The 445,000-nt window shown below is 44.8% G+C and overlaps 1 protein-coding gene across 1 annotated transcript; it reads right to left on the minus strand.

Annotated features, from left to right (window-relative positions):
- Positions 1–25,368: 25,368 nt before the first annotated feature.
- TRABD2B (TraB domain containing 2B) lies at positions 25,369–372,817 on the minus strand. The gene is made up of 7 exons (XM_068242431.1): positions 371,843–372,817; positions 357,045–357,605; positions 207,535–207,681; positions 174,684–174,858; positions 101,454–101,544; positions 61,397–61,648; positions 25,369–25,988 (listed from the first exon to the last, which is right to left on the minus strand). The coding sequence occupies exons 1-7, from the start codon at positions 371,954–371,956 to the stop codon at positions 25,778–25,780; spliced, it is 1,551 nt and encodes a 516-aa protein (XP_068098532.1). The 5' UTR covers positions 371,957–372,817; the 3' UTR covers positions 25,369–25,777.
- Positions 372,818–445,000: the final 72,183 nt, after the last annotated feature.

Below are 445,000 nucleotides of genomic sequence, written 5' to 3' on the forward strand. Positions count from 1 at the left end.
AATAACTCCTTTAAGGTGGCCACTAACAATACAATTTTTCAAACGATCATTTATGAACAATTCTTCGCATGACTACCCCTAAGCAATCCAGTCAGATTGACAGGGCCGAACTGAAAACCGGATTGATTTAATTAATCTGATCAGATTGGTTAGGAGATTTTTTTTTTGTCCATTAGTGGTCCCGAATGATAATTTCCGATTGTTCATGTGAAGAATCGTTCGTAAAAGATCGTTCAGGAAATTTTACCGTTATTGGCCACCTTTAGACTTATGAGTATTATTCCATCCTTCGCACTTTCAAATAACCTTTTGAACATTTACATATTATACTATAGTGGGCTCTTGGTTTGTCTGTTATGTTTCCTTCAAGTAATTAACTGGCCAGTATATTTTTTGGGATGTGGGAGGAAACCCATGTAAACATAGGCAGAACATACAAACTCCATGCAGTTAACGTCATGGCTCAGACATGAACTGGAAGAAAAACAAGATGGCAGCACTCACAATTAATGTAAGGTAACAGGAAGTGCCCTAGTTGGACAGGTCTCATCTGGCATCTCAGGCTGTTGGGTGAAAACAGCTGTGTAGAGCGTTCCCCTGACTTAGAGCTAGGGACCAGGAGTATTCACCGGTGGAGGAACACCGATGGAGAGGCGTGGAAGCTCCGGGTTGGAGGTGGATGCAGTCTGTCCATGTGGAATGCGAAGATGCAACACAGCAAAGGCACAAGCCCTCAGGATGGGGAGGCTGTGACACTGTGCCCATCGGCTTTTGCTCGAGAACCCCGCATTTGCGTACAATAGTAGCAGCATGCTGGAATGCCTACTTAGGAGAGGAATAGTGCTCTTGTTACACTTATTACACCATGTTTATTGTATAGACAACGTGCTTTCCGAGGGTCCTCCCTTTTGCTTATAAATTCTTTGTGGTGTGCATGACTAGGGGGTAAGGCAAAGGCGTGTCTGGGGCTGTGACATGGGTGTGTCTTAAAGAGAAACCTTGACCAAGAACTGAGCTTCATCCCAATCAGTAGCTGATACCCCCTTTTACATGTGAAATCTATTCCTTTTCTCAAACAGATCATCAGGGGGCTCTGTATTGCTGATATTGTGGTAAAACCCCTCCCACAAGAAACTCTGGGGGCCGAGGTACTCCTGGCAGTTTCCTGTCTGTGAACCTTGTTGCATTGTGGGAAATAGCTGTTTACAGCTGTTTCCAACTGCCAAGAAAGCAAGCAGCAGCTACATCACCTGCCAGCAGTAAAAATGTCACCATGTGATAAATGTCAGAATGTAAATCAGGGATTTAAAAGATTTTACAATGGGAAAACACTGACTAAATCATTTATACATAATTATTGTAAAAGCACTTTTTTATTACATTATTTTCACTGGAGTTCCTCTTTAAAGCAGGGCCGGACCGAGGCAGAGGCGAGAGAGGCTCCAGCCTCAGAGCGCAGTGTAGGAGGGGGCGCACAACTCACTCAGCTATCGTTCCCCTATTGTGTTTGAAGCAGAGAGAAATAAGAAAAGGGGATACATGGCAGTGCCTGCGAGCCCGATATCAAGAGATTAAGGTGGTTGGGAACCCTGGGGGCCTCTTAGTCTAATAGCAATCAGTGTGTGACGGCTGGGGTGGGAGGGATGGAGGGGCGCACTTTGGTGTCTCAGCCTTGAGTGCTGGAGGACCTTGTCCCGCCTCTGTCTTAAAGTGTCCCTCTTTCTTATCTCAGAAAGTTGGGAGGTATATTGCTACATCTCTGGATCTGACTTTTGGCAAACTCTGATTTCTGCTGATTGCTGATCTTGAGAAGCCATTGCTGCCGTTTTACCCCATCTTATTGAATAATTAAGCCTTTAGTTGTCTAAAATTCCAAGCCATGCCTAATGGATTTTCCGGAACTCATTAAAATTCTGTTTTTCTGAAAGCCCATTCTGCAGTTGGCCACAAGAGGGAGCTCCGGGGCTTCTCTGCTAATCTCTGGGTTATTATTGCTTCCATATGGCTAGTCCAGCTTTCACCATAGGAGTGTTTCTTCTCTTGGTCAATAAACTCCTTAATAGGCTATAAAGCAAGGCACTGCCTTACAGGATTTGCTGTTATTTAGATGCACTTAGCACGCTGCACATGATAACAATGAGACAGAGTGAGCTTGTCACAGATAGTTACTGGGGATGGCAGACACACCTGGATGCTATTGTCAAGGTGAAGCCCGGTTTGATGGGACTCCTAGTCGGAAGATTTGCACTTCATTTTGGAAATTCTGCAATAAGCCAGCGGGGGTCTGAAAGTCCTCTCCCATGATCCCCGCCTGTCTGATTCCATTGCCTGTGGGCCAGGATGCGATCAACGTTGTTCTCATGGTTTACTACCTATGTTTTCTCGCCTTAATTATGTATTATCTTGTCTTTAACCAGGAAAAAATTAAGTTTAGCAGATGTTTTATTAGCCTACTTCCGAGGTTTACCCAACCACAGAAATTTCAGGCAGCTAAGGACTAATGTAATTGTTTTATTGCACCCATTAGCAGGGAGTAAACAATAACTTTCATCAACTAAGTGCTTCAAAGAGCTTATGCCGGGAATACACGATGCGTTTTTGCGTTCGTTTTTGCCGTCGTTTTCGCTTTCGATAGATTCTACTCTCGATTCACTGCTCGATTCCCCTCTTGATTCCTTATCTTTTCTTATCAATTACATTCACTTGAATGAGGAGAATCGAAACGAAAGTAGAATCGACCAGATCCGACAGGTTGGAATTTATCTATCGAACCCATCTATCTAAAGTAAAAACTTAACGTGTATTCCCAGCATTAGAGAAGTCACAGATGCTATCTTCACACCTTCTCCTGGATAAATAATGTGTAGCTAGAAGGGGAGGGGGGACTATGCCAGCTCCTATAGCTATTAGAAACCAGGAGAAATTCCAGGGAAAAAAGGGTGCTTAGTTAGTTCCCTTCAACAGGTCCCCCTCCCAGATTGCTGTATTGGTGGTGGTGTGTGTGTGTGTGTGTGTGTGTGTGTGTGGGGGGGGGGGGGGGGGGGGTTGGTTACTCCCCCCCCCCCCATAGCAGCATTAGGTGGCTTTCTACCCCACTCCCACTCTCCCCCTCCCCTTCCCCCGTAGCAGCACTGGGTGACATTTGCTCCCACCCAGATTGTGGCATTAGGTGACTCTTTGCTTTTGTGCATAAGTAATATTGTCTGTTTACAAATTACAAGTTTCCAAAGTGTAGTTTATCATGCCCTAAAAGCTGTCATTGCATTTTATTCAAACTGCTTTTTATTTTATATTAACATCTTCCAATGAGCTATTTCTGAACTGTGTGTGTGCCTGAAGCACAGAGAGCTCCTTTTCACCTGTTACACTGTGTTTACACACCTGTATGAACATTGACATGCAAACAAAGATACTGTTATCTCCAGTTTGGATGCGGATTTGAAGCTGAATAGCAGAACAAAGTGCTTTGTTTAACCATCTCAGTCATGTTCTAATAAATAAAAAAATTCTGGGATAGTAGCTTTCAAGCTGTGAGGAATCTTTTAGAGAAAAGTAAATATGCTGGCTTTCAGACCACTTCAACATAGGACTAGGATTTTACAGGCCAGTAGTATTCTATGCAGCATAGATAAAATGTAACTTTTCTTATAAAAGTATTGAACAGGCAGATATGTTGGCATGAATAAAAAATATGGCTGTTCCCTCGAACTGCATGGGATACCTGCCCAGAAACTCCTGGTTACAGTACAGTACTACAAGGCCTCTTTGTATATAACCAGAGACTGGTTGTTGGATATTATCATTACCTACAGATCCATTAAAGCTATTCTCATCGACCCAACTGGGTATTCCTGAAAAGTAGATACTTTGAGCATCCCAGAGGATGTGTTGTTTGTCTTTTATGATATTATGGTTTTATTTCCATCATCATGAATGTTAAAGGGGAACTTCAGCCTAAACAAACATACTGCCATCAAGTTACATTAGTTATGTTAATTAAAATAGATGGGTAATATAATTTCTTACCCACCCTGTTTTAAAAGAACAGGCAAATGTTTGTGATTCATGGGGGTTGCCATCTTTGTCATGGGGGCAGCCATCTTTTTGGTTGAAAGGAGGTGACAGGGAGCAGGAGACACAGTTCCAACTGCCCTGTGTCCTGATTACCACTCCCAGCTGCACACACTAGGCTTCAAATGTCAAATTCAAAATGTAAAAAAAAAAAAAATGCACCAAAACAGCAGAACGAGAACAACAAAATCAGAAATCCCATCATGCTTTGCACAGCATCAGGAGAAAAAAGCCCGGGCAGTTTTCTTCTGTGCAGCTAAAAATGAGGCTTGTATAAGAGAAACAAAGTTCTGATGCTGTGAAACTGTTAAAGAAACACCAAGCCTTTTCAGTGCTGCGGAGTCGATTTTTAGTCCGGAGGTTCACTTTAAACTGCAATTCTATGCCTCTGAAGAAGCGGCCTCTTCAAACTGCGAAACATGTTAGGCGGCTCATTGTATATGTATACTGATGTGACATATGGATCTTTTTATTCATGTTAACACACCTATCTACTTACTTTTATAATAAATGTTACATTTTATCTATGCTGCATAGAGATGGCCCCTGATTCGTGAACCGGGTTCGCGAACTTCCGCGAAAGTTTGGTTTGCGCGAACTTTCGCGAACCGCAATAGACTTCAATGGGGAGGCGAACTTTGAACACTAGAAACACTTATGCTGGTCACAAAAGTGATGGAAAGCATGTTACAAGGGATCTAACACCTGGAGGGGGGCATGGCGGAGTGGGATATAGATGCCAAAAGTCCCGGTGAAAAATCTGGATTTGACGCAAAGCAGCGTTTCAGGTCAGAAATCACATTGAATGCTAAATTGCAGGCCTAAAGTGCTTTAACCACTTAAGGACTGCAGTCATAAAACCCCTTAAGGACCAGAGCCTTTTTTTCCATTCGGACCACTGCAGCTTTCACGGTTTATTGCTCAGTCATACAACCTACCACCTAAATGAATTCTACCTCCTTTTCTTGTCACTAATACAGCTTTCTTTCGGTGCTATTTGATTGCTGCTGCGAGTTTTAGTTTTTATTATATTCATCAAAAAAGACATGAATTTTGTCAAAAAAATGACTTTTTTAACTTTCTGTGCTGACAGTTTTCAAATAAAGTAAAATTTCCTATACATTTGAGCGCGAAAGTTATTCTGCTACATGTCTTTGATAAAAAAAAACCCATTCAGTGTATATTTATTGGATTGGGTAAAAGTTATAGCGTTTACAAACTATGGTGCAAAAAGTGAATTTTCCCATTTTCAAGCATCTCTGACTTTTCTGCGCACCTGTCAGGTTTCATGAGGGGCTAAAATTCCAGGATAGTACAAATACCCCCCAAATGACCCCATTTTGGAAAGAAGACATCCCAAAGTATTCAGTGAGAGGCATGGTGAGTTCATAGAAGATTTTATTTTTTGTCACAAGTTAGCGGAAAATGACACTTTGTAACAAAAAAAAAAAAAAAAAAAAGTTTCCATTTCTTCTAACTTGCGACAAAAAAAAATGAAATCTGCCACGGACTCACTATGCTCCTCTCTGAATACCTTGAAGTGTCTACTTTCCAAAATGGGGTCATTTGTGGGGTGTGTTCACTGTCCTGGCATTTTGGGGGGTGCCTAATTGTAAGCACCCCTGTAAAGCCTAAAGATGCTCATTGGACTTTGGGCCCCTTAGCGCAGTTAGGCTGCAAAAAAGTGCCACACATGTGGTATTGCCGTACTCAGGAGAAGTAGTATAATGTGTTTTGGGGTGTATTTTTACACATACCCATGCTGGGTGGGAGAAATATCTCCGTAAATGACAATTGTTTTCTTTTTTTAACACACAATTGTCAATTTATAGAGATATTTCTCCCACTCAGCATGGGTATGTGGAAAAATACACCCCAAAACACATTATACTACTTCTCCTGAGTACGGCGATACCACATGTGTGGCACTTTTTTGCACCCTAACTGCGCTAAGGGGCCCAAAGTCCAATGAGTACCTTTAGGATTTCACAGGTCATTTTGAGAAATTTCGTTTCAAGACTGCTCCTCACGGTTTAGGGCCCCTAAAATGCCAGGACAGTATAGGAATCCCACAAATTACCCCATTTTAGAAGGAAGACACCCCAAGGTATTCCATTAGGAGGATGGTGAGTTCATAGAAGATTTTTTTTTTTTGTCACAAGTTAGCGGAAATTGATTTTAATTGTTTATTTTCACAAAGTGTCATTTTCTGCTAACTTGTGACAAAAATAAAATCTTCTATGAACTCACCATACTCCTAACGGAATACCTTGGGGTGTCTTCTTTCTAAAATGGGGTCATTTGTGGGGTTCCTATACTGCCCTGGCATTTTAGGGGCCCTAAACCGTGAGGAGTAGTCTTGAAACCAAATGTCGCAAAATGACCTGTGAAATCCTAAAGGTACTCATTGGACTTTGGGCCCCTTAGCGCACTTAGGGTGCAAGAAAGTGCCACACATGTGGTACCGCCGTACTCAGGAGAAGTAGTATAATGTGTTTTGGGGTGTATTTTTACACATACAGATGCTAGGTGGGAGAAATATCTCTGTAAATGACAATTATTTGATTTTTTTTACACACAATTGTCCATTTACAGAGAGATTTCTCCCGCCCAGCATGGGTATGTATAAAAATACACCTCAAAACACATTATACTACTTCTTCTGAGTACGGCGATACCACATGTGTGACACTTTTTTGCAACCTAGGTGCGCTAAGGGGCCTAACGTCCTATTCACATGTCATTTTGAGGCATTTGGATTCTAGACTACTCCTCACGGTTTAGGGCCCCTAAAATGCCAGGGCAGTATAGGAACCCCACAAGTGACCCCATTTTAGAATGAAGACACCCCAAGGTATTCCGTTAGGGGTATGGTGAGTTCATAGAAGATTTTTTTTTTGTCACAAGTTAGCGGAAAATGACACTTTGTGAAAAAAAAAACAATACATATCAATTTCCGCTAACTTGTGACAAAAAATAAAATCTTCTATGAACTCACCATACTCCTAACGGAATACCTTGGGGTGTCTTCTTTCTAGAATGGGGTCATTTGTGGGGTTCCAATACTGCCCTGGCATTTTAGGGGCCCTAAACCGTGAGTAGTCGTCTTGAACCCAAATGTCTCAAAATGACCTGTGAAATCCTAAAGGTACTCATTGGACTTTGGGCCCCTTAGCACAGTTAGGCTGCAAAAAAGTGTCACACATGTGGTATCGCCGTACTCAGAAGAAGTAGTATAATGTGTTTTGTGGTGTATTTTTACATATAACCATGCTGGGTGGGAGAAATATCTCTGTAAATGACACATTTTTGATTTTTTTTACACACAATTGTCCATTTACAGAGAGATTTCTCCCACCCAGCATGGGTATGTGTAAAAATACACCACAAAACACATTATACTACTTCTCCTGAGTATGGCGATACTACATGTGTGACACTTTTTTGCAGCCTAGGTGCGCTAAGGGGCCCAACGTCCTATTCACAGGTCATTTTGAGGCATTTGTTTTCTAGACTACTCCCCACGGTTTAGGGCCCCTAAAATGCCAGGGCAGTATAGGAACCCCACAAGTGACCCCATTTTAGAAAGACGACACCCCAAGGTATTCCGTTAGGGGTATGGTGAGTTCATAGAAGATTTTATTTTTTGTCACAAGTTAGTGAAAAATGACACTTTGTGAAAAAAACAATAAAAATCCAATTTCCGCTAACTTGTGACAAAAAATAAAATCTTCTATGAACTCATCATACACCTAACAGAATACCTTGGGGTGTCTTCTTTCTAAAATGGGGTCACTTGTGGGGTTCCTATACTGCCCTGGCATTTTACGGGCCCAAAACTGTGAGTAGTCTGGAAACCAAATTTCTCAAAATGACTGTTCAGGGGTATAAGCATCTGCAAATTTTGATGACAGGTGGTCTATGAGAGGGCAAATTTTGTGGAAACGGTCATAAGCAGGGTGGCCTCTTAGATGACAGGATGTATTGGGCCTGATCTGATGGATAGGAGTGCTAGGGGGGTGACAGGAGGTGATTGATGGGTGTCTCAGGGGGCGGTTAGAGGGGAAAATAGATGCAATCAATGCACTGGGGAGGTGATCGGAAGGGGGTCTGAGGGGGATCTGAGGGTTTGGCCGAGTGATCAGGAGCCCACACGGGGCAAATTAGGGCCTGATCTGATGGGTAGGTGTGCTAGGGGGTGACAGGAGGTGATTTATGGGTGTCTCAAGGTGTGATTAGAGGGGGGAAATAGATGCAAGCAATGCACTAGCGAGGTGATCAGGGCTGGGGTCTGAGGGCGTTCTGAGGTGTGGGCGGGTGATTGGGTGCCCGCAAGGGGCAGATTAGGGTCTAATCTGATGGGTAACAGTGACAGGTGGTGATAGGGGGTGATTGATGGGTAATTAGTGGGTGTTTAGAGGAGAGAAGAGATGTAAACGATGGATTTGGGAGGTGATCTGATGTCGGATCTGCGGGCGATCTATTGGTGTGGGTGGGTGATCAGATTGCCCGCAAGGGGCAGGTTAGGGGCTGATTGATGGGTGGCAGTGACAGGGGGTGATTGATGGGTGGCAGTGACAGGGGGTGATTGACAGGTGATCAGTGGGTTATTACAGGGAAGAACGGATGTAAATAATGCACTGGCGAATCGATAAGGGGGGGGGGGTTGAGGGCAATCTGAGTGTGTGGGCGGGCGATTGGGTGCCCGCAAGGGTCTAATCTGATGGGTAACAGTGACAGGTGGTGATAGGGGGTGATTGATGGGTAATTAGTGGGTGTTTAGAGGAGAGAATAGATGTAAACGATGGATTTGGGAGGTGATCTGATGTCGGATCTGCGGGCGATCTATTGGTGTGGGTGGGTGATCAGATTGCCCGCAAGGGGCAGGTTAGGGGCTGATTGATGGGTGGCAGTGACAGGGGGTGATTGATGGGTGGCAGTGACAGGGGGTGATTGACAGGTGATCAGTGGGTTATTACAGGGAAGAACGGATGTAAATAATGCACTGGCGAATCGATAAGGGGGGGGGTTGAGGGCAATCTGAGTGTGTGGGCGGGCGATTGGGTGCCCGCAAGGGTCTAATCTGATGGGTAACAGTGACAGGTGGTGATAGGGGGTGATTGATGGGTAATTAGTGGGTGTTTAGAGGAGAGAATAGATGTAAACGATGGATTTGGGAGGTGATCTGATGTCGGATCTGCGGGCGATCTATTGGTGTGGGTGGGTGATCAGATTGCCCGCAAGGGGCAGGTTAGGGGCTGATTGATGGGTGGCAGTGACAGGGGGTGATTGATGGGTGGCAGTGACAGGGGGTGATTGACAGGTGATCAGTGGGTTATTACAGGGAAGAACGGATGTAAATAATGCACTGGCGAATCGATAAGGGGGGGGGGGTTGAGGGCAATCTGAGTGTGTGGGCGGGCGATTGGGTGCCCGCAAGGGTCTAATCTGATGGGTAACAGTGACAGGTGGTGATAGGGGGTGATTGATGGGTGATTGATGGGTAATTAGTGGGTGTTTAGAGGAGAGAATAGATGTAAACGATGGATTTGGGAGGTGATCTGATGTCGGATCTGCGGGCGATCTATTGGTGTGGGTGGGTGATCAGATTGCCCGCAAGGGGCAGGTTAGGGGCTGATTGATGGGTGGCAGTGACAGGGGGTGATTGACGGGTGATTGACAGGTGATTGACAGGTGATTGACAGGTGATTGACAGTTGATCAGGGGGGATAGATGCATACAGTACGCAGGGGGGGGGAGGGTCTGGGGGGGTCTGGGGAGAATCTGAGGGGTGGGGGGGTGATCAGGAGGGAGCAGGGGGCAGTTTAGGGACTAAAAAAAAAAATAGCGTTGACAGATAGTGACAGGGAGTGATTGATGGGTGATTAGGGGGGTGATTGTGTGCAAATGGTGGTCTGGGGGGTGGGCAGGGGGGGGGCTGAGGGGTACTGTGGGCGATCAGGGGGCAGGGGGGGGCAGATCAGTGTGTTTGGGTGCAGACTAGGGTGGCTGCAGCCTGCCCTGGTGGTCCCTCGGACACTGGGACCACCAGGGCAGGAGGCAGCCTGTATAATACACTTTGTATACATTACAAAGTGTATTATACACTTTGTAGCGGCGATCGCGGGGTTAACAACCCGCCGGCGCTTCCGATTGGCCGGCGGGTTGACGTCGCGGGTGGGCGGAGCCTATTGCCGGTGGATGCGCGCGCATCCCAGCGCGCGATCCCCGGCCAGAGAGTGCCCCAGGACCTGACGCCAATCTGCGTTACGTGGTCCTGGGGCTGCCACTTTGCCGCCGCCAATATGAAGTAGGCGGTCGGCAAGTGGTTAAAACATCTTGCATGTGTATACATCAATCAGGGAGTGTAATTAGAGTTCTGCTTCACACTGACACACCAAACTCACTGTGTAACGCACCGCACACAGCTGTTTGTGTTGTGACGGCCGTGCTGGACTGGTGCGCACCATGGCGAGAGTGCTGGCGGCTTTCCAGCCCATATGGTCGATTGGTCGTCAGGCTGAGGTAGCTGAATGACAGAACAGTGACTGTCCAGCTGATCAAATTTGGTCTGTCCACAATGAAGCAATGACCTTATTATCGTGGGTGTGCACGGAGTGGTATATCACACTGCGTGCACTCACGTAGGTAGGTGGGTGCACTGAACACAACAGGTAGGTATATGCAGTGATGGGTATTATAAATGTGCACCTGTCACACACACACAGGTACCGGACAGGCACAGTGACACTGCGTGCGCTCACGTAGGTAGGTGGGTGCACTGAACACAACAGGTAGGTATATGCAGTGATGGGTATTACAAATGTGCACCTGTCACACACACGTACCGCGAACAGGTACAGTGACTGGTGGCATTAAATCTCACACTGCGTGCACTCACCTAGGTGGGTGGGTGCACTGAAGTGAACAACAGGTAGTAGGTATATGCAGTGATGGGTATTACAATGTGCACCTGTCACACACAGACAGGTACCAGACAGGCACAGTGACACTGCGTACGATAAGATAGGGGACAAACAGTAGCTCGTCAGTAGCACGAATAGCGCCTCTGTAATGCTACTGACGAGCTACTGCTTGTCCCCTATCTTATTGCCTGATGAAGCGGGCTGTGCCTGCGAAACACATTGCATCTTTTGGGGTACCAATAATACATTTATTTGTTTAATTCAGACAGTATTTTAAGTCTGCTTTCCGGAGGTAAGTCCACCACTGCCTCCCAGCAAATTTTTATTACCTTTTATCCTGCTGGCGCCTCTGTTCTCTTACGATTTTACATCTTTACAGTTCACACTTTGGACGTATGTCTATAATCTAGTTGGAGACAGGGCATTTTATTTGGCCCATTGTGGGAACATATTATTTCCCCACATGAGCCTCCTTTAAGGGCAGCTATAAAAGATGAGGTTGCTGTCAGAACAGCAGTAATAGAGTGTAGCAGCATAGACAAGATTAATTGTTTTTGTCCTTTTTTTGTCCCCCACCCTCTCTGTCCCCTACCATACTGTGCCCATGGGGCCCATAGGTGTGGTGTCGACGTCGATAAGCAGGAGAAACCATGTGCCTGAGGGGTGGCCGTTCTTTAATCAAGCTTCAGTGCAGGATCTGGAAAAATATACTCCTCCCCTCGCCGCAGTGTGAAAGTATCAGGAGTAAGTGAGAGGAGCAAGAGACAACCACTCTTTTCCTCTCCCCTGCAGACTCTCTGTGTCTATGCATGTGCATGCTGTAGATGCTTCAATCGTCTGTCTACCATGGCTAATGCAACGCACTGGACGCAGAGTGTCTGCAGTAGTGAGGAAGTGAGAGTGGTTTTCCCCCGCTCCTCTCACACACTCCTGATGCCACACCCGCAGCTTTCACACAGCGGTAAGGGGGGAGGCATTTTTTTTTCTGGAACCCGCGCTGCAACGTTATTTAAGGGGCACTATGGCGAAAAATTGTAAAATTTGTAATTGTAAAAATTGTAAAATTTAAAATATGTGAAAACATAAACAAATAAGAAGGACGTTTTTTCCAGAGTAATATATTACTTTTCTCCTATGTTGCTGTCACTTTCAGTAGTAGTAGAAATCTGACAGAAGCGACAGGTTTTGGACTAGTCCATCTCTTCCCAGGGGGATTCTCAGGGATTTATTTATTTTCAAAAGCACTTAGTGAATGACAGTTGCTCTGTTCAACTGCCAAAAAAACTGTGTAGGGAGCAGAGAAGCTGGACAGCATCATAGTTTAAATCCTTTTTAGGGAATATATTTATAAAGAATAAAAGCCTTGTTGAGAATCCCCTATGAAGAGATAGACTAGTCCAAAACCTGTTGGTTCTGTCAGATTTCTACTACCTACTGTAAGTGACAGAAACATAGGAGAAAAGTAATTTATGGCTCATTTTACTCTGAAAAAAACGTACTTCTTATTTGTCTATGTTTGCACATATTTTAAATTTTACAATTTTTCGCCATATTGCCCCTTTAAATAACAGTGTCCCCTCAGGCACATGGTTTTTCCTTGACGCTGACACCACATATATGGGCCCCATTTGCATAGTATATGAGAAATGGGAGGGGGGATAAAATTATTTAATCTTGTCTATGCTGCTACAGTCTATTACGCTGTTCTGAAACAAACCTCAGCTTTAATAATTGTCCTTTAAAGTCTTAATGCTATTTTCATAAAAATAGAGTTCTATAGCCAAGCGACTTTGGGGCTCTGCCACGGATTGGGGAAGTAGGGATGCCCAATTTATTTACTGCAACCAATAGCCAGCACTCCACTATACAGCCAAGCGCCAATGACTAAATCAAGTAACTGGCACCACCAAGCCGTAAGCTTACATTAGGAACTATGGCGGGGAGCTAATAAAGCCGAAACACTGGCGCCCGAAATAACGACTTTGACCTTGAGATGAAGCCAATCCCTTCATGTTTACAGAAACAATTTTATCCTAGCCAGGACTGTGGAGTTGGTACAAAAATCATCCGACTCCTCAGTTTATGAAACCTCCGACGCCGGGGACCCAAAATTGCCCCGACTCCTCGACTCCTTAATCTAATACTTACCAGGGCTGTGGAGTTGGTACAAAAAAAAATGCGACTCCAACTCCGGCTCTTCAGTTTATGAAACCACCAACTACGACTTCAGGTACCCAAAACTGCCCCGACATCTTGACTCCAACTCTGTAGTCTTAAGGTGCGTACACACATGCGACTATAGTAGTTTGAAATGATCGTTCCCCGATCATTTCAAACGACGATCGTTTAAAAAAAAGCAGCCAACGACCATTAAGTCTAATGACGGACGAGCTAGATCGTTAAAAACGAACGATCTAGCTTGGCGGATTTTTTCCAATGACGATCGTTTGCAAAAGTAGTACATCGTTGGCATTTCGCTATTTCTCCATGAAACTTTTCATTTTTATGCGCAAACGCAATAGTTGCTTTACGTGATGTAATGTTCGTTCTAACGATCAGATCGTTACACACCTTTAAAAGGTCGTTCTTTCATCAATTAAAAGTTTGTTCGTCGCTCACAACGAACGATCGTTGTCGTATGAGTGTACGTAGCTTTATACTTACCAGGGCTGTGGAGTTGGGCACAAAAATCATCCGACCCCGACTCCTCGATTTATTGAAACCACCGACTCCGACTCCAGGTACCCAAAATGCACCTGACTCCGACTTCACAGCCCTAATCGTAGCACAATATATAGCGTCGTATAAACCAAACCAGACACTTTGATCAGACAATATTTTTTATTTTATTTTATACACATAGATATCTTAAGCCTTTGTATAAAACAACCTTAATTTTGGATGTATTTACGTTCAATAAACGTGTGCAATAAAGTCTTATAAAATATTAATTTAGGTATTTTAAGGCACTACTATAGAATGTTATTGTACACAAAATAAACAAAAAAAACGAATAAATACATTTTTTTTCTGTATGAACACAAAGTAATATACATAGCCCCATAGCACTATGGGAAATAAAGATCCTTCTATAAAAAGAAGATGTTAAGATAATATATATACGTGGTTTGCATTGTGTGAACTTACCCTTTCAGTACTGATGAAGTTTGTTAAAATAGTAACATAAAATAATACATTGTCGTCCCTTTTCTGCCGTTCAGGTAGTTAGATTCCTAGAAACCTCAATCTAACACTACGCAAGTCATACACACTTTATTTTCAACAAAATTGAATAGAATATTTTTTATTTAATTCAGAAACAAGAAGCAATTTGGAAAATGTACTTTGCAGCTTTTTTTGAAGAACAGTATGGTGTAGATCAGCTCCCCAGAGACAGGCAATAGTTAAAATTAAAACAATGTAGTTTCGTTAGTAAGAAATGCTGTAAAAGTAAGTCTGCGTTTTGCCAACACAACTGAGAATTTCCTGGCAACATCCACACACTGAAGGCTGCTCAACAAGACAAGAGACGTGTGTGAGACCAGAGCCAGGACCAGTCCCTCCAGCACCCAAGTCCGAGGCACCAAAGTGCGCCCGTCCCCCATCCCTCCCACCCCAGCCATCACACACTAATTGCTACTGAACTAAGAGGCACCCGCCCCAACACCTTAATCTCTAGTTATCTGTCTTGCAGTCACGTCTATGTATCTTCTTTTCTTATTTCTCTCTGCTTCAAACACAATAGGGGAATGATATCTGAGTGAGTTGTGTCCCCTCCAACACTGCGCCCTGAGGCTGGAGCCTCTCTTGCCTCTGCCTTGGCCTGGCTTTGTGTGAGACCAGACTTGAGATGCCTTTTTCCATGAAGGACAACATTAAAGAGACACTGAAGCGAAAAAAAAAATTATGATATAATAAGTTGGTTGTGTAGTACAGCTAAGAAATAAAGCATTGGGAGCAGAGACATAAGTCTAATATTGTTTCCAGTACAGGAAGAGTCAAGAAACTCCAGTTGTTATCTATGTAAATTGCCATTGAGCTCCAGGACTTTCAAAGTGGCAGAGAGCTCTGTTTTCTGAAGGTTGTTATCTGAACTGTATTGTTTTTTCCTTTACAGAGAACAGTTCAGGACAGGTCAAAAGTTCACTTGCCTGTTCTGTAAAAAACATTTGGAATGCTGAGCTGAGTAGTGTGTAAACTGCAAATATTAGAAATTGATGCAATGTTATAAAAAAAAAAGCTGTATAACTGAAAATAAAAATATGAGGATATTTCTTTTTGCTACTAATGTTCTAGTAATTATCTGTACTACACAACCAATTCATTATATCATAAAAAAAAATTCAGCTTCAGTGTCTCTTTAAGCAAAGATAGCTGGGACCAAACAGGATTTTTTAAAGATATAGGATGGTGCTGTGGAGTTGGCTGACAAGAGGAAAAGTGACGTGTCAGAAAGTTTATCGGTGTGGTTGTCCCACTGCCACACATAAGATCAACTGCCAAACAAGTACCCTACGTGTGCCAACATCACTTCTATTCACATAAGGTCTTTGCTATCTTAAAAATCCATTGGCACTCACTCAGCAATGTGTATCCTCATATTAAGGAATTTCTCACTTCTCCCCTTTGTAGGCATTTCGCCACAATCCAACTATTGGCAATAAGATTAGTAAGGGCTGAAAGTCCAGTACAGTATGATACAGTCCACAACTATAATCACAACCCCGATTCCTAGACACAGAGATTGTTTCCAATGCTTGTCGTGCTCTGAATGCACACATAGCATATCATTAAAGGCTCCATGTTTTAGAACTGCAAAGGGACAAAAGGATATAACTAGTTCAATTTTTGACGTATCAATCTACTTATGCTATCTACATCATCCGCTGTTCCTGTCGATGACTTTCCATCAATGAGATCACCCAGAGGGTTGGGAATAGGATTGCTCCGCACAGGTATTCAGTGAGATCAGGGCAGTGGGAGTTTCCTATCCTCTGACACTATAAGGAGGTGCCGCTGATGAGTCGCGAAGCAGTGACGAAACATGTTGGGCGGAGACTAACAGAGCCAGGAAGTCCTGGCTAACAGAGCCAGGAAGTGACGGATGGTGAAAGCATTGTGGAGCGCACGGAGCCAAGTGGGGCAGATGCCAACAGCCGCAAGGAGGTGCCTGACTGAGCTGGCAGCGGGGGAGAACCCGTACTGGCAAAACTCTAGGCGTGTTTTTAATCACAAGCATGTGAGTGCATTTTTATAATAAAATTTTAAGTTTTTATACAGAATCACGCTATGAGAGGCATTGTTTCATTCTGAGGTCATCTTGCACATATTGGCGCCATTACTCTAAGGCAGGTATGTCAAACCGGTCCTACGAGGGCCGAGATCCTCACACATTTTTGATACAGCTCAAATGAATTGATGGGTCTGAGTCCATCAGGTAGAACACATTCTTTTCTTCCTCAGGCCATCCTAAACACTGGCATGGATCTGGCCCTCCAGGCCTGGAGTTCGACACATGTGCTCTAAGGCCATCCTGCACACACTGAAGCAGTACAATCAACTGGGGCCTGATGTGCAGAGGTATCCCTGCATGAGTTGCACTTTGACCAGTCTAATAGTGGTCACAACGACTGTGTGGGTTTGTTCCCCGACGGGTGACCTGGTGGTGGTTGTATTAACCTGGATTAGAGTGCATAAGAAGAGCACTGAATTGTGCAAGAACTGTTATATGAAAAGCGATTTTTTTTGAATGTGCGCTATAACTATTTCATGCATTATAAGGAGGTGGGCAATGGTTGCAATGACCTCAGATTCATGGTGGTTGATGATGTGCCAAAATCGCAGAGAGGGGGTGATTGCGTACTCACTGTGAAACAAAAGGAAGTCTACTGAAACTGGATAGACAATCTAAATACTTTAAGCCCAAAGAGAATAAATCATGATTTTGATTTACTTTTGCTCTTATCATTTCAGACTGAACATGGATTTTTCACTCAAATTTATGAAAAGGAAAGCTGCAGGATGACAGGACTATTATTATTATTTTATGGGGGGGTTTGGCACTTTAAGAACATGTGATGAGTTAATTATGTCAATTATGCAGATTATGCTATCTTGATGTGATGTTATTTTATGCTAGCTAAGCTTATATACTTTGCCATTTGATTGTAAGCTTGGCAAAGGGCAGGGATTTTTTTTTTTTTTTGCAAAATTAAAAATAATTAAATGTCAAATGAAAATGTGATATTTGTACACAGCTCCACCTACTGGTTGGACAAGCAACCTTTAAATAACATTATCGGCAACAATACACTGATTCTTTCAACTGTCCATAAACCTTATTAGGTGCACACCAGAGCGATTCTGGAGCATTTTTAAAAACGCTAGCTGTTTGAAAACCGCTTGGCTAATGTATTTGAATGGGCTGGTGCACACCAGAGCGGTTCGTTTTTTCCTCAAACGCAAACTCGGGGGCTGCAGCATTTTTTAGATTTCTGAGGCGTTTCTGCCTCAATGTTAAAGTATAGGGAAGTGGAAAAACACTCTGAAAAACGCTAGATCAGGCAGTTTTCCAGGTGTTTTTGTTACAGAAGCTGTTCAACAACAGCTTCACTGTAACAATATATGAAATCTGCTGCACAAAAACGCTCCAAAAAATACCAGGTATGTTTAGAAAACCTCTCTAAACATGCCTAAAATCATTTTGAAAATCTGCTTCAAAAACCTCTAGCGTTTTGCGGATCTGCTAGAGGTTTTTGGTGTGCACCGGCACACCAAAGCAATTATTTATACTATTTCAGCTATTTCCTTTTTTTAATGGTAAATAAAACAACCTGAATAAAATACGCTAAACAGAATTATAAACTTTTCCTTCAAGGCTCAGCAAGTAACAAGATTTATTTTACTTCTGGTATTTTATATTTTTCCCATAAAATAATTGTATTTTGTAGTGCTAAATGTAATCAATAAATGAAAACAAAATTGAAGAAAATGTATAGGTATCCTTTAAAGGGAAGGTCCAAGCAAAATAAAAAAATGAGTTTCACTTACCTGGGGCTTCTCCCAGCCCCCTGCAGCCATCCTGTGCCCTCGTAGTCACTCACTGCTGCTCCAGTCCCCCGCTGGCAGCTTGCCGACCTCGGAAGTCGGCGAGCCGCATTGCGTACATTTTTACGCATTCCCGCTAGTGCAGGAACATTAACACATACATTTTTACGCGTTAGTGGTCCAATGCGTAAATTTTTACGCATGAAACCTCTATGCGTAAAAATGTATACGTTATTGTTCCTGCACTAGCGGGAATGCGTAAAAATGTACGCATTGCGTCCCGCCGACCTCCGAGGTCGGCAAGCTGCCAGCGGGGGACTGGAGCAGCAGTGAGTGACTACGAGGGCACAGGATGGCTGCATGGGGCTGGTAGAAGCCCCAGGTAAGTGAAACTCATTTTTTTATTTTGTTTGGACCTTCCCTTTAATAGTCTAGCACGTAGGGGAGGTGAGATGCAAATGTCACAATATGTATTGTGTATACAGTATCTCTTTGCAGACTTGGTCAGTGGCTGCACTATTTATTTAAAGTGGAATCCAAAGACATAACAACAAAAGTTGTTTAGGTGATACTTTTAATGACTAACTGTACAAGATTCCTTTGCAAGAGTTCAAAACTTTAAGTTTCTTTTTCAGGCATGATTCAGAACTGCCTGAAGAAGTTCTGAAAGATGCCTGAAGAAGAAACTTAAAGTTTTGAAAGCTTGCAAAAAAAATCTTGTACCATTAGTCATTAAAAGTATCACCTAAACAACTTTTGTTGTTATGTCTTCGGATTCTCTCCATGACTAACTACTGGACCACACGTGACTGGCTTTACAGTGGAACCCCAGGCAAAAACTGAAATCCTTAATGGGACTACGACCAGTACTGCAAAATATTTAAAGATGCATACTGTTCTGTAGGTTGTGCTCTCCTGAATCGCCGTTCTACACCAAATAGTTTTCATTCGACTCTATTTAAAAATCGCATCTGCCATCTTGGCTATGTTATAACTTCCGGGTCACCCCTGTCCACAGGAGTTATACTCTCCGTTAGAGAAGTGCATCACTGAATGAAGCAGGAAGAGGAAGTGACACGCTTGGCCATTGAACAAGTGAAGGAAGCAGGAAGAGGAAGTGACACGCATGGCCATTGCAAGAGGCTCCTCCAGAGGGGTCATAGCACGACTTTGTATGAAGTTGTCTGGCCCCATGCATTTTATAGCGGCAATACCAGGGGGAGTTTGGATAAAACAAGTGGCTAGTAAGAGTGCTGACACACTCAATTGTTCATAGGTATGCTTAAAGTCATACCCAAGAAAGGTGCTTGGAGTCCCTTTAAGCAGACAGCATTCTTGAATATAATGTAAAAAATACATGTGCTATAGTTTGAAAACCAGCAGCAAAACAGTTACAGATACCGTACCTCTGTGTCTCCAGCATTTGTTATCTGAGACTCTCTAAAGCAAGTGACTCATGCTGGCAGCTCACTTTACAGTGAACCATGGGAGTTTGAAAATGCAAATGAAGCATGAGTGAGGCCTCACCCAACAGCTAACAAAAAAAATCTCAAAATTTTAACACCACTCACTCTTCCCACAGCTCTTTAAAGGATACCAGAGCCTAAAGGTTCACACACTCCCGTCCTTCTCGGCGGACTTCAAACCCAGACATGCTGTGCCACGCAGCATGTCTGTTGTGCTCCCCTGTAGCTGCGCAGAGTGATGTCACAAGACAGGAGTGCGCTCGCTCCCCCGCATCTCCACTCAGCATGTGGCGCTTACTGCAATGGAGTGCACACGCCAGGACTCAGGAGCGGGGGGAGCGAGCGCGCACCTGTCCTGTGACATCACTCTGCGTGGCCACAAGGGAGCAGAACAGACATACTGTGCATATGTGGCGCAGTATGTCCGTGTTTGGCGTCGCCAAGAAAAACGGGACTGAGTGAAGGAGACCGCCATGTGACGGAGGGAAACTGGAGGCGCAGTATTTGCTTATACCCCTCCCCTCTTCCCATTGCACCTTCAGTTTTTACCAGAGCCTTGGTAACTTGAGTCAATTCTTGCAGAAACAGACAGACAAGAAATATTGCAAAAATATGTATCTCTTTTTCTGCTGGATTACAAATTCTCACACATGTATGTTTTATTGTATATACAGGAGTATTGTCTGCTGGAAGATGTTAGTTTTTGCCTGGAGATAGGCTTTTAAAAAAAAAAAGAGCATACTTATTTGCCATTCTATGGCAACGAATACTTGAATTTACAGACTCTTGTTTGCAGTTTTTTTTTTAACAAAATGTAGCAAATTTAACATTCTTTGGGTAGAATAAAAGAATACAGCAAAACCCAAGGTTTTCATGTAACAATAATGCAATATTTCTGTAACAGTGGTGAAAGAAGATGCAGGCTATGAAAAAATAAATGTTTACAGTGTTCCAGTTTTTATAAATGTTCACCAAGAGATAATGGCCTCAATTCTGGTAGGGTTATCAAACAAATTACCTCATTTGAGGTAATTTACCTCATGAGGTATTTGACATTTAGCAATTCTGGTAGATTTTAGTCATGTTTTACCTCATGAGGTATTTTACCTACAAAAAATAGTTACCTCACATAGCTACCAGAATTAAGGTCAATGTACCCTCAGAACCAGGGAAAAGGACTCCCCCCTCTGTGATCTGAAATATTGCACCCAAACCCCTCTGTCAGAATATTTGACACTCCTACTAAAACTGCCGAAAACTTGAAAAGACAAATGAAGCTGATATTTTTTTCAATACTATTCACTTGGTTCTGCATGGGCGGGGCATGAACCTAAGGGGTGGAGTTGATGTTATCACTGTATTGAAGTGGGTGGGTTTGATCTAGAGGCAAGGAACCTGGACGGACGGAGATCTTGAGAGCTTATGAACACGAATTGTCCTAAAACAGAATAAATACATAATGTCCAACTCCCTAGAAAATAGTAATACTGAAGCTTATCGATGTAGATCACATTTTAGGGTCATAAATCAGCAAGCCTATTTTTCTTTCTTTAAAAGCAGCATTTTTTCTTCTCCTTCCAAACAGCAAATGTAATAACTTGTTATCCACAAAAAGTAATGTTCTGTTATCTTGACTGTCTTATAGTTAGAGGCACATAGGAAATTATTGTTCATGAAATATGATTGTACAAAGATACAGTCTGCCACATTGTGTGATGTTGTGACCAAACGGTGGCGGTCATTGTGCTTTGAAATGATACAAGTGGAAATGCAGCTAGCTTGGGCAGCAGAAAAGTGATCTAATCAACCAAGTAAAACCGGACCTGGTGGTAGAACTGATTCTTGCTAGAAGCAGGGCACACACACCACCTACACTTCCAACACAACACTGCTACTCCTCTCCTTCTCCATTTAATAATATTAATTCCAGTATTTTTATAGCCCTCTTCTCCTGTCAGACTCAAAGCTCTTGCAAGGCAGCCACTAGAGCGTACTCAGTAGGCAGTAGCAGTGTTAGGGAGTCTCGCACAAGAACTCCTTACTGAATAGGTGCTGGCTTACTGAATTGGAGAGGCAGCGCACTTAACCATTACACTACCCAGCCACTGCAATGTACCCATTTGTGAGAAGGCAGTGTTGTGCCATAAAAAAGTCTGGTTTTAAATGACACCTGTAACCACCCAGGTAAGAAAAAGTTACATACTCACCTAAGAGGGAAGGCTCTGGACCAGGGGCGCAACTAGAAGTCCCTGGGCCCCCCTGCAAGAATTTGAGCGCCTCCCACCCCAAGGCCCGCTCATGGCCGTTTTGGGGGGGGGGCAGGAAGGGTCGCAGCATAAAGGGAGAGCTTTGCACATCAGCGGGGAGGGGGGACAGTCCCCCCCTCCCTCACCTCAGGCTCTCCCCTCTACACTCCCCCTCCTGCATCTATCTAAGTGGCAGCAGTGGCGGTGGCAGCTATAATTACCTCCATTCACCACGGAGGTCTCCGATCTGCAAGGGCTTCACATTACTTCCTGTTCTAACAGGAAGTAATGTGAAGCCCTTGCAAATCGGAGACCTCTGTAGTGAATGGAGGTAATTATAGCTGCCGCCGCAGCTGCCACTTAGATGCAGGAGGGGCAGCGCAGAGGGGAGAGCCCGAGGTGAGGGAGGGGGGGACTGTCCCCCCTCCCCGCTGATGTGCAAAGCTCTCCCCTTATGCTGCGACCCCTCCTGCCCCCCCAAAACGGCCATGAGCGGGCCCCGGGCCCCCCTGCGGGGGCAAGGGCTGCTTCCCCTATTGTTACGCCAGTGCGCTGGACCCCTCGTATCCTTCTCAGTCCTCTCTGCTTCCCCTCGTTGCACCGCCGGACCCTGTTCCAGTATCCAACTTTAATGTAAAAAAGTACTCGGGTCTCCTTTTACTTCGAAAGACGAGCAGCTCCGCACTGTGCCAGCATGAGTGTGGACTCCAGCATGTGCAAAACTGAGCGTCTTTGGAAGTACTTGGAGACTCTAGTGCATCTGAGGAAACCAGAGCGAGATTTGAACGGGGGCCCTGCAGGGGAACGAGGATCCCGAGAAGGCTCTAAGGGATCCTAAGCTTTTTAGGCGAGTATTTCACTTTTCTTCCCTATGTGGTTACAGGTATCCTTTAATGAACTAGATGCATAGCACCATTCAAATATAGTGAGTAGGCCATGCTGCACTGTTCACTATCACATTCAGCAGTGGTGAATTCTTCTGCACACCTTCTACTGTGAACAAGCTAATAAGGAGGAGCTTATGCTGCAACTTCCTGTTCTTACAAGACACGCCTTCTTTAACCTACACTTCCACCAGCCTTTTCATTGCAGACGAGTGACGAACCTGTTAGAAAAATATGTATAGTGTCCCCCCTTCCCCCATATACGGTATTTTATTTATTTAGGGGGAAAACATCAAAAAATATTTTTATTTATAAAAAGAAATATATGAAATAATACTAATTAATATTTCAATATTTTGAGCTTCCACCGGATGGTATGACTGGCTAGTTTATCAAGCAGTAAAGTAACTTGCTTAACTGGTCAAGTCTCGAAAGAAAATGAATTTCTTAAATTATTTAGGAATTATTTGTCATCCACAAATACATTTCTAGAAACATTCTGTGAATGACTGCTGTATAGACCTGCTGCTTGGCAACCTATTCTGCTCTATGGAGGACGGAGGACAACCATGAGGAGGAGGTCTAAAACGGAAGAATAATAGAGGTCGGTCATTAGTGATCCAACATGACAGATCACAAACAACGTCGTCAATAGCAGTGGGTGATCCCTGTCTTTCCGTCTTTACTTGTGATTCATGTAAGTCCAGTAGCACTGTCATGCATGGGGCAATTTTACTGGTACCAACGCCAGGGTAGTAGCTGGTATTACCCTATTACTGCAACCTGTGTTACCTGGGTAAGGCCTGTGCTGCTACATAATATGGGCAGCATAACGCATGTTAACATGGTAACCCACACATTACTCCAGGAACGAGGGTTGCGGTAATAGCGCAATACTTGCTACTCTCCTGCCGTTGGTACCAGTAATTATTTTTTTACTGGTCTTACGAGAATCATGCCCAAAGAGAAATCATGGGTTAAAGTTGACATGAACTCTTGTACTCCTAGGAGATAATAATTTTTCATCTTGTATTTAAAATAGTTTTTCAACACTTTGCAATTGTAAAAGTATCAAAAATGAAAAGGTACTTTCCAAATTATTTTGAGCATTTTTTTTTGCTTGCTGATGTTTTAAAAGGCATTTTATTGACAAATTGTGAAAATATCACCTAGGAGAAAGGTCAGGAGAAAAAGTGAATTGCATATAGGCCCGTGTCCTTTAAAGCGGAACTGTAAATACAATTTAAGCACAGTTTTCCACATACCTGGGGCTTCTGCAAGCCCCCAGCAGCCGCCCTGTCCCGCGCCGGTCCTGCCCGAGCCTCCGTTCTCCCGCCACCAGCTCCATTCCTAGACTTCAAAGTCGACGCCAGCGCAGCCCTGCCAAGCGTATCCTTTCTTCGCGTTCCCCTGTCCAGGGGACGCGAAGAAAGGATACATGTGGCCAGGGCCACGCAGTCGCAGTGGCCCAGCGGCGAGACCGAAACTAGCTGGCGGCGGGAGAACGGCGGCTCGGGCAGGACCGGCGCAGGACAGGACGGCTGCTGGGGGCTTGGGGAAGCCCCAGGTAAGTGAAACAGTGTGCTTAAATTGTATATACAGTTCCGCTTTAAGTCATTGGATCGCTACGAGGCAGGTCATCTCATCCCCGGCCATGTAGCTCCAGACATGGGAGCTGCTATAGCAACAATGCTATAGTCCATGGCCCGCGCACAGGTAATTCAGGGTGCCAGCATACCTCGAATTACATCCCCAAATAGTATTTGACGATAACGGGAATTTCAGTGGCAGAATGGCGAGCCGTCATTTGGGTCACCCTGCATCAAATCACCAGCAGCATTACAATGTGTATGCTACTCACAGACCCTCCAACTTGACCTACAAATCAACAGAAGCATTACAATACGTAGGCTACTCACAGACCGTCCAACTTGACCTACTCGGTACTGTTCTTCTGACCTCCCCACTGGCTTTCTTACTAAAATTATCTAGCCTGTCAAACTCTTGTGAAAGGTTTGATTTAAAGGATACCCGAACTGACATGTGACATGATGAGATAGACATGAGTATGTACAGTACCTAGCACACAAATAACTATGCTGTGTTAATTTTTTTTTTCTGCCTGAAAGAGTTAAATATCAGGTATGTAAGTGGCTGACTCAGTCCTGACTCAGGCAGGAAGTGACTACAGTGTGACCCTCACTGGTAAGAAATTATAACTATAAAACACTTTCCTAGCAGGAATGGCTTTTGAGAGCAAGAAAGAGATAAAAAGGGGAATTTCTTATCAGTGAGGGTCACACTGAAGTCACTTCCTTCCAGCATAGTTATTTCTGTGCTAGGCACTGTACATACACATGTCTATCTCATTATGTCACATGTCAGTTCGGGTATCTTTCTAAAAAAAAAAAAATCACATGATTTTAGAAACCGCATGGGAAGTCCTGGAGTGGAGTATATTGTACTCCAGATCTGGAGGATCTGCCCACGGGCCCTCTGTCTGGCCATGGCATGGAGCGAATAATAAAATACACCAAATTTAAATAAGCTTCAGCAGCATGTTGAAGGTTGTTGTATTAGATTTCAGAAAGCCCTTTAAATACATTGTTATGTCTGTAGTACTAGTCACATCTTTGTTTTTGGAATACTGAAAGGCTCTAGTCTGAGGGACAAGAGGAGGAGTCCCTTTTCTGGCTTTCCATAAGTCTGTACCAAAAGAAATTGAAGATTTAGTTAATAATGTGAAAAGTGGGAGCGTTTATTATAGGAAATAAGGCTTGCTCGGCATCTGTCTTCAACTCCACCCATGAGGAACTCATCTCTATAAAAAGAAAGTTGAGCACTGTAACATTGTCCGTTTCTAACTCAGTGCCTCACCTCCAACCAATGGATAAGCTGCAGTCTCAGGAATACACATTCAAAATACAAAATGGCTGCCGTTTTCAGCATGTGGCTTCGGCCTTGCGATACTAGTAGCAAACAGTTTTTCTCTTCTTTTATGGATATGACTATGGCAGATTCTGTTCCTTTGAATAACTGAGATTTTTTGACTTCCTATTGCCGAATAATCCAAGCAATGTCTATGGCAGGATTATCTTCTGAAGAAGGAGGCGTGAATGGATCTGCAGCAGGCGGGGTCAGGATATAGTTCTTATTGCTGTGGTGATACATAAAGTTAATGTGACAGACAAGATGGCTGAAAGGACAAAGGTATATCTGGGGGCAGCACTGCTTTGTACGCTTGATATCTCCACATATATGTCATTCTGTCCATCTTGAACCCACAACAAGGTCTCTGCTGTCTCTTCTCCGTTGACGTCTCTGGTATTTGACGGCATTGTGGTAGTACTGAAACAAAGCAAAATAGGACATTTGTTACCTAATGACCAACAATGCAACTAAGAGCTGTAATGTAGTATAAGTGCTAGGTTTCATTGTTAGAGTGAAAATCTAGTGTCAGTACAGATGTCCCACAATGCCATTGAGAGACCAATCTTGGCATATCACTAATCAACAAATGATGAATGAGCAATATTATTTTTTTTGTTCTACCTGCAGCTCCTACCTCTTCCTTTTACTGAGCAGAAAAAAACATATATATCCAGGCACATCGCCTCTAGTTAGGACATTAAATAAGTTATTAAGGAAAGGGAGGTGCTGAGGGGGGGGGGGGGGGCGGGAAAACAGCAAAAATCTATTAACCCTTCGAGAGTGCGAAGGGTTAATAGATTTTTACTGAGCAGAGCCCGCTGCTTGGCTACTGGCAAGCAATGTGTTTGCATGGCAAATCGTAAAGGACATCCGAGGCGAAAATAAACTAATGAAATAAATGATTGTATCTATCTTCTTTCTCCTAAAAATGACTTTTTAAGATATGCCACAGTTTTATTTTATGTTTGAATCTTCTTTTTAAGTTTTAACTGTTTTATTGTTTTTGCTCAATGACACATTTATTGAAGTATGCCAGAGCTAAAATCTATGAACGAATTACCCTTTTTATCTCTTTCCTGCCCTCAGAAGCTATTTTCTGCTAGAAAAGTGTTTTATAGTTGGAATTTCTTATCAGTGAGGGTCAAACTGTAGTTACTTCCTGTCTGAGTCAGGACTGAGTCAGCCACTTACATACCTGATGTTTAACTCAGGCAGAGAAAGAAAAACGGAACACAGCATAGTTATTTGGTTGCTTAGCACTGTACATACACGTGTCTATCTCATCATGCCACATATCACCTCAGATATCCTTTAAAGGACCACTGTCGCAAACAAAATGTAAAATTTAAAATACATGTTAAAGTGGATCCGATATGAACTTTTACTCATTGCATAATTGTGTTCGTTTCCTATTGTTTATAGGGCGTTCCTCAAGTCAAATACTTTTTTTTAAATACTCTAATTACCTATAAACTAATCAAGCCACGCCCACGGGTTTTCAGAGAGCCAAGGCATTTTCAGACAGTAGCAAGGGCTCACGGGAGCTCAGTCTGGGCAGGAGGGCGGGGGAGGTGTTACTAGCCAGATATTTCAGTGGCAGAGGGGAGGAGGGAGGAGGAGGGGGGTTAGGTTTTTTTGCTCAAGATACAGATAAGCCTGCCTCTGTGTAATGTTTACAAACAACATGGCTGCTGTCATCGTACTACAGGAAGAAATAATCATATTCTATTAAAGCTGTTTGCAGCTAGATTTGCTGTGTAAACTATCTAATCTAAACTTTAGATAATATATAAAGTTACTTGTTATAGTTAGTTTTTCATCTCGGATCCGCTTTAACACAAATAAGAAGTACGTGTCTTCCAGAGTAAGATGAGCCATACATTATTTTCTCCTATGCTGCTGTCACTTATAGTAGGTAGTAGAAATCTGACAGAACCAACAGGTTTTGGGCTAGTCCATCTCTCCATAGGGGATTCTCAGCATGGCCTTTATTCTTTATAAAGACACTCCCTGAAAAGGATTTATACAAACATCCCACACTGCACACTTTTTTGGCAGTTGGACAGAGCACCTGCCATTCACTAAGTAAATGCTTTTGAAAATAACGAAAACCTTGAGAATCCCACATGAAGAGATGGACTAGTCCAAAGCCTGTTGGTTCTGTCAGATTTCTATTACCTACTGTAAGTGCTGTGACAGCGACACAGGAGAAAAGAAAATTGCATCTCATTTTACTGGGCAAGAAATGTACTTTGTATTTGTATGTGTTCACATGTATTATAAAATGTAATAATTTCCGCGATAGCGGTCCTTTCATAAACCCATCGTTTCAATAGATCCACAATACCACATTCACAAAACATCTCCCATAATTAATATTAAAATAGTTTCAGCTGTTGTTTCCCTCAGATAACCCTACAAAGCATCTTTCGCATAGACTTTCTAGTACAGAGGTCCCCAAACTTTTTCGATCAAGGGCCGGGTCAACATACTTCAGAACTCCCAGCAGCATCCATTCAGTCATGCAGCACCTGAAGAACGTCTTTGTGCACCAGACAGTGAAGTATACCCAGCTGACAACCTGCCATCCAATTGGACAGCAGTGTCACCTGATGAAGAATTTGATTGGAGGCCAGTGAATAACTGCTCACTGGCTTCTACAGTATGTGGATGGGTGGTGCCAGCACTGCTATTCTATATGCGGGGTGCTGACGTGCTGTGGACCACTACTATAAATTATACATTTTGTGTTTGGGGGCCAGTGAAAAAGCCTTGGGGGGCCACATTCGGCCCGCGGGCCGTAGTTTGAGGACCACTGTTCTAATATGTTCTGCGCCATAAACATAGATAAAGCCATTAATAACTCTACAAAGAGCTGACAGTAGCTATTAGATGTAGTCACTTACATGTTAATAATTTCAAGAGCCTAGTAATCAAAAAACAAAAAAATCCCCACCCACGACAAAGGGGATGGTCACACAGCTAATCAATCACAATTCTTTATTCAATGTCATAGTAAAATTCATACAAACAATATCAATATCAAAATGAAAAGTGCATACTAGTAGATGCTGGTGCAAAAAATAATCAAAATAATCATAACTGCTGCACAAAATCCAAGAGATATGCTACATACAAACCTTAGAGTGTTGACTACCATGGTGAGAAGGGGGCCTAATGCGTGTCGCTGTCTGCTGACAGCTTCATTAGAGGCCAATCATTTCAAATTGATACTATTTTTTTGCTTGGAAATAGTCCATTCCCAGTAGTACAGGAGATGCACACTGATATCTTCATTCTCCACGTGGTTTTGTCAGATAACTGCTCAGACAGGACCTGCTGGTTTTCCCTGACTTACAACCTACAGACAAGTAACACTCTCCTTGCTTCCAATTGAGATTATTTTGACATCTGGAAGCTTGCAATATAAATGAGAGACATACAAAAGAGATCCACCTTTGCATCCACGGGATACCAGCCTACAGTGTATTTGTGCCTTGAAGCCGAGAATAATGTGCTACTCCTGAAGAAGTGAATTATACAACCGTCTTATTCACGAAACGCATCAAGACATCGAGTATATCTCGGCCATTGTATATCTATTACTATTAGAGGATATACAGACACTCTGATCCCAGTGTGACCCCTCTGTAGTTTATATTGTGGGGGTCAATTCCGTTCAAAAGCCCCCCACCCCCATACAGGGGATCGAAAAAGGAATTGTTATTTTATGTAGCACTGATTACTGGGATGGCTATATCAGCTTGTGTCTGTTCTAGCTATATGCACATTTACTTAAATATGTTTTATGTGTTTATATTAAAACATATGTTTTAATTATTAGATGATCTGACTGAAAACTTATTTTTGAATTCATTGAGAAGTTGGTTGTCCCCAAAAGCCCTATTTGCCCATATCAATATTAGCATCTTATGAGGGCTAAATGGGACATACCTATATGTGACTTTGTAAGGAGAACAGAGGTGCCAACAGAATAAAATATATCTAAAAACTTTAAAATTCCTTGGGAGGCGGTGGTGGACTCATCTCCCCGAAGCAGACATGATACTGACGGTTTTAGTACAAACATATTTATTTATATACTCCAACATACAGCACAACGCGTTTCACGGGTATATTCCCGCTTCTTCAGGCAATAATTAACAGGAGTACACACAGTGCAGTCTTTAGGTCACGATAAGCGCCTCTGTCTATATGTATTTCTATATGGCTGTATGTTGGAGTATATAAATAAATGTGGTTGTACTAAAACCATCAGTATCCTGTCTGCTTTGGGGAAATGAGTCCACCACCGCCTCCCAAGGAATTTTAAAGTTTTTAGATATATTTTATTCTGTTGGCGCCACTGTTCTCCTTACAATATCAGCATCCACCCCTGGCAGAGGGTTGAATTCCCTTTCTTCTCCTATTCTACAGAGAGCGACATCTTAATCCTGAAGGCCTAATCTCCTCACCTGCCTACACAGTGGTTGCCTAATTGGTAACCCTGACTTGTGAGTATATCTGTTTACCCATCACCCAATTTACTACACTATATTGGGCTCTCTGTGTCCCTTCTTTTTCTTCTATATGTGACTTTACTGGATAATATTATTTACCAGGACCTACTGGTCCATTTATATTTAGGGCATTTGAATCAGATCCAGTAGTGCAGGTAATTCGAAGGGCTTGAATTCAAAACACAGCCAGCAGGAGTTATAAACCAATAAGCCAAATGCACAGTAATATCTACCAATACTAACACCAGCATAGTACCACGGTAACACAAGTATTGCTATGGTAATGTTTGCTAGGGTTCTTGCTTAAAGAGACTCTGAAGCCTTCAAAAAATCAGGTTTTTACTTTAAAAACATCTTTAACATTATTGCCCCACCTAAACCGCCGCATCCCCGTGGCTGAAAACCTGACTAGTCACCCCAAACTCCCTAGGCAAAAATCCACTACCTTTCTCGGTCGTGGATTTTGCTGCTCGGGGGGAGGCAGAGCTTTGGGCTGTAGCTCTGACTCCATGCGCGTCAATCAGCCCTGATCTCTGCCTCTCCACCACCCCTCTCAGTGAAGGAAGACTGAGAGGGGCGGAGGCGGCGATCCGCGCAGATGGACGCGCGTAGAGGCAGAGCTACAGCCCAAAGCTCTGCCTCTATGCGGAAGGAGCCCCGCGATGTGCCCCAGGGCGGTTTAGGTGGGCATAGCAATGCTTGGGTTGCGCTTATTGTACCTTGTACAGCAGTCGGCTGCGGTGTGGCAATATTACCGGCGTTACTCGCGTTAGGCCCAATGTTTCTCAACATTATTATTTCATGCTGTCTCTCTTTATGAAAGACAATGTTTGCTAAGTGCCCCCACCCTGTTGTGGAGAACATTCTCGAGTACCCATTGACAGCTACACATTTGTTAGGAACACTTTTTAAACATTCATTTATGCTTTTAACTTTCAAAACAATACTTATCCTGGTGTGCTTCCATACTATGTATCATTTGTATCTCAACTTACTGTAATGCATTGACTGCGACAGGTTCAAGTACCCCCCGATCCCAACCGGAGCGCCACCCGTGTGTCTAGGCAAACCACATATTGGGAACCTTCCTTTGTGTTCCGAGCCTACCTACACAAGCACCTGTTTAACAACCCATTCTGAATCCCAAGTCTGACCCTGAAAATTAGTAGCTGTGAATAATAATAATTCGTACTTGTAGAAAGAAAGAAAAAGAACCAAACAATGGAGCACAATACTTATGTAAATTGTATTCTCATCCCCAAGGTTTATTCGAGTTTAGCGATATTGCCGGGCTTTCTATAGCACCGGATGATGAGTCGTTATCCTTGAGCTAACGGCCTCGTCCCTCGCAGGTAGACGGTAGCAAAACATGTGCATGGTTCACACAGAAAAGATTTGAACAACAAAAATATTATGATTGCGTCTGATTTCCAAGGATAAACTCCTAGCACAAGCGTTCAATAACGAAAAAACAATAAGTGATGAACAAAACACACACGCCAAAGTTGTTTTGCTAAAATGTCATAAAACATAATTAGTGAGTTGGGTTTATGAAAAAGAGAACAGGAGGCGTAAAACAGCTAGTAAAACATGGATTTAGCTACTGAAAAGTTAAGTTATCTTTCAAACCTGTGACATTTGTTGTGGGCAGTTAACAACTACCATGCTTGCTACAGCTCTGGTGACCGGTACTCTTATAAACCTAGATTAATTAGAGTAAGAGGGACCCTGGGGGAGATATCCATGCTGGAAAATCACTTGTACTGTAATTGGGAAGCACTGGCAGGGCCAGATTTCTGAATAGGCCACAAGGGCCTAGGTCTTGGGCGGCTGCTGCCCAAGGGGCCGGCTGGTCATGCAGAAGGGGTTTCTGAATATGCAAATGAAGCCTGGAAATGGAAATGGGAGGCTGCAAATGTGTTGCAATCTTTAGAAGAGGAGAAATGGTGTTCAAGGGAGCTGTACATAGAGAGGGACTGCTGTACATGGATGCAACGTACAGAAGAGGGGGCTGCACATGGAATGGGAGGGGGCTGTTGCACATGAAGAGGGAGCAAACAGAAAGTTGGGACTAGCGGTGGAAAATGTATAAATCCAGCCTTGAGCACTGGGAATGGAATAGAAAACCTGTCCCATAAACTATTTCACCTTGCTTATTTGTCAACTCTATACAGAGTGATGAACTTCATCCCAATCAGTAGCTGATACCCCCTTTCCCATGAAAAATATATTCCTTTTCACAGACGGATCATCGGGGTGTCTGTATGGCTGATATTGTGGTGAAACCCCTCCCACAGTGTGATGTCAGGACCATGGTTCTGATGTCACACTGTGAGAGCCTTCATGCATTGTGGGAAATAACAGCTGTTTACAGGCTGTTTACAGCTGTTTCCAACTGCCAAAAAAGCAAACAGCATCTCCTTCCACTGACATCACCTGCCAGCAGTAAAAATGTCCCCATGTGATAAATGTCAGAATGTAAATCAGGGAGAGGAAATATTTTACAATGGGCAAACACTGACTAAATCATTTATACATAATTATTGTAAAAATGAAGCACTTTGTTTATTACATTATTTTCACTGGAGTTCCTCTTTAAAGTTTGGAAAGCTTGCAATAAATCATGTAAAGTTAGACATGAAAGGTATCATCGGAATCAAGGCTTGTTGGTTTGATGTCTGCATTTCAGCAATGCCACGTAAATCAGAATCAGAATACGTCTTCTGGCTTCACATGCGGCGCATAATGACGCAATCAGCAAGAGCTCCCTAGTGGCGGCGCTTCCTAATTGCGTCATTATGCGCCGCATGTGAAGCCAGGAGCCGCCGCGGAACAGTGGACGGAGCGAGAGGACGGGCTGTGCAGCTTCCGGGCACCACGAGGGGACCTTCTACTGCCGAGGATCAGGTGGGATGTCCTCTATTTACCTTCTGCTGCAATAACTCTGCATTTTAAATGGGGCAGAACAGGTAGTCCCCGGCGGGCGTGACCTCATGCGACAGGGCGGAGCTATGGTCGCGGCGTTCGTAACGGTGGGTCGTATGTAAGTCGGGCATTCGTAACCCAGGGACTACCTGTAATTTATTTTGCCAAGCATGACAGGATCATGCCCAGAATTGGGTTTGGCACGATACACAGCTCAAGTGGAGAAAGAGATAGATAAATAGGCACACAAGCATGCAGTTTACAAGGAGAAAGCATCGAGAGCAACGACATACAACAATATTCACAATATCATACACCATACATGGACAGTTCATATTGAGACATGACGGAAAGTCCTATTGATTAGTCTTGTGGGCAGGTTGTCTGGGACACAGCTTGGGCCGCAGCTTATTGTGTGTCTGTGTGTGTGTGTATGTGGGGGGGGGGGGGGGTGTTTGATGGGCTGATGGAAGTATATGCAGGGAGTTTAGGAGGCTTACGGCTGAGGGGAAAAAGAGTTCATGTGCCTAGCAGTCCTGGTGGGGATCTCCCAAAGCCTCCGGCCTAATGGGAGCAGGCTGAAGTAGCAGTGGCCAGAGTGGGAGGGGTCGTTGCCGATCCTCAGTGCTCTAGAGCGCAGTCTGGTGTTGTATAGGCAAGAGGGGGGTGGGGTCTTCCTATGATCCTCTCAGCTGACCTGATGACCCTCTGTAGTTTGTTCCTGTCACTGACGGTGGCGCCAGCATACCAGATCAAGATGGAAGAGCAGAAGATCGACTCAATGGTGGCAGAGTAAAAGCTTGTCAGTATCTCCTGGGTCATGCCGAACTTCCTCAGTTGGCAGAGGAAGAACATTCTCTGTTGGGCTTTCCGCTGAGTGGCAGTGATGTTGTGTTTCCAGCTGAGGTCGCTGGATCCCATGCATGGAGCAGTTTCCTCTATCTTGTTCTTCCAGCATTATGATGTTCTTTCCTGTGTCTTCTTCTGCACACCTCTCTGACAGCGGCCCAGTGCACGGCGATATTGTGCCATTTCTGGGACAACTGGTGACAGGCTGGGAGGCGCCGAGCGCAGAGCTGCAGGCCCAGCTGTCAGGGCTATTTGCTCACAGACAGATAATGCTGCTATCTGGTGAGGAGCCTCTAGAGTTCCTCAGTACAGCCCTTCAGTCTATCTTATCCGACTCTGTCGGCAATGTGTGAGAAAGAATGTCATTCCTTAGATACATCAAACCGCTCTTCACTACACTGCAAGAGGCAGAACTGAAAGGCGCACTTAACTTCCCCTCCCTCAGGGTCAGACAGAAGTAGGACTGCGATTACTTTTATTGTAGCAAAATACTTGGCTCATTTCTTTCCTCTCCTGTTCAACGATGACTTACTATGTTGTGAAAAAAGAATTCCAAATGTGCTATTCACAGATCAGGCAGTCTGTACGCCAGGTGTGTATTTAGGTGGAACTCACTAAAAATCACAAATCGCTAGTGTTTTATGCAAGCGTTTTGTAAGCGATTTCATGAGCTATTTCTGGCTATTTTTGTAGCGATTTTAGAAAAGTGTTTGCTTTGTTTTCCAGCAATTGTGACTGGGATTTCAAATCTGATTGGTCGTTTCAAATGATTGGGTACTTCCTGCGCTTTAAAATCACACACAAAAGCGAGTCATTCATGGTTTGACAGCGCTTACATACTTTACATTGGAGCGCATATGTTCACAAAATGCTGCATGTCCTGCGACTGCAATTACCCTAATCGCAATTGATCCAGTGGGTTCCTCTCAATCCACTGAAATTGGTTAAATTGGCAAAGCGTTTTTTAGAAATCTCCAAAAAATGCTGCCAAAAGCACTCTAGTGGGCCCCAGCCTTCAGGTTGATAGCACAATTAGAGGTAAAGAGGTGCCCTGGTTGAAATAAAAGCTTTTAAAAACAGCTTAAAATCGAGGAAATAATATGAGGTGGCTTACCTCAATAACGAAATCCTTGTATGTGACAAAAGATTTGTATTTAGCACAGGCAACGCGTTTCGCGGGTCTAAACCTGCTTCATCAGGCCAATTAAAAGTGCCAAATGAACAAGTCGATATGGCAAAGGGAGCCTCTGAGGTTGATAGATCTCTTCAAACAGACTCAGTCATAAGAATACAAACTCCCAGTTATAATGTGAGAGGAAAGAAAAAACATCACTTTGCTTGCTGCCTGCACTGCTGCACACTGCAGGGAGGCACAGTATAAATTCTGCGTTCGTGCAAAAGGGGTGGCAGGGAAATTTGGGCGCTGTAAAAAGCAAAAGATGCCTAAACCTAACCGTCCAAACCCTCAATGGATGCCTAACCCTTAATCCCTCCCCCTACCAAAGCCTAAACCTAACCACACCCTCCACCAATGCATAACACCGACTGACCCCCCCACTGATACCCAAGCCTAACCGCCCGACCCCCCCCCCCCCCACAGAAGCCTGACCCTAATCAACCAACCCCCTCCCACTGATGTCCAACCCTAACTTACCCCCCCCCCCCCCCCACAATGCCTAACCATCCCAATGGAATGTGTCACTAGACTGGAGGTTAGCGATGCATATGTACAGTCTGTGCCCTAGCTGTCACCAGCAGGGACACCATCAGAATTTTCTGGGCCCTGTACGTATCAAACCTACAGGACCCCCCCTCACGCTAAATAACAATCTGATAGGTAGATTGTGTGGGGGCAGAGCCATGGTATGTGGGGTAGAGTCAAAGCAACTTGCCTGGGACCCATAACACCCTCCCCCATGCATTGATGTGTGTTCAATCACGCAGCAGGGAAGAGGGAGACGACCACACAACTCCTGTTATGCCAAAGTAGAATTGCCAGCAGAGGCTCGAGTGACACTGCCACTGTTTAGGCCCCAGACCCTTCCTGGGCCCCATACTACTATCACTCTTGTACCCCCTTGATGGCTGCCCTGTTCACCAGAGGGATTGAGTCCCGACCATTGCCAGGTGACATGCGTCATACATATGTACAATGCTTTGCCCTAGCAATCCCCCATTATTAAACCCATCTTCACATCAGACCCCCATCCACACCATGGATTCTGAGCAGTTGCCCTGGGCAAGAATAAGATTTTCTTCTCAGGCTATCTTTGTACTCAAGGCCCCAGGGGGTGATGTGTAGATTGACCGGGGGGAAAATACATGTCGAGGGCTGTGTGGCACTCACGTAATGCGCCGGCGGTGGGCTGCCAAAGAACAAACAGGTTCCAAGTAGCAGACACAAGTGTATACACATTGCGCATGGTCAGCTACAAAGGGCTCCGGTAAACACTCCATAGCACGGCAAGCAGCAGATGTGCACCCATCAAAGGCCTTGCACAAACTACACAAATGTCAGCCTATATATTACTCATACAGTGAAAATCTACAGCGAAAAACAGAAACAAAGACACGCCGCCGCCAGTAATGAAAAACATCTTACGGGTGATATCATTGACAAGCAACGATAGACTCTAAAACGTGTGCTATGGATCTACCCAGGCTGGACCGTGAGGCACCATCGTAGCTAAATGGGTAGCATTAACGTCCTTCAGGTCTGGTGCTTACGACAAAGTCTGCAGGGTGCGTGCTTGTACCCATACCGGGGATTTTTCATTTCCCAAGTTAAAAACATTCTGGTAACAGTTATGTTGGGGTCGAGAACTTGGCTCTGATGTCAACATAGATGTGTTTATAGGCGTGGAGTTAGAACTAGTATTGTGTCATTAGTGATGTTCCTAATCAGCTAAATTCGACTCCAGTTTATGAAACCACTGACTCAGACTCCTCGACTCCAAATTCAACTCCGACTCCACAGCCCTGTTAAGGACATAAGATTGCGAGCTCCCTTGGAGACAAAAACAGATGCAAATGGATCCATCTGTAAATAGCGCCTGCAAATAATGGCGCACGGTGTTGCCGCTAATCCGCTTGACGCTTATCGCTATTTTAAAGCCTTATCGTTATTTAGCGTTGAAGCCTTATCGTTATTTAGCGTTAACACACAGAACCCTCTCTGTACCTATCTCTACCTCCCTCCCCTGGTGGTGCCTAACCCTAACCACCCCCCTGGTGGTGACTAACCCTAACCACCCTCTGGTGGTGCCTAACCCTAAGACCCCACTGGTGGTGCCTAACCCTAAGACCCCCCTGGTAGTGCCTAACCCTAAGACCCCTCTGCTGGTGCCTAACCCTAACCACCCCCCTGGTGGTGCCTAACCCTAACCACCCTGCTGGAGGTGCCTAACCCTAAGCACTACCCTGGTGGTGCCTAACTCTAAGACCCCCCTGGTGGTGCCTAACCCTAACCACTCCCCTGGAGGTGCCTAACCCTAAGCACCCTCCCGGTGGTGCCTAACACTAAGACCTCCCTGGTGGTGCCTAACCCTAAATCTCCCCTGGTGGTGCCTAACCCTAACCTTGACAGTGTTACATTAAATCCATTCACCGTTTTGCAGTTAAATAACTTCTGCAGTTGGGCTTATGTAGGGTACTATTGATAAATAACATTACTGTGCGCAATAACATCTGCTGTTTGGCATATGAACAGCGCTACTGATAAATAACGTTACTGTGTGCCGTTTTTCTTCTTTTTTCCCTGTGCGCCATTATTATGCAGTACTAACGATAAATAGTAATAAACGTATCTTTTTAATGCGGTGACATTTTTATGCATAGGCGCTGTGCGGCGTTTGCGCCATTATTCACTGTTCCGATGCAAATGACTCTATGTACTCTATAGAGTGCTGAACAGGGTTGGCAGATCACCAGAGAAATTGTGAACCAGCAATTGAGTGTTCAGAGACACGTAAATTCACAGAGGAGCCTGGCTGATGGAGACAGAGATTTAGGCGGCCAATCAGAGCAGGGGTGTACCGAGAAATCATGGGGCTCCATAGCAAAATTTTGGTACCACTCCTCCCACAAAAAAATATTTATAAGTTACCTTTGTATCCCCTCTACACACACACACCACCACCACACTACTTTGTGTTTGGTATCTAGAAGAGCTCCCCCCAGTATTAGATAGCCCCAGTATAGACAGCTAGAGGAACCCCCAATATAAGGCAGCTACCTAGTATAGGTAAATGGAGGTGCTCCCAGTGTTAGGTAGCACTAGATAGCCACCCAGCATGGGTAGCGAGAGGGTCTCGGTATCATGTAGTCCCAAGTTTCGGTATGACAGCCGATTTCTTTGGCTCCTGACTCATGTGATCTACTGTGATTGGCTCACAATGATCACAGGATAAGGAGCCAATGAAATCGGCTCCTGACCGGCGCACGGAACTCTGCTATCATACTGACAACAGAATACGTAGGCTGCAGCGACAGGAGAGTAGTGCAAATGTCGAGAGAGACGGGTCCATGTGGCGTGACATCGGTGAGCACCGTTTTTTTTTTTTTACCAAAAAGTCTCTGGTCCTTAAGAGGCCAGGCACCTCTGCTTTGGAAGTGGTTAAATAAGGTAATGGGGTAGATTAGAGTACCCGAGCAGCTCAGGTTAACCCAAAACCACTAGGAAAGTATAGTGGACTAAAATAGACCAAAAAAACCCTCCTACTAAACAACATTGCTTAGTGTGATTTGCCGTCTTAAAGGGAAGGTCTAAGCAAAATAAAAAAATGAGTTTCACTTACCTGGGGCTTCTACCAGCCTCATGCAGCCATCCTGTGCCCTCGTAGTCACTCACTGCTGCTCCAGTCCCCCGCGGGCAGCTTGCCGACCTCGGAGGTCGGTGGGCCGCATTGCGAACATTTTTACGCATTCCCACTAGTACAGGAACATTAAAACATACATTTTTATGCGTTAATGGTTTAATGCGTAAGTTTTTACGCGCTGCACCACTAATGCGTAAAAATGTATGTGTTAATGTTCCTGCACTAGTGGGAATGCGTAAAAATGTACGCAATGCGGCCCACCGACCTCCGAGGTCGGCAAGCTGCCAGCGGGGGACTGGAGCAGCAGTGAGTGACTAGGAGAGCACAGGATGGCTTCATGGGGCTGGTAGAAGCCCCAGGCAAGTGAAACTCATTTTTTTATTTTGCTTGGACCTTCCTTTTAAAACAGAAGGCATTTATGATAATTCAGCTTTAAGTGAACATCTGTGTTTACCCACAATACACCACTGCTGAATATGCAAATTATCTCTTTATGCCCCTGAAGCCAGGCTTACATCCAGAACCGCTGGTGTATAGCAAGCCCTATCCCATAGAGCCATACCACTCCCTGCCATGCACTAAGGAGGACCAAAGGTACCGAAACAGCCTGTCTGCCTGTGGGGTTGATGTCAGGGACGGGCCGAGGCATAGGCTGGAGAGGCTCCAGCCTCAGGGCGCAGTGTAGGAGGGGGCGCACAATTCATTCAGCTGTCATTCCTAATTGTGTATGAAGCAGAAAGAAATAAGAAAAGGGGATACATAGCAGTGACTGCAAGCCAGATAACTAGATATTAAGGTGTTGGGGAGGTTGTAGGCCCTGTGGCCCTCTTAGTCTAACAGCAATCAGTGTGTGACAGCTGGGGTGGCAGGGATGGAGGGGCGCACTTTGGTGTCTCAGCCTTGGGTGCTGGAGGACCTTCAACCTGCTCTGATTGATGTGGCTCTGGAAAATGTAAAGCTACAGGGGTGCTATGCACCAGCGGTTCTGGATGTAAGCCTGGGTTCAGGGGCATAAAGAGATAATTTGCATATTCAGTAGCGGTGCATTGTGGGTAACCACAGATGTTCACTCAAAGCTGAATAATCACAAATGCCTTCTGTTTTAACCTCCCTAGCGGTATGGACAGAAATGTCCGTTCAAAAAAACATGCTGTGAACAGTATAAACATGCGTACACATCAATACTCTCCTGCACTGTATACTAGACCCTTGCTTGACACATTTTGGCAAGTTACAGGAAAAAAAAAGTTTTAAAAATAAATTTTATCACTGTTTGCACAGAAATCCTGGGGAAATTGAACGCTGGGAAGGTTAAGAAGTCAAATCACACTATGGGTAGACTTTAAACTTGAGCCAAACAATAACAAGAATGAGACACAAGAGGAGAGAAACACCCTGGCCAACAGAGCTTACAGTCTAAGAGACATACATGCTATGTGCCTTGGACTTGCATTAGCTGCCGTAATAAAAAAAAATGAAAATTGTTACAGTAAAATCCCATATGCTTTACAGAACAGCGGTACAAAGTGGAAGCCAGCCATTATTATGAATGGAGTCTAATCGTTCTTTAAGAGGTCATAATTTTGCATCTCGTATTTACAAGCGCGAACTATGAATAGCTCATCTGTGTCGTAGATTGTTCTGCGCAATAAACTTATAAGGGACTATTTAAACCTTATAAGTGGAGAAATGTATATAAAATTTAACAGCACAGGTCCCGCTTGTTACTGGAAATTCTATCAAGAGTCGGATATAAAGCGTATTGGGGCACGGGCCAGGTATCAGTTACCTTTCCCTCTGCTCCGGCCGCCAAACGTCCTCTGCGTAAAATCTCTCGCCAAACAATCAGTGTGCTCACGTTTGCTGGAAAATAGCTTTTTATTTTATTTTTTTACAAACAGGGTGGTCTCTCGCTCAGATGCGGCCAAGCTATAAGACTTCGGAAGATGTTGCGTTCCCCGTGACACAGGATAGGTGCACACGGCTTACATAAACAAAGATGCTGGGTGATTGGATAGTTCTTTTTCGGAGTATTTCTTTGTTTACAGCCAACTGGCATGTTACAGAACTGGATCAGAACCATACAAAGTAATGCAGGGCTGGACTTCCCATAAGGCACTGTAGGCATGTGCCAACAGGCGCCTGATGCTGGAAAGGCGGCTTTCTCCCTTCCCCGAACATCTCCCTCTCTTCTTCCCTATGAAGAGTCCAGAGCAGAGTGTAAATGAGAGGTTACTCACCAAGCCTTCAGCATTTCACTGACGAGATCTCCCTTCAGTCAGGTGCACCACTAGCTACTGAATACTGAGGGTACCTCTGGCTACATAATGCTAACGGACACCTGTAACTACTTATGATCAGCAAGGGAAGTAAGGAAGAAGTGACAGCTGGGATAACCAGCACACTTGCGGTGTAGTTCGGTGGGGGTTTGTAGGTTCATAGAGGGGAAGTCTAGGGTGCCAGGACATCTGTGCCTATAGGCTCCTGTGAGGTAAATCCGGACCTGAAGTAATGTCACAAATAGAAGCTTATATACAGTATGATTTTCTAGGACAGTGATGGCTAACCTTGGCACTCCAGCTGTGTTGGAACTACAAGTCCCATGAGGCATTGCAATACTCTGACAGCTCTAAGCATAACTCGGGGAGGCAGAGGCATGATGGGATTTGTACTTTTGTCACAGCTGGAGTGCCAAGGTTAGCCATCACTGGTCTAGGATATACCACAATCTGACACCATGTTACAGTGTTCCTCTTTTTGAAATGTAAAGGCTTCATAAAGCCTTATCAAAGTTTAGATCTATTCACCTGAGAACATTTGACAATGGGTAGACACACATACACTAATCAAATCAGCTATTTGCCAGCAGGTACCTAAAGGTACTTACATTTCAAAAACAGGAAACTGTAACGTGGTGTCAGGCTGCGTTATACCCTAGAAAATCATATATAAGATTCTGTATATGACATTACTTTGCATGGTTCTGATTCAGTTCTGAAACATGCCTGAAGAAGAAACTTAAAGTGGATCCGAGATGAAAAACTAACTATAACAAGTAACTTGTCTATATAGCTTATCTAAAGTTTAGTTTACACAGCAAATCTAGCTTCAAACAGCTTCAACAGTATATGATTATTTCTTCCTGTGATACAATGACAGCAGCCATGTTCTGCTTGTCACATTACACACAAGCAAGCTGATCTGCATCTCCACCCACTCCTCCTCTCTCCTCTCCTCTGCTTCTGAAATCTCTGGTTAGTAACACCTCCTCCTCCCCCTGCCCAGACTGAGCTCCCTTGCTACATGGGTCTCAGAGTGTCAAGGCACAAAAGGAGCCGTGGGCGAGGCTTGTTTAGTTTATAGGGAATTAGAGTATTAAAACAAACAAACAAAAAATTGGCTTAAAGGGAACCTTAACTGTGGGGAAAAAAAAAACTCACTTACCTGGGGCTTTGCCAAGCCTCCTGCAACCGTCCTGTGCCCGCGCCGGTCCTTCGGTGCCCTCCGGTCTCTCTCCGCGGCTAAGTTTCGTTTTCGGCCGACTGCCAGTGGTCCTCCGGGAAAGCGTCCTCTTCTTTCGCATTCCCTGACGTAAAGCGCTTTACGGCTGGGTATGCGTTCCATGGACGTGCTTTACGGCAGGGAATGCGGAAGAAGAGGACGCTTTGCTGGAGGACGACTGGCAGTCGGCCGAAAACGAAACTTAGCCACGGAGGGAGACCGGAGGGCACCGAAGGATCAGGCGCGGGCACAGGACGGCTGCAGGAGGCTTGGCAAAGCCCCAGGTAAGTGAGATTCTTTTTTCCCCCACAGTTAAGGTTCCCTTGAAGGAATGCCCTATAAACTATATAAAAGGAACACCATTATGCAATGAGTAAAAGTTTATCTCAGATCCACATTTGGAAAGCTTGCAAAGAAATCTTGTACAGTTAGTCAGTAACGGTATCACCTGAACAACTTTCGTTGGTATGTCTTCTTATCCTCTGCAACTGCCGCCTAGCCATGCCTGCCTGGCAGTATCTGTACCACTGTGTAGACACGACCTTCTCACAGTAGCACAGAACAAAATTTAAGAGGTGCCATGGGATCTTGGCCCAGGAATGAAGGTATGTACAGAGCAGAACGGGAAGTGTGCTTAATGTCCTGCCTATTCTCCTCATATATAGGACATTTTATCCCCTATTTATTTTGTACCGCTGCCTAGTTTAGGTTGAATTTACAGCGCTGGGCTTGGCGTACCCTTCCTGGCAGACTCCGCTTTTCCATAGTAAAGATTTAAAGTTGAATTGCTGTTAATAAAGACATAATAAAAAATTACTTCTCTCACCTTATAATAAGTAAATCACCTTAATGGAGGTGATTAAAAGTGTGTTGGGAAACAAGATTCAAGGGACCTTTTTTTTAACGGCCCAGCCCCTACATACACCTGAATTTTAGTAATGCCATGAATAAAATACTGATGGTAATAAACACATGTTTTTACCAGCAGAGAGAAAGTTCATGTCACTCTGAATTCCAGCCTTGGAAATTGCCATAGTGCTGCAGCTACTGTAAAGTATAAAAGGAACTTAAAGTGAGACATACGGAGGCTGCCATCTTCATTCTCTTATAAAGTATGTCGGTTGACTGACTTCTGTGCTGATGCTCCGCCTCTCATACTAGAAGTCTCTGGCCCAGAATGAGCAGCAGTTTAGATGCGGTGACTCTGGTGTGACTCCTCTGGTTGCAAGCTTGTTGCATGTGTGTGTGAATATAGAGCTCCCTGGGTGAGGGTCTGTAAATTGGGCCTTCTACCCCACCCTTAGGGAGCCAGATGCCTACGTTTTGGTACGCCGCTGGTGAGTTGGACGCAGGGTGAGCTGAATGATGGCTCACCCGGCTGCCGCTCAAATTCCCGGCAGCATTTAATACTAGTCATACAAGTCATAGCAACTCAGAGGAAGAAGTAATTTGGGGTCCAGCAATTGTCAAAACCCTGAATTACCCTTGTGTGGGGTGCGCACTATAGCATTAGTGTTATAGCGGCACACGGCTTAGGAGCTTGGCACTGGAACCTCCTGCTTCGAGCCAGACAGCCTCCCTTTAGGTAGCCAGAGAGACCACTTTAGGCAGCCAGAGCCCCCTTGTTAGGTAGCCAGAAAGACCACTTTAGGCAGCTAGAGGCCCCCTCATCACAGAGATGCCTTTTCTCCAGATACCTTTGACACAGCTTGGAAGTATTCAAGAGTAAATAATAGTGATGACATCTGTCTCCTATTGTAATGACATTGTATGTTATTTGTAAATTCTTCTTGAAGCACGAGCTTCAAATTTTGACTTTCCTGTTCAAAGAACATTCTACCATACTTCTAAAGGGATTATCCAACTCCAGTGTACCGTATCTTTGCCCTCTGTAGCACTGGATGAGGGTTGTGGGGCATAAAAATATATTTTTTGGGTGCCTCCATCCCCACCTCCTTATATCAAGTTTACACCTCTGGAGGGAGTGTGTAATTCTAGTTCCTCCCAGTAACTATTCTACAAATACCTAGGAGAGTGACCTTCTGGATACTGTATCCTACGCTAAGCAGGGACAGGCAATCCCCTGCAAGCCCTAAAGGTGGTTGCAAAACGGTGCAACCTAAAATCTGTGGGTATTATCTCCTTATACCTACACCTGATACTTTAAAAGGCCATGAAGCAGGAGATTTGGGCGCATGAGACAAGTGGACAAAAAGGGCGCCCCATTCACTCCCATTATAAATATCGTTTAATGGGCGCCGAACAGGGAAAAAAAGGCGCCGGAGATTATTAACGTTTTAACAAACGGCGCCCGGAGATTTTTAAGGATTTATAACTATGTTTGTGATGATTTAACTTTACAAAATGAGCCCGTGACGAATAACGTTTATAAAGATACTAAATCACTATTTCTAAAACATTTCTAAAACATTATTATCCACCCAAAAAAATTATTTACATTTTTTTATTTACATTTTTTATTTATTAATGTCTGTAAAACATTATTATCCATAGGGGGTCTTAGGTTTAGGCACCACCGGGGGGTCTTAGGTTTAGGCACCACCAGGGGGGTCTTAGGTTTAGGCACCAACTGGGGGGTCTTAGGTTTAGGCACCAACAGCGGGGTCTTAGGTTTAGGCACCAACAGGGGGTCTTAGGTTTAGGCACCAACAGGGGGGTCTTAGGTTTAGGCACCAACAGGGGGTCTTAGGTTTAGGCACCAACTGGGGAGTCTTAGGTTTAGGCACCAACAGGGAGGTCTTAGGTTTAGGCACCAACAGCGGGGTCTTAGGTTTAGGCACCAACAGGGGGGTCTTAGGTTTAGGCACCAACAGGGGGTCTAGGGGTTAGGGATAGGTACAGGGAGGGTTTTTAACAAACGTAAATATAAGTTTCAGTTTACAAATAGGGAAGATTAACGTTTTAAGAATTGCCGATCTCATACACATTATTTAGTGATTTATAAATTCTTAAAACACTATTTGTAAACGAAATTCTACACAATATTACAATAAACGATAACACTGTTTATCGTTTACACCACGCGCCCTTTTTTCCCGACGCCCTTTTTTGATGTACGCCATGCTAGTGCCTGAAGAGGAGCATGGCCTGGATCTTCTGGAGGATCTCAGTAAGTGGCAGCAATGTCAAAGAGGACCCACAAAGCCTCTAAAAGCAGGACTGTCCAGCTCCAGTCCTCAATGGCCGAGGTCCTCACACATTTCTGGCACAGCTAAAATGAATTGATGGACCTGAATCAGGAAAGCTGTGGTTCATCAAGCAGAACACATCTCTCCATATCTCTGTCTATCCTAAACACTGGCATGGATATGGCCCTTGGGGACTGGACTTGGAGGCTTCTCTCTTCTTCGATAACTTGACCATCCCCAGAGTCCAACTAAAAACCTTTGGAGCCAGAGCTTTCTGTCATGCTGCCCCTACCCTGTGGAATGCCTTGCCAAACTTAAACCCTGGACACGTTGAATTCAAAACTGAAAAGCCACCTGTTTAGTCTGGCATTTATGATCATAAAACTTTTCCCCTGTAAACACTGATCTGAGACAAGCTTATGTGCTTTGGGTACTCAGGGAGAAAAGCGCTTTACAAATGTTTAGTTGTCGTTGTTCATGAACTCTAACAACTAACAGGGAGAGAGCTTTTTGGTTCCTATTAACCAAAATGGTTGCCCAGAAGAGAGAGAGTCAGTGTGTTCACAGATGCTGTGCATTACGCTTCTCTCCACTCTTGTATAAGTGAATTTAAAGTTTCTGCACAGGTGCAAACTAACAGGAACTAAACCTTCGATGATCTCAATGCTAAAAAGGAAAGTAATAACTCACTGTTCTGCGGCCATACAGAAGCAGGCTACATAAATTGCTTAATAAATACAGTTTTATGGAGGTTTGGAGCATTGGAACATGACTTCATCTAGGAGTAAATATGTTTATAAACAATTATAACTGCCAAAAATAAATCTTTTTTTTTAGGATTTATACCGACTACAAAGTAACACACATTTTCCCCTCTTTTTTTTTACAGCTGTTTTTACTGCTGCTTTTAGAAACTGGAGGCTTGATTGCTCTTGGCGGACTTCTCTGCGCAGAGAATTTATATATTCAGCTACCTTGGCCGGCCTTTTTCTCTGGCTCTCTTCGGATTTTGGGATGTTGCCGGCTCTGCATGTGGCCGCGTGTTGATTAACCTTTAAGCCGCTCGTACACAACTGGGTACAAAAGGTGAAATGCTTTTTAGCTGAGGTTAATTAAAAGGATAAATGGACTTATTTGTTGAAGTATTTATATAGTGCTAACATCTTCAGCAGCGCTGTACAGAGTATATATTGTCTTGTCACTAACTGTCCCTCAGAGGGGCTCACAATCTAGTCCCTACCATAGTCATATCTATATACAGTATGTATCGTGTAGTATATGTATCATAGTCTAGTGGAAATTTAGGGGAAGCCAATTAACCTATCTGTATGTTTTTGGGAGGAAACCAGGGTGCCCAGAGGAAACTCACACAGACACAGGGAGAACATACAAGCTCCTTGCAGATGTTGACCTGGCTGGGATGCGAACCAGGGACCCAGCGCTGCAAGGCGAGAGGGCTAACCACTACGTCACTGTGCTGCACAGATAAAATAAATAAATTGATGCCCAGTCACCACCTGATCAATGATGTAATCGATATCCATTATTTTAAGGAATCAGTTTGGACCGATGGGCAAACTTCCCGCAGTGGGGCTCGCAATGCGAACGGCAGGCACAAGCGTCCACGAACGCGCACAACTCTTGATGCGAACGCACATTTGAGAGCCCTCATCTCTATTGGCAATTGCAACTCAGCTAACCAGGTGTGTAAATATAAAACATTGCCCCCCCTTTCCCTGCAAAAATGTAAGGAGCCTCCCCTCTTTCCCAGGTTATACCTCATCTTTACAGAGAACAACAGTGGGCGATAGCCCCTCCTACGACCCCGCCCAAATGATAAGCAGCCAACACTTTGCTCCCTCCCTACGTCTTTCCCCTTGGGCAATATGACCCTCCCTAAAATGAGTGTGGGCTGCATAAACAGCCCTCATAATGTGTGTCCAACATAACTCCCCTCCCTGCCTGCTCTCTTCCCCAAAAAACAAGTGTGGGGTGCATAAATGTGGAGTGCATAGACTTTTTATCTTAGAAAGCGTGGGCAGTGTAGCACCTCTTCCTCCTCCCACTTTCCACACACACATTCCTCCCCTAATTCGCAGACCAGCCTAGCGAAGTTTTACCTGTTCCAGCGCTGAATTGGTCCACTCAGCTGATCACCACAAACCACTCTCTTCAGCACACCTCCAGTTCCATACAACTCCTAATGCAGGTCATGTGACATGAATTAGGAGCTGTATGAAGCAGAGGTATGCTAAAGAGAGTGACTGTGATCATCCGAGATCCCTCTGGGTCCCCTCCGTGGTGGCGGCTTTGTTAGGTGCGCGACTTCGGCCTAAGTCATGCGCAACTGGCGTAAGCAATCGCCGTAAGCGGCCTGCTTATGGGCGTCCTGTGCTCGACCTAAAAATGTTGAAACCACTGTAACAACAGGAAATGGCTCTAACTTCTATTTGCTATTCACTCCAGCACGGGACTTGATTTGATTCTACAGAAAGTTGTAATTCAAAGTTACGGATGCACTTTAGATTTTACACAGCTGACAGGGCATCAATTTGAGAATTTAATGAGGACTAAGGTATCCTTTAACCTCTTGAGGACTACAGTGCTAAACCCCCCTAAAGACCAGGCTACTTTTAGTTAAATTGGCCACTGCAGCTTTAAGGCCAAGCTGCAGGGCCGCACAACACAGCACACTAGTGATCCCCCCTCCCTTTTCTCCCCACCTACAGAGCTACAGAGCTTTCTTTTGGTGGGGTCTGTTCGCCCCCAAACACCCATCCCCCCCCCCCCTCTCCGTGTTTATTATTTTTGTTTTATAAATATTTATGTTTTTTAAAAAATATTTTTTGCTATTTATTTTATTATTTGTTTTTTTGAACCCCTCCCTCCCCCCAGCCAGCCAATCATGGCAATCAGCTCTCATAGGCTTCTTCCTATGAGAGCCAATCGCTCTCCTGTGTGACAGGGGGACAGCCGTGTCACACGGCTGTCCCCAATACAGTGCTGCAGATTGCAGCACTGTATTTAGAAACACTGCTGTCTAACAGCAGTGATGTGTACGTAGCCTGCGCGCGATCTCCTGCATTAGCTAGCCCCAGGACTTGATGCCAATTGGAGTTAGGCGGTCCTGGGGCTGCCGCCGCATTCATGCCCATTGGCGTGACGCGGCCGTTAGGTAGTTAAAGGCTGTTCCTGCAGCATTCTACCACTGGTGTTTTCCCTCCATAGAGGACCGTGTCTGCACAGTTTTTGTTCCTAAACTGCTACCCAAAGTGATCTGTAAAGATTGATTGCAAATGCGTACATAGTTTTAGAATGACAAAGGCAGTCCAAGGTCGCTATCTAGAATGCCAAAAGCTCTGATGCAATGCTTACATCCAATTCTGGTTCTTCATTTCCACATGTCATTTTAGTAGCTTGGGCAGATCTTGCGGTGTGACATCTCCAGTGCGCTGCTGAAGTGACTTAAACCTGCTCCGAACTGTTTGAACATCTTGTTGTGAGTTCTTCAACACACCCTCATTCATATGTAATCGCTTAAAGATGTCTCCCAAAGCCGGAGTGAGAGGCAATTAAGTGGAATCGACTCCTCCAGGAGGAGAACCATGTCACTGGAGGAGGAACCTTGGCCGTTACTATACTCCAAACAAGAAAATGTCATCTTATATTGCTCAAAGCAAACCTGATTTACAAAGACAAATTGTTTGGGTGGTCTTGGGTTGGGTTCAAAACAAGATTACCGGGCAAGGGACCCTGCCCATAACAAACACTCAAGGATCTTCAAACATCCTCCAGAAACAGGTTTACAGGGAGATTTGTCTGCTGCTGTTAACTAAATCCAGATTACGGGAGTAATATTTTAATTACCGGTGTGCACAAAATGCAGCTTGGCACAGATTTATCTTCTGCTCCACACTGTTCCACCTTATAACCGTTTAACATACAGAAGACCAGATGTGGTCCTGAACTGCACTGTCGTCAGCAGTCAAACGTCGTTTATCTCCTTTTTTGCTTATAAATTTGACTTAAAAAAATCCCTGACCTTTATCACTTGAGAAGTCTTTATAATTTATAACTTAAAGTGAACCTGAGATTAAGAAAAAGAAAAGTTTTGCACATACCTGGGACTTCCTCCAGCCCCCTCCACACTGATTAGTCCCTGGCTGCCATCCTCCGCTGCCTGCAGCCTCTGCAATCTGGCCCGGTAACTATGGGAGTCGCGGGTTTACTGCGCATGCACGGCTTGACGGGGGAGGGTGCACAGCCGGACTGCGCCTGCGCCGACTGGACCCAACTGGCCGAACCACCGGAGGCTGCAGGCAGCTGAGGATGGCGACGAGGAAGCGATCAGGCCAAAGGGGGCTGGAGGAGGCCCCAGGTATGTATAAAGGTTTCTTTTTTTTTCTACACTTTAATAACTTATTAATAAAATACTCTTTTACTACTTTTCTACTCTGAGGCTAGCTTCACAGTGGGACGTTGTGTTGTGTTCCTGTTCAACAGCACTTCGACACTTCAAACCTAGGATATTGAACATTTCCACAATATTCTAATGGTCTGAGATTTTGATTTTGGGGTTCTCATAAGCTGTAAGCCATCATCATCAACATTATAACAAATAAAGGCTTGAAATATCTCGCTTTGCATGCAATGGGCTTGATTCAGTAAACGGTGCTAACCCAGTTAGCACGCCTAAAGACTTTGGGCGTGATAACTAGGGTGCTAACTGGGTTAGCACCGTTTACTAAATTCGTTAAAGTCGCACCCAATGCGACCTTATAGGCTCATTGGGTGTGGCGTTTTCGTCGCACCGCGATGCGACGGTTCGCGCCCATAGCGCTGCGCGCGCACAAAGTTTTGCACGCAGGACTTTGCGCGCGATGTGAATTTATCACACCTAAACTAACTTTAGGAGTGATATAGGGATTTTCACAGACGTGCTAACACTTAGCACGGTTTACTGAATCGAGCCCAATGAGTCTATTTCATATATTAGTTTCACCTTTTAAAGTAGACCTGAACTCAGAACGTCCTCTCTGCTCTAAAAGATAAGCAACAGCATAATAACCTTTAAACAAAAACATTTCTTTGTTACAGCTGATACAAATCCTGCAATAAATCTGCAGTGTTTCCACTTCCTGATTCACGGAAGGAGACATATTGTTAACATCCAGTGCTTTCCAATGAGCTTATCTGCCATCTCTGCCATGGCAGTCAGGTGACCCAGGGGGGAGATCAAATTACAACTTGTGATTAGACATAAATGAGGGGGAATTAAACAGGCTAAACTCTCTAAATACATACAGAGTGCATTTCTCTATGTTTTCCTTATGTCCTGTGTAAGAGTTCAGGTCCACTTTAAAGAGACTGTAACAAAATTTTCAGCCTTAGTTCTTCTATCCTATAAGTTCCTATACCTGTTCTAATGTGTTCTGTCTTACTGCAGCCTTTCCTAGTTGCACAGTAGCTGGATTATCTCTGTTATATAATCTAATCTTCCCTCCTCTGTCGGCTCTGTCCGGCTCAGGCAGTCAGGTTGGAATGTGCTGTGCTGCTTGTGATTGGATAGAAGCTATACACTACTAGAAATACTGAAATAAATGCACTTTGCCCAAGAGTCTAATTTTTCGAGTTTCACCTGTAATGCCAACCAAGCCTTAGTAACGAGCAAGATGAGTTGGCAATACTTGTTAGGTGTCAGAGTGGGTGTGTTCGCGACACATTATAGGCTTTGGTTAGCTGAACCATGGCGAAGAGATGCCACAACTACTTCCAACAATAATACGGCTTAGCTGGTATCTCCTGCCGGTGCCAAAACACATACAGACAGACAGTGAGATAAACAGATACTGTGCAGGAACTTTTACATGGGCCCATTTCTCTGTACCGTAATTAATTTTTTTGTTTGTAAGAAAACACTGAAATAGGATTTGTAAACTTTGCGTCACCTATGACCGCGGCAACAGAGATGTCTGTGTGATGCCGGCGTGCCTATTTCTGTAGCACAAACAATCCCACAGTACAGAAAGAACAGAGGCTGCCTGTGTACACAGTCCCGACGCTAAATAAACTCGGCCTTCTGTCACCTAGCGAGGTTGGGTCAGTTGAGGACAGTTGCAGGCAAGGTGGTGGCCATGAGGCAGGCATCATCTGGGAGGCCGCTACAGCGGCGGCCACAGAGCAGAAACACTTTATATGAGCCAGAGGCAGGTCAAGCCGAGAACTAGCCACACTTGTCAACACGGCACAAGGCGAGAAAACAAACTGCACATGTAATTGCTGCTTGTCTCCTGCTGCTAAGACTGGAGCTTTCTGCATGTGGTCATTCCCTGAGGCTCAGAGCTTTCCAACTGTGCATTCCATATGGGGAGAGAGACAGAGAAAGAGAGAGAGAGTAAGAGAGAGGGAGAGAACACACATTTCTCTATATTATTATTATCTAGTATTTATATAGCGCCACCATCTTCCGCAGCTCTAACAGAGCATACTGTCTTGTCACTTAACTGTCCCTCAGAGGGGCTCACAATCTCAGAATCAGAATCATTCATTTCGCCAAGCACGACTAGGTCGAACCCGGAATTGGTTTTGGCATCTAATCCTTTCCATAGTCATATGTCTACCGTATTTATGTATCGTAGTCTAGGGCCTATTTAGAGGGAAAACCAATTAACTTATCTGTGTTTTGGGGATATGGGAAGAAACTGGAGTCCCCGGAGTAAACCCAGACCTCCTATTTCAGAGGCAGAGCCCTTAACCATTACTCTATCCAGCCACTTACCTGTTACAAGACTGTGCAACTCACAGAGGCTAGAAAAGTAATTGGGATAGGTGGGAGGAGGCGCCTCAAAAAAAGATTGTTTTGAAAAATAAGAGAATGTAGGAAGCGAGGGGTAAGGTATGAAAACACAATCTTATTAGACACTCAAAAAGATGACGCGTTCCGCGGGCCTTATCCACTTCTTCGGGTCAAGATCACAGTGTCTTTGCAAAAAACACAAGAGACTTGGAGGGCCTATTAGAAAAAATGTAAATAAAGTAATTGTTCCTGCAGATGGTGCCTTTTATTGGACAACTAAACACATTGGCCTCAAATCACTAAGCTTATCTACCATGGTGATAAGGCAAGTAGTAAACTTAACACTTCTGTCTTTAAATTAAGGAGAGGTCTCTAAAGTTAACAATTCAGTCCTTAAAATAACTACAGAATTCTAAAGTTAAAGACAGGCTGTTAATTAACTGCATGTGAAAATAACTACAGAGGAGGTAACTTAAGGACTGAAGTGATAAGATAACTGTCTCACTATGAAAACTTATCTCTACACCTTAATAAGGCAAGATCGATGTGTGGTGGTAAGTTTTCTCTTGCCTTATTATCTCCAGCATGATGTTAGTGAATTGAGGCCATTTTCAGAATCGAGGTTTTGAGAATGCCCAAGTCTCTCCCTCAGGTATCATTGTGTCTCAGAGACAGAAGTGTTATCCAAAAGCCCAATTCTGACAAATATATTTAGTTAGCCAATGAAAGGCATTGCCTACTTGTCTACAACCACGTCTTCTCTCCTAAAGTATTATGACTAATTTGGTAACACGTGTAACTATTCACGCAGAAGCAAAAGTTACGATTTCTCAACATGGAGTGTGGACCCCATAACAGGAACCAGATATTCACAGAATGAGTTCCAGCTATTCTGAAACTGCTTTCAGGTTATGTTTATACAGCCAATGTTTCCAAAAACCCTCAGCAGATTTCATTTCTTTTATATCAAAGATGTTCCTCTGACCTTCAAAATTACCTATACTGAAATGAATCCTCGATGGTTTGCCCTTGCTTCGCTGGCCCACACATGTTTATATTTTCTCCATTAACGTCTTTGCTCAAACATGTGGTCTAACTGGACGGGAAAGGATAGACGTTACCATCGCGTACAGGGGGGGGGGGGGGGGTGTTAATGTACAGGGGGACTGATCAGGAAATATGATGAAATCGACGAAGATTGAAGCTATTTCCCAAATATTTTCTGTTGTTAAAACAAAAACATGGAACTTCAAACAGCGTCAGCTGAAAGCAGTTCCACCAAATGGAAACTATTACACTCAAAGCTGTCTCATCCGATAAACAGTCAAGACAATGTGGGGTAGTTTGTAGAAAAGGAGTCAAATGACCAGGAACCGTGATTTGGAGAAGTTAAGGCCAATCTGAACTAGACTTGCCTCCACTTGACCCCATCTCTGCCATGATCTACGTGACAAAATAACATTGTTTTAGTAGCGTGCAGTGTCATCTCGCCATGCTGGCCACATTTGTCGAATCTGATCAGTGGTGCTCATCCAATATCCGTGTATCCAAACTATCCAGATAATCCGAACTTTTTCCACTATCCGAACTTTGAATAGCAATTCAGATATTTTTTAAAATCCGAATAGCACTATCCCAGCAAACTCGGATTTCCCATCTGAAATCCGGGCAGATAGTTAGTTCTTCTGATATCTGAGCAGAAGCCAAAATCACCTTCAATGGCAAAAATCCCTTTCAGGCCGAGAGAGAGAGAGAGGTTTTTTTTTTGAGGGGGGGGGGGGGGGGGGATTTAAGTCCCCACATCATCAATAAGTGTTTCCCTTTAAAAAAAACATGATGCTACATGCCTCATTTACCCTAAAAAGCGTTTTACAAGCAATTTAAAGCCCATTTCCGGTTTTCTACCCAGATATCCGAATCCGGGCGATATCTGGGATACTGGGTTTGGATATCCAATTCGGATTCCAAAATTTCAAACTCACATATCCGATTCGGATTGGATATCTGGGTATCCAGATCCAAATTCCATCCGGATTTTGAGAAGGGATGTCTGCGCAGTACTGAATCTGATGTCTGTTTCACAGGAGTGACCATCTTGCTTATAGGCCATTCTGAAAATTACCTTATCTGCAAAATTGGTGTTTCGGAATGAAGTCTGACAGCTGCTTTAGACTCTAAAATGTGGTTTTTGCTGGTGCAGCACCTCTGCAAGAAGTAAATGTACCTATGAAGTATGAAAGCCTGTGTCTTGCCCCCTGAAAAAAATACTACAAGGTCTTGGAAATGTTACCACTATTGGTCCTGATATAGGTACCAAGTTTAGTGTCGATAACATATATGGTGTCTTAGCAGTCAAACACGACACATGGCACTATTGACTTCAATGGAAAATTATCTGCGAATATGCAGCTCATTTGCAGAAAACAAATTTTGAATCTGATTTGGACAGATTTGCTCATCCCTAGGAGCAGCTGGTTAGTGAACTTGTTAAAGGAGCCACCTTTGACACAGGAGCCAGATACTTATACAGCAAAGAATACTTCGGCAAAATGCCCTAACGCTCAGGATGGCCTATTGAGTGTGCCCTTAGTGGCTGCAGCTCTCAAGCGCTTTGAGACAGGAGAAAAGCGATATATACATTTTTATGATTACTGTGTACAGACCTTGACAAGGAGACTAGAGGTTAAACAAAGTTCCTAAGTTTAGCTACACTTTAAAGACGGCTTTTAAGAGGGCTTTTGGTCCTTTGTAGCCCCTTACACACTCCTAGGAGTTCTGGTTCACCATGAGCTTGCTGGGCATTGTGTAACTCTAAGTTCAGCTATGCTTTAAAGACCTGGGACAGTTGTGATACTATAATATAAACAAATCCTTATGGACCTTCTACATTTCCGTTTGTCACAATAACCGGAAACAAGGCCTTTGGGACGTACCAATTCATCATCAAAACTGTTCCTCAGTTCTCCACTCCCACCCACAACCCTCCCTACGTGAAGATAAGGATATTTTTTTAATTCCTCTTTTATATTTCGAGGATGTGGACTCTGCACTGAGAAGATCCCGCAGAGAGATTGTGTAATCTCTGCACACGTCAATGTTATGTTCTCATTTTCTCGGCATGAGAGTCTTTTTTCGGTGCAGCACAAGGAGATCCATTTACAGTATTTGGCAAGGAAGGTTATGGAGTGTCCAGCTGCTCTGTAGAGTAACACTTTGCTCGATTTACGGATCTGTTGGTTGTAGAACAGAAGGGTCCATCACCAATCCTTGAGAGCCAGAAGCTTCACACAGTTTAAAGGATAGCTTTGTTTAAAAAAAAAGGGAGAAAACATGGCTAGCTGAACATCTCAAGACACAGAAGAGATGATTAACTAAACACTGCCCCACAGCAGATGCCACGCCCAAGGTCATACCCCCTTTAGGCAGATACAAAAATAATTAACAGTGTTATACAAAAAGGCAATTTATACACAATATCGTAGGCACAGCCTGTAAAAGTTGGCTAAAACCATTTGCCTAATTTTGCCCCTGAAATTACAGTGATTAAAAGTATCTTACCAAAAGAAAGTCTTGTTTCTCCTAAAGTAAGAAGAGTACGAAGGCTGCTATATTTATCTATTCAGGGACTACTATCGTGAAAAATTTTAAAATTTAAAATAGATGTAAACACATACAAATAAAAAGTACGGTATGTTTCTTCTTATGAGCTATAATTTACTTTTTTCCTATGTTGCTGTCACTTACAGTAGTTAGGAATCTGACGGAACTGAAAGGTTCTTGACTAGTCCATTTCTTCATGGGAAATTCTCAGTATTTAATTTACTCTTTACAAAATCACTCCCTGGAAAGGATCGAATCCCCTACGAGGAGATGGGCTAGTGCAAAACCTGTCAGTTCTGTCAGATGTCTACTACCTACTGTAAGTCATCACAGCAACATAGGAGAAAAGTAATTTATAGCACATTTTACTCTGGGAGAAATGTACTTTTTATTTATGTGTTTTCATGTATTTTCAATTTTATAATTTTTCACAATAGTGGTCCTGATGGAACAAAAAACGGGAATCAAAAGCAGCGAAAAATCCTAAAATTCTTGCATAACCAGACTTGGCGATCTCTTAAAAAATTCTGCATGGCTGAAGTCAAAGCACTGCTCCTATCAACCAGTTAGGTTAAATCCCCCCATTATCTTGTCTATGTTAAGCAGAGTGAGATTTGGGAAACAGCCTGATTTCCATAGGCAGAGCCGTTTCCTTCCTGGAATCTTGCTCATTTGGATTCCCGATGTTTACATTCCGTGGAGATTCTGTTCCAAGCATCAAATCCTTTTATTCCGTGAGATTTAAACCCCCCTTTCAAGCCTGCTATAGGAAACCAGCAAGGCCGTCTTTAGCTGCCAGATCTTTGGAAAAGTTTATGCTAAAAATGTAAAGCGTCAAAATCCGCCATATGGCAAGCGGTGAGCTCACCGCAAAACGCTTGGTTACGCCGGTGCCGTCTGGCTTGAAAGAGGAAATTATTTTTCTATTTTAATGAAAACGTATCGCTTTCCATCTCTCTGTTACAGAAACAACTCTCATTCATACGGGGAGAATCTACCTTACAGAGGCAGTCAGAGGAAATTAAATGTTTATTTGCAATGGCAACACTCGGCTATTTGCAACGGACTAAGAAGTATCACGTGATCGGATATAATAACAGGATGGGTTTTACAACGCGAGGATATCTCATTTTCTGAGCTGTTTTCTTCTTTTATGACATCAGTGTAGTGGATAATAAGGTACATAGTTTATTACTGTAGAAATAAATACATAAGGTAGTGGAGTTAGCGTCTAGGTGGCCTGTCCTGCTGTTTAAGTGAAACGAAACTCAGAACTTCCTCTCCGCTCTAAAATATTGGCCACAGCATGATACACTTTATTGGAAAAAAAAATGTCCTCATTACGATTTATGGAAATCATGAAAAACTAAAGTTTTACACGGTTTCACTTTTGCAGCAAGCACTGAAATGGTTGAAGTGTCACTGAAGCGGGGAAAAAAAGCCATGATATAATGAATTGTATGTGTAGTACGGATAATTCGTAGAACATTAGGAACAAAGAAAAGAGTCTCATATTTTCATTTTCAGTTATATCACTTTTTTTTATATATAACGTTGCATCACACTGTCAGTCTTTTAAAACCACACTGTTTTAAGACAAATAAGACAAGATAAATAACATTTATATTGCGCTTTTCTCCTGGCGAACTCAAAGCGCCAGAGCAGCAGCCACTAGGGCGCGCTCTATAGGCAGTAGCAGTGTTAGGGAGACTTGCCAAAGGTCTCCTACTGAATAGGTGCTGGCTTACTGAACAGGCAGAGCTGAGATTCGAACCCAGGTCGCCAGTGTCAAAGGCAGAACCATTACACCATCCAGCCACCTGTAAAAACCTGTAACATAAAAAAGTGCCCCGGGAGAATTTACCTTGGGAAGGGGAAGCCGCTGGATCCTATCGAGGCTTCCACCGTCCTCCTCCGTCCCACGGTGGACTCGCTGGGCCCCTCTGAACGACGGCCATGTAAATATTTACCTCTCCGGCTCCCGCACAGACCCAGTAGCGGCTCTTGTCTCGGGATCAGGCGGAGTTAGCCGATCCCAGTCGGGTCCGCTCTACTGCGCAGGCGCAAGTTGCTTGCACTGCCTGCGCTGGAGCCAGAGAAGGTAAATATTGCCCCAGCTTGACAAATTGTCAGCTGTGGCTACCGGAGGGGCCTAGTGAGACCACTGTGGAATGGAGGAGGACGGGGGAAGCCTCAATAGGATCCAGAGGCACTGAGGGGCAATTTTTTTTCTTACAGAGTCTCTTTAAAGCTAATGTAACCCGGGTTTGTTAAAAAAAATAGTCAGATACTCACCTAAGGAGAGGGAAGGCTCGGTCCTAATGAGCCATCCCTCTTCTCTCCCGGTGGCCCCGGTGCTGCGCTGGCTCCTCCGTTCTCGTCCCACGGTGAGGGGACTTCGGAAGTCTTCGGGAGCCGAGTCTTCCCGAAGACAGGCGGCGCACACGCGAACGGGTCATAGAGGGCGCGCGCGCATGCGCAGTAGAGCGGCCCGTCTTCGGGAGCACTCGGGCTCCAGAAGCATCTCCGAAGCCTACCTTTGGCCGGGAGACAGTAATATTTGACTGAAACGGTCGAATACCGCTACGGGTGTGCCAGGACAGCAGAGGGCACCGGGAGAGGAAAGGGAGTGCTCTATGGGACCCAGAGCCTCCCTCTCCTTAGGTGAGTATCTGACTTTTTTTTTTTTTTAAACCCGGTTCCCATTAGCTTTAAGCTGTAAAACCTTATCTCAAGCTGCCTCTCACTGTTTGTTGGTGTTACAGAAAACAGGACTGTATTCAACCCAGTGGGTCGAAGAGCTCAGAGAACTTCTTTTGCATAAATAGCAACTGAAGTTTTTTAACTCTTCCTGTACTAGAAAACAATATGAGACTCTTTTCTTTGCCACTAATGTTCTATTTCTTAGCTGTACTACACATACAATTCATTATCTGATACGTTTATGTTCGTTTCAGGTTTACTTTAAAGTGAAACAAAACTCAGAACTTCCTTTCTGCTAAAATATTAGCCTCAGCCACCTTTATTGAAAACATTTCTTCATTACAATTTTTACTTGGTTTCACTTTTGCAGGCAGCACTGAAAAGCCTCTGTGTCTTTTTTATGGAGAGCTGCCTGGAGCTCTCCTGCAGTCTATTCACACTTGCTGATAAGAACTAGTTAGGCAGCGGTGCACACCCACATAGCCCACCCTCAATGCCATCATACAGTGGCAGAGTTTTCAGCAGCCTGTGACATGACAGAGTGTTGCAAGCATGAAAATCAGTGGAATCCTCAGCATGATGCCCCTCCGACCCGCAGGTGGCACCATGATGGTCGGCCAAATGCCCAACATGAGGACTGGCACCATGGGCATGGCCGCTGTAGGGATGCCTCCAATGATGAACCAAGGCATGATGGGAATGCACGGCACCATGGAAATGTCTATGGGACTGGCACCCGGCGGCATGCCCAAACAAGATGCCTTTGCAAACTTTGTCAACTTCAGCAAATAGAAGCTTTCTGTGGCCCGCCCCACCCACTCATGGGCTTTGAAGGATTTCTCATCTGCATGCACAACAGTAACAGATAGGGGGCAGTATGGAAGTCTGGTGTCCGATTCCTCTACCCAATACATTTCTTTTACAAATGAAAAAAAACAAAGCAAAAACAGAGAAATGAATTTCTTAAAGAGAATCTGTATTGTTAAAATCGCACAAAAGTAAACATACCAGTGCGTAAGGGGACATCTCCTATTACCCTCTGACACAATTTTGCCACTCCTCGCCGCATTAAAAGTGGTTAAAAACAGTTTTAAAAAGTTTGTTTATAAACAAACAAAATGTCCACCAAAACAGGAAGTAGGTTGATATACAGTATGTCTACACATAGAAAATACATCCATACACAAGCAGGCTGTATACACCCTTCCTTTTGAATCTCAAGAGATCATTTGTGTGTTTCTTTCCCCCTGCAGTTCTCATGCACTGAAGTTTCAGGCTGCTCGTTTCTTCCTGCAAACAGCTTTGCCTTTGTCTGCAATTCCTCAGTATGTGAAAGCCCAGCCAGCTCAGAGGACGATTTATCCAGCTTGTAAAAGATAAGAGAGAAGAGAGAAGCTGCCCTAATCTAAATATCACACAGGCAGTGTGTATAGAGGGGCCTGGAAGGGGGAGTTCATAGCAGAACCACAACACTGAAGAACTTGGCAGCCTTCCAGACACAAGGCCAACAAGTCTGACAGGGGAAAGATACATTGATTTATTACAGAGACTGTGATAGTAGAAAGTACTGCAGTGAGCCAGAGCACATTAGAATAGCTTTTGGAACTTGTAGGATGATAAAAAACAGGATGCAATTTTTGTTACGGAGTCTCTTTAAGCCACTACATATCAAAGAAAGACTTTTCATTGTGTGCTGTGCAAGAGTTCAGAGATTTAACTTCTCAAAGGCTATTGTGTGGACAAAAAAAAAGATGTTTGTATGTACAAATGCTAGCTTTTGTTGGCAGAGATGGCCATTTGTCATCATCGCAAGCTAAAATCTAGCATCAATACAGATATCTTTGTTGATAATGTTGTTAGCGAAGCTCTTCAGGGTTTCCAGGAATTTATAATAGCGGGGTGAATTGAGACCATGGGTCATATGCAATTAATTTTTTTCTCCTGAGTTTTCATGTTTTTTTTTCTGTTTGTTTAAAATAACTTTTCAGCACTTTGCAATTGAAAAAATAGCAAAAAGCAGGTGAAAAAGTACTATCCGAATTATTAAGTATTTTCTTGCTTGCTGGTGGTCTAATAGATATTTTACTGACAAGATATAAAATTATCACCTAGGAAAAAACTGCATATGGCACTAAAACTGGAAGCTCAGAAAGCTGTACATGCATAAATTCCATTGCAGAAATAAAACTATGGAGAATTTCTCAAATTAGAAAATAATAATATTAATAACGTGCGTTTCTTCCCCCCAGAGTTTCAACAACTTGGAGGGGTAATGACACCACCCAGAAAGTATCAGTAGTCGCAGGGTGAGATGTCTTTCGCCTTCACCCTGTGCCGAAATTTGGCCATGGCCATTTTTTTTTTACTTTCAAGTTTATTGAACACAAGGAAAAAGCTTTACATACAAAACAAGTCCACCCTCTTAGTACATTGTTGACAGGAATAAAATGGGTACTTCAAGTAATATACTGGTATTCTTTCATAAGAAGGTGAGGATATCTAATAGACAGACCATGTTTTTCCTTTTTAACTGAGTGTAGAACATTTAAACTAAGAGAAACCTGGAAGGGAGATGCTCTCCTACCTAAGAACCTGTGTTCTGTCTGCCTGTTTGTATTAACTTCCAAGAGGGCCATTTTACAAGTATGCTCTACACATGCGTCCCTGTAAAGAAAACATTGCCAACGCATCTTATCAAAACTTTATGTAACCTCCATAACACCTTCTAAAGACAAGATAAATAACATTTATATTGCACTTTTATCCTGGTGGACTCAAAGCTCTTCAGAGATGCAGCCACTTAGGGTGACCTCCACGGTTGACAAGGGAATCTTGCCCATAGACTCCTTACTGTTTTACTTACTGGCTTGAGCTGGGATTCGAACCCTGGCCAAAGGCTAAAACCCCACATCAAAGGAAGCCTTCTTAACAACAAGTGAACTATGAAGGATATTATAACACTCACCTGTCATCCAATCGGACCCAAAGGTCATTGAATTGCCTCCGAGGCTGGTTCCGGTGGTGTTTCCGATGCCATTTCTTCTGTTTCCCAAACTCTTCCAGCTGGCTAATACTGTCTGGTAGGAGGAGGTGAGGAGGAAGCATCTCAATATCAGAGTCTTCAGGGGAAGATGATGTGGAGGGAAGAAGATCGAAGTACTTCAATGATAGGGTGTCCGTCACGGTGTCTTCTTCTGGGCTCAGCTCTGGTCTAATGCTAATAAAACAAGAAATAGCAGCATGGTTAAATCAGGTTTGTAATCTTAGTGCTTTTCTTGTATTTGCACATAAAGGGAACCCGAAGTGAGAGGCCTACGGTGGCTGCCATATTTATCTCCTTTTAAACAATGCCTGTTACCTGACAGTCCTGCTGATCCTCTGCCTCTAATACTTTGAGCCATAGATCCTGAAAAAGCCAGACCAGATGTTTCTGACAAAAATCTGACAACATTAGCCGTATGCTTGTTTCAGGTGTGTGATTTAGACACTACTAAAGCCAGGCTGATCAGGGCTGCCAGGCAACTGGTATTGTTTAAAAGGAAATAAATATGGCATCCTCCCTACGCCTCAGGTATCCTTTAAAATATTTGAAGTATCAGTAAAGCCAATGCAGCAGTCTATACGATTTTACCAATAACATAAAGTAGCTAATGCAAGCAATTCATTACTTGGTTGATTTGGGTGTCAATGCTTGGCTATGGCAAAGCTGATATTGGGGTCCATGGGGTTTATGAACCTCAAGAGTGTTTACAGCTATGGGTGCTTAGTCTGGGCACTGCTTTTCAGCCATTATATACCGGTAATTGACTTTACACCAGTGTTTGGATTAGGTGTGTGGTTGAAGCCAACAAGAAATTAATATTGGCTAGGGTTAGGAATTGGTTTTTGGAGGGGGAGTGTTAGGAGACCGGGTAGAAGGAGGTCAGCTTAAAACAAACGAAGGTTGATATCTGACGGCTGGAGGAGTAACTTTGGTTGTTCTGGCTAAGCGTAAAAAAGCTAAATATGTAACGAAAAAGAGAAAGACAAAAGAAGCTGAGGGAAAAGATGAACTTGCACATAGCCCTGGTGGAAAAATGATAATGGATTGGTTGTAGAAGAACTATTGCCTGCATGTAGCGATGATCAATATTGTTGAGGAGTTGGTATAGATTTATGGAAAAGAACTTTAAAGAGGAACTCCAGTGAAAATAATGTGATTAAAAAAGTGCTTCATTTTTACTATAATTATGTATAAATGATTTAGTCGGTGTTTGCCCATTGTAAAATATTTTAAATGCCTAATTTACATTCTGACATTTATTACATGGTGGCATTTTTACTGCTGGCAGGGGATGTAGCTGCTGCATGTTTTTTTGGCAGTTGGAAACTGCTGTAAACAGCTATTTCCCACAATGCAACAGGGTTCACAGACAGGAAACTGCCAGGAGTACGTACTCAGAATTTCTTGTGGGAGGGTTTTCACCACAATATCAGTTATACAGCGACCCCTGATGGTCTGTTTGTGAAAAGGAATAGATTTCTCATGTAAAAGGGGGTATCTGCTACTGATTGGGATAAAGTTCAATTCTTGGTCGGAGTTTCTTTTTAACAGCACGTACAGAAATACCTGTCATGACATCTCTGCCTGTGATAAAGTAAGACCACCTGTACCTTTTTGCTGTGCTTAGTCTTGCTATTGTGTAAGATCTTTACACCTAAGGGCCCGTTTCCACTTGCATGGTTTCTGCGGCAAATCCGCAGTTTCCCCGGCAGGCAAATCGCGCGGGAAAACTCTGCCATAGGGAACAATGGTACCGCCGGCCAAATCGCTTGCGTTAGCGATTTGGCCGCCATTTCCATCCGAATTGTTGTGAATCCTATAGCCATGCATGGCACGGTTGATGGGATTCGTCTGCGTATCCTCAGACCCAGCAGTGCCGCGCGTCTCGAAGACGCGTGCGGCTCAAGTGGAAACGGGCCCTAAGTGTCTTCAGTGACCTTAAAGTGGATCCGAGATGAACTTTTACTCATTGCATAATTGTGTTCCTTTCCTATTGTTTATAGGGCATTCCTCAAGCCAAATATTTTTTTGTTTTTGTTTTAATACTCTAATTCCCTATAAACTAAACAAGCCACGCCCACAGCTTTTCACATTGCCTTGGCAGTAGCAAGGGCTCATGGGAGCTCAGTCTGGGCAGGAGGAGGGGGAGGTATTAGAGAGAGCCAGAGATTTCAGAGACAGAGGGGAGGAGGAAGGAGGGGGGGGGGATTAGGTTTTTTTCACAGAAGATGCAGATAAGCTTGGCTGTTTGTAATGTTTACAAACAACATGGCTGCTGTCATTGTATCACAGGAAGAAATAATCATATTCGATTGAAGCTGTTTGCAGCTAGATTTGCTGTGTAAACTATCTAAATTTTAGATAAGATATATAGACAAGTTACTTGTTATAGTTAGTTTTTCATCTCGGATCTGCTTTAACTTGTTAAAAGTCAATATCTTCTCATACAAAGAAGATTCTGCTTAATTTAATGGTGTGTGTGTGTGTGTTTTTAAATTTAATTATTTATTGGAAGTTTTTGAACAGTACAATTAAGAGAAAAACCATATACTGTAAACAGATGAAATTAGACAAGTCTGTATTATCTCATAGATTACATTTAGAAGGGCAGAGTCTATGCTGGGAATACACATTACGTTTTTTGCGTTCAATTCTCAGTGCGATCTATTAACCATTCGATTTTCTTATCTTCCACTCCTTTTTCTTATCTTTTTTCCGTTCACTTCTATGAGAACGCAAACGGAACAGAGCGGAGCGGAGAATCGGACATGTCGGAATTTTATCATCAAAGGCATCTATCGGAACGATTCTCCGCAAAAAACGTACCATGTATTCCCAGCATTAGAGATATTGGTAAACTAGTCAGTGCTGGGATGGGGTCAGTAATTAATGGAATGGTTACGGGATTCTCATCAATAGGGAGTAAAGTTATACACATGGGGTGTATCATGCTTCTGCAGAGTAAATAGGCTTCTACCTGCTGAGACCTGGTGAAATAATCCCTGTTGGAGTTGGCGTCTCAAGGGCAGGAGATGAGTCAAAATGTTCATACACATTTACCAACTATCTGTCCAACTATCTGCCAAACTTGTCTGTTAAGCCCCATTCATACACTCAACAGCGGTCTTTTATGCAGCACAATTGTCAAACAGCTTTTGTTGTGAAACAAGTTGAAACAACTAAAACAAGTATTTTGCTATTGTTTAAAAAGCTGATAAGACTGATAAGAAGTCAATCCAACTGTTGGATTGACTTCTTATCAGTCTTATCAGCTGTTTGAAAAATAGCAAAATACTATTTGTAAGTTGTTTCAACTTGTTTCACAACAAAAGCTGTATGGGGCTTAACAGACAAGTTTGGTAGATAGTTGGACAGATAGTTGGTGGTAGGTGTGTATGATATTTGAATAATGTTGAACAAGTAATATAGATAATATATAAACCATTGCATTGTTGGAGTACAGTAAAGTAAACAAGCAATTTGAGGTCTACTGAACATATACTGTAGGTCAGGCAGGAATTGTGTATAGATTTGTAGGCAAACATAGGCTCTTGAGGGTGATTCTAAAGCGGATCGGGAGCCACTGAAGGGGTTTGCATAGGGGAGTCGTGGAGACAGAGTGATGGGTGGAGTAGATGAGTCTGGCTGCTGCGTTCATGATGGATTTGTGCGGTTCTGAGGGAGGCCTGACAGAAGGGTGTTGCAGTAGTCCAGGCAGGAGATGATAAAAGGCATGGAGGAGGAGTTTGGCAGTGTCCGGGGTCAGGAAGGGGTGGATCTGGGAGATATTGTGTAAATGGAGATTGCAGGCCCTAGCAATGGTTTGGATGCGTGGAGTGAAGGAGAGGTTCGAGGCCAGGGTGACACCCAGGTAATGGGCTTGTGGGGTTGTCCGGATGATTGCACTGTTGACAGTGATATGTGATAGATGTTAATGGTGGGTGAGACTGCGGGGGGGGGGGGGGGGGGGCAGGAAAATTAGGAGTTCTCTTTCATCCAGGTTTAACAGTCTAGTCTACATGTTGAACAAATCTGTGGGTTGGGCAAGGAAACCCAAAGGGTTATTTTTCCTAATTGTTTTGTTTTTTAAAGACTGTAATCCTTATTTAAAGAGAACCTCCAGACTAAAAATCTACTCAGCAGCACTGAAAAGGCTTGGTGTTTCTTTAACAGTTTCACAGCATCAGAACTTTGTTTTTCTTGCCCAAGCCTCATTTTTATCTGCACAGGAGGAAACTGCCTGGGCATTTTTCCCCTGATGCTGTGCAAAGCATGATGGGATTTCTAATGTTGTTCTCCTTCTGCTGTTTTTTTTTTAATTTTGAATGTGAGATTTGAAGCCTAGCGTGCGCAGCTGGGAGGGGTGATCAGGACACAGGACAGTTGGAACTGTGTCTCATGCCCCCTGTCACCTCCTTTCAACCAAAAAGATGCTGCCCCCATGAAATCACAATCATTTTCCTGTTCTTTTAAAACGGGGTGGGTAAGAGATTATAATACCTATCTATTTTATTTAACATAACTAATGTAACTTAATGACAGTATGTTTGTTTGGCTGGAGTTCCCCTTTAAATTACAGAAAGCCTGTTATTTATAGTTTGTGTACTGGACAAAGCTCTGGAAGTGGCCGGCAATTGCATTGTGTGTTATGGGGCTGCCACAAGTGTGTTAAAAGTCTCCAAGTTTAAACAATGAGAGCGGTTTGCGCTGTACAGGAATCTTAATGGTAACAATTACCGTCACACAGTCATGGCTGGAAGACAACGTCTATGTAAACGTAATGCTCAGTATAGACAGCTTCCCCTTCACACACACACACAAACAGCTCCACCACGGGCGAAAGTGACAGATTTATTTACATTAGCGGCTGCCTGAGATTAGCACAAGACAGTAAAAACGACTTTATGAATGACATCAATTTGTAAAAATGCTTCTCGGTGACAAGCTGAGACTTCGGTTTGAGAAACACACAGCTGCAGGTTGCTGCTAATGGATGGGTTGTCTGAAAAGCAACAGACGGACGCAGAGATTTTATCACACACTAAATCAGGCCGACATAATGGAACCTTTAAAATTCCGAGCTGCGGAGTCAGGGAGGGTTCTAGACTTTCTGCTGCCTGAGGCAAACTTGTGAGGATGCGCCCCCTCCTCAGTTAAGACAGCAGTGCCACTTCCTCCCGCCTGCTGTGCAAGTCAAATGAAACACAGCTGCTCTCCTGCCTCCCCCTCCTCACTCGCTGGCAGACTCCTCACACAGCACAACAAGCTGCTTTCCCCCCAATGATACTCTCCTGCCTCTCCCTCCTCCTCACTCACTGTCAGACTCCTCACACAGCACAACAAGCTGCTTTCCCCCCAATGATACTCTCCTGCCTCTCCCTCCTCCTCACTCACTGTCAGACTCCTCACACAGCACAACAAGCTGCTTTCCCCCAATGATACTCTCCTGCCTCTCCCTCCTCCTCACTCACTGTCAGACTCCTCACACAGCACAACAAGCTGCTTTTCCCCCAATGATACTCTCCTGCCTCTCCCTCCTCCTCACTGTCAGACTCCTCACACAGCACAACAAGCTGCTTTCCCCCAATGATACTCTCCTGCCTCTCCCTCCTCCTCACTCACTGTCAGACTCCTCACACAGCACAACAAGCTGCTTTCCCCCCAATGATACTCTCCTGCCTCTCCCTCCTCCTCACTCACTGTCAGACTCCTCACACAGCACAACAAGCTGATTTCCCCCCAATGATACTCTCCTGCCTCTCCCTCCTCCTCACTCACTGTCAGACTCCTCACACAGCACAACAAGCTGCTTTCCCCCAATGATACTCTCCTGCCTCTCCCTCCTCCTCACTCACTGTCAGACTCCTCACACAGCACAACGAGCTGCTTTCCCCCCAATGATACTCTCCTGCCTCTCCCTCCTCCTCACTCACTGTCAGACTCCTCACACAGCACAACAAGCTGCTTTCCCCCAATGATACTCTCCTGCCTCTCCCTCCTCCTCACTCACTGTCAGACTCCTCACACAGCAGAACAAGCTGCTTTCCCCCCAATGATACTCTCCTGCCTCTCCCTCCTCCTCACTCACTGTCAGACTCCTCACACAGCACAACAAGCGGTTTTCCCCCCAATGATACTCTCCTGCCTCTCCCTCCTCCTCACTCACTGTCAGACTCCTCACACAGCACAACAAGCTGCCTTTTTCTAATGATGACCTAATCATCTCACTCCCTCTCCTCTCGCTCTCCTCCTACTCTGGCTGCATGCTGTTAGTGTAAACACACAGTACAAAAATCCTGCCCCTGTAATCTCTGCGCCTGATGCAAATGTTTCAACCTGCTTCATGAGAGAACCGGCTCAGTCAGCGGAAAGGAAAAGGAAGTAAAAATCATCAGATGATGCAGAGTATAAAATGCATCATGATGATGATGATGATAATGAATAAATAAATGAAACATTCTATAATACTTTTGTGTTTTTTCATTGTTTTGTTGCGTTTTTGCACTGTTTTGTAGGGATAATGGGAACAGCCAAATTCCGATTTTGTCAAAATTCGGCGTTCCGCAGGCAAATACCAAATTTCCTGTTCTAATTTTCGTGTTGCGAAGGCACTTTCTACTGGTGAATAGTTCTGCTGATGCGAAAATTGGCTTCGGAAACAAGAATTTTCCACAAACACGGCGTTAGCATAATGGCTAGGGAAGCAAAAATTGGCTTTTGAAACAAGATTTTTTTGGCAAACAGTAACCCCAATAAGATGGCCCCGGGGAATCCCCTGTCTTTGGGGCCCCCGGATGCCCTCTTTGCCCGCATTCATGTGAAAACCACTTGTTCTGCCGCAAGTGCTGCTAGCCGCTCTCCTGTCACAGCGGCGCGCTGATCTCTTGTGTAGTGTAGCGGCTAGCAAGGGGACCAGAGACTGTCACAGAGGAGGTGGCCGCTGAGAAGATAAGACAAGTGGTGGCCGCAGGGAGGGAGGAGGGAGCAGGCTGGCTACCTATACCGGCTAACCTATACTGGGGACAACTAACTGGGGGCTACCTATACTGGGCAACTGGGGGCAACTATACCTGCTACCTATACTGGGCCTGAGGGAAACTACACTGGCTAGCTATATTGAGTATTGAGGGCAACTATCTGGCTAACCTAACTGGGGGCAACTATACTGGGGTCAACTATACTGGATACTGGGGGCAACTATAGTAGCTAGCTATATAGAGGGTGTAACTATACTGGCTACCTATACAGGGGGCAACTATACTGACTACCTACTGGGGGCACCTACCTGGGTAACCTATACTGGGGGAAACCATACTGACTACTTATACTGGGGGCAACTACGCCTGGCTGACCTATACAGGGGGCACCTGTACCTGGCTACCTACCTATCCATACTAAGGGTGTTTTTTTTTGGGTTGCACCACAGCTATAACATGTGGTGCAAATTGTCAGGTGCTGTGTGTTAATTCCAAATCGGGGGGGCGTTTGTGTGTGTGGGGTGGGGGGAGTTTTTGCATCCTCACATATTTGCCTCAGGCAGCAAATAGTCTAGAACTGTCTCCGACCCCGATACTTTACTGCTGCTACCATGTTGACAACAATGGAGTATGCTAACATGCTATAATTACAGTATTTACCACAAATTCCAGACATGAGTGGTACAAGTGAGCCCCAGGACCCAGGATGTCAGGCCACACGCCTCCTCCAGCATGTGAACACATATGGTGGGTAATCCGATTATCAGAGCAAGATGCTGGTGACTAGTGGAACTAACTTGCTCCGGCTTGAGCACCGTCTCCTGGACTGCACAGCTGGTGATTTGTGTTCTGCATTGCAAACCTGTGACGGTGCCTGGTGGAACCTGGCTGATCAGACTAGTGACTGGCAGCCCTATTTCCCTACAGATCGGGATCCAGATGTAGAGATGAAGGTTAGGCTGTCACTGCTGAATGTCTAGTCTGATGCCTTCATCACATCACGGCTGATCTACTGCAATGTTCCCTATACAGGCCTTCCAAACAAAGACCTGCACCGCCTGCAATTAGTGCAGAATGTCGCCGCAAGGCTGTTATCTAGCCAACCCCACCATTGCCACATAACACCGATTCTTCGCTCACTGCACCGGCTACCGATAAAATGGAGAATTCTGTTTAAGATTGGCTTATTGACATTCACATCCTTACACAATCTGGGCCCTGGATACCTTAAAGTGAACCTCCAGACTAAAAATCTACTGAGCAGAACTGAAAAGACTTGGCGTTTCTTTAACAGTTTCACAGCATCAGAACTTTGTTTTTCTTATAGAAGTCTCGTTTTTAGCTGCATTTTTAGCTAAGCTCCGCCCCATCAAAGAAAACTGCCCGGGCTTGTTCCCCCTGATGCTGTGCAAAGCATGATGGTATTTCCTATATTGTTATTCACATTGCCTAGCAACTGGGAGGGGTGATCAGGACACAGGACATTTGGAACTGTGTCTCATGCTCCCTGTCACCTTCTTTCAACCAAAAAGATGGCTGCCCTTATGAAATCACAAACCTTTGCCTGTTCTTTTAAAACAGGGTGGGTTTTATTGGATGGAGAAAATTACCTCTTCGTTACTGGGACAGGATGATCATTTTGACGAGATCTGGTCCCCTTGGTGGGCACGTTTTCTCTCCCCATAGTGGTGCTTCTGATCTGAACTTTACGCTTTAGTATACTTGCAACTTTAGACTGTTATAACAGGTGTGTTGTCTGAACAGGATCCTGTACGCTTAATATTGTGACTTATCTTGTTTTTTGTGTTTTTGTTTTTTACTGCTCGACAATTTTGCAATGTTTGTATCTTCATGGTTTACTTCTGCTCAATAAACCTTTTTGTAATGGATGGCAGAGACACCGCCGCGCGGTCTGACAGCGAGGCGGCTGAGGCCGCGTTCAGACTGGCGGTTTCTCCGCAGCAGCAGCGTGCGCCTGATTTGTCTGAGCCTAGTAGTGCACACAGATGGAGAGCTACGCGCGCGCTAACATTCATGCCCTTTATGCCAATAGGAGAGGGATCAGCTGATCCCAGCGCAGCAGGTGATTGGCTGGATGGGACTGGGCGGCGCTGAGGAGCGCTCTGCTTTATATACTTCTCCCCTGTCAGTTGCCGGTCGTCTGCCGTTGCGAATGCTTACGTGTTAGCACTCAGACCATAGTCAGATCCTTCAGTGTGGTTGAACCAGGAGGACGTGGGAATCCACACTTAGCCAGATTACTGTGTTATTATTGTGTTATACTCCAGACTAGTTCCAGGGTGTTGAGACCATGGACCTCACACCCAAGACTAGGGATACTGTGTTATTATTGTGTTATATGCCAGACTAGTTCCAGGGTGTTGAGACCACGGACCTCACACCCAAGACTGGGGATACTGTGTTATTATTGTGTTATACTCCAGACTAGTTCCAGGGTGTTGAGACCACGGACCTCACACCCGAGACTAGGGATACTGTTTTATTCTTGTTTTATACTTTAGACCAGTTCCTGGGTGTTGAGAACTCGGACCTCACACTCTAGACTAGGCCTATGCTTGATATCTGTTATGACCTATTGCTTTCCTGACCCTCCTTCTGCTCTCTGATTCGGTACTTACGCACATCTGATTACTGGTTGCCAACCCTGCCTGTCCCTGGTTACTGTATCAGTCTTCTGTCTCTGTACCTTATCTGCTCGTGTGTTGCCGACCCGGCCTGGCCGACCTCTCTTACTGTCTACAGAGACTCCCTGTCTCTTAAAGGGACCTCTCTGCACTCCAGTCAGGGACTCCATCTCTTAGGTGTCCTTTGACTGCAGTAGAGTCTGATTCCCAGCAGTCAAGGAATCACTGGCTCATATACTGTCACACCAAACTCTTACACATTGTCAGGTGCCCAGAGGTTAGTTATACTTGTATTATTGGTGATTCTGCAGATCATCAATAATCAGGTATACTGTATATCTGTATTCTTGGTGATACTGCAGATCACCAATAATCAGATTCTCTCTGTGTGTTGACACCGATCGCTACACTTTTGTTGAAAAAAATAAAACAAGGTGGGTAAGAGATTATATTACCCATCTATTTTAATTAACATAAATAATGTAACTTAATGACAGTATGTTTGTTTAGGCTGGAGTTCCTTTTTAAGGACTTGTTGCAACTGCATCACATCCCCCACAATCTTAGAACAAATGCATCTAATAACTTGGTCACCCCCAGAGTGCACCTCAAAACTTTTGGAGCCAGAGCCTTCTGTCATGCTGGCCCTACACTTTGGAACTCCCTGCCAAGATCAATCAGGAGTCACTCATCTCCATCCCTGGAAGCATTTAATTCCAAACTGAAAACCTACCTGTTTATTCTGGCGTTTATAAACACCTGACTATTTCCTCTGTAACAGTCCAGAATACTGCATTGGTCTGAGACATATCTATACGCTTTCAGTCCTACAGGACAAAAGCACTTTACAAATGTAATTGTTATACATTGTATTATATTATATTAAAATGGTGGGAGTTTTATCTCTGTATATTGTATTATTCAATAAAAGATAGATGTTAAAAAGAGGAAGGAGGAGCCAGTTTTCACCTCTTTCAGTTTCACGTATAAGATGTCAGGTGGCCATAAATACACAATACAGCTGTACTAATCAGAAGCAAGAAAATGTAACAAATAAAGAAATAAAAAATGTGCTAAAATTAATTGGCCTGGAGCACTTGCACGCCTCTAAATAAATGTAACCATTTAGCAGCCAATTTATTTAGAAGCTTGCAAGTGTTCCAGGCCAATTTATCTTAGCACTTTTTTAAATGTATTTGTTACATTTCCTTGCTTCTAATTAGTACTGCTGTAATGTGTATTTATGACCACTTGTCACTAGGGGGCAGTGTGAGACAATAACAGGACTTCGGATTTCGGTTTCTATATTTTCTGCTAGTAGAGAGACATCAAAGCATTCCAAGAATTTACAGCACAGCGAGTTCTGCGGACTGAGGTTAAAAGCAATGCACTTATCTCAAACAAGTTAAATCTATTGAAGCTGCTTACGGATTATCCGGTGTGCTGGCACCTTTTAACTTCAGAGGCCTACATATGTGTAACTGCTGAAGGTTTCAACATGAGGTGCTCAATGGGAGTGGCCTCCAACTATGTCGTTTTTCATGAGAAAAAGAGAGAACACCAAGAGCCCAATAAACTGTAGTATGTACTGGTAATGTATAATTGGAAGAGTAATAATATTAATTTAATACTCACAAACCAGGGTTACCAAGTAGGCAACCACTGTCAAAGCAGGTGGGGAGATTGTCCTGACCCTACTCAGGATTAAAAAGTGGCTCTCTGTAGTAGAAGAAGGAAGGGTACAACCCTCCAGCAAGGGTGGACTTGATGTAGATAATAGGATAACAGAGGAGCCAACAGGATAAAAAAACACTAAAAGAACCATCTTGGTAATAGAGGAGGCAGTGGTGGACTCACCCCCTCCAAGCAGAACACACGACTGTGGATTTTTAGTCAAAACAATTTTATTGGATACTCTAAATAAAGTGCAATGCGTTTCACGGGATACAAACCCGCTTCATCAGGCAACAACAGATAGGAGTAAACAGCATCTGCCAGAATCATCAACACTGAGCGCCTCAATAAAATTGTTTTGACTGAAAATCCACAGTCGTGTGTTCTGCTTGGAGGAGGTGAGTCCACCACTGCCTCCTCTATTACCAAGATGGGTTTTTAAGTTCTTTTAGTGTTTTTTTATCCTGTTGGCGCCTCTGTTATCCTATTATCTATGTCGTTTTTCATGTTCTACTTGGCCACCACTGTTAAGGCAATGACGGGTTAGGTTTAATTTTTACCTGAAGCTGGTTTTCGGTCTTCCGTACTCCGCTCCACTGTGCCAGTTTTTGCACTATAGACGCTTTTGTGCACCTCAGAAGCCATATTTAAAAATGTGTACAAATCTATACATCCTGTTGAACTTTTTCCCCCTTGGAAACAGGCAGAGTAAAATAAATAGCAGATTTAATCTGACTGCACAACTCGTATTCTTTTCAGAGAAGTTAGGAAAGAAATGCCTTTCCCGAAACTACTGGAGATTGTTTACAGCCAGCGCCGCATACTGCAAAGCATGTGTTTGTTTTCACTCATTCTGCCTCGTTCCACATCAAATATGTCCGGTAGGACTCTATAAAAAGGCATTTCAGCTGCGTTTGAAAACTGAACTGCAAGTTAGGAACAAAAAAAAAATACTGTAGATGGGTAATGGGCTCAGAAACTCTTTTGTATTATTATTCCTGCTCACACAGGAAGTGGAGAGATCTCTCCAAGAGTGATGAGACACCAAAAAATGAGGTTTTTATTTGAATGGTGGAGACGAGTTGGAATATCCAGCTTTCCACCACCAAAACTCAAAAGAAAGCGCAGCAAAGCATGTTCTTACTGAGACAACTTAGGAGGTTTGGAATGCCGCGGGAACTGATGACTTGCTTGCTTCCAGGGCTGGATTTATCATAAGGCATTGCTTCCAAGGCCGGATTTACCATAAGGCACTCTAGGCACGTGCCTACAGGCGCCAGATGATGGAAAGGCGTCTCATCCCCCCCCCTCTTTCCCTATGCAGAGTTCTGATGAGAGTGTAAATGAGACATTACACACCCGGGTCGCAGCGCTCCATTGACCAGATCGCCCTTCAGTCAGAGCTACCTAATACTTGGGGGCAACCTCCTAGCTACTTAAAGGACTAACGAGCTGAATGGTGTAAAAAAAAAAAGTTTAGTACCTGTGTCTATTTTGAATCTACGGAGGATGCCATCTGCGCCCATCGTTTAATTCCGCCGGGTCCCCGCTCTGCGACTGGCCCCCTGGTCGGCTCTCAACCCACCACCCGGGCCGGGCTCTCATTCCTCCAGTAACGTGGCCAACAGAGCTTGCCGCATAGGCGCGAGTGTGGCTGTGCAGCTCTAGGGCCTCCCCCCGATTCACGTCCAGGAGACAGTCTGTAGCGAGGATGTGGCGGGAGGAGCACTATGTCAGAATAAGGGCAACACGGTGGTGTAGTGGTTAGTGCTCTTGCCTTGCAACGCTGGGTCCCCAGTTCAAATCCCAGCCAGATCAACATCTGCAAGGAGATGTGGGTTTCCTCCGGGTACTCCGGTTTCCTCCCAAAAACATACAGATAAGTTAATTGGCTTCCCCCTAAAATTGGCCCTAGACTACGATACATGCACTGCACTACACGATACATACATAGACATAGGACTATGGTAGGGATTAGATTGTGAGCACCTCAGAGGGACAGTTAGTGACAAGACAATATACTCTGTACAGCGCTGCGGAAGATGTCAGCGCTATATAAATACTAAATAATAACCCAACCCTCTAATGGATATAAAAAGGATTCCTAAGTAAAGCCTAAATAGCAGTCATAAAAGATTAGCACCATTAAATTGATTTCATAACATGAAATACAATGACACTAAATAAACATCCTAGTGTTAAATATACAGATGATAACTGATCAGGATCCTTCCTAAAATCATCTCTATGTTTAATATTATGGTATTTATTTAGTGTTATTGTTTTTCCTTTTATGGGATTGATTTAATTGGTTTAATATTTTATATTTTATGGTTGCTATCAAGGCTTTACTTATGAATTTAAAAAGTTTCCATGACAGCTTGCCCTGTATACAGAGCTGGGACAAGGTCCTCCAGCACCCAAGGCTGAGACACCAAAGTGCTCCCCTCCATACACCCCAGCCGTCACACACTGATTGCTATTACACTAAGAGGCACCCCAGGGCATACATATGAATCGGCGCGGGAGACTAGGGCGCAGGATACAACCGGTATGGCTGATCCTGCTGCTGCATAAGCCCCGGTGGTGTTAATTACTATTCCCCCTCTAGGTCCACGTGGATAGTGGGGAATAATGTAATTCAGCTTTCAGCTATTGGAAGCTGGAAGCTATATGGAAGCTGATATAGGCCCAGTGCACACCAAAACCGCTAGCAGATCGTCAAAACGCTAGCGGTTTTGGGAGCAGAGAGCAGATATTTGGCCGGGTGCACACCAAGCGGATTTTGTATGCGATCCACCAGCCGCATCAGCCAGTGAAAACGCTTGGCTATTGTATTTCAATGTGTGGTGCACACCGGCGGTTTGAGGTTTTTTAGCAAACCGCAAACGCGCAGCAGGAGGCGCGTTTGCGGCTTGGCAAAAACCTCAAACCGCCGGTGTGCACCATCCCATTGCAATACATTAGCCAAGCATTTTTCCAGGCGAATGCGGCCGGCGGATCGCTCCAAAACCCGCTCGGTGTGCACTGGGCCTTACAGTGTTTTAAAAGCAACTTCAGTTTTGTCTACTGATGGCACCGAAGTAACTGACTGTGCGCCGCTATAGCCGTAATTCCAATTTTGGCCTATGGTGGCGCCGGCTGCGCCCAAATCTCCTGCTGTAATTCAAGCGCTCGGCCCCAGGGCCCACAACACCTTAATCTCTAGTTATCTGGCTTGCAGTCACTGCCATGTATCCCCTTTTCTTATTTCTCTCTGCTTCAAACACAATTGGGGAATGATAGCTGAGTGAGTTTTACACGCCCTCTTACACTGCGCCCTGAGGCTGGAGCCTCTCTCGCCTCTGCCTTGGCTCTGCCCTGCGCCCCCTCCTACACTGCGCCCTGAGGCTGGAGCCTCTCTCGCCTCTGCCTCGGCCCCGCCCTGTGCCCCCTCCTACACTGCGCCCTGAGGCTGGAGCCTCTCTTGCCTCTGACTCGGCCCAGCCCTGTGCCCCTCCTACACTGCGCCCTGAGGCTGGATCCTCTCTCACCTCTGCCTCGGCCCCGCCCTGTGCCCCCTCCTACAGTGCGCCCTGAGGCTGGAGCCTTTCTCGCCTCTGCCTCGGCCCTGCCCTGTGCCCCCTCCTACACTGCGCCCTGAGGCTGGAGCCTCTCTCACCTCTGCCTCGGCCCCGCCCTGTGCCCCCTCCTACAGTGCGCCCTGAGGCTGGAGCCTCTCTCGCCTCTGCCTCAGCCCGGCATATCTATTTATCTATATGTCTGTCTATCATCTATATATACTGTATATATATACACACGCCACAGCAACTAGTCAATTTTATTATATAAAAGTATCCCCAAATATTTACCTGTTATTTGAATGCATTTATAACAAATGCATTTTTCCCATTTCTTACAATTTTACTTGTCAGAAGCAGGCATAACCAATGGTGGCTAAATTACCTAATTGTGAGGCTTATCATCCTGCTCCCTGTTCCTGGTCCTCTAAATACTCCAGTAACTCCATCTGTTGAATAGCCTTCCAGAAGTTCCCCCCAGGGGTGACGAGTAACTCAGAAGTGTGCATGAGCGTGCGTTCTGAACCACATGCGCACAGCACACGGAAGCACTCATTCTTTCACTGCACATGTCAGACAGGAGGTATTTGCGATTATTCAGGTTGGAGTGAGCTCTGAGTTGTCCCACAATGCATCACTGCTGAATATGCAAATCATCCCTTTAATGTCCCTGAAAGCTAGCCACACCTCCAGAACTGCTGGAATGCAATGATGTGTCAGCTTGTTAATATTACAGAGCCACACTAATCCAACATGCATACAGATGTTTTCGGATTGGTTAGTCCTCATCAGTGCCTGGCATGGATTAATGTGGCTCTATGGGATAGGACTTGAAACACTCAGAGTTACATATTACCCAGCAAGCTCATGGTCAACCAGAACTCCTAGGTTTGTGTAAGGGGCTAAAAAAGGCCCAAAAGCCCTCTTGCACTGTGAATGTGTGGTTCAGCACTTGCACAATTCAGAATAGTTGTCACCCCTTGGGGTGACTTCTGGGAGGCTGTGGGGAGAAAGGTAATGGGGAATGGGAGGGAACCTGGAGATAACACAAGACAAAAGGCAGCATGAGGAGACACAGAATTAGGAAGTCTAACCCATCATGGATGTAATTCAATAATTTTTTTTCCTCTTCCAGGCTTTAAAGGATACCCGAAGTGACATGTGACATGAAGAGATAGACATGGGTATGTACAGTGCCTAGCACACAAATAACTATACTGTGTTCCTTTTTTTCTTTCTCTCCCTGAAAAAGTTAAATATCAGGTATGTAAGTGGCTGACTCAGTCCTGACTCAGACAGGAAGTGACTACCGTGTGACCCTCACTGATAAGAAATTCCCCTTTTTTAACTCTTTCTTGCTCTCAGAAGCCATTTTCTGCTAGGAAAATGTTTTATAGTTGGAATTTCTTATCAGTGAGGGTCACACTGTAGTCACTTCCTGTCTGAGTCAGGACTGAGTCAGCAACTTGCATACCTGATATTTACCTCTTTCAGGCGGAGAAAGAAAAAAAGGAACACAGAATAGTTATTTGTGTGCTAGGCACATACACATGTCTATCTCATCATGTCACATGTCAGTTCGGGTATCCTTTAAGGATGGCTGAAAACAGCCGTTTATTCCATGTTATAGACCATGGGTCAATTTACTGCATGCCTGCTTAACAGAAATAGCTAGTGAAGTGTTTCAGGGTGGAAAAATGTGATCAATTTTTGGAGTACACAATAAAACAATTTTGATGACAGTATTTTGCTGACTCTTCTATGGGAAGGTACGTTCTACTCCCCCTTGTTTTTACTACTTTAATAAATTTTATTCTGATTGACGCCTCATTTTTTCCTATAAAGGCTCTAGACTACAATAGAAATATGGTAAGGATTACATTGTTACATAGTTATTTGGGTTGAAAAAAGACATATGTCCATAGAGTCCAACCAGAAAATAAGGTATAACACTAGTCTGCACCCTCACATATCCCTGTTGATCCAGAGGAAGGCGAAAAACCCTTACAAGGCATGGTCCAATTAGCCCCAAAAGGGGAAAAAAAAAAAAAAAATTGCGAGCTTCTCTGCTCACAGCATAGCTAGTGATGAGATGTCAGCATGCTCAAAGAAGGTAAAAAGGGCGCTAGAGGTACCCAGGTAAAAGCAGTGCCCCTTCGCCATATTCTTACCGATATTCTACCAGTGGCTATCTCCAGGACCCTTTTTACTGGAAGCCCCTTTTATATGTACGCGTCAGTGCTATATGGACACTAAATAATACTAAACACTGATTATACACTTTTCTATGTATTCACTTAGCTGCAAGTTCACTTCAATAAAGACAAAACCGTTCTCATTTTCCATTAACAATTATCAAACAGCTAGGATCAGAGGCCTTGTGGAAACTCTGACAGGAATCCCTGACTTCGATCGCCCAGTACCAGAGCAGTCAATAGCGGTACCTCTCTTTCTGCTCCACCTCCTCCGCTTGTCATGACCTCACCGCTACAGCACAAGAAAAGCACATAAAAGTATACATAAAACAAAGGCTGGAATGACTTTTTTAGGAGTACAAGGAGCGGGTCAGAGAGTCTCTTTCCTCCGCTATTACCAGATACCCTGAAACTAAAATAAACATTTTATACTGTAAACCTTACAGGGGAAAGAAAAAAAAATAAGGCAAAGAGGTTTTTCTTTAATTAAGAAAATTTCCTCTGGCTTAAAGCGGAGACAATTGTGCCAAATTTAATTCTGAGCCATCGCCGGGGCCAAGTTATACACCAATGAAAACGGGGGGATTTGTAATTAAAGTTTATGCAGTTTGCAGTGGCTTAGCAATGATTTCTGTTCTGTTTCGCGGCTTTTTACCGGGGTTGGTATTTGATAACGGCAGCCAAGCGACGCTCGTCCAATAAACGCACTTCTACAATGCCTCCATTGTACGGCGGGTAAAGGCGGTTCAAAGAGACCCTGTTCTGAAGCAGAACAAGAGTTTCATTAAAGAGTACTTGAAGTAAAAAAGACACAGCCTCCGTCTCAGGGGTTAATTGTTTACCTGATGTGATGTAATTTGGACACAGGTGACACAACGCCCCTCCCCTTCCCACAGCAGTTTCTAGGCTAAATTGCACCCAGGGTGAGCGTGTAAAAATTACACCCCCCTTCCCCCCACCCCCCTGGACTGGCGAACCCTTACTCTATAGGAACAGTCACACAGCCACAGGTCACAAGTAGATCTGCCTACTTACTATTGAGCAGCCGCTCATCCAGGAGGAATCAGGGACCAGGAAAACACACAGGCAAATAGAGCCCGGAAAGTCAACTCCTCCATGGGCACTGACAGCCTGCAGTACCGCTACAGGACATCAGGTGTCATCATGCGGTGGTGACGTGATGATGACTTGACGTCTGACGCAGGCAGCCCAGGAGGAGTCAAGGAAGGTGATCGTGCTGGTAATCTTTCTTCTTTCATTTGGCTGCACCGCGTGTCACCAGCTCCCTAGCGGTTATGTCCTTCTGCCTGCGCCCCCTTTCTTCTGCTTGCCCAGGGCGGTCGCCCTGCCTGAACTACCCAAGAATCAGCCCTGCTCCTTCCTCAGGAGTGCAGTCGCGATCATGTTTCCGAAGTCTGCAGAAGCCCTTGGGAAACCTCCACCTGATTTGCCGCGGCCTGCCCCCAGCCACCAATTAGGCCGCGGCGGCTGAACTGGGGGTGGGCCATACAAATGCCGATGGGGGTACCCTGAGATTAAAAAAATACCTGCCACAGCCAGAATTTTGAGGGGGAATAGTGATCACCTGCCTGAATGAAGTGCGATCTGGTAAGTATTTTACCTTGAGTATCCCCCAGTGGCCTTCATGCAATTCACTTTATCTCCAAGATTTTCTCCTATGAGATAATTTGTCATCTTCTGTTTTAACTAACTTTTTGGCAATCTGCAATTGAATAAGTACCAAAAGTAGGTGATAAAGTATTGTCAAAATGATTCTAAGTAATTTCTTGCTAACCGGTTGGCTTAAAAGGTATTTTATTGATAAGGTGTGAAAATATCAACTTGGAGAAAACTTCGAAGAAAAAGTGAATTGCATAAGGCCCAATGATTTGTATGTGTAGTACAGCTAAGAAAGAGAACATTAGTAGCAAAGATACAGTATAAGTCTCATACTGTTTCCAGTACAGGAAAAGTTAATAAACGTATCTATTTATCTGTTATCTATGCAAAAGTGCTGCTCTGAGCTCTCCGACCCAATTGGATCAGAAACAGTCCTTTTTTTCTGAAGCACTTATACATCAAAGAAACAGTGAGAGGCAGATTCAGATAAGCTTTTACTGTAGGGGAGTTCAAAGGGTCATTAGCTCTGCTCTGTTCCATAGTTTAAAATACAGAGTGTAGTTTATAAACTGCAAATATTAGAGAATGATGCAATGAAATAAAAAAAACTATGTAACTGAAAATAAAAATATGAGACTCTTTTCTTTGATACTTATGTTCTATTAATTATCCGTACTACACGTACAATTCATTATGTCATATTTTTTTTTCCGCTTAATTGTCACTTTAAGTTACATTCAGTACGATTCTTTTTAAAGAAAACCTGTACTGATAAAAAGTTCCCCTGGGGGAAAGGGGGAAGCCTCTGGACCCTATCGAGGCTTCCCCCCTCCTCCTGTGTCCAACGGCGATCTTGCTGCAGCCCACGGAATGCACAGGCGACAAATTCGACAGCCTGTGCAATATTTACCTTTCCTGGCTCCAGCGGGGGCGCTGTTGCGGCTCTTCTGATGGAGATAGGCGAAAATAGCCGATCTCCGTCCGGTCAGCTCTACTGCGCAGGCGCAGGAGACTTGCGCCTGCGCAGTAGAGCGGCCCGACGGAAATCGGCTATTTTCGCCTATCTCCGTGGGAAGGAGCAGATACTGCGCCTGCGCTGGAACCAAAAGGTAAATATTTACATCGCCGCCGCTCTGGGAAGTTTTTTCTCCGCCGCTGTTGTGGGACCGAGGAGGACGGGGGAAGCCTCAACAGGATCCGGAGGCTTCCCCCACCCGAGGTGAGTACCCCCAGGGGAGGTTTTTTTCATTACAGATTTTCTTTAAAATGTATTATGATTTAGCAAAATTCTGGCGCCTTATATGCTCACCTATGGACAAATGTGAGTGCTCCATGCCGGTAACCGGCATCCTCACAATGTATTGCTTCAGGTGGCAAAAAGTCTAGAACTGGCCCTGTCTGTATGGGTGCTGAATGCTGATCTCACTGAGTTATTGTCAGGATAAGGGATGATCAAAGACATGCAAATTTTTATGCAAATATATGCAGCTTGAACATGGACCAATCAATTTAAACCTGGGTTTAAATTGATTGGTCCATTCTCAAGCTGCATATTTTTGCATAAAATTTGCATAACTTTGCATCAGCTCAGAAGAATTTGCATCTCTTTGATCATCCCTAGTCAGAATGCAAACAGACCTATTCTTTTACTCCAGGGACTGTGGGAATTATGTTTCAGTTATATACTCCACTTTAAGATTTGGGCACGAAAACATGCCCGTAAGCAACGTGTCTCCAGACTAGAGATTATTCCAAAATAGTGGGCAATATTCTTGAAGAGGTGATAAGCACTAAATGTCAGCTTTGAAAAGATCAAAACTTAGAAACCGTTCCAGGGACAGAAAGTTCCACATTGAAATCATAAAAATGGGCATCAGTTTGCAGTTTTGCTGCTTACCCATAATCCCTTGGCCCGGTCTCTTCATGAAGTCATCATGTTCTTTGTCCACTCACGAAAGTTCTCAGTTCTTTCCCGGTTTTATGACTAAACAACTCAGTACTCCGTACTGGGCAAATGTTACGCGTTTTCTCTCTCGTTATCTTTTCTAACTTTATTTATCCGTCAACACCTCAGCTTTCCCAGCAGGTTCTGGGAGTGGCCAACGCGTTAGCAAAGCATTTTTTTCCATGTTTTGCCATCTGAACGATGGAGGTGTGAGGTTCGAGGTTTTGATTTGTCACCCAGTCAGGCATTACCTTCTGAGATGCTGGACATGCACTAATCAATGTGTAATTAATCTTCTGGAGGCATGTCAACGGTTATGAGGAACATCATGAGCATGACTTGGCAGGAGTGATGTGATAATTTACTAACTGGGGCTTAATTCCTTCTTTATAGCCTTTTAAATACCTAACGGTGGAGGTATAAACCGCTGGAGTGGATCACGACTGTGGTTTTAAATGTTGACACCTTTTACGTTGGCGAATGGGGCCCCTGAGAGGTCAGCCCAGCTGTGAGATGTGAAAGAGGCTTTTGTCTGGTGTGGACTTGGCTGTAATCATTGAGACACTTTTAGCCAGATTAGGCCATAAAAGTTCTCCTGGGCTGAAAATCATAACTGGTCCCGCAGTTTTGGCAGGGATAGAGTTAAAGGATATCTGCAGTGACATGTGGTATGATGAGATAGACATGTGTATGTACAGTGCCTAGCACACAAATAACTAGGCTGTGTTTCTTTTTTTCTTTCTCTGCCTGAAAGAGTTAAATACCAAGTATGTAAGTGGCTGACTCAGTCCTGACTCAGACAGGAAGTGACTACAGTGTGACCCTCACTGATAAGAAATCCCCCTTTTTTATCTCTTTCTTGCTCTCAAAAGCCATTTTCTGCTAGGAAAGTGTTTTATAGTTGGAATTTCTTATCAGTCAGGGTCACACTGTAGTCACTTCCTGTCTGAGTCAGGACTGAGTCAGCCACTTACATACCTGATATTTAACACTTTCAGACAGAGAAAGAAAAAAATGAGCACAGCATAGGTATTTGTGTGCTAGGCACTGTACATACACGTCTATCTCATTATGTCACATGTCACTTCGGGTATCCTTTAAAAATTGATAATTATTACGTGGCAAAAGTCTTCTACCTGAACAGGGAGAAATTGGCAGCACTCTTAATCAGGCTGCACCTGAAATGACTACCAACAGAGGCGTGCAGAGCCCGCTAGAGGCTAAATACAGACCTTGTATTCAAAACAGATGCAAACTATGCACTAAACCCTAGACTCAGATTAAAACGGAATGCAAACTGAAATAGCAAATGGATGCAGCTAGACAGAGCCGGGACAAGGTCCTCCAGCACCCAAGGCTGAAACACTAAAGTGCGCCCCTCCATCCCTCCCACCCCAGCCGTCACACACTGATTGCTATTAGACTAAGAGGAACCCCAGGGTCCCAATCCCCTCCCAACACCTTAATCTCTAGTTATGTGGCTTGCAGTCACTGCCACATATTCCCTTTTCTTATTTCTCTTTGCTTCAAAAACAATAGGGGAATGATAGCTGAGTGAGCTGTGCGCCCCCTCCTACACTGCGCCCTGAGGCTGGAGCCTCTCTCGCCTCTGCCTCGACCCGGCCTGCAGCTAGCCACAAGTAAACTTACATTTCCTTATAGCAAGGAGGAGTAGGTGGCAGCGCTTCCCTAGACATACTACATCTGAAAAGTCTTCTATCCTCCTAAGGCTCATATTATACCACTGCAAGGTGAATTTGTTCAATTCCAGTCACATCCACAAATCCACTGCATTAAATCCAAGTCAACCTAGATTTTTTTGTTTTGTTTTTAATTTCTTGATATGGACTAAGATTTCCTAAACATCTCAGGGTGGACAGACGTACATGCGGTGTCCATGATTAGCTAACCGTGGCGCTTCCCTGTCCCCCTGCGGGGACCAAATTACTACATGTTTGCCAAGAGATGGAACCAATGCCAACAGCTTCTCTGCTCATTTGCAGAGAAGTATTTAGCATCGGCTTAACCCGCCGCTGGAAACTTGTCTGAACCGACCATTAGGCCCCATGCGCACTGAGTCGCCCCGTGTCACTCTTCTGTGCCGCTTCCCCGCTGCAGTTCACGCAATGCGACCCGGTGTGCTTGAATTATCCTCATCGCCACAATACAAAGGCTGCAGCGCATTACCGCATGACCAGTGCCTTCCGTACGGATTATGCAAGTCAATGGGCGACGCAGGCAGTGTGCAAGATGGAAGCGTGATGCGCTGGGGATGCACATGCACGGACCGACAGGAATCCCAATGAAGTACTTCCTGTCCAGCAGTGAGTACGTCACTAGCTGGGGGGCGGCGCTATGCATATGACCTGTGTCGCTGCACTGGGGCGCAGGGTTATATGATGGCTGATTTCTGCGATGTAAAAGGACCCTGTAGGACAACAGATGACTTATTTTTGGCTGTAGATAAGACTGTACTGTAGAACAGAAGCAAAATGAGTAGCAGAACTACGCTGAACTACTGATTAAAGCCTCATCTGAAGTTATTTTATACACATTGCTTTAAAGAGGAACTCCAGTGAAAATAATGTAATAAAAAAAGTGCTTCATTTTTACAATAATTACGTATAAATGATTTAGTCAGTGTTTGCCCATTGTAAAATCTTTCCTCTCCCTGATTTACATTCTGAAATTTATCACAGATTTTAAGCTCGCAAGGGCAGGGACCTCCTCCTTGTGTTTCTCATACTGCTGTAATTTTAACATATGTACATGTACCAACTACACATCAACTATGTATGTACAGTATTTGTATTTTTAATTCTATTCAATGTCATGACTGTACAGTGTCTTGTATTTCTTATGTATATTTGTTCCCCATAATTTGTTTGTACTATGTACAGCGCTACAGAAGATGTTGGCACTATATAAATAAAAAATAATAATAATAATACTAATAATTTTTGCTGCTGGCAGGTGATGTCACTGGAAGTAGCTGCTGCTTGATTTTTTGGCAGTTGGAAACAGCTGTAAACAGCTATTTCCCACAATGCAACAAGGGCCACAGACAGGAAACTGCCAGGACCATGGTCCTCACAGTTTCCTGTGGGAGGGGTTTCACCACAATATCAGCCATACAGAGCCCCCTGATGATCTGTTTGAGAAAAGGAAAAGATTTCTCATGAGAAAGGGGGTATCAGCTACTGATTGGGATGAAGTTCAATTCTTGGTTACGGTATCTCTTTAAGTACACAACACTTTAAATATCATACATAAAAATGAAAATGATAATAAAAAATAGGGATGAGCTTGAATTTTGCATATTAGTCATTTTGCAGCACACACTCACAATTTTCGGTGTGAAAATCATAATATGAAAATTCAAACTATTGAGAAATTAATTTGATTCATGGTTTTGCAATGAGTTATTTCTCAAACATTTAACTTTCTCATGTATTTGGCAAAAAAATGTGTTTTTCTCATGCCCATAGACCTGAAAGCATTTGTGTAAATATGGACAACTTTGTCCTTTCCTGGAATCCTTAGGCCCCATTCACACTAGAAATCGCTAAACGCAAACACTGAGCGATTTTCTGGCGTTTTTTCCTAGTAATTTCCCAGCGATTTTTCACTGTATAGAAAGCGTTTTTCCAGCGTTTTTTCAGCGATTAGCGTGTTGCGATTTCTAGTTCAATATTAGCCCGCAGAATCGCTCAGAAAATGCTGCAGGCTACGAGTCTGCGTTTCAGCAAATCGCTTAGATGAGAACACTTCAATATACTTTCATTGTACACAAGTTTTTCAAACCGCTAGCGATTTTCAGCAATGCTGAAATCGCTCTGAAAATGCACAAGTGTGAATGGGCCCTTAAATCTAATTTTGCGTAACTTGCATCAATTTTGCCAAATCAAGAGTACCCACGAAATCGTAATTGTGATCAGAATTGTAAACTGCAAAAATTCAAGAAAATTAAATACTCTATTACCATCAACACTAGTGATGATAGTAAAATAATGTTAATTAGATTTTTAACGCAAACCTGTCACAAACATGAGCACACCGAGAACTGGAGCGATATAATGATGTACGTGTGAGGCTGAATACAAGTATTATACTGTTTCACATTCATGCAATTCTCTAAGTGCTCTGGTTGTAGAACAAAAAATTACAACCCCCCCCCCCCCCCCCAAACACCTCCTTAGCAGCGAAGAAAGCCAAAGTTCTCCTCTATCTCTCTTTCGAAAGAGCCGGTCTGCCAAAGCTATAAAACCTCTGCATGTGATCCAACCTCTGCCAGCAGAACCACAGCCCCCCGGCCACTGCACGCACAGCGAGACGTTTCTCATCCACAGGCTCACAGCCTGGGCTCAACGTTATAGACATTCACGCTCCTACAGAGGACTTCAGCCCATAGGTGGGGTGCCTCAATATTTATTAGAATGTGGCTCCACCCCCTCCACCCTGTCAATCACTCCTCACCTACACTCACCACGGGGTAAAGGTGCTCAATCAAATCTGTACTGCAGCAGATGTTAATCAAAAAGTATCAGTTCTGCTTCTTCATTACAATCAAGTTTTTCCTTCTTGACTTAGAATTCAAAAATGTTGGGAGAACTTGGTAAAAGTATATCCTTAAGGATACTGTATATTAAGGGTATGTTTATAAAGTTTAACAGAGTAACCAAGCAGCTCGGGGTGACCCAAACCACTAGGAAAGTATAAGGGATAAAAGAGACTGAAAAGCCCTCCTACTAAAAAGCAATGCTTGGTGTAATTTGCCTTCTTAAAACGGAAGGAAACTTGCAATAATTCAGCTATAGGTGAACATTTGTGGTTACCCACAATGCACCACTACTGAATATGCAAATGATCTCATTTCGCCCCTGTAAGCCAGGCAAGCATCCAGAACCGCTGGTGTATAGCAAGCCTATAGCTTTACATTTTTCACAGCCACATCAACCCCATATGTAGACGGCCTGTTTCTGACTTTTGGCCCTCCTCAGTACATCGCAGGGATTGATATGGCGTATGGGATAGAGCTTTTAAAACTTTAAAAGCTTTTAACTGGAGTAATTCACCAAGCCCCTCTATATCAATATTTGTCTAGTATGCTATTGAAGGAAACCCGAGTCAGGTTCAAAAAGAGATATTTACCTAAAGAGAGGGAAGCCTCAGGATTCTATTGAGGCTTGGGTCCGTGCTCCAATGTCCTACCTTACTCCCCCTCCACATCGGGGCTGCACTACTCTCCTGGTACGAGCACGGCCATTTCAAGCATGCGCAGTAGCACAAAGCCACTCATACACCAGCAGCTCCGGGTTACTGTGCATGCACAGCTACTGATGGAAGAGGATGTGTGCGGCCCTGATATATTGGTGACAATGGCTTGTCGCCAATCTTCCAGGGGCCCCGCTCAGTGAGGGGGGACATCAGGGCACTGAGGGAAGCCTCAATAGGACCCTGAGGCTTCCCTCTCTTTAGGTAAGTATCTAAGTTTGTACCCAAGCTTTGGCTCGGGTACACTCATTTTTAACTCTTTATTACCTGTTAGGTCATTCTTTTTTTTTAAGTTGTTTTTGGTGAACCCAGAGCCTTCTGATGGACCTCAGGTCTTTTCCCAAGCTTACACTTCTCCTCCAGGGCCCCTGCAGAGTATTTCGCAGCAGCAAAGTAGCTTATCTGTCTGGACGGCGTGCTCCCTTCTGGGTCCTTGCATTTTCACCTAGCCAACGCCTGTTCTTCAGAATGGGTGTCAGCAAGAGTGACGACGAAAAAACCAAGAGGGAGCGACATCGAACAGGGGAGTTTGCGTTGCTGCCACAAGTACTCTGCAAGGGTTCTGGGAGAGCACTATTAGCTTGGTGGGAGACCTGGGGGGCCCATCACTGTCTCTAGGGTTTCCAGGCAAATTTGTAACACTGCGCCACCACCCCTTTAAAGGCAAATCTTCTGTCTGGTAGGATCGATAATTTAGATCGATTTCAGTCAGAAAGCAATCGAAATTATGATTGGGTTGTCATGTTGGGGCATCAATCTCTGACAGATTTGACCACTGAGATCAAATCTGCCAGGGAAAATCAAGAGAGTTCTCTGATGTTTTCTGCACTGGAGAAAACAAAAATATTCACTATCACAACAAAGTGTAACAAAAATATAATAATACTTTCTACATAATTCTTCCTCATGAATCTCCAGATACCATCTGACTCGGAACCTTTGCTCCCCCTAGCCGACCCTCTTGTCATTTAGCTTAGTCACCTCCACTCACTCCTGCATCCAGGACTTCTCAGGAGTGCCACCTCTCCTTTGGAACTTTCTCCCATAGCTTGTGGAACTGTAGAAGATAAGGGGAAAAAAACTCAAGGACACAGGGAGCTCTCTCTGGCGTATTATTGATGGATATTAGGCTGAAGTAAGAGTATATTGTATTATACTCACAAGTGTTGGTTGCTTGAAGAGGCAACCACTCATCTAGGCATGTGGGGAAAACCCATCCCCACTCTGTCTTTCAGAGATTGGTCGCTGCTCCTTTAAAAAGGCTTCACTCCACCCAGGTTTAGTGAAAACCCCACAACATGGAGTGGTAAAACGAGATGTAGCAGGATAGGAGGTGCCCTTGGTGATGTAATTATTACCAATATATTTATAAAGTATAAAAAAATGTCTTGCCTACCTTAATCAAGGAGACATCCGCTTAATAAGGAATTTAGATTTTTATTATCAATTAGAACATCAGACAACGCGTTTCGCAGCTCAAACCGCTTCCTCAGGTCAATTAGAGTGCTAGGTAGGTCCAATGTAGTTTCTCGGCGCCCAGGAACTACATTGAACCTTCCTAGCACCCTAATTGACCTGAGGAAGCGGTTTGAGCCACAAAACGCGTTGTCTGATGTGCTAATTGATAATAAAAAAATCTAAATTCCTTATTATGTCTCCGTTTTTTATACTTTATAATTATATTGATAATAATTTCATCACCAAGGGCACCCCCTATCCTGCTATATCTCCCATAGCTTGTCCCCTCATGCTCCGTCCAAGCCTGGAAACCTTCAAACCTACTATCAAAACACATCTGTTAAGACAAACTTGCCATAGCTAGCAATGGAGACTTACTGCCTCATCCGCTAACCCCCGTTTCTCTTTCCCTAATGTCTCCACCCCACTACAACCAGAGCTATGGAAGATGTAGGCGCTATATTAATAAAAAAAATACTCCTACCCCGTACAGTGACATAAATGTTCCAGCAATACACCTATATACAATGTTCCCTTCCATTGCAGGAATACTTGAAAAGAGACCTTTGTCAGCGAATTGAGCAGAACGTCCATCTCGTGCATACTTTGCCATGTGTGCTACCCCTTGTGCCAGCTATAAGACACTAACGATCTGTCAGATGTAAAGTCTATGCATTGGCACACTATTGAGATTTCTCTTTTTTTTCGGTCTGCTCTTCCAGGCCTAGTAAAATAAACTAATAAACAGGAATCTAACTACTGCAATAAAAACCCCAAAATGGTTTGGCTTTTTTCAGCTTCATTTGGCAAGCGGCAGCATTCCACGGCAAATCTCGGAGCCCGGCTATCTGCTGGTCTTGAAAGATATTTTTTTTCTTTTTTTCCCTGGCGGATTCCAATGACTTGAGTGCATCGTGTAGCCCAGCTGCTGTTAATTTAGCCTGGGGCAGGCGGGCTGAAAACCATCAGTTCCGGAAGCACCTGTGACCAATGTGTTGGACTTGTCCAAGAATTTGTCCGTTTGCAACGCTAACGAGTACGAGTGTTTGAATGCACGGATAGGCGTAGGTGTCAGAGAAATTTATTTATAGAGAGTGGGCTTGAAAAGATAACATTATACTCATTCACTTATTAAAGGAGAACTCAAATCCAGGTAAAAAAACAAAACATTCCCAATAAATTTAAAGGCTCGTACACACCTCCAAACAGAGCTGGGACAAGGTCCTCCAGCACCCAAGGCTGAGACACCAAAGTGCGCCCCTCCATCCCTCCCACCCCAGCCATCACACTGATTGCTATTAGACTAAGAGGCGCCACAGGGCCCACAACCTCCCCAACACCTTAATATCTAGTTATCTGGCTTGCAGTCACTGCCATGTATCCCCTTTTCTTATTTGTTTCTGTTTCAAACACAATTAGGAATGACAGCTGAATGAATTCTGCGCCCCCTCCTACACTGCGCCCTGAGGCTGGAGCCTCTCCAGCCTATGCCTCGGCCCGGCCCTGCCTCCAAACAATCTGCCCAACTATTTTCTAAACCTGGTCTGTTGGAAGACAGTTGGGCATGTGTACAGCTGCCAAACAACAAGACGTCCAACTGGTAAGTTGTTTGTAAGATCCAACCAGTGGATCAACCTACCCAACTATCGTGCAAGTTGACACGTATGTACAAGTCTTTTGAACAACTTTGTTGTTTCTGAATGTGGACATGTTGTACAGTTTGTCATTTAGCTTGCACACGAGGGGCTTGATTCACTAAACCGTGATAACTCAAATATTACACCTTATCAAAGATCACACCTTATCAAAGTTAATAAGCATTATCAGAGTAGCATAGCGAGCGCTACAAACTTATGCCTGCTAATTGGCAATGGCACTGGTCCTGCCCTGAGCCCCTGTGGGTTCGTAGCGCTCGCTATGCTAGTCTGATGAGGCGTGTTAACTTTGATAAGGTGTGATATATTTGATAAGGTGTGATATCTTTGATAAGGTGTGATATCTTTGATAAGGTATGATATTTGAGTTATCACAGTTTAGTGAATCAAGCCCATCGTATTTAAGTGAGTTGGTTATTTAGTTGGTTGGCGTGTGTGTACGTACTTGTCATGTAAACAACTTGTTGCATGGTTGGTCATGCTGTGCAGTTGGTTGGGCATTATTTTGGATGTGTGTATAAGCCTTTACGTAGACCCAATGTTTGTGTTAAAGAGAGCCCGAGGTGGGCTCATAAAATAAAAAAAGGCTACCTGATCCGGAAGGCTGAGCGGATCAGGTAGCCGCCAAAACCGACACTCCTGTGGGCCGCACTGGCCCACTTTCACTTTCAACGCTGGAAAGAGAGATTGAGATCTCTCTCCCAGCGCACAGGGAGGTGGGGGAGCTGCAGGAGGTGTGGCCAGGGAGAGAGAGCTGCCCAACGGCAGCTCTGGAAAACCTGCAGAAACACCTCTGGTGGGCGTTCTGAACAGGGAATCCCTCTCCCACATATTTACCTCAGAGATAGTGACAAATATTGGCTAGGCTCAGCAAAAATGGAATATGCCTATATAATTTCCTTGTGCTAATCCCACCTCCCCCAAAAAACAAAACTCTGAATCCTAAAATGCAACTTGAGAAATCAACTTTCTTAGTGAGGCATGAAGAGGAAAAACTGGAAGACAGAATGGATGCTGATCTGCCAACAGGCCAATTAAATGATGCAACTTTTTAAGTTATATACACTGAGGCATGGGGTAGAAAAAGATACAGTGATGAGAGAAAAATCGATATCCAAACTCCTTACGGAATCTTTATTTTATGAAAATGAGTGTGGCAGGGAACTGGGGAGCATTAAACAGAAAATGATGCTACTATGCAAACACTGATACAGGAAGTGCATACGGCATCGGCCATTCGGAAAGCAGCAAAGGAAAGCCACTCATTGATGGGTCGGTTCCTCTGCGCTTGCGAGTGTAAGCACCCACGTCCACGGGCGCGTACTGCACCTGCGCAGTAGCCTGCACGTGCGATCCTTACAGACGGCCAGCGGGACTTCAGGGAGGACCAGAGCTGCGGCGAGGAACCCAAATGACTTCTAGGGGCCAAAAGAAGCCCAGATTAAAGTTTTATCTCGTGAGCACTTTAAGCAACTTAATTTATAGTTGTTTTAAGCACAACCTATTGCCAGGTGAGCTGGTATCATCTGATAAAGGAAGGGAGCCAGTGAGAAAACATAAAAAAATAGAATGAAATAAAACATTTCCAAACTGAATTTGTATCTAAAGTAGCTTCATTTTGAACAGTTTTGGAAACACGTCATTTTATTTTTTTGTATTGCCTTGTTGGGTGTCTGCACTGTGAGGTTTGCCTGTGAGGTATTTCCGCAGTAGGTTGGGGCTTAGTATTACCTTGTATGACACGGAGGGTGATGAGCATGTCCTGCGCCTCCGGGGGAAGCCTCGCTCCTCACTAATGCCTCTTCTGTTGCTTTTATAGACGGAGGTCCCTATTTAGGCCCATAAAATGAGTTTTATAGGGGTGAAAGAAAGTGTATCATAATCTTTAGGAGCCCCGACGGGCCTGTGAAATGTTACCACAAAGTGCTTCAAGTGAAAGCATAAAAAGTTGGATTCTCAGGAAACAAAAGGGAAACTTCCTGTACGCTGCAATGTCTGAAGGTGCGGCAGCGCTTCGTGTTGTGAGGTGTAGAAAGAGTACGAAAAAACAAAAACCTCATTAACGCTTTCCTGTCACAGGCTGTGACAAATTTAAATTTTTACAACACAAAACTTTGCCATGAATCATCACTGTAACCAGATGAGCAGAACCGTCATCCTTCCACCCTCTTGCCATACTCCCTACTGCACAGAATAAGCTGTGGCCAATGGGGCTATTACACCTAGTAGGATCATAAAGGGAACAGAGCTCCATTTTTTTAACCACTTCAGCCTTCAGTCGTTTCTCACCTTATGCATCCGAGCAAGTTTCACCTAACATTCATTTGTCAATAACTTTATCACTGCTTATCACAACAAAATTATCTATATCTTGTTTTTTTCCGACACCAATTAGGCTTTCTTTGGGTGGTACATTTTGCTAAGAATTATTTTTTTCTAAATGCATTTTAATGGGAATATTGAGAAAAAATGGAAGAAATTCATTGTTTCTCAGTTTTCGGCCATTATAGTTTTAAAATAATACATGCCTCCATAATTAAAACCCACGTATTTTGCCCATTTGTGCAGGTTATTACACCATTTAAATTATGTCCCTATCCCAATGTATGGCGCCAATATTTTATTTGGAAATAAAGGTGCATTTTTTTCAGTTTTGCGTCCATCATTATTTGTAATTTAAAAAATAATAGTAACATACCCTCTTGACATGCATGTTAAAAAAATTTAGACCCTTAGGTAACTATGTTTTTTTTTTTTTGTAATTTTTATTTGGGTATTTTTTTGACAGTGTGGGGGTTAAACCGTTAATTTTAGATGTCATTGTGTGTCTGTTATTAAGAAAAAATGTATGTAGATGTAGTTTTACTATTTGGCCCCAAAATTGTCTCAGTCATTTTTTTTTTACGCATCCTGTAAGCGTAACATGTACGCCTACAGGAAGTGAAGAGGGGACGTAGCACTTAGAAAGATTGTGGCATCTCATTCTTTCTAAGGCGGTATAAGGAACCTGCCTGCTTCTGATGAAGTTTCCGCCAAGATTCGGGCGGAATCCATTGCTTCCGGGTCTCGGCGCTTGTTCCCCGCTGGTGACGCTGCTGCTGAGACACAGGCCGCACCTTCTGATAGGCGGAGGACACGTTTGCAGTATGCCCTCCGCAGATGTAAACAATAGTCAGCAGACTCCGAACAGCTAACAGTGTGGTGTCAGCTGAGGTTACAGCTGACACCTAAGTAGGTGTACCGCTGTGTGATTGGATGTGCGGAGTGTGGCCGGCCACTGATTGGATGAAAAGTTATATTTAAACCTGCAGAGTGCTCCCAGTCATCGCCCGTGATAAGCATAGCTGTGGCTAGTCGCTGGGTGCGCACTCACTTGTTAGATTACTGGATCTTGACCCTTGGCTTGTATTCGACTATACTTGTCTGCTGTTATTAACCTCTGGTTTGATTCCTGGAAACCCTTGCCTGCTGCCTGGACTGACTTCTGCCTGTTTACTGGATACTTTTGCCTGCTGCCTGGACTGACTTCTGCCTGTTTACTGGATACTTTTGCCTGCTGCCTGGACAGACCTTTGCCTGTTACTGGATACTCTTGTCTGCCACCTGGACTAACCTCTGCCTGTTACTGGTTACTCTTGTCTGCAGCCTGGACTGACCATTGCCTGTTTACTGGATATTCTTGCATGCTACCTGGACTGGATGCTAAGTATACGTGAACTAATCCTTGCTAGTTATAATAACTTTGCATGCAGACTTTGTATGAACTCCCTCACATATTACCTGGAACATTTATTACCTCTTGAATAACCTTGCATGTGGACTTTGCATGAACTCTCTCCTAATACCTGGAACCTACATTGCCTGTTCCTGATACATCTGTCATTACTGACAATCAACGCTGAGGGCCTCATCCTCCTGAACCAAGGTAATAACCCTGTGTGATACTGATGAACTATTGAACTAGGTTACTAGCCTCATTAGGGTTCTAACAGGTTATTCCTCTCTACTCCAGTCTGTTTCCCTTGCACATTAAGACCTGGGGGTAACCGTAGTCAGGAGACAAATAACGTGTGCTGTTCACGCGGGGGGATTTTTTATAGGTGAAGAAGTGGGCCGGGCTCAGAGCGACGGTAATAGATTGGGGCATAGAGACAGATTGGGGACATAACCTGTCAAGCCTTATAGGGGGACTTAGATCAATGAATGGGAACTGAGTTCCCACTCATTGATCTCTGGGCTAACAGCGGCGGCACAGGAGCATGCGGGGGCCCGGCAGCAGCCTTTTGGACATAACAGCTATGTCCAAAAGGCTTAAGAGGTTAAACAATGAACCTTCCCTTAAAGAGAACCAGAGACGATTGCAATAATAGATTTAAACATACCTGGGGCTTCCTCCAGCCCCATCGGCATGGATCGCTCCCAAGCTGCCGTCCTCAACTGCCTCTGTCCGCCGATACCGGGTCCCATCACTTCAGCCAGTCAGGGCCAGTCGAGGCAAGCGCAGTGTGCTCTCTCCGTACTGCGCAGGTGCCGGCGAGACAGAGGGAGTCACTGTGGATGCGTACAACTGGCCGCGTCCGGCGGAAGTGACGGGACCCGGTAGTGTCGATAGAGGCAGTGGAGGACGGCAGCTTGGGAGCAATCCATGCTGATGGGGCTGAAGGAAGCCCCAGTTATGTATAAATCTTTTTTTCATTTTTGCAGTTCGTTCGTCTCTGGTTCCCTTTAAAGAGAGTCTGAAGCCATTTAAAATACTTTTTTTTACCTGCTATTTATGTTAAGCAATATGAGCAGTGGTGAAAAGTCAATTCCAGTGGCAAAATTAGGTCTTTATACACCTCAAATCCCCAGGGCAAAAATCGGGGAGCGCTTCCTGGTAGAGGCAGAGCTTTGCGCTGTAGCTCTGCCTCTACTAGAGTCTCTGCAGATCTCCGCCTCTCCCCGCCCCTCTCATTCTTCTTTCACTGAGAGTGCGGAGATCCACAGAGATTGACTCCAGTAGAGGCAGAACTACAGCGCAAAGCTCTGCCTCCCCAGGCAGCAAAATCCATGACACGATTATTTATCTAATCAGTTTAACTTCACTTAAGTAACACTTTATGGAGGTTCATAATAAAGGAAAGCGGGGGGGGGGGGTGTATTTTGAGGGACCTTACTACCTACCTACAGGGTGCTGTTACTCTGATCCCTGGGCTTTACGGTATGTGCCATCTTCTCCTTGTGTCAGACGCATGTGCCACATTTGGAAGTTCCTGGCAGAGTCTCTCACATGGACGTGCTGCAATGCATGCAAGGAGATGTAGTCCACGGATAAGAGTACAGAGATAATTTGCATCCACAGACTACATCTCCAGACATGCATTGCAGTGTGCAAACGAGAGGGAAACTGCCAGGAAATACAAAATCTGGCACATGCCACATGCAATATAGGGTTGAGGATGTTAAAAGTAGCGGCCTGGGTTTCTACCCTAGGTTTATACAATTGGTGTCTGAAGGGAAAATTAACTACCTCGGTTTATACTCAGAATGGTTTAAATTCAATTGTATACGATAGTTAGTGTTAGGCAGTGGCGTAGCAATAGGGGGTGCAGAGGTAGCGACCGCATTGGGGCTCTTGGGCTAGAGGGGCCAACCCCTCAAACACAGTATTAGCTCTTTATTGGTCCTGTGCTGATAATATTCACTTCTATAGTTGATTTGAATAGTAGTGATCATTAACACACTGTTTCCCATCCCCTTCTTGCACCTCTGACACTTTGGTTGTCCTTGATTGGTTTTGGTTTGTTGTATCGATTGTTATCTATAGCACGCTTGGGGGGCCCCCAATACTAAACTTGCACTGGGGCCCACGGCTTCTTAGCTACGCCACTGGTGTTAGGCCTGAAGAGGCTAGTGGTTAGTAATAGGAATGCAGAGGGGGGGGGGGGGGGGTTAGTGTCAGGAGTAGAGATGGGAAGATGAGTGTTAGGAGTTGAAAAGAGGGTCAGTTTAAGAACAGGAGACAAAAGTTTGTAGAGATATTACTGATATCCAATATTATCAGTAATATTCTGCACCAAACTTCCAAACGACAACTAAATGTAGGCAAACTATGTACCTTTGTTAAGCATAGGTTTAGAAAACCGCGTATTAGCCTGTGTGCGCGTAGTGCAGACCCTCTGAGCCATTATCCATGACATAATTCCCGAAAAAAGTCATAAAGCACCGACCCAACAACTTTAGGTCAACCAACATCTTTTCCAATTCATCATCTCAGCATTTCCCACGCACTGCTTCCCTGCACTTGGAAAGCCTCGAAATTATCAGTTAATTTGATCTACGCGCGGTTTATTCTGTGTAAGCTTTAAAACCTTTATTTCTTAATAGAACGCTGTTGTGGTCGCAGCATCTGTAATTATGGTCAGAGCATTTCATGGGGAGCTTTTGGTGTCTTTTATATTGACTTCTAGGAACATTGTACTTGGGGTCTAGACAGGACCTGGCAGACCTCCGAGAAGCTGTAGATGAGAAGGCCCTAATTTGAATGTTGTTGTCTTTGGTCAGAACATGAATGAATATTTTACTCAATGGTGGCTGTCAGCAGAAATAGATCATCCAGTGACCACAGAGTCTGTGGGAAATGTCTAAGAATAAAAGAGAAAAATCTATATTCCTGGTCTAGCTGAAAATGTTGAAACACACAACGAATTGTATTCTGTCCATGTGGTTCAACCTCTCTTTGTTGGTCTTCACCTTCCAAACATGTTGGAATCTTTTTTGAATCCGAACAGTAAGATCTTCTTTATACAACAGCAATTTCTGAAACCTAAAGCAGACACTCCCATCTAAATTCAACAGCTTTCTTGTTTAATAGCTCAAGTTCAACCACTGGATTTCCGCCCATCCAATATTGGGGAAGATCATTCAAGTTCAATAAGTCAGCCGAAACATTGGCCAGACATTCGAGACCACTTTCTGGGCTGAAGGTTGGCCAACCTCTGTTAAATCATAAGAAGAAAATATACAGCTGTGGAATGTAGAAAATTGACTGTGGTTATTTGTATTCTTTTCGCATTTCGGAGTCTTTCAATGGAAAATAATATCTGTCTCCTGGAGTGCTTCAGATTCTATTTGAAGTGAATGCTTCAAGCATTCACTTCAAAGTTCATACTAGACTTCAAGTCTAGTATGAACTTTATCTTATGAGAACGTGAACTTGTATTACAGATCTTAGAGAAAAAAATTAAAAGGCCTCATTAAAGGACACCTGAAATGAGAGGGATATGCTGGCTGCCTGTAATGGATTGCGGAGATGCGGCCGTCTCCGCGTTCAGACCGGCGGTTTCCGCACAGCAGCATGCGTCTGGTTTGCCTGGGCCTTCTAGTGCACACAGATGGAGAGCTAAGCGCGCGCTAGAAGGCAAGCCCTTTATGCCAGTAGGAGAGGGATCAGCTGATCAGGTCGATCAGCTGATCCCAGCTCGGTTACTGATTGGCTGAGTGGCACAGGGCGGACTCGGAGGAGCGATGCAGTATATATAGATCTTGCTGGTCAGTCTCTGATTGTCTGCCGTTGCGAATACTTACGTGTGGGCACTCAGATCTCAGTCAGATCCCACAGTGTGTTAGAACCAGGTGGACCTGGGAATTCACACTTAGCCAGATTACTGCTGTGTTATACTTTAGACCAGTTCCGGGGTGTTGTGACCAAGGACCTCACACCCAAGCTTAGGATTTCTGTGTCATTGCTGTGTTATACTTTAGACCAGTTCCGGGGTGTTGAGATCAAGGACCTCACACCCAAGCTTAGGATCACTGTGTCATTACTGTGTTATACTTTAGACCAGTTCCGGGGTGTTGAGACCAAGGACCTCACACCCAAGCTTAGGATTACTGTGTTATTGCTGAGTTATTCTTTAGACTAATTCCTGGGTATCGAGACCAAAGACCTCACACCCCAGACTAGGACTGTGCTTTATATCTGTTATGACTATTTGCTCTGTCGACCTCTCTCTTGCTTTCTGATTCGGTACCTCTGCGTATCTGCCTACCTGTTGCCAAACTCTGCCTGTACCCGGTTACCGAATCAGCCTTCTGTCTCTGTACCTTATCTGCTCGTGTGTTGCCGACCTGGCCTACCCGACCCTCCAGGCTGTCACTCATCCCTTGAGTGCTCAGTCTATCTGTACTAGCTGTGACACTATTCCAAGTGTCAGTTAGCTATTAGGACTCCTGCTTCTCAAAGAGTCCGGCCTGCTAGCAGCCAGTGGCCTCTACTCCTCTGGAATCCCCTGGCTGCAGTACAGTCTATTATCTGATCACTAAGTATCACTGGTTGCCAGGTTCTCTCTATTCCCTCTCTCAAGGAGATAGTCCCTGCACAGCCGAGGGCCACCTGCCCCTCAGGTGGTTCTTGGCCGAGCTGCCTGTGCCTCCCGCCTCACGGGAGATAGCCTACAGTTACACCAAACACTTACACTTCATTAGGTGTCCAGAGATTAGTCATACTTGTATTATTGGTGATTCTGCAGATCATCCATAATACAGTATACATCTGTATTATTGATGATTCTGCAGATCATCAATAATCAGATTCTCTCTGTGTGCTGACACCAATCGTTACACTGCTATATGTATTTCCTTCTAAACAATTTTTTTGTCCTGTCTGATTGATACTTCCGAACAATTTTAAATTGGTTCACATTTAATCAATTAGACCTTTTAGTTCAATAAATAGATGGGTAAAGTTGAGTGTATGGAAAGCTTAAGAAAGATAACCTCCCTCTATGCCAGGGGTCTCAAACTCGCGGCCCGCGGGCCATTTGCGGCCCTCGATACAATATTTTGTGGCCCTCGCCGGCAAAAGCTTCCTTATAGTTTGCTTCAGTGCTCCCAAGTAATCCGCCACATCCCCGATGCTAAACGAGGGCTGCAGAGCCCCCAAATCGCCGGAGGGCAATCCGTTGGCATTTCCTGGAAGGGGCAGAGCTTTCAGCTTCAGCTCTGCCCCTCCTGACGTCAATCGCCGCACGGATCGCCGCCTCTCCCCGTCCCTCTCTGTGAAGGAAGAGTGAGAGGGGCGGGCAGAGGCGGCGATGCACCACGATTGTGAAATTCCTTATGCGGCCCAGCCTCATCCTAACTTTGCCTCCTGCGGCCCCCAGGAAAATTGAGTTTGAGACCCCTGCTCTATGCGGTCCCTATTGAGCAGCTACAGAGTCTGATCACATGGTCCCAACGTGTCTGGCTCCTTCCCGGCTTCAGATCTGTTCCCTTGGTGCTACAACAAGCTCCTCTAGTAGAGGGCGCTCTACTGTTTAAACTTCCTGCCGGGACAGGAAGTAGTGAAGCCTACTGGACTCGGAGCCCAGCGCGGAGACGGAGCAGCGGTGACAGTGGGGATACGTGGCGGCCGGATCAGGTAATGTATTGCCGCTGTATTGCGTCGGGCATTCGAACGCCGATATCGACACACTCCCGACCCGCCGGCGATCGAGAAAAATCTGTCGCACGGACGGATACGATTGATTTTGGACGGCAATCAATCGTTTGCGTTTACGTAACGATTTCACAGCAGATTTGATCACAGTGATCAAATCTGCTGTATATCGGCGGGAAAATCGTTAGGTGTATGGGCTCCTTTAAAGAGACTCTGTAGTCTCTATTTTTACCTTCTTTTGTTTAACAATCCTCTTCAGCTCTAATGCCAGAGTTAAAACGCCTCATCCCTGCGGCAGAGAAGTGATTTATTACTTGAGATAAAGCCCTGAAAAGCTCCCGGGCTCGCAGGGCTTCACTTCCTCGAAGAGGCAGAGCTTTACACTGTAGCTCTGCCTCCTCCACAGTCAATCTCTGCAGATCGCCGCCTCTCCCCGCCCCTCTCGATCTTCTTTGCCTGAGAGGGGTGGGGAGGAGGCGGAGATCAGCAGAGAGGCAAAGGTACAGCTCAAAGCTCAGCCTCTCCAGGAAGAGAAGCCCTGCAAGCCAGGGCAGCATGATCTGCGACCTGCACTTTGCAGGTCATTTTCTAGGTAATAAATCACTCCTCTGTTGCAGGAATGCGGCGATTTAACTCTGGCATTAAAGCTGAAGAGGATTGTTAAACAAAATAAGGTAAAAAAAGAGACGTCAGGTTGTTAGCCATAAAATCAAATTCCATTTACCCACTGCTCTGTGTTTATTATGCAGCCTGCAACCTGACCCTGCACTGCAAGCATTTCAATATAATCATAAATGTTTCTGCTGTAATGATTATTTATCTCAGTCAGCTTGGCTCTATTTGGAACATTGGCAAGGAGATGGAAGCTTGTGATCTCCTGGCTGAGAGCAGTTCAGTATGACATGAGGCTGAAAAGGCTGAAAAGAGAAATATACCTCTCCCCTCTGCAGAAGTTGCTGAAATACTATCTATGATCTGCTCACAAGTGTTACAAAGCAAGCTAGATATGACAGTGCAGTTTTAGGAGAAAAAAAAGTGTAATGAAGGAAATGACCTCAGGATTGGCTTTAGTCAGAGGCAGTAAAGATGGAATATGCCTATAACCGGTTTCTCCTTATTTACTATAAAAAATTCACTAAAATCAAAATGTGAACAGTACTATACATGCAGTATATTATGTAAGTAGAGCAAGTATTTATCTACTTATATTTGCAGTGTTTTTCCTGGGATAGTATGGCTGTGCTACGTTACAATTTTCACAAAGATGTAGACAAATAACTCTCCATATTCTTCAGGAATTTTCTACTTGTGGAAAAACAACGTTTTGTTGAGGAGAGAAATTCCCATTAGGGAATATGTGGTCATCTCATGCTGGCTTTGAACATTTATAAGGAAAAAATATTTGATTGAGCATTTTTTCCATTATTATTGCTGGATATGTGTAGTAAACTGGGAAGAGACTATCCAACATGATCAAAACCATGGTACTTCATTAAAGCAAAATAATACACTTATTATCGATTTATAATATTTTATTAAATATTTGCAATGTTCTTACCTCTCAAATGATTGCCCCGCTAGGGTGTGTTCAACTTCATATCCACCTTGCCTCAGAACGTCAATCACAGTATTGTTCCCAAGAAAATGACCTATGGAACAAGAAGACCACATGATGTTACTACTACAAAATAGCCAGACCAACCGTGCAACATGGCGGAAATACATTTTGGTCGCATAATTCCATATTAAAAACTAGTATGAAAGAGATGTATGCTGAACTACAGGCCCCGATCCAATTACTTTTTCTCCTAGGAGATAATTTTTTTTCTTCTGTTTAAAATAACTTTTCATACCTGGCATTTACTGCCTGTTCACAGTTCTTAAGGTGACCATACACTACATAATGACCACCAGATTGACCATCAGATAGATCCCGCTCTGATCAGAGGCCCATGGTGAGGCATTCAATTCCCTGATGACCGATAGACCACTGACCAGTCTCCCCCAAGTGTATGTGTACCCACCAGGATGCAGGGGCGTAGCAATAGGGGGTGCAGAGGTAGCGACCGCATCGGGACCCTTGGGCCAGAGGGGCCCCGAAGGGCCCTCCCTCAACTACAGTATTAGCTCTGTATTGGTCCTGTGCTCATAATAATCACTTCTATACTTTGAATAGTGGTAATCATTAACAAGCTATTTCCCATCCCTTTTTTGCACCTCTGACACTGTAGTTGCCATTGGCAGGTTTTGGTGCGCCGTATCAATTGTTATGTATAGAGTGCTTGGGGGGGGCCCCATAGTAAAACTTGCATCGGGGCCCTCAGCTCCTTAGCTACGCCACTGCCAGGATGACCATGGTAAGTGTTGAAGGCTCATCTTTCTGCCGGCGCAGCTCCTGGCCTCTCCTGTGTCTGACTTTTTTAATTGCCACCCGAGTGCCTGTACCATGTAACCCCGTCACATGTAGTGATGTCAGCACATGCTGCGGTCTCATGAGGTACAGGTGTTTGTGGTGGGAATTATAAAAATATGCTGGACATGAGAGGAGGCGAGGGGTCACTCTGGTATGGGACTGGCCAGGGCAGGCTAGGACTGTCAGGGATTCAAACATCAAATGCAGTTACCGCCCTGCAACAATTTTAGCCCTTTTGACCGAGATTTTTCCAGCATGCACCACATTTTTGAGTTAAATTTAAAACGCCTGACTTTGCTATTGTCACTGAAATATCTGCAAAAGTTGGGGGTGCTTGTCAGAATATGCCCCAAATGAGGAAAAAAAAGTAATTTTTCTGTAAATTGCAAATGTTTTGGTGGGGTACTACAAGACAGCCCCCAGTATTAGGCAGCCCGTTCCCCAGGTTAGATAGCCAGATGTACCCCCAGTATCAGGCAGCCCCTCCCCAGGTTAGACAGCCAGATGTACCCCCGTATTAGGTAGCCCTGCCCTGATATGCAGAGCCATGAGCGGTGCGCTGTAGAAATGCTGCAGAAGTTATTCACCTCTCAGTGACGGGATCTCTTCAGAAGGGTTGCAGTAGCTCCTCTTTACGACTCCCTCTGGTGGCAGCTCTCATTATGTGCACTGGTGGAGGGAGGCATCAGGAGGGTTTGCTACAAAATGGCTGAGGAGATCTGGACAAGGGGGCATAGGGAACCCTCAGGGCTCTGCGCCCAGAGGCTGGTGCCTACAAAGCCTCTGCCTCAGCCAGGCAATTTGCATCATTTAAAAGGAAATAGATAAGGCAACCTCCATACTCCTCTCACGTCAGGTGTTCCTGTCCTTGACCTTCTCTCAGCACTTTTTAAGGTGCGTACACACATCGGACTTAACGACCGGTCGTTTGTACTTCTGAACGCCTAGTAGTTTGGACGTCAAATTGGGCGTGTGTACAAACGGTCATTCAGCTGATAACGCTTGTTTTGACGGATCCGCTTGGCGGATCGATCAAAACCAGCGTTATCAGCTTAACGACCGCTTGTACACCCCCCCGATTTGATGTCCAAAGGACCGGTCGTTTGGAAAAATGTGACGTGTGTATGTACCTTTAGAAGAATATGTGAAATCGAGAATCTGTGTTTATACTGGGGGCGCTATCTTATCTAGAGTCTTCATGCAAGTGAAGCTGGCGTTCTTTTGTGTTTTTTTGTGTTGATTACCTAAATTCTATCTTTTTCTGCTGTCCACAGCCAAGAGCCAGCCAATCCAACTGTTCCCTTTGCTAAAGGCTCGTACACACATGCAACTTTTCCGCCCAACTATCGTCCAAACTTGGTCTGTTGGGCGATAGTTAGACGTGTTGAACATGTGACAAACGAATAGATGAGCAACTGATAACAGTCAGTTTGCCTGTTTCAACAGGTGGATCGACTCACAGGACTGTTGGGTTGACATCGTGCAGTTGGACGCGTGTGTACAAGTCGTTTGAACGACTTGTACTTGTTTTAAATACGGCCTTATCCTGCAGTCGGTCGTTTGCCTGCCTGTGAACTATGCAAATGAGTTAGTCGTTCAGTTGGTTGGTTCGCGTAAAATATAAGTCATGCAATCGCTTGGTCATGTCGTCGGTCATTTTGTTGGGTTGGTCATGCGTAGAAGTTTTATGTGTGTATGAGCCTTTAAGGAGAATGGGACCTGGAGATCAGTAGTGAGCAGGCCGCCCTTCCTAGGCTATTGCTCAGCCTCCAGTCTTTTTATTAGCTTTCGTGCAATAAAACATAAAAGCTACAAAACTATTACCCTAATTTATTGTGACAGATGGTGAAAACTCAGGCAGGGGGGAGGTCAGGGAGTCTCCTGCCCTGGGAATGCATTTTAAATGAGGGAAGAACAGCTGTAATCTCTCCTGCAGGAACGCAGAGCGCACACTCTGCACACACTGCACACACACACACACAAACACACTGCACACCCCATGCGCACACACAGGCTAGAGTGGGAGACTTCACTATGGGGCAAAGGGTTAAGCAACCTGTAATCAAGCCATACAAAAACAGCTGGTAACCCTTTCCAAACCAGATGTGCTTTCACTGTAATTTATGCCCATCAGCCTGAAGTTCCTAAACGGATGCTTTCTTCATTGTCTTGTCCCAGCTGTCACCATGAGAATTGCCTCTCCTCCCTTCTGCAAGTCCCAGATGTAGGTACACAGTAGAGGGTCTCAGGCTGGTGTTGAACATCAATGTTCTCCATCATTCGATTCTTTTCGCACAATTCCTCACGACAATAACGTTACCTTTTTTGTTACCTGTAACCTCTCTCAAAACTCACTTGTTCCAACAAACGAACGCTCTACCTTGTGCTAGGTACACACGATGCAATTTTCTGACAGATTTACTGTCAGATCCACTATTTCCAACATGTCTGATCTGATTTCCAATCGATTTTCTGTTCACTTCTATGGAAAAAAATCGCTCAGAAAATTGACTGTAAATCCGATCGGAACTGTTGAAAATAGTCGTTTCTTGAGGCTCCTTATGCTAGTGAGGTGAAAAACTCTGGCACTGTTATTGGCCTGAGGAAGCGGGCTTAGACGCTTGAAACGCGTTTCCTGTGATTAATAAAAAAAATATTTTGTTGTTACAAAGATTTTGTTATTTGAGATAAGCTAGCGCCCTTTCTTTCATTTTTATTTGTTTTTAAAGAATTGTATACACACCAGGGTGCCTCTTTCACCCATATTGTGATCTGACAGTAAAGCTGGCCATACACTGGCCCGATTTGCGGCCGTTTCGACAGCAGATTCGATCACTAGGATCGAATCTGCTGCCAATCGTTCGCGCTAAACGCACCCGCCGATCCGATTTCCTCCCGAAATCGGATCGGTTCGTCGATCGCGTCATGCGGAAAAATACCGTCGATCGCCCTCGGGTAGGGAGTGCGTCGCTAGCGGCGGCCGATCCGATCAGGTATACATTACCTGACGCTGGCTCCCGGGCATCTTCTCCGCGCTGCACCGCTCTGTTCCTGCTTCCATCCCAGCGTACATTAACTACCTGTGTCACTCCAGTGACCAGGAAGTTCAAATAGAGGGCGCTCTATTTGAATTTCCTGGGATGCGGTGCGGGGTGCAGCGCGGAGAAGAGGACCCGGAGCCAGCTTTACGTAACGTATACGGGGGGGGGGGCAGGCGGCAGGAGCAGCTCAACAGATTGTGATCAGTTTCAGGCTGAAACCGATTCACAATCTGTTTGCAGTATAGGCAGCCATACAATCCCTCTCTGATCAGATTCGATCAGATAGGGATCTGTCAGCTGGTCGATCTAATGGCAAATCGACCAGTGTATGGCCACCTTAAATCTGTCAGAAAATTGCATCGTGTGTACCAACCATAAGGCCACTCCCACTTTGTCCTAAAGCCAAGTTGCACTCCTACTATATAACCTAATACACAGTGCCTCTAGTTATGTTTGTTTTAGACTACCCCTCCTCTTGTATCCGCAGAAGAAGCAGGTAATAGCCTGTGAAAGGGATGTAATGCTGGGAATACACGGTTCGTTTCTGCCGTGCGTTTCGTCTCTCGATCGTTTTTGCCACTCGATTCTGCAATCGATTGTCTTATTTTCCGCTTGTTTTTCTTATCTTTTCCCATTCACTTCTATCAGAAATCGAGCGGCGAAAGAATTGAACGTGAGATCGGACATGTCGGAAATTATCTATCTAACCATCTAATCCGCTAAAAAATGAATTGTGTATTCCCAGCATTAGGCCTTTTGTCACTACCCAATGTTGCCTTATCTGTCTGTATTGTACCTGTTGGATTCAATCTGAAGCATTCATCTTGGGTGCCCAGTGCTTTTCATTCCACTGCTGCAGTAATTAAAAATCTACTTTTTTGTTCCAATTCAGGTGCACCTCCTCAGCCTCCTGGCCCTGAGGGCTCATTGACATCTAGGGTGTTTTCGACTTTTTTCAAGCACAGGCGATTTTTTAAATCTCCCACACAACGCTCGTTCAATGAATCTCTGAGAAGGTTCATATCAGAGCGGTTTGTGTGCTGTGCGTTCAGCAAAGCGCTGCCTGTACCATTTTTGGGGGCAGTTTTGCTATAATAGAAGGTATAGGAAGAGCGTTAAACGCTCACAAAACCGCTTTATGCGGCGATTGCGTTTGGGGTTTTTAGAATTCATACATTATATTTATTCTTTTCCGGGTCAAAGAGTTCGCTTCCTGACTTGCATCAAGGAGTGAATTACAAAACCGCTCTGGAAAAGCTTTTACGAGAAACGCAGCGCACAGTGGAGCGCCGGGAGGGAGGAAAAAAGCGCACAAAAATGCAAAACGCTTGCGTTTGTGTTTTCGATTTTAGGTGTGAATGAAGCCTGACTGAGTGGTAACCCCTTAAAGTAAACCAGAGACGAAGCACCTGTATTTTACCATATATATCAGTGGGAACATTAGAGAAAACACCTACCCTGCTCTCTGTTTCATTCTTCACTGCTCAGCCTGCCTGTTATCAGCTCTGATAAAATCCGCGACTGAGCATTCAGTCTGGCTTTGCTCAGGAATCATTATAGCTGAGTCTGTCTTCTCTGATGTCTTTTCAAGCCCAAGCCTGCCCCCTTCTGGCTCTGCTCTAATGACTCCGCTATAATGATTCCTGAGCAAAGCCAGACTGAATGCTCAGTCGGGGATTTTATCAGCGCTGATAACAGGCAGGCTGAGCAGTGAAGGATGAAACAGAGAGCAGGGTAGGTGTTTTCTCTAATGTTCCCACTGATATATATGGTAAAATACATGAGGGTGCATTTGTCTCTGGTACACTTTAACAACCTGGGTTTGCAAGTACAGATATATCTTTATTCATTGAGGCCGGGTTCACATATGACATAGCGTGAAAGGCTGCGTTTTATGTCATGTTTTATGTTAATGTTGTATGCGTTTTTTCTGCATTTTTTCTGCATTTTCGATGCATTTTTCATGCGTTTTGGGTATGTTTTAATGCATTTGCGGTTTGCATATTTTCATGTGTTTTTATATTTCCATTTATGGAAATCACTTGGAACACAACAGGAAGCAAAATTACAACAACAAAAAATATTTTTGGGAAAAAACGCATATAAAAACGCATACCATTGCGCTCCCATTGACTTTCATTATGTGTGTCTTGGCAGCGTTCCTGCATAATATACAACAAAACCAGCATTTTTAAAAATGCAGCTTTGAAAACGCATATAAAAACGCATATGCGTTTTTTGCTGCGACCCATACACTTCCATAAGTGGCAAAAATGCAGCTTTTTACGCAACGCTAGCGCTTCCGCTATGTGTGCACCCAGCCTTACTCTTTGTAGTTCCCGATATACATAACCTACTGCACTTGAGGCTTTTAGTATTACACCTCTTCTGCTCTTTTTTGACATTTCTTCGCTACCCTTCCCCTCTGTCTAGTGCCTAAATAGTTTGTGCGAAGCGTGAAATCCAGTGACAGGTCCCCTTTTATCACCTCATTAGCACACACATCAAACAGGAGGTTGGAAGGAAATCTATGGTGTGACACGAAATGTCCAATCGTCTCCTCGCTGACCGCGTGCCTGATAGAGGAACATTACTTTCCAATTACATAATGTGAAACAGAACTTCTTCTGCGGAGCTCTGAGCACTTTATGATGGTAACGAGGCCTCCTATATGGCTGCTGAGTCATTGCGGAGATGAGCGGGAGGAGATGATCTGCCGCCGCCAGATACTTTGATCATAAGTCTCCGATTTCCTAAGAGGCAAAGTAATCCATAAATCCCCCATCTGGAGGAATATTTCCCTTTGTTTTATCCTCGGGAGGGAAATAAAGGATTCACTTTAGGAGGGGATTGCAGCATCGATTTGCACCGGGCCGGATAGGAAGTGGCGAGTCCGGGAAGGGCCCCGCATTACGGTGAAATAGGCTTGTGTAACATTAAACCGGGAGAGAATATACTGCGGATCTAATCTCACCGTTCTGGCACAAATGAGAGAATTTATTAGATTTATTATTTATAATTTAGATTTTATAGAGGAACTTTAACTGCGTCACATTCCGGGGTTTTACCACTTAACCACTTGAGGACCGCAGTGTTAACCCCCCCCCCCCCCCCCCTAAAGACCAGTCCATTTTCAGTTAAATAGGCCACTGCAGCTTTAAGGCCAAGCTGCAGGGCTGCACAACTCAGCACACAAGTGATTCCCCCCCCCCCCTTTTCTCCCCACCAACAGAGCTCTCTGTTGGTGGGGTCTGATCACCCCCCCAGTTGTTTGTTTTTTTTCACAAATATTTATTCTTGTTTATTTTTATTAAATACACATATTTTTTTTTATTTTCTCTCTCCCTCCCGCCCACCCACTGCCAGCCAATCATGGCGATCGGCTGTCATAGGCTGAAGCCTATGAGAGCCGATCGCTCTCTGGTGCCCCAGGGGGACAGCCGTGTCACGCGGCTGTCCCCAGTACAGCGCTGCTGCGGATCGCAGCGATGTACAAAGTAAATAAACGGCGGTTTCGCCGTCTTACAGGACTCCCGAGCGGTGACACCGCTCGGAGACTAAAGGCAGGGTGGAGCCTTCCGAGCAGGAGATGTGCGCGCAACCTGCGTACGATCTCCTGCTAGCCCTATAGACGGCCGTTGACGCCAATCGGCGTGGAGCGGTCCTGGGGCTGCCGTGCTGCTCACGCCAATTGGCGTGGAGCAGTCGGCAAGTAGTTAAAGAGGACCTGTAAGATAAAAAACCCAGTCTGGGGGATACTTACCTCGGGAGCGGGAAGCCTCTGGATCATAAGGAGGCTTCCCCCATCCTCCGGTGTCCTGGCAATCCAGCGCTGTGACCCCCCAAATCGCAGCAAGGTAAATATTTACCTACCATGATCTGCCATCATATCCGCTCTACTGCGCAAGCGCGAGTCCTTTGTGCCTGCGCAGTAGAGCGGATTGATTGGGCTCGGCTATTTCCGCCATAGCGCAAACAAAGAACCGCTATGCGGCCTGCGCAGGATCGCGGTAGGTAAATATTGGACCCACAGCCACAGTCCTTGTCAGGATTTGTTGAGGGATTTCGGGGGAGCCAGCGCTGGATTCCCCCAGGCTACAGAGGGTGGGGACAGTGGCGTAGCTAAGGAGCTCTGGGCCCCGGTGCAAGTTTTAAATGGGGCCCCCCAAGCAATCTATACATAACAATTAATACGGCGAACTAAAACCTGCCAATGGCAACTACAGTGTCAGAGATGCAAGAAGGGGATGGGGAACAGTTTGTTCATGAATGATTACTACCATTGAAAGCATCTATAGAAGTGATTATTATAAGCACAGGACAAATAAATAAGAGCTAAAACTGCAGCTGAGGGAGGGTCTTTTGGGGCCCCTCTGGCCCAAGGGCCCTGATGCGGTTGCAACCTCTGCAACCCCTATTGCTACGCCACTGGGTGGGGAAGCCGCATTGGAACCCTGAGGCTTCCTCCTCCCGAGGTAAGTATCCCCCAGAGGGTTTTGAGTCCTGTCAATTTTGGTATATCAGCTGTGTCACTATTGATACTGCAATAACTTTTTTATTACCTATGCCATCAAACTGTTACATACATTTTTTTTTTTCATGACATTCTAAGCTTTCTTTAGGTAAAAAAAAATTTTCTAAGTATTTTTTAAAATTTAACAGCGCGGCGCGGCGAATCAGCGGCGAGTGGCGGCGATCGCGTACTACACGCAGCTAGAAAAGTGCTAGCTGCGTGTAGGGAAAAAAAATGTGCAAGTCGGCCCAGCGGGGCCTGAGAAATCCTCCTGCGCAGGTTACTCCGAGCTGAGCTCGGGATAACCGGCAAGGAGGTTAAGCTCTTCGGAAACCTCCGCCTACATTGCTGCGGACCACCCCCAACTCAGCAGCCACCAATTAGGTGGCTGCTTCTGAGCTGGGGGCATGCTGCAGCTACACAGATGGATGTGGCAGAGCCACCAAACCCTAAAAGAGCAAGCTTTTCGTGTCCTTATATTTTCTCTAGCCTGAAGAAGGTGTTTATTATGTTGAATATTTCTCAGTAAATAATGTCATCATTGTTCAAAACAACCAGAGAAAGTCATCTTTGCTTATCAGCAGTAGTCCTCGCCTGTGCTGGTGTGACCAGGACGTCCAGTCACAGGGAGGGAAGCGTGTGCAGCAGGTACTCCGGCTATTCTGGGCACTCCTCCTTATCAGTTCTGCCCGTGAGAAAAGCGGAGGAATTTACTAGGACCTGTAAAGACTTTTGCTGGCACAGGACAGCTGGGAGTCTGCCAAGCTCTGCTCTGATAACACTTGTAACACTTTCACAGGGCTGTTTCTTTTCAACAGGGGCCCTTTATGCGTCCAGCAAAGCCAGCGGATATTTTATCCCTGGTGATACTGTGCTTCATCTTCTGGGTAATGTGGAACTTGGCAGGGGACAAGGCCAGTGAGGGCAGGAAGCATGGAGTCACATGACACCAACAGCCACACACAGAGAGAACATAGTGAGATCTATCTCCATTTATTTAGGTCTATTGGAGCTATTAGATATAAATCTTGATATAAATCATTAAATTACAAACCCTTAAAGAACGAGGGTCAGCCATACTATCCCAGGAAAAAAAAGCACATATATATATGCTATATATACTATATATATATATATATATATATATATAGTAGATAAATACTTATTCACCTTACATATACATGTATTGTACTGTCCACGTTTTGATTTCAGTGAATTCTATATAGTAAATAAACAGAAGACTGTTCCAGGCATTTTCCATCTTTACTGCCTCTAACTGAAGCCAATTCTGATATCATTTCCTCCCTTACTCCTCTGCATGAAATGGTGTGTGCAGAACAGCACTGTCATATCTAGCTTGCTTTGTAAACACGTGAGCAGAACATACTGTATAATCAGATTTCAGCATCTTCTGCAAAGGGGTGAGGTGATTTATCTTTTATTTCCCTTCTGAGCCTCATGTCACACTGAACTGCTCTTAGCCAATCAGCAAGGAGCAGGAAAGTGGGAGGGGGAAGTAGGGAAGATAACAAGGCTTTTTGTTAGCTTCCCTCTCCCTGGCAATGCTCGAGTAAAGAGCCCGGCTGACTGAGATAGGATTCATTACAGCAGACACATTTATGATTATATTGGAATGCCTGTAATGCAGGGTCGGGATGTAGACTAAATAATAAACATAGAGCAGTGGGTAATAGGAATTTGATTTTATGGCTGACAATACTACTTTAAAGCAACCCTATGAGGTTTGCAACACCAAAATGTAGATACTTCGGGAGGGGAAAGCCTCTTGGCCCTCCAGAGGCTTCCCCCCCTCTTCCTCCGCCAGACTCCTGAAGATTGCAAGCGTGTGGCCACCTTGCGCCTGTGCAGTTGTAGATTCAGCGGTGAGTCAGGTTGCTTCCAAGAGCCAGCGTGGATGAACGAGCAGCTCATGGGGTGAGCAGAGTTTCTCTCGGGGCTTGCGTGGATGGATCTCCACCCTGGTTTCCAGGCGATGGAGATTGGAGACAACTGATGTACACTACCCGGGGCCTATTAACGAACTATGAAGTGACTGACTATCCTGAGTCAGTCACTGCAGGCGGGTCACATGTCCATTGGCAGGCTAAGCTTCCCCCAGCTGTGCTGCCCTAGGAGTCGGGACAGAGTACTATAGAAGTAGACAAAAAAGACACTGGTGTAATATCGTGTGGTAATTGGCAAACAGTATATGGTACTGGTTATACTCACAAGTGTGGGTTGCTAAAAGAGGCAACCACTCGTCTTGGCATGTGGGTAAGTACCATCCCCACTCTGCCTTTTTCAGAAGATTTTATAGGTCGATGCTCCTTAAATAATTGCCCTTTCTACTGATAGCGTGTAGCGGGCATACCCCACTCGGTGGGGTTAAAAAATGATGACAAACTGTTTAAGAGGTGCCCTAGGGTATCGCCTACCTTGAGTAAGGAGACTTTCATGGGTATATGGTTTAAAGACGAGTTTATTAGGACTATAAGCACTTCAGACAATGCATTTCGCGGCTTAAACCGCTTCCTCAGGTAAAATACAATGATTTTAGATGCACATAGTGTTCTGGGCGCCTCCACGTTGTCTGAAGTGCTTATAGTCCTAATAAACTCATCTTGAAACCTTATACCCACACAAGTCTCCTTACTCAAGGTAGGCGAGAAAATTGTACTGTGTGATATTAACACCAAAGATACCGTAGGGCGTCTCCTAAACAGTTAGTAACTCCATGGTTTGTCCCACTGGATGGTGGGGATCATGGGACACTGAAGGTGATGATGATGACCATTGGAGCTGAGTACTGGGGCAGCTTGGAAGGTGCATGGTACACAGTAAGGTTAGTGAGCATGAATGGGGTCAATAATTAAAGAAAAAAGTGTTTATCGCAAATGAAGCTTTCGCACACACACAAAAAAGTTGTTGACCTGAAGCAGCCCAGCTGAAGGCATTATCAGCAGGCTCTGTGGGCTAAACTTGACACCATGCTGTTGAGACACAATTGGGGGTGGAGCAGAGACAGAGCTCCCTGACAAGACTGCATTCTGCAGCTCTGGAAGTCTGTGTGAAACGACTCAAGTGCTTCAAGTTCAACCCAAGTGCTTCAAGTTATCAGACACCAGCTAATTAGAACGTTTCTACTGAGACAAATAAAAGCCCCAGCCTTGCTGCTGAGGGCTGCACAGAGCTGGGAAAACATCAGGCTTTTTAATAATAACATGGCCAATGCCAACACAACTTTTAAGTAAAAGTTTAATGATATTTCCACACTTCACAAGAAGCACAACATGTCAATGTAACACACGCATGTTGAATCTGCTCTTTGTATGTTCCAGAATTATAACATTAGCTACAGGTTGCCAAAACACGTGATCAAAACTGAACATTATTCCTCAATGGTTCAGCTCCAAGCCCAACACAGCTCCCAAATCCACCTCCTGCTTATATAAATATTAGTGGAACGAAAAGCAAGGAGCTCAGTTAATGGTCTATTGCCTACACATTATTTTTCTATAAGGACGCCTTCGCATTAAGAGGGTTCTCGGCTTTTAAAACAAGAGTATTTTTCGGTCCAGTTTACATAAGGATTTGGTTCCTCCGGTTATGGACTCCGTTGAAACACAACATTTTTTTGTCCTGGAGTAACTCATCCTGACCCGGATTCTGACAGTCTTTTCTTGCGAATGTGGAAGCCATCGCAGATGTGGAAATCGGTTTCTAATGGGAACTAAGGAGTGACGAGGCAAATGCAAATATTTTCAATAAAAAATAACAAAAGGATTTTTAAATGGCAATTAGTACACGTGACGTGTGAGATGATGGTTGTTTCCAGTAGAAAACTCTGTGAAATATATTTACTGGACAATCTATTAACCCAGGGGTCTCAAACTCAATTTACCTGGGGGCCGCAGGAGACAAAGTCAGGATGAGGCTGGGCCACATAAGGGATTTCACAATCAGCAGCTCCTGCAACCCTCCTGACGTCAATCGTGGCGCATCGCCACCTCTGCCCACCCCTCTCACTCTTCCTTCACAGAGAGGGGTGGGGAGAGGCGGCGATCCGTATGGCGATTGACGTCAGGAGGGGCAGACTGAATGCTGAAAGCTCTGCCCCTTCCAGGAAATGCCGGCGGATTGCCCCCCGGGCGATTTGGGGGATCTGCAGCAATAGTTTAGCAGCGGGGATGTGGCGAATTACTTAGGAGCACTGAAGCGAACTATAAGGAAGCTTTTGCCGGTGCGGGCCACAAAATACTGTATTGAGGGCCGCAAATGGCCCACGGGCCACGAGTTTGAGACCCCTGTATTAACCCATTAACAGCGTAAATAGCATTATCTTGTTTGAGATTCTGTAAGTGCACTGCTTTTGACCTCTTTTGGCATAACTCGTGGAACTGTACATTCTTAGAATTCTTAAATCTCTCTTTCTGCTAGCAGAAAATACTAAACTGAAAGCAGAAGTCCTGTGTCATTGTCTCACACTGCCCCCTAGTGACAGGTGGCCACGAATACAGATTACAGCAGTACTATTTAGTAGCAAGCAAATGTAACAAATAAATTAAAAGAAAAAGTGCTAAAATAAATTGTGCCTCTAAATAAATTGGCTGCTAAAGGATTAAAGAGATCTCAGGCCTGCCCGGTTACAGCTGACGTAAAAATCTGGAACATGATGGCCTGTTCTGATTTCAAGTGGACCTGAACTCGCATTACAAACTCTTTATCCATAGCCTTGTCATACTACCACGTTTCCAAAAAGATCACACATTTGTTTTGTTTTTTAAAAAAAATGTGTGAATTTTCTTGAACAAAATTCTGTTCTGTGGCCTAGGCTGTGTAACACAGGAAGTATTTCAAGATTGACTTTCATGGCATCCATATTTCCTTTTCCCTCTGCCTCCCTCTTCTTCTTACAGTTCCTGATGTCCAGTCTGAAAGCAATGTTCACCCCAAAAATTGGGGCTGGCTAAGCATCACTGGGAGAGCAGGGTTACAGTCAGTATACAGCAATACATGGATATAGGCAGGGCCAGTGCTGCTAAAGGAGGCAACTGGACCAGGGCCCCTGACAGCTGCTGAAGCCCCCTGCACCACCGGAACTCCAGGCGGTCACTCCAGGCCCCTACTATATAAGGGCTGGCTGCACAGCATTGCAGCGCTGCATAGGGGATGTGTAGGACAAAGGTGCCCGCACTACAGTCCCCACAATCCCTTGAATTGCTTACTACTCGAACCAGGTGATCACTTATTGGCTAGGAGCTGTCACCCGGTATGAGCAGTAGGTGATGCAAGGGACTGTGGGGCCAGTAGTGGAGATTTGTGTGGCCTCTGCATTCCCTACACAGTGCTGCAAGAGTATCCCAACTGCCCTGATCAGGGCGGACGTGCGGCGGCTAGATGGTGGACCCCAGTGCTAACTTTGGTGGGGCGGGGCATGCGGTGTAAACCGGCCCTGGCTACAGAGAAAATTACAGTAAAACTGGGTATCCTTATTTATTTACTTTTTTTTTTTTTACAATTTGACATTTAGACTTTGACCAATCTGCCCAGACTCTGCCAATGACTTTTATGCACAGTGACGCCAAAGCCAAAGAATTCTGCTGACAGAGGAAGCCAGACGTATTCTTATTTATGAATCATTACGCTCTTATCTGCAGTAATATTTCACACTGAAAAACAACAGTTCTTTGATTAAGAAGCTCCAGAAGAAGGAACAGAACAGATGTCAACCCGACTGCTAGATAATTTGTTTGCTTTTGTCTACCACAAAATAATAATCATAATAAAAAATAAAAATAATACAGAAAGAAGTCTCAGAGTATAAAAAAAATAAAAAATTAAAAAATTTCATGTATTTGGCTGACTATTCCTCCTCGGAGTTATATAAGCTCTTTGGCATTCAGGCCGGAGATTACTCCTGGCCTGTGAAAGTTCTCTTACAGCCAAGTCTGTGCAGGAAACAAAACACTCTTCATGCAGGGCAATTAGCTCAAAAAAACATCAAAAAGAGAAGAGGGAAGAGAAAAAAAATCATTAAAGTTCTGGGCAGGCCCTGGTATGAAAGGCCTTCACTTGGAGATGTGTCGAGTTTGCTGTTTCCCATTGGAAAAAAAAAAAGAAAGAGAGAGAGACTGGATGTGGTGAGATGCCCAGTCGCCCTGACAGCCAACAGGCATGGCAGACAAAGGACTGAGTCAGCTCGAGCAGTCTCAGCAAATTACTGGGTCAGCTTAGGGAGATGGGTCGCTCATGTCAGGAAAAGGTCCCCCGGTTCGCCAATTTTTGAGTTCAAAGGTGAGATGCGGGCGTTCTGAGGCACCGTGGAAAATCTGCAGGCTACAGGGAGATGGCAAGCCGACTCACAAACAGGCACCGTGGAGCTTTCTGAGCGTTTTTTACGCCGCCCCCTTCCCACTCATTAAAGGGTTAAAAAGATTAACCTCTGCAAAAAGTTCAACGAGGAGAACAATTCTCGTTTTGTGTGGCTCATAGCTTTCTTCCTCCTTTTTTATTTTCTTCCTATTTTTTTGTTTTGTTACTTTTTTATTATTTATACATTAATGAAAATTAAGTCAGACGGTTCATTATAGAGGTTTGACGTTACTTGACTCATAATACAGTAGAATATACAGCACCCGTATTCTACCTTGACTCCTAAACTGGCCAACAGCAAGACAGGCAAGATATGATAAGAAGATGGACATGAATTAAATTGCTATTAGGCTGAATATGCAAAAGTCCAAAGGCAACAAAACAGGGTTTTAAAGGAACGATATCAATCTTTATTCTTCAATCACAAATCTTGTAGGTTGCGGATACAGGGTGTAGACATAATTCATAAGTCCAATTCAAAAAAAGATTGCCTGACACGTGTTTCATGGCCAACAAGCCGCTTCCTCAGAGGCATACAATATACATGAGCATCAGGTACAGGTCATAGAATAGATGCCAAAACCGCAATCTGTAGTAACAGAGTGTAAGAGCAATCTATGCTGACTCCATGTTGGGGGGCAACTGCGGTTTTGGCATCAGTTTCCTCCTCCCAGTTCCTAGAAACATTCAGATAATTTAATTGGCTTCCCCCTACATTGGTACACGATACATACAGACATATGACTATGGTAGGAATTAGATTGTGAGCCCCTCCGAGGGACAATTAAGTGACAATACACTCTGTAAAGCGCAGTGGACGATGTTGGTGCTATATAAATAATAAATAATTATAATAATAATATTGTGGGGTATGGTTTAGAAGAATTAGGCCCCGTTCACACTTGCGTTTTGGCAAGTAAACGGACCGATCCTGATCGGATCAGGACCTGATCCTGATCAGAACCGTACGGTTCCGATCCGGATCCGATCCGGATCCGGTCCGTTTGTATCAGGCATGCATCTGGCTGCCATCCGGATCCGTGGGCAAAAAATAGTGAAATTTAAATAAAAAAATGTTGGGGTCAGCAGAAGGTGCACCTGTAGAATCAGGTTCCTCCGTTGTAGGCCTCACCTCCACCTCCGACATTCTTCCAAACAGCTCCAGCACGTCTGTCACTGCTGCTCCACTCCAGACATGCTTGGCCCATGTGTCCCCATCCGAAATCGCCGCTTGGATACGCATAGGAAGTGGGGTAGAACGTCAGGTTTTTGTAGGCAGTGTATTCTGTGCCTTCCGTTCCCCATTGGTTTCTGTGTTCCGGATGGTGCTGTCAGGCTCAAATCCAGTTCTGGTCCGGGTGAGTGGGCCGGAGATCCGGACCCAAAAAATAGCGCATGTTGGAAAAGTGTCCGGAGTCCGGATCCGGTCCGGCTCCGTATTGTACGGAACGGACACGTGTGAACGTCCGCATAGACTTTGCATTGCTATGCGGAACGTACGTTCCGTTTGTACAGTATATGGTCCGGATCAGATCAGGAAAATCCGGACAGGGAACGCTAATGTGAACCGGGCCTTAACGAATCTACATATTAGCAGCCCTTTTAGCTTTGGATGCTGCAACAAACTTACTCTAACCAACGAAAAAGAGAGTTTTAAGCAGTTCTGACATTGGAAAAGTTGATGTTTAGATTAGAGATCTTTAAAAAGCGACAGTAGTGGCACAGTAGCTGCGGCGTCTAATCATGGAGACGGTAATGAAAGGCGCATAGAAGGAAAGGAATATTTCTATTACATCTGTCTGAGAAAAAAGATCTGGATTTTGACATCTGACACAGATCATTAATAAGAGGAATTCCAACCAAGTCCGGGCTAGCAGCCTTTCCATACTGTATGACAGTGAAGGTACAGTGATAGGCTTCTGAACACTGACACAGAGGTGTAAGCAGGAGGAGGAGAACAGTTTGCCAATGATTACCACTATTCAAAGCACTTATAGAGGTGATCATTACTAGCATAAGACCACCCCGAGCTGCTTTGTTATGCTGGGAATACACGTTTTGTTTTTGCCTTCGTTTTAGCCTTAGATTCGTTCAGTAAACGAATCGAGTGTTGAAAACGTATGTGAAAATAGTCATAATCTCATTATAGTTTCGATTAATAGACCCCAAAAACGAACGACTAGTGATCGAACATGTTTGATATTATCTCTCTTTATCTATCTAATCGAGCCATTGGTAGGCTTGATGGCTGTTCAGATCGATTATATGTTCGTTTATGTTAGTCCGTCCCTGTAAAAAGGGATTTTCGTTTCGTTTCTTTGCAGCCTTCGATTATTGGAAAAAACGAAACCATCAGAATCGGAAAAAAAAACGAAACCGTGGGTGGTGATATTAACCGTACGTTCGATTATTTCGGGAACGAAAAGGACAAAAGGCACAATCGAAACGAAGGCTAAAACGAAGGCAAAAACGAAACGTGTATTCCCAGCATTACTCTGTTGTTCTGGTCCAAGCCCTATCCCATAGAGCAGCTGTGCCCAACCTAAGGCCCGCGGGCCATTTGCGGCCCGTGAAGCCCACTTTTGTGGCCCGCGGAAGTATCCTGAGGAGGAGAATTGTGGATTGTGTCATACTATGTTTTAGGTATACGGTTTACACAGCAAATAGTCGCGTTCTCAGCAGTTGCGCTGTGATAGTTAGAGACCCTCATCCATTGGTTGCTGCAGAAACCCTCCTACAATAGGAATCAGCCTTATTGGAGGGAGGTTCCTGCAGCAACCAATGGGCAAGAGTCTCTAACTATCACAGCGCTACTGCAAAAAAGGCGAGGAACCTATGACACAATCCCTGATCCTCCTCATCAGCACAAATTCTTGCTTTGGCTCTCCTCACATGCTCCAGCTCTCCTTTTTACCAGCTGATTTGCCACTGCTCCGGCCTCTCATCTCAGGGGACAGTGTAACATCACACCCTACCAGCCTGTCAAGCTGAAAAAAAACTTTGCTTTACACTGACCTTCACCCGCAGCTAGGCCGCGGCAACTAATAGACACCCCCCCCCCCGGCTTCTGCTGAACAGTAGGCCTTAACTACCCTCAGCTCACACAGCATTTGTGCTGGGCGGGGAATCATCTCCCAGAAAGCCTCTGCACACTCACCCAGGTAACCCAGAAAATGGGCATCAAATGGTGAGTACAACAATTCTTGGTTACGCTAACGTCGCTAACATCATCTGAACTGTACTGTGTAGGTGCAGTAGTTCTGTAGTAGTACAGTTTGGATGATATCAATACGACTCCATGAGCTGAAAACTGGAGCGCAAGTAGATGCCGGCCTGACGAGGTTGGCATCTGCATTGGAGGGGACCGGGAGCCACCGGAGCGAGGGCACAGGACAACTGCCAGGGGCTGGAGGAAGCCCCAGGTAAGTAGATGTTTTTATTCTTATACTTCCTGGACCTTCCCTTTAAGGAGGACCAAAAGTCCGAAACAAGCTGTCTGCATGTGGGGTGGATGTGACTCTGTAAAATGTAAAGCTATAGGCTTGCTATACACCATCAGTTCTGGATGTAAGCCTGGCTTCAGGGGCATAAAGAGATCATTTGCATATTTAGTAGCAGTGCATTGTGGGTGACCACAGTTAAACACTTAAATCTGAGTTATCACATATATCTTCTGGTTTAAGAAGGCAAACCACACTAACCATTGCTTTTTCAGTAGGAGGGCTTTTCAGTCTCTTTTAGTCCGCTATACTTTCCTTGTGGTTTTGGGTCACCCCAAGCTGATTGGTTACTGTGTTGTTCTGGTCCAGGCCCTATCCCATAGAGCCGCATCAATCCCTGCCATACACTGAGGAGGACCAAAAGTCCGAAACAGGCTGACTGCATATGGGGTTGATGTGGCTCTGTAAAAATTTAAAGCTATAGTCTTGCTATACACCAGTGGATATGGATCTTAGCCTGGCTTAAGGGCATAAAGAGATAATTTGCATATTCAGCAGCAGTGCATTGTGGGTAACCCCAGATGTTCACTTAAAGCTGAATTATCACAAATTCCTTCTGTTTTAAGAAGGCAAAGCACACTAAGCATAGCATAGAACCAATAGAGAGTAAATACAGCAGTGCCCTTAAGGGCCTTTAATGGGCCACGAAGATCCAGGGGCTCTGGTTCGGTCGCTACCTCTGCCGATTTTATATTGGCTATGCAGATGTGATCGTTTGTACATCATTCATAGTAACTCAAGAGGCACCTAGACAATGCTGTGCAAGACTGGAGCATTCTACATAATAAACTTATACTTGAAAGTCAATTCTGTTTTTTTATTGCTGGACTTTGTTTTGTCTGGAGCTGTCTTTCATTTTTGTTGCTTTTTTTTTTTTCCGGGCGGGAATTCCATGTCTGGTCCTAGCTGCCTCCTGCGGTGAAGGGGTTAACCGCCTGCTCTTCCAAAGAAAGGCCCTGGCAGCGGTAAAATGTTGTTTCACGCTTGAGTGCCGTCACTGTTTCATCACCAGCATGCCTTATTATGCGGGGTGGCATCTTCCGAGGAGAGCGCAAGCTCTGAAGTGCCTGTGTGGGCAGCAAGTTTGTCCTGCATCCCTCGGCCCTCTTCTGACAAGAGCAAAAATGTTTTCACTCTGGTTTCATTCTGGTTGCCATGGACATGAATAAGGCAATAAGAACAATCCTAACATTCCCCTTTATGGTTTTCTCTTTCTGGACTTCTCCTGATTCACTTCAAAGTAACCAAATTCCTCAGTACTTTCAGCTGCCAAGCACTTGTAAAGAGCGACATGAATCAGCCGGGGCGTGCGGCCCACGGTTCCCACATCAAAGGCTTCCCAACAAGACACTCTCTCCTTGGAGTGTAATTAGTGTGTTGTAATCTAAACAGTCCATTTCTCTTCCATTTATTTTAATTTCTCCCAAGGTGACAAAAGATATAATTATAGGGGACTGATGGAGGCTGTGTGTGTGTGTGTGTGTGTGTGGTGGGGGAAATGTTGAGAGACTACGTTAGGCTGATGATCAGAGTCTATAAAGGGACGCTTACTGGTCTACCTCAAAAAATCTGCATAAGATCTGGCACCGCGCCCGCCATGATGCCTATTATAAGACAGAGCAGTTTTGGTTGGACTGACACTTGAATGTGATTCTTCTTCACAATGCCGTGCTTGAAAGATGATTTCGGGGCAGACCAAAGACTAGCTCGTGCTGGCCTCAACAATCTCGGACAACAGAACAAAGACTAGCTCATGCTGGTCCCCACAATCTCAAATAGCAGACCAAAGACGCTCAAGCTCATGCTGGTCCCCACAATCTCACTGAGAGCACCAAAGTCTAGCTTGTGCTGGTCTCAACAATCTCAGGTAGCAGACCAAAGACTAGCACATGCTGGCCCCAACAATCTGGGCCCACAATCTCAGCCAGCAGACCAATGCCTAAAGCTAAACCTTTTTTTTTTCCAATGATTTTTCCCAACGACGGCGATTATTTGAGCACCGAGTGGTTGTTTATGTGATCTTGTGATGTGGGTACAGACACACAATCACGCGAACGTTGCTTAGCATTGTGCGGCGATAACGACCGTGGATCGGATCTTTTAGATCTCCGACGACTCCCGCGCAAAGTACCGGGATCGCTTGTAGTCTTGTCCCACCTGTCATGTAACATAGCATATACCCGCCAGCCGGAAGATGGATCTGGGGAGTGCTTATCCTTAGGGAGACATTGCTGGATCTATCCCCCCCCCCCCCCCCCCGCATTATGAGGTGAGTACATTGCTTAACTCATACTGCCCCACACAATCTGGTCACCACATTCTCAACTAGCAGACCGAAGACTAGCTAGCTCGTGTGGCCTTCATAATCTCAAGTTGAAGACCAAAGACTAGCTCATGTTGGCCCCTTGCACCTAAGAAAACGCCCATCTGTTTGATAACGCAGAAGCACCAGAGTGGAGTGAGTCAGTTTCAAACAGTGTGGGTGTGGATGATTATAATGCCTCAATTTCATCATCTCCACTGTTAGACTGCTAGGGTGGAAGGCACAGTTTAAAAGGAACCCGAGGTGAACCAGAGATTAGGTTGAAGGAAATTAAATTATGGTGCTTGATTAATAGCGTGCACTAGGCGTCCGCTATTTATCAGGCGCCATAGTTGAGCTTCCTTGCTGCTAATCATGGCTTTAAATATTGCCGCACATAATGGCACCAATTTTATTGGCGCTTGTCCTGTGCCATTTTTATCTGTCGCGTGCCTAACACTAATCTACCCCTGTCTATGGCTAATACCCACCTATGCCTAACACTAACCTCCTCTACCTATGCCTAATACTAACCTCCCCTACCTACGCCTAACAATAACCTCCCCTACCTACGCCTAACAATAACCTCCCCTACCTATGCCTAACAATAACCTACCCTACCTATGCCTAACAATAACCTCCCCTACCTATGCCTAACAATAACCTCCCCTACCTACACTTAACACTGACCGATCCTTCCAACTATGCCTAACATTAGCGCCCCTCATCTATGTCAAACATTAACTCCTAACATTAACTTTCTCTACCTAGCCGATTTTCAAAGCTTGCCTAATAATAGCAGAACTCCTGTTTCTGCCCTGAACTAAAGCACCTGGTGCACCATAGCCACAAACTTGCATAACAGTCTACGGCAGAGCTAGGTGTGTGCCAAATGACCTGATACGGCCCACTGTAGGTCGGCCATTAAAAAATTGAGATGGGTGGTGGCCTTGGAAGTGTACCCTGCAGTGTTCTCCCATTGAAAACATTGTTGGTGGGCTCAACGCCTTCTGCTCAAAGTGAATCGAATGTATAACTTTGCGACTGCAAGCTAATTACAAGAAAATAGAGTGTTGTAAACGTCTCAATGTACTCCAAAGAGTGCGGAGTCATATGCCGACGTTATAACAATACAGGAAATAACTAAACTACATTTCTAAGTGCGGATAAACAGTCCGTATAAAGCTCTGATTGCTCCTTGGCAGAACAAGAATGGTAGCTGTATGCTGCGCTCCGTAAACCGTCTTGGTTTCTGCAAGGTCTTAATGACCAAAACCACACCGGCCACAAGAAGAAATTCCCCTGAATTATGGCTGGCCAGCCGTTAACCGCACACAAGATGGTGCATGCTTGTCCCACACAAGATGGAGTAGGATGATGATGTCACGGCTCACCACCCACAACACCGAGGCTCTGGTACATGTGGGGGCTTTTTTTTTTTTTTTTTTTTTTGTAAGAAAGCAATTATAGTAAAATCTTGGTGACTTGTATACCCCGATGCAAATTCCACGTTCAGCACCATTAATTTCCAAAACAGTTTGTGCTCAATCAGGCCGCGCGATCAGCTGATGTTATTGCCTTTGCCTAGTTCTGGTCTGAGGGTGGAATGTTGCTCTTAATTGATGGAGTTTACGGGATTCCAAATTAAAAAAAAGAAACCCTCATCTCACAAATAGGGCCCCTGAGTGTTCTCCTGTTTTATATACTCCAGAGTGTGCCGCTGCAGGCCTGTTCCACCGCGGAGAGAGAGAAGTGTTTACACTCAGTCTAGAATTAATGCAACACCAGCTTTTAGAATGGTAATATCGATGAGCAGGAACGGCGTGTGGTGGAAGGAAGGACGTACGTGCTTGTTTTGTTTGGGAGAGACTTGCGCCGGCGTACTGTGCTGTTAACACGCCTGGTGAGGCGTAGAGGCTGACGGTACTCTGCGCTACTGGCGCCTCTTAGTAAGAGGAGGGTGGGAAAGTCTGCAAAGGCCTCCAAATCTGCTAAAATATTAATCCCTTACTAAGTGCTACTCCACTAAAAACAGAGGAGTAAACTTTGCCAGCCACAGATTTTTTTTTTTTGTACTATGAGTTGCAAGTGGTATGGAGCATTTCTTAATTGCTCTAAAAGATTATTTACAGCATAAAACCTACTACCACAGGAAAAAAAAATGTAGCAGAACCGTATTCAAACAGTTAAACACAGCACTTGCTTCTTCAGTGGAAAGCTTGTTGCCGCATCTGAAGAGGTGATAACATTGTGCCTGATTAAGCAGTGCAGCTTAATATGCCGTAGTGCTCTCTAATCCACGCTTTACATAAGTGAAGTATAGCTACATGCATGTTAATTGTCATAGTAGCGGCTGTTAGTGAAGCATTGCGGTAGCGATACTTCACAGGACTGCCTGCATTGAAAGTTTACAAGCGTTGCTAAGAAAGCAATGCGCGTAACTAAGGGAAGGCACGCTCCTACATAGCAGTAAGCACTGCTATGTAAAGTGTGGATTAGCAAGCACTACTGTACATTAAAGAGACTCTGAAGTCTGCCAAAATACAGGTTTTTATTTTAAAAATCTCTGTAACATCAATGCCCTAACTTAAACGCCTCATCTCCGCGGTTACACACTAACTAAATCACCCCAAACATATTAAAGAGATTTTTAAAATAAAAACCTGTATTTTGACAGACTTCAGTCTCTCTTTCAGCTGCACTGCTTTAGCTCTCATTGGGCCAGATATACCAAAGCATTACCGACAAGTTTTTTCTTCTTAACCCCCCTGGCGATATAAAAAATTCCCCCAGGAGGCAGCGCAGCAGGGTTTTTTTTTGTTTTTTTTTCTTATATCAATTAGCGAGCCCAGCGGCATCCCCCCGCCCGCTTCGATCAGGAAATCCCGTTCAAAGAACGGGATTTCCTGGAGGGCTTCCCCCGTCGCCATGGCGACGGGGCGGGATGACGTCACCGACGTCGGGACGTCATTGGGAGTCCCGATCCAACCCCTCAGCGCTGCCTGGCACTGATTGGCCAGGCAGCGCACGGGGTCTGGGGGGGGGGGGCGCGGCGGATAGCGGCGATCGGTGTGCTGACGCAGCTAGCAAAGTGCTAGCTGCGTGCAGCAAAAAAAAATTAAACAAATCGGCCCAGCAGGGCCGGAGAAAACCTCCTGCGTGGCTTACCCCGAACTACGTTCGCGGTTACCGCCAAGGAGGTTAAACCGTTTTAACCAGCAGGGGGATCTGTTCTGCATGATAATAATAAACTTAAGGGGTCCATACACTCAGCCGATTCTCTGGCCGATCGATCGATCCAGATCGTTCGATCAATTGCAAATCGGTTGCCCAATCGACCGATCGACGGCCGATTTTGATGGATTTCCATCGAACTGGCAGGGTGGAAAATTTAGGTCGATCTGTTGAGATTGCGTATCATTTTGCATTGGCCCTAATGGAAATCTGATGGCAAAAAAATGCCATCAGATCGTTTTTCAATAGATTTCAAACTGAAATCTATTGGAATTCTATTCTAGTAAAAAATGTTCCTTTTACACATCAGATAGATAAGAATTCTATCTGATGATCTATCTGCTGCTAATCTGACGAGTGTATGGGTACCTTTACTTATTAGCACTTCTACAGATTGTGCAGAGTGCAGACTAGACATGATTTGTGAAGTGCTCCTCCTCCCTGCTGAATTCCTCACTCAGAGCCTGCCAATATCAATACAGCAGATGCATTCATTGGTTACTCAACAGGAATTCCCCTCACACACTGCACTGTCTGATAAATCTTCCTAACTCCTCCTATTTTAGAACAGTTTAAGAAGGATCCTGCACTATTTAGTGATTTCCTAAGATGTCTGAGAAGGTTCTGCACAGATTTCTAAAAAAAACAACCAATATTTTGACTCAGACACTCTGGAAAAATGTCCCTCCTCTGTTTCTAGCATGCGTGCAGCTGACTCTTTAGTCATTGTAAAATGTATCACAGGCTGTGAAATCTTTAGTCCTATCAGGTGCAGCTCTGTGGAATGTTTGTTTCTGAGAATTCCGAAGCCAGTTAAAATAATGCCTGGTCTCACAGAATGCTCTGGGAGAAGAATTCTCCATAATTAAACAGCCTAGGCTAAAAATCACTAGGAGGGTGGGGCTACATACCAATATACAGCAATTTATAGATCTAGGAAGTGTTTCTGATGCTGAAACCAGGATAATTAACATAACAGTGGATATACTAAATAATTTACTGCATTGTACTATATGTCACTACAGGGCCTCTTTACCAAACTTCAGTCGCCTACAGATGAACTGTGCAGTGAACTTGCAGCTTGGAGTTGCGTATTTCAGCTTGCTCTGGCTTCTCGTTGAGCAGGGCCGGGTGGAGCCACACCGGTGACCTGTGGAATGTGACACTGAAAACGTGTTGAGTGGGAGCAGGAAGTTCCGTGTGTTTCGGAGAATGTAAACACGGTTTTAAGGGCTCTTTCCCAATGGCAGATCTGTGCAGCCTCCATATAATTTAATGTCACCACATGGCTATCGGCCTGATCAGGTCTTACCGACAGCTCCGATGACTGAACGCCGTTTATCATCGGACGTGTGTGGGCCGCCACATATTACAGGGGAGGGGTTTCTTTCTAGAAATGAAGCCTTTTTGGCAGGATTCAGTGAATACAATAAAAACCACGTAGGAATGTCCCCTACTGTTATAACAATCTTTACAAAATCCCAGAAAGGCATGATAGAGTGGAAAGGTTTTTATTTTATTGTTCTACAGATACAGCCTTTACCTGCATGATAAAAATAACACCCTCAAAGAATGTACACATACACGATAACTATCACCTATAAGGATCGGGAACCAATCCCAGAGGGGGAAAGGTCCAGGCACGCGCGTTTTACAGATATGTTGTGTCAGTTTATATGGAGGAGGAAATACAGCAAAGCATTTGATGAAGTGGCTTCCGGTAAGCAGTGTAAGGAGTCGAGCAATGCTCAGTGGCTCCCAGGAGAAAATGAAAGCAAACCCATTAACTCTTTAAGGCACTCTTTTTTATAAACCAAAGTTTGTTCTTAGAGTAGTGTGGCTTATCTACTGGAATAGAGGGAGAAGTTGTGACTGTAATTCAGCTGTAACTTCTACAGCATCAACAACAACAAGAGATCATGACCATAACAGGTATACCAGAATAGAATAATTATTATGATATACTGCCAACTTTTTCATACGCCCATTGTAGTCTAGGACCAACTTTAGGGGGTAGCTAATTTTATCAGTATGTTTCTTGAAATGTGGGAGGAAGCCGGATTGCCCAGAAGGAACCCTCACAGACATGGAAAGAACACACAAACTCTATGGAGCAGATAGTGCCCTTCCTAGGTTTCGAAATGGGGCAGTGCTGCAAGGGGAGAGAGCTATCCACTATTCCACCATGCTTCTCATGACAGTAATACAATTTAGACAGAGAATGCCAGCAAAAGAGAGATCAGACCACAAACTTAAAAATGGAGGGCGGACAACAGGAGAAAACTTACAATTTATTCATCAAGTGTTCCCTGACTTTAGTACATTTCCCTGTTTGACAGTAGGAGCTCAGACCACGGATGTAAGGATGCAAGGAGTTAAACAAGAAGAAACGTACAATTTATCCATCAAGTGTCTCCTGACTTTAGTATGTTTCACTGTAGGAGATGGACATAAGAATGGAGGGGATACAACAGAATGAAACTTACTATTTATTCATCAAGTGATTACTGAGTTTAGTACGTTTCCATTCTTGACCATCGGAGATCAGACCACGGACGTAAGGATGCAAGGCATAGAACAGGACGAAACTTACAATCTATCCATCAAGTGTTTCCTGACTTTAGTATGTTTCCGTGTTTGGCTATAGGAGATCAGACCACGGATGTAAGGATGTAAGGCGTGCAAGAGGACAAAACTTACAAAAATGTATTCATCAAGTGTTACATGTAGGGATGGGACGACAAATCCGGCGAATCCACGAATCCCTCGAATATTAGGAAATGTTCGGGATTCGTGGATCCAAATCCTGACGTCATTTACCGCTCGTCGAATTCGCCAAATCCCGACACTGCATTGTCGCGCATCCGCCGCTTCACCCGCTCGCAATTGTCCTCCACACTCCCCGCAGCCTCCTCCACTCGCCCCCTGCATAAATAAGGAGAAGCAGCCTCTCACCTCCAGCGTGGAGCCCGGAGCGGCAGACCTCCTGCAGTCTTCCTTATTCCCCCTAGTGACTGGCTCTTACTACTCATCAGTCAGAGCCGGTCCGGCGGCCACTAGGGGAACAAGGAAGAGAAGGAGAAGTGTGCCACACTGCATTCCACACTGGAGGTGAGAGGCTGCTTCTCATTATTTATGCAGGGGGGTGAGCGGAGGAAGCTGTGGGGGGTGGGAGGAGGATATGTGCTATCTATACTTAAGCCCCCTTACCCAGCTACCTATACTGCAGCCCCCCCCCCCATAGCCTGCTACCTATACTGAAGCACTACCATAGCCTGCTACCTATACTGAAACACCCCATAGCCTGCTACCTATACTGAAGCACCCCATAGCCTGCTACCTATACTTACCCTGCTACCTATACTGAAGCCCCCCATAGCCTGCTACCTATACTGAAGCCCCCCATAGCCTGCTACCTATACTGAAGCCCCCCATAGCCTGCTACCTATACTGTCTGAAGCCCCCTATAGCCTGCTACCTATACTGAAGGCCCCTATACCCTGCTACCTATACTGAAGGCCCCTATACCCTGCTGCCTATACTGAAGGCCACTATACCCTGCTGCCTATACTGAAGGCCACTATACCCTGCTGCCTATACTGAAGGCCACTATACCCTGCTGCCTATACTGAAGGCCACTATACCCTGCTGCCTATACTGAAGGCCACTATACCCTGCTGCCTATACTGAAGGCCACTATACCCTGCTGCCTATACTGAAGGCCACTATACCCTGCTGCCTATACTGAAGGCCACTATACCTTGCTGCCTATACTGAAGGCCACTATACCCTGCTGCCTATACTGAAGGCCCCTATACCCTGCTACCTATACTGAAGGCCACTATACCCTGCTGCCTATACTGAAGGCCACTATACCCTGCTGCCTATACTGAAGGCCACTATACCCTGCTGCCTATACTGAAGGCCACTATACCCTGCTGCCTATACTGAAGGCCACTATACCCTGCTGCCTATACTGAAGGCCACTATACCCTGCTGCCTATACTGAAGGCCACTATACCCTGCTGCCTATAATGAAGGCCCCTATACCCTGCTGCCTATACTGAAGGCCCCTATACCCTGCTGCCTATACTGAAGCCCCCTATACTCTGCTGCCTATACTGAAGGCCACTATACCCTGCTGCCTATAATGAAGGCCCCTATACCCTGCTGCCTATACTGAAGGCCCCTATACCCTGCTGCCTATACTGAAGCCCCCTATACTCTGCTGCCTATACTGAAGGCCACTATACCCTGCTGCCTATACTGAAGGCCCCTATACCCTGCTGCCTATACTGAAGGCCCCTATACCCTGCTGCCTATACTGAAGCCCCCTATACCCTGCTGCCTATACTGAAGGCCACTACTCCCTGCTACCTATACTGAAGGCCACTATCTATACCCTGCAACCTATAGTGAAGGCCCCTATACCTAGCTAGCTATACTGAAGACACCTTCACCTAGCTACATATACTGCGGGCACCTATGTCTGGGTACCTATGCTGCGGGCAACTATACCACCGATCGCACAATTCTTATGTGCAGGATTCATTAGATTCATGATTCGAAAGGTTCGAGATATTCGAGAACCTTTTTAGATTCGGATTCAGATTCGAAGAAATTGTGTATTCGTCCCAGCCCTAGTTCCTTGGCTTCAGTATTTTTTTATGTTTGACCGTAAGACCAAAGATGGAGGGCATACAACAGCATGAAACTTACAATTTATTCATCAAGTATTCCCTGATTTTGGTACGTTTCCGTGTTTGACCATAGGAGATGAGACCACAAACGTAAGGATGGCGTACAACAGGACAAAACTTCCAAAGCTAATTTATTCATCAAGTGTTCCATGGCTTTAGTATGTTTCCGTGTTTGACTATAGGAGAAGACACCACGGACGTAAAGATGGAGTACAACTGGACGAAACGTAAAATTTATTCAAGTTTTCCATGGCTTTTCTACATTTCCACGATTGACCGTAGGAGATCAGACCACGGACGTAAAGATGCAAGGCGTACAACAGGAAGAAACTTACAATCTATCCATCAAGTATTCCCTGACTTTAGTACGTTTCCGTGTGTGACTATATGAGATCAGACCACGGACGTAAGGATGCAAGGCGTTCAACAGGACAAAACGTGCAATATATCCATCAAGTGTCCTGGCTTTAGAACGTTTCCGTGTTTGACCATCAAGTGTCCTGGCTTTAGAACGTTTCCGTGTTTGACCATAGGAGATCAGACCACAGACGTAAGGATGCATGGCATACAACAGCTCGAAAGCTATAATTCACCGGTATTCATCAAATGTTCCATGACTTTTGTACAATGTTTCCGTGTTTGACCGGAATGAATCTTTAAGCTTGCAAATTACGGACCGCGAAAAGGAAGTAATGTTCAGAAATAATTGCTTCACCATTAACAGGTGCAGCGCTCTTCCCTTGCAAATATGTCATCAATCACCCGGGCCAGACACGCAAGATGTCAGAAGCAGCACACGCAGCCCAGTCTTTCACAGACACTTAAAAACCTGGCAAGGAAAGACGTACTTTTAACATGAATATCCTTTTATTCATCTTCCAGCCCCAAAAAAAGAAACAAAAAAAATTCCAAAAAGTTACTCTTTTCAGGGGTGGAGCTGTCGGTTTCAATGAAATCTGTATTCCCATAATACATTCACCATCCGTGCCTGATTTCATTCCGCGCTCAATTATCATTAATGTTACTCTTTTTTTATTCTTTTTTTTTTCGACTTCAGAGGAAAATATTTCTGCATCGGAACAGAATGATATATTTCTTAATAAATGAGAGTCGGTCTAGAAATCCTATAAAACATCTGGGCTTTGGAGGAATGAGTTCGCCCGGACTTTAATAACAAATTGGAATGCGTTTTCTGATGACGGTAAGAAAGCCTCTCGGAAAAATTAAGAGTCTACCGATCCAGAAGAGACGTAGATATAAAAGTTTCTTTCAAAGACGTACCCCCAGGTTTCAACTTAATTAGGATTTTTTTTTATTTTTGGGGGGAAAAGAAAATTTAAAACACATCGAACCTTTTTTACTCTAATAAGGACCTTAAATAATATGTAATTGAAGGAATCCCAATGGAAATGCATATCTCCACAATGAAGTATATTTTTTCCTAGAAGTATAAAGTATGTTAAATCCACTTTGAGTTTGATTTATTGGAGTGGACATCAAGTATGGGCAAAGTTTATCTTATTTTTTAAATGTCTGTAGTCAGGGGTGTAACTAAAGGCCCCCCTGCGAAATGTTTGTGGGGCCCACCTTTGAACTTTACTGACCCAAAATTACCCCCCCCCCTACACACACACCTACTGGTCCATTACCTGATCTCCAACATGTAAGGTGGGGGGGGGGGCAACTTTTTCCCTAGCCTCCTTAAAGTGAATGGGAACCGCATGTAAAAAAATGAGACAGATACTTACCCAAGGAGAGGGAAGGCTCTGGGTCCTATAGAGCCTTCCGGCTCCTCTCCTGGTCCCCTCGTTCCAGTGCTGCCTCGCCCGGTAGCAGTATTTGACTAATTTAGTCAAATACTGCTGTAGCTGGCCGAAGGAGGCTTCAGAAGTCTTCAGGGAACTCGAGTGCTCCTGAAGAAGGGCGGCCCTGTACTACACCTGCGCAAGCACGCTCTCTTGCATGCTCATGCCTGTGCAGTATGGAGCCGCACGTCTTTGGGAGGACACAGCTCCCGAAGACTTCCAAATACCCTTTCGGTGGGGGATTGAAATGGGGGGGGGGGAGCCAGCACAGGATAGAAAGCACCAAGAGAGGAGACAGAAGGCTCTATACGACCTAGAGCCTTGCCTCTCCTTAGGTAAGTATTTGCTTCATTTTTTAAAAAATGCGGTTCATATTCACTTTAAAAGGGCCCAGTTCTATGCTCTCCTGGCTGTTGCCACTCGTCCGCAGACCCACAGATCAGCACAGCAGTAGACCCTGGGCTTACTTCTTCCACTGCTGGGTCCGTCCTGGGCTCCCGCTGCAGCCACTAGTTCTCCTCTACCCCTATCTTGTTCTTCCACGTGTGGCATGAAGTCACCTGACCTGAGGAGAAACTCAGACCGAGAGGAAGACAGACCTAGTGGCTGCAGCAAAAGGACAGGACCCAATGCTGGGAGAGGTAAGTAAGCTCTACCACTGCACTGATATTCTATTAAAAGGAGGACGAGCAGCTACCGCCAAGGAAGCAAATAACAAGGGCCCTGGTGGAGGGCACCACACCAACCATCTCCTTTAAACAAAAACTTTAACCAAGGATTTAATTTCATCCCATTCAGTAGCTGATACCGCCTTTCCCATGAGAAATCTTTACCTTTTCCTAAAGTGGATCCGAGATGAACTTTTACTCATTGCATAATTGTGTTCCTTTTCTATTGCTTATAGGGCATTCCTCAAGCCAAATACTTTTTTGTTTTTGCTTTAATACTCTAATTCCCTATAAACTAAACAAGCCACGCCCACAGGTTTTCAGAGAGCCAAGGCACTTTCAGACAGTAGCAAGGGCTCATGGGAGCTCAGTCTGGGCAGAAGGAGGGGGAGGTATTACTAGCCAGAGATTTCAGAGGCAGAGGGGAGGAGGGAGGAGGAGGGGGATTAGGTTTTTTTGCTCAAGATGCAGATAAGCCTGCCTTTGTGTAATGTTTACAAACAACATGGCTTCTTCGTATCACAGGAAGAAATAATCATATCTTATTAAAGCTGTTTGCAGCTAGATTTGCTGTGTAAACTATCTAAACTTTAGATAACATATATAGACAAGTTACTTGTTACAGTTAGTTTTACATCTCGGATCCGCTTTAAATAGATCATGGGGGGCAGGGGGGGGGGGCTTGTATGGCTGATACTGTTGTGAAACCCCTCCTACAGTGTGATGTCATGGCCATGGTCCTGACAGTTTGCTGTCTGTGGACCTTGTTGCATTCTGGAAGATAACAGCTGTTTCCAACTGCCAGGCATGCAGTATCTACCTCTGTGCATATAGCGGTATATGAATATATATGAAAAGAAAATAAAAACTTTTCAGCTGAATAGTCAACTGACGACGCAGGAAGATGGATCAAAGTGATTGGCACATGTTGGGCACAATCGAGAGTTTACATATCGTGGCACTTTGACCGAGAGTCATTGAGGGTCTCAAAGATCCATTCCGCCGCGATGGGGGTTATTGCCGTGCATCACTAAGCGTTGTCCACCTAATTGTGCACAAGTATCCACGTCGCGAGCTCTCAGAAATGATCTCTTGTTGCTTGTTGGAAGAACAGCGCACAAACAGCGTACCGTACGCCTTCAACCTATCACATTATTGGTGAGTGTGTTTATAGATAATGGCAGTTGGTGCTGTTTGCTTTTTTTTTTTTTTTTTTTCTTATCTGCTAGCAGTAAAGATACTGACCAGCAGGTTCGCGTTGGATTAAACAACATGAGCAAATTCCATGGTGAATATCAATCATATCTTGATCCATCTTCTATTTTGTAACTTCTCACTTTGTAATGTATTGATTTTTTTTATGCATTTTTCCCCCTCTTTAAATTCCTGCCCAGACTGAAATATATATACGTGTGTCAGTCGCCGATAAGCTCCGTCTTTGGTGTGTTTACCCCAAAATTTAATCATTTGGAAATTCAAACGGGATTTAAAGTGAGGCAGGAAAGGCAGCGAGAGTCAAACAGAGAGGATGTTATAAACTGCTGTGCGCTCCTATAAAATCTGTTTTATAGCAATTCAGTGGCTAATTGAGTTGAGCAATAACACTCACCTAACAGCTCGCAGTAAAACAAGGAAGATCACTATCGTGCTCCGGACGGCCGCGCCGGATTGTGTTTGGTTACTTCTACCCACAATTAAACATGACTGTCAAGGTCACATCTCACTGAGCGCATTTGTTTATATATTCCGCTCTCTTCTTGCTTTCTCAATTTTTTTTTGCCATGAACACAGAAAAGTGTCTTTATTTAAAGAGGAAATGTCGCGAAAATCTTAAAATTTAAAACACATACACAATAAGAAGTACATTTCTTCCAGAGTAAAATGAGCCATAAATTACTTTTCTCCTATGTTGCTGTCACTTACAGCAGGTAGTAGAAATCTGACATTACCGAGAGGTTTTGGGTTCTGTTCATGGGGGATTCTCAGTATGGCCTTTATTCTTTATAAAGACATTCCCTGAAAAAGATTTATACAATGATGCTGCCCAGCCTCCCTGCACACTTTTTTGGCAGTTGGGCAAAGCAACTGCCATTCAGTAAGTGCTTTTAAAAATAAAGAAAACTATGAGAACCCCCCATGAAAAGATGGGCTAATCCAAAACCTGTCGGTAATGTCAGATTTCTACTACTTACTGTAAGTGACAGCAACATAGGACAAAAGTAATATATGGCTCATTTTACTCTGGAAGAAACATACTTCTTATTTGTGTATGTTTACATGTACTTAAAATTTTAAGATTTTCGCGACAGAGGTCCTTTAAGAATTACAGGCCAGGACTTCTGTGAATCTAATTTCCCAATGTTCATGCTATTTGTAAATTGAATAAAATTAAAGGGAAGAGTTATTATTATTATTATTATTAGGGATGCTCATTTGGATTCTGCAGAATTGAAATTTTTGCATGTCTGATCAGAAATTGGCATTTTAATGCATATGAAGTCATTATGTCATGCATATGACGTCATACACATGCGCAGAACATTCCCGGCCACGGGCGCAGCACGTAGGATGTGTGCAGCCCGGCCGGCGCCTGCACAGTAGTGCCCGATTCCGGCGAGCTTATTTCAGCTCTGGTATCTTTTAAAATAAAACGTGCAATTGTTGATAAAACCAATACATTTTATTTGCCCATTTGTCCCAGTTATTACAATGTTTAACATCCATCGGTGTGCTTGGTCTAACACTGTGTGAACGTTTAACCACTTCACCCCAAGGCGGTTTTTACCCTAACGGATGAGAGCAATTTTAACCTTTTTAGTGCTCATCTCTTTCATTTGCCAATAGCTTAATCACTACTAATCACAATGAAATGATCTATATCTTGTTTTTTTCCCCACCAATTGGGCTTTTTGGAGTTGATATTTGTTTTCAGTAATTACTTTATTTTCTATGCATTTTAAAGGGGAAAACAATGAAAAAATGAAAAAATACACAATTTCTCCAATTTCATCCCATATAGTTTTAATATAAACACTGCTACTGTGCATAAGACCGTCACATTTTATCCGTCTATTTGTCCTGGTTATCACAAGATTTTAATAATGTCCCTAGTACAAAGTATGGGGACAATATAGTATTTGGAATTAAAGGTGTATTTTTTTGGTGGTTTTTTTCACTATTTTCACGTGCACATGCACAGGGATGTACGTGCACGCGCGCGCACAGCAGCAGCAGTGTATGACGTTTTAAAAGTCCTGAAGCCATTAAGAGGGTCCAGCAGGACGTTTTAATACGTCTGCATGTCATTAAGTGGTCAAATGATGTCCCTAGTACAAATACTCTATTTGGCGACAATGTTTTATCAATAATTGCAAGCCCTTATTTGTAAAAATAACAGTAACATACCCCCGTGGCATATATATATATATATATATATATATATATATATATATATATATATATATATATATATGCAACTTGATGAAAATGATACAGAAAAATTTATTTTTTTATTATTATTATTCGACCAAGAAATCTGATGGAATTTTTATTTTAATAATGATGACAGGAAATATTGATAGATGTGCAGAGATGTAAGCAGCAATGTGGTGATCAGTGGTGATTGTAATGCTAAACAAAGAATGATGATGGCAGGAGAGACTAAGGGCTCTTTCACACTAGAGGCTGCGGTAGAAAAGGCTGAAAGTCAGCCTTTTGCTTAACGCCAATACATAGCGTTTTCAAAGCGTTTTCAAAGCGTTTTGAAAGAGTTTTACAGCTCATATGAAAACGTCCTTTTTTTTTCTTCTATAAAAATAAGTGAACAAGTTAGCTGTAAAACGCTTTGAAAACGCTTTGAAAACGCTGAAGTTGGCGTTTTCCATTGACTATCATTGAAACGCCAACAGCCAACTTCGGCTGTAAACAGCCCTGAAAAAGCTCCTGGGAGCGTTGAAACGCAACGCTCCAAAACGCCGAGTTAGATGTGAAAGGTAAAATGAAAGTCTATGGACTTTCTTTTACCTAGCAAAACGCCAACTTCGGCCGTGGCGTTAAAACGCCGAAAAATCCCTCTGGTGTGAAAGGGCCCTTATAGATATACAGAGATGTTACACCCCCCTGTAAGTAGTAACGTGATGTCAGTGGTGACTGTAATGCTAAACAGAGAATGATGATGGCAGGAGATACTGATAGCTGTACAGAGATGTTACATCCCCCTGTAAGCAGCAATGTGATGTTCAGTGGTGATTGTAATGCTAAACAGAGAATGATGATGGCAGGAGATACTGATAGATGTACAGAGATGTTATGTTAAAAATATAAAAAATATTCATATTACAAATCAAAATGATGAAAAGCAGCCTTCACTCACCTTCCAGGCTCCAGCGATGAGCCGCACGGGACCCTCTTCTCCGGCCGGCATCTCCGTTCTGTCTGACAATCAGTTCCGGGCCGCGGCTTGATGACGTCATCAAGCCGGGACCCTGCGCTGACGACAGACGGAGCGGAGATGCCGGCCAGAGCGGAGGGGGGTGCCGATCGTCGCGGGAACGGCAGGGAGGTGAGTGGATCCTCTTCTTTTCCCCCCTGCCGCCGCAGCTGTCAAGATGATCACTGCGATCCGACGGCGATCATAGTGATCACGTGACCAGCAGCCATACGCGATGGCTGCTGATCACTCGGGGGAGATGTCGGCTGTCATATGACAGCTTAATCTCCCCCTCCGGGTGCGCACGATCGCGTCGGGAGCGGAAATTGCGGGCCGGCGTAGATTCTACGCCGCATCAGGCTAGAACAGCCACAAGTGCGGCGTAGGATCTAATGCACGTGGTCCCGAAAAGGTTAAATGAAGTACACCTGAAATGAGAGGGACGTGGAGGCAGCCATTTTTTATTTCCTTTTAAACAATACCAGTTGCCTGGAAGTCCTGCTGATCTCTTTGGCTGCAGTAGGGTCTGAAGCACACCAGAAACATGCATGCAGCTAATCTTGTCAGATGTGACAATAATGCCAGAAACACCTGATCTGCTGCATGCTTGTTCAGGGGCTATGGCTAATAGTATTAGATCCAGAGGATGAGCAGGGCAGCCAGGCAACTGGCATGGTTTAAAAGGAAATAAATATGTCAGCCTCCATATCTTTCTCAGTTCAGGTGCCCTATAGTGTGAAAAAACATCATACAAACCTTATTATTCATCTCAGTGTTTGTTTTTGCCGTACATGAACTACTTAACGTAAAGCGGACCCGACTTCAGGACTTCCTCTCTGCTCTAAAAGATAAGCAACATCACAATAACATTTAAAGAAAAACATTTCTTTGTTACAGCTGATACAAATCCAGCAATAAATCTGCAGTGTGTCTACTTCCTGCTTTCATGGAAGCAGACACAGGGCTAACATGCTGTGATTACAAATTAGCTGCTCTGCTGAGGCAGCCAGCTGAGAGATCAAACTACACATGTGATGAGTCACAGATGAGGAGCAATTCAGCAGGCTAAGTTCTAAATACATACAGGGTGCATTTCTCTATGTTTTCCTTCTGTCCTGTGCAAGAGTTCAGGTCCACTTTAAAGAGAAATCATAACAAAGAATTGAACTTCATCCCAATCAGTAGCTGATACCCCCATTTACATGGGAATTCTATTCCTTTTCTCAAACGGATCATCAGGGGGCGCTGTATGGCTGATATTGTGGTGAAACCCCTCCCACAAGAAACTGTGATGACCATGGTCCTGGCAGTTTACTGTCCTGTGAACCTTGTTGCATTGTGGGAAATAACAGCTGTTTCCAACTGCCAAAAAAGCAAGCAGCATCTCCTTCCAGTGACATCACCTGCCAGCAGTAAAAATGTCACCATGTGATAAATGTCAGAATGTAAATCAGGGAGAGGAACACTTTTGCAATGGGCAAACACTGACTAAATCATTCATACATAATAATTGTAAAAATGAAGCACTTTTTTGTATTACATTATTTTCACTGGAGTTCCTCTTTAAAGAGACACTGAAGAGAAAAAAAAATATGATTTAGTTGTGTACTATGAATAATTACTAGAAGATTAGCAGCAAAGAAAATATTCTCATATTTTTATTTTCAGGTATATAGTGTTTTTTCTAACATTGCATCATTCTATAATATGTGCAGATTACACAACACTCAGCATTCAAAATGATTCTTTCAGAGCAGTCTGTGAAGTAATGACCTCTCCTCTGCCAGAGAAAAAGACATTTGTTTACTTACAGTTGAGATAATAAAAGTCAGATAACAGCCCTCTCCACGACTTTGAAAGTCGTAGAGATTAATGGCTTTTTTGTATAGAGATAACAGCTGGAGTTTCTTAACTCTTCCTGTACTGGAAACAATTAGACTGATGTATCTGATCTTAATGTTTTATTTCTTAGCTGTACTACACATACAAATCATAATATCATAATTTTTTTTTCGCTTCAGTGTCTCTTTAAGTTCGGCTCTCCTGTTGCACACAAATGCTAATGAAGGCTGGCACGACAAGACGATCCACCAATCACAATGATTTAAGCTCGCCAGGCCTGTAATTAGGAGTGCCACCCTGGCTAATCGGGGGAATAAAGGGCCATTTAGCACAGATGTGAGCCGCGCGCCGAGCGTTTCCATACCGCCGCCCACAATCCAGCGCTCATTTATTGACATTGTTTAAAGAGCAGGAAGGCTTTTCTGTGCAGATTCCTCGGCTGTAACAGAGGAGATATGCAGCTTATACCTGAATGTGGCCCTCGGCCAGGCACTCTGCTAAACCCCCAAAGAGGAGCCATGCTGGCAGGAGGCGGCCTCGCCAACACTGCGCTGCTGTAAAATAAACAGAGGCTCTTAAAGAGGGTTTCCGACTCCAGGGAATCTCTGCTTAGTCAGTTTTTCCATCCATGTTCATAACAGAGGTGCTACAATCGCATTGTCCCTTTTTTCTTATTGTTTTTATCCTGTATTAAAATGGACCTCAATGCAGAACGTCCTGTCTGCTCTAGAAGATAAGCAGGAGCATAATAACCTTTAAAGAAAAACATTTCTTTGTTACAGCTGATACAAATCCTGCAATAAAAACAAGGAACACCAAGAGCCCCAATAGTGTAATATGTACTGGTAAATGGTTACTAGATAGAGTAAATATTAATACTCACAAACCAGGGTTACCATTAGGCAACCACTGTAAAGGCAGGTGGGGAGATTTTCCTGACCCCACTCAGGAATAAAAAGTCGCTCACTATAGATGAGAAAAAGGGGGTTCAACCCTCCAATCAGGATGGACTAAATATTATGCAGGAGAACAGAGGCGCCAAAAGGATAAAAGGAAGCTAAATGAGCTTAAAAACCAAATTCTTGGTAAATAGAGGAGGTAGTGGTGGACTTACCTCCTCCAAGTAGACACACAACGACTGTAGTAAAGACAGTCAATATATTTTATTTATGAACTCCAAATATGCAACGCGTTTCGCAGGTTTGATCCCGCTTCATCAGGCAATAACAACAGAGCAATAGCATATGTGGTCAGTAGAAGAGCCAGTCACTGATCCTACAATAAATCTGCAATGTATCTACTTCCTGCTTTCACGGATGTAGACAGGATTAACATCCTGTGTTTATAAATTAGCTGCTCTGTCGTGGCAGAATAGATTCCTGAGCTGACACAGGGGAGAGATCAAATTACAACTTGTGATTAGTCACAGATGAGGGGGAATTTGATGGGCTAAATGCTCTAAATACATACAGGGTGCATTTCACTATGTTTTCCTTCTGCCCTGTGCAAGAGTTCAGCTCCACTTTAAAGGGGAACTGAAGAGAGAGGTATATGGAGGCTGTCATGTTTATTTCCTTTTAGACAATACCAGTTGCCTGGCAGCCCTGCTGATCCTCTGCCTCTAATACTATTAGCCATAGCCCCTGAACAAGCATACAGCAAATCAGGTGTTTCAGTGGTTCAGACTTATAAGTCTGATCTGACAAGACTAGCTGCATGCTTGTTTCTGGTTTTAATCAGATACTACTGCAGAGAAATAGACCAGCAGGGCTGCCAGGCAACTGGTATTGATTAAAAGGAAATAAACATGACAGCCTCCATATACCTCTCTCTTCAGTTCCCCTTTAAGGGTTTCACAGAAGTGCATCAAATGAGTCATGATACTAAGAGCCATTTTCCACTTTTGGCGTTTTGCGATCCGATTCCGATCACTTGTAGATCGCACAACACTAAGTACACTAATGGAATCCAGGGCTAACATCTCTATTAAACACAAACACTTATATTGCGCTTTTCTCCTGACGGACTCAAAGCGCCAGAGCTGCAGCCACTAGGATGCGCTCTATAGGCAGTAGCAGTGTTAGGGAGACTTGCCCAAGGTCTCCTACTGAATAGGTGCTGGCTTACTGAGCAGTCAGAGCCAAGATTCGAACCCTGGTCTCCTGTCCAGCCACCTCTATTAGTGCAATGCGCTTGCTGTTTTCCCTATTGCAACTGCCGTCCTGCTGGTTTTTTATGCGACTATTCTCCTATACTGTGTCCAGGAGCGCACAAACATTCTCCTCTAGGATTGCCAACAAGATTCTTGTTGGTAGGTTTTATTTTTTTTGGGGGGGAGGGGTCGTTTAGAAGGGAACATGCCTCTGTCTCCCATTTGTGCCCACTAATCCGCCTCAGGTACACTTTAAAGGGAACCTAAACTGAGGAGGATGTGGATTTTTCCTACTAAAATAATACCAGTTGCCTGACTCTCCTGCTGATCCTGTGTCTCTAATACTTTTAGCCACAGCCCCTTAACAAGCATGCAGATCAGGTGCTCTGACTGAAGTCAGACTGGATTAGCTGCATGCTTGTTTCAGGTGTGTGATTCAGCCACTACTGCAGCAAATTGGTCAGCAGGAGAGTCAGGGCCCGTTTCCACTATCGCGAATCCGCATGCGTTGCCCGCATGCGGATTCGCACAGCCAGTACAAGTGGATGGGACTGTTTCCACTTGTGCATTTTCCTGCACGTTTTTCTGTGCAGAAAAAATCTGCAGGGTAGGGCCCTCAGAATTCGCCTGCGTGTGGAATGCAGGCGAATCGCACGCAATGTATTTAATAGGGAAATCGCATGCGTTTTCCCCATGCATTTTTTGCCGCGATTTCGCATGCGATTTCGCATAGGTACCCATGTTAATTCACACAGGCAGTGACATGGTTAAAATCGCATCACCCTAACCTATGCGAAATCGCATGCGAAATCGCGGGAAAAAACGCATGCGGAATCGCACCCGCATGCGATTTTCCTGCGGTGATTCGCCGGCGATTCCGCAACGCTATAGTGGAAACGGGCCCTGAGGCAACTGGTATTGTTTAAAAGGAAACATCCATATTCCCTTTAAAGGACAACCGAGGTGACATGTGAGATGATGAGATAGACATGTGTATGTACAGTGCCGAGCACACAAATAACTATGCTGTGTTCCTTTTTTTCTTTCTATGCCTGAAAAAGTTAAAAATCAGGTATGCAAGTCACAGTTTCTGTCCGGGTCTGGACTAGGTTGGGCTATGGCATAACCCTCACTGATAAGTAATTAAAGACATAAAACACTTTCCTGTCAGTAAATAGCTTCTTTGAGCAGGAAACAGATAGAGGGTCAATGGTTTATAGATTTGTGCTCTAGCATACTTCAATGAAGGTATAATTAAGCAGAGACAATGAAATAGTAAAAACTTAAAAAACAAGATTTAAATATAAAATAAAAGGGTGGGATATCTAAAAAAAAGTCATTTTTAGGAGAAGGAGGATGGATACTATTGTTTATCTCACTTTATTTTCACGTCGGATGTCCTTTAACTGCTGTAGTCCGCTATCGACTTCAATGCTGTTCGCGAAAAAATGTGCATTCAGTTTCGCCAACCTTTGGACCTATTTGATGGAATTCCCAGTGAATTGAAGAGGGAGCTATTCGACCAACAATATATATCACCAACAACAGCTTTCCTTTTGGGTCATTCATACTTCACACTCTTATGCAATTAACATTTTCTTCTGCGTTTTCTCCTAGGTGATATTCTCAAACTTGTCAATAAAATGCCTTTTTAAAGGATTCCCGAGGTGACATGTGACATGATGAGATAGACATGGGTATGTACAGTGCATAGCACACAAATAACTATGCTGTGCTCCTTTTCTTCTTTCTCTGCCTGAAAGAGTTAAATATCAGGTATGTAAGTGGCTGACTCAGTCCTGACTGACAGGAAGTGACTACAGTGTGACCCTCACTGATAAGAAATTCCAACTATAAAACACTTTCCTAGCTGAAAATAGCTTCTGAGAGCAGGAAAGCGATAAAAAGGGTCAATAGTTCATACATTTTAGCTCTGGCATACTTCAATGAATGTGTCATTGAGCAAAAACAATAAAACAGTTAAAATGTAAAAAGTAGATTTTAACATAAAATAAAACTGGAATATCTTAAAAAGTCATTTTTAGGAGAAGTAAGATAGATACAATCGTTTATTTAATTAGTTTATTTTTGCCTTGGGTGTCCTTTAAGCCACCAGCAAGCAAGTAAAAACTCAAAAGAATTCTGACAGAACCTTTTCTCCCACTTTTTGGTACTTTTTCAATTTGCTGAAATGGAAGGATTAAACACGTCAACTGTCTTTAAAAGCCACCTTGGCATTCCCGATCGGTTGAAGTAATCAGATGGACAATATCTCTCGCAGATGAGTCTGAAAAAATAAAGACTTCCTCCCGGGCCCACAGCTGGAGAAGCCATTGGTGAAACTGAGCTGTCAATCAGCCTTTTTGAAGTTGCTCCTTTCTGATTAATTGAGCAGATTGGTGATTGGTAATGTAGCTTACCAAATCTTCTCCAGCTGCTGCAAACTCCATTCAAGAAGTTCCTTGCTAAACATGTGATTTCCACGATAGCCCAAATTCTTACAAAAACAAACACTGCAGTGCAATTGCTTCCAAGCAACCGGGACCTGTTTTTCAAAAAAAATACAAAAGGAGAAAAAAAAAGAAAAGATGATCCAAAACAGCTGGCGGGACCCCCGGGGGTGTCATTACTTTGTATTCTGCCCTCATCCAAATTTAATTTGTATTGTTTTTACTTTGCTATTGCTGCTTAGGCTGTTTTGCCACATTAACATTAAACTGATGCTGTTTATAGTGGAAGAGAACGCTATTGCCGGTTGTAGATGTGTTTTCACTGGAGAGAACACGATTTATTGTCGTTAAAGATGTAATTTACATATGTTCAAGAATTATAAAGCAGATTTACTTTAAGAGACTCTGTAACAAAATTTTCAGCCTAATTTCTTCTATCCTATAAGTTCCTATACCTGTTCTAATGTGGTCTGGATTACTGCAGCCTTTCCTAGTTGCACTGTCTCTGTAATATATCTAATCTGCTTTTCTTTGTCAAGCTTTGTCGATCCAGGGAGGAATGCACTGCCTCTGCTGTGATAGGGACAAGTTGTGCACGCCCCCTCCAGGCTCTGTGTGTGTGCTTTGTTTATTGCAGATTGTAAGGCTGAGGGGGGAAGGGAGCTGCTGCCTGTCACATGCAAACTGTGACTTATCCCAGACTGGAGTGCAGATAATTCAAACTTGCAGTATACTGTAACATGAGGTGTGTGTGTGTGTGTGTGTGTGTGTGTGTGTGTGTGTGTGTATATATATTTATATACAGTGTTTATATACACACATACATCACTTCCTGGTTGGCGGCCATGTTTTTTGTTTGTAAACACTGCCTAAAACTGGCGATTAAAAGCCAGGATCGCGACGGGGAGAGGCGAGAACGACAAATAGGGACCCAGGAGATCACTGTGACTCTATTGGTATGGTTTTTTTTATTGTACAAATCGGACAGTACAGATTCTCTTTAAGTCCCAAAAAGTTTGGGACAACTAGGAAATAAAAGCTACTTCAAAAGTACGATCCTTACTCTACCACTCTGGAATTTTACACCAGAGAGTTGAGCCAGAAAACCGAGACCCAAGAGCCACTATCCAAACAAATCCACTTATCTGGGACTCCATCTGGATTTCCCAAGCCATATGCTTTATTGATGTATTCACATCACAGGTAAGAAGCACAAGGTTTCGCTCTGAAGAAACGTTCTCAAGTGCAGTTTTTCTACAGGTGCTCCTACTAAAGAGTCCGTCTTTAAACACACGCATTACGTACTTGTCCTGAGGAAGCATGCAAGGATGAGCGAAACACAATGGCCCATATTCAATTCACTTTTTCTCCTAAGTTTTCTACATGATATTTTCATACTTTATGACTAAAATGCCTTTGAAGCCACCAGTAAGTAAGAAAATACTCAGAATTATTTTGATGGTACCTTTTATTTTTTGCTACTTTTTCAATTGCAGTTGAAAAGTTATCTTAAAGCAAACAAAATTCTAAGCATATGAGCAGCATGACAGAAAGCTCTGGCTCCAAAGGTTTTGAGGTGCACTCTGGGAGAGACCTGGTTTATGGATCTTTCTGATCTGAGGTTGTGAGAGGTGTGGTGCAGCTTCAGCAAGTCCTTCATGTATCCAGGGCCCAGATTGTGTAGGGATTTGAATGTCAACAGTCTAATCTTGAAGAGTATTCTCCATTTTACAGGTAGCCAGTGCAGTGAGCGAAGAATCGGTGTAATGTGAGAGTGGCGAGGCTGGTTTGTTGGCAGTTTGGCAGCAGCATTCTGTATTAGTTGAAGGCGGTACAGGTCCTTGTTCGGGAGGCCTGCATAAAGGGCATTGCAGTAGTCCAGCCGTGATGTGACGAAAGTGTGAACTCTGCATTTGCATGCAAAGCTTTGCATGCAAAGCTATTGCAGCAATCGCATCAAATAAAACAGGGAAAGAGCCTGGCTATCTCATAAATGGAGATGGTGAACCAGAAGCTAATCATTTTGAATATATCATTATTATTATCACGTGTAAGCCTAATTTTTCAGCACAAAAAATGTGCTGAACAGTTACCTTAAGTTAAGCTTATATGCGAGTCAGTGGGGCAGAACAGATAGTGGACCAGGTTCCTGCTCTTGCCAGCTGCGTCCGTGCCCCTCATCCCCTGCAACACGGTGTGCAGACCAGACTGCGCTGCTCAAGACTGCCTGTGTCCCCTGGCTTGTGGAGCAGAACGGGCAAGCAGCATTGTCAGCTGTTCAATGATTGGGGATTCTTCCTGTGTGGCAATCGCTGAGCCTCATATCTATGCTGCCATCTAGTGGCATCTTGAGACATAGCTGTATCATCCTTGGGGAACATCTGGCTATGGGGAGGTGGGATGACTTGTACTGAGGGCACATCTGGCTACTGTGGAGGGGGCTATACTGGGGAGAGGGCTTATACACAAGTCAATCATTTTTTCCTGTTTTTTTATTAGGGAAAAGTGGGTACCTCAATATACTCTGTACATCGCTGCGTAATATGTCGGCGCTATATAAATACTTAAATATAAATAAATTCCTCGGCTTATACGCGGGTTTGCTTATGCGAGTATACTGTATACGGTATGATTATTATTGATTCACATAGCACCAGCACCTCCCGTGGCACTGAATTGATGCTGTTATAAAAGCTTATGCAGTTTGGAAAAGGACCAATCAAATGTAACAGCTGCATTGAAGTTTCTCACAAAAGGAAATTGTGAAACGCGTAACTATTTATCCCCGTACAGAATTTTGCAGAACAGGTGCTCTTTAAAGGGGTACGGAAGAGAGAGGTATACGGAGGCTGCCATATTTATTTCCTTTTAATCAATACCAGTTGCCTGACAGCCCTGCTGGTCTATTTCTCTGCAGTAGTATCTGAATAACACCAGAAACAAGCATGCAGCTAGTCTTGTCAGATCTGACTTTAAAGTCTGAAACACCTGATCTGCTGCATGCTTGTTCAGGGGCTATGGCTAATAGTATTAGAGGCAGAGGATCAGCAGGGCTGCCAGGCAATTGGTATTGCTTAAAAGGAAATAAACATGGCAGCCTCCATATACCTCTCTCTTCTGTTCCTCTTTAAACCCTTTCCCAGGAATGTGCAGAGGCGAATGCGCTGCTGGCATTAGCCCGCTATAAAATTTCCATAGGCGTAGGGCAATATTTAACAAGGGTTCTGAAACATAAACACTATCCAGCTGTTATCATTCTCAATACATCTGAAGTACTTCTGAAGTAAACCTCCCACCACAAGCCCTGTTCATGGCTCATATCATCTTCCAGCTATGTGTTGACTTTTAAAGGGGTTGACTGTGTGAAAAAGTCGCAAAAGAATCTATTCTGCATAGATCAGCCCTGCTTTTTCTCTAAATATTGATGTATCTTTGAATTTTATCGGACGGGCCTCAAAGACGCTCTTCTGGGGGAGTTTTCATACTACTGGAATACACGTGGATTGGGTTCAACAATTAGCATTTTGTCTTCCATTTCAACATTTCACTTAAAGGTCCACTATTGTAAAAAAAAATTTAAACATTAAAAGATAGCTGTGACTTTAAAGGATACCTTAGTGAGAAAAATATTGCAAAAATGATGCCTACTGTGTGTGTGTGTGTGGGGGGGGGGGGGGGGGGGGGGTAGTTCAGAAGGATACCGCACCTCCCTTGTCCCGGCGTCAGCCTTAGTTTTGCTGCAAAGTGGTCAGCGGGTTCGGCACATGCACAGTATGTCCGCGGGAGTACGCATGCAACCCCGCTGGAAGATGTGCCCTCTGTCCTGGATATACAACACTGCACCTGTGTAGTATGTCTTCTTCCTCCCCGAGCTCAAGTCCAGTGCGTATGCACACCGGGTACATCTTCCCGCGGGAGTGCGCTCATACACCCGTGGACACACTGCCTATGCACCAACTCCACCAACTAGGACTTTGGAACTGGCCGTTTGCAGGAAAACAGAGGCTGATGCTGGCGCAAAAGAGTTGCGGTAACCTTCTGCACTACTCCCCACACACATAGTAGGCCTCAGTTTTTCCATATTTTTAGCACTGAAGTTTCCTTTAACTACGGGAAAAGTTAGCTACATGGGCTCTGCTTTTAACGCCTCTACCCAGGGCCGGATTTCTGGACAGGCCACAAAGGCCAGAGCCGTGGGTGGCTGCATCCCGATTGGGCACCTGGACATGAAAGAGGGGTTGCTACATATAAAAAAGAGGGCTGCAGATTGGGAGCAACACATGAAAAAGGGAAACTGATGCTCAATAGAGCTGTACATGAAAGAGGGGCTGCCTACATGAATGTTACACATGGAAGAGGGGGCTGCACATGGCATGGAAGGGGTGCTGCAGATGGAAGGGGGGCCCAAAAATACTTGGCCTAGGGGCAGTAAAAGTATAAAGTTGGCCTTGCCTCTACCTAGGTAAGTATCTGACTTTTACATTTAATAAAGTCACAGTTTTGCTTTAAAGTGGATCTGTAATGGGAAAAAAACCCTCTGGGTGATACTTACCTCGAGAGGGGGAAGCCTTAAGGCGGAAATAGCCGACCCCGATCGATCTGCTCTACTGAGCAGACGCGTATCCTTTGTATCTGCGCAGTAGAGCGTATACGATCGGGATCGGCTATTTCTGCTTAGCCCTAATGAAGATCCGCTAGTGCGCCTGCGCAGGATCACGGATAGGTCAAGCTTGTCGGGGGAGGATTCGGGGGAGCCAGCGCTGGATTCCTGCTGTCTTCAGAGGTCGGGTAAGCCTCATTAGGACCCTGAGGATTCCCCCTCCTGAGGTAAGTATCCTCCAGAGGGTTTTTTTTAAAGTTACAGAGTCTCTTTAATAGACATGTATCTGCATACAAATAGTAAGTAGATTTCTTCCTGGTTAAAATGCACTATAAAATAAATTACTTTTATCCTACGCTGCTGTCATTTAAGGCAGATCTGACAAGTTTTGAACTAGTTCATTTCATCATGAGGGATTTTCAGTGTATCCTTTAGTCTAGGAATACAGTAGGCAGAAACACTGGCATTGCAGAAAACGCTAGGATTTTTGCCGTTAAAGAAAGTCTATGGGCTGCATGTAAAAACGTACATGTTTATGTTTTTGAAAACACAAAACTTGCTGCATGGTTTTCAAAAACGCATGTAAAATGTGCATTATGTATCGCAATGTGACGTAGAGGAGTGCATTTTTTGCATAAGGTTTTGATGATTTTTTTTTCTTAAATATGTTACAGTATTTTACTCCGTTAAAGGAATAATAAAAAAAAGCAAATGCGAAATGCACAAAAAAATAAATATCACAAAAGTAAAACACAAACGCATCAAAAATGTAGCAAGTCAAAATAAAAAAAACGCACAGTGCAGAAAACTCATGGTTTTCTGCACTGCCTAGTGTGTTCCCAGCCTCATTCTTTTTTTTTTTTTTAAATACAGTGCTTGAAAAGAATCCATTTATATAGGCTGGCCTCCCTGCTCCTTTGTACACTATTTAGGCCCACACCATTCAACAAGTGCTTTTGAAAATAAAGGAAACCTTGAGAAACCACCATGAGGAGTTGGACTGCTCCAAAGCCTGTCAGATCTGTCAGATTTTTGCAGCCTAATTAAGGGCTGGTTCAGACGGACGCTTGCGGAGCGTTTACAGCAAGCGTTCGGAACGTCGCGGTAAACGTTTACACCAAGCTTTTGCGCGCGTTTGCATGATCGCGGCGTTCGGGTCCGGATTTTCACGAGCATTCGAGCTACATGTCGCTTCCAGGGGGCGGCCAACCACGACGGCTAATGTCCCCCTAGCGGAACAAAAAACGCGACCGCATCGGAACGCTACGCAAAGGCTACTGAAAGCCTGACCGCGCAGCCGCCGCAACGCCCCCAAACGCGACGCCACGCAGACGTCCGTCTGAACCAGCCCTTAGTGATAGAAACATGGGGGCAAATAAGTAATTTATAGTGTATTTTATTGTGGGAGAAATGTACTGTTCTTATAAGTATGTATTTTAAATTTTAATTTTTTTTTCATGATAGGGGTTTTTTAAACACATGGCAATGCACATAAGTGTTGGCGTTGTAGGAAAAGTGACACATTTTCCCCACTGGGAATTTTTTTATTGACTTTATTTTATTGCAGAATGGCAGTCTAAATTTACCCAGGGCGTCATTTCCTGCGTTCTAAACAAGAATCGGCCAGAATTCTGTGAACTCCAACAGTTAAGGCAGCTCATGTTTACCCTTCCCCTCTAAAAATACCTTTACAGTTCATTCTGAGCCTCGGCAATGAAGTCTATAACAATCATTGGAAACATATTCACCGCATACCGATTGTATCATGGCTACACGACAAGGCGAAGCTTGTTACACAACGCAGCGCAAATATACACTGCAAGATGGGCAGGAAGAGTCGAAAATACTTTCCCTGTGTTTATTTGTCTTTGCATGTGTGAGTATTTATACTTGTACTAGGCATTTACACCATGACTACATTTATTTTCAGAAGTTTTTGTATATCTCTGCAGACACAGGAACATGTGTACTTCCTCAAGTAGTTCAGTGTGAGTGGCCAGGAACATACATGACCACCACTTAATCCAGCTCAACGAAGTTATTACATCAATTTTAAATACAGCTGTTTGGTAGCGCTTTCTACTATATTATTAATATGTATTTATCTAGCACTTATATTTTCTGCAGCACTTTACAGATTATAAAGTCATGTCACTGACTGTCCTCAGAGGATCTCACTATCTGATCCTACCATAGTCATAGTCTAATGTCCTACCAAATTATTATTATGTATTTAGATAGCACTGACATCTCCTGCAGCACTTTACAGAGTACATAGTCATGTCACTGACTGTCCTCAGAGGAGCTCACAATCTAATCCTTCCATAGTCATAGTCTAATGTCCTACCATATTATTATTATGTATTTAGATAGCACTGACATCTCCTGCAGCACTTTACAGAGTACATAGTCATGCCAGTCAGTGACTGTCCTCAGAGAAGCTCACAATCTAATCCTACATAGCTCAATGTCCGACTATATCAGGGGTCCCCAAACTTTTTCGGTCAAGGGCCGGGTCAACATACTTCAAAATAATGGGGGGCCGGAGTATACATAGTATGATGTAGAAAACATTACATTGAACCTAGATAGTGTAAAATATTACCTGTTTGCACGTGCAGCGCTTTTGTCTCCAATTTAAAGGAGTCATCAAGCAAGTAATGCTACCCCCAGTACTACTTACCCGGGGCTTCCTCCAGCTCCTTGCAGCCGCTATGTCCCTTGTCGAAAAGCTCCGCTCTCAGCCACTGGTCCCCAGTCCCCGATGGTGCAGAGGCCGAGCACCGATTTCAATCAGCTCCACGTGGTTCTGGAGTATACTGCGCAGCCACAGTAGTTCTGCGCTTGTGAAGTACGTTCCGGACCACGTGGAGGTGATTGACAGCTCTGCTCGCGCAGGCGCAGTAGAGGAAGACCTGGCGACGCACCATCGGGGACCAGGGGCCAGCGCCAGAGAGTGGAACTGCGGCGAGGGACATAGCAGCTGTCAGGGGGTGGAGGAAGCCCCGCATAAGTAGTACTCTTGGTAGCATTGCTTGCTTGATGTCTTCTTTAACCAAAGCAGATATTATGCCCCCAACACAGTATGTGCAGTTAGTAAAAAACCTCTTTGCGCCAGACAGTAAAGCATACCCAGGGGCCAACCTATCGTCCAATTGGACAGCAGTGTCACCTGACGCAGAATTGGATTGGAAGCCAGTGAATGACTGCTCTCTGGCTTCCCTGTGGATTGGTGCTGCCAGCACTGCTATTCTATATGTTAGCCACTGATATTTTAAGATACAGTCGACCGCATCTATATGTAATACATGTTGTGAGTGGAGGGCCGGTGAAAAAGCCTCAGGGGGCCGCATTTGGCCCGCGGGCCTTAGTTTGAGGACCACTGCACTATATTATTATTGCTTCTTCAATGTTCCGTGCAGTTCAGATTTCCTCTATGTTTGCTTTGGGGTGACACTTAAAGGGACACTACAGCGAAAAACTGTAACATTTAAAATATGTGCAAACATACACAATCAAGAAATACATTTTTTCCAGAGTAAAAATGAGCCATAAATTACTTTTCTCCTATGTTGCTGTCACTTACAGTAGGTAGTAGAAATCTGACAGAAGTGACAGGTTTTGGACTAGTCCATCTCTTTGTAGGGGATTCTCAGGGATATATTTATTTTCAAAAGCACTTAGTGAATGGCAGTTGCTCTGTCCAACTGCCAAAAAACTGTAGGTAGCAGGGAAGCTGGCCAGCATCATTGTTTAAATCCTTTTTAGGAAATATCAATATGAAGAATAAAAGCCTTGCTGAGAATCCCCTTTGAAGAGATGGACTAGTCCAAAACCTGTCACTTATGTCAGATTTCTACTACCTACTGTAAGTGACAGCAACATGGGAGAAAAGTAATTTATGGCTCATTTTACTCTGGAAGAAATGTACTTCCTATTTGTATAGGTTTGCAAATATTTAAAATTTTACAGTTTTTCGCTGTAGTTTTTTCCTCTGTTTCCCTTTTTAGATTATCCACATTTTTTGTATGTTTGTTTTTGTTATTGGTTCACTATAAATGTTTTGTTTCCATCTTTTCAGCAGAGAAGAGATGTATTAATCAAGTCTCCCCGCCCCATCTGCCCCTCTATGTACGGGATGATGAGGTGTTGGATGATTGGGAGAGCCTGCGAAGAACATGGGTGGTTTCTAAAGAAAACAGTTTATACAAATTGCATGGCAGTAATAAGCAAAGCTGTTTCTCATAGCAGAAAGGGAAAACGACGAGAAATCCTCTGCCGGATAATCCACTCATGGGGATCCCACTCTCAGGGGACCCTGGGATCTTCCCTGTGAGGATCTGTACATTCCGGGACCAGAGGAAAGAAAGGCAGAGACAGCTTGGAGTGGAGCAAAATCTGTCTCCTCATCGGTCTTATAGGACTGCTATCGCAAGGAGAGTAGGCAGTTAAAATCTGACAGAACCGACAGGTTTTGGTCCAGTCCATCTCCTCATGGGGGATTCTCAGGGTTTTCTTTGTTTTCAACAGCCTTTCCTGAACAGCAGTTGCAAAGTGTAACTGACAAAATAGCGTGCAAGTGAGTAGGGAGGCTGGCGGGTATCTTACTATTTTGGCAGTTAAACTGCTATTCAGAAAATGGTGTTGGGAAAAAAGAAAACACAGAGAATCCCCCATGAGGAGATGGACTGGCCCAAAACCTGCCGGTTCTGTCAGATTTTAACTGCCTACTTTTTTTGCGATAGTGGTCCTTTAACTTACGACATACAGTGGCAGCTACAGCTTCAATTATTTTTTTTTTGGGGGGGGGGGGGGGGGGGGGGGCACAAAAAGGGCATGGTGGCTAGCTGGTGATTCCCATTTGGGTGATCAAAATCGATGTTTGTATGGCGAGCTTTAGATTTCCCCTTATATTGAGAATAAGTATATGAGACACTAGAAAAGTTCTTTATACCATCGCTATTACACATACAGGTTTGTATGAGTGTATGATATTTTGAGACCTTATACAAAAATACTAGTGTTAGGGCATTGTAGAAAAATGCTGATATTTTGGGCCATTATAGAAAAATGCTGAGTGATATTTTGGGCCATTATAGAAAAATGCTGAGTGATATTTTGGGGCATTATAGAAAAATGCTGATATTTGGGGGCATTATAGAAAAATGCTGATATTTTGGGGCATTATAGAAAAATGCTGATATTTTGTCAAAATGTTGATATTTCAAGTCAAATTGACGTGGTTTCTGTTGAAAGAGTTAAAATGTATCCTCTTACTTTGAAAATAAGAACATGAGACACCAGGAAAGTTCTTTATACCATTACTACTCCCCTCCTCTTATTTCCCCCCATTCCCTTTAGATTGTAAGCTCGCAAGGGCAGGGCTCTCTCCCCCTTTTGTGTCTTGGAAATCATTATACATTTTATTTATCATGTTACTTTTATCACTGTCATTATCAATTCTGAATTCTGTATTTTGTATCATTTTTGTATTTTGTCACTAATTATGTATCTTGTATATTGGTGTACAGCATTGTCTGTATTATTATGTACCCCATGTTTGTTTCTTTCTTTGTAGAGCGCCACGGAATATGTTGGCGCTTTATAAATCAATAATAATAATAATAATACTCCACATACAGGTTTGTTTTAATTTATTGCACTGAATTATATTCTGAGACCTTATACAAAAATACTAACGTTAGGGCATTATAGAAAAATTCTGATATTTTTGGGGATTATAGAAAAATGCTGATATTTTTGGGGCATTATAGAAAAATGCTGATATTTTGGGGCATTATAGAAAAATGCTGATATTTTTGGGGATTACCGGTATAGAAAAATGCTGATATTTTGGGGCATTATAGAAAAATGCTGATATTTTTGGGGCATTATAGAAAAATGCTGATATTTTGGGGCATTATAGAAAAATGCTGATATTTTTGGGGCATTATAGAAAAATGCTGAGTCATATTTTGGGGCATTACAGAAAAATGCTTATATGTTGGGGAATTATACAATGCTGAGTGATATTTTTGGGGCATTGTAAGAAAATACTAAGTGATATTTTGGGGCATTATGCAAAAATGCAGAACATGGTGAATATTACACTATCGTACCCAGTAAAAATGGTTCTGTCTCTGTGGCTTTTAGCATCCCCCCAAAAAATAAAGATTTGCACATTGGGCTATATAACCCCTCTCTACACGGCAGCAGCGAATCAGTTAAGAGAGCCTCATCCCTCCATTGAGGCTGTTCTGTGCTACTGAAAGTATTGAAGTCCTCTGACCCAGCTTTATACAAAGGGGAACTTGTTCCTGAATCATTCCCCTGAGTTTATTGCAGGATACTTAGCATAGATGGAGGTTAAAAGGCATTTCTAATGGGCCTAGACTGACACGCTACAAGCACTTGATATTTCAAGCCTGTTTCCATAGGTGATGATAAATACACATGAATGGCGGGAGGTTCAGGGGGGGGGGGGAGAGGATGTCAGAGGTGCCCGACTCAATGGCCTCTTTGTCTGCCTAGGTGACAGGTCACATGACTAGAGTACATTAGCCAATCCTCAGAGATGTTAGGGGGTGATCACAGTGTGACCCCCTGAAACCACAACAATCTCTCCACAGCACTTAGCGGGAGGCTGATGGACGGCACGAAACAAAAACAATGAGAATAACCCGTTTCACACCGAGATCTGTGTGTAAGAGAGGGGGGATCACTGGACCAGAGCGATGATAGGCCGCGCCCTGCGTAAGGGATAGGAGAACGCAGCACAGACATCACTCACGAGACCCTCTGTCCCTCTCTATACAGGAGGCCACACAATACAACTTCTATAACCTATCCTATAACATACAATTTTCAGAAAAATACGAGACATAAGATATAAAAAAAAATAACAGAGAATCAAATAACATTTTCCAATCAAAGAAAACTAAAACATTCAATACAAAAAAAATGTTTTTTGAAGAAATAACACACACTGCCTGCATTGTCCCTCTGTATAAAGGTGGCCACACACCAAACCATTTTTATTTATTTACTTAATTTGAGACTTAGGATCGATTTTCCTATTGTTCGTAGTTTTTGAAAGAAATCAGTAGTTTCTTTTTCTCCCCAATTAGGAAAAAAAATTATCAAAAACTCTGAAAAAATTCCTTTGGTCTATCAAACAAGAAATTTACAATCTGTCTTATAACATACAATTTTACTCAAACATTAATCAGAATTTTCAACCACGGTCGATCAAAGTATATATTATATAATTGGAAGATTAAAATACACTTCACTCGCTGCACTTTGAACGTTGCTACAGGGGGTTTATTGCCCTAAAGCGGCCATTATGCTGTACTGCAATGCACCACTGTGCATGCAACATTATTTTCAGTATTTTTGGTGAAAACAATGTAATCAGAAAGAAGCAGTGATGTAGGGATCATCATAGCAGCTATGGCAGTGAGAGGGGCCGGTGGCAATAAAGGGGTCCACAACAGGCCTCATGGACACCCACGGTGGGCCACCTGAGCACAAGGGGAGCGTGGGGAGAAGTATCTCACCTCTCCAGGCTCTACCAGTGATCTACCACTTTCAGGTCTCCCCACCTCCATGACTCGACATGTGACCCGTCAGGTTACCCGTCTATAATTATAGAGATAGCCTACGCTACACCTCCTGCGGCGCCAAAACGACCGCCATGGAACCACCGCCAGGTCCCAAAGCTTACGCGACACCTCCTGCTGCGCCAAAACGACCGCCGTGGAATTACCGCCAGGTCCCAAAGCTCACGCGACACCTCCTGCGGCGCCAAAACGACCGCCATGGAACCACCGCCAGGTCCCAAAGCTTACGCGACACCTCCTGCGACACCAAAACCACCACCATGGGACCACCGCTAGATCCCATGGCATAAGCGACAACTCCTGCGGCGCCAAAACGACCACCATGGGACCGCCGCTAGGTCCCATGGCTTACGCGACAACTCCTGCGGCTCCAAACCACACTTATAATGACCGCCGTGGAACCCCATGACTTACGCGGCACCTCCTGCGGCACCAAAACCACCGCCATGGGACCACCGCTAGGTCCCATGGCTTAAGCGAACAGCCACTAGGCACAGCAACTAGATCCCATGGGCTACCATTTAGCATAAACAAGGTTTCAATTGTGATTACGTAAATTTTTCAGCCGGAAAGTGGAATTCCACGAAAATCCGCAAAATTCCACGGAAATGTAATGGTTACGGAATTTACCGGTGGTGAAATTCCAGCAGAACAGAATTTCCACACCAGAGCGGTTCACGAGCCTTTTTAAAAACGCTAGCTGTTTGAAAACCGCTTGGCTAATGTATTTCAATGGAATGGTGCACACCAGAGCAGTTCGTTTTTTCCACAAACGCAAACTCGGGGCTGCAGCATTTGTTAGATTTCTGAGGTGTTTCTGCCTCAATGTTAAAGTATAGGGAAGTGGAAAACAGCTCTGAAAAATGCCAGATCACAGCGGTTTTCCAGGCGTTTTTGTTACAGAAGCTGTTCAGTAACAGCTTTACTGTTACTGAGGCACGCAGGTGAAGATGATACTCCGGCTATGCTGTATTCATTCCCATTATAAAAACTATTCCTAAGTTTACCCTCACATTGTGCTGGGGAATCACTGACGGGGTCTGGTTAATTTTAAGGAAGACTTTACCTTTTTTTAATTCCAATTTTTGACTTCGCCCCGTAACTGTTCCTATAACATTATTTAAGCATAAAGTTGAAATACAGCAGAGGCCAGCATTGCTTTTTAATGGTGTCGGCCTCTTGCCAGCAAATTAATTTCCATTCTAACGGCTTAAATAGACTTGGCCGGGATTCAAATTGACAAAAGCTTAAATATTTCTCTGTGTGGAAACTCAGATTTCTTTGGAAAGGTATGAATGCACCTCTCTGGCTGCATTGTATAGCGGTGGAGCTGGCGAATGCTGATCCCCCAACCGCATGACTAACACTATCCACGATTAATCCCAGACCACCGCGTCCCATCGCTGGGGGAGGGGCTTTCAGGGTGCCAACTATGCAGCTGTGAGGAGTCGGAACTAAAATCATCCGACTCCTCCGTTAATGAAAACTCCGACTCTAGGTGCCTAAAATTGATCCCACTTCAACTCCCAGACTCAAAGGGCTGGTGCACACCAGAGCGGTTCTGGAGCGTGTTTAAAAAAGCTTGGGGATAGAAAACCGCTTGGCTAATGTATTTCAATGGGCTGGTGCTCACCAGAGCTGTTCGTTTTTTTTCCACAAACGCAAACTTGGGGGCTGCAGCATTTTTTAGATTTCTGAGGCGTTTCAGCCTCAATGTTAAAGTATAGGAAAGTGGAAAACCGCTCTGAAAAACGCTAGATCAGAGCTGTTTTCCAGGCGTTTTTGTTACAGAAGCTGTTCAGTAACAGTTTTACTGTAACAATATATGAAATCTACTACACAAAAACGCTCCAAGAAATGCTAGGCATGTTTAGAAAACCTCGCGAAACATGCCTAGAATCGCTCTGAAATCTGCTTCAAGCACCTCTAGCGTTTTGCGGATCTGCTGGAGGTTTTTGGTGTGCACTGGGCCTATCTCCTTAGTCTAGGGCTGATTCACCCTACGCGAGAGATTTTAAAAGCTCTTGCTAATGCAATCCTATGGGGGATTTTTACAATATCACATCGCTACAGTGTGAACACTCACATAGGGTAACATTAGCAGGAGCTTTTAAAGAGAACCAGAGACGAAGCACCCTCATGTATTTTATTACATTTATCAGTGAGAACATGACAGTAAACACCTACCCTGCTTTTAGTTTCATTCTTATCTGCTTAATTAGTCTATTATCAGCTGTGATAAGAATCCCAGACTGGCTCAGTCTAGGTTTGACCTGGAATCATTAGAGCTGAATCACTCTTCTGTGGAGTCTTTTCAAGCCCAAGCCTGCCACCTCCTGGCTCAGATTTCCTGCTTTGCATACTGAGAGCTGTGATGACATGGGAGGGGCTGCTGCTGCTGAGAGAGAAGCTCTGAAACAGACAAGTGTGGCTGCAATATGATCTGTGTGCACTCTGTCTGCATAGATACTGATGACTGCAGTTTCATTCCTATGAGAGACACATCCTACAGGCAGCTGCACATCATACCAAAATGAAAGCACACAGATGAAAGGCTGCAGCAGCCTTTCTCATACAGCCTATATAGCAGCCTAGTCTCATATAGCCTAGACAGCACATCCAGAACAACTCATAACCCGGAAGCAGAAGGGATATGAGCCGGCGGCCATATTTGATTTTTCCTGAAGCAATAATGGATAAAAAACACTAAAAAAGGCACACCAGAGCGGCAAAATTATCAGGCAGAGCATTTATTCTTTACAAGCTATCGACTGATATGTTTATTTTGTGTGAAACGTTCATCTCTGGTTCCCTTTAAAGAGAACCCGAGGTGGGATTTAATGATGTTAGTGGGGCACAGAGGCCGGTTGTGCACACTATCACCAGCAACTGTTGCCCTATGGTGTGCCCCCAGGACCCCCCTGCGCTCTGCTATCCCCAGCGCTGTGCTAGCGAGGCTGTTTACATGTGACTGTCTGTCAGCGCCGCTCCCCCGCCTCCTCTGTATCGGCGCTACCCGCCCGCGTCCCTTTCCTCCAATCAGCGGGAGGGGAGGGACGCGGGCAGGTAGCACCGATACAGAGGAGGCGGGGGAGCGGCGCTGACAGACAGTCACATGTTAACAGCCTGTTGGCGACACGCTGTGTGTTGCTAGCACGGCGCTGGGGATAGCAGAGCGCAGGGGGGGGGGGGGGGGGGTCCTGGGGGCACACCATAGGGCAACAGAGGCTGGTGATAGTGTGCACAACCAGCCTCTGTGCCCCACTAGCATCATTAAATCTCACCTCGGGTTCTCTTTAAAATCACAAAGCGCTTAGAAAAGCTCTTCTAACCAAGTGAACGAGCACTAATACTTACCAGGGCTGTGGAGAGTGTACAAAAATCATTGGACTCCGACTCCTCAGTTTATGAAACCACCCACTCAGACTCCAGGTGCCCAAAAGTGCTCCGACTCCTCAACTCCACAGCCCTGGTATGGAGGCTCGATTAGCCACACATTGCATGCAAGGATGTAATTGTTTATAATTAATAGACATGGGACTTGATTCACAAAGCGGTGCTAACCTACTTAGCACGTCTAAAGTCTTTAGGCGTGCTAACCAGGGTGCTAAGTAGGTTAGCACCAGATTTCTCAATCAAATCGCGCGCTAACTTTGCGCGCGTAAAGTTTTGCGCGTGCAAAGTCCTATGCGCGCTAAGTTCCATAGGCTTTAATGGTCACTTCGCGCGGAGCGCCCTGCGCTCTGTGCAGTGCGCGCGCAAAGTTTTACGCACATAAAGTTTTACGCGTGCAAAGTTTTACGCACGAAAAACTAGTTTAGACGTGCTAAGGAGGTTTTCACAGGCGTGCTAACAGTTAGCACCGCTTTGTGAATCAAGCCCCTGATGTTGCTTTATTCTTTATGCATTTGTTCCAGAGGCAACCCTGTGTTTTTGGGGTTTCAATGAAAAATAGACAAAACAATGTACGGCCAACCTGGGATTGGTCTCTGCAGGAAGCGGAAATACAAGCTTTTGTTGGCTTTTATTGGCTTTTGCTGGCATTTAAATGCAACGCCAGCAACAGCAAACGACTTCTAGAAGCTGCATGTTGCTTTTGAGACGAGACGGTGGGATCTAGCGACAGGCTTTCATGAATACCTGCAAACGCTCGTGCTGAACGCTCCCTTACATTGAAAACAAAAGTAACACAGCCTGGTTCTATCTCAGAATGGGACTGAACATATCTAATCAAGTGACATGTTACTTCAGCCACCCTTTAAATTTGAAACCATACCATAATCATTAGCATCTCATTGATCAACCTTAACCTCCTTGGCGGTAACCTCGAACGTAGTTTGGGGTAAGCCGCGCAGGAGGTTTTCTCCGGCCCTGCTGGGCTGATTTGTTTAGTTTTTTTTTTTGCTGCACGCAGCTAGCACTTTGCTAGCTGCGTCAGCACACCGATTGCCGCCGCCCCGCGCCCGATCGCTGCTATCCGTCGTGCCGCCCCCCCCCCCCCCCCCAGACCCCGTGCGCTGCCTGGCCAATCAGTGCCAGGCAGCGCTGAGGGGTGGATCGGGACTCCCAATGACGTCCCGACGTCGGTGACGTCATCCCGCCCCATCGCCATGTCGCCGGGGGAAGCCCTCCAGGAAATCCCGTTCTTTGAACGGGATTTCCTGATCGGAGATCGCCGAAGGCGATCGAAGCGGGCGGGGGGATGCCGCTGAGCAGCGGCTATCATGTAGCGAGCCCTGGGCTCGCTACATGATATAAGAAAAAAAAAAAAAACTGCTGCGCTGTCTCCTGGCGGAATTTTTTATACCGCCAGGGGGGGTTAAAGCGGACCTGAACTTACTGCTCTAAAAGATAAGCAACAGCATAATATCCTTTAAAGAAAATCATTTCTTTGTTACAGCTGATACAAATCCTGCTATCAATCTGCAGTGTTCCTACTTCCTGCTTTCCTGGAAACAGACATGGGGTTAACATCCTGTGTTTACATATTAGCTGTGTCTTCTGTGGCAGCCAGCTGACACAGCTGAGCGATCAAATTACACAGGTGATTAGTCACAGATGAGGGGGAATTAGGCTAAATTCTCTAAATACATACAGGGTGCATTTCTCTGCGTTTTCCTTCTGTCCTGTGCTAGAGTTCAGGTCCACTTTAAGGTGATCATTAACGGCCATAGTAATCAATCAAAAACGATTGTTCGAGCCCACCAATAGAGGAAAAAATTATAATCAATCTGATCAGATAAAGAAATGGATCCAAAATTCTGAGCAACGAAACAATCTATAGAACGATTGTTTGATGTCAGTCAGCACTATTATCAGTTCTCGATCCGATTGTTCATCAGTTAAAGAGTACCTAAATTATAAATTACAGTTTGCTTTAAACCTAGTAAATTGCCAAGATATATAAACTCACACATGATAAAGTATGATTTTCTCACCCCCAGGGTCCGAATTCCACATATGGTCTTGAAATCCCTGCCCCAGTGTAAAATTGGGCCCTGGCATTTTTTTTTCTTTTCAAACCATAGGTGCAAAGTATGCTGGGGGTTTGATGTCATAACCCCACCCCCATATCCATGTGATCTAATCCAGACAGGTAAACAAACATCTGAAATAAGAATTATAGCAAACAGACATGATAAGATGGCTGCTGCAGTTTTTCTGTCTCTTCTCTCTCCTACACACTGTGAAAAGAGAAGTCATTTGATCCAGTAAGGCAGCCAGCAGGGGAGGGAGGGGCAGGGGGAGGGAACGAGGCTGGAGGGGGGAACACAATGCTTCAGCATTAGGAGAAATAAGGAAGTGCTGCTACAGATATAAATGTGTGTCTCTTCCAGTGGCGTAGCTAAGGAGCTATGGGCCCCGGTGCAAGTTTTACATGGGTCCCCCCCAAGCACGCTATACATAAAAACTGATATAGAAGTGATTATTACAAGCACAGGACCAATAGAGAGCTAATACTGTGATAAGAGGGTGGACCCTTCGGGGCCTCTCTGCCCCAAGGGCCACAATGCGATGACTACCTCTGCACCCCCTATTGCTACGCCACTGGTCTGTTCTATCCACTACAATGTTCCAGATGTAAACTTTATATGTTCATCTTACTGTACAAAGTTTATAGACTACATATATGTATTGCCACTCAGACTTTTTTTGGCTGGAGGTGGTCTTTAGGCTGAATACTCACCTAACTACGCAGGAGTTAGAGTGGTTGAGCTAAAGCTAAGGAGGCTCTGCAAAAAGGAAATTAAAATATTCTGGACAGTAAAGAAACATAAAAGTAAACAGATTACAGCCCGGGGATTTAGACAGTATCAGGAGCCAGCTGTATACCAAGGCGCATGGAGCCTCAGAGGATGCTCAGGAGAGCGAAACGATCGTCAGGCACACCACCGATCACACTTCACCTCACAGCAACTAAGGATCGAGTAGCATCTAGTATATATGAAGATGCACTTTGTGTGTTGTAATGTATAAGCCGGATCCATTAAAACTTTTTTAAAAACACGTTAGCTGCAAGTGCCAAACTTTTTTCCCTTCTTTTGCTATCTATTTGAATGTGCTCTTCACAAAGTTTTGAGCACGCAATTATACGTGGTGGAATACCCGATCTGGTCTTCCGGGAACTTTAATGAACATTTCTCCTTCCAGTGCTCTAGCGATTGTAGTGCCTGTTGCTGTTGCTTCTGATATAACTGCGCAGGAGGATGGATCACAAAGATGAGTATTCCCCCATCCATCTTCCTACCGACGGGTACAAGCGACGGCACAAGGCAGGCGCGGACAAGAGCTCAGGTGATTGAGGTACTTTGCATGGGAGTCGCCAGGGATACTATTCACCATGACGGTTGTTATTGCACCTGTACCCACGTCACAAGACTGGCGAAGCGAAAAAAAAACCCGCTGGTCGTCGGAAAAATTGTCAGAAATAAAGCGGGCCTTTACACAAGTGTGGCCTGGGGTGTGGTCCTTTCACCTCCCCACAACTCCCACACACAAATATCTGTCAGGCCTGGGAGTGTGTTGTGTCTTTCCTGTCTCCACTAAGATTAATAAACTAATCATCTTAAAACCAACTCGGAGAGAGATTAAAGGAACATTAAGAAAGTCATTACGAAAGACCATTTAGGAGATTCTGATTAAAAAGAAAAATAATTACTTCTGGGAAAATATTTCTTGAAAGCCGGGAACCAGCAGAGATTTTCCGCACACCCAACATGACTTCAGCTGATGTCGTCTCACTTAGAAAACAAAAGCGGACAATTATGAAAATTGGGGGCGAAAACCTGGGAAGTCAAAGCCACGAATGTGGCAACGCTCATGGCAGAAACCATCTGAATTATATCCCAATTAAAGAAAACCACTCCCCAAGAACAAACTAATATTTTCTTTGCACTTATTTTTTAACCTGGTCTGGAGAATGTGTGCGTAACCTCAAGTTGTGTTTACATATACGGTAATGTAAAGCGCTTGTGTTTCTCTTAAGATGGAAATGGATTTAAAGGGTACATGAGGTAACACGTGACATGATGGAGGTAGACATGAGAATGTACAGTGCCAGGCATACAAATAACTAGGCGGTGTTCTTTTTCTTCTTCTCCCTGAAATAGTTAACATTCAGTTTCAATCCAGTCGGGACCTAGTCAGACTATAGCATAACCCTCACTGATAAGGAATTGCAGCCATAAAGCTCTTGCCTGGTAGAGAACAGCTTCTGAGTGCAGGGGATATATATTAATATATTTTAGCTCTGGAACACTAAAAGACTGTGTGAAAGAAGGTGTCATATAGCTGAGACAACACTTCAGGACAAGAGCAATTTTCACATATCAGCACTGCTCCCATTCATTAATCAATAACTATATTACTATTAATCGCACCTAAATTACGGTATCTATATACATTTTTTTTCAGGACAAATTAGGCTTTTAGTGTGTGAAAATTTTGTTTTTGTTTAATTACCTTATTTTCTATGCATTTTAAAGTGAAATTAAGGTAAAACATAGAAAAAACACACTATTTCTCCATTTACATCCAATATAGCTTTACAATAAACAGTGCTAAGTATAAGTTAAAGCCACAAATTGTATTTGCTCATCCATCCTGGTTATTACAACATTTAGATTATGTTCCTGGCACAATGTATAGTGACAATATTGTATTTGGAAAAAGGTGTTTTGTGTTTATTGCTTTCTCATTGTACTCTACTGATGATTATATACCCTCATGGCATACATATTTAAAAAGCCAAGTTCCTAAGGTAGCAATACATGTTTTCTTCTTATATTCTGTCACTTTGTTTTCATTGTGCAAGTCTTTTATTTTGGTACAGAATATATGAAAATATACGAAATATACGAAAATTGAATTGCTTTTGCTTCAGTTTGTTACTAAAAAGAATACACAAGACATGGGCCTCAACCCTAAAACTCTCTAAACTCCATTCTGCATTGCAACTTATCAGGGTTAAAATGTTACCACATATGTCTCTTGTAGTTTTGCTAAAACTTTCCCAAGTTTGATCATAGTTTTGAAAATAACTTTTCTATGTTGGATTGAGTATTTCCCTACCCATTTTTTATGTGACGTGGACCCAAGCTTTAAGACACACCAAAATGTATTCTACAACTCTTCATGGTTAAAATTATAACACATGTGCCTCATATAGTAACAAATTGGTGATGCACTCTCCACAATTACACTGGACAAATATATTCGTCCAGTTAGGCTTAAGTGGTTAAGGGCACGTTACCACAGGCATTAAAAAAAAAAGAGGACAACATGCTGAATACTTATAGACAGTGCTGTGGTAAGGTCTTGTAGCACCAAAGGCCAAAGTACGCTGCCTCTATCCTAATCACGCACTGTTTGGCCCAGTTCCTGGAACAATATGTTTCTTCTTGGATCTTCTTTGTTGTCTGATCAATACCTGCAGTGCACAACCCAAAACAACCCACCACAACAGACACCTGACCATGTAAAGAAGGTCAGATGGTGGAGCTGATTGGGTGAAGAGGACTGAGTAGTTATGCCAAATCCTATAAACTGGTTTATTTTAAGCACAAAAAGGGTACAATCTATTTTTACAGGACGAGCTTAAAGCGGACCTGAACTCAGAATGTCCCCTCTGTTCTAAAAACAGCAACCGCATAATAACCTTTAAACAAAAAAACATTTCTATGTTACAGATGAAACAAATCCTAAAATAAATCTGCACAGTTTCTACTTCCTGATTCATGGAAGCAGACATATTGTGTACAGCGTGTGCTTTCAAATGAGGTTATCTGCCATCTCTGCCATTGGCAGTCATGTGACACAGGGGAGAGATCAAATTACAACTCGTGATTAAACACAAATGAGGGAGCATTAGACAGGCTAAACTCTCTAAATACAGCCAGGGTGGATTTCTCTCTGTTTTCCTTCTGTTCTGTGCAAGAGTTCAGGTCCACCTTAGAGGAATACTTTAGGGGGTCGGGGGAAATTGAGTTGAACTTACCCGGGGCTTCTAATGGTCCCCCGCAGACATTCTGTGCCCGCACAGACACTCACCGATGCTCTGATCCCGCCTCCGGTTCACTTCAGGAATTTCAGACTTTAAAGTCTGAAAACCACTGCGCCTGCGTTGCCGTGTCCTCGCTCCCACTGATGTCACCAGTAGCGTACTGCAAAGTCACGGACCATACTGGGCCTGCGCAGTACGCTCCTGGTGACATCAGTGGGAGTGAGGACACGGCAACGCAGGCGCAGAGGTTTTCAGACTTTAAAGTCTGAAATTCCAGAAGTGAACCGGAGGCAGGGCCGGAGCATCGGTGAGTGGCTGCGCGGGCACAGGATGTCTGCGGGGGACGATTAGAAGCCCCGAGTAAGTTCAACTCATTTCCCCCCGGCCCCCCTACAGACTACAGTATTCCTTTAACACCATCACTCATAAGGAAAACAAAACACAAAGTTTCTTTTAAAAAATTGAAGATTTTCATATGAAACACCTTCCTCAGAAGGGACATGAACAAACTCATGGAACATTTCAAGTATACAGAGTGGTATATTATGGAGTGGCTCCCTGAATCCTTGGGAAAGCTAGAGGTCTCATGAGGATAATTGTAGACGATCTGTGGTACCAGAGATGATGAGAAGGTGGGTAGGGAGGTGGGTGGGTAAGGATGGGGTTTCTAATCTTTTTGTATGACTTGATACATTGGGCTTGTTTCACTAAGACAAATAGCATGCCTTATCCGAGTTAACACACCTTATCAGAGATAACATGCCTTATCAAAGTTAACACCTCTTATCAGAGTAGCATAGCAAGCTCTATGAACCCGCAGGGGTAGGGGCAGGACGTGTGAAATGCCAATTAGCAAGCATAAGTTTGTAGCGCTCGCTGTGCTACTCTGATAAGGCATGTTAACTTTGATAAGGAGCGTTATCTCTGAGGCATGCTATTTGTCTTAGTGAATCAAGCCCTTTGTTGGTCATAAAACTATGCTTACTTGGGAGTGTCCCGATGTTGTTAGGGGTAAGCTCTCAAGTTTTCCTTTGTTCATATATGAGAAAAAAAATTGATGTGAGTCAATATGTTACAATATTTGAAAAATCTATAAAATTTGTTTTTTTGTTTGTTTTTGTTTTTGAAAAAAAAAAGGGACAACAGAAAGTGCAAAGCTGCAGGCCATGGATAGTGCTGTGTATCCTGACTGTGCACTGCAGCAGGGCATGTACATCACAACAATAATAAAACATTTACCAAAACACCCCCTCCCCCCCCACCACTACTACCGCCATCACCACCAAAACACGCACACAACACAAACACTTTCCATCTATACAATTAATGCCCGTTCAGCGACCAATGATTTTTTGAGCCACCAGCGATCGTTTCTGCAAACTTGCAACGTGGCTGCAGGCACGCGACTATGCGGACGACGTCTGGCGACACATGGCGTCTATGACTTCATTGCTTGCGCCCATAGTGTGCCATCGCATATTCCTACCAGCAGGAAGATGGATTGGGAACATTCGTCGTCGAGGGACGTCGCTGGGATCCATCTTCCCGCCTCGGGAGGTGAGCATTCATCTTAACAGTTTCAAGTGGCAGGCGGAGATTAGGACTTTTCTTTCCGATCCAGCTATATTGCTCTCCCCCAATACCCAAGAAGGTTTTCGGAGAACAATTTGTGTCAGAATTTACCTTGACATGTAACAGAGTCACATACACAGTACAAATTGTTTAGCTGGAGCTCCACTTTAGGGCAGACCGAGGCAACATATTGTTCCACTCAAAATAGTACAACTAGGAAAATCAACATGAAGAGATTACACAGGGGAAGAAAAGTCAACAAAAACTCTAAGCCCGGGATTCCGAGGAAGATTGTCAAGGCTATGCTGGCCCCAATAGAGGCTAAATAATTAATCTGGGGCATCTGGAGGAGATAAATAGGCTTTGAGGCCCGGGAGAGGCAGTTATGGGAAGCCAGTCCGGATGCTGAGACCATCCACCATGTTCTACGGTCCAAGGCAAAAACATGCATGTATATAACGATATAGCAATGGTGCATCAAGGGGAGCAGGTATGGGTTTCAATCTAGGTGCTGCGTTTAGCAGGAATGCTCATTCAGATTCTGCGAAAATTAAATTTCCGTTTTTTGGAACTTGTAAAATGGACATGGGGTTTCTGCCGAAATACCGCATTACTACAAATCAGTAATTGTAGACCAATCACAGAACTTGGAAGCATTGGAGCAATCAAAGAATGCAGAGTCAACTCGAAAGTATTTTGACAATCAGAGAATGCAAACAAATGACCAAAAAAAAAAATCAGAAATCAAAAATCGGATTTCTGGGGAAATACCACAGCCTCTTACAATGGCCATGCCTGTAACTTCCTCTTACTGCTTCCTTCACTTGTTCAATGGCCATGTGTGTTACTTCCTTTTCCTGCTGCATTCAGTGATACACTTCTCTAACAGAGAAGACAGGGGTGGCCCGGAAGTTATAACACAGCCAAGATGGCGGCCACGATTTTTAAACTGAAATCAAATGAAGACTATTTGGTGTAGAACGGCGACTCATGCATCAAATGAAATAGGAGAGCACAAGCTACGGAACGGTATGCATCTTTAAGTACTTTGCAGTACTGGTTGGAGTCACTTTAAGGCTCATTTACACACTCAACAAAAGTTTTTTTAAATGCACAATTATCAAACAACTTTATGAAGTTGGACAACTTTTGTCAAGGCGTTATCACTGATAAGAGGCGGCCAGCAACTGATAAGACACAGCTCAAGTCAATCCAACTATTAGATTGACTTGACGAACAACAACGAAATTGTGTCCAACATGGCAATGTGTACAAAAGTCTGCTATGACTTTTCAATGACTTCCATTACTAACTAGAACATATTAGTCATTCACCAGTTGAGTAACAATATGTAAAGTTGTTGTTGTTCGTCAAGTTGTCCGTCAAGTCGTTCGGGTCCCCAAACGTTTTGGGTCGAGGGCCAGGTCAACATACTTCAGACTCCGGGGGGCCGGAGTATACATAAAATGATGTAGAAGTCTTTTCAGGCCAGACAGTGAAGCATACCCAGGTGACAACCTGCAGTCAAATTGGGCAGCAGTGTCACCTGATGTGGAATTTGATTGGAAACCAGCGAATTACTGCTTCCTAGCTTCCATGTGGATGGGTGGTGCCAGCACTGCTGTTCTACTGTATATGCGGACCACCACATCTATAAGTAATACATTTTGTGTGTGTGTGTGTGTGTGTGGGGGGGGGGGGGGGGGGGTAAAAAAAGCCTCGTGGGGCTAAATTCAGCCCGTGGGCCTTAGTTTGAGGACCACTGCTTTAGACTGAAAAAAGACCAAGCTGACCTCACTGACACAGTTTTAGAATTTGTTAGCTAGCTGCAGTCTGAATTGGAAAGGTATTTTTAAATAACACTAAATTGCAAAAATACTTGTATACCACTGATCTATGTTTTTGGCATTTAAAAAAAAAAAAAAAAAAAAAAAAAACTGGAATCGCCCTTTAAATTATGATATTAATTTTTTTTTTTTGTTTTACAGCTATGAGCAGAAATGTTTTTGATGTGATCAAAGTCTTTGTATAAAAAGCTCCCCAAATTGCTTCCCATGATGTAATATATTTTACATACTGCCAGATACATCAGTATATACAAGTAACATCATTAACTTGAAACAGACGTATTGAAATAACGTTTTCCACAGCAAATAATGCTGACAGGTAAACACAGAGCGGCTGGGATGATTAAGCAATTAACCTCTAATTTAGCTCTGCTTAAAAACGAGCCAAAGTCCTCATTGAGCACATGAACTTGGTTTCCATAATTCACAGCTAATGTCGGCATGTGGCTGTGACGTTAATGAGAAAAATACGCCATGAAATATTGCCAACAGACTAATTTGATGACATGAAAAGCAACAAAGAAACCTGTAGGGCCCTTACACAGCAAATGAGTTGCACAGCCGCGGTAAAAAAGTCACATTGCAACAAAGTCTCAAAAAGTCACATGCAGTACAACACACAGCTTATCAGTTTTGGATGGTAATTTCCCCTCTCCATATGCTCACGTAAGTGGACCTGAACTCTTGCACAGGACAGAAGGAAAACATAGAGAAATGCATCCTGTATTTATTTAGAGAGTTTAGCCTTTTTCAGGCCTGGATTTAGCTCACAGGAGCCTGTAGGCATATATCTCCCGACACCTTAGACTCCGCCCTCCATGAACCTACAAACACCCACCAAACCGCACCCCAAGTGTGCTGGCTGTCCCAGCTGTCACTTCTCCCTTACTTCCCTTGTCCGTCATAGGTAGCTACAGGTGTCCCTTAGTATTAGGTAGCCAGATGTACCCTCAATATTAGGTAGCTAGAGGTGCCCACAAGTATTAGGTAGCTAGAGGTGCCCCTGAATAAAGGGAGAGCTCATCAGTGGAATGCAGAGAGCTGGGTGAGTAACCTCTCATTTACACTCTCATCAGGACTCTGCATAGGGAAGGAGGGCGGGAGGCGCTCGGGGAGGGGTGTGAGCCGCCTTTTCATCATCAGGTGCCTGTAGGCACGTGCCTACAGTGCCTTATGGTAAATCCGGCCCTGGCCTGTTTAATTCCCCCTCATGTGCCTAATCACAAGTTGTAATTTGATCTCTCAGCTGTGTCACCTGACTACCATGGCAGAGATGGCATATAAGCTCATTTGCAAGCACAGGATGTGAACAATATGTCTGCTTCTATGAATCAGGAAGTAGAAACATTGCAGATTTATTTTAGGATTTTTATCAGCTGTAACAAATATAAAAAAATGTTTTTTTGTTTAAAGGTTATTATGCTGTGTTTCTTTTAGAGCAGAGAGGATGTTCTAAATTCAGGTCCGCTGTAAAAAACAAACAAACAGCACAGAATAACTCACCTACTCCAGGATCCCTTTGCTGTCTCTTCCACCGTCAGCTCTTCTGTTCCGCCGCCGTGTCTGCACCGGGCTTTTCACCGCTACGTCGCTGACCCGGAAATAGCCCGAACATACTTCCGAGCAGGGCTGTGGAGTCGAGCAATCGGAGCAATGTTGGGTACCTGGAGTCGAAGTCAGTGTTTTCATAAACTTGGAAGTCGGAGTCGGATGACTGTTGTACCAAATCCACGGCCCTGGTAAGTATTACACTAAGGAGTCGGAGACGAGGAGTCTGAGCCATTTTGGGTAACTGGAGTCGGAGTCGGAGTTGGAGTCTGATGTTTTTTGTACCGACTCCACAGCCCTTCTTCTAGTCAGCACCATAATGGTGAAGATGCCAGGAGGGGAGGACATGAAAGGATACGAGAGGACATGAAAGGATACGAGAGGACACATCGGTGGAACGAGAGAGCTGACAAGGCAGAATACACAGTGAAGGGAATCCAGAGTAGGTGAGTTATGCTGTGCTGTGCACTCTGGATCATTTGGTCATAATTTATCGGTTGGGATTAGACAAATCGGTAAAGTCCTTTTCCATGGCATCAAGGCTCAAAAATCGCAATAACAAATGCGCTGCAATTGAGATTTTATTTATACATGCCTCACGCATGGCGATGGGATTATTGAGCATTCAAACAAGTTTCAGGACGAGATTGCATTTGCGATTTTTCGATGGTGGAAAGGACAAAAATGCGGTATAAATTTTTCAGTTGTTGGATCACAAGAAAATCACACAGCACCACGATTGCTGTGCAAGTTTTCTGCTTACTTACTTACTTTATACTTTTATGTACTGTATATACTCGCATATAAGCCGACCCGCGTATAAGCCGAGGTACCACTTTTCCCTCAGAAACCAGGAAAACGTGACTGACTCACATATAATCCCTCTACCCAGTAGCCAGATGTGCCTCAGTACAAGTCAGCCCCCCTCCCCATAGCCAGATGTGCCCCAAGGATGATACAGCTGTGTCTTAAGATGCCACTAGATGGCATCATAAATATGAGACACATCGATTGTCACACACTTGAAGAATCCCCAATCATTGCACCGCTGACACATTGCTTGCATGCTCTGCTCCACAAGCCATGGGAGACAGGTAGTCTTGCACACTCTGCACACCATATTGAAGGGAATGGGAACACGGACACATTTGAGAGCTAGCTGGCAAGAGCAGGATCACTAGTGCACAATCCTTAAGCTCCTCTGCCAGTAACAAAACCCTCTCCAACATCTGTTCTGCTCCACTGACTCGCATATAAGCCGAGGAGGTAACTTTTCAGCACATTTTTTGTGCTGGAAAATTAGGCTTATACGTGAGTATATAAGGTACATAAGTGCAAATAATACTCTTATAGTTTCATACATACACTAATTGTGGTGTTTATGCCTCTGGATTACTCTCTGATACTGCATGCCTAGCTAAGATTACCTAGACTGTTGTGGGTGGTTGGTTCCTGTTTTCAGCTAGCTTCTTGTATAGGGCTGCTGAATCTAGCAAGTAAACCTAGTTTTAGTTATCCTGCTTCAGTGACTACTGAAAATAACACCAATCTGTTTATTCTATGAGTGCACACAAGCCTTTGATGAACAGGGAATTGTCTTGCCTACAGCTTCCACCAAGACACACAAGTTAAATAGGAACTTCAGCCTAAACCAGTGATCTGCAAACTTGGCTCTTCAGCTGTTAAGGAACTACAAGTCCCACAATGCATTTGCCTTTATGAATTATGACTGTGGCTGTCAGACTCCTGCAATGCATTGTGGGACTTGTAGTTCCTTAACAGCTGGAGAGCCACGTTTGCAGATCACTGGCCTAAACAAACATACTGTCATTAAGTTACATTACTTTTGTTAATTAAAATAGATAGGTAATATATTCTCTTACCCACCCTGTTTTAAAAGAACAGGCAAATGTTTGTGATTTCATGGGGGCAGCCATCTTTTTGGTTGAAAGGAGGTGACAGGGAGCATGAGGCACAGTTCCAACTGTCCTGTGTCATGATCACCCCTCCCAGCTAAGCAACAAGAACAACAACATCAGAAATCCCATCATGCTTTGCACAGCATCAAGGAAAAATGCCCGCTTAGGCTTAGCTTCTGTGCAGCTAAAAATGAGGCTTGGGTAAGAAAAACAAAGTTCTGATGCTGTGAAACTGTTAAAGAAACACCAAGCCTTTTCAGTGCTGCTGAGTAGATTTTTAGTCTGGAGGTTCACTTTAAAGTTTCCCCGGTAAACATAAAGCAGACTTTGCTGTTGACTTGACTATTCATCTTGTTCAGTGTGAATCTATCCACAGTTAGCCCAGAGAGGTCAGCCCTAATGGTGAGGAAGTGCCAGCTTGGCCTCTCGATGAGATAAGGCCTGGGCGCCCCCCCACCAGAAAATAAAGAGAAAGCTCTTGTGAAAGTCGGCCACAACACTCCAGGGATCACACATGGCCAGGCCTCCCCTCCTCTAATCTAAACAAGGAAGTGTTCTTTGCGAACCTCTCCTGAATTAATTCCATAATTAATATTACTGGACGGGCCTGTTCGGCTTCCTTCAGTCTAACGGGCAAAACAGAAAAATCTTTGTCTGTGGGGAATAAGATGAAAGGGAAAACGTTTTGTCAAGTCCTGTAATCCACCCAATGTATAACATCAGCCACACCATGCACCCCTATTTGCATATGGCACCTCCCGCTGAGGCAGTTGCCCTGTGAATGCCGGCTCTTACCATCTCAAAGAGACGGGGGGGGGATAATCTCCCTTCACAGTCAATTCTGGATGTCTGATTAGCATTCACAAGTGGTCTCCAGTACCATTGCCTTTGAAGTGGGTAACCCTGAGTTTAATCCCACTCTGAGGGCCTCATTGTGTTTTTGGCAGCCCGTCTCATTCTGGAATTGGGGTTCTATAACAGCAACAGAAGACTGTTTCCAAAGCGTGAAGAAAAGTTTTGGCTCTGAAACATTAGAGTCCAGGAAAGGAATTTATTTCAGCTGTAGTGTAGAAGGATTTAGGACCTCGCAAGATTTTACTGCTGTCGGTATCTCCCACTTCCTGTGACTGGGGCCTCAAAAGCTCTGATAGGAGGTGGTAAAACGAGGGACAGAAATAACAATAAACAAAAATGGATGGTTTTTGCCCAGCCTGGAGTATCTATAAAGAGTATGCAGTATATAAAATGTTTACAACAGTTTCTATTTTGTTTTGTATTTATATAGTGCTGATGATGATCATAATGAGGCAGTTCCTGTCTTCCTCTAAAGTCTTGTTCCAGCGCTGGCTTCCTTGCAGTAACAGAGTATAATATTTACCTCCGGCAGTGCGCGCAGGTGCACTAGGGGTTTCCCGCTTGTGCTTCGGCGGAAATAGCTGAGTCCGATGGGGTCTGCTCTACTGTGCAGGAGTGAACCGTCTGCACCTGCGCAGTAGAGTGGACCCGATCAGGCTCAGCTATTTCTGCCAAAGCACAAGCGGGAGGCCACTATTGTGCCTGCGTGCACCGCTGACAAGCCCTTGTCGGCAGATCTTCGGGGTCCCAGCAATGGATCCCCTCAGGTGAGGACAGGGGAAACCTCTTTAGGATCCAAAGGCTTCCCCCTCCAGAGGTAAGTAATCCCTAGGGGCACTTTCGTCCCTCGAAGGAATGTCACACCGGTCCTTCGAGGGACGAGGTCCTCACACATTTTTGACACAGCTCAAATGAATTGATGGGTCTGAATCAGGAAAGGTGTGGTCCATCAGGTAGAACACATTCCTCTCTTTCTCAGTCCATCCTAAACACTGGCATGGATCTGGCCCTCCAGGCCTGGAGTTCCACACCTGTGCTTTATAGGGAAACTGAGACATTAATACCAGCAGAATTTGTGCAACGGAATGGACAAGGAGGACAGCAAAGGAGCCCGTGGCAGACATGGGGGTGGAGAAAGTCTCAGAACAGTAAAATCTTTGTCTGTGGGGAACGAGATGAAAGGGGAAACGTTTTGTCAAGTCCTGTAATCCACCCAATGTATAACATTAGCCACGCCATGCACCCTTATTTGCATATGGCACCTCCCGCTGAGGCAGTGGCCCTGTGAATGCCGGCTCTTACCATCTCAAAATGAGGGGGGGATAATCTCCCTTCACAGTCAATTCTGGATGTCTGCAGTAATAAAGCATGCAAACCAGCACAACGTTTTGGTCTTGACAAAGGGTGTAAGGCCCAAAAGGTTGTGCGTTGGGTATGTATCCTGCATGAGTTCAGTCCTCTGTGGAAGTTCTACACTACTAGTTGACTATTGTGAGGTTTGATGGACCTCCCTGGACTCCCCATGTCACATTGATACAATCCTGAGGCCGGCAGTGTCTTCAGTTTACACCAGAGGTGCCCACACTTTTTCGGCTTGTGAGCTACTTAAAAAAATTAGCAAGTCAAAATGATCTACCAATGTACAATTTTAGGAGCACACTTGTATACACAGAATGGAAAATGTAGTGTGGTTGGGATCTACCATGAAGTCCTTCGCGATCTGCCGGTAGATCGCGAGCTACCTAATGAGCACCCCTGGTTTACACAGTAATAAAGTCTCTCTTTTGCATAATTGATCAGGGACTGTATTTAAAGAAGAGTAAAAACTGAGTGATGGGAATATTTTCACCCTTCACAGGAGGGGACTGTCCTGAAACAATAATCACTGGAATAGCCGCGTACCTGCACCAAAAGCGAAGAAGAAACTTTTGTCTCGATTTTCCCTCAGAAGAGCCATCACTCTCCTGGCCATTCTCTCATTCCTCTTATAGATCAGCTCCTGCCGGAAATATATGTCTATCTCCTGAGCCGTGACCTGGTCGTGAGGCGGGAGGGTGGTATTGATGAAAGTAGGGAGCTGTGAGAAAGAAAGAAAAAAAAGACAAAAATAGCCCATTAGATTTTATGAGATGCATGAGGACACTTATAAGAGCGGGACTTAGGTTCAGTTCACACGAGACCAACGGCCAGACTGTTTCCCATTCCCAGACTGCAGTGAACAAAAAAACAGACACATGTTTTCCTGTAGGCCCGTTCACACGTCTGATTTTTCACCATGTCTGGGTTTGCCTCTTCTGCTTCCAATGTGCACAAACCTGACTTGTACACATTTTTGGATACTGTATACATTGATGTCCATGCAATGGCACAGATCCACTCCAGAGTGATGTAGATGCTGCAGCAGACCTACGGAGCAGAATAGAGCATCTGTACTATATGGATACACTATTATTCTGGCTGGGTCTGGCAGTGTGAATTAAGCTTAAAAACACGTCGCAATTTTCCAGACGATTTTCCCAAAGACCGATTTTTTTTTTAGAGACAAGCGGTTGTTTACGCAACGTTGCGATGTGGATAAAGGTGCACGAAGACGCAAACACAGCTTACTCTTGTGCGGCTATAACAACCGTCACGGAGGATCTTTAAGATCCCCTACGACTCCGCACAAAGTACCGCGATCGATAGACTTCCCGTTCACGCCCGACGTGTAACATCGCATGCAAGAAGAGACACCGCTTAATGACCATTGTCAAAGGGACAACGCTGGACCTGTCGGGTGGTGAGTATGAGGCTTAAGATTGCAGATGGAAGACCAGGAAGCTTTTTCAGCCCATCCATCAACTGCAGGCTAAGCCATTAAGGCTCAAAGAGCAGAAACAGATGCCCAGGGATTGTAGACTGGGCATCTGTTTCTGCACTTTGAACAGATTTTAAGGTGTACTGTATGTACACGATGCACTTGATACACTGAAAGGGTCCAAGGATGTGAGTATTTTGACTGTTTTCTTCATCATTTGGAAAATACAAGCATTGGATTTTACATTCTACTAAGCATCTGCCTTAATTTTTGGTGGTGGTCAGCATATGTGTTGTTGAGCACAGGGTGAATACAGGAAACCAATTCCAAAAGCTTGGGACCCAGCGCTAAGGATTTACCTAAATAATAATAGTCTCAAAATATCACCTCGATTTTCATGAGGCAAATTAAAGTTGTCTAGATCTGTACCTCAAAAACTGTATCATGCTCTGGGATCTGAGACACTCTCAGAGAGAACTGAATTATCTGGTCAAACTCGATAGATCAACCCAACTATGTACTTTGTTGCCATAAAACAAGCCTTTTCTTTTTTTTGTTTTACTAATGTTTATTAAGAGTTTTTCTTAACAGATAAAGAATATACAATACTAGATAAACATAATAACAATGAACAGGGTTAACAGCACCTAATAGAATGAGTTCACTAGCTATGAACATGTCCATGGTCAGCTGTTGTCGAGGTAAGTGTTCCACAGTAATTAAAGTTTTGATGGCAAGAGGTTGTGGAGAATATGTGACCGTCCAATGATAGTACACATATATAGTCCTGACCATCCTGTAGAGCGATCAAAAAAAAGAAGAAATTCTGGAGAACACGTATACGAATTTGAGTGTGTATAATACAATGGCACTGTTAGCCTAAGAAACACTGAAAATGGGGTATAACAAAGGAGGGGGTCACACCAAAGATCAATGAGTGATGAGGAGAAGGCCTATATGTGTGAGGTGAGAGAAGTATACCGTTGACCTTCAGATGAAACAAAAGTTGATGTATATAAATGCAGGGGTTTAAAGGTTTAGGGTTGGTTATATGGCAGTCTGAAGACAGAATATTCCAAATTCATCTGTATGATGCAGGAGAATAGGCATAGTCAATGAGTTAAGATGATGGATGGAGATTAGGGGGGCATAAGGTCGGGAGTAAAACAAGCCTTTTCTACTAAATAAAATAAAGCTTTTTAACAGTCAACATTTCTTGATGTATACATTTTGTGATTTCTTTGTGCACAGAGTCCAAAGATCAAAGCTTAATAAAGGTCTTCTCTATACATAGTGTTTCTTTCCATAGCTAGCTATCACAGATTATATTCTGCTTACGAACGATGTATGTGATAAGTGTGATTGCCAGACAGTGGAGTATTGTTCCTCAGATCTCTCGTTAGATGACAACTATTCTTTGATCTGTTCAGAAAGATCAGAGAATGCCCCCTTGTCCAACAGAAGGCCCTAATTTAGCCTCCAGGAAGATGAAGTTCTACTATTAGAATTAATGCCCAGGGTGACTTTAGATAGAGTGTGGTCCAAGCATGCTCACGTTATTTTGACCTTCATCAGAGCAATGTATAGAATGCTAGGACTCTGTGGTAGGTGTTACAGATCAACCAGTAAAGTCATGGAGAACCATGACCATGACTTTGATAAAAAGCTAAAGGGACCTGAAAACCTTTCTACTAAAAAATAACTTCTAAATACAATCCTAGTGGTTCTGGTTCTCCACCATTTAACTGTGTACCCTGTGACATCTCCTTGCTCTGGAAACATCTGGAAAATAGAGGCAAAACACACTATTACTGCTTAAAGCGGGATTGTCAGCCGTATAATCAAACTACCTTTACCCACTGCTGTGTTTACGATGTAGTCTACATGCAGTCTGCATTGCAAGCAAAAAAAAAAAATCTCCTAACCAATCCAATCAGATTAATGAAATTGATCCAGTTTTCCGTTCGATCCTGTCAATCTGATTGGATTGGTTAGGAGACTTTTGTTCATTAGTGGTCCCAAACGATCATTTCTAATAGTGCATGCGAAGAATCGGTCGTAAATCGATAATTTAACAAATTGTATCATAAGTGGCCACCTTTAAATATAAAAAATGCTTTGGTGTTAAAATGATTATTTATCCATGTCTTAATGGAACTAGCAGATGTGTACAAGAATTCCATAATGTCCAGTCTGCTAGGAATAGCTCTTTGGTGCTCCCTTATGCAGCTTTCACCCCAGGCATCTGCCTGGTTTGTCTATGCCTAAAAACAGCCCCGCGTTTTGGACATCATAGGAGAAGAATAAGACCTCTGCCAAGTTATTACCGCCATCTTGGGAGAGAATTCCCTAGACCTCCTGTCTCTTTGACCACCTGGTCTCTAACATAAACCCTGGCAGTCACCAGGACAGGAAGTGAGGGGCAGGAACTACACAACAGTCTATAAATATATATATACTGTACACCATATGTAATTGAGTATGAGCCAATGCAAGTAAAGGGGAACCCCCCAACTTTTACCCCTTAAAAAACAGGAAAAATTATTGACCCAAGTATAAGCCAAGTGTAGGAAATGCAGAACCTACTGAGGACCTCCTCGGTCTCTCTGATTACTACATGTCATTGCACCCTCCACCTAGGCCTATTCACCCTCACTTTTCTTTATGCTCCCCTGATATACTGGTCCCACTGCTGAATGCACTCGGGGGTCCAATGCTGCCTATTTCTTTGGCTATGTCTCTTCACTCCTGTTTACCCTCTGGTGACCTCCCGTCTAATGAGCTAACCTTATGATTGGCAATTTGGCAGGCATGGCAGCAACACTGGTTCTGGTCCTAGGTGTAGTGTGCTTTAGGGCTGATTCTCATGCCAGGGGACACAGATTTGCATATGCTGGTCTGGTGGGGGGCACGTGCCCAGAGATTAGTTAGGATCACTGTACATACAGTACCACCGCTGTGTAGAGGTATGACTCGAGTACCATTTTGTGCCACTTTTTTTGTCCCAAAATATCGGCTTATACTCGAGTATGTTTCCCGCTATTCCTTTAGATTGTAAGCTTGCAAGGGCAAGGCTTTCTCACCCTTTTGTGTGTTGGAATTTGTTATAACTTTTTTATATCACGTTCCTTTTGTCACTGTAATTATCAATTCTGTATTTTGTACCAACTCTGTATTTTGTATATTGGTGTACACCACTGTCTGTATTATTATATACCTCGTGTTTGTTTCTTACTATGTACAGCGCCACGGAATATGTTGGCGCTTTATAAATCAATAATAATAATATACACTGGATATCGTGCTGTCCCTATCTCTGATGGAAAGATTCACATCTGCTTACTGTCAGGACAATAAATGAGGACATGCAGACACATCACAATTTTCCAATTTATCCAAAACTAAATAAACATTTTTTAGCTGAAGTTGGCTTTAAAGTGTTTGGAGACATTCCCAGTTTTCTTGGCCTTTGTTTCTCCCCCTTGTTTCTACTCACGATAAACAGAGACTATTGGAGATTAAAAAGCAGATTATCTTTATTATTATTATGCATTTATATACTGTAGTGCTTACATCAAGTGACACTTTTGGAATGATCGCTGTATAACGATCGCTTTTTAACTCTCAACTAAGCAGCGAGTTCTGCTGTATGGGAAGGACAGTGGATATGGGAAGAGCATCAAGCTGTAGGTACTTCCTTTTAAGCAAGGCTTGGTGTACAGAGGCGCCAGAGTAGAATAAAAACGTTTAAAAACCATCTAAAAGAGGGGAATGTTCAGGTGGACTTACCTCCCTCAAAAATATAAAACTCAATTGAGTCACAATATATCAATACAATTTTTTTTATTTAACTTAGTGCAACGCGTTTCGCAGGTGTGGTCCCGCTTCATCAGGCAAACAGGAGTATAATTCAATGGGTGTAAATGCAGAAGTGAGCGCCTCTGTCTTCCTTTTAAGTTTCTGCAATAACAGTTGGTGTCTGGTGAGATGGATCTACCTGGTGGATTACGAGAGTGGAAGCCAACCACACCTGCGAACAATGTCTCAAATGAGATGATAAAAATGAATAATTCCGGCGGTGGAAAATGTGTGTACATCTCTTTAGGCTCAGTTCACGCTAGGAGGCATATTTATCAAAAAATAGTGCGAGAAAAAAAAAAGGAGCAAAAGAGCAAGGATTCTGATTGGACACTGAACAACTTTTCCCCATTCACAATTATTTTGCACCAGCTTACAGGATGGGGAGCGGACTCAAAACAGATGGGTCAAAGCCGGCATTGATTTTCTGTGGGCCAGTTCACATGGATCTGTTTGTAACACGTTTATTTTTTGTCAATAGACAATACCGACTGGTACGATTCTATTCAGACAGCAGACTGCACGGCCAACCATCCAAGGAACAGTAGTGCGCCCTCCCCCCCAATTGGATTGGAGAGCTGTTCCTTATGGACTTTGTCACTGGGCCACCTCAACCACACTAGCTCTGGTAGTCGTTGTACATCTCCTCACTAGTTTCCAGATACTAACTCATTCGCAATCTCAGATCTGCACATGACCTTCTTTTGTCCTCCTCCACAATAACCTCCTTGCATTCACGCAAACAAGATTTCTCACATGCCTCACCCCTCCTTTGGAATGCCCTTCCAACACATCCGCCACTCTCCAACCTTTGATATCCTTAAATGTGCCCCCAAAAGTCCATTTTTCCGTCAAGCATATGCTCTACCTTAGACCAGTTCTCTTTTACCACAGTTGTACTTCCTTCTATATAACCTAATACACGCTGCCTCTAAGTATGATTATTGTATATTACCCCTCCCTTGCCCCCCCCCCCCATTCCTTTAGACTGTAAGCTCGCAAGGGCGGGGCTCTCTCACCCTTTTGTGTCTTGGAATTTACACATTTATTTATATTAATTTTGTCACTGTAATTATCAGTTCTGTATTTTGTACCAATTCTGTATCTTGTATATTGGTGTACACCATTGTCTGTTTAATTTTGCACCCAAAGTTTGTTTCTTACTTTGTACAGCGCCACAGAATATGTTGGTGCATTATAAATCACTAATAATAGTACACAGACCCCAAAGATGGAGGCCCACCTACTTCTTTCAGCACAGATTTGTCATATAACGCAACAGCCTTCTTTCTAAGGGCTGGGGCACACCGAGCGGTTTTTTTGGCGTTTTTGCAGCCGCTTGCGGCTGCGGATACGCTTGGTCAATGTTTTTTAATGGGCTGGTGCACACCAGAGCGGGAGGCGTTTTGCTGAAACGCATACTCCTGGGGTGAGGCATTTTTTGGATTGCGGAGGCGTTTCTGCCTCCGATGTAAAGTATAGGAAAAACGCAAACTGCTCTGAAAATCAGCAGTTAAGAGCGGTTTTCCAGGTGTTTTTGTTACAGAAGCTGTTCAGTAACAGCTTTACTGTAACAATATATGAAATCTACTATACCAAAAACGCTTCACAAAACCGCAAAATGCTAGCTGAAACGCTACAGAAAAAGAAGAAAAAGCGTTTCAAAATCTGCTAGCATTTTGCGGATCTGCTAGCGGGTTTTGGTGTGCACCAGGTCTCAATGCAGATTTTAAGTAGAGGGCATCTGGAAAGGACAGAGGGAGAGCCTACTGGCTTTTCAGTAAACAATCTATTATTTAGCTGTAATGAATAGCAGAGCCAGCCCCCTACACCCACCTTAACAGACATTCCATGGAAAACAGACCTAAACTTCTGGAGATCCAAAGGCCTTTTACCACCTCAGACACGTTATACGGCTCCACTGGGCTATTGTTGGGGCTTTTAAATGGACAGCCTATTAAAGGCAAACACTAAACTGTGCACAATAACTGCCAAATGACTTGAACTTGCAGCATAAGTGTCAAAACAAGAAGGGGGCACCAAGCCCCCCCACAGCCCCGTGCAATCAGTCTCCTCCGGCTTTGTTTGATGTAAGAGGACATTTCTTTAACGTTCTATAAAACAAACCTTAATTATGATTGATGGAGTCGTGTATAGACCGGCCCTGGATGTCGTGGAAGTAAAAGGTAGCCATTCACAATATACCTAAACATCTGACAGAGACGGATCGCGGTCGGCGCTCATTATACCATATATAGCGCTGTCAGTTTAAATATAACATTACTCACGTTTTTTTGTGCCGTGCAGGTATTATATTCCGGCCGCCAGTAACCCTTTCCCCTCCAGATTAACTCGAGAGGCCAACAAAAGAAAACCATTTTTCCTTCACATCCCCAAACTGTTCGTACATTGTCAAAAAATGTATTGTACACTGAAAATATTTACACAGAAAGTGACATGAAACGAGTCTCATTTATCAACGACGGTCTAAATGTTTTCCAGTGAGGATGGATAAAGAACTTTTCAGCATATCTTACACTGAAACTGAACTGTCTCTTTAAAGCAGGACTGAACCAAGTAATACTATTTATATTAAAGTGAACCTCCGGACTAAAAATCGACTCAGCAGCACTGAAAAGGCTTGGTGTTTCTTTAACAGTTTCACAGCATCAATTTTGTTTTTCTTATACAAGCCTCATTTTTAGCTGCACAGAAGAAAACTGCCTGGGCTTTTTTCCCTTGATGCTGTGCAAAGCATGATGGGATTTCTGATTTTGTTGTTCTCGTTCTGCTGTTTTGGTGCAATTTTTTTTTTTTACATTTTGAATTTGACATTTGAAGCCTAGCGTGTGCAGCTGGAAGGGGTGATCAGGACACAGGACAGTTGAAACTGTGTCTCCTGCTCCTTGTCACCTCCTTTCAACCAAAAAGATGGCTGCCCCATGACAAAGATGGCAGCCCCCATGAATCACAAACATTTGCCTGTTCTTTTAAAACAGGGTGGGTAAGGGATTATATTACCTATCTATTCTAATTAACATAACTAATGTAACTTAATGACAGTATGTTTGTTTAGGCTGAAGTTCCCCTTTAAACACATGATGTACCTGCAAATAAATATTACATACTTACCTCGCTCTCAGTTCCTCTCAGAAGCTCACCATTTTCTTCTTACAACGATTCCTTCCATTCTGACAAAAATGTTATCAGAACTAAAAAAATATATCAGTTGCTGTCAGTTATATATCAGTTGCTATCAGTTATAACTGAAAGGACAACTAATGAGCAAGGTAATGTCCATGTTTCCCTATGGCTCACGTGAGCATAATTACAATTTAACAGTGTGCTGACCAGGAAGCTGTAATGGGGTAATGGCCATTTTCAAAATGGAGGATAGAGAATTCCATTGATCACAGTGGACAGAAGAGAAAGAGATTGACAAGCAGACTACACAGGAGGTAAGTATTATGTGTGTATTATTATTTTGACTTAATTTTCAGTTCAGGTTCGCTTTAAAAAATTTGATATAGGTCGCGTGCAAAGAGTATATATTATAAAAAGAAGTATATTTTTAATTTACCTCGAAACATGCAAAAGGGATCTAACTCAATTCGGTTGGATTAGAAAATGTTATTGGCACGTCACACCTTTTTTGCTTCTCTACTTTCCCCTCAGACTTAACTAATGCAGCCTGATTGCAGCCTGATCTATTCCTCTCTGATTAGCCAATATTTCTCATGCTGAGACAATGCACTTTCTATAGTGGAGGGCGGGCGATGCATACACAATCAGGCAGAGGAGAGTAAGGGAGGAAATTACATCAGGATTGGCTTCAAAATAGCCACAGTTAAAATAGGAAATGCTAAGAAGGATTCTCTTTTTTTACTGTAGAAAAATAACTGAAATCAAAATGTGGACAGTGCAATACATATGTAAGTACAGCAAGTATTTATCTACTTATATATGTGTTGTTTTTGTTCTGAAATAGTATGGCTGACAGCTCCTCTCTAAGAGAGTGAAGCCTCAGGATCTTATTGAGGCTTTCCTCTCTGATGTGAAGCTCTCCGTTGCTGAGCGCACTCCCCCCTCCCCCCTCTCCCCTCCACATCAGGGTCGCGCAGCTCTTCTTCCTGATGCGGGGCCACGCTGTAGCCGCACAAGCCCATCCGCACATGCGCAGTACCATGGAGCCTGAGGCTCCGGCATACTGTGCATGCGTGGGAGAGCTGGGCCGGTTATTGCGTGGCCCCGCATCAGGAAGAAGAGCTGCGCGGCCACAATTAGCGACCATACATAGTTGTTAATCTTCTGGGGGGCCGCACTCAGCAACGGGGGACTTCAGAGTAGGGAGGGAAGTCTCAATAGGATCCTGAGACTTCCCTCTCTTTAGAGAAGTATCCAATTTTGTACCGGAGCTTCGTCTCGGGTACTCTTTAAAGGACACCTGAAGTGAGAGGGATATGGAGGCTGCCATATTTATTTCCCATTGGATAGGATCAGTCGCCTTTGCATATCGGGTCATAATTGACTTATGAGTTTAAATTTCTAAAGGTGCTCATACATCAGGGGATGTGACTGATCTCTCTCTCTCTCTGATCAAATCTGATTATAGAGAGATCGGTTTTCCTGCCCATACACAACGGACAAATTCCCAATTGATTTTAGCATGAAATCTATCAGGAATCATAGTTACATAGTTATTTACATAGTTAGTTTGGTTGAAAAGACATATGTCCATCAAGTCCAAGTCCGACCAGAAAAAATTAAATAAATAAATAAATAAAACACCATCCTGAACCTCCACATACCCCAGTTGATCCAGGGGGAGGCATAAAACCTTTACAAGGCCTGGGTTAATTAGCCCTAAAAGGGAAAAATTCCTTCCTGACTCCAGATGGCAGTCAGATAAATCCCTGGATCAACTCTTCCGGGAATGACCTAAAAATTATAGCCGTGGATGACCTTAAACGCAAGGAAAGCATCCAAGCTCTCTTTAAATGCAGATATACTGTAGAGCTTGGCATAACTACTTCCTGAGGTAAGATGTTCCAGATTTTTACCACTCTCACTGTGAAGGACCCCTTTCGAATTTTTTTCCTCCACGCGTAAATCATGACCCCTTGTCCTTCATACAACCCTAGGGACAAAAAGTTTATCTGCCAAGCTTTTGAATTGCCCTCTGATGTATTTATACATGTTAATAAGTTCACCTCTCAGTCGCCTTTTTTTTCCAAGTTAAATAAGCCCAGCTTGTCCAACCTTTCTTGGTAAGTGAGATCTTCCATCCCTCTGATTAATTTATTTGCCCGTCTTTGTACCCGCTACGAAGGTCAATGTCCTTTCTAAAGTGTGGTGCCCAAAACTGTATTCCATACTCCAGATGTGGCCTCACAAGTGATTTATACAGAGGGAGTAGTATACTAGCATCTCGAGATATTTCCCTTTTGATGCATCCCAGAATTGTATTTGCTTTAGTTGCTGCTAAATCGTCCTAGCTGCCTGCCAGACAGCCACCCCAAGTGTTACATGTCCCCCATGGTGCCCGTTCTCTGCAAATTCTTATCTGTAAACTGATGTGATGAAGTAGCACAAGGTTATACAACATATCAATAAATGATCTCTTCTTACCTAATTTTGTGTTACGTATAAAATTACTTTTTGGCACTTTCTGAGCAAAAAAACAAAATAATCTGATGCAAAAATTGCATCGTGTTTATCCAGCATAATAGGAGAAGTTTGGATTCTAAACTGCAACTGTTGCAGTCTAATGGAATCTTAAAAATAAAGCTATAAAACTGAAAATAAAAACATGAGTATATTTTCTATATTACTACTGATCTATTTACCAATCCTACTACACAATTCAGTTGCTCATAGGCAATTAACATTTTCTCTTCAGTTTTCTTCTAGGACATTTTTCATCTTCTCTTTAAAATAAGTTTTCAGGAATTTGCAATTGAAAAAAGTACTAAAAAAATAGGGTACGAAAGTATAATCAAAATTATTTTTAGTATTTTATTGGTTGCTGGTGGCTTAAAGAGACTCTGAAGCGAGTCTCAATTCTCTTTTTTAACCTACATATTCATATTAAGCCTCATAAGCACAGCTAAACCACCATTTTCCTGCGGCAAAACGAGGGGTTCATAACCCCCAAATCCCCTCTCCTACCTCCGGGGAGCACTTCCTGCTTGAGGTGGAGCTACAGCCATAAGCTCTGCCTCAAGCGCGTCAATCCCCGCTGATCGCCGCCTCTCTCCCGCCCCTCTCATCTGCCTTCACAGAGAGGGACGGGAGAGAGGCGGAGATCCGTGGCTGATTGATGCGCATGGAGGCGGAGCTGCAGCTCATAGCTCTGCCTCCAAGAAGTGCAAAATCCACTACCAAGAAAGTCATGGATTTAGCAGGGGGATTTGGGGGGTATTAACCCCTCGTTTTGCTGCGGGATAGCGGCGGTTTAGCTGTGCTTATGGAGCTTAATATAAATATAGGTTAAAAAAGAGAATTGAGACTCGCTTCAGAGTCTCTTTAAAATGCATTTATTTGACACGGGCCCATATGCAATTAACTTTTTCACCAGTAAGTTTTCTCATAGGAGGTAATTTTGCATCTTCTATTTAGAATAACTTTTCAGCACTCTGCAACTGAAAAAAAAGTACTAAAAAGAAGCTGAAAAAGTATCATCAAAATTATTGTAAGTATTTTCTTGCTTGCTGGTCATTTAAATTAAAAGGCATGTTATTGACAAGTTTAAAAAAATCCTCCAGGAGAAAACTCAGGAAGCCATTAGCCCATCTGCAATTCACTTTTTCTCCTGCGTTTTCTCCTAGGTGATAGTTTTAAAACCTATTCAAAAAATGCCTTTTAAAGGGACCCTGAGCAGTCCCCTAAAATAAAAAATCTTACTTACCTGGGGCTTCCTCCAGCCCACCGTATCATCCTGGCGCCTGTCCATGTCCCTCCGGCAGGCTGGCTCTTCCAGGTTTCTGATGCTCCTTGTCATCACGCCAGCCGCTATGCGTCATTACGGCAGCCGGCGTGACAGTCCTGTGCATGCGCAGTTTTCTAAGTCTAAATCGCGCATGCACAGGACTGTCACACCAGTCGCTGTGATGACGCATATCGGCCGGCGTAATGACGAGGAGCGTCAGAAACCAGGAAGAGCCAGCCCGACACCCGGCTCGAGTGTAGCCGGTAACGGGAGCAGCCGGAGGGACACAGACAGGAGCCAGGATGGCGTCAGGGGACTTCGCGGCCTGCGGTGGGCTGGAGAAAGCCCCAGGTAAGTGAAATTTTTGATTTTAGGGGACTGCTCAGGATCCCTTTAAACCACCAGCAAGCAAGAGAATACTCAAAATATTCTTGATTACACTTTTTAACCTACTTTTGGATACTTTTTAAATTGTAAAATGCAGGGCTGTGGAGTCGGAGTTGGAGTCGAAGAAATTTTGATTACCCGGATTCGGAGTTGGAGTGGGTGATTTCATAAACTGAGGAGTGGGAGTCGGAATATTTTTGTACCGACTCCAAAGCCCTGGTAAAATGCTTACCGTAAAAGTTATTTTAAAGAGAATCTGTATTGTTAAAAATCACACAAAAGTAAACATACCAGTGCGTTAGGGGACATCTCCTATTACCCTCTGTCACAATTTCACCGCTCCCCGCCGCATTAAAAGTAGTTAAAAACAGTTTTAAAAAGTTTGTTTGTAAACAAACAAAATGGCCACCAAAACAGGAAGTAGGTTGATGTACAGTATGTCCACACATAGAAAATACATCCATACACAAGCAGGCTGTATACAGCATTCCTTTTGAATCTCAAGAGATCATTTGTGTGTTTCTTTCCCCCTGCACCTCACTGAAGAGTTACAAGCTGATTGTTTCTTCTTGCAGACAGCTCTGCCAGGTTGTCTGTAATTCTGCAGTATGTGACTCATCAGTATGTGAACAGAGGATTTATCCAGCTTGTAAAAGATAAGAGAGCAGAGAAAAGCTGGTTAATGTAAATAACACACACACACACACACACACGCACGCACGCACGCACACACACACACACACACACACACACACGTGCATAGAGGGGGCATGCATAGCAGATCACACTGAAGAGTTGGCAGCTTTCCAGACACAGGATGACAAGTCCGACAGGGGAAAGATAAGCTGATTTATTACAGAGATAATGATGGTAGAAAGTGCTGCAGTAAGCCAGAGCACATTATAATAGGTTTAGGAACCTGTAGGATGGTAGAAAATACAATGACATTTTTGCTACAGAGTCCCTTTAACAAGAGTACGAAAATTATCTCCTAGGAGAAAACTCAGGAGAAAAAGTGAATTGCATACGGGCCATTATCTCATAAACTTATTTTTACTACAGGTAATTACTTTCAGTCTCGCAATAAGTCTGTTATTACTTTTTTTTACCTCCTTTTCATTTTTTTTGTACATGCTCAAAAGTTATTTTGTAGACAAGGTGAACAATTATCTCCTAGAAGAAAACTCATACGTAAAGTTTATTGAATAAGGGGCCTCTCTTTCTTTCTCCCCACCTCCTCCTTTCTCTCTACCCCCATCACTCTCTCTCCTCTCCTGCATGTCCATTAGGAAAAGACAGATGATGATTCTGTCTGGCATTACTAGTAGTTACAGTAGTCTAATCAAGCTCCCAGCTGCTTTGACGCCTGTCCCATTAATCATCCTAACTTCTCTTAGCAACTTAGGCCTGTGGCCTTCACTGTGATTCACTGCAGTGGGGCAGCTGTTGTTATAGTGATTTATACAACCATTGGCCTCTTTAACAACCAGACAAAGTTCAGAACTTCAAGACACAGTCCAAAGCAATTAGCAGGCTGTTAAAACCGCAGTCACAGCGAGAAGAGGCAGGACGTTGTGCCAGGGGTGCAGAGTTCTTCACGTATCGCCTAGCGAAAGACGAGCTACTTTTCTTTCTGCATCTGTTTGTGAAACATGAATGGAGTCGCAGCCTCACCTACAAGTCCGAAAACTAGACTTTGACAAATGGAAACACACAACAATAAGCTACAGTAAATACTCTCTGGTTGACTCTCTGGGCCAGATTTATCAATGCATTACCAACCGCTTTTGCTTCTTAAAGAGAACCAGAGATGAAGCACCCTCTTGTATTTTACCTTATAAATCAGTGGGAACATGACAGTAAACACCTAATCTGCCCTTTGTTTCATTGTTCTCTGTGTAATCTGACTGTTATCACCACTGATAAGAATCCCCGACTGAGAAGTCAGGCTGCTCCGTCTAGCTTTGCTACAGAAAGATTATAGCTAAGTCTGTCTTCTGTGGTGTTATTTCAAGCCCAAGCCTGCCCCCTTGTGGCTTTGCTATAATGACTCAGCAATAATCATTCCCAGCAAAGCCAGATTTAATTGCTCAGTCTGGGATTCTTGTGACTGCTGATAACAGACACTTTTAGCAGTGAGGGTGAAACAGAGAGCATGGTAAGTGTTTTCTCTAATGTTCTTACTGATATACATTGTAAAATACACAAGGGTGCTTCGTCTCTGGTTCCCTTTAAACTGTTCTAACCAGCAGAGTTCTGCATGATAATAAGAACCTACTTAAAGAGGAACTCCAGTGAAAATAATGTAATAAAAAAAGTGCTTCATTTTTACCATAATTATGTATAAATGATTTAGTCAGTGTTTGCTCATTGTAAAATCTTTCCTCTCCCAGATTCACATTCTGACATGTATTACATGGTGACATTGTTACTGTGGGCATGTTATGTAGCTGTTTCTAGCTGTTCTGGCTGTTAGACAGCTCTAAACAGCCATTTCCTGTCTGTGAACATTGTTACATTGTGGCAGTTTGCCAGCAGTACCGCGGTATTCAGAGCCTCTAGTGGGAGTGGTTTCAGCACAAAATCAGTCACACAGCGCCCCCTGATGGTCTGTTTGTGAAAATCATTCTATTTCTCATGTAAAAGGGGGTATCAGCTACTGATTGGGATAAAGTTCAATTCTTGGTTGGAGTTTCTCTTTAAATCCTAGGTAATAGTGACTATGAATTTCTAGAGCTTCACTACAGTTAAGAAAGGTGCAAATCTGTCCCTAAACTGCTGCAGATTAAGAAGTGCTTGATAGCAGTTCTACAGAGAGAGCAGAGTAGCAAACGAGAGTAGATAGATATCCGGGCACCAGTCAGCACAAATGATGCATAAACTCCTTTTATTCCTTCCCCAAGATCCCCGACAGAAATTTGCAAGGCCTAACAGCCGTTTCACAGAAAGATCTGCTTCTTCAGAGGCAACAAATATGCAAAATGTGACAGCAAACAACATTTATACATTTAGAAATACGTGTAGATAGGCTTACCGCACTTCAACACGCCCCACCGCCGAGCGCGCGCCCTGTGTAGAGCGCGCCGCCCCGAGCCGCTGATTCGCAGGCCAGTCGTGACGTCACCCTTTCGGGAGCGTCAAACAGGCCGCGAATCCCTATCGTCACGCCATTGGATCATGGCATCGGTATATGGACGATGTGGTGATGGTATGGTCTGGAGGAGAAGCTTTATTCCATGACTTTGTGAAATGGCTAAATACCAATGAGCTAAACATGAGATTTACAGGGGTATGGGGAGGTCAAAGACTGGAGTTTCTGGACCTGACCCTATATGTGGAGGGGAATAGGGTGTTGTCTAAAGGGTACCGAAAGTCCACGGCTACAAACTCCCTATTGTCTTATTCTAGTTACCATCCGAAACATGTTTTAGATGGGATACCCTATAGCCAATTCCTACGACTAAAACGTAATAACAGTAAACAAGAGGATTATCTGGAACAGAGCAAAGAATTGGCAAGGAGGTTTCTAGATCGAGGATATCCCCCTCCATTATTGATGGAGGCCTTTAATAAGGCCAACATGAGAACAAGGGGGGATCTCCTTAAGAAGAAGAAAAACAATAGAAACATTTCATTTGACACAGACCAACTCAGGGGAGCTAAAAATAGGGTCCCCTTTATCTTTAATTATTCACCCATGGCCTCAAAAATTAAAGACGTGGTCAATAAACACTGGATGGACCTGAAGTCCAACCCGACTTGGGGTGAGTCCCTAAGTGAACGACCATTGGTGACCTTCCGTCGGGCTCGTACTATTGGGGATTGGGTGGTTAGGAGTGAATTTTCCACCAAAAAAGAACCTGATTGGCTCACGGCTATGAGACCTGCTGGTAATTACCGCTGTTTGAATTGTACCCATTGTCACCAGTTTATTCCTGGTAAAGTGATTTCCCTGGGAGGACATACAGTGCCAATTACGGACTTTATACAATGTGGCTCTAAGTTTGCTGTATATGTGGTGACTTGTCCCTGTGGAAGATTCTATGTGGGGGAAACAACTAGGCCAATCAAGCAACGCTTCCAGGAACATTATAAGTCTATCGAAACCGGAAAAGGGGCAGGTAGACTTATATCTCATGTGAGAGAGTCTCATGGGGGGAATGCTGACTGTCTACGGTTCTGTGGCCTGAAAATTGTGGATACTCCACATAGAGGGGGAAACAGGGAACTATGTTTACGCAGAGAGGAAGCGAGGCTTATCTCGCAAACTGAGGCATGCGGGAGAATGGGTCTTAATGACCGCAATGAACTCTGGTGCTTTTTAGATAAACACTGATTATTAATGTCTTTAAGCCTTTGATGTTGTCCTTCATGCCCTCTCCTTCCTTCTCCATAATTTTCCTTTTCCTCCCCCTCTCTCCCCCTCTTCTCTTTCCCCTTCATCCCCCTTTCCCCCCCCCCCCCCCCTGCTTTTCCTTTTACCCTCCGGGGTTCTTCCCCTTACCTTTCTCAATCTACCTCCTAGGGAATGGAGTAGTAATAATATATATCCTTTGGAATACTTTTTGGAATACGAGGGTTGCCCTGCCGCTGATGTGGGTTCTTTAAGTGGGGGGCTATATGTAGAAGCCCCGGAGGGTGGCTGCCAACTAGGGGTTCCCTGTGGCCGTCTCCCGAACCCACATTGCTGTATTTCCCCATTTAGGAGAATAGCGGTCTGGAGGTGTTCCTTAACAATGAACTGGGTCCTTTTCTGAATTGTTAGGTTTCCTACATACAAGCCTCTTAATTAATTTGTTTTTTCTAACTAAAGTGCTTTCATCCCCACAGGTTTTATGTTTATATTAATATCTGGTTTCGCTATGTTGATTTTAATGCTGTCTTGCCTGTCTGTTTATTTTGTAGGCACGCTGCGCTTCAGGACTGGTCGCCTAGACAACTAGACGCCAGCCCATACCCTCCACCGATACCGCTGCGCAGAATGAAAAGAGGGGAGGTGAAGGATGAGTCACCTGACCCCCTGTGAACCAATTAGGTTCCTTGTACTAGACGCTCCCGAAAGGGAGGCGTCAGGGATCCTTGTGGACCAATCAGGCATGGCCTGTTTGACGCTCCCGAAAGGGTGACGTCACGACTGGCCTGCGAATCAGCGGCTCGGGGCGGCGCGCTCTACACAGGGCGCGCGCTCGGCGGTGGGGCGTGTTGAAGTGCGGTAAGCCTATCTACACGTATTTCTAAATGTATAAATGTTGTTTGCTGTCACATTTTGCATATTTGTTGCCTCTGAAGAAGCAGATCTTTCTGTGAAACGGCTGTTAGGCCTTGCAAATTTCTGTCGGGGATCTTGGGGAAGGAATAAAAGGAGTTTATGCATCATTTGTGCTGACTGGTGCCCGGATATCTATCTACTCTCGTTTGCTACTTATGTTACTTGATTGTTCCGGAGGCACGGCCTATAACCCCTGCTACCCCCTTGGGGCTGCCTTCCAGAGCATCTAGTGCCACCCTACGTGCCTCTCTCTGTCTGCAGAGAGAGCAGAGTGCAGACTAGACATGATTTTTGAGATGCTCCTCCCCCCTCCTGAATTCCTCCTCAGAGCCTACTGGTATCAATGCAGCAGATGTATTGGTTACCTCAGCAACAGCAATTCCTCTCATACACTGCACTGTCTGAGAGACCTTCCTAGCTCCTCCTATTTTACCACAGTTTAAGAAAGAATCTGCACTATCTAGTGATGTCTTAGCATGTCTGAGACAGTTCTGCACCGATTTCTGAAAACCTACCAATATTTTGTCTCAGACACACTTGATAAATTCCACCTTCTGCCTCTATTGCCACTTTATGGATAGGGGGGTAAATCGCGTAAAATTTCTGAAAATTTAAAATACATCTAAACATAAACAAGTAAGAAGTATGTTTCTTGCAGAGTAAAATGACCTACACACGACTTTTCTTCAATGTTGCTTTCACTTACAGTAGGTGACAGGACTGACAGGATTTTGACTAGTCCATCTCCCCATGGGAGATTCTTTTATTCTTTACATCAGCACTCCCTGGAAAACATCTTTAGAAAGATGCAGGCCAACCCTACCCACCTGTTTGCACACTATTCTGACAATTGGACTGAGCAACTGTCGTTCAGTAAGTGCCTTTGAAAATAAAGAAAACCCTTAGAATCCCCCATGAGGCGATGGGATAGTCAAGAAGAAATGTACTTTTTATTTAATGTGTTTTCATGGATTTTAAATTTTACAATTTTTTGGGATAGTGGTCATTTAAAGGGACTCTGTCGGATGTGCAAGTGTAAGAATTCATGACTCTGTCCTGAAATAGACATAAGTGTCCCATATGCAATTCACTTTTTCTCCTGAGATTTCTCCTGTGTGATATTTTTAAAAGGACCCTGAGCATTAAGAAAAAAACACAATCTGGACTTACCTGGGGCTCCCTCCAGCCCCTGTAGCCCGTGAGGACCTCTGGCATCTTCTTAGGCTCTTCTTTGTTCCCACTGGTGGCTCTGGTAATTTAGCGACTTTGAAGTCACGTGTTCTCCCCGGCACGTCATCACGCTGGTCGCCGTAAGCGTTCTGCATGGTTCTCTACAGACTGAAGTGCATGCTCAGGACACTTACGGCAACCAGCGTGATGTCACAACAGATACGTGCCGGCGGTGCACACGTGCAACTTCACCCGAAGTCGCCGGATTACCGGAGCTGCCAGCAGGACCAAGGAAACGCCAAAGAGGATGCCGAGGATCCTCACGGGCTACGGGGGCTGAAGGAAGCCCTAGGTAAGTTCAGATTTTGTGGGGTTTTTTTTTACTGCTCAGAGTCCCTTTAAACTTGTCAATAAAACGCCTTTTAAATCACCAGGAAGCAAAAAAAGAACTTTTTCACCTGTTTTTTTGGTACTTTTTAAGTGCTGAAAGGGTATTCCGCATTGAAAATGAAAAATGATCTCCTAGGAGAAAACTCAGGAGAAAAAGTGTATTAGGCCCCTTTGCCTTGCATTGCCATAGCGTTACCCTGCGGTAAAACAGGGTAACGCAATGCAGATTTTGAATGCAAATGTAAGACGGGACTGAAGGATCCGATATGTCAGATTGAAGCAGCTCCCCCTAGAGTTACACCTCTATCTTTCACTATTCTCCACTGCTGACCAGCTTGAGTGAAGGACAAAGTGCCTTCAAGACAACACTCATTTATAGCATGCTTTTCCCCTGGTGGACTCGAAGCACCAGAGCTGAAGCCACTAGAGAGCGCTCTATAGGTGATAGCAGTGTTATGGAGTCTTGCCCAAGGTCTCCTCACTGAATAGGTGCTGGCTTACTGAACAGGAAGAGCCAAGATTCAAACCCTGGTCTCCTGTGTCAGAGGCAGAGCCCTTAAAGGATATCTGAGGCGATGGAAAAAAAATCTAGTTTTACTTACCTGGGTCTTCTTCCCGCCCCTAGAATTCCCGCGAGTCCCTTGCCGCAGCTCCCACCTTCTCCTGGGTCCTGCTGGGAGCCTCTGCAGTATCAGTGACCCCGATGGGTTGGCGTCTTTTGCGCATGCAAGCAGGAGCCTTCTGTGCCTGCGCCAGGTAAGTGAAGCTAGTTTTTAATCTGTCACCTTGGTTATCCTTTAACCAGTACACTATCCAGCCACTGCTTCAGGAGATAAGAAAATGGTGATAGAGCAAACATTTCCTTCACAAGAGTCTATTTTACTTAAAGGATACCCGAAGTGACATGATGAGATATGAGACATGTGTATGTACAGTGCTGAGCACACAAATAACTGTGGTGTGGTGCTTTTTTTCTTTCTATGTCTGAAAGAGTTAAATATCAGGTATGTAAGTGGCTGACTCAATCCTGACTCAGATAGGAAGTGACAAGAGTGTGACCCTCACTGATAAGAAATTCCAACTATAAAACACTTTCCTAGCAGAAAATGGCTTCTGAGAGCAGGAAAGAAATAAAAAGGGTCAATAGTTCATAGATTTTAGCTCTGGCATACTTGAATGTGTCATTGAGCAAAAAGAATAAAACAGTTAAAACCTAAAAAGTAGATTTAAACATAAAACTGTGGAATATCTTAAAAAGTCATTTTTAGGAGAAGGAAGATAGATACAATCATTTATTTCATTTGTTTTTTTTCACCTCGGGTGTCCTTTAACCACTTCGCATCCAGACCTTGTTTTCCCCTTATGGACCAGAGCAATTTTGATGTTTTAACGGTGTCCCTATTTAATCAGCCATAACTTTATCCCTACTCACTACAGCTAAATGATCTATGTATCGTTTTTTTCAGGACAAACTAGACTTTCATTGGTGTGTATCTATACCAAAAAAGTTTTCTATGCATTTTAATGGGAAAAAGAGGGGGAAATCATTTTTTCTCAGTTTTTATCAATTCCAGTTTAAAAATAAAAAGTGCCACAGGAGATAAAAACATGTCACCAGTATTATGTCCCCCAGTATAGATAGCAAAATGTGTCCCGAGTATCAGCCCCCCTCCCCTGTATAGCCAGATGTGTCCCCAATATCAGTCACCCCCAGTATAGCCCGATGTGTCCTCTGTGTTTGGCACCTCCCAGTATAGACAGATGTGTCCCCAGGATTGCTGCCCCTCATTATAACCAAATGTGTCTCCAGGAATAGTGGTCCCCCATTATAGCCAGATGTGCCCTCAGGATTAGCGTGTGCACCCAGGATTAGTGCCCTCCACCATTATAGCCAGATTTGCCCCCAGTATAAAATTCTCCACTCAAAATATATATATATAGGGCCCCTCTTATCTATCCCCCACAGCTTCCCATTTCACCCCCCACCAGGGGTCCACGCAACCCATAATAGATAGTCAGATGTCAACCATCTGCACCCCCCGCCCCCCAAGGCAGCCCCCTCAGTGGCCAGATCGCTATAAAAAAATGATCAGCAAGCAGCCCGACTCACCTTATCTTGTTCCGGCGATCAACCTGCAGCCCGAGCATCCGATCCCTGTTCTGACGTCATCAAGCCGGGACCCGGGTAACCGGCATTACACGGCTGAGTTCAGAGCGGGGATCGGAGGCTCGGGCTGCAGGCTCATCGCTGGAACAAAGTAAGGTGGGAGAGGCTGCTTGCTGATCATTTTTGTAGTGATCTGGTCACCGAGGGGAAAGATGAAGGATTACTGCTGTTTGCTACAGCGGTAATCGTTCATCCGCGGGCTGGGGTCTCTAATCGGCTATAAGGGACTATGTTCCCTTTCGCCAATTAGTAATGCAGCTGAAAGTGCCGGAGGGTGCGCTTGGAAGCTCTCCAGATCGTACACAGCAGGGCTGCAAGCAAGTCAGTATATCTACGTCATGGTGGCTTGGAGGGTGCCATATTTGACGTAGATATACTGTAGCAGTGGAGGAAGTGGTTAAAACATGATTTAGAGATGTGCCAATGCTGTTGGCCGACATCCGCACAGCACAACTGTAAGTCTCTTGTTGTCCCCTGGTGGTAATCCTGTGGAGCATCAGAGCGGTGTAGAGCCAGAGTAGACGAGAGTAGATGGTAGACTGTATTCTAGCAGATTCATTGAAGCTGTGTGCTGCGCACAGATGTGCCCAATCTCACCGAAATCCCGACGCATTTTTTTCACTGCACATTTCCTGGACTTTTCCATATATGAAAGATATGGGCAGCTGTTCCCTTTGAGATCCATCAGATACCTTGCCGAGCGTCTCTTATCTGATAGACAACGTCTGAAATGCTTCATCCACGTCTGGCCGATTTTTATGAAGAAAAGATTTGTGTCCAAATAAGCCCTTTCCATCATCCTAAAGTATTTTAAAGCATTTCAGTGAAGGATTAGAACAATATATCCACAACCATTTGCGCATACCAGGATCATTTCTCCCTCAGACAGTTTGGTCCAAATCCAAACCTTCCAAGCCCTATATTTATTAAGGCATTTATTTGTCTACGAATAGCATAGAGGGTGTTTCTGTTGAAAAATATCCAGTTCCTTCAGTTCAAGTAGGATTATATTCTAGCATATCAATTGTTAAAAAACTTGCATCCCAACTTATTATTGGCTGTATACTTATCCTATCAGCTTTTATCCCAAAGTAATGTCCTCTGTGTAAAAAAAACACCATAAGCATTACCACCTTCACCCCCACCAAAAGCATCACCAAAAGCACCATAGTCGCGCACGCACACACACACACCAGCAAAACTAGAGGGGAACAGCTCCTGCGATTGCAAGGGGGCCCAAAGCTCTGTGGGGCCCCAACCACTAAAACTCCCTTACAGGGACTATACTTCAGTTTAGGTGATTTGTGGGCGAGAGAGGCTCCAGCCCCAGGGCACAATGTAGGAGGGGGCGCACAACTCACTCAGCTATCCTTCCCCTATTGTGTTTGTAGTAGAGAGAAATAAGAAAAGGGGATACATGGCAGTGACTGCAAGCCAGATAACTAGAGATTAAGATGTTGGGGGCCGTGGGGCGCCTCTTACTCTAATAGCAATCAGTGTGTGACAGGTTGGGGCACATTTTGGTGTCTCAGCCTTGGGTTCTGGAGGACCTTGTCCCGGGTCTGCCCTTGTTAGATGGGCCCCAAGGCCATGAAGGGCACCAAGGGCAGGCAAGGGAAGGGGTGCAAATATTGGGGGGGGGGTCAAATCCCCATCCTGTTACCGCCTCTCAGATCTCACTGCTGAGGACTGTAGTGAAGGGGCGCAGGTGCACATGTGCAAGATCTGAGAGGCAGGGAAGGAGGTAAATAGGATACAAGGTGGGCCAGATGGGTGAAAGAGGCGTGTTTTATGGGAACAGCGTAATCTATTCTTCCATACCGCTCTGATAAACAGGAGGAGAGCTGACCAATCCACTTAGGGAGAGGGAGAGCTGACCAATCCACTTAGGGAGAGGAAGAGTTGACCAATCCAACCAGTCAATCGCCTGTATACTGTTATATACTGGGTACCACATACAGTACAGCACCAGTATCTGTTCATACATAGCACCAGTATATGATGTTTTAAAATGTTTATTTGCTTTGCGTTGGAAGAGGGGTAGTCAGTATATCCCCAAACTTTATATTTTAACTAGAAAAGTTGGGGGGTCGTCTTATACGCCGCAATATACGGGCTTTGCATTCATAGTAATATAACAGTCATAATAAAAACTTGTATAAAACAGTTTATATAACACAGTCTGGGTAAGCATCTGCTCCTCCGTGAGTTTTACTTGAGATCAGACAAAGTCTTGCATGAAATCGTATCTGGCCATCAAAACCGAATACTCTCTGTACACAGTAAATAAATTGTCCAGATTTTACTAATCAGAAACATGAAAGGGAAAGACGTCCGCATGCGGGGTGTTTTTTTTATGTTATTCCCAAAGATAAAAATGCGTCTATTTCTCACGAGCATTCCTCGCCCCCTGTACAAATATTTAACCAAACAACAACTGCCCGATCTGTGCGATATTTACTGCTGCGTATTAAAAGGCACTTAGTAAATTAAACACTTGCTGTGATCTAATTGGCTGGAAATCAGTTGCACATGTGGCGGCGTTTTCCGTGCGGCGTTCGGAGTGAGCGGAGACTGATGGGGATGTTTAAGCCCCCTTCTGAGTGATGATGTGAAACTGCTGGACGATCCATTTCTGCCTCTAAATTATGAATTGTAGGCTGCCATAAACGATGGTTACATCACTGTGGATTTAGGAAATGTAAGAGAACCAGTCACAAATAGAGATCCATATAATTGCAGGCAAATTGTATGCCATTTAACTGGCCCAATTCCAAGCTGGATACAATTTGCATTGAAGCTCGAATTATTTGTATCACGTTGAGCCTCTCTAGTCACAAATAACCTTTTTTGTTAAATAAACTACCACTTTCCCCCTCCCCCCCCACCCCCCATTTAAAAACATTTTGAAACAGTCTTACCAGACGGTGCGCGTCTTCTGTCTTGTTACTGGATTGTATTGTCTTCCTTATTCCCCCCTCATTGTCGCAGGTTCACACTTGCTTAAAAAACGTACCTGTTTTGGGATGTTTTTTAAGCTCTGCTTAGGGCAGGAAGTGGTTCCTAATGTTAAAAATAGGATCCACCTCCATGTGTTAAAAAAAAAACATATCCGCTTGCTGCACAACACAAGCAGAACCCAGAGTCCACACTTGACAGATTTTCCCACAACGGAAGGGAAAATGTGTGCAATGAAATCCTGTGAGAACGGCACTGTTCGTTCTCACTAGGCTAGTTGCCGCGTCCGCTTTGCCCGCTTCGATCGCCGCCGTGACATATTACTGCCGCCTATCGCCGCCGTGACATATTACTGCCGCCTATCGCCACCGCTCGGTCCCTCCTACACAGCCCAGTGGCCGGCATAAGCATGGGGATCTAAACTGGGCTCCAAAAGACCACTGGGAATCCTCAGCAACAGGGAGAATTCTCATTGGTTCATGTTGGACCAATAAAAATCCCCCCTTTTGCTAGGGATAATTGGCCTAATGCAGCCTATGGAGAGCCCCATGCTTCTGCTGCTCTCCGGGCTGTATATAGACGGACGAAGCAGCGGAGGGACTGGTGAGCGGTGATGCATATGAGCGGATGTGATCGATGCAGGACACCTGATCGAATCGGACGGGGAGTGGAAGGTGAAATTGATGCAAAGTGGATGCAAGACGGACGGAATGCTTAATGTTTCTGTTTTGCATCCACTCTAGTGTGAAAAGGCCCACTCTTATTTTTCAGCAGGCATTCCTGACATCACCTTTCATATTGCCCACCCTTGGTGGAGAGGTGCTACCCCCTGCTTTCAGCAAACTACAGAGAGGTACTTCTTAAAGGGGCAGTATGGTGAAAAATTTTTAAATTTTAAATATGTGTAAAAATATACAAATAGGAAGTATGTTTTTTTCCAGCGTAAAATGAGCCATAAATTACTTTTCTCCTATGTTGCTGTCACTTACAGTAGGTAGTAGAAATCTGACAGAAGTGACAGGTTTTGGACTAGTCCATCTCTTCATAGGGGATTCTCGGGGATTTATTTATTTTCAAAAGCACTTAGTGAATGGCAGTTGCTCTGTCCAACTGCCAAAAAACTATGCAGGGAGCAGGGAAGCTGGCCAGCATCATTGTTTAAATCCTTTTTAGGGAATATCTTTATAAAGAATAAAAGCCTTGCTGAGAATCCCCTATGAAGAGATTGACTAGTCCAAAACCTGTCATTTCTTTCAGATTTCTACTACTAGTAAAATATTGAAAAAATTACCGGCATTCGTATTACCCATTGCCCATTTGTAGAATATTCTACTAGCTGCTTTCCCTGGTGCCCAAATTACCGCTGCACCCTTTTTATACTTATGCCCTTCACTTCTAAAAGTCTTCATTTCCCTTACTTTGTTTTCTGTTCACAGAATCAGAAGTATTTTATTTCACCAAGCAGGACTGGGTTATGCTTGGAAATGGATTTGGCATACTGCACCATATACAATAAGCATAATATAGACAATTATTATTATTTAGTATTTATAAAGCGCTGACATCTTACGCAGCGCTGTACACAATATATATTGTCTTGTCCCTCAGAGGGGCTCACAATCTAATCCCTACCATAGTCATATGTTTATGTATGTATCGTGTAGTGGATGCATCATAGTCTAGGGCAGTGATCCGCAAACGTGGCTCTCCAGCTGTCAAAGGGGATCCGAGGTGAAAAACTAACTATAACAAGTAAATTATCTAAAACTTAGATAGTTTGCACAGCAAATCTAGCTGCACACAGCTTCAACTGTATATGATTATTTCTTCCTGTGATATAATGACAGCAGCCATGTTCTGCTTGTCACATTACACAGGCAAGCTAATAGCATCTCCAGCCCTCAGCTCAATCCCCTCTCCTCCTCCCTCCTCCCCTCTGCCTCTCAAATATATGGCTAGTAACACCTCCTCCTCCTGCCCAGACTGAGCTCTCATAAGCCCTTGCTACATTGCTCTAAGAGTGCCAAGGCACAAAAGGAGCTGTGGGCGAGGCTTGTTTAGTTTATAGGGAATTTGAGTATTAAAGAGAATCTGTACTCTAAAATTTTTATAGCAAAAAGCATACCATTCTATTCGTTATGTTCTCCTGGACCCCTCTGTGCTGTTTCTGCCACTCTCTGCTGCAATCCTGGCTTGTAATTAACAGTTTTAGGCAGTATTTACAAACAAACTAACCAGATTGTGATAGGTTTACATAAGCAGAGTGTGTGAGTCATACAGAGCCTGCAGAGGGTGTGTATCGCTTCTATCCAATCACAAGAAGCCCTGCACATTCCACACATTCCAGCCTAGCCTGACAGAGCCAACAGAAGAAAACAGATTAGATCATATAACAGAGATAACACAGCCACTGTGCAATTAGGAAAGGCTGCAGTAAGCCAGAGCACATTAGAACAGGCAAAGGAACTTATAGGATAGAAGAACTAAGGCTGAAAATTTTGTTACAGAGTCTCTTTAAAACAGAAAAAAAAACTATTTGCTTGAGGAATGCCCTATAAACTATATATAAAAGGAACACCACTATGCAATGAAAAGGTTATCTCGGATCCACAAGTCCTACAATGCATTGTGGGAGTCTGACAGCCACAGTCATGATTCATAAAGGTACGTGCTTTGTGGGACTTGTAGTTCTTTCACAGCTAGAGAGCCAAGTTTGCAGATCACTGGTCTAGGGCCAATTTTAGGGAGAAGCCAATTAACTTATCTGTATGTTTTTGGGATGTGGGAGGAAACCAGAGTACCCAGAGGAAACCCACACAGACACAGGGAGAACATACAAACTCCTTGCAGATGTTGACATGGCTGGGATTTGAACCATGGATCCAGCACTGCAAGGCAAGAGGGCTAACCAGTATGCCACTGTGCTGCTCAACACAATATACAGCACTGTAGATATGATCTATCGGTAGCAGTGAAAACCTAAGGGGGGAGGGCATGGAGCGAGTTCAGGAGGTTGACAGCCGAGGGGAAGAAACTGTTCTTGTGCCTTGAGGTCTTGGTGAAGATGGCAGGAAACCTCCGGCCTGATGGAAGTCGGCAGAAGAAGCGGTGGCCTGGATGTGAGGGGTTGCTGTCAGTCTTCAGGGCTTTGGAACACAGTTTGGAATTGCACACAGCATATCACCTCCGTGGTAGGTAAAGTCTTGAGTTTACAGGAAATGTTTTTTTCGTAACATCCTCACTCTTTATCTTCAGAGCTTGTGATCATCGTCTGACATGCAGTTTTCTCTAGACACAGCACCTCTTTTTGAATTTTTTTAATCATATACTCTGTATCTATAGCTTAGCTCTGACACTGGTTTGCTTCAATGGTTGTCCTAGCTCTGCAAATCAATACCCACGTAATCCATGCGCTGACAAGATAATCTGGAAATGATCTGATTATGATATCAATGCACGATTTATCTGCCATAAATGAAGTCGTTCCCCATGACAGAGGCCCTCTCATTTTCACCCTGTCTCTACCTCATTACAGGGCTGCGAGCATCAGAATCTCATTTAGCGTTTCGTTTCTGGATGATCCAACCCCTGGCCAGAACATCTGCTGCTCAGATCCCTCAACTCTGCTTCCACTTAGGAGTCTCCCATAAGCCAGAGAGCTGCTTAGGCATCATGACAGTTTTATTATCAGAGCTTACCACATAGTTACTGCATGATTCCATATTCTATATATATATATATATCACATTTTTGAGATAAGAAAGTGGGACACCTTTAGACACGAAGGACACCTTTAAGACACGCCCCCTATCACAATTATTACCACGCCTACACCACACCCCTATTTATGCATATCAAAATACAATTCAAACCACACTAGTCGTTTCTATCATCGAGTCAATTAAACACTGGTTAGCAGCGCTTACAATCCCAGCTGGAGCACTATCTGCAAAGAGTTTGTATGTTCTCCCAAAGTTTGTTTGGGGTTCCTCCGGGCACTCCGACTTACTACCACATCCCAAAAACATACAGATAAATGAATTGGCTTGTCCCTAGACCACAATGGACACATGACTATGACTATGGTAGGGATTACATTGTGAGCTCCTGTAAGGCCTGAGCGACATAATGGAGTAAGGGTCTCTTGGGACTTTGTGGCCACACAAAATACAGGCTATGGTATTGCGTGTATATATGTATATGCTTATACACTTGGTCCTTTCTGTGGTACCGTTTTTCCCTCCTTTCTTTCAGGGGCTGGCTGGTGATATCTGAGGCTGCCAGGTATCTGGGCAAAGAGTACCTGGAGTTAATCCTGATTGGCAGCTGTCAGAAGGAGTGAGGTTATCGGCAGCCAATGATCTTTGAGCTCCTGTCACAGCTCAGGGTATGCTGTCATTCTCTCCTCAGTGTCTGTCAGGACAAGCTGCGATCCACCTCCCACCCTCCCTCTTCTCAGATTTTGGACTGTTGTAGGCTATTGTCTTTATTGGCTGTAAAAGTTGCCCACGGTGGTGGGCGGGCTAAGTACTTTAGTAGTTGTTCGACTATGATGTGTGTTTTGATATGCTTAACTTTGGATTATTTATGTTTTTTACAGTTTTAATAAAGTTAAGGTTGAATTAATATTTGAAGTATTTAATTGAATAAAAGTATCGAACAACTTTAATTTGAAAACCGCAATAAACAACGCCTTACGGCCAATTTTATCCACTAAGGTTGTGTGTTGAGTTTTATATTTGATATTTTATTTTGGGTATGTGCCTCTTAACCACTTGCCGACAGCGCACTCATACCGCGCGTCGGCAAAGTGGCAGCTGCAGGACCAGTGACGCAGTTCTGCGTCGCCGGCTGCAGGCTAATTAATCAGGAAGCAGACGCTCGCACGAGCGGCTGCTTCCTGTCAATTCACGGCGGGGGGGCTCCATGAATAGCCTGCGGGCCGCCGATCGCGGCTCGCAGGCTAAATGTAAACACAAGCGGAAATAATCCGCTTTGTTTGCATTTGTACAACGCTGCTAACAGTAGCAGCGTTGTACCAGATCAGCGATCCCCGGCCAATCAGCGGCCGGGGATCGCTGTCACATGACAGGCAGGAGCCTGTTAGAGCCTGCACAGGACAGATCCGTTCCTGTGCAGCCTCTGATCTCCGGGGAAGGGAGGTAGGAGAGGGAGGGGGGGAATGTCGCCGCGGAGGGGGGCTTTGAGGTCCCCAACCCCCCCCCGCAAACCTCAGGCAGGCAGGAGAGATCAGACCCCCCCCCTGCACATCATCCCCATAGGGGGGAAAAAAGGGGGGCGATCTGATCGCTCTGCGTGCACGCTGATCTGTGCTGGGGGCTGTAGAGCCCACCCAGCACAGATCACAGAATACAGCGCTGGTCCTTAAGGGGGGGGGGTAAAGGGTGGGTCCTCAAGTGGTTAAGTACCATGTGAGGGACAAAATGACAATACTGTATTCTCTGTATAGCGCTGTGGAAGATGTTGGAGCTATATAAATAATAATAATAATTATTATTATTATTATTTCAGTTAAAAAAATACTTATAATCACATAGATCGGATTCTGTTCATCAGTCCTGAAAGAGGGACAGAGGGATTGGGCTTTCAAAGAGAAACTGTCCCTCCGAAAAAAAAGTGACAGTTGGGAGTTACAATATATACTCCTCTGTTTTTTACAGGGTTTATAGGATGTAGGAGGAGCTTCAAAAAAATGAGCGGTAGTGGGGGGGAGGGGAGTTAACACACAAATGTAATAAGAGACAAAAACAGGCGGGACATTTTTTTCCACCGGAAAATAGTTTTGTGGGTGTTCCTGGTTAGTTAAAAATTCAGCCCCAGGTAACGATGGCCAAGGATATGCTGTGAATTCCAATTTGATGCAAATGGAATTGGATCAATCAAATGCATTCAATTTTATGTAAATTTATATAGCTTGGAATTGGATCGAATGCAGTCAATTTTTCTATTTATAAGCTGTATAAAGTTGTAAATAATTGGTATCCAATTTGCATCAACTCAGAATTATTAGCATTTCATTGACTCCTCCCTCTAGTCCAGGCGTGGGCAAACTTGGCCCTCCAGCTGTTAAGGAACTACAAATCCCACAATGCATTTGCCTTTATGAGTCATGACTGTGGCTGTCAGACTCCTGCAATGCATTGTGGGACTTGTAGTTCCTCAACAGCTGGAGGGCCAAGTTTGCCCATGCCTGCTCTAGTCCCAAGCTTAAAGAGAAACCGTAATCAAGAATCAAACTTCATCCCAATCAGTAGCTGATACCCCCCTTCCCATGACAAATCTTTTCCTTTTCACAAACAGTTCATCAGGGGGTTCTGTATGGCTGATATTGTGTTGAAACCCCTCCCACAGCGTGATGTCAGGACCATGATTCTGAGATCACACTGTGGGAGCATTGTTGCATTGTGGGAAATAACAGCTGTTTCCAACTGCCAAAAAAAGCAAGCAGCATCTCCTTTCAGTGACAGCACCTGCCAGCAGTAAAGATGTCGCCATGTGATAAATGACAGAATGTGAATCAGGGAGAGTAAAGATTTTATAACGGGCAAATGCTGACTAAATCAAGCCCAAAAAGGCCACGCCTTTCAATTGGTGATGCAACTTATTCTAGATTATTATTATTATTATTATTATTATGTTAGAACTTGGGTGTGTGTTTTTTTTGTTTGTGTTTCACTATAGTGAGAATGATGAATAGAACTGACAGTGAGGGCTTATTCACAGTGGGACGTTGCCACAACGCAGCATTACAACGCAATGCAAAAAAAGGTGGTAACACACATTAACACTGCGATACCGTCGCATACAGTAGGTACAGTAAAGCATACAGGCAATGAAAAGTACGCTTTCTAGAATTCACAGTAATTTCACATTCAAAACATCCCTCCACCATATTCATATTTCACCATTTTATTCGCTCACAATTTGAACTTGGGGTAAGAGCTGGTCCACACTAGGTCCGGAAATGTAACCGTGGCTCAGTCTTTAAAACCTGATCAAAATCGGCGCCACGGATAGCAATGTTAAAAATAGCAGCAGTCTTCATCTAAACAAAAAACGGATCCGTCTGCGTTTGCGGGGATTGGTTTTCAAAACCTGAACAGAAGGTCCGTATCTGTTGCATCTGAATCCTGATACACAGAGGGGTAATGGCAGGCAATAGGAAAACGGATTCCCCTCTACACAGGCAGCTTTGGACACAGAAACTGATCTGTTTCAGTGTCCGAGCCTGTGGGGGGAGAGGGGACCACCATGCTGGAGGGGGTAGCAGCCAGGACAGGGGTGGCAGCGGGGTCATCCCCCCCCCCTCCCTCACCTGGGCCCCCTGTCCCCGCTACCCCCTCCAGCTACATGCGCAGAAATTGTTAAAATATAATGTCCGCAGCGAGTGAGGAAGATTTCCTTCTCTCTATTTCCTCCGCTCACCGCGTCATTTCCTGCAATGCCGCCCTCCGAAGTATAGAGGGCGACATTGTAGGAAGTCTAGCGGCGAGCGGTGGAATTGGAGAGAAGAATCCCCACTCGCTGCATACATTATATTTTAACGATTTCTGCGCATGTAGCTGGAGGGGGTAGCGGGGACAGGGGACCCAAGTGAGGGAGGGGGGTCGGCTCCCCTCCCCGCTGCCACCCTGTCCTGGCTGCTATACCCCTCCATCCGTTCTTTGGCAAAAAAAAAAAGGAACGCAAATGGATCAAAAAGGTATACTGGGGCAGCATGGATCTGTTTGCGTTCAGGTTTGCCAGGATCACGGACCGCCAGCATCATGGACCGCATGCTCCGTCCTGCAACCCTGCCTAGTGTGAACCCAGCCTAAATGAGATTTTAGCATAACCAGAAAGCATGTAAGCTGTGCAGCGTAAAATCCTACTCCCAACAAGCCTAAGGGAAGCTGAAAGGAGAACTGTAGTGGGAGGGATGTGGAGGCTGCCATATTAATTTCCTGTTAAACAATACCAGTTGCCTGGCAGCCCTGCTGGTCTGTTTGGCTGCAGAAATGTCTGAATCACACCAGAAACAAGCATGCAGCTAATCTTGTCAGAGCTGACAATAATGTCTGAAACATCTGATGAAAGTTTTGCCGGTTGGCCATGATTTGTAGTCACACCCCTGCTGCGCATAGAGCAAGATTTCAGTCGAGTGGTCACTTGTATCTCGTACCCTAAAGAAGGATCTGTTTTATGTGGCTAGTGGTAGGACCATCAGACAGTGCGATTAGTTCCTGCATGAACACTGCCACTTGTCATTAGACAATCGTGCGCAGTGTACCGGAACCTTTAAATAACATTTGATACCCAGGGCCGGTTCCTTCATGAAGCAAAGTGAAAGATTTGCATCAGGCTCAGAGATTACAGGGGCGGCATGTTTTTACTGTGTTTACACTAACAGCTTGCAGTCAGAGTAGGAGGAGAAGTGAGAGGAGAGTGAGGTGAAGAGGTCATCATTGGGGAAAAGCAGCTTGTTGGGCTGTGTGAGGAGTCTGACAGTGAGTGAGGAGGGGGGAGGCAGGAGAGCAGCAGTGTTTCATTTGACTTGCACAGCAGAAGGGAGGAGGTGGCACTGCTGTCCTGACTGAGGAGGAATGGAGTGGGCGAGGGTGAGCAGTCTGTCACAGACTCACAGCCAGCCAGTGTGCTATTGTGATGAGCTGCAGCATGTCATGTGAGAACATTAAATGAAGCAGAGTAAATTGGCAGGTTCTCTGCGATTCCAAATGCGGGGCGCATCCTCACAAGTTTGCCGAAGACAGCAAAAGACAGTCTATAACCGGCCCTGTTTACAACAGCAGCATCATTGTGTGCCTGTACCTGATTGCTGTCATGATTGAAGATAATAGTGTTCAGGTCTCCACAGTTGTAATGTTTAATCAGGTCTTCCGTCGTATAAGGAGCCTGGAAACTGCCGGCCCGGAGACTCTCATGCTGCAGCAACGTCTGGTTCAGAGCAAATAAAACCTGAGAAAGCAAAAAGAAAACAAATGATCTATAACTGCTCTGTGCTCTATATAAAAGTCCCATACACACGTTCAACAGCGGTCTTTTATGCAGCCCAATTGTTGAACAACTATTGTTCAAAAAGCTGATAAGACGTCAATCTAACTGTTGGACAGGGATGCTCAAATTCGGATTCGGGAGATACCCGGATAGTTGCATTTCGGATATCTCCCAGTAATGCTGTGCGGGGTGGGCGGGGGGGGTCAAGCATTCCTCTCTGACGTCTTCTTCGCTCGTACCTCGGCACCTCCCATAATGCGGTCCACGCGGCGGTCACGTGACTACAAACACTTCCTCCTTTCGGGTTAAAGGAGGAAGGGTTTGTAGTCACGTGATGCGCTTGGACCGCATCGTGGGAGGTGCCGAAGGACGGGCGAAGAAGACGTCAGAGAGGAAAGCTTGACCCCCCTCCAGCCCACCCCGCACAGCATTACTGGGAGATATCCGGATTGCAACTATCCGGGTATCTCCCGAATCCGAATTTGAGCATCCCTGCTGTTGGATTATCTTCTTATCAGTCTTATTAGCTTTTTGAACAATAGCAAAATACTTTTTTTTTTAAGTCAAAAGGGTCACAAAAAGATCACAGATAATATGCAAAGTACAACTAATCACAGCAGCCAATCAGAGTCTGTCATACTGGACTCAGATTGGGGAAGGAAGAAAGCTGATTGGTAGCTGTGTTTTACCACCTATTACTCTGCTGGACTGAAGACTCATTGGGTTTGACTCACAAAGCTTACAAAAGCCTGGTACAGTGTTGTAACAATAGGGGGTGTAGAGGTAGCGACCGCACCAGGGCCCCTGGTCCACAGGGCCCTTTCCCAATCGCAGTATTAGCTCTCTATTGGTCCTGTACTGGCAATAATCACTTCTATAGATACTTTGGATAGTGATAATCATTAAACTGTTCCCCATCCCCTTCTTGCACCTCTGACACTGTGGTTGTCCTTGGTGCGCCGTATCAATTGTTATCTAGAGAGTGCTATGGGGGCCCAGTGTAAAACTTGCACTGGGGCCCATAGTTCCTTAGCTACGCCACTGATCTGGTACGATGATTGGCCAACCACTGACCACTTTTACCACCTCCATGTAGTATGAGGGTTAACAGACCTTGCATACTGTGATCAATTCTCTAAAGTTCAATTTAACATTCATACGAACCTTTAAGTTATTCTAAAGCACCATCAAATGATTTGCACCTAAAATATTTGTGGCTAGTGCTAGGCCCGTACAACACACAATTCTTATTTAGTATTTATAAAGTGCCGACATCTTCCGCAGCTCTGTACAGAGTATATTGTCTTGTCACTTAAAGAGGAACTCCAGTGAAAATAATGTATTAAAAAAAGTGCTTCATTTTTACAATAACTATATATAAATGATTTAGTAAGTGTTTGCATTTGGTGACATTTTTAATGCTGGCAGGTGTTGTCAGTGGAAGTAGCTGCTGCTTTTTGGCAGTTGAAAACAGCTGTAAACAGCTATTTCCCACAATGCAATGAGGTTCACAGACAGGGAACTGCCAGGACCATGTTTCCTGTGGGAGGGGTTTCACCACAATATCAGCCATACAGAGCCCCCTGATGATCTGTTTGTGAAAAGGAATAGATTTCTCATGGAAAAGGGGGTATCAGCTACTGATTTAATTCTTGGTCACGGTTTCTCTTTAACTGCCCCTCAGAGGGATTCAAAATCTAATCCCTACCATAGTCATATGCATGGCCGGATTTCTGGCAAGGCCGCATAGGCCATGGCCTAGGGCACCAGATAAACAAGGGGCGGCCTGCAGACAGTGGGCATTATTTGCAGGGCATTGTTTGCAAGTGTCCAAAAAAATGAAAGGGGTCAGGATAACTGCACTATTAGTACCAGCTGGCATCTGCCTGTGCTGTGCTACAGGCAGCTGCAGTCCGTTAATTAAATGTTTGTGAAGAGTGTGTGACTAGCAAAAAGCCAGACCTTGTCCAATGACTAGCAGCTCCAGGCAGTTACAGAAGGCCGGGTCTCATACACTTGGTGTGGGGGATGAAAGGACCAGGGGCAGCACCAGCAAATAGTAGAGAATACAGAAGGCAGCCTCTCACAGTACCCATTTCTTAATTATTGATTGGCCAGCGCTGTTACCCTGGAGACAGCAGTGGGTACAGGACTCACTTTTACATGTTGCTGACCCCACACAATGTCCAATTGTGAGCCACTTTTGACAATGTGTGTGTGGTGGACAGCTCCCACCACGCCCATCACCTGTAGATCGCTTTATTGACCAGTTCCTCCGTGTGACGTGATTGATTCACTTCACGTTGCCATGGAGACCTCGGCACTAGCCGCAATAGAGGACACCAGTGGCCCAAAATTGTGTGTGTGTGTGTGTGTGTGTGTGTGTGTGTGTGTGTGTGTGTGTGTGTGTGTGTGTGTGTGTGTGTGTGTGTGTGTGTGTGTGTGTGTGTGTGTGTGTGTGTGTGTGTGTGTGGAGATACGGTTTCGGTTGGGGCGGCTGGTTATAGTCGGCCTTGGGCGGTAAGAAGTACAAATCTGGCCCTGGTCATATGTCTATGTATCGTGTAGTGTATGTATTGTAGTCTAGGGCCAATTTAGGGGGAAGCCAATTAACTTATCTGTATGTTTTTGGGATGTGTAAAGAAAGTGCCCAGAGGAAACCCACACAGAGAGAACATGCAAACTCCACACAGATACCCTGGTTGGTATTAGAACCGGGGACCCAGCGCTGCAAAGCGAGAGCACTTACCACTACACCACCATGCTGTCCCTAGTAGTGTAAGATGCTTTTTATAAGAAACACCAATGCGTAAATATTATTGTAGATTCTGCTCAACAACTGCTAAAATCAATCATTGAATTCAGAGCCTGCATTTTAGCTGTGCAAACAGCAACCAATCAGTTACCACCTCATAGTAGTGTGACTGTTCCCATATGAGCTGCATTGGGTGCCATCAGCCAGTTATGAGACAAGACTGTGTCGCTATCCCTACAGCTTCTACCGCAGTTTTAATAAACGGAGTGTTTGCAGAGTATTGTCGAACAAAGTCACGAGCTGAGCCAAGACGATGTCATCTCAAACTGTGACGGGCAACATTCATGGGACCTGTGGCTGATGCTTGACATTTCTATTGGCTACTTCTATTCCTATTAGTTGAGTGATAATTACTTTTTTTTTTACTACGAGTGCAGCATAATAGAGATTTCCCAGCTGAAGAGGCTAAAGCCTCATACCAGACACAAACATTTTCATACTTCTGTGTAGCCGTTGCAGAGCTTGTTTTAGTGTATCTATAAGCTCTTGATTAGTTGGTGTATAATAATGACTTATAAAATACCTAATTTGGGAACCCAGACATTGTCCACTTCCCGCTTCCACAGACTGTCTATGCTATAGGCTGCAATCTTCTAAGATAGCTTCAGTCTACGCCCTCCCCCTTGTCAAAAACCTGAGCGGTTCTTGCCTTTTTCATGATTGCTAACTCAGTAAAGGACCAGCCCTTAATGCGTTGCTATCATATAAATCTGGCGTAGCGGGGTCTGAACCCTCTATAACAGTAATTATAGATTGACGGTGTACCTTGAAATGAATCAGAGCACTCAGTATTTGATTTTATATTAAAAAAATTGTATTTGCTTATCATACACAGGGATCGTCGTAGTCAGTCAACTTTGCTACGCTGGAACTACGCATAGTTTTACGCAATTACGCTTCGCAAACTACGCCTTCGAAATAAAATATTCGCTTTGTATGCATTTCGTAGACTACGCGTTAAAATACGCAATTATGCGTAGTGCGAAGCATAATTTATGCGGATGCTTATGCCTTTAGATTGTAAGCTTCCTTTAAATTGTAAGCTCGCAAGAGCAGGGCTCTCACCCTTTTGTGTCACGGAATGTTATTATTAATTTAATTGCTTATACATTTATACATTTTAGTCATCATGTTAAATTTGCTATTGTAATCAGCAGTTCTGTATTTTGTATCAGTGTTCATATTTGATGTATATCATTGTCTGTATCAATATGTATCCCTTGTTTTCTTACATTGTACAGCGCCACGGAATATGTTGGCGCTTTATAAATAAATAATAATAATAATAGTATGCAGAAAAATTTACACAACAATTCCTCTTTAATGCCTGTACCAGGAATTCTTCTATGCGTACATTCCCCTTTCCAACGCGTACATTTGTAAGCATACAACCGCACGCGGAAAATTGGCCGCGAGTAACGCATACATAGTTCACTACGCAATACACATGTTAACTATGCGTAGTGGGCGTAAGCTACGCATAGCAGTACTTTGCTATGCGTAAATTCGTAAGCGTAGTTTTGAAACTTCCCCTACAAACTACGATGCGTAAATTTGCACTGGCGTAGTTTCTGCTCATCCCTGATCATACAGCATATATACAAAATATGAACAGTTCCAAGTAGTGTTTCCTTCTAACAGTATTCCATCTCATCAAGGCTTTATAGCCAAGCGATCATCAGAATTCTGACACCCTTGCATTCTGAAAAGCAGGATGATGCAGTGCAACAGGGAGCATTAGGGCTCTTTCACATCAGACAACGCGAACAGGAGCCGTTCTCCTGCACGCGTTGTCTGCCTGCGGCGTGTCGTCGGGTATCTGCGGTGCGACGCAATCAGCGGTGGTAGCTGGTAATTAAACCCGTCGTAAACCGCCGGCTCGCGGGTGCGTTGGAGGAAAAACTGCGCCCGGGTGCGTCGGAACCGCAACGCATCGAAACGCAGCGTCGAGTGTGAAAGGTAAAATGAAAGTCTATGGACTTTCATCTTACCTTGGTTAACGCAAACGGCTTCCGTTTGCGTTAACGCAGAAAGTCTGCCCTAATGTGAAAGAGCCCTTAGCCCTGCACAAACAGCCTGGAAACTGCCTCAGATATTCTTCTCTGATGTGATCAAAATTTCAAAAGAATGTTTTACTTGGATAATTTTCATGTTGCTAAGCTATCAAATGATATTTTAAAGAGACTGCAATAAAAAGAAAACCCTCTGGGGGATACTTACCTTGGGAGGGGGGAAGCCTCAGGGTCCCAATGAGGCTTCCCTGTCCTCTGAATCTCGGGGGAATCCAGGGCTGACTCCCCCGAAACCTCCCCGACACGGCTTGACAAGCTGTGCTATATTTACCTACCACAACCCTTTCCGCTCCACAGCGCAGATGCAGTCCTTTGCAACTCTGCAGTAGAGCGGATTGATTAGGCTTGGCTATTTTCGCCATTAGCTTGAAGGAATAGCCCAGGCATGGACAAACTTAGCCCTCCAGCTCTTAAGGAACTACAATTTCCACAATGCATTTGCCCTTATGAGTCATGACTGTGGCTGTAAGTAGTGTTGGGCGAACACCTGGATGTTCGGGTTCGGGCCGAACAGGCCGAACATGGGCCAGATGTTCGGCATGTTCGGCCCGAACGCCGAACTCAATGGAAGTCAATGGGACCCCCGAACATGCCCATTTTGGGGGCCCTATGGGGTCGCAGGCATAAGGGGGGAGCATGCCCCGATCGCGGGGGGGGGGGGGTCAGAAATTCCCCCCACCCCCTCCGCTAGCGCTCCCCCCTCTGCCCGCTTCCCCATAAAAAAAGTTTAAGGCAAGTTAAATAGTACTTGGTGGCTGGCACTGGCAGTGGAGTGAGGAGGAGGAGTCCGAGTAGCAGAGTGACGCGTTGAGGCCGGGCAGCGGGCGGTTCAGCGGTAGTACCCTTGTGGTACTTCCGCCCTTTCTCTGACCTCACGTCCTCTACGTGATGACGCATACGAGGGTACGCGTGACGCGTACCCTCGTATGCAGAGGACGTGAGGTCAGAGAAAGGGCGGAAGTACCACAAGGGTACTACCGCTGAACCGCCCGCTGCCCGGCCTCAACGCGTCACTCTGCTACTCGGACTCCTCCTCCTCCTCACTCCACTGCCAGTGCCAGCCACCAAGTACTATTTAACTTGCCTTAAACTTTTTTTATGGGGAAGCGGGCAGAGGGGGGAGCGCTAGCGGAGGGGGTGGGGGGAATTTCCGACCCCCCCCCGCGATCGGGGCATGCTCCCCCCTTATGCCTGCGACCTCATAGGGGGGCCGTATTGCGGCATGTTCAGCCCTGTTCGGCGGCCATTCAGTAGTTCGGGGCGAACCCGAACTTAAAAATGTTCGGCCGAACTCGAACATCACCCGAACAGGGTGATGTTCTGCAGAACCCGAACAGTGGCGAACACTGTTCGCCCAACACTAGCTGTAAGTCTCCTGCAATGCATTGTGGGACTTGTAGTTCCTTAACAGCTGGAGGGCCAAGTTTGCCCATGCCTGGAATAGCCACTAGCCTGCCAGACCTGGATTTACCTCAGAGGAGCCTATAGGCACAGATGTCCTGGCACCTTAGACTCTGCCCTCTTGGAAACTACAAAAGCCCTGCTGAACCACACCGCAAGTGTGCTGGCTGTCCCAGCTGTCACTCCCCCCTTACTTCCCTTGCCCATCATAGGTAGATACAGGTGCCCCTTAGTATTAGGTAGCCAGACGTACCCTCAACGTTAAGTAGCTAGAGGTGCCCCGAAATATTAGGTACCTGAAGAAACTGCAATATTTAGTAGCTAGAGTTGCCCCCCAAGTATTAGGCAGCTAGAGGTGCCCCCGACTGAAGGGAGATGTCGTCAGTTGAATGCCAAGAGCAGGTTGAGTAATCTCTTATTAACTATCTCATCAGGTCTCTGCATAGGGAAGGAGGGGGAGGAGCTCATGGAGGGAAGTGAGCCGCCTTTCCATCATCAGGCGCCTGTAGGCACGTGCCTACAGTGCCTTATGGTAAATCTGACCCAGGATCACAGTAGTTAGGGGGGTCCAGGCACTCAAACAAAGGGACAGAGGAGGATGGGGGAAGCCTTGTTAGGATCCAGAGGCATCCCCCTCCTGAGGTAAGTATCCCCCCGAGGGTTTTTTTTTTATTATAGATTCTCTTTGAGTTTTGTGCTGGATATTGGCTTTAATGGCAGGCTCTGTACATGTGCTTCCAGATGGCTACTGCCTCCTTAAAAAGCATTTCCTGAATGCCAGTTGCAAAGTCTAACTGACAAAATAGTGTGCAAGTGAGTAGGGAGGCTGGCTGGTATCTTACTATTTTGCCAGTTAAAATGCTGTTCAGGAAATTCTTTTGAAAACAAAGAAAACCCCGAGAATCCCCCATGAGGAGATTTACAAGGTCCAAAACCTTTCGGTTCTGTTCGGAAAATCGCTGACAAGGGCTTGTCGAGGGCTCAGGCATGTGCAGCAGCTTGAACCCGATCAGGTTTTTCTGCCAAAAACTGAGCCAGTCCATACTACTGCTCAGGCTTCTTCCTGTATGGGAGCATGGCCACAAACATCAGGAGGTCCCACCGCTGCATCAGTGATCGGGAGGAGGATGTGGGAAGCCTTTGGTGGATCCAGAGGCTTTCCTCTGCCAAGGTAAGTATCTATTTTTATTTACAAAAATACAGTATATTCTGGCGTATAAGACTACTTTTTAACCCTTGAAAATCTTCTGAAAAGTCAGGGGTCGTCTTATACGCCGGGTGTCATTGATGCCGGGTGATACATCCTATCCTGTTACCGACTCTCAGATCTCGCTGCTGAGGACTGTAGTGAAGCGGCGCAGGCGCACATGTGCAAGATCTGAGAGGCAGAGAGGGAGGTAAATAGGATACAAGGGTGGGCTAGAAGGGTGAAGGAGGCGTGTTTTATGGGCACAGCGTAATCTATTCTTCCATACCGCTCTGATAAACAGGGAGACAGGAAGAGCTGACCAATCCACTTAGGGAGAGGGAGAGTTGACCAATCCAACCAGTCAATCACCTATATACTGCTATATACTGGGTACCACGTATAGTACAGCACCAGTATCTGATCATACATAGCACCAGTATATGATGGTTTTTTTAATTTTTATTTGGTGTGCGTTGGAAGAGGGGTAGTCTTATACGGTGAGTATCTCCCAAACTCTATACAGTATTTTAACTGGAAAAGTTGGGGGGTCGTCTTATACGCCGGAATATACGGTAGTTCTCACCGGTTTGCTTCAAAGTGCCTACCAACCTAACCTCCATCACTCTCCAGAACACAAAGAATTTGCGATAATTCAGGTTGGAGTGACACACCCCAATGAGTTCTGGGTCACCATGTGCTTGCTGGTTAGTCTGTGTCTCCAGAACACAAGAGGTTATTCTGTGAGAACAATAAAACATCTATTATAGGAAAAGGAGTCCATCTCAAGCTACCAATGGATAACAAATACACATAATTCAACTTATATATACTGTATGTCTACTTCTTTTTATCTATGGTACTGGTGGGACCATTCCCCTCATTTATGCGTATTTTATATTTTACAACCTTCCATCTGCGTCACACAAGACGGGGCTCTTGATGTATAACATAAAAGAGTTTTCGCTGTTTGTACGGTAAGATTATAACTGTCAGCCCTACAAATCAACCTTGACCTCCCTTTCACCTAAAATACGTTTAGTGCCCCTAAGGAATTTCGGGTGTTATTCTCATCTCTAACTTTCCGGCTCTACAGAATTACTTACATTTTTAACTCTGACACCAGCAAAACATACACAGGCTTTTGTTCTTGGGAAACGGACAACGAGTACATGTGTGGAGCACACGGCTAATTTGTCCCTTAAAAAGCCACTTTGTTCTAATGAGACCAGAGTTACAGATTACCCAGCAATTTTATGGTGAACCAGAACTCTAGGAGTGTAAAAACAAGAAACACCAAGAGCCCCAATAGTGTAATATGTACTGGTAAATGGTTACTAGATAGAGTAAATATTAATACTCACAAACCAGGGTTACAATTAGGCAACCACTGTAAAGGCAGGTGGGGAGATTTTCCTGACCCCACTCAGGAATAAGAAGTCGCTCTCTGTAGATGAGAAAAAGGGGGTTCAACCCTCCACCCAGGGTGGACTCAATATTATGCAGGAGAACAGAGGCGCCAAAAAGATAAAAGGAAGCTAAATGAGCTTAAAAACCAAATTCTTGGTAAATAGAGGAGGCAGTGGTGGACTTACCTCCCCCAAGTAGACTCACAACGACTGTAGTAAAGACAGTCAATATATTTTATTTATGAACTCCAAATATGCAATGCGTTTCCCAGGTTTGATCCCGCTTAATCAGGCAATAACAACGGAGCAATAGCATATGTGGTCAGTAGAAGAGCCAGTAGAAGAGTGTGTTAGGGGACTACAAAAGACCAAAAAGCCCTCTAACTAAAATGCTATGCAAAACAGAAATGTGCCTTCGTAAAACAGAAGTTATTTGCGATTTTTCACAATGGAGTGAGCCTATGATGTCTCCCATGATGCATCACTGCTGAATATGCAAATCCTCCTTTGTTGTCTCTGTAAGCTAGCTACGCCTCCAGAACCTCTGGAAAGCTTGTCAATTGTACAGAGCCACCATAATCTGTGAGACTAGAAACTTCTATTCAATAAGATAAATGTGCAATAGACCTAAGTGACCAGTCAGCAACCATGTCCCTTCATGGTCCAATGTGATCTGAAAGATGCAATGTGCTTAAAGGTGGCCACTAACAGTCCAATTTCTAGCAAAAAAAATTTGAGTGATAAGAAATTCTGATCGGATTGGTTGAAAATAATGTCAGTTGATGGGCACAATTGATTATGAACGATTATATAAAAAAAATCATCCGACTGGATTTTTGTCAAACCAAAATTTGGATTTTCTTGATTGGTTGTGATAGATAGGAAGCAAAGATTGGTTCATTGATTGTGTAGTGAATGATTTTTCTGCCGATCAGAATTTCTGATCACTCTAACGATTTTTCGCTTGAAATTTGACCGTTAGTGGCCACCTAAAGTTTATCATAAACTGTGTTTAAGTGTCGAATAAAAAGAGGACAAAGTGAGCTTACTAACCCAAAAATTTTACAAAAAGCCAACAAATCTGCTGCTCATTATATATCCACCTTTCCTCCCGCTCCTCTGATGCTGCCCCTCTCTGCCAATCCCCCCACTGACTGCTAATCATCTAAAGGATCAAGTTCAAACTTCAAACACTATCATACAAAGCTCAACATAAGCTTTCCCCTTCATACATTTCTCCATTAATCTCCAGAGAGCATCTCTCCAGGATCCTTCACTCCTCCCACAGGACCCTCTTGTCGACCAGCTCGGTCACCACCTCTCACTCTTGCATCCAGGACATCCAGGACTTCTCACAAGTGTCTCCTCTCCTTTGGAACTCTCTACCACAGCCTGTCCGTCATGCTCCAAGCCTGGAAATTTTCAAACATACTCTCAAGACACACCTATGGCTTAGAGGCTCAATGCATGTCTCTAACACCTACGCCCTACTCCACTTATGCCATTCTTTGGAAATGAGTGGAGTTCTACACTGATTTGGTAAACAGGGGGAGTGCAGAGATGTGGGCCCTAACATGTGCTCCTGCCTCTCAGGTTTATGATTTAAGATATTATTATTATTATTATGAAGTTATTCAGAAAAACAGCCATTTGCTTTGATCTGCCACTCAAGATATTCTTTCTATGTAATGTAACTTGCATCTGTCAGGTTATTCATCTCTTCACTCCTTGCGCCGTTTGTCATGTGACTGCAGAATGTCAGTAACGTTTTTTTGAGCAGCATTAACATGAAGTCCCCCACCACTCCCAATCCCCCCAACCGATAGGTGAGACGTGTGATGCTGCAACATAGGGATTGAAAACCTTGTAAAAAAAAAAGGTTAAGTGGGAAAAATAATCAGAGATAGAGTGTCTAAAATAAAATGTCTCCTGAAAAGCAGTCTGAAGCCTAAAAAAAAAAACCAAGGAAGGCTCTGGGACCTATAGAGCCTTCCCGTTCCTCCTACGGTTCCCGCAATCCACCACTGACACCCCCGTTAGCAGTCTCTGACCGATAAGTGGAGACTGCACGCTGCTGGAGGCTTCAACAGTCTTTGGGAGGCCGTTTACACGAGCAAGCATTCTCGCACACTCACATGCACAGTACGGAGCGGCCCGCCTTCGGGAGCACTCAGGCTCCCGAAGGTTGCCGAAAGCTTCCTGCAGAGGCAGAAGTAAGCAGTCTCTCACCCATCGGAGACTGCTAACGAGGGAGCCAGCGCTGGAACGTAGGGACCGTAGGAGGAACGGGAAGACTCTATAGGACTCAGAGCCTTCCCCTCTCCTTAGGTCAGTATCTGATTTTTTTTGTTTTTGTTTAGGCTTCAGACTCACTTTAATTGATCAATTGAAAATGAATGTTACTTTCCAGACACGAAACTTTTTCTCATATTATTCCTGAGACAAAGAAGATAGATACAATTGTTCTTTTCTAAGCCAATAAATGAGATGGATCTATACAATAGGTTTCTCTCCTATCTTATTTCTTACCACTCTGAATACAACACGTTGACCACATCCGTTGGCTGGGGGGAAGGCGAGAGGAGAACAGGACCATATCACCAGAGACAAACCACCCTCAGACTTTCATATCAACACACCTCTCAGTTACAATTTCCTTAAAGACCGCTCAGGCCTTGACTTCAAAATAAACACACTTAATAAGCCAGAGTGCCTGAAGAAAATGCCACCTAATAAATAAAACATAGCCTATTTACTCAAGGAAATGATGGAAAATTATTACTCAACCTTTGGAGAGAAAACATTTTGATATCTGAGATTTATGATTCTGCCGCGCACCTCCCTGTGAAGACATTTTTTTCTTCTAAAGTCTTATTCTGAAGTGCTGCACTGTTGCCGAATTTCGGTTTTGAAAGAAACCCTTTTTAAGAGAAGGCTTTCGAGAAACATTCAGCGGTGGCTGGCATAATCCACGCTACAAACAGATTTTGTCAAATGACCTCTTCAGTTTTCATTTGGCAGGCATAATTAACATGACCTCCCATTAATCAGGGCACAATAAGGGCAATGTGAGCCTGCAGAGGAGGGGTGAGGTACAACCTCATTAGCAAGGCCTAGGATTTGGATCGTAGCGCTTGGATTAAGGGGAGACGGGGAAATATACTCCGTTTCTAGAACCCTTTTGACAAGTCGGTTCTTACTGAGAGTCTAGTATTGGCTTTTGGATCAACCATGGAAACACACGGTTGGTTTGGAAAAAGAAAAATGACTGTAAAGGGCCCACAGTAGACAGCGCAGTACAGTGCCGCCTGTCTTTGGAAACACTCGGCTCCCTAAGACTTCCAAAACATCCTCCGGTGGGGGATTCAAATGGGGGATTTTCTCCTACTTTTTCACCTACTTTTTGGTACTTTTTCAGTTGCAGAGTGCTGAAAAATGATGTTAATCAGAAGATGAAAAAATGATCTCCTAGTACAAAAAGTTAATTGAACAAAGGCCAGTATACCAATTGGTTGGGTTTTAGTTGCTCTTCAACACTGAGTTGTCAAATACATTTGTTTTACAAATAAGAAACATATCTGCAAACCTTCCTATAAATAAATAAATAAATGTGACTACTGACCAAACACTGGTCACTTTCTCCTGAAGTATCGGCCTATAGATTATTTTTCTACGACCTTAGCAGGCATCAGGCAACCTTATTCTCAAGCCTTATTCTCAAGCTGAACCGTGTTCCTCTGGTCTGTATACGATTGCCCCAGCCTGAAACGAAAACGTGTCCTCAAGTATTCCCTAACGAAGTTAGACAATCCCCCCTAAAAAGGCCAAACAGTTTAGAATAACACGCTATTAATAAGTCATGCTAGACGAAGTCCTATTTTAATCAAAGCTTTGGCTGCAACACAAGCGCTCCGATTAAATATTTAGCTTGAGGGAAATAACAGTTTGTTTTAGGCGGTGAGCACGCACGCACGCAAAATCTGGCGTGGCAAGGGCTGAAATCTTGGCAGCTGGCAGAAAAATGTGGACTATTTTATTTGTGCATTGCATTTATGTAAACTGTCAGAGAGGACATTCTCTAAGGGATACACTTAGCAGGAAAAAGTTGATTTGATGTATCCAACCAATTGGATTCCAGGTTTAATTTTGCCAACCCAGGTTACATGTAGCAAGGATGGAACAGAGGTGCCAATAACAGGTTAAAACCGGAAAAAGAAAAAAAGTTTAAAAGAGGAGGTAGTGGTGGACTTATCTCCCCAGTAAGTAGACACTGAATTGATTGATTTAATAGTCAACAATGGCCTTTATTTATACACTCCACAATGCAATGTGTTAATTAAACCCGCTTTATCAAACAATAACGGGAGCAAACTAGTACTGGTCAGTGTGGCTTCCAAGCACCTCGGTGGAGACCCCTTGTCTCCTATCTACAGAGAGCTACTTTTTAACCTGAGTGGGGTCAGGTCTTAATGCTCCCCACCCGCCTATACAGTAGTTGCCTTTGAGGTAACCCACACTTGTGAGTATAACAGCACACATTTTCTTACTCCACAACCTGGTTGTACTACATACTACACTATATTGGGCTCTCGGTGTCACTTTCTGTTTTCCTCCAACAAGTGGAACCCAGGTTACATAGTTATATTGGTTGAAAAAAGACATTCGTGCATCAAGTCCAACCAGAAAAAATAGCTAAATAAATAACATTCTGAGAAGGTCCTAAATGTACCAAAAAGATGTATAAAGAATGAGAGTCTTTATGACAAATTTGTGGTCAACTGGCCCCGAAGCAGAATAACAAATAAGGACATTTGGGCAAGTTGTGGCTTGATGAAGCAATACATTGCAAAATATACATGAGAAGCTATCTCATTCGGTTTCCTGCTTATACGTTTTCAAATGCCCCATTTTTTTGGGTGTAGTCGTCACACAAGTGAGCTACAAATGATGAAAGAGAAGTAGTCCAATGTTTTTCTGCAGGGAGAGATAATCTTCACCCATGGTACTTAGGGACCCAACAAAAATTACAAAAACTCCTCTTTCCTCCAAGACATGATATAAAGTTTAGTAAAATTTACAAGTACTTCCTGTAGTACATGAAATTTCTTGAAAAGTCAACATGATGAGCAGCATCAACCAAAACTTATTGTAAGAAAGACGGGATTTCTGGCTACACAAACCCAGTAAACCTTGGCCCCGATTCTCAAAAGGCTGGTAAAGCTGACGTGCACTGTGATTCAGAGCCCATGTGTTCTAAATTACCCCCAAAATATCTATTGGGAAAGTAAGACTTTATTCATGTTAATTATTACTATTGTTAATCTTTTTTTATTATCATATTTTTACATATTTATCACTACCTTTTGTTAGTTTTCTACATTTTAGTAAAATTACAGCTGTGAAAATGTGATGCTTACTTTATTTAACATGTTTACAATAGATCAGATTTTGATTGAGAAAAAATATATGTTTAATCTGATCTCTGTAGGCCATGGGTCCTTCTTCAATCAAGTTTTTTTTTTTTTACTATCATATTTTTACATATTTATCACCACTTTTTGTTAGTTTTCTACATTTTAGTAAAATTACAGATGTGAAAATTTGATGCTTACTTTTTTTTATTTTTTACATGTTTAAATAGAACAGATTTGATTGAGGAAAATATATATTTAATCTGATGATCTCTGTAGGCCATGCGTCCTTCTTCAATCAAGTTTTCTCTAGGAGATAATTTTTCATCTTTTTAAAATAACTCTTCAGCACTCTGTAATTGAAAAAGTACCAAAAAGTTGGGATGAGTATTTTCTTTCTTGCTGGTGGCTTATAGGACATTTTATTGGTAAGGTTTGGAAATATAACTTAGGAGAAAGCAAGGAGAAAACGTGAATTGAATAGCGGCCATGATCTCCATAACGTCACTCTCCATATATACACGATATTAAACATAACTAATTAAAGTAAATTTTTGAAAAAGACAGCGCTTAATCCAAAACAGTGGTATACTGTATACACTCGAGTATAAGTCTAGAAATTTAAGTCTGACTCACTAAAGAAAATTATAGGGGTCGACTTATACACGAGTCACAGGCAACACTGACCACACTGAGTAATGTGTGTACTAATAGTGACATTCCCATTTGCAGCTATTTACCCTGTGGTAAATGATACTTTGAGGAAAGGAAATGCCACGAAAACACAGGTCTGACAGTCCTGGCCACAACAATTAACAAGGGGGGGGGGGATACTGGGCTGCAGGAAGGAGAGTGAATAATTTCTGCACTTGGGGGCCTGAAGGAGGTATTGTCTGCACTTATGGGACAGGAGGGGTTATTGGCTGCAATACTGTATGCAGTGCTGTCATTAACCCTTCCTGAGCCCCAAGTGCAGCCATTAACTTTGCTGGTCAGACTTATACTTGAGTCGATTAAAAAATCCAGCTTGTGAGGGTCAAATATTGGAGTCAGCTTATACACAAGGTCGACTTGTATTCGAGTATATACGGTAAGTTACGTTTGCAACACTATTCATTTTACAAAAATTTACATGTCAGAATTCAGATTAAAACTTTTTGAACACGCAATATTTAAAATTATATTTGAAGTTTTTCGTTTATAAATAAAACCCCAAACAAAATGTGGATCATTCATCATAATTACAATCTTTGATACGTTTGTTAAAGGAATACTCGATGTATGCATTTATTTTTTAATGCTGTATGTTGTAGCACACATTAGGACAAGTACTAGGAGCAATTTGATTCCTCACACAGCTGTTCCTTTCAGCTGTAAAATCCACTGTCAGTTTTGGCGTCAGTGTTGGATACAAAATGTATCTAAATACTGAGGGTTCCCAGACAGAGGGCTAGACCATGTCTCTGCACAGGGGAGTTGCTATCAACTCCTCAGTTTATAGTTTAATTATCACCTTGCTGAAAGAATCTTATTGATATGGTGGTAAGGGGTTAAAGATTCTAGCAATGTGTGTTTATTATCTTTGCTTCTCTTGACTGATAAAGATACTAATAATGCTAATTGTAGACAGTGGTCTGCCCCTCTCAGCAGCTTGTAAAGTGGATGCAGCCTGGAGTGAATCACCACAAGCAGGCAGCCAGGCAACCAGTTTAAGTGTAAACACAGACTAGTGTTATAGCTAGTTATATTCCAGCAATATTAGAGCTCATTTAGTTACCTGTTACCACCTCAGATCAGCCTATTTCTCCTCATGTCTGCTGCATGCTGTGAGTGACACAGTGAAATATATTTGTGAGCTGTGTGACAGAGTAACCAAGCAGCTCAGGGTGACCCAAACTACTATGAGCTGTGTGAGAAAGGAATTTTTAAGCAGGGATAGCGAGAGAGAGACCTGGGTGAATAAATAAAGTGCCCCTAGCACTAGTGGTAAAGATTAGATGTCGTTTTACCAATGACAAAAACAAAAAAAAAACTGCAAAAAATCTCCAAATGGGGAAATATGCAGAGGGAACAAGGAAATGTAGATGACTAAGCATTTACTTAAATTCAGAAGAGGGAATTGGTATTCACATTATATACAGTGCTGCCCATAATTATTCATACCTCTGGCAAATTTTGACTTAAAGTTACTTTTATTCAACCAGCAAATAATTTTTTGACAGGAAATGACATAGGTGTCTCCCAAAAGATAAGATGATGTACAAGAGGAATTATTGTGGAAAAAAATATTTCTCAGCCTATATATACCGTATAAGCCTAATTTTTCAGCACAAAAAATGTGTCGAAAAGTTACCCCCTCGGCTTATATGCGGGTCAGTGGAGCAAAACAGATGGTGTAGCAGGTTTTGTATGTTTTGTTACTGCTAGAGAGGCGTAAGGATGTTGCACTAGTTATCCTGCTCTTGCCAGCTGGCTCCCTGCTGTGTCTGCGCCCCGCATCCCCTGCAACATGGTGTGCAGAGTGCACTGCTCAAGACTACCTGTGTCCCCTGGCTTGTGGAGCGGAGCGTGCAAGCAACGTGTCAGCGGTGCAGCGATCAGGCATTCTTCCTTTGTGGCAATCGTTGTGTCTCATATCTATGACGCCATCTTGGCGTCTTGACACAGCTTTATCATCCTTGGGGCACATCTGGGTATGGGGAGGGGGCTGACTTGTACTGGGGGCACATCTGGCTACTGTGGAGGGGGCTATACTGAGGAGGGACTTATACGTGAGTCATTAACTTTTTACAGGTTCCTGAGGGAAAAGGCGGTACCTCGGCTTATACGTGAGATGACTTATATGCAAGTGCATACGGTGTGTGTGTATATATATATATATATATATATATATATATATATATCATCACACTTTATATTCCCCTGAACTGGGGGGGGGGGGGGGGGGGGAGTGGGTGCATCTTATATTCCAAAGATATAGTAACTAGTAAAGCAAGTGAATGCCAAAATTACAAATAAAAACTCAGCAATTGATAAATCAGGCTGATCATAACAGATGGAATGGGACATACACAGGCAATACTTTGAAAGAGGCAGTTGGTTGCCAGATTTGTGTACAGTCAGATAGAATACTGTACACAGAGGGATGGGTTACCTAATACGGGGGGCACCTTTGGCTACCTATACTGGGTGAGTAGAAGGTTACCTAATATGGAGGGCACATCTGACTACGTGTACTTTGTGGGGGGGGGGGAGCTTAATTTTTACTGGGGGCAGGGGTAGAAAGGCCCGGGCTTTGGGCGGCTGCAAGCCAGGGGACACCTGGACATGAAAGATGGGTTACTATATATGAAAGAGGAGGGGGGAAATGGGGAGCAACACATGATAAAGGAAACTGATGCTAAAGAGAGCTGTTCATGAAATAAACTGGTTGCTGTATTGGATGATACACATGGAGGAGGGTTGACACATGGAATGGGAGAGGCGCTGCAGCACTAAAAAGGGGAGTCACAACATATTTGGCCTAGGGGCAAAACAAGTATAAATCCAGCATTGACTGGGGGCACATTTGGCTACCTTTATTTGGTGAGGAGAAGGTTTCCCAATATGGAGGGCACTTCTGGCTACCTATACTAGGGTCACATCTGGCTACCTATACTGGGTGGGAGTGGGGCGGAGCCTACTTATTTCTGGGGGCACATCTGGCTACCTATACTGGGTGGGAGTGGGGCGGAGCCTACTTATAACTGGGGGTACATCTGGCTACCTATATTTGGTGAGGGGAAGGTTTCCTAATATGGAGCGGACATCTGACTACCTATACTAGGGGCACATCTGGCTACCTATACTGAGTGGGGCGGAGCCTACTTATTTCTGGGGGCACATCTGCTACCTATACTAAGGTGGGCACAACTTGGCGGGGGGCACTTTGGAATCTCTGATGGCAGAGAGTCTTGTCCCGCCGCTGAATACACATCAATGATCAGATAGTGGTAAAGATAGAACACAAAACTATGGACAAAGTTCAATAACATGAGCGAGGACAATTTGGCCTTCAGCGTCCCAAAATATCGTGTTTACATGTTTGTTTAATAACCGACAAGGCAGATTCCTCAGAGTTAATTTACTGACAATGTTTGTAAAACGTGATCTGATGCAATCCAGATTTCTAGGCCTCGGTCTGCAGGAAGACGTCAATTCCGAGAGGACACACAATTACAGCTGTGTGCATGATTCCTGACTAGTAAATAAACAGGGTTCTAAGTATTTATCCGAGTTTGGCAAGAAGGAGGCCGCGGGACCACGTGTCACGGTTGCCCGTTACTATATTTCGACCACGGCTGTAATGTGCCTGTTTACACAAATATCATTAGCGCTTGGTGTTAGTGGTGGAATGCAGAGGCTGATCCCCAGTGAGATCACACAAGAAATGAACGTCGTTTGTGAGGTGATTATCTCATCTGAGGCCAAGCACTTAGAGACAACGCTTTCCTGACAAAAAAATAAATGCCACATGGATTACAATACACTCTTTCCTCATAACGCAAATAAAGCCAAAAAAAGATTATGAACAATAGACATCTCTAAGGAACCCACTAGAATATTTTTTTTTTGAGTGTTTAGGGGTTGCTTTAAAGGACAAACGAGGCAAAAATAAACGAATGAAATAATCGATTGTATCTATCTTCCTGCTCCTAAAAATGACTTTTTAAGATATTCCAGTTTTATTTTACGTTTGATTCTACTTTTTAAGTTTTAACTGTTTTATTGTTTTTGCTCAATGACACATTCATTGAAGTATGCCAGAGCTAAAATCTATGAACCATTGAACCTTTTTATCTCTTTCCTGCTCTCAGAAGCCATTTTCTGCTAGGAAAGTATTTTATCATTGGAATTTCTTATCAGTGAGGGTCACACTGTAGTCACTTCCTGTCTGAGTCAGGACTGAGTCAGCCACTTACATACCTGATATTTAACTCTTTCAGGCAGAGAAAAAAAAGGAACACAGCACTGTTATTTGTGTTAGGCACTGTACATATACATGTCTATCTCATCATGTCACCTCAGGTATCCTTTAAATCTCTAGCAATTTACCTAAACACTTTGCCAATGTAAGAGGATGGGACTGATTTCACTGGAGTGATTGCGATTAGCCAAATTGCAATCGCAGAACATGCAGCATTTTGGGAGAGCATTTTTAAAGTGCTGGCAAATCGTTCAAGAACTGCTACACACAGCAATTTTTGTGTGATTTTGAACTACTGCAAACTGTAAAAAATAATAATTTGAAATGACAAATCAGAATTAAAATCGCTAACCGCAAATCGCAATCACTGGCAAAAAGCTTACAAAATCGCTACCAAAACGCTCATAAAAACCGCTTACAAAATGCTAATTCAAAAGGCCAGCGATTGCCATTGCGACTTCTAGGGGTTTGCAGGCTTCAGCCCCCTAGCAGCACTTTTCTAAGCCTTTTGTAAGCGGTTTTGATTTGAAAAGCTCTTGCTAATGTACTGCTAGGGGTGTGATCCCACTTGAGGGATCTTATTTTCAAAATATTCCCCAAAACATTGCATTAGCATGAGCTTCTTCAGATCACTAGTGCTTAGAAAACCGCTGCTAGCGGGTCCCAGGCCTCCAAGAGATGATAATAAAACAAACCAAAACACCATCATGTATTCAGCTGAATCCTCTATAATAATATCCAAGTGTCTCTGCGTCCCATGGCCCTGTGTGTGTGTTTTTTTTAAGTGCGCATGTGCAGGGAGGGACGCAGAGACACTAAAGGGGAGGAAGGGGCGGGAATGTGTGCGTGATCGTGCGCGGCGGGTGCATGCGGCAGGCGCGCGCGGTGACAGAACTATCCTGTTTTTAAACGGGCTAAGGTCACTAGTATACTGAATAATGTTTTTTTTTATACCCGGATCATCACTGATGCCTATACAATAATATTTTCCCACTTGTGTACTAGGGACTAGGGACGCAGAGACACTAAAGGGGAGGAAGGGGCGGGAATGTGTGCGTGATCGTGCGCGGCGGGTGCATGCGGCAGGCGCGCGCGGTGACAGAACTATCCTGTTTTTAAACGGGCTAAGGTCACTAGTATACTGAATAATGTTTTTTTTTATACCCGGATCATCACTGATGCCTATACAATAATATTTTCCCACTTGTGTACCTTTTTATTTTACTGGCTTCGTATTCCTCAGAGCTGCACCTGACGAGACTAAAGATATCGCCACCTGTGATATATTTCAGAATTCAAATCGGGGGAGGAAAGATTATACAGGGGGGCAAACATTGACTAAATAGTCTTTAAATGAATATTGTAAATAAAAATAGCAATTTTATTCATTATGTTAACTTCACCACAGTTCTTAATAGTCTAAAAAAGGACCTGAACGCTTGCACAGGACAGGAGGAAAACATAGAGGAATGCACCCTGTATGCATTTAGAGAGTTTAGCCTGTCTAATTTCCCCTCATCTGTGTCTAATCACATGTTGTAATTTGATTTCTCTCCTGTGTCAGCTGACTTCCACGGCAGAGAGCTAATTGGTAAACGCAGCATGTCTGCTTCCATGAAAGCAGGAAATAGACACACTTCAGATTTATAGCAGGATTTGTATCAGCTGTAACAAAGAAATGTTTTTTTTAATGGTTAGTATGCTGTTGCTTATTTTTTAAAGAGACACTAAAGCAAAAAAAAAAAATATGATATAATGAATTGGTTGTGTAGTACGGATAATTACTAGAAGATTAGTAGCAAAGAAAATATCCTCATATTTTAATTTTCAATGATATAGTGTTTTGTTTTTTTATAACATTGCATCATTCTCTAATATTTGCAGTTTACACACTACTCAGCATTCTAAATGATTTTAGAGAGCAGGTCAATGAACTTTTGAACTGTCCTCTGCAGAGAAAAATAAAATACAGTGATTGACAGTTGAGATAACAAGCTTCAGAAGACAGAGCTCTCTGCGACTTTGAAAGCCGTGGAGCTCAATGGCTCTTTTGCATAGATAACAACTGGAGTTTCTTAACTCTTCCTGTACTGAAACAATATTAGACTCATGTCTTCTCTTCTAATGTTTTATTTCTTAGCTGTACTACAAATACAAATCATTAAATCATTTTTTTTCTGCTAAAGTGTCTCTTTAAAGCAAAGAGGAAGTTCTGAGTTCAGGACTGCTTTAAGTGAGCATGTAGCCGGTATACAGGGTAATTCTAATGTCTGCCTGGAGTTTACTCTCCTGCCTGATACGACAGAGCCACTTTTTGCTATCTTGTAATGATGAAAAGGCCGCTCTCTCTCAAGCCTTCTCTCTCCCTCTCTGAGTGGGTCTCTTGCCTGATTAATATTGATGTTGTGTGAGCGGGAGTATTTGGGGCACCCGGCTGGCACAGGCTGCCGTATCCCCCAACAGATCATAAATCCCACCCATAGCCTGGTTTGCCCGGGAGGCCACAGACAGGCAGTGTATGTGAGGCAGGCAAGTGGGGAGCCCAGCGTAGGATCTGCCGGTGTGCAGGAATTCTACACATTAATGGGAATATTGAGAGAGGCGGATTTCACGCTGGGGGTTTTGGGAGTGTAAGGTTTGCACGGGAAAGTATTAAAGTCACTCTGTGTTTGAACTTGAAACCTTCGTCCGAGCTGATATTGGTAGACCCGGGGGGGCGAAACAAATGTTCCTGGGTACCCCTAAAAAGGGTACTTTCCCTTGCTTGCATTGCCAACACTGCAATAACATTATCAAAGGGCCTAAGGTCCACCACCCTCGATCAGGTGAGGGTATATTGCTCAGAGATTTCGCCACCTGTGACACAAAAGGAGTGGTTTATTTCATCAAGTGTCCCTGTGGTCTCGCCTATGTGGGACAGACCACAAGGGACATTAAGACCCGATTAAATGAACACAAAAGTAACATCAAAAAAACAAAAAAGGCCACAGGTGGTGAACAAGAGGATTCCAGAAAGGATCCACCACTCGCCAGACATTTTTCTGAGTTAGGCCACAGTGTTAGTCAATTGCGCTGGCAGGTTTTGGAGGTGGTCCCGAGACATGAGGGTAGGGATCATGTTAGGGAACTTTTGAGGAGGGAGGCCTGGTGGATGGATAGGCTGGGGACGCAGTCGCCAGGGGGCCTAAATGAGGACTTCAGTCTCAGGTGTTTTTTATAGAGTTAGCTGTTCATAGGGTTAAAATGCAATAGGTATTGGTCCCACCCCCTTATGTAAGGTGTGGTCAGGTGGAATTAGTCTATAAATGTGTTATTCCTATGTGAAACTTCGAGCACTTGACAAAGGGCACCTCGCCAGAAACGTTGTGCTGGATGTGATATGCTGTGTATACTCGTGTAACACTTTAATAAATGGACATCGTTGGATAAGCATCCGCTGAGGGTTAAGTTCCTTATGGGAATTGTGTTGACTGACTGAACTTGGAACCTTCACACGACTAGAGCAACTCCAGTGAAAATAATGTAATAAACAAAGTGTTTTTACAGTAATTATGTATACCTCGGAGAATTGAGGCTGTAATTGCCGCAAAAGGTGGACCTACACCATATTAAAATATATTTTGTTGATTTTCAAGGTGTTTCCATTATTTTGTCCAACCCCCCTATATTGCACTAACATCTTCTGCAGCACTTTACAGAGTACATAGTCATGTCACTGATTGTCCCCAGAGAAGCTCACAATCTAATCCTACCAATGTACAACATTTTGGGATGTGGGAGAAAACAGGAGTGCCCGGAGGAATCTGAACTAAGGACCCTGTATTGCAAGGTAAGGGTGCTATCCACTACACCACTGTGCTGCCCACTTTTTATTAGAGGAGGGATCTGAAGAGCCTATAGAGCTATAAGGTAAGTGTATATGAACACTTTATTTACCTCCGGTTTCCTTTACATATTGGATAACTGTGGGCTTGGATTCCTTTACATAAACGGTTAGGCTGAGGTTATAATACAGTTATAGTTTGAGAGTTGTTTAAGAAACATTTTCAAGGTGAGTGGGCAAGATGATTAGTTTAATTTTTTCCAAGGTGAGTTCCTGGTTTACGTCACACATTTATATTGAGATGCCTGAGTCGCAGCATCAGACTTTATCCAGGACACAGAAAGACAGGTGACAGTGGATAGGTAAATTCTGGGTGCCATCTGAATAAAAATAGATTTGTAAGTCGAAGAAGCTTATGCGTAGTTTGCCAAAGGAAAATGTGTAAGGAAAGAAGAACACAGGTCCACAGACTGAACCTTGGGGAACATCCAGGGCAGTGGAACAGGAAGAGTGGTCTCATGAACATGAAGTGAACAAAGAGTGGTCAGTATCACCAATGCCAACAGGCGGGAAGAAGAATGAAGGAATGTTCTCTGAAGGAAAAAAAAAACTGTACGCCGCACACAGTAATGTTGAATTACATCAATGAACTCACATTGAAACGGAGAGAGCATTTTTTACAACCATTAAATTACAAAATGTAAAGTGAGGACCAAAAATATTTTTTTAAACAAAAGTGGAGTTTGCCTTTAAATTTCTGCAATGCTGTAACCCACCCTGATACAACATTGCTCTATTCATATCCCACCGTGCTTACTAGTGTGTTTACAGCGCCCAACTTGACGTACAAAAAAATTTGTGGGGATTAACTTCGTTTTCCGACCCTCCAATTTTTTCGGCTTAAGTTTTCTTTATTAATTACGGCGACTTAAAAGTATCCGAAGTGGCTCGGCGGCCCTCGCACCACTTCTCGCCCGTCTTCGCTACGCACAGGAGAGAGCAGAGCTCATTAGATCTAGTTACATGCGACGGCTGTGGCTTCGGCCGGTCCAGTGACCAAAGCCACCACTTACCAAACCACCGGCATGTAAATTAAAGCCTATTCATCCCACCCTCAAGCCCCAAACTAACCTTAAATGAATACCATCTACTTTATTCTAAATATTTATTGCTTCTAGGCCGGCGTATAAAGAAACCACACACTGAAAGCGATCGGGAAGGCCGAACAAGTCCCGTTTTGTGGAGACGGAGGAGCATAGATTAACTAAGGTCAGAGAATGACGTCCCCACACCTTCCAGATTAGCAGTTTGATCACGTCGAAGGCCCGAGCTGCTAACAGACTGGGAGGGCTTCTCTACAGCCGGATTCTAGGAAGATTGCCATTACAATATAAAACCAGCCCACAGACTGATTCTGCTGCAGCCTCCACAGAGTCAATATTTGCTTCAGACAAGCCATCCGCTATAACGATCTCTTTATGTACTGTATGCGAGTTTAAGGTGTAACTGCAGTCCTCAAATGTGTGTAAAATCCTCTCCTCCAAAAGGAAAGCTACCTACGGTACATACAGTACAGTAGATTTTTGTCCCTCAAAATTATTTATTTTTTTAAATAAGTTTTTGGGTGAAAATGTTGGGGGGCGCATAGGCCCGGCCTCCAGTATGCCCTGAACCGGAGGACTTATCGGGGCTATTTGAGGGTTTGAGGGGCACAGCGAGACCACCTTGCGACGGAGGAGGACAGGAGAAGCCTCAATAGGATCCAGAGGCTTCCCCCTCCCAAGGTATGTACCCCCTAGGGGCACTTTTTTTTTGTTACAAGTTTTCTTAACCTCCTTGCCGGTTATCCCGAGCTCAGCTCGGGGTAACCTGCGTAGGAGGATTTTTTATGCCCCGCTGGGCGTATTTTCATTTTTTTTTTTATTGCACGCAGCTAGCACTTTGCTAGCTGCGTGCATTTCTCGATCGCCGCCGCTCGCTGCCGATTCGCCGCTACCCGCCGCGCCACCCCCCCCCCCCCCTCCAGGCCTCTTGCGCAACCTGGCCAATCAGTGCCAGGCAGCGCTGAGGGGTGGATTCCCTCTGACGTCCCGACGTCCATGATGTCATCCCGCCCCATCGCCATGGCGACCGGGAAAAGCCCAGTTCTGAATGGGATTTCCTGCTTACTCTGATCGCCGGAGGCGGGTGGGGGGATGCCGCTGCTCAGCGGCTATCATGTAGCGAACCCTGGGCTCGCTACATGATTTAAAAAAATAAAAGTGCTGTGCTGCCCCCTTGCTGCAGGAATTGGACCGGCAAGGGGGTTAAAAGACTAATATCATGAAAAATTGTAAAAATCAAAAGAAATACAAAAATTCACTATAAATTACTTTGTTCCTACGTTGCTGTCACTTGCAGTAATTAGTAAAAATCTGACAAACCTGTTTGGTTTTGGACTAGTCCATTTCCTCATGGGGGGTACTCAGTTATTTATTTACTAAAGCAGTTACCGTCCTCAACTGCAACTGTTCAGTGCAACTGCCAAAACAGTGTGCAAGTGAGTAGGGAGGCTGCCCGGTATTTTTGTATAGATTGTTTCCAGGGAGTGCTTTTGTAAAGTAAGTACCAAGAATCTCCCATTGGGGAGTTGGACTAGTCCAAAACCTGTCAGATCTGTCAGTTTTTTTTTACTATTGACTGTAAATGACAGAAACATAAGAAAAAAGTGATTCATATTGCATTTTACTCTAGGAGGAATGCACAGTTTGTATGTGTGTGTTTTAAATTTTACAATTAGAGGCCCTTTAATTTCCGAACAGGAAGTGATGGGAGTTCTCACAGATAAAAACAGAACAGCTATAAAAATCCAAAAGAAGTTCTAACCCGTTACTGCGCTATACAAAACTAAACCACGTGTTTTTTTCTGCAACTGGACTTTACTAGACCACCTAGACGGTTCCCTGGATATCCATAACGCTGTGTGCGGCGCGTAGATGTGTCAGCGGAGATAAAGGCTCTCTTATATACAGCCTTTGATTTCTAAGATTTTTATCTGATCCCGAGTGGAGTTTAACAAGCTGCCGGTGTGCAGATTATAGAAATATTACATGTAATATATATAGAAATATAGGGGGTCCCGCCCCTCATGTTCCACCAGATCAAATTTTCAACGCAACAGGAAAATCATTCTTTCTAAGCCCCAAAATCCTGTTTATATAAAGATGTTGGACTGCGCAGGTAGAGCACGGCGCACCACAAATCAGATACCGCCACTTTAAAGGGTTCCCCCGGGCCCCATTCTCTCATTGTATAGAAAATATAGCCGGTGGGACATCGGAGTGTTAATATAACCAGACGCAAAGAACTACAATAAAATAAGGCGAAGTAAGGAAAACATTTATCTCCTGCAGCGGATAGGAATTTTCTGTTTCGGAATATTTCATGCAGCTTGTAAATATGAGTAAAGATGCCCATTTATGGTACAATTTTTCCTTCAGATTCGATCGATCGACACAATTTGAATGATCGAAAAGAATCAGAAGGCCATTATCGATTGTTCCCATTCGCGGAATGATTACAGAAGGTTTTACATTCCGATTTAATCATAAAATCCACCTTTCGGATCAATATTTTTTCCTTAACCAATCGGCAAAAAGAATCGTTTCACATCGATTTTGCGCCACACATGGTGCAGTTTTCTATACAATTTGATGATAATAATTGCATCAAAAGATCAAATCTGCAGGAAAAATTGTACCGTTGATAGACACCTTCTTTTTTTTTTGTAACCTGATTTTGACATGGACTGACAGAATTTGTCCGCAGCAGCAGTAGGGCTTTGTGATGGTAAAACACGTTGGGCCTGATTCACAAAGCGGTGCTAACAGTTAGCACGCTGGTGAAAAGCCCTTTATCACGCCTAAACTCAGTTTAGGCATGATAAGTTTAGGTGTGATAAGTTTAGGCGTGATAATTTTAAGCACCAACTGGGTTAGCACCGCAGTGCACAGTAGTGTTGGGCGAACAGTGTTCGCCACTGTTCGGGTTCTACAGAACATCACCCTGTTCGGGTGATGTTCGAGTTCGGCCGAACACCTGGTGGTGTTCGGCCAAACTGTTTGGGGTTCGCCCGAACTGTTCAATGCATGGCCGAACATGGCCGAACAGGGCCCTGTTCGGCCGAATACTGCCCCCCTATGGGGTCGCAGGCATAAGGGGGGAGCATGCCCCGGTCGCGGGGGGGGGGCGGAAATTCCCCCCACCCCCTCCGCTAGCGCTCCCCCCTCTGCCCGCTTCCCCATAAAAAAAGTTATAGTACCTGGTGCCTGGTGGCTGGCAGTGGAGTGAGGAGGAGGAGGAGTCCGAGTAGCAGAGTGGCGTTGAGGCCGGGCAGCGGGCGGTTCGGGCGGTTCAGCGCTAGTACCTTGTGGTACTTCCGCCCTTTCTCTGACCTCACGTCCTCTGCGTGATGACGCATACGAGGGTACGCGTGATGCGTACCCTCGTATGCAGAGGACGTGAGGTCAGAGAAAGGGCGGAAGTACCACAAGGGTACTAGCGCTGAACCGCCCGCTGCCCGGCCTCAACGCCACTCTGCTACTCGGACTCCTCCTCCTCCTCACTCCACTGCCAGCCACCAGGCACCAGGTACTATAACTTTTTTTATGGGGAAGCGGGCAGAGGGGGGAGCGCTAGCGGAGGGGGTGGGGGGAATTTCCGACCCCCCCCGCGACTGGGGCATGCTCCCCCCTTATGCCTGCGACCCCATAGGGCCCCCATGTTCGGGGGTCCCATTGACTTCCATTGAGTTCGGCGTTCGGGCCGAACATGCCGAACATCTGGCCCATGTTCGGCCTGTTCGGCCCGAACCCGAACATCCAGGTGTTCGCCCAACACTAGTGCACAGCTGATCAAAAGTTTCGCGCTAGCAAAGTCTGGTGCACTTCGCATAGAGTTTAATGGCGCTGCTTTGCGCGCGGGACTTTGTGCGCGATCTAAACTTACCGTATCTAAACTTATCATGCCTAAACTTATCACGCCTAAACTTATCACGTCTAAACTGGCTTTTCACCAGCGTGGTGCAATGGTTATCACGCCTAAAGTCTCTAACTGGGTTAGCACCGCTTTGTGAATCGAGCCCTTTGCGATGGTATTGCCATTTTTGCCAATTTTGACTTGCAGGTTTTTTTGTTGATGTTAGAGTGATTTTTACTTTTGGCTATGCATTTGTGTTTTGCAGTTTTGGATTGGCTATGAAGTGAAGACAGGAAATTGCAGTACCTGTGTGGAATTTTTATACTTCTCTGTGCTCACACTGATTTTACAAAACTGCAATTGCTTACAAATACAATTAAAAAAAAAAAAACAGCCTTTGCGTAGAAATCGCATTGCATTAGTGAAAACGGTGCACCAAGACTTACTTGATCCTGGCGGCGTCTCTGTGATCAGTAAAACACAAACTTTCCAAAAATCAAAACGCATGCAGTGGAAATAGGCAAGGCAGGTCATTTGGGCGCCAGACATAGCCATAGCTCAAATTCCCAAATGACATTAAACTAAACCCAGATAAAAAAAAAAAATAAACAATTGTATTTATCCTCCGACTCCTAAAAATGACCTTTTTTTTACGTATCTCATGGATTTATTTTATATTAAAACATTTACAAAGTAAATTGATTGTTTTATTGTCTTTTCTCAATGGCAGTCTATTAAGTTTTCCAGAATTAAAATACTATGAATTGTTCACCTTTTTCTATTTCTCCCCTGCCCTCGGAAGTTGTATTCTGCCAGGAAAACTTTTATGGCTGTAATTTGCTTATTAGTGAAGTTTACTATATTCCCCGACAACACAGAAGCTGTCACTTGCATGCCTGAAAAATAACTCTTTTAGGCAGCAAAATAAAAAACTTAAACAGCCTGGTTATTAATATTTTTTGTCCTGTACATACACGTTTATCTCATCATGTCACATGTCACCTCGGGTACACTATAAAGATAGGAGATAGGCATAGGGTTTACAGTAGGGCTGGTTTTGGAGTAGCTAGTGAGGGAATTAGTGTTAGGAGGAGGTGGAACCTTAGTAGAATATCAACAGTATTGCCAATGTTCTACAAGCAGCCTCACCCAGCGCCCAAATTTACCCCGCGCCCATTTTATATGCATGCAAAACAGGGCCTTAAACCATAACTGAAGGGAGAGCTATATGGAGGCTGACATTTTTATTCCCTTTTCAGCCACACCAGTTGCCTGGCAGCCCTGCTGATCCATGCGGCTTCCGTAGTGTCTGAATCACACCAGAAACAAGCATGCAGCTAATCCTGTCACATCTGACAATAATGTCAGAAACATCTGATCTGCTGCATGCTTGTTCAGGGTCTATGGCTAAAAGTATTAGAGGCAGAGGATCAGCAGGGCTCCCAGGCAACTGGTATTGCTTAAAAGGAAATGAATATGGCAGCCTCCCCCAACGCACAGCAATGTAACACAAGTGGGCTGTTCACACAGCCCACGTTGCGTTACATGTAACGCTGCACGTTCTCCGCAAAGTGCAGCATGCTACAGCGTTGGAGCGGCTATAGCCGCGTTAGACTGTTTGCACATGCGCAGTGGGGGGCAGAGAGGAGGCGGGGGGAGCCAGCTACAGTAGCCGCGCACATGGCTACTTAATATTCACTGCACTGGCGGGCGCTGATTGGCCGGCGGGACCACGTGATGTGGAGTGTCTCGCTCCGCATCACGTGGGCCCGCTGGCCAATCAGCGCCACTCTAGGAGACATTATAGGAATCGAGCCGCCTAACGCGGCTCACTCTACCGTCGGCTCTTGCAGCACCATACGTTGTGTTAGGTGCACGTTATGCGACCTTAACGTAGCACCTAACGCAACGTCTTGGTGTGCAAGTAGCCTAAAGGGAACCTGAAGTGAGGAAAATTATTTAAAATAAACACATGATATAATAATAATCAATGTAGCTGCAAATGAATATTACATCCTAACCTCGCCGTCAGTTCTTCTCAGAAGCTCACCATTTTCTTCTTACAGTGATCCCTTCCAGTTCTGACAATATTTTGTCAGAACTGAAATATACCAGTTGCTGTCAGTTATATATAAGCAGCTGTCAGTTACAACTGAATGTGCAAGGTAATGTCCATGTTTCCCTATGACTCAAGTGGGCGATATTACAGTTTAACAGTGTGCTGACCAGGAAGCTGTTATGGGGTAATGGCCATTTTTAAAATGGAGGATGGAGAATTCCATTGATCACAGTGGACAAACAGGATGCAGGAGATGAGAAAGAGATTGAGGAGTAAACTACACAGGAGGTAAGTATGACCTGTGTGTGGTTATTTTGACTTTTTATTTTCAGTTCAGGTTCTCTTTAAAGTGGACCTATAACGTTACAAGTAGTATGTTTAATGTAGCTTCTTTATCTTCTGGAACAGGCAAGCCATTTGTTTTTGGTAGCTGTCTGATCCCTCTATTCTGCTACTGCATCTTTACATGACATAATGGTGGTAACCACCATGTATTAGGAGTTGTGAGATATGGGGGGGGGGGGGGGGGGAGTATCTGTGGTATGTGTCACCTGGGGTCAGCAGTGATTCATATCCCCAAGACTCACACAAGTTTCTCGTTTTATGATAGGCTGTGGAGACAAGGATCTGTGCGCTTTGCTTTAATGATCTGCTAGGCTCATATGAGGAGATCTATCATAAAGATAAAGTGGGTGTTTTAGCTACTCTGGGTGTCACATTCTTCTATGTGGTCTCATTTCTGCTAAGAGGATGTGCTGTTTCCTGCAAAGGAAAAAAATGGAAAAAAGGGGAACTCTGGTTTCAGCTTACATATAGTTGGAGGGAGATTAGATCGTGAGCTCCTCATAGGACAGTCAGTGACATGACTATGTACTCTGTAAAGTGCTGCAGAAGATTTCAGTGCTATATAAATACATAATAATAATAATATGGTAGCACATTACACTATGGCTATGGTAGGATTAGATTGTGAGCTCCTCTGACTATGTACTCTGTAGGGTGCTGCAGAAGATGACAGCGCTAAATAATAATAATACTAATAATAATAATAATAATAATAATATAGGACATTACACTATGTTGATGGTAGAATTAGATTATACTCTCCTCTGAGGATAGTCAGTGAGATGACTTTGTACGCTCTACAATGCTGCCGATACCAGTGCTATATTATTAATAATAATAATAAAAATAATAATACGGTAGGACATTAGACTATGACTATGGTAGGATTAGATTGTGAGCCCCTCTGAGGACAGTCAGTGACATGACTATGTACTCTGTAATGTGCTGCAGGAGATGTCAGTGCTATATAAATACATAATAATAATATGATAGGACATTAGACTAGGACTATGGTTTTTAGGACATTAGACTAGGACTATGGTAGGGATTAGAGTGTGAGCTCCTCTGAGGACAGTCAGTGACATGACTATGTCCTCTGTAAAGTGCTGCAGGAGCTGTCAGTACTGTATAAATACATAATAATAATATGGTAGGACATTATGCTCTATAACTATGGTAGGATTAGATTGTGGGCTCCTCTGAGGACAGTCAGTGACATGACTATGCACTCTGTAAAGTGCTGCAGGAGATGTTAGTGCTATATAAATACATAATAATAATATGGTAGGACATTAGACTAAACACGTGCTTAGCTTTTGGAGACAACCTACATAGTGTTCAGCAGTGATGCATTGTGGGAGACATACGTTTATCTCAACCTGAATAATTGCAAATACCTCCTGTTTTAAGAAGGCAAAATTCTGTTTAACATGACTATAGACACTATGTAAAAGCACTGCGGAAGATGTCGGCACTAAATTATAAATAATAAATACACAGTAACAATAAGTACTACCTTACTTTTTTTTCTAAATAGTTTTTCTTAACGGTTTAGGTCCACCTCAAACCCGTCAATCTATATCAGTGCTAACATACCACATGCCCTCCCTCCTGTGTCAGTCATGCTTATCCTTTTGGACTCTTTTTCCACCAGATAACGCCACGATCCGATAGGTGTACGGCATGACTGCGGTATATTTTCGCATTTACCTAATCTCCATGCTCCATCCAGTGACTGACTAAGCATTACCTTGTACTCATACTGTGCTGCGTGATCTGGTTTTCTTGTATTCCTGTATTGTCATATTGCTGTATGTCACCCCTAAATATTGTCTGTAACCTTAATGTCCAGCGCTGCGTAATATGTTGGCGCTTTATAAATACAATAAATAAATAAATACATTTACACCAGGGGGAAAAAAAAAGTGGGAATTGCCGAATCGCAGGGGAAATCGCAAAAACGCATAGCAATCACACCACTATGTGATTTTTTTATTGCGCTCCTACAACAAAGCATAGGAGCAGTATCACACACAAAACGTGGCAGGACGAAAAATGCCCTCGGGAAACAGTTGCGTCACAGTGGTTTCCATTAGTTTGAACCTAACTTTTCCGATCCATTTGCGCAAAACACCGGTAGTGGAAATGGGCCCTTAAAATAAACCTGAAATGTAATATAAATACACATACCTGGGGATTTCTCCAGCCCCGTTCAGGCTCATTAGTCCCTCGCCGTCCTCCAAGGCCCCCTGGATGCTTCGCTAGGCAGCCCGGTAATTCACAGTTGTGGGGAACTGCGTATGCGCGGCTCGGGGCGTGCACATGCCCCATTGCGCCATGAGTCAGACAGACGTACTGCGCCTGCGCCGCCTGGCCCTGACTGGCTGATTTAGCGGGCTGCCTATCGGAGGATCCAGGCAGCCTGGGAGGACGGTGAGGGACCGATGAGCCTGAACGGTGCTGGAGGAATCCCCAGGTTTGTATATTTTTTTAATTTTACTGCATAATTGTATGCAGTACTAGAATTGCAAGTAAAACACTGGTAAAGATTTGGTTGTGGAACAATTTGGCATCACTTATAGTTGCAGCTCTGAGATTCTGAGCCTGGGCCATTCAAAACGATCACGCCTGACTCCTTCACTAGCTAAGCAGTTGACACCTACGTTATAAGACAAAAAACGCATAGAGACATACAGGAACAGTTTGGAATTATACAGAACACTTGAAATTCACAAGAACCTTACTTAGAGGAAGAAATAAGTTAAAGCACCTACTATTCCTTCTCAACCTTCTTTCAAAGAAGTAGGACAAATCGGCCAACTAGAATTCGGGGAGTTAACTCGGCTCTACATTCCACATTGCCCATAATTCAGCACTTAGCTGGTATCGTGATGGTTGCAAGTGGAAATGGAAAGAAAAGTGTATCACAACCATATGTTCCACGATAAACTCAGCCGTGGATTCGGCATAAGATTAGGGGCCATTTCATTCTCTTTTTCATCTCATAAAATAAACATTAACCTTGTTGAGAAGTAAAACAAACACGGACAAATGAGCTAATGGAGGTTTGATTACCGATGCATGTGCAACCGCTATTCTCCATCCCTTTCTTCTGCGTCCAATGCCATAATTACTGGCCTGATTTGACTTATTTGATCAAGATGAATGTCATGTGTCGGAGCGCAAAGAGTAAATCCTTAACTGCAGCCCGGCAATTTAGGAGAGCGCCAAATCCTTCTGTGACTGCTGCTGGGAGTCCTCAACCATCGTAAGAAAGGTTCAAGGCTCTGTAGAGGAAGAGCAGAACCTCAAGAAACCATCTGTGTCCCTGAGTAAGAGAATTAAGTTCCATCTACTGTGGCCTTGTAACTAAGACTGTGGGGGGGTTTCTAGAGTATAGACTAAAGGATGGGAAGTGCCCAAAAAATGTAATTGTAAAAAGAAGTGTAACGGCAGATTGACAGCTTGAGGATCTCCCAATCCTGCCCAGGGTGGCCTTCAATTTGCAGAGTCCTCTGCCATCATAAGAGGTCCAAGCTTCTGTAGAGGAAGAGCAGAACCACATTAACTAAGGGCCAGTGCACACCAAAAACCGCTAGCAGATCCACAAACACTAGTGGTTTTTGAAGCTGCTTTTCAGAGCAACTGTACGCATGTCTAGAGTTTTTCAGAGTGAACTAGTGTTTTTCAGAGCAATTTTCCACTTTCCTATAATTTACATTCAGGCTGAAACGCCTCAGAAAACCGCAAAAATGCTGCAGGACCCAAGTTTGTGTTTGGGGAAAAAACTAACTGCTCTGGTGTGCACCATCCCATTCACATTCATTAACCAAATGGTATTTCCCACGCAAGCATTTTAAAAAATGCTCAGAACCGCTCTTGGTGTGCACCAGCCCTGATTGTGGTCCATGGTAAGAGAATTACGGTACCCTCCATCTACTAAATTAAATGGTTTAAAGAAGTGTAACTGCAGACCGACAAATTGGTGATCTCCAAATCCTGCAGTAGGTATAGATTACCCTGCAGTGTTAGGGAGTCTTGCCCAAGGACTTCTTACTGAATAAGTACTGACCCTAGCCAGAATTCAAACCCTGGCCTCCCATGTCAAAGGCAGAGCCCTTAACCAGTACACTATCCAGCCACTAGGAGAGGAATTTAAAAACGACAGAGAATTATCTTAAAAATCACTTTTTGCAGGCCTGGAAGGGTAATAATGTTGGGAAGAATGACCATGAAGGTGGCTTGGTATACGATGTCCTAATCTCTCTCTCCCTTGAATTTCTCTTTGCCCTACCTCCAGCAGTGTTTCTGCTTCTGCTTCTATGTCTCCTGCTGGTTTGCCTTCTATCAGATTCTCCCTTATGAAAACAAACACTAATTTGTATTACCGGACTTGTCTCAAAGTCCAAGCAGAAATCTGGAAAGGGTCTCGGTAGCTTTTCCTGCAGTTATCCCACAAGGCCGCTTGGATGAAACTGGCTGCTTTTCCGCTTCATAAAAAAATGAAAAAGCAATATCCTGACAGGAATTCAAAAACAACAAAAAGTGATCTTAAAAATCGCTTTGTGCAGGGCTATTGCCACAGGGAAGAAACTAACACAAGGGCCTTTTTACTATTTAGATGACTACCTGGATAAAGGCACTACAGTACCTGAAATATTAATTATTTGAGTTCCGATCTCACTGTGTGTGAGAGTCGCTCAGGCCGCTCCTGTGGTTTCCCCGCCTGCTATGAATGAGCATATTCCTCTGAGCCCTGCCATTTTATGACCATTTCCTGATAACTTTATACAGTATCTGCTGTGAGTCCTTTAAGGGCTTTTGGGATGCAGAGAGGGGGGGAGAAGGAGCAAATAAGATAGTTTATAGGAAAGAAACCGGCTACATGGAATGACCCCAGCTGTTGAAAAAGCTCTTTATATTAAAGCATCAATACCACCTTCTCATCTAGCTGCAGACAGGCTGCCACAATGGTAAAGGGCTGGATTGGAAATGAAGGACGACGTTAAATCAACTGATTTCGAGTGACCACAGATCTCCTCGAATTAGCAGAACAAATATTACGGCTGCCTGACAGTGAACACCTATAAACAGCTGGCTGTGCCGTTCGGTCTTAAAGGGACACCTCCAGAATTGATATTTCAGCGATAGATGGGCAAGGGCCAGTCGGGCCTGCCACTATTTTTATTTATTTATTTTCCCCTCCCCCCTCTATCCCTTTTTAACTGGAGAGTGTAATGGTTAAGGGCTCTGCCTCTGACACAGAAAACCAGGGTTCAAATCTCGGCTCCTCCTGCTCAGTAAGCCAGCACCTATTAAGTAGGAGTCCTTGGGCAAGACTCCCTAACACTGGAACTGCCTATAGAGTGAGTCCCAGTAGCTGCAGCTCTGGCGCTTTGAGTTCGCCAGGAGAATAGCGCAATATATATGTTCTGTGTTTGTTTATCTGCTCTGCGACTACCTTACACCATTTGGCAGTCGCAGAGTGGCTCCCCCAGGACCATCTATCACCGACTGGTCTCAAGTCCTGGGGGCAGAGATTAGCAGGGAACGCGAGCACACCCATTCTGCCGAGACATGGAGCGGAGCTAGAAAAAAAAAAGACATTTACCTTGTTCAGCGCTGTGATCTAGCGCAGCGCTGTACCGGGGACTGCCCTGTCACTTGGCTGTCCCCTCGAGTGGCTCACAAACTGATCCCTCTCATAGGCTGATGCCTATGAGAGGAATCATACTGATTGTCTCTTGGGGGGAGGTAAGAAAAAAAACAAAGCATTTTTATTTAAAAAAGACATTAAAATGAATTAAAAAAAAATAGAAATTACAGCAGCAATAAGATGCCAGAAAAAAGCTCTGTTGGTAGCAAGAAAGAAGTTTTAAGAAGGCAATTACACCAAGCTTTGCTTTTTTAGTAGGAGGGCTTTTTGGTTCCTTTTATCCCCCTATACATTCTTAGTAGTTTGGGTCACCCTGAGCTGCTTTGTTACTCGGTAGCAAGAAAAGGAGGCAAGATTCCTTTGTATGCTAAGTTGTTTGACCGTGCAGCAAACTGTTAAAGCTGTACTGAATTGTAAAAAATGGCCTGGCCACTAGTAGGGATGCTCATTCGGATTCCACGGAAATGCAATTTCCGAAATTCCGATCGGAAATTGCATTTCCGCATCGGAATGCGGAAATCGGTAATGCAAGTGCGTTAGGCGGATTTCCGCCGGAAATCGCGGAAATTTCCGCCGGAAATCGCGGAAATTCCGCCCGACTTTAACATCGATTTTCTCAAAAACTATAAGGTCTTTTTGAAAAAAAATGTTTGCATCTTGTTCAGGAGATGCTTAATAAACCCTGAAAATGTGGTGTTTCTAGGACTTATGGGGGCTTTGCTAATAACCGCTAAAGTCGGCGGATTTTTACTGTAATGTAAAATGCAGAAAATCTGCATCTGCCTATTTTCTGCATTTACATTACAGTAAACATTTTCAGGGTTTATTAAGCAGAATCTCCTGAACAAGATGCACAATTTTTTTTTCAAAAAGACCTTATAGTTTTTGAGAAAATCGATGTTAAAGTCGGGCGGAATTTCCGCGATTTCCGGCAGAAAAGGAATGCGGAAATTAGTAGCGGAAAGTGGAATCGGTATTTGGCAATGGCGGAATGCGGATTTACCGCGGAATCGGAAATTGGCATTTCCGACCATCCCTATGTAAGCCTGTGGTCCTCAAGTGGTTAAAGCGGGATTGTCAGTGACAAAATCAAATCCCATTTACCCACCGCTCTGTGTTCAATAAGCAGCCTGCAACCTAACCTTGCATTGCAAGCACACCTATCTATTCAGAAATGTTTCGGCTGTAATAAATCTTTTCTCAGTCAGCCTGACTATTTTTGCCATTGCCAACGAGAAGGAAGTTTGTCATCACCACTTCCACATTCCTGCTCCTCACTGATTAACTGAGGGCAGTTCAGTGAGTTGCTGAAATCTAGGAGAAAAACCATAAGGGAGGAAATTACTTCAGGATTGGCTTCAGTTAGAGGGAAGCAAAATGGCAAATGCCAGGAACAGAATTTTCTTAATCTACTACATAAGATTCACTGAAATCAAAACGTGGACAGTACAACGCATCTGTTATGTAAGCAGAACAAGTATTTATCTACTTATATATGTATTTTTTTTTTCCTGGGATAGTATTGCTGTCCCTGCTGCTTTAACAACTCAGTATCAGTATGACCCAACTATGTATGATTTTTTCATTGACACAATCTTTGTTGAGAAAAGGTTTACATCATTATTGTTTAATTTCATTATGTTTATATTAACTAAACAGTAGAGAGACCGAGTCATGTAGTTGCTCCTGCACTGAGCATACATACACCAACCAATCTGAAATACAGCCATTCACTCATCCCCTATTTTATTGGCCTCTATTCACTAAACGTATCCACTAACGGTCTAGCGAAAAATCGTTCGAGCGATCAGAAATTCTGATTGGAAGTGAAATATTGTAATAAATCGTTCACTACACCATCAACTAACCAATCTTTACTTCCTATCTATCACAACCAACAAGAAAATCCAAATTTTGGTTTGAAGAAAATTCGTTTGGGCGACATTTTTTTCATTCGTTCATAATCGATTGTGTCCACCAATGGAGATTATTTACAACCAATCCGATCAGAATTTCTGATCGCTCAAACAATTTTTCGCTAGAAATTGGATCATTAGTGGACTGGCCACCTTAAGCTTATCTCCTGTCTTTAATAACGTTTCTAGAGTAATCACCATGGTGATGAGGCTTGTAGTATTCAGGAAACATTTTACCTCAGGCAAACCTAAAGTTAACTCTTCTGTCTTTAAGTTAAAGTGAGATCTCTAAAGTTAACTCTTCAATCCTTAAAATAACTCCAGAATTCTAAAGTTAAAGACAGGCTGTTAATTAACTGCGTGTAAAAATAACTACAGAGGAGGTAACTTCCATTTAGTTATTAAACTTCTTGCTACAGTAGCCACTCGCTCTGCCAGGTCACAGACCTACCCTCTCTCCCCCCACAATGGGTTGTGAGTGGAGACCAAAAAAGCATCAACATCTCAGAAAAATTACATTCTACATTTCACTCATCACCTTGAAAAAGAGTCTCTAGTGGTGGTCTTCAAACATTAGCCTACTTTGAATCTCTGACAAATAATACATTCGATTTTGGGAGTACTAGCTCTATTTAAAAGGTCTCAACTTGCATAAGTAGGTCGCATCAACTACCCAAAGAGTCTCCGCTTTGCACCTTGCTTAAAGAGTAAAGGGGCCCATACACTCAGCCGATTTTCTGGCCGACCGATCGATCCCGATCGATCGATCGATAGATCGATTGCAAATCGGTTGGCCAATCGACCGATCGATGGCCGATTTCGATCGATTTCGATGGATTTCCATCGAACTGGCAGGGTGGAAAATTTAGGTCGATCTGATGAGATTGCTTATCAGTTTGCATTGGCCTTAATGGAAATCTGATGGCAAAAAAATGCCATCAGATCGAATTTCAATAGATTTCAAACTGAAATCTATTGGAATTCTATCCTGGTAAAAAATGTTCTAAAAACGCATCAGATAGATCATCAGATGCATTTCTTATCTATCTGCTGCCAATCTGACGAGTGTATGGGCACCTTAACTGTCAGGCTGCAGAAGCTAATTTAAACCTCTATTCTCCTGTGTTAACCACTTGCCGACCGCACGCTTATACCGTGCGTCGGCAAAGTGGCAGCTGCAGGACCAGCGACGCAGTACTGCGTCGCCAGCTGCAGCTTAATTAATCAAGAAGCAGCCGCTCGCGCGAGCGGCTGCTTCTTGTCAAATCACGGCGGGGGGCTCCGTGAATAGCCTGCGGGCCGCCGATGGCGGCTCGCAGGCTAGATGTAAACACAAGCGGAAATAATCCGCTTTGTTTACATTTGTACGGCGCTGCTGCGCAGCAGCGCCGTAAGGCAGATCGGCGATCCCCGGCCAATCAGCGGCCGGGGATCGCCGCCATGTGACAGAAGACAGCCTGTCACTGGCTGCACAGGACGGATAGCGTCCTGTGCAGCCCAGATCTCCGGGGGGAGCAGGTAGGAGAGGGAGGGGGGAGAATGTCGCCGCGGGGGGGGCTTTGAGGTGCCCCCCCCGCAAAATGCCTGCAGGTAGGAGCGATCAGACCCCCCCTGCACATCATCCCCCTAGTGGGGAAAAAAGGGGGGCGATCTGATCGCTCTGTGTGGCCGCGGATCTGTGCTGGGGGCTGCAGAGCCCACCCAGCACAGATCCAAACAAACAGCGCTGGTCCTTAAGGGGGGGTAAAGGGTGGGTCCTCAAGTGGTTAAAGGGACTCCGAGCAGTGCAGAAACTATGGAAAGATGCATATCATTTTAAAGCTCTCCTTCTCCTCTTTCCAATGATATATAAATCGCTGCCCTCCGCCTTTTAGTTTTCGCTATTTTCGCGATTGAAATTGCCGCGGCCGCGATTTCAAACGTGAAAATAGAGAAAACTAAAAGGCGTAGGGCTATGATTTAGGTGTCACCAGAAAGAGGAGAAAGAGAGCTTTAAAATGATATCCATCTTTCCATAGTTACCTTGTATTACACAGGACGACTTTTTCAGCAAAATGGAGTTACTGACACTGGGGAAAGTGTCGTCCTGTGTAATACAATGTAACTATGGAAAGATGGATATCATTTTAAAGCTCTCTTTCTCCTCTTTCTGGCGACACCAAAATCGTCGTCCTACGCCTTTCCGTTTTCTCTATTTTCGCGATTGAAATCGCGGCCGCGGCAATTTCAATCGCGAAAATAGCGAAAATTAAAAGGCGTAGGGTGGCGGTTTATATATCATTGGAAAGAGGAGAAAGAGAGCTTTAAAATGATATGCATCTTTCCATAGTTTCTGCACTGCTCGGAGTCCCTTTAAACAGTTTAGAAGGAAGCCCAAAAGCAATTAGTGAAGATAAAAATCTCAGTTACCTTTGATGTGTGCTTATCAGCAAGGCTGTTATTCTTAAGAAGACGCAAGCCGCATACCATACTGCAAAGCATTCTGGGGCTCTCCCCTCGGCTGCTAATGAGACGTTACAGCAGCTTGTAATCAGTCCAGCGCATAGCACTGATAAATCTCCGGGCCGAGTACACTGCAGGAGTCAGCTATTGTTCCTAGCCACATGGCTCATTAATATTCACTGCACACTGTGTTGTTCAAGTAGGAGCTTATCTGTGATCAGGAAGCAGGCAGGACATGACGACACATTTGACAGAAAAACATGGAGCCTGCCATGAGCTGTCAGGAGCATCTATCTCTGCATATACTATATACAAATTCTGTGAAATCCAAACGTGGACAGTGAAATGCATATGTAATGTAAGTACAGCCAATCTTTAGCTACTGATATATGTGTTTATTTTCTCTGAGACCTTATACCTAACAGCTCCTCTTTAACCATAGAAGGTTGGAGATACACTGTAATCTATGGTGTAAGATTCCAGAGTGGTATTGTATTCTGCCAACACAGACATAAGGTCCTTATTTAATCCATATTTTCTCCTAAGTTTTCTCCTAGGTGATTTTTTTAAATTTTTTTATTTTTTTTACAGCTTATCAATAAAATGCCTTTTTAGCCCCCGGCAAGCAAGAAAATACCCAGAATAAATGTTGACAGTACTTTTTGGTACTTTTTCAATTGCTGTATAACCAAGCGTAATTGTTTTTCTTCTCAAAAAGTTTAGATGCTTTTTTTGGATGGAAATTAAGCCGATAACATTGGTATTTACAAGTTCTGATGTAACGTTTAGCTTAGCCAAACAGAGAAGCAACCCCAACCTAACCCGATGGCATGTGAATCTCAATTACTCGCTCTACCCTCTCCACAAAATATTTTTTCGTTCAGTATAATTGATTTCTAATGAGGCTATTTAGAAAAGGAAATTGAATTACAGTGGAATGTGAGCCGGTATGTTGGTGTTGGTGCAGAATTTCTTGAGGAAGTCCAACCAAAACAAATACTTCCAGTATTTTGAAGACTGTCTATCCATACCGAACACAGCAAGAGGCAGTAGCGATAAGGCTTCTAAAGAAACCATTGTTTTCTTTCATCCCAATGGTACCCGAGCACAGGAATGAAATTTCAGCTAATGTAGTCCAAACCAGGCAACAATCTGTCCTCTACCATGCATGGGCTGGTTCTGTTCTCAATTTGATGACCAAGCCCACAATAAGGCAAGGATCAGACCAGGGGTCAGGAACCTTTTTGTCTGAGAAAGCCATTAACGCCACATATTTTAAAATGTAATTCCATGAGAGACATACAATCACGTCCCTGCTGCCATGGTGATGTGTATAAAGTTGATCTGCCTGGCATCGGGAGTGTCAGACACGTCTTCAGCTTCTCTTGGGTTTCCGCAACATCAGCAATTTCCCCGAGAGTCAGACAGGAGAAATACCGACTAACAGCTTGTACAATTAGCTAGCTGACTTGGGGGTTGATTCACTTTGACCCAATAGGCTGTCTGTCAAGTGACAGACAGCCTATTGGGCCAATCAAAGTGCGGGGATCTCTTTCTATAAAGTCACTGGACCTGACAGGATCCAGAGTGGGACAATTGGAGCAGCCTTTCGTTTTGGGGTAGCCCGAGTAAGTTAGTAGTGCATGCTACAGCAGTAGCGTGCCTACTTTGAAAATGTTACTTGTGCTGCCACACTAAGCTACGCCTCTTGAGCAGTGTAGCTTAGTGAATCAACCCCTACTAATTAGTCTGTGAGCCAGATGCAGCCATCAAAAGAGCCACATATGGCTTCTGACCCATAGGTTCCCTACTCCTGAATCAGACCATGCTTGCAGGGCTTCCATAGAGGGAGATAATGAACAGTTTGGGTAGGGGCCCCATCAAGGCTTCACAGGCAGCCTGGGCAGAAATCCTGCAGTTGGCCCAAATCATTTTATATAACTATGTGCCCCATGTTCGTTTCTTACCTTGTACAGCGCCACGGAATATGTTGGTGCTTTATAAATCAATAATAATAGGGCTAGATTATTTTTCTTTATTTTATTAACTGTTGTCTGTGTTCACACTGGGCCATTTTATCTAATTTACTGTATATAGGACCTCCAAGGACAGCTATTATTTCAGTAAGAATTCTAGTGGTGCTGGGGACAGGAAATCAAGGACTGACAGCAAGAAATCTTGAGGTGAGTTCTATGTTTTCCAGAAAAAAAAGAGAGCGATTTAGGGCTTGATTCACTAACCGGCGCTAAACCTTATCTGAGGTTAGTGTGCCTTATCTGAGGTTAGTGTGCCTTATCTGAGGTTAGTGTGCCTTATCTGAGGTTAGTGCGCCTTATCTGAGGTTAGTTCACCTTATCTGAGGTTAGTGCGCCTTATCTGAGGTTAGTGCACCTTATCTGAGGTTAGTGCGCCTTATCTGAGTTAGTGTGTCTTATCTGAGGTTAATGCGCCTTATCTGAGGTTAGTGCGCCTTATCTGAGGTTAGTGCGCCTTATCTGAGGTTAGTGTGCCTTATCTGAGTTAGTGTGCCTTATCTGAAGTTAGTGTGCCTTATCTGAGGTTAGTGCGCCTTATCTGAGGTTAGTGCGCCTTATCTGAGGTTAGTGTGCCTTATCTGGGGTTAGTGTGCCTTATCTGAGGTTAGTGTGCCTTATCTGAGTTAGTGTGCCTTATCTGAGGTTAGTGTGCCTTATCTGAGGTTAGTGTGCCTTATCTGAGTTAGTGTGCCTTATCTGAGGTTAGTGTGCCTTATCTGAATTAGTGTGCCTTATCTGAATTAGTGTGCCTTATCTGAGGTTAATGTGCCTTATCTGAGGTTAGTGTGCCTTATCTGAGGTTAGTGTGCCTTATCTGAGGTTAGTGTGCCTTATCTGAATTAGTGTGCCTTATCTGAGGTTAGTGTGCCTTATCTGAGGTTAGTGTGCCTTATCTGAGGTTAGTGTGCCTTATCTGAGGTTAGTGTGCCTTATCTGAGTTAGTGTGCCTTATCTGAGGTTAGTGTGCCTTATCTGAATTAGTGTGCCTTATCTGAGGTTAGTGTTCCTTATCTGAGGTTAGTGCGCCTTATTTGAGGTTAGTGTGCCTTATCTGAGGTTAGTGTGCCTTATCTGAGTTAGTGTGCCTTATCTGAGGTTAGTGTGCCTTATCTGAGGTTAGTGTGCCTTATTTGAGGTTAGTGTGCCTTATCTGAGGTTAGTGTGCCTTATCTGAGTTAGTGTGCCTTATCTGAGGTTAGTGTGCCTTATCTGAGGTTAGTGTGCCTTATCTGAGTTAGTGTGCCTTATCTGAGGTTAGTGTGCCTTATCAGAGGTTAGTGTGCCTTATCAGAGGTTAGTGTGCCTTATCAGAGGTTAGTGTGCCTTATCTGAGTTAGTGTGCCTTATCTGAGGTTAGCGTGCCTTATCTGAACTTAGTGCCCCTTAAGTAGCTTTGTGCACACTAAAAGATGCACAAACCTACATCGCGCACTGCACGATAACATCGTACCCGCTATACTGTACATGATGCGATCTTAAGGTCGCATAGGATGCGACCTAAACGGTGCATCAGTGCACCGTTATTGTCGCATCCTATGCGACCTTATGGACGCATCATATACAGTATAGCGAGTGCAACGTTACCGTCGCACTGCGCGCAAAGATCAACGCATTCCTCTGTGCGCGGTGCAGTGCGCGATGTAGCTTTGTGCATCTTTTAGTGTGCACAAAGCTACTTAAGGGACACTAAGTTCTTCAGATAAGGCACACTAACCTCAGATAAGGCACACTAACCTCAGATAAGGTTAGAGCTGTAGTTTGTGCCCACTAAGTGCTAAGGCACATTAACCGGCTTGGTGCCGGTTAGTGAATCAAGGTCTTAATTTGTTATCTCTGTCTCTACAGGGGAAATGCATTCACTTCTTTTCAGAACAGGGATCAAGGAACAGTTTCTTAATCAATTATATATAATAAAATGTGTATAGCGCTTTTCTCGTGACTCAAAGCACTTGAGAGCTGCAACCACTCAGCAGGCTAACCTGCAGTGTAAGAGAGCCTTGTTCAAGGACTCCTTACTGAACCAGTAACCGGCTTACTGAATAGGAAGAGCTGAGATTTGATCCCTAGTCAACTATGAGGTGGTGGTGCCCTTACCCAGTACACTATCCAGCCATACCATATAAAATCCAAAATAGTTTCTAACCCTTTCCACAATGTCGAAAAAAGAGATAAATTCAGAGTTCAAAAATAATTTCTGGGCCCCATGGAAGGTCCAACTCAAGGTCCCCTTCCACTTCCATACAAGGTAAATTTTAGGGTATCAGCATTCCAGTCAGCATAGGAAAGCACTACCTGATGGCTGCCCTGATCCAAATTTCATATACTCCCCCCCCAGAGCTTGGTTGTAAACATCTCAGTTTAAAATTAAACATGTGAATAAAACCACAGTGAACAGTCCCATTAAGAATGGTTTCCTCTTTTTTTTTACTGTGTTTTATACATAAAGCCAAATTCTATCTGGCATGGATCAAGATTTTAGTAGTCCATTGCTTTAAATATTGTTCTCCTGCCTTCCTGGAACAGGGACATCAGTTGACTAAATTTTTTATCCCAGCTTGAATTCTTCTGGCACAAGTTGTCTTTATCTCCAGAGAAGCCGTCCTCCACCTCCTGTCCGGGGACAACAATGCCGCTGCCTAGCTACCTCTCCTAATCCCCCCCTACTCTTCTCTGACCCATCAGGTGAAAAGATGGATCTGATGAAATTCTCCACTGTTGTGGTCCCGGGAGCTGAGCAAACACAGATGTTGCCGTGTCAAGGGCCTTCTTTCTCTAGGAACACATAGGCAAATATTGATCGTTCATTGAGCATCCAGAGTGGCTTTTGGAGTGGCATAAGGGAGAAAAATGAACATCGAGAATGAGAGCAGAACAGGAATTTCAGCTGCTATAGAAATTTTATTTGCTGGCCACAGGAAGGTACAAAATTGCTGCTAATCCCCCCAGTCAGAATGGTCACGCTGGTTTAGTTTTAACAGATTTCTAATTAAACCTGTTTGCAGATCCATCCTCTGTTGACACTGCAGTCATCGCAGTCGGCTTTGCTTAGATGGAGGACCGAATAATGAGTTGTTGCTGAGGGAACTTCTACAAGGTCCTGCTTAGATGGCAACAGGTGTGCTGTTCCAACAGTTCCAAACTCCGTCTGAAAGTCTTTTGTCTCACGTACTACGACCCCCGCCTGTTATGTTTCAGAGACACTAGTAACATACCTATTTTCAATGGCGTAGCTAAGGAGCTGTGGGCCACGATGCAAGTTTTACAATGGGGCCCCCCAAGCATAATAATTGATACAGCACACCAAAACCTGCCAATGGAAACTACAGGGTCTGAGGTGCAGGAAGGGGATGGCAAACAGTTTGTTAATGATTACTACTATTCAAAGTATCTATAGAAGTGATTATTATGAGCACATGACCAATAGAGAGCTAATATTGCCATTGCCCTCTGGCCCAAGGGCCCTGATGCGGTCACAACCTCTGCACCCCCTATTGCTACGCCCTGCCTTTTTTTTTTTCCTTTTTTTATGTTTGTGAACTATTGTGAAAATCGTAAAATTTAAAATGCATGTAAAGACATTCAAATAAGAAGTACATTTCTGCTAGAGTAAAATAAGCCATAAATTATTTTTCTCCTATGTTGTTGTCAATTACAGTAGTTAGAAATCTGACAGAACCGACAGGTTTTGGAGTAGTCCATCTCCTCATGGGGGATTCTTAGGGGTTTATTTATTTTCAAAAGCTCTTAGCAAATGGCATACACAACAAAAGAAAAGACTTGAGGCACTGTAAATTGCAAATAGGGTACCTTTACTCAACGGTGTACAGACATCGGGTATGTGGTGGAGGTGACAAAGGCCTGACAGCCGTTTCACTTAACAATAAGCTTCCTCAAAGGCCAGTGGTATGTACAACAAGACCCAAGATATGATTAAGGAGCCATACATCGCTCCGATACGCGTGAGCTTTTTACTTGTACACTGGTAATGGATTAAGATGGATTTACAATAAAGTATTTTTTCTACTTCACCCTACCTCTTGGTGTAGCGGGACTTCCTTGGATATTTATGGATTTTTGGCACTGATCTCCCTGCTCCCATCTGTGTACACACGTAAGTGTAGCGGTCTACCTTTTTGCTTTGCAAGACCCAAGTGCATCAGGATTTAAATAGGTTTCTCTTACCGCCATGTTGCGGCTGACGTTGTCCGTCCTTGCTGGCCACGGCTTCCGGCACTATAGCTCCGCCCCGGAAGTGACATAGACGCTGCTCTAACCTATCGGTGAGCAGCGGGTCTCCCCGCTCATATGCGTCATCAGCTTCCTTGTGGGCATGTCATCGCGCGCCTGCCCATTGGTCAGTAGTGGCGGCAGAGCAAATGGCAGTCCAACTGCCAAAAAAGTGTGAAGTGAGGAGGGAGGCTGGCCAGTATCTTTATATAGATCCTTTTCTGGTAGAGACTTTACAAAGAATAAGGGCCATGCTGAGAATCCCCCATGAAGAGATGGACTAGCCCAAAACCTGACGTTTCTGCCAGATTTCTACTACCTACTGTAAGTGACAGCAACATAGGAGCAAAGTAATTTATGGCTCATTTTACTCTGGAAGAAATATACTTCTTATTTGTATGTGTTTACATGTATTTTAAATGTTATATTTTTTCGTGATAGTGGTCCTTTAAGCGTGTACACCGGCCCCCAATGCCCCCAGACTCCTAAGCTGGCAATCAGCCTGGCGTATTGCACTGGCCAGCATTGTCCACGTCACGCACCCTGCCACGTCCCTCATTTGGCCCTCTGACACCCATATAGCAACAGAACATATCTCTAGCCTGCACTCTAGCGATGCATCTGTACTGCATGGGCCCGTACTGTTGCCCCAAGGGGTTGGGTTCAAATCCCTGCCAGGGACACCAAACCAGACCTAACTCGAGAAGAACTTTGGGAACCAACCCCAAAGTGCCTGGAGTTATACTCTAAAACGAGTGAAAGGAAGACTACTGTCTAAACATTCTGAGATTACCCTGCAACATCTGTTCCTTTTCAGATGCTCCCCATTGTTAAACATCCCAGTGACTGAATGTACAGCATTCATCTTCATTCTAATAAATGTCATCACCAAAGTTCTGGATCCAGAAAAGCCTGAAATTTGGACATCTGCCTCCCTAGCGTGGCCAAACCCTCAGAATACTTTACCTTATAGATGGATTAGCGGACGGACCGGCCGAGGACAATGCTAAACACAGACCAAGCTCATGTCATTACAAAGGGAGTACGAATGTGATATTCCTGTGAGTTTCGCTTGTTTCGTACATAATGTTTTGGCAGGATGCGGTAATGTTGTCAGGAGAGAAGTTCATACAGTTTAGGCATTACAGAACTGTTTTGATTGGAACTCACACGTTTAGGGTCAAACAACATCATTAACAAACACTCACAACACAAGTTTCTCCCTGAGGATTCCAATGCAGTTCATATAAACACTCAGCGGGTGCGAGGACGGCGCGGAGGTCCATGGGAACATGATATTCCTAGATGGAAACTGCAGTGTGTTTCACGAACCTTCATTTTCAATTTACATTTTAATATCTGCCTCAGTGGTCATTTTTAGGTAACGTTTTAAAAAAAATTTTGCTTTCTATTTTTATGTTTATAACTGTGCTTCATGTACAGATCAAGTTGAATCTCGTCCAAGCAGCTACAAAGTCGGATTTATACTTTTTCCGTCCCTAGGCCAACTTTCTTGTGGCTCCACCTCCGTGTACAGCAGCTCCCTTTGGCAGCAGCCCCTTAGGTCTGGGTCGGTGTGGCCACTAAAGAGGCTGCTTAAACCTCCTTAGTAGTATGATTCTTTCCAGATTTTAGTTTTTTTAAGCGGAAAAACGTTTACTCTGAAAAGAATTTTGCTAAGTATCGGCAGCCAGTGAGAAGTCGCCCCCGAGTTTAGGCAGTCAGAAAGTGACCCCCAAGCGTAGGTAGCCAGAGTGTATCCCCCTGTATTAGGTAGCCAGACAGTGATCCCAGCAGAGATAGCTAGAGAGTGACCCCCTTTAGGGGTAGCCAGAAAGTGCACCCATACCCCAGTATATATAGCCAGAGATGTCCCAAAAGTATCGGTAGACAACGGCTAGAAAATGCCCCCATTTTATAGGTAGCCAGGCAGTACCCCCAGTTTAGGTAGAAAGAAAATGCTCCCCCATTATAGGTAGCCAGAGAGACCCCACTAGTGACGGTAGCCTATTAGTGTTCCCCCCCTTCTAGTATAGGTAGCCAGTGGGTGCCACCCCCATTCAGTATAGGCCCCCCAGAGGCCCTCTAACCCCTATGCAAAGACCGCAGAGGGGGGTACATTACTCATCTCCCCGGGATCCGGCCACTTGCTGCAAGTCTTCTATCCTGTCCTCTGGGGGGCGCTTTATGTCTATGCTGAGATCGCCCTCTGTCGTCATGTGACAGATGATGTGACAGATGATGATCTCAGCATAGACATGGGAGCCTTGGAGGACATGGGCTGCTGCCGCTGGATGGCGGGAAGGTGAGTGATGCTATAATAATAATAATAATAATAATAATAATTGCAGTATTTGTATAGCGCCTTTCTCCTGTCGGACTCAAAAAGCTTGCGAGGCAGCCACTAGAGCGCACTCAGTAGGCAGTAGCAGTGTTAAGGAGACTTGCCCAAGAAACTCCTTACTGAAATAGGTGCTGGCTTACTGAACAGGCAGAGCTGAGATTTGAACTCAGGTCTCCTGTGTCAGAGGCAGAACCCTTAACCATTACACCATCCAGCCACTGCTCCGCGCATAGCTCCGTGCGTACTCTGGGCGGAGCTTTGTGTAACCATTAATTGCTGTTAAAGGTAACCACGGGGATTACCGCCAAAAGGGTCAACTTGTTGACCTCGGATTTTTGGCACCAAAAATAAATTGCTGCATCCATTCCCAATATTCTCCCAGGGACCCAACCAATCTCTTTGAAATTATGGTTTCAGGATTAGCATGGGAGGGGAAAGGGGGGGTATGCTGTGGATCAGAATGGTCCTATTGAAAATGTGATAATTCACTAAAAATTGCACCATTAATGGGCACCTTTACGATTGGCACCTAAAATACCTCTGTACACCAAGACTCCCTGTCCTTGGCTGCAATGTGATATGTACACAGTGCTTCATAAAATAATGACAATGGCGGTCAGAGAGACACGAGAACGGGATGAGCATTGTGAGCGCCGGCCATCGTTATTCTCAATATTTGCAAGGCTGAGGAGGTTCCAATATGAGCTGTTTCCAGGGCAACGCGCAGCATCCGAGGATGGGATGCAGGAGTTGTGTTTGCTTGTGACATGATGTGTCCACAGCAACAGCTGTCCAGTGACCTCTGAAACCGCCACAAACAATGGAGGAACATATTAAAACCTTCAGATACCATGGTGATCCGGCTAGCAATATTACAGCGAAGGAGTGTCAAGCTCAGTCAGAAATATTTTCCTGCTCCAGTGTAACCACCCACTACTGGTTCTGTGTGCGGGCTCCTTGATTGGCTGAAGTCAAGTCACTTTTGAAGACCCTGGTCAAGTATTCCTTAAAGGGAACCTAAACTGACGGAGAAAAAAAATAAGTTTAACTTTCCTGGGGCCCCTGCAGCCACCCTGTGCCCACACCATGACAAACTGATCCTCCAGTCCCCCGCAGCGACCCTCTCCTGCTGGCTAACTCGGCGAGTCGTTGGCCACGCCGCATGCGCGGGCGTGCTTGCATGTGTCCTCTGTCCCGCTCCCGAGTGTTCTGCACATGCACAGTAGAGATTTGTGCATACTGCACATGTGCACAGCGCTTCCATCCATGGAAGCGTGATCAGGAGGGGCACGGGAGAGGCCATGCATCCAAGTGACAGAGGGTCGCTGCAGGGGACTGGAGGGTCGCTTTGCCACGGCGCAGGCACAGGGCGGCTGCAGGGGGCTGGTAGAAGCCCCAGGCCAGTTAAACGCTTTTTTTTTTCTGTTCAATTTAGGTTCAACATAAAGAGACACTGAAGCGAAAAAAAAATATGATATCATGAATTGGTTGTGTAGTACATCTAAGAAATAAAACATTAGGAGCAGAGACATAAGTCTAATATTTGTTTCCCGTACAGGAAGAGTTAAGAAACTCCAGTTGTTATCTATGCAAATTGCCATTGCTATAATAGCGCCATGACTTTCAAAGTTGCAGAGAGCTCTGTCTTCTGATGGTTTTTATCTCAACTGTATTGTTTTTCTCTTTTGCAGAGAACAGTTCAGGACAGGTCAAAAGTTCACTGCCTGTTCTGTAAAAACATTTAGAAAGCTGAGTAGGGTGTAAATTGCAGATATTAGAGAATGATGAAATGTTATTAAAAAAAAAGCTGTAAAACCAAAAATAAAAATATGAGAATATTTTTTTTGCAACCAATGTTGTGTAATTATCCGTACTACTCAACCAATTCATTATATCATCATTTTTTAATTTTTTTTGCTTCAGTGTCTCTTTGAAGGGCACCTGACGTGAGAGGGATATGGCTGCCATATTTATTTCCTTTTAAACAATACCAGTTACCTGGCAGTGCTGATGAGGAAAGGGGAATGCCCCTGAAATACATTGCAAGTCTTTAAAGGGATACTGTAGGGGGGTCAGGGGAAAATGAGCTGAACTTACCCGGGGCTTCTAATGGTCCCCCGCAGACATCCTGTGCCCGCGCAGCCACTCCCCAATGCTCCGGCCCTGCCTCCAGTTCACTTCTGGAATTTCACACTTTAAAGTCAGAAAACCACTGCGCCTGCATTGCCGTGTCCTTGCTCCCGCTGATGTCCCCAGGAGCGTACTGCGCAAGCACCGACCATACTGGGCCTGCGCAGTACGCTCCTGGTGACCTCAGTGGGATCCACTTAAAGTGTCCCTTTAAAGTCCTTGGGAGTTGTCGATGAAAATAAAAAAAGAAAGATACTTACCTAAGGAGAGGGAAGGCTCTGGGTCCTAATGATCCTCCCCTCTCCTCTCCCGATGCCTGCGGTGCAGCTTAGGAGAGAAGATGTTTTGTTTCCTAACTCTTTCTGTACTGGGAAATAATATGAAACTCTTTTTTTTTGCTGCTAATGTTCTGTACTACGTTCTGTACTACGTTCTCTACGTACTAATGTTCTGTAGCTGTACTACGAATACAATTCATTATCTCATAAGTTTATTTCTCGCTTCAGGTTTGCTTTAAAAGGAAATAAATATGGCAGCCTCCATACACCTCTCACTTCGGGTTCCCTTTAATGGTGAAATCAAGTCCACAGCACTAAGTGCAGCACTGCAGCCGGGATGATCACACAGCTGTCTCACCAGTACATAATATACGCCGGTGTCACCGCCTATAAAGGTAAAGGGGATTATAAGGCATTTTTGGAATGTCAGCCTGTCAGGAGAGGTTTATGGTGGCCCGGCAGAGACCACCTGATCCAGAGAGGGGGGGGGGGGGGTGAAGTGCAGGACTGGCCTTTAGCTGTGAAACACTCTCTGTAATATTCTACCTCCGTGCTGCATACTTGTTTAATTGTGGTGAGAAGCCAGATGTTGCTGCAGCATATCAGTACCTGAAGGTCAGCAGAGGTGAGAGGCAAACGACATACACATGTTCTGCTCTCCCAGACGTAAGACCCCCCCCCCCCCCATGTTCACTAACTGGAGTCAGGAATACCGGTAATGTTCTGATAAATAGTTGTAACCTGTCAGGTGACAAACTATAGAGTATGCATTTTGCATGGGGTTAGGCTGGGGTCACACATTAACAGACATTAGGGTTAGGCTGGGGTCACACACTGCCGGGCACTAGGGTTAGGCTGGGGTCACACACTGCCAGGCACTAGGGTTAGGCTGGGTCACACACTTCCAGACACTAGGGTTAGGCTGGGTGTAACACACTGCCAGGCATTAGGGTTAGGCTGGGGTCACATACTGCCAGGCACTAGGGTTAGGCTGGGTCACACACTGCCAGGCATTAGGGTTAGGCTGGGGTCACACACTGCCAGGCATTAGGGTTAGGCTGGGGTCACACACTGCCAGGCATTAGGGTTAGGCTGGGGTAACACACTGCCAGGCATTAGGGTTAGGCTGGGGTCACACACTGCCAGGCACTAGGGTTAGGCTGGGGTTACACACTGCCGGGCATTAGGGTTAGGCTGGGGTAACACCCTGCCTGGCATTAGAGTTAGGCTGGGGTCACACACTGCCAGGCATTAGGGTTAGACTGGGATCACACACTGCCAGGCATTAGGGTTATGCTGGGGTAACACCCCGCCAGGCACTAGGGTTAGGCTGGGTCACACACTGCCGGGCATTAGGGTTAGGCTGGGGTCACACACTGCCAGGCATTAGGGTTAGGCTGGGGTAACACCCTGCCTGGCATTAGGGTTAGGCTGGGGTAACACACTGCCAGGCACTAGGGTTAGGCTGGGGTCACACACTGCCTGGCATTAGAGTTAGGCTGGGGTAACACACTGCCGGGCACTAGGGTTAGGCTGAGGTCACACTGCCAGGCATTAGGGTTAGGCTGGGGTCACACTGCCAGGCATTAGGGTTAGGCTGGGGTCACACACTGCCAGGCATTAGGGTTAGGCTGAGATCACACACTGCCAGACATTAGGGTTAGACTGGGGTAACATAGTGCCAGGAATTATGTTTAGAATGGGGTCACACACTGCCAGGTATTAGGATAAGCCTGGGGTCACACACTGCCAAACATTAGGGTTAGGCTGGGGTCATACACTGCCAGTTGTGCAACATTTATGATTATATTGGAGTGCTTGAAATGTAGGATCAGGCTGTAGACTGCATAATAAACACAGAGCAGTGGGTAAATTGAATTTGATTTTATGGCTGACAATCCCACTTTAAGGAGATCTTAAGGAGGACAGGACGTGATGGAAAATCTACCCAAGTGGAGCAAAAACAGCCATAAAACCCCAAAAGAGGTTCCCGCTCCTTTTCACCCTATCCAACCGAAATAACTTTTCTTCTCTTTTCTGTGAGTTGAGCTTTTAGTCTGCTAGACTTTGGGAAATGTGTTTTTGTTTGGAGATTCCATTGTAGAAGCGTCTGACAGGCGCACATGGCAGCAGCCGTAAATTTGGCAGTAATTAGGAGTCGGCCAACAACAGTTCCGCAATCAGTCAGAGTAATTGCTCGGCTGTTTCGCTCTGATGCCAGAGTGAGGATTAGGCATGTCATTGTAAAACCACTTCTTCCCAAATTGCTCTCGTAATGCTGAGCACAATGAGAGATAATCCCGCCATCGAGGAAGAGATTTGTATGAAGTGTGGCGCTTCAACTGCTTTCTATCATCAGGGAATAAACAGAGAGTGAGTCACTTATGGAGTGATCAGCCACCTGCCCCTCTGTACACTTCTACAGCTGCCCAAAAACGTCCGGGGCCGCTGGGACAGGTACTGAGTTCAGGGCGCAGCAACCACTAATCCTCATCAAGGCCGGACAAAGGCAATGCTTTTACCTTCGTTGGCCTTTTTGCAAAAAGGGGGCACTTTTCAGAAAAAAAACATTCTTTAGAAAAAGTGAAAAAAATCATAATGAAAGTGCTACTGGAGGTGTCCAAGTTACATCAAACAATAAGTATGGGTTTACCTTTGATTAAAAACTCACTAATGTGTTTTTCAGACTTTTTATACAATCATAGCACAATAAACAACAACGCATTTCGGGGCCTACAGTAGTTTCTTCAGGTCAACGAAAAGTGCTGTATTCACAACGGACAACGAGCTTTGAGCCCCTAGAAAAAAGGCAATATCGTATATGCTCGCATATAAGCCGATCAGCATCTAAGCCGAGGTACCCACTTTTCCCTCAGAAACCAGGAAAAAGTGGTTGACTCACGTATAAGCCCCCTCCCCAGTATAGCCCCCTCCACAGTAGCCAGATGTGCCCCCAGTACAAGTCAGACCCCCTCCCCGTAGCCAGATGTGCCACAAGGACAATAGTTGTGCCTCAAGACGCCACTAGATCGGGCCATAGATATGAGACAGTGAATGCCACACAAGAAGGATCCTCGATCCTTGCACCACTGACACACTGCTTGCCTGCTCTGCTCCACAAGAAGTCTTGAGCAGCACACTCTGCACACCATGTTGCAGGGGATGGAAGGCAGGGACACAGCAGGGAGCCAGCTGGCAAGAGCAGGATCACTAGTGCACAATCCTTACGCTCCTCTGCCAGTAACAAAACCTGCTCCACCATCTGTTCTGCTCCACTGACTCGCATATAAGCCGAGGGGGGAACTTTTCAGCTCACATTTTGTGCTGAAAAATTAGGCTTATATGCGAGTATATACAGTAATTGAATAAAAAGTTTAAAAAGCTTTCAGAAAAGCTTTTCATTTATCTTTTTAATTGGTTTTATCTAACTTGGGCGCCTCCAGTAGTCTTTTTCTTCATAGTTTCACCTCTGATACTAGAGGGAGTTTAAATTACTGACAGGTACTGAGTTTACGGCGCTGTGACCACTAATCCTCATCAACACCAGACAAAGGGAATACTTTTACCTTCATTGCGAAAAGAGGGCGCTTTTGGAAAAAAATCATCTTTAGAATAAATGAAAAAAATCAAAATGAAAAGTGCAACTGGAGGTGCCCAAGTTACATAAAATAATTAAAAACAGATTCAAAAGAAGTTAAAGACACTGTAGGCAGTGTGAAAAGGGGTCACTTGAGGATGAGGCCTCTAAGGACTTCCCACTTCCAGAGACCATCTGCCCATATCCCGGATTTCACCTCCACAGATGAGGAGAGGAAACTCTACATCCTACTGGGGGAAGAGGAAACAACCATGCAAATAACTGCCCAATATGTCACTACCTGCCACCAACTGAGAGGAACATGATACCCCCATGGACTGTAGGGACTGTTCCTTATATCCTCCACACCCTTCTGGACGGTATACCCAACCCCCTTTACCCTTCCTTTATTCCCACAATCACTCCCTCCCATGCTAATGCTAATGTTTTGCTTTGGCAATGCAAAATGTATTTGGTCCTGCCAATAATTTTAATTTTTGGGATTTGGAGACAAGTATAGATTTATTTTTGAAAAATTCATCGATAGGTTTTTAGGGCTTTTTATTCAATTATTACACAATAAACAACAAAGCGACCTAAAGCCGCTTCCTCGGGTAAAGAAAAAGTGATAAATTCACATCTGAGAATGAGCTTAGAGCACCTAGAAAGCAAATGCAGTAATTGAATAAGAAGTCTGAAAAACATAGCGAATTTTTCAACTGTAAACCTACTCACTTATCTTCTTTTTTTTTTTTTTATCCAACTTGGTCACCTTCAGTTGTCTTTTTGTCAGTCGGAGCAATTTTGGGTACCTGCAGTCGGAGTCTGAGGTTTCATAAACCGAGGAGTTGGATGATTTTTGTACCAACTCCACAGCCCTGGTAAGTATTACACTAAGGAGTCAGAGTTGGAGCAATTTTGGATACCTGGAATCGGAGGTTCCATAAAATGAGGAGTCGAAGTCAGATGATTTTAGTACCAACTCTACAGCCCTGCTTTTTGTTCATGGTCTCACCCCTGATTGGGGGGGAGGAGGCGGTTTGAATCATCTATTTGCACATATGGTTATTTTTTGGAGCTGTTGCCACAACGGACATCAAGGCTGATTGGGGATGGTATTTCACCACGTGCCTGCTAGAGTGGTTTCATTTTTTTGAGCAACCCAGTAGTAAAATCCCCTTTATCTAGTATTCAGGCAACCGGAAGTCTCAACTAACCGGGGACAGGTTTGTGCTAATTTGGCTGGTTGCTCAAGCAACCGGCAAGCATATGTATCCGGTATTAGGTGGTCCCCACCGCTGCCGGATACTGGGGACATTGCTGTAATATCATCTGAAATTCTATTATCTCCACCTTATCAGTCATCTCATAATACAGAGACCACAGACCAGGTTTATTCTGTGTTATTGACCCGAGGAAGCAGGGGAGTGCACGTGAAACGCGCTGTCAACAGTTTAACTGTTACTAATTTGGTGGGAAGCATCGGAAGAGTAAAGATACCTTTATCTATTTTATTTCTAGAGTACAGAACATTACACATTGGCGCCTCCAACAACCCCCTTTTGTTAAAGTGTAACTGTTGGGCAAAAATCTATTCTTTATTTTTATCTGGTAAACAAGTAATACGGATGCTAACCAAGCAATCCAAAAGTTAAAAATCACTTTGACTTTTCTTGTTGACAAATGATCATTCCCCCGTTTACCTGACTCTTATTTGGTACACACAAAATTTGGTACACAAAAAGGAAGTTGCAGGGCATGCTGGGTTGTTCTTTTTTGCTTCTTTATTTCCCCTCAGACTTAACTAATGCAGCCTGATTGGCTGAAGCCTCTTTCACTCCTGTTTTCTCCTCCCACACCTCTGTTCCTCTCTGATTGGCCAATATTTCTCATGATGAGACAATGCACTTTCTGTAGTGGAGGGTGGGCAATACATACACAATCAGGCAGAGGAGAGTAAGGGAGGAAATTACATCAGGATTGGCTTCAAAATAACCACAGATAAAATGGTAAATGCTAAGAAGGTTTTTCTCTTTTTTTTTTTACTGTAGAACAATCACTAAAATCAAAACGTCGACACCACAATACATATGTTATGTAAGTAGAGCAAGTATTTATCTACTTATATATGTGTTTTTTTCTGAAATAGTATGGCTGACAGCTCCTCTTTAAAGTGAACATCCAGACTAAAAATCGACTCAGCAGCACTGAAAAGGCCTGGTGTTTCTTTAACAGTTTCACAGCATCAGAACTTTGTTACTCTTATACAAGCCTCATTTTTAGCTGCACAGAAGAAAACTGCCCGGGCATTTTTCCCCTGATGCTGTGCAAAGCATTATGGGATTTCTGATGTTCTTGTTCTATTTCTGCTGTTTTGGTGCAATTTTTTTTTTTTACATTTTGAATTTGACATTTGAAGCCTAGTGTGTGCAGCTGGGAGGGGTAATCAGGACACAGGACAGTTGAAACTGTGCCTCCTGCTCCTTGTCACCTCCTTTCAACCAAAAAGATGGCTGCCCCATGACAAACATGGCAGCCCCCATGAATCACAAACATTTGCCTGTTCTTTTAAAACAGGGTGGGTAAGAGATTATATTACCTATCTATTCTAATTAACATAACTAATGTAACTTGATGACAGTATGTTTGTTTAGGCTGAAGTTCCCCTTTAAGAGTTATCAGTGATCTACAATACTAGATTAGAATCCCAGTGTCTGTCCATTCTTTTCTTATCATGAAAAGTGCCTCCTTGTGAGAAAGGACCCCAGTGTTTGCTCTGATTCTCTCTATAAGGACTCCAGACCTGTAGACGGTTTACACAGGATGTATGCAGCAAGCGCGGGGCTCAGCAGAGTTTTATTTCTTTGCTACAGTTTATGTATTAGACATTAGGGTATGTTTTTATGGCTCTCACTCCAGCCGCGTCCACGGATAGAACCGGCATGGAAAGATTTGCCGGTATAATATGGCTCTGTACTCGTCGGCCATCACAGCTTGTATCGCTGCCTCTAACACTTCAGCAGAGCACTCCGGGATAAAAGAAATCCATTTTGTTTCCTGTCGATTAATAAAACAGACTCTATGCGCGGAAAAGCCTGAAGAACGCAACGCGAGTTGTTACATAATTATTTTTCCATGGCTGCGTGCTGTTCCCCGTCACCGGCTTGGACGTCCTTCCCTGAAAGCCCATAATGGTTCCTATTAGTATCACAATTAATGTCTTTTCCCTGCTCGATCGGAGAATTAACCCTGTCAGAGGCTGACGAGGCTCTGGCGTTCTCACGGCTCTCGGCAGCCAATCCAAAAACACTAGAAGGTGAAGAGGAAGCGTACGCTCCAAACAACGCAACTATACCAATATGTCAGTAAAACACCATCATTTTATTGCAGACATAGAAAAATACATACAGTATATACAAACATTAATGAACCTGAAGGAAAATAAGCTGATGAGATAAACAAGTATACTGTATGTATCCTCCTACTCCTAAAAATGACTTTTTTAAGTATCCCAGTGTTTTCTTTTATATTTAAACATATACAAAGCAGGTTGAATGTTTTACAGTCAATAATCAGTGGCAGAGTATTAAAGCGGAACTGTAAAGTTGTGCTAAAACAAACAGTTTCACTTACCTGGGGCCTCCCCAAGCCCCCAGCAGCTGTCCTGCCTTGCCCCGGTCCTGCACGATCCTTTGTTCGGCCGCCACCAGCTCGTTTTGTTACCGTCGACTTGTGGCGCAGGACTCTATTGCGTGCTGGGACGCAAAGAAAGCTTTGCGTAGCCTGGGGCGTGCAGGCGCGGTGGTAACAACACGAACTGGTGGCGGCCGAACGGAGGAACGTGCAGGACTGGCACGGGACAGGACGGCTGCTGGGGGCTTGGGGAAGCCCCAGGTAAGTGAAACTGTTTGTTTTAACAGGACTTTACAGTTCCGTTTTAAGTGTCCCAGAGTTAGAAAAAGGTCAATAGTTCATGTAATTTATCTCTCCCTGCCCTCAGAAGTGCATTTTGAAAATAAAGAAATCCCTGTGAACCCCCCATGAGGAGATGGGCTAGTCCAAAAAAAGTCGGTTCTGTCAGATTTCCACTACCTACTGTAAGTGACGGCCACATAGGAGAAAAGTAATTCATGGCTCATTTTACTCTGGAAGAAATGTACTCCTTATTTGTGTTTACATGTATTTTACATTTTTTACGATAGTGGTCCTTTAAATATATTAATGGAATATCTCAACACCTGAATTGTTTTGTAGGCCGTTGAGCCGTAGGAGGCCTACAACTGATCTTATCGCTATATGCTCCTATAGATCACACTACAAAGCTCAGCTCAGCCAGATCTTGACAAAAGTACATTTATCCGGTGAGCACAAATCATAAAATCTGCTGAAACCTCAATAACCTACAAACCGCCTCCCCCGCCACCCTCCCGGGCCATAAGTCACCTCAGGCAGAAGATAAGACAATCGCTCATAACTTTTTATACCTCTGAAATTTTTGCTGACAGTGGAGAAGATTTATAAAGTGGAATTCTCTGGATTTTTTTGTTAAACCATTTAAAGAGATTATTAAAAAAAAAAATCAATCATCAAAAAGTGAAGATGGCTTCTGGTGGGAGACAAATGAATCGGAAGGCCTCTCCGCCCTCCATCTGGTTGGTATTGCGAGGACTTTTATGTATATGATGATGAATTGCCTCTTATAGAAGTCCTTCCCCCCCTGGCGGCGGTCGGGGCGCTGCTGCGAAGTGTTGCAAGAGCATCTGCTTCTGATCTGAGGTTAGAGTTGGGTTTGACGAGCGTTTGATACCGTTGCTCACCAAGCGGACTCGGGCCTTTTCTTTTTTTTCATTTTTTGGCGCTGGAAGTGCTAATGTTAATACGACGTATGGCTTGCATGTGGGTAGGCAGTGAATGGAAGGCAATCTATCACCGTCCGCAGCAACGCTACCAGTAGCTAAATTTGCACAGACGGGTAGGAAAGTTTGCTTGGGCCTGTCAAAGGCAATTTTCGTAGAGCGAGTCCCAATATCCTGTTCGCTTCAGCAAAGTCTGGATGATTTTCAGATATTTGCTCGCAGGAGTTTAAAATAGACGTGTCATGTGACTCCCAGTAATAAGCATTGGTTGCTGGAAGAGATGGAATGCAGATCATGTTCTGAGTTTGGTTCACAGCTGTACTGTAGGATTGATGAAAAAAAAATGATGCTATACAACTACCCCAATTACACTAAGCCACCAAAAATGCCATAAGCAAAGGAAAGGGAGGAATCCAGGCAATATAGAACATTGGTGATAAAAAATAGGGGGAGGCTGGTAAGTTTGCATGTACTAGGCTACTGTACATGTAAAACTCAGCCTATCAGGAAATATAAACATTATTAAAAGCAGCACCTACAATGCATACCGCAGGACTCACCCGCTTCTTCGGATATATAGTTTCAATGCAGCACAAACCAGTTTTGCAGGTCTCATCCGCTTGCTCGGGTAACAGTACTGCTATGTCAGGAGTGTGTCAGCACGTTGTATGCATGGCTTTTAATAAACTTTATGGTTTCAAAGCAGTACATGTTCCTGGCACATTATAATGGCACTGGGTACCCGAGGAAGCATGTGAGACCGACGAAACGCATTGTATGACTAGTGCTTTTAATAAAGCTCATATTGCCTGTCAGGCTGCCTTTTACAACTACAGAAGACAAGTACATAGAGCTGTCTGGCCAGTGGCTATACCTCAACAGTGTGCCAATTTCACTCCGCCAAAGTAGAGTCTATGTGCCTAGTAAAAGGGAGCAGAAAAGAGATGATTTGACTTTCATAGTGGCCTTGGCTAAATTAGTTAAATCTATTGGGCAATGTACACAATTACTTTCACCTTAGAGGGTCAGGACTCAATGCCTCGGGTGACAGTTTGTGGGTGAAAGCTATACGCGGGGCTACCATCAGAAACTGCTGTGCACCACACTGAGCAAACCCTCCCTGTTTTAAGAGAACAGGCAAATGTTTGTGATTTCATAGGGGCTGCCATCTTTGTCATGGGGGCAGCCATCTTTTTGGTTGAAAGGAGGTGACAGGGAGCATGAGACACAGTTCCAACTGTCCTGTGTCCTGATCACCTCTCCCAGTTGCACGCGCTAGGCTTCAAATGTCAAATTCATAATGTAAAAAAAAAAAAAAATTGCACCAAAACAGCAGAACGAGAACAACAACATCAGAAATCCCATCATGATTTGCACAGCATCAGGGGAAAAATGCCCTGGCAGTTTTCTTCTGTGCAGCTAAAAATGAGACTTTGGTAAGAAAAAAAAAGTTCTGATGCTATGAAACTGTTAAAGAAACACCAGGCCTTTTCAGTGCTGCTGAGTCGATTTTTAGTCTGGAGGTTCACTTTAAGGGAAGCTTTTTCAAGGGAAAGTTAATAAAAGTGCAAGAGTGCTAATCATAGTACTAAGGTGCATAAGTACATCAAACAACAATAAAATCAGTGCATAGTATAGCAAAATGGCTATATGGTAGCAGCCATGAAAGTATGTCCTCTCCGCAGCCCTTTTATGTCTCAAGTGAGGGCTTATGGGAGGAGGCAGGGCCCAATCCAGCCCTTCCCATCCAAAAATAGTTCCGAATAGGCTAACAAACCTGTCAATCAGACATCAGTCCAATCACTAAGTAGTTTCATAGTCGGTAATGCAAGTAAATATATCAATGAATAAATATTCCCTCTTGCCGATATATTCATATATTTGTAGTGTAAATGTATCAACGAGGCTGGTCATATACATAACAGAACGCTTGCAGCAATAGAAATAACACTATAGCGTTAGATCGTGATTTCACGAATCCCATTGGTTCAGACTCCGTCATGTGACCACCGGAGCCATCAGCCAATGAGCTGTGTTTTTACAATTTTTCGTCACTCATTGGCCAATCAGATGTGCCGTTATGGTCGACTATAACGGCGCATCTGATTGGCCAATTACCCACAACAATCAGTCACATATTTTGCACCATCAGGCTCCTAGTCCCCCTTCATTAAACAGGCCTAGGGATTTCCACTCCTTCTATGAAGAGGAATCCCTGTCACCTGGCTTACGACATATGGCAGTACTGCTTGTACTGCCCCGATGGCAGCCCTGGTTATTCAGATGCTACCCTAGAGGTCTGTTGCTATGGAGGGGAAGGATGGACGACATGCAGAAAACTGTAGAGTGATTTCCTGAGGAGAAAACAATGCAGGTGTGAGGAGAACACAATGCACTCCAGGTTCCTGGGTTTCCAGGTTTTGGCATCCTTGTTGCTATATATCCAGTGTCACGGGATTCCTGTACACAGTAGATTCAAGGACAAGGCAGTCCTTAAAGAGAATCTGTACTGTCCAATTTGTACAATAAAAAACATACCAATTGAGTCACTGTGATCTCCTGGGTCCCTCTTGGCCGTTTCCACCGCTCTCTGCTGCGATCCTGGTTTTAATTGCCCTTTTTAGGTAGTGTTTACAAACAAAAAACATGGCTGCTAACCAGGAAGCGATGTATGTGTAATATATATATATATATATATATATATATATATATATATATATATATATATATATATATATATATATATATATATTTATATATATATATATATATATATATATATATATATATATGTATATATATATATATATATATATATATATATATATGTATATATATGATCTATATCATGTTACAGTATACTGTACTGCAGGTTTTTATTACACAAGGAATTATCTGCACTCCAGTCTACAGACAAGGTGAAACTGAGAGCAATAAACAAAGCACACACACAGAGCCAGCAGGGGGCGTGCATAACTTCTCCCTATCACAGCAGAGGCAGCACATTCCTCCCTGGCTGGACAAAGCTTGACAAAGAAAAGAAGATTAGATATATTACAGAGACAGTGCAACTAGGAAAGGCTGCAGTAAGACAGACCACAATAGAACAGGTATAGGAATTTATAGGATAGAAGAAATAAGGCTGAAATTTTTGTTACAGAGTCTCTTTAATGGCTGCCTTGACCAAGTGTCATCTGCCGTGTGTACCTAGCCTTTGAAACAACATGCACTGAAAAAAGCATAGATTTAAATTGTTACCGCCCATCGCAGACCTTCATCCCCCCTCTCATCTCAAAAATTATTGCAGGTGTTGTGCAAGCCTGATGAGAAATTTCAGCCTGTATGTAGATAAGGCAATACATACACCTTCCCTTGAGCTCAGAGATATAAATACATGTGGCCTCAAGGTCAGCTACTACTGAAAAACAAAACAAAAAGAAAATTGTTTTGGACAAAGCCTCCTAAGTTTAGACACTGGGGTACATTATGCCAAGTTTTGTTTTATAGAATTCCCTTGATATGGTCCTGCTCAGCCTTTCTGATGTGTTTACATGACAATCCCATTAAGAGAGTTATTTATCAGGCTTGAACTGGAGAGCCTGGCAGTCTGCAGAAAAGACCTCCTCTGTCTTCAATGAGCAATGAAGGAAAAGATTTGTTTATATAACCTATTTCCTCTGTTCTGTGACCTCCAGAGGGGCTACCGGCACAGCAATACCTGTGTCTGCACAGAAAGCGCACACAGCTACGCTACAGGCCTGATTTCAGAAGGTCTTTCAGAAGGTGAGAACACTGGAGATTGTTGGTGACCCTGGAGACCCAGACTGGACTTGTTGAAAAAAAAAGACTTTCTCAGGTGGCAAAAGTTTTCAACCTCCACTTGGATCATATGGATGGGTGCTGAAAAGTTGTTGAATTAGCAAATACAAAATTTATGCTGGGAGAACTTAACCATATGTTGATTGAGGCCACATGTATAAAAGAATAGTACGGCTTCTGGGGCCCGTAGAAGGATAGGCAAAATCCAGTGGACATTTTTACGAGGAACACTACAGTTTGCCACTATATTTTGCTGTTACCAAGACCGCCTACCAGAAATCAAAGGGGAGGTGAGGTGAGTATACGCCTTGGAAAAAAAAAACAGGAGTCCAAATTCACCAAAATTTGAAGAGATGTATTGAATACAATTATACTCAGAAAGGTGGGTTGCATTGAGGGGCAACCAGCCACATGAAGCAGGTGGAGAAAACAATCCTGTCTCCACTCGAGCAGTGGGGCGCTGGGTGAAGGTTGGTCGCACTCTTAGAAAAGAGATTGGTACTGCAGGTGGCCAAGCTACTGAAATCCAAAAACACCCCCCGTTGATGGGGAGGTAAACTAGAACAACAGGGTTGAAGAGGTGTCTGACTTATAGAGACTAATGGCCACTGGAACGTGGGAGCAGTGACAGAGAGCGATGCAATGCCCCAGTATGAAAGGGGTCTTAGTGTTTTATTGATCTAATATACGTACTTTTTATGGATTACATTTCCATTAGATGAGTTCTGTGCTCAACCTTCTAATTGAAGAAAGAAAGATCAACTACTAGTGTACGGCCACCAATGGTTACATCTTCGGCAGCACTTTACAGAGTACACAGTCATGTCAATGATTGTCCTAGGAGGAGCTCACAATCTAATCCTACCATAGCCATAGTCTAATGTCCTACCATATTATTATTGTGCACTTGTATAGCACTGACATCTTCTGCAGCACTTTACTGAGTACAAAGTCATGTCACTGACTGTCCTCAGAGCAGATCACAATCTAATCCCTACCATAGTCTTCTGTGTCAGGGGAGGGGGGCAGGATTACTATTATTATGTATTTATATAGCACTGACATCTTCTGCAGCACTTTGCAAAGTACATAGTCATGTCACTGACTGTCCTCAGAGGACATCACAATCTAATCCCTACCGTAGTCTACTGTGTCGGGGGGGGGGGGGGGGGCAGGATTACTACTATTGTGTATTTATATAGCGCTGACATCTTCTGCAGCACGTTACAGAGTACACAGTCATGTCACTGACTGTCCTCAGAGGAGTTCACAATCTAATCCTACCATAGCCATAGTCTAATGTCCTACCATATTATTATTGTGTATTTACATAGCACTGACATCTTCTGCAGCACATTACAGGGTGCATAGTCATGTCACTGACTGTCCTCAGAGGAGCTCACAATCTAATCCTACCATAGTCATAGCCTAATGTCCTACCATATTATTATTGTGTATTTATATAGCACTGACATCTTCTGCAGCACTTTACAGGGTGCATAGTCATGTCACTGACTGTCCTCAGTGGAGCTCACAATCTAATCCTACCATAGTCATAGCCTAATGTCCTACCATATTATTGTGTATTTATATAGCACTGACATCTTCTGCAGCACATTACAGAGTACATAGTCATGTCACTGACTGTCCTCAGAGGAGCTCACAATCTAATCCTACCATAGTCAATCATAGCCTAATGTCCTACCATATTATTATGTATTTATATAGCACTGACATCTTCTGCAGCACATTACAGAGTACATAGTCATGTCACTGACTGTCCTCAGAGGAGCTCACAATCTAATCCTACCATAGTCATAGCCTAATGTCCTACCATATTATTATTGTGTATTTATATAGCACTGACATCTTCTGAAGCACTTTACAGGGTGCATAGTCATGGGCGTCCGCAGAAAATTTTTCAGGGGGGGGGCAAAAAGGGGAGAGGAAAAAGAGGGCCGAAAATTTTGGGGTGGTGTTGTGTGGCACATGTAGCGCGCCAAAAAATGGAGCTACGTCATGCCGAAACATGGGTGTGGTCATGAACCAGAATGTGGGTGTGGTCGTGGGTGGAGACAAGTTTACATGAACAAAGCAATAGTGGGACATTAGATTAGGACAGTGGTGGCGAACCTTTTGGAGGTCGAGTGTCCAAACTGCAAATTCACTTTACTGTCACAAAGTGCCAACAGCAATTTAAACTAAATACAAACGTTTTAACTCATACATGAACATTATGGAAAATCCAAGTTGAAAATAAACTGTGAAAATAAACAATTTCATCCATCCTACTCCTGAAAAATGTATTCATTTTTTTAGAACCTCCCAGTTTCATTTTCTGTTTTAAAAAGCGGAAAAAGTAGGTTTAATGCTATTAATGTCTCATATGATGATGATTCAGCTTTTTCCATGTGACCCCCAACAAGACAAATTCAGCAATCATGAGGCTCCCATCAAAACAAATTCAGCAATCATGAGGCCCCCAACATGACCAACTCAGCAATCATGAGGCCCCCAACAAGACAAATTCAGCAATCATGAGGCCCCCAACAAGACAAATTCAGCAATCATGAGGCCCCCAACAAGATAAATTCAGCAATCATGAGGCCCCCAACAAGACAAATTCAGCAGTCATGAGGCACATAAATAGACAGCATTTCGCATAAATAGGCAGAATGCCCCCTTAATATGGTAGACACCTCTCACCTGGCAGCAGTTCCCCAAAATACACTCAATCTGACAGCAGTGGTTCCCCAAAAATAGGTAACCCCAGGTCTATAGGTGTCCCCAGAATAGGTGGCCAGCGGTATAGATGTCCCCAGAACTGGTAGCCAGGGGTAGAGATGTCCCCAGAACAGGTAGCCAGGGGTATATGTGCCCAGTATATGTAGGCAGGGGTATATGTGCCCAGTATATGTAGCCAGAGGTATATGTGCCCAGTATATGTAGGCAGGGGTATATGTGCCTAGTATATGTAGTCAGGGGTATATGTGCCCAGTACCGTACATGTAGTCAGGGGTATATGTGCCCAGTATATGTAGTCAGGGGTATATGTGCCCAGTATATGTAGTCAGGGGTATATGTGCCCAGTATATGTAGTCAGGGGTATATGTGCCCAGTATATGTAGTCAGGGGTATATGTCCCCAGTATATGTAGCCAGGGGTATATGTCCCCAGTATATGTAGTCCGGAACGAAGTGTGCAGTGGCTGGGCAGCGGGCGGAACTTACCTCGTCTTGTCGCAGGCGCCGGATGGATTAGCCACTACTCTGGTCTGGTCCAGACCAGAGTGCGGCACCAGAACTTCCGGCGCAGGAGCGAGACGAGGTAAGTTCCGCCCGCTGCCCAGCCGCTGCACACTTCGTTACGGACTCCGGAGGGGAGAGCGAGGGAGGGAGAGCCCCCTAAGGTGAGGGAAGGGGGGAGGGAGACGCTATCCGCACATAGCTCTCCCTCTTCTCTGCGCTGCTGGCCGCATGGGCAGGCGGCCAGGGGCGGGCAGCGGAAGGCCAGGGTCGGGCAAATGCCCGATTTTGCCATATGTGCGGACGCCCATGTGCATAGTCATGTCACTGACTGTCCTCAGTGGAGCTCGCAATATAATCCCTACCACACTCTAACGCCAATTTTAGAGGAAAATTAATGAACTTAAATTGGAGAATGGAAGGAAGTTACAATGTTCTGTAAAAAAAACTCTGTCTGTTTTATTATGTACCCCATGTTTGTTACTCTGTACGACACCATGGAATATGTTGGTGCTTAGTGCTTTATAAATCAATAATAAGAGCTTGGAACTATTAGCATGTCAGTGGGCATCCCTATTCAGTATTTCTACACGTGCAAAACAGTTCTGCAAACCACACTGTCCAAATAAATTGCAAATGATTACAAAATTGAGCGTTTAATTGTGGGAAGGTTCTGGTTTACCAATTAGCGATTAGTTCCAGTGGCTTTCAGAGGATCCTGCTCAGCAGATACTGGTTAGCCGTTGGCCTGTCATGTAACAGTGCCAGCATAGTCACTTCCACGGAGGTTATTAACTTCCGAACATCCTCCACTGCCCCCCCCCCCCAACCTCTGTCTGAAGTGGCCCATTTATTGATCTGGTGTCTGTTTATGTGGCTTTGACTGCTCGGCCTCTCTGTGTTTATATGCTCTGCTCAGCAAGCCACTTGTTCTCCCCAGTAAAGAATTCCACCCTTGGGGATTTCTATGGACTCAAGATGTTCTACTGTCTTGTTCTTGTGATTACGGCACACGAGGGGAGCTTGGCTGATGGTAGGCAGACGAGTCCCATCTGAAAGATATTAGCGATGTCTCTCCCGAGGTCTGGTCTTAATCCTCCGCACAAAGGCTCGACTGAAAGAGATTACACCATCTAACAAGTGGGGGATTCTTTAGGTATTTAAGCCAAATGGTGCCAAAGTGTTATAGAGGCCTTGTACTCAGGTATCTCTGCTACTTTAAAGCAGACCTGAAATGGTGCCTAAACTAAACATGCCCCCAAGATGACTAATTGAATGTTCTACCCAACCATGTTCATCTCTCCTCAATAAGGTTCTACTGTTCTACCACTATGCTATATTAACAATCCCCCAACAGCACGACCAAGAAAGAGTATGCTCAGATTTAGGCCAGGAGGTGAACCATACCTCTTCTGGCCAGTGATGTTTCCCCTCATCCACCGCCACCTTCTCTCTTTATAATTATTATGTATTGTATTTATAAAGCGCCAACATATTACGCAGCGCCAAACAATAAATATATACAATGATACAAGGATGACAGATGTAACAAGGTTATACAACATAGAACAAAGTTATACAAGGCAAACAGTACAAAATACATGATCATGCGATATGGGCTGGTTAGGTAGGCCCAGTAACACAAGTACGAGGCTGCCTGTCATAGGAAAAGAGCAGACGATCAGATAGATTACACTAGGGAAGGGAGGACCCTTCCAGAGGCTTACAATCTAAGGGGGTGAGTGGAAACACTAGGTGGGGCTGTGAAGTAAATATTCAGTAGAGAGTTACTGTGTGGTAGGGGGTGGGTAGTCCATCTTAACCCCCTTGCCGTTCCAATTATGTCGGCAAGGGGGCGGCGCAGCGCTTTTTTTTTTTAAATTCATGTAGCTAGCCTAGCGCTAGCTACATGATAGCCCCCTACCGATTCCGATCGCCACCGGCACTCTTTGCAAGCAGGAAATCCCGTTCAGAACTGGATTTCCTGCTCGGCTTCCCCCGTCGTCATGGCGACGGGACGGGATGACGTCGCCGACGTCATGGATGTCGGGACGTCAGAGGGAATCCCTATCCACCCCTCAGCGCTGCCTGGCACTGATTGGCCAGGCTGCGCAAGGGGTCTGGAGGGGGGCATCGCGGCGGGTAGCGGCGAATTGGTGGCGATCAAGATATGCACGCAGCTAGCAAAGTGCTAGCTGCGTGCAATAAAAAAAAATTGTGAAAATCGGCCCAGCGGGGCCTGAGAAATCCTCCTGCGCAGGTTACCCTGAGCTGAGCTCGGGATAACCGGCAAGGAGGTTAAAGAGGTGGGTTTTGAGGGCTTGCTTGAATGTGTTGAAGGAGGGAGCAAGTTTGATGGGTGGTGGAAGGGCGTTCCAGAGGGTGGGGGCAGCTCTTTGGGGAGGTGTACACTGTCCACTTACTTCACCAGTGACTACCACAACCTTCTCAGAGAGATTCCATATGTGTCCCCCGTCCACACTCTGAATTGCAGGATGATGCGATATAAGGAACATATATAGACCCTTCATCAGGCCTCCACATATAAAGACAAATCTGTATAGTTAAAGCAGATCCGAGATGAAAAACTAACTATAACAAGTAACTTGTCTATATATCTTATCTAAAGTTTAGATAGTTTACACAGCAAATCTAGCTGCAAACAGCTTTAATAGAATATGATCATTTCTTCCTGTGATACAATGACAGCAGCCATGTTGTTTGTAAACATTACACAGAGGCAAGCTTATCTGAATCTTCAGCAGTCAGCCTATGAAAAAAACCTAACCCCCTCCTCCCCTCTGCCTCTGAAATCTCTGGCTAGTAATACCTCCCCCTCCTCCTGCCCAGACTGAGCTCCCATGAGCCCTTGCTAATGTCTGAAAGTGCCTTGGCTCTCTGAAAACGTGTGGGCGTGGCTTGTTTAGTTTATAGGGAATTAGAGTATTAAAACAAAACCAAAAAAGTATTTGGCTTGAGGAATGCCCTATAAACTATAGGAAAGGAACACAATTATGCAATGAGTAAAAGTTGATCTCGGATCCACTTTAACACATGTTCTTAACAGACATCTAGACAAAATGAAGCCAGGTATAACCACTCATCCAATTTTCAAACACAGGAACCGCACATGGCAGGAGCTGGAGGAGAATGGAAATGGCAGAGCAAAATGTCAAGACAGGATTTTTTTGTCGCAGAAGCTTTATTCAGCAGAAGATCGGAACATTCTAATAATGATGTTAGATGGAATTTTTAGATCTGTAACTTGAAATAGGCTTTAAATAGGAGTAAATATGAGTAAAAAGTCAAACTACAGACATAGGATGACCATAATTATGGAAATGATGTGCAATCTTGCGCTAATCTCACCAGACTTGGCTGGGTGGTATTGCAAACACTAGCAGCTCCTTAATTGTCATGGCAACTATTTAGGGGATTGTTATAAAAAATAAAATGAAATAAACAATAGATTTTCCTTTAATTAATTAAACGTTTAGAAGATACAAGTAGTTAAAAGAGCACTTTTTACCTGTATATATGGCACTAGATAGTGAAGGGTCTGAAAGATTTCACTGCGTGAAAAATGCTCATGGCTGCGGGCGTGAAATCTTTCAGACACTTCACTATCTAGTGCCATATATACAGGTAAAAAGTGCTCTTTTAACTACTTGTATCTTCTAAACGTTTTAATTAAAGGAAAATCTATTGTTTATTTCATTTTATTTTTTATAACAATCCCCTAAATAGTTGCCATGACAATAGGGTCATGCATTCAGATCCGGGTCAGGCTTCACATAAACCACTATATATTATCTTCGTGTGCAGTGCAGTGACACACTTGACAAAGGCGTGGATATGCCGAAACGCGTCGTGCAGTCACTGCACACGGGCATCAGAGGGAAGGCCCCATTGTCCATCACCAGCTGGGACATCCATCCACTGCAGGCCACAGAGGAGGAACAGGTTGCCACCCATGATTGTTTTATTGGGCTGTTGCCCATGATATGCTTATGTCTTATCGTTTTCTTGTAAGTGTTTTATCTCTTTGCGCATCTGAGGAATAAATTACGTTAATGCACTACGGAGAGATCCTGTTTTGTATGTTTTTCAGTTTTTGACCATAATTATACCCATCTTATAAAAAGTTTGATGGCCACCCAAATGTATTGGTCAACCTGCGACCCATCCATGCACTATGAGCCAACTGGTCAGCCAGGGTAGATCCCACCGAGTTTCAAAAATATTACTTTTTTTATTTTATTTTTGTGTTTGTTTTTGTTAGTCATTACGTTTTTTTATTGCTGTTTGTCTAACACTTGAAACAATCCCTGGCCCTCACACACGCTAAATTAAAGTTGTCTGAGGTGGACAGTAATGATTGCCTCTGGCAATAATCCGGCGTGTGTAGAGCAGCCACCAACTCTCGATAGCCGCACAGCCTGCGTTCTGCCAAGCAGATCAATTCAGCCAAGCAATAGCCAATAGCTTTGTTCTCCCCACTCAACCTACCCACCATATGACATCATCCATGCAACAACAACAAGAATAAGATATTTGTAAAGCGCTTTTCTCCCGTAAGACCCAAAGCGCATAAATATGTCTCAGATCAGTGCATAGTGATGTGTACCGGTGAAAACGTCATGTGATCATAAATGCCAGACTAAGCAGGTGGCTTTTTAGTTTTGACTTAAACATGTCCAGGGTTGGAGCTGTCTTGGCAAGGCATTCCAGAGTAGGGGGAGCATGACAGAAAGCTGTCTCCAAAGGTTTTTAGGTGGACTTTGGGGTGGTCAAGTTACTGAATCCTTTTGAACTGATATGGTGTGATGCAGTGGGGTGACCCAGCTGCAGCTTCCCTGCTCCATGGGTTGTCAACCTCCCTCCCTCTCATTGCAACAGAACACATTGTTAGCCTGTTAGCTGCAGGCCCACCAGGCATCAGTACAGCCTTGGCCCAACGATGTAGCCCAAGGGGGTGGGTACCAATCCCCGTCAGGTGACATCCATCTAGTGCAGTGATGGCTAACCTTGGCACTCCAGCTGTGGTGGAACTACAAGTCCCATGAGGCATTGCAATACTCTGACAGCTCTAAGCATAACTCGGGGAGGCAGAGGCATGATGGTATTTGTAGTTTTGTCACAGCTGGAGTGCCAAGGTTAGCCATCACTGATCTAGTGTGTATGGGCCTGCATTACTGGGACGGTGCGGCTACATTCTAATATACAGCACTATATAAATATAGTAATTGTTTATGAAGCTGAAACCAGGAATATTACAGTGAAAGTGTGTATCCCGAATCATTTACTGCATTGTACTATGTGTCACTACACAAGAGGGCCTCTTTAAGTTGTGTTTACCCTTGCGTGGAAAAAAGCCCCAAAAATATAACGAGGCCAGCTTGGTAATGCTGCCCAAAAATGAAGCCATTGCCAGGGGAGTCAGTTTGGTACATAAACACGAAGGTCTGGATGCTGTAGAGATGTACATCTATGTCGCCATGGCTACACAGAAGGGTTTTGCAGCTTACGGCTGACCTCTGAAGAGAAACAATATTATATCACTGTTGGCAGCCGTCCATTATATCTGTCTCCAGATTCTCGCTCTGTGTACATTCACCTCATCGCAGGAAAACACAACCTATGTTTGCTGAAGAGCGGCCTGCATTGTCCTCACCCCGGGGCCAGCTATCCTCACACACTGGAATTTGGCGAGCCTCATGCATGCTGGGAGTTCAGAACTCTTCAAAAGGTCAATGTTAACTTGAGGTGAGGGAAGAATAGCTGAGAGGCAAGGTTAATCCCGCAGAACAACGGTATAGTCTTAACATTCCTGCGTCTGGGTCTATTGTTAGGCCATCAAATGAGTGTTTTTCTATTTTGCAAAACAAGCAGCTAATGTAGTGGCTGAAAAACCCAGCTATGTCAATCGCTAAACTACAGAAGAGGGCAGGAATACATTAGTTAGACATCACTTAAGGTCCATGCCTACGGCACAATTTTTTATAGATTTTTCCCGCATCAAGCGTTTATTTTTGTAGGTATGTGACGTGGGTACGTTTGTACGATTCTCTCACAATGCGTGGTGATCACGACTGTCACAGCAGATCCTCGACGTATTCCGCGTAAAATTCCAGTGATCGCTTCAACTATCGTTCACGCCCATCACGTGCCTTTGCGTGTTCCCGCGGTAGAAGATCAGAATGGTTTATTTCGCAAAGCATGACTGGACCCTGCCCGGAATTGGGTTTGGCACATTACATAGCTCAAGTAGAAGATAGAGATAGATTAGATAGATTGATATCAACTAATGCAGTGAACAAATTAACTACATATTTTACAAGGGGTGGAAGGTATGTACACCCATTGCACAGCATTGTGAAACAAAAGGGAAGGAGAGCCCTGGCCAAAAGGCCTTACAGTCTAATGCTGGGCATACACGCCTCGTTTTTGAGCCATTAACCACTAAAGGGCCAGCCTATTTTCTTTAGATCGGTGCTGCGTGGGCTCTCCAGCCCACAGCACCGATCAGGATTGCAGCAGGGCGATCAGACTTTCCCCTTTTTTCCCCACTAGGGGGATGTCCTGCTGGGGGGGGTCTGATCGCCGCCGGCTTGCTGCGCTTTGCTGGGGGGGGGCTTTTCAAAGCCCCCCTCCGCAGCGATTTCCGCCCTCTCTGCCCTTCCCTCCCTCTCCCTGTACCTGTGTGCTGCGCAGGACAGATATCTGTGCTGCGCAGGACGGATATCCGTGCTGCGCAGGACGGATATCCGTCCTGCGCCGGATAGGCTTTAGCCTATCAGATGCCGGCGATCCCCGCCCAATCAGAGGCCGGGGACCGCCGATCTCCTTTACGGTGCTGCTACGCAGCAGCACCGTATGATGTAAACAGCGTGGATTTCTTCCCCGCGTGTTTACATTAGGCGTGCGAGCCGCAATCAGCGGCTCGCACACTGTTCACGGAGACACCCTCCGTGAACTGGCATGGAAAGGCCGCTCGAACGAGCTGCTGTTCCCATGCTATACCACTAACGACCCGCCGACGCCTATCGGCGTCGCCGACGCCTATGGCTCAATAGATAATTTCCGACATGTCCGATCTCCCACTCGATCGTTTGACCACTCGATTCCAGATAGCAATGAATGGAAAAAGATAAGAAAAACATGCTGAAGATAAGATAATTGACTGCGGAATCAAGCGGCGAAACGATCAAACGGGAAAATCGAGCGGCAAAAACGAGCCGTGTATGCCCAGCATAAGGTTTAAAGGTATAGGACAATAGGTAGAAGGAAGCTATGTATGGGGTGGTAGAAATGGCGGTCAGTGAGCAAAGCGTCCTAGGTAGGAGAGTATGCTTGCCTGAAGAGGTGGGTTTTCAGATTGCACCTAAAAATAGTAAGTGTGGGTGAGTGGAGGATGTGTTGAGGGAGAGTGTTCCAGAGGAGGGGAGAGGATCGAGAGAAGTCTTGTAAGCGGGAGTGGGAGGAGGTGATCAGGGAAGAAGACAGAAAGATATTGTTAGCAGAGGAGAGATTGTGTGTAGGATGGTATCTGGAAATAAGTTGCTTAAAGAGGAACTCCAGCCGAAACAAACATTCTGTCATTAAGTTACATTAGTTATGTTAATTAAAATAGATAGGTAATATAATCTCTTATCCACACTGTTTTAAAAAAACAGGCAAATGTTTGATTTCACGATGGCAGCCATCTTTTTGGTTGAAAGGAGGGAGCATGAGACACAGTTCCTACTGTCCTGTGTCCTGAGCACCTCTCCCAGTTGCTAGGCAACGTGAATAACAACATAGGAAATCCCATCATGCTCTGCACAGCATCAGGGGAAAAAAGCCTGGGCTTTTTTTCTTTGATGGGTGGAGCTTAGCTAAAAATGCAGCTAAAAATGATGCTTTGGTAAGAAAAACAAAGTTCTGATGCTGTGAAACTGTTAAAGAAACACCAAGCCTTTTCAGTTCTGCTGAGTAGATTTTTAGTCCGGAGGTTTACTTTAAGATAGGAAGGAGCTACTGTATGTTGTGGAGAGCTTTGTAGGCGAGAGTAATGCTGGGCTTACACGGGCCGATTTTGCTGCTCGATTCTCCCGCTCAAATCCATGGGGGATTCTTTTATCTTCTGCTCGTTTTTCTTATCTTTTTCCATTGTGTTCAATGCGCAATCGAGCAGCAAAACGATCGGGTGGGAGATCGGACGTGTAGGAAATTATCTATCGAGCCATCTACTGTATCTTAAATCCTTTTCAAGGAGTGTCTTAATAAAGAATAAAGGTCATGCTGAGAATCCCCCATGAAGAGATGGACTAGCCCGAAACCTGTCAGTTCTGTCAGATTTCTACTAACAACTCAGGGCCGGCGCTACCATAGAGGCAAAGGAGGCAGCTGCCCCAGGGCCCCAGAGCTTGTAGGGGCCCCCAGTGGCTACAAGAGGAAAAAAAATTTCAAATCGGCCTTATAGTTTTTGAGAAAATCGATTTTAAAGTTTCAAAGGAAAAAAAATACACATTTAAAAACCAGCCGACTTTAATGGTTAATAGCAAATCCACCTTAAATGCTAGAAACCCTAAATTTGCAGGATGTGTTAAGGAGATCATTAGGAATAAGAGGAAAAAACAATTTTTCAAAAAGACTTTATAGTTTTTGAGAAAATCGATTTTAAAGTTTCTAAGGAAAAAAGTATACTTTTAAATGCGGTAAATGTCACTTTTAGTACCTAACGGTAGTGTAATTTTACATGTATCAAAAGAAAGAGCAATACATTTCCTGATGGGGTTTCCAGGGGGTCCATACACAGCCGCAGCGCTTTGGGCAGCTATACAGCCGCAATATGGCTGTATGAAGATCCCTGGCATTTTCCCAAAAAAAAATTTATGTTTAGAGTGTGGGAATTTTTTTTTTTAAATTATGTGGGGTCCCCCCTCCTGAAACTTTTTAACCCCTTGTCCCCCATGCAGGCTGGGGTAGCTAGAATGTGGCGCTCCGACCGATTGGGACTTCACACCCTTACTATACCAGCTGCAAAAAAGGTCCCTTAATGCCAACTTTTGCTCCGGGGTATCTGTTGGGGGGGCCCCCAGGTTTATTTTGCCCTGGGGCCCCATTGTTGCTTAAACCGGCCCTGTAACAACTGTAAGTGTCAGCAAGAGGGAGAAAAGTAATTTATGGCTCATTTTTCTCTGGGAGAAACATACTTCTTATTTGTATGTGTTCACGGGTATTTTAAATGTTACAATTTTTCACGATAGTTCTCCTTTAAATACAGCTCATGAGGAACGTAAAGAAGTGGATGTAGAAGAAAAGGAGCACTTTATCTGCCGCTCAGGCTAATCAGACACCGGCAATACTTTATTTCTGTGCCAAGCCTTTCTGCAACGCAATGCTCTTGGCGGAGTCAGAGAACAGCCGCCGAGTCTCAGATATCTTGTTTTCTTGGAGTACCCTCCAGTTTCGCCTGGAAAGGAGCACTTCATTAAGCGGCTCTTCTCCCTCTCTCGCTGCTCTTCAGAGCTCTTCACGAGCTGTCGCTTCACACCCGCTTCACACCCGCAGCCTGCGCCGAGACGGGCAGGAATGATGAGGTGCGTGCCGTTACTTCATCTAATGACTTTCGTGCCGAAATCACAAACCGCACAAACACACCTCAGAGACGGGAAGAAACTTCTGAGACCTCGGGGGCAGCTGGGCTCGAGAATTTCCTTCACAACAACCAAAACTTTACAGAACCAATCCTTCCTCTGTGCACTGCAGTAACCACTCTACACGTACGAAGGACAAAGCATTAGGCTCGCCACACACGCACACAGATTTTAAAGCTAACGGGAACCTAAAAAACAAACAGATACTTACCTAAGAAGAGGGAAGGCTCTGGGTCTTACAGAGCCTTCCCGATCCTCTCGCGGTCCCCTCGTTCCAGCATGTCACCCAATTTAAATCTCCCGGAGGCTTTGGAAGTGTTCAGGAGCGGCTCTGTACTGCGCATGCATGAGTGCGAGAGAGAGTGCGCCATCATAGGGACAGTATGGAGCCACTTCCAAACTTCCTGCAGCGGTAGAGAGCAGTATTTGACCAATCGGCTAACGGGGGCGGATCAGTGAATAATGGCGCACAGCGCCTATGTATAAAAATGGCGCCGCATTAAAAAGATACGCTTATCACTATTTATCGTTATTACTGCATAATAATGGCGCACAGGGAAAAAAGAAGAAAAATGGTGCACACTAACGTTATTTATCAATAGTGCCGTTCATTTGCGAAACAGCAGACGTTATTGTGCACAGTAACGTTATTTATCAATAGTGCCCTACATAAGCCAAACTGCAGACGTTATTTAACTGAAAAACGGTGAATGGATTTAATGTAACACTGTCAAGGTTAGGGTTAGGCACCATCAGCGGGGTCTTAGGTTTAGGCACCACCAGGGGGGACTTAGGGTTAGGTACCACCAGGTGGGTGCTTAGGGTTAGGCACCTCCAGGGGGGTGATTAGGGTTAGGCACCCCCAGGGCGTGGTTAGGGTTAGGCACCACCAGGGGGGTTGTTAGGGTTAGGCACCACCGGGGGGGGGGGGGGGTTTATGGGTTAGGGATAGGTACAGAGAGGGTTCTGTGTGTTAACGCTAAATAACAATAAGGCTTTAACGTTAAATAACAATAAGGCTTTAACGTTAAATAGCGATAAGCGGCAAACGGATTAGCGGCAACACCGTGCGCCATTATTCGCAGGCGCCATTTTCAGATGGATTCAACGGGGGTGACAGCGCTGGAACGCAGAGACCATAAAAGGAGCGGTAGGCTCTATAAGACCTGCAGCCTTCCCTCTCCTTAGGTAAGTATCTGTTTGATATTGTGTTTTTGTTTTGTTTTTTTAGGTTCCCACTATAATTGTTTAAAGGACCATAAAAGAATCTTGAAAATGCATGCTTTAAAACAATCAGTTTGCTGTAATACTTTCACAATTTGTTTAATCGATGCCATTTCATACAGCCTCTCAGGGGCATAGGCACAAAGCAATTTTAATAGCACAGGTTGTCCTCAATTTACGAGCGCCTGACTTACCAGTGACCCGCCGACACGGCCCAAAAATGTGTGAGAATTTTAATTATGCGGGAACAAGTCAAAAATATATTTTAAAAAGACTTTGTAGCTTTTGAGAAACTCAATTCTTAAAGATTCAAAGAAAAAATTGGTTTTGGTAAAATATGTTGCTGTGGTACCATAAGGAGATGGGGGGACAATGGTGGCATAGATGAGGACACTGTAGGCACAGAGGAACAGAAGTAACACATTTGGGTACACTGGAGGCACAGAGGTACAGGGGACAGAGATTGCAAAATTATGGAAAGATTCAGGTTAAGAATGAACCCACAGTCCCTATCTCGTTTGTTAACTGAGTACTACCTATACTTACAGTGACCATGTGGTGTCCGTCGTGCAATTAGCATAGCGTGCAATATCCTAGCAATGCTTGTGTTGTGTTACCTAGGCAATGCAGGTTGTGCTAACTGCCCATATGGAGGCTTTAAAAAAAAATTTGCGGGGGTGAGGGGGCCACCAAAATTTTGCTATGAGGCTGCATGATTTCTAACTACGTCTATGGTTTTATAAGAAGTGCTTCTGAAGCTAAAACCCGGAATAATTAAGGTAAAAATGGAAAATCTGAATAATGCATTCTCTTCTACTATATGTCAAGGAGCAGGGCCGTCACTTCCATAGAAGCAAAGGGGGCAATTGCCTCAGAGTCTGTATGGGCCCCCAAAGTGTCTCCCCCCTCCCCGCCAGCTTTGGTGATCCCATACATGCTTGCAGGGAACAAGGAAGAGAGGCGGCGACGGAAGGTCCGGAGCACGATGCTGCTTCCTGTGCAGGGCCGGATTTCTACATTTTACCGCCCAAGGCCCACTGTCAACCCCACCCACTGGTCTTGAATACTCCCGTCCTATGTTCCCTTGTGCTTTGCTTCCCCATCTTGTGCTATTCTTGACTTCTCTACCTTGTGAAAGCAGGGAGGCCACAGACCAGGTTTGGTAGTTTAATTGCCTTATTGTGCCAGCCCACTTCCCACCTTGTTTCCTGGTGCTCTAGGCCATGGCCTTTATGGCCTTGCCTCAAATCCAGCCATGCTCCTGTGCCCTGCCTGGATTAGGTAACAGACTCCGCTGTGTACACTCTGAATTTGTAAGGAAAAGGAGGAGGGGAGTTATGGAGTCCCAAAAAATGCTTTTTTGGACATATGATGGACACCTAATGATTTTGTGTGGCTGTGAAGATCGTGGGATGAGTCCTTGGACCCAGCTCTGGGGCTGCAGGGGGGGATTGCTAGGGGGGGTGGGGGGTGCACAATTTACTTTTGCCCTGGGCAAGGCAGTTTTTAGACTAAATTGCTCCCAGGGCGAGGGTGTAAAATTTGCACCCCATTACCCCCTCCCCCCAGCCCAAGGACTCGTGAACCCTTACCCTTTAGGAACAGGTACACAGCCACAGATCACAAGTAAATCTGCCTACTTACTAGTGACCAGCCGCTCATCCAGGAGGAAGCAGGGACCAGGAAAACACAGGCGAAGATCTCCCGGAAAGCCGACTCCTCCATGGGCGCCGCCCACTGACAGCCTGCTGTACCGCTACAAGACACCAGGTGTCATCACGCGGTGGTGACGTGATGATGACTTGACGTCAGATGCAAGCAGCCCAGGAGGAGTCAAGGAAAGTTATTGCGCTGGTAATCTTCTTCCATTTGGCTGCACCGCGTGTCACCAGCTCCCTAGCAGTTATGTCCTTCTTCCTGCGCCCCCCTTCTTTTACTTGCTGGTCTGCGACCAGGGCAGTCGCCCTGCCCAATAAACAGTCCTAACCCTGGGGCCCCACTGTAGCTAGAACAAGCCCTGTCAAGCAGTTTGTGGACCCAGTGCTTCTTACGGCTACTTTTATTCATGTTATATACCAAGAATACATAAATCCACATAAATAGACATGGCTGCGGCACAAACTGGTTAAATCCCCAAAGTAAAAGCACACACTGCACCTTGCAAAATACAACCCTCTGGCCAGCCCATCGCTGGAATCCGACATCCAATATTTTTCATACTGCTTGTTGGCAAAGTGGCAGCACAGAACATATAAAAAGCATATTTCTGCCGTACAGGAACAGGAATGCTCACGCAATTAAAATTGCCAGAACCCTCCTAAAAATTCAGATGCTTATTTAGCCGATTCCGCGTTGGATTTCTGAAAAGTGTCTTGCGCTGTAAAAGCGGGAGAGCGAGAGAGTGGGACTATTCTTCTGCGCGCTGCACCTGTACATCATAAAGACAGTCCGTTTTATGGCAAACCAGAGAGTGGATTCCACCCTCCGCAAGCAGCGCTCCAGCGTTCTTCCAAGGGCCTGCAAAACGCATTTTAATAGCTAGCGCTGAACACGGCTGCCCGTCCCAGCCCTGTACACATCCCACAGGCGCTGCGCCGCTAACAAAGGCTTCCTTAACTCCTGCCTCCTTTTTAATAGAACTGTTAAATTTAATGGAACTTTTCACCAGCGTGGCGTGGAAGTTAAGCGTTTCACGGTTTATACATCCAGCGGATCATGTGACGGCCTCTGCAGCTAAGGACGCTCGCCCCAGCACAGACTGCGTAGTGTCCCGGGGAAAAAATAGGGGCTTATTAGGAGCACAGGGGGGTAATGTAGTAAATGGCACTTTTCGCCACGCGGTCAAATAGGGTTACGCACCCGCCGGGCACAATGGCGCTCTTGTGGGAGGATGGAGCTGGCAGGGAACTGGTTGAGACTGATAGATCCCCATTGATCTGCTAATTTTATGATTCAGGAAATCTGATTCATAGGTCCGGGATTTTTTTTTTTTAAAGGACCCCAAGTACTTAATCAGCCGGACTAATGAAGACCTCGACCTATTAAAGGTAACTCAGACTGCCAAGGTTACCGTTTCAGATGTTGTAAAGTTGAATGGAAAATAGAAAATTTCCAGCAGGATGTAATGTATAACGAGTGCGTCATACGTACAGACCGCGTATTGTGCTCCTATCGCAGCACTGAAGCCAGGCATGGACCAGGCGATGCTTAATAATGATTAGACGTCCAATAAATATTATCACAAAGAATTCAAATCTAAGGAAAATCATATCATTTTGGTTTCGGGAAAACCTGTTCTTTTATCAATCAACGGTGTTTAGAATCTGAACAGAAAGAGATCTGTTGGCTTTCCATAAACTGCACGCCAATACCGATGAAATATCTCGAGAATCGGCCTTGAGACAGCGCATCCGTCTGCCTCTGCCACTGTCCCCCCAAATGACAATGTGACCCCCCCTCGTTTCTACACATTAAAATCCAATTCCATAAAATTATTAAATCGGATGGTCGATTGGGCATCAAAATAAATAGATGTACGGCCATCTTTAAAGAGAACCTGTACTGAGTAAAATTATTTAAAATAAACACATGAGGTAACTTCAAATGAACATTACATAGTCACCTTGCCGTCAGTTCCCCTCAGAAGCTCACCATTTTCTGCTGACAATAATCCCTTCCAGTTCTGACAACATTTTGTCAGAACTGAAATATATCAGTTGGTGTCAGTTATTTATCAGTTGCTGTCAGTTACAGCTGAGAGGAGAACTGATGTGTCCATGTTTCCCTATGGCTTAAAGAGACACTGAAGCGAAAAAAAAAAATATGATATTGTGAATTGGTTGTGTACTATGAATAATTACCGTACTAGAAGATTAGCAGCAAAGAAAATATTCTCATACTTTTATTTTCAGGTATATAGAATTTTTTCTAACATTGCATCATTCTATAATATGTGCAGATTACACAACACTCAGCATTCAAAATGAGTCTTTCAGAGCAGTCTGTGAAGTAATGACCTCTCCTCTAGCAGAGAAAAATTAAATTAAACAGTTTACTTACAGTTGAGATAATACAAGTCAGATAACAGCCCTCTCCAGGACTAACTTAGTCGGAGAGCTTAATGGCTTGTTTGCATAGAGATAACAACTGGAGTTTCTCAACTCTTCCTGTACTGGAAACAATTAGACTGATGTATCTGATCTTAATGTTTTATTTCTTAGCTGTGCTACACATACAAATCATAATATCATCATTTTTTTCCGCTTCAGTGTCTCTTTAAGTGGGCGAAATCACAGTTAAACTGTGTGCTGACAAGGAAGCTGTTATGGGGTAGTGGCCATTTTCAAAATGGAGGACGGAGAATTCCATCGATCACAGTGGACAAACAGGACGCGGGACAGGAGACAGACACTGAGGAGTAGACTACATGGAAGGTAAGTATGACTTGTGTATGGCTATTTTGACTTATAATTTTCAGTTCAGGTTTTCTTTAAGCAGACCTGAACGCAGAACTTCCTCTCTGCTTTAAAAGATACACAACAGCATAATAATCTTAACAGAAAAAAAACATTTCTTTGTTAAAGCTGATACAGATCCTGCAATAAATCTGCAGTGTGTCCACTTCCTGCTTTCATGGAAGCAGACATATTGCTAACATCCTGTGCTTATAAATGAGCTCATCTGCCATGGCAGTCAGCTGACACAGCTGAGAGATGAAACGTGTGATTAGACACAGATGAGAGGGAATTAGACAGGCTAAACTCTCTAATACATACAGGGTGCATTTCTGTAGGTTTTCCTTCTGTCCTGTGCAAGAGTTCAGGTCCACTTTAAGACTGAATTCTAAAGAACGCCCATGACTGTCTGAAGTACAATCTGCTTCATTCATCTACAAAGACAAACAGAGGAAAAAATCCTGTAGGCTGGATTCACAATGGTCAGTTGTATAACGCTTGCGTTAATATGTGGGAAGCCTTCTGCAGAGGCTTCCAGCGCTGTCCTTAGGACCACCGTGCTACTGCCCAGGTGCGGCCGTACTTGTGGGGGTGAAGTACAGCCATGCTCATGCATGTCGCAGTGGCGATCCTCAGAAGGATCACAGGCAGCCACAATGGTCGGGAGGAGGACGGGGGAAGCCTCAGGAGGATCCAGAGGTAAGCATCTGTTTTTGTGACTCAAGGTCCACCTCTTTAAAGAGGAACTGTAGTGAAAACAACATAATTAATACATTTGCTTATTTTTTTACAATATTTATTTATAGATTATTTAGTCAGTGTTTGCTCATTATAAAATATTTCCTCTCCCTGATTTACATTCTGAAATGTATCACTGATGGTGAAAGCTTTAGTTCTGTCAGGTGATCTGTACGGAATGTTCGTTACTTAGGGTTATATGCACAGAGGGAAATGTTGCTTGCTTGGCAGTTGGAAAAAAACTGTTATTTCCCACAATGCAACAAGGTTCACAGATAGGAAACTGTCAGGACACGGTCATCACATCACACTATGGAAGGGGTTTCACCACATTATTAGAGTTGGGCCGAACGGTTCGCCTGCGAACGGTTTCATGCAAACTTCCGTGGTTCGCGTCCCGCAGGCGAACCTTTGCGGAAGTTCGGTTCGCCCCATAATGCACCATGGAGGGTCAACTTTGACCCTCTACATCACAGTCAGCTGGCACAGTGTAGCCAATTAGGCTACACTAGCCCCTGGAGCCACTCCCCCCTACTAAAAGGCAGGCAGCGGCGACCATTACGGTCACTCGTGTGCCTGCATTAGTGAGAGTAGGGCGAGCTGCTGCACACTCTCTCTCATAGGGAAAGATTAGTTAGGCTTAGCTTGTCCCTGGCTGCATACCTGTTCTGTAAGAACCCACCACTGCATACCTGTTCTGTGAACCCACCACTGCATACCTGTACTGTGAACCCACCACTGCATACCTGTTCTGTGAACCCACCACTGCATACCTGTTCTGTGAACCCACCACTGCATACCTGTACTGTGAACCCACCACTGCATACCTGTTCAGTGAACCCACCACTGCATACCTGTTCAGTGAACCCACCACTGCATACCTGTTCTGTGAACCCACCACTGCATACCTGTTCTGTGAACTCACCACTGCATACCTGTTCAGTGAACCCGCCACTGCATACCTGTTCTGTGAACCCACCACTACATACCTGTTCTGCGAACCCACCACTGCATACCTGTTCTGTGAACCCACCACTGCATACCTGTTCTGTGAACCCACCACTGCATACCTGTTCAGTGAACCCACCACTGCATACCTGTTCTGTGAACCCACCACTGCATACCTGTTCTGTGAACCCACCACTGCATACCTGTTTTGTGAACCCACCACTGCATACCTGTTCAGTGAACCCGCCACTGCATACCTGTTCTGTGAACCCACCACTACATACCTGTTCTGTGAACCCACCACTGCATACCTGTTCTGTGAACCCACCACTGCATACCTGTTCAGTGAACCCGCCACTGCATACCTGTTCTGTGAACCCACCACTACATACCTGTTCTGTGAACCCACCACTGCATACCTGTTCTGTGAACCCACCACTGCATACCTGTTCTGTGAACCCACCACTGCATACCTGTTCAGTGAACCCGCCACTGCATACCTGTTCTGTGAACCCACCACTACATACCTGTTCTGTGAACCCACCACTGCATACCTGTTCTGTGAACCCACCACTGCATACCTGTACTGTGAACCCACCACTGCATACCTGTTCAGTGAACCCACCACTGCATACCTGTTCTGTAAACCCACCACTGCATACCTGTACTGTGAACCCACCACTGCATACCTGTTCAGTGAACCTGCCACTGCATACCTGTACTGTTCAGTGAACCCGCCACTGTATACCTGTTCTGTTCAGTGAACCCGCCACTGTATACCTGTTCTGTTCAGTGAACCCGCCACTGCATACCTGTTCTGTTCAGTGAACCCGCCACTGTATACCTGTTCTGTTCAGTGAACCCGCCACTGCATACCTGTTCTGTTCAGTGAACCCGCCACTGTATACCTGTTCTGTTCAGTGAACCCGCCACTGCATACCTGTTCTGTTCAGTGAACCCGCCACTGTATACCTGTTCTGTTCAGTGAACCCGCCACTGCATACCTGTTCTGTTCAGTGAACCCACCACTGTATACCTGTTCTGTTCAGTGAACCCGCCACTGCATACCTGTTCTGTTCAGTGAACCCGCCACTGTATACCTGTTCTGTTCAGTGAACCTGCCACTGCATACCTGTTCTGTTCAGTGAACCCGCCACTGTATACCTGTTCTGTTCAGTGAACCCGCCACTGCATACCTGTTCTGTTCAGTGAACCCGCCACTGTATACCTGTTCTGTTCAGTGAACCCGCCACTGCATACCTGTTCTGTTCAGTGAACCCGCCACTGTATACCTGTTCTGTTCAGTGAACAGTTTGGTGTGTCAGTGTGAAGCAGTACCTTAATTACACTACCTGATTGATGTATACACATGCAAGATGTTTTAAAGCACTTTAGGCCTGTCATTTAGCATTCAATATGATTTCTGCCCTTAAAACGCTGCTTTGCGTCAAATTCAGATTTTTCCCCGGGACTTTTGGCGTGTATCCCACTCCGCCATGCCCCCCTCCAGGTGTTAGACCCCTTGAAACATCTTTTCCATCACTTTTGTGGCCAGCATAATTTTTTTTTTTTCAAAGTTCGCATCCCCATTGAAGTCTATTGCGGTTCGCGAACTGTAACGCGAACCGAACCTTCCGCGGAAGTTCGCGAACACGGTTCGCGAACCTAAAATCGGAGGTTCGGCCCAACTCTACACATTATCAGCCATACAGACCTCCCTGATGATCTATTTGAGAAAAGGTAAAGATTTCTCGTGGGAAAGGGGGTATCAGCTACTGATTGGGATGAAGTTCACTCCCTGGAGTGCCTCTTTAATTTTATGAGAAAAACATAAATACATTGGGGCCCTAGCCACATGGCTCTGAAGAAACTGCCCCTTTTGCACCCTTCCCATCTATTCCCTCGGCATAAGGTTGTGTATTTCCTCCAATGTCCACAGCTCGTTGTCTGCCTGATGCGTCTTACTGACGGGAATTATCTAGAGGAAAACCAGTAGCCGCGACTTTGTGCTGCTAACCCGCTGACATGAATCGACCTGCTACCTCTGCCAGGAAAAAAAGGGCCCACTATCATATCTTGCTAAGCTGTTGGTTCTCTGCCAGTTGGAAGAGCCCTGGCACTGGGAACCTGATGACGGCAGCGGCCAGCCAACTGGCATTTAATACGGGGGAATCGCGTCTGCTAAACTGATTACGACTGGAATTCTAACGTTCTTCTCCATCGCAGCTTGGCAATGAAACGCCAGGTGTCTGCTGGCTGAAATCATTATCCATTATGTCGTCTACATGAATCATGCAATGTTACAAGTCCCCCGAATACACGAGATTTTAATAGCTGATGCCCGGCGCGCTAATACTGGGTGAGACAGACATTGCATCATTTAGCTGCTGGGACAGAATGAATTATCTCACGGGTGTAGTTTAGATGCATTGCAAGCGAGCATTCCGGAACGTTTAAAGTGAAATTCCACTAGCATTAACCACTTCCCATTTACTTTTCTGTACCAGAGCAGTTTTCACCTTTCAGCGCTCTTTCCATTCATTCGCCAATACCTTTATCACTACTTATCAGAAATCGATCGAAATGATCTATAGCTTGTTTTTTTTCGCAACCAATTAGGCTTTCTTTGGGTAGTACATTTTGCTAAGAATTATTTTATTCTACATGCCTTTTAACAGGAAAAATATTCTTTTTTTTTTTTTCAGTTTTTAACCTTCTACTGTGGATAAACCCACACATTGTATTTGCCCATTTGTCCCAGTTATTGCAACATTTAAAGGGAATCTGAACTGAGTAAAATTAAAATAAACACATGATTTTAACTGCAAATGAATATTACATACTAACCTCCCCGTCAGTTCCTCTCAGAAGCTCACCATTTTCTTCTTACAGTGATCCCTTCCAGTTCTGAATCTGACAATATTTTGTCAGAACTGAAATATACCAGTTGCTGTCAGTTATATATCAGCAGCTGTCAGTTACAACTGAATGTGCATATTAATGTCCATGCTTCCCTATGGCTCAAGTGGATGATATTACAGTTTAACAGTGTGCTGACCAGGAAGCTGTTATGGGGTAATGGCCATTTTTAAAATGGAGGATGGAGAATTCCATTGATCACAGTGGACAAACAGGATGCAGGAAAGGAGAAAGAGATTGAGGAGTAAACTACACAGGAGGTAAGTATGACCTGTGTGTGGTTATTTTGACTTTTTATTTTCAGTTCAGGTTCTCTTTAAAGTATGTTTCTGGTACAATGTATGGAGACACTATTTTATTTGTAAATAAAAGTGTATTTTTTCTGTTTAGTGCCCATCACTAATTACAAGCCCATATTTTAAAAAAATAACAGTAAAATGCCCTCTTCACATACATAATAAAAAATTCAGTTCCTAAGGTAACTATTTATGTCATTTTTTTTAATTGTCATTTTTTTTTAAATGTATATGTTTTTATGATTAGGTTTTATTAACAAAGCCCCCATACATGCAATTGTCATCAAAATTGCTACATGTGTTGAGAATAGTGGGTACATGTCAAAAAAATAATTATTATTATTCAAAAAGACTTGTAATTTTTGAGAAAATCGATTTTAAAAATGCGAAGGAAAAAAAAAATTTAAACTCATTTTTCGGAGTTTAAAAAACATTTTTCCTTTGCATTAGTAAAATAGATTTTTTCAAAAACTACAAGGTCTTTTTGAAACATTATTTTTCTTTGACTTGTACCAACTAATAATAATAATTCCTTTTTTTTTATATAGCGCTTTTCTCCTGTCGGACTCAAAGCGCTTATGAGGCAGCCACTAGAGCGCACTCAGTAGGCATTAGCAGTGTTAGGGAGTCTCACCAAAAGAGCTCCTTATTGAATTACTGGCTTACTGACCAGGCAGAGCTGAGATTTTAACCCAGGTCTCCTGTGTCAGCGGTAGAGCCCTTAACCAGTACACCATCCAGCCTACTATTCTCCTTAACACATGTAGTAATTATAGCGACAATAGCCGGCATGAAATTATTCAAAAATTACGCAGAAACGCGAAATTACAGTTCCTGATTACAATCACAGATTAAATGAATTACGTTTTTTCCCCAAAATTTCGCATTACGATTTTGCATCGTAACTGTGAATTTTGATGCGGAATTACGTGTAAGCAAAATTTGTGCTTATCGCTATAAATCAGACCGCATTCGCAAAGTCTGTATCAGATGATGAATGCTTACCTTGTAGACGGTCCGTCTGGCGATGTAACGTGGATGGCTATAGGGCCGAAGAGGGGGCCGTATATCCTATACAATAAAATGCAAGTGCCCCTGCGTCATCAACTGAACGGCTGTGTGTCCCTGTCTTTTTTGTACTGAGCATGTGCGCAGCCAGGGCAGTTAGGACACAGGGCCGGATCTGACAGTTTGTTGTTTGTGGTTCATAGAGGTTCTCATTGCATTGTGGGAAATAAAAATTTTTTCCAACGGCCAAGCAAGCAGCTACCTGTGTGCATCTACTTCAGACAGTGGTGGGGAACGAGCAAGCAGGACGCGTATGTGCGTGCATTGCGGGGGGTAGCGGCTGTGACCTAGCGCCCGTTTTTTAACGGGCAGGCCTTTTTACTAGTCGCTACATAATACAGTACTGTAATACTATTTCTGTTCTTTTCTATGTAAACACAGCCGCTGTCATCTTATTTTAGGCCGGCACAGCAGGCCCTGGTTGAGGGTCTGACCCAGGCAGCGTTACTTTGATGGATTGAGTCCACAAGGCTTCTTCCTAGCCGACATTACTCACTCTGCGCTGCCTCCGAGCTGTTAGCTACTGACAAGAAAACGTGAATGAGAGGATTGAAGAGGTTACGTGACAACATTCAATCACTCGGCCGTCTGCAGCATCCCAACAGAGGCACCAGAACTCAATTAAATCCCTGCTCACGCAGCGCGCCGTCCAGCCAAATCCCATCTTCATAACCTCGGCCTGGTCTGTTTCCCATTGAAGGAACTCGCAGTTTCTGATCCCCTCCGGTAGAGCGCTGCGGATTAAAGGCACATGGAACTAAGGAGGGAGGAGAATCGATTCATCCCAACACTCTACACGTTTTATACGGATGTCAACGTTAAATTGAGTGCGTCTGTAATCGGGGGGCGAATACCACACCTCTATACAAATTAGGGACCGATACCAGAGGCACATGTAACAGTCGCGCCTCGATTCCCTGTTAGAAGCACAAGTAACAGTCGCGCCTCGATTCCCTGTTAGAAACACATGTAACAGTCGCGCCTCGATTCCCTATTGAAAGCACATGTAACAGTCGTGCCTCAATTCCCTGTTGGAAGCACATGTAACAGTCGTGCCTCAATTCCCTGTTGGAAGCACATGTAACAGTCGTGCCTCAATTCCCTGTTGGAAGCACATGTAACAGTCGTGCCTCGATCCCCTGTTGGAAGCACATGTAACAGTCGTGCCTCAATTCCCTGTTGGAAGCACATGTAACAGTCGTGCCTCGATCCCCTGTTGGAAGCACATGTAACAGTCGTGCCTCGATCCCCTGTTGGAAGCACATGTAACAGTCGCGCCTCAATTCCCTGTTAGAAACACATGTTACAGTTGCGCGTCGATTACCCTGTTAGAAGCACATGTAGCAGTCACGCATTGATTCCCTGTTAGAAGCACATTGAACAGTTGTACGTCAATTCCCTGTTGGAAGCACATGTAACAGTTGCGCGTCGATTCCCCTGTTAGAAGTAGATGTAACAGTTGCGCGTTGATTCCCTATTAGAAGCATGTGTAACAGTTGCGTATCTATTCAAACCCTGTTAGAAGCACATGTAGCAGTCACGAGTTGAATCCATGTTAGAAGCACATGTAACAGTCGCGCGTCGATTCCCCTGTTAGAAGCATATGTAACAGTCACACCTCGATTCCCTGTTAGAAGCACATGTAGCAGATGCACATTGATTCCCTGTTATGCCTAGTACACACCATACAATTTTCTGTAATGCTGGGAATACATGGTAAGAAACAAGCATGGGGTACATAATAATACAGGCAATAGTGTGCACCAGGGATGGGCTCAAATTCGAATTCGGGTGAATCCGGATAGTTGCTATCCGGATTTCACCCTATTAATGACGATCTCCTGGGCGGGGGGGTCAATCTTACCTATCTGGCGTCTTCTTCGGTCCGTCCCTTGGCGCCTCCCACGATGCGGTCCACGCGGCGGTCACGTGATTACAAACACTTCCTCCTTCCGGGTTGAAGGAGGAAGTGTATAATCATGTGACGCGCGTGGACCGCATCGTGGGAGGCGCCGAGGGACGGACCAAAGAAGACGTCAGATAGGTAAGATTGACCCCCCGCCCAGCCCGCACAGGTGATTGTCATTAATAGGGTGAAATCCGGATAGCAACTATCCGGATTCACCCGAATTCAAATTTGAGCCAAACCCTGGTGTGCACCAATATACGAAATACAAAATCGATACAAAATACAAAATCGATACAAAATACAGAATTGGTACAAAATGCAGAATTGGTAATTACAGTGACAAAAGTATCACAGGATGTATAAAATGTACCATATAATGAATTCCAAGCCACAAAAGGGGGAGAGAACCCTGCCCTTGTGAGCTTGCAATCTAAAGGAATAAGGGGTGGGGCATAGGTGGGTAGTATACAGTAAACATACCCAGAGTCAGCATGTTTAGGATATCTAGATGGAGTGCACCTTGGCCTTAGGTCAAGGGGGGAGTGGCCTAAGTCAGAGTGTATGCTTGTCGTAAAAAAAAAATTAGTTTTTAAGGAGTGTTTAAAGTGAACCCAAGGTGAGAGTGATATGGAGGCCATATTTATTTACTTTTAAACAATACCAGTTGCCTGGCAGCCTTGCTGACCAATTTGGCTGTAGCAGTGTCTGAAGTACACCAGAAACAAGCATGCAGCTAATCTTGTCAGATCTGATAATAATGTCAAAAAACACCTGATCTGCTGCATGCTTGTTTAGGGGCTATGGCTAAAAGTATTAGAGGCAGAGGATCAGCAGGGCTGCCAGGCAACTGGTATAGTTTAAAAGGAAATAAATATGGCAGCCTCCATATCCCTCTCACGTCGGGTTCACCTTAAAGATATCAAAGGTTGGCAGGTTTGGGTCCCGGTGCGATTTTTACATGGGGCCCCCAAGCACTTTATACATAACAATTGATATTGCGCACCAAAACCTTCCAAGGACAGCCACAGTGTCAGAGGTGCAAGAAGGGGATGGGGAACAGTTTGGTAATGATTACCACTATCCAAAGTATCTATAGAAGTGTTCCTTACCAGCACAGAATCACTAAAGAGTTAATACAGCACTTAAAGGATACCCGAAGTGACATGTGACATGATGAGATAGACATGTGTATGTACAGTGCCTAGCACACAAATAACTAGGCTGTGTTCTTTTTTTTTCTTTCTCTGTCCGAAAGAGTTAAAGTGTGTAAGAGTGTAAGTGGCTGACTCAGTCCTGACTCAGACAGGAAGTGACTACAGTGTGACCCTCACTGATAAGAAATTCGCCTATTTTTCCTCTTTCTTGCTCTCAGAAGCTATATTCTGCTAGGAAAGTGTTTTATAGTTGGAATTTCTTATCACTGAGGGTCACACTGTAGTCACTTCCTGTCTGAGTCAGGACTGAGTCAGCTACTTACATACCTGATATTTAACTCTTTCAGGCAGAGAAAGAAAAAAAGGAACACAGCATAGTTATTTGCGTGCTAGGTACTGTACATACACATGTCTATCTCATCATGTCACATGTCACTTCGGGTATCCTTTAAGGGAGATCCCCTCTGGCCCAAGGGCCCCGGTGCGGTGGCTATTTCTGCATTCCCTATTGCTACGCCACTGCAAAGGTTGGAGAGTGCTGGATGTGTTGTGGAAGGGCATTCTAGAGGAGGGGTGAAGCATGTGTGAAATCTTGTATACGTGAATGCAAGGAGGTAATACTATCAAGATCTGTGATCACCATATTTTTAAAGTATAAAGATGGCAGCCTGGGGATGATTGGTTAGGATAAGCAAGAAGCGATTTTTCCCTTCGGAGCGGTTTTCCTGCCGCAGGGAGGAAGCGGTTAATAGAAACCTCTCCAGCGCATAAAGCGTCAGTTCTCCTTAGAGCGGTAAATATGATGGCTGTGTTTACGCGTGTATGACTTTGGTTGTAAAGTTACATAGCTTGCATAGTGGACGTTCTTTGGGGTTGTTTTGTAGACGATCCTGAAAAAGGCGCTTTGTACCCGTCTAATGGCCGCGCGTCTCGCTTCCCTGTCATTACCTTCTTTCCGTCTCCAATTTGCGCTGTCGCTTTCAATTATCCCCGATCCACCATAATAAATAACAGCAGGAGGTTCTTTTTATTATTTTTTTTTTATATATGTATTTTTTGTCCAGGAGTTTGGAGACTCCTGATCCTAGATATCCTGCAGGAAGCAATTTCCAGCCTCTAGGAAAACATTAGCTCAGATTTGGGAACCGCAAGTTCTCATGTGTGTTTGTCACTGTGTTTCGGGGGGGTTACTCCTCCTTTGCGTACAGGTCGAGGTCGGTATTTTTGATTCATGTGTTGCTCTGTATCTGAGTCAGGGGTCATCTGAGTACACGGGAGAGGGGAGAGCGCATTGCAAGATGTTTTTCATACTAATGGGTAGAGACAAGGTTGCTAGTAAAGGTATTACGAGCTATCGCCAAATCGGGGAACTACAAGTCTCAGCCAGCTCAGCCGTAGGCAGGGCACATGCACTGTAAAAGGGCAACATGACACAAAAAAAGGTAAAATTTAAAGCCAATGTAAATTGAAATAAAAATAAACAAAAAAGATATATACCTAAGGAGGGGGAAGGCCCTGGGTCCTAGTATGGAGCCTTCTTGTTCCTGTCAAAGACAGTCGTTCCAGCACAGTCACCTTGTTCCAACCTGCTGCTGTGGGAGGCTACGGAAGTCTTAGCCAGAGTGCTCCTGAAGATGGACCGCTTTGTACTGCGCATGTGTGAGCGTGAGAGAGAGCGTATCTGCGCAGGCGCAGTACAAAGACGCTCGTCTTCAGGAGCACTCGGGCTCCAGAAAACGTCTGAAGCCTCCTGCGGCGGCACAGAGCAGTATTCAACCGATCGGTCAGTTACTGCTAACAGGGATGACAGCGCTGGAACGGGGACCGGGAAGGCTCTATAGGACCCAGAGCTTTCCCTCTCCTTTCGGTGTTATGCGGTCCTGGGGCTGCCAAATTCCCCACGCCTATCAGTGTTAAAATACATGTGTGCACATATGTGTAAAGATGCCCATTAACAATCCAATTTCCTGGACAATAGACCATACAAAACTTGCAAAGAAACGAACCCTATCTAACCTATGGCTTGCCATCCAGAACTCACTTTTGTGTGAATCTGGACAGCATGCTGCAAATCTATGCATGGGACGGCTTTGTGATTCGGGCTGCGGCTGTGCAGCAGAACAGGGACAGGGCCGTAGCTTCTAACGGAAACTATCCTAAACATCACTTAAAGGGTGGGGCTATATTCAATATAAAGTCATATATTGATACAGAAAGTGCTTCTGATGTTGGAGCCAAAATTACCATAAAATTAGGTACCCTGAAAAATTTACTGCATTGTACTATCAGTTACAGATTACCCAGCAAGCTCATGGTAACCAGACCTCCCAGGAGTGTGTAAGGGGCTACAAAGGACCAAAAAGCCCTCTTACTAAAAATGCTTTGCAAAACAGAAATTTGCCTTTTTAAAACAGAAGATATTTGCGATTACTCAGGTTGGCATGAGCTCTGAGATGTCCCACAATGCATCACTGCTTATTCTGAATATGCAAATCATCCTTTATTGTCCCTGTAAGCTAACCACACCTCCAGAACCATTGGAATGAAATGAAGTGTGCTTGTTAATTGTACAGAGCCACAATAATCTACCATACATACAGACTGTTTTGGATTGGTTAATCCAAAATAGTGCATGGCATAGATTATCATGGCTCTATGAAGTAGGACTTGAAAAACCCCAGTTATAGATTGCCCAGCAAGCTGATAGTGAACCAGATTGCCTAGGAGTGTGTCAGGGGCTAAAAGGCTCTGCACAATTAACAAGCTGACACATCATTGCATTCCAGAGGTTCTGGAGGTGTGGCTAGCTTTCAGGGGCAACAAGGGATGATTTGCATATTCAGCAGTGATGCATTGTGGGAGGCATCATATGCTCACACCAGCCTGAATAATTGCAAATACCTTCTGTTTTAAGAAGGCAAATTTCTATTTTGCATTCTACTATATGTAGCTACAGGGCCTCTTTAAACAAAAAGCAATACAAACGATTAAAGGATACCCGAAGTGACATGTGACATGATGAGATAGACATGTGTATGTACAGTGCCTAGCACACAAATAACTATGCTGTGTTCCTTATTTTCTTTCTCTGCCTGAAAGAGTTAAACATCAGGTATGTAAGTGACTGTTTCTGTCCAGGTCGGGACCAGGTCGGACTGGGTCAGACTATAGCATAACCCTCACTGATAAGTAATTACAGCCATAAAACAGATAAAAAGAGTCAATAATTCATAGATTTGAGCTTTGACATAATTCAATGAAGGTGTCATTGAGCAGAGAAAATGAAACAGTAAAAACTTCAAAACAAGGTTTAAATATAAAATAAAACTGTGCGATATCTAAAACAAAGTAATTTTAGGATAAGGAGGACAGATACAATTGTTTTTCTCATCAGTTTATTTTCACCTCGGATGTCCTTTAAGCGTATTTTTGTCTTCATTGGTTTCTAGCTGTCATTATAGTGAAAGATGACTGCTGATTGGCTGCCTTGAGCTACAGGTTCTATGAATGACTCTTAGCTTTGCACGGAAGCACACAATTATGTTTCCCTGAGATAAGCGCAGTGGAATCTGCTCTGGGCAGAGCTGAGGTGCCGCAGGTACGGAAGCGGTTAAACCCAGAAGATGTGAATGGGACCCTCCGGGCTGTCAGCGAGATAACCATCTGAATGCAGCTAGTGATGTCCCCCGCCGACAGCAGATCGCAGCGCCCAGGCCGCGCGGAGTACGGTTTCATGACACCCCGTAGACAAATACCTGCGCTTGTATTTCAGCGCATCACAAAGCATCTGTCAAAACAGGATTACAGATGGCAGCTGATGGCGCTTCCAGGGCATCTCACGTCTACGTCCGCCCCGGGGGCCGCTGAAGAGGACCTGTCACGTCATTCATACTGCAGCAGACAACACAGCGTGAAAGGTTTGTTTACAAAGGTGACTCAATCTCCATATTTCTAAAGCTGGCCATATACATATCGATTTATCAGTGATGTAACAAGCTGCATCAATCATCATTATCATTTTTTTATTTATATAGCACCAACATTTTCCGTAGCACTGTACAGAGTACAAAACAAATATTGGGGAATATAGAAACACTGTACAATCATAGCATCCAGTAATACAAGTACAAATACAGTTAATGTATGACAGAGGCGATGGGTGCTATCCTGACATATGACTGTTAAATACTCTGCATTTTATTGCCTGATGAAGCAGGACTGTACCTGTGAAACGCGTTGCAACACTGTTTTAGAGTATATCAATAAATGTATATATTTTTGAAATTGACAGTTTCATGTCTGCTTCGAGGAGGTAAGTCCACCACAGCCTCCTTTTTTAACAATTTTAGTGTGTTCTATTCTTTTTTGTGCTTCTGTTCATTGCATACGATACTTAATGTATGGTTTTAGATATTAATAAAACTGTACATGCTTATATGGCAAATTACAGCAAAATAAGAAACAATAGAAGGAGGTCCCTGCCCTTGCGAGCTTACAATCTAGAGGGTAGTGGGATGGAAACAATAGGGAAGGAGACACAGGGGTTAGTGGATGAGGCAGTGAATCTCCAATGCTACCTATAGCAAATTATAGGCTTGTCTGAATAATTGTGTTTTTAGAGTATGTTGACGTTTTCCAGGCTCGGAGCAGGACGGACAGGCTGTGGGAGAGAGTTAAAAAGGAGAGGGACAGCTCGTGAGAAGTCTCGGATGTAAGAGGAGGTAAACAAGCTATAGGACAAAAGGGTCTCCTGGGAGGAGCGAAGGATCCGAAGGTGGGAAGATATCTGGAGATTAATAAAAAAAAACGTACGAAGGTGACAGCATCATTTTTATTGATTTGTGGGGGGAAAAAACGATTGAAATTATGATAGGCCCAGAAGGTAAATTTTGGTTGATTGGACGTGGCAAGGGGAGTGGTGGTAGACCAGTGGCCCTGCTGTGTTGCACTGATCAATACACTCCACTGCAGTTAGATAGAGAACCTTTCATCACATGATGTAATTTGAGTGGCAATTGCATTTTTGCAACATCGCGTTCGCCGCACATCTGATGCAGGTCAGTGGTATCAAATTTAATGTACGGCGCTGTGCAAATTTTTGTATTCTATTTTTTTTTTCCAGCAAAATGACCTACAGTTATTCTTTTTTTGCAATGCATATGCGAATCGCATAGAATATAAGTCATGAAAAATGCAAATGTTTGCGTTCCTAATTTGAATTTGCATGTCAAGTTATTTAGGGCATATACAATTTAACTACTTAAAGATCGCGCTAATTGAAATCTACGCGCTGTTTATCTGGCTGCCAGGGCGTAGATTTCAATACACAGATGCCGCGCGTTCTCACTGCTTTCGTTGCTCGCCGTAGTCTCCCAGCCACAGCTCACTCGCTCTGCTGTCTCTGTAACGGCAGAGTCCTGTGAGTGGGTCAGGCGCCGATTTCATTGGTTCCTGGTCGTGTCTATCAACGTAAGCAGCTCCCATTGGCTTACATTGATAGACACAGTCAGGAGCCAATAAAAGCGGCTCCTGTCCGGCTCACATGACTCTGCCGTCATAGAGAGGTTCCCGCGTGGACGGCGATTGCGGCGGGACTTCGTCGGTATTCGTTGGTATTCCACCATTTCGTGTACCAGCGGTCTCTGGCCCTTAAAGGGAACCTAAACTGAGAAGGATATGGATTTTTCCATTTAAAATAATACCAGTTGCCGGACTCTCCTGCTGATCCTGTGTCTCTAATACTTTTAGCCACAACCCCTCAACAAGCATGCAAATCAGGTGCTCTGACTGAAGTCAGACTGGATTAGCTGCATGCTTGTTTCAGGTGTGTGATTCAGCCAGTACTGGAGCCAAAGAGATCAGCAGGACTGACAAGCAACTGGTATTGTTTAAAAGGAAACATCCATATACCTCCCAGTTTAGGTTCCCTTTAAGGGGGCAGAGACCGCTGGTACTTAACGTGAACCAGAGACGAAGCACCCTCATGTATTTTACCATATATATCAGTGGGAACATTAGAGAAAACACCTACCTTGCTCTCTGTTTCATCCTTCGCTGCTCAGCCTGCTTGTTATCAGCCCTGATAAGAATCCCGGACTGAGCATTCAATCTGGCTTTGCTCAGGTAGTAAAGAATATAGTGAAGCACCTTCTCTGCTATTCATTTGATGTGCCACGGCCAGATCCGGCAGCACTCCAGATCAAATTCCAATGTGCATCAGCAAGCCGGCACCATCTATTTCAAATGCTCTTTTATTGAATCAAATGCATACACGCTTCTTTGTCAAGCTAGGTTACAAGGCAAAGGTATTTGCCTTGTAACCTAGCTTGACAAAGAAGCGTGTATGCTTTGAAACGTTGCTATAATGGATTACAAGCATTTGATTCAATAAAAGAGCATTTGAAATAGATGGTGCCGGCTTGCTGATGCACATCTGGCTTTGCTCAGGAAACATTATAGCTGAGCCATTATAGCAGAGCCAGAAGGGGGCAGGCTTGAGCTTGAAAAGACACCAGAGAAGACAGACTCAGCTATAATGATTCCTGAGCAAAGCCAGATTGAATGCTCAGTCTGGGAATTTATCGGGGCTGATAACAAGCAGACTGAGCAGTGAAGAATAAAACAGAGAGCAGGGTAGGTGTTTTCGCTTATGCCACTGATCTATATGGTAAAATACATGAGGGTGCTTTGTCTCTGGTTCACTTGAAGTGGATAATGTAAATTAACTTAATTAGTATGCATGGAAAAACTGCAATGAGAAAATGCTTTCATTGCCTGAAAACTCAAACAAAAAATGAAAAAGTGGATGCGAAAAATCGCAAAACGCAGAATAGCAAAAATTCAGGAAAACTGCATTCGAAAATAGCAGGGATAAGTGTGAAGGCGCCCGCATTGTGACTGTCACTGTGATGCTAACAATTCTGTTTTGGCCTGTTTCCCAGCGTACGTTAAAAAGGGGCGCTGGGAAAAAAGGGCGCGGGGTTTTAAACGATAAGCATGGATAACGTTTAAAAATGTATTGTACTGTATTTCGTTTAAAATTAATGTTTTATAAAGTTATAAATCATTAAATAATGTGCATTAAATCGGCAATTGTAAAAACGTTAATCTTTCGTTTAAATAGTGAAACGTATAATAACGTTTAAAAAAAAAAATTACTAAGTAACCCTCCCTGTACCTACCCCTAACCCCTAGACCCCCCTGTTGGTGCCTAAACCTAAGACCCCCCTGTTGGTGCCTAAACCTAAGACCCCCCTGTTGGTGCCTAAACCTAAGACCCCCCTGTTGGTGCCTAAACCTAAGACCCCCCTGTTGGTGCCTAAACCTAAGACCCCCTGTTGGTGCCTAAACCTAAGACCCCCCTGTTGGTGCCTAAACCTAAGACCCCCCTGTTGGTGCCTAAACCTAAGACCCCCCTGTTGGTGCCTAAACCTAAGACCCCCCTGTTGGTGCCTAAACCTAAGACCCCCCTGTTGGTTTTTTCGTTTAAAAATAATGTAAAAAAAAATTGTACTGTTTTTCGTTTAAAAATAATGTTTGAAAAAAAATATTGTACTGTTTTTCGCTTAAAAATAATATTTAAAAATGTATAAATCATTAAATAATGTGTAATCATGAGAAGCAGTAATAAAACATTAAGTCTCCGGGCGCCGCTTTTAAAACGTTATTTTTTCCTATCGGGCGCCCATTAAACGATATTTATTATAGGAGTGAATGGCGGCGCCCGATTTGTCCACTAGCCTCCTGCGCCCTTTTTTACTGTTACCTGTTTCCCATAATCACCACTTTAGCCAACATATAGTGATGACCGCCATATTTATAAAGTTGTACTCTGTCAGATCGACGCTCTGTAGACGGCCAAATAGCGTTTCCCCCTCAGAAAGTGGAGAAGGCCATTTTCTTTGGTGGAAAACAAGACTATGTTCTTCAAACACTCGCTCACTACCCTTATCACAGGTCATCACACAAATCTGTGAGGGAAAAAAAAAAAAAACACTGAGGGGTACTTACCTTGGGAGGGGGAAGCGTCTGCATCCTAATGAGGCTTTCCCCTTCCTCCTCCATACTGGCAATCCAACGCTGGATACCCCTGAACAGTGGTGAGGTAAATATTTACCTACCGCGATCCATCGCAGGTGCAGTAACCCCGAGGCTAAAGAGGATGAAGAAAGCCTCACTGGGATCCTGAGGCTTCCCCATCCTGTCCCGAGGTACCGTAAGTATCCCCCAGAGAGGGTTTTTTGCCTGTGTATGTCTGATAATTTCCATCTTTTGTATTTGATCACTTTTGCTTTCTTGATCTTCCTCTGTAATAGTGTTAGCACCTGAGTAACATTACAGACATTATTGTAATTACTATTGAATTCTGGCATTGTTTGTTCACACTTTACTGCAATTTCCATCAAAGCCTGTATCACATACAGATCTGTTTGAACTTGCAGGAGACAAGCCCACCTCTATTAATTAGCATATTGTCTGCCAGCTGACCAGGCCTTCCTGATTAGCTCTGTGTATCTAAGGAGAGCTCATTCTTTTGTCGGTTCGCTGACAAATAGGTTCGCTTTCTAAGGGTAGCTTTCAAAGGGCGAAAAAATGAATTTACCAGTAATTCAGCAGAAATAAGCACCACATTAAGGTAACATTATCTTGTTGTGATTTACTTGTATTGCTGAACACTATTGCTATCTAACTAGATCATCTCTGCCTTTGAATCTGAACTGCACAGCCCACAAGCCACTCCATCAAATAAAAACAAACATGCATGATTGCAGGACCTCACCAGGGCTGCCCCTACTCTCTCCCTCCAGCCACCAGACTTGCCCCCACCTTTAATACCTTCGCACAAGCTCTCAAGACTCACTCTTTCATGCTCGCATACCCCCCTACACCAGCACCATAATATGTTCTGTTAGGGCCCGTTTCCACTAGTGCGGTGCGGAATCGCTGCATAGCACCGCTGACGAAATCGCATGCGGATGCGATTTCGCATGCGTTTTTGCTGCGATTTTGCATGCGATTTTGCATAGGCAGGGTATATGCGATTTTAACCATGTCACTGCCTGTGTCATTTAACATTACTTTCAATGCGAAATCGCATGCAAAATCGCTGGAAAAAACGCATGCAAAAAACGCATGCGATTTCCCTATTAAATACATTGCCTGCGATTCGCCTGCATTCCACACGCAGGCGAATTCTGCAGGCTCTACCGTGCAGAAAAATCCTGCACAGAAAAACGCAGAAGAAAACTGACAAGTGGAAACAGGGCCATCCACTTGTATTGGTTATGCGAATCCGCATGCGGACAACGCATGCGGATTCGCTCTAGTGGAAACAGGCCCTTAGACACCCTCTCAACAGATGCACCTATTGTCTCCACCCCCACCCTTTAGATTGTAAGCCTCTGGCAGGGCCCTCTCCCTTAGTGTTTCCAGCTTGATTATGCAATCTTACTGACAATCACCCCTCTTGTGGACTAGAACAATCTCTATTTTGACCTATGACACTGTATTATCAAATCATTTACATGATCTTGTTTTGTTGTGAGTCTCCTGTATGTCCTACCTTGTATGTTAACCCTTTTATCTATTGTGCAGCGCTGCGTAATATGTTGGCGCTATATAAATACAATAAATAATAATAATAATAACAGTTTCTGGCGGCCATCTTGGCCCAAATCAAGGATTCTGATGGATTGCTCTTAGCAACTGCTCCATTTATGAAAATACTTTGCACCAAATCTGCTCCAATTCTCCTTGTCATGCTTTTGATGAACTTGGGCACGTCGTGCAATGTGCCAACACTTTAAAACATACAGATAATGACTTCCCCTCGTGTCCTGTCCTGCACAGAATCTACAATGAGCTGAACTTCCTACTCCATCTCTGGGGTGACGCTCCCAAATCGTCACCCTCCTCCTGTGAGTCCATCCCATGGATACACGCTCCGTTCTGCTGCTTGGTGTGTACAGAGCCTTGTAGGGGAAACTTTCTCTGGTTTAAACATTCCCCAGGGCTTCCTCCAACCACATAGAAGCTGCAGCACAAACTGTCGTGTGTGAGCGAGGAATTCTTCGTGGACACAGAGGAACTGGCTGTGCTGTGTCAGGAGGATACAGAACACACAGTAATCTATAAATCTGTGACTCCGGCTTCTTCTCCTGACTGTTAAATCCCCTCGATATACTGTACTTTCACTAGGCACCATATAAATCACAGAGCTGAAGGGCTATTTTAGTATGACACAACCCCTGCTAGTGAGGACACGGACACACGCAAGCAGGCATCTCCTCAGATCTCCAGCCGGTAATATAATAAGCGATCGAGCCATCCCCGAAACGTATTTTTAAACAGACCAAAGCATGGGCCTGGAATACCTGAGCGTCTGATTCACACCCGGGCAGGTGTCAGCCCTGTGTTTGAAGTGAAAGGCTATCCGTCATCAGAAGATCTGACTGCAACACGATATTCTGGAAAAGTGAGCAAACACGCTTGCTTTAGCTGAGCAAACATGCTTATGTTGTCTTTCGTAGGTGCACACGTGAATAGGGATGGTCAACGAGAATACTTCTCCTCTTACTTCAGCATTCAGGACTTCTCACGAGCATCATTTCTCCTTTGGAACGCTCTCCCACAGCAAGTCCGTTATGCTCCAAGCCTGGAAACCTTCAAATGTACTCTCAAAAGCACACCTGTTCAGACAACGCTATAATTTGCTACAGGTAGCATTGGAGGGTCACTGCCTCATCTGCTAACCCATGTGTCTCCTTCCCTAATGTCGACACCTCACTACCCTTTAGACCAGGGATTCCCAACCGGTGTGCCACGACACATTTATGCCCCCCCGGCTATGTGTCACCCGCTCGCCGCATCCACACACTCTGTCTCCTCCGCACTTCTGAGATCCATTTATTTAAAGCAGGGCTTCAAGAAAATAGCCGCCAATGTCCACAAATGCAGACATCTGTGGCCATTTTTTGTAGCCCTGCTCTAACTACCGTATAAACAGAGAAGAGGCAGAGAAGCAGGAAGGGAGACAGCACTGGAACGTATGGAGCTGGTGAGTTACCCGTCACCAGCACATGCTACTGGGTGCACCTATAGCTGGCTGACGATACTGAGAGCACCTACACCTGGCTACTTATACTGAGGGCCCCCAGGCTTGATTACTAATGAACACAATAAAAATAGTATTGTTCCACCCCTGGGTATAGCAGATCAATATCAAAAACAAACAAACAATAGGTTTTTTTTTTAAACCAAAAGTTCTCTTATTTATTCTTCGTTCATAAAGTCTTCAAATTGCAGACATGTCGTATGGATACAAATTTAGAGCTCCAATTCACGCAAAAAGACTGCCTGACACGTGTTTCACGGCAAGAAGCCGCTTCCTCAGAGGCACATCGTATAAACATCCAGTAGGCCAAAGTCAAATAACACCGCAATCTGAAGTTCACGAGAGAAGCGCTCTCAGCAACGATTCCATGCACACATGGATTAGTGGAGGTGCTAGGCTTCATTACCTATACCAGTGGTGCTCAAACTTTTTTGGATGAGGGCGCCCTTGATGGCTCTGAATTTTTTTTTCAAGGCACCCCTCAGCAAAAATAACTACTGAAATGCTGTTATGAACCTTATTCAGCAGCACCTCCCAAAGGATGGGGGTGAACGCCGAGGCACCCCTGGCAGGTGCTCAAGGCGCACCAGGGTGCCGCGTCACCCAGTTTGAGAACCCCTGACCTATACTGTGGGCTCCTATGCCTGGCTACTTATACTGGTGGTACCTACGCTTGGCTACCTATACTGTGGGCACCTATGTCTAGCTACCTATAATGGGGGTACCTACACCTGATTTCCTATACCGGGGGTATAAAACTTGCTCAATGCACTGACCATTCCTCCTTATAAGTGGCCTTATTCATAGCTCTTGGGAGGTGTGAAAAAAAACTTAGCTTTTATGGAAATTACCATCCTTTTAATTTCAAAATATGTCATGTCATTCTACAACTTCCTGAAGATTAAACAGAATGTTAGCTGAAAGCCCATTACAGATATTAATAGCAATGCCTCAGGCTGTGTTTGAGCCTCCTCGTCCAGCCACTGGCGTCAAGTAGAAGTTTTTGTAAAGTAAACCAATCCTCTTTTATTTGAGAGGGAGAGGAAAAAAATATGTCAAACTACTTCCTAGTAACAACGAGAGAAGACAACAATATGGAGTCAGTCTGGCTCAGTGTGGGCTGTGTATGACCTCTGACCTCCGTGCTCTAGTTCCATCCCTGATGAGAATCCATCTTTCCATAAAAGATCTGTCGTCGCCAATCCAGTTAAAAACAACACCCGGGACTCCTCCGTGCACAAGCGGAAACCTCCCTCACGGCTATTAAAATAATTACTGTCAAAAAATTTTCTGTAGTCATCAAATCACCTTCCCTTCAAATTTAGACCATACGGGAAACGTTTTTCCCTACCACTTTTGACGCTGGAAATTTCAGGAAGCACACCAGAAATTGACCGTTGAGGCAGCCAAGAAACTCTGTTAACAGGATAACTTGGAGCATAACGGCGTTCACGCTGTGAAGGACAGGAGTCAAGGAGCGTCTGCACAAAATGCCCTTTCTGCTCGCGCTTCCCGTGCAGCCGTCTTGGTCTGATAACTGGAGTTACGTAGGATGTCCTGTACCAAAAATACAGATGTCTGAGAGCTGCCTCGGTAACGGTAAACCATCATTAAGCAGCAAAGAGCGCTTTGGTGGGATATACAAAGTGACACGCGGAGTGTTTTGCTTTCTCAGGCCCAAACTTTGAAAGCGTCTCAGATTACCGCTGACGGGAAGCGAAATTACTAATCAAAGGTGTTCCTGTCATCTTCCTGGTATACGATTCTCAAAGTCTGTGCTAACTGTAACAAAAGCAGCCGCCTCACCTGCTTATTTTTTGTACTTCTCTTTAGAGGACACCAAACTGAATTTGTTCATGAAGCCCGACTATGAGAAATGTTTAATGTCAAGTAAAAACAGTACATACACTGCGCTCAACCTGTGTTGGGTAAACTTTGAAGACCTTTATTGACCAAAGATTATCAGTAATCACTCAACAGGACCAAGATGCACCCCCATATAAAAACAGGGACCAGAGGGACCCCAGAGTCCACAACACGAAATACACGGCATTACAACATGACCACATGAGCACACACAGCAGCTGGTCAGCATACCAAACTACTGCTGGATCCAGCATAACGAGGTGCTGATGTCCAGTGTGTGTCCTGCTGCCACTGCATAAAGCTGAGGATAGATCTCACCAAACTGCTGAAAGCATCCGTAGTTGGTGCACCAGAGAATTTGGGACAGTCACGCCCAAAGCATATGCCAAAGTACAGAGTGTCTACAGCTGGGGCACGGCAATGTAATCACCCCTATGCACGCTTGCACACTCCACATGGCTCCTGGGATGCATCTGGTTCCACCTAGAGTTGAGCTGAAATTTTCGTAATTTCGCATTACTATAATTACGCATGCGAAATTTGCGATTACGATGCGAAATTAGCGTAGCGAAATTGCCATTAAAATCGTAATTGAAAATACCGTAAGCGTAATTTTCAACGCGAAATTTCGCGTTTCGTTCATGCCGTAATTTCGCATTAAACGCTACCGTAATTTCGCATTAAACCGTAACGCTCCGTATAATATAAAAAAGCCGCCGACTTTAAGGGTTAATAGCAAAGCCCCCTTAAATGCTAAGAGCCTCAAATTTGGAGAATATATTAAGGAGATCAGGAGGAATAAGAGGAAAACATTTTTTTTCAAAAAGACCTTATAGTTTTTGAGAAAATCGCTGTTAAAGTTTCAAAGTAAAAATGTATACATTTAAAAACCCGCCGACTTTAACGGTTAATAGCTTAAAGTTTAGGAACACCAAATTCCCAGGGTATATTAAGGGGATCAGTGGGAATAAGAGGAAAAATTTTTTTTTCAAAAAGACCTTATAGTTTTTGAGAAAATCGATTTTTAAGTTTCAAGGGCGAAAATGTCTTTTAAATGCGGAAAATGTCAGTTTTTTTTGCACAGGTAACAATAGTGTATTATTTTCATAGATTCCCCCAAGTGGGAAGAGTTTTACTTACTTCGTTCTGAGTGTGTGAAATATAAAAAAAAAACGACGTGGGGTCCCCCCTCCCAGACCTCTTTAACCCCTTGTCCCCCATGCAGGCTGGGATAGCCAGAATGCGGAGCACCGGCCGCATGGTCCATGGATTGGGGGGTCTCGGAAGGGGAGGGGCAGCCAAGCTTTCCCCTCCCCCTCCGAGCCCTTGTCCAATCCAAGGACAAGGGGCTCTTCTCCACCTCCGATGGGCGGTGGAGGTGGAGGCGCGATTTCCTGGGGGGGGGGGGTTCATGGTGGAATCTGGGAGTCCCCTTTAAAAAGGGGTCCCCCAGATGCCCACCCCCCCTCCCAGGAGAAATGAGTATAGAGGTACTTGTACCCCTTACCCATTTCCTTTAAGAGTTAAAAGTAAATAAACACACAGACACTTAGAAAAAGTATTTTAATTGAACAAAAAACATAACCACGAAAAAAGTCCTTTAATATTCTTAATTAACCAATAATACTTACCTGTCCCTTTAAAAGCCAGTTCCCACGCAATATCCTCGGAAATATACTAATCAGTTACAATGTAACAAAGTTATTACAATGTAACAACTTTGTTACTTTGTAACACCACCGCACCCGACGTCACTCGCCGCCACCGCCGCACCCGCACGGACCCGACAGAGCTCTGAGCTATATAGCTCAGAGCTCCCTAAGCATCTTTGTATTTGGGCTCCAAGGAGCCCTATTGGTCCTTAGCAGACCAATGGGGTTCCTTTAAATCAGAAGGAACCCCATTGGTCTGCTAAGGACCAATGGGGCTCCTTGGAGCCCAAATACAAAGATGCTAAGAGAGCTCTGAGCTATATAGCTCAGAGCTCTGTCGGGTGCGTGCGGGACGCTAAATTTTTTTTCCTCTTATTCCCACTGATCCCCTTAATATACCCTGGGAATTTGGTGTTCCTAAACTTTAAGCAGGCTTTGCTATTAACCGTTAAAGTCGGCGGGTTTTTAAATGTATACATTTTTACTTTGAAACTTTAACAGCGATTTTCTCAAAAACTATAAGGTCTTTTTGAAAAAAAAAATTGTCCTCTTATTCCTCCTGATCTCCTTAATATATTCTCCAAATTTGAGGCTCTTAGCATTTAAGGGGGCTTTGCTATTAACCGTTAAAGTCGGCGGCTACCTAACATTGATCCATGCGTCAACTTTTCCGCTTGGGAGCATGGCCATACGCATTAATTTCGTAATACCCGCTGTAATGCGAAAATTACGCGAAAATTACGCTTACGCGAAATTTCGCGAAATCCTTCTTCATTACGATTTTGTACTTACGGCCATAATCGTAATTACACTAATTACGCGAAATTTCGCGAAATCGTAATTACGTCACTACGCTCATCTCTAGTTCCACCTACTACCCTGCCTACATGTTTCGCCCAATCACTGGGCTTTCTCAAGGCACTTCAATTCTTGCAGAAAGTAAATTAAAAACTTTTCAGGGGTAGTTTGCGTCCCCAACCCCTCTTCGTCATACCTCTAATTTCTCCATCCTTCATGGAGCATTGTACATTTACTATGAAAACTGTTGGTCTTAAAGTAAACCCGAGGTAAACCTACACCAAAAAAATAAAAAAATAAATACTTTCCTAGGTAGTGGGAAACTTTTGGATCCTCCAGAGGCTTCCTGTGTTCTCCTCACCATTGTTGTCCCTACCGCACACTTCTGTGTGTTGCGCCAACGCAGAAGTTCACCCGTACTCATGCAAGTGCACGGTTGACTTTTCCACATGGGTGTTAACTGGAACCGCAGCTACAAACATGAAAATTGAGTGAGTAATGGTATAGTTTCCTAAATCCTGAATAATCCAGGAGGGTAAAATATGCCTTTAAACCTAATTTCTATCTACCAGCCACACACTACAGAAGATTCAACCAATCAAAATGGCCCATTTAGTACCCACTCCAACCAGAAACATTTTGCCAACCATCGAAGGATGCCAGACAACCTCAATGTTGCATAGTTGGCATTCTGTGCTGTAAGAAATCATGGTTTGTACCCAAATATTACACATCTCTGGTCAAACATGAAAGGAGTGAAAAAGGAATGAAAATGTGTCAGGCAAAGATAGCAAGGTAAGAAATGCCTCTGGGAGAGATAGCAGAATTCTTGTGGAGTCAAAGTCAAAGACTTGCAAGTTTCTGCCAGAGGAGCCCAGAGTACTCCTCCATTTCATCTCCGTCAACACAGACCTGTGAGCGCATTTTCTCCCCCCACCTGGAGTACAAAGCAGTGAAACTTGAGTTACGCACAAGAGAGAGATTTAAGCTGAAAAGCCTTCTTCAGGTTTCCAGAAGCTTTCTCCTACACAGACCCCTTTGTTCTGCTGTTTTTGTTTTTTGTACCGGGGAGGGAAAGAGTGGACTTTATCCTACTTGTCTTGTCGCTGATATCTGAACTCCAGACTAATCGTTCTTCCACAAAGGATGGGTCAAAGGAATGTTTGATCAGCTAAGATAGAGTGCTGGATAACGCTTCTCCACTTACTTAGAAGATAGCTGACCTCATCCGATGGTGAAACTGTCCAAAGCCATGTTCCCCTGGTGTTAAGGTAAGAATTTGTCAAACTTTCTCTTTCCTCTTATCAGATTCTCTCCGGTGGAAAGGGAAATTGTGCTCACTGCTCTCTCAACTTCGTATTGTCTAAGGGCTTGTACCCATGTTGCAACTTTTTGCGTGATTTTTCCAACAACAGGTAATTTTTTTGTGCGATAAGTGATTGTTTTTACGATCTCACAATGTGGTTACACACGTATGATTAAACGAAAGACTTTTTCCAACTGTCACGGCTGATCGGATCTTTAAAGAGGAACTCCGGTGAAAATAATGTAATAAAAAAGTGCTTCATTTTTACAATAATTATGTATAAATGATTTAGTCAGTGTTTGCCCATTGAAAAATATTTTAAATACCTGATTTATATTCTGACATTTATCACATGGTGACATTTTTACTGCTGGCAAGTAATGTAGCTGCTGCTTGCTGATTTGGCAGTTGGAAACAGCTGTAAACAGCTATTTCCCACAATGCAACAGGGTTCACAGACAGGAAACTGCCAAGAGTACGTACTCAGAATTTCTTTGTGGCAGGGGTTTTACCACAATATCAACCATACAGCGCCCCCTGATGGACTGTTTGTGAAAAGGAATAGATTTCTCATGTAAAAGGGGGTATCAGCTACTGATTGGCATAAAGTTCAATTCTTGGTTGGAGTTTCTCTTTACGATCCCTGACGACTCCTGTGCAAAGTGCTGTGATCGTTTGACTTCCTGTTTGCGCCCGGCATGTGCCGTCATATGTTCCCGCGGGTAGGAAGACGCTTGTTCGTTGGACGGCGTCACTGTGAGGTTCCCCGATCCATCTTCCGACGTCTTCAGGAGAGTATCCAGCTTTAGAAACATTATTCTATTAATTTCCAGAACAAAGGTGCTCCTCACCCCATGCAGGCACTCAGTCGCACAAATGCTATTAATTGTGGCTTCTTTATTAACCGATATCAAGTTAACCAACTTCGGTCAAACTAAACATAGATTCTCAATGTAGGGCTGAAAAAAATGGTACTACCACTTATATCTCACAAGTTACCATTCCATATTCATATATATATATTCATATTATTGCATGGTACTCATGCTGAGTTTTTGAAACAAGCTTAAAAGTTCTTAGGGTATTCCATCCATTTAAACTCGGTTTGTCCATGGACCATGGTCACATATTAATATGTACACAATAAAATGACTTGCATTTGAGAAAATACACCCAGGAGCTCCTGTAGGGATTGGTTCACATTAGAATGCCAATGGACATTTTTTTGTCTTTTTGCTGAGTTGCAAAAACTGACAGTCAATGGATCCTGTGTTATCAATATGATCCATTCACACTAATCAGTCCGCAACTTAGCACAACCTGATCTCCTGACCTCCACAATTTTATAAACCTGGGGTGGAAACGCATCCCAAACGGACCACAAACGGATCATCAAAGAAGACACTTGACTGTTTGCTCCTGTTGGGCGTTTGTGATCTGGTGTAAATTTGAACCAAATTTAGACCTTTAGAGTATGGCTACACATCTTTAGTAAAACTCGGCCGATCCAATCTCCCGCCACGGGAGGATTCGGAAGTCTTCAGGAGCCCGAGTGTACCTGAAAATAGGCGGCTCCGTACTGCACATGCATCTCTACAAGAACATTCCAGAAGTTCACCATTTCCCTCAGCTTCCCATATTACCAAAATCTCTGATGTTTTCATAAGAAGAATAAACTCACTTATTTTGGTAAACCTTGTACAAATGTTGGATAAAGTCTTTTGAGATGTCTGATGAACAACAGATATCACCATATCTGACTACAATCTGCAAAAAAAATGTAGCCATACGATTATAAATGACAATGATGAGTGACCGATATCGGGTATTCTGGCCAATCAATTCTGACGACTGCGTGGGATGTCGTGCAGTAGGGGGGTGTATACAATGTCATTTAAACAAGATTGTTCCAGTGCATGCGTGCATATGTAGTGGGAAATGTCCGTTCCACACATGCATTATTTACGGTAAATGACATTATCGTTTGAAATATTGGTATGTACGAACAACATTGTTCAAACTATTTGTCATTTCTTCTTGCCAGGTAATGCCGTTTCAGTGATGTCTTTTGTTTGCACCGTCTATGGACCTTTACACTTGTAAAGTTTAAAAATTAATAAAATACAATAAACCAAACGCCACTGTATGCTTTGTTAGAAAGATTGAAGATGACATGGCATGTGCTCTGAAATATTTTAGATGGCGCTCCATGACCTTATAAAATCTAAAGACCGCAGGCTGAGGGTTAGACCAAAAACTACCACACTAGCTAAAAACAACCTCACAATATCAGAGATAAAATAAATATTTGGCAATATTCCTTAACAATGTATCTAATCATCACCTTAAAAAAAAACGAAAACCTGATAAAATATATATAACACATGTTGCTGACTGAAGGGAAACTTGCACTTTATTACAATCTCTGAGTCAAGAAATGTTTTCTTTACTGTTCAAAGATTGTCCTGACCAAACAAAATGACAAAAAGAGGAGAAGTTCCTGAAAAGGTCTTCTGAGGTCCACAAACAAAGCTCTGACCTTGACAGCTGGGTTGTCGGGTCCTTTTGTGGCCAACTACAATCCTTGAGCCTCGTACGCATATTCGAGAACTTTTGTCTGGGCGGATCAAAACTCGATCCCTCGGGCAAAAGTTTAGAGCCTCTTGCTGTGAAGACCTGTTCTGTACCCTACGGAAGAGGAAGAAGTACCAATGCGTGGCACATGGCAGAGCACAAGGGGATAAGGAGGAGAACAATACTCGATCTGCACAGGGTTGTGGAGCCATTACAAAAATCAATCCAACTCCAATTCAAACTCCACAGTATATGAAACCACTGACTCCGACTCCAGATACCCAAAATTGCTTCGACTCATCGACTCCAACACCACAGCCCAGTCAGGCTATGTAGTGGGTAAAAAAAATCATCCGACTCTAACTACTCAGTTTATGAAACCACCAACTCCAACTCCAGGTATCCAAAATTGCTCCGACTCCTCGACTCCACAGCTCTGGATCTGCACTGGTTTGAGATGATTTGGCAACTCTGCCTCTCTCTGCAACAAACTGGGGCCACCGTGCACACGTTAGATTCTTGGCAGTGGCGGTTTTCGACTGGCTGAGAACCATCTACCATGTGTAGAAAGCCTTGGGCTATGATCGGACGCAAACAATTTAGAGTCAAGTAAACCACTCTGTGCCATTTTACGGTATTTTGTGAGAATGAATGTAACTCTTTTTTTCTGAATGGTTTGTCTGAAATATTTCCTTGCAATCGATTAAGGAGGAGGAATTATTGCAAATGTTCAAATAAAGATTTAGCAAGCTGAGAGGCTCAACCGTACACATTCATGCCGAGGAATCCCAAACTTCTGATGATCTCTAAGATACCTTCTAGATGAAATCATGGACCTTACATCAAGCCTAGAAAAATCACTCAACCTTGTGCTGTTTTATACTTTAGTGTAAAGAGCGTGCTCCGCCCTCCCGTCCACCTCCCACCGTACTGAATGCCGATGTTCTGACCTCAAAGAAGAAATCCACCAAGGCGGACAGCTTGTTCCCTGGAGATGGTCAATGAGATGCTTATATAATTCTGGCTTGCCTGTAAATTTTATACAGCTTGAAACTGGGCCAATCAAAATGGTTAGAAAGTGCATTTTGATTGGCCCAGTTGGAATTAGAATCTAACTAACCATCTTTGGTCTTCACTGCACAGTTATAATCTTTGTATCTTATAGACTAAAGGTTTAATAATGCTGTCAGGATAGAATTAAAGGGGCAATCCTAAGGTCAAAAAACAGATACTTCCCCAAAGACCTCCAGAGACTCCTCACGTCCTCCACAGACCACCATGGTTTCCCAGGATCCTCCTGGAGATCGTGACTGTGCTCTTCTTCATGCACAAGTGTGGCCATGCTGCACCTGTGCAAGTACGTACACACCTACGTGGTAGCACAGAACCGTTCATGCGCAGGTTCTGTCATACTCATGCAGGTGTGGTACAGCCCGTTTGTGGATTCGGTATGTCGATCGGAAAGGAAGATCTGGGAAGCCTCTGCAGGATCCAGAGATTTACTTTCTCTTAGGTGAGTATCTGTTTTTTCACATGAGGTTCACCTCGGGTAAACCTCAAAGGCTATCTGAATTCTTTTTTTGAGCTCCCCTTCCCTCCTAACTCCCAATAACACTACAGAAGGCCACCACTCCACCAAAACTATCCCTATTAATCCTATTTGAGTATATTTTGGGGGTTGGGAGGATGCTGTAAGCTACCAAAGTGGCAGGAAGGATGGGGGTAAAAAAAATCACCAGAAATCGGGTTCAATGTACAAAGTTTCCCATTTATTTTAGAAATAAACATTTTTGTAGCTAACTTTGAAAGAACAAAACATTTAAAAAGTTATACATTTGTAACTGTTGTTCAAGTTTAGAGAACAATCCAATTAAACTTTGCAGAGTTCTGCTTTAAGAGGCCAAATATTGGCATCACCTTTCATGGATTGATTGTTTATGTGGAAAGACATAACTCGTTTAGATGAAAAACAAAGAAGGCAACATAATGGACAAGAGAAAGGGAAGATAATCCCAAAACTAAGTTTGGTAAGATGTCTCCACTGGAGACCCCAAGAGATTTAAAGAAAAAATGTTAGATCACTCAGCAGACACTGATCTAATTCCATCTGGAACTTCGTTTTGGGTGGAGTTGACTTCTAAGTGTCTTCAAAAGCCAGATCACACACACATTACGACACATATCTCCGCCACTACCTAATTACACTAAACTCAATATATACGAGTAATGTTCTACAAGAATCCATCTGGCTATTAATAGCCGTTTAGCCGGGCCCCTTATATCCAGGCAGTCGATGCTGTTTATTGAAGTAATCTTCAGGCAGAAGAAGCCCTAAGCACTGGCACTGACACATGGGATGTGGCACCCTTTTACTCAAAATTTTTATGACATTTTGTTTCCATATGGCGAGCCTGCTCTGTACACTCGCATAAATACGAACCATGTGTATCGTGGATGACCTAAACTGTTCTGTTTAGTCCTTCTCAGCTTGAGACGCGTGAGAAGGTGTTAAGTGGCTGAGAGGTTCCCTTCAACTTGTATAGATTGTGACATGTTAATACCGCTGTTTAGAGGAAGCTGTCATCCCGACACTGACTACTTAAGGCCAAACACATTCTGGGATGACATTGCATTAGACAAGGATTCACGATTATGTCTAAAGCTCCACTGCGGCCAAACAGCTGAATATACAGCTGAAGTACAATTTACATGAATTGTCTCACCTGGAGGAGGAACTATAACTCGAGTGTTTGAGATCCACGCAGTCTGGAGGCAAGGGCTGGTGGAGGTAATGGTGAAGGCTTGCCAGCCTGGTAGGTGAGTATAGCTAGTTTCGGGAATCAGGAAGGTCGTGTAGGGTCACAGAAGGCTGGTGATAACTACAGTCATGAATGTCAACCTGCAAGTAACAGATAGGCATGTCTTTTCACAGCCAGCTGCTCAGATTACATAGAATGACTGGAAAATGTGATGCAGTACATGGCAACTCAGAGCTCAGACAATTTACTCTAAAGCTATGGTTTCTTGGATTCTGGGACCCGTGGATTAGACCCGAACAACCAGACATCAGAGTGGTGGTATTGCAACTGACGAAACTCTAGTATTCTGGGTTTAGGATGCTATTTTGGTTTATCTTCCCTATCACCTAACCCTAACTGATCCACCCATCAGTAAAACTACCGTACTTTCCAATACCAAACCCTAACCTCCTCCCTCAACTTTAACCCTTTCCTGATGCCTAAGCCTTACCTCTCATGTTAAACATAAGTGGTAAAGAGGCGCCCAATTTCTCTAAAATACTCTAAAATCAATAAAATAACAAAAATGAGGTGGCTTACCTCACAGACAACAAACTCACATTGATAAGGAGGTTTAATTGAAGATTTAGCACAGGCAACGCGTTTCGTGGGACCAAGCCCACTTCCTCAGGCCAAATAAAGTGCCGTTGTGGTCTAACAACTGCATTTGGGGTGCCCAATTTCTCCAAAATACTCTCAAATCAATAAAATAACAAAAATGAGGTGGCTTACCTCACAGACGACAAACTCACTTTGATAAGGAAGTTTAATTGAAGAGTTAGCTTGGTCCCACGAAACGCGTTGCCTGTGCTAAATCTTCAGTTAAACTTCCTTATCAAAGTTAGTTTGTCGTCTGTGAGGTAAGCCACCTAATTTTTGATATTTTATTGATTTTAGAGTATTTTAGTGAAATTTGCGCCTCTTTACCACTTCTGTGCCATATCTTCCCCACTTGCCTGGGTGAGGAACCTTACGCACCTGAACCAAGGTGGGATCCCGCAGGATCTTTTTGCTAAGAGAGCGACCAGACCCAGGACTGCTGGTATACCTGAGTGGAGTCAGGTTTAAACACTCCACTTGCTTGAAGCGGTCGGTTTGAAGCAGTCGGTTGCCCTGTGTGCAACCCACCTTTGTGAGTACCCCTTTTTCAGAAGTTTTTTTTGAACACCTATTTATTGTGACATACTGCACCATTTGGGCTCCCGTTGTCTTTGTGTTTTTTTCCCCTCCAGTACTGTATACTCTCATATTAAAGCAGGGGTGTCAAACTCATTTACAAAGTGGGCCAAAATTGAGCTCTGGGACCAAGTCGCGGGCCAGCCTCAATGTCTAGTAGCTACTTTTCTTCCTTTTAAAGTTCCCTGGTGTCTAATAGCCCCCCTCCAACCCCTATACAGTTCCCTGGTGTTTACTAGTCCTCCCTTCTTTATACAGTTCCCTGGTGTCTAGTGGCCCCCTTCTCCCCTATACAGTTTCCTGGTGTCTAGTGGCCCCCTCCTCCCCTATACAGTTTCCTGGTGTTTAGTGGTTCCCTTACCCCCTATACAGTTTCCTGGTGTCTAGTGGCCACCTCCTTCCCCTATACAGTTCCCTGATGTCTAGTGCCCCCCTGCTTCCCCTATACAGTTCCCTGGTGTCTAGTGCTTTCCCCATATGGCTTTCCTGGTGATCTAGGGCTTACCCTCCAATATAGCTCCTCTGGTGGTCTATAGTGGGCCAAACATAATGCAAAGTGGGTAAACCACCCAAGGGCCAAATCTGATGGCTCCGAGGGGCGGATTTGACCCACGGGCCAGAGTTTGACATGCATGTATTAATGTGAAAGTGGACCTGAACCCTTGCACAGGACACAAGGAAAACAGAGAGAAATGCACCCTGTATGTATTTAGAGGGAAGAGCCTGTCTTATTCAACCTCATCTGTAAGCAATCACAAGTGTGATTTGATCTCTCAGCTGTGTCAGCACAGAAATACAGCAGTCCTCGGCAGACACAACCAATATGTAAACAAAGGATGTCTTTGCCTGCTTCCCTGAAAGCAGGAAGTTGACACACTGCACATTTATTGCAGGAGTTCTGTAAGCTGTAACAAACAAATGTTTTTTTCTTTAAAGAGAATCTGTACTCTACAATTCTTACAATAAAAAGCATACCACTCTATTCATTATGTTCTCCTGGGCCCCTCTGTGCTGTTTCTGCCACTCTCTGCTGCAATCCTGGCTTGTAATTGCCAGTTTTAGACAGTGTTTACAAACGAAAGACATGGCTGCTAACAGCATGTGATAGGCTGAGAGGAGCTCAGTCTGTGACTCATACAGAGCCTGCAGGGGGCCTGGAGAGGGTGTGTATAGCTTCTATCCTATCACAGCAGAGCAGCACATTCCAGCCTGAGTGCCTGAGCCTGACAAAGCCATCAGAGGAAAGAAGATTAGATTATATAACAGATATAATACAGCCACTGTGCAACTAGGAAAGGCTGCAGTAAGACACATCACATTAGAACAGGCATAGGAACTTATAGGATACAAGAAATAAGGCTGAAAATGTTGTTACAAAGTCTCTTTAAAGGTTATTATGCTGTTGCTTATCTTTTAGAGGGGAGAGGAAGTTCTGAGTTCTGAATTCTTAAACCCATTCCTGATGCCTAAACCTAGTTTCTTCCTGATTTGTAACCTTACACTTCTAACCTTGAACACTCAAACTAAGCCCTGGCTTCCCTATACCAAAACCCTTGTGATCACCCAACCCTAATTGATAGTCACCGTTCCCCATCTTTTTTGGCTTTAGGGCCAATATTCCTTCCTGTAGCCAATCATCTATGCTGCACCAAAAATGCTTCAATACATTGCCAAATCAGGGGTGTAACTAGTGTAACTAGTGTGCAGAAAACGCATACAGAAAACCGACAGACGAGTGTGCTCTTAGCCTCAGCTTATTACACTCACTCTGTCCATTTCTGATGGAGCATAACTGGCTCTGCAGACTCCTCCAGCATCACTACAGTACACAGCACTTAGGGAGGGGTAGAGAACCTGCTGCACACTGAATAAGGAAAGTCTACAGATCTTTGTCTACAAAACTTTGTATGATTCCTTATCAGTGGACGAGCAGATGCAGTCATTAGAACAATTGTGCAGAGAGCAGAACGTTTTTTCCACTCTTTTGCCCTTAGTTGTCAGTCTCTCTCATGATAGGGAAAATAAACTTCTCTCCCCACAGGGCACCCTGCAGGTTCTGGGCACCCCTGCAGCTGCATCCCTTGCAGTGTCTATTGTTACGCCCCTGTTACCAATAAAGTTTTTGTGACAAGTGCCTGCCTATAATGGAGGTACTCGATGACAACCTGTGATTAAACTTTGCCCAGCATACCAAAGAGACCGCGCCCAGGGCCGGCCCGCTCATGAGGCGGGGTGAAACTTTTGCCTCAGGCGGCAAATTTCTAGGGGCGGCATCCGCCCGTCGGTGGGTGCGGGGAGCCGGCCGCCCAGCTGGAGGGGTAGCGGGCAGGGCGGGGGTATTGGGCCTAGCGGCGGGGAGGGGGGTCGGACCCCCCCTCCCTCGCCTGGGTCCCCCGTCCTCCGCTCCCCTCCAGCCTTAAATACATCAGAAGCGCAACTCTCGTGGGCGGGGAGGACTCACCTCTTCCTCGATCCAGCGTGCGCTCCACTGACGTCACTTCCTGCAACGCCGCCCACTGTATTGTAAATGGACGGCGCTGCAGGAAGGGACGTCAGTGGAGCGCACGCTGGATTGAGAGAGGAAGAGGTGAGTTCTCCCCGCCCACTGCCTCTTACGAGAGTTGCGCTTCTGATGTATTTAAGGCTGGAGGGGAGCGGAGGACGGGGGACCCAGGCGAGGGAGGGGGGGGTCCGACCCCCCTCCCCGCCGCTAGGCCCAATACCCCCGCCCTGCCCGCTACCCCTCCAGCTCGGCGGCGGCGGCAGCCCCACCCCCCACGGGGGGGGCGGCGGCAGCAATAATTTTTTCAAAATTTGCCTCAGGCGGCAAAAAGTCTAGGGCCGGCCCTGACCGCGCCTCCACAGTGCAGCCACGCTCCTTCACGGCTGGGAGTGCAGCCGGGCGTACTCTTCCCCAAGCCATTGTCAAGGGAAGTTTGGGGATCCCAACACTGGAACGGTGGAGGTGAGGGGGACAGTGGAGGCCACTGGATTATCCAGAGGCTTTCCTCTACTGAGGTAAGTTCCTATTTTGGACACTTCTTTCCCCTCAGATACACTTTAAATATTGATATGTCCTATATCGTTGCTATACGTATACGTATGCTGTAATGTATTGATTAAAAGCACTTTATATTTATATGGTGGGCAGCACGGTGGCGTAGTGGTTAGCATGCTTGCTTTCCATCGCTGGGTCCCTGGTTTGAATCCCAGCTAGGGCACTATCTGCAAGGAGTTTGTATGTTCTTCCTGTGTCTGTGTGGGTTTCCTCCGGGCTCTTCGGTTTCATCCCATATCCAAAAAAAAAACATACAGATAAGTTAATTGGCTTCCCCCTAAATTGGCCCTAGAGTACGATACATACACAACACAATATAGACATATGACTATGATATATGCACTACATGACATATTTATAACTATGGTAGAGATTAGATTGTGAGCCCCTTTGAGGACAGTTATGTGACAAGACAATACACTCAGTACAGCGCTGCGGAATATGTTGGCGCTATATAAATACAAAATAATAATATTAATAATATTTCAGTCTGCAGCCAGCTATCTTTTTCCAGACGCGGGGAATGATTCAGAATAGCTTTACATGCAACCATGACAACGGTATACTGTTTGGTGAAAGGCACGCCCAAAATTTCCCTTTTACAGTCTTAGCAACTCAACGGCAGACTCACCACTTTGTGTTCAGATGTTTAATCAGCTCGGTCACTTCACACATCAGCGGTCTGGCATTCTACCTCCCCTCAGACAAGAGTAACACAGGTTTGTTGTATTTCCTAGAATACTTGCATTATAATGTGGTTGAACTTTATGGAGTTTTTTTTTTTTTTTCAGTTAATACTAGCTTATTTTAGAAAACTTAAGGTGACAGGAATAGGTGGGTGCCATTACTAGCTTGCCTAAAAATGTCACTGTCAGGGTCCGTTTACACTGACGCAGTTTGATTTCGAACAATCACACCACACATCGCACCAGAGCTGAAAAGCCGTATGGTGCGTTATAGCCACGGTTTGACTCAAAGAAAAAAAATTAACAAGGCACTTACAGCGCACCTCCAGGTTTACTGCAGTAACCCACTGTAGTGTCACTCATTTCTCCGTTCATCTCCAGTGCAGAAGCTTCCTCTTCCTTTCCATCTCCAATGCTGCCCAAGTTCATAGCTGCCGGCCACAATGCAAACGTGCACAGAGAGCAAGGTGGCTGTTGCACAGGCGGCCAGCAGAAGAGTACCGCAATTAGGCGCTCGCCTGATCTCCCTGCATTGCAGCATTTGCAAGCTTGCAAATGCTGCACCAGTTTAGGCTGCTGCTTTGGTGCCCTTCCTTCTGTGGTGCCCTAGGTCATGGCCTAGGTAGCCTAGGCCAAAATCCGGCCCTGATTGCAGGCACTAGTGCGCCTGCACCACAGCCGACTTCCTTGTCGGCTGCGGTTTTGGGGCTGTCAGCAGAGCAGGATGGGGGAAGCCTCGTTAAGATCCGGGGATGTCCCCCTCCTGAGGTAAGTACCCCCCAGGGTTTGTTTTTTTTTGTTACAGTTCCTCTTTATTTGCACCCGAATGGCGCTTGTGGTCGACAAACGGGGCGCTGAACAGCCTGACAAATGCTCAGTTCACCCTTCTGGAAGAGGTCTCTTTCAATGTTAGCACTGTATAAATGTACAGTAATAATATGAATCATTTATGATTATGTTGTTAATTGCTGTTCTTCGCGGCACAGAGAGGGTTAAGTAAGTTATCCCGAAGTACATATGGACCAGGCATCTGAGAATAGGCGTAGCTAAAGCGCTGAATACCAGATTGGCCTTTCTTGTGGCTAACAAGTTGGCAAATCCCCTCCTAATCATAGGTGGCGGTTATAGCGTGATGAAATTTGAGGTCTACCCAACGCCCGAGGTGCCAAGTCCGCTACAGCCGGCTACGGGCGGTCCAAAGCCTCCGCAGCGATGCCATGAAGATTGCAACGCTTTGTCAGAACTGATAACAGAAATGCATACACACATTCCACAATCTTCAGAGATCTCAATCCGTTCATGCTCGGCAGAAATAAGAAGATTGAAACTGAAGTGGAATACTTGAAAAGAAGTGAGCTACAAATACACCATGGAGTTAAAAAAAATAAAAAACAACTATTTTAGTTAAGAGGCTAAAAAAACAATTCCATGTGTAGGAGAGCCATAGGCCAAAGCTGTAGTAGTGTGGCTGGTATGCGCTCTATGGTATGTCTGGTACAAGCTCTACAGTGTGTCTGGTACATGGTCTATGGTGTGACTGGTACATGGTCTATGGTGTGACTGGTACATGGCCAATGGTGTGACTGGTACATGGTCTATGGTGTGACTGGTACACCGTCTATGATGTGACTGGTACACACTCGAAAGTGTGACTGGTACACCCTCTATGATGTGACTGGTACAGGCTCTCCAGTGCGACTGGTAAAGGCTCTACTGTGTGATGGTACACGCTCTACGGTATGTCTGGTACACACTCTACGGTGTGACAGGTACACGCTCTACGGTATGTCTGGTACACACTCTACTGTATGTCTGGTACACACTCTACGGTATGTCTGGTACACACTCTAAGGTATGTCTGGTACACACTCTACGGTATGACAGGTACACAATCTACGGTATGACAGGTACACAATCTACGGTATGACAGGTACACGCTCTACGGTGTGTCTGGTACACACTCTACGGTATGACAGGTACGCGCTCTACGGTATGTCTGGTACACACTCTACGGTATGACAGGTACACGCTCTACGGTGTGTCTGGTACAGGCTCTGCAGTGTGACTGGTACACACTCTACGGTATAACAGGTACACACTCTACGGTGTGTTTGGTACACGCTCTACGGTGTGTCTGGTACACGCTTTACGGTGTGTCTGGTACAGGCTCTACAGTGTGACTGAGACAGGCTCTAGGGTGTGACTGGTACACGCTCTACGGTGTGACTGGTACACACTCTAGGGCAGTGGTCCTCAAACTAAGGCCCGCGGGCCGGATGCGGCCCCCTGAGGCTTTCTTACCGGCCCCCCACACACAAAATGTATTACTTTTAGATGCAGTCTGCTGCATTTTTAAATATTGGTGGCCTGTATATAGAATAGCAGTTCTGGCAACACCCCCTTCCACACTGAAGTCAGAAAGCAGTCATTTGCTGGCTTCTGGGTTATTGGGTGGAGGGGATTGACTTGTAGCAAGCATAGTCACATATATTTTGGTCAGTGCTGTGCAGGAATGTTATGGTTTCTTTGCGAAGGGGAAATGGAGGGTTGCACTGCATATGTTTCTACAGAGATAGTGTGTGGATGGGTGAGATTGTGCTGCAGGCTTTGGCAGGCCATTGGGTGACATTATGGCTAACATTTGACTTGCTATGTTAGGGTCACGATATCTGCACTGTGTTGGTGGCATAATAGCTGCACATGCTGTGTTGGGGGGCATACTACCTGCACATGCTGTGTTGGGGGGCATACTACCTGCACATGCTGTGTTGGGGGGAGGGGGATTACTACCTGCACATGCTGTGTTGGGAGGCATAACATCTGCTCTGGTTAAATGGGAGACACGAAGGATGCCCATGTTAATAGGCACTGTCTACAATACCTAGGCTCAATGTTATGTTTTTCTACATCATTTCATATATACTCCGGCCCCCAGCAGTCTGAAGTATGTTGACCCGGCCCTTGACCAAAAAAGTTTGGGGACCCCTGCTCTAGGGTGTGACTGGTACACACTCTACGGTGTGACTGGTACACACTCTACGGTGTGACTGGTACACACTCTACGGTGTGACTGGTACACACTCTACGGTGTGACTGGTACAGGCTCTGCAGTGTGACTGAGACAGGCTCTGCAGTGTGACTGAGACAGGCTCTAGGGTGTGACTGGTACACGCTCTATGGTGTGACAGGTACACGCTCTACGGTGTGTCTTGTACACGTCTATGGTGTGACAGGTACACGCTCTACAGCTTTGCAAACCTTCGTCGGGCTTCAACAGGCAGGGCCAGTTCAAGTAACAATGTGGCCCTAGGGCAAGATTAGCCTGGGGGCTCCCCAACAGACACCACCCCGACCAAAAAGCGTCATCAGAGGCCCTTTGCTGCAGCCAAATTTCCCTCCTGGGCCCCTGAGCTGCCTGCTGACCCTCCCCCAATCATCCACCAACTTAACAGACTCTGCTGTGTCCCTGGGGAGCAACAGTTCAGATGGGGAGGGACAACTTGGGGGCCCCTACAGGCTCTGGGGCCCTGGGGCAACTGCCTATTTTTTCCTATGGTAGCTCCGGCCCTGTCAACAGGATTGAAACCAGACAAAGGCTGCAAAGCCGAAAGCTTGCTTATTCTTATTCTTTTAAGTTAGCCAATAAATGGTATCATCCTGATTCAAAACTTCTTGCTTTTACTGATGGCTAACACAGTACAATACTCTACAGGCTCTACGGTGGGACTGGTATACACTCTTTCTGGAGACTGCTGCCACTGCTCAATACCCTTTTGTAGATTGCGACCGTGGTCCTCTTCATGCCCGAGCAGGGCCATGCTGCACCCACGCGAGCAAGGTCGCACCTCTGCAGAAGCATGGAGCCGCTGTCTGCCCAGGCGTGGTCATACTCACGCTCCTCTCCGTTGCCCTGCTTCCTGCCCCAGTAAAGGTAGGGAAGTTATGGACTACATGGGGTAATGCAATACAGGGGGCTGGAGGAAGCTCCAGGTAAGTATAAATCCTTTTGTCTCAAACGTCTCTGGTTTACTTTAAGCCTACACTACTCTGTATAGCCTTCAGTCAGTATCGTGGTTTGTAAGAACCCAGATCAAATGGTTTTCTAGATGTTGTTTAGCGTCTAAATCGAATACAGAACAATATCACTCTAATGGGAGATGACAGGTCCCCCTCCCCCGAAAAAAGTTCTCCGCAACCACAGCTATGCACTACAACTGAGAAAATAATTTAATCGAGAAAATAACGATAATCTGGTCTGGGGGAACAGACGAAGTCTCACCTCCGCCCAGGGGAGACATCCACGCTGACATGTGCTTGACGTATGGCCGTCTTCAATCTTCACCATGTTTATTTGCAAGTTTTATGACTCAACTCCAAACCCAAATACCCCAAACTATAAACAGATTGCAAAAACTTCCAAACCATTTTAATGATGTGCAGTTGTCTACAGAGCTCGATATTCATGGGTCTCTCCTCCTCTATGTCTGTCTTCTTTAACGTTCACAGTGTTTTATCGATACAGGTTAACTTAGGCCCATGCCCACCGAACGATTTTTTTGTGAACGATTTTGAGCGACAAATGTTTTTTGTGATATCGCGCAACATCGTTTAACAATGTTGAAAGATGCAAGACACCCGCAGCAATCGATTTGAATGACCAATTAAGTGGTTGAGGATTGTTCCAATCCTCATTAACTTTGCGCATGTTTGCCGCGATTGTGTAAATGATCGTTCACACAATCGTTCATTTCCCGAAAGCCTGAAGTAAACGCTCATCTACTTGATCCTGTAGTTGTCATGGTCTGAAGAAGTCAGTAATACTTGAAGAGGAACTGTAACCAAGGATTGAACTTCATCCCAATCAGTAGCTGATACCCCCTTTCCCATGAGAAATATTTTCCTTTTCTCAAACTGATCATCAAGAGGGTCTGTATAACTGATATTGTGGTGAAACCCCTCCCACAGTGTGATGTCATGACCATGGTCCTGACAGTTTGCTGTCTGTAAACCTTGTTGCATTGTGGGAAATAAAGGCTTTTCCAGCTGCCAAGCAAGCAACAACTCCCTCTGTGCAAGGAACTCTCAATTAGGGCCCATTCGCACTTGGAGGTTGTAAAACGGCGCTACCGTTTTGCGTGGGTGATTTTTACCGCGATTAGCACTGTAAAATCGATGTACACTCTCCCGATTCCCGACATTCACGATCAGCGCTTTTATAAGCACTGTATCGCGATCACTCCAGAATCGCGAGAAAATGCTGCAGGCATCACGTTTTGTGATTACTAGGAATCGCGAAACGCCCGCGATCAGGGGCAATCACTGCAGTGAGATCATTGCCATATGGTTATAATGGAGTAGTGCTTTAAAGAGCGCTAGCGCTTCAGCGATTAGCGGGAGTCACACACTAATCGCCCTAATGTGAATGGGCCCTTAGGGCTGTGCATAGAACTTAGCCTAAGGCAAGGAACCCACCAGCAGTATGTTACCAAGCCATTTCTAAAGAGGAACTGTCGCGGAAATCGTAAAATTTAAAACACATACAAATAAGAAGTACATTTCTTCCAGAGTAAAATGAGCCATAAATTACTTTTCTCCTATGTTGCTGTCACTTACAGTAGGTAGTAGAAATCTGACATTACCGACAGGTTTTTGGCTAGTCCATCTCTCCATGGGGGATTTTCAGCATGGCCTTTATTCTTTATGAAGCAGGGATGAGCAGAAACTATGCCAGTGCGAATTTACGCATCGTAGTTCGCATCTACGCATCGTAGTTTGTAGGTGAAGTTTCAAAACTACGCTTACGGATTTACGCGTAGCGAAGTACCGCTACACGTAGCTTACGCCAACTATGAGCATCCGCATACACTACGCTTCGGACTACGCGTAATTGCGTATTTTAACACGCATTCTACTAAATGCATACGAAGCGAATATTTGATTTCGACGCCGTAGTTTGGCGAAGCATAATTGCGTAAAACTAAGCGTAGTTCCAGCGTTGCGAAATTGGCTGAATACGACAATCCCTGTTATGAAGACACTCCCTGAAAAAGATTTATACAAAGATGCTGGCCAGCCTCCCTGCTCGCTGCACACTATTTTGGCAGTTGGACAGAGCAACTGCCATTCACTAACTGCTTTTAAGAAAGAAAACCATGAGAACCCCCCATGAGAAGATGGGCTAGCCCAAAACCTGTCGGTAATGACAGATTTCTACTTCTTACTGTAAGTGACAGCAACATAGGAGAAAAGTAATGTATGGCTCATTTTACTCTGGGAGAAATGTACTTCTTATTTATATGTCTTTTAAAATTTAAGATTTTCGTGACAGTTCCTCTTAAGCGCTTGTGATTTGAAAAGCTCTTGCTAATGCAATGCTATGGGTGAGATCCCACTTCAGCGATGTGATTTTATAAATATCCCCCATAGCATTGCATTAGCAAGAGCTTTTACAAATCACTGGCGCTTAGAAAAGGCTGCTAGTGGGTTTGAGCCCTAAGGAACATTTGAGAAAAGGTAATGATTTCTTCTGAGAAAGGGGATATCAGATACCGATTGGCAGGGCCGGATTTAGGACAAGGCCGCCTAGGCCATGGCCTAGGGCACCACAGGAGCAAGGGCACCAAACCAGCAGGCTAAACTGGTGTAAGCTTGCAAATGCTGCAATGCAGGGAGATCAGGCGAGTGTCTGACCACAATACCCTGCTGCCAGCAGCCTGTGCAGCAGCCACCTTGCTCTCTGTGCACGTTTGCATTGTTGTCGGCGGCTATGGACTTGGACATCATTGGAGACGTAACGTAAGAGGAAGCTTCTGCACTGGAGACGAGTGGAGAAATGAGTGACAAAGATGGCTGCTGCGGTGTGAAGGCGAGCTGGCTACCCATACTGAAAGGGGGGTGGGAAAAGGAGGGATTAAGGGAGTCATCTGGCTACCTATACTGGAAGGAAGGGAGGAGAGGTCATCTCGCTACCTATACAGAAGGGGGGCAGCTGGTGACAGTGGCCTTGGGCGGTCAAGAGTACAAATCCGGCCCTGCTGATTGGGATGAAGTTCATTCCTTGGTTACAGTTCCTCTTTAATATACCCATTTGTCAATTGCCCTCCATATTATCTTACATATGACACTGGTGATCTGACCTCATACTATGCAGGCACACCAAACTACATATATTTTGTTGAGACCGGAGTGCTTCTTTAGCTCTGAAAACGTTACGTTGGAAAGCAGACACCTATCGGTAAACCTCGGCAGATCTTGGCCGGGAATAAACCTCACCGGTTTGTCCTGACAGAAGTGACACTGTGGGATTATCACCCCATCTCCGGCACTTTCCCTCTATATTTCTCCAGCCATCGGCAGCGCAGTATAAATGACAGCTGTAACGACCTGGGAATGAGAACCATGTGGCTGGCGATTTCCTCGCTTTACAGCCGCCTTATGACAAGCCAACGGGGTGAGATAAGCGCGGAGGAAACCGCCACTGCCATTTTCATCCGCTTATTCGAGTTGGAGAGTGTCAGTGTCCAGAAAATAAAGTTCTCATGAGAGGTGTAACTAGGTTTCTCAGTGCCCAGGGACAAATACAGTTATTGCACCACCTGGGTACTCCTGCGGCGCACATGAAGCCTATTTACGGGTGGGTACATTATGCTGCCAAAACTATGAGCAATAAGTGGACTGGACACTGAACTGACTCAATAATGAACCTGTGGGGCCAAATGATATACTGTATGTGGAACACTGGACCCTGGGTGAAAAAAATAAGTGCACTGAAAGTAGATACTTTATCGATGATGAGGAGAGGAGGGCTGGAGGGAGGCGGGAAGTAGATAGGGTGTGGGCAGAGAGCAGGACAGAGCAGAGGAGAGGATCTGCTGTTTCCTTATTCTTTCAAAGGTGCTGCAGCGCCCCCTAGATGTTGCTCCCGGGGATGAATGTCTCCGCTTGCTCCCCCTTTGCTACGCCTCTGAAGCCATGGATCAAATTGTGCCAGCAGGGAAGGTTTTGGCACTGGTAGGCCTCAGGGGCATACATGTTAGAAAGGGAGCCGTGGTAATTTGGGTGCCAGAGACACCCGCTAGTGGAATATTGGTAAAATGGTTGATATTTCACTGTAGTCAGAACAAGCTAGCATGTGTATGAAGTGCCAGGCCCACCCAGGGAAGAACAGAATGAGTTGACAAGCATTTGGATAAGATTTAAAGTTATTAGTATTAATGTGGAGATTAGGGTAAAGGGGACCATACACTTAAAGAGACTCTGAAGCGAGAATAAATCTCGCTTCAGAGCTCATAGTTAGCAGGGGCATATGTGCCCCTGCTAAAACGCCGCTATCCCACGGCTAAACGGGGGTCCCTTCACCCCCAAACCCCCCCTGCAAGACTTGGTCGTCAACTTGGTCGTAGATATTCTCTTCCTGGAGGCAGGGCTAACGGCTGCAGCCCTGCCTCTCAGCGCATCTATCAGACGCGCATCGCCGCCTCTCCCCCCGCCCCTCTCAGTGAAGGAAGACTGAGAGGGGCGGGGGAGAGGCGGAGGTACGCGTCTGATAGACGCGCGGGAGGCAGGGCTGCGGCGGTTAGCCCTGCCCCAATGCGGAAGAGCTCCCCGGCTGTACGGAGGGAATTTGGGGGTGAAGGGACCCCCGTTAAGCCGCGGGATAGCGGCGTTTTAGCAGGGGAACACATGCCCCTGCTATCTATGAGGTCTGAAGCGAGATTTATTCTCGCTTCAGACTCTCTTTAAAGAGGAAATCCAGTGAAAATAATGTAATAAAAAAAGTGCTTGATTTTTACAATAATTATGTATAAATGATTTAGTCAGTGTTTGCCCATTGAAAAATCTTTTAAATCCCTGATTTACATTTTGACATTTATCACATGGTGACATTTTTACTGTTGGCAGGTGATGTAGCTGCTGCATGCTTTTTTGGCAGTTGGAAACAGCTGTAAACAGCTATTTCCCACAATGCAGCAAGGTTCACAGATAGGAAACTGCCAGGAGTACCACGGTCCTTAGAGTTTCTTGTAGGAGGGGTTTCACCACAATATTAGTCATACAGCGCCCCCTGATGATCTGTTTGTGAAAATGAATAGATTTCTCATCAGATCAATATCTGATCCCTCCACACATTGTTCCCATATTTTCAATAGATTTCAGCATGAAATGGATTGAAAATCTGTGCATAATTCCTGCTAGGTCTCCTCCTCTATGTATACCCTTTCCTGGGCCCATGCAGAGTGTTGCCAGAGAAGCTTACACTCACCTGTCCACCGACGTGTTCTTTTCTCTAACCTCAGGCACTCCTCCCATCTCCATAGCCCCTAACTGTCCCTCTTTTGGCGGGACAGTCCCTCTTTGGGAACTAAATTCCTCTGTCCCTCATTCTTCCTCATTTGTCCCTCTTTCAGGACTGATGTACAGATCTGTGTAAATATATGTATTTTCTCCTGAAAAATGTGTATCATTGATTCTAAACTTTATTCCTATCCTTTAAATTGGTATATTTCTTATTTTCAAATGTTAATATGACGGTAAATGAACCAGGATGGAAAGGACCAGTGTGGTTTGAATTATAACATTTTTCTAATAAAATCTTTATGATATCCATTACTAGGGGTGTGCAGGGGGCGTTATTAGGGGTGTGGCAGGGGTGTGGCTTAAAGAGACTGTAACAAAAATGTCATCCCGTTTTCTACCATCCTACAAGTTCCTAAACCTATTCTAATGTGCTCTGGCTTACTGCAGCACTTTCTACTATCACTGTCTCTGTAATAAATCAATGTATCTTTCCTCTGTCGGACTTGTCACCCTGTGTCTGGAAGGCTGCCAACTCTTCCGTGCTGATCTGTTATGCACTCCCCCCTCCAGGCCCCTCTATGCACACTCCAGTGTGTGTGTTATTTACATAAGCCAGCAGCGTCTCTGCTCTCTGATATCAGTGAGATAAGAGAGCTGGATAAAAATCCTCCTCTGCTAGGCTATGAAAGGAGCTGGGCTGACACATGCTGAGGAATTACAGACACGGGCAGAGCTGTCTGCAGGAAGAAACAATCAGCCTTTCACTCTTCAGTGCATGAGAGCTGCCGGGGGAAGAAGGTAAACACACAAATGATCTCTTGAGATTCAAAAGCAAGGCTTTATACAGCCTGCTTGTGTATGGATGTATTTTCTATGTGTGGACATACTGTACATCAACCTACTTCCTGTTTTGGTGGCCATTTTGTTTGTTTATAAACAAACTTTTTAAAACTGTTTTTGACTACTTTTAATGCGGCGGGGAGCGGCGAAATTGTGACAGAGGGGAATAGGAGATGTCCCCTAACGCAATGGTATGTTTACTTTTTGACTTGTACCCAATATTCTCCTCCTAAACATATGTAGTAATTTTGGTGTGACTATCATGCTTTGCTATTTACTGCCAAAGTCGGCATGAAATTCCGCAAAAATTACACAACATTTTAGGCGAAATTACGAATCACTATACGAAATCAATTGAATATACAAAATGTAACTAAGTATAAGCGTAAATGCGAAAATTTAGGTGAAATTTTGCGTAATCGTAATTAGATAATTACGATCATCACTGGTCGGCCCAGAAGTCATGTTATTCTATGGCGATGCAGGTTTTTTTAAAAAAAGTTGACATTTCGTTGTCGCGGCGCGCATGCACAGAAGCCTATTTTTACAATGTGCTTCCATGCACTTTCACACACCACAGGCAAGTGCGTGTCACTTCCTGCTTGGCTGGTGGCCAGACAGGAAACACTGCGTACTATCGCAGTGTTTCCTGAAAGCCTTTTTCTGGCGGTGCCCCCAGTTTGCAGTGTGGAACCGGCCTCAGGCTTGTTTCGGGGGACAGAAGACAGAATAAACTTTATGTTCAGAATAAAATGACTGGAAATGAATCAGGAACATAAAAAGGCAACATGATAAATAGGCATAAAGACCATTTCTTCAATAAATCCTCCCTTGTAAATGTTGGTGAGCAGTAAAATAAAAAAATAAACCATCATTAAAAAAGAGAGAGGGGTACATCGCTCTTCAACCCACACAAACCTAAATACGTCTCCGAGCGAAGAAAGGTCAGGAACATAGCCATGGTGCCAGAGTCAGCTTAAAAACGTTATATTTAATTACAACGAAGACTCTCAGAATGGACGACTGCCATCATTAAATTATTTTGGCTCGAAAACTGATCAAACCAAAAATATTATGCAAGGAAATTCATTTTCTTGGAGGTGAAGCGAAAGGAATGAGCAAAGGGCAGGAAAAAGGTGCTCGTATAAGGTGACACGCTTTCCTGGTTCATTAAAGGAAAACCGATACCGTTGGCCGTTAAGAAAATATATATCCATGTATATTTAAATTAACAAAGTGACTGTTATGGTCTAAGGGAGGTCAGCCATAAAAAATTTGGTCAAAGCTCAATTGGCCACTTTGCACATTCCACAGAGAAACCAAGACCTCATTAAACCTGCAATACGGAGTGTTTTCATCGCCCTCGCTTATGATTTGTGACGAAAAAGGGTCGCGGAAGGGAGGTTATGGAACATATGCCAGAGGAGGACATGCAGGCGGGTTTAAGAGGACATGACCTTGAATGGAGAGCAAAGCAAAATGGTGGCCAAGCCACAGGAGCCAATCAGATTCCAGCTGTCATTTCCCAGTGTTGGCCATAAAATAAACCCAACAACCGGTGGCCAAAAAAAACGTATTTTCAGTCACCAAATAAACAACCTACACAGTTATAGCCAAAACACTGCCAACCCTCCAGATCAACCGTTCAAAGGGACCCTGAACACAACTTAAAAATGGAATATGAACTTACCTGGGGCTTCCTCCAGCCCCCGTAGTCCGAGAGGTCTCATGGCGCCCTCTGGGCTCCCTCCGCTCTTCCGCTGGAGGCCCCGTTAGCCACTCGACTTCGCCAGGAGTCATGCGCATGCGCAACTGCTCACCCGTCTTGCTCATATGCCGGTCGCCGTGAGATTTCTGCACATACGCGGAACAGAGCTGCCAGCAGAAGAATGGAGGGAGCCCAGAGGACACCAAGGGACCTCATGGACTATGTGGGGCCAGGGGGGAGGGGGGGGCGAGGAAGTTCCAGGTAAGTTCATATTCCATTTTTAAGTTGTGTAAAGAACACCTAAAGTGAGAAAAATATGGAAGCTGCCATATTTATTTCCCTTTAAACAATACCAGTTGCCTGGCTCTTGTGCTGATCTCTTTGGCTTCAGTAGTGTCAAAATCCCACACCTCAAACAAGTCAGAAACATCTGATCTGCATGCTTCTTCAGGGGTATTAGAGGCAGAGGATCAGCAAGACAGTCAGGTAATTTGCACCGTTCAAAAGGAAATAAATATGTCAACCTCCATATCTCAGTTCAGGTGCGCTTTCACTTCAGATTTAGGCAAATCACAGATATATTGTTTATTTTTTAAAGTGGACAAATCAGCTAAAGATCAACTGTCGACTTTTGATTTTGGACAGTTTATAAACTGAAAGACCAATGAGACATTTTTCAAACCTTCCATCAAGCAAGTGGTGCAAGAAGCAGTAGGGCGAAACTAGGTGCCCCATAGCAGTAATGTTATACTGCGCAGGGCACATAAGGGTAATTTGAGGCTCCGGCGATCATTGGACAACGAATTACATCTCGCTTTGAGGTGCCACGACTCCAAGGGGGAATAGTATTTTACCCCATAAGGGATTTGAGCAGCAACAGGATGTGATATCATTTGGCTTGCCAGCATATATGAACGCCAGTGGGGGATCATAACTTTTTTTGAAACAAGTGGCCCAACGCAACAGGTTTGATCGGTTCTCAGTTTGATTCCTGCCAAAATCTGTGATCAAGAAGACAAGGTTGTAGAATAGATCACTAGTCCTTGATCATTCTACAGTCCCGACTGTAGAAATCCAGGTGGATGGATGGTGTAATGGTTAAGGGCTCTGCCTCTGACACAGGAGCCTGGGTTCAAATCTCGGCTTTGCCTGTTCAGTAAGCCAGCACCTATTCAGTAGGAGACCTTGGGCAAGTCTCCCTTACACGGCTACTGCCTATAGAGCGCGTCCTTGTGGCTGCAGATCTGGCAATTTGAGTCCGACAGGAGAAAAGTGTGATATAAATGTTCTGTGTCTGAGTGATCAATCACTTGCCATACTGGCCCAAGCATGGCTAGCATGACACTACTGATGAGGACATTTTACCAATTCCATTTTGCTAATATTTCAGAAGAAAGTTTTCAGATTCTGCCAAATTTACACTTTGGAATGCTTAAAGAGACTCTGTAACATCAAAAACCTCCCCTGGGGGGGTACTCACCTCGGGTGGGGGAAGCCTCCGGATCCTAATGAGGCTTCCCGCGCCGTCCTCTGTCCCACGGGGGTCTCACTGCAGCCCTCCGAACAGCCGGCGACAGACTCGACTGTAGCTTCAATATTTACCTTTGCTGGCTCCAGCGGGGGCGCTGTGGCTGCTTTCGGCACGGAAATAGACGGAAATACCCGATATCGGTCGGGTCCGCTCTACTGCGCAGGCGCCAGAAACTTGCGCCTGCGCAGTAGAGCAGACCCGACGGCGATCTAGTATTTCCGCCTACTTCGGAGCCGACAGCCACCAGAGCGCCTGCGCAGGAGCCGGGAAGGTAAATATTGACGTCATCTTTCACGGAGGGCTGCAGCGAGACCCCCGAGGGACGGAGGACGGCGTGGGAAGCCTCATTAGGATCCGGAGGCTTCCCCCACCCGAGGTGAGTACCCCCCAGGGGACGTTTTGTCGTTACAGTTCCTCTTTAACCCATTAGCAACTTCAATAGAGTTATCTCGTTTGAGATGAGTTCACTGCTTTTGACCTAAGTCAGCAGAACTCATTGTGCTGTAAATTCTTGGAATGCATTGAACACTCTCTGCTAGCAGAAAATATAGAAGAGAGCAGAAGTCCACTGTTATTAGAAGCAGGGAAATGTAGTAAATAAGAATGTGTTAAAATAAACTGGCCTAGAGCACTTGCAAGCCTCTAAATAAATTGGCAGTTAAAGGGTTAATATCAATGCACCAGATTCTGAAGCAGGTCATTTCGGTGTCCCCGGCGCTCAGTGCCAGGCCCGACATGGTCAAGCGATCGCACGGCGGAAAAAGTATTTGATACAGCTAAGACTGGTGACCATTGTCCCTGCAAGTGTAAAATGCCCCTGCCAAGTCCCCCCACTCCCAGGTGACAGGTGATTTTTTTACACCGCACGGGCACACGGGGGCTCATTTTACAGTTGGGGGGGGCAGGCATGTGGTGGGGACATTGTCACTAGGCCGATTCCAGATACACTGTAGGTCATGCTGAACTCTATCGGGAATCAGTCTGCAGTGTATGGGAGGGCACCAGATCTCTTTTTGATCAGCTTCAGTTAGAGAGAGTTGTCTTATTGATCGATCTCTTCATATATGGCAAATATATGAGCACCTTAAAAGGGAACCAAGCACCATTTTTTTTCCTTGTTTCAAAAAGCTACAGGAGCTGCCATGTTCCCCCCATAACTTTTCTAGCTGCCCATTATTTATCTAGGGGAAGGTAAGAAGATAGCATCTGTGACTTCTGTAGACTCTTTGAAGCACGATGTCCTATTTCTCCACCCCCTCTACTGATGAAAGCTTTTTGTTTGCTCTGTGCTAATGTGTGCTTATCTATCTGAAACTTTTGTGGTTAGTCAGGCCTCGGACGTAGGCTAATAAAACCCGCTGCTAAACTTTTAAATGTAAAAAGAAGAGGTAAAATTGAACGTTTTTTTATTAATGAACCACATTGTTGGCACGCATATTAAATGTGCTATTGAGATGCCCTGGATGCTAAAATGTTGCATGCTTCACTTTAAAGCTTTGTTCCCACTTGCGCAGAAAACAGAATCGTTTTTGTTTACCGCATCGCAGAACAGACAGTGAACGGATTAGTTGCAGCAAGTGGACTGTGATTTCCCCAGATAGGTGGATGCATATCCCACATAGCCCATGGTTGACATACATTTGCCCCCGACTCCAGCCAGACAGCAACGGACCATCGGAGCGGACCCTACACTGCCCACTCCTGCTGCTCATTCCTGGTCAGGCTGCAGATGGGAATCCGAGTTAAAGTGGACCTGAACTCAGAACTTCCTCTTTGCTCTAAAAGATAAGCAACAGCATAAAAAACCTTTAAAGAAAAACCTTAATTTGTTACAGCTGATACAAATCTTACAATAAATCTGCAGTGTTTCTACTTCTTGCTTTCATGGAAGCAGACATATTGTTAACATCCTGTGCTTTCAAATGAGCTTATCTGCCGTGGCAGCCAGCTGACATAGCTAAGGGATCAAATTACAGTCGTGATTAGTCACAGATGAGTAACCAAGCAGCTCAGGGTGACCCAAACTACGAGGAATGTATAGGGGGATAAAAGGAACCAAAAAGCCCTCCTACTAAAAAGCAAAGCTTGGTGTAATTGCCTTCTTAAAACAAAAGGAAATTTGCAATAATTCAGCTATAAATGAACATTTGTGGTTACCCACAATGCACTACCACTAAATATGCAAATTATCCCTTTTCGCCCTTGGTAAGCCAAGCAAGCATCCAGAACCGCTGGTGTATAGCAAGCCTATAGCTTTAAGTTTTACACAGCCATATCAAACCCACATGTAGACAGCCTGTTTCGGACTTTTGGTCCTCATCAGTACATGGCACCAAGTGCACCAAGCTTCACAGATGAGGGGAGATTAGACAGGCTAAACTCTCTAAATGCATACAGGGTGCATTTCTCCTGTTTTCCTTCTGTCCTGTGGAAGAGTTCAGGTCAACTTTAAAGGCAAATGGTTAATAATCCAATCACAGTGAGGTAGGGGGCCAGTGATCACATCTTCTATGGATCTGGAAGCGTTAATCTACAGAGAATAAAGTCATTGTTCAGCCACTGTAAAAGGAACCTCCTGGCCCTTATTGAACACAATTAACACCCTGGTAATCCCATCAGGGCTGTAATCACTGCTCAGAAGTCCCAGAGTGTGATTAGTGCAGTCACAGATGACAAATAATGACAATGAATGGCTCTATTATGTCTATTAGCAACAAGGCTTCCTGAGTCTGAGCTCTCTGCTTGGTCTGTTTAACCAGGCTAATGCTGCCCAAGCAAGGACCTCAGCTGAGCACAGAACACACATGAGCATACAGACCACAGAGGAGTACAGGAGTATACAGACCACAGAGGAGTACAGGAGTATACAGACCACAGAGTAGTACAGGAGTATACAGACCACAGAGGAGTACAGGAGCGTACAGACCACAGAGGAGTACAGGAGTATACAGACCACAGAGTAGTACAGGAGTATACAAACCACAGAGGAGTACAGGAGTATACAGACCACAGCAGAGTACAGGATGCACAGGAGCGTACAGACCACAGAAGAGTACAGGAGTATACAGACCACAGAGGAGTACAGGATGCACAGGAGCACACAGACCACAGAGGAGTACAGGAGTATACAGACCACAGAGGAGTACAGGATGCACAGGAGAACACAGACCACAGAGGAGTACAGGAGTATACAGACCACAGATGAGTACAGGAGTATACAGACCACAGAGGAGTACAGGATGCACAGGAGCACACAGACCACAGAGGAGTACAGGAGTATACAGACCACAGCAGAGTGCAGAACGCACAGGAGTATACAGACCACAGAGGAGTACAGGAGTATACAGACCACAGAGGAGTACAGGATGCACAGGAGCACATAGACCACAGGGAAGTACAGGAGTATACAGACCACAGCAGAGTGCAGAACGCACAGGAGCGTACAGAGTAGACCACAGAGTAGTACAGGAGTATACAGACCACAGAGGAATACAGAAATATACAGACCACAGAGGAGTACAGGAGTATACATACCACAACAGAGTGCAGGACGAACAGGAGTGTAAAGACCACAGAGGAGTACAGGAGTATACAGACCACAGAGGAGTACAGGAGTATACATACCACAACAGAGTGCAGGACGAACAGGAGTGTAAAGACCACAGAGGAGTACAGGAGTATACAGACCACAGCAGAGAGCAGGACGCACAGGAGCACACAGACCACAGGGGAGTACAGGAGTATACAGACCACAGCAGAATGCAGGAGCACACAGACCACAGGGGAGAACAGGAGTATACAGAAACCACAGCAGAGTGCAGGACGCACAGGAGGGTAAAGACCACAGAGGAGTACATGAGTATACAGACCACAACAGAGTGCAGGACGTACATGAGCACACAGACCACAGGGCAGCACTGGGGTGTACAGGCCACAGCAGAGTGCAGGACGCACAGGAGTGCACAGAGCACAGCAGAATGCCGGATGCACAGAGCACAGCAGAGTGCAGGATGCACAGGAGTGCACAGAGCACAGCAGAGCGCAGGATGCACAGGAGTGCACAAACCACAGTGGAGTACAGGATGCACAGGAGTGTACAGGCCTTAGCAGAGCAGGAAGCACAGGAGCCTACAGGTCTCAGCAGAGTGCAGGATGCACAGAAGCACAGATCACAGCAGAGTACATGATTCACAGGAGAGCACAGACCACAGAGGAGTGCAGAACGCAAAGGAGTCTACTGACCACAGCAGGGTGCAGCGTGCACAGGAGTGCACAGACCACAGAGGAGTACAGGATGCACAGGAGCGCATAGACCACAGTAGAGTGCAGGATGCACAGGAGTGTACAGACCCCAACAGAGTGCAGAATGCGCAGGAGTGTACAGACCACAGTAGAGTGCAGAATGCACAGGAGCATACAGACCTCAGCAGAGTACAGGATGCACAGGAGTGTACAGACCCCAGCAAAATGCAGAATGCACAGGAGCATACAGACCTCAGCAGAGTACAGGATGCACAGGAGTGTACAGACCCCAGCAGTGTGCAGAATGCACAGGAGCATACAGACCTCAGCAGAGTACAGGATGCACAGGAGTGTACAGACCCCAGCAGTGTGCAGAATGCACAGGAGCATACAGACCTCAGCAGAGTACAGGATGCACAGGAGTGTACAGACCCCAGCAGTGTGCAGAATGCACAGGAGCATACAGACCCCAGCAGAGTACAGGATGCACCGAAGCGCACAGACCACAGTAGAGTGTATGATCCACAGGAGCATACAGAAAGGCAGGCTAGGCAGGATACAGTATTAAAAAAAAAAAAAAAAAAAAAAAACAGCATAGGTAGCCAGATATACAGTAGGTGTCCCCAGTTTAGGTAGCCAGGTATACAGTAGGTGTCCCCAGTTAAGGTAGCCAGGTATACAGTAGGTGTCCCCAGTTCAGGTAGCCAGGTATACAGTAGGTGTCCCCAGTTCAGGTAGCCAGGTATACAGTAGGTGTCCCCAGTTCAGGTAGCCAGGTATACAGTAGGTGTCCCCAGTTCAGGTAGCCAGGTATACAGTAGGTGTCCCCAGTTCAGGTAGCCAGGTATAGGTGCCTCCTGTATGGGCAGCCTGGTATAGGTGCCCCCAACAGAGGTAGCCTGTGCCGGCAATATAGGTAGCCAGGTATAGGTGCCCCCAGTATAGGTAGTCCCCTGTATTGGAGGAAGAGAAGGTTAGTAGTCGGGGCTTCCAAGAGCTTTACTCCCCCCCCCCCCCCCCCCCCCGCAATCTCAGGGGCTGCTCCCCTATAGTTAAGCACCTGCCCAACACTACCCTCTACTCCGGATCAGCTGATTTCGGCATGCGGCTCTGAGAGCCGAGTGCCGAAACTGGGCGCCCCATATCAGCAATGCTATGCTGCGCGGGGTGCGTAGCGGTAATTCTGGGCTCTGGCGGCTGCCAGACCCCGAATTACATCTCCTTCCGGGTTGCAACAACTCGGAGGGGGAATAGTATTTAACGCCGCCTCGGAGTTTAGCGGCAGCGGAGAGAGCCATCATTCGTCTCTCACCACCCTGAACTGAGCGGCGCCGAAATGATATGCACCCCCCACCCCTTTTCTCCAACAAGTGGCATTGGATTGCTGTGCCACAGACATTCTGTAAATAACATGTTTTCAAAAACTCCTCTTCAAAGGTTACCAGCCACACAAGTTTTAAAATCTCTCCCAGAATCATTTAATTCAATAAATCAGAGGATAAAAATTATACAAGTTATTTGGCATTACAGCTTAAATGACAAAAGCGTTATCCGTAATCCTTAAACAAAATACAATAGCAGGAGGAAGCTGCTTATCCTTCTCACTGCAGGGGTGTGAAACCAATTGTGAAGTTTTTTCTGAAGTCAGTCCATGATGAGCATACTTTTACCCTGTTTTATCTCTGTCTTCTATATTCACACATTACTGATCACAATGGTGTTTATTCACTATCACTATAGCTCCCCTTACTGTACGCTTAGCATTCCAGAGTTAACATACCTTGTCAGAGTTGTCATGCCTTATCAGAGTAGCATAGCGAGTGCTATGAACTTATGCCTGCTAATTGGTAATGACGAGAGCCCAGGAAACTTGACAGGCAGCCTATTGGGCCAATCAAAGTGCAGGGATAACGTCTTGTAAAGTGATTGGACCCGCAGGCGCTCAGGGCAGGACGAGTGGAGCTCTCGTCATTGCCAATTAGCAGGCATACGTTCATAGCGCTTGCTATGCTACTCTGATAAGGCATGATAACTCTAAGGCCCGGTTCACATTAACGTTCTAGGTCCGGCTTCCCCGAACCCGGAACGCTCCGTACACAGCGGATGGTGAATGGATACATTGTTAATCAATGTATCCATTCAAACTCTTGCGCCGTCCGGATCCGATCCGGGAACGCAGCTCTGGGATGGTCCGGCTTTTTTTCCAACATGCTCCATTTTTGCCGTACGTCCCGGTGCGGCTGCGGACCCGGGCCGGATCCTGACCCGAACATGCGGCCATGCTGTGCAATGAGAAACGGATGTTTCTCATCACACTGGCAATAGGACCGGATGCTTCCAGCACCGGTCCTATGCCACTTGGGGGGCCCGGACTACACGCCGGTATCCCCCATGCTTGCGGTGCCTTTCTGGCACTGCAATGTATCTAGTTCCGGCTACTTTATTGTAGCCGGAACTGATACATTCCGGATCCGCAACTGGTGGCAACTTGTGGCCACCGCAGAGACCCGTACGGTCTCTTTGCGGACCCCGGACCCCCGGACAACTGCGGACTCGAACCGCAAGTGTGAATGGGGCCTTATAAGGCACGTTGACTCTGATAAGGCACTCCATGATAAGGCACTCTGATAAGGTGCTCCACCCGGCTAATTTTGTTGAGCACCCGGCTGCCATTGGCTCGCCTCCTCATCCTCCTCCTATGCTATAAGAAGAGATGCACCAGCCTACATTTCCCCCTTGCACCCCACCTGGCTACTTTTTCATGCCACCCGGCTGGAAAAAAGTTCTGGGGAGAACACTGTAGTAGAATGCAGTAAATTATTCCGGACACCCACTTTTATTGTAATTTTCCTGATTTCAGCATCGGCAACTCTTCCTATATCTACAAATTGCTGAATATTGGTATGTAGTCACGCCCTCCCAGTGATGTTTAGCCTAAGCTGATTAGCTATGCGGAATTCTCCCCCACAGCATTCTGAGGGACCAGGTGTCTTTTTTACTGGCTTCAGAATTCTCAGTAAAGAAACATTATGCAGAGATCACCTGACAGGACTAAAGATGCTGCCACTTGCAATACATTGGGGAGAGGAAAGATTTTACCCATGGATAAACACTGACCAGATAATTTATAAATATTGTAGGAAAATAGGCAATTTTACATACAGGTCCTCTGTAATATTACTCATCTGTAAGTCATTTATATGGCTGTAGTAGAGCAAATAAATCAGTGGTACGGAACAGAATGGCTTCAGGCTGGATGCACATAACTTAACGTGAAATGTTCCGTTATGTATTAAGTTTTAGGCTAATATTTCGCGTTTTTTTACCGCATATGCGTTTTTCATGCGTTTTCATATTTACATTTATGCAAATCACTAGGAAGACAACAGGAAGCAGAAATACGTAAAAAAAATTTTTTTTGGGAAAAACCGCATATAAAAACGCATGGAAAACGCATGAAAAATGCATATCATTGCGTTCCCATAGACTTTCATTATGTGCGTTTTTGATGAGTCTATGAATATTATGCAACAAAACCAGTGTTTTTAAAAACGCGCGCATACAAAACGCATTTTTTCCTGTGGCCAATAGACTTCCATTAGCGGCAAAAAAAACGCAGCGTTTTACGTTTATGCTATGTGTGCACCCAGCCTAAGGGCTGGAACCCACTAGAGCGATTTTTTGAGCGTTTAGGGAGCGTGATAAAATCGCTAGTGATTTCCCTAAACGCATCGCCAATGTAAATGGATGGTGCAAATTCCACAGAAGCGATTGTGATTAGCAAAATCGCAAACGCAGGACATACAGCATTTTGTTAGCGTTTGCGCTTCAATGTAAAGTATATAATCGCTGGCGTAATCGCTCATCAAAACTTGCACAGAGAGATTTTGCTAGCGTTTTGAAGTTACTGCACACTGTAACAAAATTAAAATTAATTGAAAAGACTTTACAACGCTAATCGCTACACAACCGCTGGCAAATTGATACACTTTTTAAAATCGCTCCCTAAAACGCTCAGGAAATCGCTTACAAACCGCTTATACAAAACGCTAGCGATCGCGATTAGCGATAGCGTTTTGTAGTGGGTTCCAGGCCTCAGTCTGTCTCTGGTATGTATGCCAGGGATGTATGGTATGTATGACAGACCAGAGTCACCACCTGGATTTCAGCAATTACAGCTTTTCTTTATCTAAAGTGCCATAGCATAAAATGCACAACGTTTCGGCCTGTGGGCCTTCTTCAAGTGCTAACATGTCAGCCATGTGAATGTATGCCACCTATGTGTACACTATGAAGCGTGTCAGAAGATGTCAGCACTGTATACATACAGAATGCCCAAGCAGCTCGGGGGGTTGTTCTGGACCAAGCCCATATCCCATACAGCCATATCAATCCCTGCCATGCACTGAGGAGGACAATGGCCTAGTGCACACCAGAGCGGTTCGGTCGCGTTTTCAGATCCGATTGCGGGTGCGGATCCGCTAGGGTAATGTATTTCAATAGGGTGGTGCACACCAGAGCGGGAGGCGTTTTGCAGAAACGCATACTCCCGGGCTGCTGCAGATTTTGGATTGCGGAGGCGTTTCTGCCTCAATGTTAAGTATAGGAAAACCGCAAACCGCTCTGAAAAACGGCAGTTCAGAGCGGTTTGCCAGGCGTTTTTTGTTACAGTAGCTGTTCAGTAACAGCTTTACTGTAACAATACATGAAATCTACTACACCAAAAACGCTTCCCAAAACCGCAAAATGCTAGGTGAAACGCTACAGAAAAATAAGAAAAAAAGATCTGCTAGCGGTTTTTGGTGTGCACCAGGCTCAACAGTCCGAAACTGGCTGTCTACATGTGGAGTTGATGGGGTTCTGTAAAATGTAAAGCTATAGGTTTGCTAGATGTAAGCCTGGCTTCAGGAGCATAAGGAGATAATTTGCATATTCAGCAGTGGTGCATTGTGGGTAACCACAGTTACACACTTAAATCTGAATTATCGCAAACACCTTCTGTTTTAAGAAGGCAAACCACACTAAGCTACGTATATACTGTACATACATAGGTATCTGTATAACTCTAGTTTATCATTTCATTTAGACTTTGTTCACATCTAAAATCGCTGAGGCCAGCGTTTTGCGATTTTGTGATTTTTTTTTCCCCCTCCCGGCGCTCACCTGTGCGCTACAAAATTGTATAAAGCATTTTTCAAAGGGCTGTTGCAGGGCGATTTATTTTTTCACTTCCTGACGCAAGTCAGGAAGTGAACTCTATCACCCGGAAAATAATAAATACAATGTATTTATTCTTAAAAGCGCAAATGCGATCGCCGCACAAAGTGATTTTCTGAGCGTTTTGCGTTTTTCCTATACCTTCCATTGTAGCAAAATCGTCCTAAAAATGGTAAAAGCAGCGCTTTGCTGAGCAGATCGGAAACAAACCACTCAGATGTGGACACTCTCATAGGGAATCATTGCACAAGCGCTTTTAGATCGATTTTTAAAATCGCGTGCCCCTAAAAAAAAAACACGCAAGCCCTTAAAAAAAGTGTGTTCGATTTTAAATTAACTGAAAATGTTCTATTACCTTGCCCTGCCAATCTCTTACGGGAAAGGAATTCGAAGAGTGAATTTTAATTTCGGCAGACAGGTGCTCTTGAGCTGTCAATCAAAGTCACCGGGAAAATGTCACTGACCAATCAGGAGCAGTTAGGACAGCCCAGCCATTATTGCAACTGGCGTGTGGGTGCCGCGTATCGCTCTGATCACCGTTACCGACATGCAGACAGGCCGTCTCGAATAACATTGGCTTTTCTGTCAGCTGTGTTTTTCTTTGGCTGCGACACATTTTGTGACCTTAAAGAGAAAGCTGTCCCCCCTGGACGCCGCTCAGATGAACTTTCACCAACAAATTTTACAAAGTTAAAAATCTAACATATAGCATTTCAAAACAGAAGGAAGACCTAGAGCAGGGGCGTAACGACAGTCCCCCGTGACCCCTGCAACTGTGGAGGGGCCCTGGGCCAAAGTGGGCCCACTGCTCTTCCCCCCCAACCCAGTCAAGGGAACAGCACCAATCACCCTTCTGCCCAATGGCGTAGCTAAGGAGCTGTGAGCCCCATGCAAGTTTTACATTGGGGCCCCCTAAGCACTTTATACATAACAATTAATACGGCGCACCAAAACCTGCCAATGGCAACTACAGTGTCAGAGGTGCAAGAAGGGGATGGGGAACAGTTTGTTAATGATTACCACTATTCAAAGTATCTATAGAAGTGATTATTATGAGCACAGGACCAATACAGAGCTAAGACTGTAGTTTAGGGAGGGCCCTTCGGGGCCCCTCTGGCCCAAGGGCCCTGATGCGGTCGCAACTTCTGCAACCCCTATTGCTACGCCCCTGCTTCCGCTATTAAACCCCAGGCCCAGCTGACTGTCACATGTTCATGACTACTTCAGTTAGCAGGGCTGTGGAGTCGGAGCAATTTTGGGTACCTGAAGTCGGAGTCGGTGGTTTCAATAAACCGAGGAGTCAGAGTACCACAACCCTGGTAAGAATTACAATTTTATAAAAGAGGTATGTGCTCACAGCTGCAATAATATCAGCATAGACCAGTTCGCCTCCTATTACATACAATTAAATTCAATTCAAGGGGCAGAGCTTGACGTAGAAGCGAGTTTAGCGTGTCAGCGGACGGGACCCTGGCTGCGGCGACGACACTACACGAAAGCACACGCACCGACCGAGCGCGCGGCGGAGGTGGCGTGATTGAGCCTGGATATGGAAACCTTCCAGCCGGGCAACATACGGGGGAGAGCCCGTTCTGTAAAACTCTACGCCTTATATACAAATTTGGACATGTGAGTGCAAAACGATTTTATTGTAATAAAACTTTTTAACAGTATCACGCTATGTGCGCTATTTTTTATTGAGGTTGGTCATCATAAGTGGACCAGTGACAAGTATTAGAATAAGAAGAGGGGGACCTAAAGACTGCCTGAGTGGTGAGGGACGACCCGGGAAAGGTCCCAAGGCGCTTCAGACCCCCAGATTGGGTCAGAAATTGTGGTGAGTGAACAGGGTGTGGTGGTGGCCTGTTCATATATAGGAGACCATATAGTGACCATTGAACTACCTAAGGAAAAGGAAGGATTGCTGTTTGTTGAAATAATGGTACAAGTGGAACTGAGAGGACTGGTTCACACTGTTGCTGAACTGTCTCTGCGGAGAGTGCAATTTGGCATTTTTTAGGATATACTATACTAGATGTTGTTTTATGGACTGGATAGTGGATAGTATATGCAAACTATGAGCGCTACCCGGTAAGAATTAGACTAAGGCGATGGAGTTGAGGAGTCGGAGAAATTTTGGGTACTTGGAGTACGAGGTTTCATAAAAGGAGGAGTTGGAGTCTGATTACTTTTGTACCGACAGCCACAGCCCTGTCAGTTAGTACTGTTTATCACCATTTTCCAACCCATATTCAAGACCAACTCCCCCCCCCCCCCCCCCTTGACTTTAACCACGTCCAGACCAGACAGAGACCTTTCTGTGTTCCATTTTTTATTTGTAAAACCAAAAGGGGTCCTGTACTGTTATTGAGATCATCTGTTCCCCCCGCTGTTCTCAGTCACTACATCAAGAATCTGAGCTTTGCTGTGAAAATAGCATTTCAGTTCCATCGACAGCGTATTAGCCGCACGCAGGCGAAACGTAAGCCGAAAACAGATTGATGGCCTATTTTGTGTATTTTGCGCTGCATTGTTCTGTTTGCATTTCATCTGCTTGTGACGGGGGAATTTGTAAACCTGTCTCCACGTTGGCGTTCATGTTGGATCCCAGATGTGTATAGAGCAGGCGGCATACGGAGACTGTATATAAACACACCAGCCACAGCTCACAGTTTACCAAACATACATGCCATGGTAACACATCACAAAGGTTAATGCATGCTCTTATCATGTCTCGTGTGGACTATTGTAACATACTACTTTGTGGACTACCAGTTAACAGGCACCCCTCCAATCTGTACTGAACTCCTCTCATTCATCTCTCTTCTCACTCTCTCTTCTGCTGCTCCTCTCTCTGTTCACTGGCTACCAATTAACCAGAGGATCCAGTTCAAACTCTTAACCCTAACCATAAAGCTCTCCACAATCTCTCTCCCCTGTACATCTCCTCACTAGTCTCCAGATACCAACCCAATCGCAATCTCAGATCTGCACTGTCTTTTCTCCTGTCCTCTTCTAGAATCATCTCCTTGCATTCATGTATACAAGATTTCTCACGTGCTTCACCCCTCTTCTGGAATGCCCTGCCACAAAACATCTGTCACTCTCCAACCTTTGATATCTTTAAACGTGCCCTCAAAACTCACTTTTTCCTTCAAACATACGCTCTACCTTAGGCCAGTTCATCTTTTGACCTCTAGCCAAGTTGCACTCCTAGTACACACTGCCTCTAGGTATGAATGTTGTATAGTACCCCACCTCTGCCCCCCCCCCCCCTCACCACCACCACCCCGTTTCTTTAGATTGTAAGCTCGCAAGGGCAGGGCTCTCCCACCCTTTTGTGTCTTGGATTTTGTTACACATTTATTCATATTAATTTTGCCACTGAAATTACCGATTCTGCATTTTGTACCAACTCTGTATTTTGTACATTGATTGGTGTACACCATTGTCTGTATCATAATGTACCCCGTGTTTGTATCTTACTTTGTACAGCGCCACGGAATATGTTGGCGCTTTATAAATCATTAATAATAAAGAGAGCCTATGAGATGATGCGATAGAGAGGGCCAAGATGACACTGCTCTCCGATGTATGCACACAAAATAATCTGCCTGGGTCCCACTATAGCAGAGATGGCTAACCTTGGCACTCCAGCTGTGACAAAACTACAAATCCCATCATGCCTCTGCCTCCCCGAGTTATGCTTAGAGCTGTCAGAGTACTGCAATTCCTCATGGGACTTGTAGTTCCACCACAGCTGGAGTGCCAAGGTTAGCCATCACTGGCCTATAGTGATTTCAGCTGCACTGTGGGATTGCTGACAATGACAAAAAGCACTATGCTGATGAAAGTCAATGAAGGTGAACCCACAAAAGCGATTGCAATTTAGCTAAACCACAATCGCGGGTCTTGCAGCATTTTCGAAGCAATTGCACTTCAATGCAAAACATACGAGTGCTGCAAAATTGCTTTACAAGAGCGATTTTCAAGCGACTTTGTGGGCAATTACCATTTGTAAATAAAGTGTAAACTACTTGCCAGGTCTCCCAAGGGCCGGCTTCTGGCGCATAGCCCTGCCCCCTAGCACAAAAGTTCATCGGCGCTTCTCTATTTGCAAAGAATTGCCTATGAACTCTCTTGCTAGGGGGCGGGGCTACCAGGAGCCAGCAGAAATTGGCCTTGGGAGATGCTACATACAGTTTACTGTATTTACACCGGATACAAAAGAAAAATAAATTTAAATCTGAAGCACTGTACAATCGGCAACATAGAAAAGTAATTTATGGCTCATTTTACTCTGGAAACGTACTTCTTATTTGTTTATGTTTCCACATATTTTACATTTTACAATTTTTCGCCATACTGACCCTTTAAAGAGAACCCGAGGTGTGTTTAAAGAATGTTATCTGCATACAGAGGCAGGATCTGCCTATACAGCCCAGCCTCTGTTGCTATCCCAAACCCCCCTAAGGTCCTCCTGCACTCTGCAATCCCCCATAAATCACAGCCGTGCTGTGAGGCTGTCTTTACATCTGTAGTGTCAGTCTCAGCTGCTCCCCCGCCTCCTGCATAGCTCCGGTCCCTGCCCCCGTCCCTTCCCTCCAATCAGCGGGGAGGGAAGGGATGCAGGCGGGGACTGGAGTTCTGCAGGAGGCGGGGAGAGCAGCAGACTGACACTATAGAGATAAACACAGCCATCTCTGACAAGCTGTTTGTCAGCAGCGTGGCTGTGATTTATGAGGGATTGCAGAGTGCAGGGGGACCTTAGGGGGGTTTGGGATAGCAACAGAGGCTGGGCTGTATAGGCAGATCCAGCCTCTGTATGCAGATAATATTCTTCAAACCCACCTCGGGTTCTCTTTAAGATTTCTTTTAAGGAGAGATTAGCTGCTGTTGATCATGTAGGAAGGAACTAAAATAATGTATTACAGGCCAAAAAAAAAATACAAAAGCAAACTAACAACGTGTTAAAAGAGAGAAGACAAACAGTAATGTGTAACATCTGGCCGCCGTGTACTGTCAGCATTTGGTGTCGGGGTTAATACAGTTAATAGACTTTGTTTTGATAACCCCTGTGGAGGGAGGAAGAGGGGGGTGCACTGCAGAATATTTCCCCCTATATGAGCAGGTATCAATGAAACAGGCCTTCTGCAAAGGAGAATGGCCATTCATACAAAATTATACAATCCAGATTGCAGGAAAGGGTATGCATTGTGTCAGCTGCGATAAGCCCAGGGCCGGGCGTTACTTCGCGTTTCCTATTCTGCTTTTTGTGACATTGCCTAAACACCCACACAGAACATCTGAAATTCCTGCCAAGATGAGAGGACTCCGGCCGGCCACACGCAGCCCATTCAGGGACAGTTGTGTCTCAGGATCTCTCAAATTTAAAGAGTACCTCCGCTCCACATCTGGTGGACACGCCCAAGGATCTCGTGCCTCTGGAAGAGGGTACATGTTCTTCTTGATAAAATCCTTCCTCGTCACTTCCCCACTGATCCAAAACTATTTCTTCTAGGGTTGAAACCTGACTCCATCCCGCATGCCCAACATAAACTCACCCAATTTGTAGCTACAGCCTTTAAAACCCATCTGATAAGGCTAAGGTAGAAACACAAGACGCCTTTTGCCTCTGAGGAAGCGGGAAAGATCTGCGAAACGGCTGGTAGGCATTTCCTTTACTACCTGTATTGCTGTTACTGTATGTATCGCCTGGATTAAAATTGATGAAGCATTATACACTGGTACCCGGCTCTATCTCTCTTTTGCTGTGGATTTAAGGCTGTTAAAATGCATATAACAGCCCAGTGGAAATCAACCCGAGTGTCATACCCTCTGATAAAAGAAAAGATTAACTTGACCCCAACAAGTAAGTGTGTTAACACTATAGTAGTGAGATCACAGTAATCACTTTAAGAAGCTATGGGACCCTTGGATCATTCACTACCTGTCAAGAGGCATGCAATCCCAACTAGACCTCTTAATACAGTTTCTCAACCTGGGGTCCAGGGACCCCTGGCGGTACACTGGAATCTGTCAGGGGGTCCCCCAGAAGCCGCAGACAAAATGGCGGATCTCGACCCAGGTTTGTAGGTGCATCGTCCGGCACAGCTGCGGGACTCTAGGCGCCAGTTCTGCAGAAGGGCGATGGGAAAATGGCATCAGTAGCCCAGCACTGAAGTCTATTTGTGTCTCTAATGCTGGACGCCAGCCGCCATTTTCCTGTAGCCCTGATCTGCCTGTAAGCATAGTGCAGAAGATTTGCAGCCAGATCTGCAGCAATGGAGGTCAGAGAGCGGCGTTGGAGGACAGGCGTAGTCACCTGCCACCACAGACACCAGGGATATTAGGTGCTAACTGGTGGAAAAGAGAAAAAAAACGTTTAAAGGGGAAATCTACCTAATATACTTTATTTGGGAAACGTTGCCTAATGTGTTTTTTGAAGGGGAGAAATGGCAAATATGTATATTTTGGGGGGAAACCACTGCCAAATTATGTGTTTTTTGTGAGGTTAATGCTAACAATGATGTTTATTTCTGAGTCACCCTCTGTCTAATTTATTGTGTTTTAGCTTACAAAAAACAAGGAGTACATAGGCTCGGGAAAACCCGCAAAGAGGTACATGTGATGAAAAGGTTGAGAACCACTGTCTTAATATCATCAGCCATAGATTCTCCCTAATGGATAGAGCCTTCATATGTACCTACAATCCTAGAAAAGTTACATTATCTCTGCATGCATGATAATGTCAATGTTATCATCATATTATACAGTATATATACTGACACAATACATTCCAAGAATTGTTTGTTGCTCTGCTGTGATCTTTATTCACCTGTTGTTACATGTTTTTTGTTTACGATATATGGAGCCCATGTTGGGTATCCATGATTGTACTTTATTTTTCTCTGTAACATTGGCTTTAAGGCCTAACAAAAGAGTTCCGTAACTAAGAGTACCTCCGGTAAAAAGACAGAGTCTGCCATGACAGGTGGTCTCAGGCTTAAATACGTAACTGATCTGAAGTCATAGGGCTTGATTCACAAGAGTGCTAACTGATAGCACGGCCATTTTCGCGCAAACTTGAAAGTTTTGCGCGATCGCGAAATTTTTCACGTGAAACGATTACGTTTTCACGTGCAAACGCAAATTTTTAGCTCAAAACCAATATCGTTTGCGCACGAAAATTTGCGTTTGTGCGCAAAAACGTTATCGTTTGCCGCAAAAAATCACGATCGCGCGAAATGCAAAAGCGGCCGTGCTATCAGTTAGCACTCTTTTGTGAATCGAGCCCATTGTGTCACAGGTGACACTGTGCCCCCTCCTCTGGATCAAAGTTGTGGCTTTGACTTTGTTTCCAAAGTCTGCCGAACCTCTTCAGAAACTTCCACCTGCGTTGCAATGGCTCAGCAGCCACCAATTAGGGCTCAGCAGCCACCAATTAGGCCTCAGCTGCTATTTCATTTACCACTCCTTTCTTGTTTCAATCCAATAAATTCATTTGAGCTGAGCTTAAAATGTGTGAGGACCTTGGCTCTTGAGGACTGTAGTTGGACAGCTCTAGACTAAAGGGGCCCATACACTGAGCCGATTTTCTGGCCGACCGATCGATCCAGATCGATCGATCGATTGATCGATTGAAAATCGGTTGGCCAATCGACCGATCGATGGCCGATTTCGATCGATTTCGATGGATTTCTGTTGAACTGGCAGGATGGAAAATTTAGGTCGATCTGATGAGATTGCTTATCATTTTGCATTGGCCTTAATGGAAATCTGATGGCAAAAAAATGCCATCAGATCGAATTTCAATAGATTTCAAACTGAAATCTATTGGAATTCTATCCTGGTAAAAAAATGTTCTTAAAACGCATCAGATAGATCATCAGATGCATTTCTTATCTATCTGCTGCCAATCTGACGAGTGTATGGGCACCTTTAGTGAACAATGGTTGCTCCAGCAAACTATTCCAACACCAACAAGAAAACTATGGACGGCACAGGGACATACAAACAAGTTGCAACACCTCAAAGTCTTCATAAAGTTTGTGTACCATATTTAACAAGTAGTGATAATCAGAATAAAACTTTTGGGTTGAGGTCCCAATAACTCAGATAAAGAGAAAGCCAGGGTCCTACCTGTGACAAGTTTAACCGGTTGAGGGGGTGACATTGCTCCTCCACCCTCTCCACAGCTCCAGTCTTCTTCCTCATCCTGTCTGCTTCTTGGGCTAAATATAAATCCAACACAGGTACTCCTCGAGACCTGATGTCCGCTTCTGTCAAAGAGTTCACCATGAGCATCACCCACACGGGCCTCTTCCTTTCCCAGTTCCCAGCAATGGCATTGAACAGGTAATCGGCATAGAGACCCTTGCCCCTCTGGTCCGGAGTCATCCAGTGAGGCATCATCAGCTTGACGTACTCCAAGTGCCTCTTGAGTCTCCGGTAGAGATCCTTGGGCAGAACATCCTGCAAGTTCTCTCCTTGTGGGAGCATCTGACAGCTGGCCAGGGCAGAGATCGTGTAAGGATCTGTAAGGTCCAGCTCAAAGTAGACATTACTGCTCTCCTGGAAGGCTTTCTTGGAGTTATGGGGTATGAAGTCCCACACCCTGGTGTAAGGAACATGGATGGTTCCAAAGAGATAAGCGGGTGGATTTCTCTTTACAGTCCACAAGAAAGAATTCAACTCTTCTTGCTGTAAGACAACAGTAGTTCACAATTATTAATATTTAGTACTTACATAGCGCTGACATATTGGCCTCAATTCACTAAGATCATGCTGGAGATAATAAGGCAAGAGAAAACTTGCCACCACACAGAGAGAGAGTTATCTTATCTATTCATTCCTTAAGTTACCTCCTCTGTAGTTATTTTCACACGCAGTTAACCCTCCTGGCGGTTTGGCAAAATCCGCCAGGGGGCAGCAAATACGTTTTTTTTTTATTTTTATTTTTTTTTTCATGTAGCGAGACGAGGTCTCGCTACATGATAGCCGCTGCTCAGAGGCATCCCCCCAGCCCCTCCAATCGCCGCCGGCGATCGGAGATCAGGAGATCCTGTTCAAAGAACGGGATCTCCTGGAGGGCTTCCCCCGTCGCCATGGCGACGGGGCGGGATGACGTCACCGACGTCGTGACGTCAAAGGGGACTCCGATCCACCCCACGGCGCTGCCTGGCACTGATTGGCCAGGCAGCGCACGGGGTCTGGGGGGGGTGGCAGCTGCGGCGACGCGTATAGCGGTGGATCGGCAGGTAGCGGCGGCGATCGGGCACTGCACGCAGCTAGCAAAGTGCTAGCTGCGTGCAGCAAAAAAAATATTATGCAAATCGGCCCAGCGGGGCCTGAGCGGTGCCTCCCGGCGGCATAGCCCGTGCTCAGCACGGGCTTACCGCCAGGGAGGTTAATTAACAGCCTGAGCCAGGAACCAGTGACGAAGCATATTAAAAAATAGGAAAAGATTTCATACATACCTCGGGCTTCCTCCAGCCCCATAAGCCTGGATCGCTTCCATGCCACCGTCCTCCGCTGCCTCTATCGCTGGTACCGAGTCCCGTCACTTCCGCCGGACCCGACACCAGTCTTCCGCATGCACAGGGGCTCCCTCCGTCTCTATACGCATGCGCCTGCGCAGTACGGAGGTAACGCACTGCGCTTGCATCGACTGGCTCGACTGGCCGAGAAGATGGGACCCGGTTCAGGCGGATGGGGCTGGAGGAAGCCCCAGGTATGTATAAAACTGGTAGGTAGTTCGTCTCTGGGTCTCTTTAACTTTAGAATTCTGGAGTTATTTTAAGGATTCAAGAGTTAACTTACAGACAGAAGAGTTAAGTTTAGGTTTGCCTGAGGTAAAATGTTTCCTGAATACTACATGCCTCGTCACCATGGTGATAACTCTAGAAACGTTATTAAAGACAGGAGATAAGCTTAGTGAATTGAGGCCAATTGTCTTGTCACTTATCTGTCCCTCAGAGGGGCTCACAATCTAATCCCTCCCATAGTCATATGTCTATGTATATATCCTGTAGTGTATGTATCGTGGTCTAGGGCCAATTTAAGGGGAAGCCAATTAACTTATCTGTATGTTTTTGGGATGTGGGAGGAAACCGGAGTGCCTGGAGGAAACCCACGCAGACACGGGTAGACCATACAAACTCAGTGCAGATAGTGCCCTGGCAGGGTTTCAAACCTGAGAGCGCTGACCACTACGTGATCAAGTCAGGAATTTATCGAAAGTCTACAGAAATATAAATTGAAATCTTCATTTTGCATATATACAGTATATCTACTAGTCTGTGTGGTCATCCATCTATCTACCATACATCACTATACCTGATGCTGCCCGTACATCTGTCATGCCATTCAATGTAGCAAAAAAGATAGATCCCTCTGTGATCTACATATGATCAGAGAGGGATCTATTTGTTCCACACGCTGCCCATAGATATTCAATAGATTTTAGCTTAAAGGGGAACTGAAGTATGAGGTATACGGAGGCCGCCATATTTATTTCCTTTTCATCAATACAAGTTGCCTGGCAGCCCTGCTGGTCAGACAGCTGTATAAGGAAAGGAATGTACAGTATGTGTAATGACTCCTCCAGCATTGCTCTTTCATTATATGAGCAAAATGACCCAGACAATCCAAGGTGCTAAAACAATTTCCAGACAATGCTGCAGCTATTAATCATTTACACTCAGAACAAAGCCTCCCTCCATGTCCATTTACCCATCCTATGGGCATCCACTGTTAATAGCTGTGTCATAATCATTGGAGGGTCAATAAGAATTATCCCAACACAAGTGCAGTGTGTCCCTGAGGGATTTCCTCTGTGAGCTCCTCTCCCCATCCAGCCTCCATTCAGCAGTCACTCCCAGTTCACAGACACCCCGGGGTGCGCAAATAATGCCGGAATCCCCAGAGCATGGCCTGATAAATAGGATTTGTATCAAAGCTCTGTGGACGCCCTGCCCCCACCACACACACCACATGATGAGGTCCTTAAAGTGGATCTGAGATAAACTTTTACTCATTGCATAATTGTGCTCCTTAAGGGGCCCATACACCTAACGGTTTTCCCGCCGATATACGGCCGTTTCGATCACAGTGATCGAATCGGCTGTGAAATCGCCACGCACACCGCTGACAGAACGATCAATTTCCGTCTGAAATCGATCGTTCCCGTCGATCCATCCGTGCAGAAGATTTTTCTCGATCGCCGGCGCGTCGGGAGTGCGTCGATAGCAGCGTTCGAATGCCCGATGACCGACGCAATACAGCGGGTATACATTACCTGTTCCGGCCGGCGCGAGTCCCCTGATCCCCCTGTCTTCTTTCCGCGCTGGGTTCCGGACTGGCTGCAGCTACACAGAACTTCCTGTCCCGGCAGGAAGTTCAAACAGTAGAGCGCCCTCTACTGTTTAAACTTCCCCTGGACAAGAAGTTCAGTAGCTGCAGGAACGGTCTGGAGCCCGAAGCGGAGAAGAAGAAGACGGCGGGGACCAGGGGATTCGCACCGGCCGGAACAGGTAATGTATGAGGGGGGGGGGGGGGGGGGCGGCAGCTCCACAGATTGTGATCGGTTTCAGGCTGAAATCGATTCACAATCTGTTTGCAGTAAAGGTGACCATACGATCCCTCTCTGATCAGATTCGATCAGAGAGGGATTTACCTGTTGGTCGAATCTGATGGCAAATCGACCAGTGTATGGCCACCTTTACATATAGTTTATAGGGCATTCCTCAAGCCAAATATTGATTTTGTTGTTTTGTTTTAATACTTGAATTCCCTATAAACTAAACAAGCCTCATCCTCAGCTCAAAGCGCCTTGGCACTCCATGTAGCAAGGGCTTATGGGAGCTCAGTCTGGGCAGGAGGAGGAGGAGGTTACTAGCCAGAGATTTCAGAGGCAGAGGGGAGGAGGGAGGAGGAGAGGGGAGTGAGCTGAGGGCTGGAGATGCAGTTGCAGCTTGCCTGTGTGTAATGTGACAAACAAAACATGGCCGCTGTCATTGTATCACAGGAATAAATAAACATGAAACTGTTGAAGCTGTTTGCAGCTAGATTTGCTGTGTAAACTATCTAAATTTTAGATAAGATATACAGAAAAGTTACTTGTCTAAAGGGGTCCATACACCTGACGATTTTCCTGCCGATATACAGCAGATTCAATCAATGTGATCGAATCTGCTGTAAAATCGTTGCGCAAATGCTGACCGAACGATTGATTTCCGACCGATCCGACCATGCAGAAGATTTTGCTCGATCGTCGGCAGGTCGGGAGTGCGTCGATAGCGGCGTTCGAATGTCCGACGACCGATGCTAGCAGCAATACATTACCTGTTCCGCCGGCGCGAGTCCCCGCTGTCACCGCTGCTTCTCCGCGCTGGGCTCCGAGTCCGGCAGGCTTCACTTCTTCCTGTCCAGGCAGGAAGTTTAAACAGTAGAGCGCCCTCTACTGTTTAAACTTCCCTGGACAGGAAGAAGTGAAGCTGGAGGAGCCGAGCGTGGAGAAGAAGACAGTGGAGACCGGGGGACTCGCGACGGCCAGATCAGGTAATGTATAGCTGGCGGGGGGAAGGGGGGGGGCGGCGGCAGCACAAATGGTGAATCGATTTCATGCTGAAATTGATTCACAATCTGTTTGCAGTAGTAAGCCATACGATCCCTCTCTGATCAGATTCGATCAGAGAGGGATCCATCTGTTCTGGCAAATCGACCAGTGTATGGTCACCTATAGTTTTTCATCTCGGATCCAATTTAACATAGGATCATTATCACGCAGATCAGATCCTTACCATAGCATCATTATTACATTAGCAGGGACACTGCTCTACTCCCCAGTGATCAGGCGATCTATGGGCACACTGACCAAGAGACAGATGTCTCTCTAAAGGCCCATACACACGTTGGACTTTTGCGAACGACGGGTCGTTTGAATGTCCCGTCGTTCAGTCGTCCGCACGCTAAATCGGGCGTGTGTACAGACTGTCGTTCGGGTGATTAGACTGATTTTGAGCGATCCACGTTCGTAAAAGTCCGACGTCTGTATGGGCCTTAATGCTGGGAAAAAATTATTGTGTGTTCCCAGCACACGGCATACATTTGTCTGTAGTTGTGAGGCAACGACAAACAGACAAGAGACAACAGCATATTTATGGCAGCAACAATTTAAGTTTGTGACGGTTGTACACACGTGACAATAGAAAGAGTGACAACACGACGGAAGCAGTCTGCCACAGACTACGTATAATAGTACTATGGTAGCGACTCTGCTGTCTGTAGAAGACTATGTATAGTAGTAGTACTATGGTAGCGACTCTGCTGTCTGTAGAAGACTATGTATAGTAGTAGTACTATGGTAGCGACTCTGCTGTCTGTAGAAGACTATGTATAGTAGTAGTACTATGGTAGCGACTCTGCTGTCTGTAGAAGACTTTCCTACTCACGACAGGACACCAACAGACTAAGCCACGGTCTGTGAGACAAAAGTCGCAAGAGATTCACCAGTTGAATCGCTCAATCATGGCTGTGTCTGCTGACAGTCTGCTGACAGTCTTTGTCGCTTGCTGTGTCCACACGAACAGACCGTCGCACGAACCGTCGCTCAACACTTGTCTGTACAGACATTTGTACGTGTATGTATGGGCCTTAATCGGAGAGAGATCTGTTGGCTGCCTATACACCGCAGACCGATTCCTGATCGATTTCAACATGAAATCTTTCGGGAATCCACAATTTGGATAAAAGAGGCTTCCTGGTGGTCTATAAAAGCTTTTAAAAGCAGTTCCGAAATCTTTGTAATAACAAAAGATTTTATTTTTAGCACAGGCAACACGTTTCGCGGGTCTGAGTCCGCTTCCTCGGACCAATAACAGTGCCAAATTAGGAAATCAAATTCAGCAAAAGGAGCCTCGGGAGCCTCTCTCGGGAATCGGTCTTGTGACGCCGCATCCGCCGCCTCCTCCGGCACTGTCCCTGCTAATGTAAAATGCGTCCCCGGTGCCCCATGCAGTATACTTTATCTGTCAGTGTCTGCTGCTGGCTCCGTTGCTAGCGTAACGTGGGCACATATGTGACGTCACATATACAACGCCAACCACGTAGGAAACATGTACGGGGACGGAGCACGGCAGACACTGACAGGTAAAGTATTCATGCACGAGTAATTGAGGGACACATTTAACACTGGGGGGGGCAGCGCCGGCCGGCAAGGGTTCCAATGCGTTCGTCGCTCATCTCGATATCGCTAGCGTTACCGCCGTGCACTTGATCAAACATGTCGCTCCTACATCTTGCAGCATGTCCAATGAATACCTGCAACCAATTTCACCCCAAAATTAGTTGCATCGTAAATCGGGCATTAACTTGGTGGCACCGACTTTCATCCAATTATAATAAGCGAACCAGATGGTCGATCGGCCGCCAAGTCGCCTGATGTATGGCCACCTTAACCCCCTTTGACATTATGATTCTTTCCGGATTTTAGGGCCCTTTTCCACTACGGCGTTTGCGATGGCTGAATCGCAAAACCGCAAACCGCTAGTGATTTTACAAATCGCTACAGTTTGCTTTTAACATAGGAATCGCGGTAGGTCATTTCCACTACCGCGATTCGTTTTTTACCTGATCGCGATCGCGCGGCGGAGCGATTATTGCCGCGATTTTGCTATGCAGTGCTTAGCATAGCAAAATCGCGGCCGCAAACGTCGGGAAATCGCCGGTCATTTTTTACATTTTGCGATTCAGCAATCGCTAGCGTTCAGCACGAACGCTAGCGACTGCTAATGGAAAAGGGCCCTAAGGGTCTAAAAGCGGTGCAAATTTTTCGCACCCTTTCAGACCCTAAAACCTGGAATAAATCGTGCTGCCAGGGAGATCTGCAGCAGCTCTACACTCACCTCCCTGGCTCCAGCGCTGCAGTTAAGCCTCCATCCTCCGGGTGGCGCTGCAACTCTGAAATGAAATTGCCGGCTGTCATCATGACGACAGGCGGCGATCTCACCAGCAGGAAGCAGAGCCCCGGAGGAGAGGAAGAAGAATGCCAGCCAACGTCGGGATCCCGGGAGGTATGTAGAAACGCTTGCTGCGCGCTGTACTCTGCACAAACCTCCCGGCGGCTACCCCATGCAGAGGTCGGGATTACCGCTCTTAGCTGCGGTTTTCCGCCCCGACCTTAGCTCAGGATTACTGTAAATTCCTTCTGTTTTCAGGAGGCAAAGCACTGCTTTTCAGTAAGAGCGCTGTACAGAGTAAATAGACGGCAGTTTTGCTGTCTAACAGTCTCCTAGCGGCTATCGCCGCTGGGAGACTGATGGCGGAGTGGAGCTCTGCCACTCAAGCGGAGATGTGCGCTCATCGGCGCACGCAATCTTCTGCAAAACACCGCCCTAGGACAATTGGGGCTGCCGCTGCGTTCACGTCAATCGGAGTTACGTGCTAGGCAAGTAGTTAAAGGAAACATCAGGCAAAAAATAAAAAAATCAGCGTTACTCACCTGGGGCTTTCTCCAGCCCCTTGCAGCCGACTGTCCCACGCCGACCACTGTCCCAGGCTCCCCGCACGGTGCAGAGGATGACCTCGTGGGCGTTCTTACTGCGCCTGCGTGAAGCGCCGCTGTCAATCATGGCCACGTTGTCCGCGGCGCACTGTGCAGTCCAGTCGAGGTCGTCCTCTGCACCCTGCGGGGAGCCCGGGACGGCGGCGGAGAGCGGAGCGGTCGGCGTTGGGACAGTCAGCAGCAAGGGGCTGGAGAAAGCCCCAGGTGAGTAACGCTGATTTTTTGCCTGACGATTCCTTTAAGTTATACAGTAAGTAGTACTATACTCTGCATATGCACTCCCTGCAGGGCTCTGGTGAATCCACGGAGAATGTTGTGCACATTGAACACAGAGGTTTCTCTCACCCGTACACTTGGTTCAGATTGTGCATGAAGAATGTGTAATAGAGGAAGAATCTCCTTATTCCCCTGCAGAGTACCTGCACATCACTCTTACATGTACCCACAGTTACATTGCCTAGGACCTGATAGATGTTCAGATTGTGCATGAAGAATGTGTAATAGAGGAAGAATCCCCTCATTCCCCTGCAGAGTACCTGCACATCACTCTTACATGTACCCACAGTTACATTGCCTAGGACCTGATAGATGTTCAGATTGTGCATGAAGAATGTGTAATAGAGGAAGAATCCCCTCATTCCCCTGCAGGGTACCTGCACATCACTCTTACATGTATCCACAGTTACATTGCCTAGGGCCTGATAGATGTTCAGATTGTGCATGAAGAATGTGTAATAGAGGAAGAATCCAGTCATTCCCCTGCAGAGTACCTGCACATCACTCTTACATGTATCCACAGTTACATTGCCTAGGGTCTGATCCGTGTTCAGATGTGTAATAGAGGAAGAATCCCCTCATTCCCCTGCAGAGTACCTGAACATCACTCTTACATGTACCCACAGTTACATTGCCTAGGGCCTGATAGATGTTCAGATTGTGCATGAAGAATGTGTAATAGAGGAAGAATCCCCTCATTCTCCTTCAGAGTACCTGCACATCACTCTTACATGTACCCACAGTCACATTGCCTAGGGTCTGATCCATGTTCTTTGTTCCTGTCTGCACCCTCTACATGCCCTCCTACCAAGGGCTCGTAAATTAGATTTAAGGTGGCCATACATGGTACAATTTTTCAATTAGATAATTTAGTTTGATTATTCCATTAGATCGAATATAATGATTTTTCCAGCATGTCCGATCATTTTTCCAGAAAAAACGGGATAATCGTTCGAATTTCTTGATCGAAAAAAAAAATATTTTCAACTTTCATTCAATTCGATCATTTAGATCGAATAAACGGGAAAATCGAACGTTTTTATTGTACCAGGTATGGCCACCATTAGAAAGGGCTGAGGCCTTTTTCTGCAAGGTGGCAGGGCTACACGCCAGCATCCAGCTGATGTGGGGCTCCGGTGAATCTTACTTTACAGACAACCTGCCGTCGCATTCACATTAGCAATGACAGGCTGGGATAGCTGACAGGGTAGTGTGTCAGCTTCCTGGCCAGGAGCTTTGTTTTGTTCCCAAAAGCAGATACTTATCTTAATACAGCTTTAAAATTCCTAAGCTTTGACAGTGTTGAAATGCCTTTTATGTTACATACTTTCCCCAAACAAGATTGTTTTACAGTAGGTACATTAGAGGAGTCGGAGTCCAGGAGCTGATGGTATCATACACTGAAGATTTCTGTACTGACTCCACAGCCCTGCTACACATAGCGTACAATTCTCACACTACACATAACACACAACATTTACACTACACATAGCATACAATATTCACATTACACATAGCATACAATAATAACACTACATGCAGTATACAACATTCCCACTAAACAAAGCATCCAACACTCACACTACATCGGTCAAGGCTCACTGGATAAGTAGGTTGCTTGGCATGTGCAAAAGGTGTGAAAACCATGCAACTGGAACTAATGAGGAACAACTCAACACTTTTTTTTTTCTAAAAATGGTAGTTAACCACTTCAGCCTTCAGTCGTTTTCACTTTATGCATCCGAGCAATTTTCACCTCCCATTCATTAGCCTACAACTTTATCACTACTTATCACAATGAACTGATCTATATCTTGTTTTTTCCGCCACCAATTAGGCTTTCTTTGGGGGGTACATTTTGCTAAGAGCCACTTTACTGTAAATGCATTTTAACAGGAAGAATAAGAAAAAAACGGAAAAAATTCATTATTTCTCAGTTTTCAGCCATTATAGTTTTAAAATAAGACATGCCTCCATAATTAAAACTCACGTATTGTATTTGCCCATACGTCCCGGTTATCACACCATTAAAATGATGTCCCTATCACAATGTATGGCGAAAATATTTTATTTGGAAATAAAGGTGCATTTTTTCCGTTTTGCATCTATCACTATTTACAAGTTTAAAATAAAAAAAAAATAGAAATATTTCATCTTTACATTGATATTTAAAAAGTTAGGTAAATATTTACATAATTTTTTTTATTGTAATGTTTTTTGTTTTTTTTTTGTATTAAACATTTTATTTGGGTATTTTTGGGAGGGTGGGATGTAAACCATAGTTTTATAATGTAAATGTGTCTTGAGTTTTATTTTTTTCACTTTTAGTTGTAGTTTTACATTTTGGCCACAAGATGGCGGCCATGAGTTTGTTTACATGACGTCACTCTAAGCGTAACATACGCTTAGAGCGACGCAGGGGGGACGTTACAGCCAGAAAAAGCGAAGCTTCCGAGAGAAGCTGTCGCTTTTTCTGCGGGGGAGAGGAATCAGTGATCGGGCACCATAGCCCGATTCACTGATGGCTAACGAACCGCGTCCGGGAGCGCGCGGACGCGCACATGGCCTCCTGGGCGTAGCTAGTACGTCCAGGAGGCCAAAGTAGTTAAGGTGGGTACACACATCAGATAAAAGTCTTTGGAAAATGAAATGTCTGTTAAACAAGGTGTGTATGAGATCTGCAGATATCATAGACTATGAATGCAATTTGCAGGAACGGATCTTTTGCAGGAACTGATCTTTTGCAGATACTGATCTGTTGCACGTGTACCATCTTTGTGTAGAGAATCTTGCAAAGATTTTTATCTGATGGGGAGTTCAGCTCAATAGAATAGACTGTGCAGGTATGGATCTCATACTACATGGAAGGGGGTAAAATTGGTCTGTGATCTTGCCTTTTCTAAAGACTTTTATCTGATGTGTGTACCCACCTTTAGATACATTTGCTCCAATGTGTTATGTGTCACAAAAATCTGAGGGCAATATAGAAAATAGTTTCTTTTCAGTCCTTTAACAAAGACTCATATCATAGACACACACAGAAATCTAGACAATTACCATACTATATATTTGTTTATGTACATCCACACAGTATATATTATACGGCCTAACTGGCCTTTAAAAAGCGCGTACACACGGCAGATTTTTTTAAACTACGGTTTGTCAGACCCAACGCGGGACAGTCGTTCTGACCACAGTTTGCCTGTGAGTACAGGCTGCCGTCAGGCTGATAAGGCTGGTTTTTGACTGATCCGCCGAGCTATTACTATTCCCCTTCTACATATCTGAAAGGGATGATCTAAAACATATATCAAAATATACAACTTGCCAATACATTATATATTACATTATTTCGTATTACTATATCTTATTTAGAGATAAACATCCAAAACTGTTTTGGCAGAGGTTGCACCCTCCCAATGCCTGCAGGTGAATTTGGGATCAAAAAGCACCTTTTAACTGCATTTATCAACCTCTGGAAGGTTAATGTAGGTCCCTCCAAAATTCGCCCTGGATTATGGTAGAGAGATTAGACTGGCCATGCATGCGTTGATTCTGTCAACACGAACACTTTGATTAAGGCTGGGAGCACACTAGGCAGTGCAGTTCAGTGAACCATGCATTTTCTGCACTGTGCCTCTGTAATTTTTTGGTGCGCTTTGTGTACAATTGCGTTTGTGCGTGCGTTTGAGTTTTTTAATACTTTCTCCCTATCAATGGAGCAAAAGACAATTCATTTTTAAAACGCATTCCTCTACGTCTCCATTGAGATACATTACGTGCATTTTACATGCATTTTCGCAAATCATGCAGCAAGTTGTGCATTTTCAACAGTTTAATTGTTTTCTAGCGATTAGATTTTAGCTGAAATCTTCTTTAGATCAAGTAGACAGGTGGACAAATCAATCAATACTTCTCAATTGATTTCTTGATCAGGGAGTAAATGATTGATTGTCCTATCTATCATGCTCTTATCAACCTCCATATGTGAAACATCATGCCTGGTACACACCATGCAATTATCCAATGACAGGAAATTTTCCTCCGATCTGATGGAAAAATTGCATTGTATGTACCATGCATTAGACTATAGCTATGACAAGGACATTAGATTGAAAGCTCTTTGTATAGTTAGGGAAATCACTTAATAATCACTTAATGTAGTGGCTGGATAGTGTAATGATTAAGGGCTCTGCCTCTGACACGGGAGACCTGGGTTCAAATCTCGGCTCTGCCTGTTCAGTAAGCCAGCACCTATTTCAGTAAGGAGTTTCTTGGGCAAGTCTCCCTAACACTGCTACTGCCTACTGAGTGCGCTCTAGTGGCTGCCTCGCAAGCGCTTTGAGTCCGACAGGAGAAAGGCGCTATACAAATACTGCAATTATTACTGCAATTATTAATAAGCACGGTGGCGCAGTGGTTAGAAAGCTTGCCTTGCAGCGCTGGGTCCCCGGTAAAATCCCAGCCAGGGCACTATCTACACAGAGTTTGTATGGTCTATCCGTGTCTGCGTGGGTTTCCTCCATGGAACTCCAGTTTCCTCTCACATCGCAAAAAACATACAGATAAGCTAATTGGCTTCTCCATAAATTGGCCCTAGACTACGATACATACACTACACGATATAGACATATGACTATGGCAGGAATTAGATTGTGAGCCCCTCTGAGGGACAGATAAGTGACAAGACAATATACTCTGTACAGCGCTGCGGAAGATGTGGGCGCTATATAAATACTAAATAATAACTAGCTGAAATCAAAGAACAATAGCCAACATATTAAGTATACGTAAAGCACTACAAAAATTCAGTGCTTTACAATGGTGGGCACACACCATGCAATTTAATCAGATCTAGAAAAAGATCAAATCGGGCAAAAAATTGTACAGCCCACTGGGTGCCACCGACCCATTACAGTTCGAAATCGACGTCTTTCGTGACTGTAAGCAGATTGGACACGCTGGAAAATGTTGTCTGTTTTACTTGCTATATTAATCGAAATACTGGCTATCGTTCCCGGTGTTGTCCTTTTCATTGATATCCAGTCTGAAAAACAATCAGAAATCCAATCGGAATTTGGAAAAATCCCATACATGTGCAGGCTAGCTTTCTTTTATGGCCGATCAATATCAGATCTGAATATCGATCAGATCACTTGCTCAGATAGAATCAGAAGTATAAATTGCATAGCGTGTACCCAGATTTAGAGCATAATAATGATAATAAACAGGAATGCCAAAAATACACACACAGCAGGAGTGACTTTTTTGTAAACTGTAATGAACGGGTTGTGTACCAAAGGGCATGCAAAAAACACCTGCACACAACTGCGTAAGCCTTTGCGAATGCACACATATTTTAGAATGTGTTTGCAATGTTTACGGCATGCAGGAAGCTTATTGCAAAAAAAAAAAAAAAAGTGACAAACTGCAGAAAGTAGCGACAGAGTGACTCGATACAAAACAAGAGGGTCAGCTGGAAGCTGTTATACAGCAGGTGATCCTCAGAGCTGAGAAGCGCAGATATCTACGGAGAGACGGAGTCACGTAACTGACAAGCCTGTTCCCTCAGGCTCAGCAGAAAAGAGTCCTTGGAAATAATTTGTTACATAGAAGAAAAAAAAACTTAAAGGACAACTGAAGTGAGAATATGAAAGCTGCCATATTTATTTCGTTTTTAACAATACCAGTTGCCTGGCAGCCCTGCTGATCTATTTGGCTGCAGTAGTGTCTGAATCACACCAGAAACAAGCATGTGGATAATCTTGTCAGATCTAACAATAATGTCAGAAACACCTGATCTGCTGCATGCTTGTTCAGGGTCTATGGCTAAAAGTATTAAGCCTGGTACACATCCATCAATTTTGATTGGCCAATCACTGACCAATTTTGCCACCTCCATGTAATTTGAGGGCCAGCAGATATCGAATACTATGAACAGAATATCCAGTAAACTCTCTTACTACATCAAAGTGGTAAAATTGGTCAGTGGTTGACCAATAGTAATTGAAAGTGTGTACCAGTTTTGAGAGGCAAAGAATTTACCAGGACAGCCAGGAAACTGGTATTGCTTAGAAGGAAATAAATACGGCAGCCTCCGTATCCCTCTCTTTTCAGTTGTCCTTTAAGTCAGCCATACATTATACAATATTTTTTCCCAATTAGGCATTTGAACCGTTAAAAACTTCTAATTGGGCAAAAAAATTGTTGTTAAAGGTTCCCAATAACTGTACGATAGTTTTCTCAGATGTAATCCGAATTGTACAGAAATCCACGCAGCATGCGGAGAAAAGTGACAAAAAACGATCCAATACTCGATTGGAATACAGGATTTTGTCAATCTGAATGTTTTATGATTGTATCTGAAATAAGGAAATACCCTAATTAACCTATTTACGGGAATAATTGATAATTATCTTCAGGATACTTACGATCTCACAGATATGATCAAATGATCGCATATTGTACCTTTAATGGGCACCTTAACAATAGCACCACGATCATCCTGCGATCAATAACATTATGTGATTGGTAATGACGTTTCTTGGCTGTCAGGCGCAATGTCAAACGATTGTAATGTCAAATTCATGTAGATCGGTGGTGCGATTGTACAATGTATGGCTCGCTTTAGATGTTGTGAAAGTCAGTTTTATTGGCTAACCAAAAACAAAGTTTCAGAACATAAAGTTACAGCCTTACAGGGAACCACATTCCTTCTTCAGGTCTATACATACACCTGAAAATATGTCTGAAGAAGGATGCTAATGCCTAAAGGTTTGTGTTACAGAACTTTTCAATTTTTTTTTATTAAAAAAGTTAAGTTATTAAAACTTTCTTTTTCCTTCCTTGGCTAACACCACAGCAAAACTTTTGCTGAAAATGAGTCTAAATTGTTGCAACTGTGAAAGCACCATATAGAAAATAATAATAGTAATCGACAAACTAAAATGAATAATAATAATAATCTACATATACAAATGAATAATACTAATAACTAGACCCTACATATAGTAATAGATACAGCATATAGAGCAGACATGCAGACAGTGGGTAGCAGTTCCCCCCATAGAGGTGACAGGTAAGTGGGGTTGGCACTCACCGTCTTGGGCAGCCCGCACTGCCCGGTGTCCATAGGCAGCCGCCTGCATAGCACCCCCTCCAGCAGTGCCACGCACAGTGCCAGGCAGAGCAGCCAGGTGCTGCTGCCCCACATGTTGCCCCCAGTACAGTGACAAGATCAGGGCTTCCCTCTCTGCAGGCTGTGGGAATGAGTTGGCTCCTTCATGCTGCTGGGAGTCAGAGTCAGGCTGGCAGTGCCCCCGGGGTGGCAGCAGGAAGGTGGAGGGTGGCAGCAGGGTGCTGGGAGGTGGAGGGTGGCAGCAGGGTGCTGGGAGGTGAAGATTGGCAGCAGGGTGCTGGGCAGTCAGTCAGGCTGGCAGAGCCTCCTGGCTGGCAGTAGGGAGGTAGAGGGTGACAGCAGGGTGCTGGGGGGTGGAGAGTGGCAGCAGGGTTCTGGGAGTCAATCAGGCTGGCAGAGCCCCCGGGTTGACAGCAGGGTGCTGGGGGGTGGCAGCAGTAGGCTGGGGGTCAGAGTCAGACTGGCAGTGTCCCTAGGGTGGCAGCAGGGAGGTGGAGGGTAGCAGCAGGGTGCTGGAAGATGGAGGATGGCAGCAGGGTGCTGGGAGGTGAAGAGTGGCAGCAGGGTGCTGGGAGTCAGAGTCAGGCTGGCAGAGCCCCCTGGGTGGCAGCAGGGTCTCGGGAGGTGGAGAGTGGCAGCAGGGTGCTGGGAGTCAGAGTCAGGGTGGCAGAGCCCCCTGGGTGGCAGCAGGGTGGTGGGAGGGAGAGGGTTTCAGCAGGGTGCTGGGAGTCAGAGTCAGGCTGGCAGAGCCCCCTGGGTGGCAGCAGGGTGGTGGGAGGGAGAGGGTTTCAGCAGGGTGCTGGGAGTCAGAGTCAGGCTGGCAGAGCCCCCTGGGTGGCAGCAGGGTGCTGGGAGGTAGAGGGTTTCAGCAGGGTCCCGGGAGGTGCTGGGCAGTCAGCGGTAGAGGCTGCTGCTGCTGCTCCGCATGTCAGTATCGCGCTCTGGAACAGCTGGGAAGACAGAACTTCTACTTTCTTTAGCGAGAGTCCCGTCCTGAACTCCGGAGTCCCCGCCCCCTGGAGGAGGCAACCCTCCTGCGGCCAGACCCTCCTCCTCCCTGCCCGGGACACTGGAGGGCTCTGCACGCCCCTCACCGGCTTCTCCGAGCCTTCAAAGCGATAGACTCCGCTGCATTGTTACTCCTCGCTATAGGACAGAGCCTGCAGCTGCTGGTGCATCAGGCCAACTCTCTGTCAAATGAAGCGATCTATGCACTTTTCATCAACTACACATCGAACTTTTTTTTTTTCAATTTACAGTTAAAGGGATCAGAATCATTTTATTTCGCCAAGTACAACAGGGGTTGTACCCGGAATTATTTTTGGCACATACAGGGTCGGTGATGGTACAGCAAAAACGCAAGCAGTAATGTACATTACATTTAGTAGTGAGTACACAGTGCATGGAACCAGGGGCGTAGCAATAGGGGTTGCAGAGGTTGCGACCGCATCGGGGCCCTTGGACCAGAGGGGCCCCGAAAGGCCCTCCCTCAACTACATTATTAGCTCTCTGTTGGTCCTGTGCTCATAATAATCACTTCTATAGATACTTTGTAGTAATCATTAACACACTGTTCCCCATCCCCTTCTTGCACCTCTGACACTGTAGTTGCCATTGGCAGATTTTGGTGCGCCGTATCAATTGTTATGTATAGAGTGCTTGGGGGGCCCCAATGTCAAACTTGCATCGGGGCCCACAGCTCCTTAGCTACGCCACTGCATGGAACATAAACTTAGTTACATAGTTACATAGTGGAAGGTCCCGAGGAGACATCCAGTGCCATGTGAGTGGAGCGCTACCTTCTCTACCTTTAAAGGACACCTCCGAGGTGAAAAAAAAAACCGAGATCTACTTACCTGGGGCTTCTTCCAGCCCCTGGCAGCCGATCTGTCCCTTGCTGCAGCTCCGATGTCCCGGGAACCCCTCCGTTGGAGATGCCAACCTCGCCAGGTCGGAACCTTCTGCGCACAGCCGCGCCACTCACGATCGCGTTCATGTGGCTTGGAGTGTTTTGTGCAGGTGCAGTACTTCCGCGACCACTCAGAACAATCCAGGCCACATGAGTGCGAGCAACGCAGCCGCAAGCTCGTGCAGGTGTAGAAGATCCAGACCTGGCGAGGTTGGCATTTCCAACGGACGGGATCCCGGGTATCCTTTAACTTTTCACCTCGGAGGTATCCTTTAACACGGAAGCCGACCTGGCGAGGTCGGCTTCTTCACCGCTGGACGCCGGGAGGGAGAGGAGCTGCGCCGAGAGCACCGATCGACTGCCAGGAGCTGGAAGAAGCCCCAGGTGAGTGCAGTTTTTTTTTTTTTTTTTTTTTTGCAGTGCGGATCTTCCCTTTAAAGGAAACCTGAGACAAATCAGAAGAAAGTATCAATACTTACCTGGGGTTTCCTCCAGACCTCTTCAGGCTGTGGGCTCCCTCACTGTCCTTTCGTGGTCATTCCGATCCACAGCTGGCCATTCCAGTATATTTCTTCAGTCGCGCATGCACGGCCCACATGCGGCCGGGCCGCGTATGCATGACAAAGCACAACTGAAGAAATATAACGGGTTGGCCAGCGGTGGATCAGAACGTGCCGCACTCTGTTGCACATGCCTGGCCATGCCCGCACCCCCGCCATGCTCCTGAAACTGGGAGTGTTCCGCGCCTGTGCAGTAGTACTAAGCAGGTGCAGAACGCTCTGAGCTGTGGGAGTGTGATGGGGCGAGGATATGGCCCTGCTTGCACAACAGAGTGTGACCAAAGAAATATACCAGGCTGGGCAGCGGTGAATCAGAACGCCCCACGCTCTGTCTTACATGCGCGGCCACGTGCACCCCCGTTGTGCTCCCGTACTCGAAGGAGGGCTTTTTGGCGCCGCCGCTGCATGCCACGGCTATAGCAGTAATTTTATAATGCATACCCCGGCACGGGTAATTCAGGGATCCGGCAATTACTTCACGCTCTGAGTTGTGACGACTCAGAGGGTGTATAGTATTTAACACAAACGCCTTCCTCCCCACCCGAATTTGTGCGCAGGAGGGTAAGCCGTCATTCGGCTCATCTTGCGCCAAACTGCCATGTACCTGGGAGTGTTTTGCGCCTGTGCAGTAGTGCTAAGCAGGCGCAAGATGCTCTCAGCTACGCATGCGGCCGGGCACATGCAACAGAGCGCGACTAAAGAAATATAGCGGAAAACCCGGCGGTGGATTGGAGCAGCCCACGCTCTGTCGCCAATTGAGGCTAGGTTCACATATAGCATAGCGTGAAAAGGTGCGTTCTATGCAGGTGCGTTCTGCGTGCATTTTAATGCGTTTGTGGTTTGAATATACATGCTTTTTTTATGCGTTTTTTAAATTTACATTTATGCAAATCACTAGGAAAACAGCATGAAGTGGAAACCCAGCATAAAAAAAAGTATTTTTATGATAAAACACATATAAAAATGCATGAAAAACGCATACGATTGCGTTCCCATTGACTTTCATTATGTGCGTTTTGACAGCCATCCTGCATATTATGCAACAAAATCAGCATTTGCAAAATGCATACTGTAAATCACAGATCTCCGCATCTTTTTCTGCGTCCCATTAACTAACATTGCTGCATAAAACACAGCGTTTTACACAACGCTAGCGTTTCTGCAATGTGTGCACCCAGCCTGATGATGCAATGTTGACTGTACAATCTTTCCACTTCTACGTAAATATGAGGGCTTTCCTAAAGTATCCACTCAAAAGTATATTCACTAAAAGTCCCCAAACGTTACTCGATTTGTGACATCTATATCTCACAAATTCAATCATAATTACTTGATCTGGCAGAGATTGTTGTTTAGATCGATTTCTGGCTAAAATCGATTGAAGCGATTAATCTGGCATGCTGGAAAGAATTTTCTCAAAAGTGCTCAGGTGCCCGAAGGTAGCCATGTTCAGTTGCACCTTCAAAATCATATCATAGAGGGATCAACTTGCCGGCCGATCAACCATCCGATGCGAATATTATAGATATGGATCAACGTGTCGGCCGATCGCCAAGAGAGGGCCGAAATTGGTCGCACGCAGGGCCGGGCCGAGGCATAGGCTGGAGAGGCTCCAGCCTCAGGGCGCAGTGTATTAAGGTGTTGGGGAGGTTGTGGGCCCTGTGGCGCCTCTTAGTGTAATAGCAATCCGTGTGTGACAGCTGGGGTGGCAGGGATGGAGGGGCGCACTTTGGTGTCTCAGCCTTGGGTGCTGGAGGACCTTGTCCCGGCTCTGGTCGCACGTATCGATCGGACATACTGCAAGATGTAGGGCTAGCATGCTCAATTGGGTGTGTGGCAGTAACAGCGTGCAGTATCGGGACGATACCTAGTCCCCGAGTGTAAAATGTCCCCTGAGAGTAGGGCTGACGGAGTGGGCCACCTTGGGGGACCTGATGTTGTTACTATCCAAAGAGAAGTGGGAGAATATTAATAAACAAAATGACCCTTTAAAGATCTTTTTTATTGCGCAAGCTCATAATATAATGTCTAAACTTGAAAAAGAATATGGAACGTTAAGATCAGTACCAAATGTACCAAATGATCTGGAAGAGCTTTTTTTGGAAAGAAAAGTATCCTCTCGGACAGATTTGTGGATTTATAGATTCCTTAAAAAATCATATCAAATAACTCAAAATATTGTATATGATAAATGGCCTGAAGAGTTAGATATATTAATTGATGACTTGATGTGGAAAAAGATTATGGACAATATATGGTCTTCAAAGATACCTGCTTGTCAGCTGGTTCAAAATAAACTGGTAATGCAGTGGTATCTGCTCCCCGGAAAAATAAAAAAAGGTAAGCAAAAGCCCAAAAATATATGCTGGAGATGTAAAGAATCTTCACCTAACTATATGCATATGTAGGCCGACCGCCCAATAATTAGACCATTCTGGATAGAGGTATATGATTTTCGATCTGGCCAAGAATAATAATATACTAACAACTCTCTTCGGAATCATCCTAGAACTAAACACTGAAATGGAAGTAATCGTTAAGAGCAAAGTAGTTAATTTTGCCCTTTTAATTGCACGTAAATTGATTGCAGAAAGATGGAAATATCCATCGACACTAAGTATAAAGGAATGAAAAGAAAAAGTGTTGTTTTACTTGAGAATTGAGGGTAATGTTGTAGAATGTAGATGACACAGAGAGTGATTCTTTATACTACCCTTCAAAACTATACTGGCTTTGGACATCTGTCATAAAAGAATAGTCATACTTGTATTAGGTCATGACCGGTAGTTTTGTTGGGGCTGATTGTTTTAAAGAGGAGCTGTTAGGTATAAGGTCTCAGAGAAAATAAACACATATATCAGTAGCTAAATATTGGCTGTACTTACATTACATATGCATTTCACTGTCCACGTTTGGATTTCACAGAATTTGTATATAGTATATGCAGAGATAGATGCTCCTGACAGCTCATGGCAGGCTCCATGTTTTTCTGTCAAATGTGTCGTCATGTCCTGCCTGCTTCCTGATCACAGATAAGCTCGTACTTGAACAACACAGTGTGCAGTGAATATTAATGAGCCATGTGGCTAGGAACAATAGCTAACACCTGCAGTGTACTCTGCCCGGAGATTTATCAGTGCTACGCGCTGGACTGATTACAAGCTGCTGTAACGTCTCATTAGCAGCCGAGGGGAGGGCCCCAGAATGCTTTGCAGTATAGTATGCGGCTTGCGTCCTCTTGGGTTTTAACAGCCTTGCTGATAAGCACACATCAAAGGTAACTGAGATTTTTATCTTCACTAATGGCTTTTGGGCTTCCTTCTAAACTGTTTAACACAGGAGAATAGAGGTTTAAATTAACTTCTGCAGCCTGACAGTTACTCTTTAAGGTTACAGATGATTAGTTGCTTTATTCATCTAATGTCTGAAATTGGAAAATAATTACTATATGAAATATTTAGCGTACATTACCCCGAATTGGCTATGACCCAGGTTGCTGGTCGTACAATTAACCATCTAGATTATTATTATTATTATTATTATTGATTTATAAGGCGCCAACATATTCCGTGGCGCTGTACAAAGTAAGAAACCAATATGGGGTACATAATAATACAGACAATGGTGTACACCAAAATACAAGATACATAATTAGTGACTAAATACAAAGAATGATACAAAATACAAATTATAGAATTGGTAATGACAGTGATAAAATTAACATGATGAATAAAATGTATAATGATTTCCAAGACACAAAAGGGGGAGAGAGCCCTGCCCTTGCGAGCTTACAATCTAAAGGGAATGCGGGGGGGGGGGGGGGGGAACAAGAGGAGGGGTAGTAAGCAGCAAATATATAGAGGCTTTGTGTTTTAGGATACCTAGTAGGAGTGCAATTTGGTCTTAGTACAAAGGGAAGTGGCCTAAGGTAGAGCATATGCTTGTCGGAACAAGTGTGTTTTTAGAGAGCGTTTAACCACTTGCCGACCGCACGCTTATACCGCGCGTCGGCAAAGTGGCAGCTGCAGGACCAGCGACGCAGTATTGCGTCGCCAGCTGCAGGCTGATTAATCAGGAAGCAGCCGCTCGCGCGAGCGGCTGCTTCCTGTCAATTCACGGCGGGGGGCTCCGTGAATAGCCTGCGGGCCACCGATCGCGGCTCGCAGGCTAAATGTAAACACAAGCGGAAATAATCCGCTTTGTTTACATTGTACGGCGCTGCTGCGCAGCAGCGCCGTAAGGCAGATCGGCGATCCCCGGCCAATCAGCGGCCGGGGATCGCCGCCATGTGACAGGGGACAGCCTGTCACTGGCTGCACAGGACGGATAGCGTCCTGTGCAGCCCCGATCACCGGGGATGAGCAGATAGGAGAGGGAGGGGGGAATTTCACCGCGGAGGGGGGCTTTGAGGTGCCCCCCCCCCCGCAACATGCCAGACAGGAGGAGCGATCAGACCCCCCTGCACATCATCCCCATAGGGGGGGGGGAAAGGGGGGCGATCTGATCGCTCTGTGTGCCAGCTGATCTGTGCTGGGGGCTGCAGAGCCCACCCAGCACAGATCACAAAAAATAACGCTGGTCCTTAAGGGGGGGTAAAGGGTGGGTCCTCAAGTGGTTAAAGGTAACAAAGGTTGGCGAGTGACGGATGTGTTGTGGGAGGGCATTCCAGAGGAGGGGTGAAGCGCGTGCGAAGTCTTGTAAACGTGAATGTGAGGAGTTGATTCTAGAGGAGGACAACAGAAGATCATGTGCCGATCTGAGATTGCGATTGGGTTTGTATCTGGAAATTAGTGAGGATATGTAGATAGTCAATTCGTTGATTTATGAATACTTTACCAACTGGGTGCTGGGAAGCTGTTAAGCGTAAGGGGCTTAAATTTTTGTTTGGCCTGCCACTATGATTGTGCTAGTAAGACTTTACCGTACTGGAATAATTTTCCTATCTACCTTTTCTTCTCTGCTATTTTTTCTTTCTTTTCTCGAGATTTGTTTTAACGCAGCGTTGCTCAAATAGTAATAAATATGATATAGACTATGATGCAAAACTTGGCCCTGACTCAAGAGCGCGCTGATGAAGCTGATATCTTATGCCGGGCTATGAGCTATAAGAGCTTGCTGATTGTCTAGAAGAAAAAAAGTCCCCCGTGCAGTATACTTTACCTGTCGGTGTCCGCAGCTGGCTCCATGCTCTGTCTTCTGTCCACATACACGCACCCCATGTGGTTGCTGGCATATATGTGGGCGTGTGTGTGATGTCACGATCGGGAATCAGTATTCTCGTGTATGGGCAGGCAACAGATCTCTCCCCAATCTCTCGATCTGCCCATACACCATCAAGCGACCTTACACTGATGGTGTCCCAGTGGTTCTAAATCTAAGAACACACCTTTGATTTTTGTCGCCCGGCAGTTCAGAGGCTCCCCCTAGGCGGGGGAGTTTGGAGAAGAATGCGCTTGGCGGTAGCTCAGGGGGTCGCTAAAGATTTGGCATGCTGCCTCTTGAAAGTAATCCCAAGGTGTTTCTGTTTTTAAAAAGTTAGATACTTAAAGTGGACCCAAATTAAAAATACAAGATTTCAGAAGTAATATCTATTTTCTAAATTATAATAATACTGTAAATAGCAGCTTTTTTTCAACTGCATGATGACAAATATAAAATATTTTACATTTATTGGAGGAACCCCTCCCTTCCTTTCATATTGCCGGGACAGAATCCGGCAGTCTGGTGGAGTAGGAGGTGTCCGGCAAAGGAGGAATTGCAAATGGCTACCACAGAATTGCAAATGGCTACCACCTGTATAACCAGCGGCGGCTCCAGCTTCAGATTTTTTGGGGGGCTCAAAAGGGGCACAATGGCTGGCTGACGGGGCTTAAGGGGGAAATTGCGCGGTGAGCGGAGTGGGCGTGGTCTTGACGTCATGTGGGCGCTGCTAACTGTAATGTAGTTGTACCAGCTAATGTGGTTACATATAAAAAAAAATTTTAAATAAATGTACGTAATGACAGAGACTTTCACCAGTAAATGCATGTAATGAAAGACAGCCTTTCAATAGTAAGTGAACGTAATGAGAGACAGCGTTTCACCAGTAAATGCACGTAATGAGAGACAGTGTTTCACCACTATATGCACATAAGAGACAGCATTTCCCCAGTAAAATGCATGTAATAAGAGACAGCGTTTCCCCAGTAAATGCACGTAATGACAGACAGCTTTTCACCACTAAATGCACATAAGAGACAGCATTTCCCCAGTAAATGCATGTAATGAGAGACAGCGTTTCCCCAGTAAATGCACGTAATGACAGACAGCGTTTCACCACTAAATGCACATAAGAGACAGCCTTTCACCAGTAAATGCATGTAATGAGAGACAGCGTTTCACCACTAAATGCACATAACAGACAGCATTTCACCAGTAAATGCACGTAATGACAGACAGCGTTTCACCACTAAATGCACATAAGAGACAGCATTTCACCAGTAAATTCACGTAATGACAGACAGCGTTTCACCACTAAATGCACATAAGAGACAGCCTTTCACCAGTAAATGCATGTAATGAGAGACAGCGTTTGCCCAGTAAATGCACGTAATGACAGACAGCGCTTCACCACTAAATGCACCTAAGAGATAGTGGTGGGCTGGGCGGAAGGACTCAGGCCTGGCTGGTGGTGGTAGGCTGGGGGCCCCAGGGAAGCTCAGGCCTGCCTGGTGGTGGGATGAACTGGAGGAACCAGGCCTGTCTAATGGTGGTGGGCTGGGGGCCCAAGGGCAGCTCTGGCTTGCCTGGTGGTGGGCTGGAGGCCCCAGGCTCAGGCCTGGCTGGTGGTGGTAGTGGTGGTGGGATGGGGGCCCCAGGGCAGCTCTGGCCTGCCTGGTGGTGTGCTAGAGGCCACATGCTTAGGCCTGGCTGGTGGTGGTGGACTGGGGGCCCCAAGGCAGCTCAGGCCTCCCTGGTGGTGTGCTGGAGGCCCCAGGCTCAGGCCTGGCTGGTAGTGGTGAGGGGTGGGTTGGGGAGTAGAGGGGAGACAGAGAGGGAGGGAGGCCCCAGGCTCAGGCCTGGCTGGTGGTGGGCTGGGTCTGGGAGCCCCAGGCTCAGGCCTGGCTGGTGGTGGTGAGGGGGGGGGGGTTGTGGAGTAGAGGGGAGACAGAGAGAGAGGAAGGGAGGCTCAGGCCTGGCTGGCGGTGGGCTGGGTCTGGGAGCCCCAGGCCTGGCTGGTGGTGGTGAGGGGTGAGTTGAGGAGTAGAGGGGAGACAGAGAGAGAGAGGGAGGGAGGCTCAGGCCTGGCTGGTGGTGGGCTAGGTCTGGGAGCCCCAGGCTCAGGCCTGGCCGGTAATGGTGAGGGGTGGGTTGGGGAGTAGAGGAGAGGGAGGGAGGGATACCCCAGGCTCAGGCCTGACTGGTGGTGGGCTGGGTCTGGGAGCCCCAGGCTCAGGCCTGGCTGGTGGTGAGGGGTGGGTTGTGGAGTAGAGGGGAGAGAGAGAGGGAGGGAGGCTCAGGCCTGGCTGGTATTGGGCTGGGTCTGGGAGAACCAGGCTCAGGCCTGGCTGGGGGTGGTGAGGGGTGGGTTGGTGAGTAGAGGGGAGACAGAGAGAGGAAGACTCAGGCCTGGCTGGTGGTGGGCTGGGTCTGGGAGCCCCAGGCTCAGGCCTGGCTGGCTGGTGGTGAGGGGTGGGTTGGGTTGGGGAGTAGAGGGGAGAGAAAGAGGGAGGGAAGCTCAGGCCTGGCTGGTGGTGGGCTGGGTCTGGGAGCCCCAGGCTCAGGCCTGGCTGGTGGTGGTGAGGGGTGGGTTGGGGAGTAGAGGGGAGACAGAGAGAGAGAGGAAGGGAGGCTCAGGCCTGGCTGGTGGTGGTGAGGGGTGGGTTAGGGAGTAGAGGGGAGACAGAGAGAGAGAGAGAGAGGGAAGCTCATGCCTGGCTGGTGGTGGGCTGGGTCTGGGAGCCCCAGGCTCATGCCTGGCTGGAGGTGGTGAGGGGTGGGTTGGGGAGTAGAGGGGAGACAGAGAGAGAGAAGGAGGGAGGCTCAGGCCTGGCTAGTGGTGGGCTGGGTCTGGGAGCCCCAGGCTCACAAGTCACATCAGCATCACATCACATGCCCCCCCCCCCCCCCAAAAAAAAAAATCATTCAAGTTGGCTGCCTACCCCACGGTAACCCACCTCGAGTCACTAGTAGTGACACAGTCTGGTCTGGTCTGGTGCTGCTGCTGCTGCCTACAGCGGCTGTTGGTCGGATGGAGCGAAAGTGGCAAGCTTCTCTCTGAAGCTGTGCGAGCCAGGCGAAGGGGAGACTGAGTGCGCTGCACACTGCGTGAGTGTCACGTGACGGACGTCGTCACGTGACGTGACTCAAATTTAACTGCCACGAATGTCCCCTTCCCTTGCGGGCTGTTCTGACTGTGTCTGGCTGCGCCTGTCAGTATAATTACCAGGGACGTCTGACAGGCCAGCCCTCTTCCTCCTCCTCCTTCCTTCCTTCCAAGTTCCGAAGTTCTGAACCGCGCGGCCACGGCCCGTGGGGGGGGGCTTTATGGGGGGGCTAAGAGGTTGACAGCTGGGGCTTAAGCCTGGGTAAGCCCCAGCGTGGCCCCGCCACTGTGTATAACCCTAGTTATGAAAAGAGAAGGGTGAAAAGCATGCACTGAAATGCTCATAGGCTTTAAGGAGTGTTTATTTATCTTTGTATGTGTCAGAGTGGTGCAACTAAATATTTTGAATGAAAAAACATTTTTGGTTTGGGTCCGCTTTAACTAAGTAGAGAGAAGCCTCTGGATAGTCCATAGACTTCTTGTGTCCTCCTCAACCCCACCATTGCCACACAGGCACCCTCTGAACATAACCAACAAGAACTTGTTCAGATATGTTCTTGTGGCCGCACTCCCCGCCCTGTACGTCCTGTGCACGTATGGACGCACCTGTGCAGCAGGTGAAGATACTTGCCCATGAGTGGCTCTATGCTACTGCTCAGGCATGACCGTAGTCATGAGGGCACAGTATGGCTGCTCTCATGCACAAAGAGGAACGCAGTCCAAGCAATGGTGGTGGTGGCCTCAAGGAAGATGCGGGATGCCTCCAGAGAACCCAGAAGCTTCCCTTTTCTTAGGTAGGTAACCAACTTTTTATTTCAAAACCGCCTTGGATTTGCTTTAAACGATGCCGGGCGCCGAATGTAAACACACCGCTGAAAATGCACTCTTGATTCAAACCCGAGACAATCTTTATCGGCGACCTTGGACAAATTTTAGTCTAGTACGTGTATATCGCTTTACAGCCAGGTGCTCTTGTAATGATTTCGGCGCATATTCCTCATCAGCATCAGGTCTTAAAGAGAGACTGAGGTGGGCTCATGAAATAAGAAAAAAATAGGCTACCTGATCCGAGGGGCTGAGCGGATCAGGCAGCTGCCAAAACCGCCGCTCTTCACCGCTCCTGTGGGCCACACTGGCCCAATTTCACTTTCATGACCTCTGAGTCATGACGCTGCACTGAGAGACTGTGTGTCTCTCATTCACAGTGTGCAGGGAGGTGAGGGAGTGGCAGGGGGCGTGGCCAGAGAGAGCTGCCCAATAGCAGCTCAGGAAACCCTGTAGGAACGCCCCTGGCGGGCGTTTTTAACAGGGAATCCCTCTCCCCTGTGTTTACCTTTGAGATAGCGACAAATATTGTCGCTAGTCTCAGGGGGCTACAGCGAGGGGGGGGGGGGCAGAGAGCGGCGGTGTGGGCAAACAGAGGCATGTCATGAGGCAGAGATCATGCCTCTATGTCCCATCTGCCCACCTCGGGTTCTCTTTAAGACTACAAACTGCTCTGCCTCTGCACCCTATTTTGCCACATCATATGACAATCAAGAGAAAACCAACCAAACTAGTGGAAAGATTACCATGTCCACCCATTACCAAAACCCTGCCAATGCTCCGCTGCTGACAGAATTAAGGGCGAACTCCAATGATAGTAATAGCAAGACTTCTACCTTTACTGCAATGGGGAAAAAACTGTGGCGATGCAATAAGCACAGGAAAAGGTCACAGCTTTGAACAGACACAACAGAGCCCTCGAGGTATATTTACACAAGTGTAACTTTATACACTGGCTTCCCCAGTCAACCTCCATCTAAAATTAGTTTAGTTGTCCTTGAAGAAAATGTGACCTGTACTCTATGTCCTTCTCACCCTACTGAAATAGGGACCCTGAACCAAGAGGATCTTTTGTACTGGCCAATTTCAAAGGGGATGTAAAAATAACCAAAACACATATACCCAGGAACATCTCCTCTAGTTAGGACATTTAAATACGTTATTAAGGAAAGGGAGGTGCTAAAGGGGGTGTGGCCAGAAAAATAGCAAAAAACAAAATTAACCCTTTGCGCACTCACATGCAAATGTTCAAACAAATGCATTCACAGGTGTCTGGGAAGACTGAAATACTACAGATAACTCCGTGAGGTTGTCTGGCTGAGAAGCCCTTGCCAAGCCATGCTGAATTTTATTGGGCCATTTCCAAGCTCAATAAAATTGGCATTAGCTTGTAATTATTATTACTATCTTACTTACCAACCCTAGTGACTGCCGTAACCTTTCATAGTTATTTTTGGGAGGGGGGGGTGAAAAAGACATACGTCCATCGAGTTCAACCTTAAGAAAAACAAAAGTTTGCTTTCCTAAAACAGAAGGTATTTGCGATAATTCAGGTTGGAGTGAGCTCGAGATGTCTCCCAGAGCACCACTGCTGAATATATGCAAATTAACCATTGTACCCTTAGAAGCTAAACACACCTCCAGAACCGCTGGAATGCAATGATGTGTCAGCTTGTTAATTTGTACAGAGCCATAATAATCCAACATGCATACAGACTGTTTCGGATTGTTTGATCCTCATCAGTGCATGGCATGGATTAATTTGGCTCTATGGAGTAGGGCTTGTGAATCCGAGAGGCACAGACTAACCAGCAAGCTCATGGTGACCCAGAACTCATTGGAGTGTGTAAGGGACTACAATGGTCCTAAAAGCCCCCTTACTAAGATGTTAAGAAAAACAAAAGTTTGCTTTCCTAAAACAGAAAGAATTTGCGATAATTCAGGTTGGAGTGAGCTTGAGATGTCTCCCAGAGCAACACTGCTGAATATATGCAAATTAACCATTGTACCCTTAGAAGCTAAACACACCTCCAGAACCGCTGGAATGCAATGATGTGTCAGCTTGTTAATTTGTACAGAGCCATAATAATCCAACATGCATACAGACTGTTTCGGATTGTTTGATCCTCATCAGTGCATGGCATGGATTAATTTGGCTCTATGGAGTAGGGCTTGTGAATCCGAGAGGCACAGACTAACCAGCAAGCTCATGGTGACCCAGAACTCATTGGAGTGTGTAAGGGACTACAATGGTCCTAAAAGCCCCCTTACTAAAATGTTAAGAAAAACAAAAGTTTGCTTTCCTAAAACAGAACCTTCAACCTTATAACCGTAACCTTACCTGTTTATCTGTGATTTATGTCCCCTTATTTGTCCAATCCTGAACTGAAAAATAAAAGTCAAAATAATCATACACAAGTCATACTTACCTCTCACGTTTTCTGCTCATCAATCTCTTTCTTCTCTCCCCATGTCCTGTTTGTCAACTGTAAGTTCTCCGTCCTTCATTTTAAAAATGGCGATGACCCCTCAACAGCTTCCGGGTCAGCACTTCATAACAGTCATGTCGCTTGAGCCATAGGGAAACATGGACATTACTTTGCATATCAGTTGCCCTTTCAGTAATAACTGTCCGCAACTGATATAGTGAAAAAGGGCCCTAAGGCTTTCAGCTTTCAGAGAGACAAGTCTAAGTAGATCTTGTCAGAACTGGAAGGAAGTTTTGTCAGAAGAAAATGGTGAGCCTCTGAGAGGAACTGAAGGTGAGGTAAGTATGTAATATTCATTTGCCGATACATCATGTGTTTATTTTCTATAATTCAGTTCAGGTTCACTTTACCTTATGATTTGGGCCTCTTCATTAATCTTAAAGGACACCTGACTTGAGGCAATGCTACCTAAGGTAAGCGCATGGGTATGTTCATACTGCATCTACATACCTCGGTGCATTATCTGTTCCTCTCCTCAATCCCCCTGTTCCTCGTAATCACTCCTTGAAAACTTTAACTCTCAGCTAAAGTCAAATTTTCACACAGGAAGAGGCAGGCTTTCAGTAATGTTCCCTCCTATCACCCTCCCATTCCCTCCGCTTCCCCATTATCTTCCCTTAAGGGGCGGGGAAGAGGAGGGAATGGGAGGGTGAAAGGAACTTTGTGGCTCCTCTTCCTGTCTGAAAACCTGACTTTAGCTGAAAGTCAAAGGAGGATTGGATCGGTTGAGAGGCGAGCCTAAACGCTGCTACAAACACTCTGCAGGGCTTGGAGGAGCACATTAGATAGGGGAGACCTGGGGGAACGGCAGGTGGTGGCGGCTCCACAGATTTTCTATAGATTTAATGCTAAATCTATTGAAAATCTATGTACAGTGGGTGGCAGTAATAGATCCCTCTCTGATCAGATTTTTTTACTCAATTTTCCTGTACGATCGACCAAATGAATCGATTATGTTCCATTATGTTCGATCTATGGATTTTGTCCAACATCTGGTTGAATCGACCAATTTACTTGATTGGACAGGATGGAAGATCATAAAGGTCAATCATAAAGGGATCGGCTACTGGTCACACGATTTGGATCGACACGGAATCTATTTTTGGTTTCAGAGCATGGAGGAACAATGTTGTTCAGATACATTAGTGAAGAAGAATCCCAAAGGATTCTCCTGATGCTGTACACCCTAATGTGCAATATGCCCTCCCAGTGCACTTTACATTGCCTGTCCTTGTCCGCCCCTGGCTCCTCCATCCATACACGCGCCCCACGTGGCTGCTGGAGTAACGTGGGCACATGTGTGACGTCACACACATGCCCATGTGTACGTTGGCAACCACGTGGGGCACGTGTATGGATGATGGAGCCAGCGGTGGACGAATGGTAGACACTAGACAGGTAATGTATAGTGTACTAGGCACTGGGGGTGCACATTGCACATTAGAGGGACTGAGTCAGGCCGGCGGGGCGGCGAATACATCGTCACAAGGCCGATTCTGGATCGATTTCAGCAGGAAAATTGATCGGGAATATGCCTGCAGTATATGGGTAGCCAACAGATCTCTGTCTAATTAGATTCGATTAGAGAGAGATTTGTGTCTTGGTTGAATCTGCCCATCATCACTAGATGCATGGGGACCTTAAAGTGAACTTGAGATAAATTAATTGGGCATATTTATACTTACCTGGGGCTACCACTAGCTCCATGAGGTACGATTGCTCCCTCATCATCCTCGCCGGCTGCTCCACTATCCCTGAATCAGCCCTGGTAATTGGGCCGATCACGCTTCTAGTAGTACTGCGCAGGTGCAGAACGCTCTCGGGGACAGGAGCACGGTGGGGGCAGGCACACAGCCGAGCCACGCATGTGCAGAAGCCAACGACTGGCCGTGATGGGCCAGATTACCAGGGCTGATTCCAGGACAACCAAGTGGTCGATGAGGATGGTGAAGGAGCAATCGCACCTCATGGGGCTAGAGGAAGCCCCAGGTAAGTATAAATATGACCAAATAAGTTATCTCAAGTTATGATCTCAGGTGCACTCTAAGGGGCTAAAAAGGACCAATAAGCACTCTTACTAAAGAAGCTATTCAAAACAGAAATTAGCATTCTTAAACCAGAAGGTATTTGCGATTATCCAGTGTGAGGGATCACAGCGAGGTGATTTGTGCATTTCTTATAACCGCCACGTCAGAGTAACCTCTGCAGTCCAGACCTGAGATGGATCTGGAGACTCCTGAAGACTCGCTCATTTCTTCTCCATCGGAGGTTAAGCAGAACATGACGTACCACCTCCTGAAATCCGTGGATGCGTTCCTTCTCTAAGTAAACTGCTTTCCATCACCTTTCAGGCTATGAATACAATATTCAATAAGCATTGAACAACACAACAACTGTATGGCGCTCTTCCCGCCGCTAAACATGGAAACAGCTTGTGAAATTGGGGCAGAAAGAATCATTGTGCCTGTAATTGGTTTGGATGTTTTGAGTCTGGTTGCCGGTACCCGGGACACATTCAGAAAGTGTTTCAGCAACAGGAGGCTTATAAATAAGGCTGTGTGCTCAGCGAGGAGGACTCTATCCGATGACTGTCTGCAGATAGCCAAGCTCTGCAGGACCTCTGCTTATCACCAGACCCTTCATTTTCAGCATGCATTTGCAAGAAATACAGCCAATTCATAGAAAGTATTTTTTATATTGTAGGGTTTACACCATTTTATGTGATATATATATATATATATATATATATATATATATTTCATCAGATACACGAACTAAAGGAAGTCCACCTTGTTAGGGAGGTGAGGTTGGATTCCAAAGTATTGATTCCATAGTGGGATTCATGTTTCTGCTGCAACAGGATTACCTGGGAATTTCTGCAACGTGGAATCCCACCAGTAAAATGAGCGCCAATACACTTAAGTTAGCTTCCTGGTTCCCAGATGTCATTACAGGGTCCCTCAGCCAGTTGAATCCTCCTAGATGCCATTACAGGGTCCCTCAGCCAGTGGAATCCTCCGAGAAGCCATTGCAGGGTCCCTCAGCCAGTGGAATCCTCCGAGAAGCCATTGCAGGGTCCCTCAGCCAGTGGAATCCTCCGAGAAGCCATTGCGGGGTCCCTCAGCTGGTAGAATCCTCCTAGATACTATTGTGGGGTCCCTCAGCCAGTAGAATCCTCCTAGATGCCATTACAGGGTCCCTCAGCCAGTGGAATCCTCCTAGATGCCATTACAGGGTCCCTAAACCAGTGGAATCCTCCTAGATGCCATTACAGGGTCCCTCAGCCAGTGGAATTCTCCTAGATTCTATTACAGGGTCCTTGAGCCAGTGGAATATTCCTAGATGTCAATGCAGGGTCCTTCAGTCAGCTGAATCAACCTAGATTTTATTACAGGGTCTCTCAGCCAGTGTTATCCTCCAAGATACCATTACAGGGTTCCTCAGCTAGTAGAATTCTCCTAGATACCATTGTGGGGTCCCTCAGCCAGTGGAATCCTCCTAGATACCATTGCATGGTCCCTCAGTCAGCGGAATCATCCTAGATACTATTACAGGGTCCCTCAGCCAGTGGTATCCTAGATACCATTGCAGGGTTCCTCAACCAGTGGAATCCTTCTTGATGCCATTGCAGGATCCTTCAGCCAGTGGTATCCTCCTAGATACCATTGCAGGGTTCCTCAGCCAGTTGTATCCTAGTTACCATTGCAGGGTCCCTCAGCCAGTACAATCCTCCTAGATACCATTGCAGGGTCCCTCAGCCAGTGGTATCCTCCTAGATACCATTGCAGGGTTCCTCAGCCAGTGGTATCCTCCTAGATACCATTGCAGGGTCCCCCAGCCAGTGGAATATCCCTAGATGCCATTGCAGGGTCCCTCAGGCAGTGGATGAGTGGTTAATGTTATGAATCGGTACTTAATAATGACATTTTACTATTTACTGCACAGGACCCAATCCGCCGGACTTTGAGAGAAAGTCTGTAGACTTTCGGGGGTCCCAAAGCTAAGGAGGCCAGGGGAAGCCTCTTTAGGATCCAGAGGCCTCCCCCTTCATAGGTAAGAACCCCCACGGACACTTTTTTCCCATTCAGGTAAACTTTAGTAACTGTACGATGTGAAACCTCAGATAAGAACTACACGTCACACTGTTCAGAGGAATGAGACAGAGAGAAGGGCAGCTTAACAAGCTAATCATACGTTCTGATCTTGTACTTAGTACACAGCCCGAAGGGGTTTTATTTTGGCAGTGACAAATTAGAGCCGTCTCTGCCAGGGTGAAAAAAATAAAAAATCGTCAAGCCTGTCTTCATTCCTGCGGTTATTGTAACTCCGACGTGAGCGCCCGAGATCCCTCAGCAAAATAAAGGGATTATTTCACTTTGGGATCCGCAAGTTAAACAAACAATTTTCTGTGCAGTGAAAACATATTAGTGTTGAAACGGAATCAACTCCTGAAATAGTGAGTGAGACTCTTGAATTATTTATACGTGTTGACACACAACCTTTGCTTTGTTCTGACGCCTTCTCAAGGGGACAGGGCTGCTTAAAGGGGCCCTAAAGTGTCATGTGACATGCAAGGCCAGATTTGTACTTTTTGCCACCCAAGGCTACTATCACCTGCCCCCCCACTGACAAACAGCAAACCGCCTTCCACAGACACACTTTTATTGTTCCCACTAATTAATGTATTTATAGATTCTTGTTAAAGGGGCACTATGGCGAAAAATTGTAAAATTTTAAATATGTGAAAACAGACAAATATGAAGTATGTTTTTTTCCAGAGTAAAATGAGCCATAAATTACTTTTCTCCTATGTTGCTGTCACTTACAGTTATCGCGCGAAAAATTAGCATTATGACGCAAACTCGTGATAACCGGTTTCACGCTAAATTTCGCATGAAGCACTTTTCACGGCGTGATAACAGTTACCACTGCTTTGTGACTCAAGCCCCTTATCTGCCGGCTTGTTCAGGGTCCATGGTTAAAAGTATTAACCATATTAGCGGTATGGACGAGCCCAGCTCGTCCATCACCGCCGATGGCTGCCGCTCAGGCCCTGCTGGGCCGATTTTGCTCAAATAAAAAGCAGCACACGCAGCCGGCACTTTGCCAGCCGCGTGTGCTGCCCGATCGCCGCCGCTCTGCGGCGATCCGCCGCGAGCAGCGGCGAAAGAGGGTCCCCCCAGCCGCCTGAGCCCTGCGCAGCCGGAACAAATAGTTCCGGCCAGCGCCAAGGGCTGGATCGGAGGCGGATGACGTCACTCCGCTCGTCGCCATGGCGACAGGAGAAGCCAAACACGGAAGGCTGCTCATTGCGGCCTTCCGTGTTACTTCTGGCTGCCGGAGGCGATCGGAAGAACGCCTCCGGAGCGCCATCTAGTGGGCTTTCATGCAGCCAACTTTCAGTTGGCTGCATGAAATAGTTTTTTTTTTATTCAAAAAAAACCCTCCCGCAGCCGCCCTGGCGATCTTAATAGAACGCCAGGGTGGTTAAGGTACATACACACACAACTTAATGCACAACCCACTACATAACATGACGAACCACATGACTTGTTGTTTGCATGACCAGTACGCACACACGTGCTGACCAACTAAACAACCAACTCAATTAAATACCAGGCGTGCACCATATACTCATTCAAGTCGTTAAAAAGACGTGTACACACGTGGCCAACCTGCACGATAGTTGGTCAGTTGATCCACAGGTTGGATCGGGCAAACTACCCGTTAACAGTCACTCATCTAGTCGTTTGCTACGCGTGTACACACGCCCAACCTATCGTCCAACAGTCCAGTTTGGATGATAGTTCGGCAGAAAAGTTACACGGGTGTACAAGCCTTTAAAGGCAGAGGATCAGAACACTGCCAGTGCCAGGCAGTTAGTATTGTTTAAAAGCAAATAAATATGGCAGCCTCCATTTACCTCTCACATTTGTGCTTTAAGTTGCTGTGATTAGTATATGACCATTGTTCTTATCATGGATGACAGAATACAGAGAGTTATGCAAATCATCCTTTTATACCACCACGACCAACAGGTAACCCAAACCAGGGGTATATTTAGGGCAACAGGGGCGCAGGTATGGTATGTGCCACGGTCGCCTCTTTCTGAGGGCGCTGCTCCATAGCATCCCTGGCGTTCTCCATTTAAAGTAGATTCTATTTTTTTACCTGGAGGACGTTCTGCTGCCTGGTTACATTATTTGGGGGGACAAGCTGTCTGTTATTTGGGAAATATGTATAGGCTGACCTGTAGCTATATCTCATTCTTACAGGCCATGTTTCACGTCACTTTGGACACAACCAATTCAATTGACAATACACCTTAATTTTTTTAATCCCCCCCCCCCCCCCCCATCATCTCTGGGGCGGATTTCAATGTTAACCATAGGCGCTGTATTCCCTATGCCACAAAAAAATATACATAGTTAGAGCTTCCAACCAACTGGAATTGAACTTGAATTGGTCATAATATGTGTACCACACTCAACAACCGCACTGTGGGGATAAAGTCCTGCCTCTAATAAATTTCTGCACACAGAATAAAACTATCATCGGGTGTCTGTAAACACTTAATAGAATTAAGACATTGGCCTCAGTCAGAAGAATAACGATCACACAGAGAACCACGGCCTGGACCTTCTCAGAAGAAGATCATCAGAACACAGAACTGTAACCAGCACACCACCACATCTGCTCCTACAAAGAGCTTCACAAATATTCTCCCCCGCCTAATTAACACCGCTTTTGCCCACTTACAACCCCATTATAATAGTCTAATTTCCTTTGTTTGTGCTTCAGATGTCTTGCGTTGAGTGTTTCTGTGATTCCAAACGCTGTCTCCCTTTGTTGTTGACGTTTCTTCCCATGTTTCAGTATGGATTCGATTAAACATAATTCTTTGTGGCAGTTGGAGTCTTTGGCCACGGGGTGCTTGGACCATCTTTCTAACTTGGAAAGCCACAATAGGATCTGGCATGATGTGAGGAGATTTATCCTCCAATTCTGTGATGATGAAGAATGATGGGAATGTAGCGCTGTATTGAGGTGGACAGGATTATATTATAGAGCTGTGCTCTCTTCTCTCCCTCGTAGTCCTAGCAGAGGGGCAGCCACAAATGATGAAGCCCCATTTTAGCAAATTTTTGGTCGGACCTCCACACTTACCGTAAGTGATTAAGCTATCGCTACTTTTCTTTCATGAATATTGCAATATAAATTAATGTATTTGCAATACAGTATATACAGCTGGAAGACAGTGGTGTAACTGCGTACATGCAAAAAAAGATGCAGAAAAAATAGATACCAGAGATAGACGCTAGCACAGGCTTGGGCAAACGTTAGGCAGCCCGGGCCGCATGCTGCAGACCACGGGCCGCATTTCTAAAATAGTTTCTCTCCTCTCCTGCTCCTGATCGCCGATTCCAGCATCGCATCTCCATGGCCATGTGACACACCGCTAGGACGCTGCCAGCGTGTAATACGCTGGCATGTTCTGACGGCGTGTCACGTGGCCATGGAGACACAATGGTGGAATTGGCGATCAAGTCACGCTTAAAGAGGAACTCCAGCCTAAACAAACATACTGTCATTAAGTTACATTAGTTATGATAATTAGAATAGATAGATAATATAATCTCTTACCCACCCTGTTTTAAAAGAACAGGCAAATGTTTGATTTCATGAGGGCAGCCATCTTTTTGGTTGAAAGAAGGTGACAGGGAGCCTGAGACACAGTTCCAACTGTCCTGTGTCCTGATCACCCCTCCCAGCTGCTAAGCAACGTGAATAACAACATAGCAAATCCCAACATGCTCTGCACAGCATCTTTGATGGGTGGAGCTTAGCTAAAAATACAGCAAATAATGATGCTTTGATAAGAAAAACAAAGTTCTGATGCCGTGAAACTGTTAAAGAAACACCAAACATTTTCAGTGATGCTGAGTAGATTTTTAGTCCGGAGGTTCACTTTAACGCCCGCTTGGTACTCTGGGGCAGGTGGGGGCGAGGAATCTGCCGCTAGCAGAATCTCAGTGAAATTACCAATGCTCTATAAAGCTTTATGTAAGTAGGATAGTACGCACATTTGAATTCTCCCTCTAGCAGTGCCTAACACTAATGCTCGGAGTGCGCGGGTCGTTTCTGGCTCTCAATTCTGCGCTGGATTGTTTTTGCCGCTCGATTCTCTTAGCTTCCGCTAATTTTTTGTATCTTTTTCAATTCACTTCAAAGACAAATCGATCGGTAAAACGATCGAACGGTGATCGGGCATGTCAGAAATGATCTATCTAACTATCTAATCAGCTAAAAAAGTCCCATGTAATCCTAGCATAACCAACCCCCCAACTAATACCCAACCCTAACCAACCCCCAACTAATGCCTAAATCTAACTGCCCCCCTGCAATCCATACTGATATCTGCTTGCTCCCCTATCTTTGCCTAACCTTAATCAAATTGCAGCTGCAAATATATTGATATATTTGGGAGCCACACAGGGGCGTAACTAGAAATCACTGGGCCCCCCTGCAAAACTTTGGATGGGGCCCCCTCCCCCACCTTTTCTGCACAGATAAACTGAGCAGAAAACAGAAAAGAAAACCGACAGACTAGTGTGCTCCCAGCCTCAGCTTAATACACTCACTCTGTCCATCTCTGATAGAGCAGAACTGGCTCTGCAGACTTCTCCAGGACCACTACAGTACAGAAGACTTGTGGAGAGGTAGAGAGGTTGGTGGTAGAACAGTGCTGTACACAAGACCCTGCTGCACAGTGTCTACCAAAACTTTGTCGTTGTCTGCAAAACTTTGTATGAAACCTTATCAGTGGCTGAGCAAATGCAGTCATTAGAACAATTGTGCAGTGAGCAGCAAAGCTTTTTCTCTCCGTGTCATTAGTTGTCAGTCTCTCAGGACAGGAAAATTAAACTTCTCCCCCCCCCCCCACGGGGCCCCCTGAGGCTTCTGGGCCCCCCTGCGGATGCATCCCTTGCAGGGTCTATTGTTACGCCCATGGAGCCACAGTTATTATAGAAGGTAGTCCCAGCGCCGGCTAACTTATCAAGCTCCTCAGGTGCCCAGTTTTTTAGTTGTAGTCACTAATCGCAGTAGTTAACATGGGTTGTCCTTTAAAATTAATAATGCAAATATGGTTTCAAGTGCACTCGACAGTGAGATGTGACAATGATGAGATAAACATGTGTATGTACAGTGCCAAGCATACAAATAACTAGGTTGTGTTCCTTTTCTTCTTTTTCTGCCTGAAAGAGTTAACATTCAGACATGCACGTGACAGTTTCCCTCCAGAAGGGACTCAGTCGGACTATAGCAACCCTCACGATAAGGAATTATGGCCATGAAACTCTTTCCTGGCAGAGAACAGCTTCTGAGTGCAGTAGATAAATAAAAAAAAAGGTCAATAGGCCATATATTTTAGCTCTGGGAGCCTTAAAAAGACTGTGTCATTGAAAAGAAACAATAAAACACTAAATCTACTGTTTTTAAATATAAAATAAAACTGTGGGATATCTGTTTATTTTTTTTACCTCAGATTCACGTTAAGTCAAATCATGATATATTCCACACAATAGGCATTAAGAAGTGAGCCTGGACAAGGGGGTTTGAAGGTTTTATGTGTTGCTGACCTTGTTGTCCCCATCGGAGAGATTTACACACTTCCTGTGAGAAACAGGAAATGAAGGAAATTATCCCAGGTGGGAATGCGGGGAACAACCTAACCCCAAGAGAGATCTGAATCCTTTCCACACTATCTTAACCTAACAAAATGGAGCTCAGAGTGCTTCGTTGTGGAAAGACCTGTGTTATTTTTTTCTCTCTTATTTTGACAGACGAGCCAGAGTTCACCTCCCGTTACTGGACATCTCAGAGGGGAGAAGTTATGAGATGAAGCAGTTCTGTCTCTGCTAGAAGGATTGAGGTTCTCATGTTCTTATGGGATGATTAGGAGCAGCGCTGGACTCTTTAATGGGAAATTGTAGATCCTCCGCTCCGCTTTCTGACATGTGTCCGATATTAAACCTGTCTTGTGTGCTGCATTTTAGACATCAATTTATTCCTTTATGGCTTGCGTTTCCGGGGAAAAAAATTCCCAATAAAAACATCATTGGCCACGGCTGCGCTCGCGCTCTGGCTTTCGGGTCCGAGGCGTCTGAGACCGCTCAGCAGAAGATAAGCTGTTTATTGAATTGGTCCCCGCCCGGCAGATTCCATTAGACACGACTCATGGTTTTCACACTTTGCTTGAGACTCTTTGAGCTCCAGGGCAGAAGAACCTCAAACTGGAAGCTCGCTAAGTGAGAATCACCTTCGGAGAGTTTCCTGGACTCAGAACCTTGGAAGACGGCAGGAGCCAGGGAATGTTTTTTAAAGGATTACAGTCATCCATCTTAGCTTTCGAAAAGCTCACCTTCAGGCAGGATAAAATGTGAGCAGTTTTGAATGTGTACATGCAAAAAAGGCGCCAGGAAAATGTGGCCGCCAGAAATAGCTGTTAGTAGAATAATCGGTAAAGTACTGATATTCTACTACATTGTACCAATGTTTTACTAACGCCAAACAAAACCTTATTCTCACATGAGCCCTTCCTCTACTGATGCCTAAACCTAATCGATCCCTCACCTATTCCTAATGACCCCTCTATTGTTGCCTAGCTCTTACCAATCCCCCACTCCACGATGCCTAACCATAACCAACCCCTCCAACTGATGCCTAACCCTAAGTGACCCCCCACACACCGATACCTAACCTTAATTAACCCCGCAGGATGCCTAACGCTAACCTACCTCTCCTCCCCATAATGGCTAAACCTAACCGACCCATCCAACTGATGCCTAGCCCTAACTGACCCCCCCTACACTGGTGCCAACCTTAACCAATACCCTCCAGGATGCCTAACCCTAACCACCCCCCTCCAGGATGCCTAAACCTAACCAACCCCCTCCTCCAGGATGCCTAACCCTAACTGACCCCTCCAACTAAAGCCAAACTCTAACTGCCCCCCCCCCCACTGATGCCTAACCTTAACTGACACCCACAGGATGCCTAACACTAACCCCCCCCCCCCTGCCCCGACCCCCCCCCCCATCTATGCCTAACCCTAATCGACCCCATACATATACGCTAACTGACCTTGCACCCATGCCTAAACCTAATCAACACCCCAACCCCCCCCGCCCCAAATCCACCTATATCTGTGCTGCCTTTACCCTAATAACCATAAATGTGGGCACCCTATAGGTGCCTATATTAATTGTGAGTATAAGGAGAACTTTGGGTGCTTTGGTGCTCGTTATTTGCAGACGCAGTTTGTATAGCAGTAGATGGCCTTGCACCCACATTACTCCTCACAGCCTCAATTCACATATTCCATGGTGTGTCAGGTGCCCCTTCACTGTTTTAAATTGTATAGACATGGGGGGCTCCTCTAGTATATAAATGTGCTCCCCATGTGGGCATTTATACATTACCTGTCCTGTGTCGCCCACCGCACGGTGTCCATACATCTTCAGCATGTCTGATTGATGAAGGCGACAGTTTTTGGCCTAAAATTACTTGCATCGTCTATCTGGTATGCTCTTCGTGGCACTGATTTCCATCCGATTCGGTTATAACTATCGAATCTGAGGGTTGATCGGCTGTCAAGTCAAGAGATGTATGGCCACCTCATATCTGTTCTACTCAGACACTTCCCAGAAGATAAAAAGCACTAATCAATAAGTTTGTCCTTCCCTAACTGGACTAATGACTAATTACCTAATAAACAGCCAGGACTTCAGCTAATAGATGGAATGACAAATAAGTTAGGATTGTCAACAAAGCGATATCTCTTTTCAATGACTGGAAGTCCCTCTCTTTGCTTCAATTAAGATTAGATGATCAATAGGACTTCCATAGAAACTGGGGAATTCTGAGTTCAACTGTGGTTAAGTTATTCAGTCCAGAATCGCCCCATTCTTTTATCTAACAATCTCTTTGAATGTAGAGAGGAGACACAAAACTCTATCAATTTTCTTGGTGTTGTTTGATAGAGAAGTATTGAAGGAAAGCTGAAGTTGTCTTTGAACACTTTATCACCAGCTCTCAGGTCTGAACAGGCTGATTAGATAGGTCTCCATTGTATTTTCATAGTTTAGAAATGATTATAAGATGGACTATGGCTCCTATCCGATTAACTTTTCTCCCGTTTTCTCTAAAAATATATTTTTAAAAAACGTACCAATGAAATAGCGTTAGCCCATTAGCAGCTGCAAATGAATTGTTTTGTTTGAAAGCTGCTGGTGCATTGCGAGGCTCTGTTGATCACATCATCAGCAGAAGCCATCACAAGGGGAAGAGAAGAAGTCTGCGATCCCTGTGGGAGCTGCTGGATTAGGTAAAACTGATGCCGCTTAACTTCCACTTATACAGGGGGAACAGGAGACATGGGAGGGGGAGACACAGGGGGAGCGGACAAATAGGGTAAGCCAATGCAGGAAATGCCCAATGGGTCGGCGGTTCGTATCAGATTCAGCGGGCGTTTGTAAGTCGGGGATTTCCTGCCTTTGCCGTATAAGACGCAGGGACTTTTTCTTCCCATTTTTGATTTTTGGGGGGAGAAAAAGTGCGTCTTATACAGCGGAAAACACGGCGTGTGCAATTTCAAGCTGAATAGTAACCTGAAGATGAATTGGAGATCCTCATAGTGAAATCATCTGACGAGGAACATTCCCCAATCCATCTTCTGACCCGTGGTAACAATCACATGACGGCACATGGTGGGTGCAAATTAGAGGTTTAACAATTGCGGTACTTTGCACGGGTGTCGCCTAGGATCTTAATTGGCAGTCATTGGAAGAATTGCACAAAAAATAACAACATGTGAGTACGAGCCTTAAAGTAAACCAGAGATGTCGCTAGCTACAGATTTCTTACTTACCCGGGGATTCCACACGCTGTCCTCCCACGGTTTGCCGTTTAGCCGCGATCAGCTCCGGTAACTTGCTCAGTGGGGTCCAGTCTGGGTCTTCTGCACATGTGCGGAAGGTCCACGCATGCACAGTAGATCTAGACTGACGCGACTGAGCAAGCTGATCGCGGCTGAACGGCAGACCGTGGGAGGACGGCGTGAGATTCAGATGTGTTTATGGGGCGGGAGGTATTTTAGCATTATATGTAGGGCCCGGTCTCGACTTTTTGCTGCCTCCCCTCGTATTAGGCAGCCTGTTCCACCAGTATAGGTAGCCAGTACTCCCAGTATAGGTAGCCTGTTTACCCAGCATTAGGTAGCCTATTCCCCCCAGTATTAGATAACCTGTCCTCCCAGTATAGGTAGCCATCTTTTCTCCCATTGTAGGTACCCCCCCCCCCTCCACCGGCCACCACTCGTCACCTACTCTGCCTCAGACCTCCCCCTCTTCCGTCGGGTCCTGATCCCCCTCGCTGAACTGCCTGGTGAGCAGTATACTTTAGACCTCAGATCAGCGGTGACCTGTAATGAAGAGACAGGAGGGTGGTGCCCCTAGTAACAGCACGTATACAGGAAGTGACATCCCTTCTTACTTCCTGTATACGTGCTGTTACTAGGCACACCGCTCTCCTGTCTCTTCACTGCCTGTGGGTTCACCGCTGATCTAAGGTCTGAAGTATGCATTGCCGCCATGCCAGACAGTGCAGCAAGGGGGATCCTGGGGGGAGGAGGCCGAGCAAACTTGAATGGCCAGCAGGTGACATGGTGGCACTTCCTGTTCTTGCCCAGCGCCACGCCTTGGAAGAAGCCACTTGAACCAAGTGGTTCAGGCTGCGTCATACAAGGTCTGCCCTGCCCTGACTTTGTGTTTATATGCTTAATAATAATAACTTGGTGTAGTGATTCTGATCTCAAAGCTGCTGGAGCATTTAACACATGTGTATTTGATGAAGTTGAAGGATTGAAGAAAAAAAACAATCTGTCATCTGGGTACACAATAACACAGTCATCCAGCAAGTCATGGAACACATCATTACCAAAATGTTGGAAAGTTTTGAAGGTGTTGCAAAAGACCAAAAACACATCACAAGGTATTTGAAGTGCTCAAGTCATCATGAACAACAGCCCATGTTCCCCTCATCTCACCCTCTAACACAAATGAAACCGTAGGCTCCCCGAAGAATCACTTTGGAAAACAGTCTAGCAGCAGAAGAGCCTTTGTAATAGCTCTGGAATGAGGGGGAGAGAAAGCGGATTCTTTATTGTAGTTTTATTTAACTCCCAATAACCAATGCATGGACAAAAGCAACCAAGGAGAAAATGCTCACACCCAGGCCCATATGCAATTAACCTTTTCTGCTGAGTTTTCTTCAAGGTAATATTTTTACAACCTGTAAATAAAATGCCAGCAAGCAAAAAAAAAAATACTCAAAATTATTTTGACAGTACTTTTTACCTACTTTTCAGTACTTTTTTTAAATTGCACAGTGCTGGAGAGCGATTTTAAACAGAAGATCAAAAATATTCTCCTTGGAGAAAACTTAGGAGAAAAAAGTGAATTGCATATGGGCCCCGGTGATAAATACTCAGGCAAAAAACAAAAAAAAAAGATTTTCGAAAAAAGGGATAGAAGCTCCAGAAAGCAGAGCAAACGGACAAAAAAAAAGGACAATCGTAGGGCCTGGATGGGGACAATAAAAAGGTAACAAAAACAAGCTTACATAAAATTAGCACTAAAATTATACTTACTACCAATATAAATGACAACGCGTTTCTCAGGATGTACCCGCTTCATCGGGTCAATACTGTATCAAAAGTAGTGCTTTGGTTTGGCCCAGGCAACCTATTTCTCAGGTTATACCTGCTTCATTAAAGAGACTCCGTAACAAAAATTGCATCCTGTTTTTTATCATCCTACAAGTTCCAAAAGCTATTCTAATGTGTTCTAGCTTACTGCAGCACTTTGTACTATCACAGTCTCTGTAATAAATCAACTTATCTCTCTCTTGTCAGACTTGTCAGCCTGTGTCTGGAAGGCTGCCAAGTTCTTCAGTGTTGTGGTTCTGTGATGCATCTCCCCCCTCCTGGCCCCTCTCTGCACACTGCTGTGTGTTATTTACATTAGTGCAGCTTCTCTCTGCTCTATTATCTTTTACAAGCTGGATAAATCCTCCTCTGAGCTGGCTGGGCTTTCACATACTGAGGAATTACATACAGGCAGAGCTGTCTGCACTCTGCAGGAAGAAACAGCCTGACACTTCAGTGGAAGATAGCTGCAGGGGGAAAGAAACACACAAATGATCTCTTGAGATTCAAAAGGAAGGGTGTATACAGCCTGCTTGTGTATGGATGTATTTTCTATGTGTGGACATTCTGTACATCAACCTACTTCCTGTTTTGGTGGCCATTTTGTTTGTTTATAAACAAACTTTTTAAAACTGTTTTTAACCACTTTTAATGCGGCGAGGAGCGGCGAAATTGTGACAGAGGGTAATAGGAGATGTCCCCTAACGCACTGGTATGTTTACTTTTGTGCGATTTTAACAATACAGATTCTCTTTAAGTCAATACTGTATGAAAAGTAGTGCTGTGGTTTGGCCCAGGCAACACGTTTCTCAGGTTATACCTGCTTCATTACGGTAGGTCAATTTTGTATGAAAAGTAGTGCTGTGTTTTGGCTCAGGAGCGCCATCCAATTTTATACGGTCCTCTTTAGATGAGGCCTGACAGCTAGAGTACTTCTCACCAGAACCCTGCGCTACACACTTATTTTCTTGGAAAGTGACCTGGACCCAACACCATCCGAGTGAAGATGGTTTCTCCACATGTAGTCTACAGTGGTTGCTAGATTAGCAACCCAGGACTTCTTCTGATATCATTTGCCACCAAATGTTTGACATTACACGGGCCTCCTGGTCTCTGTCTGTGTGTTTTCTACCTTCTGGTATATCAGTACCCTACTTATCTGATTATAGAATAATAGGGCTTTTGATTTAGTAGGAAAATGGATCACCCTTTTGTCAAAGACATTGGGTGTGAGCTACCAACTCCTATAGTGGCTAAATTACGCATGAGGATGAAGGCAGGCAGTTCTTGATTCCTTATTGAGAGAAATACACTACAGTTCCAAAGTCTCCATCATTTTCTGGGTGGTGGGCTCTTATCCAGGGCATCTCCAAGGACAGGTTACAGAAACATGGGAATGGAGTTGACAATGAAGCCCGAGAGTTCAGAGTGCTGGTTGGAAGTTGGACTCGTAATGGAGTTTATAAAGCCGTAGTGTTCGGAATCCTGCATTTCACAGTCCTGCCTGCTGGGGGCATTGTGTGCCAAGACTATGAACTCTTCTGTGATTTACCAGCAGGTGGCCATTCACTGTGTTATGAATCCTGCATTTCCCAGTTCTACCTGCTGATGGCAGTGTGTGGACTTTCCGTGGTTCACCAGCAGGTTGCCTTTCTCTGACTGTGTTAAAAGACTTGTAGTTCTCTGGCAGAACTGCAGGTGTACAAAGAACAAGTTGGGCAGGATCACTCACCACCACCAGCTGCATCCTGTTTATGCTAATGCATTGCCTATTGAACCGCTTCCGGACCGAAGCAGTACGAGTACGACTCTATGTCCAGCAGGTGGTGTATCCCACATCCCCACTGATACGCCTATCTTGCCGCTCTTTCCAAGCCGCAATTCGCTCGCTTTGCCGTCTACAAGATGGCAGAGTTCTGTGAGCAGGTCAGGAGACGCTTTCATTGGCTCCTGACGCGTGATTACGGAGAGCCAATCACATTGGCTCAGATTGATAGATATTGCCAGGAGCCAATGAAAGCAGCTCCTGACCGCCTGACAGCACTCTGCCATTATAGAGAAGGCAGAGAGAGGTGCTTGCAATGATGGGACAGCATCGTCACCGGCGAGAGTGGCGGGTATGTGCGGCGATTCGTCGGTATGCAGCAGTTTTTGGTACCAGCAGCCTCTGGTCCATAAAGGGCCAGAGACTGCTGGTACGGAAGTGGCTAAGCACTGCCCTTTCCTCTTTTCAGTTGCCAAAATATCACAGTAATTATCTGGTGTTGCTGAACTCCTGGTCTATCTCAGTAGTCACTATTGAGGTCCGCACGGAGTAGGGCAAGAGGCTCAGAGCGAAGGAGGCAATACTGGATTAGCTGATACTGGAGTTATTGGAAGATGTTTTGATTGGCTATGGTGGAAAATTCTGATCGATTGTTCAGAAAATTGAATGGTGCAGGATAAATTGAAAATCTCTTCATTTATAGACCTAAGCAACTTTTTTTCAATCATTTTTTTCATAATTGGGGAAACATTTAAAATACATGTGTGACATATTAGTCAGATTTTTCAAAACTTACAATCAGTCAGAAAAATGTATCAGGATTCTCGAATGGAAAAAAAAATACCGGTATATGTATAAAAAATTGTATCCGCCCCGCCTTCAGTCTCCGAGCGCCGTCTTTTAACCAAGTACAGCGCTGCGATCCACGGCACCGCTGTACTGGGGACAGCCGTGAGACATGACTGTCCCCTTGGGGCACTAAAGAGCGATCAGCTGTCATAGGCAGAAGCCTATGACAGCCGATCGCCAGGATTGGCCGGCTGAGGGGAGGGAGGGGTTTGTAAAAAAAAAATAAATGGTAAAAAAAATAATGCAAAAATAAATATTTATTTAAAAAAAAAATAAACAACTGGGGGGCGATCAGAACCCACCAACCGAGAGCTCTGTTGGTGGTGGGAAAAGGGTGGAGGGGAATCACTTGTGTACTGTGTTGTGCAGCCCTGCAGCTTGGCCTTTTTAGTAAAAATTGACCTGGTCTTTAGGGGGGTTTACCACTGTGGTCCTCACATGGTTAAACCTAGTACACATGATGCAATTTTCCGTCAGATCGACATATTGATCCGATAATTTCCAACAATCCGATCCCGATCGATAATGCGAACGATTTTGGGTCACTATCAACGGGAAATCGATTGCATTTTGGTTTGGAAGGATGGATCATTTGGTCGAACTTTCTATCAGATCGATCTGTCACTCTGATGGAAAATTGCACTGTGTTTACTAGGCTTTATGCTGGGTACACACGGTAAGATTTTCCGTGCAATTTTGCGACCCAATCGTTTTTTCCGCGCTCGATTCTCTTATCTTCATTCATTTTTCGTATCTTTTTCCATTCACTGCTATGAGAATTTGAGCGTGGAAACGATCGGGAGCAATACCGGACATGAAGGATTTTATCAATCGGATCCATCTATTGCACGGAAAATTGTACCGTATGTATTAGGCATTACTTTTAGCCATAGACCCTGAACAAGCATGCAGATCAGATGTTTCTGACTGACATCTGACTAGATTAGTCACTGGCTACTCTGGGTTCTTTTCTGTTTGTCTTGAGTTCCATTGTTAGAAGGTCTCCTATTGTCTTCAAAGCTCTTCATAGTGTTTACATGTAAATGATATGATGATTTCCCTGCTGACTGAATTGAAATCATTACGATTTCGAACCAAAAATTATTCTCCGAGTCCTACTTTGCTCCTCTAAACCACATTGGTTTGTGTGGATTTCCCATGCTGAAGCCACAGAAGCCAAACAAAAGAAAACACATCAACACACTTTTAAGTTTGGCACATTTTTCCCCCAAATATGTGGAATGTAAGAAAATGATAGGCCAGACATTCTGGAAGTCTCGTCCTGTTCTGGCGGGACCTCCCTGGGAGAGTGTAGAGCCCAAATTTGTTTCCCATCTGTGTCAATCATGACATCTACCATGCTGGAGGTAAATATCCAGATCATTCTCCGACCAACACAGGAAAACTTCACCTGCCAAAACTTTGTCGTGGACATCTTCTTGTGTCTCACTTGGCCGGTTCTAGACTTTTTGTTACCTGAGACAAACTTGTGAGGATTCCCCCCCCCCCCCCCACCCATTGGAATGATCACACATCATGAGACAATTTGCACTGCACGTTATAGCTGCTGTGAGCCCCCCAAAACACCCTCAGTATAGGTAGATAACAAGTTATAGGAGCTTCCGGTGGTGGTAGCTAGGTACCATTGCCCACAGTATAGGTTGGCCAGGAACTCTCTTCACTTCCTGTTTCTGCCTGGTGCTGTCCCCAGACTTCTGCGCCTGAGGAAGTCGCCTCACTTGGCATCATGGGTGGACCGTGCCTGCTCGCACCCGCTATGTAGCTGCCACCAGCAGCAGAGGATCTGACCACAACATAGCTGTAACGATTGTGGAATCGTCTCCGTGGTCAGTGCACCAGACGTGCGCTGACGCGGCGGATTTCCTCCACAAGCGTATAATGCGGACATCCAGGCTAGGTGCTATGCACCCGCAGAGGGCAATTCCCACCGGCAGATGGCGCTGTGGAGTGCAGGCGAACACAGCCGCTGCACAGCCACAGATGCCAAATGGGAATTGTACAGATCCAGGACAAGGTACAATCAGGCAGGGCTGGATAGCCCACAGGGAACAGAGCAAAGGGACAGAACCAATGTGTGCCCACCAAATTAGTCGCCACCCAGCGACGGCGAACACACAACGGCGGAAACGAAGTAGGAAACGCAATCGCAAGAATGGCGATTGCCAATAGCGACACAAGACTGAGCAGGACAGAGCACAAGGGTAGCAAAGGCACAGCAAATAATACAAAGAGAAAGATAAAGAAAATAACAAACGCTAGCTGAACGCGAACACCGCACTCATTCGCAACAGTGCACGCGTTCGTGCGCGGTCTCCGCGTGTTACGCACAACAGAGACAAGCACGCCTAACTAACCAAAGACAGACAAACACGAAACAGAGAACGCGAGCGCTTGCTTAACGGTTACCTCACCGAGCCTACAGCAGGCGTTTCGAATCAGACAAGACAGACAAACGTGAAACAGGAACTAGGCAGAAAGGATCCACCGCTCTTCCTTCAGAGCAAGTGTGATCCAAGCAGAAACACAGATCAGAACGATCCACAGCCGCTACCGCTAGCGGTTAGTGCGATTCAGGAAGACAGATCAGAAGGATCCACAGCACTAGCGAAAAGTGGCTAGCGCGATCCAGGTACAGAGTAGCAGAACAGAAGGATCCCCAGCGCTAGCGAAAAGTGGCTAGCGCGATCCCAGAAGACAGAACAGAAGGATCCCTAGCGCTAGCGAAAAGTAGTCTTCAACGAGAAGTAGCATGGCTGACACTCACTAGGAGTGTATACTACAAACCCTGAAGGAATGACCAGCAAAGGACTGTGGGTAATCCCAACCTTTATACTGCCAGTCATCACAGGAGGCAGGTAGGGGATTTGCATAACGAATGTAAGCAAATTCCTCAGCAGCAAGCTGCAGAACTGACAGAAGGTCTCTCTTAAAGAGACCTGCAGAATGCAGACGTGAACAGTGGTCAAAACGCTGCCTGTCTGCACAGGCAGCTGAGCAGATTCTCACAATAGCACCACAAATTTAAGGTGGATGTCCCCTTCCCTAAGAAAATAGCAATCCTTATCAAATAAATTCTATAAATGTAAAAAGTCTGAATAACACCGACATACCACTCGTGAAGGACCAGTGAAAACAGAGGATAATATCTATATAGTAGAGAGTCGAGACCTCTATTCAAGGGTTACCTAAAATTCGGGTCGGGTTTGTGTAACCCACACAGAAAGTATGACGCTACTCTAGTTCAGGGGCCCAGTGATAAACCTTATAGACCAATGCCCCCCCCCCCTCCCCCAACATAGTACTCTTCTCAAAACCTGGTACACACCAATTTTGATTGGCCAATAATTAGCCAGTTTAACCACCTTCATGCAGTTTGAGGGCCAAGGGAGATTATGAACATTATGAACGCGTGCATGAAAAAAGGGCCCGGCTGGATAATGAAATGGCACTGGCAGATAACAAAATCTGATAACGATAAACATCGGTAAACGATAAACACCGTTGTAAATACAGACGGGAAATAATAACAAAAAGATATTAACGTTAAAAATTGTTACGTAATTCAACAATACAGCTTAACCCAACCCTACTTTCACACAGAACCCTCCCCTGGTGGTGCCTAAAACTAACCACTCCCCTGGTGGCCCCTAACCCTAACCAACCCCACCCACCCCCGTGGTGCCTAACCCTAATTACCCCCCTGGTGTTGCCTAAAAGTTACCGCCGCCCGGGCGGTGCCTAATCCTAACCACTCCCCCTGGTGGTGCCTAACCCTAACCACTCCCCTGGTGGTGCCTAACCCTAGCCACCTCCCTGGTATTGCCTAAAAGTTACCGCCGCCCGCACGGTGCCTAATCCTAACCACTCCCCCTGGTGGTGCCTAACCCTAACCACTCTCTCTGCAGAACAGAAACACCCTTTTACACATAGAAACGATAATATCTTTGATAACGTAAAATCTGTACATACAAACGAAATAATGTGATAAAAACTATAACGTTGCAAGCTTCTAAAACGATAACACACTTCAAAAACTTTAATGTTCTAATGTTGTTAACGTTATTTATCGCCGCACCCTTCTTTCAGCTTTTTTCGCCGTATTAAGGATAATTGCATTAGAGTCTATGGCGGCGCCGTTTTCCTCCACCCTCAGCTAGCGCCCTCTTTTCCTGCTACCTTATGAACAGATCTTTTAAATGTTGATATAGAATTTGTATTGAATTTGTCCCAAAAAAAATGTGGGTGTCAAAAAGTTATCGTGCTGTTCAGGCCGCTGTTGAGATGGTCAGCCAGTTGGCTGGGAAGTGTTTCCATGGAATAGTCCGGGGCGGGCAGAAGGTTCGTATCGCTCGGGGTGACCATGCGCTGCCAGAATGAATGTTTACAAACTCTCAGATTATCCCGCTTCATTCTCCAGCAGCAAAACATCTCGCGGCTGCGACGGTTTACACAAACGACTTGACTCCTGATGAAATGAGGTTGGCTCGGACGGATCTCAGATGCTCCACAACGAGAGGTTGGCCGCTGGTTTGAGGTTCTGCTTGTGTGATTTGTCAGATAAATCTCTGGCTGTGAGTGGGAACGCAGCACTTTGTTGCACGGTGATGTATTTGTTGACATTCCCTTTATTCCAAACGTCCAAACTTGCGCTGGAGCCGCTGCCCAGTTCTCCAGGAGGGGGAGCCTGGCTGTCTCTCTTGCTGACTCTTTCACTGCCGGGGCCTAGACTGAAAAACTCACTCAGGAATGGCAGCTGTCGTACTCAGCCTTGCCATTTCTTGCAGCCTTTTTTCTACTTTTCTTTTGTTTTTGCGATTCTGCGTCTCGCGATTTTTTAGTTGCAAATCTTCTTTCATTTGTGCTCATCTTTTATGCAAATTTTTGGAATTAAAATTCATCATGCGTACCAATCAAGTATAATTTACGTGAAAATGTATCTACTTCACTTCAAAGTCGCATGCGTTTTTCGCATGGCTAATACAAAAATTTACAATTGCTATTGGCTTGCATTGACAGGCGAATCACACGTCCGTTGCAAAAAAAAAAAACAAAATAAAAACAAAAGCAAAAAAAAAAAAAGCATGCCTGCAGAGAACTTGCATCCCAGAAATCGCAAACAACGCAAGTCTTGTGCATTGCTAATGTGTTATGTGTGAGAGCGCTTAAAAGGTGTAGGGAGAGCGACATTCAGCTAAATACTCGCCACCCGACGGAAGAAGATGGATCCAGCGACGTTACCCTGACGACGAGCGTTCCACGCTCCATCTTTCTATTGGCGGGTACACGCCATGTCACACGACGGCACATGACAGAAGCGACTGGAAAGGCAAGCAATCGCGGTTCTTTGTGCGGAGTCGCTGGGTATCATAAAGGGGCACTATGGAGAAAAATTGTAAAATTTTAAATATGTGCAAACATATACAAATAAGAAGTATGTTTTTTCCAGAGTAAAATGAGCCATAAATTACTTTTTTCCTATGTTGCTGTCACTTACAGTAGGTAGTAGAAATCTGATTGGTTTTGTACTAGTCCATCACTTAATGGGGGATTCTCAGCAAGGCTTTTATTCTTTATAAAGATATTCCCTGAGGCCTGGAACCCACTGAAAAACGCAATCGCTAATCGCAAGCGCTAGCATTTTGTATGTGCAGTTTGTAAGCGTTTTAATGAGCGTTTTAGGGAGCGATTTTAAAAAGTGTATCAATTTGCCAGCGGTTGTGTAGCGGTTAGCGTTTTGAAGTCTGATTGGTCCTTTCAATTAATTTTAATTTTGTTACAGTGTGCAGTAACTTGAAAACACTAGCAAAATCGCTCCGTGTAGGTTTTGATGAGCGATTACGCCAGCGATTATATACTTTACATTGAAGCGCTAACGCTCCCAAAATGCTGCATGTCCTGCGCTTGCGATTTCAGGAAGTGCAATCGCTTCAGTTGAAGTTGCCCCAGCCATTAACAGTAGCTGAGCATTTTTACAAAACGCTAGCACTTTCAAACGCTCCAAAAATGCTCTGAAAATCGCCCTTGTGGGTTCCAGCCCTAAATAGGATTTTAACAATGATGCTGGCCAGCCTCCCTGCTCACTACACAGTTTTTTGGCAGTTGGACAGAGCAACTGCCATTCACTAAGTGCTTTTGAAAATAAATAAATCCCTGAGAATCCCCCATGAAGCGATGGACTAGTCCAAAACCTGTCCCTTCTGTCAGATTTCTACTACCTACTGTAAGTGACAGCAACATAGGAGAAAAGTAATTTATGGCTCATTTTACTCTGGAAAAAACGTACTTCTTATTTGTATATGTTTGCACATGTTTAAAATTTTAAAATTTTTCGCCATAGTGCCCCTTTAAAGATCCGAGCCGCTGAGAGGGTCGTTATTGACGTGTGTCGCTAAATGTAATTTGCACGCGCCTGAACCCACATAGTGAGATCACGGAAACGATCGTTCATTACTCTAAAAATATCGGCGGTCATCGGAAAAAATCATCTGGAAAATCACGTCGTAGGTATGGGCCGTAACACTCAAAAAGTGAGAGGGAGGAGGGATGCAGAAATAACAACATTTATAAAGGCCCTGTAGTGACATAGTAGAATGCAGTAAATTATTCAGGATATTCACTTTTATGGTATTCTTTGTACTAGCTTTGGAACTCTCTGTAAACAAACAAAACATTCTGCAGAGTTGCAGCTAAAGATGTTGCCACTTGTTACCAAATTCAGAATGTATATCAGGGAGAGGAAAGATTTTTCAATGAGCGAACGCTGACTAAATAATTTATTTTATAATTATCTGTATATCGCTATCATCTTCTGCAGCTCTGCACAGAGTATATTGTCTTACCACTAACTGTCCCTCAGAGGGGCTCACAATCTAATCCCTGCCATAGTCATATGTCCACTGTAGTCTAGGGCCAATATAGGGGGAACTAATTAACTTTTAACCTAACTGTATGATTTTGGGATGTGTGAGGAAACCACTCTTCCCGGAGGAAACCCACATCGAGAACATACAAACTCTATCAGTGGCGTAGCTAAGGAGTTGTGGGCCCCGATGCAAGTTTTACAATGGGGTCCCCAAGCACTCTATACATAAGAATTGATACTGCGCACCAAAACCTGCCAATGGCAACTACAGTGTCAGAGGTGCAAGAAGGGGATGGGGAACAGCTTGTTAATGATTACCACTATTCAAAGTATCTATAGAAGTGATTATTATGAGCACAGAGCCAATAGGAAGCTAATACTGTAATTGAGGGAGGGCCCTTTGGGGCCCCTCTGGCCCAAGGGCCCTGATGCGGTCGCAACCTCTGCAACCCCTATTGCTACACCTCTGAACTCAGATAGGGATTTTTTTTTCCCAGCTGGTGTTCTCCTGTAAGTTGTATCACTTTAAGGATATATCTTCCCTGGTTAATCCGTTATCTGTCATCCTCCCATTGACAGTAACTCCCTGCTGCCTCTCATTATACTCCCTGCCTCCCCTTTTCAATCTTTCCGCAACACCTCTGACAATGGCAGCACCATTCCTCCCCATCTCACCATCCAACCCACCTGCATCCCTCTCTCAGCTCACTGTCAGTTATTTCCAACACTTCATATCCAGCCATGTCAGACACAATACGATGCCCCCACACATCTCCTATGCTAGTTGAAGGATGACTTTGTAATCTTATGCTGTGACTTCAAAAATTTGCAGAAAACTGATACTTACCTTGAGATGGGTAAAGCCTCTGGATTCTAATTAGGCAGCACTGAGACTTCCAAGCCTTCCGACAACAATAGCCGAGCTCGATCGGGTCCGCTCTGCTGCACAGGCAGCGCAGAATCGGCTATTTCCCACCGGAGCCCAAACAGAAAGCCGTTAGTGCGCCTGGAACGCTACCACTGCACATGCTCAACAAGCAGACTTGGAATGCTACTACTGCACCTGGCCGCACGCATCTGTGGGAGCGTCCTGCGCAAGTGCAGTATGAGAATTCCGAGTACTGCTCCAGAATGCTCCTAGCGTCACGAGGACACAGTGGCCATCAACTGGCCAGTCGGTGGAAACCGAAACTTAGCCGCAGCAGGAGACCGGAGGATCGTTCCAGGACGGCGTGGGCACAGGACGTCTGCCGGGGTCTGGTTGAAGCCCCAGGTAAGTGAAACTTTTTTTTTTTTTCACTTTGATTTAGGTTTCCTTTAAGTGATGAGAATATATACTCTGTACAGCGCTGTGGAAGATGTTGGCGCTCTATAAATACTCAATAATTATATTTAAAAAGACATCCACAGTTCAGATACACTTTAAGTCGTATATGGTTTTCTCCATGCGTGTAACCCAGGCCCACAGAAACAGGCCTGCTGCATGTAGACAACATTTGATGACTGTAAATGCTATTTCTATTTTAGAATTCATTTTTCTTCAGAGTCGTTAGCAGCGCGTGCCGCCATTAGCAGGAAGCAGCCTTCAGCTCTCATTAGAGGCAGCGTGCATCCGTTGTGTCGCTCTCTGACCGATAATTAAGTATTAATGAGGCAATTAAGCACTTAAAGACATGGTGTCAGAAGACTAACTAATCATCAGCAATAGGGAAACCGCACACTGTTTACTTTTAGTTTTGTGTATTCAGTGTAAGCCCTGCAGATATTCACATCTAATCCTGGATACCCAGCTAGGCCGAATAAAAACAAACCATCTGCTGAGCGGTATAAGAGCGCATTGAATGCGAGGAACAGAGTCTGACACTCAACATTCACTGAAAATTCATTAAAGTCAACCCACGTTAGATACTTACCTAGGTAAAGGCATGCCTTTGTATAGTCCCCCCACCTCCCCGTACCGATAAGCCCCAATACTCACCCGGCCCCTAAAAGCGATCATTAGAGAAGGGAGGGGGTGAGTGGTGCAAGAGCTACGCCCCCTCCTAGAAATGACCAATAAAAGTCTGGTCTGCTGCAGGTTTTAACATCAGCTGCTGAAAGACTTGTGAATAATTATCCTATATACGGTAATAAAAACCTAAGTGTCCCTGCGTCATCCTGTCCCTGTGTCTGTGCATTTGCGCTACTGCGCATGTGCAGCACGGTCAGCCGTATATATATCTCACTAATATTATAAATGCAAAAGTTTGGATGCTTGGATGATTGTTTTTCGATCACGCAACAATGGCTGAATGGATTTGAATTAAATTTGGCACACACGTAGTACATTACCTGGAATAACATCTAGGCAGGGCCGTTTCTTGGGAAGTGCGGGGAGGGCGACCGCCCTGGACACAGACTGGCAAGTAGGAGAAGGGGGGTGCAGGCAGAAGGACATAACCGCTAGGGAGCTGGTGCAGCGCAGTGCAGCCAAATGGAAGAAGAAAGAAGATTACCAGGGCGATCACCTTCCTTGACTCCTCCTGGGCTGCCTGTGTCAGACGTCAAGTCATTATCACGTCACCACCGTGTGATGACACCTGATGTCCTGTTGCAGTACTGCAGACTGTCAGTGGGCGGCGCCCATGGAGGAGTCGGCTTTCCGGGCTCTCTTCACCTGTGTGTTTTCCTGGTTCCTGCTTCCTCCTGGATGAGCGGCTGGTCACTAGTAAGTAGGCAGATCACCTTGTGACCTGTGGTTCGCGAGTCCACGGGGGTGGGGGGAAGAGGCACAATTTTTACAGCCTCGCCCTGGGTGCAGTTTAGCCTAGAAACTGCCCTGCATATAGGATACTTTTTATCCCCATAACAAAAAGTGGGCGGAGACAAATACAAATTTCACTGGGAAAATGTAAACTGCAGCCATTCTTACACCGTTAATGGTTAATCAAACTTTGCACAGTTGGTCACTGGGTGACTGGGATTAACATTCAGAAAAGTGGGTGGAGCCTACAAAAGCCAGTCAAAATTCACCTATTGATTTTCAAGGGGAATATTTAATTGCTGTCATTCTTGCACTGTTAATGGCACAAGCCTCAAACCTGGCACAGTTGGTCATTGGGTGACTGGGGTTCAAATTCAGAAAAGGGGGTGGAGCCACAGCCATTCAGATGTATGTAATTTCAATGCAAATTATTGATGCCAAAGACCGCAAAGCTCACAAACTAGGTCATTGAGTAATTGTGTGTTAGGGTTAGAAGAAGTGGGCCTTTCCTTCAGATCAGGTGTTTTTGTGGCTATACACTAGCGATGGCCGGAAGTGCTGATTTCCAATTCCGTGGAAATTCTGATTTTCGCCGATGCTGATTATCGGTTCGCTGGATTTCCGATTTTTCCCGGAGGCTTTTTTTGTTCATTTTTTTGCATTCTCTTATTGGCCAAGTACTTCAGAGTTCTGTGATTGGAGTAAAATTACAGAGTTTTGGTAATGCAGCATTTCTGCAGAACTCTGATTTCTGATTTGTCTTTTTTCGGTCATTTTTTTGCATTCTCCGATTTGCCAAATACTTCAGAATTGACTCTGCGTTCTTTGATTGGTCCGATGCTTCCGAAAATTAACGAGTTTCGGTAATGGGGAAATTTCATCAAAGTTTCCCCTGAGGGGAACCACATGATTTATAGTTACGCCCGTGTTTGGAAATTTTAGTTCCATCTTAAAGCCAGAAAGCAGCCTATGTCCCCTTTAACCTATAATAAGCATTCCTAGCCTGGCCCCGTCATCCACTCTGCTTGACTGATTCAAGGCACACACGTCAACGCAACACAACCTACAACCTGTGATTAGGACAAAACGACAATCTGTCTGCCAGCCGCAGAGACAACCGTCCCCCTGTGAGCAATCTCGTCTTCCTATGTGCCTGACTCGCCATGTATCATTGTTCTGCAGGACTTTGTTGTGGCGCTAGTCGGAGCGGATCTGCTCAGCGTTAGTCTGGCCTAGCCAGAGGAACTGTGACACATCTCATAATGACATGTATCCAATGGAGCCCTGTCCTTTATTCCCCTAATCTGCAGCGCACACAGGAGGCCTGGCAGAGGAGTATCACCTCACACACCACACACAGGAAGCGGATAAAGCCATTCCAACCTCTCTCTCCTTTCTCTAAAAAGAGCCACGCCACATTCCTCCGAGACAAGAAAAAAGCCTTTGTCTCCAGTCGTCTATTCATGGGCCTCATTCTGCCCTGAGATGGTCCTGGGGCGCAACTGGAGCCTCCGAGAGGAAGAACAAAAATCATTTCCCTGTGGCTGACAAGTGTCACCGAATGGCTTTGTGTTCCTCAGGGGGGCTAAAAGAAGAATGTGGAGGTTGATGCTCAAGTTCAGGTGTTAAGCATTTCTTTATTAACCATCACTTGACTTCTCAGAGTAGAATAGGGTGCTGCTGAGCTCTGTAGAGGAGTAGATGCCTTTAAATGGCATGTGGCACTAGCTAGATAATTTAATAAAAGATATGCATAATATATAGGGTGTGTCCAGTACTACTTCGGTCCCATAGCTGTTTTCTGCTGTCCAAATAAACTCTTCCGTTATCATTTAAGCTCTAACATCACACAAACACAATACACTTGGGGGGACACCGTCTTGGGGTCCACCGGGTACTTTGGTCATCGCGATAATGAATGCCGTTACCACCGCACACCAGATCAAGCCCTTGGGATCCTGATTTTTTTCCCCGGCATTCTTGATTGATCCTGTCAATACTGGCCTGATTGAGTGGCGATGTTGCGGCACTGATTTTCCTCCAAGTAAAAAAAAAAATTAAGTTTTGCGTGGGAAACGGTAATCTCCAGGTACGATTTCATCTGGAACCTTTGCTCCTCCCATGAGGCCCCTTTGTCTCTAGCTTGGCCAACTACTCCCACTCTTGCATCTAGAACTTCTCACGAGTGTCACCTGTCCTTTGGAATTGTGAGGTCTGGCAGATCTCCTGCTTTCCTTCAGACCTTATGCCCCAATCCATCACTACGCTCAGCGCTCTTCACCTATAGACTAGCCCCCACATGAACGGAAGATGGAGTTACACCTACCTGACTATGGTTACACCCAGGACTTCAACCTACAACACCATAAAGACACTGAGGCTGGAAAGACAAAAGTACCACCAGAACCACACTAGCAAGTAGAGTCCAGACAGTCTGAAGCAGCAACAAGATCAGACAAGCAAGGTACAGATTTTTGGAGCAAGCTCACGACCAGTAACAATACAGGGTCATTGTACAGAGTTTTGTGCTATATATATAAAATCATAATGAAGTTTAATTATAAAATTATGAATCATATTTATCATTATGTGCAAAATTGATTGTGATATTTTGCATGACAATTTCTCATGGTAATCGCAAACTTAACCGCTAGGTGGAATTTGAGCTCATCACTACCAAAAAAATCAATAAATGGTATCGTCCTTACTGGAAATGCTCCGCCTAAAGGTCCATGCCCATGGCAAGGTTTCATGATTCATTTTGTCCGACAATCATTTGTTACGCATAATATTGTGTAACTGACTGTCATTTAACCAAACACGTTAAACAACAGTTAAAGACAGCTGACGAACTGCGATGATCATTTGTCTTGAAAGACCGGCATGGAGGATCACATTGGGAACAATCGCTCAATAGACTGACGAAAATATTGTTTAATTTAAAGAGACACTGAAGCGAAAAAAAATGTATGATATTATGATTTGTATGTGTAGTACAGCTAAGAAATAAAACATTAAGATCAGATACATCAGTCTAATTGTTTCCAGTACAGGAAGAGTTGAGAAACTCTAGTTGTTATCTCTATGCAAAAAAGCCATAAGCTCTACGACTTTCAAAGTCGTGGAGAGGGCAGTTATCTGACCTTTATTATCTCAACTGTTCCTGGACTATTTACTTTTCCTCTGCCTAGTGGCGTAGCTATGGAGCTGTGGGCCCCGATGCAAGTTTTACAATGGGGCCCCCCAAGCACTCTATACATAACAATCGATACGGCGCACCAAAACCTTCCAATGGCAACTACAGTGTCAGAGGTGCAAAAAGGGGACGGGGAACAGCTTGTTAATGATTACCACTATTCATTATATCTATGGAAGTGATTATTATGAGCACAGGACTAATAGGGAGATAATACTGTAGCTGAGGGAGAGCCCTTTGGGGCCCCTCTGGCCCAAGGGCCCCGATGCGGTCGCTACCTCTGCACCCCCTATTGCTACACCCCTGCCTCTGCCAGAGGAGAGGTCATTACTTCACAGACTGCTCTGAAAGAATCATTTTGAATGCTGAGTGTTGTGTAATCTGCACATATTATAGAATGATGCAATGTTAGAAAAAACACTATATACCTGAAAATAAAAATATGAGAATGTTTTCTTTGCTGCTAATCTTCTAGTAATTATTCATAGTACACAACCAATTCACTATATCATATATTTTTTTTCGCTTCAGTGTCTCTTTAAAGGATCGATTTAACAATCATCACGTCCCGTCATTCCAGTTGCTGATCACAATTATGAAAGATAGATCTGGGACGGATCGTTAGTTGGCGTAGTTCCCGGATCTAATCTTTCTGTGGGTATGTAACGATCGGTGAAGCACAGAGAGGTCTGATTACCGGTGATCTGCAGTATCACGGGGAATACAGACGTATACCAGATTATAAGTGATCTGCAGTATCACCGATAATCCGATATACAAGCTAACCTCTGTTCACCTGAGTAGAGTGCAGTGTTTTGGTGTAACACTTTGAGGACAAGCCTCAGCGCAGTCAGAAGTACAACGCAGATTCCTTCCACAGACCTGAGCTCTCCAAGACGGGAGGAGTCAGACCAACAGTAGGAAGGATTGTCTGAAAGTGACACTCAGGAGGAGGTGCCACTGACAGGACGGGGAACCGCCTCCAATAGTGAGGTCGGTTCTCGGGGTCGGACAAACCAGGTCGTACACACACGGACAGATAAAGTACAAGATCAGGAGGCAGAGGCGGGGTCTAGGTACAGGCAGAGTTCGGCAACGGGGTATCAGATATATCGAGGTACAAAATCAGGAGACAGAAGCAGAGTCAAGGAACGAGCCGGGGTTCGGCAACAGAGTATCAGAAATATCGAGGTACAAGATCAGAGTTCAGGAGGATAGTCAGGCAGGCAATAGGTCATAACAGATAATCACAATCAAACTAGTACTTTAGCTATCAACAAAATCTAGCTAAGTGTAGGATTACAGCTCCAGCTGGTCCCGGCACACTTGCGGATCTGACTACGGATCTGGGTGCTCTCACATACGTGATCGCAATGCCAGACACCCGAGGAATGACCAGCCAGCAGTATATATACCCATATCCCTCTCCAGCACCTCCCACAGTGCTGGACCAATGAGAGGTGAAGCCAGAGTCAGCTGACCAGCCTGGTCAGCTGACTACCTCTGGCTGTCATATAAACCCTGCCTGAGTGCGCGCGCGCACGTCACTCTAAATCTAGAGGGACTACATGTCCCAGCCACACCAGCCCCGCTCTGCGGTACCTCCGCAGCGGGGGTATGCGCGCTAATCGCCGCGTCCAATGCGGCGGTTTCCCCACGCTCCGCACAACCTTGCACGGAGACAGCCGCCTCATGCTGAGAGGAGGCGGCTGCCTCTCCGTGTGTGTGGCCACTGTGCGCGGAAAGAGCCGCCCGCCGCTGGCTCATGGCGGCGGCTCTTCCGCGCTTTCTCACAGGGTACTTAGGTTTAGTAGGACATATCTGACTAACAGACTGGCACCGCTCCAATCTGTACTGAGCTGCTCGTCTCATTCATCTCTCTTCTTGGTTTTCTGTTTCGCTTCTCTGTCAAGCTCTTCGTTGGCTGCCAATTAACCAGAGCATCCAGTTCAAACTCTTAACCCTAACTTACATAGCTCTCCACAATCTCTCTCCCCGGTACATCTCCTCACAAGTTTCCAGATACCAACCCAACCGCAATCTCAGATCTGCACATGACTTTCTTTTGTCCTCCTCTAGACTTACCTCCTCACATTCATGTATAATACAAGACTACTCACGTGCTTCACCCCTTCTCTGAAATCCCCTGCAACAACACATCGGTCACTCCCCAACCTTTGATATCTTTAAACGCTCCCTCAAAACGTATTTTTTTCCAACAAGCATACACTTTTGTGTCTTGGAATTTGTTATACATTTCATTCATCATGTTATTTTTTTCACTGTAAATACCACTTATGTACCCCATGTTGGTTTTTTAAGGCTGGTGCACACCAAGAGCGCTTCTGAACGCATTTCAAAATGCTAGTGCTTTGAAAAGCGCTTGGCTAATGTTTTTGAATGGGATGGACAAGACCAGAGCGTTGTGATTTTTTTCCCAAACGCAAACACGGGTCCTGCGGCATTTTGGAGGGGATTACACCTGAATGTAAAGTATAGGAAAAGTGGAAAATCGCTCTAAAAAGCGCTGAACAGAGCTTTTTTTTTGTAAAAGCTGTACACTTCCAGCTCAAACTGTACAAAAAGTATAAAATCGCTAAACTAAAACGCTCCAAAAATCGCTAGACATAAATAGAAAATAATTAGACACATTCCTCGATTGTTTATAAAAATCATTTCAAAAAGCGCTAATCATTTGCGATTATGCTAGCAATTTTTGGTGCGCACTAGGCCTTTAAAGCAGGAGGATCAGCCATACTATGCCAGGGGAAAAAAACACATATATAAGTAGATAAATACTTGATCTACTTACATAACACATGTATTATACTGTCCACGTTTTGATTTCAGTGAATGTTATATAGTAAATGATGAGAATTCTGTTCCTGGTGGGGGCCATGTCTTTTGCCCACAGTTAAAGAGACACTGAAGCGGAAAAAAAATATATGATATAGTGAATTGGTTGTGTACTATGAATAATTACTAGAAGATTAGCGGCAAATAAAATATTCTCATATTTTTATTTTCAGGTATATAGTGTTTTTTCTAACATTGCATCATTCTATAATATGTGCAGATTACACAACACTCAGCATTCAAAATGATTCTTTCAGAGCAGTCTGTGAACTAATGACCTCTCCTCTGGCAGAGAAAAAGTAAATAGTTCAGGAACAGTTGAGATAATAAAAGTCAGAAAAAAGCCCTCTCCACGACTTTCAAAGTCGTAGAGCTTAATGGCTTTTTTGCATAGAGATAACAACTGGAGTTTCTTAACTCTTCCTGTACTGGAAACAATTAGATTGATGTATCTGATCGTAATGTTTTATTTCTTAGCTGTACTACAAATACAAATCATAATATCATAATTTTTTTTTCGCTTCAGTGTCTCTTTAAGGCTAACTTGTGATGTCATTTCTGCCTGTAATGATCGCTGCTGCAGCAGCTATTGCTGGAAGTAGTAGTGCTGCAGCTCAGGCAGTTCTGATCTATTTCCATGCAAGCTGCATAGCTTTGTCTGTCTTTCCCTGCTGTCAGCTTGTGACTGATTATCATTCACCTGTGTGGGAATCTGCATGTCTGCTCCCATTGGATGACCTCAGTATAAAGATCTGCTTCCTGCAGGGTTTCCTTGGGTTTTCATAGCTTCAGCTTAAGCCTGTCTTGCTGTCGCTTCAGCCCTCGATCGTGTTTCTTGTTCTAAAGATACTTTGCTGGTCTTTGCATCATATATTGGTTCATTGCCAATATATATGCATACCAGCACGTTTATTATTTTCCTTGTATTTGTGTTACGTTGATACATCAGTGTCGCTGATGTATACGTACACGAACTGTTTATATCCTGTGTGCAGTTAGTCAGCTTTCCAGCACGTTTTGGTAGGTTGCGCGTACCGTGACCACCCGTGCTGAGGTAGTTACCCTGCTCCTGGTTCTGTTTGTGGATTGCGTTCATCTCTGCGAAGAGATAACGAATCCTTCTGAATCCTGTTCTGTTACCGTTTGTGGATTGCGTTCATCTCTGCGAGGAGATAACGAATCCTTCTGAATCCTGTCCTGTTACCGTTTGTGGATTGCGTTCATCTCTGCGAAGAGATAACGAATCCTTCTGAATCCTGTTCTGTTACTGTTTGTGGATTGCGTTCATCTCTGCGAGGAGATAACGAATCCTTCTGAATCCTGTTCTGTTACCGTTTGTGGATTGCGTTCATCTCTGTGAAGAGATAGCGAATCCTTCTGAGTCCTGTTCCCTGTGTTACTCCATTCCTAGTCAGCGTTCCTGCTTATGTCATATATCGGTTCATTGCCGATATATACATATGTTAGTCAGACGTTACAAATAGTTTCATTGATAGCTGTAATTGTAATACGCTAGGAAAACATACTTATTGTATATTTATCTGTGTTACGTTCATCTATCTTAATCCTGCTATTTTCTGACTGTCCTGTCCTGTCTTTGTGAGGCACGCCATCGCCGCTACGCATTGGCTGCCTCATTTCAGTCTGTCTTGTTGTGGACGCTTGCTGTCACTAAGTAGCGGCTAGCTAGCAAGCGTTCATTCTGTCTACCTGTCCTGATCTCCTCAGTTCTGGTTTATGCGCTCAGCGCTACTTTGCGCTGAGACGTTATAACGAAAGCATTGTTTGTGGCTGTCAGATCTGCACCGGCTCTGTGCGCCACAATCTCCTATTGGAGTCAGTCCTCCCCTCCACTATACTAGGGATAGCCTGTTTCCTTGTGCTAGTGTGTGTACCTCCTCCACGCCAGCTCATGCGTTGCATGCTGACTGTGGAGAATACACCACCAAGCCTTACACTGCCCTTTTCTTTTTTTCTTGTCTCCTCCAATCGCTGAGTCACCTCAGCCTTGCTTGTAAACACAAGTGAGTAGGGGATTAGGTTTCAGATAAGAAGCTGGCAGGGAAATAAAGGGAAGAGGAGGAATAGATTATAGATAAAAAGAACCCCCAGCATGCAATTCTTTGGCACAACTACTAAAGGGCCAGTGCTCCTTAAGTATGTGATAACTCCAAATCATAACAGCAGAAAAAGTTTTGAAAGTTTTGAATGCAGGCTTAGCATCTTTATCACTTAATACACTCAGACCAGTTGCTGTTGAAATTTGATTTTTATGGTGACGATACCGCTTTAAATTGTACAGCACAGCACTGTGGAATACGTTGGTGCTTTATAAATCAATAATAATAATAATAACAATAGTGTGACCGGCCAGCAGAGCAGTGGAGAAGTATGGCACCAATATCTCCGGTAGATCCCAGCTGTAGATATGGCTGTGTGGGGGTCATGGTTCATATTACACGCCATCCATGTAGTGTCAGGTCAGATCTTGACCTTGCAGTGAACAGGGAGATGTTGGTGGGAAGGAGACACTGGGTGGTGCTGTCATGCAGACAGATCTTCCCCAGGGCTGAGCCTCTGATTACACATGGATTTATTTTGGAAGGTTTCAATTTGATGGAGGTCATGTGACTTACTGGGTTGCTCTTGGCTGGTGGGGGGGAGGAGGGGTGGCCGGGTTAAGTAGCCACATGAGTGAGGAGAGCTATCAGCATGGAAAAACCGCATGAAATATACAGCCGGGGTAAAAGGTCGTGTGAAGGAGATTCAGTAACAAGACGGGAGGCCTTGCCCTAATCCTCCCTGTAAGGTTTTCTCACCTTGCTGTGTCAGGTCATGTTCAGGCCAAAGGTCACATCTCCTAATACATCGCCTTACAGGGAATGTACAGTTCTCTTAGCCTATTTTTTTTTAATTATTTGAAGGGAACCTGAGGTGAATGATATGGTGCATAGCTCCCAACTGCCCCCCTTTTGGAGGGACAGTCCCTCTTTGGGAAACCTGTCCCTCTTTCATGACTCATGAACTGATCTATGCAAATAAATGTATTTTTCTACTGAAAATGTGTTTAATTGACACTAAACTTTATTCCCATGCTTTAAATTGATATATTTATTATTTTAAAGTGTTAGTATGAGGGAAAATGAACTAAGTCAGGCCTTGTTCACATTGCGTTCCGTTGATGTGTCAGTCCACGTTGGGCTGTTTTTTAGGCGTCTTTTTTTTTTTCTGATTCCCGACGCTTGGGTGGGCGATTCCTTTTTTTTGCTTAGCGGTTTTCTAAGCTTTTTTCAGAGCAGTTTTGTAATTCACTCCGTGACGCAAGTCAGGAAGTGAACTCTTTGACCCAGAAAATAATAAATACAATGTACTTTATTCACTAACCAGAACTAAGTGATAGCGCCGGAGTGAACAGCCACTTAGTGCCCCATAAGTAGCTTTGCGGGCACTAATAGTCCCGCAAAGCTACATCGCGCACAGCCCAGGGCGATAACTATGTTCCCATTCATTGATCTCGGGGCTAATGTGTAGCGGCACGGGAGCTTGCACAATTGCGCACGGGAGTGCACAGCACCGCAGCAGCAGCCTTTTGGACGTAGTACAAACGTCCTAAAGGCTAGACTGGTTAAAGAGGACCTGTAGTGAATAACACAATTAATAAAATTGCTTATTGTCTAAATAATCTTTACTCTCCCTGATTTACATTCATACATTTCATACATTTACATACATTGAAATGTATCACTGGTGGTGACATCTTTAGTTATGCCTGGTGATCTGTATGGAATATTTGTTACTGAGAGTTCTATGCGCAGAGGGAGATGTTGCTTGCTTGGCAGTTGGAAAAAGCTGTTATTTCCCACAATGCAACAAAGTTCACAGACAGGAAACTACCAGGACCATGGGCATGACATCACACTGTGGGATGGGCTTCACCAAAATATCAGCCACACAGACCTCCCTGATGATCCATTTGAGAAAAGGTAAAGATTTCTTGTAAGAAAGGGTGTATCCGCTACTGACTGGAATGAAGTTCAATCCTTGGTTCAATTTAATCTTTAAAGTAAATGGGAACTGTGCTGACAAAAAAAAAAAAAGCCAGATACTTACCTAAGGAGAGGGAAGGCTCTGGTCCTATAGAGGCTTCCCTCTCCTCTCCCGTTGCCCTCGGTGCAGCGCTGGCTCCCGTGTTTGAGCCCAACACCGAGGAAGACTTTGGAAGTCTTCGGGAGCCAAGTCCTCCCGAGGACAGGCGGCTCTATAGTGCGCAAGAGAGGACGCGTGCGCAGTGTGGAGCGGCCCGTCTTTGGGAGCACTCGGGCTCCCAAAGACTTTCCAAAGTCACCTTCGCCAGCGGAGTGAGCACTATTTGACCAAATTCAGCGATGCACCAAGGGCACTGGGAGAGGTGAGGGAAGGTTCATTAGGACCCAAAACATTCTCTCTCCTTAGGTAAGTATCTAGCTTTTTTTTTTTTTTTTTTTTTGCAACACGGTTCGTTCCCATTTACTTTAAGATTAGCTGCGAAATTTGTTCCCAATTTCTTTTTTTCAGACACTCTCTCCTTTGGCACACAATATTTAGCGGTTAAAAGAAAGCAGTAAGGCAAGACGGGCCCCCCGGGCTGCGGAACACATGAAAGTTGTCTTTGGGGTAATTAGGGGAAGATTAATTGCTAAATGAAGTGATAATTAGGCAGATCTTGGAGGAGGGTTTTGTTGATTAGACGTGGAGACGGGCCGTGGTGGCCTCTGTTCTGTAGATGACATCCTTGCTGGGGATGAAGACTGACGTGCTCTCTGTAGAACCCGGACGCTAATCATCTGTTTGTCTAAAGTCTAAATAATGCTGATTTTTCGTGTCTCTCGTTTCTTTCCTGTAACCAGAGATGGAAGTTTATGTGAGTTTGTTAAATGGTAGCAATTGTCCTCCGAGCTTTCATTAGCTCCTAAATGGTTAGCGGTTTCAGACAGAACCTGTGTTTGTGTATGCCTAACGTCTTAGCGTGATGCATAGGCCTTCTCTGCCATCCAAATCCCCACAGAATCGGTGTTCTATGATTTCCACCACACTGGCGTAATTAAACTCCTCCGGTCTTAATGTGAAATGTCAACTGGGGTTATAATTGTATTCATCAGCCCCCTCCCCTGCCTACATTTAATAGAGGCTCCTTTTAATTTGGGCACAAGATGTTGCCGATAGTTCAGTATCGGTAATGTTAATGCTATTCTACTATCGACTTCCCTAACCTGATCCTCACATTGACCCACCTCTGCCTACGATCAGTATTAACCCCTCCTTTACTTATACCTTACCCTAACCAGCTCCCCCACCTACACCTAACTCTAACCATTAACCCCCCGGCACTGAGCTATACTATAACTGAGTGCCCACCGCTATTTCCTAACCGTTGGAACCGGCTATAGGTGAACAACCGGCGCCAAAACTCACCCCTGTTGCTCGGCTATACTTGCACTATAGCCAAGCACCCATTCCCGGAACAAAACCGTCAGCACCTGAACCACCAGAGCCAAATGGTGCATGGCTATACTATAGCTTAGCACAGCACCGCCACTATCTCTAACCGCGAGTTGCTGGAGCCAAACGGGACACAGCTATGCTGTGGCCGGATGCCTGTCTGCTATGGCTAGATGAAGTTTGGCTACACAATAGTCGAGCTTTGGCCACAGTCGCCACCACCACATATCCAATGGCCTAACCCTGGTGCCTAAACAGGGCCTCAACAGGGCCAAGAGCAGCTACCATAACTCCCCTTCAATATCCATGACAAGTGCAGCCACCATAATGTCTCCTGCTCCCTCCTTCAGCAAATGTAGCCACCATTCCCATCACTACACCACTAGGTAAGACCCCTTCCTGTCTCCCAGCCTTAACCCCCCCCCCAAAACACTAAACCCTTTCTTATACCTGACCATAACCTTGTGACCCTATTCAGGGCCTAACGCGAATTAATAACCCAATACTTACCTTCCGCTGTTTCTTCAACGTCAACATTGTCCTCCTTGGAGGCCCAAATCAACCACCTGCAACCGATAATTTGGCAGCTGCCATTAACTGAAGATACGTACACATATGTGATAGCCATTGGCCAATATGGACGATAATGACCTTTTCAGCCGACAATTGTTCTCAGTGTACAGTGGCCACCAGTAGAGTCTCCTTAGGCATTCCTAAGGATCCAACCTGTTAGATCCTTAAAAACCAATGATGTCTGAGCACAACAGTTTTTTTTTTTTAACACCCACCAACCAATGGAAGCCACTCTGACTGTCATCCCTCTGCCTCCCTCCATAGCAATAGAACATATCACTAGCCTCAAGGCTAGGGAAGTGTCTGTACAACATTGTTCACCGAATTGTTGCCTGAGCGATCGTTAGCCAATCCTCGATGGGTGTCAATTATAGCATGTGTGTATGTAGCATAAAGAGAGTAGAGGTCCACACCACTGCTTCAAAAAAATCACATCTTTATTCAGAGATGCAGTCATTCGAACAATTGTGCAGAGAACAGAAAGCTTTTTCTCTCTGTGCCCACACTCCTCAAGCATCACTACAGGACACAGCACTTGGGTAGGGGTAGAAAGGCTCGGGGTAGAACAGCGCTGTATGTAAGACCCTGCAGAACACCAAACAGGGACTGTCTTCAAATCTTTGTCTGCAAAACTTTGTATGATTCCTTATCAGTGGCTGAGCAGATGCAGTCATTAGAACAATTGCGCAGAGAGCAGAAAGTTTTTTTCTCTCCTTGCCTTTAGTTGTCAGTCTGTCAGGACGGGGCCCCCTGGGGCTTCTGGACCCCCCTGAAGCTGCATCCCCTGCAGGGTCTATTATTACGCCTCTGTCTTTATTGTATCAAAAAGTTAAAAATACAGTACATGCTGATATGCTATCAGCATGCATTTTTAACTTTTTGATACAATAAAGACTTTTTTTTTTTTAAAGCAGTGGTGAGAACCTCCCTATTGGACTGCTCGTTGCACGCTGCCATACATGTGATCGTGAGTGCTGTTCCAAACCCCCTCCTCAACTGAAGGTAGCATAAGTTATCAGGTGCACAAACCAACCCTTGCCAACTGATAAGCCGAATCCTCATGCTTCCTCCTGGTTGCCCTTTGACAGTCTGGACAAGTTATTCAATAATAAACAACTTACCCGTTGTTGTTTTTTTCGAAACACACTTCATGGATGATTAATATGTATTTGTGTTTGCACTCCAGAGGCCTATAGGAAAACGCGGCCTGCTGACAGAGGCTTTCTGTTGGAGTCTTGGCAGTCAGTGCTGCTCTGAGTAAGGTGTTATTCTTATAATGATCTCTATGTCCTCAGCTGCAGGAGAGCTATGGACTTACAGAGAGGCTGTGGAGAACGAGGGCGATCGCCTGGAGAGGCAGGCAGGGGCTCACAGCGCCGCAGGAACATCGGGGCTCTGAACTGCTCCTCCCTAATTCTTTCCAATATCTTAAAGTGGACCTGAACTCTGAACTTCCTCTCTGCTTTAAAAGATAAGCAACAGCATAATAACATTTAAAGAGAAACAATTCTTTGTTACAGCTGATACATATCCTGCAATAAATCTGCGTGTCTTCTTCCTGCTTTCATGGAAGCAGACACATTGTTAACATCCTGTGTTTCCCATTAGCTACTCTGCTGTGGCAGTCAGCTGATGTAGCTGCAAGATCAAATTACAACTTGTGATTAGTCACAGATGAGGGGGAATTAGAGAGGCTAAACCGTCTAAATACATACAGGGTGCATTTCTCTGTGTTTTCTTCCTGCCCTGTGCAAGAGTTCAGGTCCAGTTTAAGTCACTTATTATTTTGTTTATTCTTCACCCCTGTAAACATCCCAAATTCAAGCTCAGAACTAAATAATTTCCACGGTTAGAGTGCCAATTAATTGCTCGATTTTCAGCTTCAGTATCTGGCTGATTTGATCATAATGAGCGCAGAGGTAACTGCATTGATTTCCCAACAACTGATGTCCCCATGTAACACTGCCACATGTACTAATGTCACTATGTGCACCGGTGTCACATGGTAGACATACTTGTGAGGATCCCCCCCCCCCCCCCCTTCATTTGGTGTGATCGTACAGCACCTGACAATTCACTCTGCTTCATTTAATGTTCTCACATGACATGCTGCAGCTCAGCACAATAGCACACTGGCTGGCTGTGAGTCTGTGACAAACAAACTGCTCACCCTCAGCAACAGTGCCGCCTCCTCCCTTCGGCTGTGCAAGTCAAATGAAACACTGCTGCTCTCCTGCCTCCCCCCTCCTCACTGTCAGACTCCTCCCAGAGGCCTGGTGTACACCAGAGCGGTTCTGAAGCGTTTTTTAAAACACTTGCAGGGGGAAAACCGCTTGGCTAATGAAAGTGACTGGGATGGTGCACACCAGAGCGGGTCGTTTTTTCCACAAACGCAAACTCGGGGGCTGCAGCATTTTTTAGATTTCTGAAGAGTTTCTGCCTCAATGTTAAAGTATAGGAAAGTGGAAAAGCGCTCTGAAAAACGCCAGATCAGAGCGGTTTCCAGACGTTTTTGCTACAGTAGCTGTTCAGTAACAGCTTTACTGTAACAATATTTGTAATCTGATACACAAAAACACTCCGAAAAATGCCATGTTTAGAAAACCTCTCCAAACATGCCTAGAATCGCTCTGAAATCTGCTTCAAAAACCTCTAGCGTTAGCAGATCTGCTAGTGGTTTTGGTGTGCACTGGGCCACAGCACAACAAGATGCTTTTCCTCACCTGCTTTTTCTCCTCCTACTTTGACTGCATGCTGTTAGTGTAAACACAGTACAAACATGCTGCCCCTGTAATCTCTGCACCTGATGCAAATGTTTCACCTTGCTTCGAGAGAACCGGCCCTGTCATGGCCGCCCTCAGAGCATCACAGAGGGATTTTTGTATGGGGCCCGAGTGAATTTGGGGCTCGGTGAACAGTACCACACATGGGCCCCAGCTGTGTCTGTCCATGTAAGGAGTTACCTTAGTCGGTTAGTGATTAAAGGATACCCGAGGTGACATGATGAGATAGACATGTGTATGTACCGTGCCTAGCACACAAATGACTATTCAGTGTTCCTTTTTTTCTTTCTCTGCCTGGAAGAGTTAAATATCAGGTATGTAAGTGGCTGACTCGGTCCTGACTCAGACAGGAAGTGACTACAGTGTGACCCTCACTGATAAGAAAGTCCAACTATAAAACACTTCCCTAGCAGAAAATGGCTTCTGAGAGCAAGAAAGAGATAAAAAGGGAAATTTTTTATCAGTGAGGGTCACACTGTAGTCACTTCCTGTATGAGTCAGCCACATACATACCTGATATTTAACTCTTTCAGGCAGAGAAAGAAAAAAAAGAACACAGCATAGTTATTTGTGTGCTAGGCAGTGTACATACACATGTCTATCTCATCATGTCACATGTCACTTCGGGTATCCTTTAATGTAAATCTGAGACGAATGGGAGAAAAGGATTTTTACTTACTTGCAGCTCCTTCCTGCTTCTTGTAGTCCGTCATCTCCCACAATACCCTTTCAGTCCAATGCGTAGTGTTTCTGCAAAGTCTGCACAATCCAGCTGGGTTGCAGAGCACTGAGCATGCACTGTTCCAGGCTATGTGCCTCCTCCATTGTGTTCCCATAGCTGGTATCGTTCTGTGCAAGTGCAGTCACAGTCTTAATAAACTGAGCATACGCAGTACGCTCCTAGCATTGATGTTTCGGGCCAAAATTAGTCAAAAGGATCGATGATTGGACATGCTGGAAAATTTTGTTTGCAAGTGCTTGATGGGGTGTGTGGCGGTAAAGGCACTTTCAATAATGGAACCTCAAGTGTAAATTTCACCGGATCCCATGTGCAGTGATTTTACGCCAGCACGACTTCTTGTCTCCTCTGCCATAATTACTGTGGCCACTGTCACCTTGAGCGCCTGAACTACGTGGCACCAGGCTCAGGTGACGTCATAACACGTTACAGGCGCTCGCAGTGACAGCAGAGGAGTCCTGGGATTGTGCCAAAGGAGCGGTGAGATTTTATGGAGAACAGGCACCTGGGGACAAACAGGCAGAGGCAGTGGGGCGCCAGGCCGTTTTCTGAGAGATTTCACACTGAAATCTATCAGAAATTGGTCTGCGGTGTGTTGTCAAGCTGACGAGATTCGATCAGAGAGGTATCTGTCTCATGGTCGATCTGCCCATACATCTCCTCTTTGCTCTAAAAGATTATTTACAGCATAAAATCTACTACCACGGAAAAAAAAATTGTAGCAGAACAGCAATCCAACAGTTAAACACAGCACTTTGTTCTTTGGTAAAAAGCTTGTTGCTTCAGTGGACAGCTTCTGGCCACATCCGAAGAGGTGATGACATTGCATTTTGTTTACATACCTTTGTCAGATACATTTAGTAAACATTAGCAAACTGACGGAACTGAGCTATATTGAACTGAGAAGCAAAAAGAGCTGAGAAGTATTCATTGGATAGAGGATTTTAATCTATAAATACAGCAGCTATGCAAAAAAAAATGCAATGGCAGCTTTCAGAGCAGATAAATTGTACTCTGGGAATTTGTCATTTGTAAACAGACAATATTACTTGTACACAAAAAACAAATACGATAACTGTATGGTGTAAGGAAGCGCGGAAGCACAGCCGCTCGCTCTAAGAGCGGGGCGGCTGCTTCCGCATCCAGCATGGCGGCGCCGCCGGAGGAGCCGCCGCACGCCGCGTGAGCAGTGCGGCGGCTCCCACGGCGGATGCCAGGGACAGTGCTGGTGTGGCTGGGACTCATAGTCCACCAGCGTTGGTAGTGACGCGCGCGTGCGCACTGAGGCAGAAAACATGACGGCCAGAAGTGAGTCAGCTGACCAGGCTGGTCAGCTGACTCTGGCTCCATTCCTCATTGGTCCAGCACTTAGGGAGGTGCTGGAGAGATACCTGGGTATATATACTGCTGGCTGTTCAGTTGCTGGTTGTCTGGCGTTGCGATCACAAACGTGGGAGCACTCAGACCCTTAGTCAGATCCTTAAGTGTGCCGGGACCAGCTGGAGCTGTAATCCTACACTTAGCTAGATTCTGTTGATAGCTTAAAGTACTAGTTTGATTGTGATTATCTGTTATGACCCTTTGCCTGCCTGACTATCATCCTGAACTCTGATCTTGTACCTTGCCATTCTGATACTCTGTTGCCGAACTCCGGCGCATCCTTAGACTCTGCTTCTGCCTCCTGATTTTGTACCTCGATATATCTGATACCCTGTTGCCGAACCCCGCCTGTACCTTGACTCCGCCTCCGCCTTCTGAATCTGTACTTTATCTGTCTGTGTGTTTACAACCTGGCTTGTCCGACCTCGAGAACCGACCTTACTATTAGAGGCGGTTTCCTGTCTTGTTAGTGACACTTCCTCCAGAGTGTCACTTTAAGATAATCCTTCCTACTCTTAGCCCGACTCCTCCCGCCTTGGAGAGTTAAGGTCTTCGGGAGGAATCTGTGCAGTACTCCTCACTGCCTTGAGGCCTAGTCATCTTAAAGGACTTACGAGGCGAAACGCCGAAAAAAAGGCGTTTCGCCTCGTAAGTCCTTTAAGTGTTACTGTTACACCAAACACTACACTCTACTCAGGTGAACAGAGGTTAGCTGGTATATCGGATTATCGGTGATACTGCAGATCACTTATAATCTGGTATACATCTGTATTCCCAGTGATACTGCAGATCACCGGTAATCAGATCCTCTCTGTGCTTCACCGATCGTTACATATGGGTAATAAAACGTAGAAAAACACATTTATTATTGACTGTTTCATCCCACTTTAATCAGTTTCATTCCACTTTAATAGCAATAGCAAACCATGAGGTGAGTTGGGTGTCCATAACCCTCTAGGGACCGTCAGCCAAACCCCTCTTAAGGACCAGAGAATTTTTACATGGGGGGCACATTTAGAGACAGCCAGGTAGCGGTATCCCCAATATAGATATCTAGGTATGGGTGTCCCTAGTATGGATAGGTGGCCCCAGTATAGCGAGCAGCCATTACCCACCTCCCAAGCTCCAGTGATGAGCAGCTCTAGCCCCCTCCGCTCTGCCCGGCATCCCCGCCAGTGTTGCCAACCTCGGAAATACATTTTTACTGACAAACCACAAAAAATTTACTGACAGAACACCTTTTTTACTGACATCTAATATTAATGAAATTAAATGAAAGAGATCACACATGTGCCCTTACGTGCGATACACCGGCCACCACGTGAGGCTGCGAATGAGGAAGAAGAGTGCAGTGGCGGACACCGGACAGGTGAAGTATTAATGCACTTCGTGGGGGGGGGACTTTGATACATTTACATTTGGGGGATTCGGCCGGGGGTTTCCGCCACATTTGTTCTCGATTATCGCAGCCCTTACCCCTGTACACCTGATCGAGCATGCCAACCTGAGATTTTCCAGCATGTCCGATTGCTACATGCGATCGATACATGCAACCGATTTCAGCCCAAAATTGGTTTGATTGTCAACTAGGCAAGCTCTTGGTGGCACCGATTTTTAGAATATCAATAATAATTGTCTTATCTGATGGTCCATCAGCCGCCAAGTCTACAGATGTATGGCACCCTTTAGCTAGAGCAGTGTACATTCCAGAGTGATGCGTGAACTGATAAGCAGTAAGTGCTGTGATCTTCTGGGAAAGAGAGAGGTTTTTTTTACTGACACCACACATTTTTTATGGGCTTTACCGACAGCCCAGATTTGTTGACTTTTTTACTGACTGTCAGTAAATTTACTGACGGTTGGCAACACTGATCCCCGCTCACAATGCCGCTAAGTTCCTGGTCCCGGCTTGAGCACGACATTAGAGCCGGAGCGACCAGGTATGCCGGGCAGAGCAGGGGGAAGGGCAGGGAGCAACGATTGCCGGGGGCAATGCCAGGACGGTGAGTCCCAGTCCTCTTCTTCCCCTCCTACCGCCGCTGCTTAGGTTGATCACCACGATCGGCTGGCGATCGTAGTGATCACGTGATCAGAAGCCAATCACCATGGTTCCTGATCAGTGAGGGGAGATGTCGGCTGTCACATGATAGCTTAATCTCCCCTCTCGGGTGCGCACAATCGTAGGAGGCGTAATTCCTACGCCACATCAGGCTTAGGCAGCCACAACTTGGTGCGGCGTAAGATTTACTACATGCGGTCCCCAGAAGGTTAAAGCTATGCAGTCACAAGTTGCATTTTATGCTGGTCATGGTGTTTCTGGACCTCGCGATCCTCAGGAATTACTCAGACAATAAAATGCTAATTTCTTTTTTACAATAAAATGCTAAAAAGATCATTACTCCCTTTCAAGATATTAAAGTTTAGAATCTCTTCCAGTTCCCATACCTAAATATTCTACAGAACATGTACATTATTTCAAAGGACGGGTTGGGTTGTGGGCCAATTAGCTGTCAGCACTACATAAGCTGAAGCTGAGGAGTATGAAGTCAACTAGAACTCGGGCCAAATCATGAGTCTTATCGAGATTGTCAGAATCGTGGCTTTGCTTCATACATTCCTAGTGAACTGTGCAGATGACAGCTCTAAAGGCAATCTGATCAGGGGCCCAACTAGAGGGGAGCAGCACCTGTGATTGCGGAAGGGCCCAGAGCTGGGAAGGGGCAACTACTAGTATTCCCTTCCTCTAATACAGTGGACTTGTTTTATGACCCTTGTGAGATTGGCCCCCAGGCCATGAAGGGCTCTAAGGGAGGGCAAGGAAAGGAGTGTGACCATGGGGGGCCCCAATAAAGTGAATGATTTCAACACTTGTTTTGGGCCCCCACGGCTGTGAGGGTCACCAAGATGGAACGTGAGGGGCCCAATCACAATTTTGCTTAGTGCCCGTGACCGCCCGGTTCCCTTAGACACAGGGAGAGCATGGCCTATTTAACGCCAGCTACTTCCCTGGTGTTGGTAACAGTAAACTTGCAGTGCACTATTAAAGGAACACTATTGATTAACATGTATTTTCAATTGAGATAGGAAATGTTTGGGAAGTGCTGCTAAGTACTGCTGTATACAACTCAAATTTTATCTCTTTGTTTACTGTTATAGAATTCCTTTCACACTTTTCTGATGGCAAATCTAAAGGCAGAGTGAACCATGAGGGGAGGGGGAATTCCCTCAAACTTCATCTGTTAACCCTGTGTGTGTGAGAGAGAGAAAGCTCTGCCTGTCTCTGACTGAGCTCTCTGCAGAGAGCAGAGGAAATGTATCTTATGTGCAACATAAACATTTGTATTTAAGTGTGTCTCTTAGCATGTCAGACTGTAGAGATTCATACCTTTACAAATGAGACATTCCAAATGTAGCTAAAATCTACATACAATGAATTAAAGCTTTTGCTTCTGATATTAAACCTATTCGCGTTCCGTCGTTTTCACTTGAGAATTGTTCACCTCCCATTCATTAGCCTATAACTTTATCACTACTTATCACAATGAACTGATCTATATCTTGTTTTTTCCGCCACCAATTAGGCTTTCTTTGGGGGGTACATTTTGCTAAGAGCCACTTTACTGTAAATGCATTTTAACAGGAAGAATAAGAAAAAAACTGAAAAAATTGATTATTTCTCAGTTTTCAGCCATTATAGTTTTAAAATAATACATGCCTCCATAATTAAACCTCACGTATTGTATTTGCCCATATGTCCCGGTTATTACACCATTAAAATTATGTCCCTATGGGATCTCTGTAGGGTGGTATCAATCCCCCATTTCCCAGGTTGAGCTGAACCCATTCATAGACTTGCTTTATTCAACATCTTGGTGTTCTGGACTGCATATAGATAATCCTATGGAAGTACAATTCAAACAGACACATATACAGGATCTTCTCAAAAAATTAGCATATTGTGATAAAGTTCATTATTTTCTGTAATGTACTGATAAACATTAGACTTTCATATATTTTAGATTCAAATACACACAACTAAAGTAGTTCAAGCCTTTTATTGTTTTAATATTGATGATTTTAGCATACAGCTCATGAAAACCCAAAATTCCTTTCTCAAAAAATTAGCATATTTCATCTGACCGATAAAAGAAAAGTGTTCTTAAAACAAAAACGTCAACCTTCAAATAATTATGTTCAGTTATGCACTCAATACTTGGTCGGGAATCCTTTTGCTGAAATGACTGCTTCAATGCGGCGTGGCATGGAGGCAATCAGCCTGTGGCACTGCTCAGGTGTTATGGAGGCCCAGGATGCTTCGATAGCGGCCTTAAGCTCATCCAGAGTGTTGGGTCTTGCGTCTCTCAACTTTCTTCTCACAATATCCCACAGATTCTCTATGGGATTCAGGTCAGGAGAGTTGGCAGGCCAATTGAGCACAGTAATACGATGGTCAGTAAACCATTTACCAGTGGTTTTGGCACTGTGAGCAGGTGCCAGGTCGTGCTGAAAAATGAAATCTTCATCTCCATAAAGCTTTTCAGCAGATGGAAGCATGAAGTGCTCCAAAATCTCCTGATAGCTAGCTGCATTGACCCTGCCCTTGATAAAACACAGTGGACCAACACCAGTAGCTGACATGGCACCTCAGACCATCACTGACTGTGGGTACTTGACACTGGACTTCAGGCATTTTGGCATTTCCCTCTCCCCAGTCTTCTTCCAGCCTCTGGCACCTTGATTTCCGAATGACATGTAAAAGTTGCTTTCATCCGAAAAAAGTACTTTGGACCACTGAGCAACAATCCAGTGCTGCTTCTCTGTAGCCCAGGTCAGGCGCTTCTGCCGCTGTTTCTGGTTCAAAAGTGGGTTCATGCAGGGCCGGCCCTAGACTTTTTGCCGCCTGAGGCAAATTTTAAAAAAATTGCCACCGCCGCCCCTTCCCCCCCCCCCCCCCCGAGAGGGGGGGGGGCGCGCTCTGGGGGGCCGCCGAACTGGAGGGGTAGCTGGCAGGACGGGGGTATTGGGCCAGCGGCGGGGAGGGGGGTCGGACCCCCCCCTCCCTCGCCTGGGTCCCCGTCCTCCGCTCCCTTCCAGCCTAAATAGACGCAGCCGAAGTGTAAGAGGCACGGGCGGGGAAGACACTCACCTCTTCCTAGCGTGCGCTCCACTGACGTCACTTCCTGCAGCGTCCTGCAGGAAGTGATGTCAGTGGAGCGCACGCTGGAGCGAGGAGGAGGTGAGTGTCCTCCCCGCCCGTGCCTCTTACACTTCGGCTGCGTCTATTTAGGCTGGAAGGGAGCGGAGGACGGGGACCCAGGCGAGGGAGGGGGGGGTCCGACCCCCCTCCCCGCCGCTGGCCCAATACCCCCGTCCTGCCAGCTACCCCTCCAGCTCGGCGGGCCGGCTCCCCGCACCCACGGACGGGCGGGTGCCGCACTGCCGCCCCTGGAAATTTGCCGCCTGAGGCAAAAGTTTCACCCCGCCTCATGAGCGGGCCGGCCCTGGGTTCATGCTTCCATCTGCTGAAAAGCTTTATGGAGATGAAGATTTCATTTTTCAGCACGACCTGGCACCTGCTCACAGTACCAAAACCACTGGTAAATGGTTTACTGACCATGGTATTACTGTGCTCAATTGGCCTGCCAACTCTCCTGACCTGAACCCTTTAGAGAATCTGTGGGATATTGTGAAGAGAAAGTTGAGAGACGCAAGACCCAACACTCTGGATGAGCTTAAGGCCGCTATCGAAGCATCCTGGGCCTCCATAACACCTGAGCAGCGCCACAGGCTGATTGCCTCCATGCCACACCGCATTTTAGCAGTCATTTCTGCAAAAGGATTCCCGACCAAGTATTGAGTGCATAACTGAACATAATTATTTGAAGGTTGACTTTTATTGTTTTAAAAACACTTTTCTTTTATTGGTCGGATGCAATATGCTAATTTTTTGAGATAGGAATTTTGAGTTTTCATGAGCTGTATGCCAAAATCATCAATATTAAAACAATAAAAGGCTTGAACTACTTCAGTTGTGTGTATTTGAATCTAAAATATATGAAAGTCTAATGTTTATCAGTACATTACAGAAAATAATAAACTTTATCACAATATGCTAATTTTTTGAGAAGATCCTGTATGTGTATTGGTTAATTTTTCTATCTTAAAAACAAGAGATACTGTTTTTATTTTATTAAGTATGTACAAAATGTATGTAAAGTATATTACCTTTCTGTAAAGTTATATGACTTATTACTGAAGTCTGTTATTGTAAAAAAATTTCAAAAACTGTTCAATGAAAACCTATTGAAACATAAAATTATGTCCCTATCACAATGTATGGCGACAATATTTTATTTGGAAATAAAGGTGCATTTTTTCCGTTTTGCATTCATCACTATTTACAAGTTTAAAATAAAAAAAATATAGAAATATTTCATCTTTACATTGATATTTAAAAAGTTTAGACCTTTTTTTTATATTAAACATTTTATTTGGGTAGTTTTGGGAGGGTGGGAGGTAAACAGTAGTGTTATAATGTAAATGTGTGTTGATTTTAATTTTTTTTTACTTTTAGTTGTAGTATTACTTTTCGGCCACAAGATGGCGGCCATGAGTTCGTTTACATGACGTCACTCTAAGCGTAACACACGCTTAGAGCGACGCATGAGGGAGGTAACAGTCAGAAAAGGCGCAGCTTCCGAGATTTTTCAGCGGGGGAGAGGAATCAGTGATCAGGGACCATAGCCCGATTCACTGATTGCCTGGCTAACGAACCGCGGGCCGGGAGTGCGCGTGCACGCGCGCGATCAGCCATGGGAGCGCGCGATAGCGCGCATGGTTCCTGGACGTAGTTTCTACGTCCAGGAACCAAAATAGGTTAACATGAAAAGTAGGAAAATGTTTACACGGCTACTTAGACATTATTTGTAGGTTGTCATTTTAGAACATTTGGTTTGATAGTGTTCCTTTAAATAATGAAAGTTTGATTTATGAATATTATTCTGTCCCATTACTTTTGGTCCCTTAACAAGTGGAAGGCACTTATGCAAACTATTGTAATTCCTGCACCGTTCACCTGATTTGGATGTCAATACCCTCAAATTAAAGCTGACAGTCTGCAGTAAGAGCACATTGTGTTCATTTCATTTCAAATCCATTGTGATTGTGTATAGAGCCACAAACGTTAGAATTGTGTCGATGTCCTAATATTATATGGATCTGACTAAATATATACACATATATATATGCATAGAGGGAGATACTGCTTGCTTGGTAGTTGGAAACATACAATATATCCCATAATGCAACGAGGTTCACGGACAGGGAAATATGAGTGCCATGGCCCTGACATCACACAGTGGGAGGGGTTTCACATCAATATCAGCCATACAGACGTCCCTGACGATCTATTCTAGAAAAATCAAAGATACTTATTGTTTTCATTTGGTGTATTTCATTGTTATATGGACTGTACTACCGGTAATTATTGAGTGTGTGTTCTTAACCTCTTGAGGACCATGGGCTTAAACACCCCTAGTGACCAGGCTATTTTGTTAAAAATTGGTCGCTGCAGCTTTAAGGCCAAGCTGCAGGGCCGCACAACACAGCACATAAGTGATTCCCTCCTCCTTTTGTCCCCACCAACAGAGCTCTCTATTGGTGGGGTCTGATCGCCCCTGCAGTGTTTGTTTGTTTTTATATAAATAGTTTGTTATTTTTTTTTTATTAAAAGTGTGTATTTTTTTTGTTTTTGTTTCCCCTCCGTCCCTAACACCCCCCAGGTAGCCAATAACGGCGATCGGCTGTCATAGGCTTCAGCCTATGAGAGCCAATCGCTCTCTTGTCCCCCAGGGGGACAGCCGTGTCACACGGCTGTCCCCAGTACAGCGCTGCTGCAGATCGCAGCGCTGTACAGTACAATCAAGCGGTGGGTTCGCCGTTACAGTCTCCCGAGCGGCAACCGCCGCTCGGAGACTGAAGGCGGAGCTCCGCTCCGCCCACCAAGCGGGAGATGCGCGCGCAGCCTGCGCGCGATCTCCTGCAAATGTAAGCCCGAGGACTTTACGCCAATCGGCGTTAGGCGGTCCTGGGGCTGTTGGCGTGACGCGGTCGGCAACTGGTTAAAGTGAATGGGAACCGCATTCAAAAAAATGACAGATACTTACCCAAGGAGAGGGAAGGCTCTGGGTCCTATAGAGCCTTCCGTCTCCTCTCCTGGTCCCCTCGTTCCAGTGCTGGCTCGCCCGGTAGCAGTATTAGACTAAATTAGTCAAATACTGCTTTACCCGGCCGAAGGAGGCTTCAGAAGTCTTCAGGGAGCCCGAGTGCTCCTGAAGAAGGGCGGCCCTGTACTGCGCCTGCGCAAGCACACTCTCTTGCACGCTCACGCCTGTGCAGTATGGAGCCACACGTCTTTGGGAGGACACGGCTCCCGAAGACTTCCAAATACCCTTTCGGTGGGGTATTGAAATGGGAGGAGCCAGCACAGGATAGAGAGCACCGAGAGAGGAGAGGGAAGGCTCTATACAACCCAGAGCCTTCCCTCTCCTTAGGTAAGTATTTGCTTCATTTTTTTAAAACTGTGGTTCCCATTCACTTTAATGCTTGTAACATACTATTTTAATAATAAAATATATTTATATATTTCATACTAGTATTGAAGTGGAGCACCGTTTTTTAGAATTCATTCATTCATTCATTCATTCATTCATTCATTCATTCAGCCTAGGAGGACTCCGCATAGCATGCTGCACACACCTTCCTGCGCTCTGAGCCTAGAAGGGACTCCGCATAGCATGCTGTACACACCTTCCTGTGCTCTAAGCCTAGGAGGGACTCCGCATAGCTTGCTGTACACACCTTCCTGCACTCTGAGCCTAGGAAGGACTCCGCATAGCATGCTGTACACACCTTCCTGCGCTCTGAGCCTAGGAGGGACTCCGCATAGCATGCTCTACACACCTTCCCACTCTCTGAGCCTAGGAGGACTCCACATAGCATGCTGTACACACCTTCCTGTGCTCTGAGCCTAGGAGGGACTCCGCATAGCTTGCTGTACACACCTTCCCGCGTTCCTAGCCTAGGAGGAACTCCGCATAGCATGTTGTGCACACCTTCCCGCGTTCCTAGCCTAGGAGGAACTCCGGCTTAGCATGCTGTACACACCTTCCTGTGCTCTGAGCCTAGGAGGACTCCGCATAGCCTGCTGTACACACCTTCCTGCACTCTGAGCCTAGGAAGGACTCCGCATAGCATGCTGTACACACCTTCCTGCGCTCTGAGCCTAGGAGGGACTCCGCATAGCATGCTCTACACACCTTCCCACTCTCTGAGCCTAGGAGGACTCCACATAGCATGCTGTACACACCTTCCTGTGCTCTGAGCCTAGGAGGGACTCCGCATAGCTTGCTGTACACACCTTCCCGCGTTCCTAGCCTACGAGGAACTCCGCATAGCATGTTGTGCACACCTTCCCGCGTTCCTAGCCTAGGAGGAACTCCGCATAGCATGCTGTACACACCTTCCTGCGCTCTGAGCCTAGGAGGGACTCCGCATAGCATGCTGTACACACCTTCCCACTCTCTGAGCCTAGGAGGACTCCGCATAGCATGCTGTACACACCTTCCAGTGCTCTGAACCTAGGAGGGACTCCGCATAGCATGCAGTACACACCTTCCAGTGCTCTGAACCTAGGAGGGACTCCGCATAGCATGCAGTACACACCTTCCTGCACTCTGAGCCTAGGAGGGACTCTGCATAGCATGCTGTACACCTTCCCACTCTCTGAGCCTAGGAGGACTCCGCATAGCATGCTGTACACACCTTCCTGCGCTCTGAGCCTAGGAGGGACTCCGCATAGTATGCTGTACACCTTCCCACACTCTGAGCCTAGGAGGACTCCGCATAGCATGCTGTACACACCTTCCTGAGCTCTGAGCCTAGGAGGGACTCCGCATAGCTTGCTGTACACACCTTCCCACTCTCTGAGCCTAGGAGGACTCCGCATAGCATGCTGTACACACCTTCCTGTGCTCTGAGCCTAGGAGGGACTCCGCATAGCATGCTGTACACACCTTCCTGAGCTCTGAGCCTAGGAGGGACTCCGCATAGCATGCTGTACACACCTTCCCACTCTCTGAGCCTAGGAGGACTCCGCATAGCATGCTGTACACACCTTCCAGTGCTCTGAACCTAGGAGGGACTCCGCATAGCATGCAGTACACACCTTCCAGTGCTCTGAACCTAGGAGGGACTCCGCATAGCATGCAGTACACACCTTCCTGCACTCTGAGCCTAGGAGGGACTCTGCATAGCATGCTGTACACCTTCCCACTCTCTGAGCCTAGGAGGACTCCGCATAGCATGCTGTACACACCTTCCTGCGCTCTGAGCCTAGGAGGGACTCCGCATAGTATGCTGTACACCTTCCCACACTCTGAGCCCAGGAGGACCCTGCATAGCATGCTGTACACACCTTCCTGTGCTCTGAGCCTAGGAGGACTCCGCATAGCATGCTGTACACACCTTCCCGCGCTCTGAGCCTAGGAGGACTCCGCATAGCATGCTGTACACACCTTCCCGCGCTCTGAGCCTAGGAGGACTCCGCATAGCATGCTGTACACACCTTCCTGCGCTCTGAGCCTAGGAGGGACTCTGCATAGCATGCTGTACACACCTTCCTGCACTCTGAGCCTAGGAGGGACTCCGCATAGCATGCTGTACACACCTTCCCGTGCTCTGAGCCTAGGAGGGACTCTGCATAGCATGCTGTACACACCTTCCTGAGCTCTGAGCCTAGGAGGGACTCCGCATAGCATGCTGTACACACCTTCCAGTGCTCTGAGCCTAGGAGGACTCCGCATAGCATGCTGTACACACCTTCCTGTGCTCTGAGCCTAGGAGGGACTCTGCATAGCATGCTGTACACACCTTCCTGCACTCTGAGCCTAGGAGGACTCCACATAGCATGCTGTACACACCTTCCTGTGCTCTGAGCCTAGGAGGACTCCGCATAGCATGCTGTACACACCTTCCTGCACTCTGAGCCTAGGAGGACTCCACATAGCATGCTGTACACACCTTCCCGTGCTCTGAGCCTAGGAGGACTCCGCATAGCATGCTGTACACACCTTCCCGTGCTCTGAGCCTAGGAGGGACTCCGCATAGCATGCTGTACACACCTTTCTGAGCTATGAGCCTAGGAGGGACTCTGCATAGCATGCTGTACACACCTTCCCGCGCTCTGAGCCTAGGAGGGACTCCGCATAGCATGCTGTACACACCTTTCTGAGCTATGAGCCTAGGAGGACTCCGCTTAGCATGCTGTACACACCTTCCTGAGCTCTGTGCCTAGGAGGGACTCCGCATAGCTTGCTGTACACACCTTCCCACTCTCTTAGCTTAGGAAGGACTCTGCATAGCATGCTGTACACACCTTCCCGCGCTCTGAGCCTAGGAGGACTCCGCATAGCATGCTGTACACACCTTTCTGAGCTATGAGCCTAGGAGGACTCCGCTTAGCATGCTGTACACACCTTCCTGAGCTCTGAGCCTAGGAGGGACTCCGCATAGCTTGCTGTACACACCTTCCCACTCTCTGAGCCTAGGAGGGACTCCGCATAGCTTGCTGTACACACCTTCCCACTCTCTGAGCCGAGGAGGACTCCGCATAGCATGCTGTACACACCTTCCAGTGCTCTGAGCCTAGGAGGGACTCCGCATAGCATGCTGTACACACCTTCCTGTGCTCTGAGCCTAGGAGGGACTCCGCATAGCATGCTGTACACACCTTCCTGTGCTCTGAGCCTAGGAGGAACTCCGCATAGCATGCTGTATACACCTTCCTGCGCTCTGAGCCCAGGAGGACTCCGCATAGCATGCTGTACACACCTTCCTGCGCTCTGAGCCTAGGAGGGACTCCGAATAGCATGCTGTACACACGTTCCTGCGCTCAGAGCCTAGGAGGGACTCCGCATAGCATGCTGTACACACCTTCCTGCGCTCTGAGCCTAGGAGGACTCCGCATAGCATGCTGTACACACCTTCCTGAGCTCTGAGCCTAGGAGGACTCCGCATAGCATGCTGTACACACCTTCCTGCGCTCTGAGCCTAGTATGGACTCCGCATAGCATGCTGTACACACGTTCCTGCGCTCAGTGCCTAGGAGGACTCCGCATAGCATGCTGTATACACCTTCCTGAGCTCTGAGCCTAGGAGGGACTCTGCATAGCATGCTGTACTCCCCTTACTGCGCTCTGAGCCTCGTAGGGACTCTGCATAGCATGCTGTACACACCTTCCCGTGCTCTGAGCCTAGGAGGGACTCCGCATAGCATGCTGTACACACCTTCCTGAGCTCTGAGCCTAGGAGGGACTCCGCATAGCATGCTGTACACACCTTCCTGCACTCTGAGCCTAGGAGGGACTCCGCATAGCATGCTGTATACACCTTCCTGCACACTCTGAGCCTAGGAGGACTCCGCATAGCATGCTGTACACACCTTCCCGCGCTCTGAGCCTAGGAGGACTCCGCATAGCATGCTGTACACACCTTCCTGCACTCTGAGCCTAGGAGGGACTCCGCATAGCATGCTGTACACACCTTCCCTTGCTCTGAGCCTAGGAGGACTCCACATAGCATGCTGTACACACCTTCTCGCACTCTGAGCCTAGGAGGACTCCACATAGCATGCTGTACACACCTTCCTGCACACTCTGAGCCTAGGAGGACTCCGCATAGCATGCTGTACACACCTTCCTGCACTCTGAGCCTAGGAGGACTCCACATAGCATGCTGTACTCACCTTACTGCGCTCTGAGCCTAGGAGGGACTCTGCATAGCTAGAGATGTCGCGAACCTCCGATTTTCGGTTCGCGAACCTTCGCGAAAGGTGCGGTTCGCGGAAAAGTTCGCGAACCGCAATAGACTTCAATGGGGATGCGAACTTTGAAAAATAGAAAAATTTATGCTGGCCACAAAAGTGATGGAAAAGATGTTTCAAGGGGTCTAACACCTGGAGGGGGGCATGGCGGAGTAGAATAGATGCCAAAAGTCCTGGGGAAAAATCTGGATGTGACGCAAAGCAGCGTTTTAAGGGGAGAAATCACATTGAATGCTAAATTGCAGGCCTAAAGTGCTTTAAAACATCTTGCATGTGTATACATCAATTAGGTAGTGTAATTAGAGTATTGCTTCACACTGACACACCAAACTCACTGTGTAACGCACCGCAAACAGCTGTTTGCGTAGTGACGGCCGTGCTGGACTGGTGCGCAACATGGCCAGAGTGTAGGCCGTGGCAGTTTTCAAGCCCATATGGTCGCCGGGCTGTGGTAGCTCAATGATAGAACAACAGTGACTGTCCAGCTGATCAAATTTGGTCTGTCCACAATGAAGCAATGACCTTATTATCTCCTTGTATGTAGGTAGGCATAGGTAGGTGTCCCAGTAGTTAGCTAGGCATAGGTAGGAGACCCAGTATAGGTAGGTAAGCATAGGTAGGAGTCCCAGTATAGGTAGGTAGGCATAGCTAGGTGTCCCAGTAGTTAGCTAGACATAGGTAGGAGACCCAGTAGTTAGCTAGGCATAGGTAGGATACCCAGTCTAGGTAGGTAGGCATAGGTAGGTGTCCCAGTAGTTAGCTAGGCATAGGTAGGTGTCCCAGTAGTTAGCTAGGCATAGGTAGGAGACCCAGTATAGGTAGGTAGGTATAGGTAGGTGCCCCAGTATAGGTAGGTAGGCATAGGTAGGTGTCCCAGTAATTAGCTAGGCATAGGTAGGAGACCCAGTATAGGTAGGTAGGCATAGGTAGGAGTCCCAGTATAGGTAGGTAGGCATAGGTAGGTGTCCCAGTAGTTAGCTAGGCATAGGTAGGAGACCCAGTATAGGTAGGTAGGCATAGGTAGGAGTCCCAATATAGGTAGGTAGGCATAGGTAGGTGTCCCAGTAGTTAGCTAGAGATAGGTAGGATACCCAGTATAGGTAGGTAGGCATAGGTAGGAGACCCAGTATAGGTAGGTAGGCATAGGTAGGTGTCCCAGTAGTTAGCTAGGCATAGGTAGGAGACCCAGTATAGGTAGGTAGGCATAGGTAGGAGTCCCAATATAGGTAGGTAGGCATAGGTAGGTGTCCCAGTAGTTAGCTAGAGATAGGTAGGATACCCAGTATAGGTAGGTAGGCATAGGTAGGAGACCCAGTATAGGTAGGTAGGCATAGGTAGGAGTCCCAGTATAGGTAGGTAGGCATAGGTAGGTGTCCCAGTAGTTAGCTAGGCATAGGTAGGAGACCCAGAATAGGTAGGTAGGCATAGGTAGGAGTCCCAATATAGGTAGGTAGGCATAGGTAGGTGTCCCAGTAGTTAGCTAGAGATAGGTAGGATACCCAGTATAGGTAGGTAGGCATAGGTAGGAGACCCAGTATAGGTAGGTAGGCATAGGTAGGTGTCCCAGTAGTTAACTAGGCATAGGTAGGATACCCAGTATAGGTAGCTAGGCATAGGTAGGAGACCCAGTATAGGTAGGTAGGCATAGGTAGGAGTCCCAATATAGGTAGGTAGGCATAGGTAGGTGTCCCAGTAGTTAGCTAGGCATAGGTAGGATACCCAGTATAGGTAGGTAGGCATAGGTAGGAGACCCAGTATAGGTAGGTAGGCATAGGTAGGAGTCCCAGTATAGGTAGGTAGGCATAGGTAGGTGTCCCAGTAGTTAGCTAGGCATAGGTAGGAGTCCCAGTATAGGTAGGTAGGCATAGGTAGGTCCCCTAATATAGGTAGGTAGGTAGGTGTCCCCGTATAGGTAAGTAGGTGCCCCAGTAGTTAGGTAGGCATAGGTAGGTGTCCCAGTATAGATAGTTAGGCAGGGCCTGGCTGGCACAGTAATAACAATTACCAAGGTCCAGCTGCAACAGATAGGGCTGTATAATGTCAGTGAGCAACACACACACAAAAAAAAAACACATATGGAAAACATTATCTCTCAAAAGAGCTGTTGAGGGGTGCTATTTTAGCAATAACAATCAGCCA

Source organism: Hyperolius riggenbachi, chromosome 6, assembly GCF_040937935.1.
Source record: "Hyperolius riggenbachi isolate aHypRig1 chromosome 6, aHypRig1.pri, whole genome shotgun sequence".
Classification (NCBI taxonomy): domain Eukaryota; kingdom Metazoa; phylum Chordata; class Amphibia; order Anura; family Hyperoliidae; genus Hyperolius; species Hyperolius riggenbachi.

Bases quoted from the DNA above. Each gene is read 5' to 3' on its own strand.
- TRABD2B (XM_068242431.1), bottom strand. From the start codon at position 371,956: ATGTGGGGCAGCAGCACCTGGCTGCTCTGCCTGGCACTGTGCGTGGCA. The intron at 357,606-371,842 runs GTGAGTGCCAAC...GTTGTCTTACAG, and splicing joins AGTGCGGGCTGCCCAAGACG to CAAGAAGAGTTGAATTCTTT. The intron at 174,859-207,534 runs GTACAGGCACAC...TCTTTCTCACAG, and splicing joins TCAATCATGACAGCAATCAG to CTCCCTACTTTCATCAATAC.